This window comes from Microcebus murinus, chromosome 5, assembly GCF_040939455.1.
Source record: "Microcebus murinus isolate Inina chromosome 5, M.murinus_Inina_mat1.0, whole genome shotgun sequence".
Classification (NCBI taxonomy): Eukaryota; Metazoa; Chordata; class Mammalia; order Primates; family Cheirogaleidae; genus Microcebus; species Microcebus murinus.
In genome coordinates this window covers 102,868,108-103,433,315 of record NC_134108.1, presented here as the reverse complement: position 1 = coordinate 103,433,315, position 565,208 = coordinate 102,868,108, and the positions used below count along the sequence as shown (strand labels likewise).

Sequence of the window (565,208 nt, the reverse complement as noted above, 5' to 3'; positions counted from 1 at the left end):
CAGGCATGGTGGCGCATGCCTGTAGTCCCAGCTACTTGGGAGGCTGAGGCAGGAGGATTGCTTGAGCCCAGGAGTTTGAGGTTGCTGTGAGCTAGGCTGACGCCACAGCACTCACTCTAGCCTGGGCAACAAAGTGAGACTCTGTCTCAAAAAAAAAAAAAAAAAAAGAAGATAAAAAAAAAAATACAAATGTTTAAGTTACATAAAAAAAAAAAAAAAAAAAAGTGGCCAAGTTCTTGGTGATATTTAAAAGGGTAGAGAAACACTTCTTTACAGAAGAATGGCTGTTAATGAAGTAGAGCGATAGAATTAGAAAATTACCCAGCCTGAGCAAGAGTGAGATCCCGTCTCTACAAAAAAAAAAAATAGAAAAAAAAAAAAAAATTAGCCAGGCATGGTGGCGCATGCCTGTAGTCCCAGCTACTTGGGAGGCTGAGGCAGGAGGATCACTTGAGCCCAGGAGTTTGAGGTTGTTGCAAGTTAGGCTGACACCACACACTCTAGCCTGGGAGACAGAGACCATGGCTTAAAAAGAAAAAAAAAGAAAGAAAATTACCATTTTACAATGTAATAAAACAATCTACTCCACTAAGAATCATCAGCCTATTCTGTTACAACTGGGTGAAAGGTTGGTGGGATAGTCATACGGTCAAAATATAACCCCCTCGGATTACTTATTAATTAAAAGGGAGAAAATGTACCATGGAGAACTATGGTGAACACTTAGCCAAATGATCAAACTTAGCGTCTAACAATAGGACCAACTGGCATGAAATGGCTTCCAAGGTAGAGCTGTGGGAAGTGCACCCCACCGGTACAGCGGTCTTCCTCGGTGGGTTTAACCTGAATACGATCAGAGGAAACAATCAGACAGATCCAGATTGCAGGACGCTCCGCAACAGAAACGCCACGGAGCCTTCAAAAATGTCAGTGTCAAAACATACCAAAGAAACTGGGAGAGCTTTTCTAGATTCAAGGGTAGCAGACACGCAATGCATGTTCCTTGAGTGTAGGGGGCGCTACAAAGGACATTACAGGGACAGCGGGGGACATTTGGTATGGATGGTATATTACATACTGTAACCCTGTCAGTGTTACATTTCTTGGGTATGACGTGGTACTGCGGTTACGTAGGAGAGTATCTTTAGGAGAGGCATGCTCAAGTACTTAAGGGAAAATGTCATTATGTCTACACCTTATACGCAAATGATTCAGAGAGAGGCGGCTAATTTGAAAGATACTAGACATTTTATTGTATTCTTCTTTCAACTTATCTATAGATATGAAATTTTTCAGAATTCAAAGTTGAAGTGGGGAGATGCTTTGGCCCCACCTCGAACCACGTCTAAATCTCTAGGGGTGGGCCCTGTTTCAATATTTTATAACAGTTCTCCAGGAGTGTTTACTGTGCAGCCAGGCCTGCCTGATCCATCGTGGCATCTTTCCCTCGCAGCCTGCCTTCAGCCTCCAAGGACTCTGCATATAAGTTTCTTCAAGGTCACGGGGCGCCAAGTCTCCAGCAGGCCTCTGCAGCCCTGACTCCAAGCCCAGGCTGACGAGGAGAGAATAAAGGGCCCTTGAAGGAGTTTCTGCTTAGCATAGGAGCCCTGGCCGCTTGTCTGTCCCTGGCTTCCTCTGGCCAGAAGGCCACCCCTCCCCTGCTCCCCTGCCCCTGAGGAACTCTCTCATTCTGCCCCCCAGGGCTGCCTCTGAGACCCTGGGTACAGAGGCTGTCTCCGTGCTCTTTGGGCCTCCCACGAGGGACCTTGCATGGCACACCCTCGATGAATGAGTGCCCTGAGCCGAGGGGTCACCCACACTGTGTCCCTCATGATCACCCTCGGTGGGGGGAGGCGAAAAATCCCATCATCAAACCTGAACAAAGGATTTTATTTTGTCCAAAAAAAAAAAAAAAAACCAGAAACAGAAGATCAAAGAAGAAAAGAGAGAAAGGTGGGAAGGAAGAGAGTCTTTGGCAAAGAGCAGAGCAGAGTCATGTTGGCTCACACTCACCGCGCTAGGTGCAGGCACTACTGCTATGGAGGCCCTGAACCCGTGTTGTCCCATAAAGTCCAACAGCTGAGCCTTATGGGGTAGGGACTACGACCTACTTCAGTTCACACCATGCTTGTCAGCATTGCACAGCTCGAACCCTAGCGGTCTTGGACCAAAGCTCACGTTCCAGCCACCGTGCTAGGCCTTACTGCCTATGTTGGGGACTCTAGGGAGAGAGGAAAAGCAAGAGTTAATATTGATGAAGCACTAAGAGATTTGTTGAATTCTCTCTGCAGCTCAGGTGAACGGGGACATCCATCGTCTCCTGCCTGTGGACATCAGAGCTCTTGGTTCTTGGACCTTCAGACTCTGAAACTTCCACCAGCAGCTTCCCCTCCTCTCCGGGTTCTCCAACCTCTGCCCTTGGGCTGAATCATGCCAGTGGCTTTGCTTGCAGGCAGCAGCTTGTGGGACTTCTCAGCCTCCAAAATCACATGAACCGAGTCTAGGCTAAGTCTCCTTTTATATACACAGACAGTCCACAATGTAACTTTGTGATGGCTTTATCATGGTATTAAATGCATCTTTGACTTATAATACTTTTGAGTTTCTGATGAGTTTATCAGGATGTAACCCCACGGCAAGTCCAGCAGCATCTGTATCTAAATATATCCTCCTGGCTCTGTGTCTCAGCGAACCCTGACTAGACGGGACAGAGATGGGAATGGAGGCCAGAGGAGGCAGGACAGGGGCGAGTCTGGAGTCTGGAGAGAGAGGGACACCAGAAACATGATTTGGGAACCTTCAGGGCTGAGACAATCTTCCAAGCCAGGACTGGATGAGCTCGCAAGGGAGCAATTGCAGGCAGAGAGGACTCTGCGGCCTGCAGGGCTCCAGCCTTCCTAGGTTGAGGGGACAAGGAGGAACCAGCAAGGGACTAAGAAGGGGCTGCCGGCTGGTGATTCCGAGCCCCAGGGAGAAGGTGTCCTGGAAGCCCAGACTCGAGACGATGTGAGGAGGCCCAGGAAGACGGACCGGGGCGAGCACGCGCAGGCACCCCCCTGGTGAGGGCTGTTTCCCTCAGCGTCACTGTCACACCTGCCGTGAGAGGCCCTCGAACGACACGTCCACGTTTCCTTTGCCTCTGGGACTTTCCAACACATAACAGGTTTTCAATCAAAATCTACCGAGTTGGAAGCAGTTAAAATGTCCTTCTGTCAAGGCTGAGGCAAGGACTGGGGTTTCCGCTGCTTCCCAGGCCCTCGCTCCATGCCTCTGGCACTCCAGGGATAGCTTGCAAGCCCACGGGTCCGCCCTGAGGGTCTCTCGGGAACGTAGGCACGTGTGTCCAGCAAGGACTCTGATGGATCACACGAACGGAGAGTCGTGTGGGCATTCCTGGCTCTCTGGTAAGCAAAGGAAAGGACAAGAAATAAGTGTTCAGGAGCAGGAAGAACTTGGCTGAAACAGAGGAAGGAATTGAAATCATCGAACAAAATAGCAACAACCATAACAATCATTTATTGAGCTCTTGTTCTGTGCCAGATACGGGGCCCAATGCAGTACACTTGCTGTTGTTTCGTTTTTTTTCTTTTTTTTTTTTTTTTTAGACAGGGTCTCACTTTGTCACCCAGGCCAGAATGCAGTGGTGCAATCACAGTTCACATAGCTCACTGCAACCTCAAACTCCTGGGCTCAGGCAATCCTCCTGGCTCAGCCTCCTGAGTAGCTGGGACTTCAGGCACCTGCCACCATGCCTGGCTAATTAAAAAAAAAAAAATTTGTGCGGATGGGGTCATCTCATTATGTTACCGAGGCTGATCTAGAACTCCTGGCCTCAAGTGATCCTCTCACCTTAGCCTTCCAAAGTGCTGGGTTTACATGCATGAGCCACCACACTGAGCCCTGACATTGTCTCTTATCTCAGTTCAGTTCAGTCCGTCCTCAGTCATCAGGTGAGGGAGGTATAGAAACCCGCTCCTACAATGGGTAAAGTCCAAGGCTGGTCTTTTTCAAGCACTAGTTGAGATTTATCATCAAAGGGAGGAGAGGATGGATGTAGGAATAGCAGAGGGTAGAGACAAAGCCATCCCCAGCAGCAGCATCTCCTTCCATGACGTGAGCGCCACTGACGCCAGGCTGACCTGGGCCCTTCCTCTGCCAGTATCACCTTTGCTGGCTGTGGGACTTCCAGGCCAATGCACGGTGGGCTGGGGCCAGCAGCCACAGAACTCTCCTCCTCCTTAGCCATCACCACGAAGGAGACAGGTTCCCTGAACTAACTCCTCACCCTGTTAGTATCCTCAGCCAGCCTTCTCACAGTGGCAGCTGCTCACGACGTGTGATCTAAGTGGACACGAAAGACATTTACACACACACACACATACACATACAAACACACATATACATACATGCACACACAAACACATGCACTCAAAAAAATCTCTCCCACTGGCTCAGCACCGGAGATTCCACCGAGTTAAGGTCCAGTGGAAACCTGTGTAGTTGTTACTGTTTATCAATATCCTTGCACCTCGGGAAAGCCAAAGTTTAAAACCTGGAGGTCCGGGACCCAGGAGTTGTGATGGTGGAGGGAAAGGGAAAGGAGATGAGCTGCACCTGGCCAGAGAAAGGGCAGCGGGGATATCGGGAAGGGGGAATGGAGAGGGTCTCGTGAAGGGCCGGAAGCCAAGCGTGGCAGAGGGAAAGAGTCAGAAAGGTCATTGTCTGCCCTCCGAAGAGCTGTGCTGTAGTGTCATGGTTGGCAGTGTGAAATCAGACAACCAGGGTTCAAATCCCAGTGGTGTCACTTGCTATTATGTGGCCTTGGGAAACTTAATCCTCCTATCTCCACTTCTGCACCCTTAAAACGGGGATCACAACAGTTCACATCCTGCAGGGTTCTCTTGAGGCTTCAATGAGGTAATTCACATAAGGTGCTTAGCACAGTTCCCAGAACTGAATAAATGCACAGTAAATGTTTAATATTATTATTAATATTTAACTGAAGTCTGTGCCCTGCCTGCACCGTCAGCTCCTGCAGCCACGCGCTTCCTCTGGAGTCTCCGAGGATCCCAGGGTTCATTGATTCCTTGGATGTGAATCTCTGTAAACAGATAGATTTGTGTCTTCTGTTTGGGGAAAACAGCTCCCATTCCTCCAGTAGCAAAACATCTGGTGACTTTCCCAGGAGAGAAAAGGGCAGAGTATGAGAAAGACCAGGAGCCTGGTTCTCTCTCAGGGAGCAGAGCAAGAGGAATGCGCCCCAGCGGCACCTCTAGTGGTCCCTGACCTTGCCCCTGCTCTGGCAGATGCAGAGGAAGGAGCACTGGGGGCACGTCAGTTGATACAAGCCCTACAGAGAGAGCAAAGTGCCAAACACTCAAAATTTCAAATGCACACCCCCTTCTACCCCAAAATTTGGCTTCTAGAATTGTTTTTACAAATACACTCACATACATGCAAAATGATGTACATGCAAAGTTATTCACTGCAGGGTTATTTGTTATGGCGGAGATCATTTAAAAAATATCTAAATGTCCATGCATTTGTTCAATAACTTATGGTTCACCCATACAATGAAATATTATGCAATAAGGGAAAAACTATGAAAAAATTTCTATAAGGTGATTGTGGAAAGATCTCCAAGATCTGTAGTTAAGTGAACAAAGAAGGTACAGAAAAATGTGGGAAAAGCGAGATAAAGTAGTATACTGTCATATATATTTAATATGAATGGAATAATTCTGGAAGAAAACTCAAGAAATGATAACACTGTCTCTGAAGAAGAGAGCCAAGAAGTCAAAGGACAAGAAAGTTACTGACTTCTCTTTTACACAATTTGCATTTAAAAATGTTGGAAATACATAGATTTTATTTAAGAGCACTGGACTTGGAGTCAGACAGAACTGCATTCAAAACCCACATTTGGGCCGGGCGCGGTGGCTCACGCCTGTAATCCTAGCTCTCTGAGAGGCCGAGGCGGGCGGATTGCTCGAGGTCAGGAGTTCGAAACCAGCCTGAGCAAGAGCGAGACCCCGTCTCTACTATAAATAGAAAGAAACTAATTGGCCAACTAATATATATAGAAAAAATTAGCCGGGCATGGTGGCTCATGCCTGTAGTCCCAGCTACATGGGAGGCTGAGACAGAAGGATTGCTTGAGCCCAGGAGTTTGAGGTTGCTGTGAGCTAGGCTGACGCCATGGCACTCACTCTAGCCTAGGCAACAAAGCAAGACTCTGTCTCAAAAAAAAAAAAAAAAACCACATTTGCTGGCTATGTGATACTAGAAGGTCACTTTAATCTCTTTGAGCCTCAGTTTCCCTGCATGAAAAACAAGGATGGAAATAAAACGAAATCACAGGTGATTGTAAGCATTTGCGGAGGTGGCACTTGAAAAGATACCCCAAGTGGAAGTGGCTACAGCAAAGATGGCTTTCAATAAACGTCTGCATTTATCGCCTCCCGTGTGCCTCAGTGGGCACCGTAAGGTGAGGTTGGGGACTGACAGTAGGCAGGCTAAAGGGAATTAAAAGTAAAAGGCACCTCTCCTACAAGGAGTGAGGAGTGGAGGGCGGCCGGTCCCTTGGTGCGTGCGAGTTGAGGAGTCCACGTCACCCATGTGTACTGAGGGAGCCACCCAGCTCGCTGTCCCCAGTGCCATGGTCTGCAGAGGGCAGTCCCCACCACCAGGTCATCGGATACTTGCTAAGGACCCTGTGACATGAACAAGGCAGAGACTCGCAGCACCATTCGACAGGAAAGGGCACGATGCCCGGGAGCCACATGACGGCTGCGCGCTGTCAGTGGAGCAGACACGAACGAGAGCCGGCGTGTCCCCGAAGAGACAAGTGGCGTTCTGCCACTTAATCGTGCTGGGCCTCGGCTTCCGCACCCACAGCTTGGAGGTCACGACACCTGCCACACAGGATGCCGCGTGACTTAGAGCCCCAAGCACTGTGATGAGGACACGGAGGCGACGGTTATCTGCGCAGGATGACTACCCAACGGGGTAGTGTGCATGGGAGCCCAAAAAGTGCCTTAACAACTCAGATAAGGAATCTTTGCCTTCAAGGACCTCACAGTCTAATAAGAGAGAGAGAGAGAGAGACAAAGAAATAGATGCCAGTGTGGGCACAATAACTTCTCGCCTACCAAGTTCCCCTGAAATAAAAATCTGCTTTGCACAAGCGTATTTCCGCAAATTGTGGCCTCATTGTATCAGGAGTGTAAGGTGCTCCCACTGGCCGTGATTTAAAGATAAGGAGGGGGTGGCAGGGAGGGGCAAAGGGGGTAAGGCAGGAGGCAAAGCAGGGAGAGGCTTCCACAGATCCTTGGGACCATAAAGGAAGGTGGGGAGGAGTGAAGCAGGACCTCCAAGGAGCTTCCCTCCTGAGGGTCTGAGAGGGGCAGCACAGTGAGAGGTGTGTGCAGGACAGGCTGGAGCAGGGCCCTGTCCTGGGGTATCACAGGCAACTGTCTTAGGGAGGGAGCTGGGGCCTGTAGCCCCAGGTGTGCTGAGCACGCCATAAGCAGGTTCTTCTACTTTTTTTTTCTTCTTTATGAACCTTATTTATTCCAGAGATTGAGTCAACAACTCCCGTCTTATAGTCAAAAGGCCTGGACACTGGAATGCTGATAATACCAGCATGTCACGTGCCCACGCTGTTGGGAATAAGCTCCTCTATCCTCGTGACAACGCAGACAGCAGGGTGCTATTGCCACCACCCCATTCTCCAGATGGGGAGACAGACTCAGAAAGATTAAGTCATTTGTGCTCGAGGTCCCATGGCCACCCAGGACAGAAGCCAGGTCTGTCTGATGGCAACACCGTGCTCTTCCTCACTTCGCTGTAGGGGTTTAACAAACCTTTTGCTGCGATGAAGCAAAATGGATTTAGATGTGGTAGTGGGGATATATGCATCTATACACGTGCTTAAATGTCACAGAAGCATGCACAAGGACATATCAAAAAATGAGTGCTTGTAAAAACTGGGGAAATCTGAGGGAGGTCAGGGGTCTAGGTAATGTATTGTACCCATGTTGATTTTCTGGTTCTGATAATGCACTATGGGTAGTCACCAGGGGAAGCTGGGTGATGAACCCACGGAAGTGTTCTGTGCTCTTTTTGCAGCTTCTTGTGAGTCTATGATTTGTTCAAAGTAGAAATTTGGAAAAATACATGTAGAAACCTCCTATCGAAGATGCACATAGGGCCAGAATGGAAGTGAGGAGACTCCCAACAGTTCCTAGTGAGTAAAGACCAGCACTGAAACATTAATGGTGTGGGAGCAGCTTGCATGCACAATGCACAAACTATAAAATGTCATAGCTGCCCCCTTACTTAGTAGGCTCTCTTACAGCTTTGTTTGAGGGTAACCCAAGTTTTGCAGACATGTGAGCCCACAGAGGGGCTCACATTCACTGGTATCACCTGTGTTTCACCAGTTATGCTGCTACTTGGTATAACAGAGCTTCTGCCCACCACAAAGTCATTGCTGGGAACCTCTAGAGGCCTCTTGTACAGGCCCGCTGGCCACAGGCTGTGGTCTGCTTCTCACCCCCTCTCCCAGTCTGCAGGTGCCTCTGACCTCAGGCACTCCAGGACGTTGCTTTTGCAAGGCCCCTGCACCAAGCTTGGAGGTGACTGGGGTTTAGGCCCAATTTTTTTTTTTTAAGGTCCAGGTTCTTTCTTTTTTTTTTTTTTTTTTTTTTTTTTTTTTTCAGGTTCTTTCCATCTTGTTTCTCTGCCATCCTCCAAGACCTGGTCCTCATCCACATGGCAGAAGCTGGGTCATTGCTATGCCTGTCTGCAGCCAGTAGGAAGGAGAGGGGCAGCATGCAGGAGGCACACCGATTGCCCTGCAGCCCTGCAGCGCTGGGCCTGGAAGTCTCACACATCACTGCGCTCTTATTCTACTGATAAGAACTGCGTTACTGGACTAACCTAACTGCAGGGAGATTGGGGAGACTGGGAAATGTGTGCCCAGTGGGATTATTTTACAGTGAAAGGTGGGGAAATGCATTCTGGTGGACAGCTGTCCCTCTGACATGCTCCTTCACGCCCATGCCCCAAGATGTTCAGTATGAGTAAATGCTCTCCCTAGGTAACAGCTATGTGATATGATACGTTAATTTCAGCCAATGAGAAGCTGGACCCCTTTCAGACAAAGTATGTGTTTTGCATGTTTACTCAGGGATCTAATAGAGATGTAAGAATAAACCCATAAGATTAGCTCTAGCAGGGCCAGGGGTTTGGGATTGGGTAGGCCTTCTTGGGTGGCGTCATAGTTCAGGTTTTAACAGGAAAGCTTGGATGAGTCCAGGTCCTTCACTTGGGAAAATCACTGAAATTCTCAGTCCTCAGCTCTCTATAGGAGGGATTCAGGGAGACAATGGAAGTGGCATGTTCTAGTGAGCTGCCAGGGGCTGTCACACGTTGGGGGCTATGTTTGTTCTGGAGGGACCTGCACATCCTTCCACCAAAGCTACCCTTTGGAAAGGTAATAGGTGGCCTTGTCCAGGGTCTGGGCTTAGGGTGAACAGGTTTCCAAAAGTGAGCCACAAGAAGCATGGCAGGAGTGTTTGTATGTGTCCATGCATGTGTGTGTGTGTGTGTGTGTGTGTGTGTGTGTGTGTGTGTGTGTGTGCGCAGTGCTGCTTCAGCCAGCTGGACAACCAATCATTTATCCCCATGGGTGATTTGAATTTTTATTGGGTTAGCAAGTTAACAATTTTAATTTATTAAACACAGTTTCAGCCAGGTGCAGTGTCTCACTCCTGTAATCCTAGCACTTTGGAAGGCTGAGGTGGAAGGGTCACTTGAGGCCAGAAGTTCAAGACCAGCCTGGGCAACACAGCGAGGCCCTATCTCTGGAATAGAATAGAACAGAAAACATGGTTTCCCAAAGGCCTGCAGCAAATTGAATGCTATACAGGAACCCTATAAATTTTTACAACCCCTCATTCTTCAAATATTGGGATAATATAAAAGATAACTAAGTAGAAAGGGGAAGGAAGAGAAAACACTAGAGAAAGAGGAGCCATGAGTAAGTGGGACGGAGGAATAGGAGGAGGGTCGGTTGTCCTTCTGGTGTCCAAGTATCAGTGGGTATATTTACTAACAAGTACAAACCAACCCATCATGCAAATTTGTCAAATACATAATATGTCCTAGTCTGAGCTCATATTCATTACAATAGCTCATGTTGTAGGCACTATGCTACATGTTTATATATACCAGCTCCTTTAACCCTGACCACCCTGAGGACTGGCACTATTACTGTGGCACTGTTATTACCCTGTCTTACGGGTGCAGAAATAATGGCAGACAGTTGTTAAGCAACTCACTCAAGATCACACAGCTAGTAAACCGCAGACTCGGATTTGAAACCCAGGTCTGCCTGACTCCCAACCCTAACCACCATGCCTGACTAACACACCTTGGCCACAGGCCTCAGTCTCTTCATTTGTGAAATGCAGCCACTACATCCAGCCCTGCCTGCCCTATAGGGTTGTTGTATGGGTGAGAATAATGTAATAATGCAATTGTCATGCTCTGAAAACTCTCAAGAAGTCCTGCAGAGAGCCCCACACTAAGAAAAACTAAGGCCCCTGGCCAGTAACCAGCACCAACTTGCCAGCCATGTGCACGGGTAACCATGGAAGTGGGTCCTCCAGCCCCAGCCAAACCTTCAGGTCACTGCTGCCTCATGAGAGCCCCTAAAGCAAGGACTGCCCCTGAATCCCTAAGCCATAGAAATGGTCAGAGATTACAAATGACTATTGTTTTAAGCCACTAAGTTTGGAAGGTAATTTGTTATATAGCAATAACCAGTAATAACTAATATAGTGCCTATGACATTTCATGGCTCCAGTATAAGGATAAGGGGCATTAAACACAGTTCTTGGCTTCAAGTAAGAAAAACTAAATCTGGTAATAAGCCAAAAGAGAATTTTCTTGGGGGATTTCAGGGCTCACCAACTCCTTGAGCAGACTGGAGTCCCAGGCTTAGGGTCCCCTAGCAACAAACCCCAGCCCAGGCTCAGGAAGAGGAATAGCCAGGTAGGCACGTGCCCATGGCCCTGAAGAGCCACTAACCAAGCCGCACCTCCTGTCCTAGCCAGTTCAGGCTACCATAACAGAATACCATACACTGGTGGCTTAAACAGCAACTATGGAAATATTTCCCATAATTCTGGAGGCTGGGAAGTCCACGATCAAGGTGCTGGCAGACGTGGTGTCTGTTGAGGGCCCAGTTCCTGGTTTGCAGACAGCTCTCTTCTCATTGTAGCCTTACACGGCAGAGAGAAGAGAGAAGAGAAGCAAGCTCTCTTGTGTCTGTTCTTACAAACGCACTAATCCCACTCAGGAGGGCTCCACCCTCATGAGCTAATTAAGAAGCCCCTCTCTTTATACCTTCCCACTGGGAGTTAGGATTTCAACATGTGAATTGAGGCAGCTGGAACACAAACATTTAGCCCTTTGAACACCCTCAGTCCACTCCCTCAGGATTCAGTGTCTGGAGTGACGGTGACATGGGCAGGAAAGAAAGGATCTGCCCCTGGGTATTATTTCCCACTGAGACTGCTCCTAGTGGAGATAGATGATTCCTGAAAAGAAGTCAGGGTGTTTTTAAAGAAGGGGATGGGACACTCTGCAGCCAAAATCAATAAATGTTGAGCCCAGGGGGCCATTGCATGGTGTCACAAATGGGAAGTCCTTGAGTATTACTGAACTGGTCCATGTGCAGGCCAGGGGCTGAGTGGTTGTAGTCATCAGCCCTCACAACAGGCTTTCATGGAGGACGGTATTGTCCCCGTCATCCGGACAAGGAGGCAGAACCTCAGACCCATTAAGTAACTTGCTAGGATCCCCATGGAAAGTTCTGGAGCTGGTTTTTTAAGTTCACCTCTGTGGGGTTGGAACCACAGAGTCTTTACTCATCCCACATTACCAGGCTTCCAAGACTGGGCCTTGAAGGAATGGAACCATATCCTGCTTTGATGAAATCAAATAAATTAAAATGAGTTTATTAAAGGAAAGATACAGAGGCTAAATTAAAGGAGACCCCTGATCTGCTCCCAAGGAACATTGTATCTGAGTCACATCCAACCAGCTTGGCCCAGAAAGAAGGGGGTAGTCACAGGCAGGAAGGACAGCATGGGCACGCAGAGAAGGATGGTCTCCAGAATGTGATGCTTCCTCAGGGCTCAGACCCTGTGTACTGAAAGTGGTCCGCTTCTGCCACCCAATCACAGGTGGTCTCTTTTGCCAGAGCACAAGAATGCCAGCTTTGGGGACTCCCTGTGGGGGGTATGGCCAACAAGCACCAGGCCTTTCCTGCTAGATTTCCAAGACAACCAATGTCACTGGGTCCCCGTCCCTGCCACATACTTTCTTTATATTTATCTGAGATTCCCAGGGACAGGATGGTCAGCTCTTCCCTAGATCAGGGGTTGGGCCCTTCCCCAACCCATCTCTACTCTCTACCCTACTAAGGAACTTGTCTATAATTTCATCTTCACTCTATTCACCATTTTCCAAATATTATTCTTCGCTTTCTGATTGTATCTTTTCTAGTTTGTTTGGAAACCAAATCTATTCCCACCTGAAGGTTGACATCTAATATTAAGCATATCACCGTCCTTGGGCTAATGTCTTTATGACATTATGACACTAGCCAGCTAGGATTGATGTTTGCTTTTTGTTAGCCAGGAGCCATAACATCTCTACCAACAAGAAACGAGCATAGGCTGGATTACAACCAGCATGAGAAAGATTATCTAAAGATAAGAAAATAAATGAAGGCCCACCATGTTTCTAAGCACATAGTAAGTAGTCAAATATGTGCTGAGTAGATGAGTAAACATACCTGTGTAAGGCTTTAAAAAAGGATGAATAGGATGACAGGTCTCATAAAAAAGCATTCCCAGGCTTTTGTATTTAACAGACCCATACTTTTTTTGGTCTTTTTTTTAAAATTGGGGATTAATTATCTTTTTATTTTGCCAAGTATGGACATTTTACAATAATAATAATAAAACTATTATCTCTTTTACTATCCTTTCATGAGATAATAGACCCTTTAACACCAGCAAAGTAGGAAGTGTATGATCAGAGAATAAAGGACAGACTTTTCAGAAAAAGAATCATTGGTACATTGGATAAGGATCTTTGTTTTATACTATATAGTCCCTCTCTGGCTAGTTTAAGCACAAACAATATCTTATGGAGCCAATGGAGCCTAGATAGTTTACAACTCACTGGACGGGCTAAAGGAATATACTCTAAGCTGAGCTTTCAGTTCCCCAAACCACACATCATATAACTTCCCACTCAGGAAGCTGCTGCTGCAGCTGCTAGCTCCTAGACCACTCCAGCTGCTCAAGAAAAACACCATCCTCAGGCCCTGTTCAACTCCCCACATTATTCAGTTCCAAATCAAAGTCCTGCGTGAGTTCAGCTGGTTGGCAGAACCTAAACATATCCAGATCCCCATCTGCCAAGCAGGCTGGGAAACACAGTTTTAGTTCAGCCCCTATGGTACAGGAAGGCACATGGAGCTGGAGAAGGCATTGAGTAAACCAATTCACCACTGTTGGTGAGCTTTTGTGTGTATGTATTGTCTTAGTTCATTTTAGCTGCCATAACAAAAATACCACAGTCTGGGTAGCTGATAAACAACAGAGATTTAATTCTCAGAGTATGTATGCATTGTCTTTGTTTATTTTAGCTGCTATAACAAAAATATCATAGATTGGGTAGCTGGAGCAACAGAAATTTAATTCTCAGAGTAGGTATGTATTGTCTTAGTTCATTTTACATTTTAGCTGCTATAACAAAAATACCAGAGATTGGGTACCTGATAAACAACAGAAATTTAATCTCAGAATATGTATTGTCTTAGCTTATTTTAGCTGCTATAACAAAAATACCATAGATTGGGTAGCTGATAAAAAACAGAAATTAATTCTCAGAGTTCTGGAGGCTAGAAGTGCAAGATCACAGGGCTGGCATAACCAGTGTCTGACGACGCTCCATTTACTGGTTCATAGATAGCACCTTCTTGCTGTGTCCTCATGTGGTGGAAGGGCTAAGGGAGCCTCTATAGGGGTCTGAATCCCATTCATGAAGGCTCTAACCTTATCATTGGATCACTTCCCAAAATATCCCATCTCTTAATACCATCACTTAGGGCATTAGGATTTCAACATAAAATGAATTTGAGGGAGGTACAAACATTCCGACCATAGCACTTATGAAACATTTCAAGGTCTGAGCCAGGGTTACAGAATCACATTGGGAATCCCGGCATGAGAGCCATCCTGAGGGATGTGTGCAGTCATGCTTTATTGAGAAGAGTCTGAAGGCACCTGCTGAGGACATGACTCTTCTTGAGAAGAGAGTTTGCTACCTGGAGCCACAGCATTGACCATACCCTGACTATAGTGAACATTTATGGCTTCTCATCAGCTTTTAGTAGTTTTTCCATATTTGGGGATATTTGCATATAATGAGTCCTATCTCCCTGATATTGAAGTCAAGGTTTAAGTCAGAGTTCAGAGTTTCCAGACATTTTTGCAGCCAGAATTCAGGCACATGATCTGGGCTCTGACAACTGGATATTCCCACTTGACATTTGATTCGGAAGTGAGTAGCACGAAGAAGCAGGCAGTACATGGAGCTTCCATTTTTGCTGGCATGGATGGCAGCAGAGACCTCATCTTTCTGAGGGGGTGGTGAGGTCTGGTTCCCAACTCAGGAGTGCCTGCAGCAAAGTCAAGTTCCTGATGTCTAGTGCTCAGTAGCAACAACCACAGTGATACCAATTTCCCCCTTTGAACTGGTCCTATAGTACAGGTTAGGGCATCATTCCTGGAAACTTTACCTCAAATCTATTTCCCAGCCCTCCAAATGATTGTTATTCAATTTCTTTTAATAAATCCCATCTTCCTCAACCATCAGATTGTCAGCAGCCAACAACAACCCACTTGAAGTGCTGGCTAAGCCAGGAACACCTGACTCTGAATCTACTGACTCTACACCAGGCTATAGTGTGAGCCATTCCTGCAACAGACAGCGTTGGCCTGTACCTCATTCCCACTTTCCTTCTTGAGTCAGGTGCAAAGAAGGATAGAAGGAAAGTGCCTTTCTCTCTGACTCCCACCATCCCAGGAGCACCTATAGAATAAGAATGCTTTTTCATTGAATTTTTATTACCAACAATTTGTGCAAGGCTTTGCACAGAGAAGGCATTCCACAAATGTCTGATGAATGAAAATGAATGAATGGTCAAGTACACTATAAATTTATTCCCAGCTAGACCCTTAATCCAGAATTGTGCTGTCCACTAACAGTACCCACTAGCCACACATAGCTACTAAGCACTTGAAATGTGGCTAGTGCAAATGAGGAACTCTATTTATTTTATTTCAGTGAACTTAGATTTTAAGACTGATACCTAATTCCATTTTTGGAAAACTTTTAGCTTAACTTGTTCATGCAAATGTACGTTTTCAGCTACTAATTTTATAAAAGCTAAACACAGATCAAATATTTCCTGTAAAAAGTTTTAACACAAATTGAGATATGCTATAATTGTAAAGTACACCAGATTCCAAATACTCAATATGAAAAAAATGTAAAATATACCATTCATATTTTATATTGATATGGAAATGATAATAGTCTGGATATATTATTATAGGTCACCAGCGTGCCATCTCTGCCCAGGTCTGTGGAATGAAAGGAGGGCCCTTGGAGATCCTCTAATATGGTCACCTCATTCCAAGGGTGAGGAGACTGAACCCAAGAAGATGAAAGCTGTTCTGGTTAGCACAAGAGCCAGAGCCAAGTGTTGCTTCCTGACACCCACTGTCATCCTGACACCCACGTGCCATCTTTCAGCATTAGGTGACAGTAAATATATGCCAATTGGGTTTGATTTGCGAAGGGGATGGATCACCTTATAGGAATCACACAACCTGCAAGTACCCCAGGATTTCCAAGCCTCCCTTTGCCAGTACTGGGAACCCATTCTAAGAATTTGAGTGGGAGCCAGAAAGCATCCTGTGCCATCACAGGAATCCCCGTGGCTTCTATTCCAAAAGAACTGAAACTCCTAAAATTATTTGTTCAAGGATAGGAAGAAACACAAAGATGCCTTTGAGTGGCTTGGAGAGCGAGGAAGAGGCCATGTGAGACCATGGAAAAGCAGTGCTAGGGATAAGAGGGAGAAAGATGCTCTTCAAGGTCCAATCCTGAGCCAAGTGAAGGCAGAAAAGGCCCGGGTACCAACCTAGAGTGACTGGCATCCCCTGGTGGGGTGGGAGGACCCACGAGAGGGGTGGGAGAGGACAGGTGGGGCTAGGGAAACAGGGAAGGGACCAGAAGGGCCCACCTCCAACAGCTTGCTTCTAACACAAAGGAAAACCAACCTCCTGATTCATGTGGGCCCTAGACAATTGTCATGCTAGAAACACAATCTACAAAATGCTTCCCTCCAACCTGTCCCCATAGGTATAATTTTACCAAATAAAACCATTCACACCCCCATCTAAATGTACCAATCCGAGCAAAATATAGTTGGTAACAAAGAAAGACAATTTCCTTATTTTATGATTCATAGGCAATCATAGAAAAAGCTTTAATATGTTTAATTAAATACAGAAGCAAATTGCTAGTGTTGCCAGAGAGTTTGCTTGCCTGCCCTTGAACAAATTAACAACACCTGTTTGGAAACAAAAGCATTGCCAGAATTGAGTCCAACCCTGCGTTCTCTTTTCAGGACTCAGTCTATTCATCCCTTTTGTATACAGTGTCTAACACATAGTAGGTGTTGAATAAATATCTGTTAACCGATGGGGTGCTCTTTAATCCCTATCCTTTATTTCCTGACCCTAAAAAACTGGATCTGGATCCCTGGGGAAAACATCCCCACCCTTCCATTCCTAGAGGAACCCAGTCGCTTTCAACAGCCTCTGAAACAAAACTTTGGTTTAGAGACACTTGCCTGAGGGGAATGACTGAAGGCTTCAGAGAGAGAGAAACAAAGACAGGGCACAGCAATGAGGTGGGGGGGCGGGGGGGAAATGATGCCAAAGCGGAGAGTAACAGAATGAGACAGATTCAGAGATGGAGCAACTGCAGGAGATAGGGACAGAAAAATTGAAGCCGAGAGACTTAAAACTCGCGTAGCTGGAGATAAAAGGGTTGGGTGAGAATAGTAATCTTGAAATTTCTTCTCTGCTTTCATGTTTTGTGGGAGATAATGGCAGAGAGAGCGGAAGACAAGGCATGAGCGTAGAGAGATAAAAGGCAGGTAACCGAGACAGAGGGGGTGGGCCAGGTGTGCCGTCCGTCTCCCCGTCGGGCCTGGGGCCCTCCTCCTACCCTGGCCTCAGGCGCAGGGCCCCCTGAAAGCCTCCAGCCCTGCGTGTGCACGCTGTGCTCCTAACCCCAGCCGCCCGCCCCCACCCCACACATCTCCGACCTCTCCGCAGGCCCAACCCTCTCCCGGCATCCCCCACGCGGCGTCCTCGCGGCCGCAGCCCACACTCGGGTCGCGCCGCACGCGTCCCTGCCCGCGGGGTGGCGCGGCGGAGTTCGCCCTGGGCTCAGGGAGCGCGTCCCGTCTCCCGGGACGGCCGTGCCTGTCGCGGCTCCCGGCCCTCCGTCGCGTACTGCGGTATTCCCCGCGACGCCAGCCCAGCGCTGGGTCTTCCGGAGCGTCCGGCAAACACGGCGGCCCGCCCAGTCCCTACGCTGCGCGCGCGGGGCGGCCTGGCGTCCCCCGCCAGCTCCCAGGACGCCGGCCATCTCCTGGGCTCCCGCGCCCCCTGCCGGCCGGGAGGGGACCTGCAGGCAGGCCCGCGTCGGCGGCCGCGGGAGCCCCAGGCGGGGAGGCGGGCGAGGCCTCCGCGGGCTCGCGGGTGGGCCCGGCGCCGTCCGAGGGCTCGGAGGCGGGCGGCAGGCGCAGCCGGGGCCCGCTGCCGCGTTCTCAGGCGCTGGGGCACACCCCCGAGCTCCCTCCGCCCGAGCGCGGCGGCCGCGCGCTCAGAGCTTCTCGTCCAGCTCCAGGCCCTGGTTGTCGCGGCCGCGGGCGGGGGCTGGGCTGCCGGCCCGCGTCCCGCTCAGGTAGTTCTGGATGGCCGAGGCGCAGTCCAGCCGCTCCATGACCGTCATGAGGTAGTGCAGCTCCTGCAGGCTGCCGTTCTGCTCCTCAAACAGCTCCAGGATGGCCGCGGCCGGGCTGCGCTGGCAGGACAGGAACCTGGCGGGGAGGTGAGGAGGAGGAGGAGGAAGCAGCGGGGAGCTCACCCCTGCTCCAGCCCCGCTGGGCTGCAACACACCCACGCCCTGCAGCGCTCCTGTCCTCTTGCTCTAGTCCTCTTCCAGGGGACTGGGGTGGCCCAAGGCCCCAGAACTTTGAAACCTGACATTGTCCTGGCTTAGAGGCTAAGTCCCTGGCCTTATTCCTCCCTAGGCCTCAGTTTCCTCTTACAAAGCTGAGGGCTTAGATGAGAAGACTTCTAAGGTTGCTTCCAGCTCTGGTGATCTGTAATTGCCTTCTCCCCCTCACTCTCCCCAAATACACTCCTTGCCTCACCCTAGCCTCCTAACTGCCTCCCTCCTTCCTCTCTCCCAGACCACATCCTGCCCACCCCCAAGAAAGCAATTGCCCTAAATAAACCATGGCTTTTTATCATAACCCTCCTCTGCCCAAAAACCTTCCAGAGTCCCTTTCGCCTGACTTTCTGGCTCATCCACCTGGTCTTGCCCTGCCTTTCTGACCTTTTCCCTGCTTCTCCCATCCTGAACCTCCTTGCCTCCAGCTTGTCCCTTTCCCGCCTCGCACACACCACACCCACAACCACCCCACCTCACCCACAACCACCCCACCTCCGCCTCCCCCTCAAGCAGAACAGCTGATCGCCCCTTCCCCATCACCTCCTCCTTGGAGCCCTTTCTAATTCCCACCGCCCAGGTGGAAGAGACCCTTCTGCACCTCTCAGTGCAGACTTCTAGCCGCAGCTCCCACAATCCATTAGTATTCTTGCTTCAGCTATTGTATGCCTCCTTTCAGCATGTTACCCAGTATTGGATGCGTACAAGAAGGCACAGGAACGTTCGCTTTTATTTCTCAGGTTCTCTGTACCTCTTGCTAGGGTGTGCACTCCTAGAAGCTGGGACCATGTCTCGTTCGCTTTGTATCCCAGTGCTTATCACAGCCTCCAGGACACAGTAGGCACTTGATAAATGCTTAAATAATTGAATGCTTTTAAAATCCACCCTGTTTTCAGGATCCAGTTCCAGCCCCATCTCCTGAATGACGCCTTCCCGGATCATCGCACTCAGTCGGGGTTCTGGGGCTTAGTGCAGAATTGTCCTCTTACTGATTTCTTCATGGGTTCCTTGACAGGGATCATGGCTGCATTGCCGCCATTATTGCTAACACTGAATTAATATGTGCCAGGTACCCAGGTACATGATTTACACACATTATCCTATAATCTGCCATTCAATTCCTCAGGGCACAGTATGGCAAGCACTCAATATGTACCCCATCATTTGCATGTTAACTGATTCACTGTTAAATATTTATTGAGCACCTACTAGGAGCCAAGCATCATTCCAGTACTAAGGATACAGTGATAAATAGAAAGAGCTGCCTCTTTAAGGGTAAGGAGTAGCCATTGTCTGATTTTAAGTCACTTCCTTCTCTGTGGTCTTGTCTCCAAATTGTCCCAAGAACTCTCTACCCTCCTCTCCCATCCATAGACCTTGCCTCTCTTACCGTATTTTCATGCCACAGAGCCCCAAGTGGGAGGCCAGTCTGCGCCAGTCATTGCCCGTGATGCTATTTGGCTCCAACAACATCTGCAGCTGCTCAAAGAGCTCTGGGGGCAGCCTGAGGTAGGGGGAAAAGGATGTTCTTAGAGGAAAGGACCCAAGAAACCCAGTCTGGTCCTCCCTCCCCACCCCAGCACTATACTCGCCCTGTAAGTGCCAGGGCCGGAATCCCAACATCCCCCAGGCAGCAGCCCAAGCAACCACCATCTCACCTATTGCACGGGGGTGGCTGGGAGACAGGGGGTGGCGCTGCCCAGGGTTCCTCCTCTGATGCTTGGAATCTGAGGATTTCCATGTACTTGGTCTCCAAGCCCTGAGTCAACAGAGAACACACTTAGAGGGCATAAGATATACCCCTGAGTCAGAAGCTGAGTTCCTATATCCATTCCTCATATTTCTCCTTCAGCTTGTCACCCAGAGCCACTTTACCAGGATATATAAGCCCACCTCACCCCGCACCCACTATCTTATGCTTCCCTGATCTCAGAACCCTACTTTCAGCCTAAAGTTTGCCCACTGAGCTCTTTGGAAACTGGGACATGAGGACCACACAGGGTGCATCCTAAGCCACCAGGAGCAGTCCTGGGTGGGTTCGTGGGAGACAGCAGGAGGTCTTCTAGTAGCAGAGACACTGAACTCAGGCATATATGCCCCTGCCCTCCATTCCAACTTTCCCTGGTTCTTCCCCAGTGACAACCTGAGGGTATCTGCCTACCCTCCACCAAGATGCCACTGTGGCTCCCCAAGATGCCACTGTGGCTCCCCAAGTCTCTCAACCCTGACTTCTTCACTTCTTCCTTTGGTGCAGTGGGAGGAGGGGAAGGATACCTGACTCTCATCCCATCCATTCAGTACCACCTCCCCACAATGAATGTACAGAACATCATCCCCCACATGTAGATAATTAGCCTAGAAAGAAACCATTCTCTTTGATGTCCCAGTTCCTCTGAGTTGGGAGAAGGAGTTAAACTAGGGTTTGGTTCTTTAACCTCCTGCTGGAGTCATCCACTGATAGACAAGAAAGAGCCAGGGATGGAGGGTAACCTGGAGGCCGGATGGCCTGAGCCCCCCGAAGAGCTGGAATGGCTGCTCTGTGCAAAGCGCGTCTTCACCTACTTGATGATGTGATTACGGACGTGCTTAAGGGCACCAGACCCCACGCCCACTTTACCCAGGACTCCTCCTAGGTTCTGCCCTTCCTCTGCATCAACTCACATCCTGGTAGGTGTGCATGGTGACTATGATCTCATTGGTTAGTGCCGAGCAGTCCTCGTTCTCATTGGCTACAAAGAGAGGTGAAAATGTGGCCAGTGAGTGAGGAAAAGGTCTGGGATAGGAGCATAAGTCAAGGGACTTGACAGTAAAACCTGGGGAATCTGAAGATGCTGGAGCCAAACATGCCTTTCTCTGTGCAAAGATCTCTGTGGCTCTCGGCCTTCCAAAGAAGGTCTGTTTGCTCGGCTGCCTGAGGCCTGCAGAGTTCCGGGGCCACTAGCAAGGGAGGGGAGGGGAGAGGAGAGGGCAGGAGACACACGGGACTCCTAAGCTACCTGCTTTTCTCCGGAAGCAGAAGGAACGGAAGGGGCACTTTCCATGCCAGATGTGGAGATGGGGGACCAGCTGGCAACTGCTGTCATCCACGTTCTCCCAACCTGGGGAGCAGGCAGAGAGTGGAGGGCCTCAGAGAGTGGAACCTCGCCCAAGTTTTAAGGGGGCTGTAGGGAGGCATGAGCACAGAGCAAAGGCAGGAGCATCTCAAGTGGACAGGAATCCCCAGAGCCTGGTGGGGAGTGTGCTTCTTCCCACACACTCCCTCCACGCACAGCATGAAGATCTCCCCCATTACCCTCCCACCCCCAGAAGCAGCCATGCGTGTGTGTCCTGGCCACACAGCACAGATGCAGTGGGCCCCAAAGCCAATTCTGCAGCCCAGGCCATGAAGGAAAGCGGGCCGAGCACAGAAGCCTGGGAAGGCCTCCTCCCCAAACCAGCTCCACCCAGTGGACAGTAGGGATCTCCCTGTCCCTCCGTGCTCCTTCGGGGTACAACACCTCTCCTCCCCACCTCCCACCTGGCCTCAGCCTGTCCTGGGGTGGGTGGCAGAGGCTGAGCGGGCAGCCGCACGGACAAAGCCTGGGGGCTCCTAGAGACAGCAGTGGAAGCCAGGGCTCTCCTTGAGGCTGCCGCTGGCCCAGGAACCTTGGAAGAAACTTGGGGTTCCCCGATTTTCAGCCCAGGGAGAGGCCCTGAGCTTTCTTTCTTGTGGGGCTCCCTGTGGCCCTATTCCGCAGCCCCCCGCCTCCCTCACCCTCCGAGATGTACTGGAGTTTCAGGCACTGGTCGCCTCTGGCCCCGGTGAAGTCAAAGAGCTGGCAGGGCCCGCGCAGGCGCCCTCCGTGGGGCTGCTCGTTGGTCAGGGCCCACTGCAGGGCGCAGGGCGTGTTGTTCAGGAAGTAGACGCGCAGCTGCAGGTGCGACTGCCCTGGCGCCAGCGGCGAGCAGAACACGGCCAGCTGCAGCCATTTGCGAGCTGCCCGCCCCAAAGGTGCCTCCAGCACACAGGTGTAGAGGCTGCGGAGGGAGACGGTGGCAGGGACCCAAGCTCAGCAGGGCTGAGACCCCAGCACACCTACCACCAGGCTCCTGCTGTGCCAAGGGTCTCCATGGGCACCTTCAGGGAGGCTAGAAGAGCACTTTCAGGGGGTGCATATAGGGAGAAACTGGGGGTGGGTACAAAAAGTGTGTCACAGTGACTGGGGACTGGTGACTGAGGAGGGAGGAGGGCCAGCAGGGGAGACAGGGAAGGTGGGCTCAGGGTCACTGTGTTGAGGAGGGCTCCCGCACATGGCCCTGCACTGCTAGTCCATGGGTGGCAAGGAGACTGGCAGACACAAGACCTGAGATTCTAGAAAGACAAAGAGATGGAGGACAGAGATGGAATCGAGTCTTAGAGAACTGGAAGGGACAAACTGCCCCAGACAGTTTGGGGACAGTCCTAAACAGAGGGACAGGGTAGATAGAGATAATTTTAGAGAGCCAGAGGTGGGAGGGACAGGAGAGATGGGTTGAGGCAGCTGCTTCCAGACAAGCAGAAGCCACAGTGGGTGCACAGTAGTCCTGGGCAGGGCTGGAGTGAGACAAGCCGCCATGGACATTAGAACAGAGGGACACAGGGGGTCAGGGATTTGCAGGCCATCTTGGACAGATAAAGGAGTTCCACACAGAGAGATGAGGAGGAGGCAGACAGAGAGACGGGGTCAGGAAGACAGGCCAATGGGCACGTGCCTACCTGAAGTGGGAGAGGGGGATGTGACACTCATCCCGAGAGGCGTGGGCCCCCGACCGCCCTAGGGGCTTCCAGGCCTTGGCGTCGAGCAGGTTGGTGTTGCTGCTGTAGGTGCGGGCGTGGGTGGGCTGCTGGGCACAGTGTTTGAATGTGAGGGTGCAAGGCTTCAGGAAGGAGGCCCCATGGGGGCCACATGCCACCACAGGGCTTACCAGCCCCTGGGCTCGGGATAGCGACGGGGCGTCTGACAGGTCCCACACCAGGATCAAAGACACGCGCTCCTGCCGGCCCACAGCCACCGCACCTGGGAGGAGGGAGAGCTGAGATGGCCTGGCAGGCAGGCACACCCCTGTCACCGTGGGGGAGGAGGCCGGGCGGGAGCCCGGGAGAGAGGGTGCTCAGCAGGGCACACAGGGAAGCAGAATGCAGCTGTGAGCTGACTTGTAGTGTGACCCTGAGCAAGTCACTCCCCTTGCTTCCAGGGCTGCTGCTAGTCTGCACAGGGCTTTGTGTGACTTTGTGTGACTTGGCAAGAGGTGCTCTTCCTTCCTTTTCCTGGAGAATTGGCGTAGTATACTGATTCGTTAGAACAAGCCACTTTACTTCCACCGGCCAGGAAGTTGTCCTAAATGGTATGCAATATGTCCATCTTTGGAGTCAATAAAGCTATACTAGAAACATAAACAATCTTATAAAATTATAAAGATGTCTGTGAAGAATGCTTCCTGGTATATGGTGTCCTAATGTGCAGCATGAACAACTGTATGCTGAGAAGGGAGCTGGGGAGCCGTTACCTGGTGGGATGAGCAGGGAGATGCCCGTATCCTGGAGCATCAGGCAGCCACCCCGGTGATCCACCTCTCGAGCCGAAAACACCAGCAGCTTGTGCATCAGCTGACGGATGACAGTCTGGCCTTGAGTGGGTGTGTGCAGCTCCTGGTAGAAGGCAGCCATCTCTGGCAGCGTGGCTGGCAGGCCCTGCCTTGGGGCCTCATTTTCTGGCAGGGGGACAGGTTGGGACTCTAGCTCCTGTTGGCCATCTGGCTTCCTGCTGATCCCCAGCCGCCATCTAGGACAGTGCCATCGAAGGCACTGGGCCAGAAGGAGGACACTTGCCACTGGGACCCCCACCAGCAGTAGGAACTGAGAAGGTTGGAAGGAACTCTCCTGGGGGCACATCTGCCTGGTCACTGGGTGCTGCTGGCTCTCCTGCACCTCTGTGCCAGCCAAAGCCAAGGGCCTGGGGGATAGAAGGGGTCAGAGCCAGGTTAAGCCTTTTCAGGTTGTAGAGGTCAAGACTTGGCTTCCATGTGACGGCAGTGAGGATTAAGTTGTCTTCATTCCAGCGCGCCCTGCACACCCCAGTCTCATCAATTCCTTTAACAAAACTTCACCACCACCCCCTCGCTCTCTCACTCAAGAACCTGCCATGACTCTCCATGACCTAGTATAGTACATAAAGGTAAGCTCCCCTGAGGCAGAAAGAGCTTGGGTTTTGAGTTCGAGGACATGAGTTCAAATCCCGCCTTGGTCACTGTGGCTGGGTAAACTTGTCATATTGCTTAAGGTACCTCGATTTCCCTCATCTGTCAGAATATCCACCTTGATCTACATGTGCTGATATAGAAAAATCTGTAAGGGGAAAAAGCAAGTCACAGACAGATCTTTTGATCTCAAACATCCTCATTAATATGAAAAACAAAACTCTTTATAAGTATAGATACATATTTATGGGTACATACATGTAAATGTAAATGTATAGAGAAAGATCTGGAGCAGTGGTATACAATAAAAATATAATGCAAGCCACATATGTAATTTTAAATTTCCTAGTGGCCGTATTGAAAAAGAAAAAAACAAGAGAAGTTAACAATATATTTTCTTTAGCCTAACATAGTCAAAATGTTATTTCAACAGGTAATCAATATAAAATTATTAATGAGACATTTCACATTCTTTTTTCATATCCAGTCTTTGGAATCCATGTATATTTTACACAGATGGCTTATGTCACTTGGGACTTGCTGTATTTCAAGTGCTCGGTAGCCGAGTGTACTACTGAGTTCTGCCCTAGCCATCGTGGGTCTGGAAGGATACACCACCCAAACTATTCCCATTGGTCACGACTAAAAGACACGACAAATGGAGATGGTGGAGGGTGTGAACAAGAATTCTGAATTTTCTTAAACTCTTTTTGCTGTACTCTGAATTGCTCACATCAATCATGTATTTTGTATTAACTTTGTAATTCCTTTTAAAAGCTACTAAAAGTAAAAAAAAAAAAAAAAAAGCCTCTCAGGTGACGGTGAAGATGGCGAGAGATCATGTGAACCTGCAGATATTAAAGCACCGTCCAAATGTGTTTGCTTATGAATGCCCTTCCTTCTGCCAGAGCATTCAAGGTAGCTCACAGGATACACAAAATACAAGAGTAACAAAAGTTAAAAGGAGAAGCAAAAAGAAAGAAAGAAAAACAAAGGTGGGGCCTGCAGGGAGGCTGGAATGAGGCAGGGAGGAAGCATACACTCCTGGCCTGCTCACCTGGTCACCTGCGGGGCCACAGGCTGAGACTCTCAGCAGCCTCCGCCCCCTCCTACCTCCCCTCTTCCAGCCCCCTTAATTCCCAACACCTCACACTCTGGCCCCCCCTGGCTCCCCACTCCTAGTTAATTCTAGCCTCTGGCTTTCGCTCACACTGTTTTCTGTTTCCCCCTCCCTTGCTCTCCCCGCTTGATCTACCCACCTGCACCCCTCCTGCTCCACAGCGCCTCCCCCTGGCGCGCCGGCCTTTCACAGTCTCGCCGCTCCCCGAGCTCTCTGTCCACAGCCATCCCACCACACTGAGTAACTCTTGATTACGTGCTGTCACGTGTGGCTTTTCCACTCCAGTGAGCATTTTCTGAGCAGCGCTGTGTATCAGGCACTGTGGGAAGTTCAGCCCTGCCAAAGATGGCGTCCTATTCTGCCCTCAAGGAGCGATTCATTTGCTCAGTAGCCGAGTTCCATGAGGCACCCAGTCTTCCTTCAAAGTCCTCCCAGGACCCTCTGTTTGACGCACTAGGGTCCTCCCCACTCCCTTCACTCGCTACACCCCCCTGCAGCTGAGGTTTTTGCCTGCCTTCTTCCTTCCTTCCTTGGGACCCAGGAAAACTAAGCCCCTGCCTAGCTCCTTCAAGACAGAGGCAGAAGCTCCTCTGTGTCCTCAGGACTGAAGACTGAGGCAGGACCTGTTTCCTTCATGGCCTCGATGAAAATGTGGGCAGAACGCGGAGGTTTGGCCTTGTTCCCTTTGCCTTAAAATCCAGCCCTGCAGACAATGCACCAGCCTTCTTTAGCTAGGCCCCTTGCAGGGCATACAAGAGCGAACCGGGTGAGTTGGCAGTGGCCCGAACCTGTTGAGATGAGGGTGGAGTAGCAAGCTACCCCTTATGCCTCATTCATTCCTTTTGGTCCTTCCACATTAGTAATAGCCATAATGCTAACTGAAACAATAATAATAATATGGGTAACATGCACAGAGCTTTACTGTGTGCCACCGTTAAAACACTCCATATGGCTTATCTCACTTAATGCTCACAGCAGCCTTATGAGCTACGCATTATTTTTATCTCCATTTCACAGATAAGGAAGCCAAGTTTTCTCCCCACGGTGAGGATGGATAGGGATTATTAAACAACTGAAGGTAGGAAGGAGAGAGGAGCAAGGACGACAAGGACTTCCAGAAACACCCCCTTTCTCTCCCCACCACTTCTTTTTTCCTAGGTCTCTTCCTTCCCCGCTCTAGAATAAATGAAATGTAGCAGAAATAAGCAAGAATAAAGTAAAAATAAATAGAAGGAACTAAAGGCCCATCCTCAGTTCCACAGTGACGCCCCCTACCCCCTGCCTACCAAGGCACCAGCTGCAGGGGACAAGCCAGCTAAAGTGAAGAAAGGAGGGGCCCATTCTGTTTCTATAGCAACCAACTTACTAGGTCTGCCAAAAGACCAGAGTCCAAATCCCCTCCACCAGTTGGGTGGTACAGTGGTGTCCCCTTTCCCAGCCTGCCCAGAGCAGTTGGCATGCACCACTCCCAAAGCCCCCCTGAACCTCTCTCCCAGGGAAGCCCATTCTTTTACCTGGCCTGAAGCAGGTTAACTCCTCCCCCAGCTCAGCCCCGGGTCTCCCAGGCTGCCAGCTCTTCCATGCTTCCCTGACCCTTCTGCTATCCTCCCCCTGGCTGCAAGAGGGGAAAGCTTCCCAAGTTTTGCTGAGTGGGGTCTACAGCACTGTGGCCATTCAAGTGTAGATTGGAGCCTCCCAAACCCATGCCTGGACTCCTCATTACCACTCCTCCAGGTGTCTTATCCCAGCCCCCAGGTTATCCTGGGTAGCAGTTCCCCCAAAAGGAGAGCCCTGTAGAATGCTGTCCCTAGGCAGTTGCCTCCTCCAGTACAAAGACCTAGACTCCTGCTGCAAAGTTCTGCCCGTACCCTTTAAGGAAACACTCAACCCTTCCCTACCCATTGGCTCTTGCCGTGCCTTCCCAACACCTGCTAGATCTCCAGCGAGCGCAGGACATAACAAGTACTAGGTGGATGAGTCCAAATGTAAGTAATGGGGAGCATTCATTAGCACAGTATATATTTCCACAGGACATAGAACTTAGCCCCAGTCCTCACACGCCCATCGGCAGTGGCCCTTCCCCAAATCCCGTCTTCCTCCCCTCCTCCAGCAAGAGGGTCCCCACACTCTGGCAGGAGGCTGAGCTGGAGGAGCTGGCTCCTCCCCTTAGCCCCAGACAATGCCCACCCCACCCCCAGCTGCCCCAGATGGTGCTCACCTCACCTTACCGTCTAGGTGCCCTCAGGGGCTGCTAGCTTGTGTGGTTCCTCCCGTGAGAAACAGAGAGGTTCAGCCAGACCCAGTTGCCCGGCCAGCAGACAAGTGGAGGTGGGCGGGGATCTGGGCAGGAGTGGCCTGGCGCTTCCTGGCAAAGAATCCTGCCTCTCAGCCCCCCTAAAGACGGGTAGGGGAGAGTGTCCCCATCTGTTGGCAAAGTCCAGCCGAGACAAGGGAGTGGCTGAGGATCCCAAAAGTCAGTGAACGTGCCAGTCTAGGTCTGGAAAGGAGGAAAGGGGGAGGGAGACAACCTAGGTGCAATTGCTGCACCTCGAAACCCCTCCCAGCCATGCCTCCAAAAGGAGAAAGAACCCCTCCCTACAGCGCCCTCTGCTGGTGCCTGGCTGTCCCCAGCCAGTGGCTATTATTAAAGTGGCGGAAGACAAGAAGAGAACCTTAACCAGAGATTCTTAAGCTATAATGCACACAAGAATGACCTGGGGACCTTGTTAAAATGCAGGGTGTGATTCTGTAGGTCTGGGTAGGGGCCGAGATGCTGCAGCTCTAAGAAGCTCCCCAGTGATGCCAGTGCAGCTGGTCCAGGGAGCTTAGCCAGGGTCCAGTCCCACCCCCTTCCTGCGACTCGCAAGGTGCTGGTGCCTTTGGGATGTCCCTGTATCTTCTCCCCATTCAGCGCTCTTTCCACTCCCACACTCAGAATTGGAAGGGGCACTGCCCCTTGGGCGAGAGCTGAGCTTGGGGCCATCTGCCATCCTGAGTGCCTAGGAGAGAGAGATGGCACCACTGGATTAAAGAGGGACTCCCCATGGAGAGGGACTTTCTCCATCTGTTTTCTGCTGTCTCCTCAGCGCCTGGTATAGCCTGATACATAGTAGGTGTTCAATAAAGACTTCTTGAATGGAGGAGTGAACCAGCTGAGAGGGAAGAGGGTGCATTTCGGACCCCGACGCCAGCATACAACCCAGGTGAGCCACGTGTTGTCTGTGTAATCCCAGACAAGGTACTTTGACCCACTGGGCCTCAATTCCCTTGTCTGTCAAATGCAGATAAAAATATCCACCTTGTGTGGGATACTAACTGCCATTATTGAGCCAATGAATGTAAAGTGCCCACCACAGAATGGCTGCTGGATAAATGGTGACTATTATCAGCATGGTGTGGCCTCCTGCACTTGAGGAACTTTGGTGAACTCCCCCAGAACCCCCAGAACTTATCATCTCCTTATAGAAAATAAGTAACTTCCTCTGCTTTCATCTCGGTTAATGATTCTCTCACTTCTTGTCCCCGCCTGCAACCCCCTCCCCTCTGCTTCTTCCCTGGCAGGGTGAGAGGGTGGGATAAACCTCCCAGGGGAGCCCAGTTCTCCAGAGTGCTGAGCTGTAGCAGAGGAACAGCGGAGAGCGGGCACCCTGGGCAGGGGCCTCATGCCTAGAGGACCAGCAAGGAAGGGGAGCTCAGAACTTTGATAGGGAATGAAGGGGGGTGGTATTCGTCTTTGTTGGACAAAGCTGAGTCACACAGGAGGCTGGACTTTGCCAACAGACAGGGACACCCTCCCCTACCCCTCTCTAGGGCGGCTGGGAGGCGGGATCTGCCGGGAAGCACTGGGCCACTCCTGCCCGATGCCCCGCCCACCTCCACTTGTCGTGGGCTGCCTTCTCTGAGTCACGAAGTCCTAGGGGTTTGTGAAAGGTCTGTCAAGCTGGAGTCCAAGTCATGCCAACCAGGAGGCTGGAACCAGGGGCTGTGTTCACGGATCATGAACTCACTTCCAAGGCCGGCGCTTGCCTCACCTGGCAACAATCCCAGTTACAGGAAGGCTCTGGAGGAATCTGAGGGCCCTTACACACGGACACAGAGCTGTTCACAGGATGCAGAGGCCACAGGCATCATTAGCATCGTAGTCTGCACCTACCTCCCTGAGCTGTCACTGCAGGCCCGGGTCTCACAGTGTCAAACCCTCACCACAATCCCTCAAACATTCCATCGAGGGCTACCCTCCAGAGGCCAGGCACCCAGAAGGGTCTGGCAGACCAGGAAGACCCCTGCTGAGAGGAACCCTTTGGGGCCACACAAGCCAGTGTCACCCCCGTTGTCACTATCTGAGAAAGGCAGACCAGCTGGGAACCCCGCTCCACCCTTCTGCCCACCCCCACCCTCCCCTGCCTTCCACACATCACATATGATCAGGCACCCGGCCTGGGAGGTGTGCTGCCCGAGGTAAGGAGAGGACAGGCCTGGGAGCAGGAGGCACTGGGAATGGTGGACAACAGGAGAAGAGAGGATGGCGTGGGGAGGGATGGAGACGGGGCCTCCCACACTGGACAGAAACAGAAAATCAGAGCTAGGCAGGCAGGTGAGAAAATGGACCATGAGGAGCAGAGAATGACAAGTGGTATGCTGGTCAGCCCTGTCCCAGGACCCTCCAGGACCAGTGTCCCTGACCCTTGACAGAAAAAGATAGATTAGGCAATCAGTCCAGAACACCGAAAATTATCAGATTTTTCCCCTTTCGAATCCCATCAATCATGGCGGGGAGGCTGAAATATCATGAGCAAATGAGAAGAATGATATTGGGCAGGGGCCTTGGCTGGAGGAGGGCCTATACATTTACGCTGTCTCTCATGCAAATGACATGCAAAGCAACATGCAAATGAGGCCGGCTGCTTATTAATCTAAGACCAGGTAGTTGTTTCCTTGAGAAATCAGGCCACAAGAAATCCGGCCACTTGTGTTTGTAGCCTGACCCTATAGAAATGGAGAGACGTAGGGGCAGCCTCATTCCCCAAGACTCCAGGGGTAGAAGTGAGGGAAGGCTTCAGAGAAAGGCTTCCAGGGTAAGTAGGCTGAATTTGAATTTGGGCAGGAGATCAGCCTGGGTGGGTCCCTGAGTGCTCCAGTCTGGTCTTGTGAGATAAGCGTGGGGCAGGTGGGCTGGCCCATTCGTGTCTAGCCCCAGGACTCTCGGCACCCTCCTTTCAGGTTGGTTCGGTAAGACACTGTCCTCGTCAAGGGCCTGCTATGCACCTGGCCAAGTGTTGCCCACTGTGGGAGGTAAAAAAGGTGGTTACACGTGGATTTGACCGCTGGGAGTCAGGTACACATGGAAGGAAACCTACTGAGAAGCAGTTACCCATGTGGGACAGTATCCTCCAAGTGCCAAATGAGTGGTGTGGAGAAAACAAATCTATGGAAGCCAGAAAGTGGGCAAGGCGGTGAGGGCTGGGTGGAGATGGCTCAGAGGAGCAGGACTGGATACAGGCCCGGGGATGGCAGGGGAGGGCCTCTATAACTAGGCCTCCTGGGAGGGGCCCAGCCAGGTTAGATTAGGAGGTGGAGACAGATAAGGAGACGCAGGGAAAGGACTGGGGGAAGGTTCATATTAGTATGTTTCTGACTCCCCAGATTTTGCTTCAAAGTGAATGCGGCTTCAAGGAGCCATCTTTGTGGTCCTTCCTCACCTGGGGCCCATCCTGGTCTGGCTGTTCACTAATAATCAGATGTTCGGTTGGTGTAAGGGCCCAAGGATGCTGTCCTGGTGCCTGCCCCACAAAGTCTTATTGCTTATATGGACAACCACCCACTCTGTCATGGGGTGAGCACTCGTTTATCACACACGGCCCTGGTACTTGCTGGGGTGGGAACAAGTCCTCCATACTTGAGCTACTGCCATATACTGGTCTCCAAGGAGAAGGCATTCCTTCGTGCCTCTTATGGTGGGCCCCACAGACAGAGACCCTGTGTACCTGCCTGGGATGCCAGCTAGCCCTTCTCCCACCCTCTCCAAGCCTCCCTGTCCCCTCACCCACCTCACTGTGCCCAACTCTTCCCACCAACTCCCCTGGCCCTCAAATGATGCCAAGACCCACTTGCCCACATTTCAGCCCACAAGGGTAACCAACAGCCCTTATGCCAGAGTGCTGCCTCCATTTGCCATGGAACCCCTCTTGCTGAGTGTTTTGCCACCGTCTCTCCGCAGCTATGCCTCCTACCTGGTGTGGAATGACTTGGGAGGGGGCTTTGGGCGGCCCCTGGCCCTGCCTCTCGGCCTCTACGCTGTACAGCTCACCATCAGCTGGATGGTCCTCGTTCTCTTTTTCACAGCCCACAGCGCTGGTCTGGTAAGGCGCACGGTGCTCAGTGGTGGATGTAGGGTAGGAGAAGGTGAAAGCACTAGGCCCTAGAAGCATAATTCAGCAGATCAGCCAGGTAACAGGTGGGCAGACTTCTCTGAGCTCCCATTGTGTGCACAGAGCTCCGGGAACTTAGCTCATTCATTGCTGTGCCAGGATGCTGCAGAAAGGTGGAGGGGCCAGTTCCCAGGACAGCCGACTGAAAAACTTGCCTCTCTGCCCAGGTCCTGCTGCACCTGCTGCTGCTGTACGGGCTGGTGGTGAGCACAGCACTGATCTGGCACCCCATCAACAAGCTGGCCTCCCTGCTACTGCTGCCCTACCTGGCCTGGCTCACCGTGACCACTGCCATCACCTACCACCTGTGGAAGGACAGCCTTTATCCAGAGCACCAGCCTCAGCCCACAGGGGAGGCGAGTGACTGAGGCCCTGGGCCAGGGGAGAGGAGGGTGGGGAGATGAGTCTGTAGCCAGGACTGTGCAGCTAGGGCTCAACCCAGTGTGGCCACCCTCCTGGGTCTCCTGGTGCCATTTTTTCTTAGAATCCAGAGAAATGGGAATGGGGGGGGGAGCTTATTTTACACTTAAATAATAAAATCCTATTAGTCACTTTGAGGGTATGATGTGAAATGTATATTTGAGTGTATGATACCCAGGGCCACAGAGGGGGAATAGAAGCTTCTGTACCTGTGCGTGAGTGTGTGCACGTGAATGAACATGTGAAGGCACACTCGGGAGGGGTGGGTGCACCGTGTCACTCCGCCTGCATGCCCTCCCAACCTGGCATGAAGATTTGGCAATTCAGTTTTAATTACTTGAAAGACAAACTCTCTTTGAAAAGAGACATAAAAGCAAAACAGGAAAATAAAGTAAAAAAGGATACTAATTATACATGTTAAGGTTATTAGAATATGTATTAATTTTTATCAGATTTATTATGGAATACATAGTAATGACATATAAAAGAGTTATATGATATATATGTCATGCTAAGACCTTACGTGATTATCTCTGATAAAATTATAGAGGTTTTTATTGTTTTCATACACTCTTACCCTTTCAGTTTTTTACATCAATTAATTACTATTACAATAAGAAAAAATATTGGGAAAAAAGGTCTGTAAGCCTCAGGCTGCTAACAGGTGAATTCAGAGAAGCTTCTTATCCAACCTTCTATCTCGCTTCTCTTTTTCTAAATCTTCTAAGTGACTTTTAAATACCTGTCTCCCCCCTCATCTTATTTTCTTCTGCTCTTGTTTCAAAGCCCTGAGGGTGGCAAAGAGTGGCCGCCCAGGGGAGGCCTCCCTACATAGTGCCGGCAGGAAGGCCCAGAAGCCCTGCAGGAGGGTGTCTCCAGCGGTTGCATGGCGGATCATGGGGAGCTTTTAAAAGTAAGAACCAGATGCTCCAGGGACGAGGCCCAGGCATCAGTGATTTTTAAACGCCCTAGGACCTCCTCAGGTGCAGCTGAGAGCCACACCTGAGTATTTGAAGCTTTTTTAAAAAATGCATATGCCTGACCCCTCACACAAGACCTACGAATCAGTACTTTCGAGGTGGGCTCCTGGCATCTTTGGAGCTCTTTAAAGCTCCCCAGCACTTTGTCAGCTGCTCGCTGAAGCCTGAGTGCCCAGGGCCCTTTGAGCTTTGACAATTTGTGGTTCTGTGAGCTGAGTTTCAGGGCTGAAACAAACTGTGTCCTCTCAGGTGCAAAGCCAGCAGGGCGGCGGCGTCGTTTAAGAAGGGGAGTGGCTCTTTCCAGAGCTCATCCCAGGAAAGGGAATATGCAGCCTCGCCCCCTTCACTAAGGGCATGCAACGCCCAGCTGGGCAGGTCACCTGCACCCCCGGAGGGCACACATGGTGTCCCAGTCATCTTTGTATCTCCAGCCCCAGGGCAGGGCAGGGCAGAGCAGGATACAGAGTAGGTATTAATACATTTTTGTTGATTCATTTATTGAATAAATAAATGAACACACTGTCATACTTTATGACACCTCCCCTGCTTGGACAAACTGAAGAGGAACAGTTTGGGAAACTTCTCCTGGTTCTATTGTGCAGCCAGGTTGAGAACTACTGCAGTAGGGCACTCCTTCTCAAAGTGTGCTCTAGTGACCTGGTTGAAGGTATGGACTCCAGCCCCGTTACAGACCCATGAATCAGGTCATCTTAGGGAATGAGGGCAATAGGGTACAGTGGTTTGCAGTTCTGGTCCTGAAGTCAGATGAACTCAGGTTCATCTGTTCATACTGATGCTGTCATTTATTAACTAGTAAATTGGTGCAACTTACTTTTATCTATAAATACTGACTGACAGAGGATGGGCTTGGGCAGCCACCCTGCATGAGTTCTTATCCCAGCTCCACTATCACTGTGTGACAAGTGAGCACCCCAATGATGATTTGCCATTATCATTATCAGCATCTCATATAGGCATTATAATATTTGCTACCAATTTTATTCACATTACCAGATAAATCTGGAAGTTAAACGAACCTCCAAGAAGATGTACCATGCCTACGGCATGACTTTGACCTCCCCAGGGAAAGCTGAAGCCGCTAACCCAGGGGGCTAGGTGCCTTTATCTTAGAACTTGGCTTTAGAAGAAAGCTTAATTTGGCCAGTGTCCTAAGCCCTGGGCTGGCATGACTGCCTGTTATGGCATGAGCCAAACTAAAGGGCTTTTTGGCCTTGTGCAGAAACTCAGCTTGCAAGGGCAGGATCCCAACCTCAAATTCTTATCTTCTGACCCCAAAGTTGTCCTTAAAATCTCCATCTGCACCAGCTCTTTGGTTTCTGGGCAAGGAGAGCCTCTAATCCCACAGTCCCCCAACCTGCATGAACCTCTTGTCTTTCCCCTACCCCATTTCCCAGTTCTGAGCCTGGCCCACAGCACACGTTGCCTTCGGCCCCCCTTTTTTTTTTTTTTTTACCTAGAGTCATACCTAAGTAAAGTGGGAGCAGCCCCTGTGTATGCCAGATGAATTCCAGGATTCCACCACCCAAATCATGTGTGCGTGCTTCTTTGTACTCAGGCAGTATTTTTCCATTTGCCTGAGTGGATACTCAGTGTCTGAATATTATTCCCACATGAAGTCTTCACAGAACTGTGCAGATCTCCCATCCAGTGGCTGGTGAGAGAGAGGTAAAACAGCAAACCCAGTAGGTAGTAGATCTCATCTTATTGTATCCTAGTCCCCTCTTTCGTCCGCTACACCTTCGCTCTTCCTCACGTTGCCAATTTCTGCAGAATGGAGACACGGAGGGGCGAGGTGAGGTGGCAGGCTGAGAGGTGCGTGCCCAGAGGACAAAGGTTGGCCGGCTGGGCTGAGACGGGGACAGAGTGCACAAAGTGTTTGTGCTGTGCATCTTTGGGCCCTCCTACCTACAGGCAGGTAGAGCTGATGCATAGGGGAAACTGAAGAGCTGACCTCCTGAATGTTGTCAGGCCTGGGCCAGGGCTCCCAAGTCTCTTTGTTTCCGTTGTGGATGGCCGCCATCCAGTCTATCTTTTGGGGTTCCCCTCCACCCCAAGCCCAGTTTCAGAATCTTCCCAGGGTTCCCGTTTCTTAAAATTCCAGAAAACAAGCACAAGACCCTTTTGTTTTGAGGATTTTACTGCTGACCCTCAGTAGCTCACAGGTTAGTCCAAAGCCTGACTTTGTTGGGGACTTTCTCAGATCTTAACCTTCCTCTTTTAGTTTCAGGTAGAGCCCACCAAAACATTTCTCCCTCCCAGACTCTTTCTACCCTCTAGCTTCCAAGGCCCTTCATAGACTTAGCCCCCTCTTCTAGTGTACAAGCCAGGAGAAGCCATCCTGGTCACCCAGGACCTCCACTGTGTCCATCTAAGGCCTCATTGTCCCTCTCCAAGGTCCCCTGGCCCACACAGAAATTATCCTCCTGGAAGCACCAGAACCACCCACTCCCGCCCCAGTTCCGCCTGCACCTGCTCCAATACATTTCTCATCTTAAGGGCTGAAATCCTCCCCTCAAAAGTTGATTGCATTAATAGTTTATTGCTTTCTCCCAGTAGGTTCTTGGGCCTTGCAAACACCCCTGCAAAGAGGAATACTATTAATCACCTTAATGTGCATGATTCTTATCAGATCACTTTCCTTAAAGACTGAGAGTGCCAGCTGCAGGAGTCGGGCAGTGCCACAGCAGCGGGGCAGTGCCAGGAGTGGCTGCTGGGATGGAGGACTGCAGTGACCAGGACTAAAGTTCCGGGTGTCACCATTTTGCCCAGGGCAGTGTGTCCTGCATGGCAAGGCAAGCGCTGTGTCCTGCACAGAAGAAGACTGAAAACCCTAGCCTGCCCTGTGATTCTGGTGCCTTCTCTAATCCCAGCCTCAGACTCTGGGAGACCCTTGGCCCCCTTGCCCTTTCACCAGCTAAGGCCGCTCAAAGCCCTGGACACCCCGTGTTTATGTCAACAGAGTGGTTGCCAGAGACGGCGGGCGGAGGCTGCCAGGGGGGTGTCTGGTGCCCGAGGCCTGTTGTTTGTGTACCCTGTCTCAGTAGTGACCAGAGGGGCAGGCACGCCTGGGCTGGGTCTCTGGGGCAACGTGGTGTTGGAGTCCCAGCTGTCCCTGTACGTAAAGCACCCACTCCATCAACGTGCCCCTGAGGTATCTTCTTTCAGAGTGAGAATTTAAACTTTCCTCTGGTGAGGCTTCTATTTCCACCGGCTCTCTCCTGGCCTCTCTGCTCCCTTCCCAGTGAGGGCAGCTCCACAGCCCACCAAGACCCAAGGAACAACCAACGTGCCTGACCCTGTCCTCTCCTCCTCAGCCACCTCCTAGAATCTCAGAATGTTTTCTGAAATGACCATGGGAGATGGGACCATGGGAGATGGGGAGGCAGGCCGCAGCATATCCTAGGCCTATCCCAGCTCCTTCCAGTCACTGCCACCCTGATAGGAAGGGACAGAGGCCTGCAGAGACAGGCTGGGAGAATTCTGTTTTCAGTTTCCATCCCCACTCACCAGCTGTCTGGTGTATCTATACTGCACTCCCAACATGCGCACCCCTCTTGTAGACCAATTACTTCCCAGGCCTGTTCTCCCTGCAAAAACTCCTGAGCCTCCTCAGCTTCTGCTAGTCCCTTCCTTTCCCCTCTTCCCTCAGAGCCTGGCCTCAGGGGTCCTGGCAGGGACTGAATGGTGAAGGGGTTAACTGCACGACTCTGGAAGCAAATGGCTCTGTCCTCACTGTCCTTATCACCCTGGGCAAGTCACTTAACCTCTCTGGTCCTAATTTCCTCACCCGTAAAATGAGAGTAATACTTCCTGTCCCAGAAATCCTTGTGAGGAGTAAATGAATTAATTTACATGGCATGCTTAGGCCAATGTCAGGCCCGCAGCAGAGGCTGTGTTAATGTCAGCTCTCCTTGTTACTGAATTCCAGGCAGCAGAACACAGTCAGAAAAGCATGGAACTTGAAGGCCGACAGATCTGGGTTCAAAACCTAGCACTCCACTGGCTCCTTGTGTGACCTTGAACGAAATACCTTACTGCCCGGTTTCCTCCTGTGCAGGAGGGGCCTGCTACAGGGTTAACAGAGGGGATGGGGTATGCTGGCCCTGAAAAGTGTAGAGGCAGCTGTAGGGGGAGGAGTCAGGTTGCTGGCACCTGATCTCCCAGATTAGCTGCTGCTCTTGGGGCCAGCAAGGGAAACTGGTCTGACTTGGAAAGGAGAGCCAGGGACCAGCCAGGAATTCAGGCCCCCAGGAGGTGCCATAAATAGCCAGAGCAGGTCAGAGGGCCTCCAGGGATGGCAGGCTCAGGGAAGTCTGGGAAGGAGCAGTGAAAAAGGAAGCTGTCAGTCATCAGTCTGGGGGTGGGCCCAGGGCATTCTCCCAAAGGTCAAAGGGAAAACTTACTATCTGTGTGATAGGAGCAAGGAGTCCCCCCCTCTTCAGGGAGGACCAGCCTGGGACCAGCTGTGCACCATCTACTCAGAACTCCTCTTTGGGAGAGGCAGGAAATTCTCACCACACTGTTCACCTGCACCCTGTGGTCTTCGCAGGCCCAACCTGCTCTCTCATTTTCACCCCTTTGACCATCTGGGAATAAAGAGCAATAGCTCAGCCTGTGTCACAGGTGGGGAAACTGAGGCCCAAAGATGTTAAGTGATTTGGCCAAGATCACACAGTGAATCAGGGCCTGAGATGGGCATATGAACATGGAGTGTTTTTTTTGCCTCCTAATTCAGGGTTATACATGAAAGCCAAAAAAATATAAGACCATGTCCTTAGGAGAAAGCCTTTCTCAATGTGCAAGGATCCATCCTCCTGACTTTCCTCCCCACGACATTCTACACTTCATTTGTTCCAAGCACATCACTGTAGCTGGTCCTAGGAAGAATGAGAGGAATATACATTTATAATGCTTCAGAGACGTTTAATCAGAGGTAGCCAGGTGCAGCCCTGAAAATAAGACTGAGCATAGGCTCAGAAGACCTGAATTCAGGTGATCTGATACAAATCACTTCATCTGTCTAAGCTGTAGGTCCCTAACTTGCAAAAAAGGAGGCCAATAGGCCAGGCGTGGTGGCTCATGCCTATAATCCTAGCACTCTGGGAGGCCAAGGCGGGAGGATCGCTCAAGGTCAGGAGTTCAAAACCAGCCTGAGCAAGAGTGAGACCCTGTCTTTACTAAAAATAGAAAGAAATTAGCTGAACAACTAAAGATATCTAGAAAAAAATCAGCCAGGCATGGTGGCGCATGCCTGTAGTCCCAGTTATTTAAGAGGCTGAGACAGAAGGATTGCTTGAGCCCAGGAGTTTGAGGTTGCTGTGAGCTAGGCTGACATGCCACAGTCTTTAGCCCAGAGTAAGACTCTGTCTCAAAAAAAAAAAAAAAAAAAGGAAGCCAATAATTCACACCCATGTGAGACCAGTGTGAGGACTACATGAGACAATGCCTGAGGGCCTGACTAATGCCCTGGATGTTATAAGGACTGCAAGTTCTTGGTGAGGCAGTACTTTATTCATCTCTGGATTCTTTTTTTTTTTTTTTTTGAAACAGAGTCACACTCTGTTGCCCTAGCTACCACGCCCAGCTAATTTTTTCTATTTTTAGTAGAGATGGGGGTCTTGTTCTTGCTCAGGCTGGTCTGGAACTCCTGACCTCAAGCAATTCTGCCGCCTCAGCCTCACAGAGTGCCAGGATTATAGGCATGAGCCACAGTGCCCAGCCATATCTCTGTATTCTTGATGTTTACTACAGCACCCAACACATAGAAACCCCTGATAACTGTTGATTAAATAAGAGAATGAAGTAAACTCTTTGCATTGAAACGTATGTTTGTGAGATGATAACATTCTTTGATATCAATTATCACTGCTTCTCATTGCAGACATAGGCAATGTCACCTCTACCTTGTGCTTTATTCTCCTGGAAAAATGTCTGAAAAAACAATCTCTGGATAGAAATGCTTTTAGTAATAAGTCTTATAGGTAAGGTGACCATATAATTTATTGTCTGCACTGGGACACTTTTGGGAGTGAAAGGTGTGCTAGTGGTAATTATGCCTGCACAACAGGGAAAAACAATGCTCATCCCAAGCAAACCAAAACGTTCAGCATCGTACAAACAGCTCTGCTGCTCAGAACTCCCTGGAGGAGGGAGCCCTAAGTTTTCCAAACCATCCTGACTCCTCCTCTCTAGTGAGACCCTTGAAAGGGTACCCTAGCTTCTTGTTCCCACCATCCAACCCCATTTGTTCTCCTACTTTCTTAGATTCCTCATTTTCAACCCGCAGGTGACCCTGACCCTTCCTTTCCGTTTCCCTGACAATGTCCTAAAGTGTCTGCATTGTCCCAAACACAAAGATTTGTGACCCCTGGTAAGTCCCATCATGTGAGCTGCAAAAATTGAGCCCTGCTGCTGTTCCAGCCCTGGGGCTTTCCTAGGGGCCCTAATTATCTTTCTCTAGCTTCCAACGGGTACACTGCTTCTGCTCTTGCCCAGGTGCTCCTGTAAAAACAGAAGTCAGACCATGTGTTTCATCTATTCAGAGACAATGACTTCCTAACTCAGAGAAAAGGCCAAGGTCCTCATAGTAGCAGATAAGTCCCCAGCCTCTTTGGCACCTGTTATCTCTCTGGCCTCATCTCCTGGACTATCCGGCCACACAGGTGTCCTTGCTAGTTCCTCAAACACACTGAGAATGCCCCTGTCCCGGGGCCTTTGTACATGCTTTCCCCCCATCCCAGAACACTTTCCCCTTAGATATCCATATGACAAATTCCCTTGCCTCTTTCAGGTCTTTTCTCGATGGTCTCCTCTTCAAAGTCCTTCTCTATAGGCCACCCTATAAAAATGTAACTCACCCCTTGACACTTCCTGTTCCCCTTCCCTGCCTTTTCTCCTTAGCACTTACTAACACCAAAATGGAGCATATATCTTACTTATTTTTTGTCCAACTCTCTCACGCTCCATGAGGGCAGGGATTTTCATTTGCCATGTTCTTTGCCATATTCCAAGTATCTGAAACAGAACCTGGCATATAGGAGATACTCAATAAATATTTGTTACATAAATAAAAGGCCTTAGGGCACATAGCATGGAGGTTGAATGTTTGGCCTCTGGTGTAAAAGTGTCTGGGTTTTAATCCCGGCTCTGTCCCTTATGAGCTATATGACCTTAGACAGGGCCCTCAACCCTCCGTGAGTCTCAGTACCCCGCTGTGTAACACGGGGATAACACTGCCTCCCAGGGCTGTGGAGAGTAGAAGTCCGGTTTCACATGCAAACCACTAAACTCACTCCCTGGACTGTTTCAAAAACCAAGCTTAGTGAATGGCAGCTATCATTACTAATGGAGGTTTCTAGGCAATCTGACATTGCATTATGGGTTCATAACAGGCAAGTCTGCATCCACAGACTTGAATTGTTTGAGTCACACACAATTCAAACACTTCCCAAATTGTCAGTTTTTATCCCACCTCTCATCAAACCAACCCTCCCTCCCTCCCTGCCTTCCTTCCTGTCATTTGTAGAGACAGGATCTTACTCTGTTGCTCAGGCTAGAGTGCACTGGCGTGACCATGGTTAACTGTAACCTTGAACTCCTGGGATCAAGCGATCATCCTGCCTTAGCCTACCAAGTAGCTGGGACTATAGGCATGTACCACCATGACAAGCTAAATTTTTTATTTTTGTAGAGACAGGATCTCACTATAGTGCCCAGGCTGGTCTCAAACTCCTGGCCTCAAGTGATCCTCCTACCTTGGCCTCCCAAAGTGCTGGGATTACAGGCATGAGCCACTGCACCCGGCAAGGGCCCTCCTTTCCTGAACCTAAGTTCCCCCAATGGAAATGGCCTGGGTCTCTTTGAGACTATCCTCTGCAACACACGTCCCATCCTGCTTAAAGCTCTGAGAGGGCTTCTCTCCTAAATCTCAGGATGCCCTCCCTGTGCTCCCTCACACTCTCCCCCAAGGGAGCTAGGAAAGTTGGGTGGGAAACAAAGGGTAGAATATGAGCTGAGAGAGGAGGGAGAAGGGGAAAAGAGCAGCCCAAGCCACCCCACCTGCCAGCTTCCTGTCTTTGCCTACTGATAAATAGGGGATGCTAATGGCCAGAGTTTCCATTCCCCCACCACAGCACCCGCCGTCACTCAATTAAAAAAAGATAGAGGGAGAGTACCTGGGGGAGGGGCAGCAAGCCTTGGTTATAAAGCCCGTAGTGAGGTGGGGACAGCACGCAGCCTGGCCTGCCGGGTCCCCTTCCCGTCATTCCCAGCCAGATTTAGCTGCTGACAGCTGCTTGGGACTCTGCCGCCAGGGCCTGGCGCAGATCTGCCACCTCTCCTCTCTCAGCGACTCCAAAGCCACAGCCCCTCATGGCCCAGAAGGAAGAGGACACTGCAGCCGCTGCGCCTGCCTCCCAGAATGGGGAGGATCTGGAGAACCTGGACGACCCTGAAAAGCTGAAGGAGCTGATTGAGCTGCCACCCTTTGAGATCGTCACAGGGTGAGCCTTGGGTATGGGCCTGCGTACTTCTCTCCTAGAAATCCAGGCCGGTAACTAGCGTCAGGGTGAGCCACAATGCTGCAGCAGCGAGATTACTCCTGTGGGCAGGGCAGGGATGCAGGGGACCCAGCAGCAAACCTCTAGTGGCTGTTCAGGGTGACACCTAGGACTCTCTAATCGGGGGGAGGGGGCAGGTAGGAGGAGCTCCTTGGAGGCAAGAGCCCAGGGAATGAAACCTCAGGCCTTCTGGTATTGGGATAGTCACCTGCCTCTCTAGGTAGAGACTTAATCCCAGGGAGTTTGATGAGGACAGAGGATGAAACAGGAACATTTGAACATGGCCCCAGTCAGAGCACCCCCTTCCCTCAACTTCCCTCTTTGCTTCTAAGAGGGTCTTTCCTCTATCTGTATGTCTCTAGCACTTGCTTTCTTTTTTTAGAAAAAGAGACAGGGTCTTGCTCTATCACTAAGGCTGGAGTGCAGTGGCGTAATTATAGCTCACTGCAGCCTTGAATTTCTGTCTAGCCCTTTCTTTAGAGCCTCCTTTCCCATGGCTGAGTTAGAAGCAGTTTTGTCCTTATTGAATCTTTTCTGAGTCTCCTCAGGGCCTGTCCAGATCCACCTCTATGGAAACAGAGAAGTTACAGCACAGATAACACAGGGACTATGGACAGAGGGGCTGTTCCAACACCCTCAGCCAAGGCCTGAAGGAACTGGGACCCAGAGAAAAGGATCTAGAGTCAAAGAGGGGGCTGTGTACAAGGTCCTCTGTGTTGCCAGATTATGGCATCTCCAGGAGTAAAATCAAGTAGTCTTCCTCCTCTTCCCTCTCTATTCCCGTAGTGGAAAACTCTGCTAAATTCCTAAGCAAAAAATAAAAAGGGAGTATGTGGGGTCACATTTCCTCCCTGAGCCCAGGGTTTCCTTCATGAGGTCTCCAGTAATGCCCACGTGCAGTGTGGGCTCCACACTAACAGAAGTTTCAGGAAGAATGGAGGAATGATGCCTTCAAGGGGGAAAAGGAACCCTGGGTGGCAATCTGGACTTGTTATTTCAAGCTTGGCAAGTGATTTTCATCTTGACCTCAGTTTAACATTTACAACATGAGGAAACTGTACTAGCTGATTCCTAAGGTCCTTTCCAGCTCAGGTATTTTCTGACTTCTAAGAGAACCTAAGGGAAAATGTGAATTTCCGTTTGCCCATGCCCACCCAACTAATCTCACTCACATCCTAGGATTAAGGGAGCAGCTGAGCACAGATTAATATAGACACAGGGAAAGCCTAGGGCAACCAGGCCAAGAGAGTCGCAATTCCAGGGGCTGCTCTCTTATGGAAAGAGATCCTTTTTCTAATACCTAAGCATGCTGGTATCCTTGGTCACACAAACACGTGTACATACACATTCCACTCTGTGCAGCACTGTGAGCTCCTCAGCACAGGGGAAGGTAGCCAAGAATTCAACTGTATTTGTTGAGTTGAACATGCTTTGAGGTCCCAGGGCAGGGGGTCCTGAAGGGTTAAGTCCTCTGATGTAACTTACATTTCTCCAGGGCTTTATAATCACAACATACTTTCACATGTGTGAGCTCATTCAACCCTCAGCACAATGCTAGGGAGGGAGATATATTATTGTCACTTTACAGATGGGGAAACTGAGGCTCGGGGAGACTGAGTGATATGTCCAAGACTACAGAACCAGTAAGTGGCAGGTCTTTTGACTCCTGCCAAGAATCCTTTCCTCAGGTCTCTTATTCATTCTGAGTCCCAGGTTTCCCAAACAGAGTCCCACATATCTCCATCTGCGAGGTGGTAAGAGTAAGAGGCTTCCCACAACTCAAGGCTCAGAAAAGAGGCACAGCGGGGCAGCTTTCTGAGCACTGTGAGAGCAGTGCAGGTGGGAGGCAGAGCCCTGTTTCCTGGCCACAAGTAACAGCTGTGGAGCTGTGGAGATCTGTCTCCTGGCCCCCTCAGGGTAAACCCATGGCTTAAAATAGCCCAGAGGTTCAGCTATGTCTGCAGGGACAGGGTAAGGGAACAGCTTTCCTCTCCTTCCCTCTCCAGATGCCCCGGAGTCCGAGGGGTCAGCAAAGCGGTTTCTTTCCTAGCATGGACTCCCGCGGGGAATGGATCCAGAGTGCTCTTTGTATTGGGGCCGGAGACTAGCAGAAGAGCAGTCGGCTTTTCAGGAGACAGTCTGAAGTGAGGAAGGAGTCCCTGGTAGGAAGGAGAGACATACCCCGCTCAGAGTGATCTGGTTGAATAGGGTACTTACTCAGGGCATACAAAGCAAAACTAAGCACATTAACAAAATAACATGGTGGAAAGTGCTGGGAAAAAGTCTAAAATTGCCATGGTGTGCTGCAACCAGCTCCGACTGGCTTGAGAGTTGATTGTGCACATCTCTTCCTGACTCAGCGTCCAATGATGTTACCTTGGTAGCTTGAAATCTCCACAGTGGGAATATTTACGTTATGGAAATCAGGGCTTGTTTGTTTGTTTTGCTTTCTTTCAGAGAGCTGGATGTTAAATACTTACCAGCACACCACTGAAAAAGAGAAACCTCTGACAGTGAGAGGAAGCGTTTAGAAGGGTAATGCTTAAGACGGAGCTCTAAAGGATACGACTTGGGGCCTGGAGAAGCCCAATACTAGCTTTAATTGAAGGTCTACTGTCGTCTAAAATCCAAGAGGTTGGATTACTCACTCTGATATGGAAACTAAACCTCAGAGGGATAAATCATTTGGCCAAAGTTTATAGATGGAATAGGGTGTGAACCCCAGGGCCATCTGACTCCAAATCACCACACTGCATCCAAAAAACAAGAGAAGACTCTATTTTCACAAACATTTACTAAATAATTATTCATTTATTGCCTGTTTCTCCTTTTTAACCTCCATGAGGACATGATTTGGATTTTTTACTGCTTTCTTCCTGGCACCTAGCTCCTAATACGCACTCAATAAATATCTGTTGAATAAATGAACAAACTAATGAAGAAGTATCTATTGTGTGTTAGCCAGTGGTCCCCAGTCTTATTGGCACTAGGGACCATTTTCATGGAAGACAATTTTTCCGTGTACCAGGGAGTGGGGGGATGGCTTCAGGATGATTCAAGCGCATTACATTTATTGTGCACTTTACTTCTATTATTATTAAGGTGCAATATACAATAAAACAACTATACAACTCCACATAGGTTGGGGGCCCCTGTGTTAGGCTCTCTGTCAGACATCAGGACAGGGAAGGAACTGGGGGAGGATTTCTTGAGGAGAGCAGCTCAAGGATACACGAAGATCCAGTGGTGCTAGGCTTAGGTAAGAATTCTCCTGGCTCGTGCCTGCCCCTGAACACTGCACGCTTTAGGGGAGCTCTGGGCACCGCGGTTGGTTGTCTTCCCACCTCTCCGTCCTAGTGAAGACTGACTGTGGCTCTGCCTGGCAGCATCTTAATGTGTGTTTGTCTTTGTCTATGGTTATGTTGTATATGTTTTTGCAGAAAGCAGAACCTGCCATCAAAGGGATTATTATGGAGCAGAGATAAATGGCAGATGGAGTGATTTTTCTTTCAACCACTTCTTTAGGTACCAGTAGTTTACTCTGGGCATGTGAGGATACAGAGACTTCTCTCTTCTCTGGCAGGGTCCTGAGGAGAAGGGAGAGGCAAGGACTGAGGGGCCTTTGATGCCACATTGCCGTAGCCCTTCCCTCTCACCTTGGGCTCTGAAGCTTGCTGGGCAGTATGCCATCAAAAAGACAAGACAGCCCCCTGACTCTGGCCACCCTGGCCTCTACTGAAGGTTGCTGGGAGGTCAGAGCTCAGGCTAAAGACCATGGCTCCCAGGGAAAAGGGGCAGGCTCTGGTACAGCCTTGGGTAAAATCCCATGCAGTCCCATAATCTGGAACTCCCTTCTCAGCTCTAGGAAATTAGGCTGCTAGAACCCTCTGCTTCTGCTCCATACTAATCTTTCTGACTATGCTCACTCCTTGGCATCCACTTTGAAAGTTGTTTGAAAAAGGAGAAGGCCAATAAAACCAGGATCCTGCCTCTTTAAAGCAGGTCACTGAAAGGTCTAGTGAGGGAAAGCTGAAACAAGTCAATACAATTACCTGTGAGATTTTCCAGTACATGGATTATTTTGGAACAAATGTTTCATCTTAGACCAGCTTCGGCTACCCTCCAGGTTGCTTCCCTTCACAGTACATTTATGCTTAGGAAATCCAAACGTTTTAACATGAATCTGAGAAAAATGTGTATTATATTCACTCATATCCCTTCTACCTCCATCAAGCAGACCATTTTCCCAACTTTTTCTAGATATTTGGATTCTCCATTTCCTCCCAAGAGAAATGTAATGCCTAGTAGCCTGGGTCTAAGCAGATGAAGTGTGACTGGCCTTGTTTACAGAAAGTATGAGGAAGTGGTGCTAAAAGAAGCACTATCAGAGGCTGGAGGGAGGAAATAGGAATCACGCTGTTGGTCTCTATGTCGGAAGAATTGATTGAATCAGGGGAAAAAGTCTACTACTAGTACTTCTCTCTGGACCACCACTCCAACACACTCACTCATTCTCTCCTCCACCCCCTCTCTCTCACACATACAACTTTAGCAGTAAAATAGTTACTGGGGTTTAAGAGTAAAGGGCTACAACTAAATATGGTACTAAGGTATATCATGCTATTTGAAAAAATAATGTTTGTGATTATTTAAGAAGTAAGGTGTCACTATTTCCTTCCTTCCACTAGTAGGCATAATAATATTGACTTAATTTGTGAGTCTGTAAAATCACCCAAGATGGCCATGTTGTCTAGCTTCCTGGAGAAATTTCAGACCGCTACACACCTTTGTTCTCCTGGTTTCTTTCCCCCCAGGATCTGGCTATTTTAGTCTGTGGAAAGAGCAAGGAACCTCATTTGCCCTTTTTGCTCCTTTTAGAAGACCAAGCAGCCCAGAGAAGCCAAGCAAGCTCAGTCTCTGAGCAAGCTCTACCTGGAGCCAAAACCTTCCATACCTTTCCTTTCTTTTGCCACTTGAAAACACTTCTCCTGAGGCGCCTAACAGAAGGCCCTGTTGAGTAGACTCTGAGGCTGCTGGCTGGAGGGGTCAGAAATGGCTATTTATAGAGGTGACCTTTCTCTCTCTCCCTTAAGTTTCAGGTTTCTATGGGTCTTCTCCTCTTGCCAGGGAAAAGGAGGAGGAAAAAATGTCAGAGCTTAAGAGAGGCCTCTGAGAGAAGCAGCCATCTCATAACTATCCAGCCAACTTGTAGCTGCACGCTGGGCCAGACTCATATTTTCACTGAGCTGCACTTAGCTAAGTTGGAGCAACGCTTTTGGGGTTTCCAGAAGGAAACCTGAAGGACCACATGGGTAGCTAATGCTGAAGCCTCCAAGCTAATTGAGTAGTCACAAACACTTCCAAAAGTTCCACGTGAGGATCCCCCACCATACAGGTGGCTCTGGATTGAACTTGGGGAGGTGGGTAGTATGGCAAAAGGTCTTGAAGAACTAAAAATGGTTTGGGAAAGAAAGGTAAGCTCTGTGCTTCTCAGGAGCAAAAAGCCACTCTAGGAAGTGAAGAGATCATTTAGCAACTGATAGGAGTTCAGGAGTGGTCTGATGGGGTGAGTATAATTAGGGAGAGTTCACTATATAAGTAAATTCCCAGCAGGGATTGAAAGAGGACAGGGGAAATATCAGGGGATCCATTCTCCTAAAATGTTAAGTAAACAATAAACACTCCCAACCAGAAACAAAGGGACTTGGAGAGCTAATGGCAGTACCCAAAGGAATCCTGGGTCTGGTCCTCAAAACATATCGTCTCCACGGTCATCTGACAGCAAGAGACATGGGAACTTGGTGGAAAAAATCTGGTGATGGGCATGGGTTGGGGGAATCCTGCAGGGAGATATGTTTACTCAGATCTTTGGAATCTGCTGCTTATCTCTAAGCAGCCAAGGCCCTGAGACGCCAGGGATTCCCCTGCAGCCCAGAGAGTGTGGTGACCTTTGTAGAGACAACAATGGTGGGGTTAATGGTACTGGAGGTATCTTCTGGGGCAGCTACAGAGATTACATTTTTAAAAAGGAAAGCATTCAACCTCTCTAGTTGGACTTATCCCATCTTCTTTCTTACATTTTTAATCTCTCCTATTAAAACCCTCTCATTTTCCTTGGCCTCCAAACCTGCACAAATCTTCCCTATTTTAGAGAACCACACATGCACCTAAAAATAAAAACAATCTTCAACTCTGATGCTCTAGCCCTTCTCCGTTTTCTCTCCTTATAACTACAAAATGTTTCACGAAAACTGGCCTTTGCCCACTGCTTTCATTTCCTAATCATCCATCTCCTCCTCAAAGCCACCCACACCATTCATCACCGAGTCTAGTGTCCTAGACACCTAGTGAGCTGTTTCAATTTCAGGCTTTTCCCCAGCTTCACTCCATCTACCTAGTGCCACCACAGTAATCTTCCACAGACATCATTTTTATACTTTTCTTCTGCTCAAGAACCTGTAACAATTCTCCACAGCCTCCTGAATCAAGGCTAAACTTTCAAGAAGCTTCAAAATACATACTCTAGTCTACCCATCCATTTTAAGCAGTCTTCTAACATTCTTGGCTATTTTATTTATATCTTCTCTGTCCAGATAGAATCTAGCTGCTAGATTATAAGCATCTGGAAGGCAGAAGCTAAGTCTGATATTGAAGTGACTCCATACTTTATAAAAGCTTAATTATCCCAAGGCACCCTTGGGTAGTTTGGCCCCATAGACAAACTTCTAGAATGCTTACCATGTGACAGTCCTTTCACCTGAAGGGCAAGATAGACTTGAGAAACAGTCACTAGGAAAGCAGGGTATTGCAAGTATCAGGCCATTTCATGCCCAAGATACAATTTACATGAGTTACAAGGAGGAGAAGTGAAAGCATGAAATGCTCTGCGAAATCTCTGTCTTGCTTTTCATGAGAAATTTTACATGCTTGATATAGTTGGCCACTTACTGGAATCATCTGGAAAGCTTTTTAACAAATACTGATGCCTGGGCCCCCTCTCCAGTTTGTTCTGATTTAACTGGTTTGGTGTGAGGCCCAGGCATTGACATATTTATAGTCCTTTAGGTGATTCTAAGCCATATCCATGTTAAAGATTCACTGCTTTAGAAATGTAGGGATATGTTGTGCTGGAAGAGATAGTGTTTGGAGACCCTTCCTAGCAGGGTAACCAGAATGCAGCCCCCAAATTCTCTCTCCTCTCCTTCAGATAAACCCTTTTGGATTCTTTCATGCCTTTTTGTCCCCGATACTAGCATAGGCAAGGCCTGTTTAAAGTATGAGTGAATGTGTCTCTGAGGTACTGATTTGGAAGGGCTATCTACTCTAAGCTAGTCCCAGAAATAAGAAACTCATCATTCTCTCTTCCTCCTTGTCCTTTTGTCTCTTTGACCTACAGGGAGCGGCTGCCTGTCAACTACTTTAAGTTTCAGTTCCGCAATGTGGAGTACAGTTCCGGCCGGAACAAGACCTTCCTCTGCTACGTGGTTGAAGTGCAGAGTAAGGGAGGCCAAGTGCAGGCGTCTCGGGGATACCTAGAGGATGAGCACGCAGGTGCCCATGCAGAAGAAGCCTTCTTCAACACCATCCTGCCAGCCTTCGACCCAGCCCCGCGGTACAATGTCACCTGGTACGTGTCCTCCAGCCCCTGTGCAGCTTGCGCCGACCGCATTATCAAAACCCTGAACAAGACCAAGAACCTGCGCCTGCTCATTCTGGTGGGGCGACTCTTCATGTGGGAGGAGCCGGAGATCCAGGCTGCTCTGAGGAAGCTGAAGGAGGCTGGCTGTAAACTGCGCATCATGAAGCCCCAGGACTTCGAGTACATCTGGCAGAATTTTGTAGAGCAAGAAGAGGGTGAATCCAAGGCCTTTGAGCCCTGGGAGGACATTCAGGAGAACTTCCTATACTACGAGGAGAAGTTGGCTGACATCCTGAAGTAGACAACTGGGCTCAGCCTCACGTGAGTTTTCCTGGTGCCATGGGAGGAATTCACTGTTATTAAATGTTAACTTGGGTAGAAGGCTTGAGGAATGAATGGTATGATGTTTGATTTTCCTTTGCAAAGGTTTCATTTCTCTGCTTTTGGTTGGTTGTAAAAATATTTTAGAACATCCTATCTTGTCTTCTCTTTCCTCCAAATCCCTGTCCCTAAACTTTTTCCTCCTCCCTTTTTATATCAAAGTAACTTCCCCATAACTTGGAATACCCAAAGTTGACAGGGATTCTAAAGTTTTGATGAGACAGAATGACTTTTAGTAAGACTTAGGTGGCACAAAGACCAGTTATTGGACAACAGCAGAGACGATGTATAAATCTCCAGAGCATGCCCCAGGTACATGTGTCCTCCCTCATCAACTCTAGGCATCTTCTAGATGCTCTGCCCCCACCCCTACTTACGCTGTTATCGTTGTATTTTTCTCTCATGCAGGTTTTTCATTTCTTCAGGGGCAATTTTTTCACTTTTGAAATTCCCCAAATGGATATATATTCAACATTTTGGGGGCCAGATCTACTTTCACATTTTCAAACAAATGGCTATGCTTTGCAGGAGACCAATAATTGCTGTGTAGATGTATAATGCAAGAACATTTTCCTTATGTTGGGAAGACCTCAGCAGAACTCATGAAAAATGCTGAACACAGGAATGGGGATAATATAGCAAAGAACTAGTCCAAGCAGGAATGTTTAAAGAGTTAAAAAGATGTTTGTAAATTAGGCAGCAGCTCAGAGGTAGCCTCCTACAGATATCAAGAGGTGATAGGAAAAATAGAAGTAAAGATTAGCTATTTAAGCAAATAATTAGGACACAATTAAGGCCAATTTGGCTTCTTGCTGAGGGTAAATTAGACTCTTACAGGAACAGGCCAATTACCCTCAGGAAAGAGGGTTAAAGGATCCTTTACCATCTTTTTTTGAATTTGGTCTGATCAAGTTTGCTCCTACAGAAATGCTGTGACTAATCCCCTTTACAAGGCCTGAGTTACTGATCAAAATCACCCAGAAATTGAGAAGTTGTCTTCACCACCCTCTTAGCCAACTTTAATTCTGGAACAACTCACATATTAATAAGACATGAAAGCAACATGCTTCCATAAAAATAATTCAATTTATTTTTGGTGTCTCTCACTCCTAATACCCTTAAGAGAAGAGTCGCTTCATGGACACATTTAGGAAATATCAATGTTCCAGACCTTGATGCTGGCAGGTGTTTCCTATTCAACATGCACACTGGGTACCTGATCATTCTCAAGCTGAACATTCGCTGATCCACAAAGACATGACTTTCAGCCATTTCTTACAAAAATCTAGTCATTGAATTCGGTAAGACTATGGTAGGGTAATATACTCTGCTCAGATAAAATAAGAAAGACACCTCACTGAGTAGTGGTAAGCAGTAGTAAAAACAGATTTCTGAGGGTGACCTTTGAAAATATAAAACATAACTTTTAAAATTTCTTAAGATTTTTTTTAGTATAGGTATTAATCACTGTAATTATAAACCCTATACTGATTCTACAGAATGATGACTGGTAGCTTAATTTTAACCTCAATATAATTTCTTCTTAAACATCTTTCACTGTTATTGGCTACTTCTTCTAGCTGTCCAACTAGTAAGTTCTCAGGGCTTTTTTTTTTTTTTTTCATTAAATTTAAGCATTTCAAGGAAGATTAAAAAGATATTTTAATTTTGTATGATGGAGGGTTATATCTTATATTAATCTAAATAGAAGTAAAAGAAATGTTAGCTTGAGGAAAAAGTTGATTTCTAAGTCAGATTTTTAAAGAACATATTGAGGCTGGGCATCTTAGTACATGCCTATAGTCCCAGCTACTCAGAAGGCTGGGGTAAGAGGATCGCTTAAACCCAGAAGTTGAGGTTGCAGTGAGCTATGATGATGTCACCGCATTCTACCCAGGACAACAGAGTGAGACTCTATCTCAAAAAACAAACAAACAAAAATTACTGGACATTTTCCACATTATAAACATGTTTCCATTAGTGTACATATGCTTCCCTGTCTTCTATTTAAGTTGCTCATGTTCCTAAAGGGAAAAGTTAAGATGTACACCAAGTTAAAAAAAATTGGCATGAGATAGAATTGTAATCTAAAAGCCCAAAGAACAACCCAAGAAAAGAGCATTTATTTGTTAAATAAAATTTGTCTCATATTTCTTATTTCATCTTTCGTTTTTTGAAAAATGACAGAATAGTGTTTATATATTTAACTCTATGGAATAGAGTTAAAGCAGATCTCTTCTGGGTTTTTTGAGTGTGAACCACATCAAAACATGAATTAAAGAAAAAAAACCCAATCCTGGATAAGCCAGAAACCATAGGAGATTAAGGAAGAGAAATTCAGGAACTTATTCGGGAAAGCACACAGAAATCTTAGCTTAAAAAGAGACCAGCATTTGTTTGGGGCCAGCAAGGCTCTCAATAACATGCTTTCTGTTTTTTTCACTAAGGTCTGCCTGCTGCCACCAAGAGACAGTAGCAACATGTACAGCCATCCCAGACATGCCTGTCTTCCTAATACCACTTGCAGCTGGACAGCATTCAACACGAACCAATCCTTCTGGATAAGGCCCTCAGAGGACTCAAAATACACTTCCTATGCTGTAATTCATTTAGGCTGTGCATCTCTCTCTAATGCTGCTCTTGGGAAAGAGGAAAGAGACCTGGAAGGAGAGAAATGCAACCATATATGGGCACCAGGCATCTGTGAGACTGAAGGTCCTAATTACTCCCCAAAAGGGGCTACTTAAGGCAAAGAGCCTAAGATCCAAGGTACAGATCTTTGAAATATGCATTTTATGCTAAGTTGGCTTCTTTTTTTAAAGAAAGAAAAACAGCAACATTAATAAAAGTAGTGGTGTGGATTTTCTGTGGCCAGGTTTTTTAATGAATTTGGACATTTGGAAGTTACCATGAAGCAAGTTAAAGGCATAGGGACGTCCCAGGCTGTGAACTAAGCCATGACATTATAAAGTGGGAGGGAAGATTAAACCAGGACTTGTCTAGATAATACAGAATGCTAACTCTCCCATACAGACTTCCCACCATGGCGACCTTTTTAAAATGTTTTCTTGTGAGATTACTTGTAAATGAGGGCCTTTTCCCTTCTCTGAAGACAAGGGTATGGTAGAAGGTGGAACAAAAAGCATGGGAAATTTGTTATAAGGTATCTATATCCCAATTGCCAATTAATAAGCAGTGAGCTTCTTGATTAGAGAGGAGAGGGTGAAAAGTAGGAGTTCAATGTTCAGATACACATCATTTAAGAATATTCAATATGTGGTATTTGATGGTGATGGTAGGATTAAGTCAAAAGTCTCATTTCTTAAAGATTTCTTTGAGTCCTATGTGGAAACAAAATTTCACATGTGAATTTCTGGGTGTTTGCCAAACTCTAACTAGGTTTCCAGGAATAATGTGTTCATTCTGATTATCAGGCCATGCCTCCTTTCTCCAGGCTTCAAGTGTGATAAGTCATAGGAATTTGACCCTACCACTACCATATGCACATAACAAAGCACTTTATCACTTTCCTGCTGAGTCCCAGAATTCCAATTACAGCCAATACTGGATGAGACTAGGTTTTGCTAAAAGAATCAAGGCTCATACTCCATGAAAAAAAATCATAATCTCTTTAAAGGAAGCCTAGGAAACCAACTTTTTGACCCAAATGTTAAGATTAACAGTCCCTGATTTACAATGGTATGAAAACCATACATATTCAGTACATCCTCAACTGAACTCAACTGACAATAGGTTTACCCAGATGTAGCCCCATTATAAGCTAGGAAGCATCTGTATTTGGGGAGTTAAATGAAATACTGTAATTCTTTAAGTTTCCTCTTATCACTCTGCTCTTGTTTTCAATTTTGTGTAGTTAGACATTCTCTCCTTCCTTTTTTCCCTTCAATTTTATTTTATGTGGACAGAAGCCAAGCTTTAAGAAAAGCCGAAGTCTAAAAGTTTGATAATGAACTTGCCCCTGCACTGCCTCTTCCCCAACAACAGGGAGAACTTGTCTGTTTCACATAGAAATACAAAAGTGAAATACTTTTTGAAACTGTTTCCTCTTATCAGGCTGAAATGTGATAAGAACACAAGTCTAAAGTATGAAGATTATATTTAACCAGTGCTTTCCTGGTGTTTCAACAAGCCCCTTCTAAAACCCAGCTGTTCTTTTATACTTTGGAAAGCAGCAAGTCCTATAACAGACTCAGAGTTCACCCTAGGGAGAGAATCAATATCAAGTCTGGTTGTTTTAACTCTAAATTCCATAGTAAGGGGAAAAAAGAAAACAGTTTCCCCAATAGCTCTGATACTGAACCACTTGCTAAAACCATAAATTTTATTATCCCTCTGAAAACAAGAGGACTTATCTTACTAGCTTCAGAAGAAAAGGGGACTTACATTCACTCCAGTGTTCTGGAGATCCCAGTTGGCTACATATCAAAATCTTCTACGAAGGTTAAAAACACAAAGAAACCTGGCCATCCCACCTGGTCACCAAATTAGAATTTTTGGAAAGGAAATGGCCTTTGTTTTTTCTCAAAAGATTCATATGGATTTTGTTGGAAATTACTGATTTATCGAGTCCCTACTCTGTGCAAAGTACTATACCAGGCATTTGCCATACATTATTTCATTTGTTTTCATGATTAAATTCAGACAAATTTAATCAAAGAAACCATGCAATGCAATGGACAGAAGAAAGGAAGAGTTCACCATGAGGAGATTCTAAAAACCTGCCTTTTGATCATTTTAATCCACAGATCCTGCCTATTCTTACCTCTTATTTCCCGCCTTGCTACTCTTCACACTGGACCCTCTGTCTGACTCTTTGAAATTGTTATAGGTGAATCCTCCATTACCCAAGTCCAGAACAATATAGACATGCGCATAGAACCTCACTGAATCCCAAGAAAAAGATTTATTTTTCTACTTTTGTCACTACAAATTCCTGGTTAACAAGGTAGGAGTCAATTTGTAATTAAAACAAAAACAAAACAACCTGTAACTAACTCTCTCCTAGAGTGAATATAATGATATAAGGATAATACCAAGTTAAGTGTACAAATGACAAAAAAATTCCAAACTAACTAAAATGATCATCCTTCCTGAAATTCCTCTTAAAAAAGCAGAGCAGCAGAATCAATGCTGCCACCCAGTGGCCAGCTAAACAAATCAGGTAGCATACTGAAGCAAAACAGCCATCATAGGCCCAAATATCTGGTTTCCCTGCCTATTATCAGGCTACCTACTCCTTACCTTTCTGCAAAAAAAACACGACATACCCAAAGCAATCCCTTCTCCAGAGTTCTAGTCCAAATACTGGAATATAGCAACCCAAGTCTGTCCTGTGACACAGACTATTTCACAGGAAACTTTCCTCTACCCATTACAAGGTCAGTTTGCCCAGTCCTGTGGCCCAGAAGGTATGATACAGGAAAACACAGACACATCCAAAATGTTGATCTGTTCAGAGAGTATACACGGTGATTTTGATGTCTGTTGCTTCAAATACCTCCTCGATCATCGCAGATACATTTTCCCACTGCAGACGATCAAGACCACATCCAATCCTGAAAAAGACAAAACATCTCCATTGGTGTAATGAAGGTATCTAGGAAATTGCTTCTTCCCTCTTTCTTTAGGTGGTAGCCACCTAAAGCATAAAACCAAGTTATCTAGTCTCACACCTATAGGCAGCCATGGTGGAAGTTGAGAAATTTTTCTTATGAATCACCTTAGACTATTCCTAGGCAGCCTTAACATCCAACAACTTTCACTTCTCTTTGCCCAGTAAGGTACCACTTTTCAACTACTTCATGCTACATTTAGGAACATATAACTCTGCCATGACATGGGAGACTCATTATCCTTCTATGTCTGCTGATAAAAATTGGCTGTGGATGGATAGGGAAAAGGCTGGTATTTTAAAAATGCATTTATGATAATGAAATGTTAAGGAAGACAAGGAGAAGATGGACAAGAAACAGGATCTCTGCCAAAAGAAAGTCAAGATGTGATGGTGAGAAATGCTAAGCTGGTTGCAATCCAAGAGTAAGGTCTTTGCAACAAACACCCTGGTGAGAAACTTCAATCGGCCCATAAAATTCTACTACTTGGCACATCCTTTCTAAGATGTTACTCTCAACCCTCAACATCTCTAAGGAAAAAAGGAGGCTTAAAATTGCTAATTTTATGTCATAATGTGATAATTAAGTCCACAAAGAATTGTGACTTTTTAAAAAATGTATTTTCTTATACATAAACCATAAATATGTTAAAGACCAATGTAAGATAAGGGACACTGTAGCCACATTCAAAGTAATGTGGGGCTTGGAATAAAACTACTACAGTAACAGGAAAAGGAGGGATCTATTTCCTGAAAAGGAGCTATTAAACCCTCAATGTCATTCCCTTAAGTTCTCAATAGTTAGGGTCCAAGAAGTTACATCAGGGACAGATCCTGAGGGTATTTCCCATACTGATGACAAACAAACATGCAGTATAAAAGGTAGTGATAATTTCCAACTTTCTCAACAACACAGGATTAATAGAGTAGGGAGACCAGAAATGGTCCAAGAGAGAAATCACAATTGCTTAGTCTTGATTCTTTAGCTTACATTGTTCAAGAACAGATGCCAAACTTCAAGCAGAGGATGCTCGGAATTCAATAAATGTGACTAGATAACAATGGTTCCTCCCCACTAAGTAGGCTGAGGCATGTATGTGTTTCAAGTTAATTGTCCTGATTCACTCAGCTCAAGCTAGCAAATGGCTGTGCCTTGGCCTAAGGTCAACTGGTTCACTTGTGATTTTACAAAGTTTTGAAATTTTTCCACCTTTAAATCTCCATTTTGGATTAAGCTTTTAAGTTGTTTGTCTTTGGGTAAAACAATAAACCCCACCAATCAAATCTTCATTTAGGGTCCTGGATTTCCTTGCCTGGGCATGGAGAGGTCCGTGACTCCATTCTTCAGACAATGAGACTTCATGGCCTCTAAACTCTTTTGCAAGTTTTCATAAGTTGGCTTGTGTGAAGCCCTTTTCTTTGTAATCTAGGCACAAAGAAAGGATTCAAACTTTGATTATCCCAAAATGATAGCCAATTGAAAAGTCATCACATTCCCCCAACATCCCAGTAAGTATATTATTATCAGGATGCTATAAAAGAACAAGTGTATTGTTATACAAAAGTTAGTCTGGAGCAGGGATGACAAATGTCCTACTGCCCCTTCCACATTGTTATGGGAGGCCCTCAGGAAAATCCACTAAGTAGAGACTGAGAAACCTAGACTCTGCCATGCAGTTATCTTTCCTTTTCCCAGGACACCCATAAGATTAGCAGGTTGTACCTATTGTCAAGTGTTTTTAAGCAACATAGGTGAAAGTTTTTGTGCCACTTCCAAGAGATAAGCAGCATATCTATAACAAGGAAGTACCCATAACAGCTGAAAATCCCATAAAGAGCCTCTATTTATATAGAAATTGTGCTTGTTGTTTCTCTATATGACAGACAAAAACTGGTAGTGTTCCAGAAACACTGGAAGTGATATCAGCCTTAAGGACAAAATTCAAAGGGGCCAGGACATCTCTCTACTCAGTTTGCCATCCCGATCAGGCTTGCAGTGGTTTGGTTGTGAGTCACCTAACACCATCACTCAATAAGCCACATCTTTTCTGGGATCAAAAACCATTTGGACAGTTGAAGAATCCTACATTCAGGCAGTAGGCAGAAGAGTAGCTGGTATTACCTGGCACTGTATTTGACATGGAAGAATAAGAGAAAAATCCCTTTGGGAAATCTGTCTCTTGAGACATTATTGCTTTTACCTCCTGTGTCTAGGAAAGAAAGTATGGAAGCATCCTTAAATTTTGCAAGTCTTAGAACAAGCTTATGGTGAAAGGCACAGCTCGGATGCAGCCTCACATTCCTTTCTAATCCAGTGCTCCTCATAGTCAGCACCACTGGACCTGAGTTGTCATGAGATCAGAAGCTTTTCAGCACCCTTAATTGTCTAGAATGGAGCATTGTGATCAATACAAATGTAGTGCAGCCCATCTGTTCATCAATCCTTAGAATGTATTAAAAATTGGCCCAGAGAAAGAAAATGGCCCCACCTTACCAAGTAATATATATATCGTCCATCTCTCTTCAGAACAGCCACTTCTCCAGATTTCTTTTCTAAGAAAAACAGTTATTTAATAGTAGAAATGGAAAAAAAAAAAACCCACCAATCTGTTAAGTTTTCAAATCTTTATAGATCTGAGTTTACCTCAGAACTAGAAATAACTTTCAATGATGAAAAAAAACCTATCGTGTCCTGATCACTTTGCTCCTTTATCAGCCATCTCAAATACTGTGTTCCATAACGAACAGCTTTCGTCTAATCATGCCTCCTCACATCCCATCTTTTGTCCAGCCCCTAATTGCAAATACACCCTCACTTGCCCACTTAAAAAGTTAGTGTCTATTCCCTTGAAATTGGCTTAGAATGTACACCATTTTTCATGTGCCAAATGTGTGTTTCCCCAATAATGATCTTTTTACATACAAGAGCTGTGTAAAGGAATATTATGAAAAATATAGATATAGTAAAAAGTCCTTAATTGTCAAAGAGTTATCAATACAGAGAAGGCATCATCTTTACAAAATAACTGCACTACAAAGTAGTAAGAAATTATGTTAGTCTGGGATCAGATTCACCAGGGGACACTAATTTAGTAAGCCTGGAATGTGGTCTGAGAAACTGTTTCAGAAACTCCACATGATTCTGATGAACATCTCTGGTTTTAAATCATTACTAGAAAGTGATGGGAGGGGTCTGTAAGGATAAGGTTTCTAAACTTCACTTTGAGTAAGTATATTGGTAAGTAGTGGGTCTTGAATGCCAAGCTAATACCTGTGGACTTAGCTAAGCACTTCAGAGTTATTACAGGTGTCAGAGAAGTGGAGTAGTATTATTAAGAAAGTTTTACGATAGAGGAGGAAGAGATGAGAAACTTTTACAAGAATTCAGGTTTGGCTTGATAAAGGGACCAAACTGGATCCCATTATTGTGAAGGAAAAACTTAAATCAAAAAGCACTCAGTTATTAGGAACCCCATCTTTGCATGCACATTTTGTTTATTAAAGTATAACAGGGAATGAAAACAGGTAAGCTGTTTCCAAAACTCACGCTGATTTAACAGTTCTTGCACCCCTCCAAATTTCTTCTTGAAGAGAACAGCTATCCCAGCGCCCATGCGACAATCCTCACTAATACAGTGGGCTAAAGAGTCTGTTTTGGGGCATGCAAAAAGGTCTCCTTTCACATAAGTGATCTAAAAATGGGCAAAGGAAAAGAAAATGTTTTATTAGACACAGAAAAGCACTAAGCTCTTTCATTTTTCTTTATTCTGTGTCCCCCTCCCCCAGCCCTCCTGTAATTTGATTTAAAGCCTAATCTGCAGAATTTAATTGAAGGAGTTAACTACAACGAATTCAGCATGTGTAAAAGAAAGTGATGGATGGTTCCTGCCTAAGATCGTATTAGCCTTTCTTGAATAAATCAGCTAGAGAGGAAAAAAAGGCAATTCAATTATTGGTTTAATTAAAAAGTGTTTATGCTTTGGACCTCAATTATTCTGAATTTCAGTTCACCAATAAGTTAATAGTTGTTACGCACTCTGCTTCCTTCTGGATCTTCATTAAGGCTGCTGGCCATGATACTCAGTTGCTATTTCCAGAATTTAAGTGTTTCTTCAGCTATGACAAGGGAAAAGGAAATAAAAATGTTTAGGCAGCCTTAATATATTATACTCAGTTTGCCCTGTACACCAATTATTAGTGCCCCCCCACCACGTTTATCACTGAATGTGAGTGCGTTCTGAATCTGGGAAGTAATACGAAACTCTGCTGGTGCAAGGAAAGCCTAGGTTTGGACGCAGCGGCGACCCGCTGGCATTTCGCGCTTTCCTGGAGCGCCCAGCCCCGCCAGCAGAAGCAAAGGCGGTCCTAAGACACGCCGCCTCCTTTCTTCACTGCCGCTTCCGACCAAGGCGGACTTAGGACACGCTCCTCTTCCCTGCACGACGCAAAAGTATTTCCCCAGTGGTTTTAGCTTAGAAGAAAAAAGGTGGGACTTGGCCAGCGTCCGGTTAAGCCGCAACCACAGAGTGAACCAGGCAAGGGCTGAGCCGCAGGCATGGGAAGAGGGAAGGCGGCCTCTCGAGTAACGTTCACCTCCCTATTCGGGGCAGGGGGTTGAGAAAGAGTCGAGAGAAGGCGCCCATTCTGTCTCCTATCCTGGAACGTGTGCATGGGCGTAGGGTCTGTCCTGGGGTCCCCTGGGAGGGTGCGGGGAGACTGGCTCAAAGCCCCGACGTACCCGGGTCACCCTTCACCTGGAAAGGAGTCGGCCGTTAGGAGGTCCCCGCCCCACGGGGAAGGGCTCCGGATCCGACCCTGGTAGGTGGGGAGCAGCGGAGGAGCCCAGATGCGGAACCAATCCCGCCACAGCCTGTAATTGCACGCACCTAAGATGGCCGCCCCCTACCCGGTAGCGGGGCGGAAGCGAGCCCTTCTAGCAAGCTACTCGAGCCCTCACTCTTTGGTAATGGCCGCCGCACTTCCGGCGGTAAATTCCGTGGTTTCCCGCCGTCGCCCAGGCATGCGTAACGAGATTGCCGACAGCGAGCTGGAAAGAGCGGCGCTTGCGCATTAGCCCCAGGGGTGTGTCCCAGTGGCCGCTTGAAAAGGGGTGGGCAGTCGGCAAGGGGGCTAGTTGGCGCCTGCGTGCTACAATGCTCAGGGCGGTATTTGAGTTGAAAGGTCTTGCGCGCCTTGAAGGCGCCTGCGTGCTCCTTCGGCCGGAGGTGGAATCTAATCGGGGAGGTGGGCGTGGCTTCGAGGGACGCCTGCGCAGTCCTCCTCCGGGGGGGTGGAGCGAGCCCGGAGCTGGAGTTAGGGGGCGTGGTCTCAGAGGCGCCTGCGCGGAGGCGGTTGGAGGGAGGCCCGATTCCCCTTTGTTCAGGTTCGCCATTTTGCGAGGCAGCGGCAGTGGCGGCGGCAGCGGCGGCTGGGGCCTCTGATTGGGTTTCGGAGTCCGGTACTGGAGCCAATCAGCGCGGGCAGCGAACCGGGGGAGCGAGGCACGGTGAGTGTGAGGAGCCAATATCCAGCGGCCCAGAGCCGGCCCTAGCGCCCCGATTGGCGGGTCTCGCTGACCACTCAGGAGAGGCCCAGGCGCCCGTCGAGCCCGGGGAGTCGAGCTGAGCCTAGCCGAGCGGGGCGGCTGGCGGGCCCGGCCCGGGGCCTGCGAGCTCCTCGGGGCACTGCGGGCCGAGGCCTGCAGGGGCCGCCCCGCGCGGGGATGGCTCCCCCGGGAGCAGGCACCTCGGGGTCCCGACCCTTGCCTGGTGCCAGTGCCCCTTGGGAGTGCGCTCCCTTTCCCCGACCCTCGGGCCCCGGCTCTCAGGCCCCAGGCTCGGGGGTGGTGGGCTTGCCTGCCGCGAATGCCCCTACGCTCAGGTACACACGCGCGCCCCGGCCTCGGCGGTTTCCTGCTGGTCGTTCCGGCCCACACACGCCCGCCTTTGCACTCTCTACGCTTCGGGCCTGAGACGGGAAACACGTCCCGCGGCCCGCGCCCCACAGCGCTCCGTGAGGAGAATGTGTCTGCAACCCCTCTGCCTCGCCAGGGAGGCCTGGGGCGGTGGGCGCTGCGGCCACAGGGCCGTGCGTGCGGCGGCGGCCTCGGACTGCTGCACGCCCGCCCCCACAGCCGCCCGGCCGGGGAGGGGTCCATGGGTTCGCCCACTCCCCTGCCCCGCCGCGCCCCTCCTCCCGGCCCGCTTAGCCCGGGTCTCCGGCCCGGCGCCGTTACCACCCCCTTTGCTCGTCATTTCCTCTCCTCCCCGCCCCGCTCCCCGTCGCCGAGCCGCGCACCTCCGTCTCTGCGCCCAACCGAACGGCCTCCCTTTCTTGCCTGGGCTGTAAGGCCAGTCCATCTGGTGCCCGGACCCTCGGTCTTAGAAGATTGATAGCCCCGTGCATACTTTTTCCTGGAGGCAGCACAACTTGCTTTTCTTGTTAATAGGCTTACCCATTGCTCATTCTGTGAATCCTCCCTAGGGAATGTACAGTAATACAGTAATATTTTTTTGCTTTCACTTTTCCATGTCACTTTGAATGTGTCAGGCTAGGCTTTTGGTTGTTTTCTGATACACTTTCTAATCCCGTGTTAACTTTTTCTCAGCTAATATTTAGAAATTTAAGAGAGTTGTGGGGTTTTTCTTTAGGATGAGAGTAAATCTCCGGTGGCAACCAGTTAGTTATCCAGCAGAATGTGCCAGGCATCATCCATGTGCCGAGGAGGGAGTGGGTAGAGGTAAATAGCTGTGCCTGCCTGGTGGAGATTGGCAAGTGAACAGCTAATTAATACCAATGGTTAGAGCTATAAAGGAGCAAAGTTCAGTGCCGTGAGGTATTGATGCTTGAGCTGGCAGCAACCTCAGTGAAATGTTTCTCACCACCACACTTTTGTCTGGCTTTGACAGATGATGGGATTTTCTTCAGGCAGGAAAGGTGGAAGAGCATTGCTCACAGAAAAGCATGTGCAAGGGCATCAAATTGTGCTGTGTGCTTGAGGTGGAAAAATGGGATAGGAAAGTGGGCAGTAGTAGTGAGAATTTAGGCAGGAAAGCCCAGTTAGGGGGAAAAAAAACCGCTTGTATATCTTGCTAAGGAATTTTTTGAAAGCAGTTATTTTGTATGGAGGTTCAGGTAGAACGGATCTAGAACTATACGTTTTTCAGAAAAACAAGTTTCTGACTTGTGCGTTCTGCCCCCTAACATTGGCTCACTTCTTTGGGGGAAGGAAAGATTTTTGTCATGGGACTTTAAACATTATTTTTATTCATGTGAAGTATTTATTTAGTGCATTCCCTGGCACATAAAGTAGGTTGTCACATTTACTAAGGTCATACAATTGGCAGGTTTCAGGACACTTTTAGTCCAATGCTCTTTCCAGTACTAAAACTTTAGGGACAGTGTTTGTTCTCACTCTTTGGAATGAGTTTTTCTTTGTTGTTAAATATTTTCTAAATTCATTTAATTCCTACATTATCCATATTGATAGATGGGGCAGGTTATATTTGCCTTTGGAATAGATGTTTTAACCTTGGTATTTAAAAATGGGTATATCTGTCGCATGAAAACCACCAAAATACTTTTGCTAGACTTCTTTCTAAAAGGCATTTATCATCCAGTCACTTTTTTGGCTAAACATCTCTAGAGTCTCCACCTGTCTGTGGAACAACTTCTTTGCCTGGTATTTTGAGAGACAGTAGTGTGGCCCCTTGAGCTTTTTTCTGGACATGGGGGCATTTTAGTCTGTTCATATGCCGAAATTTTCCTGTTCCCAATTTTTATGCTCTCTTGATTTGGAGTACTTTACCCCCACTCACATCTTCACATAGCTGAATCCTTCGCACACTTAAGACCAGTTCAGATGATACCTTTTCCTAAAGATTTCATTGATTTATCCCCAGCTAGAAATCTCTGCCCTCACAAAGAAATCACTTTTCTTCCAGCTCCCATATTACTTTGTTTCTCTCTCAGGATTCTAGTACAAGTTTTCACTATGTTACTAAAGTTAAAGATTCTTTGAAGTTAAGATCTTCATCAGAGATTTCTTTATTTGTTTTGGTTTTTTGTAAAGATGGGGTCTCACTATGTTGCTCAGGCCAGTCTCAAATGCCTCACCTCCCATCTCAGCCTCCCAAAGTGGATTAGGATTACTGGAGTGAGCCACTGTGACCTTCTTTTTGATTTTTAAAGCCTTTAGAATAGTGTCTGGCACATCATTAGTGGAGAGAAGGAACAAATTAGGAAGCTCCAGTTCAGAAACTTGTAGGATGATGGGGAAGCTGTACAGCCCTTTGTTGTCTGCTCTAGTCTTATTAAACATGTATCAGGACCCATTTGTTGAGTTATAAAATAAATTGAATAGGCCAATGCTGCCAATAATTTTTTATAATAGAAATTATCAGTACATGGCCAGGCGCGGTGGCTTACGCCTGTAATCCTAGCACTCTGGGAGGCTGAGGCAGCCGGATCGCTCGAGGTCAGGAGTTTGAAACCAGCCTGAGCAAGACTGAGACCCCGTCTATACTATAAATAGAAAGAAATTAATTGGCCAACAAATATATATAGAAAAAATTAGCCGGGCATGGTGGCGCATGCCTGTAGTCCCAGCTACTCGGGAGGCTGAGGCAGGAGGATTGCTTGAGCCCAGGAGTTTGAGGTTGCTGTGAGCTAGGCTGATGTCACGACACTCACTCTAGCCTAGGCAACATAGCGAGACTCTGTCTCAAAAAGAAAAAGAAAATATCAGTGCATCTTATGTTGTATATGGATAAATATTATTTCAGGAAACTATTGTTTCAGTTGCATATGTTTTGTTATGTGTGCACTGACTTGAAATAGCAAAATGTGTTTCTCACTATGGATTGTGGTCCAAAAAGTTAGAAAGCTACGTTCTAGTCTTTTCCTGGTAGTGATTGTCAAATATGGTAATTTGAGGGCTTTTCCTATGCTTATACTAGTTAGGTTCCTAGTGATTGGCTAAGTTTTGGTTCACAAAGAATGGGTTCCTAATGATTGGCTAAATTTCAGCTTCTGCACCTTGAAATGGTGGGGGTGGGGATGATACAGGAAGAGAATTTTTATGTTAGCCAAAATAAGCACATACTCCACACTCTCTTTTCTGATTCTCTCTGAGGAAAAACAATTCAAAACTTTGTGTTACGAGCAAGATCTGGACAGACTAACTTTGGCTGGCTTAATTTTGTCATAATCTTGGGTAGAGAAGCACTTTAGGACAGACTGTGTCAAATTATGTTGCACTTCTGCTAACTGAAGCTCACAGTAGTAGGAACATATGGCTTCAGTGAAGCTGCTTGCTTATAGAATTCACCATTAACAGTCTCAATATTATGCTACAGCTGAATCACTCCCTCATTAATGTGAAAGAGAATTGCTACTAGATTTGAAGCTGTTTCCCTTTTTACTCTTCAAAGCATAATAGATTTGAATGTTCTTAAATTGGCTCATTTATATTACCAGGATAAACTAGTAAGGAAAAAAATCTGTACAGTGTCATATCTATTAGTCGTTACCATGTGCTGCATGATATATTTTAGTCTTATAAGATGTAAATTTCTGGAAATCAGTTGAAGAAGGATCTCATATGGGAAGGGTATTTGAGGGTGAGGGAAGTGTTGAAATACAGAAGACATTCCTTTTATAATCCTTATTTTTTAGTCAACTCTCTACTGAGATATAGTTTAGACATAAAAGGCAATCATTTAAGGGTACGTATTGATGAGTTTTGACGGATTTATACACTTACGCAGCCACCGCCACAATGAAGATATAAAACATTTTCATCACCCCAGACATTTCCTAGTGCTCCATTCCCATCACCTCCCTCTTGCATCTCCCTCCGTTCTCCAGTCCCAAGGAACCACTGATCTGTTTTCTGTCTCTACATTACTATTTTCAGGATTTCATATAAATGAAATCATATATATTCTCTTATGACCTTAATTTTATTAGTTTAGAAACATAAATGTATTGTGCATTAGAGACAAAGCCTGTTAACTTCCCTAGCAGAGCTGCTTACTCTGGCTGAAAACCATGCCCAGAATCTCTCAGGAGCAGACTTAGTAAACCAATTTAGAAGAGACCGGTTAGTGAGTATGCAGTGAGAAATAACTATCAAGATGTGTTGCTCATCATATTTGCTCCCTATTGGCCAATCTATATGTAAATCCAAATTATAGCTAGAAATTTGCCTGGTGAGCATTCCGTTAGAGCAGGGGCAGTGCTTTGGAGAACCATATGGCCATCTTGCTGTGATGGCATAACGTGTTATTTATGATTCATATACTCGTGTTATATCCATCTTGGTTATGAGTAATAGGCTTGATTAATTTTTATTTTAAATTTTATTATATTTTCCCAGCATCTAGTATAAAAATATTGAAACATATAGTGAAGTTAAAAGAATTTTATAGTAAACCCCTGTATACCCACCACTTATAGTCAACTATTAACATTTTATCATACTTGCCTTACCAGATACTTACCTATCTCTCCATCTGTTTGTCTATCAACCCATCATAATTTTTGATGCATTTCAAAGTAAATTTTAGACTTCAGTGTATTTCTTCCTAAATACTTGAACATGTATTTGAATATATTTTTTATTTCTTCTCTCACACCATATTGAGACACCTTACAAGTGATTCATTTCATCCACTATGTATGGATTTATGGAGAGTGATACCTTACTTTGCCTCAGTAATGTGCAGCTCAATTAGGTCACATGATTTTATCATTCAAATTTTGGAATTTTTGAGGGCCTACAGAAAAACTGGAGGGAGAAGTTTACCTACCTTTTATTTCTACCTGCCCTCTCTCCATATTTCCAAGATGAATTATCCTTTGGTGATTTATATACTTTAATTTTTGAATGTTTTGTTCAAGGTTCTCAAATGTCACTTCAGTTTATCTAATTGTGCCCTTATTTTTAAAAGAGAATGGTCCTCAACTCTTAGAGTGCATGAAAAAGGTAAATTGAACATTGACTGGATATTTGATGATGTTAATTTCTTAATGTTTGAAGATGATATTGTGGAGACACAGTATCATTGTGATAAAATGATAAAGATAAACAGGCCTTTATTCTTTAGAAATAGATACTGCAGTGTTTATAGAATTTGAGGGGTAATATGGTGTCTGAGGTTTGCTTCAGAATAATCCAGGGATGGGGAAATGTGAGACAAAATCGACCTTGTTATTGAAGTTGGATGATTGTTTGGAGGTTCAGTATACTGTTCCCTCTACTTTTTGTATATATTTGAAAACTGCCATAATAAAAAGTTAGAATTACACAATAAAAGGTGGGCTGTTAGTAGGCATCCAAATTCAAAATCGAGGAATGTCTTAAGTTCTTTTTAGAGAAAATCTAAAACGTCTAGTATGTCATTTTAACATTTTCTTTATATCTAATCTATAAATATCATTGTCAGTAGTATAATTTCTTTTTATTTCTTGCTCTGGACTAAAATGCAAAACCCTAAACCTTTCCTAGAGCTTTGTTACTACAGGCCACTTAATTTAGATTTTTTTTTTTTTTTTGAGACAGATTCTCACTCTGTTGCCTGCCAGCCACCTCAAACACCTGACCTTGAGCAATCCGCCCACCTCGGCCTCCCAGAGTGCTAGGATTAGAGGCGCGTGCCACCACACCCACCACTCCTGGCCTTAATTGAGATTTTGATAAACAAAATATTTGACATAAGGTCTGTGGTAAACTACTTTTACTAAGTAATAAACCCTGAAGTTTTAAAGTGCTTACCATATGTAGCACACTGGAGTAACATGTTTAGTGGGCAACAATTATGTGTTACAATTTAACTTTATTCTTTAAAGTACATATGCAGACCTGAAAATAAGTGTTATGTAGGCCTTATAACAAAGCAATATTGTAGCTTAATTAGTATTTCTAAGGTGCAAGTGTTGCTCTGATAGCATCGAAAGGTAAGGTTGCTAATAAGAAATGACCAAAAGCATTTTAAAGAATAATGAAAATAGCATTATATTGTTATGATTGTATCATGTAATCCCGGTTAAAAGTGATACTGAATATAAGCATTTCCTATTCTCTTGTCCTGTTTTCTTGCAAACAAAGTACAGTGGCAAGTTATCAAGGTTAATTGTCTGGCCAGGCTTTTATCAACAGTCTCACTTTAGTTTCTTACATTTCTTTCCCAACCTTTCTAATAGGTGTACACCTCGCAGTCTTCTAGTATCTCCAGAGTGAAGCCCACTGTGGACAGGATTCTAACTTGGAGGGACCATGGAGCAGTATACAGCAAACAGCAATAGTTCCACAGAGCAAATAGTTGTGCAGGCTGGACAGATTCAGCAGCAGGTATGAAGTAAAACTACTTTTAACAGTCCTACTCAATTGGTTGGAATATTACATGGGGAATTATTTGAGAGGAATCTTGTGAAATATTGGGTGTGATGGCTTGTGAAGCACTGTATCCAATCCATGACCACTTAGAATCTGCTCTTACTGAGGACCTGGTTTAATAATAAATTGCCCCTTTTAGCTCACTAAAAGTCAAAACAACAAAGTCTGTTTTTCAGATGGAAATTTGGAGGGGTTTTTGGCTTGTTTTTTTTGGATTCAGTTTATTGTTTTCTTTTTTTTGTTTGCACTAACTTGTGGTTTAGTAAGCATTTGGCCACAACAGTCAAAGCATGATAGTCAGCTTCCAAGAAATCCACTGTTCTTTGATTTGGTCCACTGTAGTTTTTATCTATTAATCAAAAGCTGTAGTTTACAATTCATAATTGCAAGGCTGTGGAAACAGCCCAAGTGCCCATCAATCCAAGAATGGATTAATAAAATGTGGTATATGTATACCATGGAGTACTATTCAGCTCTAAGAAACAACGGTGATATAGCACATCTTATATTTTCCTGGTTAGAGCTGGAACCCATACTACTAAGTGAAGTATCCCAAGAATGGAAAAACAAGCACCAGATATATTCTCCAGCAAACTGGTATTAACTGAGTAGCACCTAAGTGGACACACAGGTGCTACAGTAATAGGGTATTGGGGAGGGGGGAGGGGGGAGGGGGGCGGGTATATACATACATAATGAGTGAGATGTGCACCATCTGGGGGATGGTCATGATGGAGACTCAGACTTTTGGGGGGAGGGGGGGAAATGGGCATTTATTGAAACCTTAAAATCTGTACCCCCATAGTATGCCAAAATAAAAAAAAAAAAAAAAAAAAGCTGTAGTTTAACATTAGGATAATGTTTAGACAGCCACTCTGATGAATAAGTACGTATTTGAAAGGAGTATCTTGCTGCTGGTCAATTCCTAACTGATAGATTGCTTTCTTGAATCTCTATACAGATCTCATTTTCTGATGCTTTATGCCTGGGTTTATTTTAGTAAAACTTCATTTATTTCCCCACAACTAGAAGAAAAGATATTTATTATGCTTCAGTTTCACCTTAGGCCAAGATTGATATCTTGGAGCTATTTTATTTTCAAAAGAGAACTTAGCCAATATAGAAGAGTAGTAGGGACAGCAAAGGTAATGTTGACGGTGAATTTTCTGATCTAATGATCAAAGGAAGGAACCACTCTTGATTAAGAGATTAATTATTTAAACTGTCTTGCTGGCCTTTCCTTCCACACGGCACAGCTGCTATGGCTCTGGCAGCTTTCTTCAGCTGCCTTAGAGAAGGGGCTTCCTCAAAGAGTCTTCCATTCATACCCTGGAGGGTGGATTTTTGTTCTGTCCAAATTTACCATTAGGGAATATAAAAATAAGGTTAGATCACTGAAAACATGACTTCTAAGGCAGCGCAGTTGGGGTAGAAATAATCTTAGTTTTAGGAAATAAGAGCAGTGACCTAATGAAGATGATTTTGGTTCACAGTGATTAGTTTATTCTTCCTTTCTTGGTGATTGCATTTAAGCCCCCAACATTGTTCATTGTCACTTGAGGCCGTTACAGTCAATAAATTTGTTCTTGTGAACTCATTTGAGGAAATAAAAAGAACATTAGAATAATTGTATAAGCAGAAGGATTGAATTCCTATTTGTGAGGAGAAGGGACTGCATTGCAGATATTTGTGTTAATAGTAACAGCTATTTTGATGTTTTTGCATCATGGAAGTGGAGACAAGGGCTAATATCTTTGATCCTGCTACCCTCAACACAACAGCTTTAGTATAGGGAGTCTGTACATTTTGAAAGTGCTGGGTAGAATGGGGCTTTTGAAAGACTTCCCTCCCTTTTCCTCAAGAAGTAAGGTGATCTCATGTCATGAACTATACGTTTCCTTCCTGGCACATTTCAAGCTCTTCCTGTTCCTGTTCTCAGCAGCAGGGTGGTGTCACTGCTGTCCAGTTGCAGACTGAGGCCCAGGTGGCATCCGCCTCAGGCCAGCAAGTCCAGACCCTCCAGGTAGTGGTGCCCTCTCTGATTCTCTGTGAGCACTGCATGAACTCCTCTCCTCATGTCTGGTGCTATTTGTATTAGGATCTCAAGTAGGAATGGCAAAGTCAGTTGCATGTCTTTGATGCTGCTAACTTTTCTTTGAAGCTTATAAGATGCCAGTTTCCTAATGTTTCATGCCAAGTCATATCGTGAGCCTGTATCAATTTTCTGAAAATTGCATTTGGCTAGTGTGTTTCTTTGGGAATGCCTGGAAAAGAAATGGTTTAAATGACTGGAAGAAATTCTTATAAGTGGCATTAGAACTTATTCAGAGCTCCAGCTCTTAATCAGTTACATGATAAAACTTAATGAATTTGTATTATAGTGAAGAAAGTATATACATATATAGAGACACATATGAACTAGATTAGACTGTGCTTTATTTTGATTAAAAGGACAATTCAACTGCAAAATAATCGTTACACTTGGCAAGTTTTATCTAAGCACTGAATCCTGCTAATCTTAACTGATGTCTTTTCACTACCTTTTCTGGGGAAATACTGATCTTTCTTATTACTAAATCTGCAGAGATGACCCCACATACCTCTTGGTTGGGTGGGGATGGATATGCTCTCTATAAGTCTTAGATATTACAGCCACTGTAAGAATTCTTAGTTAACCAATGCAGTTCTTTAACATTATGTATGGCCAAGTTTATCCTAAATTAGGGCTATAATTTGGCCAGTTCCTATAAAAAATAGGAATAGGGAGCACTAGTATACTCTTGTGTCTAGGTTACTTTTACTAAAATGACTATATTAATATTTTTGAGAAATTGGCAAGGTTTGGGTGCCCTAACTGTTTTCCTCCGTTGAATTAGAAATGATTTAAAGTAGGACCTAGAATATAGAACTGGCATCTCAGTCTGTTCTCTAATACTAGTTCTGCTAAGCATCCTGCAGTTAACTGCCCTTTATTGTATAATATTAATAATTATTTTGCTTTACCCTTTCAGTCCCACCCCCACCTCTGCTATCACTAGTGTTTGGTGATGATGTCCAGCCGATTCTGAATATAAATTAGGTTGAAAGAAGCTGAGCTTGTAGGTACTCCCGAGCTGTATTAGAATCTCACAGTCCAACAGCTTGTTCATGTTTTTCATGCTTGCTTCATCTTACTGATAGATAAAACAGTATTTTGGATTGTCATTAACCATTTGTGGAATGGGAATGTAACATGCTCTTAACTGTATGGCTTCTTGTCTGATGCATGTGTCCTTGTAATCATTGTTATGTTGTAAATACAGTGGACTTTTTAGAGTCTCAAATTGTTTATCATGCACACAATAACATGTTAGTGGGGGGAGAAATTAAGGTGAAGGATAGCCTGAAAATTACTAATATTTATGTTTTAAAACTTGTGTTCCCTGCTTATATAGATTTTTATTTAAAAGAAATGGAAATACTTTACAGAAAAATAGAAACCTTTCCTCTAGGGATCTCCTTATATTTGGAGAAGTTTAAATGGTTCTTTCAGTTATTCATGTAATAAGTATTCTGAGAAATCTTTCTTGATATGGAATATGCAAACATTGGTATAGGAAAGGGAATTCGGTTTGGAATGTGGAAGTATGGGAAGGAGAAAGCATGAGAGAGTCAGACTGTAAACTCCTTAAAAGTAAAGTGGAATTCTCAGTGGGCAGTGTAACAAAACCTGGGATTGGAATGTTCCTGGTAATTCTGATAGAGTTGTGGTGGTAGTGGTGGTGGTGCTGGTGGTGGTAGTGGTAGTGGTAGGAGGGTCTTACTACCTAACCTACTCATCTAGGACGGATTGATCTTTTAATTAATTGCTGTTATTTGAACATTTGCACTATCATTCAGAATGAATATTTTATATATTCATTCTATATGTATTATATATATAGTCTTTTATTCTGTGACAGATAATTCCTTGAAACAAAGATAGAATCTGAAAATGACAGTTTAGAATTTTTAGCTGTTATGTTGATCACTTCGAAAGTTCACTTCTAAAGTGGCTCATTTTTTAGCTTCCAGAAAGCATTCTACTGGGTTGTTTTTTTGTTTGTTTGTTTTTTGACAGAGTCTCACTCTGTTGCCTGGGCTAGAGTGCCTTTTAAAAAGGCAAATAGCATTGGGATCTTGTCATGATTTTAGCCTGTGTTTGGTGCTAAATACCTTTTATCTACTGGGACTTCCAAAGACTCTGGTTATACTCCATTGTATCTGACCTTAAAGTATTGAACTTGGCATTTAGTGACAGATATCACAGATAATTTGAAGATAACTTAAAGACTCAAGATATACTTTCTTAGTGTCTCTCCTACCTTTTCCTTCTCTAGCAAGGCAGCAGAATAGTTCCAGTAATTATCTTTTGGTAAAAACCATTAGGCGTCTTATGTTATTTCATTGCTTTTATTTTTTTTTTATTCTAGGTTCAGGGGCAGCCATTAATGGTGCAGGTCAGTGGAGGCCAGTTAATCACATCAACTGGCCAACCCATCATGGTCCAGGCTGTCCCTGGTGGACAAGGTCAAACCATCATGCAAGTACCTGTGTCTGGGACACAGGGTTTGCAGCAGGTGAGTGATATTAAAAAATGTTTTGACAGTATATCAAAGTAGAGGTTTTAAAGACTTAGATTGTTACAAACTGATAGTTGATGCTGCATTTAATTGCTTCCGGAAATTCCCATTTTGCAGTTAGTTGATTTTCCACCTTTGTATTAGTATTACCAATGATATAAACTAGAATTATGCAGAAATTGGACACCTCCAGTAAGGATTAAGATATTAAGCATGGTCTTCAATTGCTCTAAAGAATTTTGTAAAGAGATGAGAATCTACTTTATGAAGTATTTCATTGATGTGACTTATGTTTGCACGGGGGGGGGGGGGGGGGGGGGGGATGGGCAGGGAACTTAACAGTTGGCTTTGGAAATTATTGTTTTTGGTCAGAAATGTTATTCTTTTAATTTATTTTCATGTAACTTGTCATTTGTGTTATCTAGCAAGTAATAAAAAAGAAAATTGCCGGGCGTGGTGGCTCACGCCTGTAATCCTAGCACTTTGGGAGGCCAAGGCAGGCGGATTGCTCCAGGTCAGGAGTTCGAAACCAGCCTGAGCAAGACCCCGTCTCTACCAAAAAATAGAAATAAATTAATTGACCAACTAAAACTATATATACAAAAAATTAGCCGGGCATGGTGGCACATGCCTGTAGTCCCAGCTACTCGGGAGGCTGAGGCAGTAGGATCACTGAGCCCCGGAGATTGAGGTTGCTGTGAGCCAGGCTAACGCCACAGCACTCACTCTAGCCTGGGCAACAAAGTGAGACTCTGTCTCAAAAAAAAAAAAAAAAAGAAAATTTTTCAGTCTAAACTTATTGCACACACCTAAAGCTATACTTAGAACAAAATTTATAGCCTTAAATACTTTAAAAGAAACGAAGAGCAGTGATATTTCTCTTAAGAAGTTAGGGAAAGAACAAATTGAACAAAAAGTAGGTCAAAATTAAATAGAAACCTGACAAAAATGTAGAAAGCCAGGTTCTTTAAACAGACCAATAATATAAATAAATATATTTGAAAGACTGATTGAAAAATAAGCGAAAGATAAAGATTAAAAGAAATGTGTCGAAATGTTACATATAACTCTGTAGCATCAGATTTTAAAATTAGAGGGATGTTTATCATCAAGTTGGCAGAAATTAAAAAGGGATTATATCCACTGCAAGAATGGATGTGGAGAAAAAGAAACATTCATCATTTTTGATAATTTCAAATTATAAAGTTATGTTGGAAAGGCATCTCGCTATCACTCTAATACATAAACCTTTTGAACTAGCTGTCTCTGACTTCTGAGAATTTGTCCTATAAAAAGAAATGCATCAATATGTAGGGAGACATTACAAAGACATTCATCACAGCATTAAACTAGCAAAAAATTTTTGTAATCTGAATGTATATTAATAAGGATAAAGAAATGGATATATCATAATTATTCACATATGGAGTATCATCCTTAAAAGGGATGAACTGTTGACTTGGGGATTAATAGTGGGGATTAATAGATTAATACTTGTTAATAGGCCGGGCGTGGTGGCTCACGCTTATAATCCTAGCACTCTGGGAGGCCGAGACGGGTGGATTGCTCAAGGTCAGGAGTTCAAAACCAGCCTGAGCGAGAGTGAGACCCCGTCTCTACTATAAAAATAGAAAGAAATTAATTGGCCAACTAATATATATATATATAAAAATTATCCGGGCATGGTGGCTTGTGCCTGTAGTCCAAGCTACTCGGGAGGCTGAGGCAGGAGGATCGCTTGAGCCCAGGAGTTTGAGGTTGCTGTGAGCTAGGCTGACGCCACGGCACTACTCTAGCCTAGGCAAGAAAGCGAGATTCTGTCTCAAAAAAAAAAAAAATACTTCTTAATAGTGAAACATTTTTAGTGAAAAATTATTTGCAGAGAAATATATAATGTGTGATCTTATCTTTGTAATTAATAACCAAACCCCCAGAGTATATATGTTTATGAGCATGGAAAGGGAGTGAAGGAAAACTTAACTTTTTACTGTATTTGTATCTTTATATTATTTCAACAGTTACAACAATCACATTAATGTCTTAGTTTTTCTGAAGGAATTTAATGTAAGTTGGAAAAAAAATCAGCCATGATCACACTGCATAATGTTCAATCAATTTGATGAATCATAATTTTCAATTTACAAAGTATACTTAAAGGTTTTGTTTTTTTTTTTTTTGCTTTTGTTAGTCAAGTTACTGTAAATATATTTCAGCATGATAGTTTTATTAATATTTTTCAGTTGAAATCTTAAAGTAATTTCTTTGGAGTGAGAGTTGCTTGGGCAAAGGGTAAGAGCATTTTTAAGCCTATTGGCATATTTTTGTCAAGATAGAATTGTAGTTGGGATTAAAAACAGTTTGCACATTTCTCATGCATAAATGTATGAGGCTTTAAATGTATTTTCAGTATGTGCTTTTCTGTTTCCCATGCTATATCATTTCTGTCCTTCCTCTCCACTCCTGCCCCACTTGCTGCATATTCTTCACTGTAGAATACAGACACCGTGATTCAGTGCTACGAACGGTGTACTGTGAGTGTAGTGACCCAACTTTCATTACCAGGTCTGCCATTAAACAAGTTCTCTGATCTTGATCAAGTCATTTAATTGTTGGTTTTCTCATCCAAAAATACAGTTATGTTGGTTGATATGTAGGGTTCATTCTAGCTCTAAATTCTGTGGTTTTATGGGGCTTTGTTTTGTATTGTTTTGCTGTAAGAGACCTTAAAAGGGTGGTTTTATTTCACTGGTCCAAGTGGGGCTATAACTAATCTCGCTGGAAATTATTTTCTGTTATCTAATTAAAGCTCTAGGTGAGATTCCATAGCCTCCCCTACAATGCTTAAGGCTTTAATTCCTTTTGTATAAGAGATTGTTTCTCATTAGTGTTCTTTGAATGGCTATTTTTTAAAGAAGAATACTTCTTAACCTTTTTTGGATTGTACTCTCCATTTTAGAATTTCAATGAAGCCTGTGCCCTCTAAGAAAAAAGAGCAGATGTCTAGATACTTGAAAAATTTTGCATACAGTTTTAGGTTAAGATCCTTGGCCTGATAAAGACGAGGGATCAAGACAGTTGAACCAGAGTAGAAAACCAAAAAATAGATGTAAAAATATTGGAACTTGGTATGTAATAAAAGCATATTAGTGAAGAAATGGCTCAAGAATGATACAGAAAAAGAAAATTGATTTCTACCTCATACTGTATTTAAAAATACTTGCTAAATGGATTAAAGATCTAAATATAAAAAAGCATATTTGGAAAATTTAAAAGAAAATACAGGAGAATTTTCTTTATGCTAGCAAGGTAGAGAAGGATTTCTTGAAGACAGAAAAACACATTGATTTGCTTACTTTAAAACTTGTATACATTGAAATACATTATAAGTAAAGATAAACAAGGTCCAGACTTAGAAAAGTTATTTTTTTTTTTTTTTTTTTTTTTTTTTTTGAGACAGAGTCTCACTTTCTTGCCCAGGCTAGAGTGAGTGCCGTGGCGTCAGCCTGGCTCACAGCAACCTCAATCTCCTGGGCTCAGCGATCCTACTGCCTCAGCCTCCCTAGTAGCTGGGACTACAGGCATGCACCACCATGCCCGGCTAATTTTTTTGTATATATATTTTTAGTTAGTCAATTAATTTCTTTCTATATTTTGGTAGAGACGGGGTCTTGCTCAGGCTGGTTTTGAACTCCTGACCTCGAGCAATCCGCCCGCCTTGGCCTCCCAGAGTGCTAGGATTACAGGCGTGAGCCACCACGCCCGGCCTGAAAAGTTATTTTTAATACATATAACTGGGTTTATATTCAGAATATATAAAGAATTTTTATGTATTCATACAAAAACAACAGTCCAGTAGAAAAATGGACAAAGAATATAAACATATAGTAGAGGCAATTCTACTAGCCAATATAGACAGGTATACCTTGCTATCTGGAACTCAGGAATGATATAGATTTAGATAACCAAGTAAATTTGTTTACGTATTTATTAATTTGCCAACACTTTCTAAGTGACAATTATGAGCTTAAATGTTTGGAGAACTGAACCTTCTTCCAAACTGCCAGCTCTGTTGAAGCAACACTCCAGTCAAAAATGTTTGTTGATGGAATGAATGAATGGTTAAAGAACTAATGGGAAAACTTAGTAGCTGTACATGTACTCTTTGGGTTTGGGGGTATTCTTGAATATAAAATGCTAGAAATACCAAGCTGTGGAGCCTCCTAAGTGCTTTCTCTTTTGATCTTGGAAAAAAATGTATCTGGTAGTCATTATATGGAAACAGGATTCTATACACCCAACATTTAAAGTGTTGTGTTACAGTTTAAGTTACAAAATTTCAGAGAAATATTTTTCAGTCTTGTCAGGTTTCTGATTATATTCCTAATGAAGTGGCTATAGCCATACAACAAGAAAGAAAATAGATTTGGATAACATAGGATTCCGCTTTCCATAATTGCTATCTGAGGTTTAGCTATACAAACCTAGGAACAAAATAGGAAATAAAAATTAACAAAAAATTGGCAAATGTTGATGATAGTATTGACTATTGGTGAGGGTACTGGAAATAGGAATAAGAAGAATATAATCTGTTACATTGCCTTAGTTATCTATTACTATATAACAAATTATCCTAGAAGTTAGTAGCTTAAAACAATACACATTTATTTTATAATTTCTGTAAGTTAGGAATCCTAGCACAGTTTAGCTGGATCTTCTCAGTGTCTTTTTGGAGGCCCTCATCAAGGTGTTGACCTGGGCTGTGGTCAGATCAACATTTGACTAAGGTAGAATACATTTTGAATATACTATATTAGGATACATAATATTTACATACATAATATTCTTTGTCTGTAAAAAGTACTTCAACGTGTATTTTCAAATGAACATGCCTTTAAAATATATATAACCATACCACCACTATCTTTCAAAAAACTGACACTGATTTCTTAATATCATCAGGTATCCAGTGTTCAGAATTCCCTGGTTTTTTCCATAAATGGGAAATAAGTTATCTCTAGTTCATAATTGAGGGCAGAACAGGACTCTCCTGTCTTTTTTCCTCTTAACATTTCTTGCTTTCTAGAGAAATTCAGATAACGAACACTCAGGGACCAGAAGAGACCAGTGTCAATAGGTGCTATCCTTTCTTTGTGTTTCCTACTGCAGATACAGTTGGTCCCGCCTGGACAGATCCAGATCCAGGGTGGGCAGGCTGTGCAGGTGCAGGGCCAGCAGGGCCAAACCCAGCAGATCATCATCCAGCAGCCCCAGACAGCCGTCACTGCAGGCCAGACTCAGGTAATTCCACTAGCTGTCAACATAGGAACACAACTGTGATTTGGAAGAGTCAGATAACTGAGTCAAATGTTTCATGTGTAGTAGAAATGGGGAAGAAAACTATCAAAAAAAAATTTTTTTTTTAAGGACCACATGGTTCTTTTCTTTGTGGGCGTCTTTGGAATCTATTGAATTATGTCATTATTTCCTACAGACACAGCAGCAGATTGCTGTCCAGGGGCAGCAAGTGGCACAGACTGCTGAAGGGCAGACTATTGTCTATCAGCCAGTTAATGCAGATGGCACCATTCTCCAGCAAGGTAAGTATCCCCATAGGTTTCCCTGGGACTTCTTGGAGCATCATTTTGTCCCTTGGGCAGCTGCTTCCGAATTTTAATGGTGAACTCTATGTGACATTTTTTTGAACAAAAAAATTTTCTTTGAGCTCCCCATTGATTGTTGGTTTCTTGTCACCATACGTAACTAATACTGGTTCCATTTGTAGGGGTTCCTACGGTGGCCATTAAGACTGGTCCCATGGATTGTATAAATTTTTAATGCTTTTAGGGAAGAAATGTTTCTAAATAGAAGATTGGAAATAGGGAGGTTTTTTATTGGTAAAGGTAGAAACTGATCAGAAATCACTTTAGAGTGTTTTTGTTTGTTTTTTGTTATTTTTTTTATGGATCACTCCATTATTAATTTATTCCAAAAAGACTTCTTATAGGCCTTACTTTATATACAGCACTTTACTAAGAAAGAAGAGTTCTCAAAGAGCCTCTAGTTTTGTAAGAAAGACATGTGAACAAATAAATACCATGCAAGGCCCTGATAGAAGTATGTTACAGGAATAGATGACACATCAATTAAGGGAGGAGGAGTGATCAAACTGGACTTGAAGGCTTTGGAAGCATGTGTTAGATAATGGGATAGTTAAATCAAGAAAGGACATTTCACTTAGATTTCATGGCTAAAAGTTTGGCTTGTGATTAAAATTTTGTGTTATACAAGGTCCAGAGAGCATAGTAACCATGTGCTCTCGTACGACTCAGGAGAGGGCCTGAAATGGATTGAGCCCAGCAAGAGCTCAAACAGAATGGTGAACAGATCCTCAAATGCTGCTTTTGATAGTTTGGGGACTTAGAATGCTTGATTTGATTGTAAATTTTAGTCCTGCAACTGACTCTTGGTCTGTTTGGGGTAAATAAATTATAAGTTCATAAAATTTCTATCCTGAAACAGGATCTTGTTCATATGTACAAGAACAGTGGATATAGCTATAGTCAGATTGACCTATGGAAGGGCAGGCCTCCAAACTTTCTCAATTTTTGAAAACTGTTACTGGAATTCCCAAGGAAGTATCCATTTCAAGGATAGATTTACTCAGAGCCACATCCTAGACAGTTAATAGAATTTCAATAATTGCAATTACTTGGATTCTGTACAGCAAACCAGAGTGGAAGAGTACTTTTTCTCCCTTATGTTTTTAGTATGTTTTCCCAGGGTGAGTGAGTGTGTGCCAGATGGAAGAGGGACTAACTATGTTCCCTTCTTTCTGTTCTGTGTGCCTGTTTTTTGTTTGTTTTATGTTTTGTTTTCTTAAAGTTACAGTCCCTGTTTCAGGCATGATCACCATCCCAGCAGCCAGTTTGGCAGGAGCACAGATTGTTCAGACAGGAGCCAATACCAACACAACCAGCAGTGGGCAAGGGACTGTCACTGTGACACTACCAGTGGCAGGAAATGTGGTCAATTCAGGAGGAATGGTCATGGTAAGAAAACTGATTCTTCAGTTTGCTGTTCTCATGTAATACAGTTTTTTGGGGGTTTTTCTGTTTTTGAGATTGCTTTGTTGCCCAGGCTAGAGTGAGTGCTATGGCTGTCAGCCTAGCTCACAGCAACCTCAAACTCCTGGGCTCAAGCAATCCTCCTGCCTCAGCCTCCTGAGTAGCTGGGACTACAGGCATGTGCCACCATGCCCGGCTAATTTTTTCTATATATATTAGTTGGCCAATTACTTTCTTTCTATTTATAGTAGAGACGGGGTCTTGCTCTTGCTCAGGCTGGTTTCAAACTCCTGACCTCAAGCAATCTGCCCACCTCGGCCTCCCAGAGTGCTAGGATTACAGGCATGAGCCATGGCGCCCGGCCACAGTTTTTTATATATCTCTTTCTCTTTGAAATTTTCTCAAACTTGCAACTCAATGTCTCATAAAATGTGTTTATAATGTTGACCTCTCTGGATTGAGATTGATCCTTAAGGCACTTACAGTGATCTACTTTTACAATAACATTGTGACAAACTGTAATTAATTCTGAGCACCTACTGCGTACCAGGGACTATTCTAGTGCTGGACATATAGCAGTGGATAAACAGGTGTAAATATCTGATTTTATGCAATTCTATTCAAATAATGAAGGGAGGGATAGCATACTGATCTTTGGGTAGTAGAACATGTATTGCCTATGGTGGATGAAATAAGAAATAAACTAAAAATTACAAAGATTTTTAATTAATAGAGAAACCAAAAATGTGATAAATATATTGGTAGGATAGAGAAAGAGGGTTGGGTGGTGTGAGTGAAAGCTAAATCCTCCTATGTCAAAATAGGATGTTAGTGCACAGGAATTAAAATGGATAAATTTAGAATGAGTAGTAGTAGTCTGCACAGAGATGGAGGAAACTACCAGGGGAATCAATGTAACCATTGATAGTATTTGTAGTAGGGCAGGGGGTGGGATATAGGGCCCTGTTACTTGTTTCCTCATACATATGGTAAAATGTTTTTTTATTTGCTTGTGTAGAAAAATTAGGATTGAATTATATCATAAATTAACTATGTAATTAAATTATTTCTGTTACTATAGGCATTTACCAGGTAGTAGCACTTGGTCAATCTGTACCACCCTTCCCTTTTGCTGTTTTATTATCTTATCACTACTGTTCCTGACCATTAGATGGCAGCAGACATACCTAGGAAATAGATCCACCTGTGGACATGAATATGGGCATGGTTATGTCCTTTGAATGTGCTCCCTGAGCCCCCTATGACACGATCATCTGGGGTGTTTGTTTAAAATGCAGACCATTAGCATAAATGTCCTCCAGGAATCTGTACTTAACCAAGTACCCTACAAAAGTTACTTTTTGTGGCATTCCGAAGAAAATAGATTAACAGGGACCAAGAAACTGTTTCCTGTGTCCATACTTCTGCCACCAATAAGCTCTGGTTTCGTGTTCACACAGATGGTACCTGGGGCTGGCTCTGTGCCTGCTATCCAAAGAATCCCTCTACCTGGAGCAGAGATGCTTGAAGAAGAGCCTCTCTATGTGAATGCCAAACAGTACCACCGTATTCTTAAGAGGAGGCAAGCCCGGGCAAAACTAGAGGCAGAAGGGAAAATTCCAAAGGAAAGAAGGGTATGTAATAATAACATGGAGAAGGATATAGGAGAACAGCAGAATTCTACTTTTGAAATTATCTTTTATATGGTGTGTTTTCTTGAGTACCTTCCAAACAATTGAAGTTAGACAGAAGTTAGATAGCTGTTTTTGTAGAAGTTAGCGTTTGTTATTACTATAGGTAGGTTCAACTATAATAACAATTGAAAAAACCTCAATGGCTTAAACAAGAAAAAGTTACATAAAAGAAGTCCAGAGATAAAATTGTCCTTGACCAGTAGCTCATTTCCACAGTTCTTAAGACTCATTCTCCTGTCTTACTGCTAATATTCTTAGTCTACTCTTCATAATCCAAGATGACTGCTTGGGCTCCAGCCTAGGAGCAAAGAGAACAAGAAAGTTTCTCTTTCAAGGAAACTCCCAAGAAGTTCTGTACATCTTGTTAGCCAAAATTTATTCACCTGGTCACACTTAACCTGCAAATAAAACTGGGAAATATAGTCTTTTTACTGAGCAGCCATTTGCCCAACTAAAATTTGGCCTCTTATTAAAGCCAAAGGGAAGAGCATATATTGGGAGGTGTAGGTAGTGATCTCTGCAATACTTTCTGAAACACTGATTTAGCATTCACATTCTTGTGGTAGGTATATATGTGTGTGGTTAGCTGCTATCTTAGTCACTTAATTGTTTTCTCCAAAGCTTTCTTCATTATTCAAAGTCCTAATTGTCCCTTGTGGCTTTGATCACAGCTGTCTTAACCTTTTCAGGATGAAATCTGTGCATTAAATAACTATGCTGGTTCTGGCTAGTATTTAAATGGTTTTATTTCTCTCGTTGTAGAAATACCTGCATGAGTCTCGGCACCGTCATGCCATGGCACGGAAGCGTGGTGAAGGTGGACGATTTTTCTCTCCAAAGGAAAAAGATAGTCCTCATATGCAGGTAAGAAGATTTATACCTTTTATTCTTGTCTTTATTATTTTTATTTTTGTTTTTTTTTTTAAGGTTAAAGCCTTCAGCAGTGTCCTCTTGCTATTTTCACACTCAGGGACTAATCACATTCTCTAAACTGGATGTAGTATTTTATCTCTTTAGATTCCCTTTGGTCTTAAAAGCACTAAAGATTCTTAATTCAGTGGCCTTTCTTCCCTCTTCACCTTTGCAAATTATTGCTATTAATTCCTTCTTAAAAATCTCATTTTTCATAATTTTCAAGGAACAAGTTTTGTTTCTTAGTGTAAGGAATAATAGCAGCAGTTGAAACTTACGTGAGAAGCATTAAGAAATTTTTCAAACATTTTTTTTTTTTATTGAATCTTCACAGCACCTTCAAGCCTCATGAGATAAGAATTATCATCTCTGAGTTTACTTGGTCCTCATGGGGAAAAAAAAAATTATCATCTTCATTTTACAATTGAATCTGAGGTTTAGAGAGATTAAGTAATTAGCTCAAGGTAAAATACTTAGTAAAATAATGCAACTGAAATTCAAGCCCAGTTAACATAACTCCAGAATTTATACTGGTTCATCCATCTAATTCCACTAATTATCTTACAAGCATTTCTGAGTCAGTATATCCAAAACAGAACTCTTGATTTATTTATTATACATAAGCATGAATCTCAACAAATGACATGTCTATCCACCCAGTTACTAAAACTAGAACTGTCCAATTCTTGATGAAGTCCTCTTGCTTTTTATCTCTAAAATATAATTTGTATTTTTCCCTCCCAACGGATGGCCTGGCTTAATCCTCTCTGGCTTAGATTAAGAAAACAGTTGCCTAATTGGTCTCCCTTCTTCCACTCTTGTCCCCCTCTAGTCCATTCTACACATCTTAGTATGATCTTTTTAAAGTGTATATCCTGTCATGTCACTGTTCTCCTCAAGCTCCTTCTGCCCCCACTGTCTCCCATTTGCACTTGGACTGAAATCCAGAGTTCTTGCCATAGCCATCAAGGCTGGCATGCTCCAGCTCCTGTCTACTTCTAGCTTCATTTCCTCCTGCTTCTTGCTCTCTATGCTCTTTCTCTCAGTCCAATGCTCCGTTTCCTGCCATGGGCCTTTGTCCTTAACAATTTCCAGTCTATAATACCCTTCACTCCATCTCTTTGCATGGCTGTCTCTCTCTTTTATCTTTTAGGTCTTGGTGTAAACTGAAGAGGCAATGCCAATCCCACTCTATGTAGAGTATGTCTTTTCTATCTCCCTATTTTCTTACAACATCTTCCTTTTCTTTAGAGTGTAATAATACTTGAATGGTTGTGTTTAATTGTTCAAAACTGTTTTCTTCACTAGACTATAAGTTGTGTTGGGGCTCGAGGATTGTTTTGTTCTCTGTTGTATTTAATTGGACTTAGTACTATTTAAGTAAGTTAGTTATGTTTAAGTACTAACTTAGTTGTGTTTATTGGATTTAGTGTCCAATTCTGAACAAGCTTTCAGTAAATGTCTGGAATTAATGGATTCCTCCCATATACTGATAACTTCATTCTGCATGAACATCACATTCCACCTGCACTATTGCAGTATCTTCTCAATTCATCTCCACTAATTGACCTTATGTAATACTGCCATATGAGTCTTTATTAGATAGTATTTTTTTAATCCTCTCACTCCCCTGCTCAATGATGCATGTTAGTTCTGTATTTCTTAACTGCATCCAATCTCAGACTATTTCTTTATAACGTCTAAGCACCTTTGCCTCATTACCCCTCTAAACAAATCTGACCAGGTTTCCTCAGTGTCCCCACACTATAGCATGTAGGGGTCAAGGGAAAAAATTTACCCTTTGCCCCTTCTGAAGCTTTGGTGAAAAAGCATTTCAAAGTGTATATAGCACAGGTGCATTATAGGAGAATGATCACCCAGTAACCCAATGAGGTACAGATGATTATACACCCTTCTTAGAGGGAAGGGAGATGAGGGAGTGTGGATTATTTTAGGGGGATAGTAAATGATTTTTACAGAAATTTAATGTGCTTAAAGAACATATAGCGGCCCAAAACAAAAGTCTGTTAGGCCCACAGAGCAGACTATGGTTTGTGACAAAAGTCTGTCCCAAGTTTGTTGACAAACTTCAGTCTTTTTTGATGGGATACGAGTTCAACAAGCACTAACAACTCTTCCAAGGCTACTAGTCCTCACTGATAGTATGAGAGACTCTCCTTTCTCAGTGCTGTCATTGCTATTCCATCATGCAGTGTGAGTGTGGTCTGCCAGCTCTAGGAGTATATTATCCTAGGAACTCTAATTCTCTTTGCTAACAATATGACATTGGTCAGTTTACTGAGTATCTTTTAGCCTTTATTTTATAAATAAAGGCTAAAAGAGGAGTACTTCATCTGTACAATGGAATAGCGTTGAATACTTAACAGGAATGCTGTGGGGATTTCATGTAATAATCCACATTAAGCACCTACTTAGTGCTGTACCTAGTGCGTGGTGAGTGTGTAGTAGATGCTAATTATTATTCTGGCTCATTCAAGACCTAAATCCAGTCTTCCACCTCCAAGAATTTTTCAACTTCTCCAATCTTACCTACTGAGGTCTCAGGGCCTTGGTATGGAGAAACTAAAGGTGGTTCTTGTGGAGTGTTGTAAAATGGCTCTAAGGACTGATACTTGTGTTAATACTGCAGGTCTTAAGTGAAAAGCAGCACACAGAGTTTAGTGGAAAGAAGATTAAATGGGAGTCAAGGGATTTGGGAGTTAGCTCTTGCTGGACTCCTGATCAACTTTCTGATCAACTTTCTAACTCTAGTCCAGGCAGATTACCCATCTGGGCTTCAGATTTGTCTACAAAATGAGTGCATTAAAGTGTGTAGATTCTAGTGTTCTTTCCAGCCCTGCTGAGTACTCAGTATTTAAATGTGATGATCAGAAAATAATTACAAAAATACAGCATGACATGGTTTCTCTGGATCTTTTTCTTAGCCACCTGAATACCCTTAACCCCTTAAGAGTACAGTATAACACAAGATGCTTAGGAAAGAGATAGACTAGCAACTCTGGAGTATTTGGCCATGGAGTGCCAAACACTTATTCCCTTAAGAATAAGGTTTATTTTTCTCTTCTTGCCTAAAGAGGCTGCACTTTTTAAGCCATGTGTGCAGATTTAGATGCATTACAGGCCTTTGGTTTACTTGGTAAAGTTGTGTGTATTCTGTTGAGGAGAAGTAGTGAGAGCCAGGAGTTCCCTCTTGGCTTTTGCAAAAGACTTTAATCATTATTTTGCCATCTTTGTCCCTCCAGGATCCAAACCAAGCTGATGAAGAAGCTATGACACAGATCATCCGCGTGTCTTAACCCCAGGCCATGTGATGGAACTGATCAAGGTCCGTTCCTTGCCACTGTTTCCCACTGTTCCAGGAAATTGATCAGCTCTTCCAATGGGACACTGACGATCACATTCTGCCCTTTTCTACAGGACAGAAACCACTTAGTTTTTAATAAGTGGCTCAGTATTATAATTGCAGTGATGTCTGGCAAATTGAAGCTGCAAGCCTTTGTCTTACTCTTTCAGTCAGGACCTATTTCAGACTGTTGAAGACATTGATATTTCATGGATTAGGATGATGCAAGGAGACACATGCCAGCCCAGCAGTACTCAAGCACTTACATTGACTGGTAAAGCCAACCAGCCACCTCAGCAAGGAAGAACAACCTTCTCAACCTGAACTACAATCAGAGAAGCGTCTCAGCCTACTCCTTCCCATGGAATTTAGACAGCATCCATCCCTCTGGTGAGGGATCTCTGGCTGACTAAATGGACACTTTATATTCAGAGATGGCTTCCAGACAGGGAAGTTCCATCCAATAAATTCTCTGAGATACATTCATCCAATCTGTGGTAATAATAAGAATTTCTGTCTGCCCAGATGGTTGGTTGGTATCTTTGGACACCAACCAAGAAAAAGCTAACTGGGGATAGAATGATAAAAGACTGGAGAACTAAAAATATACATTGCTGAATCTCTTTTTTTTTTTTTTTTTTTTTTTTTTAGCTTTGAAAAGTGCTCTGCTTGTCCCTTTGTTGACAGGTCATCTGGACTGGGGTTCTTGCTGTGGCTACTTCTGAGAATTTAGAGGGTATTGGACTTTGAAACTGCCTTTCCTAAGAGAACAAAACTGTTCAACAACTTCTGTGCTGAAGAGCTGAGGACATTTGTAGTAACTCCTAAACAGAGAGCCAAACTAGTGATTTTCAATCATAGGCTTTGTGACAGCATTTGGGGAACTGTCAGCCTAGGAGGAGAGAAAGAGTAGTACATATACCCAAATGTTGTCATAGAGCATGATTCTCCAGTGGACGGATACCTGGGATGGATTATTAAGATAAAGAGACTAATTCACATTTTACACTAAAACTTTTAACAAGCACTGAAAGGGAAATGTCTGAGATTTGGTTCTTGACAATTTCTGGAAAGCACTGCTTAATCTCGCTGTCCTGGACATAGTCCAGATTACCTGCTAGAACTTAAGGTGGATATTGGCTTCGCTCCTACCACACATTGTGCTGGCCCCAGAGAGTGAACATTCTCATTCTTCCATGGCAGCTGATTCTTTGGTGCCAGTTTTCATTTGTTTTCCCTTTCTCCATAGGCCTTGCACAGAAAGGTTTTCACATTGCATCCATCCTGTGGAAGTAAGCTGCAGAACTGGAAATAGAGATGCCTGCAGGGTCAGGAACTGGGCAGTATTTCCCAGAATGGGTTGTGCCTCAGAAACGTATTTCTTTTCTAGATGTTGAACCCTGGGAGAACTAAGATGATATTTCAGAAGAGTTGGCTGCCTCTCTGGAAACAAAGAAGGAAAACCTAGCCAGTAATTCTGAAGAACATTTGGGGTTGATTTAAATACCAAGGATAAAGATTGGTCCTTTGTTCTTTGACTTCAATCTAAACATATTAAGAACACAAAAGAAGTTAAACCCCAAACAAAAACATCATAAAGGGAGATCATTGTTACAGTAGAAATAGAAGTACAGAGCTATGCAAAGGAAATAGGAAGTGAAGTCTGGAGGATCTAACCTGTGCTGGCTTCCAGATAGCCAAAGGGCTGATCCTTTGGTAGGCTCTCTAGAAACTTCTGGCTCTTTATAAGTATTTCAGATATTAACTTTATTCGGTAAAGTTTTTCAGATGCTAAATTACTAAAAACACTGTGGAATTTATATTCCTTGTTTAGTATAGGAGTCCAAGATGCAGAGTTCAGAAAGAAATTCCTCAAACCTATTATTTAGTGTTTAAGCCACCAACAGTTCTAAAATGCTATTTATTTGTGTCTATAAGTTTGTACATAGTAATACCAACCTCATTGTTTCTGATTTTTTTTGGGGGGGGGCAGGGGGTGGGGGAGTTTGAATTTTGTTTGAATTGAAATGCTTCAGTTGTCATTGCATTTCAGATAGCTCATGACACTTTTGTGGTCATTTTAACACACTATAATAGCCCACAAAGTGGGGGCAGGGTATTGATGTTTGAATTTTTTTCTTTGTTACTAGTTATTTTACTCATTTTTCTTTATGACTGTAGTGTAACTTCACAGATGCAGAAAGCGTGAATGGATGAATGAATAATTGGTTTAATGCTAGTTATGTCATTTCTTGAGTGCTTTTTTTTTTTTGCAGGATAATTGTAAATGTATATATTTTAATTGCACTGGTACATTGAACATGTCAGTGTCTATACCACTGGACCAACAGAGCATTTTCTGGCTATAGGGTGCCTGATATTAATAATGTTTTGATTTTCCTTTGGGACTCAACTATATAGGTTTCTTTCCCCCCACCAGTAGGGGGAATACAGGTGATTGATCATTGATGTCATTGCAATTGTTATTTTTTAAAATAAATTTATAAAAATACTAAAACATGATTTGGCTTTTGAGGAGTCTGCAACGGGTCCTAGGTTGTGTTTGTGTTGAAATTGTTATCTCTGTGTATAGTGTCAAACTGGTTGTGTCTGGGCCTCTTGGTTTTATCTCCCCTTAATTTTTTCTTCCCTTTTGGCTCTTTTACTCAGCTGTGACCTGTGGGCTGATCGTATATTTGATGTTACTACTGGAAGTGTTCATCAAGATATATTGAAGTAATTCCATGAGTAAAATTAGCCCTTCATTTATCATCAAAATGGCCTAGATTTATTAGCTGTTAGGGACCTAAAGTAGTGAATTTTAGATTTTTTCTTTCCTTAGAAAACCAAAGCAAAAATATTTTTCTGATAAAGTTAAAAATCCACAGCATGCTCATCCTGTTTTATGGTGTCCAGAAATCTGAGCAACAAAGACTGGCAGCCTCCAACGTGTCCTTAGCACACGAAAGAGAGAAACAGCCCCCAAGGGAGCAAGCACTCATAATGAGAGCAATAGTCCTGTTCTGGCTGGAGAAAGAAAGAGAAGAAACTTTCCATAACAAGGAAAAGGACGCAGCGTTCAGTGCCTTTAGTCAGATTTATGCCTGTGAAACTCATTAGCAAATTCAGAGGTGACCCAAGACTCGACTCTGGTGATAAAGGGGAAGGACTATATCCTGTATTTGCTTTACCGCTGAAGCGTCTTCACCTCCACATTTCAAGATTAAAAATGACAGCTCTATTCCTTTGAGAGCGCCGCCCGCCGGTCTCACTCCCGACCGCTCGCGTCCGCTCCGAAGTCAACATGGCGCAGGCTGCCGGAAGCGGGCGGGGCCGCGGCCGCTTCCGATTGGCGTTGCCCCAGGGAAGTCCGCACGGATTGGTCCTCCGGGCGCCGCGAACGGTCCTGTTTTCCGGGGATTCGGCTGAATGCCCGGCGCCGCCATGGCGACGGGCGAGCAGGAGGCGGTACCGCCTCTCTGGCCAGTGGAGGCCCGCTTGGCGGCGCTGCTGCCCGACCTGCTGGTCTTCGGGAAGCGCCGGGCATCGGAGCCCCAGTTGGCCTCTGCCCAGGGCGTCCTCCTAGGCGTCCACGTGACGGGTGAGGGCGCGGGAAGTTGCTTGCAGTCCGCTGGCCTGCCAGCGGGGCGGCCGTTGGGCCCAAGCTGCCGGAGGCCGCGGCCGTGCCAGCCCTGGCCCCGGCGAGCTGAGGCGCGCTCTGACTGCGCCCCGCAGCCGCCGCGGCAAACTTGAAGGGTCTTCGTTTTCAGAGCAAGAGACACATCTGGGGACGAACTAACTTGTTTAGCCCCTGAGCTCGCTCCAGAGGCGGTGTACTTGAGACTGAGAGGACCACACGGCGGGCTTTGAACCAAGTTTTCTAACCCCGAGCATTTTCCATTAAGCGTTCTGTTTTGTCTAATTATTTCATTCTTTCAATTAATTCATTTTTGGGGTCCATAAATGTGTGCCCGCCATCGTTCTAGGCGTCAGCGACATAACAGCCACTTTGAGAGTCTTTCATGTAACAAATAATGGAGTTTATTCTATGTGTCATGAAGACGGGTAATATAAGGCGCCTGTCCTCACCATATGAGTTCTCCGTAAAGCTTTAATCCATTCTCCTCGTCAGTGGTTTCTCTGTCCCACACGTGAGGGAAATCCTGGTTTCCCTTGGCCAGGGAGCCTGAGAGGGTGGGGGAAGAGGTAGCTGGCTTCAGCTGGAAGGGGCGCCGCAGGTAAATGTTCAGCATCTGCAGCTGCTGGACGCAGGCTAGCCCTCTGGATCCCCACGGCGGCAACCAGCCTGGTCCCGAGTAGTTTCTAAGTAACACCGTGTTAATGGATACGGGACTTAACTAAGCTCCAAGGGATCTGTTTCCTTCACACTAGCCTGATGTGTGGAGAGAAAGGGTCCTAAAAGTTTAGGATTTCCAGCTAACATAGTAACTTTTGCTTTATTGGCCAGGGTTTACAGCATTAATAGACAGGTTCAGCCTGACCTGCAAGTCGGAGCATGACATGGACAAACTGGCCCACATCTTCAGTTACTACATTAGTGCCATCGTGGAGCGTGAGTGATCATTGTAGGGGAACACGGAGGTGTGGTGGTGGGCTCCTGAGGGTTTGCAGGAGAAGGGGGTCTGAGGTGCTTTAAAACGGGTGCTAACGGATCATTCCTGTCGCATTATTCATCTTTGGTTTCTTCAGGTTGCCATTGACAAACGCTAGATCTTTGTGTCTGTCATTCTATCCAGTCTGCATTACACTGTATTCAGGAGGGTGGTGGGGGGACGCTAATTTTAATTTTGTATGTGTTTTATTTCAAAATAAAATATTCCTCAAGTTGTTTCTTCTAACAGTGATATGCCTCATGTGTGTATATCAGATATAATTTATAAAACACATAAATTTCCACTCTATCACTGCATTTTCATTCTGGGAGAAAGGAATCGGTGTTGTCTCTATTTTCTGCCATGTATTAACCTTTTGTATATTTGCTTAATATCAGATATCTGGAAAAAACTCCTTATTTATGCAGTAAACATATTTTGAGTACCTACTTAGTAACATGCATTGTAATAGGTGCAGGGGAGCAAAAACCCACTCTTGAGCCTATTAATTATGTTTGCTCAACAGAGAAATTACTCTGGCACTACACCTTTTAGAACTTATGTGGCATTCTCATCCTTTACTGACAGTGCCCTATAAAGTTATGTCCTTCATTTTGAGATTTGCCAGAATACTTCAATTACTTTGTGCATCTTCTTTAGGAATTTATTTGACTCACTCGTTACCCCTGAGGAACAAATATAAAAGGTCTTTCACTTTTTCTCATCAGGTTGGGATGAAAGGGAAGATGAAAATTATGTATTGAATATGTATTATTAATATAATACCAGGTACCACTGGGTACTAGAAATAGAGGGAAAAGTACACATGGAAACTGCCCTCAAAGAGTTTCCATTTTAGTGGGATAGATAATAAGTAAACAAAAAAAATTATAGATTATACATTCTCTTAAGGAAATAAACATAGTGTAGTGGTAAGAAATAAGTGTAGGGTGGGGAAGTTTCTGTGTGAGACCAGGTATTATTTAAGCTGAGACATGAAAGATGAGGGGAACACTTTGGGAAGATCTAGGGGTAAAGCATTTCAGACAGAAGAATGCCAAGTACAAAGGTTCTGAGACAGGAAAAGGCTTGGCATATTATAGGAACTGGCAGGAGGCCAGTGTGGCCAGAGCATAGTTGGCAGGGTGAAGAGTGGCTTGAGATGAGATTGGAGGAAGGCAGTTTATCAGATCATCAAGCTCTGTAGTCCATAATAAGGAATTTGAATTTTATATTTTTGTATAAAGGCAAACTTGGAAGGTTCTAGGAGGGAAATAATATGGTCCAATTTATACTTTTTAAAGCTCGTTTTGGCTGCCTCATGGAGATTGGATTTGTAGGATGCTGGTGGAGGGTGAAAGGTAAGAATAGAAGCTGGAAGAGGCAATTGGAACAGTCCTGGAGAGATGATGGAGATTTGGTCTAGGGTTAGTGGTTCTCAACCTCAACTGTACATTAGATAACCACTTGGGTAGCTTTTAAAAATGTTTTTCCCCTTTTTTATTTATTTTTCCTTTTTGTTTTTTAGAGACAAGGTCTCGCTATGTTTCTAAGGCTGATCTTGGACTCCTAGGCTCAAGCAGTCCTCCTGCCTGAGCCTCCCAAGTAGCTGGGACTACTAGCATGTGCCACTGTGCCCAGCTACAAATCTTAATGCCTAGCCTTCACCTCAGACCATTTAAATCAGAATTTCTTGGGGTGGGCCCAGGAATAAGGACTTTTAAAAAAAAGTTTCACAGGCAATTCCAATATGCCATCAAGACTAAAGGTCTAGAGATATGGCAGTGGAGCTGTGTGAGGATGAAGTAACTTGAAATATATTTTGCAGTTTCAACAGGTAGGAGTTGCTGGTGGCTGAATTTCAGTAGGAAGTAGTGAGAAAAAGGACTCAGTTTTTTACTTTTATAACTGAATTGATAGTGTCATTTACCAAGATGAGAAATAAAATCAAAAGTTTTATTTTGAATATAGAGCTTAAGATGCCAATAAGTCATTCAAATAGAGAAATCAAGTTAGGAGTTGTGATTGAGGCAAGAGCTCAAAAAATAGATCTCTGTTAGAGATGACAATGAGAGTGGATGGCATAAAGGTGATACTTAAAAGTAAGAACTCACTTGAGTTCATGTTGGAAGAGTATAAATAAAAAGGTGCCTTAGAGTGAGGCTTGAGGAACTCCAGTGGAGGACTATTGGAGAAAGAACCTGCAAAAGGACTGTAAAGCAGCCAGTGAGGTAGGATATTGTGTTCCTGTCTCTAGAAGCTTGTGGCTAGCTGTGTTGAAAAATGAAAGCTATCAAGTCCAGTGAGACAGAAAAATACTGAATTTACCAAGATGAATGTCATTGATGACCTTGATAATTTTAGTGAAGTGGTGGAAGTGGAAGTCAGATTGGAGCAACCTGAGAAGAGAATGGTAGAGAAAACATTTAAAAGAAAGAGTAATGGGAGACGAGGAAAGTGTATATAACCAACTCTTTGAGATTTTATTTTTTTTTTTTTTTTGCTATGAATATAGCAGAAAATGGAGCTATTCGGAAGAAGAGAAGGTAGAATCAAGAATAAGTGAGTTATTTTTATCGTTTGTTTTAAGTTATTGATGAGAATAATCCAGTAGAGAGATTGGGAAGGGAGTGAAGTCCTTGAGAGGGTGAGCAAGGACAAGATCTCTAGCACAAATGGGGTGCTAGAAAATAGAAGGGAGCAGGAATACTTCTTCCATTTTAGAAAAGATGTATTATACATAAGTACGGATATATTTGGGGTGAAAGCAGGAGGAAGGAAGAAGAAGCCTAAGAGGCTGAGTCTTGGAGTTAGTAAATAGACAAGAAAAATATGAAGAAAAACTCAGTAGGCCATTCTTTTGACTGTATATGATTCTGCCATGATCTGGTATATCACTGATTTTAACTCGTTTTCCTCTCTTTTCCTTACTTGATTTCAGATGTGCTCTGTTTTGGAGGGGATATCCTAAATATCACAGGTATTTTTCAGTGTTTCTGAATATTTAAAGAACTGCAAGTGAGGAAGACTGTAGTTAGGTGGAACTTGGCATATTTGTTTATTCAGCATTGTCTGATTATTTACTAGGTGGTGCTGGGCCCAGAGGACGTAAAGATGAGGAAGAAATAGGCTCTGCCTCAAAGAATCTCCCAATCTAATGGAAAAGCTCTGTCCAAATTAGTCTGACACGTGCTTTACATCTTGTTTAGATTGAATGACAGGATATAAATGCCCATAAAGCATTCTTGAAAAAACTGATGAGAAACTTAGTCATTAATAGCATAAGCTAAGTGTGAAATAGGGAGGAGACAAGAGTTTCCTATCTGGAGAACTCTTAGGATCATTAACAGCTATATGCTCCAGTTGGCCTCTCTTGCCATTTAAACTTAATAAAAACCACCCTAAAATTAGACTTGAACTTGAACCTACGTTTTATGAAACTTTTGCCAACATCTCTTTCCCTCTATTAGTATACTAGTAGAGGGAAGATTACCAAAAATTTCCTTAGGAACATTATAACTTCTGCCTCCTCCTCATTTTTTTTTTTTAATGTACTGAATGGTTTTGAGGATTGGAAGCAGTATTTTAATGTAGCAATGTATATAGCCAATGTATATAGCCAAGAAACCTTGCCTCACACTTTGCCTGCTATGCACACTGGATCAAGTTCATCTTCTGCATTACTGGGGACATTTCTAAATATTTGACCCCTGTCAGCCTGTCCTATGTCTCTACAGGGAATGTGCTCCTGGCACTCTGGACAGTGGAACGGAATCAACTAAGTGACATAATTACCCTGGTGGCAAAATGCAGTCTGGAGATACAGGAGAAATTTGGGATTTACCATACCAGAGAAGGCCAGGACCTACAGCTAAAGATAGGTAGTAGCTCCTAAAAAAGTAATCCAATTGGGGGGGATATATGTGGGTGTGTGTGTATGTGTGGGGGGGGGGGTAATAATTCAAAAGATAAATGAGCCGGGCGCGGTGGCTCACGCCTGTAATCCTAGCTCTCTGGGAGGCCGAGGCGGGTGGATTGCTCAAGGTCAGGAGTTCGAAACCAGCCTGAGCAAGAGCGAGACCCCGTCTCTACTATAAATAGAAAGAAATTAATTGGCCAACTAATATATACAAAAAATTAGCCGGGCATGGTGGCGAATGCCTGTAGTCCCAGCCACTTGGGAGGCTGAGGCAGGAGGATTGCTTGAGCCCAGGAGTTTGAGGTTGCTGTGAGCTAGGCTGACGCGACGGTACTCACTCTAGCCTGGGCAACAAAGCGAGACTCTGTCTAAAAAAAAAAAAAAAAAAAAAAGATAAATGACAAACTGGAGAAAAATATTTGCAACTCACAATAAACAAAGGATGAATTGTTCTAATATAGAAAGAGTACCTTGAAATCAAGAAAAGAAAAATGTTCTAAGAGAAAAATGGACAAAGGTCATGAATAAATAGTATATAGACAAAGAAAAATACATTTCTTTTTTTTTTTTTTTTTTTTGAGACAGAGTCTCGCTTTCTTGCCTAGGCTAGAGTGAGTGCCATGGCGTCAGCCTAGCTCACAGCAACCTCAAACTCCTGGGCTCAAGTGATCCTCCTGCCTCAGCCTCCCGAGTAGCTGGGACTACAGGCACAAGCCACCATGCCCGGCTGATTTTTATATTATATATATTGGCCAATTAATTTCTTTCTATTTTTATGGTAGAGACGGGGTCTCGCTCAGGTTGGTTTTGCACTCCTGACCTTGAGCAATCCGCCCGCCTCGGCCTCCCAGAGTGCTAGGATTACAGGCGTGAGCCACCACGCCCGGCGAAAAATACATTTCTTTTAACATATAAATATGGTCAGCTTCATTAATAATAAGAAAAATGCCAATTAAAATTACATTGAGATACCTTCCTTACCATTGCATAGGGCAGTCAAAGAAAAAAAAAAAAAAAGTAAAAAAAAAAAAAAAAGAGATACCTTCTTACCTGTAGATAGGCAAAAATTCAGATACTGGACAACACACTCTTTGGTAAGTCTGTGAAAAATTAGCTTTTTCATACTGGTAGAGTGAAAAATGGTATAATTTCTATGGAGAGTGACCTGGTAATCTTTTTTTATTTATATTTATTTATATTATCTTTATTATATTTATTTTTATTATGGCAACAAAAACTAAGCTAAAAAAAGAATATATATTAAGTCTTGCTTCCACTAACATATCCTCTATAAGAATGCAGTGTTCTTTGACACAGCAATCTCACTTCTGAAAATTTATCCTATAGGTTTACCTGCATATGTCTGATAGGTCTTATGTACAAGATATTGATTACAATATGGTTTGCAATAAAAGATTGACAACAATCCATCTATAGGAGACTGGTTAAATAAATATCTACTCAATGAAATTCTCTGTAACTTAAAAAAAATAAGATGTTCTGATATGGTAATATCTCCAAAATATAGTTAAGTGAAAAAAAAGTAAGATGCAAACCCTGTGTTTAGTATGGTACCTTCTGTGTAAGAAGGAAAAATAATTTTTCTCATTTTTTTATATTTGTATAAAGAAACACTGGAGAGAGATATAAGAAACTAATAATAATTGCCGATTGGGGGAAATAATATAGATAGGTATGTGGATGGAAGCAAGACTTTTTAATATGTATTCTATATATAGATATAGTTTAGTTTTTGAACTATGTATTTCTTGATATAATCAAAAATATAATACAAATATAATAAAAATTTAAAAGCTACACACAGAGGCCAGAGTTTGTTTCACCAATGGCAAAGTCGGGATTGGAGGGGAATCTACTTACACAAAGCTCCTTCACAGGATCTAGAGCCCTCAAGAAGTTTCTGAATTAAGGGCAAAAGTTGGCTCCAGCTATTTTGTGTTTCGAGTAGTAGTGAAGAATCATATTCTGTTTTATACAACATCTGTTCTGACCTGCTCCTTTTTAGTTCTTTTGGATTTTGTTTTATTGAGGATTATTGATACTGTACATAGACACATTTATATACTTTTGAAACTATCACCACAATAAAGAGAATTAACATATATATCACTTACAAAAGTCTCGTTGTGCCCCTTTGCACACCCTTTTTTCCACTATTTCTCCACCCTCATCCCCATGCAACCACTGATCTTTCTGTCACTAGGTTATATTTTGCATTTCTGAAGAGTGTTAAGTATAATCATACACTATGTACTTTTTGGCTACTTTCATTCAGTATAATTACTTTCAGGTTCATTTATTTTGTCACCTGTTTATTTGTCACCATTTATTTGTCACCTGTATCAATAATTCATTTCTTTTTCTTGCTGGGTGGTATTTTTTTTTTTTTTCGAGACAGAGTCTTGCTCTGTTGATCAGGCTAAAGTGTCGTGGTGTCATCATAGCTCACAGCAACCTCAAACTCCTGGGTTCAAGCAATCCTCCTGCCTCAGCCTCCCAAGTGCCAACTACAGGCATGCACCACCATGCCCAGCTAATTTTTTCTATTTTTAGTAGCCCAGCTAATTTTTTCTATTTTTAGTAGCCCAGCTAATTTCTCTTTTAGTAGAGACAGAGTCTCGCTCTTGCTGAAGCTGGTCTCTAACTCCTGATCGATCCTCCTGCCTCTCCTCCTGCCTCAGCCTCCCAGAGTGCTAGGATTACAGGTGTGAGCCACCATGCCCAGTCTGGGTGGTATTCTATTATATGTCTATACAGTACTACAATTTGTTTATCCACTTATTTGTTGATTGACACTCAAGCTATTGTTGGTTTGGGGCTATACAAATAAAGCTGTTATGAACATTTGTATACAATTCTTTGTATGGATATATGCTTTCATTTCTGTTTTACCTAGAGGTGGAAAGGCTGAGTTGTATGATATATTTTACTTCTTGAAAAATTGTCAACCTGTTTTCCAAAGTGGTTGTGCCATTTTACATTGCCAACAGCAATTGGACTTCTCCATGTTCTTGTTAACACCTGTTATTGTCTGTTTAAAGAACTCCCTTTAATGTTTTTCATAGTATGGGATTGTTGGAGATGTGTAAATTCCAGTTTTGTATGTCTGAAAAAGTATTTCACACCTGTTTTTGCAAGGTATTTCACTGAATATAGAGTTCTAAGTTGATGGAGTTTTTTCCTCTCTTATATGAAAGCTGTTCCACTATCTTCTAGCTTGCAGTGTTTCCAACAAAAAATTTGCATTCATCTATGTCTTTGTTTCTTTGTTTTTTTTTTTTTTGTTTTTTTTTTGAGACAGAGTCTCGCTTTGTTGCCCAGGCTAGAGTGAGTGCCGTGGGGTCAGCCTAGCTCACAGCAACCTCAAACTCCTGGGCTCGAGTGATCCTTCTGCCTCAGCCTCCCGGGTAGCTGGGACTACAGGCATGCGCCACCATGCCCAGCTAATTTTTTTTTTATATATGTATCAGTTGGCCAATTAATTTCTTTCTATTTATAGTAGAGACGGGGTCTCGCTCTTGCTCAGGCTGGTTTTGAACTCCTGACCTTGAGCAATCCGCCCGCCTCGGCCTCCCAAGAGCTAGGATTACAGGCGTGAGCCACAGCGCCCGGCCTGTCTTTGTTTCTTTGTATGTAATATTCCCCCCACACACACACTGGCTATTTTTAAGTTTCTCTGGTTTTAGATAATCTGATTATAATGTGGCTAGGTATAGTTTTCTTCATTTTTCTTATGCATGGGTTTATGAGCTTGGATCTGTAGACTTTTATTATAATAGTTTTATTTTCAAATTTGGAAAGTGTTCTACCATTATTTCTTCAAATAGTTTTTTTCTATCCCCCTTCTTCTCTAATTACCCACATATTAGGCTATTTGCAATTGTCCCAAAATCATTGATGTTGTGCTCATTGTTTATCTTTTCTCTTTATGGTTCATTTTGGATAGTTTTTATTACTAAGTCTTTAAGTTTACAAATCTTTTCTTTTGCAAAGTCTAATTTGCCTTTGATCCTATATGGTGTATTTTTAATCTCAGACATTGTAGTTTCTATCCTTACAAGTTTGATTTGGGTCTTTTTTTTGTATCTTCCATGTCTCTACTTGTTTTCTCTAGGTTCAGGAATATGTAGAATACATTTATAATAGCACATTTAATGTCTTTGTCTGTTAATTCTACCCTCTGTATTCTGTGTTGGGCTCAATTGATTGATTTTTCTCCTCATTATGAGTCATATTTTTCTTCTTTGCATGCTCATAGTTTTTTATTGGTGTCAGACATTATGACTTTTACCTTATTCGGTGCTGGATTTTTTGTATTTCTATAAATATTCTAGAACTTAATTCTGAGATGTGATTAACTTGATCCTTTCGGGAATTGCTTTTAAACTTTATTGGCTGGGGACCAGAGCAGTGTTTCATCTAGAGCTAGTTTTGTCTCATTTCTGAGGCAAACCTCTTCTGAGTACTATACGTGTTATCCTATGAATTAAGTTTGACAATCTGACTAGTAGGACAAGTACTATTCCCAGCCTTGTGTGATATCAAGGATTGTTCCTTCTAATCTTTTCAGGTGGTTCTTTCCCCAGCCTCAAGTAGTTTCCTAACATTCATGCATGCATCATTACTCAGCCAAAGACTTGAGGGGGACTCAGTACAGATCTCTGGAGTTTTCACTCTGTACATTTCTGTGCTTTCTAGAACTTTTCACAGTGCCCTGTGAACTCTAACCACTTTGGCCTCCTCAAACTCCCAGCTATATCTTCCTCTCAGAGAGTCTTCTGCTCTGCCTACAGGCATCCCCTCCCTGAAATAGGTCCTGGACACTCTCTAGTTAGTAAGCTAGCATATCAGAGTTCACCTTATTTGTGTCCCATTTCTCAGGGATTACTGTCCTTTATCACCTGATGTACAATATCTTGAAACCCATTGTTTCATATATTTTTTCCAGTTGCTTAGTTGTTGCAGGAATGCAGATAAATTCTCTATTCCATCTTGGCTGAAATTATAAGTCTTTGCCATTCTTTAAAACTGTTTTTCCCCCTTGTTCTTTTTTTTTTTTTTTTTTTGAGACAGAGTCTCACTTTGTTGCCCAGGCTAGAGTGAGTGCTGTGGCGTCAGCCTAGCTCACAGCAACCTCAAACTCCTGGGCTCAAGCGATCCTCCTGCCTCAGCTTCCCAAGTAGCTGGGACTACAGGCATGCGCCAGCATGCCTGGCTAATTTTTTCTATATATATTAGTTGGCCAATTACTTTCTTTCTATTTATAGTAGAGACGGGGTCTCTCTCTTGCTCAGGCTGGTTTCAAACTCCTGACCTCGAGCAATCCGCCCGCCTCAGCCTTCAAGAGTGCTAGGATTATAGGCGTGAGCCACCGTGCCCGGCCTCCCCCTTGTTCTTATCTTGGATTGGGTGGCTTAGCTAAGGGTAGACTTCTCTTGGTTAGTTACTTTTTCCCTGACAACCAAACCAATTTTTCAACTGTATTAGCAGTAAGAAATCCCTCAGGGCCAGGAAAATGGGAGCTAGAATAAAAGTGTATAGCAAGACCAATGTCTGGTGAAATACCAATTGTCTACTAACTCAGTCCTGGTTACATGTGAGAAGGGATGGTGTGGTCACTATAGTAGCAGTTTCTGAGTACAACCATCTGGTCTTCTCCCTGAGTTCTCTGCTATCAGGACCTAGCTGCCCATTAGAAGAGCAATTTAGAGACAAGACAGTTGGAAGCCAACCATCTCTTGTTTCTTCCTCCATGCAACCCAGGTTTGTTTGAATGTCTGTCTAAGTGTATTTAAGGGAAGGAAATCTGTGCCAAGGTATTACTTTTAAAGTAATACTAAGACTTATGCACCTGAGGGCAATGACAATATTGGCATGATGCATAAGTGTGTGTGGGGATTCCAGATGCTGTCCTTTGCATAGCTTTGCAATTGAGTTTGGCTGTTCTCCACTTGTCTCCCTTTTTCTGAATAGGTCTGTCTGCAGGTCGGATTTCGCAGGTTATTATTGGAGATGAGCAGAGCCAATACCTCTTGGTGATTGGGAGGGATGTAGACGATGTCCAGCTAGCTCAGCGTTTTGCTCAAGCAAATGAGATTGTCCTGTCCTGGAACTGCTGGAAGCTCTGTGAGCAGTCCATGTTTGAAGTGGAAATCATAAGGGAGGATGAAGCTGTAAAGGTAGGAAGCTGACCTCATCCATTGCACATCCTAAAAGGTCTTCCTGCTATACAGGAAAAGGTGCTAATAGGCAGTGCTCCAGTGGTGTTCACATATTGCCTGACCAAACCAACGACCATTGGAGCTCAGTTTTGGAGGGAGGCTGGGGATATTCTCCCAGGAAGATAGATGAAGCAGAACAGCAAGGCTGGGAAGAAAAAGGGTAAACAGGGGAGAGAGAGCCCTCAGCCCCTCTGGTAAGGGACCAAAGATAATCAAGTTGGTGTGTGGGCACAGAATTGAGCAGTTTCCTTTCTGTAGCTAAGAGATATGCGGATCATTGACCCGTTTGATTTTGATGAGCATTTTGACAAGTGCCTTGATTATCTGCCATATTACCGTGCAAGTGCTGGTAAGTTACTTTGTCCTTTCTACCTGAGCCCCAAATTTTAAAGATTAATTTTCCACATGGCTGGAGACATTTTGTTTGTTTTTCTTTTTTCAGAGACTCTAAGAACTGCATTGGAATTGGATCCAGACTCTGCCCTTAAGCAAACACTGCGGAAGTATATAATGAAAAACCTTTTAAAGAAGGTTATTTCCTAGTTCTTGAGTTATTGTGTAGACTGTGTATGTGTTTGTGCAAACAGGTGTTCATCTATATGTGACAACCTTTTTGTATCAATCCAGTTCATCTCGTGCTCTTCATTGTAATAAGAGCAAATTTCTCCCTCTGCATCAATGTAATTACTATGATAAATGTGTCTTAAACATTTACTTAGATTTCTCAGTCCTAGAAAGTAGAAGCCATATTTGTTTTTCAGTTTGTCCTTTAAGAACTTAGTATACTATAAGCAAGGTATAGAGTATATCCTTGGTAAATGTGTTGATTGGTTGTTTATATATGAATATATATAAATTCCTTAGTAAGAGATATAATGACTAATGGAGTTGAACATGTCAAACTAACTCTTAGAAAATATAAAAGTCTAACAAATGTCATCAGTGAATTTGGTTTAAAGTCAAACAGTTTTAATTCCAAGCGCACTCTATGCCACTTCAACCTGAATTTTCTTCTCATTTTTTGCGTGACACCTGTAAGTTATATTCTCACACTCACCATGAAATACAGAATTAAAATGCCTAAACATGATACTGAGAGTTGAAGATACAGGCAAGGTAACTCACTGTGTATTTGTAGATTGATGAAGGCCAACCTGTGGAGTATGTATCCGAATTCCGTACAGTTACTATGGTTTTGGTCAGCCTAGAGTTCCACAAGATAGCACGGATGTTGCATTTGTGTCATCTTATCCAGGAGGCTGCCTTATACATCTCTGCAGTCATTGAGAAAGGGGGTGGCCAGCTGAGCCGGATCTCTATGTTTGAGAAAGTAAGTACGAGGGAACTTGATGCATCAGCATTAAAGGTGAGTGAGGAATAATAGTCTTGTATGGACAGTTTATTTCCCACATAACACAAATGTTAAGTCAGGTATCCTGCTACTTATTTTGTAAAAAGCTCTATTACATTAAAACTTCAATTAATGTTAGTTAAGGAATGGAGTGTTCTGGTTTTAATTTTCAGGGTTACTATGGGTTACCTTCCATATCATTTGTTATTCAGTTCTTGTTGAAGAATGCTTGTGAAGGCATAAAATATTGTTTTGGTTCTGTTAGTAAAGTACACACATAAAATACATAATCAGATCTTTCCAAGATAATTGAGGAACTTGAAAAAGAGCGGGATCTTAATACTTGATGAATAAAATGTGGGCAGATAGACTTAGCTCAAGGTACATACTAGAAATTAAATTTTTTAAAAGTTTGTGATATCAGCTTCTCTTGTGTTTTAAATTTCAGTTCTTTCAATAATTAGTTAAAATCAAGATTTTAAACAAATTTGCACGTTCATGTGGCCCAGAGTGTCCATTTTATGGATCTTACAGAATCCTATATTCCTAATAGAAGACTAATCAGGTTAGGGTCTGGCTTCATTCAGGAGCGTTGGTTTAGTTTAGGCAAGCCATATGCCTCCCCCAGGTAAACTTCTCTTATCTTTGTTTACCATCTGTCTCAGGGCTGCATGTTCCTCTGTGTTTTTGGCCTTCCTGGGGATAAGAAGCCAGATGATTGTGCACACGTGCTGGAGAGCTCCTTCAGCATCTTCCGCTTCTGCAGGGAGAATCTTGCTGAGACCAAGTGAGGAGGAAGGTGGGGCAGAGAGGAGCTTTTCAGGCCCCAGGGGGCTCCTCAGACAGGGTACTGTGTTTCCCCAAAAATAAAACCTACCCATAAAATAAGCCCTAGCAGGATTTCTAAGCATTTGCTATCTGCACAACCCCTGCATTTTGTCACGGAGCACTAAAGAAGATGAGCAGCCCTTTTCATCTGCCCCATGAGAACTCTATTGCTTGACATGAGAGATTGGGGCCAATGGTTCTAAAGGAAATAGAGTCACAAGAAATTCAGGATGGAATTCGGGGTTTAGAGAGTTATGATGATGTTCCAAAAGAAGACAACCTAACTATATTTGAATAAATGTAGATTGTTGTACTGTACTTAAAAAAAATAACACATCCCCTGAAAATAAGCCTTAAGGTGTCTTCTTGAGGAAAAATAAATATAAGACCGTGTCTTATTTTTGGGGAAACACAGTAGCAGGGGTTCAGGCTATCCTCCCTCAGGGGGAGGGAACAAGCTAAGGAAAGTCAGCAAACAAGATCTATTAAGAAATCACCAGATACAAAAATCTGCACTGGGTATCCAGGGAAAATAAAGATAAATTTCCATCTAATGGGGCAGGAGAAGGGGCGGAACAGAACACATGTAGCAAGATTCAAGAACACTGCAAAGGAAAAAACAAATGTATAAATTAATGTAATGCAAATAACATGCCTGTATGTGGAGAGGATGCAGCATAAAGGCTGCCCGTCCCAAGGGAGGATGAGAGAAGTTGTGGGGCAGTCACTAGATAGGAAGGCACCACAGCTGGTGAACACTGTCCTTCTTGGCTTGCACTCTTGGTCTTTCCCAGATCCTATTGCTTTTTCTGGACCTTTCACTTAACTGATCTCCCTCCTCTGTATCTACCAAATCCCCACCACCTTCCACAAAAAACTAGCCCTGATGAAGGTATAGAAAAGTTCATTTTTTCACTGGTTGCATTATGACAAAGTTGGTTGGAATTTTCCAAATACTTTTTTAAATAGAAAGCTGTGGGGAAAGTATTCATATATACATGATACATGAATGAATTTGAAAAATTGTTATTTATAGTGTTAACATTGAGTCAAAGATTGATTTGCTTGCCATGATTTATTCAAGATGGATAAAAATTATACAGCACATGTACATAGTGCTTTAACATGTATAGAATACTTTAGTATATGCTACCAGTATGAAAATTTTTATCCCTCTTTTATTTTTTTATTTTATTTTATTTTATTTTTTTGAGACAGAGTCTCACTTTGTTGCCCAGGCTAGAGTGACGTGATATCAACCTAGCTCATGGCAACCTCAAACTCCTGGGCTCAAGTGATCCTTTTGCCTCAGCCTCCCAAGTAGCTGGGACTGCAGGCACCAGCTAGTTTTTTCTATAGATTTTTAGTTGGCCAATTAATTTATTTCTATTTTTAATAGAGATGGGGTCTCACTTTTGCTCTGGCTGGTCTCCAACTCCTGACCTTGAGCGATCTGCCCGCCTCAGCCTCCCAGAGTGCTAGGATTACAGGCATGAGCCACTGCGCCCGGCCATATCCCTCTTTTATATACAATGAAATTAAGGCCATAAAAGAGAAGTTGCTAGCATTTACAGAACTGCTAATGAAACCCAGATATTCAGTCTTCAAATCCTATGTTGTTTCATTATCCCATACTGCATCTTATATTAATAAAATGCAAATAAATGCTCCCTCAAAAGGATCAAATATATTATTAATATAATATAATTGTAGGGACACACTCCTAGAATATTAGTACTGGAAAGGAATTTAGTGATTATCTGATCCAACTTATTTTACAGATAAGAAACATGCTACAGTTCCTTAATAAATACTCAGATTCTTTTTTTTTTTTTTTTGAGACAGAATCTCACTCTGTTGCCTGGGCTAGACTGCCCTGGCGTCAGCCTAGCTCATAGTAACCTCAAACTCCTGGGCTCAGGCGATCCTTCTGCCTCAGCCTCCCAAGTAGCAGGGACCACAGGCATCTACCACCATACCCGGCTAATTTTATATATATATATATATATTAATTGGCCAATTAATTTATTTCTATTTTTAGTAGAGATGGGGTCTTGCTCTTGCTCTGGCTGGTCTCCAACTCCTGATCTTGAGTGATCCACCCGCCTCGGCCTCCCAGAGTGCTAGGATTACAGGCATGAGCCACCGCACCTGGGAAATACTCTGATTTTTAGCCTAGGGCAAATATGTATTGACATTTCTTTCAGATTTAGTGGGATCTGCAGATACTCCTACAACCTCCCTCCAGTATGAATATACTGGGCCATTCCTTCCAGTACTGCTCTGTTCTTTCTTGAGTTTTGCCCTGACCTGGGCGTGATAGGGAAAAGCCCCCACCCGGGTGCCCTGACGCAAAATCCACTGCTGAGTGGAGACATGTGAAGCTTACGGCTGATCCTACTAATCCCACCGTTAATTGGATAATTTTGCATGCTCATAGTTGATTCGTTGTGTGTGACCCAAGAAATGTATAAGACTGGAGAGAAATAAGGAAGCAGTGCTCAGAATTTGATGGTATGCCCCTCTGAGCCCGCCTGCGAAATAAAAGCTGATTCTCTGACCCTCTGGGTGCCGCTCCTTTCTTTCCCTGGTCAATTGCTGCATCACTTGTCAGAACAGGCCCTCAAGGGTCCTGTTCTTGAGCCTTATTTTTGAATAAGGTAGTCATTTCTTTGGCCTTTTGTGTTTTCTGAACCACTGGAAATTGTTCATTTGTAGATTTAACTTGAAATTAATTATGTCTCAGTGCACCTTCTTTCTCCATCCACATATTTTGTTACCCTATCACATGAAATCTTCATGACAGTCAAGTAAATCTGCATATTCTCTATTATTTAAGGATTGCTCATTGCTACCTTTGGGCCCTGGCCTTACCCAGATCAGTGTATGCTTGCTTTTTGAATAATTCATATCTCCAGTACTTTTCCATCCCTAGTGGCAGGACCACTTCTCACATCTCCTCTTTCTTCTCCAAGCACCGACTGTGCTCTAGCCATCTTGAAGGACTTAGTTTTGCATGACCACACTAGACTTTTCAAAGTCCATACCTTTTCTCACTAGAGAGGGGGCCATTTAGCAGTGTCTTCAACTTTAAAAGTCCAACCAAATATCCTCGTCTTTATGAATACTCTTTCTACTCTCTCGTAGGAGTTAGTGCATCTGTTCTGTTTGCTCTGTTTAACGTGCTATACTAATCCACAGTATGGAGTATTTGTCTTACTGACATACATGTGTCTCTTCACCTCCCTCAGTACCTACCACTCTCCTCCCCAGACTGAACTTCTCCAAGGAAGGATATTTTAAACATCCAGCCAAGTAATTGGCACTGTGTATACTTCTCAATGCCTATTGAATGTATGCATGTATGAATGAATGAAAAATATTACTCATTCAAAAATGTATTCCAAGTATTAATTTGCTTTAGGAAGCTTCCATCTGCAGTCCTAACATTACAATTATTCCTTTACTCTGACTTTCTAACAGTATTTAATCCATTAACCCTGTATTGACATCTGTTGATCTATTTTTCATTTTGGGATTTTATCTGAGGCAGCAAAGTATAGTAGAAATAACATTGGTCTAGGAGTCAGGAGGCTGGGATTCTCATTCTGACTCTGCTGTTTATTTTTGCTATATAACTCCGGAAAAGGTAATGAATCCCTTCAGGTTTTTTTCCCTTTTTAAAAATTTTAATAGGTTTAGGTGGTACAAGTTCTCTTCAATTTTTTCTTTTTTTTTTTTTTTGAGACAGAGTCTCGCTTTGTTGTCCAGGCTAGAGTGAGTGCCGTGGCGTCAGCCTAGCTCACAGCAACCTCAAACTCCTGGGCTCCAGTGATCCTTCTGCCTCAGCCTCCCGAGTAGCTGGGACTACAGGCATGCGCCACTATGCCCGGCTAATTTTTTATATATATATCAGTTGGCCAATTAATTTCTTTCTATTTATAGTAGAGACGGGGTCTCGCTCTTGCTCAGGCTGGTTTCGAACTCCTGACCTTGAGCAATCCGCCCGCCTCGGCCTCCCAAGAGCTAGGATTACAGGCGTGAGCCACAGCGCCCGGCCTTTTTCTTTTTTTAAATGGTTTTAATTTACCTACCATACAGGTTTTGTTGTTAATTACTTCTCAAAGGATCAGCTGAAGTAATCTATTTGAAAGTAATCTAAAAAACATATATAAATCATCTGACATTTATAAGATTTTTTTTTTAATCATTTTATCTCCAACTAATAATAACCCCTAAATAAACTGAAGTAGGGGGCCATTCTTTTCCTTTTGGTCATCTCCCTGGCCTTTTTCATTCTGCACTCTAACACTAGACTTCTGGATCTAGGGAGTGGCAGATTCGTGTGTGACTCAGCATCTTCTGACTGTGTATTTACCCACTGTTGCCTTTCTCACCCCCAGGCTTGTTTCCATCAGTATCACCAATGGACCAGTATTCTGTGGTGTGGTTGGAGCAGTAGCAAGACACGAATATACAGGTAGATTAGCTCTGTCACTGTTAGCTTTGTGACTTAGGGGATGAAAGTGGAAGACATGATCCAAAATTCTCCACCCTTTTCTTTACTGTCTTTCTGGCACAGTTATTGGCCCAAAAATGAGTCTCGCAGCCAGAATGATAACTGCTTATCCAGGTTTGGTGTCCTGTGATGAGGTAACATATCTAAGATCCATGCTACCTGCATACAACTTCAAGAAACTCCCAGAGAAAATGATGAAAAACATCTCCAACCCAGGGAAGATTTATGAATATTTTGGCCATAGAAGATGTATGTGAGTATCATTATGTGATAGTTCATTCCCACCTCTTACAGAATCAGGGCACAAGGAATAGTAAGTTTTTGATTGTATGAAATTAGAAATGCTGCTAGTACTGGCCTGCTGGAATATGGGATACAAGGGGAGGGTTTGGTGTGTGGGAGCTTTAGCTTTTACATTTAGCTCTTAGCTAGTTCCTCAGTGACCTTCTTACTCTCCAACAGAAAGAGAATAGCAATATGTCTCTAACCCAGATGTGTTTTGTTCTTTTTTTTCTTTGTGTACTTCACTATTTATTTACTTCCCTGATCCTGGAACAATTAATAATACTCCTTTGCTCCTTCTCTAACAAGTTTTAGTTTTTAAAAAACCCTTTTGTACAAAACACCGTACCTCTTTAGTTATTTGAAAGTACTTGCTTATGAAGATAGCTGTTCCTGAAACTATATTTAATAGCCACATTTCTCTTTGTTGTTTTCCCCAGAATGTTTGGGAAGAGACATTTGGCCAGAGAGAGAAACAAAAATCACCCTTTGTTAGGTAAGTTTTCTTTTGTAACTTAAATCATATTTGTTTCAGCTGTAGATGGCTAAATGTGATTTAAAAAACAAAACAATGCAAGACTAAGTGCTTTTAAGTTTGTATTAAATAGAAAGCAACCTTCTCAGTGAATTTATATTCATTTTGAAGAGGACCTACTATTTCTTTTCCATGTTGAATATTCAAATTTCAGGTGGAGTGCTATTAGTTTGCCTGAGAAGTACCAACATTTAATAAGCATCTTCATAAGTCAGAGTTCAGTTACTGAGGTCTGACCAGCTTATTGTGGATTGTCTTTAAAGAGAAATTTTCATCCTTAGAACAGTGAAGATAACACTAAGATTATTGCAACCCACACTATACATTCCCTTTATATTTTAATCTATATTTATTAATCTATTGTCTTTACATAGTAGTGACAGACTTTGAAGACTAAATTGTTATTATGGAAAATTTTACAAAAAATTAACAAGATATATTAGACCCCAAGTCCATGTGATACCTAATTGTTCTGAATGTTATTAAACCCTCAAGACCAGCATACGTTTTGTATAGTTCAGAGTTGATTTTTTGGAATGAGATGTGAGTCCCAATCAGACTGTGATTCTGCCAGGGATTCTGGGGGGGGGAAGCCATTTTGTGAGTTAGCTCTGCAAATTAATTCAAATCAATAGTGTCTACTAAAATGCACAGGAATGTTATGTGCTCCCTGTCTCTCTACAGACCGGGAGAAAGAATTGGAAGCATTCCGAATGGCACAGCAAGGGTGTTTGTACCAGAAGAAGGGACAAGCAGTTTTGTATGGAGGTGAAAAGGGCTATGGAAAAAGCCAGCTATTGGCTGAAATAAACTTCTTGGCCCAGAAAGAGGGGCATAGGTAAAGACTCCTGCTTTCTGACTTAGTCAGAGCCTACTTCTCTTGGGGCTTCTTTCCCTTGTTGGTGAGACTCTTGTGTCACTAGATTCAGCACCCTTGGACTGGTGGACTGTGTGTGGTACAGGGGACTCCCAGTGATCATAGTAATGTTCACCAGGGTGTTGCCATTGAAACTGAAAGAAGCAGATTCCAAGCGGTGCTTCTATGCCATCCAGACCCTCATGGCCATCTTCTTTGAGATTGATACATGCCCAGCCTATTACCGGCAAGAGTGCCTACAAAGACAGCTTCGTCAGATGATGAAGGAACCACTTCACTGCCTTTTCAATGACCTCTTCTTTGTGAAGGTAATGAAGACAGTGGCTTTCCGAATTGGGTTACTGTTATTTTTTGTGGGTAGTCAGACCCAAGATTGTTTTCTAATCAAATACCTTAGGGTCATATACATATATATAGGACACACACACACGCACTAAGAACACATAGTAATAGTAGGATTGAGATTTAAAATCGCTTTGACACCAAAAGTCAGGATTTTTCCTTTTTGAGGAGAATGGATTCTAGGATTGAATCTGACACTTGGTAGTTGTATGTTCTGGAGCAAATCACTTAGCCTCTCTGAGCCATAGTTTTTTTCATCTGTAAAATGATGTTATAGTACTTTATATGGTTTTTGCATTAATTTTAAAGGAGATAATATATGAAGTATTACATTGTAAATTTTAAAGTGCTAAATATATTAAGGTAATTTTGACTCACATCCTCAGGAGTTATATTCATATATTCTTGAGTCAGTTGCAATTTTTTACTTTTTAACTCTACTTTCCTGTTCCCTAGCCACAGAATTTATCACTCGAACCAGCACCTGAATCTCAAAATCTTCCAGTGGCCTAGGGTTTGTGGATTACCCAATAGCAAGCAGGCTAAAAGCTCCCTGGTCCACAATTCCATTTATTTATCCTCCATCTCTTCTCCTAATGTACCCAGCCTACAGAGTATTCTATTCAATAGAAAATAAAGGACACTAAAATCTGTCCAATCCCTCAGCGTAGCCCTCTCTTAAGACAGGAGACTCTAACCCTCCCAACACAGTTTAGCAATAATCTCACTTCGGCTCACAGGTTCTTGGTAGCTCATGTGCTTCAGTCTAGCACAGGAAACAATGTTAGGTGATGTCCATTGCATCTTTTTCTGACAAATCTCATGTGCGGATTCTTCCTGGTATACTTAGAATAACTGGAGTACTGGAGCTGCCCAAGGTGACATTGCTAAATCAAACCTGTTGTTTATTTCTTAGCCATAACCCTTTAAGGATTTTCCAAAGTCTGGTATGGAAAAGTGATAGATATCTGTCTCCAACCCTTCATGAACTTTCAATCTCAGCCTCTTATTGTTGGATTGGCCCTTGTAAGTCTGTGTGCAGACTTGCAGAAACCCATTCTCAGTCAAAATAGAATCATTTTCTGTTCCCTTTGAAGAACCTGCATATTTTTATTAGTTTGACATTTCGAATGCTAATATATAATAATTTTTCTGGTCAGTTTCCCTTGTCCTTAGAAGTTTCACACATGGATGACCTGGTCAGACAAAAGAAGGTTAAAGCGTTTTTTATTCAAGTGCTTCAGGAGGTGGGTAGTTTTACTACATACCATTATCTCTTAATATGTGGAGATAGTTTATGCTCATTTTAATCTATCCACATCACACCTTGATGTAGGCATTTTTTGGCCTGCCTATTTGTTGATGTATTCATTATTTATTGTCTATCTTTAACCTTGGATTCATCCTACAGCACAGCATACAAGAAAAGGTCTTGGCTTTTCCCTGATCCTGTTTCTTAATGAAATTTTAGTAACTTAATTTAAAACAGTGTTTTCTAAATGCAGGTGGATTGCTATTTTATCTACTGTTGATGAAAAATACAGATACTCAGGCTCTACCCCAGGATCACAGAATCAAAAATCTGTATAAGCAGAAACTCACGTAGCCATTCGGGAAAGCAATCTAAAAGTAACTAGTCAAATTTTAATAACATGCATCTTCTAGACCCAGCAAGCCCACTCCTGGGTATATATATCCCAAAGAGTATGTTCATTTTAGTGTGTGTTTGTGGAGACCAGGGAGGTGTTGGCAGGATGCATGGATGAACAAGATTGAATAAAATGCAGAAATTAGGAGTAAGGGAATAGATGAAACTATAGCAATATGGAGTAATCTCAAAACAGTCCTGAATAAAACAAAAGAGAAAAATAATGAGATCTATAATAAATAGCATTTACATAAAAGCAATTTACTTGAAAAAACAATAATGCACATTTTATAAGAACATGATACAAACAAAAAGCTGTACAATAAGCACATTAGAATGGTCACTGGAGTCAGTGGGGAATGGAATGGGAGTGGGCAATCTGTATAAAAGTGAATACATTTTTAAAGTCTACTTGAGTGGCACCTGATAGTTGGTAGTGTTGGCAAGCACTCCCAGGTGATTCTGATGTGCAGCCTAGTTTGGAAATTGCTGTTTTAGAGTATTATGAATTCCCACACAGGATGAAGCCTTTGCCAAAATGAAATATTTGAAAGCTTTAAGTTCAAAATATTTGGAAAATATTTTGGTGCTTATTTCATTTTTCAGTTAGAGTATTTTTCTTATCCACAGAAACTCAGTATATTGCTTTAAGAATTAAATATATAGGCAGTATTTTTTTATTTATAAAGTAAAATATCACCTGGACTGAGAATACAATTACTCTGAAAACTCCAGCCTATGTTGACATTTTATTTAAATTATTGATGGCAATTCGTGGTAGATTTGAAAACTAGGTGACTCCATTTCTAATCAGAGATTGTTGTTGTTTTCTTTGCTGTTATTTACAGGCAGTGAGGGAAACACCACTGATTTTCCTCATTGATGAGGCCCAGTATATGGATGCAGCTTCCTGGGAGTTTTTAGGAACGTTGCTCTCCAGTGTGCCCATCATCATGGTGATGACGTTGACCTCTACCTTCACACTGTGTGGCTGGGCCCAGCACTTCCTGCAGAGCCCACAGGCTGTTTTTGTGTCCATTTCGAAGTTGGCAACAACCTCATTGTTGAGAATGGCATGTTGGGAACTAGGGGTGGTGAGCATCCCCCCAGAGCTGCAGACGTGAGTGGTAGGACCAGCTGGGCATTTCATTAAGGGAGGAGCCAGTACCATAATAAAAGTCATAAGGCTCAGGTCTTACTTTCTGGAGTTGGGGGAGAGAATGGCATTAGAAAGTGATGAGGCCCAAGACTAGATTTAAAGGAGACTGTCTACTTGTAAACTAGTAAGGGGCTACCAACCTGGGCTATCCACCAAGGTTATCACAAGACAGTTCGGATTTGGATGGCTTGCTTAATGTGTCAATTTTATGTGATCAGGCCGGTTTCTGACTTTAGTGAGGGGATGTTGGTTCCTTTTAACATCAGTAGAAGTAAAATAGTTGAGAAAGAAAAATTACTGCCAAAATGCATTTCAAAGCCAATCAGAAATAAATTTTTTACATTTCTATGCTGCTGCTTCCCTCTGTTAGTATATCATCAAGAGCTAACTTTAATAAGAGAAGATTCCTCAGCATGAAGTACCCTTATGCTTGGCTCCCCTCAAGTGGGCATCATTTTTTTTTTTTTTTTTTTTTTTTTATTGAGACAGAGTCTCACTCTGTTGCCCGGGCTAGAGTGCCATAGCATCAGCCTAGCTCACAGCAACCTCTAACTCCTGGGCTCAAGCAATCCTTCTGCTTCAGCCTCCCAAGTAGCTGGGACTACAGGCATGCACCACCATGCCCAGTTAATTTTTTTCTATATATGTTTTTAGTTGACCAATTAATTTCTTTCTATTTTTAGTAGAGATGGGGTCTCGCTCTTGCTCAGGCTGGTTTTGAACTCCTGACTTTCAGTGATCCTCCTGCCTCAGCCTCCCAAAGAGCTAGGATTACAGGCATGAGCCACCGTGCTGGCCCTCAGGTGGACATCTTTAATCATCCTCTACTTATCTCCCTGCAGCTACCTTCTCCACAGGTGCTTTGGAAACCCTCTCTATTGTAAGGTCCTGTGCCAGGACCTTCTGTCTCAGGACATATTGCTCTTTCATGACCTAAAAGAGGAGGAGAAGGAGAACAGCGAGTGGGAGACCCTCTCAGGTATGCTTAGCTTTGTAGGGTTCTGCCCTGGTTCAGCTGCTGAAGTTCATTCTCCAACATGGCATCCATCATCTGGCCTTTATGCAACACATACCTATTCCCGGCTGACGTTGTGGGGCCAGTTAGGCTTCCCCAGCTGAACACACTACACCATTTTTTTTAAGAGACAGGTTCTCACTCTGTTGCCCAGGGTGGAGCACAGTGGTGTGATTATAGTTCTTTGCAATGTCGAACTCCTGGGCTCAAGCAATCCTCCTGCCTTTCAAGTAGCTGGGACTACAGGCATGTGCTACCATGCCTGACTATGCACTATACAAACATTATGCAACTAGGGTAAAAACACTAAATACCTGCCTCAGATAACTTAATTCAGTTAATCAGTCTACAACAGCCTACAACAGTTCCTTTTTAAGCATCCCAGGAGGAAGGAATAGGAAAATAGCATTTATAAGGAAACACTAAATACCTGCCTCAGATAACTTAATTCAGTTAATCAGTCTACAACAGTCTATAACAGTTCCTTTTTAAGCATCCCAGGAGGAAGGAATAGGAAAATAGCATTTATAAGCATGAGAGTCGAGAATAGAAAATTAAACATTATTGATGAGAAGGATGACTTGAGGATTTGGATAAGGGATGGGAGAAGGGAGGAGTATGGGAGTAGAGTAAGGGATAGAGGTATGTAAGAATACAGAAAGGCATCCTGGAGCTATGACGGAAGGAGACAAGGGCTGTTATAAGGTGAACAGGAATAGTATATGATACAGAGAATGTTGTTAGTTTGTAAAAGAAAATTAGAGAACAGGTAGGATGGGTGAGGTAAAACACTTTAAACCATAGTACACTCCATTCATCCTCATCCTTTCACATTTGGACGAAATTCTTGGGATTTATTTGCCTTTAAAACTAGCATGCACTGAGCATGTTGTTTTCCTCAAAGTCTTCTTTCTCTACAGCAAATGTCATGAAATCCACAATCTATGGTACTTCTCCTGCCTGCTCTGAAGAAGACCAGGAACTTTATGTCTGCACAGTCAAGGATGATGTGAACTTGGATACATTGCTTCTCCCACCGTCTTTAAAAGGCAAGTCCCCTGAAGACCACAAGTGAACTGATTACAGCTGTCATTGCAATTGGCAATTTGGTGGGTGATTGAGTAGGTTCCTCATTATCCTCTGGCTTCGTTTTCTCCTAAAAAGGATTGAATGAAATAATTCATGGCACATCATAAATATTATGTGACTTCTAGCTATTATAAGCTCTTCACTCCGGAAGTTTGAGGTCCAGCTAGACAGTTTACACTCATACAACTGTGACTGACATCCTTGGCATTGGCTTTACTTATACTTAGAAGGAAACACAGCATGCTAGCAGGACAGCAACAGGTGGTTTTCTACAGCAGTTTACATGGCAGTCCAGGGGCAATTGTCTGGAGCCTCAAGTAGTAGCTCAGCTGTGGGGAATGAGACCATGATGCATGGGTGTTTAGAAGCCCCATGTCCCAACTAGAAACTTTTATAACAGCCCAGTAGGTGTAGCTTTCAGGTCCTACAAGGGGCATGACCTATTATTATAAGAATTACTAAAGCCAAGGAAGCCCAAAGCTGTGCCTGACCACCAGTTCATTCAGTTTTCCCAATCCAAATTCAGTTTGCCAATCAGAGGTCATTCTTAGTGTAAGCAACATTACCTGGTAACACAGTTGAAATTCTAATGCTATCCTAGGAAACAGCTAGAAAATTGACCCAAGGTCAACATTATCAGGTAAGGAAAATGGCCTTGTTAACTCACAAGCTAAAATAAATAGCTCAGCAAAGCTTCGGTCTAAATGAAAAACCAAAGCTAGATTGTAAAAGACCATATAAGTTATAAAAAGTATTTAAGGAAGGGACTGACATAATTATATTTGTACTTTAGATATATTATTCTATTAGTTAACATATTATTGGGATAAGAATGGGAAAAAATTGGAGATGTGCAAAACAGGGTATTATAGTGATCCAGGTGAAAATGACTACTTATACTAAAATTGTTTAGGAGGAAACATATACAAGAGACATTTAGAAAGAGGATGACCATTAGGTTGTGAGGGAAAGGAAAACGTTTAGAATTATTCTAAGGTTTTTGGCTTGGTGACTTACTGGTTTAATACTGACTACTTTAATGTTTACATCAGAATGTGAAAAGATTTACTCAAATGCTTGAGGTAAATTAAGATATTTATAAATATCAGAGATCTGGGACCAGGAAGCCTGGCCTACAAGTTTAGTTGAAAATAAGAAGAAAAGGTTCTGGGTACTAATAGGTCATGAAAATGGGAAGGGTTAGTGTAGTTGAGTGATTCAGAGCACAGTTTTGGGTCTACTGACAAAACCTGTTGGTGACTGGGGAGAACAGTTTCAGTAGTGTAGTAAAAACCTTATTGTTGTTGGTAAAACAATGAGTGGGAGATCAGAACGTGGAGACAAGGCTCTTTCAAGAGGTTTGGCTGAGTGGAGAAAGGAGGATTAATGTAGGGCAGTGGGTAGGGGCAGATGAAAAGTGCACCTCTTTTTTTTTTTAACCCTTCGCACTCGCTTGCTTTTTTCTCATCATCCACTTGACATTATCCACATTTGACATCCGAGTGCAAAGGGTTAAAGATGGACAGTTTATCACCATGCTGTATCCTCGGTTTGTAGAAACCTTGTTTATTGCTTATTTATTTATTTATAGAAATAGCAGTAAACCAACTGGATCAACTGGACCCAGAGAAACAGTTGCTGATCAAGTGTGCTGCAGTCATTGGTCATTCCTTCCATATAGATTTGCTGCAGCACCTTCTGCCTGGCTGGGAAAAAAATAAACTATTCCAGGTGTTGAGGTCTCTTATGGATATACATGTGCTCCACTGGTTCAACAAGAGCCAAAGACCTCCTGCTGAGCCCATATTAGCACCCTCCTCTGTAGACATCATCAATCAAACCAAAGAGAAGAAAAAAGGTGAGGTCGGGTGAGGAAGGAACTGTTCTGTCAGGTCTGAACAGAAAGCCCCAGGATATCTGTGTTCAGAAAGCCCATCAATATCATATATTAAATAAATAAATAAATAAAATATCGTATATCAAGGCTCGCTCTCTCTCTCTCTCTCTCTCGCTCTCTCTCTCTCTCTCTCAAGAGACACGATCTTACTATGTGGAAGACCTTACTAGCTGGACAAACTTGTGGGCACAAACAATCCTCCTGTCTCAGCCTCCTAATTACAGGTGTGCACTACCACACTCACCTTGAGGGCCTCTCTCTCAAAGTTTATGGCTAAGAAGCAGAAAGAAAAAGATCATTTAAACCATGAAGGAGCCATGGTTATAGTGGAAGCAATATCCTGTATTTTTCAGAAATGTCCTAATTTCAATAATTCCAGCTTCTTGTTAACCCATGTGTTAGTATTTATGTTTTGATTTTTGATTCAGAAGATATTGCCATAATATTTTATTGGCTTCTAGGTGCAAATAATGAGAAAAAAGGGTAAACCATTCTTAATCTTAGAAACTTACAAGGAAGATAAACACATGTGGTATTGGAACAGACATGAACAAAGCAAGATATAAATAGCTTGAAATCTCAAATTCCACATGAAAGAATAAAATTGTAGTATGTACTACCCAGAATACATATAATTCACAAATAATTTCCCTTTAACTTAGAAATATGTTTGAGGCCTATCTCTGTATAGAGCATTTCTGATGATTGGACATTTATAATAATTAGAAGTAAAATCTCAATTTAGGAGGACCAATTAAGAAATCTTGGCAGTATACTTCTATACCACTGATCATTTCTTCCTTGTATTTTATACTTGGTGTGGTCAACATCACTCTCAGAATGGTGCAAAGTTCTTTATACAAAGGAGGCAGTCATACCAACCAAGAGTTATAAATAAAATTTTCTTATAAACTCTTAGCCATATACTTGGGAGTTTGCCATAATGTGGCATAAAAGAACTTTGAGGGAGACTCTCACTTAGATTTTCTTAAATTTCAGATGCTGGCTCAGCCTCTCTGCTCAGGCTACAAGAGGAACTATCTGTACCTCAAACCAAGGTGTTGGAATTTGGAGTGCCTCTATTAAGGGAAGCCGCTTGGGAGCTGTGGCCCAAAGAACAGCAGATAGCTCTGCACCTGGAGTGTGCCTGCTTTCTCCAAGATTTGGCCTGCCGCTGTGGGAGCTGTCATGGAGGGGATTTTGTTCCCTTCCATCGCTTCGCAATTTGTTCTACTAAGAGCTCCAATGGGACCTCCCGATTCTGCACTTACAAAGACACTGGCTCGGTGCTAACACAAGTGATCACAGACAAATTGCAGCTGCCTTCTCCCCAAGGTAAACCCAAGAGGCAGAAAGAGGATGTGCAGGCAGCACTTCTATTTCTTCATATACTTAGAGCTCATCATCAAAAAGTTGGAATAGATGAAGGGAAAAAAGTAGGTAGAAAGAACTGCTTATCCCCAAAGTACCAGAGATAAGAAAAATGCAATCACAGAGTTAAAAGGAACCTTAGAGATCATATTTGTTTTGGTTGGCAATCTTGGGCAAGTTACTTAACCTCAAGTAATTGGGGAAAATAACAATACCAACCTCATAGGGTTGTTGTGAGGATTAAATTAGTTAAAATATGTAATGTTCTCTGAACAGTGTCAGGCAGGTAGTGAGTGCTCAATACACTTTGGTTATTGTTTTTATTATGACCATTATTATTATTCAACCTAGTACACATATATTGAGTCCTTGTGTGTATTTGATGCTGTACTAGGTGTTAGGTATTCAATGTGAATAAGCTTCGGTCTTTGACCTCCTGAAGCTATCAGTTTTGGGGGAGTAAAGCAGGCATATATAGACAGAGAATTCCAGTATGGCATGGTAAAAGCAATGAAAATGGCATAAACAGAGGTTGGCCCTTGAGAAGGGACCATTAACCCAGCCTGAGGAAAGTGTCAGAGGAGACTCTCCTTGAAGGAGAGAATGCCAGAATTGAGTCTTAAGGGATACGTAGGAGTTAGGTACTTGAAGAAGGTTGTGTTGGTGGCTAGATATTCACCATAGCCCATTAAACTGCATCCCAGACAAGAGTGCATCCATCTTTCTTTTAACCTTTTCAGTTAGCTTCCCTTAAAGGACAGCTCATTTCATTGTCTCAAGCTGTCAGAAAGTTCTTTCCTTTATCAGGGTGGAATCTACCTCCTTGCAGCTTTACCTGTTTTTCATAGTTGTACTCTCTTCCATATTTGAAGACAGCTCTCAAGAACCAAATCTATTCTTTCCCTACTTAGATAAAAGAGAAGTTGGCTTTGATATTGGGGGTGGGAGGGTGGTATGGGGGAAATGGTAGATAGTTACTGGTGAAGAACCAAAATGAGAGATTTTCTCTATGATCCTCTTCTAGCTGTAACCTTATCCCAACTCTGTGAAGGTGGACCAGTGACTTGGAGCAATTGGTCATTGGCTGATGAATGCTGTGGGCATTTTTACTTTCGTTCTTTCCTAAGTCTGATATGGTGAAGAAATTATGATATTGTTCATATTTCCTTTATGACCTTTTGCTTTTAAGAGGTCACTGTCAGCTTTGGATGAAACAGCCTGGCCCATATATAAGAGAGAAGCTCAGGACCTCCCCAGCCCATCCGAACCCTGAGGAGGTGTCCCAGCCCCAGAGCCCCCATGCATGGCCATGCAGACCGGGCACTGCCCATCTCCAGAGAACAGTATTTACAAAGGCTGTGATATGATGGTGCCCCTGGAGCTCTGCCCTGTAGTTGTGCTGCCAGTTTCCTTAGTTACCTTAGTTGTTATTTGACATCATTACCATCAGAGAGCCAGTCCTTTTACTTAACCCAAATCTTCCCTCTAACAGTTCTCTTAGACTCCTTATCAGTCCATTGACCCATGTTCTGAACCCCTAGGTAGCATCTGACATCATTCCTAATATTTGCTGTTTTGATCTGTGAGAAGGCAGCTGCAGAAGAAGCGTCAAATATGGAGGATAAAGGCTATTTAAGGCCAGCGAGGTAGAACTGGAAACCTCCATTGTCCACTGTGACTCTAGCATACTGTGGCATCTTGTGCTATCATGATTTTCTTCACATGGTCTTAGGCTCTGCACTTCACTCTGCTCTGGTAATGACCCAGATGTATTCAGGGATTTCGACTATTAGAAGTAGCCATCAAATCAGGATGGACACATTCTTTATTCACCTTTTTCTTCATTTAGCAAACATTGAGGGCCTCCTTCAAGGTAAGAACTGGTTTTAAGTTTTGAGAATGAGGAGTGAGTTACTATTTGAATCATACATAGTTGTCATTAAGGATTTTACAAGCTATCCTAATTTCGTGTTGTAAGCTGTAGAGTAGGCATCCTCAAACTACGGCCCACGGGACACATGCGGGTGTTTTTGCCCATTTGTTTTTTTATTTCAAAATAAGATATGTGCAGTGTGCATAGGAATTTGTTCATGTTTTTTTTTAAACTATAGTCTGCCCCTCCAACTAGGTATGAGGGACAGTGAACTGGCCCCCTGTTTAAAAAGTTTGAGGACCCTGCTGTAGAGGAAAGGCAGGAATTTAAAATATCCTCTGTTAATCCAAACATAGATAATTAATTATATTTTTTCTTCCTACAGGTAGCTTTCAGTTCCAGGCAAAACCATCCAGCACTCAGGAGGCCTTCTCGAGTGAACACTGCAGGTGATGGATGCTGAGGGTAGACATGGAGGGGCCAAATGTGAGAGACAGGTGACTGTTATACTGGGTGCTCACTTCACTTGCAGGCCAGGAGGGCTTATGACCACCCAGGAGTGGTGACTCCTGTACTCAGCCCAAAAGTCAGGTTAACAGAGAAGATTTAGAAAGGCAATTTTTGATTCTCTATAGAGAAATCATTTCATGTTAAGAAAACCTTTATTTAATAGCTTTCTAATGCATTTAATATGTAGCAGATTTTCTTCCAGCTATAAATTTGTCTTCTCAATTATTTTTGCCCCAGATGCTATTAAGATAGATATCCATTCCCTAACCATGTACCTCCTAGCTTTCTAATGTTTATCCCATCAATTTTAACCCTTTGCACTCGGATGTCAAGTGTGGATAATGTCGAGTGGATAATGAGAAAAAAGCAAGCGAGTGCAAAGGGTTAAATGTCCCCACCTTGAGCTCACCAGTCACTCTATATAGTTTCCCATCCCATTTATCTAACCTGATTTCCTACTGTTTTCAAACAAAAATCTATTCCACATGAACCACCCCAACAGTCACCTGTGTGTCTTTGCTTACACAACTTTCTCTTTTTAAATGCTGAGTGGCCTCTGCATCCCTCCATTTATCAATATGTTGACCTTCCTTCAACGCCTTCCTCAGCTTTTACTTTTTTATGTCATTGTAGCTCAGAGAGATCTGACCTCTTTTGAGCTCAGGGTGCCTATGGAAAGTACACTGGATTAGTAGTCGGAGACGGGAAGTCTAGTTTGGGTTCTGTTTCTCAGTAACTGTGACGCCATTTGTAAGTCACTTAATCTCTCTGAGCCTCAATCTCATTTATAAAAGAGAGGTAATTTTTGGCTGCCTAAATGATAGGGTCATTGTAGAATTAGATGATGATGTTGTATAAAATAATATTGAAATGTGCTATAACAAAATTAAAATATGCTAACAAAAAGTTTTATTATTTATTGCTCTGTATCATTTTTATGTTTTATTTAACACTTACTTTGTTAGTTTACTCTTCAGATGTGATATTTCCCCACTTAGATTATGAGGTACGTAGGTTGACTTTAGGCTTTTTAAAATCTCCAGTAAAGCTTTGCAGTTGTAGCTCTGCTCCCTGAAATTTTCAAAAATTTACAGAGTAATGGAGGAGAAGGATAGACAAAGAAATAATGAATTATACAGGAGAGCCTCTTGGAAAAAATGACTTTGAGACCTGGTAATGCCCTAACAAAAGTAGCAGCTTTGTGGCCACTCTCACTTTTTCATCTTCTTTCCACAAAGAACAGAGGAAGAGTTTCTGGATCAAGTGAATAGGAAGCTGGCTGAGACTAGCCCGGAGAAGGGCCTATTCACCAGGAAGCCCTGCCACTGTGAGGAAATCCTGAAATTCGTGCTCTCACCCCTCGCCCAGCACTGCTTGGTCATTGGAAAAACCACCTGTGCATTTTATTACCTGCTGGAGGCTGCTGCCGCCTCCTTGGACTTGTCAGATAATTACATGGTGAGCAAGCTCTGTGCTCTGCCCTTGAAATTGCTTACTCTCAAGTAACCATGAGTGAAAAGTGGAGGACAGTGGGAGAGAGAAAGAGGAGCTAGAAGGGATACGGGAAGAAACATGAAGTGGGAATGTGGTGGGGAAGGAGCACCAGCCCGTGCTGGCACTGCTCGACCCTGGCACAGCAGCGCGCCTCCCATTTCTAACTCAGAGTCCAAACCTCATTGAAATTTGTATCTGGACCCTCATAATATCCTACTCCAGCCTTTGCCCCGATCTCACCCCTAGCATCATCCTAGTCCTAATCCAGTTTCTTCATCCCTTGTCCTGTTTGAAGGCCTTCTTTTATTTGAGGACGGCAAGCAGTCTTCTGGGCCAACCCTCGGCATTCTCATTCTTGAGAAAACACAAGGTGAAGATCTGTCAGTTTGAGGAGGCCACTTTCTGCTGTCTTTGGTCAGAGGTGAGGGCCAGGGGTGACCTTGCAATTTTGGATATTTCTCCTTGAGGGTTACCTTATTGTTTCTTTTAAAATATCTTTGTTGTTTTTTGTAAATGTGATAATGTAATAAAAGGTTTATACACATTCAAAATATATAAATATATAATATGTAGAAAGTGAAAGAGCTCCCCACTAATCCCATGCCACCCCTGCCATAGTTAATAATTTTATGCTTATTCCACCAACTGTATATACAGTCATGTCATTGTTTGCCATTATTTTTTAATAGGATCATATTCTACATTCTCTTTCTTCTGCAGCTGGCTTTTAGTCTTGGCAGTACAGATTGAACATATTTGCATATTGGTGTACATATTGATCCACAACATAGTTACAGCTGCCAAGTGGTCTGCTGGACATGTCATAGTTTAGCTACTCCCTTCTTCACATACATTTAGGTTGTCTCTCATTTAGGGGTTGTTATAAACATTGCTATAGTGAATATTCCTATTAAATATCTACTTTTCTCTTGTGAGAATACTTCCATAAGAAAAATTTCCAGAGGTGAAAATACTAATGCAGAAGATGCAAATGATTTTACATTTAATAAACGTTTCACCAAATTGCCCACCAAAAATATATCAATTCAAGGTTTTCCTTGAATTTTTATATTCTTACTAACATCAAATATTTATCAGTCTTTTCTAAACTTGCTAACCCCAGATGAAAATTATATTGTGTTTTAATATGTATCTCTTAATTAATAAGATGCATTGTTCTTATATGTTTATTGGTTTTTCGCATTTATTTCTGTGAATTGTCCATTCATGTGACTTGCTCATTGGTGTATAAATAAACTAATTTTAATGCAAACTTTAAGACAATCTGGTTAGGCGAATAAACGTAATGTGTATAATGACTTTGAAGGCCAAAGGGAATATTAGAGTTGTCATGGTGTTACATTATTTGTGCTTCAACTAAGAGGTCTTCAGAGCAAAGTTAAATGATTATTTCTTCCCCTTTATAAGAAGAAGTTATTGTACAATCCTCCCAAGATTGTTCCAGAATCACATAGACTTTGTCACTTTCTTGGGGGATTGTGCCTTAGAATGCGAAAGTATAGGATAATCTCCAACTCCCCACGTTCACTCTGGTAATGCAACCTGTTTAGAAAGGAGAGATACAAGATTAGGTGATATTTTAGGTGCTTGCCATGGCATGTGAGAGCATCTGAGTCTCCACACACATGACGATCTCATCACAGTCTAGCATCCTCACTTTCCAAATCACAGCCTTCCTCTGCTGAGCACTGACAAATGTGTGGGAGATAAGAAAGAAGATGCCTTTTCCACAATCCTATCTTCTCACCCCTTTGCTTACTTATGGCCCCACTGGTGCTTGTTAGTGTGACTTCTGACCAGGCCGTGCTTCAACCCAGCTCACTGTAGCACCTCAGTGACCCCCAACTACACATCTCAAAATGAGAGAGCCAGTGTGTTGTTGTATCTAAAACCTTGTCCACAGTACTTTCCCCACGTTTACACTGCTGCTTCTTCTTTTCCCATCTCCAGGTCTGTTTCAACATGGGACAGATCACCTTAGCCAAAAAATTGGCTAGGCAAGCCCTTCAACTGCTGAAAAGGAATTTCCCTTGGACCTGGTTTGGTATCCTTTTCCAAACATTCCTGGAAAAGTATTGGCATTCCCGTTTCCTGAGCCAACCTCCAAACAACCCTAGTGAGAAGTGAGAAGCCTGGCTAAGTTGTCCTGGTTCCCTTTAGGGCCACAGAAAACTGTAGCTAAAGTAGGATCCATGCTGGAGTTTTCCCCCTGTTGACTTAAGACTACTTTTTTTCTTACTATCTGGTAACCGCCAAGCATTTAACAGACAAACATACAACAGACAGCATATCAGCATATACATATATGCATGTAACAGATAAGTGCGTAATGGACAGGTCTAGGTTTTCCACCTTACTCCCCAGCCAATTAAATGTAGCAAATAGGAGTTCAAAGAATGAATCTTTTTTTAAAAAAAAAAATCTCTCTCTGAACTTTTCCTGATTAAGAGGAGTAAATTAAAATGTTATATGGAGTTAGGTGCAGTGGAATTCCAGGAACATTTCTTGAGTTTGAAAGTCTATGGATGGCCCCACAATGAGTAGACTTGGATCTTTTGTGGGGAGAGAAAGTTGGGCATTGGTGAGGAGCAAGGGTGTGCTAACCACCCGTGCTTCACAACAGTAAGAAGAACCTGGCAGTCCTGCAGCAGCGGGTGCATTGCTTCTCCCTACTCTGGCAGCTCTATAACCTGGAGGCCACAGCCAGTAGCCGCAGGTTTGCCTGCCTGGCCACTCTTATGCAGAAGAACTCAGCCGAGGAGTTTGCAAATGAAGCCCAGGTGAGCAAGTCCTTGCGTTATCTCCAGACCTCACTAGTAATGTCAAGTGCTGTGGAGAAAGACCCTGCCAAGTTCCTGGTTTTAGCATGGTTCCCCAATAACCCCGACTTAACTGGATACACTGATCACCCATGGATCAGTTCTGGGATATGAGAGAAAGAGAAAGCCAAGGATAATCCCAAAATTGTGACTGGAACTTCTAAAGGCATAAAGTTGCTCTTAATTGGGGTGGGAAAGTCTGCAAGAAGAACATGTTTAGGGGGAGATTCTGGAGCTCAGCTTTGGGCATGTTTAATTTGAGATGCCTGGTAGACATCCAGATGGAGATATGTGGAGCAGGTACTTGGATACACAAGTCTAGGGTTCATGCGAAAGGTCTGAGTTGGAAGTGGACATATAGGAGCCATCAGTGTGCAAGCGCTATTTAAAGCCATGAAACTGGATGAACACCAAGGGAATGAGCATAGAAAAGATAAGAGGTCCAAGGACTGAGTTAACACCTCCAGTGTTAAAAGGTCAGGTGATGAGGAGAAACCAGTGAAAGAAACTGAGAATAAGTTGCTAGGGAGACAGGATGAAAACCAAGAGAGCATGGTGTCTTGACAACCTAGCAAAGATAGAGTTTCAACAAGAGCCATTAACTATGTCAAATATGCATATAGATACACATAATAGAGATCTAGAGAGCAGTTCTGAAGAGCTCTCAGGAGCAAGATTCAGAACCTTCATTAGAGAAAACAAGAAGTAATTTGATCGTGTTTTAAAGGGGAAAGTCTTGGATTAGAGAAGAAGAAGAAGAAGAGGGGCATGCAGAGGAAGTGGTTTGTTTAAAGCACAGGCAGTAAGAGCAGATTAGAAGTACAGGAATGGGAAGGAGCTTGTTTTCCTAGCTAGAGTGGAAGCGAGTGGCAGGGACACCAGGAGTCCCGACTGAGTGAGCAGCAAGGCAGCAGAGTAGGCTCTTACACAGAAAAGGGGCAAAGTGGAAATGTCGTGTGAATGTACAGTTACAGTGGGGTATTTTGCCCCATGTTTGTTGCCCAGCAGGTTGTCTCTACCTACTTGGACCTCTCCCAGTTCTCCCAGAACATGGGCGACAGGGAGAAGTGGCTGCACTGTGAGCAGATGGCCATTCAGAAGAGCAGCCTGTGCTGCTTCTCCAGGGAGGGATTGCTGGCCACAGCCCAGCTCATGCAGGCCCTGGCCTACAGCAAGCTCTGCCTTGGCCATCTGGACTTCTCCATCGAGCTGGGTAATAGGGCTGAGGGCAGTGGGCCCCGGCTCTTAGAGAGCCCAGGTTCGCAGCTAGGCTTCACACAATGCTTTTTAACCTCCTTAGGTTTTCAAGCACATGAGTTATGCAGACACCTCAAGAAACCAGCTCTAGAGAATCTGGTTCTTTCAGTTCTCTTCAGATCTGCATTTCTGAAGAAGAAGTATGAAGATCATTTTCTCTCATTTATATTTGTTCACTAAGAGGGGTGGGTATATTTTCCCAGAGAAGTTTGGAGTGGAGAAGGAGATGCTGTTCCATCTCCATGTCCAGAGATGTCTCTCTCTTGGCCCCTCCAGGAAGCATTGTCTTCAGGGTTGGGGGGAGCGTCAGGAGTGGAAATGCAGGCTCCAGGCTGCTACATATTCCTCAGCACTGGGGCTCTTGGACAAACTTTCTGCTTTCCTTTTTTCTATTTTCTGCAGGAAGGTAAGGAATTTGTAGTAGCTCAAGACCCCAGAAACTATATCTGAGGCATTTTCCCACTTCCTTTGCCTAGAGACAGGTCTGATTCCAGACACAGATGTTCTCTATTTACATAGAGCTATGGAGAGGAGGTCTGGGAGGTTTTGGGCTGCTTTGGAAGTGTAAGTTCCCCTCCTTTCCTGCACCATCCTCCCCACTCCCTAGCTGGTCCCAGAGCCTCTGTCTGTCGGCAGATTTGATCTGTGTGTCCATGTGTTGAAGAGTCAGTGGGCGCTCATTTCCCATGGTCGTGATGTCCTTGGCCTGGCCTGCTTTTACTCCGCTTGCTTAGATCTGCTGCTCTGTGGAAAAGGTAAATCTTGCACAGGGCTCTACTACACTCTGGAGGGATTCAGGCCTCAGGTGGGGCCCTCGGTTTGGAACACAGGCAGTCATGAGCCTGTTCCTCAGCCATGGCCTCGGCTACTTTCCCCTGGCTCCTTAAAATCTGGGGACCCTGTTGTGACTCAGGGGTGTCTGCGTTTGAGGTCTTGTTTCCCCCCCTGTGCCACATACCTTCTATTCCCCAGTTACTATAGTGACAACAGACATTAGCCTAGTTACCTTCTCTGTCCACAGGATTGTTGTGTTGGCCCTTTGGCGAGTGTCTGCAGTTCACTCAACACCATGAGCACAGCTGTGTTCTAACCTCTCAGAGCAATGTCATGCTGGGGGTCCACTCCTCCCTGGCCATATGGTAATGTCTTTCTTGAGGTTTGTGGGAAAGGATGGAAATATAAGTTATTTAAGGTGTCTTATCCCTCCAGGCAGGACTATTCAACATCTCTAACCAACTTTTAAAGACCATTCATCTCCCATACCTTCTTATTAGAATGGCTCTTGTCCCTTAACAGGTGTTGGCCTATAGGTTGAGGATTAAGTTTACAGTCACTTTCCAGTGCTAGAGTAACCCACGGCAAGGCTGAATATCAGTGGGCTCCATGTGTGTGAATTCGTAGCCTTGGCCACTCTCCAGCATCACAATTCTGACTGCCCAGGAGGTTTTAGAGCCTTAAAGAAGTGACAGGTTTATGAAAGAGCCATGGTTGGTAAGAAGGAGATAGAAGTGAAAGCTTTGACTCTTTCTCCCCAGGTTTGCCCAGGACTCACAGTGGGACCTGTTTGAGCACCATTTCACCAAGGCTTGCCAGTTGGTGAAAAAAACCAATGCCTCACTATTTGGTTCACATGGCTTTGTCCGATTTCTAGAGTGCCACGTACTAATGTTACAGAAAATGCCAGAGGGTATCTTCATGCATATTCCCCCAGTGACTCGCAGCCAAACCCTCCAGGTACCTGTTTCTCTGCTGTTCTTCAACTAACACCTAACTCATTTGCTTCTACCCTGTTAGACTCTTTCTGGCACCTACATCCCTCCCCTACTTCTCCTCTTCCTGGCTGTGTCTCCTTTTCTTCCCTGAGCCCTTTGTTGCTCCACCTAGAAAGTTTCTACCTACCTCATGTACCCTCCCAGATATTCTTACATCTAGGTCAGGACTTGGTTTCTTAGCTTTCTGCCTTTACACAACTACTACCTGATGCCATTGAAATGTTAACATTTAGCCCTTCTCAATGGACCTGCTCTGTGGCTCAGTCTATAATTTTCATACACTTCCCTACAGCTCTGCCTTCTGAGATGTATGCGGGAACTAAATATTAAAACAATTGATCTCATGGAGACAGGGAGTAGAATGATGGTTACCAGAGGCTGGGAAAGGTAGCAGGGATAAAGGGGTGATAAAGTGGGGATGGTTAATAGATGCAAAAATATAGTTAGATGGAATGAACATATTTGATACCATGACGGGGTGACTATAGTGAACAATAAATTATGATGTACTTTAAAATAACTAAAAGAATGGAATTAGAATGTTCCTAACACAAAGAAATGATAAATGCTTGAGGTGATGGATACCCCAATTACCATGATTTGACCTGTATCATACCATCACATGTACCCTATAAATGTATACTATTATGTACCCATAATAATTAAAAATGGAAAATTTTAAAACAAACAGATCTGAACTTGAAAAAAAGACATACTCCAATTCCTCTGTACCCTAAAATCAATTTTCTAGACCTACTTTATCATCAATAACTCCTCTCCCTGACCCCCACACCCTGAGTAAGTATGCTGAGTGGGGATTATGGTACGTTCTGATGAAGTGGTGTATTAGGGGAAGAAAGTGTTAATTGCGGAGATAATGGACCTTCCTTTCTTCTCAGTACTTTGAGGAGTTCTTCTCTCGATGTGTGACCTGCCCTGTCTATCATCAGTGGGTCTCTGAGCTTAAGGCCTCTGTAATGAGATGTGGAAAGAGAGAATCCACGTCCTTGAATAACACCATCAGACCTTTTGACACCAGCTTGACCGGGATTTGGATAGAGGAGGAATTCCTGAAGAAAAACAACTCTTGTGAAAGAAATTTAGGAGTAGAGAGTAAGCATTCCTTCTTGAAACCCTTGTGTAAGAAACAAAGAACAATCTCAGCTGGGTGCACTGGCTCACGCCTATAATTCAAGCACTTTGGGAGGCCAAGGCAGGAAGGTTGCTTGAAACCAGGAGTTCAAGACCAGCCTGCACAAGAGTGATACCCCATCTCTACAAAATATAGAAAAATTAGCCAGGCATGGTGGTGCATGCTTGTACTCCCAGAAACTAGGGAAGTGGAGGCAGGAGGATCGCTTGAGCCCAGGAGTTTGAGGTTGCAATGAGCTATGATGATGCCATGGCACTCTAGCCTGGGCAACAGAGCAAGACAATGTCTTAACAATAGCAACAAAAAAGAATAGTCTTGGATTCTTACAAGCAGTTAAAGGCTGCACCTCTAAAGTAAAAAGGGACACACAGATGTAAAGAGTTAATCCTTGATCTTTAAGCATAGTCCTCTCCCTCGTGCTGGACCCAGCCTCGATAGACAGGAGTCCCTTATATTATTAAACAGCAATTTCTTCAGCCTCTCCCAGCCCTTTGTTTCAGCATCTATATAACTCTTAGATATAGAAAGTTCATTCTTGGTCCCAACATAAACAACTGGGTTGTTTCCTTGGAGTAGCTGGATGGTCACTGAGGGAGAAGTCACAATGCAATGTCTATGAAGTTGAATGGTAAGATGTAGGCAAGAAAAAGTTCCTTTCCTCAGGGCCCTACAGTTCTCCTCCTTTCTCAGAGCCACTAGGAAAACTTATAATTGCTTAGGACATTCCTTGTGTTTGTAATATTCTTTATGTTCCCTTTTTCAGGATTTAACAAAGTAGCTGATATCAAGGAGAATAAGGATCCAGAAGAAACTCAAGAATATATATGTTAAAATAATAATAATCTGAAGGGACCATGATTCTCTTACAGGGAAAGCCAATGCCCCAAGTTCTCCTTTTTAAGATACTGTATAGTGTACATACTAAATATACTAGCCTGTCACTGCTATCAATATCTTTGTCAAAATAAAAGCCTATGTTTCCGAAGCATGCCACATATATATATTTTTTAATTCTTTGACAGTCATTAGCACAACTGTAGCATAAGTGAGAACCAGGGGTCATCAGGAGGCCTGGGAGGCTTTGAGGGTAACTGATTCTATCTTTTATAAGGTGGGATCCATTAGCAGATAGAAAACCAAAACCCTGGCAAAGGGGTTGCTGTTACCTAAGGAAGGCTAGTGAATGCTTTGGTGTTGCCCTCATTTGTCACAGATGTGTTAATAGGCTCCGAGGAAATCAAGGAGTCTTTTCAGAAGTATTGTAGGGTTGTGGGAATCCATTTCTCCTTTGTGCTATGTGACTTGGGCATTACCAGATGAAATTGTGAAGTTGCCAGAATATGTACTACTGTAGCTTCCTTCCTTTTTCTCCTCTCTCTTTGGAGTTGCCATCTTGGCCTTTTGTCTGTTTGATGGTCTTTCATCCACAAAGCATGATCTTCCCACTAATATACCTTATAACTCAATCATCTAGTGCCCATAAAGTCGATTAGCTAATGTTATGGTAGCTACCATTTATTGTTTACTTATTCTGTGCTTGAAATACATTCTTTAAATCAACTCTATGAAGCAAGTACTATTATTATCCCACATTATAGATGAGATAAAAATAGGACAAAAGAATGTCATTGTGAAGTTTAAATGAATCTTAGAACATTTCCTGGCACACAGTAAGCAGGCAGTAATTGTTAGCTGTTATTATCTGTTCAGTTTTTAAATCAATGTACAGAAATCAGTAGCATTTCTATATGCCAACAAAAGTCAAACTAAGAACCAAATCAAAGACTCAATACCCTTCACAATAGCAACAAAGGAATACCTAGGAATATATTTAACTAAGGAGGTAAAAGACCTCTCCAGGGAGAACTACGGAACACTGAGGAAGGAAATAGCAGAGGATGTAAACAGGTGGAAAACCATACCACGTTCATGGGTCGGCAGATTCAACATTGTTAAAATGTCTATACTACCCAAAGTGATCTACAGATTCAATGCAATCCCTATTAAAATACCAACATCATTTTTCACAAATCTAGAGAAAATAACTGTACACTTCATATGAAACCAGAGAAGACTCCATATAGCAAAAGCAATCTTAAGCAAAAAGAACAAATTGGGAGGCATCGATTTACCAGACTTCAAGCTATACTACAAGGCTATAGTAACTAAAACAACATGGTACTGGCACAAGAACAGAGACATAGACCCATGGAACAGAACTGAGAACCCAGATATAAAACCATCTTAATATAGCCATCTAATCTTCAGCAAAGCAGACAAAAACATACACTGGGGAAAAGAATCTTTATTCAATAAATGGTGCTGGGAAAATTGGATAGCCACATGTAGAAGACTGAAACAGGATCTGCACCTTTCACCTCTCACAAAAATAAACTCACAGTGGATAACAGACTTAAACCTACAGCATGAAACCATAAGAATTCTAGTAGAAAATGTTGGAAAAACTCTTCTAGACATTGGCCTAGGCAAATAATTTATGAAGAAGACCCCAAAGGCAATCACAGCAACAACAAAGATAAATAAATGGAACCTGATCAAATTAAAAAGCTTCTGCACAGCCAAGGAAACTATCACAAGAGCAAACAGACAAGCTACAGAATGGGCGAAAATATTCGCATGTTACACATCTGATCAAGGGCTGATAATTAGAATCTATATAGAACTCAAGAAAATCAGCAAGAAAAAAAAATCAAACAACCCTATCAAAAAGTAGGCAAAGGACATGAACCAAAACTTACCAAAAGAAGATAGGACTAATGGCCAAAAAATATATGAAAAAATGCTCAACATCTCTAATCATCAGGGAATTGCAAATCAAAACAACGAGATGTCACTTATCCTCAGTAAAATGGCCTTTATCAAAAAGTTCCAATACAATAAATGTGGGTGTGGATGTGGAGAGATAGGAACGCTCATACACTGCTTGTGGGACTGCAAACTAGTACAACCTCTGTGGAAAGTAATATGGAGGTACCTCAAAGAGCTACAAGTAGAACTACCATTTGATCCAGCAATCCCATTACTGGGCATCTACCCAAAAGAACAAAAGATGTTCTATAAAAAAGACATCTGCACTAGAATGTGTATAGTAGCACAATTCACAATTGCAAAGATGTGGAAACAACCCAAGTGCCCATCAATACTTGAGTAGATTAATAAAATGTGTTATATGTATACCATGGAGTTCTACTCAGCCACAAAAAACAATGATGTTATAGCACCTCTTGTAGTATCCTGGATAGAGCTGGAGCCCATTCTACTAAGTGAAGTATCCCAAGAATGGAAAAACAAACACCACATGTACTCACCATGAAATTGGTATTAACTGACAAACACTTAAGTGCACATATAGTAATAACATTCATCAAGTGTTGGGTAGATGGAGGGGGAGGAGGGGATGAGTATGTATAATGGGTGTGGTGTGTATCATCTGGGGGATGGACATGCTTGAAGCTCTGACTCAGGTGGGGCAAAGGCAATATATGCAACCTAAACATTTGTACCCCCATAATATGCTGAAATTTAAAAATAAATAACAAAATAAAAATAGATATTACATTTATATGATACAAAATTCAAAAGGAACAGAAGTGTGTGACAGTGAAAACCTCTTTCCCATTCCTGTCCTCTTGTCCTCCATCCACCAGTTGACCTCCCCAGAAGTAATAAGTATTACCTGCGTGTCCTAGCAAAATTATTCTACGTACATGCAAGCAATAGTATATATGTCCCACATCCTTTTCTCCTTTTTTTATTCTTTGCATTCCCTTTTGGCAATAAATAAAACTCACATAACATAAAATTTATCCTTGTAGAATATGTAATTCAGTGCTTTTTAGTATATTTGCAAGGTGGTACAACTATCACCACTGTCTAATTCTGGGACATTTTTATCAAGCCAAAAAAGAACTCTGTGCCCATTAGCAGTTACTCTCTATTACCCTTTCCCCCAATTCTTGGTAACCACTGATATATTTCCTGTCTGTAACCATTTGCCTATTCTGGACATTTCATATAAATGGAATCATAATATTCCATAACACAAAATGCCTTTTGTGTGTCTGGTTTCTTTCACTTAGTATAATGTTTTCAAGGTTTATCCATGTTGTAATGTTACTTTTTATGGCCAGATAACATTCCATTGTATAAATGTGCCATATTTTGTTTATCTGATCATCAGTTCATGTACATTTGGGCTGTTTCTATTTTTTGACTATTATCAATAATGCTACTATAAACATTCATTTACAAGTTTTCATGTGAACATATGTTTTCAAATATCTTGGATATATACCTATATGATTTAGGCATTCCCAGGAATTGTTAGGTCATACAGAAACTCTATTTAATTTTTTGAGGAACTTACTTTTCTCCATAGCCACTATATCATTTTATGTTTTCACCAACAGTGTATGAGATTTCCAATTTTCCATAGCCTAGTCGACACTTGCTTTTGTTTGTCTTTTTTATTATAGCTATTCTAGTGAGTGTAAAGTGGTAAGATTTTGGTTTGCATTTCCTTAATCACTAATGATGTTGAGCATCTTTTCATAAGTTATTTTATTTTATTTTATTTTTGAGACAGGATCTCACTCTGTTGCCCGGGCTAGAGTGCTGTGGCATCAGCCTAGCTCACAGCAACCTCAAACTCCTGAGCTCAAGCAATCCTTCTGCCTCAGCCTCCCGAATAGCTGGGACTACAGGCATGTGCCACCATGCCCAGCTAACTTTTTCTATATACATTTTTAGTTGGCCAATTAATTTCTATTTTTAGTAGAGATAGGGTCTCACTCTTGCTCAGGCTGGTTTTGAACTCCTGACCTTGAGCGATCTGCTTGCTCAAGGATTACAGGCTCCTGACTTTGAGCCTGTAATCCTCCCAAAGTGCTAGGATTACAGGCATAAGCCACCACGCCCAGCCTCTTTTTACTTTCTTGGCGATATCATTTTACAACACAAAGGATTTTAGTTTTGATGAAGTCAATATACCTATGTTTTTCTTTGGTTACTTGTGGTTTAAGAGTCATATCTAGCCAGGCATGGTGGCTCGTGCCTGTAATCCAAGCTACTTGAGAAGCTTAGGTGAGAGGATTGCTTGAGGTCAGAAGTTTGAGACCAGCCTAGGCCGTATAGCGAGACCCTGTCTCTACAAAAAAAAATTTTTTTTAATTAGCTGGTTGCAGTGGTGCATAGCTGTAGTGCCAGCTACTTAAAGGCTGAGGTGGGAAGATCACTTGAGACCAGGACCTCAAGGCTGCAGTGAGAGCTATGGTCCTGCCACTATACTCCAGCCTGGGCAATAAGACCCCATCTCTAAAAATACAAAAGATAAAACAATCATTATCTAAGAAACCATTGCTGAATCTGAGGTCACAAATATTTACTCCTGTGTTTTCTTTCTTCTAGGAGTTCTATACGTCGAACTTTTACATGTAGGTCCTTGATCTATTTTGAGTTAATTTTTGTATATCATGTGAGGTAGGGTTCCAAAGTCATTTCTTTTGCATGTGGATATCCATTTCTTTTGCATGTAGATATCCAATAATTGGTTAATCCAATTAACCATTTGTTAAAAAAAAAACAATTCTTTTACCCATTTAATTGTCTTGACACCTTTGTTGAAAATCAGTTGCTCTTAGATGTATGGGTTTATTTCTGGCCTCTCCTTTCTGTTTCATTGGTCTGTATATCTATCCTTATGCTAGTACCATACAGTCTTGATTATTATAGCTTTGTAGTAAGTTTTAAAGTCAGGAGGTGTCAGCTGGGCACAGTGGCTACTGCCTGGAATCCTAGCACTTTGGGAGGCCAAGCCAGGAGGATCACTTGAAGTCAGAAGTTCAAGACCAGCCTGAGCAAGAGCAAGACCCCATCTCTACTATTATAAAAATAGAAAAATTAGCTTTGCATGGTGGTGTGTTCCTGTAGTCCCAGCTACTCAGGAGGCTGGGGCAGAAGGATTGCTTGCACCTATCATGACATCACTGTACTCTGCCTCAGGCAACAGAACAAGTCCCTGTTTAAAAAAAAAAAATCAGGAAGTGTAAATCCTCCAATTTTATTCTTTTTTTACAAGATTGTTTTGGCTATTCTGATTCCCTTTCATTTATATATGAATTTTAGGTTGCCAGTTTCTGCAAAAAGGAGAGCTATAATTTTGACAGAGATTGCATTAAATCTATACATTAATTCAGGGAGAATTTACCATCTTAACAAGAGTAAGGCTTCTGCTCCGTGAAACTGGGATATCTTCTTCATATTTTTAGGTCTTTTTAAATTTATTTTAATAATGTTTTGTGGTTTTCAATCTATAAGTATATAAGTATTATACTTATTTTGTTAAATTTATGCCTAAATATTTTATTATTCTTTTTTTTTTTTTTTTTTTTTTGAGACAGAGTCTCGCTTTGTTGCTCAGGCTAGAGTGAGTGCTGTGGCGTCAGCCTAGCTCACAGCAACCTCAAACTCCTGGGCTCAAGCGATCCTCCTGCCTCAGCCTCCCGTGTAGCTGGGACTACAGGCACGTGCCACCATTCCCGGCTAATTTTATATATATATATTAGTTGGCCAATTAATTTCTTTCTATTTTTATAGTAGAGACAGGGTCTCGCTCAGGCTGGTTTTGAACTCCTGACCTTGAGCAATCCGCCCGCCTCGGCCTCCCAGAGTGCTAGGATTACAAGCGTGAGCCACCACGCCCAGCCTTATTATTCTTGGTACTATTATAAAGAGAATTATTTTCTTTCTTTCTTTTTTTTTTTTTTTGAGACAGAGTCTCTCTTTGTTGCCCAGGCTAGAGTGAGTGCCATGGGGTCAGCCTAGCTCACAGCAACCTCAAACTCCTGGGCTCAAGCGATCCTTCTGTCTCAGCCTCCCAAGTAGCTGGGACTACAGGCATGTGCCACCATGCCCGGCTAATTTTTTCTATATATATTAGTTGGCCAATTAGTTTCTTTCTATTTATAGTAGAGACGGGGTCTCGCTCTTGCTCAGGCTGGTTTCGAACTCCTGACCTCGAGCAATCCGCCCGCCTCGGCCTCCCAGAGAGCTAGGATTACAGGCGTGAGCCACCGCGCCCGGCCAAGAGAATTATTTTCTAAATTTCATTTTTTGATTATTCATTGCTAGTGTATAGAAATATAACTGATTTTTGTGTATTGATTTTGTACCCTGAAACTTTGTTGAACTTATTAGCTCTAAATTCTTTGTGTGGATTTATGAAGAATTTTAGGTATACAAGATCATATCTGAAAATAAATAGTTTTACTTCTTTTTTTAAATCTGAAATTCTTTTATTTCTTTTGATGACTAATTGCCTTTTTTTAGAACCTTCAGTACAATGCTATAAAAAAACAGCAAGAGTGGACATCCTATTTTTTTCCCAATCTTAGAGAGAACGCTTTTAGTCTTTCACCTTTAAAGTGCAATCTTAGCTTTTCATAGATGCCCTTTAACAGCTTGAGGAAATTCCCTTCTATTCCAAGTTTGTTTAGTGTTTTTCTCATGAAGGAGCATTGGATTTTGTCAAATGCTTTTTCTGCATTTATTGAGATGATCCTGTGGTTTTTGTCTTTTATCTCTTAACATGGTATATTACATTGATTGATTCTTATATGCGATATCAACTTTGCATTCCTGGGAGAAATCTCACTTTGTTATGGTGTATAATCCTTTTTATTTGTTGCTATTTTCTATTTGCTAGTATTTCATTGAGGATTTTTACATCTCCATTCATAAGGAACGTTGGTCTGTAGCTTTTCTTGTGATCTTTTTTTCTGGATTTTGGAGTAAAGTAATATTGGCATCATAAAATGAATTGGAAAGTATTCCCTCCTCTTTTATTTTTCAGAAGAATTTGTAAATAATTGGCTTTTAAATTATTTAAATGTGGCTGGGCCGGTGGCTCAGGCTTGTAATCCTAGCACTCTGGGAGGCCGTGGCAGGCGGATTGCTCAAGGTCAGGAGTTCAAAACCAGCCTGAGCAAGAGCGAGACCCCGTCTCTACTATAAATAGAAAGAAATTAATTGGCCAACTAATATATATAGAAAAAATTAGCTGGGCATGGTGGCACATGTCTGTAGTCCCAGCTACTCGGGAGGCTGAGGCAGGGGGATCGCATGCGCCCAGGTGACTGAGGTTAGGCTCAGGTGAGTTAGGCTGACACCACGGCACTCACTCTAGCCTGGGCAACAAAGAGAGACTCTGTCTCAAAAAAAAAAAAAAAATTATTTAAATGTTTGGTAGAATTCACCAGTGAAGCCATCTGGGCCTGGGCTTCTCTTTGTGGGAAGGTTTTGTATTACTAATTCAACTTCTTTACTTGTCGTAGGTCTATTCAGATTTTCTATTTCTTCTTGAGTAAGTTTCAATAGTTTGTGTCTTTCTAGGAATTTGTCCATTTCATCTAAGTTACGTAATTTGTTGGTTTACAGGTGTTCATAGTACTCCCCATATTCCTTTTTTATTTCATAATGTCAGTAGTTCTCTCTCCACTTTCATTACTGATTTTAGTTATTTGAGTCTTTTCTTTTTTTCTTGACCAGTCTAGCTAAAGGTTTGTCAATTTTGATGCTCTTATCAATAAACCAACTCTTGGTTTTGTTGGTTTGTTATATTGTTTTTCTGTTCTCTGTTTCATTTATTATTGCTCTGATCTTTATTATTTCTTTCCTTCTGCTTACTTTGGGTTTAGTTTGCTTTCTGTCTAATTGATTCAGGAGAAAGTTTAGGTTATTAATTTGAGGTCTTTCTTTTTTTTTTTTCCTCTTTTTTTTTTTTTTTTCTTAAACCTAGGAATACATCTCTAAGGTCTTTCTTTTTTAATATAGGTGTTTAAAGCTATAAATTTTATTCTAAGAACTAATTTTACTGCATTCCATAAGTTTTGGTATGTCATATTTATATTTGTACTTATCTCAAAGTATTTCTAAATTATTTTATGATTTCTTTAGCACATCTGTTATTTAAGAGTATATTGTTTAATTTTTACGGCCGGGCATGGTGGCTCACACCTGTAATCCTAGCACTCTGGGAGGCCGAGGCAGGCGGATCATTTGAGCTAAGGAGTTCGAGACCAGCCTGTGCAAGAGCAAGACCTCGTCTCTACTAAAAAAATAGAAAGAAATTAATTGGCCAACTAAAAATATATAGAAAAAGATTAGCCAGGCATGGTGGCACATGCCTGTAGTCCCAGCTACTTGAGAGGCTGAGGTAGAAGGGTCGCTTGAGCCCAGGAGTTTGAGGTTGCCGTGAGCTAGGCTGATGCCATGGCACTATAGTCAGGGCAACAAGAGTGAAACTCTGTCTCAAAAAAAAAAAAAAAGTTACATATTTGTGACTTTCCAAATTTTACTTCTGTTATTGATTTCCAATTTCATTACATTATGGTCAGATAACATACTTTGTATAATTTTAATGCTTTTAAATTTATTGATACTTGTTTATGGCCTAACATATGTTCTATCCTAGAGAATGATGCATGTACACTTGAGAGAAATGTGTATTCTGCTATTGTTGGGTGGAGTGTTCTATAAATGTGTATTAGGTTTAGTTGGTTTATAGAGGTTTTCATGTCTATTTCCTTGCTGATATTCTGTCTACTTATTCTATCCATTATTGAGAGTGGAATATTGAAGTTTTCAACTATTACTGCTTAATTGTCTATTTCTTCTTTTAATTCTGTCCATTTTTGTTTCATATATTTTGAAACCCTGTTTTTACATGCACTTTGTATTTATAATTGTTATATCTTCTTGATGGAGTGACCTTTTTATCATTATAAAATGTCCTTTTTGTCTCTAGTACCAGCTTTTGTCTTAATGTCTATTTTGTCTGATATTAGTCTAGTTATTCCAGCTCTCTTTACCTAATTTGCATAGTATATGTTTTTCCATTCTTTTATTTTGAACCAACTTGTATGTTTTATTTTAAATTTTTTCATGTAGTTTTATTTGCATATATTTATGGGATACAAGTAACTTGTGTTTTTTAATTAAAGTTTGTTTCCTGAAGGCAACATATAGTTGGATCGTGTGTTCTTAATCCATTCTGCCAGTCTCTGCCTTTTAATTAGAATACTTAATCCATTTAAATTTAATGTAATTACTATACAGTTGGATTTATGTCTGCCATTTTTTGTTTGTTTTCTACTTATGTCTTTTTCTCCCTATTCCTCATGTCTTCTATTGTTTTAAATAAATCATTTTCATTTTAATTTAATTTAAATTTAGATTTATAATTGTTACTTTATGAAGTCTTTTAAATCATTTAAGAGGGAGGAAAGCCATTTTTCTTGAATAACCATTCTCTGTATTAATGCAAACCTTTGGTTAATTTCCAAGTTCTGAAAAAGTTGATTCTAATTATTTTTGCCAGTTTTCTTGTTGCTTTTTGGAGGAGAGAGTTTTCAGAGCTTCTTACTTTGTCATGTATCAATTTCATATGTAACTTTGAATTTATTTTATGGCTTTTGAGTTTTATGTCACACTTTAAAAGACTTTTTCCTCTCAAAGATTATTTTAACTATTCTCCAAGTCTTTCAAGTATTGTTTTAAGTTAACTTTATCAAAATATTATTTACATATAAGAAAATGCATCCATTTTAATGATGAGTTCTGACAAATGTATACACCCATGTAACCACTAGCACAATCATAATAGAGAACACATGTCCATCAAAAAAGTTCTTTCAGTCCCCTTTACAATCATTCCCACTCTTTCAGTACTCCTAGCCCCAACACAAAGATACTCTCATTATTTTTTCATTGTCTTTGCATCTGTCTTATTTCCTCTGTGTCATTTCTTATTCACCCTTCTTGAGTAAGTTACCTAATACTTTGTCTCTTTTATTTCATTCCATTTCAAAGAGTCAATTCTTTTACTTATGTATTATATCATTTCTCTCTCTCTCTCTCTCTCTTTTTTTTTTTTTTTTTTTTTTTTTGAGACATAGTCTTACTCTGTTGCCTGGGTCAGAGTGCCGTGGTGTCAGCTTAGTTCACAGCAACTTCAAACTCCTGGGCTCAGGCGATCCTCCTGCCTCAGTCTCCCAAGTACCTGGAAATACAGGCATGCACCACCATGCCCAGCTAATTTTTTCTATATATTTTTAGTTGGCCAATTTCTTTCTATTTTTAGTAGAGACAGTGTCTCACTCTTGCTCAGGCTGGTTTTGAACTCCTGACCTTGAGCAATCCACCTGCCTCAGCCTCCCACAATGCGAGGATTACAGACGTGAGCCACCGCACCCGGCCTCATTTTTCTCTTTTAAAATTAGCTCTTTCAGTAAAATGCTTAATCGTTGTTAAAGAATGTGAGTTTTCCTCTGAGTACTTCTGAGCTAAATCCCAAAGTTTCTGTTATGGAGAGGTCATCTCACTATGCATTTTTTTTTGCTTTGTGTGTGCTTCTTATGAAAAAATTTAGAAGGTCAGTATTTTTATCTAAGAAGTTACTTTTATAACTATGACTTTGGTGGTATTCATAGACTTCCTACCATAAGCAGTGATGGAATTTATATATTTCTTCTTCTCCACCACTTATTTGATTATGCTACTTTCCTTAGTATTTTCCTAAATATGCTTCTTATTTCTGTCAGGTTCTAAAGCATTCTAAATATATTCACACCAGGCTAAGTTTTACCCAGAGGGTTCTTCTTAGACTTTATTTTGCCCTTCTTCTGCCCCTCCCAGCTCCCCACCAGAGAGTACCTACTCATTTTAGCCAGGGAAAGTAAGGGCTTAGTTGATTGTTGGGCAACTTGACAGCTGCTGCCTCCACCAGGGACAGAAGTGAAACTTAGGTTCTGTAACAGCCTGAGACACTTATCAGGGAATGCTCAGAACATCCTGCCAGAGCTCCCTAAAAATAGCATCACTAGGCTAACAAAGCCTGGAGCCCAGGACACAGACTCTTGTCCCTTCTCCTGAGGTGCCTAGGCCAAGCTTAGGGTCCCTCCAAATGGTGAAAACTTCTTTTTGCCTAGCTCTCCATGATTGTAACGAGACTAGGTTCCTGGGCATCTCATCCCAATACGGGCAAATACATTCGTCCCTCATTATCTTGGAGGGTGGGGTGGGGAATTGGTTCTAGGATCCCCTGCAGATACCAAAATCTATGGAAGCTCAAGTTCCTTATATAAAATGATGTAGCATTTTGCAGGTAACCACACATCCACACATTCTCCCATATGCTTTAAAACATCTCTAGATTACTTATAATACCTAATACAATACAAACGCTATGCAAATAATAGTTATACTGTACTGTATATGGAATAATAATAAGAAAAACAGTCTGTACTTGTTAAGCACAGTACAGACACAGCCAACTTTTTTGTTTCCCCCACATATTTTCCATCCACAGTTGGTTGAATCCATGGATATAGAATCCATGGATACAGAGGGCTAACTATATTTTCAAATTGAACAGTTTCAGAAGATATTTTGGCAGGGTCCTTAAAGGCTCTTTTCACCCCCAGCCTGGACTAGCTCTCATTTACACTTGCCATAGCCACACCCTTGCTATTCCGAACCTCCCTGTCCCCGAAATGGATTTTCCCCACTGGGCTCTTCCCAGGCTCCAGAGTTCAAACCAAAGAGAACAGTGCTACCAGATGCCCGCCTAGTTGAGAGACAGCCAGTTCTGTGAGACTATTATCTGAGAAAGTCTTTTATCTCCTGTGCTGTGTCCTGCAAGGGAACAGACGTGTCCAGTTCTGTTTCTGTCCTTACTCCTGCTTTTTTTTTCAGTCCTACCTCTCACACCCCATCTGTCCTACATCTCCTTTATCATTAACCTGCCCCCCATCCACCCACATACTGTCACACCATAAGATGTCACTTGTTCACAAGGTGCAGAGCAAAACGCAGAAGAACTTCCTTGACCCAAGCAAATGAATCTGCTTTCCGGCATCATGGGAGAGCCAGAAAATACTTCTGAAGGAGACTTTGAAATCCCCTGAATCAAACTGCACTGCAGTGTCCTGACCATGGAAGGAAACCACTTCCTCACTGGCGAGACGGACTGGAGATCATGCAGCACAAACTCCGGACCAGAGCCTTTTCTGTTCACGAGCCAAGTGATCAGTCAAACGCGGGCCCTTTCCTTCCCCATTCAGCCACTAAGCATTCACGTACCATCTTTAGGGTTTATTTAGCCCAGCCTGTAATGGCAGAAGAACCAACATGAGAGGCTTCCCCAAGACATCCCAGTCATATGTGGGCATCACTTTCCCTTTGAGTAAAGTCAGGACATTAGGGTAGATCTTAAAGTCCCTATTGGCTCAGATATTCTAGGATCTAGGGCCTGAGCTGGATAGATAGATGCACAGAACCCCCAGGGATGATCTTCATGAGTTTTTAGCGTGGCGAGCAGCTTAGCTGGATGCAGTTTGACTGTCAGGTGGATCCTGAGCTGGCTCACAGGAGGCCCCTCCACCCTTGTCCCCTCCTGGGAAGATGACTGTGGCATATGTTACAGGATTGGAGGAGATTAGGACCTTAGGGGGCAGAGGGGGCAACGAGGGTGGGGCTGGGGGTGGGGGTTTCACTGATGGGGGATCAAGAGGTAAACTGGTGTAGGTGGTATTGTCAAAGGAAGGTGGCGAGTCGAGCCTAACATATGGCACATCCGAAGGCAACTCAGCAGCCAGTCCAGAGTCACTGATGTGGTGGACCACCGAAGAGGGGCCCTGTAACAAAAGGAGACAAATCAGGCAACAAGAGTGCCTCCCTCTGCCCCAATTCCCGGTGGAAAGCTCAGGACCACACTGGATCTAGCTCTTTTTTTTTTTTTTTTTTTTTTTTTTTTTTTGAGACAGAGTCTCGCTTTGTTGCCCAGGCTAGAGTGAGTGCCGTGGCGTCAGCCTAGCTCACAGCAACCTCAAACTCCTGGGCTCGAGTGATCCTTCTGCCTCAGCCTCCCAGGTAGCTGGGACTACAGGCATGCGCCACCATGCCCAGCTAATTTTATATATATATATATCAGTTGGCCAATTAATTTCTTTCTATTTATAGTAGAGACGGGGTCTCGCTCTTGCTCAGGCTGGTTTTGAACTCCTGACCTTGAGCAATCCGCCCGCCTCGGCCTCCCAAGAGCTAGGATTACAGGCGTGAGCCACAGCGCCCGGCCTTGGATCTAGCTCTTGAATCCTGAGTGTCAGTGGGCAAGAGGGCTTCACTTTGAAGATTTTCAAGCTCCAAGTTTCTCCCCCAATCTGGGAAGGTGGGATATTAAGGGAGATCATTCATGCCAAGTTTATAGCATTTGGGAAGAGGGCTTGGACCCTAGCTGGGTCCCAGTCCTTTTCTTACCCCATCATCCTGGGACCTCTCAGTGAGCATGACGGATAAAAGCTCTGGGGGATTTGGCTGGGCGCCTGCAGAGCCTCTTACCATGCCTGAAACTCTGCTGCTCTGGAATCGGCCACAGACGCCAAGCCTGTTCCCTGGCAGGACAGACGAAAGCAGCACAGTCTGCTTCCATGGCTGGCCCAAAGCCCATCCCCTCACTCCCTTCTGAAACCCCTTTGCTAGTGCAGACTCACCTTCCCCATTCCACTGCCAGACCTTTACCCCCGTCTCTCCAGCCCCCACCCCAGACTGCCCTGAGTCTCCCACCCACTTACTGCTCTGGTCTGCCTCGACACTCAGCCAACCTCCCCAAACCCTTTCCCCACCTCCTCCACCACCTTGCCTCCCATCCCACTGCCCTGCCCTTCCCAATTCCTGACTTTCCCCTGGCCTGTTCCCAGTGAATCTCCTTCCCCACCCTCCACCCCTCAGCCCTGGGAGCTCTAGGGTGTGGGGGCCTTGACTAAAGGCCAGACAAGTCCATCTGTAGAGGGATCGAACCTAGACTCCTGGCATCACCTGCAAAACTGGTTGATACGGGGCAGGCAGGGCCAGGCTGGGATAGGAGGATACACAGCTGCCTACCTTTCCTTTTGGCCATCACGGCAAACAGCACCACTGCCGCCACCAGCAGGCCCAACAGGAGCACGGCACCCCAGATCAAGGGGATGCTGAGGGACAGAAAAGGAGAGGTAGGCTTAGCCCCGAACACTGTGGGGAGCTGCTGGCCAGGGGCCCTGAAGCAGTGGCAGAAGGGTCACATTGTTGGTGAAGACTCAGGCAGGACAGAGGGGGACACATCAGGGTATCTTGGCTGAAGATCCACCAGGATGAAGGGACAACTGCTCATTGCTCAACTGGGATAGAGAGGTGTCTCTCTGTCTATCTGTCCAGAAGTTCTCCCCGGGGTGGAAGGAATCACAAGTTTTCCCCTTTGATTTAGCTGGAGCTCTGAACAAGTCATGATCTTCACCACCGCACTTCCCCGCCCCCCAGATCCAATCGGTCAGTACCTCTTCTCATCCTGGCTGGGTTCTGAAGGGCGGGCACTGCCTGCAGGGCCTGAGAGGGAGTCCTCAGCCAGGCTGCCCGTCTTACGTGTCTCTTCCTCCTCCTCCTCTCTCAGGCCAGGAACTGAGTCGGAAGGAAACATTCAATGGGTGCATCCCCGTGGGCAGGCCGCAATGGTGTGTGGGGGTCTGAGGGACTGGGGAGGTGGAGCCACAGAGGGAAAGGTCCCCATGAAGAAGCACAAAGACAGGGCTGCTGGGGATGTCCCTCAGGGGCCTCTCATCCCACAGATCAGGCAATGGCACCAACTCTTTATGTCTTCACCAGCTTGTGAATATACCCACTTTCCCCTCTCCCACCAGCCCCGCCCCCTGCACTTCTGCTTTGCCTGCTCCACCCCTCCCCCCTGCGCCCACCTCCCTCCCACCCCAGCTAGGTCTCTGCAGCTGTCTTCCTCATGGTGACCTTGCTCCTGGCTCTCATGGGTCTCACGTGGGAACTCTCCACACACCTGCAACCCATAACCCCACCTGCAGGCTGGTTCGGCCTCACCCCCAGCTCTGCCCTCAGGATTTAAGGCACTGCAGGCCAGCCTGGTACGACGCAAACCCAGCTGGCCCTTGCTGAGAGCTCAGTCCGGGGACGAGGCTTCTGTTACCCCTACAGTGTGCTTGACTTCTGGCTACAGGATCAGGCTTGGTTTCTCTGGGCCTGAGGATTTGTCTTAGGAAGCTGGCCAGTCCCTCCAGACCTTCTTGATCTTGATCTTGAGAGAGTCGCCATTCCTATTCCTCACCCTATGCCACACTGGAAGAGCTGTGGCCCCCGTCTTGCGGCACATGTCCTGCCCTCCTGGTGCCTACTGGGCCACCTTGGACGACCCCCTCTGAAGCTAGAGGCTTGCCTGAGCTGCAAGCCACACTCTCCCTGGAAACCAGCCTCCACTTCCCCGCGCGAACACTGTCCTCCACCACCCTGGCCCCACTGCAGCGGGCTGGGGCTCCAGGTCCCTGCCTCCCCGCCCCCTCTAGCTGACCATTTTCCCTCCAGACCCCACCCCCACCTTTTTTTTTTTTTGGAATATCCTATTTTTCTGAAAAAAATCTTTTTAAATATTTAAAAATTTTCTTTGAATAAATGCTTTCTAGCATTTAATAAATGCTAAAAGGCAAAGGCGGTGAGAATGAAACCTGTAAATTGTAACGTGTTTTTTTATACTGAAAATAGAGTTGAGAATATTGGCTTAAACATCACTGACACTTTTCTCCTTTTTAAAACCGAAGGCGTTGAAGTGGTTCAGGCACTGAATGGATCCTGCCTGTAGGTGAGACATGCTGGATGTTCAATGAAGACTTATGAAATTGATTAAGATAGAAATTCAGTAATTGTAAGCCTTGAAACCCATTAAGAGAGCAATAAAAAACTGGAAGCTATACAAATGAATTCCAGTTTATATGCCCAGATTCAATTTTGCCTAAAACATTTCTAAGTAGAACATAAAGATAGTGTCAAGTATGTCAAAAACGCTGGAAGATGCGGCTGAGGCCGTGGGGCGGGAGGAGGACATGCCTTCCTGAGTGTGTATGTGCGTGTGTGTGCGTGTGTGTGCATGTGTATGTGTATGTGTGCATGCGTGTGTGTGCATGTGTATGTGTGCATGTGTATGTGTATGTGTGCATGCATGTGTGTGCGCGTGCGTGTGTGCATGTGTATGTGTATGTGTGCATGCGTGTGTGTGTGCATGTGCGTATGTGTGTGTGCGTGCATGTGTGCATGTGTATGTGTGCGTGCGTGTGTGCGCGTGTATGCATGTGTGCATGTGGGGGGGGGAGGGGAGGAATGGTGTTCAGCTGGTTTATCTCAGACTTCCCAAGCAGTCTGGTTTCCGCTCCCTGCAGAGCTATCAAAAGGATATCTCCTCCCAGTGCCTCTTCCCCAGGGGCTCCCACTCCTCGAGGACCCAAGGGCCCTGGTGATAAGTGGGGGCAGGGAGGGCGGGGCAGAGGGGCAGCTGCTGGCCTGGGGGGACTTACCTGGAGGGAGCACCTGCAGAGAGATTCTGTGCACAGTCTCGGGCCCCGTGGCTCCGTGCACCACGCAGCCGTACTCCCCGGCATCCTCCTCCTGCAGGGTGACCATTTCCACCTGCAGCAGGCCCCCACCCAGGTCGGTGAGAAATGTGTGCCTGCTGGCTGGGGCTGTGCGATCCACACCCGAGGACACCAGGGGCTGGCAGCCCTCTGGCGAGACCCGGCACCACTCCTTGCGAGCCTTGATGTCCTGAGGCCGGTAGCGGCAGTGCACCTGGATGGAGCTCCCCACCGGGGCCTGCAGCACCTCGGGGTCGCTGCCAGCTGTGCCCTGACCTAGGGAAGGGAAGGAGGTGGCAATATTGGGAAAGACCTGGGGGCACCTCCCAGCCTACCCGCTAACATAGGGACACTGGGACCTACAGATGTGGGTGTAGCACCCACTAGAACATTGGTTACTCCTGGGCATGGGCTGAGTCTACGGGGCTGGGAGGGGCCTTCTGACCCTTACCTTCCAGGCCCAGGAGCAGCAGCAGGAGCAGGTGAGGGCCCATGGCCGGGCAGAGAGATGTCAGCGCTGGGCTTGCCGGGCACTGATGCAGCGCTGTCCTGGGGGCAGGAAACATCTGCCTCAGGCAGTCACGTGGGGCCCTCAGTGACCACAGAGTGGGAGACAGGACTGGTGGGAACCTCTAGGGGTGGGGACAGGGAGCTCTCCAAACCCTGGATGGCTTGGTGCTCAGGAACCGCGCCTGAGGGTAGGGACAGGAAAGGCAGGGGCTGGGGGCAGCTAAGGGGTGAGTTAGGAGGAGGATCCCGGCTAGTGGAGGGCAAGAGAGAAAAGGGAAAGATGATCTTCTGGGTCTTCCAAATATAGAGTCTGAGGGTGCAGAGCTGCAAAGGAGGAAGGTAAAGTGTCCTGCACCTGGCCCGAGGCCATTCGGACTCTAAATTCATTATGATTGCCGCCCCCCCCCCCCCAGGCCTTCAGAAAATCGTCCTTCCTGCAGCACAGCCTCGCGCAGAAAGTTCCAACTCCCGCGGTGTGCCCTGCACCGGGTCTGTCTTTGCTGTCCTGGACACTCCAGACCTTTCCATTTGGATCCACGTTCTTCAGTTCTGGGAAACAGACGATGCCTTTGATAATTACTTCCCCATTTTCTCCCCCCCACCTTGTTTTTCTGCAACTCCTTAATTAGTTGGATGTTGAATGCCAGATATTCATCTTATTTTGATATCTTTTCTGTCTTATTTCCCATCTTTTTGTCCATTTTGTTCTGCCTTCTAGGGGATTATCTCATCTTTTCCTTCCATCTCTTCTATTATTGTCTTTTAAAATTCTATCCTTTAATATTTTAAATTCGTGAGACAAGATCTCTTACTCTCTGAGCATTTCTTATTGGTGGCGCACTATTTTTGTTTTATGAATGTGCTATTTTCTCTGTTGGGAGAAAATTCTCTGTGAATATTTTCACATTTCTTCACGTTCCGGGCCTTCTGAGTAAAGGGCACAGACCAAGCTTTGTTGAGGATGACTGAATACCAAATATGCTGTAAAAAGCTGGGGACAGTGTGACATCCAGAGGTGAGAAGTCTTTACATTCCAGAGTAAAGTCCCCCCCCCCACCTCTCTCTCTGTCTGCCTCAAAGGGATGAGGGCCACTGCTGGGCATGGGGACAGACGTGACCAGGCGAGATCCGGGCCTTCAAGGAGGCGTCATGCTGCTGGGCATTAGGCGGAGGAAATCAGCCTTTATCGAGGACCTACTATGCCCCAGATAGCTGGCCAGGGACTCTCAAAAATGTCATTTCTTTCAACCTCACACTCACAAAAAACCCTGTAAAGGCAGACAGGGGTGTTTGTTTATCTCTCTATCAGGTGAGGAGCCTGAGGCTTAGAGAGGTTGAGAACTTGCTCAAGGTATCTTAGAAGGAGACAGAGTTGAAATTTGAGACCAAATGACCGCACTCCCCTTCAGTCCAGTGAGCTCCCAGAGAGTCCAAGGCAGGGATCCCAAAGGCGATTCCAATCCAGAGGCGGGCGTCTCTGGCATGGAGGAGCGGGAAAGAGAAAAGGCCGAGCTCCCAAGAGGAGGAAAGCTCTGTTCTGGGCTGGGACTGATGGTAGCCACCATGCTCGGGTGCCAGGCATGCCCTGGGGAGCCTCCATGGCCGTCTCATCAGCATTGGTGCCCACAAGTAGGGCAGGAGGTAGGTGGAGAGAGCTCAGCTCAGACTCAGCTCAGTCTCGGTGCCTACACTGGGCCTTGGATCTGTGGGACGGAGGCCACTGGACAAGTCGAGACTGCCGGACAAGTCGAGGAAGCTTATGTGCTGCTGAGTCAGGGAGGCCGAGGACCCGCAGGTTGGACCAGAGCCCCACAGGAGCAGGGCAGGAGGCAGGGAGCAGTTGAGGTTGGAAGTGTGCAGGGCTGGGGCATGGCTGGGGGCAGGGAGGGGTGACGTGTCAAAGCGAGGCTGCAACTCGAGAGCAGGGTCAGGGGCTCCCTCTCAATCCACAGCCCCAGGTGCCCAAGCCCAGGCTGGGTGGCTGAGCAGCCACGTGTGGCCGTGGCTGGAGGGCCTCCTGGGCCTCTACCTCCCTGGGGCCAAGCTCAGAGAGCCGAGGATGGTTTCCTCCTCTTCCCTGCGGCTCACCCTGGGAAGCCTCGCCCCACTTCCCCCGCCAGGGTGGGTGTGTACTGAAGCTGCCGGCACTCCCTCTGGCCTGGACAGGCCTGCCCTGACGACCTCCTGTCCCTTCCTCAGCTCCTGCCGGTGTTTCCCAGCTGGTGCCTTCCAGCTACCCTGTTCAAAATGGCATCGGCCCTGTTCCTCCCGCAGGCCAGGACTCTCGGCCCTGCTTTATTTCAGTTCTCTCCTCAGCACGTTCTGCCTTCTAACACACTATCAGATTTACCTTTTCCCTGTGCTTACTGTCTGTCTCCCCTCCTCCCACTAGCACGTGGCTCCGTGTGGCCAGAGCTCTGCCTGTCTTTGCTGTTGTATTCCTGGCATCTTTCCCATGCATGCTAGATGCTCCAAGGGATATTTGTTGGCTAAATGAGGTGCAGTGAGCTAGAGGGAAGAGCACTTGAATGCAAATGGAGATTTGGATTTCCAGGCTCTAGTGGGGACCTCAGGTAAGTCTGTCCCTTTCCCTCTGAGCCTCAGTTTCCCCTCTTTATAATGAGGGGCTTGAGCCTTGAGCTCCCAGCTCTGGTATGCTGCTCCCTGTGACTCAAGCCCTTGTCATTTCTCTGGAGAGGAAGTAACATGGTGAGAGCAAAGCTCCAAGGAGATGGAGGGTGAGTCAGCTGGGAGCCGGGTGGCTTTGAATGGTGGGGGCTTCAGGTAGAGGTGGCTTGGGGCAGGGAACCCCATGGGAAGATGATAAAGAGGGTGAACCCAGCAGGAGGCCCCAAGGAGAGGGAGACTAGATGCTGGACACATTCCAGAGAGGGAGGCAGGACTTGGCGGCTAGATCTAGGGAAGGGAGGAGAGAGAAGAAAGAGATTGATTGGCTGGACTGGAGCCCGAGAGAATGGAAGGACCAGGTCTCCTAAGGCCCTTGGCCCCCAGGAGCCAGCTCTTTTATCTGTTCTTCATCCAAATTTTTTTTCTTAGCCCTATAGAAAAGAGAAGTCCCAAACCATCTAGTTTAATATAAGTCTTGAATTTATTCGTGAGTGCTTAATGTGCAATGCCCGGAAGTTGGCAGATGATCTTCCCAATCCCCTACCCAACCGCCGTACGCACAAGCCCCAGCTTCCAAGAGCCAGGTCAAGCAGGGTGCGGGCAGGGTGGCCTCTCGCCAGAGCAGAGCCAGGAGTCTCGGTGGCCGAGGGCGAGTGTGCCCGCTGGGGTGGCCCCCGGCTGGACCTGTCCTGGGCTTCTCCTCCCATCCTCTTCTGTCACGGGTCTCCCAGCCCTGCAACAGCCCGAGTGATCACGTGGTCCCTCTCAACCCCACCTCCTGTCCCTGCCCGGGCCGCTCCCAGCCATCACTGTGCTCTCCGAGCTCACCTGTCAGCTCTTGGAGCTGGTGCCCTGGGTCACTGCCACAGTCCAGTCCACTGGCTGGACGTGTCCCCAGCCTCCACCCACGCCAGGCCGCGGCCCAGAGGCTGCCAGCTGCCAGGAACTTGATGAGGAAGATGCAGGCCAGGAGGAGAAGGATGGACGTGGGTGGGAAGGGCATCTCTCCTGCCAAGGTGCTCCTTGGAGAGACAAGGAAGGCAGGTGGGAGCCTTGAGGCGGCCTGCAGACTGGAATCTGCCCCCAGACAGGGAAGGGGAGAAACCAAGTGCTTCTAGGGGTTCAGCATACCTTCCCACCCAGACCGCCCCTGGCTGGGGCTTTCTGGGGCTTGGGGGAGCCTGTAGCAGGAGACCTGTGCTCTAGGCATGGTCTGCCACTAACTAACCTGCTGAGGCCCTTAGCAGGTGCACACACCACCTCCCCTCCACAAGCAGTTCCTGCCCTGCACAGGGGCATGCCGTGTGGGGCAGTGTGCACGCGTGTGTGCCCAGTGGGTTACATCAACCCTCTTTAAACACTGGACGCAGGCATGAGCCCGTCAGAACTGACTCTGGTCCTACCAAAGGAGCAGGGATCTGGGAGTGCCAGTTTGTACTGAAGTACTGGGGACAGACATCCCCACTGGGGGCTGCCAGGGGAGGGGCAGCAGGCTGCCTATTCAGGAGTCTCAGAGGCAGGCTGAGACTGAATAGGCAGGCTGCCTATTCAGCAGCTCTTCGCAACCCATTACGGAAGTCTTCAACATTCTGGCGATTGACACAGTCACACCAATACATACTAGCTGGTTGGAGGGGCATTTAGGCAAGACATATCCAAGCCCTTTCATGTTCTTGCTCACCTCGGAATTTGCAGTTCAGGACCCCACCCTCCACCCTATGCTGGGCTCTGCAGGGGGCAGTCTGCTCAAGCATCTTAGGAAAGACCCAGCACTCTACCTGGCGATGCTGTGCTCCGCGTGGACATCCTCCAAGCTCTCGGACTCCCCAGGGACCCAGAGATCTCCGGCGTCCAGGGGGTCTGTGGGAGACAGAGCTGTGAGCTCCAGCACCCTCCTCCTTGAGGCGGCCGGCCTCAGTGGGGAGAATCCCCGGGGCTCTGGTCTTGTATGGATCAGGTCATTAACCTCTCTGAGCCTCCGTTTCCCCACCTGGTAAGAACACCTCCTCAATACCAGGGTTGCCAGGACCCAGTGCCAGCACCTCTGGATGTGCCCAGCACCTCACAGGAGCTCAGCACCTGTGACTCCCACCCTCCCTCCAAACACGGGCTGTGAAGGGCAAATGGAATCATGGATGCGCTTGGTCAAGCTGTCTACACGCGCTGTGGGTTACTTTATATTGAAGTTCTCCGTTGAATTGCCGCCTCTCAGGAGCTGGCTGGGCCCTAGACCCTGATAGGGCTGGCCATACAAGTCTTTTGCCGCTCTCCCCGAGAAAAGTGGTAGAGGTGGGGTCTGTGTATGGGGTTGGCCGTCTCCCCTGGCCTCCCACTGCAGGCAAATGCCACCGGACCCCCATTTCCGTGGGAAAGGGCTGTACTAGGAGGAGAAGTTGGGAAAGCGGGAGTCGGAAAAGGCATCCGTAACCCCAGGGTTATTCTCCTGTGGGACACAGCTGTGTTCTGGTGACTGGGGCAGAAGGCTCTGCTAGAGGGTGGTCCCCTTGCAAAATGCAGGGGTGGGAAAGAGCCACCCTCTCTCTCCTACTCAAGCCTGGAATGAGGGTCCCAAGTCGGTTCAGTAGGAGGAGGCTCGGAGCATGGTATCACCCACCCCCCCTGCCAACCTCCAGGAACTCCAGCAGCCCTGTGGGATAAACATCAGCGTCTCCACTTAAAGATGAGGAAACAGAGGCCCGGGGAAGTAAAGCACCTGGCCCAGCACAAGCAAGTGTTCCTTTCTAGGGGCATTTCTCTGCACCAGGCTGGTGCTTACTTTGTGTTGATAGGTCCATTGGTGGGTTGGATGGGGGCATAAATTAATCTCCTCCTCCTTAAGGACCACCTATGCTGTTCACATCCGAAGCAGATGTCAAAGGGATAAAGCTGCTGGGGAGCAGGGCCAAGCCTGGCGTGCCTCAGTGCAAACTGGAGAGGGGTGCCCTTTCTGTGGGCGGTGCAGCCCTCACCAGGGCGGACAGCCTGGTGAAGGAGTCTAGGCTGGAATTTGGCCCCCTCGTACAGTGAGCAACCTGCACAACTATCCATGGCGGCTCTGAGTGGGGGGACGAGACCCACACTGTGGGTTTTCCCGGGATCCTTGAGAGCCCGAGAGCAGGTGGTCCTGCACACTGCTGTCCCAAACATGAAGCCTGTCCCAGAGGCGGGCCAGAGGTGCAGTCAGCTGCCCACTCACCTGCCAGCACCTCCACCAGGACCTTCCTGAGGGTGTCGGCCTCACCGCCATGGAGGCTCTGGCACTGGTAGAGGCCCGTGTCCTGGGCTTGAAGATCGCGCAGCGTGACGGTGAGGGTGCCGCCCAGGGCGTCATCGGCGATGGCTGTGCTCCCGTTCCGCCTCTTCAGGAAGGACAGCAGCCACACGCTGTGCGTGCTGACCACGCGCTGGCACGGGCCCTCCTCGCCCAGCTGGCGGCACCAGGCCTTGCGCCTCCCCCAGTGCTTCAGGGAGTCGTAGGGGCAGGAGACCCGCAGGGACTGGCCCGCCACGCCCAGGAGCACGGTGGCGTTGTGGGCCCCGCACAGCTCTGCGGAGAAGACGCCCATTCAGCCCTTCATTCAGTTACTCCCAGTTACCGAGCGTCTGCTATATGCAGTGAGCCAGCCAGACAACATCCTGCCCTTAACCGCCTCGGGACCAGCGTCGACTACAGCCGGCAGCCACAGATGGACGCGCGCCGCACTGTAGCCGACAGCCGTGATAGGACTTTTCTAATTTGTCATTTATCAAAATAAAATTGCGAACATTTAAAAATAACGCAATGAAAACATACATGTGTATGTTACCCATTCTGGTTTACACTACAAGTAAAGCTGCCTGTAAAGTGAAACAGGCTTTTGGTGCTTTCAGGCTTTCCGCATCACACAAGAGCAAAACGGATTCATAGTCGATGCGCAGCACAGACCGCCGCGGACTGCGAGTGCGGCTGTGGCCGAGGCGTCGCGGCAGGTGAGCGCCGTACAGACGTGGCTAAGGAGCTTGGGATTTTATCTAAGCTGGGAGAGGACGGCGCAGCCCAGGCAGGCATTGTGGGAACCTAAGAACCAGGAAACTGGACCCTGGATCTGGCGTTCTCACCAAACTGGCCCTCTCTGGGCCTGTGTCCAGGGACGCTTGGTCTCAAAGTCCCCTCTGGTTCTAGTCTGCTCATCTCCTCCCTGGCAGAGGCACCTGGACCTCCCCTCTCCCCTGTGCATCTCGAGAGCAGGGCTGGTGGCCCTCGCAGGCCTGGGGCTGGTTCCACAGGGACCGGGTTGGGCCCCCCTGTGCCCCCGCCACGCTGGCCCTGCCGCTGCCCACGCTGGTACCGACTCCGCACTCTCCTCGCTCCTGACCTTTAGCTTCCAGCTTCCCTATTTCTGTGGCTTTGTTCCCCTTTCAGGAAGGACTTGTCTCGGAGCTATTTTGGGGGATCCATGTGGCTGCTATTTTGGGGACCCTCCTTGGGGTGGGGGTAGGGCTTGGAGCACCAGCCTATTGCCGGGACAGGGCTGCAGGGGAACCCACCAGAGCCCTCTGCTCCAGCTTCTCCCCTGGGCCTCCCCCTGTGCCCCATCCTCAGCCATTGCTGTGACAGGGACTTGAGAGATAGCACTGGGGAGCTGGTGGCCTGACTTCTGGAACTAGAGAGAGCTGATGGACAGTGTCCCTCTCCACAGGTCACCCGTGCATCCTCAGCCACCAGGCGGCCAATACACCCACCTTTCTCCCGCTACCTGCAGCTGAGACGCTGTGAGAACAAGACTCTGTGTACCCAGACAGTGCCCTGTCCCCCAGGGTTGCCCAGTGCTCTGGGGGAGCAAGAGGTGCAAAGCCAGTTGTAAGCTTTTGGGGTGTCCATCCCCCCTGCTCAATGACAAAAGGTCTTAGCCCCCTCGCCTCTCATCAAGGGCAGAGGGCAAGCAGGTCCTCGGGGCAAGCAGGGAGCGCCCCAGAGATGCAGAGAGACAGCCCCGGGTTCTTTCCTCCTTCGTAATGTTAGGGACTCATAATCTGTGGCTCATGAGCTAGTGCCCGAGACGCCACCACCAGCACGTCCCTCCCACGCGGCCAGAGTCCGCCAGCCCCCCGTGCATCCGCCCGCATGTGAAGTCTGACGGCGGGTTTGACAAGGGCAGGGGGAGGGTGCGAGGGATGCGGGCAGGGTGGGGAGGTGAGGGGTGCAGAACAGGGCACTTGGGCGTCAACCTTCCTCCTAGTTCAGCTCAGTGCCCCCCACGCCCCCACCGTTTGCCCCAGGAAGGAGAGGGAAAGAAGGCGTCACGGAGAGTGGGGCCCCTACCTGTGGCGAGGAGCAGGACGAGCAGCCGGAGAGGCCCCATGCCGCCTTCCCGCTGAGGGCAGACACAGGGCGCCTTGTGCAAGGTCCCTCCTTCCCTGAAGTGCACAAGGCGAGGGTCAGGCACACCAGGCGCTGCCACAGGAACTGGCTCTCGGGGGGTTGAGCAACAGTGGGGCCTGGGGTCGGGCTCTGTGATTCAGGGAGGGTGCGGGGGCGGGGGAGGAGGAGTCGGCCCCGCAGTCCTGGTGGAGGAGGAGGCTCAGGATCCCAGACTTCTGAGGAACCAGCCCCCCCTCCTTCCGGTGCCAGCCAGGGTGGCCCCCACGTGCCTGGGGCTGGCCAGGCTGCAGGGCTGCTTGGCCCCCTGGCAGAGCACTGTCCTCCCGGCCGCTCAGACTCTCCACCGGCTGCAGTGCCTGCCATTTTCTGGCTCCAGCCTTGCCGGGCACGGGGAGCAGCTGCTCCTCTTGGAGCCCAGGACCCTCGCCCGGCCCCTCTAGTCCTTCCTCTGGGGCTGGCATCCCTGTAGCGGGCAGCCTGGCTTCAAGTCCTCCCTCCTCACTTCCCGGAGTGTAACACACGTCCGTAGCCCCCCTGTGGCTCGGTTCCTGGATCTGTAAAATGGGGCTAAGGATAGCGAATGGGGTTACGGGGAGGATAGAGTAAGTCGAATCCAGGTAAAGTGCTTCTCCTGGCGCACAGTTAGCTCTCAGCAAATATTAACTATTGTTATTGCCCTAGTTAGCAGGGAAAAGGGAAAACGGACTGTCCAAGAAAGGGAGACTTTTCTCTTCCACCTGGAATTTCCTGCCCAAGTTCTGCCTCCTTGGCACAGTTGGGCACGCCCAGTGTGCGTGTGTTCACGCTGCCATTTATCTTGGTGCACACACGCCTGAGCTCCCGGCCAGCCTACAGGAGAGACATTTCCTGGAGTTCAGGGCTGGGGTGTGTTTTTCTACAGGTGCACGTCCCCATGAAGGGCGATCCAGGCACAGTCCCTGCATGTGCAAAGGCACAGAGGTGTCACATGGCCTAGAGGGGGGGAAGGGAAGGAGGGGGGAAGGGAAGGAGGGGAGACGGGAAGCAATTCCTGGGGGTGGGAAATCAAGTTGTCCCGGGGTAACAGCAGGAGAGGCTGGAGAAGCCTGCAGAGCCCTGCAGATCATCAGCGTCTGCTTTAGTTCCTGCAGGCACTCACTTACTTGTTCTTTTATTCATGTATTTACTCGTATGTTCTGTGCATCCGCCATATGGACAGGGAGCGTGCTGGTGAAGAAGACGGTCCCCCATGTCCCGCCTTACCCCAGGGACCTGGGGGATCAGGGGCCTGAGGCCACCTGAAAGTCACTCTCTAGGTACTCCTCTATGGTCTTTATCTAAAAGCCAGGTTTACTGGTGCATTTGGTACATAATTTATGTACACAAAAATTCACCCCTTTTTGGTGTCGAACTGTATACAACTCAGACATCTGTGTAACCACCACCACAATGACCATACCTGTGTGACAAACACCACAGTACAGAACATTTCCATCGGTTCAATAAAGATCCCTTGTGCCCATTTTAGCCAATCTCCTTCTCTCCAATCCAGGACCTGGGAACTATGGGTCTGACTTCTGTTCCTACAGCTTCCTGCCCTTTCTAAAACGTCATTTACGCAGAATCATGCAGTATGTGGCCTTCTGAGCCTGTCACACCTGTGATGCATTCAACATGCATGAAGTTGCACTTCTCAGTGACATATTCCTTTTCATTACTGAACAGTATGTCATTGTGTGGCTGAATCACAGGTAGCTCATCCATTCTCCAGCTGATGGGCAGTTAGGTTGTCTCCAGTCTGGGGCAATTATGAATAAAGCCACTACAGACATTCATGCACATACATTTTGCGTGGACATGTTTTCATTTCCCTTGGATGAAATCCTAAGAGTGAGAGTGCAAGGTCACATGTAAGTGTATGTGAGGCTCTGTCAAAGCTGTCAAACCCTTTTCCAAAATGGCTATACCATTTTTGCATCTTTGCTAATGTTTAATATGGTCAGGTTTTTTCAAAGCCTTTCTAATAGCTTTAGGGTGCTATCTCATTATGGTTTTAATCTGTATTTTCCTAATAACTGATGATATTAAATATCTTTTTTTTTTTTTTTTGAGACAGAGTCTCACTTTGTTGCCCAGGCTAGAGTGAGTGCCATGGCGTCAGCCTCGCTCACAGCAACCTCAATCTCCTGGGCTCAAGCGATCCTCCTGCCTCGGCCTCCCGAGTAGCCGGGACTACAGGCATGTGCCACCATGCCGGGCCAATTTTTTGTATATATATTTTTAGTTGGTCAATTAATTTCTTTCTATTTTTGGTAGAGACAGGGTCTCGCTCAGGCTGGTTTCGAACTCCTGACCTTGAGCAATCCGCCTGCCTCGGCCTCCCAAAGTGCTAGGATTACAGGCGTGAGCCACCGCACCCGGCCTTAAATATCATTTTAATGTTTATTTGCCATGTGTATATCTTCTTTGTCAAAGTATTAGTCTGAAACTTTCATCTGTTTCATATTGGTTTATTATCATCATTATTGTTGAGCTGTGAAAATCCTCTATATACTCTGGACACCAGTCTTTTGTCATATATGTGATGTGCAAACATTTTCTTCCAGTCTGTAACTTGTTTTCTCATCTCCTTACTAGCATCTTCCAAATGGGTAGACTTTGCTAAATCTGAGTTCAAGGATACCTGCCACCTCACATTTGGTCACGGAGATTTTTTTTCGCTATCATTCATCACACACAAACATCATTGTTTGCTGATGTGTGCATTCATTCAACCACCATGCATGTGCCAGTCCCTGTGCTAGAGAACTCGGTTCTCTGGGAACCTTGGTGTTCCTAGGCACAGTGGTGACCACTGCTGGGGAGAGGCCCAGACCCAGAAGCATAGGTGGACACATGACCTCCTCCTGATGCCTAACTTTGGTGGAGACCTCACAGCTGCTGGGTAATCCTTTTCAGAATTCCTGGAGGCTCCCTAGTCTACTCCCTATGGCAGCTGCTCCAAATCGTCACCCTCCTCAAACACACACTCTACTCCCCTCTCCTTCTTCCCTAGAAATAAATTGAGACCATCGGATGTGAGCATCCTCAGCCTTTTCCAGATACCCACTATCCTCCCATCCCCACTCTAGCCAGCCTGAGCAGCCAGGAAGGAACCAGATTCCCGTCAGAACCATGGCCAGCGCCAGCACCTGCACCTGGCTGGGGACCAGTGTACCAAACAGCTGGTGTTGGGAACAGGCCTCTCAAAGCTAGAACAACTCAAATTCTGTAAGGGCACATGAAGAGCCCAGCCTGAAAAAGCCCCTGCCCAGCCTGGCCTGAGAAGTGGGCTTGAAGGTGTGGTTGGCGGTGCCCACCCCACACTTGGCTGGGGCCACCAAACTGCAAACATCAGAGCCTGCAATTGTCACTCACTGACCAGCAGCCACTTACGACTTCCCTTTCCCAGATCTCTCTTTGATTCTGCCTTGCTGTGACTTGGCCTCACCTTCCTAGATCCAAACCCCTGCCATCAAGTCCCTCCATCCTACCTACCTCTGACCCTCCCAGACTTACCCTTCTTCCCACGTCTCTCTCTCTGTTTGTAGCATCATTCTCTGAAGCTTCCAGCATAGGCAGTTCTTCCACTCTTAACATATTTTCTGAGTTGAGGATCTCAGTCCTTGTTCCAAACCAGCGACTCCTCTTTTCCGGGCAGGACATCTCCCAGGGGAGTGTGTGTGTGAGTGTGTGTGTGTGTGTGTGTGTGTGTGTGTGTGTGTGTGTGTGTGTTGGGGTTGGGTTAGGTCACAGGCAGACAGACAACAGGCCAGTTTGGCAGCAGCTGGTGGCCCAGCTGGAGTGACGCAGGATTGCAGCCCCAGAGGGAAGCTCTGGTGGAGAACACAGGCGATGAGAGATGAACCCAGGAGCTGAACCTGGCACAAGGCACTGTAGGTGTCACAAGGCTGAGGCAGAAGCATAGGGAGCCTCACCTGCCACTTGACTGAATCAGAACTGGCCCAGGCTCTGGCCAGAGTCGGGGAGGATGCCCAGCCTACCGTGGGGGCTGGAAGTCTGGGTGGGGCAGGAACTGGAAATACAGACTGGAGGTTAAGTACGCAGGCTTTGCTTCTCACAGAGCTGTTACTTACTAGCTATGTGGCTATAGGGACCAAGATCCTGGCCCCCTGAATGTTTGCTGAAAAATCACTGACATGAGGCAGGTTGAGTAACAGGAGAAAAGGCACCCAAATTCATTTAATGTGTATACACGGGAGGCTTCGGAATGAAGACCCCAATCTTCATTCTAGTGGAATGAAAAATCTGGTAGAGCCATATCTAGCAGAATGAAAATCCAGGGGAAATTGTTCATTTTTATGCTTAGGTTCAACAAAGTATGGACAGTTATATAGAAATATGGTTGGACAAAAAGGGTATGATCTAATGTTTGTAGACTGAGTGGGCAAACCCAGCAAGCCCCGTCTGTCTAGATTCTTCTCAGCCTTTCTGAGCATGCATCCTTCCTTCTGGGTGTGGGGCAGGACCCTCATGGGAATAAGGGTCTTATGATCTGCAGTCGAACAAGGAAGGTCAGATAATTTCTTTTTTTTTCTTTACGTTAATTCAGATTAAGTGCTTTGAACAGATAATTTCTTTATGGCTAGTTTTTATGCAGAATAATTTAAGGTTTCATGGCTGGCTTTTGGGAAAAGGGGTTCTGGCTTTTCTGACTTCCCTTGAGGAAGAGGGATTCCAGTTTCCATGGCTAGTCTTGGGGGAGAATGGGACTGAGAGACAGGAGGAGAGGAAGTCAGAGAAAAATTTTTGCTGCTGAGGCCTCATTTTGGGGTACTGTTTTCTGAGCCCCAACATGGCCTTGGTCAAGTTTCTTAACTATCTGAGCCTGGCTTCACTATCCTGGTATGTAAAGCTATAGCTTCATTGTTAAGTGCTTTTAAAAAGGGGGGCAAGCTGGTATTATTTTCCTTCCTCCTCAATATATTTCTCTCTGAAATCTTCCTTTTTTCCTCCTGCCACCTCCATCCCAGGAGTCCATTTTCCTCTTCCAAGGTGACTCCTCTTTCTGTGCCTTGGACGGTCCCCAGCAACTTATTTTTCCAGCCATGTTCTCTCTTCCAGTGTCTTTGACTTCTTCCTCCCACACCCCACACCTTTTCCCCATGTTTGCACGGGCACAGTCTCACCTGTCTTAAAGAACCCTTCACATGCCTCTGTTTCCCCTTCACGCTCTGCCCGACAAGTGCCCCGAGACTGCCATCTCCACCCCCTCCCTGCACTTGCTGCTTTTTTAAAAATCGCGTTCAACCTGTTCACTGTGGAGAATTTAAAATACATACAAAAGTAGACAGAAGAGTATAATCATCCCATGTACCAATCATGTACCCATGTACCCATCCTCTACAATTTATCAACTCATGGCCAATCTTGCTTGGTCTACCTCTCCTTCTCCCGTATTATTTTGAAGCAAATCTCATACACCAGTGGTCCCAATTTTTTTGGCACCAGGGACTGGTTTCATGGAAGACAATTTTCCCACAGATGGGGAGTGGGGGCAGGGCGTGGTGGTGGCGGGGAGGCGGCTGCCAGTGACAGGGAGCGGCTGTAAATACAGATGAAGCTTCGCTGGCCTGCCCGCTGCTCACCTTCTGCTGTGCGGCCTCCCCATCCTGGTTCCTAGGTTTCATGGAGACAATTTTTCCACAGACTGGCAGGGGATGGGGAGTAGAGGAGGGGTGGAGTTCTGTGGCCAGGTCCCTAACAGGCCATGGGGACCAGTACCGAACTGCAGCCTGGGTGTTGGGGACTGCAGACATATACCATATTATTTTCTTCCATGACTATTTCAGCCAAAAGACTCTTTTTAAACAATTAAAATAAAACCTAAAAAATTTTCCAATTGTTTCAATAATGTCACATATATTTTATAGGTTTTTAAAAAAATTCTGGGCTGGGCACATTGGCTCATGCCTTTTATCCCAGCACTTTGGAAGGTTGAGGCAGGAGGATTGCTTGAGGCCAGGAGTTCGAGACCAGCCAGGGCAATATAGTGAGGCCCATTCTCTACAGAAAAAAAAATAATAATAATTTAAAAATTAGCTAGGTGTAATGGTGTGCTCCTACAGTTCTAGTTGGTAGGCTGAGGCAGGAGGGTCATTTAAAAAGTGGAAAAAAATTGAGACACAAATAAGTTTACATGTTGCAGCTGGTTATATGTCTTGCATGTCTGTTTTAATCTATAGTCTTTCCCCTTCATCTTTCTCTTCCCTTGTGATTTATTTGTGGAAGAAACCAGATTGTCTTGTGGAATCTCCAGTGTGGAGTTTGCAGATCCATCCCCACAGTATTGCTTCACTTTCTCCTCCAGCTGATGCTTTTTCTATAAATTGATACTTAGCTACAGAAGCTTTGCGGATTTTTTATTTTGGCAAATACTTCATAGTCGGTTTAATGTGTTCTTCCACCAGGGGGCGCCTGACACGGGTGGAGGCGTGAGGCTAGCCTCTGTTCTTGCTCAGTGCTCAGACCTATTAATCCATTAGAGGTTGCCAAGGTGATTATTCCTTCTTAATGTCTTTTTTTTTTTTTCAGCATATTATGGGGGCTTCTTAATGTCTTACTTGGAATACTTTTATAAGGAGTGAGTGACACTCATTCACCACTTGGCTTGCATAAGAAAGGCAGGAGAAATGTTTATTCTGTTATTAGCATGTTTTAAAAATAGTGCATTGGTTCACCAGCACTCTTAGATTGTAACTGATTTCATTTTGGTTTGGGTATGATTATAAATGAATTATTTACATATATTTGATACATTTCAGCCCATTGTAGTTATTATCCTTATTGATCTTCAGCCTATTCTTTTTTTTTTTTTTTTTTTTTTTGAGACAGAGTCTCGCTTTGTTGCCCAGGCTAGAGTGAGTGCCATGGCGTCAGCCTAGCTCACAGCAACCTCAAACTCCTGGGCTTGAGCAATCCTTCTGCCTCAGCCTCCCGAGTAGCTGGGACTACAGGCATGCGCCACCATGCCCGGCTAATTTTTTATATACATATCAGTTGGCCAATTAATTTCTTTCTATTTATAGTAGAGACGGGGTCTCGCTCTTGCTCAGGCTGGTTTTGAACTCCTGACCTTGAGCAATCCGCCCGCCTCGGCCTCCCAGAGAGCTAGGATTACAGGCGTGAGCCACCACGCCCGGCCTTCAGCCTATTCTTTGACCATTGGTTAGTTCTTGATTCCCATGGGCTGACCCAAGTAGTCTTTGACAGCCTTTGCCGTTCCCATGACTAGATGTTCCAGGCATAGCTTGCACCTGTCTTGCTGGAGCCCAGTCAGTCATTTTTCAGGAAGCCCTGGTAACGGGGTGCCCCTTGTTACTAAGTTAGTCATTGTCTGTAGGATTTTTTTAGTGGACAAAGGTATAAAATATGTTTTTTTTAAATTAATTCCTCAAGACTTTATGTTGGTGCTTCCAATACAAAATCAGGACTATAGATAGAGCTGTTATTTAACCTCTTATATCTTGCATCTATGTCTCCTTTCTCTCACGTTGAGACTCTTGGTTGACAATGAGATGGAGCAGGGACCCCTCTTAGGGGCCTGTGGGGGTGGGGGAGGGATAAGCCCCATAGGAGGGATTTCCTATGAAAATAAAGGAAATATCTTGAATCCCTTCAAGGGACATTATGGTCACCTAGATGACCTTGAAAAGTAGATGAGCAACTGATAAGCAGGAGGATAATAACAATAGTCCTCCAAGCAAGCCGGAGTCACCAGTGGTTTCCCTATGGAAACTAAAAGATAACATCTTGAATTGTTTTCCAGAAACCCCATAGGATGGAAAATGCAGGTAAGGGGAAACTGAACTCTCCCCCTGGTCTTTGTTCTAAATTTCTCCCTGACTGGAGAAAGTCACACCCACCTGAACATTTCTTTCTGCTAAGTCAGAGAATCTCTGAATCCACCTATGACGCATAAGCCTCTGCCACCTTTTGGGGTCAAACCAATATATAATCTTCAAATATTAATTTATAATTAATATGGAAAACCATTAAAAAGTTTTTTGGCTGAATTTTTATTCTTAGAGTTTATCCCATTAGGGATGTACAGTTAAGTTACTGTGTGTTGTTCCTCTCTGTGTGTCATGCTACCAACTGGATACATAGTGATGTTCATATATTTCTCCTCCTTTTGTTTTTTTTAGGGATGACTTTTGTGATGTTGTGATATAATAAGAAATGTATATTTGGTTTTTGCCCCCTGTTTCTGAGATAGGATTCCTAATACCCTGTAGATAAGATTGCTAAGAGAATCTTCTTTTCCGATATTTGGTCTTTGATCAGATTCCTGACACAGAGCACATGAGACCTTTGTAATTCTCTGAATGAGAGGACTCTCTGGAGCAGAGCTCCTAAATCCCTTGGAATTTCCTGGGTGATAGGAGTCTTTTGTTCCAATGAGGCCACCTTTGGTGAGCCCCTGGATAGCCTCAGAATGGGGGCTGGTTGTCAGAGGAACCAAACCACATGATTGAAGGGTGGGAATTTTAGCCCTCCCCTCCCTCATGTCCAGGGAGCAGAGAGGGGCTGAAGGTTGGGCTGATCACCAGTGGCCAATAATGTAATCAGTCATGCCTATGTTGACTAAAAAAAACGTGGTTTATACATAAGATGCTCTAATGTAGTCAATATACTCATTAATACATAAGATGTTCTAAACATGTAAAGTATGAGTCTCCTGAAGAACAGAATGAAGTTCTACATTATTTTGATGACTTTTTTCTTTGGTGTCAGCCCGGGTTTCCTAGAATGAAACTCCATGAAAGACAGGACCCTCACAAAATCTAGTTTGTAAATGGGGTACACAAATGACAGTTGCAGGTGGAGAAAGGGGCTGGTTTTGAGAAATCCAATGAGGATTCTCAGGAGAAGGAAACTCAGGCAGCTGAAGAGGTAGTAGCAGTTAGGACAGAGAAGATGGGTCAAATTTTGGAACCCTAGGGAAGCGTCCCTAAGGATTTAGAACTTATGTTAAGAACATTTATTTCACAATGTCTTGACTCTTGGAAAAGACTAAGTGGTTGTTCACCAAATTGTTTTCTTCTGAGAATACAACTAGACCTTATCTTCCAGGCTTTCTTACAGTGAGAGGTGGCCACATGACTGGGTTCTGAAAGAAATGAGGTTTGCCACTTCCAGGCCTGTCCCATAAAACCTCCTGTTCTCCCGCTCCTCTCATTTGCTGCCCAGATATAGAGAATCCCACGGAGGGCTCTGAGGCTCCACAGGATAACAGAGCCACGAGTTCGAAGACTCTTGGGTTCTTGAATGACTGTGTGGAGCAGAGCTTCCTCAAACGTCTCCATCGTACCGTGACAGGAGTGAGAAATAAACGTTTGCTAGGGTCTTTTGTTACAGCAGCTAGCTCACCTTGAGTGATACATAGCAGCATACTGGTATTTCTTCTGCCTCTCTGGTAGTTTCTTCTCTGTCTCCTTCCTTGAATCCTCCTCTTTCTCTAATCGTCTAAAGTGTCACCCAGGGCCAGGGCTCCTCTGGCCACTTTCCTCTGGGTCAGCAAGTGACCCTAGACCTGATCTCTCTTTTGAGCTACAGACTCTCATCTACAGCTTCTTAAGCTTAGCTGGCCTGCAGGTGCAGCGGCTTCCAAACCCAAACTCATTTTTCTTCCTCCCTCCACTGGTTCTCTCTTCTAACTCATTGTCCACTGCCACTCACTGGCCACCAGCTTCTCCTTGTCAAGCTAGCCGGGCATGTCTGTGTGTTTTCGACTCCTCCCTCCTTGTCACCGTCTACAGCAGGCAGAGAGCTGTCACTGCTCCTCTTCTCTGTCCCTCACCTCTGTCCTCAAGCTGGGTGGTGGCAGCCCCAAGCCCTCTCTTCACTGCTGCCCTCTCTTCTTCATGTTACAACACCCTGGGCTGTGGCCACATCAGCTCTTGCCTGTACTTTTGCAATTGCTGTTTTTGGAAAATTAAGAAATATTTTAAGCACATAGGGAAGTATAGAGAATAGTATAACTAATGCCTGTGCCCATCCCCCAGCTTTGCCAGACTTGAATGTTTTGTTGTATTTGGAAATGAAGAAGAAAAAGAGGATAAACTGTTCGGATCTAGGAAGTGGAAACTTATATTGTGGAAACTTATGTCATCTCTTATGCTGTAGTAGATGGAATTATTCAGCGAACTTACTTAGCACTAAAATTTGTGTATAGTGCTGTATTTAAGCTTTTCCCCCATTTCCATGTCTAAGTGTTCCTCTATGTTGCATAAACTTCTGATGTAACAGAAACCTGATATCAGCACATACCCAAAGTGATTTTATATGCATTTTTACAGAACAAATACCATTTGGGCTGCTTAAATGCATTCATGGAACTATATATATATTTCTGTGACTATTATCATGAAATCTCAGAAAATGTGAAGTCATCTATCTCTTTATTTCTCTCTATGACTATATATGTGTATATAAATATATATGCATATATATATTTATTTTATTTTATTTGTTTATTTTTTTGAGACAGGGTCTCACTCTGTTGCCCATGCTGGAGTGCAGTGGTGCAATCACAGCTCACTGCAGCCTCCAACACCTGGGCTCAAAGGATCTTCCTGGCTCAGCATCCCGAATAGCTGGGACTACAGGCATGCACCACCCCACCTGGATAATTTTTTTTTTTAAGATGGGGTCTTGCTATGTTGCCCAGCTTGATATACACACACACACACACACACATTAAAAAAAATAAATCATCACAGACATATATGAATCCCCTACCCATCTGCTGAATGTAACTGTATCTAGTTGAGATTTGAATTTCTCTGATGGCTGGGGAAGTTAGCCGTTATTTATGTACCTTTGAGTTTTAAATTTTCTGTGTTTTTTTTTGTTTTTGCCTAGATGCTAATTAAAAATGGCCTGTCCTTTTTATTGATTTGAATGAGATCTTTATGAATTCTGGCTCCTAACCCTTTACTGGTTCCATGCACCACAAATGCCTTCTCCCTGTCGGTGGCTCATCCTTTTACCTTACTTCTGGTGTCCACCACACACCAAGTTTTCAATTTTAATACGGTGAAATGTGTCACATTTTTTACCCTTTGCAGTTTGAGCTTCTGATGTCTTGCTCAAAAAAATCTTCCTGTACCTTGAAGTCATAAAAACTCATATTTTTGTGTAAACATTTTATTATTTGGCTATTCGTGTTTAGATTGATAACCCGCCTGGACTTTATTTTTGTGTGAGACATACGGTAGGAATCTGATTTTTTTTTTCACATATGGATAGATAGTTGTATCAAACTCATAAAATATTCCCTCCTTTCTGCCTGATTCATAATGCCTGCTCATCAAATATCAAGTTTCCATATTTATGCAGATCTGTTTCTCGCCTCTGGATTCTGTTGCCTGGGCTGTTTTCCCAGTCCAGGATTGCGTGGCAATTGGTATGATCCCCTAGTAAGTTTCCGCTTCTAGTAGGGTAAGGCCATCTTCTTTCCCCATGGCCTTGTTCTTCAACTTTGCCTTGGCTATTTGTCTTGATTGTTTGTTGCTGTATAATAACTATCCCGAAACTCAGTGGCTCGAAACCACCACCAAAAGATCAAATAGGTTGGCGCACAAAATCTTTCCCTGTCGTGTCATATGTACAAAGAGCACAGAAAGCTGCCTCCAGGCCTTCAGTGGCAGCAGGAACAGCCCTCTCCCTTTTATCTGGGGCCAGTGGTGACTGGGCATCTTACCCTTGAACTCTCCAGCTGAGTCAGCTGCACCACTGAGAGCCCCTCCTACCTCCTGGAGACTTGTATCAAAAAAAAAATCATGCTCCCCCATCCTCCCTAGCACCTGCAACACTCCTCTAGCTGCAGCCAGGACTGCTTTGTATTGTCATTATTTTCTCATTCATCTACCCAACACACACACACACACACATACACACACACTAAAATCTTTAAAAGAACAGGGACCCAGAGCACAGTGGTTAAAACTTCAGAGTATAGAATCTACCATTTACTAGCTGTGTGACTTTGAGAAGTTACTTAACCTCTCTGTGCCTCGATTTCTCCATCTGTAAAAATGAGGGAAAGTACTGATCTTACAGAGATGTCTGAGCCATTATTCTGTGAAATCTGGCCCATAACAAGCACTCCATAAATGTCGGCTTACTAGAATTAATCTCTGTATCCTCAAGCCTAAACACAGTGACTGGCAGGCAGCGGGCACCTGCGAAAGCTTGTCTAATGAACACAGACCGGTCATAACTCTAGGAGCTCTAGGCCCGGCGAATCCTTTGGGTTTTGACAGTTTGCGAGGAACCTGGCCCCCTGGATGGCTCCTAGTGCTGCAGCCAGACCAGTGCAGGCAGGAAGCCCAGGTTGAGGAGCACATGGTGAAGCACACACTGCTCCCCAGTGGCACCTCGTCTAAAATATAGACCAAAAGCAGAGGCACTGTCAGAGCCTGGAGTTATGAAGGACCAGAGGTCAAATGAGGCCACAGGTCAATGCCAGTGACCTTCTCAAAGCAAGGCCAGGTTGGGTGGGAGGTCAGGGTGCAGCCATTGCCCAGCCTCTAGCAGTCAGATCTGGAACGCTGGGGCAGAGACCTCAGGAGCCAGGGTGACACCCAGAGCATCGCTCTCCTTCCCTGCTCCCTGTCTCCCTCAACCTGAGTGCCTGGCCCCACAGGCCTGCGCAGTTTGTGTCCCCATGGAGCCACAGTTGGGGACAGAACCACATCCTTGACACTGGGACCCTGGGAGGTGGATGCTGGCAGCAGAGGTGTCACAGTCAGAAGTGACAGGAACTTAGCTGGCTCCCTCCTGTAGGAAGAGGTCATATTCTTGAAGACTGGCCCAGCAGACCCCAAACTGCCCACCCACCCACTCCTCTCCAACCTTCACTCTCTTTCTGGCCATGATGCAGCCTGACCTGTGACCCATGTGTGGGCAAGGCTGATAGCTCATGGTGACTGCAGGCAAGCCAGGTCCTGTTTGGCAGAAACATTCACAAACCAGCTCCCTAAGCAGGAGGCGGTGAGTTCCCTGTGCTCTGACTCTGCGACTCCTCATTGAGGTTCATAGAGAGGGCTGGGGCATTGCATCGGCAGTGACCTTTATGGTCACTGTTGAGAAGCGACGAATCCACAATTATAAGCAATCGTCCTTCCCCATGGTGAGCTAGGACATCACCCTTCCACTCACCTGACCTGGAGTTCCCAGAATTCAAAGTCACTTCTTGGGAGTGCATCATGAAAAAGGAACCCTGTTTCCAGAAGGGTCTTTTGGAATGCACTTAGACCAGGCAGGAGGCATCCCCCAGGCCACTCTGCTTGCCTAGGATGCAGTCAGCAGAGAGGAGGATGGATTCTGTGGAAGGCAGACGAGCTCACGCCAGTTCTGATGGAGCTGTGTGGCTCTCACAGGGAAGGAAGCTTCCCTGCCACATTCTGCCCGGCAAGAGCCAGGGATAGGGCCAGGAGCCTCCTGAGCTATGCACCCTGCCCGCACCCCAGTGTTCCTCCTGGCAGGGTTGTGAGAATTTCATGAGTAGAAGGGGTGTTCAGATCAGGAGGCCAGAAAGGAGAGCAGTGGGCAGGTCTGGGGGGTGGGAAGTGGCCAGAACTTCCCAGCCTGCTTAGAGGACCTGAGAGGACAGTTAGACAGGGACACTCAATGAGAGAGCCACCAGTTGGGGAACTTGCGCAATTCATCAGAATTTCATAGCCCCTGGTCAGGAAGGAAGTGATGGCCACAGAGGGAGGTAAGTTGGGTTACTCAGAGGCACGGGGTGCCAGGCCCCTATCTAGCTGGACTCTGTCTTGGTGGATCCTGGGGAGAGGAGAGGACAGCTGTCCAGAAGTCCCCCACTATTGAGTCTCAGCCCTCAGACTCAAAGCTGCCACCCTCTGATTGATAAGGACTTTCCTTTCCTTTGCTCCCCTTTCCTCATCGCCCTTGCAGGAGGGCATGGCCCCCGCTAGTTGGTAGCTGTCTTTGCACATGGAAGTCGCCCGTTGCTGGTAGAGCAGCTCTGCACCATGTGAGCATGAGATAAATGCTCACTGCCCAGTGAATTCTGCCTTCAGTTCCCAGGCCCCTCCTCTAGGGCAGCTGACTTGGAGGACTGAGGTCCACTTCTAGTGATGCTGGCATATTCCACAGACAGAATGGGGTCAGGCATGGGCTGCAGATTGGGGAGGGTGTTGGCATAGATGGAGTCCTCAGGGCTGGCGTGGTTTAGGTGGATGAGTGAGGCATAGCAGATATTCCCAGTGTCCTCACCAGAGCCCATCTGCTGAGCAAAGCCCTGGGAATCAAAGAAGACAGAGATCCATTGTACGGATCACAGCTAGAGGGTGCCAGTGGGCCTCTGCATGCCCAGAGCTGGGAGGAGGACAGGGACAGGGATAAAATGTGGGACAAGGCGTTGATCCTGCAGAGCCTCTGGGAACGAATGGCTGGGGAAAGTTGCTTCTGAAAGCAGGGAGCCCGCCATCACTGAACATGGTTAAGAACAGGCTAGGGAAGGACACACAGAGTGTGGGCCGTGGACTTGCAGCACCCACACCTCCCGGGAGCTTGTTAAAAATGCAGAGTTAGGCTCTACCCCAGATCTATTGAAGCAAAGTGTCTGGGGTAAGGCCCAGGAAACTCTGTTTTAACAAGCTTTTAAAGTGATTTTTATGCACACTCAAGTTTGAGTAGCATTGAGCTAGAAGAGCACTTGGTAGGGATGTTGTTTGTAGAAGGGATTCCAGCATTCAAGGGGTTGGCCAAGGTTACCTTAGATCCTCCCAATCCCGCAATTCTGTGATGCCAAGAGTCTCAGATCTTTAGACTGGACAGGCCCACACAAGGGAAACTGCCTAGTCCCCAGCCCCTGCTGACAGAGCGCCCTGGGGAGCCATGTTGTTTGCCATGTGAACCCTTCCCCACGGCTGATTGGACCAATGGCAGCCAATCCGGTCAGCCAACTTCTTTCTTTCCCTAAGGGATTCGAATTGAGAAATATGGAGAGGGGGGTATATAGATAAACCACGAGGCAGCAGAGCATCAGTCAAGTTTCGGAATAAATAGAAACTATGAGTTAAGTGCAGTCCAGGAAGTTAAAAAAGAACAAGCTGTGGTTCTCTGTGTCCCAGGGAAGGGTCATTCCTACTCACAGTGGTCTCCTCCTTCTGGACTGAAAGGTCATCATAGATGTGGTGGGAGTCCTCCTCATCTGTGAAGAAGACAGTCAGGGTTAAGGGAGGGACCTCTTTTTACCCAACCTCCATGGAAATAAGGGGGAGGGGCTGGAGGTCCTGGCTGAGCAGAAGGACCCGTATGGGAAAGAGGCCGGGGCTTGATCAGGGGACATGTTCCTGCCTGGGGAGGTCCCAAGTGCCCAGCAATAGTAGTATCCAGGGACGCTAAAGAGCAAAACAAACTGTGGTTCATTCATAAAACTGGTAAACTTAATTTTCACTTCCAGGTTGCTGAAAATTCCAAATTTAAACATCAAACTTACATATAATCTATTTGCTGATGAAATTATATGTAGTAATGTCTTCCAAATTTTTTGAACCAGGAACCCAAATGCAATACACAATTTAGTTACTACCACATATACAGACACACATACTCTCACACCCATATACACACTCCCACCCGCTCCTGAAAGAAAAGTTTAATGAAGCCAGGCATGGTGGCTCACGCCTATAATCCTAAGACTCGGGGAGGCCAAGACGAGAGGATCGCTCAAGGTCAGGAGTACGAAATCAGCCTGAGCAAGAGCGAGACCCCGTCTCTACTAAAAATAGAAAGAAATTAATTGGCCAACTAAAAATATATAGAAAAAAATTAGTTGGGCATGGTGGCGCATGCCTGTAGTCCCAGCTAGTCAGGAGGCTGAGGCAGAAGGATTGCTTGAGCCCAGGAGTTTGAGGTTGCTGTGAGCTAGGCTGACACCACAGCACTCAAGCCCAGGCAACAGAGTGAGACTCTGTCTCAAAAAAAAAAAAAAAAAAAGAGAAAAGTTTAATGAAAAAATGTGCAAAGCATTTTGACATTTTACTCTTCTATTTTGTTTTATAAAGATGCTATTGTGATCTACTAAATTGATTTTGGACAGTTTGAAAAATATGTATATAAAAATTTATAATCCACTCCTCCCTTAGGATATTTATAGTTTGAAAAATTAAAACCAATGAGATCCAATATAACTCTGACCTGCTTACCCATTTCAATCTTGTCAATAGAAACATCTTTTGGGTATATGGTTAATAAACACACAGTACCTAAGTCCCGAACCAATCAACCAAACAAACAAAAACAGCAAGAAAGGAGGTAGGATTCATCAAAAGGGGCTAATCTGGTAAATTACTTACAAGACGCTGCAGATTTCACATTGGATTAATGCTAAAAACTTAAAACTTTGAAAATTAAAAAGTCCTTGAAGTACTTTTAGGGAGACAAAATTTTAAAATGATAGTAACAATTTAAAAAAATACCATTAATGGAAAGGTCTTTACATAAATGTGTTTTAAAAGTCTTAACTCAAAAGATGGCAGAAATACATGGTCCAAAACAGACGCTAGTACACCTAGTTTTAGGCAAATTTTCGCTGAGTTGCATTGGCTTTGAGTGAGCTGACCTCGAATCTCTGAAGAGAACTGGTCCACCCTCAGCACCGCCCAGACTGCCACTCTGGCAACGGCGAAGAGGGTCATTTGGGGCTCCCAAGGGATCTGGGCCACTTCACCTCTCGGGCCTCAGTTTCCTCACTGGTAGAATGAGCGTAACAAGCCTGTCTCCTGGGCTGTCAGGCTGCTGAATAAGTGGTCCGCTCTGAGCCAGCGACAGGGCTCACCTTTCCCGGCTCTTGCTCGGGCTTTCCTGAGGTACAGGACCAAGATGAGGACAAGCGTCAGCACCAGCAGCAGCAGGACAGCCACCACCACGCCCAGGATGATGAACTTCTGGTCGTCCGGGAGGCTTCGGAATAAGGACCAGCCGGGGGAGGAAGGTCAGAGCCCAGCCCAACCTCCTGCCCTGTTGTCACGACAGGCCCTTCCCAGCTTGCGGCCTCCCCTGAAGTCCCCTCCTGCTCAGTGACCAGGAGGCAGCCACAGGGTCCGGGGCTCTGCCCCGTGAGGCCGCACAGTCCCCGGCAAGCCATTCCCTCTCTGGGCTGGTTTCCTCCTCCGTAAAACGGGAATGTCGGTGCTGTCTCGGGTCTTTGCCTCTTTCCCTTTGCCGACTATTGCCCCTTAACTTTCCTTCTGGGCCCTGGTGCAGGGTCTGCTCTCACCTCTCCCAGCATTCTTCCCTCAACCGTTCTCATTCCGCCTCCTTAGCCTCAGCCCTTCTCTCTGAGATGCGGACCGCGCAGAGCACTGAGCACACGGCCATCACTGACAAACAGCGCTGCCAGATGGCAAGTGCATTTTAACAGGTCCAGTCTCAAGTCAAAGGAAGAACACGAGGGCAGACTTCCTTACGCCACCTCTCAGGAAAGGCGTCTGGGCTGCCATGGGTGAAAGTGAGAGAGGAAGCAGTTTAGGGACAGCTCAGGTGACCAGCACCACTTGGTGTCTGGTTTAATCTCTTGAAGCAAGGAGCTGTGGTTTGCAAAAGCCCAGGGTTCTCAGTGTGCAGTGATAGCAGGTAGAGAGAGGGGAGGGGAGGACGGAGGCAGGTCCCAGTGCTGGGGCCGGGAAACCCTCAGGCAGGGGTAGAAAGGAAAGCGGGCCCCAGGCTGTAGTAGTAACGACAGTGTGCCCTTCCCCAGACCCGCCGTGGCTCTTACGGAAAGACAGAGAAGGGCCGGAAGGGGCCAGAGGTGAAAGAGGCAGCCCTGGTCACGAGCCGGCACTGGGCTGGGCCGTCCAAATCCCCACTCTCATTTAATCTTCACTCGAACCCTATAAGACTGTGGTTCCAAACTGCAGGTGGGTGTGGCTCACACCTGAAAGTGTCTGGAGACATTTTTGGTTGTCACATCTGGGTGGTCAGGGGGAGGTTTCTGCTACTGGCACCTGATAAGTAAAGGCCAGAGACGCTGCTAAACACCCTACAGTTCCCAGGACAGCCCCCTACAACAAAGAGTTACCTGGCTCCAAATGTCAATGGTGCCGAGGATTAGAAACCCTGATGTAAGTTGGGAATGTTATTAACGCGATTTTGAAGATGAGAAAACTGAGGCTCAGGCGAAGTGACCTGCAGTGACCCGTCTGCCCCCATTCCTTCACGTCGAGAGCTGGGACTCTGTGGCAGTGTGGTAGCTGGGGGCATGTGGCATTGTCAGCAGAGGGTGGGAGGTAAAGGAGGGCTGGGAGGACAGGGGTGGGGGCGCAGTACCTCTCAGTGACAGGGCTGGTGGCAGAGGCCAGCACCGTTGTCCTCCTGGTGCTCCTGGTGCTCCTGGTGGTGGGTGGTGTTGAGGCTGTAAGAGATGACAGTGAGGGAGGAACCCTCTTCCAGCCCCTTCCCTGGGTGGGAGGCACCGCACATGGCCCAGACCAAGCGAGCGCTCTGAGAAGCCCCAGGTGCCCTGCAGAGGAATGGAGGCGTTGGCCGAGTTCTGCTGGAGCTGCCCACAGTGAAGGGCCACAGTATGAGCGGCTTTCAATGAAGTACCACATAGTCGCATGTGTGTTGGATACATTCTCCAGTCTCTTCTGTTTCTATTGCGTTTGAACATGTCATGCACTTTCGGCCTCCAATGGCTCCTGCACCACCGCTGTGTCTCCTCCAGATGATCCCTGCTCATCCACCAAGGTGATGTCTGCCCAGGTAGTGTCAGCGCCTCTGTGGAGTGCTCCTGGGGGACAGACCCCTGGCCTTGTCTGGTGACTTGACCCCTCCTTTCACTGGGCCTCCACCCAGCATGCTTCTCTTATGCCACCTACCACCCGAGTCATAACCCTTCGCTCACATCGTCTTTCTGGCTGGGCTGTGGACTCGTCCAGCTCAGAATGGGATCACAAGGTTTTCAGGCTTCCCTCCGGAGCCTAGCCTGGCCCCGTGCCCTGCATGGAACCGGCAGTGAAGCCCAGCAGCTGGTCTGGGTGCCCCAGGTGCCCGTGTGACCACATGGCAGGGCAGGCTCGGCAGCAGGAAGGGCCCAGGAGGTGCTGCTCAGGCCCCCGCCACCACAGGAAGATGCAGGGGGCTGGGCAGTCTGCATCCCCAGGAGGGATACCCGGGTCCCAGGATTAGAGGTACCTCCCACTTCCCATTCTGCAGATTAAGGACTGTCGCTTGTTCACGGCAGGTCCTGGGGGGAGACCCCGGGCCCCTGAGCCCTAGGCAGCCACACTGCCCAGCCTCACCCCCCCAAGTCTCACGTCTCTCATCTGTGCACAGTTCTTGACCCCGTGACACTGTGACCCCACTGTATGACAGACCCCACAGCCCTGTGAGAGGAGGCTGGGGGTTAGGGGCAGGGGCGAAGGCAGGGATGTCCCGGAATGGGGCATCAAGCCAGCTGTGCTCAAGCATGGGAAGCTTCAATGTCATTCCAGGTAAATGGAGGAGGCCCGATAGTAGCACCTAAAATGTTAAGCGAATATGTGTGATGTGGAAGGAAGAACCAACTAGAAGCCAGCAGGCCTAGGTTCTGGGCTTATTCTGCCCTCGGGCCAGGGGCTTTTCCTCTCTGTGCCCTGGTGTCTGGCAATGAGAGGGTCGAAGGAAAGGATTTCCAGGGTCCTCTCCAGCTCCAACGCCTGTGATTCGAGATGTCTGAGACACGCACACGAGAAGGGAAAGAACTCACCTTGAGATACCACCAGACGGTGGTATGAGGTAATAAAGATCCCATGACGGTTGTAGATTCCACACGAATAGAACCCCGAGTCCTTTACCCTGAGCTCAGTCATGGTGACAGTGAAGACGCCAGAGGAGACATTGTCCTGGATGGAAAAGCGAGGCTCCGGAGCCACTGTCATGGGACTGGCCACGACTATTACACATGACTTGTTTCCTGTCCACCTGCACCAGCTTTTCCCCTGGCGACGTTGGGATTGCTGGTATGGGCAAATCACAGAGACGGTCTCACCCTCCACGGCAGACAGAATCTCTACCTTCTGTGCCCAGGAAGCTGAAAATAAAGCCTCAGGTCAGAAGCCCCCAGTCTGCCGCCACGGGGCTGGGAGGTGGGCCTCCCTCCTCAGGGGCGATGCTCTTGTGCCTACATTCAGGTTGTGCTCCGGAGCACAGCGCTGGCCATGGCACCAACCTGTGCCCTGCCTTCCCTGCACACAGCCCCTGTCACGCCCACCTTGTCTTCCCCTGCTCTCACCTCCCCCCTTCCCTCGGCCCTCCCTTCTCCTCACCTGAGGCCAGGAGCACTAGCAGGACAGGCCATAGCAGGCATGTGGCCCCCCAGGCCATGGGTCCTCTTCTTGGGCTGGGGTGCAGGGAGGGATGTGAGGGAGCTGGAAAGCCCCAGGGACAGGGAACCAGAGCTGGGGGGGGTCCAGTGCAGCCACCCCGCTGCGTGGGATGAATTGCCGGGGAAGGCACAGGCCTCCCTCGGGAAGCAGGCGGCCTGGGGAGGAACAGGGAGCCTATGCGGGACCCTGCAGTGGCAGGCTCTGCATCTGGGCCTGGAGGGGCCTCAGCCCTGGGACTGGACCAGGGCTCCGGAGACTCCGGCTGGGCTCCACTGGACCCAACCTCTTCCCCCTGTCAGGCCGCCTCCTCCCACTGGGGGGGGCGGGGAGCTGAGAAAGTGGAGAAGGAAACTATGGTGAAATATTGTAACTGGCTCCATAAGCAAGAAAACTTTTTTTCATAGTGTTGTGGGGGTTTTTTGTTGTTGTTGTTCTCTTCTGTTTCAAATTCCCCGGGTTAGTAAGATTTGCTGACCAGGACTTTGTAACTTTCTGTTTCACTGATTAATTTCCTTTCGAATTCCCTTTTGAGAAACCATGAAGCCTCCTTGCAGCCAGGAGATAACTACAAAGCCTCACACCACCTGTTTGTCCAGAAGGCAGGATAAACAACACCCACCACAGATTGTGCCCAAGGTACTGCTGAGCAACCTACTGCCTGTGCACAAGGCTGAAAGAATAACCAATATTAACCCCTAGCTCATTATACTACCAAGATCCCCACCCGGGGAGGGACCTATCCTCCATATTTTGATCATGGGATGTATGTACTAGCATGATTTCTCAACTGCGCTTGCATGACCTGCACTCCACCCCAAACATGTAATGACGTTCACCCTCCTCGTGCATTATTCGTTTCACCTCTAGAAAAAAGTCCTGACCCTGTTGGTCAGGGAGGCACATTTGAGGCAGTCGATACCTCCCACCTCCCAGCTGACTCATCTCCTGCAATAAATCCTTGCTTCTTTGACAATCGTCATTGTCTCGGTAATTGGCTTTCTGTGTGGTGAGCAACAGTGAACCCCTCTGTGGGTTCGTTAACAATATTTCTCCTCTCTCTCCCCAGCCTGAAGTTTCTCCTTCTCACCCAAGACAAGCACAGGCTGGAAGGCGAGTGACAGAGTTAGGGGAGTTCTGATCAGAACCCTAACCTGCTGGCCCCAGTGGTCAGAGGCTTCATGCTCAGTCTTGCCTGGGAACTGGGAGGTCCCATGGGGGCAGGAGGGGAAAGGAGATGGAGACATATTTGCAGGAATGGAGATGCAGGGGGTGGTCCCTAGCAAAGGCAGGAGACAGCAAAGCTGGCAGGGGAGAGGGGAAGGTAGGTACAGATGGAGAGAAGAGGAGGTGGGAGGGGAAAGGGAGTCTCAGCCCCCAGATCATCCCCTCCCCCAGCTCCCAGCTGCCACAGTCACTCCATAAACATCTGGTGAAAAACCACATGAATCAAGCATATTGAAAAAAAAAATTGTCATTAGATGAGCTACAGAAAATCAATAGTCACAGGCTGTTTATAGTTACTGAATAAACAACAAAGAAAATTAAAAAAAAAAAAAACAGTAAAAACACAGTGCCACAGGTTGTGTTCCTGGGTGCATATTAGCACTGGAGGTTTTATTGTTTGTTTTTTTGTTGTTGTTTTGTTTTGTTTTGAGACAGAGTCTCACTCTGTTGCCTGGGCTAGAGTGCCGTGACGTCAGCCTAGCTCACAGCAACCTCAAACTCCTGGGCTCAAGCAATCCTTCTGCCTCTACCTCCCGAGTAGCTGGGACTACAGGCATGCACCACCATGCCCGGCTAATTTTTTCTATATATTTTTAGTTGGCCAATTAATTTCTTTCTATTTATAGTAGAGACGGGGTCTCACTCTTGCTCAGGCTGTTTTCGAACTCCTGACCTCAAGCAATCCGCCCGCCTCAGCCTCCCAGAGTGTAGGATTACAGGTGTGTGCCACCGCGCCCGGCCAGCCCTGGAGGTTTATTTAGTTTTATTTATTTAATTCTATAGAGACAGGGTCTCACTCTGTCACCCAGGTTCCCACCTGGGATCAAAACTCACTGTAGCCTCGAATTCCTGGGCTCAAGTGATCTTCCTGCCTCAGCGACCTCCTGAGTAGCTATGACTACAGGCATGCGCCACCACACCCAGCTAACTTTTTTGTTTTTACTTTTTGTAGAAACAGGGCCATCCTATGTTGCCAGGCTGGTCTCAATCTCCTGGCCTCAAGTGATCCTCCCGCCTTGGCCTCCCAAAGTACTCAGACTATAGGTGTGAGCCACCGCCCCTGGCATAGCACAGGAGGACTCTGGGGACCACCATTTGGGGGAGACAAGGGCAGGAAGCAGCATGGGACAGAAGGGGAAGCGGGGCTGCAATGTAGGCCATGGGACAACTCAGGCCACCTTGGGAGGAGTTCCGAAGACGAGATAGCCCCGCAGGACTCGCCAAGTTGGCAAGGCAGTGTTGAGACCCACCCCTTGTCAATCAGTCAGGAGAGGTGTGGTGTCCTGGGCAGGGGTCTGGCCTTGGCAAGGTGGCTCTCTGCAGCTGAGGGAGCACCCAGAGGGGCTGGCGGAGGAGGCCTGTGCCCTCACCACTCCCAGCATCCCGGCAGGAAGCCCGTCAGTCCCGAATGCGGAGCTGGCGGCCCGGTGCGGCATCCACCCACTCAGCTGGACGCAGAGTGAAGAGCGCGTTCTGCAGCCACCTGGGAGAACGGTGGGCCTCGTGCTGCTTGCCGGGCTCCACGGAGGGGCGTGTGCCTCGAGCGGGTGCTGCATTTACTGCATTTGCTCTTTCCTTCGGTTGTGACCGCAGGCCCTTTGCAGATGTGCTCCGTCTCCACAGCCTGCTGCTCAGGAAGCTTCGTGGCCTCACCCACTAAAGCGAGCAGCCCCCCAACACCCATCTGCCCTGCACCTCCCTCCCCTGGGTCCGCTATGGATCTGGGTCCCCAGGAGCCTGGGGAAGAAAGGCAAGATAGGAAGGAGGAAGCGAGAGGCTGTGGTCTTGAGGAAAATGTCCAGGGGGAACGGGGCTGTGGGGTCTATAGCTGCTCGGCACCCTGTGTCCTTAGCACAGGGTCCACGTGGGAGCAGGCTCCTAGGGGGAGCCACGAGTGCTGGTTCGCTCAGTTCCAGAAGCCCCTCATCTGGGCAAATAGGGACTGCTGGTCACCCTCTCAGCTACCCTGCCTAACTTCAGGACACACCAAAGGCCTCTGCTTGGGTCCAGCAACCTCCACCTGGGGCCCGGTCACATCCCCTCCTGTGCCTCCCCATGGCTCCCAGCTACCGTGGCCTGTGCAGTCTCTGCACGTGCGTTCTTGGAATCTCCCTCAGGGATGTCGCCTCCTGACCCCAACCCATGCTTCAGGCCTCAGACGAAGCCCCACCTCCTCCATGAAGCCCACCTGGCTGGCCGTAGCCTGCAGGGTCCCCAGTGCCCCATCTCTGAAGGACTGTCCTGCACCATGGCGTCTGCCCCTCTGCTAAGGTCTGGGTGTGCCCAGTCGGGCCGCGTCTCCCTTCCCTCAGGCTGGGAGCAGACAAGCCAGGCTGGCTCCCTCTCCCCCCGCGTGTCCTGCCTCACTCCACACCGCATGTGTGCACGTGACTGTCCCGCACACGCCGTGGGCTGGGAGGGATGCAGAAGGGGCAGCAGAGCTCATCTCCTCCTCCCTTTCCAGATGAGGAAGCAGGGTCAGAGAGGGACAGTGACTTGCCAAGGTCACACCGACAGGAGCCCATCCCGTACCCACCCCTGCACAAGACAACCTCACCAAAGGGGCTGCCGTCGGGGGCCCCCAACATCCATGCAGTGAGGAAACTTGGGGAGAGAGAGGACAAAATGAAGAAAGGATCCTGAGGTCTTAAATGCGACGTGAGAAACAGCGCTGGTACCAGAAAGAACTTAGGGAACAATAGCAAAGACGCATCAGCTTGGCTGTACAAAGTTCATGTAATTTTGTTCTGTCGGAGAACAATACTGAGAGGCAGGAGTTGTTGTCTCCTTTTGCAAGAGAGGAAAACTGAGGCTGAGACAGGGGGAGTGACTTGCTGAGGGTCACACAGTGACAGATGACATCCCCATTGTCATCCCTGACTCCTTCCCCAGTGCTCCTCCCCCCGGGCATCTGGCTGACAGGAGAGGCAGGGCTGGCAGTGGTGCTGCTGCAGGGTCACACGTGGAGGGAGCTCCCGGGGAGCTATTCCGTCCAGGACAGTTAAGCCCCCTCCTAACTGCACCCCAGGGTGGTGGCCACACTCTCGGGATAAGGAGAGCAGCTTTCTCAGCAGGTTGCTTGCTGATCAGATGGATGTCAGTGTGTGTGTGTGTGTGTGTGTGTGTCCATTCCACAACCGGAGTCTTTCCTCTACTGCCCTCTCCTGGCCATAGGGAAGAGGGCCCTCTTCCCTGCTGTGCCCAGGAATACCCGCTGCCCCTTCCTGTCCCCTCATCCACCCTGCAGTGGCCACCGGGCTGCCCACCAGGGCCCCGGCTGCATCACTCTCCTGACTGTGGTGTTTTCTCTCCCGCTGGGAAGTGCCTAACTCACAGCTGAGAGTTCGGATGTCACATTTATCCCCAGGGGCTACTGCAGCCCCTCCAGGCTGCTGGACACTGCTCCCTGGGGGAGGAGTCCAGGCTGCATCCTCCACCTTCACTCTGGACACCGACCGGGCAGTGGTCTGAGCAGCGGAGGTCAAGTCTGAGCCATGAGGCAGTAGGCACGAGGCAGACTCCTTGGGCCACTGGACTCCCCGGCAGAGGCTAGTTGGGCTTGCTTCTTCCTGCTCCTGCCTAGGCTGGTCCTCCAGGCTACGCTCGGCTCCAAGTTGTCTTTGGTGTGTCACACACGTATCTTCTCTCCCCAGGGGACAGTGAGCCCCTGGGCAGTGGGGTGAGAGTGATCCACTCTTTCTCTGAGCCATGGCCTCCCCATCAGTGCCTGCGTGGCGAGCGCCCTCCATACAGAGCCAGGGTCTCAGCCACCCCAGGGTGGGGACCAGGCTGGGCCCTCGGTCCCCTCCAGGAGCTCAGACCTGGACCCCAGGTGCAGGAACTGGAAGAGAGAGCCTCGAGTTCAGCCTCTGCACCCTTAGGAGGAGGCGGGGAAGAGGCTGACCCTGCAGCTCAGGGGCTCTTATCTGCCTGGTAGGTCACAGCTCGTCCAGGAGGGGCCGGCCAGCAGGAGGCAGTGATGAGAGAGTGGGCTCTGCAGGCTCCCAGGGCAGGAGGACAAGCAGCCACCCTCCGGGCGGGGTGCATCCAGAGGCCCCATCAGGGGACACTTGATGGACAGGGAGAGCCTTGGACAGCTTTGGGATCCCCTGCTGCCAGCCTCTCTGTGGGTCCCCAGCTCTTAGTCACTGTCCTTCTCCTCCAGGACATCGGCTACCTCTGGGGCCCCTGAACCCCAACTCTTTCTCCCCTCAGTGTAGGGAAAGCCTGAGGGGATCAGGGGGAAGCCAGGGACACAGGGCTCCTGGCTGGGAGAGGGAAGCTCTAACTGCACCCCCTCCCCCAGCTTGCTAGTAAGGGGCGCTGAGGCAGACAGGAGCTCGGGTCTCTGTAAACAACACTTCCAGGGCTTCTCTGCCACCCACCAGGGCCCTGGGGTCTGGGGCTCAGAGCAGAAACCTCTTGGACGCTTTCCCCAGGACTCCTGCCTGCTGTCCGCTGCTCTGGGTCCCTCCCCACATTCCTGGCAGCACAGGAGAACTCTGAGCTCCTGGCTGCTGGCCCCGACACAAGTGGGGTGCAGCCTCTGGTTCTGGGAGGGCCTGGGCGATTCCAGCACTGTACGAGCCCTCCAACCCCCCAATCCAGACTGGCCCAGGTCTTCCCCCTCCTCTGGCTTCCAGGGGCCCCTCTGGGAGAAGCGCCCCACCCCATCGTTAAGTGGTCTCAGACCAAGCAAGCTTCCACGGAGGCTCTGGTCGTCTAGGTGGGTCCTTCCAGGGTCTAGCAGGATCACTGTGAATGCTGTAGCCTACAAGGAACAGGGAGAGGTGAGGAAGGGCCGTCCCCTGCTCACAGTGCCCCACGCTCCAGCCTCTTCCTGGCTCTGCCTTTGGTTCCTGCCAGGTCATCCCCTTAGGGCTATGCTGGGCCACCTGCCTGGCCACCCTCCTCCCTTGCTGGGTGCCTCCCAGTCCTCTTGACTGGACACAGGCCAAGGGACACCCCGCTAGGGACTCAGGGCCACAGCCCTTAATGCTGTCACCCAGAGGTCTGCCCCCGGGAGGCTGAGAGGTGGGCTCTACTCACTTCCCACGTGTCGCTTCTTCCAAAACCCATAGACCGCGACCAGCATCACGGGCACCAGGAGGAAGGTCAGGCCCATCACCAGCACAGTGGGGTAGAAATCCTGGTTCCTGAGGAGAAGGGACAGAGTGGCAGGAGGTGAGCACCAAGGGCCTCCATCCTGACCCCTGCCTCCCTACAGGCCACACGAGAGGAGTCGGGCCAGGGGACAACGCCAGCAGCAGAAGAAGCCCTGACAGCACTCGCCTCCAGAAAGACGGCATCTCTTCCTCGGGGACCCAGCTGCAGGGCAGGACGTGCCCAGGCAGACGGGAACATCGCCCCAGCTTGGTGCCCCTCCTCCCTTATGCCCCCGAGTCTGCTCATCGCCGAGGACGAGGATTCTAGGAGACGCCCACGTTTGGGCGTGACCGAAGAGATCAAGGTTCCTGCCGTCCTCAAAGTGACTGAGGACGCCCCTTCCCCACTGTGTCCTCTGTGGCAGAGGCTGTAGGTGCCCCGCCTGTGGCCCCAGTTCCCTCGCTGGGGTCATTTCTGTGTACACAGGTCACCAGCACCCCTTGTTTGGTAAGGGGGAGGGGCGAGGACTTTCTCCTGTCCTGGAGCCCTCTAAGCCACACACAGGCAGCTCCCGGCCACCAGCCGACAGGAGTGGTGTGTAGCCACCTGCTCACTTGTCCTTCGGAGTGTGTTTGACACTGGGTCCCAGTTTCCCCAGGGGATTAGGATCTTGTTGCACTCAGTGGTAGCTGGTTTGACTAAAGACTCCTTATTGCCTGCCTTTGCTTCCCTGTCCTACTTCCCCACCCTCTTTGCGGGGTTCCAAATGAGATGCAAATCCTTGTCCCAGAGATGGCTTCGCTAGTGGGACACAATTAAAAGTGCCTCCAGTTCTCACTTCCTCCTCCCAGAGCCACATACTCGTCTTGTTCCCACCTTCTCCTTTCTATCAGCAGCCTCTTCGGGGGAACCAACTCTGACCCTGATGCCCTTGACCCTCATCCCCCTAAGCCTCATCCCCCTGACCCTAACTCCCTGAACCTCATCCCCCTGACCCTCATCACCTGACCCTAACCCCTGACCCTTGACCCCACCCCCCAATCCTCATTCCCCTGACTCTCATCCCCACTGCCATCCGCTATGGCACTGCCAGTCTCCCACCTCCCACTCACAGTAGAACACGCTGTGTTCCTGGGGAGCCAGAGGGGAAGGGCAGTCATAAGATTTGCACTTGAGTTTCTTTCAGACACCAAGAACTGTGCCATATCTGGCAAAATCTCATCGACCCCCAGCCCCACAGGTACCTGAGGGAGGGAAATTTGTCGAGAGATCTGCTGGTGTGGCACATCACTGTCACTGGCACTCTGGTGCCAAGGTGCCCAGACTCGGAGGAGATGGATTCTGAGCCCACAGAGGAGGCCCCGGCATTGCGGGGAGGTGCAGTCGCTGTCTGGCCCCCCGCGGTCCTCCTGGGCCCCGTGGTGGTCAGGCTGGCACCCGTGAAGCTGTAGCCTGGCATGGAGGTTGGGCTGGAGGAGGGTAAGAGTCTGGCCAAGGTGAGGATCCCAGGGGTGAAGCCCGTCCTGCCAGTGGCGGAAGGCACATCGGGGCCTGAGGAAGGGGCTTGGCCTGCTGCGACGATTCCACTCTTGAAGACGTCAGCCAGATGTGTGAGGGGGGTGCTCCTCTCAGCTGCGGAGCCTGAAGGACCAGAGAGGGAGGGACGTTAGCCTGACTCGGGGGCCTCGGTGCTTGGAGCAGATCCCGGCAGCCCACACAGCTGTCTGGATGCTGGAGTGGGGGCCTGTCCTCCTCTTTTCTCCTTGACCTTGGACCTAGGGTTCTGCTCTGCCTGGTGACCAGGGTTCAGAAGGCGATGCCAGGAAGGAAGGAGTGGGCATGGTGAGGAAGGGAAAGACTTTCACAATTTCCTTGGCCTCTCACGTCAGGCCATCTGGTCCCGGGCGACACCCCCTCCCGGTTCCCATCTCTCTCTTGTCATTTTCCAGACTCTCTTCATTCTTTTGGGCCAAGGAGACCTCTATAAAATGCTGTTGAACAGGGACTTCTCCAGATACTCCATATTGGTGGTTAGGGTGCAGAGATGAGGACTACAAGGCATCAAGGGCCCCAGATTCTGAAGAAAGCTGCAAACACTGGAGCCAGACACCTTTCTTGCAGGATCCCTAAGATACATCCCCTGCTACCCTCATCCATCAACCCAGCACTTTACCGCCCTGTTTTCTGGAAGAAGCCTGGAGTTTGGGTATAGACAAGGGGGCAGTCTTAGGAGTGGCGATGCACCACCACACAGCAGGGAGTGTTGGCTCTGTCTCAGCAGGAAACACGGAAATTGGAGAGAGAGGCTGCCGCAGGATGCTGCATCAGACTATCATGCATGCTAAGGATACTTTCTTGAGGGCCAGATGGTCACCATGGAAGATGGCTGAGTTTCAGGACAAGCAGCACTGGGGGTGGGGGACAGAAGCAGAGGCAGACCCGGAGCCAGAGCTCCCACGTCACCATCCTCAGCAGTGGGGACACCCCCAGCAAGCCCTGCAGAGAACCCACACAGCTGTGCCTTGGACAGCATCTGCACGCTCACCTCCGAGAGGCTCTCAAAGGGCTAGGAGAAAAGGAACGGCATCCGACAGAGAGGACGACTAGAATGGCCAGTTAAGTCACACAGCCATTTCCCTCTCCCTCATTCCTGCATCAGCACACCGAGGTGTGTGGGAGGGGGAGGACCAGGAGGAGGTGACTGGGAGGACCCCACATTCCTCATCTCCCCAGATGAAAGAGTGGGAGCTGGGCACCACTTCAAGCGCCTTGGGCCATACACCCTGGTCTTCCCGGAGCAGTGGAAAATCATGTATTGCTGGAAGATCAGAGCTTGTAATTGGGCTGAGGATTTTTTATTTCCTTAATAACTGTAAAGGTCTGCAAACTTGGAATCTCCACAAATTGTACTTAAGATGTGGAAAGTGAGACTTGACATGGCATGGTTGGGGGAAATGATGAGAGAAAATAAGACCATTTCACATTTGTATCCCTACAAATGAAGGCTTCAGTGAGCCCATTTCGACTCCTTCCCTGGGTCTAAATCAGAAGTGGAGAGGGGAGGAATGGGATTTGGCCCACATTTCAGAGATGGCCTTTTCCCTAGTTCAGACGCGACAGGAGATGGGGATACAGTTGAGTTAGGGGAGCGGGGTGCACAGCAATCCCATAATAATTGGCTTCTTTTTTCAGGCTCTTCTGCTGACTCCCTTTCCTAACTTATAAATGTGGGAGGACTTCACTGCTCGGTTCTTGGTCCTCCTCTCTTCTCTTCCTACACTCAGGGAAGAACTTTTATACCCTCTTGATTTTTAAAACAGCTCTATTGAGATACAATTCACATTCCCTACAATGTACTCACTGACAGTATAGAGTTCAATGGTTTTTGTTAGTATTGTCACAAAGTTGGGTACCCATCACCACAGTCAATTTTAGAACATTTTCACCACTTTGCAAAGAAACCCCTTGCTATTAAGCTATTACTCCCTCGTCCTCTTTTCTTTCTCCCAGCCTAAGAAACCACTATCTGCTTTCTGTCTCCATAGATTGCTCTAATCCCTGGATGTGAAACACTGTCTCTTTGGAGATACTTTCAAATACAGATCTCAGCTCTGACTTCTCACATGAGCTCCAGGCTGGTGTACCAACTGCTTGCTTCCTTTCTCCATTTAGGGTCCTAGGAGGCTTCTTAAACTTAACACAATGAAATAGAGCTCTCGATTTTTTTCCCTCCAGAATTAGCTCCAGTTTCAAATTTACCCTCTTGGGTAAACGGTACACTCACGCACCTGCTGGCGAGCTAGGAAACCTTGGAGTTACCCTCTCTGCTCACCTCCCATGGGAGAAAAGCCTGCCCTACCTCGAAGGCGTACATGGCGGGCAGCAGGTCTGAGAAACACAGATGGAGCCCGGCCACTTCCCTCCACCTCTAGTGCCTTCATCCTACTACAAGCCACTGCCATTTCCAGCCAGACACTCACAATGGTTCTCTCTGTCCCCAGCTCATACCTTCCACGATCCATCCTCACCCCGCAGCCACCATATCCTTGCAAACAAGCTGCAACACGCCTCTCTAAGCTCACCGACAGCTTCGTCTTGTACTTAGAATCAAACCCAAACAACATCTCATGGTCCCAGGGCTCCTGATGACTCTCCAGCCTCATCGATCACTGCCCCACAGTCCATATGGAGCTGCCACACACCCTTCCTTAGACAGGCCACCCTCCTTCTCACCTCGGGGCCTTTGCACATGCAGCCGTCCCTACAGACTATCCCTCAACGCACCCAGATTTCAACACGGCTAGAGAACTCTCACCACTCGGGGCCCTGCTTGATGTCATCTGCTCAGGAGGGGTCCTCGGTTCTACAGCTGCTCCCCCATCACTGAGTTACTTTCTGGTTCATCATGCTGTTTTCTGTTCTGAACATTTACTGTTCTCACAATTATTTTTCTGGATGACGTGCTAGTGCCTGCCATGTCCCGCAGGACAGGACTGTGTCTGTTTTTGCTCACACTGCATCCTCAGCGCCTGGAATGGTGCCTGGCACATCACAGGGGCTCAACCAGAACATGTTGAACTGATGACTGAATAAAACAAAGCATGGACAGTGACGCGTGTGAACCTCATCTCGGCCACCTGCTAGTTCCGTGACCCTGGACAAGATCAGAGCCACATAGGTCTTTCAGGTCCTATATTTTTCATCTGTAAAAGGGTCACAATGATGCCACAAAGGTGTCTCTAATGGTACTTTGAAAAATCCCATGGTGTAATATGACCACCGATGGATTCTTCTTCTTCTCATATCTGCTTTCAGTGGGCAGGGAGGACACCCCCACCCTCACAGGGCCCCGGCAGTCCCACTCACCTGGAGAAACTTCCAGCTGGATGCCCATCAGGGGGTAGAGGGTGCCGGAGGTGTTGCGCATGCACCAGTATCGGCCCGAGTCCTGGCTCTTGAGGGCCACCATGGTGATGTTGACCACCTTGACCTGGGCATCATCCTGCAGCAGGTAGCGAGGCCCCTTCACCCAGGCCCGGGTGAACCCAGGCTCACACCGCTTCCTCCTGATCTTGCACCAAACCTTGCCCTCCACGCGGTTCTTGTAGCCCTTGTAGGAGCACTGCACAGACAGCGTCTCCCCTTCAAGGAGCTTTACTTTGGTGTATGCGCTCTCTGCCGGGAGACCTGGGGAGACACGACTGTGAGCAAGGTCTGGAGAGAGAGGAGGAAGAAGGCATCTTGCAAGGGGAGGATCGTGGTGAAGGGAGAGGTGGTGCACATTGCCCTGCTGTCATGGACTCAGAGTTTGAGGGGGAACAGCCCTATCCTAGGGAGCACCCCCAATCTAACGGGGAGGTACCCGGGCCCTGCACACAGCTAGCTTTCAGAATTAGGGGGGAGACGCAGGCCCCTCCCTCAGGGAGCTCCCCGTCTGGTGGAGGAGATAGGCATGTCCCCGAGGAAGTCCCCGGGCTAACAGAGGACACTCAGCCCTTACACTCGGAGCTGACCAGACACAGCCCATTCTTCACGGCCTTTCTAGTCTGATGGGAGACGGGTAAGCTCTGTCCCCAGGATCCCCAGTTTTGTGGGAAAGACCCACATCCTGCCCCCAACGAGGCAGATGCACAGACACAAACATACATCGTTAAGTTCTGAAGTTTCAGAGCCCAAACAATGTAGGTAGATAAGAAAATCCATTTTTTGAAAAAAATGACAAGGAATTATTTCTTTCACAAATAACTTCACTGTAGTCACCCTTGAAATGGCAAGCTGCCTTAGTTCATTCTATAATGGGTGGTGTTTAACTTTAAAATATTCTAGTTACATAAAACCCATTCATTAAGCCCGCCTCCATGTACCCATAAACTCTCCCAGGGGAGTGGGAACCAAAGGACTCTACAGTTATTCACTTTCCACCTACTATAACTGGCACTCTGTGCCGAGGACCAAAATGCGGTCCGTGTCCTCCACAGTCTGGAAGAGAGAGCGCAGACTCTGTCTCCAGCAGACTGGGGGGAGGGGACTCAGGGGACAGAGAGAGGGAGGAAGGTGCTGTTGGGTCCCTCCCCCTCCGCCCCGCTGTGAGCTCAGCGCTTACTCTTCTGATAACTTCACCCCAGAGCCTGCCACAAACACACACATGGAAACTTCTCCCCCTAGTATGGAACAGAGAGCACTCATTTTAGAGTCATCGTAAACACGGGTTAACACGCTGTTTCTACCACTCAACCGTGTGAGAAGATCACCTCTGTTTCTTTATCTGTTTCACCTCTGTTTCTTTTTTCTTTTTTTTTGAGGCAGAGTCTCACTTTGTTGCCCAGGCTAGAGTGAGTGCCGTGGGGTCAGTCTAGCTCACAGCAACCTCAAACTCCTGGGCTCAAGCAATCCTTCTGCCTCAGCCTCCCCAGTAGCTGGGACTACAGGCATGCACCACCATGCCTGGCAGCTAATTTTTTCTATATATATTAGTTAGCCAATTAATTTCTTTCTATTTATAGTAGAGACGGGGTCTCGCTTTGCTCAGGCTGGTTTTGAACTCCTGACCTCGAGCAATCCGCCCTCCTCGGCCTCCCAGAGTGCTACGATTACAGGCGTGAGCCACTGCGCCTGGCCACCTCTGTTTAACCTTTCTGTTTCTTTATCTGTCACGTGGGGACACTACCCCTCCCCTCCCCAGTTGCTGTGAGAATTTTGCCCCCGGACAGTGCCTGGAACACAGTAGGTACTCAACGCATGCTTCCTTTCCCAAGTGCAGGTGGCTCCAGACTTCCCTGCTGGAGCCCAGAGCTCTGACAGTCCAGGGCCCAGAACCGGAGACACCTGTCCCAGGTCACACCCAGCATGCACTGTAGCTGAGGCTCTGAGGAAGGCCACGCCCCCTCTGAGCATCACCTTGTCCCTTGCAAACTAAACAGAATGGTCCAACTCAATTATTTGGTGGGTGAGCCCAGGAATCCTTAGCAGAGGAGAGACCCCCTCCCACCTGGCAGAGAGAGTGGCCTCTCCACCCTCTGGGGAGCCGCAGAGGTGGGGTGACTTAGGATGGGTCTCCAGGGACTGTATCTTATGTGCCTACTTCTCCCACCAACGCTCTCATGGGCGGTGGGGAGTGGGTTTGCTAACCCCCACCATGCCCACAACCCAACAGGAAGTGGTAACTTGGTTGCCATAGCAGCAAGAGGGGGGCAGGAATGGGTGAGTCCCCCTCAAGGGGCATTAATAGCCGTGGGGGGTGGGGGGACACCTTCAGGGATTGGTCCCTTCAGGACAGGGGCAGGGACAGGATGTGGCATCAGCATTCCGAGAAAAAGCGAGTTCAAAGCGGGCACGTGATGCAATGACCCCTCTCAGAGCGAGTTCAAAGCGGGCACGTGATGCAATGACCCCTCTCAGAGCCAAACTGGGCTCCCCTGGGGGAGCCCAGCTATGTGTGTGAGGAACCCGAGTGTCCCTGCTTGGAGGGCCTGAGGAAGGCTAGCAGATAAAGGGGCCAGTGCAGAGGGGTCCAGAGCTTTATCGCAGCGTGGGAGGCCTGGATTAGCGTGACCTGGGGCCCGATATTAGGCCCGAACCTTCTCGCTGGCCTCTGGTACAGAGCTGCCAAGTCAGCCCCATCTCCTCCCCTCCCCCAGCCCACAGAACATCAGGCAAAATAACCCTGCGAGGGGCAGGGAGGGACGGCGCCCCGCAAGGCCCTGCGCTCCTGCCCCTGGCCGGCGCCCTCCCCCAGCCGGGCTCCCGCTCACCTGAGACGCAGCCCTGTAGCCATAGCAGCAGCAGCAGCAGGGTCGCGGGGGGCATGGCGCCCTCTGGTTGGGGTGGTCACACGCCCAAGGTGGTCACACGCCCAAGCAGCCCGGGGATCCAAGGGTAGGCCAGGCGGGCACAGGACAGGCCACCTGGCTGTGCCAGGAGAGGACCTGCGGTTCTAAAAGTGAAGTTGCCCATTTAGGGAAGTGAGGCGGTGTGGGACCCGCCGCCCCGCAGACCGCAGGGGCCGCAGAGCCTATCTGGAGGGCGGCGCCCACAGTTGTTTCCGCCCTTTTCCCCAGAACTTCAGGCAGGTGCGGCCGCTCCACCCAGCCTGGGGCCTCCCGCCCGGGGAGCTCGCAGAGTCGGGCCCCTGGCCTCCCCTGAAACCCGCCCCCAGGACTGTCTGCAGACGGAGGCAGGGGACCCAGCTAGTGGGCTGGGGCGGGGTTTCTGGAACCTCGGGGGCAGATTTTCCGGAATCCTCCAGGCTCGGAGACCCAGGGGCGCTCAGGCTGAGTGTCTTGGCCCCAGTTTTTCACAGACGCGCATTCACAAGGAAGTTCTCATTCATTCGTTCATTCATTGCCCCTGCATTCGTCCTGTTCCTTTCTCTGTCTCTCTCAGACTCCGGGCTGCTCAGAACAGTCACTCGTGTTCACTGTTGCGAATAACCTCTCGCAGGCTCACCTGCACTGTACTGTGCCACAGGGCGAAAGACCCAGATGGTGAGACTCAGAGCATAAAATTTGGGCTCAGGGAGTTTCCTGTGCTCTCCCACGAGAGTGCACGCACATGCACACACTCAAACACAGTGTGTCTCTCTTTCTCTAACTCACACACACAGTCTCTCTCTCTCTCTCCCTCTCTCTCTCTCTCTCTCTCACACTCACACACACACACACACACACACACACAACCAAGCTGCCTCTCCTTTTCCCTATCCATGTCTCCTGTCTCTGTCCCTCTCTCCTCTTGTCTCTACTCACCGCCAGCTCTGTCTACACTCCTAGTGCCTCGTCCAGGCTCCCTAACGCCACTGCAAGGCTTCCCCTCACCCACCACTTCCAAGACACCACGTCCCCAGGGCCCCTTCCTCCCAGGGCTCTGGCACTCGCCAGCACACAGGCATGTCCCCTCCACTTCCTCCCGCTCAACCCTATCTCTCCTCTACAGCCACCCGGCTCCAACCCAGGACCCCACCCTTCACTGAGTCCCCAGGGCTCAGAATCAAAAGGAATGATTTCTGATGTCCATCAGCTGTGTCACCTGCTCCTTTGGCATGTGGGAACCCAGGTGGACCCCCAAGGCTATGTGTACTCCCCCTACTCACCTGGCCACTCTTCCTCTCCTTAGATGGGACTGCCAGAAAGTAAACTGAGGCACAATAAAATAATAAAGGAGTTACTTGAGCAAACAACAATTCATGAATTAGGCAGCTCCAAACCAGAAGTGGCTCAAGAGCTCCACTGAAGGAACCCAAGGAGGAGGCAGTCACAGTACAAGTAAATCAAAGAAAATATTTAATTGGTCACAGTTACACAGTTCCCTTCTTTGATCTACCCCATTGGAAAGACCCTAGTTACACAACCATAAACTTGTTGGCTACTTCTGATTGGTTAAGCTTAGTTTCTGTTATTCCTAGATATACACATTTAAAAGAAATAAGCTCAAGTTAAATTTCACTTTTGTTTGCTAATTCATTCAGGGTTGAAAACACTTATGAGGCCTACCTTGTTTCATCTGTTCAGAGATTCTTTGGGCCTGATCTCTGTTTTAATTTACTTTAGCAGGACTCAGAGTAAACAGTCTGCAAGCTTGCACGGCCACAGTCTTAACCTGACCTTGAACCCTCAAATCCCAAACCAAAGAAGTTTTCTCTGGGCTGACCACAAAACTTTTGTAGTCTTCTAACTCATTCATTCATTCATTCATTTGTTCGTTTCCATTCCTCATTGCTGTTCATGGAGTTAAGTCAGCACAGGGGATACAGGAATGAGATGCAATTGTCAGTTCAGACCTCTAAGCCCACAGAAGGTGTGTTATGTTTTCCTTCTTCACCATTCCTTTTTCAACGCTTCTCACCAAATCCTCAAAACTTCCTCAGGTCACTGAGTTCACAAGCTAGATCCCCTCCCCAACGCACATAGTGTCTTTCTTCACCCCTTCCCTCTGCAGAACAGTAGCTGGCTTCAGGAGTAGGGGATTTCTCTCTTACAGAGACTTTGTGTGCCCGGAATCAATGCTTCTGTTAAACCCTTACATAATGTTTTCAAGGTCCATCCATGTTGTTGCAGTACTTGCTGTATTAGTACCTCATTCCTTTTGATGATAATATTTCATTGTATGGATATATTTTTGGTTGTCCATTTATCAGTGGATAGACATTTGATCTATTACCACTGTTTGGCTGTTATGAACAGCTACTATAAACATTCATGTAGAAGTTTTTGTGTGTGAGTGTGTTTTCATTCCCCTTGAGTACATAACAAATAGTAGATCGCCCGGGTCCCATAGCAACTCTGTTTTCCATTTTGAAGAACCACCAAATAGTTTTCCAAAAGGTCTGCAACATTTTACAATATGTCACCTGTGATATGTGAGCGTCCTCATTTCTCTACAAACTCTCCAATGTTTGTATCGTCTTTTTGTTTATAGCCATCTTAGTGGACGGGAAATTTTATCTTGTGGTTTGAATTGTGTTTATCTATCAACTAATGATGTTGAGCATCGTTGTATGTGGTGTTTGGTCATTTGTATATCTTGAGAGAGATGTCTATTTGAATCCTGTACTCATTTTGAAGTTGAGTTATTCATCTTCTTAGCGTCTGAGAAATGTTAGGCCACATAATTCCGACTTTCATTGTTTCACAGGAGAAATTCACCGCACTTGGAATGGGCATTCCTTCACATGTAGTCAGTTCTCTCTGGCTGTTTTTAAGGTATCTTCTTTGTCTTTAGTTCTCAGAGTTTATTTATGTTGTGTCTCAGTGTGTATTTCTTTGGCTTTATTCTATTTGAGATCAATTCAGATTCTTGGATACATAGGTTTATGCCTTTTCCCAAATTTGAGAGGTTTTAAGCCATTTTTTATATGTTTTCAGTTCAACACTGGGATGCCTTTCCTTCTGGGACTCTGATGATGCCAAGTTAGCTCTTTTTTAAATGTCTCAGATTGCTGAGGTTCTGCTCATTTATTTTCAGTCTATTTCCTCTCTGTTGTTCAGACTGAATACATTTGGATCTGTCTTCAAGTTCACTCATTCTATCCCTGTCATCTCTACTCTCCCATGGAGTCCATCCAGTGAGCTTCTTATTTTGGTTATTATATTTTTCAGTTCCCACATATCCTTTTGTTATTCTGCTACTGATTTCTAATTTAATTCCAATAGCTCTTTTGAGTTTGTTTTTCACTTTTTCCTTTTCTTTATGATGTTTTGTGACATAGAGAGTTTTTAAATTTTTCATTTTGGCAAATCTCTTCGCCTTTTCCCCCTATGATTTCTGCCTCTGTTATTACTTACATATGTCTTCCATGACCAGGATTGGGTCTTTATACACCTATTGCTTTAGTTCTTTATTATTTTCTCATTTAACGATTTTCTCTTTAAACCCATTAAAATTTATTTTACAGTATGAAAAGGGCATAAAATAACCTTTTTCCAAATAATTAAATATGCTCTTATAAAGAAGTAAATTAGGCCAGGTGTGGTGGCTCACACCTGTAATCCTAGCACTTTGGGAGGCCAAGGTGGGAAGGTAGCTTGAGGTCAGCAGTTTGAGACCAGCCTAATCAAGAGTGAGACCCAGTCTGTACCAAAAATAGAAAAATTAGCTGGACATGGTGGGGCACACCTGTGGTCCCAGCTACTCAAGAGGCTAAGGCAGGAGGATCGCTTGAGCCCAGGAGATTGAGGTTGTGGTGAGTTATGATGATGCAACTACACTCTAGCCCAGGTGACAGGGTGAGACCCTGTTCCCCAACCCAGGAAGGAAGGAAGGAAGGAAGGAAGGAAGGAAGGAAGGAAGGAAGGAAGGAAGGAAGGAAGGAAGGAAGGAAGGAATTAAATAATCTATTATAGAGGAAGCATAACTACTGGGAGAATATAATTTATAATAAGCATAATAAATGTTCTCAGAGAAATAAGGACAATATTAGAATCATGAACCAGGAGCAAGCAATAGTGGAAGAACAAATTAGAGATATTGACTTTCAAAAGAATAATTGTGGAAATAAAGAACTCAGTGAATGGAATGACTGGCAGAAGGATGAATGGATGAGGGAAAGACCGAGTCAAGGAACACTTCCTAACACTCAAGAGTGTTAGGAAGGAATAAAGTGATGGGCAGTATAAGAGAAAAATTAAGAAGTATTGAAGAGAGATATATACATGTCTATCTTGGCATGTATTTTATGTCAGATTCATGACCATTTGTGCCAAAATAATGAAGTCTTAATAAGAAATTTCTGTTTGCAAATGTAGCCCCTAATTACTATGTTTAAAAAATTCTTTGAAACTGTAACCATGTTTTTAAAACTTTAGGTTAGAATTCCTAAGGACTTCATGGGAGTGAGCTGTGCCTTCACTCCACTTGGCAAAATTGGGATTAACAGTGAATGCAGCTACATTGCCAGGTAGTAAAAATAGCTCACTAGTTCCATACCTATGTCACCTTACCCGATCTGAATGGGAGCAGACTGACAGGGCAGTTACTTGCTAGACTAGTATTAGTACCTGCAGTCTGGACATGTACAGTGGACCAACCTAATGTCCCTTCCAAAGGTGGAAATATTTCAGTATAAGTAAAGAGAAGGAAAAATAGTAGCTGAGGATAAAAAAACATAGATATGTCAATATTTCCTCAAGAAGTCCCAGAAGGGGGGGGGAAAGAGTAAATGGAGGAGAGAGACTATTTGAAAAAATAATATTGAGAATTTCTCAGAATTAAAGAACTATATAAGACATAAGATTGAATGTGTTCAGAGAATTCCAAATAGAATGGATAACTAACTACCCTACATTAAAGATTTCAAGGAGAAAATTATAAAATATTCTAGAGAGATAAAATAGGCCAGATAAGATGAACAAATATCAGATTGCAAGTATCAAATGTTTCCCTAGCAACACCAAAGGTAAGAAAACAATGTAATATGTTCAAAATTTTGAGGATATACACCTCTTTTGGATATTAACTTATGACATAGAATTTACCACAAGCTTGAAAATAGTGGTGAAGGAAATGAAGGCAGTTTTGAGGCCAAGGATATTAAGATAAAATGTTAAAAATTCATAGCTAAATGCTACCTCTTAGCATCTGATTGAGGAAGACACATTTTTGTTCAGTCTACTTTTATCCCACTACTAAGGTTCTTTAACTGAATCTCAATATTTCTGTACTCTAAGTGAACATGTCCCAATCCGTTGCAGTTGTATAAATTCAATAAATCAAGAGAAGATTGGGTTCAGCTATACACAGCTGAAAACCAAATAGCAGTGGTCCAATGTATGAGTCTTTACATTTATGTATTATTTTAATTCTGAAAATTCCAAGCATGCAAAAAAGTAGAGAAAAATGACACATCTAATCATTATGTGCCACCACTCAACTATGTTTATTCTAACCTCCCACTTTCTGTTGGCAAAACTGTTCCATGGGTGGTGCTGTGTACCTCACATAGACTCAGAGGAAGCACATAATCTCTAGTTGTCTAAATTAGTGGTTCAGGTAATACAAGCTGACAGCATTAATTAAGTGTCTGATCCTCTCATATGGCCCAGCTAATCCCACCTGGGCATAAATCCTGCAGGAAATTCCACAAAGGAATATGACTGAGACATCCACCGCAGCATAATTTGTGATATGGAAAAGTGAAGGCAAGACAGCCTACGCCCCAGAGCTCTGGATGGCGCACTGTGGGGATCAGCTCTCGCCTAAAAAGCAGTGAGCTGGGTCTGTGCGGCCAGCAGGAGTGAAACGAGTATAAGAAAAAGGCATATCACGATTTCTTCTATGTCAGTTCAATGCAGTCACAGAAAAAATCTGCATGTTTAATAAGAATACATTCCATTTGAAGGTCACACATCGAACACATTGAAGTGGCTGCCTCAGAGGGAGAGGCAGGTGTAAATAAGGAATGACCTTAAAAAAAGAAATGAAGTGAAAGTGGTGCTTCGCACAGGTAGGTGATGGTCATACAGCTTGAGCTGAGATATACGTGAAGAAACTTCTAGGTTTGACATTCCCCCACCCTACCCACCCCCGAAATAAAGGAAAAGACAACGGCTTGTGTTGTCTATTGGGTGGCCTCTTTCGGGACTGGTATCCAGCAGTTGTATGCTGGTACCTCATACTGGCTGTCCATGGTGGACCCCAAGTAGGAGTGATCAGTCCCAGGCCTTATGAATGTCACCTGGTCCGATTATGACTCTGCCTTTTCCTTTTTCTTCCCGCTACTCCCGAAAAGCCAGACTCTTAATCAAAAAACAGCAGACTGATTCTCAAACAAGATTAAGCCTGCCCATGGTCACCGCCAAGAATCTAACATTGTACCTGAGGTCTCAGCCAAGAATATTGGACAGGAGAAGATACTAGAGTTAGAAATAGAGAATTTGGATTGTCACTATATGCAGATTACTATTGTATGCCTGGAAAACAAAAGAGAATGAAAGATCTGAAAGAGAATTTAGTACGGTCACAGAATAGGGGCCCGTGTCATGTTTTTATGAAGTTTTATTGGAACACAGACAGCTACACCATAGATGTAGGCCAGACTTTGGTAGTGGACACTAGACCAGCATTTTCAACTTGGGTCACTTAGCTAATGACTGAGCCTAGTGACTGCCCAGCAGTTCCATCCAAACATGGCTTCATTTTCATTTAATCCTCACAACTGCTGTGAGGTAAAACTTATCCCCAACTTTCAGATGACGCAGTTAAGGACATAATTCATTACAGTCCATTGAATTACACAAGGTCCCCATATACATCCTGAAAGAGCATGAATGGTGGTAAGCCTTTGTGAGGGACCTAGAACCCCTGAACCATGATCTAATCAAGTACAGCTGACATTGTTGAACGCTGCCTCACGCCCTGCTCTCCTCTGGGTCCCTTGTGTGTGTCACCTGACTTAACCCTCAAAAACATTCTATTGGGAGGCTACCACCACTAGCCTCACTTCACAGATGAGAAAACAGAGGCTCAAAGGAGCAAAATGAATTGCACGAGATGGCACAAGTAGGAAGTGGGAAAGGGAGCTTTGCACCCAGGTTGGCTAGCCAGCCCTAGGCCCCCCACCCTTTTAACCATCCCTTCTCAAGACCTCTCCCTGGAAGGGTGCATGTGCCCGCAAAGCTTGGCATTCACTTTTGGGGAAACATGAGCTCCTAAGTCCACAGAGGGCCCAGGAGGCCCAGGCCATGCTTGGCCCAAAGCACCTCTCACTCCAAGTCCCACAGCTCACCCCGCCCCGCTCTGCCTCTCGCACTCACCCCTTCTCCAGCCTAAAACCTCCTGCCCGAGGAAACCTCCCTTGACTGTCGGGGCTAAGAGACCTGCTCCAGCAGCCCCTCACCGCTGAACGTGCTTCTAACTCTGCCTTTTGATGTTTCACAGATGTGATCACCTCTCCTGTTCCCTAAAAACACTCACCCTGCATTCACCTACGGCCGATTATTCTGTTTCTTCAACCTGATTTTCTCTTTTAAGCAAAGAATTATGTCCCATGTGAAACACACACTTTCAGACCTGGGCCGTCAGACCGTGTTTATGGATGAATATTTTCGCCTCCTACTTCAGGCTGCCGCGTCATCTGCTCTTCCTTCGATGCCTCTGGTTTTCTTCTTTCACTTCTAAGACATCTGCAGGGGTGCTGACAGGAGCCTGTCTCGGATTCAATTTTATCATTTATTTTTGAGTCATTTCTAATTCATGAGGATACCTGGGATGGGAGGGGAGGAAGGCGCATGTACCGCACGTTCTCGGCTGTGCGGTATTTGGTGAGCAAGTCCTCCCTTTTCGTGTTTATTTTTTCATGGTCGAATTAGCTAGTCATGCATCTTCTTTTGCCATACAGTTTTGCAGTCAAAACTGAATGTAAAAAAAAAAAAAGTAAACTGAGGTTGTGTTTGGGATTACATTTAAAGATGTTTTAATGTGGGAAAAATTAACCTCATTGTAATATTATTGTCTCGTCCAAGATAGGGATTATTTCTATTTATTCAGATCACCTATCATTTCTTAGCATTTTAAAAGTTTCTCCAAAGACATCTTGGACTAATTCTTCTTAGAAACTTTATAGATTTTGTTGTTGTAATAAATAGTATCTTATTTTGATTAGATTTTTCTATGTGATTGCTCCCGATAGAGAACTACTTTTGATATTTGTCACTGGATCTTGTACCTGGCAGGCTTGCTAAACTCTCTCGTGAGATCCAATAATTTGTTGCTTCAGCCTGTTTCTTTCCAGCTAGATTCCATCAGCTGAAAATGGTGAGTTTTTCCTCTTCTCATCTAATCTTCTTTTTCCCCTACCTGTTCTCCTTTTCTTCTAGCGTTGGCCGGGACCTCTAATGCTATACTGAGCATTAGTGAGCTGGGGAAAGCCTTGGTTTAAGTTTATACTTTCTCCACTCAGTAATATTGATGATAGTCATTGGTATGCAATCACTAGCAAGTTATATCTTCCTATGTATATTTTAGTAAGAGCTTTTTCTTAGTTTCTTAGGTTATAAATGTTTTGAACCTTCCCCAAATCTTTTTCTGCATGAGCTGACTTTTCGTTTTCCTGCAGTTTAATATTTTGGCTCATTTACATTAATGGAGTTTCTAAAGTTGAACAAGCCTTTCAATTCTGGGATAAAATTCTGCCTAATCATAATATACTCTTTTTAAATACACTGTTAAATTCAGTGGGATAATTTCATTTTGTTTTTGATTCCATGTGCTTCAGAGAAGTGAACCTGTCATTTAATTTTCTTGTATTACCTTAACTGCTTTTGACACGTTGATGACACGGGCCTTTTCAGACAAGTTTGGCAACTTTTGCTTCTTTTTTTCCCCACCCCCACCCCTTATCCAGCTTTTGCTGCTATTTTCTGCAATGTCCTGTATAAACTATGAACCAAATGTTTTTTTAAAAGACTGCCGATAACTGTAAATCCCCCTGAGCCTTTGAATTTTCTATGAGAATGGGTCTTTATCAATCATGTTGATTTGTTTCATATGTATTAATCTATTCAAATCTATTTTTTCTTGTGCTAATCTTGACTTTTGTATGTTTTTAAGGATTTGTCCACTTCTAGAATTTCAAGCAAGATTTTGCTCAGGATTTTTTTTTTCTTTTTTATTTTTTTTTTCTTTTTTATACTAGTGTCTGTCTTGTGTTAGCTCAGGATTTATTTACTAAAAAAATCTTTGTAGAATGAGTGTGCTTATTTTCCTCTTTCTTCAGTTGGTTCTTTTTTTTTTTTTTATTCAGGGTCACTGAGGACAAAACATCTTCTTATATGACAAGCAAGGCCACACAGATGTTGTTGCCCTTCAGATACTATAAAATAACTTTGTTTTTGTAAGTAGCAAAGGGAAGTAATTATTGTCATCTAAGGCAGTGTGGCATGTTCTCAACCCAAGCTGCACATCTGAATCACCTGAGTAACTTTTTAACCAAATGACTTAACCCAATGGTTCAGTCGCTCTGGGCTGCAGCCTGGCTTGGATTTTTTTTTTTTTATTTCAGCATATTATGGGGGTACAGATTTTAAGGTTTCAATAAATGCCCATTTCCCCCCCTCTCCCCAAAAGTCTGAGTCTCCATCATGACCATCCCCCAGATGATGCGCATCTCACTCATTATATATGTATATACCCGCCCCCTCCCCCCTCCCCCCTGCCCAATACCCTATTACGTAGTACCTATGTGTCCACTTAGGTGCTACTCAGTTAATACCAGTTTGCTGGAGAATATATCTGGTGCTTGTTTTTCCATTCTTGGGATACTTCACTTAGTAGTATGGGCTCCAGCTCTAACCAGGAAAATATAAGATGTGCTATATCACCGTTGTTTCTTAGAGCTGAACAGTTGGTTCTTTATTTGTATCTTCTTTTGACTTGTCTTGACAAATGTGCATCTATTTTATTAAACTTTCTTTTTTTTTTCTTGAGACAGAGTCTCGCTTTGTTGCCCAGGCTAGAGTGAGTGCCGTGGCGTCAGCCTAGCTCACAGCAACCTCAAACTCCTGGACTCAAGCAATCCTCCTGCCTCAGCCTCCCGAGTAGCTGGGACTACAGGCATGCGCCACCATGCCCGGCTAGTTTTTTCTATATATATATTAGTTGGCCAATTAATTTCTTTCTATTTATAGTAGAGACGGGGTCTCGCTCTTGCCCAGGCTGGTTTTGAACTCCTGTCCTCAAGCAATCCACCCGCCTTGGCCTCCCAGAGTGCTAGGATTACAGGCGTGAGCCACTGCGCCCAGCCTATTTTATTAAACTTTCAAAGAATGAATTATCGGCTTCCTTGCTCTCCATTTTTTAGATTCATTTAATTTATTTCAGCCCTCGCCATGGTGATTTCCCTCCTCTACGTTTCTTGGGCTTGCTCTGCTGCCCTTTCCCGCCTTCCTGAGCTCAGTGCTTAGCTCGTTCATTTTTACCCACTTATGTTTTCCAATAAATGCATTCCCAGCTATCAGCTGGCTCTGTTAATATTAGCTATGCCCCATAAATTTTGATATGTGGTATTTAAATTATTAAAATGTATTTTATTATATGTAATAATTCACATAAGAATATATTGGTAAATATTGTTTAGTTTCAAAATGTGCTATTTTATTTTCATGTCTCTTATGCATTCCCAATTTTGTTGCATTAAGTTGGAGAATGTGTTCTGTGCCATAGCGATTCTTTGGGATTTCTTTAGGCTTCTTTCATGTCCTGATACAAGGGCTGCTTTTGTACATACATTCCCCGTGTTTGAAAGACTGTATATTATCTGCTTTTATTCAGGTAGAGAGTTATTATATGTGTGTGCATGTATACACACTTAATACATATTTATAACTAGAGTATTTTATAAAATATTCACAATACATTTACATAAATGAAAACATTTTGAAATATATAAGTACATATTTTATGTATTTGAAACTAGTATTTACTGAAAAGTTTAATTTATACTTATCATATACTCTTATAAGTATATACCATAATGTATATAACACATTTATAAAAGTCATACAGTGGTGCAATACCTGGAATGTCTTAGCAATCTGGTTTAGAATGTTGGCTCCTCTGTGTGGTTTTTGCCACATTGGTCTCTGATCCCCTGAGAGGGATGTGACTCCAAATACATGTGCCAATGGTTTACTTCTCCTTGCATTTCTGATAATGTTGCCTGGTATATTTTATGGCAAAATATTTAGGCACACTATGTTTATGATGGCTGTCTTTTCATATTTGAGTTTGCCTTTTATCAGCATATATCATATGTCTTTGTCTCATAATATTTTACCTTAAATTCTATTTTGTTAAATACTAAGAGAGCCGTTTAGTTTGTTTCATATTAGCCAGCTATATTTTTCTAACTGTTTTCTTAACCATTTCAAATCTTTTTTTAAGTGTATCTGTTGTAGGTAATATATTATTGGAATCATTACAAACTCAAAGAGTCTCTGTCTTTTTCTGCATTTAATCCACTTAGATTTATTGGAAATACTTTTATATTAGGACTTATTTCTGCCTTTGAATTTCATTTTTTCCATTTACCCTGCTTTACTTTTTTAAAAACCCTCTTCCTATTTTCCTTTAGATAGAGTTTTATTTTGTTGGTTGAAGGGTCCACGTTTTATTTGCTTAACTTGAAGACACGTCTATATTGATCACTCCCTTTGCTACATTGAACTTATCAATATCTACATGTTGCCTCTCATGAGACAAGCATGTAACCAACTTTTCATGGGCCTCTGCTGTCTCCTCGTCCTGCCATGTTGTCATTGCCTAGATTTTCTACAATGTTATTTTTTCATGGTCACAGATATATTTTGTCTTTTTCTTCACTTTGCTGCTAGCTGCTTTTTTTCTTCTAATAAAAAAGACAACAGTGTGCTTTACCAAAGTGTTTGGCCACACCTACTTCCTCACCTCCTGCAGCATCTCCAGGAGTTGTTGCTCATCTTAACCGAGTCTTCCTGCAGCAGCCTTTGCAGCGGGGATCTTTGCAAGCTGCAGACCTCTAGGGCCTGCGAAGTCAGAAGGTCTCGTGACCTCACACTGGAACGACAACTTGGATGGATAGAAAATCCTAGATACAAACTTCTTTTCTGTAATACTTGAGAAATATTGCTCAGTTGTCTTCTTGCATCCAGTGTTCCTCTTAAGAAGTTTGATGTAATTCAATTCCTGTTTCTCTGTAGGTGATCTGAAAGCCTTCAACATTGTTTCTCTGTTTTTGATGGCCTCACATTTCACATAATGGTTGTAGGGGTGAGAGAGAGTGTGTGTCTGTCCGTCTGTCAGTCTGTCTCTGTGCATGTTTCCAGTTTTCTCCTCTTGCCAAGGTATGAGTCTCTTCAATCTTGAGGTCTTTCCTTTATCTGTAATTCTGAAAAATGTACCTTGATTCTCTTCAAATATTTCTTCCTATCCCTTTTGTCTCTCCTGCAGGGAGAGACAGTGTGCGTGCATCTACTTTTGTCCTTCATGTGTCCCAACGTCTGCCTTTTCAGTCTCCTGTCCTTTCCAGGAACCATCATGAGAAGTCCTCGCTCTTCCTCCAGTCCGTCCTCCAGCCACGCTGCCCTGTGCTTACCACGTCTGTGGCAGTCTGCGATGTGTCTCACAGCTGGTGTTACCACTCAGCTCTTTGTAATGGTTCTCCCAGATCCACGTGCTGACTTTATGTCCTCCCTCATCCCTTAGCTAGATGGATCCTGTTTCCTTGCAATGCCTGCGCCATCAGCTCCCACAGTTGGGCTCCCAGGATGCTGCTCCGTGGTGTGCTGACATTCGGTAGAGGTCGCAGTTCACAGATGTCCAGTCATGCTGGCTTGTGAATTCAGGTTCCTCTGGGGCGATCAGACACCCAGAGCGGTGAGGGGAACAAGTGAAGTCTGAATCCCCCGCCTAGTGAGTGTGGGAAGTGCTCCGGAGGGCTGAGCCCCAGGGCACGGGACCCCTGAGATCCCCATTGGCTGCCACCCTCATCTCTGGTTAGGATTTCATCCTAAACTCCCTGGGAGATGCACTCCACACTCTGTAATGTCCCTGCCTGGCAGTTTGGAGCAGGAGCGCCTCAGGGGGCAAATGCACACTGGCAGGTGATCCTCTGTGTCCATCAGTGTCTAACAGCAGATGAATGGGTAAAGAAAATGCGGTGTATATACACCATGGAATGCTATTCTGCCATAAAAGAGAATAAAATCCTGTCATGTGCAGCAACATGGATGAGCCTGGGAGACATTCTGGAAAGTGAAATAAGCTGGGGAATAGAAAGATAAAGAATGCATCTTCTCACCCATATGCAAAAGCTAAAAAAAGCTGATCTCAGAGAAGAAAAGAGTAGAACAGAGGTTACCAGAGGCTGGGAATGGCAGCGGAAAAGGGGGGAGAGGCAGAGCTTTGTTAAAGCATATGAAATTACCAATGACTCGTGCTATCTATCCCCTTTTGTTTGAGGGTGTGGGACAAGACTGCAGGGAGCTGGCAGCTTTGGGCAATCTTCCTTTCATTTTCTGTGTAAGTATTAAACTATTTGAATCTAAAGGTGACTTATTGTATCTTTACCAGCCAAAGCACTCAGCCCTTGACCTTGGCTCAGCCTTGTCTTGGGTGCTTGACAAGTCACAAATGACAGACTGAAAGAAGATATTTGCTGTGTTTAAAACTTACCTTGGATAAATATCTAAACTAACCTTGGAGTTATTAGAAATCAACAAGCAGAAGAAAGGAAATCCAACAGAAAACGGTCAAAAATAGGGGATACACTGCAGTAAAAATCCACCTGCCCGGGAAGCCCATAGATGTTTGGTCTTGTTGTTATCAGACAGATACTAATTGTACAACATGGAGCTGTCACTTTGGGCTCATCAGATTGGCAAGAACACGAAAGGCAGACAACACTCAGTTGGTGAGAACATCAGAAAGGGGAAAGCCCCAGCCCTGCTGGGAAGAATGCAACATAGCCCAGCATTCTAGAGAACAATCTGGAACTCTATGCGGTATGAACATGTGGATATCCAGCACCCAATGTCCCGATTCCTGATGGAAGCTCTGTTATGGTTACTGTACTTTGTGTTGCCTTTAGGAAATATTTGCCTTTGCCAAGGTCGTGTTTTTTATATGTTTTTCTAAAAGATATATTGCTTTCACCTTTCATACTTAGGTCTCTGATCCATTTTGAATGAATTTTGTTGCATGAGAAAGAGGTAAACGCCTGTTTTACGACGTGGGTGTCCAACTGGTTGTCACCATTTCACAGAAATGGTGGAAAGACCCTTTTTCCCCGTTGTATTGCAGAGGTGCCTCCGTGGCAATCACATGACTGTCCGTGTGTGGAATGTTCCTGAACCTTCTATCCTATTCCTTTCGCCTATTTTGATTTATGCTAATTGGTCATGTACTCTAGAAAAATTTTGGCATGGGCCCTTCAGGAATATGAATGGGGATGTTTATTTTAATCTTTCGCTTTTTGTTTTTCTGTTTGTGTTTCTGTGTGTGTGTGTGTGTGTGTGTCTACATGTGTGTATGTTTGTTTGTTTTAGGGTAGTAAGGAGTTGAAACAGGTTAGGTTTTCATTACTAGGGGGAACGCAAAAGTAAAATCTAATACTGTCCATACATTATATGAAATCTTACATACCAGCAAAAAAAAAAACCCACAAAGATTTAGATTTACAGATAGCAACAAAAGATACTCTCAGAAGTACAATATTGACTGAAAACTTACAAAACACAGCTACAATTTTCAAAGAGGTTTAAATCATGTCTCTTATACAGACAAAATAAACACATGTTAAAAATGTTATTTAACTCATACTCCATAACTTATACTCATGCACATGTTATAACCATTAAAAGGGTCAAGAAACAGAAATTTATGTGGAGTAAGGAATGTTGAAATGAATTGCATGTGGAGGCATCCAGTTGTGGGTTTGTTTTGCCCCCAGAGCAGGGAAAAGAACGGAGAACAGAATTTGCTTGTCTGTCAATAAGTTGTAATTGTCAGAACTGTAAAATCACTCCCATAGAATCAGAATGAGATATCACAAGGAAGAGAATGCAATATACAATGCTGAGTTTTCAATTTATTTGCAGGTTTCTTTATACAACAGAGCGAAATGTGTAAAAAAAGACAAAGTACACAAAATCAAGTCTATATACTTTCAATACTCTACATGCATGTAAGTAAATATATGGAAAGTGCATTGAAAGGATATATATGAAATATATTTATTAAGAAGACACCTGTGGGAGAAGGATAGAGGTGGAGCTAGGGATAAAGGTGGGAAAAATTTTGAAACACATTAAACCAAATGAGTGGTAAAGTATTTCCTTTGATGACTGTGGACCATGAAATAAAAAGTATGTCAACTCAGTTTGGGACACTTGAAGATCTTTAAAAAAAAAAATGGCCGGGCGCGGTGGCTCACGCCTGTAATCCTAGCACTCTGGGAGGCCGAGGCAGGCGGATTGCTCGAGGTCAGGAGTTCGAAACCATCCTGAGCAAGACCCTGTCTCTACTAAAAATAGAAAGAAATTAATTGACCAACTAAAAAATATATATACAAAAAATTAGCTGGGCATAGTGGCGCATGCCTGTACTCCCAGCTACTTGGGAGGCTCAGGCAGGAGGATCGCTTGAGCCAGGAGATTGAGGTTGCTGTGAGCTAGGCTGACGCCACGGCACTCACTCTAGCCTGGGCAACAAAGTGAGACTCTGTCTCAAAAAAAAAAAAAAAAAAAAAAAAATGAAGCAAAAGCTGAAATAAAAACAAAGCATGTTCACATATTTTTGTTTAAAATCGACCCTCTCATCGAGGAGGTAGATGTTCCTTTATAACATAAATGATGGGACTGAGTTCCAGCCTGAGAGAGGAACTGACTTATGCAAAAGTGCCCAGTATGCAGGAGGTAGGATGGGATTCCCCGCCTGGCCTTCTAATGCCAAATGTCATATTCTTTTCCCTGCAAATCCAGAAGGGGGATGATTGGGCTGGGAGTGCCTGGACGCTGGGGACAGGCAAGGACTCTGAGTCTCACTGAGATGAATGCAGTGAAGTGGGCAGTCGTGCTGGGTGAGGGTCTCTACACAGCCACGCAGGGGAAGAAAGTAGAATGGAATGACTGCTCCCCTGCCAGCCCCGAAGAGGAGTCTGGTCCTTGAAGACAATCCTCCACCCCAAAAGAGCTGCCTTCGGTTCCAAAAATAATCATTTCTGACTTTACAAGGCTTGGAAAACTCTCAGCTTACAGACTGTTAAACCGCAACTATTTTCAGTCATGTGACTGCCGTGGAAGCTGAATTTTCCCAGGGTCACTGAACTCCTAGGGATCGTGGGTTTCCCAGGAATAGATTAAAGAAGATTGATGGTAATAAGAGTCATTTCATTATGATAAATACCAAGAAGTATCAAAGAAAAGTGCCATAAATTCTGGAAGAGGAAACAACAGGAATGTTTTCTGTGTATCTATGTTATTTTACACCTCCACTGTATTATGTAGCACATGATGTCCCATGTAGCGTTTTTGGCAAATGGGAATTTGTTGATATAACTTTTCTCCAAGATAATAGAGCTTATATGGCATAGCACAACAGAAAATCGATGGTTATTTTTCACTTAATCACATTTGCCTTTCATTGGCACAAAACTCTAAAATCTGAACTATTTTAATTTCAGCTGCGGCTGAGGTTGTTTGGGTAGATCCTGTAAACTTGCTAGACACTCATTCCCACCTCCTCCTCTGGAGCCTCACTGCAGAAAAAGGTCAGGATCAACCTGAAGGTCAGCACAGCAGGCAGCTCAGGCAGGTCTGCAAGGGCAAAGGCAAGCATCGGCTCCCTAGGTCTGACCCTCCTCAGTCCACAGGGGTGTCTGCCAAATGCTGTGCTCTGAAGCCCAGCCTGCTCCCTGCCTCCTGGCCATGGGAGCAGCCAAGTTGGATTTGCACACGTGGAAGATGGGGCCACCAACTTTCCCATGAGCCCCAAGCCCACCCTTACCCCAAAGGACTCTGACAAGTCTCCTGCCTCTAATACTTGCCCACCCCACTCGTCCTGCACGTGGCTCCTTGGGAAGTCTGCACTGAGCACCTCACTCTGCACCAAAGGGCCCAAGGGAAGCCCTTAGTGCTCCCCATCGCCTACAGCACACAGCACTTGCTGACTCGGCATTCAAGGCTCTCCACAATCTGAACTGACTGTCCTGCTTTAACCCATCTCCTCTCTCCACTCAGCCAAATTGTCCACCTTGGTAGAGAACACACTCTGTATGTATGTGTCTCCACTGCCTGCTCCCACACACACTCCCTGGCCCAGAATGAATGCCGCCCTCTTCTACACTCTGTAAGGCCCCTGCTACCTTCAATGTTTCTCCTCCTCCAGGGAGTTTCCTCTGTCACTCACCTCTGGCCACCAGCGCTGGGTATCTCTCTGCTCATGTGGTCGTTAGAGCTGCTCTGTAGGGGAGGATGTGTACCGGTCCTATTCTTCAACTCCAGGAGAGAGGCTGCTGATGCTCAGACCCCACGCACAGCTTGGCCGCGTGTTCTAGGTGTGACGCCTTGTCAGCAGGGGCATAACAGGCCTTAGGATCACAGCTCTGCGGTCTCTGGCTCCTTTCCTCTGGGGCTGGTGGATGGGACATTTGCTGCCTCGAAGCAGGGGCATGAAAGGGGCTGGGGATGGAACACAAGTGCAGGGTGTCTGGCCCGCACAGGTTCAAGATGCCCTGGGCCTGCCTAGAGCAGGAGAGAGTCCCCACATGGTCCAGCCTGGCTCTGTGGGGTCCGCAAGTGAGGCATGAACTTAGGACCCCAGCTCATCCCATAATATTACTCTGCTTTGCCCTGGCCTCCGTGCAGTGGCCCTCACCCGGACGCAGCTCACTTGCGATCCGGACCGTCGTTTAGAGCTTGCTGTGTCCGGGCAGTGCCGCACTCTGGCAGAGACAAATTCTCTTCAGGGTCTTGACTGAGACCAGGTCCTTACTGGGTGCCCAGATACTGCTTGAGAAGGATGGGTTAGCACACTCTGGGCTCGCCCAGCTGTCTGTACACCCTCCTGGCTTAATCTGCGCCGGAAAGAGACTCCCCAGGTGTTTGGAACAACTTTTCTTTTCCTATAGGCTGAGCAGCTCTCTCCCACGGTCATGACCATAGCATTACACTCTGGTTGGAGAAGAAAGGTTCACAGGGTCCTAAAAGGTCAAAGGTGGAAGTACATGGTGGCAGAGCCAGCCCTGGGACCCAGGGCTCCTGAGTCCTCTGCCTGTGTGTGCCTGTGACATCTTGCTGGTGTCAGCTCCAGGGACTCACAGAGCGAGCCTGGCCTAATTGCTCAGCTCCCAGTGCCCTCCTGCACCCGGCCCACCCCGGCGCTCGGGCCTGCTCACAGGACCCCAGCAGCCCTCCTGCTCTCGCTCCGAGCCGTCATGGAGCTGGTCGGTCAGGCAGGGAGCCTCCTCCTCCTCCCACCTTGGGCTCACCTCGGTTCCCACTCCCAGCCCCACTTCCCGCAGTGGGGTTGGGTGGACAACATCCATCCTCTCCAAATCTCATCCCATCGTGCAGGTTCTTTTCTGTGGTCAGCCACTGCCCTGCCCTGCCCAGCCCACCTGGAAAAGCGAGGAAAAAATAAAGAATGATTTCCCCACCATCTGCGGCAGAAACGTCCTCTAGGGGGCCCTACCCCCACCTCAGAAAGACGCCTCCTCCTCTGCTGCTCTAACCTAACTGAAAAAGCAGCGGGACACAGGCACCCTGTACCGAGGACTGTTCTAGCACGCCTGCGAGATCTGTAATTCCCTCAGGCAGCAATAATCTGTAGCAGATGCCGTTTCTTTGGCCGCATTGCCTGACGTTTTCTCCAATTCCTGGAGAGAAAAGAACGTGAAGGTGCTGTCGAAACACCACTGCATGCTATTTGTGGTTTGATGAAAATAATTATATTTATTCTATCCTTATTCCACTTGATACAGCTCTCATTTAATCATACGGGCTCAGTCTTTCTCTATCATTTCTCTTGTCTTTATTAAGGCTTGGGTTAAAGAAGTGGGCCAAAATCCAATGATGGAGGGCCCTAGCCGTCCCCTGGTGCCTGGAGTAGGCCACTGTTGCCAAGTGTAAACTATAGGTCCTTTATTTCTCCAAACTCAGTAAAGACACAGGAAACGAAAGGGGCAGAGCCATCAAATGTCACCGTGGGGAAGCCCACTGACAGGAGTGACAGAGGCCTAGACAAAAGGTGAAGTACTTGTCCAAGATCACTAAGTATGTGCAGGGCACACAGGAATGGAGAATCCAGAACCTTCTCTTACGCAGCAACGGCCGCCCTTGCCTTTGCGGTTTAGTACCTCCATAGCACACGGTACTAAGACCAGACTAATAAAATGTCCGTGAGCCGAGGCCAGCTCCACTGGCTGCATAACTGATTTGTAACCAGCCTGTCGCTCACTGATATCACTGGATGCTTCTCAAGGACTGAGGGATTCTGTTCTTCTATCACAGGGCTTCAGTGGGCTCCTACAGTCCTGTAGGACTGGCGCTGTCCCTTTGCTTGGTCAACTGTGTGTAGATCTCATGAAGTTCAACTTCAGCCCAGCTCTGCCCTGACGTTCACGTGTTCGGGTCAGCCACATCCAGCTAGCAGGAGAGCAACACTCTGTGGTCACAGTGGCCTCTTGAACTCACCAGCCTGGAAGGACAGGTTTGTTTTGCTAGAGGCAGAAGCATCAGCTCCTCTGTCCCTGTTCCAGCTCCCCACGTGGGCAGACAGGCTCTAGCAAAGGAGGAGGGGGAACTCGTAGTGCTCCCACCAAGCAGGAGCAGGTGGAGGTCAGTGAAATGCCCTTCATGCTGCCCTCTGATGTCTATTCCTCATCTACTGCTTTTTATTAATAAATCCCTTGAGAAAGGGAGCAGCTGTGTATTGGCCACTCAGGGACCCTTTCCCAGATTCACCAGCGATGATCAGATGGGTGTCTGTGGGACCCCGGCTGTACCACTCACCTGCAGAATGACACGGTGAATAACTTAGCCTCCGGAATGTCCCCTTGCTCAGCGGGGACAGCAGTGCTTGTTCCACAGCAGGGAGACTGACAAATCCAAGGCTCGGCACACGGTACGTGCTCAGTTACCCGCTTTCTCCAGCAGGTTCTCTGCCACAGGAAAGGTGACTTTTGAGATCACCTGGTTCAGCTTCCTTGTCGTACAGGTGAGAAAACTGAGGCCCAGGGATGAGCTATGACTTTCTCAAGGTCACAAAGCAACAGAGTGGAAGACCCAGGTGCCCTGATTTCGGGTCTGGAACTTTCCCCGTTGCTCTGCGCTCTCTCTCTCAAAGTGGCCCCTCATGACAGATGAGGTCCCAGCCTGTTATCTGTGCCTGAAGCGACCCTCCCTGTTCTCAAAGTTGCTCACCTTTGCACCGTACCTGCTGAGTCTGATGGTATGGGACAACGGGGTCCTGAAAAGACGGTGGATCACGCACTGGTTCAGCCCCAAGTCCTCCCTCTGGAGCTCTGTCACTGTCACCCTGGTTATGGCTTCAGTGGGATAATCCTCCAGCAGGTACCTCCCTGCCTGGGCCTGGTTGAGGTCTTCATTTCCAGTCTCTGTGAGCGCCAGAGTCTCTGGGGGACCTGGCCCCTCACCCGCTGCCAGGCCTTCAGGCTGGAGGCGTATTTCATGATGCTGTAAGGACAGACCACGGTCAGCTTCTTCCCTTTCAGCGGGCACCCCTGCTCCTTGGTTTTGTCTGCAGCACCCACTCCTAGAATGGAGAGTCGGGCGCTTCACCGAGCAAATGTCACTTCATCTGTCACCCCTGTACCCCCAGCCTCAGACACACCACAAACGACCACAGATGAAGAGTATTCATAGCTCCATCAAGCATGAAGGACTGATTTAGGATTTCTATAATTGTGTGTGTGTGTGTGTGTGTGTGTGTGTGTGTGTGTGTGTGTACAGCAGCAAGATACACAAGCGTGTGGAGCAAATACGGCAACGTATCTGTCACGGGTGAACGTTTGAGTCCAGGTGATGAGTTGATGGTGGCTATGCTTTCTACATTTTGTAGATTGGAAAATGTTCGTTAAAAAAAAGGTACAAAACAATTTTGCCAGATTCACCACCCATTTTCTACTCTACCTGCGATGGCCCAGGTATGCCCCTTGCTTCCCAGTACCCAGTCCTGTGTATCTGCCCCTGGGGTCTCCCGGATGACACTCCTCCCTCCTCTCCACCCATACCCATCCCGATTGGTCCCAGAGAGGGGTCTACCTGAACTGTTCCAGCTGCACTCATCTCTTTCTCCTCTCCACCCTCAATGTCACGATCACCCTGCACCTCATTACATCATCACCCCCAGCCATAATTTTTAAAGCAGTTATTATGCCTAAATACTAAGCCCAGAGCTTTCTCTCTGCCTTCTGTCTAACCCTTAGGACAACCCTCTGACGCGGGCACTACCTACACATAAATACCTATGAGTAGGTGCCTCTGACAAGTGAGGAAACTGAGCCTCATGGAGGTTGAGGACTTTCTCAAGGCCACATATGTAGAAAGTGGCAGAGATGGGATTTGCACCCAGCTCTGTCTGATTCCAGAACTCTTGCCCTCTTTCCCACGCTCCCCCTCTGTGCCTTGCTAGAGTGGCTTCCACAGCAGTTGTTGCTACTTGGCCCGTTGTCGTTATTCACCTTCTCCTCTGCTGACGCCTCCTCTGCACAGTTCCCGAATAGCCCCGTGGGGGAATAGCCCCGTGGGGGAGCTTTGCCCGTCGCCTCTTCACATCCCCCGCACACCAGCGCAGCGCTGCGGGATTGCTTGGTTGACTCCAGCTCATTTTTTCAACTTCAAGATGCACTAGAGGAACCTCCAGCTCGTTTCCTTGCCCATCCCTGCTGGGTGGGGGACCAGTGCAGGCACATCCACCCCCTCCCTTTTCCCTGTCCTGTCGGTAACACAGACCCTCCTGCTCCCGTTCCAGTCCATCGTAAGAAATGAGAGACAACTGCTCGCCCTTGTTCCTCTGCTCGGCTGTCTACAGCCTTCTACCTGTGCCCTCTCCCCAGCATCCTCACCTGCTCTCCTTACCTGAGACACGGAGCAGCAGCAGCAGCAGCTGGGGCCACCCGAGAGCCCTGCCCCCTGCATTCTATCCGCTCCCCAGGTGCACTGCCCGCCGGCCTCCCAGGGCCTCTTCCAGTTACTGGAGGATGTTGCCCCACATGGGTGTTTACCATCTCCCCCGGGAGGCTGGGCTCTTACTGTACAATTGAGAAACCCTGGGGGAAATGTGACAAGGGGGAGCAGCTCAGGAAGCTGCCAAAGAGGAAGAAAGGAGCACTGGGTGCCCCTGAGACAGCTTCCTTCCCATTGTCACTGTGTCACAGTCCTAATGGGACACGGTCAGTAGCTCCCCATTCTGCACCATGGCAAGTCTAGATCCACCCACCTGAGGTCCCCACTGCTCCACTCACTTCCTCGGGTCACCAAGACCTCGTCATCACCGGCCACTGACCCCTACATGCTGCAAGCCCTCAGGCCATTCTCCCCAACTGAAACACTACGATGCCTCCAAATTTTGCTCACCCTTCAAGGCCAGGTTCAAGCCTTTCTGATAATCCAGCCTGTTTAATCTACGCTGCACCATGGTTCTTATGTAGGGGCTTATGGCTGGCTCACTCAAGAAGCTTGGTACACACGCACGTGCCCAGGCTCCACCTCCAGACATGCTGACTTGGCAGGTCTAGAGGTCCCGGAAATCTGCATTTTTTAATTTCAGCATATTATGGGGGTATAAATGTTAAGGTTACGTATATTGCCCTTGCCCCTCCTCCCCCCTTGAGTCAGAGCTTCAAGCATGTCCATCCCCCAGATGGTACACATCACACATTATGTATGTATATATCCATTCCCTCCTCCCCCCTCCCACCTGCCCAACACCTGATAGATGTTATTCCTATATGTCCACTTAGGTGTTGATCAGTGAAACCAATTTTCTGGTAAGTACATGTGGTGCTTATTTTTCCATTCTTGGGATACTTTACTTAGAGCTGCGGTTTTTTTTATATATTTCTTTTAAAGATGGGGTCTTGCTATGTTGCCCAGGCTGGTCTCAAACTCCTAGGCTCAAGCAATCCTCCTACCTCAGCCTCCCAAAGTGCTGGGATTACAGGCAGGAGTCATTGCACCTGGCCAGAAATCTGCATTTTAACAAGCAGCACAAGTGGTTCTGAGGCAAGTGGTCCAAAGAGACCATGCCTGCAAGAGCTCTGTGTGAAGTCAGCCAGACCTCATGGCTTCCCCAAGCTATCCAGTCTCGGCCAGGCAGGCAGACCACAAATAAAAGAGAAACAGCAGTATACACCATGGATTAAAGTGCTATTGTGTACCAGGTGCTTTACTCAGCTTATCTCATTAGTGCTGCCAACACTGGGAGGTTTTGTAATGAAAGTTTGTCATCTTTGGGCTCCCCAGCACCAAACACATTTTCTGTTCCGGGGACATGCCCCATTGTGTGAGTCTCACTTGGAGGCAGAGCTCTCTGCTTCCCCTTCTGCGCAGGGTGGAGGCAGATGTCCCTCCCACCCTTCTTGCTGGCAGCTGTGTTGCAGGCATGTGACTTGACCCAAGCCTGGTCACATTCGTGACTCTGCCCAGGATTCTAGATCCTCCAGATGAGGCACCAGATACAGGGCCAGCGGGGGGGGGGGGGGGACTTACAGAGAGGCAATTTAAGCAGAGTCCAGCAATAGCATGGTGGCAAGAGATTGGTGGCCTCAAGTGGCCAGGGCAGTGATCAATGGCAGCATGGCCAGACTGTCTCATGTTGTGACCTCAGCTGTGGCCTCTGCTATCCATTCTCTCTTGGTTTCTGTCCAAATGAAGAGAGTTTGGGCAAAAACCTGGTCCTCCAGCCTTCTCATTGACACTGAGTTGCTGATATCCTTCTAGAATCCCTTTGCTGTTTGAAACAGCCAGAGTTGGATGGTGTCGTTGGCATCCAGAATCATCCCTGGCATGGTTAGGCAGCACCATGCCCTGCAAGGATGCAGAGCTAGGATTCAAACCTGAACCCTGTTTCACTCCAAGGCTTGTGTCATTAACCACACAACACTATTGTATTAGTCACAGCCCCAGAAAGACACAGGTAGCTCACTGAAACTGGGTAATTAAGGATTGTTTAATAAGGATGTGGTAGAATTTGGGGGGAACTGGTAAGGGCTGCTTCAGTACACTGAGGCTGGCGACAGTGGCGAGTCATTGCCACCTCTGGGCCTGCAGGAGCAAGAGGATGGAGCAGGTGGCTGAGCTTAGAGATAAGAGCTGTGTGGTGAGGGGCTTGGTGGAGGCTTCAGAGAGGAATGCAGCCACTCCTGCCACCACCAGGGACAATCCTAAGGTTAGAACCCTGACCTCACTCTCCCCACCCTCTGCTCTTCTGTCTTGCTGCCCCTTGGCTCAACCCACCAGGAGCTGGTGGCCAGGGGGCCTGTTGATGTAGCCACCCTGGTCGGGTTCCTGGGCAGGGCAGGGAGGGTGGCCTGCGGGTCCAAACGGGAGAATATCCAGCACAAACATTTCTCTTCCAATTTAGCGTATATAATTTTTCTGGCAAGTTTAATACATTGGACTCAAATACCACTTTATCTATAACTAAATCTAACATGCAAGCAAGCACACTAGCCTGTGCAGTTGGTATCTATATGAGCGGGTCATGGGCTTTGCTGAGGAGCATGATGACTTCTTGAAAACAAGCTTGAGCACCACCCGCTCAGAAAGGGCTGTATGCTAGAACGCAGCGGGTCTGGAGGGGCCCTGGAGTCTAAGAATTTGTTTTATGCTCCAGAAGGATCTGACTACACCACCCTAATGCGTTCTGACTCTCCCAAAGAGTATTTAATTATAGTACCCCCTTGCCCTGGATTTTTGTCCAATTCATAAACAGGAGCAACACTGGAATTGCTAAAGGGCAGGTCCCAGCCCAGCAGCCTTGGCATGCAAACACCGTGTGCTATGTGTGTAGTCACTGCCTCTGAGCCGCTTGGTTCTTCTGGACAGATCCACAGCTCCTGGGTCAAGTGCTCCTCTGAAGAGTCTCACCAGAGCATCAGGATGAAATAAATGCCCCTCACACATCTTCTAATGGACTCAGAACTGGGGGGTCAGCGATAACCTCTCTGGGGTTAGTGCCGTCACCTGGGCAGGTTCTCAGAGAGCAGTGTTCAGGCTAACGGGGAAGCCCTTATGTGACGGAAGTGGGCTCAGAAAGAGGGAGACTGTGCCTTAGCGCTCAGGGCGTTTTCTTCACCTTTGTGCTGATTGTAGGAATGTGTTTTCCAAACGTAAGACAGATTGAGTGTGTGGGAAAGCTTGATTGCTCTTGGGGAATTTAGGATGATATCGACCTTGGCCATTGCTAAATTGGAATGGAAGGACCCAATCCCATGAGGTCCCTTTTCCCTTCAGAGCCCAAAGGGGTAGGAAATAGCAAAATCCTGATTGAAATCCGTGAGCTATCAAAAGACGCAGGTGGGCCTGGGTACCTATTTCCTGAGTAAGGGCACACTGGAGCGGGGACAAGAGCTAAAGGGGGAGCTCCGAGGAGGAGGAGGAGGAGGAGGAGGAGGAGGAGGAGGAAGGCAGAAGGAGGAGCCAGGAGAGCACATGGGGACAGCCTTCCGAGCTTCAGTGGAGAGTTTGTCACCCCACCCTCCCTGCCCCTGTGAAATACAGGAAGAGAGGCATTCAGACATAGGCAGAACTCCAAGCTGTTCTATTCTACATGGCTTTGGGGCCCTTCAGGAAACGAGCTCTTCAGTTTTCGTTCTTGCCAGTAAGCGGTGACATTATTCATGTGGCTTCATTCTAGTCCCATGCATCTCTGCCTTCATGGAATTAGTTGCAGGATCCAGAGACAAAATGCACAAAGCACGCCCGATCTCGTCCATCAATGCTATCCTGCAGACCCCATCTCCTCCTGCCAGTATTTCCCCAGGACAGGGTATTCCACTTGCTTTCTCTTTCCCAAATATGCAATTCTTGCTATGGTGTCTTGTTTTCCCCACGTTGCATGGTTTTCAACGCCCTTTTCTGGGGGTGTTGGAAAGCGCCACGTATGAAGAGTGATGCCTCAGTGTCTGAGGCTGGAGAGAGGGAGTCCCAGCGGTGGGGTGAGCAGGATGGGATGCTCCTGGAGCGGGAGCTCTGCCCAGGTCAGGCCGAAAGTGCACCGTTCCAGGGCGAGGACGAGCCAGAGAAACACCGGGTGTGGCCGCTGTGCCTCACAACCCCACAGGAGAGCAGCAGCGGAAAGCACTGGACTGTCTTTGGTTCACGCAAACCCCGAGCCGCCTGTGGAAGGAAGGGCACGTTGGGGGCTACGTCTTCTCTTCTGAGAGGGCAAAGGGCACAGCCGGGGTTATCGGTGAAACAAGGGGCGTCGGCAGGGCCAGGAAGGTGGGATCCTGACCTTAGACATAGCCAGTGATCCCAGGTAAAATTCATGTCATTGACACGCACACAACCCAGTTTCTCCACCCCCCACCCCTCTCGCGGCACAACCATGGGTTCATCTATCTACAGTCAAAATGACTTCTGGTGACAGCAAGCAAGACGGTGAAGACCAGGCTCTTAGTCAGGAGTCCACAGGCCACGGGGACGACAATGCTGAACACAGAGACCCTGGAGGAGAGAAGAGATTGAGTGTGGCTCCTGGCAATGACTCCTCCTCACTTGAGTGCTCCCTCTGCACAAGGCCTGCATGTCCTCGTCCTACCCGCTCAGCTTCTTCCAGCACCCTCCCCACACCGTCTGACCCCGTGCCTCCGCTCCCACTGACGAGAAATATGTTCAGCAGACAGCACAGGACCCACGCCCAGGAAAGGCCCGGGATGGAGGGCGAGCTGATCAGCCCCGACGTCCTCCTGTGTGACGTGGACCCACCTCCTGGGATAGTCACCTCACCTCTTCGGCCTCAGTTTCCTCATCTTTAAACCCAGAAGAATCCAACCGTACTGAAAACCCCGTCGTGAATTTTTATAGATTGCAGTAAATTCATTCTAAGGGTTCTGGGTGAACATCAATAGGGATCATAAGAAAGAGCCGCAAACGAGTGAGGGAACAGAGCCTGTGCGGTCAGCGGACGCAGACTCAGGTGAGAACACGAAGGACTCTGCGTGACAGACACGGGGAAAAACGGGGGAACAGGTGCAGTGGAACAAACAGAAGGCCAGATATACAGCTAATGTTATACGAGGATTTAACATGTAAGGAAATCCAGGACCCAGTAGGTAAAGTGAGGATTGTTTAGCAAATAGTCTTGCAGTGTCTGGAGAGCCACATGATGAGAAGAAATCTTTTCTAAAATTTATACCATGCAGCAAAAAATCTTCCCCATGGACTAAAGTTTTAAATGAAATGGCAAAAAAAAAAAAAAAATCATAGGGAAGGTCACAAGGAAATAGAATCAAGTGCATTAAAAAACAAAGCAAAGCAATCAGTTTAAATTCAACACACCAGCCTACACAAAACTTAAAACCGAATGCACAAACTAGCAAAGAGGGAAACGACAGTATGCTGACAGAAAGCAGAAAACTGTCCATTTGCCTGAAGTTCACCCCTGGCAGTGGGGCCCACCCTGTAGCACAGGGGGCTGCATTCCCAAGGCTGCCCGGTCAAGGTCAGCGACTGTCGGCAGTGGCCAGATACCAGACGGGTGTCTCTCTTTGCAACATTGTTGCAGTGCTCTGACCGGCCTCCCGTCTGGCCTGATTGGAGTCTTGCAGCCGGCAGGTCGGGTTTCTGGGCTCAGCTAACCCCATCTCCTCCCCACGTCTCTCCTGCCAGCGTCGGCACTGTCCCCTCACAGCCTTCTACCATTTCCAGCAGACTGCCTTCCGCGTCACCTTCAGAGACTGCACATGGGCCACCAATGCCCTGAGAAGTCTGGGCATCTGTGTGTCCCTGGTGTTGGTTAGAACTGCCCTTTAAGAAATCACCATGGGTGAGGGAGTGTTGGTACTCCAGCTCCCTGCCCCGTGCAGCTCTAAAGGTGACCCGTGGTCCCCAGAGCTCCCTTGCAAGACTGAGGCAAAGCTACCCCGGTGAGACCTGCCTTGGTTATGACCCATTTGCTCGGCTTCCTTCCCTTCCCAGCCCCCTTCCTCAATGGCTTTGTGGGAGATTTTGTTCAAAGCATTTTAGCAAGACTTTTTTCCCGTGGCCTGCTTCTGGGGAACCCAGCTTGAGCCAGGGTGATCATGGCTGTCTCTGCAGTGCCTCACTGTCCCCAGGTTGGGGGCTCACCACTTCTAGCGCCTGGAAAAGCAACTTCTTGCACTAAGTTCCTTCTTTTTCAAACAGCTGCAGGGGCTTCCGCTTTCCTGACTGGACTCTCACTGCCAGAAAAATTGGATGTTGGATGGTATTTTTAATAGATCACGTTAACGGAAAACGTGATCTATTAACGGATAACGTGTATTTCTCTAGCGGAAATACAGGCAAAGATTATGTACTCTCAACTTACGTATTGGAAAATGAAAGTAGTGAGAAAAGAAAAATGTTGACACTGACCAGATCTTTCATTTGATTTATCCCACAAAGACCTACTGAGCACTGAGTCTGTACCAGGCACTTAGGTGTTGGTGAAATGATACAAGGAAAAAAAGGCACTGCCTCTACTCACAGGAAGCAGGACCCCACATTCATAGAAAAATTAAGGCAGGTACCACTTCTCATCCATTTTAGCAGGAATATGTTTAAAAAACTAACTTTGTGTTATCAGCAAGTCTACAGTGAGTCTGCTTCACTTACACTTCATGGCTCACACCATAAACTGTGTCCAATCTGTTGGAAGACCCTTGAACTATGCTATATGTGTGCAGGATAATATCAATGTTCAAATTCTTCTCTGGGAATTATGTCTGGATAAACAATTTAAAAGAAGACATCTGCAAGAGTGAGGTCATCTCAAAGTTATTGATACTATAAAAAAAATCAAAACAAATATCAGTGTCTCAGAACTGACAAATGATTATGTAAGTTATGGCTCTTCCAACTGATAGAAAAGTATTCATCCATTAAAATTATATTTATGAAGACTAGCTAGCAGCATCAGAGAATAAATTGTAGCACGGAAAATAATGGAAGTGTTTATGATCAGAATTGCTGCCATGTTAAAATATGTATAAACATGAATAAAACTAGAAAAGAATATGGAGGAAAAATACATGTTAGATAAGTGGGAATGTGGAAGAATATTTCTTTCCCTGTTAATTCAGTATTTAATGATAAACCCATTCTAAGATAAATCAACATTTAATAATAGCTGCAGGGGCGCCTGATGCTACATTAGTGTTTCTTACCTTTGCCTGTACATTGGAAATCTCCTGAAGAGCTTATAAAAAATGCTAACAGGCCTTACCTCTAGAAATTCTGATTCTGTTGATCTGTGACAGGGCACATGCATCAGTGTTAAGAAAAAAAGAAAGAAAAAAAGAAAGCAAAGCGAAAACAAATCCTCCGGATAATCCTAACAGGTAGCTATTCTGAGAGCCGGTGGCTAGATCGTCTCACCCAGCTCTGGCTTTCTAGCATCCCTGCTGAACCGACAGGGGAACTGACGCCAGAGAGGGCTCCTGACGCGCCCAAGTTCACACAGTCTGGCTGACACTGGAATGCAGGGCCCCACTCAGAGTGCGTTCACCACTACCCATTAGCCCCTGGGGCTGGGTAAGGTCCCTTGGAATTTGGGAAGCATGCCACTACTGTGGTGTTCAAGGAAACCGGGAGGCGGACCTGAGGAGAATGACAGCCTTGCGGAGAGCCTCCCCTCACTCCGTCACCACCTCTTCCTTCCCCCGGACATTTCTACCCCCACTGAGGTGACTCAAGCCTGCTCGTGCCCCACCCTCCCCAGCCCCCCACCCGCATCCTCTCAGCACATGGAGTAGGGAGCAAAGGGCTCAATGTCCAATCCAGGGACCCAGAGGCCTGGAAACCATACCTGGTGACATTTGTCACATTTTGAAGGGTGACTCCAGGGCCAGGAGTGGAGATGACAGTAGTGGAACGGAATGGAGCTTGGGTGATGGTGCTGGAGCTGGTATATGGCGGGGTCAAGGCCTCGATGGTAGTAGGAGGAACTCTGGTAGTCTCAGGCAAGATCTCAGTAGGATTCTTGTCGGAGGCAGTAATACCTAGAGGATTTGCATGAAGTCACATTAGGAGGATGGACGGATGGATAGATAAGTGGATGATTGTATGGATGTATTGTTGGTAAGTAGGTGGATGGATGGTTGGATGGATGGATGGATGGATGGATGGATGGATGGATGGATGAGGAAGGGGTGAATGGGTGGATGGAGGGATGAGTGGATGGATGGGTAGGTGGAAAGGTAAATAGAGCTGAGAAGGGAAATGCACATGGCCAAAAAACAAGGTTTTCTTTTGCTAAAACCAAAGAAATGCTGTTGGATCCACCTCAGTCGGAGACAGGAAGAAGGAAAGGAAAAAGGGAGGCAGGGAAGGAGGGAGGTAGGAGGGAAGAAGAAAGGAATTTTCAGGCTACTAATATTGTTGGAACTGCACTTGCCTGCTACTCCTCACCAATCCACATGCCCCCACCTTCTCCAAGAATAATTCCCTGATCACTCTACCCTGTATCATTTACTCTGCCTTTCATTCACCTGTAGGTGTGGCGTGTTGCTTCACAAATTATCTTTTATTTACATATTGTATATGTACCTTGTCTTTCTTAGGCTTAGCATTGCCCTGACGCTGGGAACTTGAACCCATCTCCCTTTGGCCTGTCTTCCATACGTTATTCCTTAATTCAGCAACTACCAAGGGCCTGCTACGTGCCAGAAACTACATCATGTGCTAAGGATAGAGGGCTCAGAAAGGCGCTGGTCCTCCTCTCAAGCAGCTCTGAGATGAATGGGGGAGACAGGTAAGCAAACCGGTCTCTGCTATCCAGTGAGTTGATGTTGTGCACAAAAGGACACAAAATGAGCTCTAGAGATTCAACCCCCAAATGGGGGCCACAAGGACCAGCAGCACCAGCAGCACCGGCATCACTGGGGAGCTCATTAGAAATGCAGATTCTTGGGTCCCCTCTGTACCTATTCAGCCAGAGTCTGCCTTTGAAAGAAGGTCCCCAGGTGGCACGTGCCCATGGCAAGGTCTGAAGAGCACTGCCTTAGAAGCACACAGACAGGCCACCAAATGCATCTGTGGGAGGGGCACGGTGGGTCGCAGGAGGCTTCCCAAGGACGGGGATTCTAAGTGGAGACCTAAGGAATGAGACTAAATTATCCCACATTTGCTGTTCACCTTAATTGTACCCCAATTGTACTACAACAGCACCCCAAATTAGGCACTGCTACCCAAAGGGAATGTCATATATAGCAGCCCCTACTTGCTATTAGACCAAATGCTTCTCGAGGACCTCAGATGAGAGACACGGAGCTTCCAGGAGGAAGACAGGCTGCTAGGAATCCAAGCCCCAGCTCTGCGGGCGCTACCACCACGACCCCATCCTCGCCTGGCCCGCCTCTCCCCACCCACCCCCACGTCGCTCACCCTTGGCCACCACCAGGTGGACACGAAACGCCAGGAGTTCAGGGTCTACGGGAGGGTCGTAGGCCACACACTGATACAGTCCCGAGTCTTCTACTTGAAGGTTTGTAATCCGTACTTTCAGTACGGTATCATGGGGGACTTCTTCTAGCGTGATCCTCCCCGTTTGGACTTGAATGGGCTCCCCCGAAGGCTTCTCTATGCGCGCCATGGTCAGCGGCTCCGCTCCGTCTATCAGCCTCTGCAAAGCCTTCTTGCTGGTGGCATGTCTCCCGAAGCTGAAGGGACAGCTCCATTCCACGGAATCTCCCTCTCTCTGGACATATTTTATTGCTGCCTCGGATGATTCAGCTGCAGCTCCGAGCTCTGTTAGCAAGAAAAGAGAATTAGGTTCTGTGAGGAGGGGAGGAACCACCAGTCTTTCTCATGCAACCACGCATGCTTCAGACGAGGCCCTTGAGGCCTCCAGGGAAGGTTCGACTTTCCCCGCAAGCCCACGCTAGACCTCGGGTCTTTCTGCGGCGGGTAGTTGTTTGACTAGAAGAGTGAGACTGCATATGGTGCATGCTAATCAAATTTTATAAAATGATCATTTTGAGAGGAAAAACATTGCCTGACTGGAGGCAGATTTTTAGCTGAGACCATGAGTGGCGGGGGCATGAAGAAAGGGAAAGGTTGTGGAGAGGGCCGTGTAGCCCTCTATGAAAAGTGAATGCAAGCCCTCTATGAAAAGCCCCATGAAAAGTGAATGCAAAGACATGGTACTAGCAGAGTGTCTCCTCAGGACAGCTTGAGGAACTGTGTCCATGTCCGGGCAAAGAGACCATTGGATAGACGGTGAGGAAGCCATCTGAGAGCATGGTAGACACTGACATCTGCCTGTGATATCGGCCCTCCCTCCCACCTTCACTGGGAAGCAAAGCACCTCTTTCTCAGGGCAGCCATCCTCTGCGGCTCCACTGATGGGGCTGTCCACATCAGTGGGCACATGACACAGACTCTGCCAATCAAAGTCCCCCATCATCCTGGCCATGCTGATTGGTTTAGGAAAGAGCACATGACTTGGCTGGACCTATCAGGGAGAATCCTCCCTCAGCCTATATAGCTATTAAGAAAAATATTTTAAAAAAATAAAAAAAGAAAAATATTCATTCCTGCTGGGGTTGATAGATCAGTGAGATATGAAACATTCTACAATGTGGAAATAGGCTACCTGCGAATGAGGCCAGGGACAGACAGAGAGAACACGCATGAGCATGTGTGCACAAGCTAACAGCATTATCTGAGTCACAGACTCAGCTGTGCTCCAACCCAGCACCCCTTGTACTTCCTAGTACCTGAGCCTAGAAATGCTCCCTCCTGTTTTTGATGTCGAGGAGTCACGGCAGTGGGTCTCCATTGGGGGCACAATTTTTGCCCCCCTGGGGACACTAGGCAATATCTGGACATTTTTGGTTGTTATAACCTGGGATGGGGTGGATGCAACTGGCATCCAGAGGAGGCCAAGGATGCTGCCAAGCACCCTACAGTGCACAGAGCAGCCCCCACAACAAAGAATTGCCCCACCCAAAATGTCAATAGTGCCGCATTGGAGAACCTCTGGTCACAGGGACAATAGTTTCAATCACACTCTTGGAGGTTGAACCAGATTAACCACCTAGAATTGGGAGTGATCTTCTCTGGTCCAGGAGTCTTCTCTGGAGCCTTCTCTGGAGCCTTGCTGATGGGTGGCCAAGCAGAGAGGGATGGAGAAGATCCAGGTGTGTGGTTACAGCTGGACACAGAGGGTTCTATAAGTTTACTGAGGGAATGTGGCTTATCCATTCCAGCCTGGGACACCTTCCTGCATGGAACCCCAAATAATGGGCTAAACAGTCTGACCTACAGTTTTCTGAGTCAAACTGCGGTGCAGGTTTGCCACACCTGCTGCTGTTATTAATACTACTACGAGGCCGGGCACGGTGGCTCACACCTGTAATCATAGCATTCTGGGAGGCTGAGGCGGGCAAGTTGCCGGAGGTCAGGAGTTCGAAACCTGCCTGAGCAAGAGCGAGACCCAGTCTCTACTGTAAATGGAAAGAAAATAATTGGCCAACTAATATATATAGAAAAAATTAGCTGGGCATGGTGCCGCATGCCTGTAGTCCCAGCTACTCGGGAGGCTGAGGCAGAAGGATTGCTTGAGCCCAGGAGTTTGAGGTTGCTGTGAGCTAGGCTGATGCCGAGGCACTCACTCTAGCCTGGGCAACAAAGCAAGACTCTGTCTCAAAAAATAATAATAATACATACACACACTGTAATCCTTATGTGCTAGTGAAAAATGCCAAGGGCTGCCCCTTTGGTGGAAGCCCTGCATGCCCACCCAGGATAAGCAAACAGCTCTGCCTGACTATGGGAAGACCCAACTCAGGGACTCATGAGCATTTTGAAGGTGAAGCCAGGCTTGAAGGCTGATTCTTCTGGGGCCAGACTTCAGTTTCTAAGGAAACCTTGCAAACAAGCCTCCTGGACAGTTCCCATGAACTCCGGTCAGGAATTCCCCTCCGAGAGACAGGCGAGCAGAGGCCGAGGGGGCCCTAAGCCAAGTCTGGTTCCCTTGTTTGTTCACTCATCCATCCGTCTGTGGCTGACTGTCTTCTCTGTGCCAGGCACGGTGCTGGGCTCTGCGAAAGTCACAGAGATTCTATCCTCAAGTTTCCACCACCAAAGCCCTAACCTCTTAAATTAATATCACAGAGAAATCTCCATTATTTGCCAGCTCCCCAGAAGAGGGGGAAGTGACAGGTGACTGAGTGTGCTTACAAATTTGCCTAATCTCTTGTGAAAGGAGACAGTATGCAATGAAGGCTGAAGTGCTATCTATGCACCATTACAAGAAGGAAACTCCTTATAATATGTTAATAAAAAGGATAACAAATTCTATCTATTGAATATTATGTGCTATGTACTTTGGAAAAAAACAATCTTATTTAATCTTTACAATTTAAAAGGTTAAAACCATTATTCTTCCCATTTTATAGATAATGAAACTGAGGCACAGACAGGTTAAGGCATTTGCCCAAAGTCTCACAGTAGTTAAGTAGTGGAGCCAGGGTACAAACGTGAGGAGGCTGATTCCAGAGTCTGCTATAAAGCACTGGGCTACGTTGCCCAACGAGGCTGTCAAATAGGAATTGGAGCAGTCCTGGCCCAAGCTCGCGTAGGTATCTGGAAGGAGATTTTAGGGTAATATACTCCCACAGGGCATAATGAGATATAGACCACTGGTTATCTCTCGCACAATTCCACATCCTTCAACCCTCTGCCGTCTCCCAGTTCTCCTTCAGAAAAACACAAAACACACTGGTTCATGAGAACCGAATTCCCACCTCCCCACCCAGATTATCACCCAGCTCCAAGGACACCCAAAGCAAGGTTTGTGGTCAAGCTCTGGAAGGCAGTTGTCCATAACTTTGCCCAGAGGAGTGGGTCCCAGGAAGACCCTCTTCCTGATCTTTCATGTCTTCCCACAGCAAACCTTGCTTTCAGCTCATGTCAACATTTTCCCTCTGTTATTCATAAGGGGTAGGAGGAGGAGTGACCAAAGTCCCAAATGCTCCTGTTGTTAAGGCAGGTGTGATCTGTGCAGATTATAAGAGGAGAAAAGTAAGGGCTGGGGGATGGACCAGCCCTGCTAAGCCTGAACAGCAGTGCCCTCGGCCCCAGCATGCAATGGAGAGCTGGGGTGCCGCCCTCCACCAACCAGGGCGCCAGGCCTCTCCGTTCACATCTGTGTCCTCAGCTGTAGCATATCTGCTGGCCCATAGCAGGCTACTGGGAAATAGTTGTTAAATAAATTATGTCTTTTGGATTGGACAGACAGTCAATGTCAAAAGCATCATGATAGAATATAAGGGGAAAAAATCAGCATCGAATAAAATTATTTTATATCATGCCAAAGTTAGATTTACTTTATCCTAATTCTGTCCAGGGCTTTGCATGTCTCTGACAACATCAAAGTATACAGACATCTTGCTTCCCTAACTCATCCCTGTTTTCGCTTCTGTGCTCAGGCCCTGGACATCCTCCTGATTCTGCTAGGCTTGGGTACAGCAGCCCCATCTGCCATCGCTACTTCTTGGATGGCTACATGCTCTGGAGCTTCAAAACAAAAAGGACCCCCTGAGGCCTCCCCTGCTTACGCCCCTTCCTTGCCTTACCTGAGACCAGGAGCGCCCACAGCAGCCCCAGGAGCCAGACCGTCCTCATCCTTCCTGGGCATCAACTCCAACTGCCGCCGCGGGCTCCTGGGACAGCTACAAGACGCCACTCTGACCTACAGGCTCTGGAAAGTTGCACAACAGGATATGAGGCCATTCCTGGGAGGCACTGATGTTCTGTTTCATCACGAGTGGTTCTGGCCCCAGACGTCAGCGCAGGAACCGAGAGACCAGGGCTCGAGTTCCAGTTAAGCTTCTGTGAACTCCAGTTTCCTTTCTCTGGGACTGATGAAGATTACAAACCTTACAATCGCTTATCGAGAATAATGCTTTCGTGTAAGTAGCAGTAAGTTATTACTATCAGGAGGAACAGAGGGCCCTCGGCTCTCCTGAGATCCGCCCGTTCTCATCCAGATCAGGATAGTGAAGAGTGTCCGGCCCGTGGAGGGACAGGTTGGGATAATTCTGTCTCGCTTTCAGGGTTTTTGTGAGGATTAAACAAGCTCTCTGTGTAAAGTGCTCAGCGCGGCTGTACCTAACACACGTGTTATTTCTACGTGCTGGGCTGCTCGCCCCCACCGTTTCTCTTGGCTTCTGCTGACTCAAGGCCACCTCCTCTTCATCACCAGCCGGCCACACCTTGCACCTGCCCTCAGCATTGTCACAGACATGGCCTGAGAGCTCAGAGGGATGTAGGTGACCCCAGAAACGATTTGAGAGGATATTGCTTCCATTAAACAAGAATAGACTTAGATTTCAAAAAAAAAAAAAAAAGGAAGCAGGGTTAGGGGCAATGAAGAAAGAAGGAAAGAGAAAGAAGTAAAAAAGAAAAGACAGAAAGAAGGGAAAGCAGACCCCATACAAGAAGCAACAAAAGGCAGATTTGATAGCACCAAAATCGAATCAATAATGGAAAGGACTCACTTCAGAAATACTCCCAAATGCGGAATGAATGGATATTTTAAAGAGCTCAGAAATTTGTGGGAGCACAAATCATAGAAACCCAACCTGCAAATAAGAGATGTCGTTAAGATATAAAATGGAATGGTGGATCATAAACAAAGATTTAAAAGTATATTTTTAAAAAACACTTTCTAGATCTGAGAAGAAACCTAAAATTGGAGGTTGAAGGAGTTCAACGTAGGCAAGGAAAAAATTCATGAAGTGAGACCAAGACTGTGAAGTTGTTAGGTGAAATTTTTTAAAATTTAAATAGACTCCTGCTGCTAAACAAACAGGAAAAAATACGACTTGATTCCTTCAAAGGAATTGATGTAAGAAGGACTCATATTTCTTCTCTGAGTAACAAATGCCAAGAGTGAGATGAGGTGTCATGAACAATTTGACCCTAGAAGTTTATGCAAACTGATTTTGCAATTTTCTGACTCGGAGAGGAACCTCCATGATTTCATAGCCGTGAGTCAGATGAACACAATGTACTTAAGTAAACAAAACCCTTTTCTTACAACACGTACATAATGGCTATTCCACACACTTTCTCCATTTTTGTGTCTTCACATACCCTTTGTGGTGAGGGTTAAGTTCCTGGAAGATTAAGAGGAAACTTTTAATTAAATAGTCCAAGAAGGATTTCTAATTAGACTTGAATATCACCAGAAGCTGACTTGACTTACACACTGTCATAAGGACACACAGCACCTGCATTTAAATGAGAACACAGTCTTTCTCCAATAGTTTGGGCACTTTGTGTGCTTGAGGCTAACAGAATGCGAATACAGTCTTGCGCAGCTTCAAGATGGGGATATGTTCTGAGAAATGAGTCGTTAGGCAGTTTTGTTGCCATGGGAACACCATGGTGTGTACTTCCCCAACCTAGAGGGTACCGCCTGCTACATTCCTAGGCTACGCGATATAGCCTATCACTCCTAGGCTACAGACCTACACAGCATTTACTACCCTGAATACTGTAGGTGAATGCAACACGGTGGTATTTGGGTATCTAAACACAGAAAAGGTACAGTAACAATACAGTATTATAATCTCATGGGTCCACCCTCCTGTATGTGGTCTGTTGTTGAGTGAAACACCATTATGCGGTGCATGCCTGTACTCTCTAATCACCATCCCCTTATTTTCCTGGGGAAATCAATGACCTATCCAGTATTTGAAATTCTCAAACAAACTTCTCCCAACAAGCTATTATCTCTTAAGGCCTCCCATCAAATAGCCCCTGTTGACAGAGGATGGCAGGGAACCAGCTAGCCAAGGGAAGTAGAGTTTCAGAACCCCTGCTCAGACCAGGGTAGAGAAGTGTTCATCAAAGGGACAACTGAATGAATAACCAGCTCCCTCACACAATCAGTAAACAAGCACCCCAATCATGGGATGGGAACCTTTGTCAAGCTTGCTGACAGCAGCTGCATCAGCCTTTCACCTACTCTGAAAGCGTGTATACAATTAAATATGAGCAACCTTGTTACCATAATAACCAAATCAGGCGAAAACGTCACAAGAAAAAAAAAACTACTGATCAATATCCCTTATAAATACAGACACAAAAATCCTCAACAAAACACTAACAAATTGAATACAACAACATATAAAAAGAATTATACACCATGACCAAGTAGGGTTTATACCCAGAATGCAGCATTGATTCAACATATGAAAATTAATCAATGTCAGACACCATAATAATAGTATACAGAGGAAAAAAACACATAATCATCTCAACAGATGCAGAAAAAGCATTTGACAAAATTCAACACTCTTATGATAAAAGCACTCAACAAACGAGGACAAGAAAGGAATTTTCTCAACTTGATAAAGGACATCCATAAAAAACCTATAACTAACATCATGTATAATGTTCAACATTTTACTGGAGATTCTAACCAGGGAAAATAGGCAAGAAAATAAAATTAAAGGCATCAGATTAGAAAGGAAGAAAGAAAACCATCTATATTCACAAGTGACATGATCCTGTACATAGAAAATTCTTGAATTGATAAATGAATTCAGTAAAGTCTCAGGATACAAAATCAATACAGAGGCATTGATATACGCCAGCAACAGTCAAAGTGAGAACCAAATTAAAGACTCGATTCCCTTCAAAATAGTAAGAAAGAAAATAAATTACCTAGGAATATATTTAACTAAGGAGGTAAAAGACCTCTACAGGGAGAACTATGAAACACAGAAGAAGGAAATAGCAGAAGATGTAAACAGGTGGAAGACCATACCATGCTCGTGAGTGTGTAGAATCAACTTTGTTAAAATGTCTATACTATCCAAAGTGGCCTACAGAGTCAATGCAATCCCTATTAAAATGCCATCATCATTTTTCAAAGATACAGAAAAAATAATTTTACTCTTCATATGGAACCAGATAAGACCTGTATAGCAAAAGCAATCCTAGGCAATAAAAACAAAATGGAAGGTATCAATTTACCAGACTTCAAACTATACTACAAGGCTATGACAATTAAAACAGCTTGGGGCTGGCACAAGAACAGGGATAGTGATCAGTGGAACAGAATAGAGAACCCAGATATAAAACCATCCTCATATAGCCATCTGATCTTCACCAAAGCAGACAAAAACATACACTGGGGAAAAGAATCCTTATACAATAAATGGTGCTTGGAAAACTGGATAGCCACATGTAGAAGACTCAAGCAGGACCCACACCTTTCACTTCTCACAAAAATCAACTCATGCTGGGTAACAGACTTGAACCTTAGGTGTGAAACTATTAGAATTCTAGAGGAAAAATTGGAAATACTCTTCTAGACATTGGCCTAGGCAAAGAATTTATGAATAAGACCCCAAAGGCAATCACAGCAGCAACAAAAATAAATAAATGGGACCTGATCAAATTAGAAAGCTTCTGAACAGCCAAAGAAACTGTCAAACAGAGCAAACAGACAACCACAGACTGGGAGAGAATTTTCACAAGCTACACATCCGATAAAGGACTGATAACTAGAATCTATTTAGAACTCAGGAAAATCAGCAAGGAAAAATCAAACAACCCTATCAAAAAGTGGGCAAAGGATATGAACAGAAACTTTTCAAAAGAAGACAAAATAATGGCCAACAAACATATGAAAAAATGCTCAAAATCTCTAATCATCAGGGAAATGCAAATCAAAACCACAATGAGATATCACTTATCTCCAGTGAGAATGGCCTTTATTAACAAGTCCCAAAACAATAAATGTTGGTGTGGATGTGGAAAGATATGAACACTCATACATTGCTGGTGGGTCTGCAAACTAGTTCAACCTCTGTGGAAAGCAATATCGAGATACCTTAAAGCGATACAAGTGGATCTATCATTTGATCCAGCAATTCCACTACTGGGCATCTACACAAAAGAACAAAAGTCACTCTATGAAGACACCCGCACTCGAGTGTTTATAGCAGCACAATTCACAATTGCAAAGATGTGTAAACAACCAAAGTGCACATCAATAAATGAGTGGATTAATAAAATATGGTATATGTATACCATGGAGTACTATTCAGCTATAAGAAACAATGGTGATATAGCACCTCTTTTATTTTCCTGGATAGAGCTGGAACCCATTCTATTAAGTGAGGTATCCCAAGAATGGAAAAACAAGCACCACATATACTCACCAGCAAACTGGTATTAACTGATCAACACCTAAGTGGACATATAGGAATCACATTTACTGGGCAGGTTGGGGGGAAGGGGATGGGTATATACATACAAAATGAGTGTGATGCGCACCAACTGGGGAATGGACACTCTTGAGGCTCTGACTCAAGGTGGGGGCAAGGGCAATATATGTAACCGTAACATTTGTACCCCCATAGTATGCTGAAATAAATAAATAAATAAATAATTTATAAGAGCTTGTACACAAGTTCAGCAAAATTGTAGGATATAAGATAAATATATAAAGATTAGTTGTATTTCTCTACAATAGCAATGAAAAATTAGAAAATAAAATGAAATGAAAAAAGCATTTCCCTTTATAACATCTAAAGAATAAATATTTAGGAATAAATTTAGCTAAAGAAATACAAGACTTACACACTGAAAACTACAAAACATTGTTGAAAGAAATTTTTTGAAAGACCTGAATAAATAGAAAGACATCTCTTATTCATGGAATGGAGACTTAATATTGCTTAAATGACAATATTCCCTAAATTGATCTATAGATTAAATGAAATCCCTATCAAAATTCTAACTTCCTCTTCTGCAGAAATTAACAGCATATACTGGCATAAATATGAACACACAAATCAACAGAATAGAATTAATGGTCCAGAAATAAACCTATGCATTTATGATAAATTAATTTTTGACAAGGGTGCCAAGACAATTCAATGGGGAAAGGATACTTTTTTGACAATTAGTTTAGGACAACTATATGTCAACATGCAAGACAATGAATTTGGATCCCTACTTTACACCATATATAAAACTAACTCAAAATTGATCAAAGACCTAAATGTAAAAGATAAAACTAAAAAACTCTTAGAAGAAAACACAGGAAAAAAATCTTTGTGACCTCAGATTAGGCAAAAATTTCTTAGCTATGATACTTAAATCACAAGCAACTGAAGAAAAAAACTAGATAAATTGGACTTTATCAAAATTAGAACCTTTCCTAATCTTGTGCTGCAAAATCATACTACAGGAAAGCAAAAGCACAACCTACAGAATAGGAGAAAGTATTTGCAAATGATAAGTCTGACAAAAATGTAGTATCCAGAATATGAAAAGAACTCTTAACAAACCAACTAAAAAAAGACAAATAACCTAATTTAAAAATGGATTCCCCAAAGAAGATATACAAGTGGCCACTGCATATTGTTCTTGAGTCACTCATACTCAGTGATGTCCTGGCAAGTGTTTAGTAACTAGCTCTCTGAAAAGATGACTGAATTGTAGTGATGGCCAATTGCTGTGATGTAGATACCCTCTCCATGGTTGACTTCAAGCTGTTAACATAGCAACCCTGGATGTAGAGTTGGAAAGATGCTTGCAATCAATTTTTGTGAGCCAGTGCAAGCTGACTCCAGCACACCACTGCTTATATTGATAATAATTCTTAACTCTGTTTTGGTTGTATAGACAGAGCTCATATAAACTCTTCCTGATGCCCATTCTTGTTAATTTTTCAATTCAGGAGTATTAGTGCTCTATCAGCTGACAGCTGGGTTTTGCTGCTAGCCCTTACTTCACAGCAGCAAGATTGTGAGCTGAGTGGGGGAAAGTGAGCAGTGAAATTTGTAAGCTTTTTATTTAGTGTCAGCAGGTCCACCATCCATGACCCAGTGTGTAGTTTTCTACACATGTTGATAAGTGTGAGTCTCCACTGAACAAACCAATTTTGCATTCACTATGCAAATCAATAGAAATTCTAGGAACATAATTGGAATAAAACATAAATTTACAAATGAACTTCCTAAACTATTGTTTATTAACTTTGACACAATTGCCAATTGGCATCAAGGTTAATGACAAAGATCAAACAAAACAAAACAAAAAATAGCATGTACCCTCTTCAAGTGCAATTTTAGTTGTATCCAATTCAACTTTAACTTTACTGTCATTTTCTGTTATATCTTGATATGAAAGCTTATTAATTAGACTTTCCTCTTTCATGAGTGTCTTAGTCTGTTTTCTGTCACTTATAGCAGAATATCCAAAACTGAGTGATTTGTCTTAAAAATCAAAAAAGGAATTTATTTCTTACAGTTACAGAGGCTAAGAAGTCCAAGCTCAAGGGGCCACATCCAGTGAGAAAACTTCTTGCTGGTGCGGGCACTTCAGAGTTTGGAGGTGGCACAGGGCATCACATGACAAGGGGACTGGGCAAGCTACTCAGGTCTCTCTCCCTCTTATTTTTTTTTTTTTTTATTTTCTTTTATCTATAGTGAGTGCCGTGGCATCAGCCTAGCTCACAGCAACCTCAAACTCCTGGGCTCAAGCAATCCCCCTGCCTCAGCCTCCCAAGTAGCTGGGACCACAGGCATGCACCACCATGCCCGGCCAATTTTTTGTATATATACTTTTAGCTGGTCAATTAATTTCTTTCTATTTTTAGTAGAGACAGGGTCTCGCTCAGGCCGGTTTCGAACTCCCGACCTCGAGCAATCCGCCCGCCTCGGCCTCCCAGAGTGCTAGGATTACAGGCGTGAGCCACCGCGCCCGGCCTCTCTCCCTCTTATAAAGCCACCAGCCTACTCCCAGGATAACCTATTGATCCATTAATCCATGAATGAATTAATTCATTCATGACCCAATCAACTCTTAAAGGCCCCACCCCTCAATACTGCCACATTGGAGATAAAATTTCAACCTCAGTTTTGGAGGGCACGAAGAAATAATAGCAATGAGCTTTTTTTCCTTGCTCATCAAAAACATTTCCTTAATTTTAAAACATGTCACATGTTGTCTTGCCATCCCATATTTTAATTATACTTTTGATGAAACTGTGGTCACTTTAGGGCTGTTCACAAATATTTAGCCTCTCCTGGTTCCTGGCCCATTTCCTCCCACTGCCCACAGCCTTTGCAGTGAGGCATGGCCTGTGATTTGCTTGGGCCAATGGGCAATGAGCAGAAATACATACCACTTAGAGTGAGGCTTTAAGAAACAGCACAGAGCCGGGCGCGGTGGCTCACGCCTGTAATCCTAGCACTCTGGGAGGCCGAGGCGGGAGGATTGCTCAAGGTCAGGAGTTCAAAACCAGCCTGAGCGAGACCCCGTCTCTACCATAAAAATAGAAAGAAATTAATTGGCCAACTAATATATATATATATATATATATATATAAATCAGCGGGGCATGGTGGCTTGTGCCTGTAGTCCCAGCTACTCGGGAGGCTGAGGCAGTGAGGTTGCTGTGAGCTAGCCTGACGCCATGGCACTCACTCTAGCCTAGGCAAGAAATCGAGACTCTGTCTCAAAAAAAAAAAAAAAAAAAAAAAAAAAAGAAACAGCGCAGAATGCACCATGTTTCCTTTTTCTCTAAAGTGGTGGTAGAAGCTTCTATCAGCTGGTCCCTAATAGGAGTCTTTGGTGAGCAGAGCTTTGTTGGCTAATCTCCATCAGAAATGAGCTATGACTCAGAAGGAAATTTTTGTTAGCCTAAGCCAATAAGATGGGGTAAGGAGGGAGGGAGAAGATTGTTCTTGCAGTACAATCTAGCCCAGTCTAATTCAATCATTAAATTTAATTCAAACATTTGATAAAACAATGCCTACAATAGATTTGTTTCCTTACTCTTTCATTTTGGGCTTTTGGAAGAAGTCACCTGTTCTATAATTTGACAACTATACATAAGTATAGACTCATGGGAATTATGTGAGAACTATGCATTTTTTTTCATTCTTAGCCCAAATATCCTGGCATTTATTTTACATTGTATTTATCCAGAGTATTGTCCTTGTTAGTAGTCCCCTAACACAATACCAGTAAACTGAAAAGAAACCTTTCTGTTCTGGCCTCAGGGAGAGATTAGGGAGGTATCCAAGAACTTTAGAAAGAAAATCATATGATAAATGAAAGGGAGAATACAAGCAAGAACACATTTTTGAAGTTTTATCTAAAATCCTCTTAGTCCTTTATTTTATTTGTCAAAATTACATATGTATGTGTGTTTATTATTACTTATATACTTATAAGTAATAATATTACTTATATATATGTATATGCATGTATGTATGACACAAATTCGATCTTTAACTTATATTCAGTCCCTAGTATTACTAGTGTTATTTTCTTTGACCACAGTCCATTTTTTTAAATTTTAAAATATTAAGGGGATACAAATGTTTTTGTTACATGGATAACTTTTATAATGCTTAAGTCAGGGCTACAAGTGTGCCCATCACCCAAATAGTGTTCATTGTATCTGTTAGGTAGGTTGTTTCCCCTCCCCTCTCCCCTCTCCCCCCTTCCCTCTTTTTTTTTTTTTTTTTTTTTTTTGAGACAGAATCTCACTTTCTTGCCCAGGCTAGCGTGAGTACCTTGTCGTCAGCCTGGCTCACAGCAACCTCAATCTCCTGGGCTCAAGCAATCCTCCTGCCTCAGCCTCCCGAGTAGCTGGGACTACAGGCATGTGCCACCATGCCCGGCTAATTTTTTCTATATATATTAGTTGGCCAATTAATTTCTTTCTATTTATAGTAGAGACGGGGTCTCCCTCTTGCTCAGGCTGGTTTCGAACTCCCGACCTCAAGCGATCTGCCTGCCTCGGCCTCCCACGCCACCACGCCCGGCCCCCCCTTCCCTCTTTATTGCCAGTGACTTTGACTTATCTTTGTGCTCATGTGTGCCCATCAATCAGTTCCAAATTATTAGACAGTACATGTGATGTTCAGTTTTCCATTCCTGAGATACTGCACTTAGGATAATGGTCTCCAGTTCCATCCAAATTGCTGCAAAAGACATTAATTTATTTCTTTTTATGGCTGAGTAGTATATATACATTTTGTTAATCCACTCATGAATTGATGGGCACTTGAGTTGATTCCACATCTTTGCAATTATGAATTATGCTGCAAACTGTCTATTTTAATGAACTCCAGTTTACCAAAAATATTTAAATAGAATATTTAAAAATATTTTAAAAATATTTTAAATATTTTTATTTAAAAATATTTTTAAAATATTTTAAATATTTTTATTTAAAATATTTAAATATTTTAAATATTTTTAAATATTTTTAAATATTTAAAAATATTTAAATAGAAATATCTATTGTCAGGCCGGGCATGGTGGCTCATGCCTATAATCAGCACTCTGAGAGGCTGAGGCGGGAGAATCATTTGCACTCAGGAGTTTGAGACCAGTCTGAGCAAATGCGAGACCCTGTTTCTACTAAAAAAAAAATAGAAAGAAATTAGCTGGACAATTAAAAAAAAAATATATATATATATAAAATAATATCAATATAAAATAAAATAAAATAATATATATAATTAGCCGGCCATGGCGGTGCATGCCTCTAGTCCCAGCTACATGGGAGGCTGAGGCAGAAGGATAGCTTGAGCTCAGGAGTTTGAGGTTGCTATGAGCTAGGATGATGCCATGGCACTCTAGTCTGACAACAGAGTGAGACTCTGTCTCAAAAAAGAAAAAAGAAAATTATCTCAGTATTATATTAGTTCAAAGTATCCAAAGTTTATTAGTAATCTCATAAACTATGACTAGATTATAGTCAATAATCAATTCAATTATATTAAGAATTGTTATAGAAATATTATGCTTTTAAAACTTTACCAGGTCCAAGTACAAGAATTACACTATTTTTAATTTTATAGGAATTACAAGAACAAAATTATATAGACATCAATTACTTATACAATAACCAGTTTGATAATGGTAACAAATTTTTTATGAAATAATTATATCATAAACCCTCAGCCATTTAAGTTTTAATGCCATTCATTCCACAGTAACTGCCTCATTATCAAAATCTGATGAATGCTGCATAGAATAGAAAACTCCAGTACAAGTGGCATAAGCAAAGTAGTTTATTATCTCTCACTTAAGAGTTCAGAGAGAGGCTCCCCAGGGCTGGCAGGATGGCTTTGCATCATCTGGGACTTGGGCTCCTTCTCTCTGTCCCACCATGCCAGTCCATGGCCTCCAAAATGACTGCTGGGGCTCCAGTCATCACGTTTGTGTTCTAGGCAGCAAGAAAGTCTTTCTTATACACTTCCTTAGCTTCAGTGGGTCCTCATTTCCTCTCTGGGGGTAACAGGGCTTATTGCCTCTACCCTCATAGTTTGATGCTTTTGTCCCACAGAGGATAAGGGTCCATTTTCCTGATCCCTTCCTGCAGGTCCTCACCCCTGAGGGACTGTCTCTCCAATTTCCCACCCGGCCTTCAATCTTTTTCATGAGCACCCGGTAGAGGTCCCTGGGAAAGAGGTGAAAAGTGGGTGTGACCACTCCTCTTGTGTCTTGGGATCCCAGAAATACCATACTGCCATGCTAGCCTGCACTTGACCTTCACCAATTCATTAAAATCTTAGCTAAATTGTTCTCACCCACTTGTTTGGTCTTCCCACATCTCTTCCTCCCTTTCTACGACACAGGTGAGCCAGTGCCCGCGTCTCCACTCTCCTTGGCCTGCCTTTCCTCGGATTTTAGATGACTTGGTTGCCTTATAACTTCAGCGCTTTTATAGGTTCAGGAAAAGTTAGGACTTTGTAGTTTTCCTGGTTTTACCTTCTTGTTCTAATGGGAGCAGCACTCATTGGAACTTTCTACATCCTCAGCATAAACTGAACTCGAGAGGCAATGTGTGATGATGCAATGGCCCAGAATTTTCCAGTGCTCTGAAAAGTCATTAAGCCACACATACAGACCACGAAATATAAGCCAAGAAATATAAATAAAAAGCCAAGAAATATAAATAAAAGCCAAGAAATATAAATAAAAAGAAATCTGGGTCTTGGCATATTGTAGAGAAATTGCAGAATACAAACAGAGGAAGCAGCCATCATTTAAGAATAATTTTAAAGAACAGACGTCCCAACTGCAACAACACAAGCCAGAAAGTGGTGAAATAATATCATCAAAATGCTTAGGAAAAATAACCGTTAAGCTAAAATTGTATACCTAATAACACTCTCAATAGTGAGAGCTGTAATTTAGTTAGGGTTAGGTTTATTTATAAAGGGCCCCAAAATTCCAAATAATAGTCTTTAAAATAGCTTCCAGGTTTATTGTCTGTCTAAGGTGGGATGAAGGTCATGCGCCATGAAGTTTGCAGGGCCTCGGCCTCCTCCAGCTTAATGTGTGGCCCTTATACTCATGATCCGAGGCAATGTTTGCAATTTCACAGTGTCTTTCCTCTTTGGAAAACGACGGTCATAGAAGATGCAAGTAATTTTATTGGCAAAATAAAAATTTGGTCTCACGTCAGCAATGTAACGTGTTTTCAAAAATGCTATTAGCCTGGGGAATCCACACCTCCCGGAGCCATGGTTCTAGAGGGACGATCTAGCCTTGAGCTTACATTCCCAGTGGTGGTAGGAGTAGGAAGAGGGCCTCTTCTCTCCTTTTCCTTTTGACTCTAGAGCACTTGAAAGAATATCAAAGCAGCTGTCAGCTAGTCTTTCCAGGCTTAAAGACCATCATCAGTTACTTTCAACCATCATCAGTTACTTTCATCCTTATAAAGCTCACACAAAGAATCCCCCCTGCAGAATCTGAATGGTCTGCTCCACAAATAAGCACCCCCCCCTGCCCGATTGGTCTGCCCCATAATGAATCCACCACCCCCCACCGCAGGGTCCTGACTGGTCTGCTCCATGTTTCACAGCTGCCCAAGCAAGTCATTCTCAGAAACCATTTAACCATAGGGCTCCCACTGCTCCCAGGACTGAGGGATGACTGCCCCAGGCTTCCCAGGGCCCCCACCCCAAATCCACTCTGAGATAAGGGTTGGGAATGCTCTTAGACATTGTCATGACTGGCCTTCTCAGAGGTATCTCTGGACCGGCCAGGCACCCCGAGGACACAGGAGACAATGACTGGAGTATTGCTTCCTGGCCGCTGGAAGACAGATTTCTTCTCATTATTTCTGTTCCTGGGCCCCTGGGCTGAAAGAAGGGGACAGAGACAGAGCAGGAAGGAGGAAGATCAGGACACAGGGACGGGGTCAGAGAAGCACTGTTGGCTCCGAGGGGCTCAGGAGTTACTGATTTTTCAGTTTGCTTGGCTTTTTACTCGTTGCTAGGATGGAGTACTGGGAATTGGAAGGCCTATTATTTTTCACATGTGTTTAACTTTAAACAAGTTACCATAACACCTCACTGCCTCCAAAATAGGTTTCTATCTCCTCCACGTGGCTTTCTTTCTCCAGAGACTGACCCACCCACCATCCAACCTTATGGCTTCTGATTCTTTTCTGAGAAAACAGAGTGGGATCTGCAAAAGAGTAAAAGCTCATAAAAATTTTGGAGAATGCCCTGTCCACTCCAGCCTTGCAGCCTAAAGCAGGCAAAGGTCAGCCTTGCCTGTTTGTCCTGTGCTGCGATTCCGCCCCACATGTGGCAATGGGAATGGGAGAGAACATGGTGTGGAAAAGCAAAGAACACAGTGGTGATGCGTGTTCCTGGAGAAAGCGTGTGTGTGTGTGTGTGTGAGTGTGCATACATGTATGCTCACAGGTGTGTGTGTGTGTGTGTGCGCGCGCAGGTATGTGTGAACCTGTTTGTATATTCTTACTCTCAATGCTGCAAGCATGACACTGATTGAAGTCAACAGTGAGTGGATTGAGTCTGTGGGACTTCTCTGCAAAACAGAGGGAACACAGACATTCTAAATGAGAGGGCGATGTATGTGCGCTGCCCAAGAACATGCTGGGGGTCCTGGGGCAGGACGGTAACCTCTGGTACCCTTGGCAACCATGACAGACAGGGAAAGCTAATAACAGAGCCGCCCATGATCTCGGGGTGCTGCAGGCAGTGCCTCCGACAGGCCGTGCGCTCTGGTCACGGGGAAGATGGACCCTTGAGAAGGTCACAGCCATCCTCTAGGCTTAGCCTCCGCCTTGGTGACTGTCCCACAGGGTCAGGCCCAAGCCACCTTTGCAGACTCTTGGGCTTTCCTTTTCCCAGGTACCTCCAGTTGCAGGGGGGTCGGAGGGGGGAAGGCAGACGCTAGTATTCTGGCTCCAGAGTTACATGGCTTCTGGGGGGCCCACTGGAGCGGAGTGGTTTAGCTAAAGTCACCCCCCCCATTCCCATCAGGATCAATTTGCCTATTGAGAAATGTTCCTGGGAAACTTAATTATCAAACGGAATAGTTTCGTATAAAATGCTACGGAGGTGGCTCTTCTAAAGAGTTTGTCAAACCCTTTGGTACCTTTTTCCGTTGGGTATAAGTTTAAGCAGTTCACAAATATATTCTATTTACTTATTTTTCTACTTATACTAAGTATTTGTCCATTTTTAATATAGTATATACAAGTTATCAAACTTAACTTTTATAAATGTTCTAGCCTTTTTCTCTGGATTAAAAAATTATTTTATGTACAGTATGGCTGTATTAAAAATAGATGAATAAAACAAGGAAAGGGATATATAGATTTATATGTCCTTCTACTGTAGTTTTCATGACACCTCAATCAAAAGCCATATTGCTCCAGAGTCCCACACCTGGATTCATAATCCAAATTAGATTATAAGAATGAGCCATCTGAATTGAGTAAATTAGAAAACCTCTATAAATTTCTGTTATTTCATCTCTAAAACATTTAACATCACCTCATTGGATATTTCTAAATATTAAATGAGTTAATCCTCTCAAAGCCCTTAGAGCAGAACCTGGTGTATACTAAATAAATTCCAGTTTAGGAAACATTTATTACCTACTGCTACACATCAAGCGCTGTTCTAGTGCTGGGGATATAGGAATACAAGATGGACAAAGTCCTTGTCCTCATAGGGTTTGTGTTCTCACGAAGGGATGGAGACAGACAGAAAAATCAACCATATATCACATGGACACAGTGCTATGGGGGAAAAGAGCAGGAGAGTGGAGAGAGGAGTGTGGGTTTTGTGCTGTAGGCACCTCGATAAACTGGAACTGCATGGCTCAGAATCCACTTCCCTCTATGGTCCTGGGTCAGAGTTTGCAAGGAAAACTTGCGTTGGATTTGGAAGGCAGAGGTGAAGCCGCAGGCAGGATGTTCTGAAGGTTGGCATTGGTGCTAAAGCAGGTAGGGTGCGCTACTGCTCAGCTCACCCTGTTGGCTTGGGAAGCACCTGGCCTGTAGCTCCTCAAGTCGGCCTCCCTGCGTCCCGGGCCAGCACATGTTCAGCTCTGCGGCCAAGGGCATCAGCTGCTTCCGCAGCCCACCCTCACCACTGATGCGAGAGGCCGCGAGAGACAGTGGCAGGGTCCTATTTGTCCTTGTGGGTCTTGCCTGTCCTCATTCCCCCTGCCTTCAAGTCCAACTTTTCCTCTAGTTGTCATCTCCGCTAACTTACAGTGACTTCTGGCCCATTGCCAGATGCCAAGTCAGCTTCACAGACCAGTCCGCCAGCTCCCACCAGCGTGTAAGATCTGATCCCTTTAATAACCCTGTAATTCCAAATGACTCACCATACTCTGTTTCCCCAAACAAAGCCCAACTGGCTCAGGGAGTGACAGGTTGCTATTTCAGAGAGGGTGGGCAAATAGGGAGACACGTAGGCAGAGACATAAAGGAACAGAAGGAACAAGGCATCTACTACTGTCTGGAGGAAGAACATTCAGGCAGAGGAGTAAAAGGTGCAATGGCCTTGAGGTGGGAGTCTGGTGCATGTTCGATGAACAGCAAGAGCGTGAGTGTGGCTAGAGCAAAGTCCACAAAGGGAAGAGTGTCATTGGGGGGGGGCAGACCTCGGGGGACCTTGTGGGCCCTTTTATGAATTTATCTTTCACTCTGAGTGAGAAGGGAAGCCATTGGACAGTTTCGAGCTGATTTATAGTTTAAAAGGCTAATTCTGGCCACTGTATGGGCAATACGCTATAGGGAAGTGGGGGCAGGGGGTGCAAGAGATCGGCGAGCAAACTTTTGCAATAATCTAGGTGAAGAGTGATGGAGCCAGGCGGAGGCGGTGGTAAGTGGTCAGATAAATTTTGGAGGTAGACCCAAGGCAGTTTGCTTATTAATTGGATATGGGCCATGAGAGAAAGAGAGGAGTCTAGGGAAACCTCCAGATATTGGCTTAATTTTTAACTATATATTTTTTTCTAGAATGACATTGGTTAGGAAAGTTCTAGAAGAAACGTATGTGAACATTTATACAAGCTTGCAATGAAGCAGAACTTTCCTAGCATGACTCAATGGCAGAAACCATAGGAGAAAGATGGAAAGATGGGACTATATACAAAATTAGAAGACCAAAAATTTCCACACACTGTAAAAAGACCAACTAACAAAAATGTCTACACGTGAATGTATAATATTCAAAGTAGTGTTCCATGTCGTGTGTAAGAAGTCTTTTAAATCAGCTAGAGAGATAGAAACACGAATAGAAGAGGGATGTAAGTCAGCAATGAGATGTTCCCTAGAGAGGGAACACAAATGGGCTATGAGTCAATATGCAAAGGTTCGACACACCTAGTACTCAGAGAAATGCAAATTACAGTGACAATGGGATATATTTGTTTTACCATCAGATTGACAAAAATAGAAAGAGTGACAATATACACTGTGAAGAAACTGAAGGACAGGTCGTGCTCACATGATGCTGGGGGAGGGCTGGAGGTTGCAAAGGAAACTGGTGCCATCTTTTTAGCAAACAGGAAGAGGGAAGAAGGAAATGATAGAAATGAAGGCAGAGAAGCACAGCCATAAGGTGGTCACCAAAACCTATTTTTTTTTTCTCTCTGGGTCTCAGGTAGACCCTATCTTTGCCCATGCAGTGAGGGCAGAAGTGATGTGCACCGTCCCAGATCTGTTCCAAACCTGGACTGCCAACACTCCCATGTGCCATACTTTCCCTTTTCCCACCCACTGCCAGAGGCAAAGGATGCTGAAGAGTCAGAGGATGGCAGAGCCACAAGACAGAGGAATCCTGGGTCCCTAAATGGTCCTGTAGAAAGTCACCCCCAATCACCCTCACTGGTCTGTTAGGTGAGTAAGAAGTCAACTTTTACTCTCGGCAATTTGGGAATACAGTCATTAGAGGAGCTAAGATTATCCCAGTTATGACAGGCAGAAATCAATTAGAGAATTGAGAGAGAGAGAGAGAGAGAGGCAAAATAAAATGCCATTCTTAGAAGAAGAAAAGAATAAGATAATATAAATCTCTAGCAAGATTAATCAAGAGAAAAGTCTAAAAGTGCAAATAGAAAATAAATGAGAAATACCTGGAGACCCAAAAGAGATTTTCAGAATAACAGAATTATGAATAATCATACACTAATATAATAGACAACTTAAAATGGATATATTTCTGGTAAAATATAAAATTTTAAAATTGGCATTAAAAATTAAAAGCTTGACTACATCAGCAACAATTGAAAAATTAATATCCAATTACATAACTATCCTGGGAGGGGAGAGGCGGGGAAAGTCCAGGCCCAGATTTTCAAGGTGTGTGTGTGTATATATATATATATATATGTATATATATATATATATATTTTCTAATTCATACAATTTATTCCAGGAAATAGAAAATAGGAAAAATATGGCCACATGATTTCTATGACTACAACAACATTGATACCAAAACCAGGTAAGGACTCAGTGAGAATAACAGGTTATGGGCCCATTTTATTTCTGAACGTAGATCCAGTCATCTGAGATCAATATTCAGACCGTCAGGTAAGGATGGCCAGTGGAACACTTCTTTTCTGCTCCTTGCCAAACTCCACAAAAATGAACATTAAGAAATGGGAGGAACACAAGGATGAGGGGAACCAGAAGATAAAATAGCAATAAAATTTGGGGGGCTGAAAAAAATGTGAACAAATGGGGAGTAACTTAGAAGTGAGAAAACAATCTTTTGACAGAATTGAGGCATTCTCAAGGAAACAAGCCTGATCTATACTGCAGTCCCTCCAGGATGACTGAGGAAGGGCTGGGGTGGGGCATCCAATTAAGAAGAAATGGTGAAAAGTTGTTTAAGAAGCAGGCAGGTCCCGGGATCCCCTTACCCACTGTCTGCAGATTAGTGACCATGTCCCCCCTTCGCAAAAGACTAGGGGTGAATGCTTTAGAAAGGTCACAAAGAAGGCTGGGTCTCTGGGTGTGGCGGGAAAGGGTATGTGACAGGCATAGTCGAGGATGTCACAAACATCCGGCAAACCAAGGGATTGTGTGAAGAGTGCCTTCCAGGGCTGGAAACACCCTGGACCCCTTCTCCTATTTGGATTCCAGAAAGCTGCCAGCCAGACACGGGGTAAGGTGCATCTTCCCTGGGGATCCTGAGCAGCCCAAGAGGGAGGCTGAACACACTGACAAGGTGCTTCCTCAACCAAACAGCCCAGGACATCATACTCCAGTGATGCTCTCAGAGCACAAGCCCCACCATGGGCCCACAGCACCCACTTATCTTTGGGATTTGAGCACATGACCTAGTATTACCAGATTCTGGGGAAAAGGTCTTAGGTGAAAGAGAGAAAAAGAAACTAAACAGGCCGAGCATGGTGGCTCACGCCTATAATCCTAGCACTCTGGGAGGCCAAAGTGGGAGGATCGCTTGAGGTCTGGAGTTCGAGACCAGCCTGAGCAAGAGCGAGACTCTGTCTCTACTAAAAATAGAAAGAAATTACCTGGACAACTAAAAATCTATATAGAAAAAATTAGCCAGGCATGGTGGCACATGCCTGTAGTCCCAGCTACTCAGGAGGCTGAGGCAGGAGGATCGCTTGAACCCAGGAGTTTGAGGTTGCTGTTAGCTGGACTGATGCCATGGCACTCTAGCCCAAGCAACAGAGCGAGACTCTGTCTAAAAAAAAAAAAAAAAAAAAAAAAAAAAAAAAAAAAAACTAAACAGAGGGTGGTGAAGGCAACTTGGAAGAAACAGGGATCAGGGATCATCTAGGGAGTCATAAGCAAAAACACAAAACTTTTTTTAAAAAGATGTTCAGAGAACCAAAACAGCCCTTAGAAATTTAAAAATAAATATGGTAGCTGGAATTAAAATTTCAATTGAATGATTGGAATATAAGATTGAGAAAATCTCCCCAGAAAATAAAAGAGAAGGAGAGATTCAGAGGGAAGGGGAGAGGGTGGAGAAGAGAGAAGGAGAACATCAGAGAAATGGGAGAGAAAAAAAACAAAACAAGTGGTCTAAGAGGTTAATATCTGAATCAAAAGGAGTTCTAGAAAGAGAGAACATAGAAAACAGAGAAGGGGAAATCATTCATGAATTAATTCGAGACATTTTCCCATGAATTTCTAGATTAAAAAGGCCACTTACTGTGCTGAGTAAATGGACGGAAACAGACACACTCCAAGACTCATGCCTGTGATGTTGCAGGACACTGGGAACAAAGAGAAAATGCTAATAAAGTGAAAATAACAGATCACATATTATCATAGTTACCATCGCTGCTCCAGACTTTCCAACAACAGTGGAAGCAGGAATGTACTAGAGCAATGCTTTCAAAATCCTGATTTCCAACTCAGCATGTTATATCAGTCTAACTACTAGTGTCAAGGTAAAGGGAAGACATTTTTAGATATAAAAGGTCTCAAAATGTCCTTCCCATTTCTCCTCTCTCCGGCAGTTGCTGAAGGATGTGCTCCACCAGGGCAAAGGAGTAAGCAAAGATACAAGACACAGGAAAGTGGCACAGGAGAGACGAAGGGAAGCCTCCGGCTCATGGGGAAGAGAGACCCCAAATGACAGCACGTCCACACCGGGGCACCAAAAGGCTGCAGGAGTGACTTTTTAGGAAGATCATCAAAAGAGTACACGCTTTAAAAAGTTTAGAACTGCTAGCCCAAAGGCTGCATGCTTTTCTTGTTTGTCTTCCTCATTCTGACTTTTAATTCCTTACAACACCGCCCTCCAGGAAGAGGTTATCCATTACGCCCTTCCAACAATGCGTGGGAATGCCCTTGCCCCTACCTCTCCAGGACAGAATATAATTCTCATTTATTTTAATCTTCTTTGAACTGTTGAAAAGTAAACTGAAGCACAATACAACTTCAAGGAGTTTTTTTTTTGTTTTTTGTTTTTTTGAGTAAACAACGATTCACAAATGAGGCAGCTCCAAACCAGACATGGTTTGGAGCCCCACTGAGCAGACACAAGGGCAGACGCAGAAGCAAAGCAAAGCTAATATTCGATTGCTTGAGCTATACAGGTGCCTTATTTGGTCTGTCCCATTGGAAAGTCCCTCGTTATATCATTATAAGTTTGTTGGCTACTTCTGATTGAGTTTAAGTTCTATTTTTCTTTATTGTAGGTATTTGCAAGAAATAGCTCAAGTTAAGTTTGTTTATGTTTGCTAATGAAGCAAGGCTGAGGTCCCTTATTAGGCATAACTGATTGTGTCTGCTCAGGGATTCTTCAGTCCTGGTCTCCATTTTAATTAATTTGACAATTCCTCCCTTTTGGTCATCCTCTTAGCAAGCTAAGGGTGTGACCAAAACAGTATAGCATTATTCTCAGTTACCACTATGGACACAAGCACTGGGACCAAGAGTCAGGTAGCTGTTACCATCAATAGTTGTATTGGGGTGTAAGGTTACACAGTCATCTTGCCATAGGCTTGAGTGGCAAGGTTGTGGAGTTCTTCAAGTTGTCTACTTCGGAGGGCAATCATTTCACGTGTGAGTGGCTTCTGGAAAGCATTGGAAATCCTTGAAACGATACAATGAACTAGGCAGGTCAGTAAAATGCCTATAGGGAGAATAATAGACAAGGATTGAAAAACTCCATGGAGCAGAGATTTCTAGGAGCCAATATTTAACCAATAAAATAAATCCATGGAGGAGGCAGCACCTATCTGATGAAAGACATATTTGTTCCTTTAAGATCCTTTAAATTGGGGGCAATAATTTCTAATTTATTAACAAAGAAACAACATTTTTTTTAGTCAAAAACAGCCTCCTTGTAGCTGTTGAGGTATCAAGAACTTCAATTTTGGAGGACTAGTGAAGCTAAATTGCTTATTTCAGCTTATATTGCTTGAATGGTTCAAAGTATCATTCTATAAAAACAAAAGAAAAACAAAGGTTGATATTTGGAGCAAATTATGATCTTAGTCGTAAGTCCAGAGGGAAGCTAATCGAGAAGATTCCTAAATTTGAGTTTGAAGCAGTTTTAGATGGTGGATAGCAGTTGCAATCTGATGGCTTTTCCCAGCTTGCAGTTTGGATGCCTCTGATGACGTCCTTGGGTATTCTGGTGACCTCAGGCATTCTGGTGACCTCTCTAAGTGAGCCACACAGTGGCAAGCATGAAGGTTGTCCATACATGGTCTGTCGTAGTGATTTTTCTGAAGCTTAAAATCATCCAGTCTCAGCTTGCAGGACCTGGGAAAGGAGCACTTCTAGTTTTTAGTCAAACTATAAAAATTCAGGATTCAGGCCGGGTGCGGTGGCTCACGCCTGTAATCCTAGCACTCTGGGAGGCTGAGGTGGGCGGACTGCTCGAGGTCAGGAGTTCGAAACCAGCCTGAGCAAGAGCGAGACCCCATCTCTACTATAAATAGAAAGAAATTAATTGGCCAACTAATATATATATATATAAAATCAGCCGGGCATGGTGGCGCATGCCTGTAGTCCCAGCTACTCGGGAGGCTGAGGCAGGAGGATTGCTTGAGCCCAGGAGTTTGAGGTTGCTGTGAGCTAGGCTGACGCCACGGCACTCACTCTAGCCTGGGCAACAAAGTGAGACTCTGTCTCAAAAAAAAAAAAAAAAAAAAAATTCAGGATTCAACCTAGTTTACAAGAAGATAACAAATCCTCAAAGAAAATGAATAGGGCTAGAATTTGATAATGGCCGTGCTATAGTTTTCTATTAAAATATAATCTTTTTATAGTCACTCCCATTTGTACCAAAAATAATCATAGTTAATTTTTTTACAAACTAAATCTAGTCTCATTAAACTTAATCTGATAATTTATATAAGTGCAACAAGAATAGTGATTCTATGCATATTTTAAAATATGACATTTTAGTCAAAGCTTTGGTAAAATCCAACGGGTTTTATGGACTTTCGTATGTCAAGCTTAGTTGTATGTTTGTTTTACTGTTTGGTAATAAGGACTTTTGAAAACTTCTCTAGGCTAAGAAGCCAAGTCAAGGACTTGCCCAGTTATGTCCTGTTACAAGGAAAACAGATTCTTATTGAACCTATGCAAATACCCATATTGCCATGAAAATAAGAATATTCAATAAGAGCTTCCAAATTCTGGGGTGATCAAGTAAGGGGAAAAATAAATGTTTTATTTTTGTTCACAAAAGTGTATTATATCAAATTGTTTTAAGTTAAGACAGCTTAAGAGTCAGCCCCAGCAGCAGGTGTAGGAGCTCTGGCGCCATATTGCCCTCTCCTTGTATGGAGTAGGGGTACAGGGTGGTTGCAGGACAGATAGACCCGCCGCTGGGGCTGACTCTGCCCAGACATCCCAGTGCATGGAGGGGGAAGACTGAGAAAAGAAAAGGCCTTGACTGGGTAGTTGTGAGGCCTGCAGGCAGGCTCTGTGGGCAGAGGGGTGGGTGGAGGCCGCTGTCCTGCCCAACTCCCGAGTCCAGCCCCACCCTGGGACTCGGCAAGTCCCAGGAGGAAGCTAGGATGAAAATAAGAGGCTACCTTGCTTCTTGCACTCTCTCTCCCTTTCACTTCATCCTTCCAGACCCTGGCTTTCTCTGTTCCCCTCCAGCACCCCAGGAAAGGACAGGCTGAAGGCAATAGGGACTCAGGAATATTTAAGGTCCGACCAGCTCCTCTGGTCCCGAGAAGGAGCAGAGACTCCTGGCTAGAAGTTGTGTGCGTTTGAAATGACCTGGGGCCCACCACTCCCAGGCTCTCACAGCCCCCGCGAGTGAGTTATGTGGCAATCTTCATAGAGCATGAGCTTGGATTCACTACAACACATGGAACCAGAGTGACGTGTTCCCAGGCCATCCAACCCCCCCCCCCAGCTTCCACACTTATCATGGCACCCTCTGACACCCCTCTCTAACGTGCTCCAAGAAGTATGGCACCAAAATGTCAAGTGCCACGTTATTCTTGCTTAACGGTCTCTCAGTGCACAGGTTTGTGAGCAGCCCACAGACTCTGCCCTGCACTGACACAAATCACATGTCCCTTGTACGCTGTAATGAACATTGAGTGTGATGTAAAGAAACATGAAATAATGCGTTAAAGCTGCAAAGGATCTTACCTAAATTAGACCTGGGTTGGCTGTGCCCCTAGGCACCTTACAGAACTGAACAGTGGGAACCCCGGAGCCCTGTCCCATTGGGAAACAGCTGAGACCCCACAGTCGCGCACCCTCCACTCTCTCCTGCACTTAAGACACCCTGATGGTCTTCCTTAGTGCACGTGGACACTTGCCATAGCGGATTTTTAAATCAGATAGTGCACTCTAGATACACTTTGTACACGTCGTAGGAGTCAATGTTTGAATAGTTGGGGTTCAGATCGTGAAAGAACTCTGCATTTTCCATTTTGCAATGTGATTACACGGAGCTCGGGGATGCGAGCAGAGAGGAGATGGAATGTCAATTTTAAGGAAACAAGGTAGAAAAGAAGAGACCTCGGACAAAAGAGTAAAATCACATCTCTAACTCAGAGTTCACAAAGCCTGGTCTGGGGAGCACCCAACTCTGGGATTCCCAAACTCGTGAGCACCTCAGAATCACCTGAGGGCTGTGTTTTAAATCCCAAAGCCCAGGCCACACGCAGACCGATTAAACGAGGCCCAGCGGGGCGGATCGGGCAGCGGTGTTGCCGAAGCTCCCAGATGACCCCGGGGTGCAGACCAGTCAGGGAGTGACTAGTCCGATGTAGGTTCCGCCGCATCCTTGCGAAGCAGCCGCCACGAGCCCGTTTCATGCCCGCGGTTCCCCGGCGAGTTCGTGGCAGGCGGGGCTCGCGCGCAGCCCGGAAGCGGGGCCCTACGGGAGCCAGCGGGGCTCAGCAGCGCCGCCGCGCACCGTGCGACGGACGGGCTGCCCTGCCCCCTGCCGGCCGGGCGGCGCTATTACCGCCAGCGGGCACGCGCGTGCGCGCATTTGCCCGCAGCTCTGCGCTCTCTGTTCCTGCCTCGCCTCAGCCCCGCAGTGTGCCAAGGACGTCTTCCCGGGGCCCTCCGTCCTTCTGACTCGCTCTTTGCCGTGTGACCAGGGGGCCTTCCTTTACTACCGGCCTGAGAGTCTTTTTTTTTTTTTTTTTGAGACAGAGTCGTGGCGTCAGCCTAGCTCATTGCAACCTCAAACTCCTGGGCGCAAGCGATCCTCCTGCCTCAGCCTCCCGAGTAGCTGGGACTACAGGCATGCGCCACCATGCTCGGCTAATTTTTTATATATATATTTTTTTAGTTGTCCAGCTAATTTCTAATTTTTTAGTAGAGATGGGGTCTCGCTCTTGCTCAGGGTGGTCTCGAACTCCTGAGCTCAAACGATCTGCCCGCCTCGGCCTCCCAGAGTGCTAGGATTACAGGTGTGAGCCACCGCGCCCGGCCAGCCTGAGAGCCTCGCAGGCGGGAGTCGCCCTGTCTCTGCGCTGCAGTGTCCCCGCCGGTGGGTGGGTGAACACCCCCCACGCAGAGCCGCGTCTCGGGCACACCCAAGGGTGCGGACTCTGCACCTGGGCCTTTGGTCCTGTCGGGCGCTCAGTTGGATCCTCAAGAATAGAAGATGCCAGGAGAGGGCCTCGATCAGTCCCTGGTCCCCAGTCCTAAATGGAGCCTGGGGCACACTGCCAAGTGAGAACCGTGCCCTGGGAGGTGCCCGGGAAATGTGGGCTAGGGGTCGCTGTCAGGGAATGGCATAGTCTGTGGCCCCCGTTGCTTCTGGAATCCCATTCTGTTGACCCTTCTAGGGAACACATGTACTTCTTCCCCCAACCCCAGGAATCAGGAGTGAGAGGAATCTGGGGGAAGCTGAGACCACAGCACTCGCAGTCCCATGAGGTGCAGGGAAGAGCTCTACCTGCCCTCTTCTCCCTCTCAGTAAGGCTGCAGAGCAGAGGGGACTCAGTTTCCCTGTCTGTAACACAGGGGTATTATTATATCCTTTCTCCCGTGAAGTCCCCGACGTGAGTAGTTCTGGATAGACTTCCAGTGGCCTTCCCTTACATGTTTTCTCCTGGGTCTTCCTGCCTGGGGCCTTCCGCTCTGGGTCCCCTGCAGAGGTCCCCACCAACCAGGAGAATGCTCCGAGCTGAGTGTCTCAGAGCTGAGTGGGTCAGAGCTCCTTCCCCGCTACCACCTCCACTTCCCAGACACTCACTCACACACACACGCACACACGCACAAACACATGGTCGAGGCAGGGGTCTTTGCACTCCTGCACACAGAGGAGCAGTCCCCTCTAAAGCTTAGTGTTCATTTTGTGTCTTCCAGGGCGCCTGGGCCAGTTGCAGCAGGGGCAGCCCACGTTGCAGGTGAAGACCCAGGGTGGAGGAGCCTGGGGGGGGGGCGGGGGGGTGCTCTTGCCATCTTCTAGGTGGAAGGAGATGAAGATCTGGGCAGTAGAGGCTGCAGAAGGTCTGGAGAGTTTAGTGACAAAGGAAATCTTGGATTTGAAAGTTCTACACAAATTTAGGATGGACATAAGAGTCTAGCACAACTGTCTCAAATTTCATCTGTAATGTATCACAATGGTACAATATTGTAGGAGAGAGGAAAACACAAATGGGGGGGGTGTTCTTAAGTATGGAATTTTTTTCTATTTTTTTCCCATCTTGACCATTGTAAGGATCTGAAACACTTGTATGGGGAAACCTGGGCAATCGTTTAATGAACCGAACTTGCCCCTCACTTTGGCTCCAGTTGTCAACAGCACACTTGCAGCTCCTTGGCAGCGAGGCCTCTCAGACAAGCCCGGCGCACAGGACAAGGGCCCGTCATTCTTGCATGTTTACTTTATGCCAGGTGAGACTTTCCGCCCTCAAACATTTTCCAGACTGCCATCTGCTGAAGTGCGCAGTCCCCTCTAGCCCAGGTCTTTGAGCTTGTGCCCCATCTGCGGTCATGTCCCCTCACCCAGCTCAAGACCCCACCAAGCAGCCACAGCTGCCACTGCCTGTTCATCTTTACTCTTGGGCACAAAAAAAACCCACCAGGTTTTGCAATTCAGAAGCCTGGGGTCTCTGCCCCTTGCTTAGAAAACCCACGAATTAAGTTTTTAGTCTCTACCATGCCAAGGTGAGTGGGAGAGTAAAAACCCCCACCTCCCGAGGGCATTTTTCCTAAAGCAAGGATATGATATCATCCGCTCTCAAATCCTGACATTTCTCCAGGGCTCTGGCCTGGCCTTCGGGACAGGGGACAGGGGCACGCCAGCCCAGGCCTCCCAGTCCACTCTCTCTTCCTTCGTTTAGCTTCTCTCTTTCTTCTCCCCGGCTCAGAAAAATCTTTATTTAGTCTAGGGTATTCGGGGTAGGACTAGAAGGGTTGTTTCTGTGCGATCACGTGCATTTGAGAAATTTTTTACTCAATCATCTGTTGATTTACAACGTATGTAAAATAAAATTCACCCATTTTAAGTGTACAGTTAGTGAGTTTTGACAACTGTATGTACCCATGTCTCAGTCACCACTACCAAAATATAGGTTAGGTATATACCACCAGAAAGTTCTTGCATGTACCTTTCCAGTCAATGAACTTCCCCCAATGTCCTTCAACAGATGAACAGATGAATAGCAGTGTATCACGCGACGGAGTCTTCCTCAGCAATAAAAAGGGGTGGACTACATGGATGAGTGCCTAAAACATCAGTCTGATGAAAGATGAGAAACAGAACGTGCACTGCATGATTCCATGTATATGGAAACTTATTACAGGCAAAGATTTTCTCCAGTATTTTCATTCAAAAGTTTTCTAACTTTGGCTTCCACAGTCAGGACTATGATTTGATTAGAATTAATTTCTCTGTGTGGCATGAGGTAAGGATTAATCCATTTTTCTCCATATGGATATCTAGTTGTTCTAGCATAATTTGTTGAAGACTTTCCTTTTGCCCATTGAATTGCTTTGGTGGCTTTGGTGAAAATCAGTCGTCCATACGTGTGTGTGTCTATTTCTGGACTATCTATTCTGTTCTGTTTATGTAATGATCTATCCTTAATCCAGCAACCATACTGTAGCTTTACAGTAAGTCCTGAAGTCAGATGGTGGGAGCCATCCCACTTTGTACTTCTTTTCTAGAATGTTTTGGCTATTCTGTGCCCTTTGTATGTCATAAATTTTAGAATCCTCTTGTTAATTTCAACAAATTCCTACTAGGATTATGTCTGTGACACTACTGAGTTTATGCATCAATGTGACGAGAATTAGTATCTTAACAGTATTGAGTTTCCCAGTTCAGGAACATGGTATTTCTCTCCATTTATTTAGGTCTACTTTAAATTCTCTCATTAATATTTTGTAGTTTTAAATGTATAGGTCTCACACATATTTTGTCAAATTCATCCCTAAGTGTTTAATGGTTTGGGAGGCTATTTTAAATGTCACTTTTTTTGTTGCTTTTTTGGTTAGACAGGGTCTTGCTCTGTTGCCCAGACTAGAATGCAGTGGCATCATCATAGCTCACTGCAACCTCAAACTCCTGGGCTCAAGTGATCCTCCTGCCTCAGCCTCCTGAGTAGCTAGAGCTACAGGCATGCACCACCACATCCAGCTAATTTTTCTATTTTTTGTAGAGACAGGGTCATGCTCTTACTCAGACTGGTCTCAAACTCCTGGCCTCAAGCAATCCTCCTGCCTCGGCTTCCCAGGGTGCTAGGATTACAGGGATGAACTACCACACCTGGCCAAATGTCACTGTTTTTAATTTCATTTTTCTATGGTATACTTCAATTATATAGATGGTCAATTTGAGTTTTCTATGTTGACCTTTTACCCTGAAACATTGCTAAATTTCAGTATTGGTTCTTGTAGCTTTTTGTGTAGATCACTTAGGATTTAATATCTATACAGTCATGTTGTCTATGAATAAAGACAGTTTTCCTTCTTCCTTTCCAATCTGTACTCCCTTTCTTTCTTTTTATTGCCGTATCAAGTAATTAAACCTCCAGCACAATGTTGAATAAAAGTACTGAAAAGGATAGCCCTGCCTTTTCTTCTAACTTAGATGAAAAGGATGAAGTTTTTCACAATGAAGCATGACACTGACTATAGATATTTTGCAGATACCCTTTGTCAGGAAAAGGAGGTTCCTTTATTTTCCTAGTTTGCTAATAAGTGCTACTTTTTCAAATGCTTTTCCTGCATCTTTTGAGATGGTCTAATGGCTTTTCTTTCTTTGTTTGTTTCTTTCTTTTAAATATCATGAATTACATTGATTGACTTTTCAAATATTAACCCAACCTTGAATTCCTAGGATAAATTCCATCTGTCCACTGTGTACTATCTTTTTTATATGTTGTTGAATTCAGTACACTGATATTTTTTCAGGATATTTGTGTTTATGAGGGATATTGGTTATCATTTTCCTGTCTTCTAATTCCTTTTTCTGCTTTTTGTATCAGGATAATTCTTCCCTTATGAAATGAGTCGAGATGTGTTCCCAATTTTCTTAAGTTTTGTATTAGTTCTTTCTTAAATATCTGTGGCATTTTCGTCTTGCTAAAGACTCTCTTTGTCTTAAAGCTAGAGGATCAGATGGCTTCACTGGTAAATTCTATCAAATATTTCTATGTCTAAAATGGTTACTTTTGTTAAACAGGACTATTTTTTATTTGAAATGTTTGATTTAAAATTGACTATCACAGTGTTCCACTACTGCATAAGATTTCCTTTATATTATAACTTTATTATTATTTATTTACCTTTTTATGAATTTTCCATCTCCTTTCTACCTTCCCCATCCTACCAAATACCCTTCTTGAATATAAGCTCCATGAGACCAGGAGACATTTCTGTTTTATCAGTCTATTTCCTGTGTCTGGGATGGTATGCTCTCAATAAATGTTTGTCGAATGAATTCTATGAACGAATGAATAAACTTTCCCTTTGTTTTCATAGTTTTTCAGCTAACATCCTTGAGTTTTCAGAAACTGGAAGAAACCAGGGAAGGATTCTGCCCTAGAACCACTGGAGCCCCCCAGCCCTGCCAACACCTTCTTCTCAGGCTTCTGGCCTCCAGGCTATAAGAGAATAAATTTCTCTTAAGTCATCCACTCTGTGATAATCTGTTACAGTAGTCCTAGGAAACCAATACACCATCTAATCAGGATTTTTAGTATTTTATAGTTATAGAACTGCATTAATTCACATGTTTTCTAATATATTTCATTTTTGTAATTTCTGCTTGTTTGTCATTCCTAAAAACTGTATATGTATTCTTTTTTACAAATGTTTTTCCAATAGCATATTTATTCATTTAATGTAATTTAAATTTTTACACCTTTCTAGAGGGACATTCTTATTTTTCACCATATGTTTATGTTAAATATTTTATATGTACACATACTTGAATATAAATATGTACTTGTAAAATATGTAACATGCATGTTTTAAATTTACACTAATTATATCAATATAAGTGTATTATTTTATGTTACAACTAAATCATAAATAAAAATTTATTAGAAATAATAGGAGAGATTATTAATTTAGGTAGATATAAAATCCATATGCAAAATTTAATTGCATATATATTAACAAACAACAAGCAATTACAAAATGATTTTTTGTTTGTTTGTTTGTTTGTTTGTTTGTTTTTGAGGCAAGCACAAAAATGAGGTTTATTGAGGAGAGAAAGGTAGGTTTATAGGGCAAAAGCAAGACATAGGTTACAGAGCGTGATACATACACCACAGATGACCAGACCCATGTCGCAGCAAAGGGAGATTAAAAGGAAGGGTGCAAAAAAAAAAGACACAAAATGTGATTTTATAAAGACACCGTTTTTGGTCACCTTTATAACCAGAATACAATAAGTATTTAAATGTATGTCTCTTTGGTCTGGTCTCAGCGCTTACCATCACCACTTGTCAATCCTTTAAAAAAATTTAACTGCCAGTGGATTGCAGTAAATATTCAAATTATTATTTTCCTAGAAGGTCGTTCTTTTCTATCATTTGTACCACTGTCTGGTCATCTTCACAGAGTGAGGATAATTTAGCGACACTTAAGAGTCTTGGGTGACAGTGCTTCCCCTGCTCTCTATCGAAATGGATCTGTCGTCTTCTGACACTTGGTGTCGCAGCAGAAAGCTCTGAAGCCGATGAGACTTAAAGGAAATTAACTTCTTTCCAGTACCGAAGAGTATAGGATTTTCCCCAGAGAAATGTGGCAGACGTGCTACTGCTGGCCAGCGTTTAGCTTCCCTTTACCCCGGACAAGCAGAAGGACCGTGCTTTCCAGCTCCTTGGTCACCTGCGTGGCTAACAGACATGCGAGGGCCAGTGCTATGCCTCATTTCCAGCAGAACTGTTTAAGGGCCAGTGCTCAACTCTCCAATACTCTCTTTTCTTTCCGTGACAACCAGGGAAGCAGTCATTGCCCCTCAATTGCTGAGCCAACCCGCAGGGGATTTCTGTCCTGGAGAGTCACCAGATTGTATGGTGGATTTCAAAGAAGCAAGGGAAAAACGTTCTTTGTGTGAACCCACTGAATTGGGAGTATCGCTCTAAGGCTTGTGCTGGAAGATACAGCTCGCATCTCTTCCACTGATTGTTAACAGCTTTGTAACTGGCCTTGCAAAATGACCCACACGCTTGAAGCCCTGGCATGGCGGGGTGGGGGAGGGGTGGCAGGGGCAATATATGTAACCCTAACAATATTTGTACCCCCATAATATGAGGAAATAAAAGGAAAAATTATTTTTAAATAAATGACCCCCTTCCTAAAACACTTTTCGTTCCCCCAGACTTTACCAGTCAAGCCTTACAACCAGACTTAACTAGCCTCTCCACGGGACTTGCTAATGACTCACCACCCACCAACCACAGCTGATTCTTGAATCAGACCACTCAAAGACCCTGTATCTTCAAACCCCATGCAAGCCGACCTGCATTCCACAACCCACCTTAAAAGCCCTTGCCTTTAGTTGGTCAGAGAGACGGATTTGAGACTATTTCTCTTGTTCTTCTGACAGATGTCTTTTGCATTAAAATTCCTTTCTTCCTTGGCAATCCTCTTTGTATCAATAATTGGCTCTTTGTGCAGCAGGGACATGAGCTAGGCTGGACCCCTCTTTGGGTTCGGAAACAGCTTTACATAAGTCATCCTTCACTTGAGAAAATCTTCCATTAAGCCTGTATTTGTTGTGTGTTCATTCTTCTAGCCTGTCATTCAGAAACACCGTCATTTATTGGCTGCCTCTCCATTCTTTGTCACCTTCCATCTCTGGGGTCAGCAAACTTCTTCTATAAAGGATCAGGGAGTAAATATTTCACGCTTGTGGGCCATGTGATCTCTCTTGCAACTACTCATCTCCGCCGCTGTGTCATGAAACCTTCCACAGAAAACACAGAAGTGAAGGAGCATGTCTGCATTCCAACAAAACCTTATTTACAAAATCGGATGTAAGGCTGGATTTGGCTCAAGGGCTGTAGTTTGCTGACCCCTGCTCTACAAGTTGGGAGTAAACGAAGAAAGAGTTAGACATGGGATCAGAGAGAGCGCTTTCAAGGTTGGAAGGGGGCAAAGGGAGCTCCCAAGCAGATGAGGAAGGGATATCTCAGGGAGGGGTATTTCAGCTGTGCCGAAAGCCTAGAAGAAAATTAGTCCAGACTGGGGCAGGAAGACATTAGAACACATGAGATGTCTTGGAGGAATAAAACCAGTTGAGAACTGAGAACTGTATGAACATACTGAGATGAAATTTACATTTTTGTGTAGAGTTTGGAAAGGAATTAATGATGGCACATAGAATATGCAGAAAAAAATTTTAAATAAGGCAATTAATAACTACATGGGAAATTAAAAGTATCAAAAAGGAAATGTAACCGTAATAGATTACATGACCAGACTATGGAAAATATTTACATGGTCATGAAATATAAAATCTAAGTATTAATTTTACTGGTAACTATATTGGGAGAATAAAGGCAGGGGAAGGGGGCTAGGTGTAACAAGGATGGATGCAAAAGAGGAACAATCCTCACCTTCCATAGTACACACTTAACAGATAATACCTATAGCTATGAAACAGACAAATGTCAATATAAGGATAAATATGAAAAATACTTCATATTGACTCCCTTAGGAGAAAGGGACTTGAGGCATAGACTGTTAAGGCATAGAACTGCTGCACTTTTTTTTTTTTTTTTTTTTTTGAGACAGGGTCTCACTCCGAGTGCAGTGGCATCATCATAGCTCACTGCAACCTCAAACTCCTGTGCTCAAGTGATCCTCCTGCCTCAGCCTCCCCAGTAGCTGGGACTACAGGCATGCGCCACCACACCTGGCTAATTTTTTCTATTTTTAGTAGAGACAGGGTCTCGCTCTTGCTCAGGCTGGTCTCAAACTCCTGACTTGAAACAATCCTCCTGCCTCAGCTTCCCAGAGTCCTAGGATTACAGGCATGAGTATCCGTGCCTGGCCTGCATTTTCATTAATATGCATTTATAGCATGAAATTTTTGCAGATGTGTACATGTATTATTTTGATGAAATGTTAAGATAATACTGCAGCAACAGCCAATGTACCCTTTTTTAATTCCTAGACTTAGAATTGCTGAGTTAAAGGTGATTTCTTTTTTAAAATGGATTTTGATTCATCTCACCACACTGTCTTTTAGAAAGGTGGTATTAATTATTTTGATCCCTCAGAATATGCAATTGCCTTTCCCTAAAAGCCCTTGACTCTGGTTATCATCATTTATTTTAACTTTTATCAATCTGGGAGAAGAGCAGTTTTGCATTTATTTTAGTAATATCCCTTTTGAATATATTTTATTAACATTTTTCATTAATATTTCTTCTGTAGAAAATTGCCTACTCACACACAGCCTTATCCCCTTTTTCTACTGAAATATTAATTTTCTCTTATTGTTTAAAAGGCTTGTTTTTATCTGAAATCTAATAACCCTTTATCTGCCAAGTAGGAAGAAAACATTCACAATTGTAATTTGCTTTTAAACTTATTATATTTTTTATAATCTCCAAATTTTAATTTGTATATAGTGTGACCTATCATTTTTCTCTGTATAGTTTCTGGCATTGAGATCATGAATAGAAAGTTCTGTTCCACAAAAAAAATTATATAACTTTTTCTTTCATTCAGAACTTTTGTGTACTGCTATTTTATGTATATGCACATATAATTAAAAGTCAAGCAAACACAATAATGTGGATGTTGCTTATTCATGATAACAGACATTAATTGGGGAGATACCACATAACAGGCACTTCTGTAAATATTTTAAAGGGTTACTCATTTATTACCAGAACAATCACATTAGGGACCCATTCACACCCATCTAAAAAAAGGAGGGAACCAAGACTTTTAGAGGTTTAGCAATGTGCTCAAAAACGTCAGCGCCCAAAGAGGCAGAGTAGGAACCCCAAACAGGGTGTGTGCTTCAAGAGTCCCAAGTTCTTTACAGCACAAGTTAATGAGTTAGCTGCCTTGAAATCTAAAACTCAAGGCGTATACATGTGCACCTGACATACCTCTAGAGAATGCCCCTTCCTGTGTCACCGTGGGACAGTTTCGGGGGCCAGAGGAAATAGGAATGTGACATGCCTCGCTTGCTGCCTCGTTTTTATTTTCAAAATGATGGGACCCCTTAAGGACAAATACATGACAGATGTTTTAACTCCCTTAATAGATCTATGCAGTACAGAAAGAAATATTTTCAAATGGAAAGAAGCTAGGATTCACTTGCTTTTAATAATAACAGCTCGTGTTTATTAAGCACCAAGATCTTGCATGCAATATCTCACATAACCCTCACAGTAATCTTGTGAGACAGGCGCTGTCTCTCCATTTTGCAGATGGTGGGATTGAGGCTCCAGTTGGCCTGATTCATAGGTGCTCCTAATGGGTCTGGGTGTACTGGCTGCATGGATTGGCTTAATATTAATTTACTTGACCACACTGGCACTGGCCCCACCTTGGATCTCAGAAGGAACAATGACAGGGGTATTTCTGGCAGGCCACCCCTCTTTGTCCCTCTTGGGGTGCCTAGAAAGCACAGAATGCGTCTGAAGGCAGCTGAAAAGCCCAGGCTCAGATTAGAAGCCTTGTGAGGGTCTCAGGAGATTTCCCCAACTGCTAGTGGAGAGCCCAGCAACGCTCCTTCTGCTCCATGCAGGGACCCTTCTGCAGATGCGTCTGCAGCCCCAGTGCCTGGGCCCCTGGGCCGCACCAGAGCCCAGCAGGCAGCTGGCTGTGCCTTTACCAGCCCCCTTCCAGGTCTTCCACAGCCCTTGCCTGCCCACACTTCCTGCTGCCAGCCTCACTTAAATCCCCTCTCTGTAGGCTGGTCTCCTCTGTGCTGTGTGCTCACTGGTCCCACTCCACTTTCATTCAAATGTGTACAGTCCTCACAGTCTTTTGGAAGAGCCCTGACTCTAGCCACGCTCTGCAGCCTGCCCTCGGGCCACCACCTGCCTTCCCACCAGTGCCAGCCTCAGGGTGTGCACGCAGCCCCTGCTTCCTCTTCTGTGCTCATTTTTCCCATTCTACCTCCCTTACCATTTAAAATAATTTTAATATAATAATTTAAATATAATATCCATTACACAAGCAACTTACGATTATATGTATATAAAGACTTTCATTAGGCCGGGCGCGGTGGCTCACGCCTGTAATCCTAGCTCTCTGGGAGGCCGAGGCAGGCGGATTGCTCGAGGTCAGGAGTTCAAAACCAGCCTGAGCAAGAGCAAGACCCCGTCTCTACTATAAATAGAAAGAAATTAATTGGCCAACTGATATATATGTAAAAAATTAGCTGGGCATGGTGGCACATGCCTGTAGTCCCAGCTACTCGGGAGGCTGAGGCAGGAGGATCGCTTGAGCCCAGGAGTTTGAGGTTGCTGTGAGCTAGGCTGACGCCATGGCACTCACTCTAGCCTGGGCAACAAAGTGAGACTCTGTCTCAAAAAAAAAAAAAAAAAAAAAAACAACTTTCATTAAAAATCAACATTGCCGATGTTGGTTGAAGGGTACAAAGTTTCAGTTAGGATGCCTGAGTTATGGAGATCTATTATACAGCATGGTGACTGTAGCTAACAATAATATATTGTAGGCCAGGCGAGGTGGCTAATGCCTGTAATCCTAGCACTCTGGGATGCCGCGGTGGGAGGATTGTTCGAGGTCAGGAGTTCAAGACCAGCCTGAGCAAAAGCAAGACCCCATCTCTACTGAAAAATAGAAAGAAATTAGCCGGCCAACTAAAAATATATAGAAAAAATTAGCCGGGCGTGGTGGCTCATGCCTGTAGTCCCAGCCACTCAGGAGGCTTCAGTAAGAGGATCACTTGAGCCCAGGAGTTTGAGGATGCTGTGAGCTAGGCTGATGCCATGGCACTCTAGCCCAAGCAACAGAGTGAGACTTTGTCTCAAAAAAGTAAAAATAGTGTATTGTATACTTAAAAATTGCTAAAAGAGTAGATCTTAAATGCCATCACCACAAAAAACAAATGGTATGTGAGGTAATGAATATATTAATTAGTCTGATACAATCATTTCACAATGTACACATATATCAAAACATCTCATTGTACACTGTAAATATATACAAATAGTATTTGTCAATTCTACCTTAGTAAGCTGGGAAAGCAAACAAACATTGCAGCAGTAGGCAGACAAAGAGTTAAAGTTCCCTTCGCCACTTCTTCCCAACACTAGTCATGGCCATTTTCCCAAAAGTTCCCATTATTATCTTGATGGGCAGTTTTTCACAGTCACAGACAATGTGTTTCTACAGAGACAGGTGTATGTGCACAAACAAATGAACTGCGTTGAGTTCATTTTACTTTATGTAAGTGGGATTAGACTGTGCATGCCATTCTGTAGCAACCATTCGATTTAACAAAATGTGTGGAGATCTAACTAGCTTTGTGCACAAACTGTGTTCCTTTTTAACTGCTACGTAGGATTGTATAGAAGGTATGGACCAGAAATTATGCTACTAATTCCCCTGTGGTGGGAGGGAATTATAATTATATTGTCACTATTATAGACAATATGTGATGAACATCTTTGCAAATCTTTTGCACCTGTGCATGTGTATTTCTCAAAGACAGGTGAATCCTTGAAGTGGAATCGGTAAGTCAAACAGTGCACATGTTTTAAATGTCATAGATCCCTTCTGTTCACATTCAGAAATGCTGAACAGTAGTTGTTCCCACTTTGGACATATGATAACATTTGCTTCGCTGCACCCCTGCCAACAGAGTATGAGCAATCGTTTAAAATATTTGTCAAATCAATGAATAAAAATAATACTGCAATTTGCTTTAATTTGTAAACATTCAAGGAATAATGGGATATGGTGTTCTTATAAATATCTCTGAGAATATTTATTCAATTATTTGAAGATTCTCATCCATTTCATGAAGCATTGGCATTAATTCTAAATTCTGGTGTTTTATGTTCCTGTGTCGATGCTTTCCTTTGTGCTATTGATTTTCCACAAGTGTAGGAGATACTTGACTGCCAAGTAGTGTAATATTAATGAATGGAGGAACAGAGGGAACATGCTCATGCTGGTAGTTTGAGTTGTTGCATCTTCTACTTCTGATGTTCTGATTTTTCTGATCTTATTTACTTTTCTTGTTTAGCTTGGGTTTAACTTCTTTTTAAATTTGTTTTCTGCCATTTACCAAGATTGGGAGTGGAAAGAGAGAAAGCCAGTGGGCCCAGTGGATCCTTTCTCCTCTGCACACTCTGCCATTCAAATCCAGGCACAGGAGGATGCACGTGCAACCTGACTCTTCAGGGGCTTGCAAAGGCGCATTTGAGCTGGAGGTGGCAGAGAAGGGCACCACCCGGGCCAGGCCTTGAGGAACCTGCAGTGTGTTCCCTGTGGAGTGGGAGTCCCCAGTAGGCTTCTAAGAGGACGAGAGGGCCGTGGCCTTGTCAAGACCCTGCGTGGGGGAATTAACCAGTAGCCAACTGCAGGAGCCAGTTAGCGGACAGACAAGCAGATATGGGTGTGAGGTGGGACACCTGAACTGGGGGGATGAAAAGGAGGGAAGCGGGGAGCAGAGGGCAGCCAGAGCTGGCAGTGCTGGTGACCAGGTGATTTAGGGGAACTGAGAGAGTGAGAGGAGATCCTGGAGGAAGAAGACTCTAAGGTCAGGCCAAGAGGCCGAATGGGGTTTGGGCCCCACTGTTGGGGGCATTGGATCAGAGGCACAGGGAGTGCCCCAAAGGGGGTGGGGATAGCAGACATGGGACAGCAATCTGGGAGGCCCAAGTCCCACCACAGCAGTGACTCAGGTGCTGGAGTGTCTTCTGCAGGCACTTCATGGCCCTTTCCTTACTGCTGACCTCGGTTGTCATGGAGGGGGGGGGGCAGGGAGCCACTGGGGGAGGGGTGTGCCCCAGGGCCTGGGCTGAGCTGAGGCCATCAGAGACCTCCATTGCTGCTGCTCAAGGTGTCCCCACGGTCTGCTAAAGGAGTGAGTGCCACATGAGTGTCTGTGTGAGCATGGGTACGTTTGGGCCAGAGGCAGGGAGTATAAAGGCAAGGACCTTGGTGGTTTATAAGAAGCAAATGAGCAGGCAGAGATGACAAAGGATATTCAAATTGGCACTAAGTATAGTTTCAAATGGACCTCTGTGATTTTGGCCTCATCCCTCCTTCCCAGCACAGCTGTCCCCACTGTGCTCCATGTCACCCCACCCGCTGCCCCTAGAGCAAACCCAGCCCCATCGCCCTGCCCACCTGCAGCCCAGGAGCACCAGCAGGGCTGACAGCACCAGGCCTTGGGCCATGAGGAGTCCACACAGCACAGAGAGCAAGGCCCTGAGGGCAGCCAAATCAGAGGACAGGGGGCTTTCATCCCAAGGAGAGACGGGAGAAGCAGGGGGTGCCCAGCGTGGGTGATCACTGCCCCCTGCACTCCCAGAGCCCAGGCTCGGGGCTCTTGGGGTGGAGCCTGATTCTGTGCCTGACCCACTCTGAACTTCCTGTGAAAGGGCCGTGGGCCAGACTGCAGGCTTGTGGGGACAGGCCCTCGGTCCCTCTGACCGGGCTGGTGGGGAGAAGGCTGCTTTGAGCCCAGGTCTGGGGGAACCTGGCACCCTGGGAGCCAGGGGCTTCCAGGAACCAGGAAAGGACTCGTGTCTGCTGTCACTGGGCAGGAATAACCCTGTGAGGGCAATTGGTGACAGACAGATCCTACTGGAGTGGGAGCAGAGAGCCACTGGGCCAGAGGTACAAGCAGACTCGTTGGGGTTCAGGGGGAGGACTCCTTGGGTCTGCAGTAGGCAAATCGGGCTGGGGGCTCAGGAGGTGCCTGTAAGGAGCCTGAGCCCAAAGGAGCACCAGGCCGGGAGACAGGAAGCCTGGGTCCTGGCCCTGGCTCGGCCCTGAAATGGCTGAGTGACTTTGTACCGGCCACTTGCCTTCTCTGGGCCTCCCTTCCCCAGCTGTGACATCAGCACTGATGGACATTCCCTCTCATCCCTGCTCCTGTGGCTATTTCTGGGCTCCAGCATGGGGCAGTTTAGAGCTGGTCCTTCACCCCTGCCCAGCCCGGCCTAGCTCTGAGCTGAGTCCTGGGGACCCCTTCAGACCTCCCTTCTGGTGAGACCCCAGCTCCCCCTGGGCTCAGACACCAAGGGAGGCCAGACTGTCCTCTCTGGGGACACAGCTGCAGCTGTTGACAAGACAGAGGGGGCAAGGGCTGAGCCCCAAAGGGAGGGAGCTCCTCCCGGAGCTGGTGGGAGCGGAGAGGCAGGGGCTGGTTAGGCCTGGGCACACAGAGAAGCCGTGATGCTGGGTCACCCCCAGGGCCTCCAGTCTCTGTACCCCAGAGCCCCAGCACAGCCTTCACTTCAGGCTGAGGGCTGGGGCACCCCACCCCAACCCTGACCCCAGAGGCAGCCCTCAGCCCGGTGCCACGCCTGCTCGCCCAACTCCCTCCTCTCCCTGCCCCTCGCCTGAAGGCAGGAACACCTGCCGGCCACAGCAGGTGTGGGGCCTCCTGTGCAGGACAGGGCCAGCGGGCCCTGAAGAGGGGCTCTGCCCAGACACAGACAAAAGGGAGAGGAAGAGTGAAAAAGGTGAAAGCTTTGGCTGGGGCCCCACTGGGGTCTGCAGGTGGGGTCTGTGGGCAGAGGGGAGGGTGGAGGTCACTGCCCTGTGGGCCTCAGCCCTGCCCAGCTCTAGTCCCCACTGGCAGGCCCCTCCCCTCCCCACTGTGCCGCTGCGTCCCCATGGCCGCCTTCCTTCCACCTAACAGCAGGGAAAGGACAGGCTGCAGCTTCCTCCTGCATCAGGGGCCCAGCAGCCCCGCTGGTCCCTAGGGAGGGCAGACACCTCATTTCAACCGCGTGTGAGCACCCGGGATAAGGGGGCCCTGGACCCGTGTTGAGCTAAGTCGGCGGTGTGCGGTCAGGTCCACCTGGAATCCAGTCAGAGCTCCCGACACGTGTGTCTGTTGAGGAGGGGGCTGGGGAGGAGGGAGCCCAGACTCCCTCAGCTCTGACACCCTGGGCTGCCAAGGTCCCCTGCAGGGCTCTCCAGAGCAGAGGTCACGGACAGGAAGCCACAGGTGAAGGACACCCTGGGATAGATGGGAAAGAAGGCACAATGTGTCCATTTTACAGACAGAGAAACTGATCTCTGGTCTGCCCAGGCCCATTCAGGGAGGCGAGGGGAGGGCCGGCCCCTCTGGAAACACCATGTCTTTAGCTCCCCAGCTCCTTCTCTGGTCTGCCCTGAGAATGCTACCAGTGAGGTCGGGTGAGGAGGCCACTGAGGCTACCAAGGTCCCTGAGGGGCCTCTCAGAGGGAGACAGAGGGGTCCCCCACAGAACCCCAGGCCTACGACAGGACCCCTGGCCGTGCCCTTCCCTGGTGGTGGCTCCTTGCCCCATCTCTTGAGGAGACAGCTGAAGGAGCCCCAAGTCCCACCACAGCTGCCTGCCCCAGCCCCTCCTGCAAAAATTCAACATGTGACAGGGGCTGTCATGAGCCCCGCAGAGCAGGGCCAGCTCCATGCCCGACGGGGCTGAGCCTAAGCTCAGGCTGTCTGCTCCCACACCTGGGACTCAGGTCCCGGATGCTGGAGGAGACCGAGGGTCTACGTGGCTCCAGCAGGGTCCCAGCCTGGGGCACTCCAGGTCCCAAGTCATGTGGAGGGTGCCACCCCCTCATCTTGGTGGGGAAGCCATGGCGGGGGGCAGATCCTGCCTTTGGAGAGGTCCCTGTACTGTGGGACACAGCAGAGAACAACGCAGGGCCAATCTCGGGGGGCTGGTGGGACACGGGGCAGGTGGGATGTGGCCAGGGCAGCTCTTATGAGCCTACAAGGAGGAGGTGTCACTTCTCAGTGGTTAGCAGTGGTTAGAGAAGGGGGAAATCATCGTAGGAAACCAGTTGCTGACACCCTCACACACAGTGACCCGCTCCTGACCCATCCCTCGCTGATATGACATGTAATTAGGTCCAGGGAGGGGGAGCTGGGCCCCCCATAGGTGAGAAAGCCCCCCAGCGCACCTCTGCTCTGCCTCACCCTGGGTTTCCTGTCCGGTCTGTGGGTCAGGCTTTGGCCAGGCTGCCGGAAGACTCCGGTGGAAAGTCAGGAGGCCTGTCCTGGTAATGCCACCCACTCTCCGCGTGACGTTGAGCAGACGTTGAGCAGGTCACTGACCGTGTCTGGGCCCCGGTTCCCATTTCTGAGAAAAAGAAAAGCCCTACGAGAGAGTGTGCACGCACATGCTTTGCAGTCACGGCGCGCGAGTAAGGCGTGGTGGAGGGGCCTCGGGCTCCCTGCAGGTGTCGTCTGGCTCTGCTCTCCCACCTTGTCCCTTGGGCCCAACCTGACATCTGCTATCCCTACTGCGTGCTCCTGTGGCCCGTCCCCCTGCCCTTCTCATCCTCAGTCTCTGCTTCCTCCTACTGTGAGGAGGAGGGCACTGCACCGGGGCGCAGCAGGGAGTGGGGGGCCAGGGGTGGGCAGAGCAGTGGACGTAAAATCAAGTCCACTGGGCGGGTTCTGGTTCCTGTCTCAGCCATTAACTCTGCACAGACGGTAGCCGCAGCGCCCCCGGGCACAACTGTGATTACACAAAACCTCTCCACCAGTCCTCATGTCGATCCTCTCTCTCTGTAAGTTCCACCTTTTGTAAAAAAACAAAATTAAATCTTAAAAGTGCTAACATTCACTAAAGAGATGCTAGAACTTTTCATCCGTTTATGTTTATTAAGATCTGTTTATTCAATTACACAAATATTTCTGCAGTGCCCTGAGGCAGCCGGAGTTGAGGACACAGAGACGAAGCCAGGTCTGGGCTCCTGGGACCCGTCCCCCCGCCCCCTCTGAGGGTCCCTGCTCCAGGCTCTCTCTCCACCTCCTTTCTCCTCCCCCCCAGCACCCATGAAACTTCCCAGGGGGGAAGCACATCATTGACCCACCAGGCAGGCCTAGGCGTGACGTCTCTGACCGCCCCCCTGTGACCAAGGGGGCTGGGGTTCATGGTCGGGCCTCAGTGTCTCTGAGCCTGTCACCCACTTTCAGCCTGACTGTCCCTGGAGAGGCGGGCACAGCCAGTCCCCTGCAAAGAAGAGGCAGTGCACAGGAAGGAGACAGAGGGAGGCATCTACTACTTGACCACAGTTTCCTCCTGGCCCTCTCAGCTCCTCCCCCAGGGGTGGGTCATGGCAGGAGGGGACAGCTGGGCACCAGGGAGAGCAATCTCTTCCACAGAGGCCAGGGAGCCATGTGCCAGCCCGCCAGGCCCAGCCACGCCTGAAGCTGGGGGTCCCCACTTCCCTGTACCACAGAATCTCCCTCCAGTCTCCCACCTCCCCGGCCTGTCTCATTTTTCTCCTCGTCCCTTTTTCCCTCTCCCCAGCCTGCCCCCATGTCCCTTCCCACTGGCACACAGGACAAGGGCCCGGCACGGAGAGCACTCCCAGGACTGCTGCTGCTGCTGCTCCCAGGTGAGGGGGGGAAGAGCTGGGCAGAGGAGGGGACGGTGCGGCAGGGACTGTCGGGACAGCAGGGGCAGGGAGCAGGTGGCTGTGTGGCCAGAGGCCTGGTGTGAGGCAGGTTCCACACGTGGCCCTGACCTGGGGCCTTGTTCTCCAGGCTCCTGGGCGTTGCCCAGGGTGCACGAACTTCAAAGCACAGCAGGGCAGCAGCTCTCGGTGAGATGCCAGTACCCGCCCACATCCACGGGCAGGACCTACGAAAAGAAAGGCTGGTGTAAGCAGGTGTCAGCTCTCGTGTGCACCAGGCTGGTCACCAGCTCCAAGCCCTGGACACTGGCTCAGGTCTCCCGATTCTCAATCTGGGACGACCCTGTTGCTGGCTTCTTCATTGTCACCATGACCAGCCTGAGGAAGGAAGACTCAGGACACTACTGGTGTAAAGTCTACCGCGCTTCCGACAACTCTGTCTCCAAGTCCATCAAATTCTACCTGGCGGTGTCTCCAGGTGAGCCCCTTCCCTGAAAGGGGGGATGCCCCTCCCTCCCTCCTGCTGCCTCCATCACCCCCATTTCCTAATCGTGGAAGGCAGTCTCGCCCCACCCCAGTCTCCCAGGAAAGCTGCTGGGAACAGGTGCCCGGGGCACACAGATGCACACCTGCAGCCACCCACCCTGTCTGCCTCCATGGTCCACAAGCCCGCAGCCAGTGGGCTCCCCAGAGATGCTCAAACAGGGGAAGCACATCAGTTGAGCATGCTGACTGGTCACGTCCATATGACCCCGCCACATGAGGGCCCAAGACTGCCCGGCATCTTTGGCACACAGCAGGTGCTCAGTAAATGTGTATCCGCTGGTTGCAAACCCACCCCCCCTCCCTGGGACTCACATGGGCTCGTTGGTATCTGGGTGGGGACCCGCTCATCCCTTCTGGTCCAGACCAGGGGTCAGCTAACTGTGGCCTGACAGCTAAGAATGGTTTTTATGTGGTTGGGAAAAAAAAAAAAAAAACTCAAAAGAAAAATAATACTTTGTGACATATGAAAATTATATAAGAAATTCAATTTTTAATGCCAAGCGAAGTTGTTTTGGAACACAGCTGTGCCCGTATGTGCCTGCTGAGGGTGGCCCTTCTCGTGCTACAAGAGCAGAGTTAAATGGTTGTAACAGAGGCTGCATGGCCCACAAAGCCCAAAATATTTACCCCTGACTCTTTACAGAAGGTTTGCTAACCTCTAGCCTAGAGCAGAGCTTTTCGAAGAATCCGTGGTGGAAGACATTTTTTTTTTAAAATCTGCAATTCATAAGTGGCTACTTTTTTGGTAAAATACAGTAAAAACAAATTACTAGAAAAATAAAATGAGATGAAAGAAAAACACAGAGTAAAGCCCAAAATGTTTATTAGACTTGACAGATATAAAACCTCATTTCAACAAATATAATCAGGATAAATATAACATAGGGAAAAACTTAAAACTACAAAGACAGTAGACATCGATCATTTGAAAGTATGATTAATATAGTGGCTTAACATTATACCCATAATGTTTTATTGTTCCCCAGTCATAACTAAACACAAAGTTAAAAGGGAAATAGCAATTCTCCATATTAAATGCCAATATGCACATTTTGAACAAACGCTCTGCATATCCATATTTAATGATTTTAATGTGACAAATGAGTACTCTTCTTACTTGTTAACTTGCCTAATCTGAGTACTATTTATGGCACCATATCTCTTAAGAGAAAATGGATGAAGAAATTGTATTGATGCCTTTTTTTAAAATAACACTCAGAGTGGAAAACTGGTCTCACAGAAGTATGTTTATAGGAATTGAAGGAATTTTAAAGTAATTTCAACAATATTATTATTTCTAACTTTTACAAAAGGAAGCACATGAGGCTGTATTTTCAAAATGCATCTTCAATCCTTCATTGGTAGCCAGTTCCAAAGTTTTATCCTATAAAGTTATAGTTTAATTTAAATTATCTTTTGATGGGAAAAATGGATTCTGGATCTATTATATTAATTTCCTCTGCATACTCTTGTTTTGACAAAAAACAAAATTTAAAACATTGTATGAAGCAATTAAGGTTTCTCCATGAACACTTGATATGCAATATCAAGGTCATCTATTTTGTTGATAATTGTTATTAAGAACATGTCATAACAATTCATAGAAACTATTCTAGGTGTCTTTCACTTTTGCACTTAGATTTTATTTGCCATTGAAAACCATGTTGCATTCCTTCCTTGCATGGAAATATGAACATCAAAACTGTCATATAAACAAGTCTGATTGTGCAATTCACATCTCTAAAAAAGTCTGTTCTAAACTGGTTTCTTGTCTTGTGGAAACGTTAGGAGTTCTTTCCACTGATCAAACATTCTCAACAGAACTTTCCCCCTTGTAAATTGCTATGCACTAATGGCTGGCTACGATGATAATAAAGAGAATGATTTTAGATTTCATACATTCACCTTTTGTAATTCACAATTTTTTCCATGTTGGTCAGCACACACTGTTCAGTTCGGCTGATACTGTTTTCATAGCAAAATTGTCTCAATGAAGGAAGCAGTGCATTGATTTACAATGTAGCCCAAGGTCTCTTAATCTGGGTCACTATTCCAGAATGTTTTCCTGTCATAGCAACTTCATCCATCAGATAGATTATACTCCTACATAAAACTTAACCCAAATCATACTTTGATAATGTAATCTTTCATTGTTTTATCCAGTTCAGAGCTAGTTGCGTTTTCGGCAATGAAACTAAAAGATATAGAATTCCTTCATATCACTGTGTTCAAATTGCACATATAGTAAGACAATAGCTATGCTAACAATATTTGTGCATTTTTTTTTCCAATTGCCGTGAAAAATACTTTGCAAGCTTTATATGTTCTAAGAGGTGGTCTCTCATGTCATTATCCATTTCCTGAAATATTTCAACCTAAGGTGTCAATGAAAAGTGATATTTAAGCTTCCTTCTTTGCTGTAAATTAACCCAATATTGTGAACTGAAGGTCTCCATAGCAGTCTTTCAACATTTTGGCAATTGTAGATGGATTGTAAGTCTTTGCAATACAAAGTGTTACTTCACAAGAAACCCGCTAAAGTCGTGTTTATAAGTGGAATGCTGATTGTTTTCAAAAGCTTCTTAATCCAATACTCTTTTTTACCTGGGGAAAAAAATACTTTCTTTTGAACTTGTGTATTTATGTTGTATTATGTGTATTTATGCACATGTCACTTGTTTTTTTGTTTGTTTGTTTGTTTTGAGATAGAGTCTCACTCTGTTGCCCGGGGCTAGCTCACAGCAACCTCCAACTCCTGGGCTCAAGTGATCCTTCTGCCTCAGCCTCCCGAATAGCTGGGACTACAGGCATGTGCCACCATGCCCGGCTAATTTTTTCTCTATATACTTTTAGTTGGCCAATTAATTTCTTTCTATTTTTAGTAGAGACGGGGGTCTCGCTCTTGCTCAAGCTGGTTTTGAACTCTTGACCTTGAGCTATCCACCCGCCTCAGCCTCCCAGAGTGCTAGGATTACAGGCGTGAGCCACCGCGCCCGGCCTATGTCACTTGTTTTTATGGTGTATTTGCTTCATTTCAACAAATACATTTCAACAAATAACTCACTAGGTTTTAATACTTTACTGCTAACTACAAAACTCACACTACACAAGAACAATAGTTCCCTGTTGCTGCCATAACAAATTACCACAAATTTAGGTGCTCAAAACAACTCAAATTTATTATCTTACAGCTCCATAGCTTGGGAGTCCAGTGCATGTCTCACGAGACTGAAATTAAGGTGTCAGCAGGTTGGGTTCCTTTCTGGAGGCTCTAGGAGAGAATCTGTTTTCTGCTCATTCAGATCCTTGGCAGAATTCAGTTTCCTGCAGCTGTAAGTTTTCTTGCTGGCTGTATCCTGAGACTGCCCCCAGATTCCAGAGGCCACCGGATTCCTTAGCTAGTGGACTCCTTCCTTCGTCCCTCTCACATTGCTTCTGCCTCTGAGAATAGCGAGGAAACGGTCTCTGCTTTTACAGACTCGTACCATTAAATTGCCCTGGGTAATCCAAGATCCCTTCCCTAGCTCGAGGTCTTTAACTTTCATCACATCTGAAAAGTCCCTTTTGCCATAGAAGGTGACATATTCACAGGTCCCTGGGGTTCCAGGAGTGAACATTTTGGGGATACCATTATTCTACCTGCCACAGTGAGACATTCTATTTCCAAACAAAGCCAGTGCAAACTCTTTGGAATAATCTCAGAAGGAAAAAATTTCTTTGACACCAATTCTACCATCTTCATTTGGTTTACTATTACTGCCCCATTAAAAAAAAGAACTGTCTTTTCTTGACAAAAACTTTTGCTATCTGATAATTAGAATTCTAATTAGGTAATCACAGCTCTACCATAAATTAGCTAATCAGGTTAAAGCTCTAAATTTAAAAAATACATATTAAATCAAAAATGAAAATCATTTAAAAATAACAATTATAAAAAAATAAATATTTTTTTTCAGGTGTTTTTATACTTTTGGGTAATAGCTAACAACTAACCTTAAAGTGTCACACTCTGTAACCTGGTCCTCGTGTGTTACTGGCTCACTCTACTTTCTACTGCCCACACCAGTTTGACAGCTCCCAAGCTGGCCCGTACCCTGTTCAAGGAGACGAGAAGAGTTTCCTAACCACATGCTTGGATGCTGAGGCAATATCAAAGTGACATAAAAGTTTTGCAATCCTTACTCCCAGTTTTTAAACCTACCTTGTTGTGGGCGGGTTACAAACAGGTCATGGACCAGCACCCGCCCGTAGGTCACACATTCACAAGCACAGGTCTAGAATTTTCCCAGTGTGTCCCAAACACCTCCTCCAGGCTGGGCACAGGTTTGTTCCTGGCCAGTATCCCAGGTTGCCTCAGAGAGAGCGCCCCTGTGGGACAGCATCGTGTCCACGTGTCCATGGGCCTGGGGCCCTGTCCAATGAAAGCCTTCCAGGGCAGTCCCTGGGATGGGGGATGTCCCAGCCCCTGGCACCCTCTCCTCCAGCCCTCCCAGCCCTTGCCCTCTTCCCCCCCCCACACGCCTTCCTGGAGGCTCCTCCCCTCCAGGACAGGGTTGGGGACATAGACTCAGTCGAGGACATGGACAGTCACCACTTGCTCTCACAGCCTTGGGGCCGACCCCACTTTCATCCCCTTCTGGGCCCCCCACCCACCCACAGCAGCCATTGTCTTTTTGACCCTGGTGGCCCCCACCACTTTTCCAGAGACCCCCACCCCTCCCCCCATAAGGGCTCAGAGCACAGGTAGGTCTGGGCCTTCCTGGGAAGGTGAACAGTGGGAGTGGCGTGCAGGTGGCTTACAACGTCTCAGAGTCAGGAGGGGCCATGCAAGGCACTCCCAGGTGGTGGGGGTGTGGGGTCAGGGCTGTGCCACAGGGCCAGAGGGACAGGGATGTGACAGCAGCCCTTCACATTCCCCGCAAGTGGCTCCTTTCCCCAAACAGAGGAGGGAGGACAAGAATGGAGGTGAAAGAAGAAAGGGCCCTAAGGATGGTGGCTGTCCCCACCCTTGAGGGGGCCGAGGCAGACGCTGCCCAGAGGTGCAGGGGGTGGGAGGGGGCGAGGCCTCCTGGAGCCTCTGCCAGTGCTCCTCCTGGGCACCCCGCAGAGCCCAGGCCACAGCTCTGTCTGAGCCAGGGACTTCGTAACACAGTCCCCACCCTCCCAAATCAGTTTTCTCCTTCTGGGCCAAGGGGCACTGTTCCCAGTCTGGCCCAGCTCGCAGACCCGGCTTTCCCGCTGGCAGGCTTTCCCACCCACTAACCCACTGTCCTTTCTCTTCCCCGGCAGCCCCTGCCTCCACGCAGGCCACCTGGGCTTCCCCCGACCTGGTCTCATCACAGACCCAGAGCTGTGTGTCCCCAGCTGGAAGAGCCACAGAGACCCTTGGGGCTCCATCTGCCACCACTGCCCCTCCACAGTGAGTTCAGGGTGGGACCCGCAGCCTCCCAGGCCTGGGCAAGGGACCGCAGAGGAGACCGCCCGCCCAACCTGTCCTCTCTGCCCTCCAGGCCACGCGACTCCACGCCCCACCTCGGCCTCCTCGCAGTCCCCCGGGCCCTGGTCCCTGCGCTCTGTGGACTCCTTGCAGCCAAGAGCCTGCTGCTGCCCGCCCTGCTGCTCTGGTGAGTGGGCGCGGGTGGGGCCGGGGCGATGGAGCGGGGGGGGGGGGGGGGGGAGTCGGCCGGAGAACAGAGTGGGAAAACTAAACTACCCCCACAGCTCCCCAAATTAAAGCCTCACAGAGTCCGCCCATCTGACTCGCTCACATGGACGGTACAGGTCTGCCTTTGCTCCACAGCTGCAAACTCGCAGGAATCTCATCCACATTTCTGTTTTCTCCTCTCTGTCTGCCTGTCTCTCTCTCCCCCAACCCCTATCTCTTCTCTCCCTCCCACCCCATCAGCAACACTGACCTGCACAACCGGAAACGCCCTGCCCCTCCTGCCCCCCAGCAACCCAAGTCCCAGGACTGGCCTGGCTCTGGTCCTGAGGGAGAGAAGGGGACACAGGAGGGGAAGCGCCACCAGCTCTGGGGAGAAGGGGACACGTGGGGGGGAAACCTAGGTGGCGCTGGTGAAAGTTGCAGGGACAACCGGCAGTGAGGAGGGTGGGAAACAGAGTCAGGGCCGGCCAGGAGCAGACTTGCTGGAGAAGGGGCAGGCTGTGGGGTTCGGGTTCGAGCCCCTTCCTGTGTTTCTTCCCTCTCCTCACATCGCAGGGCCTTGAGGAACCGACAGGTGCGGCAGCATCGAGGGCAGTCTCTGCTGGGCTCGCTAGCTCAGCACAGGCCCTCGGCCCACAGGCGCTTCCCATGGAGCCGCGGGACCCCAGGTGGGTGGCCAGTCTCCCCCAAGCCCAGATGCCCAGGAGCTCCTCCCTGACCTCTGGGCTCTGCCCTCCCTGCAAAGAAAAGGCCAGAACTTGACCCCCAGCCCTTGGCTCCCCCTCCCTCCAGAGCAGAGGGCTCCTCCCAGACCCCCGCCCAGCTCAGCACAGCGGGATGGGCCAGGCCGTCCTGTTATGGGTTATGGGAGCAAAGCCTGGGCAACATCTTCCCACCAAACCAGGGGCGGAGCCAGGAATGACAATTCCTCCTCTCCTCCTCCTACTGTCTATAGCCCCTGATGAAAGAAAAACCCTAGACGGGATAAATTTACACAAGTTTATTTGAGCAAAGAACAATTGGTGGATCAGACAGCCGTCAGAACCGGAAGAGGTTTGGAGAACCCCGCTCTGCGACCTGGGCAGTGTTTAGCGACAGAACACGACTGAAGAGAGCAGAAACAAGGACAAAAAGTGGGTTCCTTGTAAAGGTTAAAGCAGAGGGGAACTTCCTTGTCATACCAGCTAAAAGTGGCCTGTTTGGGGATTTGCCTATTCATTCACCCGCCCCAATTTCTTGGAAGGTCAGATAAACAACCTGGTTTTAGCCTGGTGGCACTGTGGAACTTCAGCACGTGTGACTCCTTTTTGGTCTGGTCTGCTGGGCCTAGCATGGGGCCTCAGAATAAACCATGACCTCCTGTGACTTATATCTAACACCCCGGCCGGACACCTAGGCCGCCCCGGCATTCCACCCCCCCAACACCACCCCACCACCCCACCCCGTGCTGTGTTGCTCGGTTGCTCGGCCTCCTCCCACCTTCCAAATCCCTCCACCTGGCACCAGCGCCCAGACACCTGACTGGTGTCCTGTCCTCGGACCCCCTCCTGGCTGGTTCCCCTGGTACGACCCTTCCCAGCATGCACCTCTGCGCATTTCTACCACCTGGGAATTGAAGTCCTGTGTCACTGCCGGGCCCCTCGCCCTGCCGGCACTGCACACCCCTGTGCTGTCCTTCTTACCGCCGCCAGTGTGGCTGCAGGATCAGAAAGGAGCGAACCTTCCTTTTCTCTGCACCAGCCGGGCAGGGGGTTGCTCAGCACCCAGCACCTGAGGTCATGCTGCGTCCTACCCCAGGCCTGTCACCCCCACGGGGCTGGTCTCTCTCTCTGACACCTGCTGTCCCGATGTCAGACCTTCCGGACTGAGCCTCTAATTTTATTATCTTTTCTCTCCTGTTCATCCTCCATTTTCCTTTATTCCTGCTTTCTGGAAAAGTTCCTCTAGGGTTACATTCTCTCCAAATGTTTACAGTTTATACTATCACATTTTTTCATTTCTAAACGGCCCATTTGTTCTGCGAATATTCCTTTTTATAGCACAGCATGTTTTATTTTGGCGTGCCATATTGTCTCTGGAAATATTAAAGTTTTAACTCTTGAACGTTGTTTAAGCTTTGTGTATTTTCTGTTTCCTCTGAGTGCCTGCTGTGTCTTTTGTTTCCTTTTTCCGTGGGCCTCTGTCCTTCCTCGGAGCTTTCTGGAAGCCTCTGCTGCAGCCCATGGCCTTGCAGAGCTCAGATGCTGCATGTGAGCCGTGGCGTCTGGGGGCCCCGCACAGATTGGGCGGCAGCTTGGGCCATTTTTTCTCTCTGACAGCTCAGTTTCTCCAGGAAGGACTCTTGCCTGTCCTCCTTGGGGGTGTAAGCCTGGCACCAACTGCCGCAGAGCGAGGGGTCCTCCCTGCCCCGTGTCTGCTCCCACTCAGCTCCCATCACACTCTCTCTCCACGTGCCTGGCGCCCCAGCGGAGCACCTCTGTGACTCCCCGTCACCGGAGACTGACCTCAAGTTCCCTGCGGGGTAGTGAGCGAAAGGGAGGAGAGGAAGTGGGTGGCTGACCTACTCTCACTGTCACGGGAGGCAGAGGACCTAGAGTCCCACTAATTCTTAAAACAGACCTCCAACCCATCGCGTGGTCTCCAGCACCCGCCTCCACTCTGCCTGCGGAGACACCCATGCCTCTGACTGCTAAGCCGGTCTGGGTGTCTCAGGTAAAACTGACCTGCTGCCTCTCCTCCCATCCCCACCAGCCCCCCCTGCTCTGTGGAGTCATCTGGCTGTCACTCAGCGTCAGAACTTGCATGGAGCTCTCCTTTCATCCTCAGATGGATTTGCACAAATTGTATCCATTTGCAGCCCCGCCCCTCACCCAGCATGCACGCCACTTAGCAGGAGTGGGGGGGACCCCAGATTTTCCATCAGACGCGCCTACCCAGGAGCGAGCGCGATCCCAGACCTCCACCCGCTCCTGTGCAGACGCCTGTCTCCCGCTGTCCCCCACGGCCAGCTGCTTCATGCCTTTACTCCATCCCTGTTCACTCCAGTCACCACGAGAAGCCCAGGGTGCCCCTGTTCTCGTCGCCCCAGAATCCCATCTCAATAAAACCTTATTTGAAATCCATTACATTAGCCCCTGTTCCCACGCTTCACCAAATCCATCAACCTTTCGGCCCTGCCGTCTGAAATGCACAGCCCTGAGCACAAGCCCTATCTGCTCCGCCTCTCTGGACGCCACCGTCTCTCTCCCTGAAACCTGCCTCTGCTCTGAGGACGCTGCTTTCCCCGCAGTTCTCTTGGGGGGCGGATGGTGGCTTATTGCTGTCCTTTGCCTCGTGACACTGGGCCTCGGGATGGGGCTGGCGTCCTCTGTGCTCCTCTGGCCCTTCCTACCTTCCCGCCTTCCCAAAACCACCCAGCAGCTGATTCGCTGCCATTGGCCTCCCCCACCGTTGTCAACAACTTGTCCTGGTTACATGGCCTGCCGTCCTCCTCTTCACTCCTTGTGAATCTTAATCCTTGGCTCAGCGCCACTCTCGCCGCTCCTGCCACACGTCCTTGGCGACCCTGGGCCCATGCGGACTCACGGATGAGGCTTCCCAATCCCTGGCCTCTCAGGTGACTGAGGGATAAATGTCTTCAAGCGTCTTGGAAGCCCTAATGTTTGACTGAAAAGACCTGGGAAGCACATACCTTAGACCCATTCAAGAGCCGTTTGTCTGAGACACGATGGTGAAATAATAACAAATATATATGCTGGCTTTTGACCCTGGCTCCTGACACAGAGCTTCTAAGACCCTTGTAAATAGCGGTGCTAAGGGGACCTTTCGTCCTAATAGTTGGTCTTTGACTCTGGTTCCTGACATGCAACTCCTAATCCCTTGGAATTTCCTGGATGATAGGAGCATCTTTGGTTGTAACAAGGCAATGTTTGGCGGGCTCTTTGATGGGGACTGGCCACAAGAAAGATCAAACCGTGATTAGAAGCTTGGAACTTCCAGCCCCACTGCCCACCCTGCAGGGAGGGGAGAGGGGCTGGAGGTAGAGTTAGTCACCAATCATGTCTACATGGCGAAGCCACTGTAAACACCCCCAAGCAAGGTTCCGAGGGGCTTCTGGGTGGGTGAACATCACCACGAGCTGGGAGGGTGGTGCACCCCAACTCCACGGAGACAGAAGCTCTTGCATGCGGGACTCTTCCAGAACCCATCCTATGTGTCTCTTCACCTGGATGTTCATCTTAATCCTTTAGCACATCCTTTTTTACATTATAATAAGCATGAGACATAAGTAAGCATTTCCCTGAGTTCTGCGAGTCATCCTAGAAAATTACAAAACCTGAGACAGGGTTCACAGCAACCTGATTTTTAGTTAGTCAGTCAGAAGTGCAGGTGACAACCTGGGGCTTGCCATTGGCATCTAAAGGGGGGCAGACTCGTGGGACTGAGCCCTCAACCTGAAGGGTCTGTGCTAACCCTGGTTAGTGCCAGAAACAAACTGAATTGTAGGACGTCCAGTTGGTGTCTGCAGAGAAAGGGAGAATTTCTTGGAGGGGAGGGGTGCACTCACACATCTGGTCACAGAAGTGTCCTGTGTTGAGAATATGGTGGAAGAAAACAATTTGCTTTTTCATGCTATACACATTACCTTTGATCTTTCTGAGGTCTTAAGAGATTTTACAGTCATACTTTTGGTTTCGTCTTTAGATTACATATTCCTGCAAGTGCCTGGATTTTATTTTAGCATCATTTATTGTCTGCAGGCTGAGAGTTTTAAAGTCAAGACTCAGCTCCTTCACGTTGAATAGTCCTGACTATAATTTATCTCTCTTCTCTCTCCTTTGGCAATGAGTCACAAGGAGAAACCAGGTAGCACCTTCAACGCTTTGCCTGGAAATCTTAGCTGTGCAACCCAGTTCATTAGGCACATGCTCTACTTTTCACATCACTGCAGGCAGCAGCGTTGCTTTTGCCATTGCAAAACAAAGAATGCCTTTCCTTCTTGCCTACTGAGAGACCCTAGGGACGGCGCTTAAGGTCTCTACCCCTAGTCTCTTCACTGGTAAACACAGAACTGGCAATCCCCACGTTACAGAGCCATTTGGGTTTCCAAGCAAGATGATACACCAGACATATGAAGGAAAAAGTGAAAAACACTGAGCTTTGGAGGGAGTCAGCTGTGACGCAGCAGAGACACCCAAAGTGGGGAAGACAGGTAACAATGTGCGAGTAGAGGGTGAACTCGAGTCCTTATAGCTTCCTCTTCTCAGTGTCCAGCAGAGAGAAAAAAAGAAAAAATCAGGATGAGGAAACTGACCGAGCTGGGCCCCAAACACATGCATACTCACTGCCACCTCTCCGGCCAGCAGTGGTCAGGAGCAGCCTTCCTCTCCTTGTCAGGACGGTGTGGCCACCAACCCCACGTGTCATGGGGCCAGGACGGGGTCACCTCTGCATCTGGCATGCAATCCTTGGCGATCCCTGACCATCTTCCTGGTGTCCCGTTCTGATTGCAGATGGGACACATGGTGGAAAAGTCTGATGGAGATCAGGAGCCTGGGTCCCAGCAAAGCCACCCGTCACTGTCAACATGTCACTGACTTTCTCGAGACCTCAGTTTCCTCACCTATAGGGAGATAAATATTACCACCACACTGAACACACTTTGTAAATAATAAAACTATATGGTGAATGTTTCATTCCTGTTGTTTCTAAGTTTCCTTCCAGCTCTGAGGCTCCATCCTGCATCCCACACTTGGTCCCTAGGGGACCAGCTTCTCTGGCCTGGCGTCTTTTCTCCACCCTCACCCTTTCCCATCCTCAGTTCTCTCGATGGCCCCTGGAAGTCCGGGAGCCCATAGATGCTGCAGGGACGGGCGCCGCACAAGAGCCCAGGGAGCAGAGGGGCCAGGGTGGGCGAGGCTTGGGAACAAGACCTGGATTTGCTCTCTCAGCTCAGCCACGTGTGAGCCTGGGCAGGTCACTGCCCCTCTCTGAACCTCTGGCTCTGTCTCTGGAAAATGAAGGGGGTGCAGGTGAGTTCTGCCACCCCTTCCACATGGGAGCAAGTCAGTGAGCACAGACCAAACACTTCCCCGTGCCCAGCTCAGGGCTACCAGGCACCCAGCACCACAGGACACAAGTACAAGGAGCCAGCCCCGAACACAGCTGCAAGTCCGTGGGTGGAGAGGCCCTGGGGAAGATTCCAGCACAGGCTGAGGGAAGGGGACAGGGAGGGGGGCAGAAGTGGCAAGGAGGTGGCCAGTGAGGGACAGAAGAACAGGACACCCACGGGCACCAGACAGTGGGGGAAGGAGCCTTGCAAGGATGAGGAACTGTGCTATGAGGTCACATTAGTCAGGACGCCACGACTCAACTGAGCCCCATAGAGGGAGACACAGTCCCAGGAAGGAGGCAGAGCCCTGTCCCATCTCCACTCACCCCTGAGGTCCTGGGAGCATCCTGGTGTCCAGGGGCAGTTTGAGCCTTCAGGGTCTCCCGCCTCCTGGTTCTCACTTTCCTTCCTGGGCTCCTCTGGGGACCAGGCCCAGGGCAGGGAAGTCTGGGGACAGCCAAGGTCTCAGGCAAACCAGAACCCAGGGCTGAGACTCCTCTTTCTTCTAAGCCTCCCCCTAAGCCCCAGGCAACGCCACTCCCCTGTGGAGCCCTGCTCAGAGCTTCTTGATTCTCATCTCTTCCACCTTTGCCTGAGACCCTCTGCACCTGGATCCTGGAACTGAGTCTCCCCATCTCTCCCTTCTCCCCTCCTCTCCTCTCTCCCCCCCTCTGTCCTCTCCCCGCCTGCACTCACAGAACCTTCCAGGTGGCAGCACTTCAGGGACCCACCAGGCAGGCCTGTGTGAGCTCCATGGGGTCCAGTGTGATCAGCATCCAAATGTCCCTCTGGCCCTGGCAACTGTCTCTAGCCCATCCTTCTAGGGGACATGAAGAAAAGAAGGGCCCACCCTGGAAATTAGGGGCAGTCTGGAGAGGAGGAGGAGCAAGGCAGCATTTGACCATGGTTTCCTCCCATCTCCATCTCCTTCATCTCCTGTCTCCCCACCTGCATGGGGGATGCTGGGCAAGGGGGAGCCAGAGCCCCTGAGCTCCTGCGGCTGCCCCGGGGAGCAGAGAGGAGGCCTCTCAGGACCCAGAGGTGCCCCCTGCACTTGGGGGAGGGGTCTCGTGGCTCCCCCTCCCACTCGCCCATTCCTAAAATGTCCATTTACCGGGCCTCCCCCTGTCTCACACAGGGCCTGTGCCCGCCATTCTTCCTTCTCAGAGGTGCAAGGGAGCCCTGATGGCTCTGGCGACATAATGTCCTCAGCCCATCAGTCCCTGCCCCCCCAAGAGCTCAAGGAAAGAGGACCTCCCCACACTGCTGCAGCTGACAGCCCCTGGGTCTGGCCTGCATGTGCCCATGGCTCCAGAGGAGCGTAGGGGAGGAGAAGGGAGCCACAAGAGGCAGAGGGCTGGGCAGAGAGGGGTGGCTCTGCAGCCAGGGCCCAGCGGGAGGCTTACTCGAGTGTGGGCACACAGGTGGCTGCACCCCTTCCCCAGCCCTGGCCTAAGCCCTGTATTCCAGGCTCCTAAGGAAAGAACCCGGAGCCTGAGGGACTGAGGGAAGGGCGTGGGGAGGGTCTCCGTGGGCAGGGCCCAGTGCCGCCGCAGGGAGATGGGAAAGGAAGGGGTCTAAGCAAGTCACTGTGGCCTGCCCGGTGCCAGCCCCAGGCACAGAGCGTGACTATGTTCTCCCCACAGGTGACCTAGGATGCCACCCCTGCGTCTGGCTTCTCAAGAGGAAACCTCAGGCTCCCTCACAGGAAACACAGTGCTCCCTGCGGCTGTCAGCATGCTCAGAATTGCCCCCAGGTGTCCTGAAGTGAGCTTCCTCCTGAACATTCCTCTGCAGGCTTCTGGGAGAAATGCCACTCACCTGTCCCCAGAGAAGGGCTGGCCTCTCCATACAAGCAGCTCCCCCCCACAGAGCCCGGAGGGAAGACAAATAGATTTTTCTACCTAGAAAACAATTCTTGCATATGATAAAAGATACTATAAACAATGTTTTAAAAATTGTGACAGGACAGAAAAAAATGACATATATGTTATACAAAGATTTATATCCAGAATGTAAAAAAGAACGTGTGAAATCAGTAAGTGAAGGGCAACAAATCAATAAAAGCAAAACCAGGAAAGGACAGAAACTGCAATCCAAAGAAATGCCCCACAGAAAATTAGTATATGGAAGACAAGATTGATTTTATTAGTAAATGGAAAAATGCAAATTAACATAACATTGGGGAATCATTTTTCACCTATTAAATTAATAAAAAGTTTTAAAAAATGGTTATTCCCAGTGGTGATGAGGTTGTGAGAAAATCGGCAGTCTCAAAAGCTCATGGCGAGAATATAAATTAGCGCATCCTTTTAGGAAATCAATTTGTCCAGATTTATCAAAATATTAGATGCACATCCACTTCCTGCAGACAATTCCGTTTCTAGTGTCTACAGGAGAGAATAAATCACATGTGCACAAAGAGCCATATATAAAAGGTTGTTTGTTGCAACGTTTTATATAGCAGCAAAACTTAGAAACAAATCAAACTGGCCATGAATAGGAAAATAACTAAATACTATAAATGACGCTGCATGTCCAGTATAAGGTACTGTGCGGAAGTTAGAAAGAGTGAGGCAGATCCATGTGCACTAACAAGCACAGGTCAGGTGGCCCAAACACACTTAGTTCAAAAAATCAAGCTGCCGAGTGACACATATCATAACACCTCATTTATATCAGTTAAAATGAAGATAAAGCTATATCGCTAGACACAATGTGTGCATGCGTGTGCGTGTGTGTGTGTGTGTGTGTGTGTGTGTGTGTGTGTGTAAAATCAGGGAACAACATGTACAAGATACTACCATGGGTAATGTCTGGGTAGGGGTGTGTGAGTGGGGTGAGACAGGGGTGTGAAGGGGGACGTTCACATTTTACACTGCATTCTATTGTATTGAATGTTTTTACTATAAAACATACTTGGATTTTTAAAAATAGAAATGTTTTAATGACCGCTGACATGAGCAGGAAATGCAGAAATCAGAGGTCACAGCAGCCTTGGCCCTGAACAAGTGTCCTGGTGACAGGCTAGTTTCAGTGTCCTCTCTGGAGGCCCAGTTTCCATGCGGTGCAAACTCTCTGGCTCCCGTACACTTCAATCACACACTTGTTCTATCCTCTCAGCAGTCTGGCAGGCTTAACAAGCCCAGTGACGCCTACTCTGTGTCCCAGCCCTGACCACCCTCTCACCATAGTAGCCCAGCAATGATGCTTAATTTATGTTCACACTAAGCCCATACACATATATGCTTACAGTGCCCTTATTCATAATCGCCACAAACCGGAATCAGCTGGTGACTGGGTCAGCAACTGTGGCACATCCATGCAACACAATGCTACTCAGCAACACAAAGGACAAGCTACCAATACGGGATACCTGCAACACACTTGCCACATGTGTGGCAATCTCAATTGCATTAGCAAAGAGGCCAGCTTCACAAGGCTACACATTGTGTCATTCCATATATATGGCATTCTGGAATAGGCAAAACTGGCAGGAGAGAAACCACTAATCCGTGGTTTCCAGGGGCTGGGGTTAACCACAGAGAGGCATGGGGGAACCATGGGGTTGGTGAGAAGACTGTTCCACATCTGGGCTGTGTTGCTGGCAACTGTAACCGCCTCTGCCCCCTCCCAGAGGCTGTCCCAGCCAGTGCTTTCCTTATTTCCCTTCTTCCATCTTTATTCCTTCTTTACTTTTCTTCCTCCTGCTCCTTGCTCTTCAGCAATGGAAAGCTCCCATTGTTTGTGATGAAGAAAGGTGAGGATCCTCACTCGACAGAAGTTTGTCTCCTTGCTTTCATTCTACTGGGGCCCAAGGGGAAAGGGGCCCCCTATCCACATGCTCTGTGGGCCCAAATTTCCCCCGTGTCACTTTCAGAGACCACTGGAGGCTCAGAGGGGCCATCACGGTGAACAGCTAATTCTAACCATTCCAGAGTCAGCCAAAGCTACAGTCTGGTCACGGGGCAACAAAATAGAAACAGATCTGGGGACAAACACATCCTTTCCACCTGCCTGCCCTCCATACCCTTCTCCCACCTTCTTATCCAAAGAGGCTCATGGCCCATGTGTCCAGGAGAGGCACTGGCTTTTCAAGATTGCCGATGACTTCGCCATGACATGGAGACAGCCTTAACAGGGCTCACCTTGCAGCCTCTCGTGCAACCGTCTGAGAGCACGAGTACATCTTACAAGCCTTCAGGGACTCGGGAAACCCAGTTCTGGGAATTTATCTCACAGATACACAAATGTGAAATGACATACGTAGATGCTATTTATTGCAGTACTGCTTATAATTTCAGAAGACTGAAAACAACCTAATGTCCAAGGTACTAGACAGCCGTGCAGCAGAACACTCTGTGTCCCACAGGATGAAGCAGCTCTCTATATACTGATACTGGCCGCCAAGATGCTTTATATTTTGTTAGGTACAAATTCTGTCTAACATATGCCAGCTGTTGTGTTTTTTTTAAAGTAGAAATTATACTCATATACATAAAAAAAAAACAATAGACCAGAAACAGTGGTTGTTGGGGTGGGGCAGGAGTGGGGGTGATGGGGGGCAGGGTAGGATAGACATTTTTCACTTTTCAGACATATTTTTATTTTTGAATCATTAAAGCTATTCAAAATTAAATTTCTTAAAAAATGATTGTAGAGGAGCTTCCACTTCTGGGAAGATGGAATACAGGTACTTTCTCCTGTTCTTCCTACTACATAACTACATAGCACTAAAAATCCGGGGTGTATTACGTACATACACACACACACACACGCATATAAAACAAACGTGAGATGACTGTGAAGGGTGGAGAGAAGAAAGACCAGCCGGGGACTGCAGGACCCCAGGAGCACCACCACAGAGAGCTCCCAGGTTTTCTTCTTACTTCGTGTGTCCCAGACTGGATACTGCAGAAACTGCAACCCAGAAATGCCAACAAACACTGGAAGAAAAGCCTTAAGAAATGCATGCTTTCACTAGCCCAAAGACCAAGACAGAAAAATTTTATCTTGTTTGGCATTTTGTTTATTTGTTTGTTTGGAAATGGGATCTCACTATTTTGCCCAGGCTGGACTCGAACTCACAATCCTCCAGCCTCAGCCTCCTGAGTAGCTGGGACTGCTCTCTAGTTGGCACACCACAGTGCCAGGCTAAAACAGAAAACTTTTAGACACAACTGCTCTCCTCCAGCCAAACGCCACAGGAAAAAATGCTGCCTGGCCTCACCTGTAGCACAAGCAAAGGCTGAAGCAGACAGCCCAGACCTCTGCAGCCAGACAAGGCCAAGTGGAAAGCCAGGACTTTCATCCACTGGGGTGGCATGAGCACCCCCACTGTGGAGTCAGGGGAGACCACACAGGGAGCCTGGACTTCCAGGCACACCCAGCAGTCACCAGGTGCCCGGTCATGCTCCCCAGGGTTGGTGTCATGGCAGAACATGGGAACTTAGATCACTGCTCAGTGTCATCAAGGCCACTCCCCAGAAATGGCAGTAGAGGCTCCCCCTTCCCCTTCCCTTTCCAGCCAGGGCGGTGTCAGAGAAGGCCTAGCTCCCAGCCCTACCGAGCAGTTATAAGGACAGCTGCTGAGCAGCCCCCACCCCTAACCCACCGGGTGTCAAACACAGGCCAAGAGGAGAACCCAGACTTCCACCCCTACCTGGCAGTAATAACGTGGCACCCCACTTTTACCCTCAGGAGCTGCGTCAGAGAAGCTCTGCTAACACACATGATTTAAACAAGATCCAGAGTCTTATAACACAATACCCCAGTCAATGTCCAGGCTTCAATAAAAAGTGACTCATCACTGCCAGGAGTATGTAGTGGGGCCTGTAATCCTAACACTCCAGGAGGCCGAGGCAGGAGGATCGCTCAAGGTCAGGAGTTCGAAACCAGCCTGAGCAAGAGCGAGATCCCATCTCCACTAAAAATAGAAAGAAATTAATTGACCAACTAAAAATATATAGAAAAAGTTAGCCAGGCATGGTGTCCCGTGCCTGTATTCCCAGCTACTTGGGAGGCTGAGGCAGGAGGATCACCTGAGCCCAGGAGTTTGAGGTTGCTGTGAGCTAGGCTGATGCCACGGCACTCTAGCCTGGGCAACAGAGTGAGACTCTGTCTCAAAAAACAAAAACAAACAAAAAAACCCCAGTGACTCATCATACGAAAACACAGGAAGATATTAAACTGAATGAGAAAAGACAGCCAGCAGACAGACACCAGCGCTGAGACGCACACATGTTACAAAGTGTCAAGGAGCCGTTGGGAACACACTTGAAACATGTTAATACATAGAAAGTTGTAGCCAAGATATAGTCTGGGAAAAGAAATAGAAGAACCAAATGGAAACTTTAAAACTAAAAAATACAACAGCCAAGATTAAAAAAAAAAAATTCAGTGGATAGGCTCATCAGCAGAATGGAGAGAAGAGAGAAAAGAAACGTAAACTTGAACTTGGATCGGTAGAAATTACCTAACCTGAATGAAAGAGAGGAAAAAACTGAAAAACTGCACAGAGCCACGTGGAATTACAACAAAAGGTCCAAGATTTGTGACATCTGAGATGTGGAAAGAAAGGAGAAAGAGGGCAGAGTTGAAAGAGTATTAAGAAACATAGTGGATGGAAACTTCTCAAACTTGGTGAAAGACACAAACCTCTACATTCTAGAAGCTGAGTGAATCCCAAACAGGATAAAACAAAGAAATTCATCTTAAGACACATCATAGTCAAACACAACATTTTTCAAGTATTAAAAGAAAAACTGTCAACTTAAAACTTATATGTAGTGAAAAATAATCCTGAAGGAATGAAGGGGAAATCAAGGCATCCTCAGATAAAGAATCTAATAATTTGTTGTCAGTAGATCCACTTTTTAAAAAAATGACTAAAAGACATCCTATAAACGAAAAGAAAATGGGGAGTTTTTTGTTTTATTTTGTTTTGTTTTCAGACAGAGTCTGTCTGTTGCCCCAGGCTAGAGTGCAGTGGTGTCATCATAGCTCACTATAACTTCAAACTCCTGGACTCCAGCAATTCTGCTGCTGGTCAGCCTCCTGAGCAGCTGCAGCTAGGATGACAAGTGTGCATCATTGCACCTGGTTGATTTTTTTCTTTTCCTTTTGGTAAAGACAGTGTCTTGGCCTTGCTCAGGTTGGTCTTGAACTCCTGGCCATGAGCAATCCTCTCATCTTGGTTCCCCAGAGTGCTAGGATTATAGGCATAAGCCACTGTGCCCAGCCAGAAATGTTTTTTTAAAAGGAATTTTAGAATATCAGGAAGCAAGAAAGAATATGGAAAAGAGCAAAATTATGCATAAATACAGTAGACTTTTCTTTTCCTCTTGGGTTTTCTAAATTATGTTTGATGTTGAAGCAAAAATTATAACACTATTGTTATAATGTCTAATGAGGTTTTCAAGGTATGTAGAAGAAATATTTAAAATAATATTATAAATGAGGGAGGGTAAAGGGACATAAAGGGAGGTATAGTTTCTACACATCATTCAAACTGGTAAATGGCAACGCAAGTTATGTGTGTATAATGTATTACCTTGATAAGTTATGTACATATGTGATACCTAGGGAAACCACTAAAAAAGCTATATGAAGAGGTACACTAAGAAACCCTGTGATATATCATAATGGAATTCTAAAAAATGTTTGGGTAACTCACAGGAAGGCATGAAAAAGAAAACAGAGAAACAGAAGACAGAAAAAGAAAACGGAGAAAGAGAAGACAGAGGAACAAACAGAAAACAAACAAAATAAATGGTAGACTTAAGCCTAACATATCAATAGTTATCCTAAATGTAAATGGTCTAAATATACCAACCAAAAGGCAAAGACTGGCAGAGTGGATAAAAAAAATTAATACAACTATATGCTGTCTGTAAAAAATTCCCTTTAAATATAATGATATACATCAGTTGAAAGTACAGGATTAAAATAAATATAGCATGAAAACTTTAATCAAAAAATAACAATCAGGAGGCTGAAGAAAGAGGATCACTTGAGCCCAGGAGTTTGAAGCTGCAGTGAGCTGTGCTGATGCCACTGCTGTGCTGATGCCACTGCATCCTAGCCCAGGCAACAGAACAAGACATGGCCTCAAAAAAAAAAAAAAAAAAAAAAAAAAAAAAAAAAAAAAGAGTGGCTACATGAATATCAGATAAAGTAGACTTTAGAGCAAACAAAATTACCGGGGACAAAGAGGGACTTTACATAATGCTAAAAGTGTCAATCTGCCAAGAAGATAGAGCAATACCTAATATGCATGCACCAAAAACACAGAGCTGAAAAATACGTGAAAAAAAAACCTGATAGAACTGACAATAGAAAGGACAAATCTATAATTATATAGTTGTAGACCTCAATACCCCTATCAATAATTGATAGAACAACTAGACAGAAAATCAGCAAGACTGTAGAAGAACTCAAGAAAAACATCAACCAAACTTTATAGAACATTCCACCCAATAACAGTAGCATATACAATTTTTCAAGCATTCATAGAACGTATACTAATATTGACCACACTCCGAGGCCATAAAGCAAAACACCAACAAATTTAAAATAATTTAAATCATACAACATATGCTTTCTGACCACAATGGAATCAAATGAAAAATCAATAACAGAAATATAACAGAAAACTTTCCAAATACTTGGAAACTAAACAACACATTTCTAAATAAGCCATGGGTGAAAGAAAAAAGTTTCCAGGGGAAATTTAAAAGTACATTGAACCAAAAAGAAAACTAAAACACAACATATCAAAATTTGTGGGAAAGCAGTACTGAGAGGGAAATTGAGAGGAAAAACACCAAAATGCTTTCATTAGAAAAAAGTAAAAGTCTCAAATCAATATTTAAGCTTGCACCTCAATCTCAGCTCAAACCTAGAAAAACAAAAGCAAAATAAAACCAAAGCAGGAAGAAAACAATAAAGATAAGAACAGAAATCAATGAAATTGAAAACAGGAAAAACAATAGAGAAAAATCAATGAAACAAGAAGCTAGTTCTTTGAAAAATTTGACAAAATGGACAAACCTCTAGCAAGATTGACACAGAAGAAAAAAGACACAAATTCCTAATGTTAGGAACAAAGCAGGGGATATCACCACAGTCCCTGCAAACACCAAAAGGATAATAAGAGAATACTACGAACAACTCTACAGACATAAATATGACAAGTCAGAGGAAATGGACCGATCTCTTAAGTACACCTACCACAATTCGCCCAATATGAAGAGATCATTTGAATACCCCTATAACAACTTAGAAAATTGAATATATAATTTAAAACTTTCTAGAGAAAGAAATCTCCAGGCCCAGATGATTTTACTTGAGAATTATACCAAACTTTTAAAGAAGAATTAACACCAATTCTACACACTCTCTTCCAGAAAATAGAAGAATGAAGACAGTAGTACTTCGATACCAAGACCAAAGACAATACGAAGAAAGAAAACTACAGGTTGATATTCCTCATAAATATAAACACAAAAATTCTTAATAAAATATTACCAAATAGAATTCAACATACATAAAAATGATTATACATTATGACCGAGTGGAGTTATTCTGGATGCAAAGCTGGTTCAATATTTTCAAAGCAATCAGTGTATTCTGCCATATGAACAAGCTAAAGAACAATCACATGATCCTCTCAACTGATGCAGAAAAAAAGCATTTGGTACATGCAATACCCATCCGTAACACTCTCTGAAAACTAGAAATAAAGGGGAACTTCCTCACCTAGATAAAGAAATCTATTAAAAATAACTACAGTTAATGTACTTAATGGTGAAAAACTGAATGATTCTCACTAAGATCAGGAACAAGTAAGGCAAGCTTGTCCATACTCACCACTGCTATTCAACATCGTAGTGGAAGTTCCAGCCAGTGCAATTAGGCAAGAAAAGGAAATAAAAGGCATACACATCAGAAAAGGAGAAATGAAATGTCCCCGTTTGCAGATAACATGATGGCCCATGTAAAAAATCTCAAGGAAACTACAAAAAAACAAACAAAAATTTCCTATAACTAATAAGTGAGATCAGCGAGGTTATAGAATATAAGATCAACATACAAAAATTAGGTACATGTCTATATATTTATAGACTAGCAAAAAGCACATGGAAATCAAAATTAAAAATATAACCCCATTTACAATCACTCACAAAAGATGAACTACTTAGGTGCAAATATAACAAAACATATATAAGAACTCTATGGTGAAAAATGACAAAGCACTAATGAAAGAAATTAAAGAAGTTCTAAATAAATGGAGCACTTATGGATTGGAAGACTTAACATAATAAAGTTGTCAGTTCTCCCCAAATTGAAATACAGGTTTAATACAATTTTTTATAAAATCCAAGCAAGATATTTTTGCAGACATAGACAAGATTATTCTAAAACTTATATGGAAAAGCAAAGGAACTAGAAGAGCTAAAACAATTCTGAAAAAGGAGAATAGAGTTGGAGATATCAATCTACTCAGTTTCAAAGCTTATATGACATAGCTGCAGTAGTCAAAGCTGTATGGTATTGGTGGGGGGGAATGGAACAGAACAGAGAACCCAGAAATAGGCCCACACAAGTATGGTGACTGATTTTTGACAAACGTGCAAAAGCAATTCAATGGAGGAAGGACAGTATTTTCAACAAACAGTATTGGAGCAATCGAATGTCAAAAAATAGACTATAAAAAAAGAACTTCAATTTAAACCTAACACCTGAATACAAATAAACTCAAAGTGGAACATAAATTTAAATGTAAAACATAAAACTATAAAAGTTTAGAAGCTAACATAGGAAAAAATCTTCGGGCTTATTGATGAACTCCTAGACATAACACCAAAAGCAGATCCATAAAAGGAAAAAAAGTCAATAAATTGGACTTCATCAAAATTAAAAACTTTTACTCTACAAAAGACTCTATTAAGATGAAAGGACAAGCTATAGACTTGGAGAAACTATTTACAAACTATACAACTTACAAAAAACTCTTATCTCCAATATATAAAGAACTCTCAAAATTCAACAGTAAAAAATGAAATAAGCCAATTACAAAATGGACAAAAGTCATGAAGAGACATTTCGCCAATGGTAAATAAGCACATGGAAAGATCTTCAACATCATTAGCCATTAGGAAAATGCAAAGTAATATTGAGATATTACTATATACCTATCAAAATGGCCAAAATAAAAAATAGCAACAATACCAAATGCTGGTGAAGATGAGGAGAAACTGGATCACTCACACACTGCTAGTGGGAATGTAAACAGTAAGCCATTCTGGAAAACAGTTTGGCCATTTCTTTATTTGTAAAAATTGCATATATCAAGGTGTATAATGTGATGGGTTGATATACATATACATAGTGAAATTGATTACTACAGTCAAGCTAGTTAACATATTTATCCTCTTACATAGTTACCTTTTTTACATGTGTATGGTGAGAACACTTAAGAGCTACTCTTAGAAAATACTGTATACAATACAGTATTTTTAACTACATACCCCTGCTGCATATTAGATTTCTAGAACTTATTCATACAACTTCATTGAAACTTTTTACTCTTTGACCAATACCTCCCAATTTCCCCCACACTCCCTGGTAACCACCATTCTACTCTGCCACTATGAATTTGACTTTTTTAGATTCCACATATAAGTAAGATCATGCAATATTTGCCTTTCCATGCCTGCTTTATTTCATGTAGCATGATGTCCTTCAGGCTTACCTACGTTGTCACAAATGGCAGGATTTCCTTCTTTTTTTTTAAGACTGACTAGTATTCCATTGTGTAAATATATCACATTTTCTTTATCCATGCATCTTTCTGATGGATAGTTAGGTTGATTCCATATCTCAGCTACTGTGAACAATGCTGCAATGAACAAGGGGATGCAGATATCTCTTTGAGATACTGATTTCATTTCCTTTGGGTATACACCCAGAAGAGGGATTGCTGGATCATATGGAGGTCTATTTTTCATTCTTTGAGGAACCTCAATACTGTTTTCCATAATGGCTAAATCAATTTATATTTCCATCAACTGTGTATAAGGGTCCCCTTTGCTCTACCTCCTCAAGTCTGGCAGGTACTTTTAAAAACTAAATTTACACTTACCATAAGAAAAGCAACTGCATTCCTGGACATTTATCCCAGAAAAATAAAAACTTATGTCCGCATAAAAACCTATGAGTGAGTGTTCATAGCAGCTTTATCTGTAACAGCCAAAAACTGGGAACAACCCAGATGTCCCTCCACACATAGGTGGCTAAACAAACTGTGGCATATCCACAGAACACTACTCAGCAACGAAAGGGAATTAAACTACCGGCACCTACGATAATCTGAATGAAGCTTAAAAATTTGTGCTGCATGAAAAAGTCCCAAAAGATCACATGCTGTACAATTCCAGTCATATAACAGTCTCAAAATAATAAAATTATAGAGACAGTCAACACATTAACGGTTGCCGGGGTGAGGACTGCTGAGAGAGAGGGTGAGTGTGACTACCAAGGGGTAGCGTGAGGGAGCCCATTGCGGTGGAATAGTTCTGCGTCTTCATTACTGTGGAGGTTACATGATCCACACGTGGGTGAAAGGTACCTGGGACTTCTCTGTATCGTCTCTGGACGTCCTATGTGCTATAGTTGGGATGTCTGTCCCTTCCAAATCTCATGCTGACATTTAATCTGCAGTATGGTGCTACTGGGAAGTAGGGTCTAATGGGGAGGTTTGGGCCATGGGGGCAGGTCCCTCACTAACAGACGAGTGCCCGGGGTTAGGGGAGGTGTGAGAGAGCACTCACTGTTGGTTCCCTCGCAGCTGGTTGTTAAAAGGAGCCTGGCACCAATCTCCTCTCTCTCTTGACTCCTCTCTTGCCATGTGAGCTCTGTACATGCCTGCTCCCCTCTGCTTTCTGCCATGAGCAGAAGCAGCCTGAAACCCTCACCGGGTACCCAACCTTCCAGCCAGCGGAATCATGAACCAAACAAATCTTCTTTGGAATTTATCCTATCTCAAGTATTCCTTTATAGCAACACAAAACAGACTAAGACACCATGAATCTGTAATCTTTTAAAAGTTAGGCCTGGCACAGTGGCTGATGCCTGTAATCCCAGTGCTTTCAGAGGCCAAAGCAGGAGGCTCACTTGAGCCCAGGAGTTCAAGACCAGCCTGAGCAACATACCAAGATCTCATCTCTACAAAAAAAATTTAAAAATTATCCAGATGTAGTGGTGTGAGCCTGTAATCCCAGATACTCGGGAGGCTGGTGCAGAAGGATCACTTGAGCCCAGGAGTTCAAGGTTGCAGTGAGCTGTGATCACACCACTGCACTCCACCCTAGGCAAAAGAGTAAGACGCTCCCTCTAAAAATTAGAAAAGTTAAAAGCTAAATAATAAAATGGTTATAGGAGTCATTTTGTGTCTGTCTTTCCCACTTTGGAATGTGAGCCTGTTGTACTAGACGTGGCCTTCTCTGACTGCACAGGGCTCTCATTACATGTTTGGTGGGGAGTAATGGTCCTGGCATTACGTAGGCACAGTTCTGGGATGCTCTGCAGCCAAACCTTTCCAGAAGTTTCACATCTGTCTCCCAGGACACCTGTTTGGCTCTGGGGAGGAGCCCGCCTCTGGGGAAGAAAGTCGAAAAGACAAGATGTGGCAGAGCCCACTGGGAAGGAGCCTGGCGGCGGCAGCTGCACCCTAACCCACTAGGGGGCAGCAGAGGATGAAGAATGGTTCCCCAGCTCCGCACTGGAACTGGCAGACTCTGGGCCAAGGGAAGGGGCTCTGCTGCCCAGGAGGCCTCTCCCCAGCCTGAACACCGCAGGTGCAGAACCAGCTTGAGCATTCCCAATGCCTGATAAAGAGAGAGCCCTACACCGGGCAGGAGTCTCCTGACCTTGGGACTGGAGATGGGAAGGAGCAGTGGCGTGGACTCAGTGAGGTCCTCCCCTCTCTGCCACCTCTTCTTATGTGCCACCTGAGGCTGCTGGACCTCCTCCTCAACGCACCTTGAGCTCCTCCTCAACGCACCTTGCTCTCTACCTTCAGAGGTGAGGTTGCTCAAGGAACCAAAATCTCAGAGAGGGGACAGAGACCCCTGACCTCCGCAGCCATGCAGCATGCAGGACAGAGTTGTCCAGCTCTTCCTTAACTGGTCTCAACCTGCAGGTCATGGACCCATCTGAAATGGGCTCAAAGGGAGACAGGGAAAGGACCTTGGAACATGCCCAGAGATCGATTTGGAAGCTCAGTGCACCAGCTAAATATATTTTCTAGAAGATTCTTCAGGGCCAAGGAGAGGGAGAGCTCCTGGCCTAGGATGGAGGTCAGTATTTCCCTCTTGTCACACTCCATGTGCACAAAGAGGTGTCATGAAAAGTGAGTGAATCATCCTGCCATTTACTACCTACCTGTTCTTAGACAAAAATGCATTGCCTCTCTTGGCCCCAATTTCCTTATCTGTACAGTGTGGGAAATGACAGTTCTCTCTCGGAGTTACTCTGGTGGTTAAATACAGCGAAGCGCCTGGTACAACACCTGGCACCTGGCAGGCGATCAGTAAGCCGTTCCTGCTCCCCCTGCCGTCGCTGGTGCAGTTCTGCATCTTGCGTCGCCCCCAGCTGCGGTGTCCTCCGCGGCCGCGAGGAGGCGGTGCGACACCACCGTGCCGCCTTTGCGCACCACCAGACTCTCTCTGGGGCCGAGGAGAGGATTCCGCAGTCTGAGGAGCAACGGAATTGGAGTGGAGAGAGACTGTATCCTACTTTCTTGCACTGGAGTTGCCCACGCTGTCTCCACAGCCCGGAAAATAACCAGGGTAGGCAGAGCAAAGGCAACGGTGGGGCCGGGAGTCAGGGAGTGCAAACGCCAGAGATTCTCAGGCTGGGGTCCCCAAATCCCACAGCTTGCCCACAGCTCAGATCCCAATTCTGGAGCTGGCTGCCTTGGGGACTGTCCCTTTCCAGACACTTTCCTCATAAGTAGGGGTGGTAGGGCAGAGTGCGTTCAAATATCTTCCCGGCCCCTCCCGGAGCACTCTCACCTACGCATTCATATTTAACCCGTTGGACTGGGACACATTTGGAAGTCACTGATTAAGTAATTCCCAAACCTGAAAACCATGGATAAGTTAAATTCTCTAGTCTTTGTTTATCATTTTTAAAAATATAAATCAGATTGCATCATTCCCTTTAAAAAAAAAACAAACTCCAGTGGCTTCCCATTATACCTAGTACACAATCCAGGACACCGCACCATGGTCACCATCATCATGGCCTAGGAAATCAGCCCTCCTGACCTGCCACTGACCCTGCATTTCATCGCCGTCCTCTCAGGCTCCAGCCCATGCACCTTCTCCATATGTGGCCGCTGCCTTTGCAGTTCCCTCCGCCTGGTCCCTGCCCCTCCAGAAGCCTGTGTGACTTGTTCCCTTACTTTATTGGGGTCTTGCCTGCTCCCCAGCGGTCCTCCCTGACCTGGCTTTATCTTTCCCTTCCCAGCACCAAGGGCTGCCCTGCCTGACATCCTGTTATATGTTCCTGTGTTTTTCTGTCCCAAGACAGTGTGAGCGCCCTAGGAGCCAGGATCTTGCCCTTCTGTTGCACTGTCACTTACTAGGCACTGACTAAATATTTGTTGCAGAAATGACTTAATGAATTAATCTACAAACTGAAGAGGCTCAGGAAGGATGTTGATGGTGACAGCTCTTTGTAAATGTAATTCAGTATGTACTGTTGTGCGCCTGTTTTGTTCCTACTATAAGGAGTTAGGCTTCATAGTGGTTGCTGTTTGTTGTCATAAAGACTTTAAAGTGGCAAATAAATGTGATCCGGGCCAAGAGCGCAGAGGTAGGCGCAGTCCACCTCTTTGCTCCCCTCTTCTCATTCTTGGAGCTGCAGTAGGCGTCAGGCCTGCGGGGAAGCTGGGTGCCTGGGGCGCTATGGAGGCGTTCCCCAGAGGAGACAGCCTGCCCTCCGCGCTGCTCCCTCCGTCCCGCATTCTTCCCTTTGGGCCTGGAGTCTCGCAGATGCAGGGGACATGGAAAGATATCTCTCCTCTTCCCTTCCCAGCTCTCCCAAGCTGTTCCTGCTTCCCTCTAGATCCTGGTTCCGGCCTTGGGGCAGCCGGGGCCTCCGGAGATCCCCCGCTGGGGTCTGAAGACAGCAATCAAGGAAGTGGCTGGGAGCACCACTTTCCCCGCCCCGTCCCCCCCACCCCACCCGGCGGGCAGTGGAGGGCGAAGAGCAGGAAGGTGCCGGGGGACTAAGGCAGCCGGGTGCCTGCGAGGCGGCAGAGGCGGACAGCGTAGAGAAAGCACACACAAGGGCCCAGGTCGCTGGGCAGGGGCATAGCGGAGAGCAGCCTGCCCAGCACATTTCATTCCGATGCCGCCAGGATGCTCCCGTGAGCCCCAGCCTTGTGCACGCGTGTAACAAGTGTGCGGCTGGCGTGTGCGCGTGGCCACTTGCACGCTCCCGGAGAGGCCGGGTGCAGGAGCTTCGCTGTTCACACAAAGAACGCTTAGAGAAGGAACATTTAAATTCAGGGACAAAAAAACTAAAGAGGAAAAGGTTTGGGAGGGGGAGGAGGATGGGGCTTAAGGACGCGATCCTGCCGCGGCTCCCCAGCAGGGGCGGGAAGCGCGGGGAGGGAGAGCGCCGCGGCCGGCTTCTCGCCTGTTCTACGCAGAACTTTTTCCCCTCCCTCTTCCCTCGCTCTGCCTCTCTCGGGGCGGTCTCCAGGGACTGTCTCTCACATCCATTCTCCTTTCCTCCTTGATTTATGCTGCAGAGTGGAACGACCTTCCCTGACCTCATTTTCATGTCGGCGCGAGCACACCCGGAGCCGACTGCGCACATTCCGGAGGAGGCGCGCGTCGGCACTCACACACACACTCTCTCTCACACACACACTCTCTCACACACACACGCACACACACCCGAGACCCGGGCTGCTGGACCCTGCCCATCTTTGAGTTCACACCAGCTCCGCCACTATTGTGGGCACTGCCGGGCTGTGGACGCTCAAAGAATAGATCCTCATTAGCATCTTGCTTTGAATATCATTTGCATTTTATTCATTTCATGTCAAAATGCTCAGAACTCTCCCGAGCCAGCACCTGTCCCCGGAGCTTAGGAGTTATGGGCTTCCAGCTCAAGTCCCTTCTCTGTGCGCCCCACACTTGCTGGCTGCTCCCCCACACTCACCCTCGCGCGACTACAGCCCCTATAGAAAGGGCTGACGTCTCCGGCGCTCTCGGCAAGCTCGGGTCCTGCGCTAAGGGTGCATTGTCTCATTTGGTCCTTACAGAGACCCAAAGAGCAAAGCACTACTTTACACATCCATTCGAGAGTCGAGGAAACATGGTCATAAAGGTGACTCCCCCAAGGTCACCGAGCTAAAAGTTGAGGAGGGGGAACCAAAATCCAAGGCGCCTGCAGGCCAAAGCCAGACAGTTAACCACTTCTCTGTCCTGCCTCACGCAAGGTCAAAGCTAAGGTAACTGGGGCAGGAGAAAGTCTGTTTTCCTACGTGGAAGAAAGTCGTTCTCTGAACCGCCGCGACCTTCCGCGGCCGGGCTGGGGACCAGGGCGCATTCCCGGGGCGGGGGCCGGCAGTGCCCGCCAGCAGGGCCGCCCCGTGTCCTGACCCCTTCCCCGCGCGGGCTCGGCCAGGTCCGGCCGCCGTGCTCGCGGGTCGTCTGTCGGCGCTGGCTAGTTAAGAAAAATAAACAACGTTCCAAATGAAGGCGATCCCTTTCAACCCAGGCTGCGCCGCCTGCCCGAGAAATGCAAACAGCGGGGGACGGCCCGAGCCCGACGGGCCCCCGCGCCCGAGCTGCGGGTGGGAGGGCCGGGCCGCGGTAACCCGAGCCGCCGCGCCGGCTCCCCGCGCGCTGCCCTCCGCCTGCCCCTTCGCCCCTGACCCCGCCGGCGGCGCGCGCGGCCCGCGCCTGCCATCCCCAGCGCCCCCGCCGCGCCGGGACCCGCCAGCCGGCCGCCGCGCCCCTAGCTGCCCCTCCCCCCGCGCTCTCCGCTCGGGGCCCGTGGCGACCTGCCACCCCAGCAGCGCCCCGCCGGGTCCCGCGCCCTAGCGGCCGCAAGGCTGCTGCTGTCAGCAGTGCTCCTCTGCGCGGCCGCGCGACAGGCCTCGGCGCCCGGATCGCTAAACACCGAGAAAAAACGGATAGGGGCCGTCAGAAACCCGCCCTAGCAAACGATTGCCTAGTGATCAGGGTGGAGGGGCTGCTTCCAATGCGTCCCCTCTGGTCCTGCGCGTGCGGCCCAGGCAGCGAGGGCCGAGTGCCGACACAGGCCCGACCCGGCCCGGCACAGCGTGGCCACCGTGGGCGCGCCGAGGCCGAAGGGTTAGCGTAGGCTGGGCGGGCTGGTCCACCCCGGGCCACTGGGCGAGCGGCGCTGCCCGCGCGGGGGCTACTTTTCCCCCAGGCCTGCAGCGGCCGGGAAGACCCGCAACCCGGACCACCAGGGGAGCCGGCGGGCGAGTGCGGGTGACCCCGCTCGAGCCCAAACTCCGCTCGAGGAAACACAGCCCCGCGTGTGGCCCACACCGGACGCGACTGCGCCACCCTCGTTTTCGCTGCTGCGCCAATGACTCTGGAGAGTCGCGGTGGCCGCACGTGCATGCGGGAAGAGGGAAAGACTTGGGAACCGTCCTGGGCGGGGCACGGAAGGAATCCTGGCTCCGGAGCGAGGTGGCTTCACCACTCGGGGAGAGGTCGCTACGCTGCGTGGCCCGGCGGCCGAGCCCTTTGCAGAGGCCTTGGGGTTCGCCAGGGCTTCACCTCCTCTCGGGCCACGCGGCCAGCGTCCCCCACCCCCGCCACCATCCCGGCGCCCAGCCTCAGGAGCAGGAGTGTGGGGAGGGGCGCACCCGCTTGCTCCGAATTCTTCACTGCAGAGCTGCGCCGCGCCAACCGCGGCGGGAAGCGCGGGTGTAAAGCTCCGTCGGCCGCTTGAGTCAGGGCCGGCGACGACATGGACACCCGGGCTTCTGTCCTCTTTATCCCCAGCTCCTTTTCGCGGAACAGGCGTGTCTGACGGTCGGGCCGTCCTAAGTGCAGTCTCCCTACGTCCCTGCCCGCGCTCTCCAGCTCCCGGTTACTTCCCGCGCTTGGACGCGGGGACCCGAGCGCCCTCCGGGGAGCGACGCTCACGCACGCGTGCACTGCCCGCACTGGCGAGCCCGCTCCCGGTCCCTCCGCGCCGCGGCGCCGCGAGCACGTTGGCTGCCGGGGCTCAGACGCCTCGCCAGCCCCAGGCCTCGACTTTCCTGCAGTCTCAGACCCAACCGCAGTCAGCACCGGTCGGCGTGCCGGACGCTCGCTACCTCCGCGTGCCCGCCCGGGCGCACCCGCGAACGCCGCTCCGCAGAGCCCTTCTCGCGCGCACTCCCGGGAAGGAGCGAGACAGCGCCCGGGAGAACTCCTCTTTCCCTGAGTGCCCTATCTAGGCTGGAAATGGGATTTTTCTTTTTTCTTTTTTCCCACTGTTTTCTTAAGAGAATAGAAAAAGTAGTAGACATAAACACCACCACCACCGCCTCGTCCCGGTTCCCAAATCGCTTCCTTTTCGCCATCTGAAACCGAGCAATTCTGGCAGAAGGAGTCCTTTCCTTTCGGATCCTTCAAAAAGCGCCACTTTTGAGACGGGCGGTAAACCTGCTGCTGCTTGAGTTCCTCCCCCCACCCGCCATCACTGCTCCTCCCAGAGCCTGCTGTGTAGACTTGACCTCTAAGAGCTCCCGAGGGAGTAGGTTGGAAAGCCCAGCTCCGGGTTTCTGGGGCAGCGTTTGTCGGGTCAACCTCTCGCTCTGCTCCTATCCCCTTCCTCCAAGGCCGGTCTCCCTCTTCCACCCCACCCCCACCCTCGCGTGGGACTCAGACACCGATCCCGGGGCGAGGACGCGGCTGACAGTTAAATTGCAGTGTAGGCCGAGCGGGGAAAAGGGACCGTGTCTCTTTAACGGGCCCTGCAGACAAAGCGTCTCCCCTCGGAGCGAGCGGAGCGGGGCGCAGCCGCGCGCAGACCTGTCAGCGCGTCTCCCGCGCTTGGGAGAGAGTTTGCAAAGTCATAATTATATCTCTTAACCTGTCTTGCTCTCTGCAGAAGAAGGTCCCATTATATTGAAATGAGATTATTAGCCATCAAATACTTTCTTTCTCGGGAGTTTTTTTTTTTTTAATTCAAATACCTTAACGACTTGGCAATTGCATTTTGATCAGATTTAGTTGGCGCCCCAGCCCGGCGCGGGAGCCGGGGCGGGAAGGCAGCTGGTTGGGGAGGGTGGAAGGGGTGTCAAAGGAGTTTGCAAAGAAAAGCAACCCTTCTTTTATTCTTCTAGGGTTTCGTCTACCTCTAGGCCTGCGGAGGGGGCGTGAGATAAGGGAAGTTGGGGTGGAATGGGGAGATGTCTTCTATCCCCTTCGGCCCTTAGGCTTGAAATACTTTGAAAATGGAACGTGGCTTTCCCGAGGGGCCGGCGTGGACGCAGGGGCGGAGACCAGGATGCGGAAATGTGAGGGCTGCAGGGATAGGGCAGGGTCTGGGACCGCAGGTGAGGACTGAGGCTGGCGCTGGGGGTGGCGCGGGCGTAGCTGTTTCCGCTGGAGGTTGGCTCCAGGCTCATGCCAGGTTCCTGGTGGATGGAATTTCAGTTCGTAATAAATGGGGTTTTGCTCTACGCCCAAGGTCTGTCTGGTTTTACCAAAGATTGTGAGCCCCTTGAGGGGAAAGCCCATCTTGTTTCCAGACCCTAGAACTCCTGTCCCTACTGCCAGCAGACCCCTCCCCACCCCCCCATCCCGCCCTACCCCCGACTGGGGAAGGATGTGAGGTGCAAGATTTTCCAGACTCTAATTGTAAAGCCCCTCACTTTGACTTCCCCCGGCGGGAGGAGGAGCGGGGCTTGCGTTTTCCTTGGCGTCAGCCCAGACTCAAGGAAAATACAGGCAGCCAGACAGCCCCAGCGCCCCCTCCACCTCTCATACTGCACGTAGAGCCCCGGTGGGTCCAACCCAGGCTCGCGTTCCACCCCACCATCTTCCACATGAACACTTCTCTCTGCAGGCACTCAGAAAACCTCCTGGACTCCAGAGTCCAGAGACTTGGCTTCTAGGCCAAGTTAGAACCACACCACCTTGCACCAGTCAAGCCTGTGTCTGAGCCTCAGTTTCTCCCTGTGCATAGTGAAAGGCTTGGACTTGAGAGATGTATGGTCCCTTTATTCTCTGATATCATTTTCTTGTAAGGAAAGATCAGGACAAGAGTGAACATCTGGAAGATTCCAGAAAGGCATACCACCCCTCTCTTCCCTTCTCTTCAGAAAAGCAGCCTGGGGCGGGGGGGAGATGGCAATCAATTATGGCTTTAAAGGCCTCAAAAAAAAAAAAAAAAAACCTTCAGGAAACTTTGACAGTGTCTATTAAAGCTGAAATGTGCATACCCTATGACCCAGCGGTTCCATGGGTAGGTACTGCCCCAACAGAAATGCAGACCTGTGTTCACCAAAGGCCATGTACAAAAATGTTCACACAGTACTCTTCACAGTAGCCCCAAACTGGAAGCTACCAAATGTTCATTAGCTATCAAATGTATAAATAAATTGTGGTATAGTCGTACAATGGAATATTATAGAGAAAAGAGAAAGAATGAACTATTGCTACATGCGACAACATAGCTGACTCTCACATAGTGAGAGAATGGAACCTTCTCCATAGTTCCATTTATTAAAAGGACAAAAACATGCAAAAGAAATCTGGGCATGCTATTAGAAGGCAGGCTGGGCTACTTAGGAGGGCATGGCTGGAGGGGATCATGAAGGAGGCTTCTGGGCCAATGGGGACCATCTGATTCTTGATCTAGTTACACAAGTGTTTTCAGTTTGTGCAAATTCACTGAGATGTACAGTATGTTGGGTGTGTTTTGTGAATATATATTATATTTAAGCCTCAAATTGGAAGCTTCTTCTCTCAGATCTTCAATCTCATCCCTACCTTCACATGTTCCAATGCCCCAAACTTCCCAGTGGCAGGAAACCAATCAATACAGTCATGTTGGGCCCTCCTGCCCTGTGTTCAGCACTGTGGAGCATCCATGAATGTATTTTAGTCCCTGCCGGCAAAGATTTGCAATTGAGCTTGGGAGGCAGATGAACACACAGGAAGTAATGGAGGGCATATCCAGTGGGGTAGAGTGGTCTACACTTGTGTCATGCGAGCCTGACAGCCAGGGCTGAACCCCAGCTCCACCACTGTGTGACCTTGTGCAAGTGACTTCACATCTCTGAGCCCCAGTATCCTCATCTGAAATACGGAGAGGGCAATGCTAATATTTACTCACAGGGCTGTTGTGAGGATTTCACCAGATAACCTGTGCAACAGCATGGGGTAGTGCTCTGTAAATGGGAGTCACTATTCTCACCTGGCCTGGCAGGTCTGGCTCAGGCTGCTCAGAGTCCAGAGAAAGGACGATGACTATGAGTTGGGGGAGGCAGAAAAAGGGCTACTGAGGGAGGGACAATTTGAGCTGGGAGAGGTTGATGAAAAGGGACCTTTAGAAAGATCATCTAGAGCAGTGGTTATCAACCCGGACAATTTTGCCCTCCGGGAGACATCTGTCAATGTCTGGAGGCATTTTTGGTTGTTACAACCTGGGGGTGGGAGGGTGCCACCAGCCTGGAATGTCAAGAGGTCATAGATGCTGCCAAACATCCTACGATGCACAGGGCAGCCCCCACAACAAAGAATTATCCAGCCCAAAATGTCAATGATGGCACAGTTGAGAACCTTGATCTGGAGAATAGAGAGAATCTGGTGCTAAGAGAAGGCATTCCAGGAGGGGAGAAAGGTGTGTTCTGGAAGCTCTGAGATGAACCGAGGGTAGGTAGCATTGAGTGTGGCCAAAGGAGTCTCTGTCCTAGTCTTCATCCCCCAGGCTGCAAGCTCCTCATTCACCTCTCTGCTTCCAGAACTTGCTGAGAGCTTAGGAGGTTCAACCTGGAAATTGTTTTTTTTGGTTGTTTTTCTGTTTTTGTTTTTGTTTTTGTTTTTGTTTTGTTGTTTTTTGTTTTTTGCTGCTCTCAAGAGATACTTCAGGGAGGCAGAGCAGGTTCCTGAGAGATCTGCAAGGCCACAGGCATCACCTCTGCCTTGGAGCCACAAATGGAGGAAACCCCTAAGGTGTTGTCATCTGACCCTCTCCTGGGGGCAGTGCGACTGGCAACACTGAGACTCTACATTCGAGCTCTGTTCTTGACGTACAGCAAGTTAGGGGAGAAAGGATCGCAGATATTGATTTAAATAATCTAGAAGGGGAAAGCATGACACATTTTAAAAGTCAAAAAGGAAAGTTGGCACTGAACTTTGGAAGTAACCCAAGAGAACAATGTGATTCTCTAAGGTCAAGTATAATTTAGGGCCCTAAAACCATGCTTCATAGCCATAGCGTTCCAGAAAAGAGGAAATTGACATTGATTAATAAAAACTTTCTTCCCGAGGCAATTTCTACATGTCAGGCACTGTCCTGAATACTAGGGATACAGCACTGAACAACAGAGGCAAAGCAAACCCTCAGGGGCCACGTGTCCTGGGGGAGGAAGGTGACGAATAAAATACACAATGTATTTAATAGTGTCAGGTATTTAATTGAGCATCTATTATGGGCTGAGTGTTCTTCATAAATATTCTCAATTTCATAAAGACTTTTAAGATAGAAATCCCCAGTTTAAGATGGAGAAATGGGTTCAGAGAAGGTAAGTGATTTCCCCAAGGTAGAATGACTAACAAGTGGCAGATTCAGGATTTGAACTCAGTAGCCCATTCATGATAAAAATGGAACTTCCTTAATCTGACAAAGACTGTCTGCAAACAATCAAATCCCTACAGCAATAATCACACTTAATGATGAAATAGTGAAAGTTTCCTCCGTTCAATCAGGACAAGATGTGATGTCCAGTATCAACACTTCTATTCAACATTGTATTTGACATCCTAGCCAGGACAATGGGGCAAGAAAAAGAAAGAAAAGCCTTAAGGCTTGGAAAGGGGAAAGTAGAAATATTATTATTCATAGATGACATGATTAGATACACAGAAAATCCAAAATAATCTGCAAACTACTGGAATTAATAGGTGAATTTTAGCCAACTCACTGAATACAAGATTTATACATGAAGATAAATAATATGTCTCTATACCAGCAATAAAAAATAAAAAACAAAATTATTGTAAAAAATACTATCTTAGTTCATTTGGGCTGCTGTAACAAAATGCCATAGACTGGGTGACTTGTAGACAACAAAAATGGATTTCTCACAGTTCTGGAGTCTGGGAAGTCCAGGATCGAGGCACCAGCAGATTGTGTGTCTGGCGAGGACCCACCTTCCTAAAGATGGCGCCTTCTCTGTGTGTCCTGACATGGCGGAATGGGCAAGGCAGGTCTCTGGGGCCTCTTCTTATGTATTTATTTATTTAGAGACAGTCTGTCATCTGTGCCCTGGGTAGAGTGCAGTGTCATCATCACAGCTCATCATAACCTCACACTCCTGGGCTCAGGTGATCCTCCTGCCTCGGCCTCCCAAGTAGCTGGGACTACAGGCATGGGCCACCATGCCCGGCTAATTTTTTCTATTTTTGGTAGAGACGGGGTCTGGCTCTTGCTCAGGCTGGTCTCCAACTCTCTACCTCAAGGGATCCTCCTGCCTCTCCCTCCCAGAGTGCTAGGATTACAGGGGTGAGCCACTGCTCAGTGTCTGGGGCCTCTTCCATAAGGACACTAATCCCATTCGTGAGGACTCTGCTCTCATGACCTACCACCTCCTACAAGGTTCCACCTCCTATACCATCACTTTGAGGGCTAGGATTTAATGTATGAATTTGGGGGAACACGCACACTCAGACCGTATCGAATGCAATAGGTGGGTAATGGCTAAAGGGTATGGGGGTTCTTTCTGAGGTGATGAAAATGTTCTAAAATTGACCACGATGACGGTTACACACATCTGTGAATATTCTAGAAGCTACTGAATTGTATACTTATGTGGGTGAATGGTATGTGAATTATATCTCAATAAAACTGTTTTTTTTAAAAAACAGAGAAAGGGTAGGTATTGCTAAGGCTATCCTTCCTACACTGCCCATCACTTAGAAAAATTCCTTACAAAAATGCAATTTGCAGTAGCAGCAAAACCCATCAAATGCCTAGGAATAAACCTGATTAAAAATGTACAAGACCTCCACACTGAACTACAAAACATTATTGAGGGAATTTAAAGACCTAAATAAATGTAGAGTTATGCCACATTCACAAATGAGAAGACTCATACTATAATGATGTCAATTTTCCAAACTGATCCATAGATTCAATACAATTCCAATCAAAGTTGGAAAAATTCCAACCCCAGCACGTTTATTTGTGGGAGCTGAACTCAGGTGGACCTGACTCCATGGCCCACTGGAACCTGGATGCTATAGAAAAAGATCCAAGGGTCCTAGTATTCTCTATGTACAGGGTTATAGGCAGCCATACCTGAAGGACCATCAAGACCCTCAGCCACAAAATCAGGACCCTGGAAAACTCAACTGGGAGTAGAATGAAGAGATAACATATATTCTGTCTTAAAACAGACTCTTACCATGCCTTCAGTAGACACAAGAGAAAGACCAGTATTGACTAAATACATTTTCATTTAAATAAGGGTGGTAGAAAAGACTTGTCACCTTCCACAAGTGACATCACTGAGGACATGGCGTCCTGGCTGGGGATAAGGCTCCGTTCATTGTGGTTGGAGATGTGCAGGGACTCCTTCGGCAAGGACTTGGAGAATGCGTCCATAAATCTCTCGGGCCACACGCCCATGAGCACCAGATTGTGCAGGCACGTGGCATTGCAGGAGGGGCTTGACCTGCCGCGAGACAACAGCTGGGACGTGGCCTTGGCCTTGGGCTTTGAGGAGCTGTGGGAGAGCTGAGCCTTGAAGACAACCAGTGTCGGAGACGGCGGCTTCCTCCCTGATGGCAAGCTGGGCAGCGCCCCAGAGGCCGGCCGAGGCGCGGAAGGGGGCCTGGGGTGCAGCACCACCTTCGTCTTCAGGCTGCACCCACAGAGGCAGGGCTCCGAGCACGGAGGGACAGGGCTCATTCCCTGGAGGAGGAGAGGGCAGAGACCCCAGGCCCCCCATGGTCTCCCACCTTGGTCCCTTGCAACGGCACGGGGAGTCCCTAAACAGGAGGAAAGTTCAGATCAGTTGACTCAGAAGAAAGACGAAAGCCACAACTCCCCAGCCCAGTGCCACACTCACGCTGCGTCTTTCTGGAGGACGGTCTCTCTTCCTCCTGGAACGGGGACTCAGGCGCAGATTCTACCACAGGGCATCTCTTCATTGTCCCGAAAAGGAGAAGAGTGGGGGAGCAACTGAGGGCGGGGAGGAGGAGCTGATGGCGGGAACACCAGTGAGTGGAGGAGTTTCCAGGGAAGGGTGGAACGGATGAAGGACAGGAGACGTCTGACTCCTCCAGGCGGGAGCACGCCCCCAGGAGCCTCTTTCCCAACACCCCCCGCCCCAGGATGAGAGCCAGACCCCCTCACTCTTGTCCCAGCTGGGCTGGGAACTGAAATGTGCGGCGAGAGAAGAGAGGAAAGCTGTAACAGGGGAGAGAGAGGACACTTTTTCCCCACCTCTCGTGGTATCTTTTTGAGTCCATCAAAGTCTACTCGGTACATATTGTTAAAGGCCCTGTCCCTACCCCCTACTGTGATGTCACAGATGGGTGGGTGCTAATGAGCCCCACAGGCCCCCGTGTTGAGTCACTGAGCCCAGGACTCCAGGTTCTCCCTGGAGCCTACAAGGTTTTGCTTTCTCCCGGGTGGTACATTAAGAGCGTCAGTTCCAGAAACATGTCAGGCCCTTGCTTTGCACTCATTGCCATGTGCCCGGCGCTGCAGGACCTGAAATAAAGAGTCTGGCGCCGTCCCTGTCCTCGAGTGGCCTGCAGTCTAGCCAGCAGGAAGCACACACAGGACGCCAATGTGCACACCACGGGGCACCTCCCCATGGCGCGTGGGGCATGTTGGCCCAGGAGCTAACAAGGCACTTCCCTGCAGGCCGGGGAGTCCAGAAGCTTCCTGCTGGAGGAAAAGGGTAAAGCTGGGCCTAGGAAGGGGCGAAGGTTACTGGGGAAAACACAAAGCAGGGTTAGAAGCCAAGAGCCCCGTTTGGCTGAGGTCGTGGCTTGGCAAGTGCGGGAAGCAGGCGATAGGAGGGCTGGAAAGCAGCTCGGCCTCAGCAGGGAGGGGCATCAGGGCCAGGGGAGGATTTGCGGCCCACTGAGGACAAGGGAAGGCCTCTGGGCGAGGAGATGAGCTGGAGAACGACATCAGTCAGGCCCCGGCTCAGGCTGGCGGGACTGACAGCAAGTGTGATAAAGGGTGTATTCGCCTCCTGGGGCTGCTACAACAGATCACCACAAACCGGGTGGCTTAAAACAACAGAAATCTATTTCTCACACAGTTGAGAAGACAGACCTAAAATCAAGGCATTGGCAGGGGCGATTCCTTTTGTCCCTCTCCTCACACTTGGTGCTGCCGACAGCTCTCGGTGCCCCCTGGCTTGTAGCTGTGTCACCCCAATCTGTCTCCACCACCCTGTGGATCATGTGTCTGCTCAAGGCCTCCTCATAAGGACCCCAGTCATGGGATTTAGGGTCCACCCTAAATAAATATGACCTCCTCTTAACTAACTGCATCTGCAAAGACTCTCTTTCCAAATAAGATCTCGTCCTCAAGTTCTGGGTGAACATGAATTTTGGGGGGACACTATTCAAAGGGGACTATTTGCAAAGGTGTGGGCCGGCACAGGGACACCCCAGGGGATGCTGCTGTGTCCAGGGCTACAAAAGCAGAGAGCCATAACCACCCCGAGCATTCAGTGTGGAGGGCAGGAGGGTCAGGTAGGGAAGACCACCTGAGAGAGCTGTGATCTATGGAGGGGCCCACAGCACCCTGTGGGAAAGGAAGCAGGGCAACAGGTCCCTTCCTCACTCCCCTCCCTCCTCAGAGCTCCAGCCAGAGGCCACAGGGGCCACTGAGGCAGACCACACAGACCACCCTCCTAAGGCAGCAAAAAATGTGGTTCTGGAGAGACAAGTGAATGACAATGACAAAATGACAGCAAGGGGTTGACAGTCAGCAAGACATGCTGAAGGGAGCCCAGTGCCGTGAAGGGAGGATCTGGACAGGGCTGTGGAGTGACAGTGTCCCCTTAGCCCTCGGGGCTGGTCTCCTTCCTCAATAGGCACCCGTGTGTGCCAGGACCAGGCACCTGGGGGGGGGGGAAGGACCCACTCCTGGGCAAGGAGGCCTGGGAGGGTCCCTTAAAGCCGCTGAGTTCACACACCGGCCAGGACCATGTTTAGCCATGGTCACATTTGTTGGCAGACTCACAGTTTTTTGTTTGAGTTTTTTTTTTTTAATAGACTATTTTTTTAGAGCACTTTTGGGTTTGCAGCAAAATTGAGCAGAAAGTACAGTGAGTTCCCACACACCCCCTTCCCCCCAACACCCCCCACACACACTGTCAGCACCTCCCACCAGAGTGGGGCATGCGTTACAAGCAACGAACCTACATGGACCCATCACCGTTACCCAAAGTCCATAGCGTACATTAGGGTGCATTCTTGGTGTCCAAGGGTTTGTTCTAGGGGTTTGGACGATTGTATTATGACGTGCATTTACCATTATGGTGTCCTACAGAGTAGTTTCGCTGCCCTAGAAACCCTCTGTGCTCCACCTTTCATCCCTCCCTCAACCCCCGGCAACGCTGATCTTTCTATTGTCTCCAAGTTTTTGCCTTTTTCAGGATGTCAGATAGCTGGAATTACACAGTACGTAGCCTTTCCAGACTGGTTTCTTTCACTTAGTAGTATGCATTTAAGTTTCCTCCATGGCTTTCCATGGCTTTCCATGGCTTGATAGCTCATTTCTTTTTAGCCCTGAATAATATCCCATTGTCTGGATGTACCATAGTTTATTTATCCATTCACCTCTTGAAGGACATCTTGGTCACTTACAAGTTTTGTCAATCAAGAATAAAGCTGCTACCCACACCCATGGGTAGGTTTTTGTGTGGACGTAAGTTTTCAGCCCATTTGTGTAAATGCCAAGGAGCACGCATGATTGCTGGACGGCATGGTAAGAGCATGTTTCATTTTATAAGAAACTGCCAACCCCTTCCAAAGTGGCCGTACCTTTTTGTATTCCCAGCAGCGATGGTTGAGAGTTCCTGTTGTTCCACATCTTTGCCAGCTGTGTGACACTCAGTTTTTAAAACTTGAATTTGAACACCTCTAGGTGGGGCCTTCATGCCCAAGTTCACCCACTGACTCACCCATTTCCCATTGTCCTATCCTAGGTCTACTTTACCTGTGGACATTTGAGTTTTCAACCCCTACTTAAGCACACAGGATGGGGAAGAGGAAACAGACGAGCCAGCCACTTAGGATGAGCTTCTGCATCCCTGTGCATCCCCTTGCCCCCACCTGGGAGGAGGAGGGATGTGCCTCTGCCCTCTGGGGGAGGCCAGGCAAGCGTCTGGCTCAGGTAAAGGGCTGTTGAAAGTCTTCTTTAAATGGAGGTGTTTCCTGCAAAGGCCTTGGCACTCATTGGGCACAACCAAGAATCAGTTTTGTTCCAAGCCTCTCTGAGGTTTATCCATCACATCAACTGCCACATGGAAACATAGAAAGAGCATAGACTTTTGTTTCAGAAGACCTGGGTCCCTATACTTCCTGGCTGTTGAGGGCCTTGGATGAATCCTTTAATACCTCCAAGCCTCAGTTTCCCTTTCTGCATATAATGATGCCTGTCTCACAGGGTTGCTGCAGGAGAAAACTCACTTTCATTCTTTGCCAATTTCTAAATCAAGGTCAATGTAGTCACTGTCTGCTTGCTATCCGCACCTACTCACCCTCCCCTTCTCTAACGTGGGCCAATCATTCCGCCAAAACTGGGCTAAGTAAGGTCTCCAGGGACCTCCACGTGGCTAAGTGCGAGAACCAGTTCTCAGGCTCGCATTCTTCTTGGAACACTTTGCTCATGTTGGCTCAAGAGCATCACACTCCTGGCCCTGGTTTTCCTCCTACCTCCCTCGCTGTGCCTTTCTTGTCTCTTTTGCAGGATCTTCATCCTCTTCCTGGCCCCTAAAGGGTGGAGTTTACCAGGGCTTCACCCTTGGGACTCATCTGTCCACTGTCTACACCATGCCCTTGGTGACTGTAGTGGTTTCCTAGGGCTGCTGACACAAAACACCACTCACCAAGTGGCTTAAAACAACAGAAATTTATTTTCTCACAGTCCCAGAGGCCAGAAGTCTGAAATCAAGTCACCATGCTCTCTCTGAAATCTCCAGGGAAGAATCCTTCCTTGCCTCTTCTAGCCACTGGTGGTTGCTGGCAACCCTTGGTGCTCCTGTTTGTGCTAGCCTAGCTCCAGCTCTGCCTCCATCTTTGTGTGGCTATCTTCCTTCCGTGTTTGTCGTTGTCCACATTTCTTTCTTCTTATAAGGACAACAGCCACTAGGTTAGGGTACGTCCTAATCCAGTATGACCTCATCTTAGCTTGATTACATCTGCAAAACCCCATTTCCAAATAAGATCACATTCACAAGTTCCTGGTGGACATAAATTTTGGAGAAGACACGATTCAACCCAGTGCGGTGATATCATCTGGTCTCATGGTTTTAAAAACCATGTATATGTTACTGACCTTCAAATGCAGGAGACGTGGCTCCTGCTCTCCTGCCTCAGATCTCCTGCCTTCTCCACACCTCGACGCACAGGCTTCAGACCTACCGTGCTCGGAATGAATGTTCTGCAAAATTAGTCCTTCCCTTTCTCCACAAATGGCACCACTTTGCAACCAGTTGCTCACACAAAAAAACTCTGGAGGTATCCTTGATTCCTCTCTTTGTCTACACCCCAAATGTGATTTATCAGCACATCGTCGCATTGGCTCTACCTTCCAACTATATCCAAACCCCAGCTGCTTCTCACCACCTCCACCCCCACCTACCTTCCCAGCCCAAGCCACCGTCATTGTCACCAATCACAGGAGCCTCTGACCTCATCTTCTACCATTCTCATTGCACTGCCCTCGGCCAAGTATCAGTCTAAATTTATAATCACAGGGACCCTCACTGTTTCTGCCATCAGGTTTAAGGACTCGCTAAAAGTCATGCCATTCGGTCCCAGCCTTAAGAGAATTCTAAATAATCAAGTAACTTCTGTCAGGGGATTCTTCTGCTCCCAATGCCATTCATGTTTTGGAATTGCTTTATTCTTTCATTACCAGTTCACATGTGTTGAGCTCCTCCTACATGCCAAACAGTCTCCTATGCTTTAGGAAAATAAGGCTGAGTAAGAAACAGTCTCTGCTCTGCATGTGTTCCTCCTAATCTAGTAGGAAAATGGGCAGGTGAGCAGCACATGATCCAGGCGCAGGAGGCTGTCTTCTGGAGTCCCAGAGAATGAGACTCCGAAACCAGCCCCTGGGGATATCAAAGAAGACAACTCCAATCTGTCTTCTCTTCTCTCCCTCAGGGGCCCCCCTCCTTTCCTCCTGCCATCCTGTCCTCACCCAGAACTTCTTCTACTCCAGACACAGCGTCTTTGAGATCCTGCTGCCTTGTGTGCCCTGCCTGGCAGTGAGCATTACTTCTTGAACTGTGTCCATTCAAAAAACATTTGTGTTTTTATTCAAAACATATTTAGTGAGTGAGGTGCTGGGAGTGAAGCATGAACAAGCAAAAGCCCTGCCTCTACAGAAAAGATAGATAATTGAGAAATAAGCAAATATAATTCTAGCATGACCAATGACACGAAGAAAAAAATAAAGCTGGGCAAGGGGACAGAGTTAGATGGAGCCGGCCAGGAAGCCCCTGTGAGAAGGGGACGCTTGAGCAGATGCCTGCATTAAAGGAAAGAATGCAGTTTTGGGGGAGGACAGTTTTCGAGACAGAACAGGCAGGAACAGCAAGGAGGCCAGTGGGGCCAGAGTGGAGGGAGTGAGGGGCTTGAGGTCTGGGGCCAGACAAGGCTCAGGCCAGTGGGGCTTTGAGAGCCTGAGAGGGGACTTGGAGTGTGCTTTACATGAGAAGAGATTTGAACTGGGGGGTGGCCTGACCCCAGCCTGTCTTTTAAAAGGGGGGGGGGTTGGACCATAGGGAGGTGAAAATGGACACTGAGGGGCCCTACTGTGGTCCATCTGACCACTCACGGTGACTTGCACACAATACTGGGGAGCTTGGACTTCATTCATCCTGAAGGTTATGGGGTCACTGAAGTCTTTTGAGCAAGAACATGACATGATTAGGTTTCTGTTTCAAAATAATCACTCAGACATGTGGAAGATGGATTGAAGAGATCAACAGCAAACAGGGCTGGCTACACAATTTGCAGGGCCCAGTGAAAAATGAAAATGTAGGAGCCCTTGTTCAAAAACAAGCGTGAATTCCAAGATGATGGCAGCAGAGCATTCAACCAAGCACAAAGCCCTTCTAAGCCTAGGACCTACGGGGCGCATACCATGAAGCTCGCTCTGACATTGGAGGAGTGGAGGGCTTCCAGGTTTTGCTCCCTTCTCCTCTTGAATACCACCCAAGGTATAAAAGAAAGAAAGAAACAGAAATGCAACTCCGTCGTCAATAGAACTAGGAGATATCCAAACACAATAATAAAGAGAAAGGAGATGGCACAATAGCACACACCCTAGCAAGGAGAAGTAAAGTCAAACCCCAATGCCTGCAGAAGGTATCAAGGAGAGGAAAACCTATGGGCTACAGAAAGCCTAGAAAAGATCCAGAAATGGGAGACACCAGATACTGCAGAAAGTGAGGCAGAGGGCTAAACACTGGGATTATCCTTAGCTAAGGAGTAGTGAGATCACTCTAGAGACCCACCTCCTCCTTCTGTAATAAGGCCATCCTACCTCCCTAGCCTTCAAGGAAACCTGAAGTCTGTTAGGGAGTTATAAAATAAGTGGTGCAGGAATGCTCCAAAATAGAGGCATCAAATGGCCCAGGAAAGTCAAAGCAGAGCCTGCATGCCAGAGAGCTCCCCAACCCTTCCCCACTCAGCCCCACCAGCAGCGGGGCTCCCCCATGAGAGATGGGAGAAGCCTCCTCTGGAGAAACCAAATGATCCCAGAGAAAAGACCAACAAACACCAGCATTAGGAGATCCCAATAAAAGCATCGGGTGTCCACTTGATCGTGACACCCCAGTCCACAACCCCATCATGCGCTTCCAATCAGAAACCCCCAAGAATAACTGTTTGTAAAAAGACTTGAACATTAAAGAAAGAAAATGAACAAGGGAATAAATGAACTCATGGAGAAAAGAGGCAATTGTAGAAAACAAAACTATAACAAATATCCTCAGAAAGATAACAGAAGATTGCATCCATGAAATAAAAACAGAATGTAATATTTTAAAAAATAAAGAGGAACAGAGACCAAATTAAAAATGATAGTTAAAATTTTAATGTCAGTAGTCAGGTTGGATGATAAAATCAATGAAATATCCTAGAAAGTAAAACAAAAAGATAAAATGAGGGATAATAAGAGAAAATAGGTAAGATAGTTATAGGATTAGTGCAAAGGATCAAAACAGACTATGAGGAGAAATAGAAAGGAAGAACTGAAAGGAAGAAGAAATTGTAGCAGATTGTATTTTCCAAAGATGGCTGTAGCAATATCTCCTATCCACATACTTTTCTAGAATCTTGCTATGTCTTCATCAAGATGTGGTGTCTAATTCCTTTACCATTGTATCATCAAAAGTTTTGTGACTGTATAGGTATATTCACCAATATAGTATGGTAGTAGGGAGAATGTGACTTCCTTTTTTTTGAGACAGAGTCTCACTCTGTTGCCCAGGCTAGAGTGCAGTGGCATCATCATAGCTCACTGTAGCCTCAAATTCCTGGGCTCAGGTGATCCTTCTGCCTCAGCTTCACGAGTAGCTGGGACTATACAGGCTCACATCATCACACTGGCTAATGTTTTTTTAATTTTTTATAGAGAAAGGGTCTTGCTATGTTGCTCAGGCTGGTCTCAAACTCCTAGCCTGTAGCAATATTCCTTCCTTGGCTTCTCAAAGTGCTGGGATTACAGATGTGAGCCATCATGCTGGGCAAGACTGTGACTTCTGAAGCTTGGTCATCAAAGGCAACATTCTTTCTGTTTTGCTTGGTGGAATATTGCCCTGGACCCCTGAGCCACCATCCTGTGAAGAAACCCCAAGGAGTCCATGTGGAGAGATCACATGGGGCGAATGGCTAAGAAGAGGGAAAGAAGTCCAATAAACCCTCACCTGCTTCAGTCCCCATGGTTCCAGATTCAGTTATCATCTGACTATAATCCCATAACAGAAAACCACATGGCTGAGCTTTTCCAACATCCATGAGAAATTATAAGATGATTGTCTTGGTTTTAAGTCACTTAAGTTTAGGGAGTGATTTGTTACAATGTTAGCAATAACTAGCCAGAACATTGCCTAAGAGATAATAAAATTTCCCAGATTTAAAGATATGAGTCCCCAGGTCCCACTGAGGGCCTGGCACAATTCATGGAGAAAAGACCCAGTCTAGGACACAACATGTGAAACTTCAGAACAAAAGGAGAAAGTAAAAATCCTAAAAAGTTTGATGGAAGGTGAAGGTCTCATAAAGCAGGGAAATGATACAGAAGAACAAATATCAGTATGACACTGGACTTCAAAAGTAATGACACAAGCTTCGAATCAATGGCACTAAGGAGGATATGCTCCCAAATTAACACGATAGTTTACTTTGCTCACATAATACAGTAGTCCTGGATGAATGTTCAGGTAGTAGGCAGGTGCTTCTCCACGAGACCCAAGATCCTTCCACATTGTGGCTCAGCCATGCCCCAGACTTCCTCCTAACCGTTTTTGGGCCCAGGACCCCTTTGACTATCTGGTGGACTCTTTCTCAGAATATTTTTAAATCCATAAAACAAAACACATACTAGTACAAAGCAAACCAATTACATGGACATATAGCTATCAAAATATATAAAGACCATTCATGATACAGTAATATATGTGTTTCTGTATTAATTCAATAGCTAGTAAGACACAATATTTAAAACACAGGTGAGTTAAAGTCACATTTATTTCTTAAAGACATATCAGTGTGAAGACTGACTCTACCTGTAGCCTGTACACCTCTCAATATTAAGAAATATTAAAAATTCTTATTTGAATCATGCAGTTTTGCAAATCTTTACCAAACAATGAAAACAACTCACCTACTTCCACTTATGAATTGACCGACAATTGGAGGCAGGGACTACTGGAAAGCAACATAGATTGCAAAAACGTGTGACTTCCCTATTTGGTGGCTGAATGCCTCCTCTGCTCAGGTTTGGCCAGTTGTGTTGCGTGGGCTGTCTGTCAACAGGCAGACTGAAATTACGTGCAGTCTAGTGGCAGGTCTAATAACAGCCGTAATTTCCAAGCAGTGGTGAATGTAATGATATTTTGAGACATCTGCAACAACCGTAATGTGATATGAAAATATCTGTGATTTCTAGTGGCAACAGTCACAGGTACCGCTGATACCACTGTGGTTTATTGACTACCTTCATTATAGAAAAGAAATGCTAAATATCAGTTGAAGATTAGGGAAAATAAAGATGTGCTTTTCTCATCCAGGTTTATAGATTCCCCTGAACTTGGGGGCTGTGGACCCCAGGTTGGGACCCTTGCTGTGGATCCTTCTTGTCACATCTGCAGCCAGCCAGCAGAGAGGGAAAGACACAGAGGCCTGCGCAGATGAAGTTTGCATGGGCCTGCCCTGAAATTGGCATACAGCATTTCCATTCAGATTGCACTGGGGAGGATTTAGCCAGCTGGCTGCACCTCCCGACAAGGAGACTGGGGAATGCAACCTTATCTGTGTGCCCAGAAAGAAGAAAGAACAGATGTGGGTGTGGATGTCTTTTCCACACTCAGTGGTGTGTGTGGCCTTCGCACCACATGTAGAACACACTCGATCCCTTTCCGGGGGAGTCAAACCAAAGCCCCAACCAGCTTCTGCATTCAGCTCAATGTCCGGGACTTCTAGGTGTTGAGCATTCCTTTCCAACAAGCCCCATGGAATTTCTCTTGGTCCAAAGGCTTATGAGCTGTGCTCTCCCCTCCCTCCCACCTCTGCACACACCAAAGATAGAGGGTAATTGCAATTAAGACTGGGAAACACAGGCAGCGCCTGGTCCATGACAACGATGGACCCCTGCTGGACCAGCATTATGAAGACCCACTCCCTTGGCAGTGGAGGGGTCACTGCATTGGACCCTGTATTTTCTCTCTGGGAGGAACTTCCTTGTCTTCCGTGGTCCCTGCTCTGCCCTCCGGCGATTCTCCCTGTCCACTGTCTGCCGTGGCTGCATGTGAAGGGGTTATGAGTAGTGTCCCCTTTCTGAGGTCCCACTGCTTTCGCAGTGAACTCATTCCTCGTGGAAGCTTGGGGGGTCCAAGTGACGTTTTAAAGTTTTCTAAGGCCACGTTTGTGGTTTCCTTGGGAGTTCAGTTTCTTCCTTCAAACAGACTTCCGATCTGTTTGCTTCCCAGTGGTTACATATGCCAGTTACCACATCCAAAGTTTCCTAGACATGGCTCTTAAATCTATTTGCTTGGTTTTGTTTGTTTGTTTTTTGCTTTTTTGGCTCCATGCCAACCTCTGTCTATCAAATATCAGCTACTATAAGGCCATCTGTAGCAAGAGGCTTAATAGAGAGACAACATCCTTAACCTGATCTTTGCTTCAGGGAGAAGTCCCTTGGTTTAACTGAGAAGACTTCATGGGTCTTTGTGGCTCGAATACTTACTCAGTCTTATCACCTCCTCTGTGGAGTCTGGAATCTGTTTCTTCAATCCTTAACCTCTACTTGCAAACAGCCCAGTTCTTTCCCGAGCTCCTCTTTTTTCTGGTGACAACCTGTTAAGTGAATTAAGCAACTGACAACAAATGCCACTTGCCTTTTTCCAACCTCTTCCATTACAGGTACAGTCCTGATGAGAAATTAAGTGTTCTCAGGGATCGGTTTTGCTAAATGCTTTTCTAGTATAAGGGGCATCTCCTGCCCTCTAGCCTGTTATATTAATATCTGTTTCTTCACCATATATCCCCAGCCAATGCCATTTATTTCAGTTTTTGTGATGGCATCACTCCACTTCTAGAATCCATTTCTGTACTGCTTAACAAATAGACCCCCAAATTTCATTGGCTTAAAACAATAGGTGTTTATTTTTAGCTCACATAACATTTCTGGGTGAATCGTTCTTCTCCATGTGGTTGTTCAGGCGCTGACTCTCCACACATTTCGTGGCTCTGAAAGCCCCTAGAATTTCATTTTCATTACCCCCTTCTGTATTCCCCAAAGGGGAAAAAGCATGGAGTAACATGCTGAGGAGATTTTCAATGGGCCAGGTCTGGAATTTTTAAATTTTCATTATTGAGAACTTAATTGTATGGCTAAACTGTATTGTAAGAGAAGCTGGGAAGTGTAGTCTAACTGTGTGCCCAAGATTTTGGTGGACAGCTAGCAGTCTCTGCCCTGGTTATTTTCAACCTAGGCTTCTATACCCAGCCAATTTATCCCTTACATAAGAGGATGGTAAGAAGACATTTTCAGATCTGTAAAATCTAACAAATATATCTTCCATTGACCCTCTCTCAGAAAGCTACTGGAGGATATGCTCCACCAAAAAAAGGAATTAAACAAAAAAAAAAAAAAGACACTTTTCTGGGATTCAGAAAACAGTGAACAATTATGTAGCTCTAGAGAGACTTCAGTCTATATTAGAGCAAAAGTTTGGAGGGAAGTTTGGAGTGCTCCCTAGGAAAAATGTAAAAGTGGAACTGATAAATTACATGATAGTGTGATGGAATATAAAATTTTGATAAGGTGTTTTTGTAGAAAGTTGTTGAAAGATGAGGAGAATTTAGTTGGAGCATCAAAGAAAACTGACTTTTTAAATGACATAATTGGCCAGGTGCGGTAGCTCATGCCTGTAATACCAGCACTTTGGGAGGCCAAGTCAGGAGGATCACTTGAGACCAGGAGTTTGGGTCTAGCCCAGGCAACATAGCAAGATAAAAACAAATTTAAAAAATTAGCCTGGTGTGGTGGCATATGCCTATAGTCCTAACTACTCAGGAGGCTGAGACAAGATGATTGCTTGAGCCTGGAAGTTGGAGGTTGCAGTGAGCTGTGATCAAACCACTGCACTCCAGCATGGGTGACAGAGCAAGACCCTGTCTCACAAAAAAATAGATAAATAAATAAGCAAAATGAGATAATTACTAAATCTAGCAAAAATAAACAATTTTACAATAAAAGAGATTTGATCATAAAACATCATGTAATTGCTCAGCGGTGAGCAATCTTTACATAACCATTAAAATGAAAACAATGATGATGGGCTTCACCAGAAATTGAGATATAATGAAGAGAGGTTTGGAGAAAGGGTGTAAGTAGCTAAACTCCTTCTAAGACATACATCAGTCAGGATGGACTAAGTTGTTCAATAGTAACAACTCCAAAATCTAAATGGCAAAATACATACATGAGAGAAACTATTTCTTATTCACGCTTCACTCCTCATGTAGGTCTCCAGGGGTTCTGCTCCACACAGGCATTCAGGGATTCAGTCAGGGGCTCTTCCAACTTGTCGCTACACCGTCTGGAACACATGGCATTCCCTGTCCCATGGCAAGACAGAGAGACTAGAGAAGCATGGGTGAGCTTATGCCATCTCAACTTAGAAGTGATGCTCATCACTTCCTCTTACAATGTAATTGGCCAGAAACAGTCACACGTCCTGATCTAATAGGAAGAGCATCGGCAGCGTGGTTTTCCGTGTGTTCTGAAGAGGAGGAGGGCTGATAATACCCGCCAGGTGGAGTTTACAAAACCACCAGAAATGAATGACTCTAGAGTCAGCATTATTTTAAAATATGGAAGTAAATACCAGAATACGTTGAAAGCTAAAAGAAAAGGTGGAAAATGTGGAAAATGTTGTTTCTGGTGACCCTGGTAAACAACATGGGAGTGAAACAGGCTAGAGAACAAGAGACTGCCGCGGGTTTTATCTAAGCATTTTTTTTAGCATTGACTTTTGAAACTATTTCTATGCATTATTTTTTATTAAATTACATATCACTTGTTTTTTTTTAATTGCTTGAAAAACAAAGGCTGGGGCCAGGGAGACTGTCACAAACATATCTCAGTAATCCCATGTGGGGTCGTAACTGGGGTCAATGTCAGATGACTGGTCAGCAGTTTGCAGAATCCCCGTTCTCCGTTGGTCACTTGGTCACGCTCCTTCCCGAGGTCTGTCACTGCTCGTAATTCTGGAGACTTGAGTTTCCTTAGAGCAAACCTTGGTGCACTGTCTTGCAGCCCCTTGCTCCTCTCAGCTCCCTCTTACTGAGTTTACCTCTCACTCCTCAATCCAGAGAGTCTTCTCCTTGTGAAGATGAATGCAAACATACACGGTTGGAAAGCTCTCATTCTCCCTGCTATCTGTTAGTAAAACCCTTTTGGCCCAAGGCTTTTCAACTTGTTCTGACAATTTCTTCTCTTTAACGTTGTTTTTGAAAACTTTAGTTAAGCTAGGGATCTGACCTCTGAGCACTTTCTGTATCCCCCTTTGTGTCCTTGTCACACACTCTTCTTACCATCGTTCATAAGCGTCCTTTGAACATCAGAACGATCCTGGAGACTCCCTGTGCCCGTCCTTCCCCTCCTCCACACAGTGGCCAGAGACAGCTTCAGTGACGCCCTTGATAACTCCCCTTGGTTTGCTTAGCGAAATAGGCTGTGCCCTTTACCCTCTCCCACCCTTCCCTGTCCCTGCCCACACCTCCCTGTATGGGGCCTGCAGGGATCCAGGCCTCCATCTTGGCTCCTGCAGGGCTCGCTGCCTGGAGTCCCTCTGTCCCCTGCCCATGCAGCTCTCAAAGTAGGGGGCCTTCCCAGATCACTGGCAGCTGGGCAGTAAGGGAGAGGGGCCCGTTAGAATGGGCAGTGCGAGTTCAACACCCACTTGGTAACTCTAGCATTGGGAAGGTTACTCAGCTTCTCAGAGCCTTGGTTTTTTACCTAATACATTAGTGTTGATCTGGATTATCTTTTTTTTTTTTTTTTTTTTTTGAGACAGAGTCTTACTTTGTTGTCCAGGCTAGAGTGAGTGCCGTGGCGTCAGCCTAGCTCACAGCAACCTCAAACTCCTGGGCTCGAGTGATCCTTCTGCCTCATCCTCCCGAGTAGCTGGGACTACAGGCATGTGCCACTATACCCGGCTAATTTTTTATATATATATCAGTTGGCCAATTAATTTCTTTCTGTTTATAGTAGAGACGGGGTCTCGCTCTTGCTCAGGCTGGTTTTGAACTCCTGACCTCGAGCAATCCGCCCGCCTCGGCCTCCCAAGAGCTAGGATTACAGGCGTGAGCCACAGCGCCCGGCCTTGGATTATCTTTAATGTCTCTTCCACCCCCAACATAAAAATTACACTGAATTGGAATTTAATTTTTAAGAGCACATACTCTGAAGACAAAGAGGCCCAGGTTCAAATCCCAGCTCTGCCACTTATCAGCTGCCTGACCTTGAGCAAGTTGCTAAACCTCTCTGTGCCTCAGTTCCTCCCTATTTAATGGGCGACAGTAACAGCAACTGGCTCACAGGATTGTTGTAAGAGTAAGGTGATATATGTACGAAGTGCTCCACAGCACGACTAACAAGCTCCTACTACACATCGGCATCAGTCTATGCTACCAAACTGAGCGATTGGAGGGACAGGGTCATATCCCAGCATTCTCTCCAAATCCCCAATGCCCAGCATGTAAAACCAAAACCTCAATTTTTTCCCCAGCGAAAGAAGGAGAGCACTGGGGGAAGCTGGCAACTGCATCACATGAGTTAGGTTCCAGGAGCTTTGCCTGCGCTCCTCGACTGTCTTCCTGTTCAGAATGTCACTCCCCCAAATCACGTCTGGCCTTTTGCTCAACATTTAGAAGACTAGAGGGTAGAGATGAGGTGGACTATTGGTAGAGTGGGTGGAGCAGAGCTTATTTTGAGCTTGCTTAAACTCTGTCTTTATCTCTAAGACCCCCACAGGTGTAAAAGTCTATGAATGTAAGAGACCAAAGGAAATGCATGTCTGGAGGGCTGCGGGTGATGGCACACTGGGAGCTCCCAGGGGATCAAGCTGTGGCCCTCCCTGTAGGAAGACTCGAGGAGCACTGCCCCCTTGCAATGTGACCAAAGGCCAGTCACTTCTTCACTCCAGGCCTTGCCTAGAGATGCAGAACCCTGGGCAGGGAGTGGTGGGAGGAGAGAGTCCTGCACTCCTCACGTCAGCTTGGAAAGCCTTGCCAGGGCGGTACAAGCTGCCGCAGCCAAGGACCACGGAAGTCCGGGTCAGAACCAAGAAGAATGAGTGGCAAGCGGGAAGACAGCAGAGCCAGGAGTTGGTTAGCAAGGACCCCAGGGAAGGCAGGGAATGGGGCAGGTCTCAAGACAGGCTAGAGTCAGAGTCAGGTGAGTGCTCCAAACTAAGACAGGTACCTCTGCCCATCTGTATCTATTGCAGCTTATTTAATATAGACCTGCCAACGTGACTGCCACTTCCTTGCTAATGTCCTAATGCCTCACAGTTCTGCATCTTAGCCTCATTGCTGGGGCTCCAGAGGCCCCCTGCCCAACCCCGCCTCCCAGCCCAACTTCCCCCTGCAGCCACTGGGGCTGAGCGTCTCATTTTGCCAGAATGTCATCCACTTATCAAAGGACAGGATTAGCCCTGCTCCTCCACATTCAGAAGGCAGAGCCTTCCCCTTTCTAATTTCAACTTGGCAACAGCTTAGGCTATTAACCTACTGAAATACCCTCCAGGGCCTCCCTCTCCCACCGCACCCCCCCCATGTTTTCCCAGCATGCACTCCCCAACTCCTTTCTCTAGGGTTGCCGGTACTTAAACTTTTTCCACCGGATCTGACGCTACCCGGAGGTGCAGGGGCATTAACGTTGAGCTGAGGAGCTGCAGGCAGGCTCTCCAGAATGAAGCAGGGGACTGGAATGCCACTTTTGATAGACGAGGCAAGGAGGTGAGGTGGAAGGAGCATTGAACTAGGATTCAAGAGACCTGGGTTCAGAACCGAATTCTGTCACTCACTAAACCTTTGGCCTTGGGCAGCTCAACTTCTCTTCTCTGGGCCTCGGTTTCCCCAGGTCTGAAATGAAAGGCGCGGATAAGAAGCAGGGTTTTTTGAGGACTGCAGCGCCTCTGGGGCTCGGGTAGACCATCCAAATGAGCGAACTGGCCAGTGTAAGATGACAGGGAGTGGTGGGCAAACTGGAGCATGCATGTCTCTCAACTAAATGCTTTCAAATTTTTAAAAATCAAGATTTCACCAAACAAAATAGATATGCTGGACAAGTTAGACCGTGATCACCAGTTTGTAGTCTCTGGAGAGCCGTCTGAGGTCCCTTTCCATTGGAGCGTTCTACAGTACAATAAGCCACATAAACAGGCCCACCTGAAAGTGCTCTCAGTAGGTATGGTATGACTTCAGAAGACAGGTCTCCTGTCCACTCCACTCCCTGTCCGTGATTTATTATCTGAAATGTATTTGAAACTGTGGTGGTGTTAAAATGTGTCCACAAATTATTTGGCACTCCCCCCTTCAAAATAGAACCTGACCAGGATAGAACCTGGCCGGGCGCAGTGGCTCACGCCTGTAATCCTAGCACTCTGGGAGGCTGAGGCGAGAGGATTGCTCGAGGTCAGGAGTTCGAAACCAGCCTGAGCAAGAGTGAGACCCCGTCTCTACTATAAATAGAAAGAAATTAATTGGCCAGCTAATATATATGGAAAAAATTAGCCGGGCATGGTGGCGCATGTCTGTAGTCCCAGCTACTCGGGAGGCTGAGGCAGAAGGATTGCTTGAGCCCAGGAGTTTGAGGTTGCTGTGAGCTAGGCTGACGCCACGGCACTCACTCTAGCCCGGGCAACAAAGCGAGACTCTGTCTCAAAAAAAAAAAAAAAAAAAGATAGAACTTGATTCCTCTCCCTGTGTGTGGATTGGACTTAGTGACTTGCTTTTAACAGACAATGTTGGAAGTGATGGTATGTGACTTCTAAGACCAAATCATGAAAGGCATTGTGGTGTCAGCTCCTTCTCTCCCTCTCTCTCTCTCTCTAATCACCCACTCTGGGAAAAGCCAGCTGCCACACTGCAAGGACAGAAAAGCAGCCCTGCAGAAAGCCTTGCAAGTGGAGGCATCGAGGCCTCCAGCCCACAGCCACTGTGTGTGAGAGCCTCTTGGGAATGGCCCTGCGGCCTCCAGCAAGCCTCTAGCCCCAGCCAGCATCTTGCTTGTAACCTCATGAGAACCCCACAAACCAGAATGACCCAGCCGAGTCACTCTTGAATTCCTGACCCACAGAAACTGTGATATAGTAACTTTTTGTTGTTTTAAGCTGCTAAGTTTGGGGGTAATTTGTTACATAGTAATAGATAATAAATACATTAGGAAACAAAGTCCCCATTCTACAAGGAGATAAGGCTTAAATCTACATTCCCTAGACAAAGCAAATGAGCACAAGTTGGGGTGGGGGATGGGGGTGTTAGGTGAGCTGAAGACAAATGTTGCTGGTTTTAAAATTTGCACCAAACCAACACTGGAATGATAAGTGAATTAACTGTTAAAACCTAGGTGCTGAGCTATATTATAAATCATAACTCAGCTCTACCTAATTCAGCCTTTCTGCTGGACACCTTAACTCTGATAGTCCATTTTCACTTCAACCTTAATCCATCCCATTCTCAGCCCCGCTCTCCCCACTCCATAAGTCTCCATGTTGCAGAGAATGGTGTACTACCGTCCACCTAAGGTAGGAGCCAGCTCAGGCTCCCACTTCCCCAAAAACTGTAGATTTTACTTCAAATATTTCACTAGTTCAATGGCACCAAAGAAAACAGGGACAAAATTTGTAAGCGTGCTCCTATTTCTTCAAAGACATGCATACCCGTTTTCCCACATCTCCTGGTGAGCTATTGCTGTATAACAAGCCACGCTAAAATTTAGTGGCTTAAAATGACAACAATCGTGCATTTTGCTCATGAACCTGCAATTTAGGTAAGTAAGGCTCAACAGGACAACTCCTCTCTGCTTCACAATATCTGGGGTCTCAGCTGGGATGGTTCAAAGGGCTGGGTGCTGGGGAGCTGTGGTGTGGTAAAGCTGGCTTGTACCAGCCAATTGTTAAATATTCAGAAATTTTTGCAATCCAGTTGTTATACTATTGATAGCTTGAAATCAGTTCTAGTGGGACTAGTTATACCCAGAAATCAAACACTATAAACAAGGCACGTTTTATTCAGAGAGTAGGTTTACCAGCATACCACTGTTATCCAGGCATCTCTCTCTCTCTCTCTCTCTCTCTCTCTCTCTCTCTCTCTCTCTGTGTCTCCCCATCCTCACCCCCTCCCAGCTGAATGGCTAGCTTGGGCTTCCTGACAACATGGCTGCCTCAGGGTACATAGGCTTCTTACAGGATGGCTGGCTTACTCCAGAGCAAGCGTTCCAAAAGATCTAATCAGAAGCTACTCAACTTCTTATGACCTAGTCCCAGAAATCTCAGAATGTCACTTCTCTCACATTCTATTGCTTATACAAATCACTAAGACCAACCCAGACTCAAGGAAAGAGATTAGACTCCACTTTTCAATGGGAGCAGTAGCAGAGAAGATGTGGCCCTCTTTAATCTACCAAGGACTTTTCTGTCCTTGCAGTGTGGCAGCTGGCTTTTCCCAGAGTGGGTGATTAGAGAGAGAGAGAGAGGGAGAGAAGTAGCTGACACCACAATGCCTTTTATGATTTGGTCTTAGAAGTCACATACCATCACTTCCAACATTGTCTGTTAAAAGCAAGGAGTCTAGGGCATAGTAGATGTCTATAGACCAGATGGCAGAAGATTCAAGTCCTACCCTTCCACTACTTCTTACTACATGTGTGCCTTCAGCATGTCATTTAACTTACTTGAATCTCCTTTTTTGTTCAAGGAAGGAAAAAGAACAGAGAGGAGTGTCAATAACATTGGTTCTTCCTACTTCTCAGGGTTATTGTTAGGAACAAGTAAGAACATTTTAATGTACCTATATGCAATTTAGCACCATCTACATTCAAGGCTCTGTAGCAATTTTTTCATATATGTGCTTGAACTAGGGTGACCATATAATTCCTAATGCCAATCAGGACACTTTGCAGAGCAAAAGGTAGTGCTATTAATATTAATTATATAAAAGGTAATCAGGACTGACCCCAGCAAACCAGCTTGCACGGTAACCAGTGATAATAAACATGCCAGTTTTCAGAGAAGAAACTGCTTGATGTGAGTTGGGTCACGTTACCCAATGTTGACCATCTAGTGGGGGAAAAAATAAGGAAACATTCTGGGAAGAATGTAGCAAGATCTAGCCCAAACTTTCTAATGGAATAAGGCCGACTATAAATATATATGTAAAGTACAAATTGAAAAAAATATTTTTGTTCTTATAGTTCAAATCATTTCTTCATTCCCAGCATCAAGGGGCCCACTGCCCAATTCAGCTCCTAGCAGTGTGGTTGCCACCTCTCCTCTATCGATTCACTTTTTCACTGTGCTCCTCCCCCACATCCGCCAAGAATTCTACCAAGAATGCAAAGTGTCTTGGAGTGTTCACTGGTGTAAAACCCTTTGATGCTTTTCCACACTTACAGAAGATACCTTCAACCCCACGCATGGCACGAGCTCCCCAGCTCCCTATGGTCTGGCCCTCCTCCTACCTGTCTCTCTAGCCTCCTCTCCTGCTCCCTCTGACCTCACACTTTATTTACATTCTAGAAATTCCAAAAATACTTGTATCTACTGGTATGTGGTACTGGAGTTTATACAGTGACACCTTGTTCTCAGCCATTCTCCCAACCTGGAATGTTCTTTCCAATAGCTTCTGCCGCTCCCACGTATGATTGTAGATGCCCCTCAGGAGTTGTCTGCTCAAGGAGGCCTGGGGACAATGCCCTCCCTGATGCTCACCCAGCATCCTGAGCACGCACACCTTTGGCCTTGGGATACCAGAATGGTTAAGAGCACAGGCTCGGGGCACAGAATGCCTAGATTCAAATCCCAATTGATCTTTGGCAAGTTACTTAATCAAGCTGTGCCTCAGTTTCCCCATCTGTAAAAATGTATTTAATAGGATTCATGTCTTGGAGTTGTAATGAAGATTAACTGTGTTAATATAACATTATATATATATGTATATATATATTTGCATATATATATACATATATATATATATCTCACATAATACAGTGCCTGGCATGTGCACAATGCCCAATAAATAGCAGTTGTCACACTCTGATGTGGCCTGCATCTGACCTCCTCAAGGGCAAAGACTGGGTCTTATTCCCACCTGTATTTCTGGAGCCTCCTTGTAAGTGTTGGTTGAAATGAACTGAGATTAGGAGCTCTTGGAAACCTTCAGGGAGACCCTTTGTAGACTAACATAAAGAGACATAGAAACTTCAGTCTCAGCTGGTGATGGGGTGACTTTGCCCTAAGGAAAATGGCTGACCCTTTGCACAAGCCATGTTCCTCCTCCTCCTCCTTCTCCTCAGCCCTCCCTGGCTGTGCCGCCCTTGTCATTTCTCAGTTTGGTTTTCCCATTCCCCGTCCTGTTCCCCAGGTGGCTCCTGTCTGAGAAGGGGGCACCCCTGGCACCAGCTTCCAGAATCACACACATGCCTAACCACATGGGGAGGCCAAAAAAATTAATAAAGCATAATAAGGCACCTTGCACTTGTTTTCTCACTCTAAGTCAGGGGGATTAGAGATTTCCCCTCCAACTTCAACTTCCCTTTCTCTGGCCTTGCATTTCAAAATACACCCAAATGAAGATTTTTATGGGCAAACCAAGTTACATATAAAACATTTTTACATTCCTAAACTGACAAAATGATTTAACTTTGTAAAGGGCACTTAAAGTCTAAGTATTACATATGCTTCAAAATTTCCTCAAATTTCCACTAAAAAAAAAAAAAAGGATTCTAAAGAGCTCCAGAATTCCCAGACATTTTCCTACTGTAGGCTGACCCCCAAGAAGCAAGTTGTGTGCATGTGTCCCATAAAGAGCACTTCTGAGCTGAGAAGGCAAGGACCTCGCCATGTCCTCTCTGACTGGGCACAAGCCCCTCCACCACCGTCACCTCTTCCCACACCAGGCTGCCCTTCACAATGAGAAGAGGCCACAGACAGCTGGAGTCGCCCCTGCAGAGTCAAGCTCCTGGGAGGCCAAACATCTGGGCAGCTGCCAAGAGCTCCAGTTCCCCAAGCCTTCTCCATTCTTGGGACATTAACACCCCTCTTTCTCGCCAGACCTCTTGGCAAGTGCCTAACAGCATTGTGGGGAGGTCGCGCCAGTTAAAATGCTTCATCGGGTTGAGGAAGCATGGGAGAGGAGCCAGTCACCCCACCAGGGTCCTCTTCAATCCAGGGAAGTGGATCTAGCATATGACAAGGGGAACTACTTGTCTTTGTCTAAGAATAGATAACAGAAAATGATTAGAATTGTACCAATGGGAATTTGGGATTAAAGTTTCTGATAATCAGTTAGTGAATGTCTTAGTCCATTCAGGCTGCTATGACAAAATGCTTTAGACCAGATCATTCACAAACAGAAACTTGTCACTCACAATTCTGTAGGTTGGAAAGTCCAAGATCAAGGGGCCCACAGATTCAGTGTGAAGCAGAGGCTTCAAAGATGGTACCTTCTCGCTGTGACTCACACAGCTGAAGGAGGGGAAGAGGCAAGTGGGCTCCCTCAAGCCTCTTTGTAGGGGCACTAACTCCATTCATGAAAGCTCTGCCCTCATGACCTAACCACCTCCTAAAGGCCCAAATTGGGGATTCATTTCCAACATATGAATTCGGAGGGAACACCAACATTCAGACTGTAGCACTAGGTGAAATGAGGACCAAGAGCTTAGGGACAGAAGTTGATATATAATAGTAGGGACCCACTGCAATCTAGGCAGGAGAGCCAGTATGACCTGGAAGACAAAGTAGGAGAGCTGAATCCTGGCTCTCCTACTCACCTGCTGTGTCCTTGGGTAAATTACCTACCCTCTCCAAGCCTCAGCATCCTCATCTGTAAAATGGGAAAATGATAATGATAGTGCCCACACCATGACTTTTCTATAAGGATAAACTATAAGAGGGCTCCCTATAAAACTTGACATATAAGAATAACTCAGTAAGTGCTACAGTCATTATTGTTATTCCCAAGGTTAGGGATCCCTTGGAATAATGAAGAGAAGACCTGTGTCTAAACTAGCACCTGCCTCTCCCACCCCATGACCTCATCTCCGCCACTGGGGCAGGTGTCCAGTCCACTCTATCTCATCAATGTCTCAAGAAACTCATGCCACCCTCTGGCTGCCATACACAGCCCTGTCCAGGACCCATGTCTCAAGTTCCCCATGTCCACCCTGTCTCCAACCCCAGTCTGGAGAGTGAGAATTCTGGCGGGGACCCCATAGACCTATACACAACTCCCCAACTCCAAGAAAGGGGGGCCCCAACAAGGCAGAGCAGTAATGAGATGGAAGATTTGGGCTAATCCTGAGCCAAATGAGGGTCTAATTCCTGCTGTAAAAATCTGTCAGCTGCTAGTTAACAGTTCCTCTGGCCCTGAGCTGGGGGGAGGGGGGGTCTGCTTGCAGGAGCAGTTGGGCCTGTACCTAGGGTGTTGTTTTTCTCCCTTTTCCTTGTTTTTTTCGTTTTTGGAATGTGAATATAAACTTTATGGAGGGGCCTGGTCTCTGTTCACACCGGGTGCTAATAACCCACAGCTGAGAGCAGAGGTGCAGAGGGAAAGGGAGGTGTAGCCTGGCCCAGAAGGCTACGGGAAGCAGGAGGGGCTGGACGAGGGGCTCAGAGGATATTTAATATTGAATTTGCCTTTTTTTTTTTAATGTGGAAACTTTTAGACACAAACCGGCCCCTGTGTTTAAGTCATTAAAACATCTTTAAGCATTTTCTGGTTTGAGTTTGCTCTGCAGCCGTCCTTGTTCCTGGAATGTATTTTATTTTTCTTTTAAGTCGGTGAAAGCAGGGGGTGAGGGGATGGCAGGGGGAAAGTGCATTTCCAACAGATTTTGCTTTTTCTTGTTCTTGGGGTGGGGAAGAGGGCGGAGAAGAGGAGAACAGGGCTCCCTGTGTCTCATCCTTAATCCCCAGGAATCCCGCTTGGCCTTTTAGGGCCCATGCACTTGCTGACAGGACATACACTCGCCGTCTGCGTCAGGGGCGTCGTCCGCCCTCCAGGCCGAGCAGGGAATCGTGACAAGCTGAGTTAAACTCGCCCCAGTCTTGGGGGCGGGCGAGGCGCTGCGCTGGGGACAGGGCGCGGAGGCTGAGCACACCAGGATGGCTGAGGCGGGAGGCAGGCCGGGCCTCCGCTCTGCCAGGGCGCACAGCGCAGCCCTTGAGGCGGAATCTCACCCACTTCCGCTTGGGACACAGGCCCTGTGGCTGCCTCAGCCTCCTGGGCCAGCCTCCACAGGTGCCCGGGACAGTGCCCAAGGCCGCTGCGCTGGGGCCAGGAACAGAAGGCGCACGAGAAGGTGAGGGTTGGAGGGGACGCCCCAACGCGGCCGCGGGGCCCCCAGCCTCCTTGACCTCAGGACTAAGCTCCAATAAACCAGCAGCAACGGCCCTGGCGTCTTAAAGGAGGAGACTTAGAATCCGGACTCCGGCTTCCTGGGCAGTGGCGCCCAAGCCAAGACTCGAAGAGCCCGGGCTGGAGTTTGGAGCTGGATATCCTCGCAGAAACTGTGTTCTGTGCTCGTGGTGAAGACGCCCAGTCCCGAGGGGGCTGAGACTTAACTGGGGTCCCCAGGCCCAGTCTGAAAAGTGGGGCGGTGACCCCGGGACTACTCCAACTGGGCCAGAGGGTTGGCTTGCCCAGGCACGCAGTAGGTGTCCAATCAGTGCCAAGTTGTAGTTATCCCATCGGTGGCGCATCAAAACTTCATGGGCCGGAGAATCCAGCCCCAGTTTCAGCTGTTTAGGACCCCCTGCCCCTGCTGAGTGCCTGTTTTTCTATTTGAAACATTGGGAGGTCCAACGCCTTTGGGGGCGGGGGTGGGGGGTGGAGGGGTGTGTGCACAGTTTTCTGCAAGGGGTCCTTTTTTCACAAGCTTGGAAAATAGGACGGAGGTGTGTTTAAGATATGAAGAGTGGGCTGGCAGGCTAGAAGGAGTAATAAGAAGCTCAAAGGGGCATGTTGGGGACTGTGAGTGTGAGTGTGTGTGTGAGTGAGTGTCAGTGTGTGTATGTGTGAGTGAGTGTGAGTGTGAGTGTGTGTTTGCACACACACGTGTGTGTTTTCAAAGAGAGGCAGAGTCATGTTAGGGAAACTTCCTTTAGGAAATCCTCTCGTAAGATGACCCGTCTCCTCCCTGAGTGGCTAGGAGGCTGCAGGCGCAGATGGCTAATCTACTAGCTCGGGAAGGGACCCCACCTCACCCCACTCCTCTGCGACTCTCAGGTGGGCCAGACAGCCACCTGGCACTGGCACGGGGGTCAGGGAAAGTCTGGGGCAAAAAGGAGTGAGAGGCAGTCAGACAAGCTGGTCTCGCAGAGGATAGGGGGTGCCACTTCAGAGCCTCCTGGGCTGGGGGTCTCAGAGTGCCCTGGGGCTTGGGGCAGGGGACAAGCAGGGAGGTGATGGTGGACGGAAGAATGGGCGCTTGCATGAAAGCAGGAGAGCTGAGAAACTAGCCTGGAACTGGATCCATTTCTCCTTCACCCACCCATCATGCCTGGCTTGATGCTAGGGGTGTGATGACTGACTGGGTTCTCCAGGGCTGTGCAGCCCTGTACCCGGCAGCGGGGCTGAAGCCAGATGTAAGCTGAGCGAAAGCGCCCTGTTCCGGTGACCTTATTGCTTAACGACCTGAGTTCGAATTCTGACTATTCGGGACTTGCCTATGGCCTTATCAGGATGTAACTCGTGATTTAGGTGATTTTTGTTCCCTAATTAGGTCTTATAGGTCAGGAAACTGAGGATTCACGTGCCAAGGCATGGGCACAGACCAGATCCCTCCCGACGCCCCCACGTGCAGGCAGGGTGCCTCGGGTGCTGGGGCCTTGGTGCTGGCTGGAGCTCCCGCCTGCCCAGCAAACTTGCATTGCTTACTTCCCAACAGGAAGAAAGTGCCCAGGGCGGTCTTCCGTCTGGAGGGAGCTTTACTCCTACAGGCCCCCTCCTGCTGCCTTCACGCTACTGGGGCTGTAGGAGGAAGAGTGAGACCTCGCACGTGCTGGACAGAAAAGAGCGAACCTGAGCACCCCATCCTCAGTGCGCGGCGGGTCCCCTGAGCGGGCCCGGGGACCCAGTGGGCGCTTCCCACAGGACCCAGAGCGCCAGGCCGCTCGCTGCGCACCCTCGACCCTCCCAGGAAGGGCCTTCCCAGCCGTCCCGGCGCGCCCTTCGCTGCAGATTCCGGGAACCGTGTAGGCGCGCACAGCTCTGCCTTCGGGACGCAGTTCGGTCCTGCAAACGAGCAGGCACTGGCAGTAATTTGGCTCTGAAAATTGGTGCCACAGGAACAGCTGAGAGCTGGCAAGGCCGGCGCCCCTGCGGGTCAGCGTCTGTCAGTCCGCATTAAGATATGCAAAACCGAGGCGCCCGCACAGCCGCCATCGCCTCTCCGCCGCGCGCGTAATTGGTGTCAACTGTTTGATTGCGATAATTGCTAATGTCTGGGGAGGTGGCTTCCAGGCCCCGGTGGGACAGAGCCCTCCTCACGCCCCCCGAGGGCCTCCTAGACCCAGCGCGCTTCTGCCAACTGCTCGCGGAGACTCGGGCCTGGGGCTCCGGTGGGACTCCCCGTCCTCCCTCCCGTTCCCTGAGAGCCGAAGAGAAGTGGGGAGGAGCGAGAGGGTCTTTCCCCTCCCCCCACCAACACAAACTCCCATCAGCTTTTGGAGGGAGGAGGAACGGGAAGGATTTAGCCTCCATGTCACCCCAAGTCCCACATTTCCCATCCCACAGTGGCCACAATCATCTCAGCTGACCGGCACTGAAGCCTGTGAAGTCAGTATTCCTAAATCCTACCTGAGAGATAAGAAACTGAGGCTGGGGAGTTCGGTCTTGCACCTGGTGAGAGGCAGGGCCAGGCAGGAAAGCTAGAGCTTGGTTCCCTAAAGTCCTAACCTCTGCCCCAGCCTGCAGATGAGGAGGCCTGGCTGCACTGGGGACTTGGCAGTTGGTGACTGGGCACCCTGACTGAGGGGTGCTTGGGCCATGGAGGCAGGGCTACGTGGGGGTAGCCATGCCCACCTTTCTTTTCTTAAGGACCCGGGGAAAGGAAAGTGGCATTTAGGCCATGTCATGACCAAGCAGGACTTCTAGAGTGAGGTCGCTCCACTCGGGCTGGGTGAGTCTTTAGTGTGGGGCTGTCCTGTGCATATTGGGATGTTTAGCAGCATCCCTGGCCTCCGCCCACTAGATGCTGGCATCGCACATACTCACCCCTCCCCAGTGGTGATAAACAAAAATCCCTCCAGAAACTGTCAAATGTTCCCGAGGATGAAGGGACAAACCATCCCCAGTTGAGAACTACTGGTCTCACCCAGGCCCCCTGTGGGTTCAGGAGCCATGTGTCCCACGTCTGGCACGGTAGTTAGTTCTGTTCAAGTCAAAGACAAATGTCCATGTTGCTCGCTAGACACAGAAATAAGTAAGTCAAGGTAAGCCTTCAAGAGAAAACAAACAAGCTCAGAGGCAGGGCTTTTAGATGTTATGTCAGAAGCAGCACAGAATGTTAGGGGAGCCCAGAGCAGAACGCCTAAAGGACGTTGGGGTAGTCTAGGAGGGCTTCTCAGAGGAGGCGGTGCTTGAGCTTGAAGGATGACTAATAGATGTCCTTTATGTTTATTATTATTAAATAACAACAACAGCAATAATGATTTAAACGTATTGCTATTTGCCTCTATTTTTCTTAGTCTGCCTGGAATGGGAAGGGTTTGGAGCTAAAGTTTCTGGAATACGGGGCCGCAAACATGCAAATCCCGGTGAAGAACAGGTGGGCAGTGGGTGTGCAGTGGGAGCAGGCAATGAAAGGGTTTGTTGTCAGTAGATAATTTTAAAACAATAATAAAACCTACTAAAAGTCATCTGCTTTTTTATTATCACCATGCACCAGCAATTTTGTGTAATAAAATACTCCTCCCTGAAAAAAAAAAGAAACTTCTTTTGTGCTGTGTTCTAAGTAATTACTGCAGTGACTGTTAAGTTTCAATAATATATACATGAGCTTCAAATTAGCACATCTCTATTGCTTATCCTTTAGTGAAGATTGCACACCACACCCTAGTTAATTCGAAAAACTCTCATGTATACCGTCAGAACACACACGACTCAGCTACACTCTTCATTTTGAGATTAAGTTTATAACAATTCAGAATCATTAGAGCTGGCTTCAGTCACAGTTCATGTCTCAACTCCTATAGTTCCACACATCCTTGCCTTTAAACCGAAGATTCCAGAATAAACAATGATGCACAGTGACTGTAAAGACAAAGTAGCAGACACAAGCTACTTCAGTTCTGTTATTCTCTATGCAAATCATTGTCTGAAACTTGCAGATTTTGCTCCTCTGGGAACGTTTCTCCATGTGTTTCCTCCCCCCACCTCCCACCCCCAAAATTAATACCATTTTCAAGTATCAATCAATCACTGTAGGCTTTTTTGTACCGTATTATTTATTTTACTTATTTATTTACTGGTATGATCACACAATGTTTAATAAAAACATTTTCACTGTGGTTTTCTTTTCTGGCCATTATTAGTATATATTTGTTATTTATTACTATGGTGATAATTTTGTCATATGGGAGGTGTTAAATGATTCACTCGGGGTGTCTAATATGTTAGATACCCCACTGGTGTGAGAAGGGAATGCCAGATCCACCGCCCAGACCCTTGAGCTGGCAGACGGCACAGTGGGCAGCAGGCGCTGCTGTTCCCTCCGCCTGCCTTCCCTACCTGTTTCCCTGCGAGGTCCCTTCCATGGCAGCCCTAGCCCCAGTCTCCCTCTCTGTCCTCTTAGCCCAGCGGCAGCTGTGACTGGCCAGGGAAGGCTCTCAGGGGAGCTAAGGCGTAAGTTCAAGGCAGGCGCCACTCCACATAGGTGACAGCCTCCTAGCAGGACCTGGGAAAGCATCCTGCTGAGATCCTCAGCATATTGGGGAAACTGAGGCCCAAAGAGACATGGTGCCCAGCCTAAGGTCACCCAGCTAGCTAGTGGGTCAGGGCAGAACTAGAAGTCATTATTTCTGGCCCCCAGGCCTGTGTCCTTTCATGACACCACTCGGCCTTGACCTAACAAAGATGGGCTAGTGGTGGAACTTTAGTCAACTGAGGAAGGTCTCCCTGGATGCTCTTTCTGGCCAGGAGGGCTGTCTATGGCTAAACCCCCAGCCATGGGCTGCTAATGGTGCTCCTCTTGGCAAAGAGGAAGGGGCTGATGGCATTTTTTAAAATGCCACTGACTTATCAAAGACATACTGATCCCTACTATGTGCCTAGCCTTGTGTTAGGCCCTAGGGACACAGAAATAAGTAAGTCAAGGTCACTGCCTTCAAGAGAACAAACAAGGCTTAAATAAGGGGTTTTAGATGCCATGTCAGCTGTAGCACAGAATGTTAGGGGAGCCCAGAACAGAACTCCTTATGCAGGCTGGGAGTAGTCTGGGAGGGCTTCCCAGAGGAGGCAGTGCTTGAGCTTGAAGGATGACTAATAGATGGCTGGCTACAAGGGGTGGGAATGTGGGTGGCTATAGAAGAGGACACTACTCAGGGTGCCACCCTCGGGATCTAATCATCATGCAAAGCACCTTCTGCTGAGCCCTCTGCTCCATCTCAATCCACCTCAAAACTCACCTCTCCAAGCAACTCATCCTGTTTGTTCTGATGCCATTGGCCTCCGTGTTCATCCATCAGCAGGTCTGGACTCCTCTGCACATGGCTGTCCTCTCTTCCCTCTCTGAAGCCCCGGGGACCCCAGCCCTTGCGTCCCTTCCTGCCCATCCCCCAGCTCAGCCCAGGTTGGAGCCCTGAACTCAGAAGGCCTTTCCCTCACTCTCTCCATCCTCGCCCTCCTTTTCCCTTTTGTTTCTCTTCCCTTTCCTTCTTCCTTTCCAGCCTTGTCATTCTCTCTCTCATTGTTCCCCAGTGTGAGCTGGGAGCAGGGCCAGGTGTGTGATGGAATTCTCTAGACCGGGGTCTCGGTGGCCTACAGCCCAGAGGCCCTGGCCTTCCCCTGGGGAGCGGGGTTCAGCATCAAGCCAGACCCTCAGCCTAGAGCTGAGGGGGGTGAAGGGTGGGGACAAGGACAGTGCGTCCCAGCATGGTAAGGCTGCCCATCTTTCTCAAGAAGAGGAAATCTGGGGACTCCTCAAGGTGAAGACTTTTAGCTCCCGGCATCTGTGAGTTCTACTTCCAGGAAGCCCCTTCCCTTCCCCACTCTGCCCACCCCCCAGTGCTGCTGCTGCTGAGGTGGCTGCTGCTCCCATTTCAACCAGCACCAGAGCCATTAATAGCATCAATTTTATTTGCACCAGTCCCGGCTCCCTCCCCGCTCCCCAGGGGCACACGATCCAGAATGCCAGGCCCTGCTTCCTTTTCTCCTGGAACACGCTGACTCCCTCCCCGGGCGCCAGGGGAGCTGGCAGGATAATAACCTGCGAGAGGAAAACTCTCTTCTCCCTGCCTTCTAATCTTCAGTGCTCACCAAATTAGAAAAGGCATCAGAAGCCCATCGGGCAGACTGCCGCAGGGATGTCATGTCATTAACCCCAGGCAGCCTCCTGCTGGTACCGGCAGCTGGGGGAGGATGTTTCCGCCCCCCCAACCCTTTCCAGCCCCCTGCCTCTAGGCTGAAATGGAACCCACCCCCTGCTCTATTTCCCCATTCCCCATCCATGTCCCCATCAGTGGGCATGGACTCCCCACTCCCATCCCCACCTTTGCCCATTGCAGGGGTTTCCAGAACAGCCAGAGTGCCCTTGGACTCCTGTCCAAGCCCCCATTCCATGAGTGGGAAGACTGGGGCCCACAGAAGACGCCGTCATCCTGTTCCTCCTTTAGCACCTGTTCCAGCTGGGTCTTCATTTGCCCGGTCAGCAAAGACTGGCTGACTCCTACCCTGCACCAGGCCCAGTTCTAGGCACTGAGGATACAGCACTGAACAAGGCAAAGTCCCACCCTCGTGGAGCTCACAAGCTACTTCTTCCAGGAGGTGCCCCTCATCCCCTGAGGCTGGGCAGGTGTCCCCCACATGAAACCACAACCAAGAGCTGACTTGGCCGTCCACTAGGCTGAGCACGCACTGACGCAGGGACTGTGTCTTGTTCAGCTCTGGCCCCCAGCACCTGTTACAGGGCCCGGCAAGCTGAGATGTTCGACACATCTTTACTAAATAGTCATGACTAACACTATGTGTCAGCCTCCGAGTGCTAAGAGATTTTATCATTATTCCTATTTTAGAGGAGAAAACGAGTTAAGTGACTCATCCTAGGTACCCATCCAGCAGGTGATTCAAACCCAGGCGGTCTGGCCCCAGAGGCCAAGATCCTTATGCTGTACGGGAAGGGAGGAAGGGATGCCACCGATGACGGGAATGCTGGGCTTCTGTGGTCACCTGCTCCCATGCCACAGAGTCTGAAATTTCTTCCTCCTATTGACACGGGTCTCTACAACTGCATACACCACCTAGTGCTTTGTTTTGCTACTTCCAAGGAAATGGAGCTAGCAGACAGCCCCTGACTTCTGTAAGATCATCTCACTAAATCCAGGAGGTGCTGGGTGTCCTCAACCCCAGGAACGGGCTGGTGTCCCCAGTGGCCCTTGGGTTCTCATTCCCAGCTCCCTGCCTAGGAGTCTTGCCCACTTCCCCCACCTTCAGAAAGCCCTCCTGCACTTCTAGTACCATCGAGATCAGGAACAGGTCCCTGCCGCCCCGTGTAAGACATACCTCCGCACGGCCTGGGTGTCCCCTCTAATGTCCTGGGGCTGGGCCCATGGTAAGTGCTGAGTACTGTTGGTTGGTTGCCTGACTAGTTCTCCTTGGGTGATGTCTGCAAGGCCACGTCTAGTTCCAGCCCTGCCGTGCTTTGCTGTGTGTCCTGGGGAAAGTCAGCCCCCTCTAAGTCTCAGTCTCTTCGTGTATTTTGAGGTTTGGACTAGATGGTTATTTTCCTCTGTAAAAGTCTAGCTTTGACAGCAAACAGTAGAACCCAGCCTTTACAGGCCAGCGGCAATATCCTCCCCCGATCCTTGGTACGCTTATCTGCCGAGGACATGACACCTTCAGGGAGAGATTGAGCAACTTCTAGAAGGGATCTTCCCATGGGATCTGGGAGATGGGAACAAGGAACAGGAGTAACATTAAGCTCTGCTCTGCCAGGCCCCACCGTGGGTACCCTGCACGTTTCCTGGCATTCAAGGCTCACAGTCTCCCTGAAGAGGCTGTTCTCCTGCTCATTTTACAGATGAGGAAACTGAGGCTCCTCTCTGAGTTCACACAGAATGTGAATATCTGTGAGATCAGATCCGGTGGGTCTGACTCCAAGACAGGGCTTTTCCCATGGCATGGAGCTGCATCTCCCAGCTGCGCTGGTCTGGGTGTGCCTGGACCCGTGTCCTGTGTCCTGTCCCTGTGCTGTGTCCAGAACACCCAGGTGTGCGTGTGGAGGCAGGGAGGGCGTGACCCAGGGTATTGTGCTCATGCTACATCTATGTCTGGATAGTTCCTGCACTATATCTGGAGAGCCACACTGGAGTGCGTGTGCGTGTGCATGTGCGTGTGTGCGTGCACGCGTGTGTGTGTGTGTGTGTGTGTGTGTGTGAGAGAGAGAGAGAGAGAGAGAGAGAGAGAGAGAGAGAGAGAGAGAGAGAGAGAAAGAACACAAGTTAGCTGAGGGGAAGATTGGGAAACCAGAGGGAAAGAAAGAAAGAAAGAAAGAAAGAAAGAAAGAAAGAAAGAAAGAAAGAAAGAAAGAAAGAAAGAAAGAAAGAAAGAAAGAAAGAAAGAAAGAAAGAAAGAAAGAAAGAAAGAAAGAAAGAAAGAAAGAAAGAAAGAAAGAAAGAGTGGAAAGGGCAGAGAGAGACAGAGTAAATGTGCGGAATGACAAGGGTGACAATAATAACAATAATAATAACAAGGATAACACAAACCTTGCCTTCTTTTTTTTTCCAAGCCGAATGTGAGCCGGAGCAGGGCTGAGGGGATTAATCTCTTAAAAAATAAGTGCCGAGTGAGGAGACAGGCAGTGATTAAGGTTTTAACTGATCAGTCTGCATCTGACAGTGAACCAGCTATTATCTTAACGGAATCAAACGAACATTCAAAGCTGTGCTCAGCCCCAAACATGAAAGGAGATGTCATCTGCTGGCAGCTGGCAAGCCGCAGGGGGAGCTGAAGGGGAGAGAGGAATGGAGGGAGAGGAGAGGAGGGCGAGGGAGAGAGCAGCGTGGTGGGGGAGAGGGGCAGGTGGAGGGAAGAGGAAGAGATGGCGCAGGGCTCCTGGTTCTTGCCGCCCGCCCCTCTCCACACACGACCCCATCACAGGCCCTAAAGCCCAGGTCCTCGATTGCATCACTCCTGCTGGGACACCTTCAGCAGCTCCTCCGTCCTGAAGGATGAAGGCAGGACAGGATGAAGGCCGGGCCCTCAGAGAGGACTGAGGCTCTGGCTGAAATCTGTGTCCTGGGCTGCCCAGACCCGGACGCTTGTCCCTCTCTTTCTTAGACATTCAGACTAAATTTCCCATTTAACTGTCCCCATAACCCAGCACGCCCACCCTTGTCAGAGAGGCGGAGGGACCTGCCGCAGCCCCCATGCCTTGTAAGAGGCAGATCTGGGATCTGAACCCAGACTTCACTGACTGCAATTTCTCTCTGCTTTTATCACCAAAAAGGGGGACAGAAGAGCAGAGATGACCAGGGAAGAGCAGGGACAAACCAGAAAAGAACACTGAGGGAGATTGTCACTCTTGTCCTCTACTCCTCGACATTAAGCCAAAGATGTTCTCCCCCCATCCCACTCCCCGGAAGCAAGAGCGCTGGGCGAGGGGAATTCTAGAATTGGCTTTGCCCTGGGCCCTGGGCCCCTGAGCCTGGACAGGTGCCTGGCTTCTTAATGTTTGTTAAAGGAGGGAAGGAGGAAAGGGTGTGGTCCCCGGGCAAGTCCCCACAGGGGTGGGACAGAGGGTTGCCTGGTCTTCGGCCCACCTCCAAGACCCCCAGACAGAGGGGATACCTGGGCCTGAGGCTGTGCACGAGTGTGCGAGCTTGGGGGAGAGAAAAAGAGAAAACAGGGGAGAAGGAAAGATTTAGAGGGAGAGCCAAAGGAACATATCTGACAAATGAGAGAAATTGACTCACATACAGGGCCCTGTGACAATTTATTTGTTAATGCAGAACTGACCTTCTAACCCCACTTGCCCTCTCTTGCTGGCCCTCTCTCACCCACTTGAGGAGACAGCTGTTCCTCAAAGAAAATAGACATATGGTCCTCCCTCTTTCCTCTTTGTGTGTGTCTCTCTCTCTCTCTCTTTCTCTCTCTCTCTCTCTCTCTCTCTCTCTCTCTCTCTCTCTCTCTCTCTCTCTCTCTCTCTCTCTCACACACACACACACACACACACACACAGAGCCAGGGCTGGGTCCCTGCTCACAATCTGCTACTCTGGGCCTGCAGCCTGGTGTGGGTCACAGCTGAGGTCCCAGACTTGCTCCCTTTGGTCCAGGTGAGACCAGGTAGATCCAGCCCAGGCCCCAGGGTCAGAGCGGGCCTGTGCATCCCAGCGCCCACTGCTGCCTGCATTCAGCCTTCAAGCCCTGCCCAGAAGGGAGGAAGCCAGGGCGGCAGCCCGCAGCCAAGAGGGGGCAGCAGGGGGCTCCCTCTCCAGACTGCCCATCCCCACACTTTCCCCCTGCCTCCACCCTGGTTCAGGACACCCCTATTTCATGGCTGGATTGTGGCAATAACCTCCGAAGTCATCGCCTTCTCTTTAAGCCACCTGCACACCACGGCCAGAGGTCTCCTCCTAAGACACAGCCCAAATGGCATACTTCCCTTGACAGAAACCATTTGCTTGTGAGGGTCAAGTTTAAATTGCTCTAGCTGGGCTCAAAGGCTCCCCACGGTCTGCCCCTCACTCTCCACTCTGTCCCTGAGCACGACACACCCATATTCCTACCTTGCATACACAGTCACTGTTTCTATCCATCTGGAGGCCTCTGTCCCCCTCTCTCCACCCAGCCCATGTTGCCTCTCTTTAGAGATTTGGACATTAAGTCACGTTGTTGAGTACTTACCACATGTCCAACACGGTTCTAGGCCCTTTATAGGAAATAAATCATTTATTCTTCACTTGAACCTTATGAGATATTTTACAGAAGGAAACTGAGGCAAAGAGAGGCCAAGCAACTTGCTGATGTCACATAGACATATCCAGAAGGTGACCAAGCCAAGATTTAAAATAGGGGGTTTGGCTCCAGAATCTGTGCTCTTAACCATTTTTATCCCACCCTGCCCCTCAAGGGCACACTGTCCCTCCTTGAAGCCTTTGCTGGTCACCCAGCCCCCATAGCCAATCCTTTTGTCCTCCAACTTCCTCAAGTATATGTTATCTGTACCTCTCATGGGCTCCTTAATTACACAATGCCTTGAATTAGTACTTTGATCTCTGCGTGTGTTAATTTTATCTCATGAACTAGATTATTTATTATCAGGAGTATAAACTGTGTTTGCCATTACTCTTGCAACTCCGCCACCACCACACTGAGAGGCATATGGGTTAGAAATAAAAATAGCACCAGCTAACATGTGAGTGCTTACTATGTGCCAGGCACCCTTCTAAGTACTTTCCATGGATTGATGTACTTATTCCTCACAGATGAAGACACAAATGAAAAATTAGAAAGATTGAGTAACTTTCTTGCTCAAGGTCACACAGACTGTGGTATGTTAAAGATGATGACAAATTCTTTATCATTCCCCCACTGAGAGGTGAAGTTTACTTTCCTTCCCTTTGAATCTTTTTTTTTTTTTTAATTTCAGGATATCGTGAGGGTACAAACATTTTGGTTCCCTTTGAATCTTTAGTCAATGGAATGTAGCAGATGTGAGGTTGTGTCACTTTTGGGGCTAAGCCTTAAGAAGTCCTAGAAGCTTTTGTGCTTCTGGGAGCTCTGAATTGCTATGTATGAAGTCTGCTTAGCCAGCTGGAAAGACCACATTGCCTGGAGAGCAAGAGGCCCAGCCATCCCAGAATCTTGATCAGTCCACCAGATGACTGCAGCCCCAATCACCATCTGACTACAACAGCAAGAGAGACCAGCAGAACAGCCACCCAGCTGAGCCCAGCCAGCCCACAGACCTAGGAGAGATAGTACAATGCTTGCTTTAAGCCGCTATGTTTTGGAGGTCATTTGTTACTCAGTAATAGAAAACTAAAAACTAATAGATCCTATTCTTTTTCCCATTTATCAGAGGAGAAAATAGATGGAGGGCTATAAAGGTTTTGCAATTTACTTGCCCAAGGTCATGTAGCTTTGTAAGTGGTGAGCAGGAGCTGGGGTTAAGGCCCAGGTCTGTGCAACTCAGAGCTTGAGGAGAATGAGTCGTTGCCACAGTTAACCCTCAGTGACTGAAGACAATAGGTTCTCAGGGACAGGGTATCTGGAAATATCTCCTCACCTGCAGGGCAATTCATTTTGTCCCTGAACCCCTGCTGTACACCACGGGAGGAACAGGGGGGCAGCTGTTTCCCTGCTGTACATTGGGAGTTCAGGGTGGTGGGCTGCAGTGGGTGAGGCAGGACCTAGGGGGCAGGAGTCTGGTTGCTGCCTTCCCTGTTGATCTGATTTCTCTATAGAACTTCCACAGAAGTCTTTCTTTGAAAAATGCGTTGTGGTTTAAAAACCACTGGACCAGATAATCTCTAAGGTCCTTTCCAGCTCTGACATTCCAGGATTCCATGAATGAATGATGGGAATGAATGGATGGGTGGATGATCTGGTGCTGTGGTTCCTGTCTCTGAATGAATGATGTGGAAGCACAGAGGGAGGGAATGAACTGGTGAAGCATGGAGTGACTTGGAATGCAGGGGAGTTCTGGAACCTGGCGACAGAGGGACAGGGAGGAGGGTGCTGGAGGTAGCTGCAGGGATGAGAAGGGGTGGAGATGGCTGCAGGGATGAGAAGGTCAGCCTGCATGGAGACACAGCTGGGGCGGCAGCCTGGGGTTCCTGCTCTCACCTAAGAAGCCATTGTGGCACCAAGGGTTAAGCACACATGCTCTGGAACTAGCAGGCCTGGGTTTAAATTTCAGCTCTGCCCTTTACTGGGTGTTGACCTATAGCACTGTATTTAACCTCTCTAAGCTTCAGCTTTCTCATCTATAAAACAGAAATTATATTATATATATATATATATATATATATATATATATAATGTATATCATAAGCCTGGTATAGGGTTAGATGAGAAAAATCAGGTAAAAAGCATAACCCAGGGCTTGGCACTTAGTAAACACTTGATAAGTAGTAGCTGTGGTTCTTTGTAGAGGATCTTGAAGACTTGAGTTAGCTGAAGCCCCAGTAGCAGAGCTAACCTCAGGAGGCCCAGAAAGCTGCCCTCCACATGTGCCCAGGCAAAGGTGCCCAGGGCATGTGTGTCTGGGGAAGGGACGTGGGAGTGTGAAGCAGACACTGAGGCAGATGGGGCTTGGGGTGTCATGCTGAGAGATAGTAGGACATGGCAGGTACCCAGATACCGCCAGGCCTCCCAAAAGCTGTAAACAGAGCAACAGGCTGGAGATGAGAAGGTGCTGGGGCTGGGAGAGAGCTGCCCAAGCTAACTGGTCGCTCCATGGACTGGGCCTCTTGAGAGGCTGAGGATGAATCTGGGAGGCTCAGGTGCCATCCTGCCCTAAGCTACCCCATGAGAGAGTCACCCCTGTGGCTTGTGATGCTCCCCGATGTAAGGCACACACAGTCTAGGAAGCATGTGACAGCTCATGGCAAGCAAGGCCAGGCCCACAAATGACACAGGGCAGAGCTTTCAGGCCAGAGAGGCTGTCCCATCCTGGCCACAGACTCTAGAGCCAGCCGACTGGGGTTTGAATCCCAATTCTGCCATTAACCAGTTGCATGGTTTTTGAACCTATGTGTGCTAAGCGCTGTGGCAGTGGTCATGGTTCCTGATGTCATGGTACTGGCAGTCTAGCCGGGTAGACAGAGACTCAGAAAAGGCTTGCCGACGCCGTCAGTGGCAGGTGGCACACCCTTTCACAACAGAGGGTCAGTGCCTTGAGCTGGAGCTACGGGGGATGTCAGTGTGGGTTCTCAGAGAGGTCTCCACGGGCCACGACAGGCCAGGCTGGGCTTGGAGAGATTAAGGGGAAAACATCTGGAGAGAGGACAGTCTGGAGACAGGAATACAAACGGCCTGTCCCCGCGGAGCAGGAGGTGGGATTATGGGGTGGGAGCTAAGGTGGGAGGGGCCCAAGGGAGCCAAGGAACTTGAGTGAAGATGGGGAAGTTTGAGGCTCCCAGCTGCAGCCCCTCCCTCTGGGCAGAGGCAGGAGTAAGGGGCACGAAGGGGAGTCACAGGTGCCCCTGCGCAGAGCACTGGGGCTCACAGGTGCCTCTGCCGAGGCTGCGCCCACTCTGATCGCCCTTGCCAGCTGCCCCGGCGTCCCTGGATCCCCAGGGTCAGGCCATTACAGGGCCAGATTTATCATGGGCAGGTGTGCTCCAAGACGGTATATTATCCAGGATTATGAACTGTAACAGGATAATCTCTCTAATGTAATTCAAGCTCTCGACATGGCTTATGGCTCCTTAATGTACCTCAGACTGAAGAATTACAAGAACATTCTCCCCCCAGCTCCCCATGTTCCCTCCCTCCCTCCCCTGTCAACCCCTAAATGATTTAGGCAATTGCCTGAAGCCAGATCTTGGCATTTAGTCATAATTCAGTGCAGTTCAGTAAACATGATGGGCAAGGAGGTTTCCCCGCCTGCCCCTCTCCCACGAAGGCCTCTCTTTCCTCCTCCACCCAAATGCTCCCCTCAGGAACAGGCTGGGTGCAGGATAATCCATGAACCTCAGTGCCCTTAGAACTCACCCCAAAATACCCTCTGGGCACCAAGGCTTAAAGTGTCAATTTTGGCCTTGGGGTCCCCAATAACCCAGCATGATATGCCCCTGGACATCATCTCCCTCTAGACTGAGAAGATAACCCCGGAGCCACAGAACAACGCTGCAGCCAGAGGGCTCTCAGGATCCTAAGACCCTAAGATGCTCTAGTCCTGTGACTCGACCTCGTAAACCCATGCCTCTTTGGGAAAACATTCAAATCTTCTGCAAGCTGCATCACAGAATGTTTCAGCAAGTTTCACCTTCTATAATGTTGCCCATCCTGCAAAAACAAAACAAGCGAAATAAAACCTCCCCCAGGGAGCCGTGCTGCCACAACTGAAAACTGTCCCTCTAACCCCTTTAACTGTACAGTTGCTAATCTTGCAACTCAGACAGAAGGTTCTTTCCTAATAACAGATTAAAGTTCACTGAGCATGTACTATGTGCCAGGCATTTTCCTACCTAGTTTACATGATTCATTCATATAATGTAGCCAATAATCTTTGAGTAGGTACCATTACTCCCCCTTTCACTGACAAGAAAACTGAGACTCAGAGAGGTGAAGTCAAGGTCACAGGTCTATTAAATGAGAAGCTGGCACATAAACCCAGGCAGCCCGGCTCCAGAGCCGGTGTTTCCAACCATTGCTCTACATACCGCAGGGCCATACAGCACCTGAAGGTCAGCACTGGAACCCAGGCCCAGGGTTTCCTCCATCTACTGAGCGCCCTGCCAATACATCAAAAGGATAGGACAACAGAGTTCACTCCTGGCTCCTAGACAACATCAATATATTTTCACAGTGGCTGTCAAGCCCACCAGGGTGATCAGAAATCCAGGCCTCCCACCAGCCAGCTGGTGGAGGCCATTTGGAAGCCCCTCAGCTCAACTCAGACAAGTAGCCCCTTCCCCTGCCCACCCCCTCACTGCTCCCTCTTCTTCTGTGGCATTCTCGTGCCCATGCCCTCCCTTGCCCCGTACCTTAAACAGGGAACCAGAGGCCCCTCCAGGCTGCCAGGATCCAAGGAAGGGGGCAGAAATGTCCCGCACAGTGGGAGGCAACCTCAGGCTGGGAAGAGTTCTTCCTAAAATCACTCAATAAAACAAGGCAGTCTGTCTCCTGGACAGGTAATGGTATCTATTGAGTACCTTCTGTATGCACTGCATTGGTCTTACCCTAATGTTCTTTCTAATCTTGAGCAAATCACTTGGTCCTTTTGTGACTCATTGCTGTCATCTCTAAAATGACTAATAATAGCAGCAAGGACTAAATTAGAAAATGTAGGTGTAAAAAAAACCAAACAAGTTCAGATAAAGCCCTCCACACATGCGAGTGTAACACCCCCCCCACACACACACACCTCTGATTGAGTTGGTCATTCTGGATCTCTAAGTAGAACTGTATTGAGTTATGTCCACACCCTTATCCCTGCACCCACATCCAAGTAAGAAGAGAAAAATCCAGGTGAATCGTCCGTCTCTAATCCCTGGCTCTGAAATAGGTTAGATCTGAGGTATCTGAGGTTATACCGGCCACTCGGCTTGCAGAGTCTTTGACATTTGGGATTCTTCACCCCGGGGGGGGGGGGGGAGAGAAAGCTGCACATTCAGGGGCCCTCCAGGGAATGCTGCCAGATGTGGAGGAAATTTGCTTGCTCACTGGCCTGTGTAAATTCATATGATACTTGGTGTAAAGGACCCAGCATAGCAGTGTGTAGATACCTGAGTTACAGTCCTGCCTCTAACTTCTCTTTCCCTGAACCTCAGTTTTCTCATCTGTAAAATGGGGTGGAGGAGGTCCCAGCGCCCTTCCAGTCCAACATTCCTTTGCAGGCTTGCCCTACCCCTTTGCCAGGTCTCCAGACTCTTCCTCTTCTTGCCTCTTCCTGCTCCCTTTTTGTGCTCAACGCCCACCCATCTCTTCTTGTTCAAGAGTCTCGGAAACCTGTCATTCCAGGAAGTGCCACGAGGGGGAGCCTTCATTTGGCTGCCTGGGGTCAGGAGGGACACCAACTGAAGTGTAAGGCTGCAGAGTCAGCCAGTCCCAAGGGACCCCACCAAGACCCAGACAAAAATAGAAGGTTGGGGGGGCCTAGGGAAGGGGCTCTAAGCTACAAAGACCATGCTGTAAGCTCTTGAAGGACTGTGACCTTGCTTTATGCGTTAATTCTTGTCCCTCAGTCAAACACTTTGTGTATTGTGAGGTTATCCCACTTGACACCTGGTTTAATTCATGAGTCATGCAGGCAGGTGGAATTATCTGTCACCTTTACAGTTGGGAAAACTGAGGCTCAGAGAGGTCCCAGGCTCACCTAGGGTCACATAGGCAACAGGGAGCAGAGCTGTTGACGGCCCAGCTCTTGCTCTGCACGTCCTGGCCTCCCCCAGGGCCTTGCCCCAAGCTGGGCACACCAGGGACCTTCAGGGACACTTCTTGAGTGAATGAATAAGTGGGCCCTGTGCATCAGGTGGCAACGTCCCTGGGGTGAACCTTCTCTGCCTTGTGCTGGTCCACTCAGACACAGAGCTAAAGACACTTCAGTCCCACTGTCTACCTTTCCCTCTCACCTTCCGGAATCGTGTCATCTCTCACCATGAGACTCTCGAAGCTGGGGGACTTTCACTGGCTCCAACTCACTTGAACAGGTGAGAAAAGTAAGGCCCAGAAAGAGAAAGTGACCAGCTCATCCCTTCAACTGTTTACTGAGTGCCAATCTGCGTGAAGCCCTGTTCTAAGGTCTGGGACTTTTTGAGAAAGCCTCTGCCTTCACTGTGCCTACAATCTAGGAGGAGGAGACAGACACTCAGCGGGGAAATATGCAGCACTTTAGTTAGTGGTAAGTGCAGCTGAGCAAAGGAGAGCATGGCAAGGGAGGCGGAGAGTCGGGGGTGTGCACAGGGTGGGGGTATTGGTCTGAGACGTAGGAATCCTGAGGGACTAGCAAGTGCAAAGGCCCTGGGGCAGGGGTGTGCTGGCCTGCCTGGGGAGCAGTGAGGAGGAAGGGGTGGGAGGGAAGGGCAGAGAGGTGATCAGATCACTAGGGTCTCATAAGAAACCTTTTCTCTGAGTGAGATGAACAGCCGTTGGAGGATTTTGAGCAGAAGAGGAACACACACTGACTTTGGTTTTAAAAAGATAATTCTGGCTGAGCACGGTGGCTCACACCTGTAATCCTAGCACATTGAAAGGCCAAAAATGGGAGGACTGCTTGAGGCCAGGAGTTCAAGACCAGCCTAAGCAAGAGTGAGACCCTGTCTCTAGAAAAAAAAAAAAAAATAGCCGGCCATGATGGCATGTGCTTATAGTCCCAGCTACTCAGGAAGCTGAGGAGAGAGGATTGCTTGAGCACAGGAGTTTGAGGTTGTAGTGAGCTATGATGACACCACAGCACTTTAGCCTGGGAGACAGAGCAAGAATACCCTGTCTTAAAAAGATAACCCTGGCTACTCCGTTGAGAACAGAGAGGAAGGACGAGGGATGCAGAGGGACAAGTTAGGAGGTGTTGCAATATTCCAGCAAGAGAAGATGGTGGCTCGGAACAGCGAGCTAAGTAGGCAGGTGGTGAAGAGTAGCAGATTCTGGACATTTTGAAGACAAAATGAGCCAGATTTGCCAAGGCACTTAGATGAATAATGGCAGAAAAAGAGGAGCTGAGAAAACTCCGAGATTTTCTTCCCCAGCAACTGGGAAGATGAAGTTGCCCTTTTCTGAGATGAAGAAGACTGACAGGTGCAGGCCTGGGGGAAAAATCAGAATTTGGAAGTCGAGTTTGGGGTGCCTGCTGGATGTTCAGGTGGAAATAGGGAGCTGGATTTATGGGTCTGGAGGTCGGGAGAGGGATTCACGGCAGAGCTAAGAGAAGGAACCCAAATTCTCAAGTCTCCCGACTCCCAGCAGAGTTCTTTCCCTAGTGTGGAGAGTACTCTCTCTCCGGCTGGAGAAGTTAAAAGCCTGCGCTCAAAACCCAGGGCGCAAGGAGAGGAAATACGGTAACCCCGCGCGCGCCCCCAGCCCCAGCTCCCCCCGCCCCAGAGCCCCGAGCTGGGAGGCGGGAGGAGAGGGGCCGCGCCGCCGGGAGGGGCGGGCCAGCCCGGAGCACGCGGGCGAGGCCGAGGGGCCAAAGGCTCGGCAAGCTTCGGATCGGGCGAGCGGGGGCTGCTCCGGCGCAGGGGCGGATCTCCGCCGGGGTCTGGGTTTCTTCTCTCGGCAACGGTCCTGACTGTTTCCTTGAGCCACCGTCAGATATTTGTTTAACCTCGCAGTTCAGCCTCCCGGGGGCCTGCGGGGAGCGATGGAGGCAGGGCGGACGAGGCTGGCGGAGAAGGGGGGCGGGAGGGGAAACGTTTTCCTCCCCGGGCACAGGCGGCGGCTGCCTAGCTCCCGCGTGGAGCCCCACCCCGGGCCCCAGACCTGCGGAGACCCGCCAGCCCCTTGGAGTCCAAGTGTCAGCGTGGGAATTGGGGGACCACAGTAGTGTACCCACCTCGATCTAAAGCCCAGGAAACCGAGGGGAGGGGTAATTCGCCCAAGGTCCGAGGGTGAGTATGGACGGTGCCAGACTCCACGGGTCCCTCGATCTCTGTGGGTCAAATGAGCACCAGAGACCCCGTGGTGTCGCAGGACCTGAGTCCTGTGCGAAGTCATATTTACCATCCTTGCGACAGAACTAGACGCTGCACCTCTCCGTGCCTCAGTTTCCTCGTCGGTAAAGGGCATCACTCTTGAGCTGCCTTTTTGTTGTTGGAGACAGTACACACACACACACACACACACACACACACACACACACACACACACACACGGTCCAACGCCCGCTGCCAACTGCCGAGCCCCAGTGGGCCTGGCGCAGCCCTGGACACCCCGCACAGGGCCTCGTGTCGCGCCAGCCGCGTAAACCCGCGGTTCCCCAGCCGGTGAGGAAGGGGTTAGAGGGAGGCGCGGCGGGGAGGCCAGAACCCGGCTCTCTCGAGCTAGAAAGGAGCCCCCCACCACAAAGCGGTGGCGCCCGCCCCTGGGCCCTGGGGTCAGTGCTGCGGGCACGGGGGAAGGGAAGCTGGGGGCCAGGGGGAGCGGAAGTCCCTGCTCCTAGGCCCCACTTCCCCTCCCCGACCCCTCCCTCGGCCTGCCCAGGGGCAGGTGAAGAGGGGACCGGGCTGCGCTCCAGGTGGCGGGGCAGCGACGGGGGTGGGGAAAGGCCCGGCAACAATAGCACTTTTATTTGGGACTGTTTGGTTCTGAGCGGGTGGGCGGAGGAGGAGGAGGCCGACTGGGCTGCAGGGGAGGGGCTGGTCAGCGGCATCTGGCTACACACCTGCTCCCGCTTAACCCTGTGCGTGCCGGGGCGCCCGCCCAGCGGGGGAGGGCTCGAAGACGGCCGAAGAAGAGACCCAGGCCGCGGACGGCTGGGGCCCTGGCCAGGCCTGGCGGTCTCGGAGCGCGCGGGGCTGAGGATCCCCGGCGCACAGCGTCCCCCCTAACCTTCGCTGTACCCCTCGACCTGCACTGGCCCCTTAGGCGCGGCGCGCGGCTCCTGGGTCTGACTCCCGCGCGCCAGCGGGGCTCGGGCGGGAGAGGGAAGGCGAGGCGTGGCTCCTGGGCCTCTGCGCGGACTCCCCGCCGCCCTCCGGCCGTTCCGGGAAGCCGGCCTTCCGGAGGCGGCGCAGCGGCTTCAGCTATGCCAAGGGCGCGGGGCGCGGGCCAGGCCCAGCGGGCGGCCGCCAGGCGGGGGAGCTAGCGCCGGGCGCGCCCTCCCGCACTAAACGCTTCCAGGCGCAGCGCTGCAGGTGAGCCGGGGCGCCCGGCGCACCCACCCCGGGCCCTGGCCTCGCCGACGCTCCCTGCCGGTGGGGCGCCCGCCGTGGCCGCCCAGCCCTGCGCTGCACCTGCCCGCGCCGGCCCCCCGCCCGCGCCGCTCCCACCCCGGTCCCGGGGCTGGCGCGCTCGCCCGCCGCACAATCGGAGCTTGTTTGTGGGCGGAGGAGCCGAGCCGGGTGCGGCGGCCCAGCGCCAGCCCACTGATCCCATAAAATATTATTTGTGTTTAAAAATTCCAGTAATTGGCTATGCAGCCGCTTTTTCCGAGCCCCGTGCCAAGCGCAGTAAAATCGCAGTCCGGCTGGGGTTATTTTCATCATGCAAATTCCCATTTCTGTAAACAGGGTTAAAGCCCCTGGAAGGTGCCGGGCTGGAACCAGAGAAGGAAAGCAGAGGATGGAGGTGTTCTCTGAGTCTGGGAGTTGGTCAAGCTGGCCTCCTCTCCTGAGATCACCCGGTCACTGGGGAGTGTTATTCAGATGATTTCCCCAACGCTTTTTCTTGAAGACCAGCGCCTGGACTCCACTGGGTAAAATCCTTCATTTCCTTAACTTTCCCCTTCCCCTTCCCCAACTGAATAACTTACACCATTAAGTCATGGAATTATAATTCTTTTCTCCTTTTTTATCTCTAGAGCAAACTGAGGCCCAGAGAGGGGAAGAGACTTGCCTAAGGTCATACAGTGAGTTTGTGCCTGACTGCCCGGCCATCAGGACCCCTGGAGGGGTGGGGAGAGGAGGAGGCTGGAGCAGGTGGCCAGGCCAGCCAGGCCAGGAGGCTCCAGGGCCTGACTTTGGGATGCTGACGGCTGGCACAATGACTGGGGAAGGCTCCCTCTCCAAACATACCCACTTCCTGTCCCTGGAACTGCCTGGAAAGGAGAAGGGAGTCCCCGCCAGGGCCTTGGAAACCCTGAGTAATGGACAGGGAGCCTCTGCCCTGCTCCACCCAGGGATGGCTGCTGTCTGCCACAGGGAGCCACTGAGAAGAGGAACCACACACATGGGAGGGACAGATTTTTTTTTAAACAGAGGCAGAATTGGGATCCAGATTCTGGAGCTGAAAGGAAAATTGGGGCTCAAAAAAGAGTTAATATTCTATGATATACAATATATTATTGCTACAGTGTATTGAGTGCACAGTGTGTGGAGGCACTACTTCACTATTTGTCTCATTTAATCCCCACGAGCCTAGGAGGTGGGTACTAAAATTATACCCACTTTCCAGATGAAGATACTGAGGCTCCAGCTGATGAAGTCACTTGCCCAGAGTTGCCAGAAAGAAAAGGCCTTTCTTTGGGGACTTCTGTGAATGGAAGACCTCTAGGTTTCCTTCATTCCCTCAACAACCCCAAGCTTTTGTACCAGCCAAGCCTCCTCCTGTCTCCCTCCACTTCCCCAGTGGCCCTTTGTGCTGGAGACTCTTGTGCCCTGGATGTTCCTCCTCCCTCCTATACTCCGTCTTCTCTCTCCTCTCCCCTTCTTGGAACCCTAGGTTCTCCAGCCCCAGAGGCGGCCGGTTATGGAGCTTTTTGGTAAAAAAACAACAAACAACTTCTTTTTCCAAAAGTGGTTGTGTGCTCAGTGGTGCCTCCTCTGTGTCCATCCAAAAACATACACACACACGCACACAAACCAAAACAGGAGTCAGGCTGTGGCTCAATAGAAGGCAGACATTCCGAGTGGTTTGGGATTATTTCACAGCTGAGCCGGCGGCCTGGGAGGCACTGAGCCTCCCGTCACTGCGACAGTCCCAGCACAGGCTGGAGACTCCCTGTGCAATGGTGGTGCCACAGACAGTCCCTGCACCCTCTCTGGCTCGCTTGCTCAGAGATGGATTTCAGCCCTAGGACCCCAGCTGCACTGCTGCAGACGCGCTCGTTGGGATCACAGTGAATTCCGTTAGAGTGCGAGCCTCTTGGCAAGCTCTGAGCAGAAACACCAGCAAGGTGGCCGACACCAAGGCAGAAGGAGAAAGGCCCCTCAGCGGGGGCTGGCGGGAGGACCGCTTCCTGGGGTGGGGGGAGATACACTAGGGGAGGTGAGGGAAGGAGGGGTCCTTGTCAAGAAAGGAAAATGAAAATGGAAAACAGTGCCTGGTGGATTCTGAAGGGCACTTACAGTGCACAACTCTAGCGTGGAAAAGGCTAAGAGAAAGCCAGTACCCAGAGTCCCAGGAAGTGTCCTGGACTCTAGCAGGTGACCCCAGAGGGCTCACCTCCCCCTTAGGGCTCACCTCGGCCCCTGGCTTTCCTAGCTTCAGCTTTCCCCACTGCCCAGGTGGGCCTTGAGTGTGCCTGTTCGGGTGAGGGCCCTCCCCGTAAAGCTCTGCACAGCAAGCCGCTGCCAGGGCCTGGACTTGGGTTTGGGAGCCTCCGGCGATACGAAGGATGCCCCTTCCTGCCCATTCCCCGCCCACTCCAGGCCCTGATACCCGGCTTCCCAGCACCCATCATGAGGATTTTAAAGTGGGCAACTGCCTGACCCCTCAGGGAAGGAAAGGGCTCCCAAAATGACCCAAGGGGTCCGTGTGTGGCACGGAGGATCTGGGGGAGATTTGGGTGCAGTGAACTTCCAGAGAGTTCACCCAGGCCAGGTTTGGTGAAGCCACAATGGCTCCCTGGGGTGTGTGACCCACAAGTATGACGTCACAGTGGGATTTGGAGGTGTGGCTGGCACCTTTGAGTTCATTTCTTTTTGAACCTTGAAGGACTCCAGGCACCTCTCCATCCCAGCCCTCTCTCTCCCCTTTTCTCAGCCCAGAAAGGGGAGGATGGGATGGGGCAGGTCCCACGACCTTTCATCCATTTGACAAGTGAACTTGGAGATCCTTCTCAAGGACAGGCACAAGCAGAGATGACCACAAGTCCAAATCTGTAAGGAAACGCCAGTTAGAAAGAAAGCTATGCATTTTTAAAACCCACCATGGTGCGATAAGGATTTCAATCAGCGTACTTTACATGCTAGGTGCAAAGCATGTGGTCTCGACCATCACAGAGGAGCAAGGGACTAAGGGGACCTAAACGAGGAATGCTCCAAGGTGAAGAATGGCTGAGGCTTTGAGCGGGCTTTGCACAACTGGTAGAAATTTTATCAGCAGAGAGGGGGCTGGCAAAGTGTTCCAGGTGGTGGGAACAGCATTCAAACAGCCTGGAATAGCCAGGGCTAACGCAGGGACCTGGGATGGGAGTGTTATTGGGGAGATGTGGGAGGAGATGGGGGGGGTTCTGACTCCTCTCCCAAACCCAAGATGTCCTCTCAATCGGGATCCCCTTCCTGGTCTGAGGTCCCCCCTCCTCTCTCACTTCTTTTTCTTTAAGAGGAAAGGGGGGTGAGCCCTGTCTCCGCACCTGTGTGCGAGATCCCATCAGTGGAGGACGTTTGTGGCGAAGAGGAGGAGGAGGAAGAAGAAACAGGGTGTGTGTGGCAGTGCGTTGCTCTTGCTTTCACCCTCATGCGCTGTCTCTCTCTCCCTGATTCCCACGCTGGCATCCTGGCCCCCTGCCTCTTCTCCAAGACCCTTCAGTCGCTGCCTCTTAATGCACATCTCTGCCATTGCCTCATCTCTCGGTCTGCCTTTCCACCCTGATCGGAGTCTCCCTTGTCCCTTTGCTCAGGAACGAGACACTCCTCCAAGTGCCCAGGCAGGAGTCGGAGTGGGGGCTGATGGCCTGGCCCAGGTACTCCCGAGAGCAGGCTCCGTGGTGGGAAGACATATATTTCTCCTTGCCCCCCCTCCCTGCGACCTGCCTCTGTAATTGCAGCCTGATGACAAAGGTGATGCTCCGCCGCCAGCGCCGGCCCATCCTGCCCCCCCGGTCCACCCTTCAAACCCTCCCCTCCCTGTCCTCCAAAGAGGAGCTCATCTCTTTGAGGGACCAGCCTCAGATGAAGCCTCCATCAGTTTCCCACGTGAAGACCACCAAGGCAGAGCCAAAGCTTCCAACTAAGGCCAGGCCCCAGGTCTCTCTTAAGAGGCCCAGTGCCTCCCAGGCCCCGCGACAGCTGGCCCCAGTGGCAGTGTGGCCTCCAGTTGTTATCAAACCTCCCGTCAAGACCTTACCTCTCAAAAGCCAACACGCACCCTCTGCCAAGGAGGCCTCCCACTCACCAGGTGCCACCCCTCTACCCCACCTTTCTCCAAAATAAATATTTTTGTTAGATCAGCAATAGTCTACCACTTTCTTCTGCCCCAAAAGAGAGAGAAGAAAGACACAATCTGAGGCATTTTCATTTGCATTATTTCATTTAATCTTCACAATATCCCTAAAAAGTTGAAAATATGTCAAATTTTGTAGATAAGGAAACTGAAGTTCAGAGAAGATAAGTTACTTGCCAAAGTGGGAGAGCACAATGACATCATCCTCCAGGCCTGCAGTCCCCGGTCCCCCCCCCCACACACACACACAACCCCCTGCTCCATGGCCTGTTAGGAACTGGCCGAGAATCTGTATCTGCGGCCACTCCCCATCCCTCACATCAGCACATGGGCTCCGCCTCCTGTCAGACCAGCAGCGGCCTTAGATTCTCGCAGGAGCAGGAACCCTGCTGAAAACTGCACAGGCCAGGGATCCGGGTTGTGGGCTCCTTATGAGAATCTAATGCCTGATGAACTGAGGCGGAGCTGAGACGGCGATGCTGGCGCTGGGGAGCGGCTGGAGATATGGATTATCGTTTGCAGAGAGGTTTGACTGCACAGAGACCATCATAAATCAATTGCTTGCAGACTCGTATCCAAACCCTATCAGTGAGTGGCAAGTGACAATGCAATAATAATAGAAATAAAGTGCACAATAAATGTAATGCATTTGAATCATCCCCAAATCATCGCCGCCACCACCACCCCACCCCCATCCATGGAAAAATTATCACCCATGAAAGTGGTCCTCGGTGCCAAACAAGTTGGGGACTGCTGCTTTAGGCAGATCAATGGCAATACGATGGACAAGAGGCAGGGAACTTGCAAGACCTTGAATTCTATTAATTCAAGGCACCCATCATATCTTTCAGCTTTCCTTTGATTGACAACTTGGGGCCAACTGTCCCTGTCTCCACAGTGAAATTCTATCGCCTCCCCTTTCCTGTGATGCTCAGGCCAAAACAAGCATCTACATAAAGTATCTACATAAAGGTACATGCACTCTCCACCCCTGCCCTCAATTCTCCTGCCCAAGATTTGTATCATGCAATGTAGATGTTTTCTCTCCTGGTATTTCCATGACCTTCTTCAACACTTAGTCCATAACCAATCGCAATATGGAGGCCTAATTTGAATCCAGCCACACAATTGAAAATTTGAACACTGACCAGATATTTGTTGATATTAAAGACTTAACTTTTTAATAATAGACCCTTATTTAGAACAGTTTTAGGTTTACAAAAAGCTGAGAAAATAGTACAGCGAGTTCCCATATACCTTGCACCCAGCTTCCCCTGTTGCTAACATCTTACCTTAGTATGGTACATTTGTTACAGTTAATGAACCAATATGGATACATTGTTATTAATTGAAGCCCCTAGTTAATTCAGAGTTCCTTAGTTTTAACCTAGTGTCTTTTCTTTGGTTCTAGGATCCCAGCCAGGACACCACAGGACATTTAGTTATGGTGTCTCCTCAGGCTCCTCTGTGCTGTGACCATTTCTTAGACTTTCCTTATTTTTGACGACCTTGACAGTTTCAAGGAGCACTGGCCAGGTATCTTGTAGCATGTTTCTCTGTTGGAGTTTGATGTTTTTCTCATGACTAGACTAGGGTTATGGGTTTTAGGGATGAAGATTGCAGAGGTAAAGTGCCATTTGTGTCACACCATATGTAGGGTATGTGACTATTGATGTGGGCCTTGAACACGTGGCTTAAATAGTGTTTCTCAACTCTCTTCACTGCAAAGTTGGTCTTTCCCACCACCCCTGTCCATACTGTCCTATTTGGAGGGAAGTCACCATGCTCAGCCCGCATGACTTAAGTGCTGGGGAGTCATGCCCTCCCTCCTTGAGGGCAGAGTAGCTGCATAAATTATTTGGATTTCTTCTGCATGAGAGATTTCTCTCTCTTCTCCCCCATTTATTTATTTATTCAATTATTTATATCAGCATGGACTCAGGGATATTTATTTTATGCTTTGGGTAATAATCCAATACTAGTATATTTATTTTGGTGCTCAAATTGTTCCAGCTTTAGCCATTGGGAGCTATTTCAATCAGCTCCTGTGTCCTTTTGACTTACTCCCATCAATGTGGGGGTTTTGTTTTTGGCTTTTGTTTTGTTTTGCTTTAAGCACTTGCATACTTTCTGGCACTATATGACACTCCAAACTTGTCTTGCACATTTTCTGCCCTAGTGCTGGAAGCAGCCATTTCTCCAAGCAGCCCCGGCTCCTTTTCTTGGAAACCTAGATCTAGGTGCTAGGTGTGCTTGTTGCTGTTGGAGTTAATGCCTTAATTCTAATTTGTTTAAATGTGATAATGGTATTGAAATTATTTTTAAACAGTTCTTACCTGTTTTAGATGCATAAGAAATGTTTATGGGCCAGGCGCAGTGGCTCATGCCTGTAATCCTAGCTCTGGGAGGCTGAGGCGGGAGGATTGCTCGAGCTCAGGAGTTCGAGACCACCCTGAGCAAGAGCGAGACCCTGTCTCTACTAAAAATAGAAAAAAATTAGCCAGTCAACTAAAAAATGAAACAACAACAACAAAAAATTAGCCAGGTGTGGTGGTGCATGCCTGTAGTCCCAGCTACTAGGGAGGCTGAGGCAGAAAGATTGCTTGAGCCCAGGAGTTTGAGGTTGCTGTGAGCTAGGCTGACACCACGGCACTCACTCTAGCCTGGGCAACAAAGCAAGACTCTGTTGAAAGAAAGAAAGAGAAAGAAAGAAAGAAAGAAAGAAAGAAAGAAAGAAAGAAAGAAAGAAAGAAAGAAAGAAAGAAAGAAAGAAAGAAAGAAAGAAAGAAAGAAAAAGAAAGATTGATTTATGGCTGAAATAATATTAGTATAATGTCTGTGATTTTCTTCAAAATAATATGAGGAGAGATAGGGGGATATAGGAGAAACAAGATTGGCCATGAATGGCTCATGGTTGAGGCTAGGGGAGGGAAGACATAGAAGCCGTTTATACCATTCCATCTACTTTAGTGTATGCTTAAAGTTTCTAGAGTGAAAATGTTTAAATATTAGATAAAAACTCTGTCCCACTCACCTCCTCTACAAGGTGTTCTTGGCTGCTCCCCCATGTTCTGGTGTCTGCTCTCACTCCTGCTGGCCTTGTCACCCTTTCTTTGTTGGAGGGCTGCTCTGTCGTCTTCCAGGCTTTGCTCACTGCTGGCCTGAGGCTGGGGGAATCGCGCAGTGGTGCAACGTCCCACAGTGGTTCACCGTCGCGCAGGGTGCACCGCCGCACAGGGGTTCACCGTCGCGCAGGGTGCACTGTCGTGCAAGGTGCACTGTCCCGCAGGGGTGCACTGTCCCGCAGGGGTGCACTGTCGCGCAGGGTGCACTGTCCCGCAGGGTGCACTGTCCCGCAGGGGTGCACTGTCGCACAGGGGTGCACTGTCGCACAGGGGTGCACTGTCGCGCAGGGTGCACTGTCGCGCAGGGTGCACTGTCCCGCAGGGGTGCACTGTCGCACAGGGGTGCACTGTCCCGCAGGGGTGCACTGTCGCGCAGGGGTGCACTGTCCCGCAGGGGTGCACTGTCCCGCAGGGGTGCACTGTCGCGCAGGGTGCACTGTCCCGCAGGGTGCACTGTCCCGCAGGGGTGCACTGTCGCACAGGGGTGCACTGTCGCACAGGGGTGCACTGTCGCGCAGGGTGCACTGTCGCGCAGGGTGCACTGTCCCGCAGGGGTGCACTGTCGCACAGGGGTGCACTGTCCCGCAGGGGTGCACTGTCGCGCAGGGGTGCACTGTCCCGCAGGGGTGCACTGTCCCGCAGGGGTGCACTGTCGTGCAGGGTGCACTGTCCCGCAGGGGTGCACTGTCCCGCAGGGGTGCACTGTCGTGCAGGGTGCACTGTCCTGCAGGGTGCACTGTCCCACAAGGGTGCACTGTTGCTCAGGGTGCACTGTCGTGCAGGGTGCACTGTCCCGCAGGGGTGCACTGTCGTGCAGGGTGCACTGTCCCGCAGGGTGCACTGTCCCACAAGGGTGCACTGTTGCTCAGGGTGCACTGTCGTGCAGGGTGCACTGTCGCACAGGGGTGCACTGTCCCGCAGGGGTGCACTGTCCCGCAGGGTGCACTGTCCCGCAGGGGTGCACTGTGCCGCAGGGGTGCACTGTCCCGCAGGGGTGCACTGTGCCGCAGGGGTGCACTGTCGTGCAGGGCGCACTGTCCCGCAGGGGTGCACTGTCCCGCAGGGTGCACTTTCGTGCAGGGTGCACTGTCCCGCAGGGGTGCACTGTCCCGCAGGGGTGCACTGTCCCGCAGTGGTGCACTGTCGTGCAGGGTGCACTGTCCCGCAGGGGTGCACTGTCCCGCAGGGGTGCACTGTCGTGCAGGGTGCACTGTCCCGTAGGGGTGCACTGTCCCGCAGGGGTGCACTGTCGCGCAGGGTGCACTGTCGTGCAGGGTGCACTGTCCCACAGGGGTGCACTGTCGCGCAGGGTGCACTGTCACGCAGGGTGCACTGTCCCTCAGTGGTTCAGTGTCATGCAGTGGTTCACTGTCGCGCAGGGTGCACTGTCCCACCATGGTGCACTGTCGCTGAGTGGTGCACTGTCCCACAGTGGTGTGCTGTCGCTGAGTGGTGCACTGTCCCGCAGTGGTGCGCTGTCCCGCAGTGTTGCGCTGTCCCGCAGTGGTGCGCTGTCGCACTGTCGCTCAGTGTTGCACTGTCGCTCAGTTGTGCACTGTCCCGCAGTGGTGCGCTGTCCCGCAGGGGTGCACTGTCCCACCATGGTGCACTGTCCCGCAGTGGTGCACTGTCCCGCAGGGGTGCACTGTCCCGCAGGGGTGCGCTGTCGCTGAGTGGTGCGCTGTCCCGCAGTGGTGAACTGTCCCGCAGGGGTGCACTGTCGCTCAGTGGTGCCCTGTCCCGCAGGGGTGCGCTGTCGCTGAGTGGTGGGCTGCCCCGCAGGGGTGCACTGTCGCTCAGTGGTGCGCTGTCCCGCAGTGGTGCACTTGGTGCACTGTTGCTGAGTGGTGCGCTGTCCCACAGGGGTGAGCTGTCCCGCAGGGGTGCGCTGTCCCGCAGGGGTGCACTGTCGCTCAGTGGTGCGCTGTCCCGCAGTGGTGCACTGTTGCTGAGTGGTGCACTGTTGCTGAGTGGTGCGCTGTCCCACAGGGGTGCACTGTCACTGAGTGGTGCGCTGTCCCACAGGGGTGCACTGTCGCTGAGTGGTGCACTGTCGCTGAGTGGTGCGCTGTCCCACAGGGGTGCATTGTCCCGCAGGGGTGCACTGTCGCTGAGTGGTGGGCTGTCCCGCAGTGGTGCGCTGTCGCTGAGTGATGCGCTGTCCCGCAGGGGTGCACTGTCCCGCAGGGGTGCACTGTCACTGAGTGGTGCGCTGTCACACAGGGGTGCATTGTCCCGCAGGGGTGCACTGTCGCTGAGTGGTGGGCTGTCCCGCAGGGGTGCACTGTCGCTGAGTGGTGCGCTGTCCCACAGGGGTGCATTGTCCCACAGGGGTGCACTGTCGCTGAGTGGTGCACTGTCCTGCAGGGGTGCACTATCGCTGAGTAGTGCGCTGTCCCACAGGGGTGCATTGTCCCGCAGGGGTGCACTGTCACTGAGTGGTGCGCTGTCACTGAGTGGTGCGCTGTCCCACAGGGGTGAGCTGTCCCACAGGGATGCACTGTCCTGCAGTGGTGCCCTGTCCCGCAGGGGTGCACTGTCACTGAGTGGTGGGCTGTCCCGCAGGGGTGCACTGTCACTGAGTGGTGCGCTGTCCCACAGGGTTGCACTGTCACTGAGTGGTGCCCTGTCCCGCAGGGGTGCACTGTCACTGAGTGGTGCACTGTCCCACAGGGGTGCACTGTCGCTGAGTGGTGCACTGTCCCACAGGGGTGCACTGTCACTGAGTGGTGCGCTGTCCCACAGGGGTGCACTGTCGCTGAGTGGTGCACTGTCACTGAGTGGTGCGCTGTCCCGCAGGGGTGCACTGTCACTGAGTGGTGCGCTGTCCCGCAGGGGTGCACTGTCACTGAGTGGTGCGCTGTCCCACAGGGGTGCACTGTCGCTGAGTGGTGCACTGTCCCACAGGGGTGCACTGTCACTGAGTGGTGCGCTGTCCCGCAGGGGTGCACTGTCACTGAGTGGTGCGCTGTCCCGCAGGGGTGCGCTGTCCCGCAGGGGTGCACTGTCACTGAGTGGTGCGCTGTCCCACAGGGGTGCACTGTCGCTGAGTGGTGCACTGTCGCTGAGTGGTGCGCTGTCCCACAGGGGTGCATTGTCCCGCAGGGGTGCACTGTCGCTGAGTGGTGCACTGTCCTGCAGGGGTGCACTGTCGCTGAGTGGTGCGCTGTCCCACAGGGGTGCATTGTCCCGCAGGGGTGCACTGTCACTGAGTGGTGCGCTGTCGCTGAGTGGTGCGCTGTCCCACAGGGGTGAGCTGTCCCACAGGGATGCACTGTCTTGCAGTGGTGCCCTGTCCCGCAGGGGTGCACTGTCACTGAGTGGTGCACTGTCACTGAGTGGTGCGCTGTCCCACAGGGGTGAGCTGTCCCACAGGGATGCACTGTTCTGCAGTGGTGCCCTGTCCCGCAGGGGTGCACTGTCACTGAGTGGTGCGCTGTCCCACAGGGGTGCACTGTCACTGAGTGGTGCGCTGTCCCACAGGGGTGCACTGTCGCTGAGTGGTGCGCTGTCCCACAGGGGTGCACTGTCCCGCAGTGGTGCGCTGTCCCACAGGGGTGCACTGTCACTGAGTGGTGCGCTGTCCCACAGGGGTGCACTGTCGCTGAGTGGTGCACTGTCACTCAGTGGTGCACTGTCACTGAGTGGTGCGCTGTCCCGCAGGGGTGCACTGTCCCGCAGCGGTGCACTGTTGCGCAGTGGTGCACTGTCATGCAGGGGTGCACTGTTGCGCAGTGGTGCACTGTCATGCAGGGGTGTACTGTCGCTCAGTGGTGCACTGTCGCACAGGGGTGCACTGTCGTGCAGGGGTGCACTGTCCCGCAGGGGTGCACTGTCACTCAGTGGTGCACTGTCATGCAGGGGTGCACTGTCGCTCAGTGGTGCACTGTCCAGCAGGGGTGCACTGTCACTCAATGGTGCACTGTCCAGCAGGGGTGCACTGTCACACAGTGGTGCACTGTGGTGCAGTGGCGCACTGTCTGCATGGGTGCACTGTCACGCAGGGGTGCACTGTCCCGCAGTGGTGCACTGTCGTGTAGGGGTGCACCGTCCCCCAGGTGTGCACTGCCCCACAGGGGTGCACCATTCCACAGTGGTGCACTGTCCCGCAGGGGTGCACCATCCCGCAGTGGTGCACTGTCACAGTGTCCCCCACCCCAGGCTGCTCTGCACAAGAGGGAGAAACAGCTGCTTCCACCCTGCCAAGCACAGCAGTGGGGCAGGCCCCATGCCAGGCATCTTCCCAGATGCAGTGTCAGGTGACACGTCCTCATGACGGTCCTGGAAAGCTGTCATGATTCCTACCCTGAGTTTACAGATGAAGAAACTGCAGCTGAGAGAGGCATAGAGCACCCACAGCCCTGTGGCTCCCAGCAGGCAGAGACTGCCCTGAGCCACCCTAGGGAGAGCAGGCCGGTATGCTAAGGGCTCTCCACTTGCCTCTCAGCATCCGCTCTCCAGCCTCCTCTCCCTGTGCGCCCCGAGGCTGGCCCCTCCTACCCCGCATCCCTCAGCTCTCTGTCCTCCGGCATCCCACTGGGCTCTTGGGTTTGGCCAACAGAGGCAGCAGCAGAAGGTCAGAGGACGGGAGAGAGAAGTGAGAGTGTCTGCCCCCCCAGCGGCCTCCTGGCTGTCCCCCCCTGCAGGCCACGGTCCTGTGGGGCAGCCCTCTCCTCTGGCTCCTGGGAGCCACCACCTCCCCCTGTCCTTCCAGGCAGGCACTCTCAGCTTCCCACTCTGCGTTGCATCCCTGCACTCATGCTCCTCAGTCCCCAGGAGTGGGACGCTGCTGACACACTTGGCTCCACTGACGAAGGCTGTACCCGGAGCTGATGGTCAGAGAGACCGAACCGCGCTGTCCAGCCGCTGTGCAGCGTGGAGCCAGGAAAGGTCCAGGCGAGGGTGAGGCAGAGGGAGCTCTGATTTGCAGCTGAGACCTCTTAGATCAGCACGCCGGGTGTTTCTTCCTCTTTCTATGTCACTGTCCCCAGGGATCCGTCTGTCGCTAAACCTCTGGCTCTTTTATTCCCTGTTCCCCCTCTCTGGGTTTGCCCCAGTTTCCAGTTTCTGTCTGCCTGGGTGTCTGTCTCGTATTTTGTCATTTCTACCTCTCAGTGTCATCCCTTTCTTGGTGCCTTTCTGGCTCCTGCCTCTGTATGTCTGTCTGTCTGTCCCTCCCTCCATGCCTGTCTCTACCCCTTTGTGTGTGTCCGTCTGCCGCTGTCTTTACCCCTTTAACCTCTCCCTGTTTCTGCCTTTCTGCCCCTGTCTTGTCCTGTCTCTTCCTGCCCCTCTGGCTTTCTCTCTCCTGCCCTTGGCCTGCCCCTGCCCCTGGCTTTCTTTGTGGCCTGGGCAGAAGCTGTTGTCCCAACAGGGTCCCAACGGGAAACCAAACTGGCCCCCAATTGGTTCAAATGAAGAGACTTAACGAACGGCATGCTTGTAGAGTTAAGGGAGGAGCTAGGGGAGTTGGAGCACCTCGGACTAACCCTGCAGGCGGCCATGGCCACCCCGAGGGCCCGAGGCAGTGACGTGCTGGGCACATCCAGGGATGGCTGAGCCCCGGACCAGGGGCCGCCCTGCGGGAGCCACGGTCAGAGGTGCCGCTGCGGCAGAGACCGGCTGAGTCTCTCCTCCCACCCTCCCGCCCCAGCTGGCTATTCCCACTAGCCAGACCCAACAGTAGGCCAGAGGGCTCAGCCTCCCTGGGCACACGGCCGAGTAGAGAAGGGTGAGGAGCAGCCTGGGCTGGGTGTGAGCAAGGAGCAGGACAGCCAGCACATCGAGCGCCTTCTCAGAGTCCTGGCTGAGCAGACCCATTGGTCGTCAGCCTCCAGGGCAGGCTCCCAAGCCCCTCCTAAGCCCTCCGGAGAGCCAGTGTCTGAGGAGCTAAGGTAGGAGGTCTCAGCCCTGCTCTTTACTGTCAAGGCCATATCTTTCTCAAAGCTCAAGTAAGAGGATGCTGCTGCCCTGTCCCCTCTGCTCCCAGGAAATCACTGCTTTGCTAAAAATTCCAATATATCTGAAGCTGAGAGTTGAGTGAGTAGATTCACAAAGTCCTCAGAATTTCAGGCGCCTTCCATTCTTTCGCTTTTCCTCCATACGTGGCTTCTACCTACCTCATGATCCAAGAGGACTGCTCAAGCTCCAGCCATCACACCTACATTCTAGTCAGCAGTATAAAAAGAACCTTGAAGGATTCTCCTTCCATGTAAGGTTTCCTGGGAGCCCTACATGCTGCCATTGACATATCATGGCCCTGCCAAGCCCCAGAGGAGATTGCGAACCATAGTCTTTATTCTGAGTGGGAAAAATGCACAACAAAAGAATTGGTGATTCTATTACTAAGGAAAAGGATGAGAATGAATGTTAAGGCCAACTCCTAGCAGGTTCTGCCACGACTGGAATGGTTGGTGCTGCAGGATTTGGGGTGTCTAGGAAGCAGGGAGAGAGGGTAAGTGTAGCAAAGTGTTTAAGGGCAAAGGAAGGAACACAGCTCAAGCTGTCACCCCCGACTCTCCTCCCTCGGGGAGCCTCTCCCAGGAAGTCTTCCCAGCAGCTTGCTGGAGCGAGCTTTGCTTCCTGCTGTCACACTTGCGGCCACAGCACTCAGTCATGACACACTCTGCCGAAGCTTCGGTGTCCTCCTGGCTCGTCTCCACCCTGTCAGCCAGTCCCGCTTGGTCGAATCCATCCTCCTCTCCCCACTTTGTCCACCACCACCCTAGGGCAGTCCCTCTGGCTGGCGGCCTGACCCCCAACCAGCCTCCGCTGGTCCCCAGCTCTCACCTTTATCCTGGCCCATCCCTTCTTCATGCAGCTGCAAAGACAGCCTTTGGTGTCACTCTTCTCTTCCCCGTGACCCCCAGCTGCACTTGCAAAAACTCGCCAGGGCCGACGGCATCCCACGTACGCAGAGGGCCTCTCCTCCGTCTTTCCCATCCTCCTGCGTTCCCTGCAGTCTTTGCCTCGCCAGGGGTGTGTGTGTGTGTGTGTGTGTGTGTGTGTGTGTGTGTGTGTGTGTTTTGGTTTGCTTTTTCTTTTTTCAGTTCTGCAAACAAGCCGAGATCTTTCCTGCCCCTCCTGCCTATCACACTGTCCCCACCCCTTTCTCATCCTGTGGGGTTCAGCCTGCACTCCTCCTCCTGAGTGGCCACCCAGCCCAGCCCTTTGCCAATTTTCTCCCTTTTGCTCAGAGTTTCTCACCATGATTTTGCTGTGGCTTCATGTGTCCTTTGACTTTCTTTTTGTCTGTGTCGCTCCACTAAAACGTTAGCACCCCGAGGGCAGGAAATGTGGCATCTGCTCGGCACAGTGGTCCAGCAAGGGCCATGGCCCATAGAAGGTGTTCAAATAAATCAATAATGAATCCTTCTCTAGCCCCCATCATGCCCAACTCACTGCCAAGAAAACCTCTCAGTAAAGATGCTGTTGACCGTTTGCTTAGCATCTAAGCCATCCCTGCACACATCCTGAGTTTTCTGGAGGACCCAGCGCTGGGATTTCTTTGAGCTTGCTCTAGGAGACCTCCCACCCAGCTATCTCTGCCTCCTCTGTCCCTTCTGCTCTCCCAGTGCAAATACAAGCACTCACTCACCAACAAGCCTGGGATCCAGCACCATTCTTAAAGCACCTACTCCGTGCTGGGCACAGCTTGTCCTCACAACCAACTCCAGAGGACAGGTGAGCAAAAGGCGAGGTTCTAGTCCAAGCAAGAAACCATGGCCCAGAGAGACTAAATAATTTGCCCAAGAGCACACTAGTAAGTGGGTTCAAATCCAAGGCAGTGGGATCCACTTGACCTCCACCGGGCTACCAGGCGGGCTGCGAGAAAGCTCTGCACCCCACCTCCCTGCAGCATGCCCACCCGCCCTGACACCCTTCTTGCTCTTCAGCCTGAGGGTTCTGCCAGGAGCAGGAAGTCAGGTGACAGAAAGCCAAAGTGATGTGCCAGGGTGGATGTGGATTTGGTCTTGGGCTGGGACAGAGCTCCGGCTCCCAGCAGGGGGGTGGTGAAAGGAGAAGATGAAGGAGGGATTGATGGGGAGGTGTGATCACCCCAATCCTGAATGCCTCTGCTTCCTTTCCTTGCCTATTACATGGCTAAGCTTGCAAGGTTTGACATTTTCCCCAAGAGCAGAGAAGGAAGGTAGCCACTCCCTGCATCCCTCTCGCAGCCCTGGCAGGGCACCCTAGGGCTGAGGGATGGGAGGAGAGGCAGGAAGAGGAGGAGTGGGTCACTATGGGAAGGGGGGACATCAGTGCCCCCACAGACAAATGGGGGCTTGCCCAGGGAGGCGGTTCTGTCGGGCTTTGGGAGAGAAAGTGAGGAGAGAGGAGTCCCAAAGCCAGGGAGGAGGGGAGCCGGGAGGTGTGGCGAGTGCCAGTCGAGAAGCCCGGATGGGGCAGGCACTCTTCTGAGGGATCCAGGGAGAGCCCCTCCTGGGAGGGAGAACTGTCACAAGTGGCACCCCTCTCCTCACCCCCAGAGTCTGGCCCTGTCCTCCTACCTCACCCCTGCCCGGCCCAGCCTGGGAAGGGGAGAGGGAAAGGCTCTGTCCCCAGGAGACCCTTTGTACTGCTGGCTTTTTGCTTTCTGCAGTGGAACAGGCCCCTCTCCGATCCCAACTCCAGCTCTCAGGCCCAGTTGGAATTCACCCCTCTCCCTGGGCCCCAGGCCTGTAGGGCTGGGACAGGAGGAGGGGAGGGGGTGGGGAGGTGTGGGGCCCCCCACATGGGCCACCCTAAGGGTGGGCTAGGGCTGGCAACAGACTCTGACCCAAACTCAGACCCTGGCCCCAGCCCCGCCTGGCAGAGGAACACTGAAAACTGAGCACAGGTCAATGGGCAAGGTCAGGCTGGTCCCTGGCATCCCTGAGTGCCTTCCGGATGCCAGGCCCCTCCCCTGCCCGTGTGGGCCTTCCACCCCACCCCAACTCTCACTGTGTTCCGGGCCGGCACTGGGGAGAGGCCACCATCTTTCAGCTCAGAAAACCTTGCTTCTCAGGAGCTGTGTGGGCTTGGGCAAGTTGCTTAACCTCTCAGAGCCTCCGTTTCCCCATCTCTAAAATGCCATCTTTAAAAATCATCTTCCTAGGAGCCAAACAGACCTCATGGTGTGTTAGTGAGGACCCGGGGACAGGACGCCTGAGAAGCCAAAAGCATCTCACGCAGCTCTTTTCCAGGCCAGGCAGCCCAAGTGAGCTTCCTGGAGGAGGTGGCGGTGGGAGCTGAGGGGCCGGCAGGGGTCGCTGTGAGTGCACAAGCCCATGGGGAACTGGCCGGGGCTGGGGGTGGGGGTGCCAGTCTGGACAGGAGGATGTGCAGTCAGTGTTCTGACACCCACCCCTCCAAACGCACACTTCCCACCCGCCTCTTGCCCCTCCCAGCCTGAGGGCAAGACCCTCAGGACTTGGGCCGCACCTCTAGGGTCTCTCCACCCCCAAGGCCTCTCCTGACCCATCCCAGGGCGGGCTGGTCTCCCCTTGGGGGGCCAGGGGCCAAGAACGGGGCGCGTCAACTGGGGCAAATTAACACGTAGGAAAACACCCCAGCACCTGGAGAAACAGGAGCCGGGGCTGGGGGAGGGCGGCCAGAGCCTTGGAAGTCGGAGCCCGAAAGGAGCGATAATTCACCCGAGTGTCCTGTGGCCTCCCGCCTGCTCCCCGCCCCCGCCTCACAGCCTCTGGTTTCAAAGGCCACAAACAGCACTCTGTGCCGCCAGGGCTCCCTCGCTAAATCTTCCTGTCTTCAAGTTCTTGTAACTTGAGCCAGCAGAGCTGACCCTCCCTCGGAGGCCTTAGGGTATGAGAAGAGGGGGGAAGGCAGAGGGAGGGGGAGGAGGGCGGGCAGGGGAGGGAGGATGCAGGAGCAAGAGAAGGGAGGAAGAGGGGAGGGGGTTCTGATCAGTCCCGCTGGGGCCTCAGGCCTCACCCATTCCCTCTGGACCAGGCAGCCTCTGGGCCCCACCTCCGCCAGCTGCCCTCTTTCCTCCACTTTGGGGGGTCTCTCTGCGAGGGGTGTAGCTTCAGAGGAAGCCTTTGCTTTCACATGCGCCCCAGCTCTGGAGTGTGTTTGAGATTCTAGATGTTTCTGAGCGTGTGCAGAGTGTGATACGTGTGTGCAAGGGGACGGGGAGCTTCGGCATGTGGGAAAGTCATTTTCACGCTGGAGCTGGGAGGAGACCGAGATCAGGGGAAGATGAGGGCGTCCTCCTGGGTTTTCTGGGGTGGGGGTGGTGCATTGAAGTAGCCAGGGAGGAGCCCCCCACAGCCACTCCTGGTCTGAGCCAGCGCCTGCCCAGAGTCCTCGAAGCTCTTCCAGCAACTGAGGATGCGGGTGAGCAGGCGTGGAGGACGTGGAGGACGGGATCCAGGAAATCCTTCCTCCTGGGGTTTCACCTGAAGATCTGTCAGGATCCTCAGCGGGGCTCCTCCTCCCTCCGGCCCTGGCCTGCTTCCCAGGGTGGAAGTGGACAGCAAAACCCAGGGGAGCTCCAGGCTTCCAGGGAGGACAGAGGGCATTTAATTAAGCAGGAGGCGACTGAAGTGGGGAGGGGCCAAGATTTCATTGGTGGGAGCTGGATAACAGAGGAGGTGAGGGCGGGCGAGGGCTGCAGGTGAATGAGGGGTGAGAGAGTGAGGTGTGAGGGTAAAGAGAGAGTCCTGGGGGCGGGGTAGCGGAGTCGCAGGCAGAGTGAGGATGGTCGAGGAGTTGAGTCAGGATTCAAAGCCGGGGAAATGTTGGGATGAGGCAGGATGCTGAGCACCGAGTTCATTCATTCAGTTTTCAAGCAATGAGTATTAGCTGAGGACCTCCCGAATGGCAGGCTCTGCCCTGCTTGCTGGCCATCACACACAGCGGCGAGCAGAACGCAAAACTTGCCCCCCAGGAGGTTAGGTGCCAGTGGTGGAGGCAAATAATAAAAAGGCTCAATGGCACGCGGGGTGGTGGGTGGGTTCGGCAGTGACAGGGCACACGGGGCAACACGAAATGTGCAGTCTAAGCCCCGAGGCAGCAAGGAAGCCAGCCCAGGAGATATCTTGGCGAAGCGCATTCTGAGTAGAGGGGACAGCAAATGCAACGGCCCTGGTGTTCCAGGAACAGCCAAAGACTAGTGGGGCTGGAGGGGACAGGGCGGGGGCGAGTGGAGATGGGCTGAGGGCGGTGGGGGGGTCGGGTTAGAGTCGGAGCCCAGGTCTGTCTCTCCCTCTGAGTACCGGGAACGGGAAAGTTGAAGGCATGTGGGCAGAGGCCCACGTGAGGACAGGGACAGTGGAGCAACCACAGCGGGCACAGAAGAAGCAGGTCGGTCTGAAGGAGGGGCCCTCTGGGTGTGGGGGGTGGGTCGCCTGACTTGGGGCCTGCCCCCTCTCATCAATGTCCCCCTCTCCAGGCATGAGACTCCACTTCACTTGGAGCTCCTCTTCATGAACTTTGTCACCCGCTCCCCCCTCCAATTTGTTTGCTAATAAAGTTGTGGGGGGGCTGTCTCTTTCCCTCCTATGGCCTTCTGCAGATCACCACCGCACTCCTTCCCTTCTCTCTGCTGCTCCCGCTCCTTTCTCTCCCCGAGAGCTGATGCAGTTAATTGGAGCGTCTTGAAAGTGCACATTAACACGCAGAGAGCCAAGGAGACGTCTTGGCAGCGAAATATCATTATCACTTCTTGAGCTCCAGCCAAAATCCCCTCGCGGTCAAAACACAATTCTTTAAACTAAACAATTAAAGATTTGTGCAAGTGTGGCTGCCATGAGGTATCAGGCGGGGAGCGGCTGCCCTGCCAGTGTCAGCAGAAGTTAGCAACCTGCTCCAGGCTCCGAGCCAGGTGATGGGCCGGGGGGAGAAACAGCAGGCCCGCAGCGGCAGAGGCCTGGCTGCCAGGAACAACCTGTCCCCAAACCAGGACAGCTGCAGGTTTGAGACCCCAGGGGAAAATGTGGCAGGGGCATCCCAGCTCACCCAACCCCCTCAACCCCCCAGCGGACGACAGTGGGGTTCAACATTGACCTTATGGCCACTCGGGACTTAGCTACCATGGGGCCCCTCCCTTCCAGAAGCCCATGGATTCTGAAATGCCAGACCCAACCCTTCCCATTCCCTGCTCCCATGAGCCGTCTTTAGAAGCCCTGTGCCTGCAGTAACAATCCCTGGCACCATGCCGCTGTGGCTGATGCTGTCGCCAAGGGGTACTCAAGGTCACAAGCTAAGGTCGCCCGATGCCTGGTTCAGGGTGCTGCCCACTCTGCCACAGAGCCCAGCCCTTCTTCCTGGACCCCAGGCTCAGGCTTGCCCCCCGCCCCCCACTCTGCACACTGGTCACGCACAGAGCCTCACTCGCTACACAGCCCGACTTTGGATCAGAGAGAGGCGGGGCCGCCACGCCACACCTGCCCCGTACGTGCGAGGAGTTTCCATCGGTGCAGACCTCAGCGAGGACTCCACCTCCGCTCACGGGCAAAGCTGGGCTATGAACCCCACCCACGAGCCGCAGAGGTAATGTGGGACCCCGAGCAAGTGCCTGACCCTCTCAGCCTCCGCTCTCAAGTCTAGAGCGTAATATTTGGGCTTGATTTTGAAGATTCCTTTCAGTTCACAAGTGTCGTGGGCTGCGGCCGCACGTGCGGATTTCAAGGGCTGTGGACGTGCTTGGGCAACAGGCTCAGAGAGCCGTCTCCTTCCCCGCCTGGACAGTGCTGCACATTTGTGCAAGCCGTTCAACCAAAGGCACTCGCCGGCCCTGATAAAGCAAGCTGGGGAGATCAGAGAAGGGTCCCTGTGTCTCCAGCTGTTTTGCAGCGTGTCTCTTTGAGCTGCCAAGGAGGCTTGAGTCTGGGGGAGCAAAGACTCTGAAGCCAGACAGCCTAGATTCAGTCCCAGCTCCTACTCACTAGCTATGTGACCTTGGGCAAGATGCTTAACCTCTCTGTGCTGCAGGTGCCCCATCTGTAAAATGGGGTTAACAACAGTACCCACCTCATAGGGTGGGTATGAAGACCAAATGAGTTAAAATATGGAAGCCAGGCCAGGCGCGGTGGCTCGTTCCCGTACTACCAATACTTTGGGAGACTGAGGTGGGAGGATCCCCTGAGGCCAGGAATTCGAGGTTACAGGGAACTATGACGAGGCCACTGCACTCCAGCCTGCATGACAGAGGGAGACCCTGTCTCTAAAAAAACAGTAAAAAGTAAAAAAAATAAAATAAAATATGGAACCAGAACAGTGCCTGGCCCATAGAAAGCACGTGATGAACAGTAGCTATTATTTCCATGGCTTTTCCAGTGGGCGCATGTAGCAGCTTGTCTCCAAAGATGGGGTCAAGATTAATCATTCCGCCTCAAATTTAGGACTGACCCCTCAAATTTTAATCTGGGATGGTCAACAGAATGTGGCAAAAAGTGATGCCCAAGGCTAGGCTAGAAAAAGCTTTGCAGCTTCTGCCTGGGCCTCTCGACTGTCAGGTGCCACGTAGGAAGCCCCAGCCTTAGCCCCCCCATGCTGTGAGGAAGCCCAGGTTAGCCACGTGGAGAGGCCACGAGAAGGAGGTGCTCGGCCAAGCACCCCACTGTTTCATCCACCCTGCTGAGATGCTGGATATGTGAGTGGAGAACACAGCCTGGGCACCCCTCCCAACAGCTTTCAGACAACACCAGTCCCAGCTGCCATCCGATTGAACCACACAAGGGACCCCAAGCAAGAACCGCCCAGCTGAGCCTAGTCAACCTATAGAACTATGAGAAATAATAAATTTTTATTTTAAACAACTAAGTTTTGTGGTGGTTTGCTCTACAGCAATGGACATTAGAGTCAAGGTGAGTCAGAGTTGGAAGGAACTTTGGTGATCCTAATTGAAATCTATTCTTAATCAGATGATGATGTCACTCCCTTTCTCTTAACCCCACAATGGCCTCCCATCACACTTCGAATAAAACCCAAAGTCCTCTCTCAGGCCCACCCAGCCTTACATGCTCTGTGCCCCACTCTCCCTCCACCCTCATTCATCTCCTACCACTTTTTTTCTTCCCTTTGTCTGCTTTAAACACTCTGGCCTCCTAGCCTTTCCCTGCACATGCTAAAAAGGATCCTGCCCCAGGGCCTTTGCACATGTTCTTCCCTCTGCCTTGAGATTCCCCCACCCCAACACCACCACCATCATTTTCTCACAGCTTACTCCTTCACCTTATTCAAGTCCCTGCTCAAATGGCTCCTCTTCGGGAGTCCTTTCCTGAAATAGTACTCCCCCAGTCCTTTCAATATCCCTTTCTCTTTCTGTATACTGATTTATTTTTCCGCAGGTTACTCATTGCTACCTGCCATTATCTTACACATTTATTTATGCATCTATTGATTGCTTTTCTTCCTCACGTTAGAATGTAAGCTTCCAGGAGGTCAGGACTTTTGTCTGCTTGGCCACTGAGCTAAATGGCCTAGAACGGTGCCTGGCACATAGTAGCTACCAATCAATGTTTGCAGGAGAAATGAAACCTCTCTATCCCAGGGATGGGAACTGAGGCCCAGAGATGGGACAGGGACTTGCCCAAAGTCATGTGGCAGCTGAGCCTGGCCCCATCCCATGCTCTCTCTTCCCAGATGTCCCCATGTGCACCTGCCTTCCCCAGCCCTGCCCCCACCCGTCCTTTACCACCAAGCGGCGGGGGGTCCACTTCTCTCTGATGCTCAGCTGAGCCAATAGCCCTCAGCTCTTCCAGTTGTTTCTGTCGAAGACTATTTACAATAAACTTTGTTTGAACTTTCCTCTAAGTGATAATAATAATAACACGGTAATTATACAGAGTATAACGTACAGCCAGCTGTATTTAATTAAAGCTGTAATTTCACTAAGGGTTTCTGGAAACAGACTAAACCACAAGAGCAGTGCCACCCATACCCCTCTGTGGGGATCACATCTGCACGGGAGCCGGGTGGCTGGCACAGGGGCCACGGAAGCCTGAGGTCACCAGCAGGGTCCAGCCGCTGGGGTCTGGGGCACTCCCAACTCGGGACCAAGCCAAGGGTGGGGATGAGTGGCCTCAGGCCAGAGACTGAGTCTGGAACCTCTCAGAACACGTGCACAGATTTCTTCTGACCTTCCTTGGCTCACAGGAAAGCGATTTCTTTCAGGACTCTGGAATACAGGGCCAAAGAGTCAAGAAGGCGCCAAACGGGAGCAAGGACAGTGGCCGGGAGAGGCCACTGGCTGCAGACCACAGGCCCGGGTACTGGACCAGGGGAAGGAATTCATGCCAGCCAAGGCGCGGGCAGGCCAGGCATGGATTCAGTCAACAAAATTTTGCTCAGTGCGTATCACATGCCCAGCACTGTGCCAGGCGCTGGGGTGAAGGAGACAGGAGATTTTGGTAGAGCAAGAAGATAGCCTTGTACACCAACCATAGCAGAAGCCCCTAAGAAAGGACTGGATGGATACCCTGGTGGCCAAGAGCTATCCCTCTGGGGACAGATTATTGAGGTTCAAATCCTGGCTCTCCGCTTCTCAGGTAGGCATGTTATTTTCCTTCTCTCTGCCTCACTTTTATCATCTGTAAAATGGGGCTAGCAGTACCTATCTCGTAGGGTTATTATGAGAACTACATGACTTAATCTGTGTTAAGTGCTCTGGATGACAGTGCTTAACCTGTGGGGGAAGGGGGGTTAGTTAACGTTAGCCGTTAACATCGGATGTTTCTGGGTGCACACAAAGAGGAGCGATTGTTTTGATTTGGAAATAGGGTGATCAACCATCCCAACTTGCAGTGTGCAACTTTCAACTCGCAGTGCTAAAATCAGGACAGTTACAGGAAAACCAGGACAGCTGGTCACCCCACCTGGAAGTTAGAGCTGGGTCTCAGAGAAGGGACATCCAAGCCAGGCACACACTAAGCATGACGGGGACTTGGCTCTGTGGACGGGAGCTAACACGTGGAAAAGTACAGAACCTGGGGATTCAGCCCCAGATCAGTCACGAGCCCCCCGTGTGACCTGGGCTGTCACACCCCTCCGCTGAGGCTCGCTGTCCCATCTGTAGCCTGGCAGAGGTGGACTGGCTGCTCTCTGGGGCTCCTGAGGGTCCCCAGCCAGAGGAGACGGGCTGCAGGAAGGGCCTCAGGGGTCACCCCACCGGCCCCGGCTGGAGCACCCACAGCACACGCACAGAGTGCAGGGCGAGGCGCTCGGGCCAGCCACACAGGGTAGAGCAGACGCTTGCCCGCATGTGAAGTCCCCTCTTTGGGGTCTCTGCGGGGCTGCATCTGTCGGGTTATCCGGAGACAGTTTTAATTGTCTGAAGAGGCTCGCTGCTGGGGGTGGGGGCTGAGCCAGAAGATCCCTGAAGAGATGCAGAAATATTCCTGGGTAATAAAATATCCCCTTTTCAGTGTCAAAGTTAATGTTCCGGGCCTCAGGTAAAAGCCCGAGTCTTATCAGCCAGCTCTCCCTGGAGAGGTCTGGAAGGCAGGCGGGGAGGGAGGGGAGCAGCTTGGGCTCAGAGTAGTGAGGGGCTTGGTGGTTGGACGGCTGAGGCTCACTGACACCCCCACGGGCTGCACCGTTGCCTCTCCCTGCCTCCTGTCTCCCTCCCTCCTGTCTTCCCCAGATGCTCCGTTGTCCTGCCCTCTCCTCTTCCCTCCATCACTGGCTCCTTTCTCCTCTCTCTTTTCTTCCAGAGTGTTCTTTCCACCTGTCTGCCCGTCCCTTCTGCAGGTGACCGCCTCTGTGCCTGGTCGTGTCTGTCTGTCCTGCGGGGCTCTGCCCTGGGGCTGGGACAAGAAGGAGGCCTGACAGCTGTCCTGGAGCAGCAGCCATGTCCCCACGCTCGTGCACTCGCCCCTGCAGAGGCAGGCGTGAGTGCGCAGGGGACAGCTTGCTCACGCCCTGGGACTCGCACTGGCGCCGGGCCCCAAACTCGCTGGCGTGTGCCAGCCACACAGCACAGCGACTCTGACAGGCCGCTGTTTTAAATATAGAGCTGCGTGCGCAAGCTGGGGCTAATTTTAGCAGGAATGTGCTGGAAACTTTTTGAGGGCTCTGTTCTCTAGCTGTCTCCCCATGCTCTTCACTCGGGGCGGGAAGTAAACCTGGCAGTCCCTGCTCCGCACCTTCCTCCGCCTCCCCAGGCACCCCGCTCCCCAGACGCTGGCCCTGGGCCTCATCTTGCCCGTGTTCCGCTACCAGGGCCCCGAGCCCACCCAGCTGCCGGAGGTTCTCATGCCCTCAGCTCCCCTCTCCCCTGCCCTGCAGACCCACCCCTATCCCAGTCTCTTTGGCAACACCTGGGCCGGGCAGCCTTGGAGAAAGACGTTGGTCAAGCAAAATCCTCCCGCAACCTGCCTCACCCCAGTAACGTGTCCCATCCGAGGAACGCACCTACCTGCTTTACACAGTGACGGGGATCTGCCACTTGCTGAGCAGTGCCCCTGTGCTGGGCACCATGCTAAGTGCTTTATAAGGGGTTGCTCACTCAATCCGACCCTGAGGTTGACATGAGTAATATCCCCACTTCAGGCCGGGCGCAGTGGCTCACGCCTGTAATCCTAGCACTCTGGGAGGCTGAGGCTCAAGGATCGCTCAAGGTCAGGAGCTCGCAACCAGCCTGAGCAAGAGCGAGATCCCGTCTCTACTAAAAATAGAAAGAAATTAATTGGCCAACCAAAAATATACAGAAAAAATTAGCTGGGCATGGTGGCACATGCCTGCTACTCGGGAGGCTGAGGCAGGAGGATTGCTTAAGCCCAAGAGTTTGAGGTTGCTGTGAGCTAGGCTGATGCCACGGCACTATAGCCCGGGCAACAGAGTGAGACTCTGTCTCAAAAAATAATAATAATAAAAAAATATAAAGTAATATCCCCACTTCACAGACCAGGACACTGAGGCCATTTAAAGTTCAAGGACATGCCCAAGGTCATTTAGCACAGCACTATTGGTCACCAAATACATAGTCTTTCCCAAGGAGTACATTTACCTTTTAATGAGATGAGACCCCTGGGATGAGGAAGTCATGTTTAGCACAGGAACGGTGATTCCAGAAGAGCCCAGCTGGTGGGGGCAGCCACGGGGAAGCTCCTGTCCCTTGCTCACCCTTCCTATGTCCCATTGCCCCACCCCGGGGCCTAGGGCAACAGGCCATGCTTTGGCCCTGCCAAACACTGTATTTATTTTTTTCCTATTTTGCCCTGCTTTCCCTTCCCCATTCAAGTAGCATTTATAGAGCACCACTGTGTGCCCAGCACCACTGTAGGTGCCCAGCTGCAAAGATGAACCAGGCAACCGGCCAGGCTGGGCTCCGAAGTCCTCATGGATTAGTTGGTGGCAGGCACAAGCAGAGAGTAAACAGTTAGCTGAATTCTCATTGGTAAAGACAACAGGAGGTGGGAAGACAGGGGGGAGGGAAAAAGTTGACACCCAGAAGGGGCCGCCCCTCCCCCACCCCCAGGAGCAGCAACTCCGGAAGGCATCAACTCTTCCTCTGTCTGCTCTGACGGTTCTCCCCAGCAGTTCCAGAAAACGCAAAACGCCCTGTCTCCCCACGGGGCTGTGTTACAGCGCTGCGTGGTTGTTGTGTTTGAGTGTGAGGACATTTCCCTGTAATGAGGATTAGAATAGTAATGAGGAGGATGACACGCTGCAGTTAGAGAGCAACAGATCTCTGGGGAGCGCCCGCCCACCCTGCCGTGGGGACGCCAGCTGCCGGGTCCCTGACAGAGGCCACAGCAGGCGCCACCGGGCCAGGAGGAGCTGGGCAAATGTCCCCTGCCCACCCCACTGCGGGGAGTGGCTGGGACCCGGGCCTGCAGGCCTCCCACTCACACCCTGGCCACAGCGGGGAGAGGAGACCCCAGGAAGGCTTGGAGGATGCATTTTAAATCTCAGCCTCCCCACACTCCCTCTTCCTCCTTCATTTTTCTCCATACCACTAAATCCCTTCTAATATACAATATAATTTGTTTATTCATTTTTCTTGCTGTCTCTCTCCCTGAAGAAAATGAACTCTCTGTGGTTTTGTTTCCTGCCATTTCTCCAGGGACTAGAACGGTGCCTAGCCCACAGTAGGTGTTCAAGGCAGATTGAGCGGGAACAAGTAACTCCGGGTTTCAGTGCGTTGTGTGGCCCTTGCTACGCATGGGATTGGAGACGGGGCTCCACGAGGCCGAAGGCCGTATCTGTGCCTGTCTGTGTGTGGGTGCGTGTGTGTGTGTGTCTGCGAGTCGTGTGTCTGTTGGGGGTGTGAGGCGTGTCTGTGGGTGAGATGCGTATGTGTCTGTTCCGTGTGTGTTGATATGCATGTGTGTCTGTGAGGTGTGTGTGTGTGTGTGTCTGTGAGGTATGTTTATAAAGTGTGTGTGTGAGGTGTGTGTCTGTGTTGTACGGGTGTACACGTGTGTACATGTGTGTGCTTTCAACCTGGTCACCGACTCCCTTCACGCACACAGCTGCTGAATCGCTGTCCCCACTGAGTCCCCAGGGTGAGCCCACGCGGTGAGCAGAGGGTGGCATGTGATCTGCCCGCCTGCTGAGGCAGGAGTGGCCTGCTGGTGGCCTGCCCACGCCCGGCCTCTGGGACAGACTCTGCCAGGCCGGGGCCTACGTCAGTCGTGCCCCGTTGGTGCCCGGGTCACTGCGTCAGCTTCTAGAACAGAGGCCGCTCCCTGCAGCAGCGGGCAGCGCCCGGGTGGCGTTCCTTGGAGGGTTTCCGTGCACTCCTGGTGGGAAACCAAGGCTTGTGGAAAATGGCAGGACTGGCCCGTGCTTGGGCAGTGCCTGCTGTGCGCCAGGATGGTTCTGGGCGCCCTGCCGGTCGGTGCAGATGGGGAAGCGGAGGCTGAGGGAGGAGGCACCCTGTCCAAGGTCACGCAACAGCAAGGCATGAACACAGGCGTCAGGCTCCCAAAGTCACCCTCACCCTTGCCCCTCGTGCCTCAAGGCCTCCTCCTCGCCCCGCTGCCTGCGGACTTCACTCAGATTGGGGCGGGGGGCCTTCATCAGCCCCGACCCAGGCCTCCCTTTTGCAGGAGCAGGCGCGGCAGAGCAGGAGGGAGCCGGCGCTGCCTCAGAGCCTCGAGCGCGGCCGAGTCCCCCAGCCTTGCCTCACGCCCACACCCCTGGTACCAGGTGCAGTTGTGTCCCCAAAAAGATGCCTTCAAGTCCCAACCCCGGTATCTGTGTATGTGACCTTATTTGGAAACAGGGGCTTTGCAGATGCAACAAAGTTAAGATGAGGTCGGACTGGATTACTTGTGTTCTTACAAGAAGAGGGAGATGCAGCCACGGAGACACGCAGGGAAACTGCTACGTGGCAACGGGAGCAGGGATTAGAGTTAGGAACAGCAAGGACTGTCATAGCCACCACAAACTGGAAACAGAGGCCTAGTCTCCCTCGGGGCCTCCAGACGGGACCAACCTTGCCAACACCTTGATGTCGGACTTCTGGCCTCAGCACTGTGAGACGATTGTGAAAGTGGTCAGTATCAAAATGGAGTCGCTCATGTCAGACCCTAAGAAAATGGAGCCTGCAGGCCATGAAGGAGGGGCGTGTACAGAACTATGCAAGGAATTCCTTAAAGGTATTCCAGATAGGCCACCTGCCCAATGACACTTGCCTAACAATGGCTATCTGCAACTACCAGCTAAGGACAATCCCTAGTCAAGCCCCTGTAACCAAGGGTCTTTGTTCCAAAGCAGCGAACACAGAATCCTCCTTTTTGTCTTTGAAAGCTCTCCCCTTGCCCCACCCTTCGTGGATGGGCCTAAGATCTGTCCCAGCAGGAGCATCCCAGATTGCGATCCCTTGCTGCTCCTGAATAAACTCTGTGCTTTGGAGAGTTGGTCTCTCCGGCACTCATTTTAGGTCGACACAGAAAATTTCTGTTGTTTTAAGATACCAAGTCTGTGTGACCCTACGGCAGCCTTAGGAAACGAATACCCCCTTCCCAGGGCAGAAGGGGACACACACACACACACACACACACACACACACACAGTAACTGAAACAGACAACCACTGAGACTCACACTCTGACCAGGCCAGACAAGCCCACACTGGCAGGTGCCCGCTGGCTCCTGTGCAAGGTGCTCCTCGGCTAGCCCAGCAGGGCACACACTTGCACATCACCGATGGCCTTTTCTTCCTCTGGGCCCAGGGAACTGCTCTGCAGAAGCCTCCCTGAGGACAGAAACCTCCAAACTCCTCCAGGGCTTCCTCCCTTGTCTCCCCTTCTCTTCACTTCCAAGCCCCAGTCTCCTGGTCTTCCTGCCTTCCTTCCCTTTCCTTCTGTCTCCCCCTGATCTTTCTCTTGCCCTCTGAGCAAACACGGCCCTGCCGGGAGGCCCTGCCATGTTCCGGGAGAGCTGCACGTTGGCACCTGTTGCTATGGAGAAGCTTCTTTATCGCAAACACTGGGTAAACAGCTGCTGCTGGGAGCCCCTTTCTGCTGGGCAGGGGTTTATTTGGAGAAAGTCAATAAGGAAAAATAAACATTCCCGGCCCTGTGTGTATACAGCCTTGGGACCAGGACTCCGCAGCATCTCAGCCCTGCCAGCTCCACGGAGGGTCGGGCAGGCGGGGCCCGCCCTGCCTCTAAGCCCAGCACCCTGCATTGACAGGAGGCTGGGGCAAGGCAGCCACTCGCTCTGCCCTCGGCCAGGGCCCCTGCAGGCTGCACCCACCCTGCCCCGGGCTGGGCCCAGGCCTCTGAGTCTCCCTGCTAGACAAGGGTGTGACAGAACAGAGCTGCCCACCCTGCCTCTCCCCGGTGGCCCTGCCCGCTGACGCCGAAGGAGGCCCACTCTGTCTGAGCTCCCACAGGCTCTGGGTTCCTAAGAAGAACCTTGGTCAGTTTGGCTTCATTATGATTCGCTCTTCCTTAGCAGCTTAGTTTCAGTTGAATGCAATGTGTTCAAAGTGTGCAAACACAACGGTCCGCTCACTCGGCACGTTTAACAGCTGTGACTATGTTGAGGAGTCGAGCTAGGCCACGCTGGCTCCTGTCCTCACGGCGCCTGCTGTCCAGGCAGCCACAGCAAGGCAGGGAGCTCACCGCTCCCAGGCGGAAGTGCAATGCAGTGGGAGACACTGGGTGGGGGGAACAGTACGCATCTTCGCATAATCACAGGCATTTGCCAACAACCCTGTAGGTGGTACTATTTGTATTCCCATTTTACAGATAGGGAAGTAACTTAAAGTCGATTAGCTACTAGGTGGGAGATTCAGAATTTAAATCTAAGACCAGCCAAGGCAAAGACCCCGGGCTGTAAACCACTGGGCGACTCTACTGGGCTTGCCGTAAATATGCCCAGTCCCTACCCTCTGGAAAGCCTTCATGAAATGTGCCCATGACAGCTGGGGACAGACAATGATGAGAGTGGCTGATGAGGAACTCCGTTGTCATTTAGAGGACATCTCTGTGATACAGAAGGATCAGAGCCAGAGGCAGGCACCAAGTCGAACCGCGAAGGGAGGGGCCTCCCAGGGGCGGAAGGGGGGCAGCCTGGCTGGGGCTGGGGGACATGCTGGGGAGCAGGAAGACCTGTTTTGGAGAAAGGGGAGGAGGGCTGCCACCTTCCTTCTTACTGCAGGCCCCGGTGCCTCCCCTAGAAACTCCTCTCCATCCACGCCAGCCCTGCTTTGGGCGGAGGCCTCATCCTCTCTCTCCTGCATGTCGAAGCAGCCTCCTTCCTGGTCTTCCCGCCTCCCGCTTGGCTCAGCTCTAATCTACTCCCCACTTGCCTGCAGGAATCTTCCAGAAATACAAATCTAATCACATAGCCACCCTCCTCTTTGTTTTTTCCATACAGAAATGTCATGCTGGCCCCTCTTCCTATTTTCCATGGGCATTCTCCAGAGCAGGCACGCAGAACGAAAGTTTCCCAAATGCTTGGGCCCCTCCCCGGCCTCGGTGCTCTGCATTCCCTCTGCTTGGAAATCCTTCCCAAAGAGTCACACTTATTCACAAACACTTAATGAGCACCCACTACGTTCCTGGCACTGTACTTTCAGAGCCCTGGGAACAAAACAGGGAATGAAACAAAGATCCTCGTCCTCATGGAGCTTCTATCCTAGCCAGGGCTATACACTAAAACCAAACAAAGACAAAACACAGCTCGTCCTCCGTATCCATGAGTCTGCGTCTGCAGGGTCAGCCAACTGCGGTTTGAAAAGGTAGTTATGCCCCCAATGCTCGTGTCTGTACCAAACACGTACAGACTTTTTTCTTGCCATTTTTCCTAGACGACACAGTGTAGCAACTATTTACATAGCATTTACATTGTATTAGGTATTATAAGTAATCTAGAGATGATTTAAAATATACAGGAGGGTGTGCGTAAGTTATATGCAAACACTACACCATTTTATATGAGAGACTTGAGTAGATTTTGATGTCTGAGGAGGGTCCTGGAGCCAATCCCTGCAGATACTAAGGGACAATTGTATGTACAGTGGTAGGTGCTGCCACGGCAGGGAAGAGGGAGGGTATGGCCTTGAGGCTGCTATGATGATTTTGATTGACATGGGGAACCATTGGATGCTGCTGAGCAGAGAATGATATGATCTCTCTTAGGTTTTAGGAGGATTGCTCTGGCTCCTGTGCTAGCAATAGACTGAAGGGGGAAGGGTGGGAGCAGGGAGGCCAGCAGGCCACATCCTGCTTGTCTTTCAAAGCTCAATAATGACCCCCTTTGTCTGGGTGAGGATTCTCTGCCCTGATCCCGGGAACACCCTTTGCTTACTTAGGAGATAGCCAGGCCACACCCTTTTGTGACTGTTTTAATCTTCTTTTCCCTCTCTGCAGTGTGATCTCTGCCACCCTGCCACAGTACCTGCCCCAAGGAAAACACACAGGCCCACTGGAAGAATGCAATAGGAATGACTGTCTAGGTTACCCGTGAGGTGCTCCCCGAATTCCCAAAGGTGTGTCACTTCACTGTTACCTGGAGAGGAGAGGAGTGTCACCAGTCCATTTGAAAGATGAAGAAAGTGCCTGGTCATCGTGGCTCATGCCTGTAACCCTACCACTTTGGGAGGCCAAGGTGGGAGGGTTGCTTGAGGTCAGGAGTTCAAGACCACCCTGAGCAACATCGTAAGACCCCATCTCTACAAAAAAAAAATAGAAAAAAATTAGCCAGGCATAGTGACACACACCTATAGTCACAGCTACCTGGGAGGCTGAGGCAGGAGAATTGCTTGAGCCCAGGAGTTTGAGGTTGCAAAGAGCTATGATCACACTACTGCACTCATGCCAGGGCAACAAAGCGAGACACTGTTTCGAAAAGAAAAATGAGGAAAGTGAGCTCCATGGGGCACTGATGATGAAGCTCAGGTCTATTGATCTGAAACAGGTGCCTTAGAGCTCCACTTCCCCACGTGCTGTCAAGGTCTCCATCCAATTGTCCACCTTCTCTAGCCCCAGCCACCCAGGGGTTCCTGTGGGTAGCCGAGTATGCGAGAGCACCTCCTGCACGGGTCCCAGCTCTGATGTAAGGGCATGTCCCTGCAAGCCTCCTGGCCTAGCATTTCCTCCCACTCTGACTCCCTCCCAGCCACCTGCCCATGTCCCCTCCCACGAATCTGAGGAGGACCGGAGCCCTGCAGAGCAGTGATCCACGTATCAGGAGCAAGGGAATTAACATTCCCAGGCTGTAATTACACCTTCCACTGGTGACACCGAAGGAAGCATCTTTTTATAAAAGCAGGTAAATTGAAGGCTTATGGGATTGTGAGGAATGCGTGTATTTTTAGCACGCTCCCCTCACCGCTCCAGATTGCCAGAACCTTGGCAGCTATGTGGTGCCAGTGGCCTGAACCAAGGTGGGGGCTCACAGTGGGGTAGAAGGGCCATTGAGAAGAGGATTTAGGAGGCACTGAGAAACGTGTTATGCAAAGAGAGAACCTAGGAGAAAAGCCTGGAGAAACTCTCTGAGGGGGGAATTATTGGGAAGAGTCATTCATGAGCAGGTGGAGAGTACATTTTTAAAATTATGTATGGCAATAGCAATAATAGTAACAATAACATTAATGAATGCTAATCCTTATATGGTACTTATTAAGTGCCAGATAGTGTTCTACGTGCTTTGTGCATATTAACTGATTAGTCCTCACAACAATCATATCAAGTTGGCACTGCTACTATGCCCATTTTGCAGATGAGAGAACCAAGGCATAGAAAGTTTAAGTGTAATTTTCAGTTAAGACACTGGAGATACATATACGCATCTATAGATACATAAACGTTTGCTGACTTTAACAGGTGAATGAATGAATCCCCTCACTCTGTATTTCCCCAGATGTTTACAAAGAGGCCTAAAGCTTGGCCAATCAGAAAGCTCCCAACAGTTAGGAAGTCCCTCCCCTCTGGGCGGGGCTTCTGATCCCACTTCCTGTTCCTCTCTTAAGAGGCTGACAGCCCTCTCTGTGCAAAGTCAGCCATCTTGGTAGGTGGGCAGCCCACCCATGCCCTTAAGCACAGAATACCAGACGGGAGGCTGTGATGAGAGGCTTAATGAGCTAAGAGCAGAGGCCCTTGAGCTTGTGGGATCTTGTGCCCATTTAGAGAACTGCTTGGAATAGTGCATCTGCTGATATCAGAGAAAATGTGGAGGGAGAGGGGAAGACGGAGGGAAGAGAATAGGGCCTCCCCAGATGCTGTCCAGTGGTAGCTGTTATCTAGGGGCAGCCCTTCTCCAAGCAAGGACATCAGCATAGAAAAGGAGAGAAAGAGAGAGACAGAGGGAAATGTGATTTTTAATGCAAGCCTCGGTAATCAGCTATTTGTGATGGAATTTTATCTGTCCTGGTCTCTAAGGGATGAGAAGCGGGAGTGAGGGAAGAGGGGTCAGAAATTAGTATGCAGAAATATCTGATCAGCCAAAGTAATTTTCTTTAATAATCGTATTCATACTGCCTGCTCTCTGCTCACTAGAAGAATTAAGTATTTAATAGTAATATATTTCATCTGGCAGTGGTTCCGTTTCGTTAGGAACCGTGATGCCTCGTTGGGGTATGTGGGTGGGTGGAGGTCTGAGGGGGACAGGTAGGAGGTGTCAAAGCAAAAAAGAAATAGATAAGTGAACAGGAGGGAAGTGGGCATGGGTAGGCAGGAAAGCAACTGGAAGGAAGCCATGTGCCAGGGTGAGCCCAATGTCCCTCTGAAATGCCACTCAAGTGACTTCATTGCTTGAGCTGAGCTGTCCAACTCTGTCCTCTGGCTGTGGCTGATATGCCCCAGTTGCCCCTACTTCTGACCTGATTCCTCAAACTTTATCCCTCACCTCCAAAGACAGGTCCTCCTTTCTGATCTCTGGTCCCTAGCCCTAAGACTTTCTCCCAAAGACTCATAGAGGAACCAGGTGCTTCTGGGGATGGCATTACAATGTGAACTGTGGACCATGCTCTAACCCCCATATCCAAACCACCGGAGCTTTATGGGCAGATTTCCCAGGGCTGCCTCCACGTATTTCCCAGGCTGGATGTGGGCATGCAGTTCCTGGCTTGTGCCTGAACACAGCAGGAACAACGAGAAGCCCCACCTTGTGCTGGCTGGAGAAGCGGGCATCTGCCTGTCCACCCCAGGGCTGCAGGAACGGTATGCTTTAGCTATTCCGTGACTTTAATAATGAAAAAGCAGGCCCAGCACGTGCCAGAAACATTAGTGGTGACATTCGGCACTTGGGAACCCAATCTCCCTTGGAGGCACTTGCAAAAGCTCTTTGCCTCCTCTGCCAGGCTCCCTAAGCTCCCGTGCCCCAGTGGAAAACATCAGCAAGAGAGCTGCAAGCACATCTGCCCGATGAGACGGAGACAAAGAGAGAGAGGACTAAGCTTCAGATACCAGAGTTCAGCTTCTCACTGCTTTTTTAAGAGCAAACTCCACAAACTGATGTGCAGTGATGCTGGCATTTCCAGGCGCCTGACAGGCTGGAATTAAACACCTGTCCATTAAACTGACAGCCCCAGGAAGGAAAGAGAGGGAGAGAAAAGGAAGAGGGGGAGAGCTGGAAGCCCAACAGTGGTCCGGCTCCTTCCCTGCAGGAGGCAATGTGCCTGCCCGAGAGAGAGGCCAGGGTGTCTCTGGGTCCCTGCTGTCTGGTGTCTGAGGCCGAGTGTAGGCAGGCTGATAGCAAAATAATACTCAGACCTGGACATGGAGATGGAGAAGGAGCATGTGACACCTCAGGAGGCTGGGCCAAGCAGAAGCTGGGAGACTTGCCCCCATTTGCTCAAAGCTCCAACTCAAAGGCTTGTCGCACCCTGGCAGCCTCCCTACCCATACCCCAGACACACATACACATACACATGATCGAGATCTTTGACTGCTCTGAGCCCTTTAGGCATGTACCAGGCACTAGGCACCCCCCACGGTGCTACCCTGAGACACCTCTTGGGCTGTTGTGGAACATATGAGTGGGTCTATCCTGGCTCCCCAACTCCAGGTAAGCTCCCCGAGACAAGAAAGCTTGTCATCTACTTCAGAGCTGCTCCCTACAGCGTTCAGTGCGTACTAGTGCACTGGGGCTGGGCAGGCGGCTGGGTTGTGCACAGATGGGGTTCAGGGGAACGAGCAGAGGGATGGATGAGTGGACGGATGGAGGATGGACGGATGTACCACTGGAGCTAGGTGGTATATACTACTGTGCCTAGACCGGTTGTTAAAATTTCCATACCGGTTAGTAAATAGTCATTATCCCTAGCCAGTCTAAGGCCAACCTCTCACCATCTTAGTCACACCCTGGGACTCGCTGGCCCTCCCCATGATGCAGCAACTAAACATCAGCACCCTGCTGAGGGGGCTCAGGACCTGCTCCATTGCCATGACCGGCACCCATTCTTGTCGGTCCATACATGGGCTTATTATTTTAGCCAACACTCTTAATGGGCAGATGAACAGAGGCCAGGACTGCATATGAGACTAGATGATTTTAGGGAAGGAAGAACTGGGAGGAGGTAGGTAGGAACAGAAAGGCCAAATCTCCTGTCAGATTGGTAGGTTTTGGTTTCTCACACTCACCACCATTACCTTGGGTTATTCAGTCGAATTCTCTGAGCCTCAGTTTGCTCACCTCTAGGGTGGGAACAAAATCTGTCCGGCCCACGTTAGAGGGTGGTTGTGCCCAGTTGGATTCTGTCCCTCACTCCTGTGGTCATGATCCTTTGCTGTGTGCATGCCCATTTCTCTCATAGGTGATGAGCTCTTCGCAAACAAGAATGTGTGTAAAACATCTTTATATCCTAGAGGGTGCTTGGTGAATGCACGTTGGACAGATGGATGCAGGAGTAATGAAAGAAGGAGTGGGCTCTAGAGAGTAAAACAGAGGGAGGGGGTGCAGAGGGGGGAGTAACTGCAAGATGGAGGAGGAAGAGTAGGGTGCAGACCTGGGAAGGGCGCTGCACGGTATCCACCCTCGACCAACCCCTCATGTGCCACCCTCCCTGCCCTGGTGATGCCCAAGTGTCAGGAGCACCAGGCCGGCATGTGTTCTAGGTGGAGAGGGGCCCCTGATGACCCAGGGCAGATCCTAGCGTTAGTGGCGCTGAGTCACCCGGCTTCCCAGGGAGCAACAGTGCAGTCCCTGGGAGCTCCAGGTATGAAACTGGGGGGTGTCCCAGGAAGGGAGAAGGGGACGCATCAGAGGATAAGACAGGAAGGCTAGAGGAGCTGAGCAGCACTTCGGCCTTGACCTCAAACCCTGCCCTCCCTTCCCTCACTCTAGTCACACCATTCAGCCCGGCCCTTCTCTGATCCTCAAACCCAGCTGGCCACCCCTTCCCAGGTCTCTCTCCCGGCTCCCTCATACCCAGGGTCCATTGGGAGAGCCAGGGCTGTGCCTGCCTCTAATCCTGCTGTCTCGGCCCCATACCCTGGAGTCATCCCCCCATGATCTCGGCCTCCTCCAGCTCAGTGCCACACAGTTCATCTTCCCCGTCCAGAGTGGGTGTGCGCTGCCCGCTGCCCGGGAAGGTGCTCTTCCGGGCTGTCTGCCACCACCCACTGCCCGGCAGGGTGCAGCCGGCAGTGTGTCTGGCAAGGCCACTCTTCTTTTCCTCAGGGCCTCCAGCCAGAAGGGAGCTGCGGCAGTGGAGGGAGGGAGCAGCTTGCCCGGCCAACGTGTGTGAGACCCCCACGCCCTGCCAGAAGTCACATGTGTGTGACCTGGGCTCAAATACCAGCTCTGTCATTTACTACTTGTGTGACTTTGGATGAGTTATTTGACCTCTCTGGATCTCGCTCATCAGCCCTGCCGCACTGTAAAGGGTTGTTTGGAGGATTTGAGAACAGGGGTGTGAAAGCACTTTACACACTAAAAGGACACACAAATGCACAGCAGTAGGATTTTTGTTGGTGTCATGATCGTGACCATTATTGGTTTAGGTGCAGCTGACAAAGCCGGAAGGGGCAACAGCAGATCTCATCAGGGCTCTGCCACCGTGCAGAGTGACAATGTGCAGACTTCAGGGGAAGGAAGCTTTGCTGTCCATTTGTGTCACGGCAGAGCCTTCTGCAGCTTCGCCAGCCCACCCTGGCCCCTCACAACCGTCTTGAGCCCCTGCAGGACCTGGCAGTGGCACCACCTGTCTTGACATTCAGCTGCCACCATCTCCAACTATTCTCAGCCCCTCTGTCTACAGCTCACTTCCTCAGCCAGATTGTACCCTTCCGATGGCAGGGGTGGCTTCTCTCATTTCTAGTGGATCTCTGTAGCACTTTGGGGGGGGGCACAAAGTGTGAAGGAAAAAAGAGAGAGGGAAGGAGGGAAAGGAGGGAGAGGAGGAGGAAGGGGAAAGGGAGGAAGGAAGGAAGGGAGGGAGGGTGGGAGGGGAGGGAGAAAGTAGCATTGAACTTGGATCCAATCCTGATCTACTACACTCACTACTTTGAGTGTCCTTCACCAAGTTGTTCAACCTTTTAGTGCCTCAGTCTCCCCATCTGCTAATGAACCTTCTGGCACTTTCTGCAAAGAGTCAGAGAACTAGAGACTCTCAGACCCCATTTCTATCCAACCAGTTCCTCCACCAGACCCACCTACACAGGGATCCAGCCCCCCCCACGTTCAATTTCTGGACCCCTGGGTCCTCCATGACCTTCCCTTCCCCACTGCCCCCCACCCATACCCTCACAGGGGCACCCAGCTCCAAGCCTGTGTTTGTGAGCTCACAAGGAACCGCGGGACACGGGCCTTTCTCTCTGCCGTAATGAAACCCTTTAATCATATTCAAATAGGTTACTGTTCAGGGGGAAAATAGAAATATGGATTTGATAGCAATAAATTTCCCTGGCTGGCTAAGCCCAGTTCTTAATTGTCCTGTCCCAGGGCTCGCACATTTCATTGTTCGTTAGGTGCTTAAGTCCCCACTCTCATTTTGTGGCGGTGACATTACCGTTGATGGCTCTAATACTCTCATAATTTGAAAGGGGATTTGCATGATAGAACGCAGAGTATTAAAAGAAAAAGAAAAAAGGGAGAGAGAAAAATGGGGGGGCAAGATGGGAGGAGGAGCTCGGAAGGGAAGGGGGGCAGCATGTGGGGGAGGGGGCGGATGAGGAGCTCAATCCAGCTTTCACTTTAAAAAAGTCACTTTCTTCAAAGTCAAATCATTGTTTTCATTAAAGTAAAAAAAAAAAAAAAGGAAGAAAGAAAAAAGCCGAGGCTGCACATTGGGCTGACTGGGCACTGGTCTTCTCCTTATTGTTCCTAATGGTTATTAATTATTATTATCCGGCTGTGCAGGGCTCTGTGGACGTGATGTCCCCAATGTCCTTGGGGTGGAGTTGGGGGGGCGTCAGGAGGGGCCGACCATGGATGGGGAGGTTTGCTCCTGGGCCACAGGAAGATGCAGATGCCCACCTTGTGGCAGGTGCCAGTAGGAGCCTGGCTTTGGGTAAGTGGAGGGGACAGGGGACACTTTCCTAGAAAGCAAGCCTCTGTCAGAGGAATCTAAGCCTCCTGGGCCCTGGCCAACTCTCCTTGGGTTTCCTAGAAGCTTCTTCTTTCTAAAAGCCAATGATTTGGACATAACCAGCCTGGCCAGGCGCAAGACAATTCAGGTCACTGACGGGGTCTCCCAGGTCCCTTTCCAAACTGGATTCCTCGCTTCCCCCACAACCCTCTAGTCCAGAACTGGAAAGCCTCGCACAAGTTTGGCTGGATTCCCCACGGGGCCTCTCCAACTCTGTCACTGGGCATAGTTGGTCAGTAAACGCTGTAGCCAAGCTTCCCTTCCCTCCTTGCTGGGAAAGGGGGGGGTGTCTTCTTGAGGGTCCCAGTGACATATGGCTTCCTACTTAGCTTCTTTCCACCTAGGGCCAGATGTTCCAGAAATCACTGCAGCCCTGGGTTTCTGGTGTTTAGGGGATGGCTAAACCAGTTTCCCTTGAGGTGATGGGTCTATGTTCCCAGCAGGGCCACTCCAGGGGATTCATGAATCTTCTCAGCTATGGAGAGAGTGCATGGCTTGGTCTCCGTGGACAGGTGGCATGAATGTGCCCAGAGGCACTGCAGGAAGCAGGACGAGCTAGGGAGGAGCATTGTCTATCTGCCTGGGTTCCCACCCTACATGTAACCCACAGGCCACCCCTAGTTTTGTCACTTTCTAATCATCACCCCTACTGGCCTGGCCCCTGGGGACGGGGCTGGGCCCACAGACAGCAGGGACAGGCTGGAACTGCCCTCTGTCTCTGGAATCTCCCACCGGTTCCCCTCATGCTCCTGTCACTTCTAAGCACCTCCTGGCCAAGCCTCATGTCCTTCCATTTCCCAGGGACTCTCTTCCGGATTACAATTTTAAATCAAATAAATTCTGGGATTGGAATAAAAGCTGTCCACAGAGAGCCTACTCACACTCCTCCTTTTTCCTGCTTTTGGCCTGCTGCTAGAATTGGGAATGCGGGGTCGAAGCACAGTCTCAGGCCCCCCTTAATCTGCCAGCCCCCAACTGCCGCCCTCAGCCCTGGAGGCCAGGCCTTTTCTGTCTCGCCACCGCTCCCTGCTGGCCCCTCCTCACTCCGGAGCCCAGGGCCACCATCAACGCTGGAGGACACCCAGTTCCCAGGAGGTGGGTCTGGACTTGGCTTCCCCAGAGGACATTGCTGTTGCCCAGCCCTCCGCAACTGCAGAAATCTACATTACCCCCCATGTAATGGGGCTGAAGTCGCAGGGGAAGGGAGGAAGGAATAAAGGAATAAAAGTGATGGGGATCAGACCACTGCAGAAAAAAATGGTCTCTTCTAGATCATAAAACTCTAGGTGCTAACACATTCCTTATTGGGTTTTTTTGTGTGTTTTTTTTTCCTGTAAGGATCCACGCAGAGGATGGACAAGTGGCAGCCCTGTCCTCATCTCTCCCTCCACGGAGGGTGGCAGGCCCTCCCTCCCCCACAGCCAGGAGTGATGGAATGCCACCGCCTCTCTGCTCCCCAGCCTGACTCCTGGACTCATAGCATTTCCAACGGGAGCAGTTTTCAGAGGTGCAATCTAAAGCAGCTGAGAAACAAACTTGGTGCCCCCCACCCCCAGGACCCCCAAGGCGACGCTGTCTCCAGGAAGGGGGGGTGGGCCTAGCAGAGAGACAAAGTGATTCTTAAATATTTTCCTTCTCTGCAGTCACTCAGGGAGGAGGGGGTGAGGGGCGAAGGAGGCTGGAAGGGGGGACAAAGGGGGTTTAATAGGCTCGGGTGACAGCACAGTGTCCACATTGGGAAAAGATTAATGACGAAAATTAATCGCCTGACCTTTCTTTCCAGGAGCTGGAGGTGAGGCGGGCCATTAAAGCCTCTTATGTTGTAATTAACGTTGGAGGGGAGAAGAGAGCTGCCTTCAGAATGGATGTGATCATTTAATTAGGCTTAGGCGTAGGTGCCACAACAGGTCCGGAGAAGTCATAATTTAACTATAGCTTTAAATTACACAGGAAGAGTGGGGATGGCAGGGTTTGACGGCAGGAGAGCCTGCCGCGGAGCTCGAGAAACAATCAAATAAACACCCCCAGTGAGAGAGAGGGAAGCGACGGAGAGACAGGCGTACAGAGGGCGGGCGCAGACGGCGGGGGCGGTGGGGAGCGGGGAAGGGCACTGGAGACGGCGCAGCTGAGAGGGGCAAAATTGGGGGCCTAGGGGGAAAGAAAAGTGAGATCCCAAGAGTGAGGGGCGGCCCGGGGAGGGCGTGCGCCCTGGCGCGCGTTTCTGGAGTAAGTGCCTCTCGGCACCCTCAACCCAGCAGGAGTCGCAGCCCGCACCCTCGCACACCCCCGGCCTCCAGGAAGCGCAGGCCGGCGCTCCGACGGCAGAGCAGGCCCCGCGCTCCGCGCCCTTCCTGCTGGGGCGCCGCTCTCTGCACAAGCGCCCTTCCCGAACTTGGCAAGGGGAGAAGCCTTCCTCTCCTTCCCTGGAGAGTCTGGGGGTTCCCGAGCGCCATGCGCCGCCCGCGTCCCGGGGACAGGCAGGGCTGGGCCGCGCGTCCCCCGGCTGGTGTGGGAGCGCTGGGCGCGGAGCGAGGCGGGAGAGAGCGGAGCCGGCGCGGGGCCCGGGGAGTTCAAGGCCCGGGCAGGGCGCAGCGCGGAGGGGAATGACCCGCAGTCTCCCGGGCGCCAGAGCCCTCTCCTTGCTCAACCTGAGTGATTAGTCACCCGGCCAGATCGCGGGGCCGTCGGAAAAAACGCGAACCGAGCGCTTCTGCGCCGGGGAAGGGGAGGGGAGGGCAGAGGAGAGTCTGGGGAGAGGGAAGGAGGGGCTGGATGCCGGGCCGTGGTCGGGATGAATGGGCGGCTGGGCGGACTGCCTTGGAGGGGCCGGATGGAAACCCCGCCGGGCTTTGGGGGAGCGCTTTTATTGAGGTGCCGAAGCCAGCTTTGTGCAGGAGGGGAGGGGGTTGTCGGCTCCGGTGTGGATCGAAGAATGGCACAAGGTGGAGTCCTGGGACACTGAGTCCCTGCTCTGCCTTCAGACGCTGGCCAGTGTTGGGGCTTCCTGGGCCCCTGGAGACTGCGGTGACCTCGCTGTCCCCTCCCGCTCCAGCCCACGCAGATGCCGTGAGAAGCTGGAGAGGAGGCCCAGAGAATGGAGGGAGAAGAGAGGCGGAGGGATGGAGTTGCAGAAGTGGGGTGGGGCTCTCAGGGGTCCTCAGGTGCCAGGCAGAGCCCAAGCTGCCAACTCTTAAGGCCAAGGCAGTGGCGGGCACCTCTTCCTCCCCCACCATTGGGGGGTGGTGGTGGAAGAAGAGAATTAGGAAGCAGAGGAAGACAGAGACTCCCCAACTTCCCACTCATTCACCTGCCCCTACCCCAGATGATCGAGCTCCTGCCCCTCCCCCACAGAAAACCCCAAAGCCACCGAATTGTTATTAGAAGGACACTGTTTTTCTCCCAGAGCGGGGCAGAGTTTTTCCATTCTCATTAAACATCCACAAATGCTCCAAGTCGGTGAATGTCTTTTCAGCTGGAGCTTTGTCCCTGTCTTGCTGGTTGATCGACTGATTGATTGTCTGTCCTACCCAGACCTCTGTCCTAAGAATGTCCAGTCTGCGTTGGGGTTAAGGGAAGTGATGGGGTAAGGAGAGATAGGGCGGGGCTGGGCAGAGGTGGAGCGGCTGCCAGATGGGGGACAGGGCTCCTCTGGCTGGCCCATAAGGTTTGGGGTCACGTCTGGATCGTGCCCTGGGCTGCCTTTGCTGTGTTGGCTGTCCAGGAAGCCCAAAGCCCAGATCTGGACCTCCTGAGGCCCTGACCTGAGTCGGATGGGGAAGCAAGGGCTGCTCGGCAGCTGGAAGGCCAGATGGGGAGTGTGGAGAGAAAGTGGGAAGCAGGGGGTGGGCTGGGACGCAGGAAGTGGGGAGGGGGAGTTGGTGAGTAGAAAAGAGTAAGAGGGCAGGGGAAGGAGGAGGGGAAGCCTGCACCAGGCTGGAAGGCTGAAACTGGCTGGGAGAAGCAGCCTCCCACTCACAGCGAACCCCAGCTCATGGCAGACCTCGGTATATTTCAGGTGTTTCGTTTCTCTCTCAGTAAAATTATGGACTCTGGGCCCTGCCTAGGGAGGGACCCTCTGCCCTGCCCTTCCCATTTTGTTATAGTAAAATCTGAACTGGCAAGAGCCTAGGAGGCCCACAGTGCCCTGGGCTCTGCCTCTCCATTGCAGTCTCACTTACCTCTCCTCACCAGGCTGCAGCCATGCCAGGCTTCCTTCTCTCCCCCACCTAGAATTTAAGGTCCTCAGCGCCAGCCTGAGCTGTCAGGTTTACCTGTGACTGCAGTGCCTAGAATGGTGCTGGCCTATGGTAACCCCCAGCAAACATCTGCTGAGTGTCTTATACACACACACACACACACACACACTTGGCCCACACAGAGGCCCCTCCTCCCCTTGCGGACCCCTTATATCCTGCTTTAGCTCTTCCTACTATTTATAACGCTTCCTTCTCTGCAGAAAGCGAAGTTGAGTGTTTCTTGGAGGGTCTCACACAGAGGTCAGAAATTACCATGCAGCAAAAACAAACAGTCCACTTGGGATCTCGGACCCAAATGGCTAGCATGGTGGGCTGGGCCAGGAAGGGCTGGGACTCACTTGGCCAACAAGTGCCCTATCCCATCCAATGATCCAAGGCCCTGCCAGTAAATGCTCAGAAAACAGGGGAGAAGGAGGCAAGTGGGGGAAACAGCTCTTCAGAGTGGCCAGCAGAGTTATCCCCTTCAGATGAGAGGAACCCAGACGACAGGGGCCTGGCCTGGAGGAATTTGGGTGGGAGGAGTGTGGGGTGGGGGAAGGGCACAGGGGGTTTGATCTGCGTGTGAACAGCCCAGGCCTCTGCTGGCCTGTTTGTTTTTCTGTCTGACTGTTTGTTGGATGGAGGCGGGGGAGATAAGGACTTGGAAACAACCTTAAAATAACCTCTGCAAATCCCTAGACACTGTCCGGACTGGGCGCTTGGGTCTAGCTTGGGGCCTGCAGACTAGTATTGTGGCTGAGGTGGACGGGGTTATGGGCTAATTTTGGCCTGTGTGTCTGTGTGTGTGCGCGCGCGTGCGCCTGTCTGTCTGTCTGTCTGTCTATCTGCAGAGATACACTGCACTCTTGCCCTGTCCCTACCCTGTGTGTTCTGGGCGAGCTGGCGTTCATTTCAGCCCTCTCAGCTGACACTAGCAGGAATAAATAATCCTGTGACTTGAGTTAGGAAGCAGGGCCCCCGAGGAGGCATTGCAACTCCATAAATCCTGAAGATGTGGGGCTCAGGTGGCCCCTCAGAGCACTGGAGTCACTCCCTAGGACTGATGACTCCTTAATTCATTTGCCTCCGCCTCTTCCTTTACCCCTGCCCAGTTTCATCCCATGCTGAAGGCTTAGCCAGGACCCCTGGCTCTGCACCCTGGGGTGCAGGGACTCTGGGCCTCACCTGCACCCACAGAATGGGAGGGAGGCACTGTGATCACTAGCCATCTTTCTCAGGCCCCACCTCCCTGCACTGCTCTCCTGGACTCCCTTCCAGGTGCCTCCCCCCTCCCCACCCTAAGGGGCATTCCCAGCCTAGCCTTGGAAACAGGTCTCTCCCGCCTAAGATGACCTGCACCTACTCCTGCCCACTGCCCGAGGGAGTATGGAGCCAGGTGTAGGAATCTTCCTCTCTGTCCCAGGGTCTTAGATAAAAGTTGCAGGATGAGAAACATTTGCCTGAAACCTACCCCCTTTTCTGGACCTGGATTTGAGCTCCCACTCTGCCACCATCTTAGCTCTGGAAGTTTGACCTTGAACAAAGGCGCGTCCCCTCTGCCTATCACCTGTAACATCGCCCAACCCCGTTCTTTAGCATTTGGTTTGGTGTTAGCATCTGCTCAAAGGAGTGTGGGAGTTCTAAAAGAGAGACTTTCTAACCCCAGAGCTTTTGTCATTCAGTGGATGTGTGAGTGTGGGGGGAATTTCTGAAGAGGAACTTTCTAGCGGAAGCCCCCTTGCCCACTGGGAAGGCCCCTCAAACAGCAGAGATCTGCCAACTGGCCCCTTAACTTCCTAAAAGATGCTGGGCTCTGCCTTCATCACCCTCAACCCAAAATAGTTGATGTTGGAGTTTTTAAATGTTTCTGAACTCAGGGAGACTAGACCCCAAACTGCTGAATATAAAATAATTTTCCAATCAAACTTTAAAAGAGCATATTATTCCTTCAGATGTGAGACATTCATGGAGTGCCTACTGTATGCAAAGCACTGGGCACCCACGCTAAGGTAAAAACCAAGATAAGTAGGACACGATCTCGATTCTAGTTGTGTGATGGATAGTGTAGAGTCAGGAAGTCATTATAACCATTCAGTGAGACAGAGTTGGCGTAGGAAAAGGAATGGGATAGGGACAGGGAAAGGATAAGTATAGAGTCAGGGCTGTCACCCTTCTCTTCCCTGTGACTCCATGAGGCAGATATGTCCTCTCTCTTGTTGGGTGGGTAATGTTCATTCCAGTCATGCCTTCTACATAGGCCCTGAAGCTAGACTCGCAAATTACAATTTCAAGGAAGCTGGGTGTGCTGTAGTACGTTACAGAGGAGCTATCACGGATTAATATTTTTGTTCATTCATTTTTTTATTCAACAGGTATTTCCCAAGCACCAATTCCAAGCTCAACAGAAGACTCCCAAACCACAGACAGATGGAGGATATCGCTATGCTTTTGGAAAGATTGAGCCAACAGTGATCCCGGTCAGAGTGTGCTCAGCATCCCATGAGCGGCAGAGACCTGCAGGGCTGCCAGAGCTCAGCAGAGGGAGCTTGCGCTGAGGCCCAGGGGGTGGGCAGTCAAGGGAGGCTTCCAAGGGGAGGTGGTACTTCGATTGCCTTTTGAAGGATAGGCATGGCTGATACAGACTGAGTGAAGGCAGAAGCCCTTTGGCATTCAGTACCAAGGAGAGGGAGGGCAAACCGCACATTAAGTTGGGCAAGTGGGAGAATGCTAGGTTTCGTGGGATGCTGAATGGACTGGTTTGACTGGAATTGAGTTTTTGTAAGTGGGGCTGGAGAGGTAGGTGGATGGAGACTTGCTTGGAGACGACCTTGAGGCTCTATTAGTCAGCGATTGTCACAGTGGTGCTGCCCAGCAGATCACGTGAACGCTCCTTGGCTCACAACAATTCTTTGTCTTCACATTCACAGGGTTTGGGTTGGGTTCAAGGCTGCTCCACATTGTCCTTGAGCCAGCATGGCAATCACAGGAGCCCAGACATTTTTTAATCCTGTGCTCCGGTCACATCCATTGACGGGCCAGTGGCCAAAGCAAGTCTCACTACCAAGCCCACGATCCATGTGGTGGGAAAGTAAAGCCACGTGGCAAAGGGCGTGGACATAGAATCCTATTTCCGGGAGTGAAGACTCGGGGCCAGCCCTGCACTTTCCCTGAGCTGCTGCACAGTAGCGTGGACGGTTCCCAAGCAGTTGGGTGGCATGAGCAGCACCCCGCAGTTGCTGGATTCCTGTTTCCCAAGCCTGGTCACAGACACCATCGCATCTTCATCCTCCAACAGTCTCTGAAGGAGGTGTTGTGATCCCATTTCTCAGATGAGGAGAGGAGACGCAGAGAGGCCGAGTGGCTCACCCAAGTGACACAGCCGGAAAGAGATGGAGCTGAGATTTGATCCGGGATCCCTGGGCTCCAAGTCCAGAGCTGCTCGCTCTCCCCCGCAGCTGCTCTAGAAAGATGGACCTGCTGTTGTGTGCAGGACCCGGAGAGCCGGGGGAGGCCGCTGCAGATGGCTGACAGCTGGAAACAAAACAGCAGTCCCCGCCCTGCCAGGAGGCCTGAGCCAGGCTGGTGGCAGAGGAAATGGAGACAGAGCTCTAAGTCTTTTTGGTTTGTTTTTGCATTTTCTTACTTTATTGAGGTACAATTTCCATAAAGTAAAAAAAAAAGGCACAGATCTTAAGGAGTTGCATGAGTTTTGTTAAATGTAACTGTGTCACGGCCGCCGCACAGAAGCAGCAAACATTCCCGTAATTCCAGAAAGCTTCCCTCCCTCCCCTTACCAGTCAGCCCTCCTTCCCCCGGGGAAACATTTCTCAGACCCCTTATCACTACGGGTTAATTTTGCCTGTCTTCATACTTGACATAAATGAAGTCACAGAACATGTTCTCTTCCGTCCACCTTATTTCACTCTGTGTAGCGTCTTGGCGATGCACCCATGTCATTGCATGTAGCAGTAATTATTTTTATTGTGATGTATGAATTTACTACATTCTAATCCATTTTCATATTGGTGGACATTGGGGGCTGTTTCCAGTCTTTTGACTTTCCTGACTTTGCTGCTATGAACATTCTAGTACAAGCCGTTTTATGGACATATGAGGTCTGTACAGAAATATCCAGCCATGTAATATGAAAAATAGAGACGTTTATTGAAGAAGATACAAGATATAAGAAACAGGCTGGGCATGGTGGCTCACGCCTATAGTCCTAGCACTCTGGGAGGCTGAGGTGGGAGGATCGCTCAAGGTCAGGAGTTCGAAACCAACCTGAGCAAGAGCGAGACCCCGTCTCTACTAGAAATAGAAAGAAATTAATTGGCCAACTAAAAATATATAGAAAAAATTAGCCGGTCATGGTGGCCCATGCCTGTAGTCCCAGCTACTCAGGAGGCTGAGGCAGGAGGATTGCTTGAGCCCAGGAGTTTGAGGTTGCTGTGAGCTAGGCTGATGCCACGGCACTCTAGCCAGGGCAACAGAGTGAGACTCTGTCTCAAAAATAAATTAATTAATTAATTAATTAAAAAAATATATATATATATGAAACATTGTACATAGGACAATGACGCCTCAGCCCCCTTCCAAGTAGGCACCTTGGGACCTCACCTCAGTTCTCCTAGTGTGTCTCAACCTAACCCATACACATTCAGCATTCTCAGGTGTTCTGCTGGTTGCGGGCCTTCCAGAACGTGGATCTCTTACAACAGATTCTTGACCATCTTTGAAGCATTTGTGCCAAACTTTTATTTGCGATGGACTCATTGCACCATCCCCGAAAGCCTTCTGAATCATCAGAATAGTTTCCGAGAGGAATGTTTGAGCTTAATGCGAACTAGGATGCAGATTCATTGCTCCACTCGCTCGGTCATTTTGAATGCCACGGCCACACAATACAGCACATGCTCACTCAACAGTGTCTAGCGCCCCACTGACTAGTACTGTGACGTCGTCACTGTCCACGCACCTGCGCCCCAGTCCACTCTTTTTGGCTGCCAGGTTACATCCATGTTGTGCAAACCATTCTCGTTATATTAACCATGGCTGGATACATTCCGGACAGACCTCATACGTTCTCATTTCTCGTTGGGTATATCCTCAGGAGTAGAATTGTTGGGTATAGGTTAGGTGTGTATTCAACTTTATTAGAAACTTCCAAACAGTTTCCTAAAGTGGTTTTACAGTCAGTAATGTAAGAGAGTTCCAGTTTCTCCCTGTTCTTGCCAACATTTGGTATGACCATTCTTTCTCATTTTAGCCATTCCAGTGAGTATGCGCAGGTATCTCATTGTTGGAAGGTCCATTTGCAGATCCAGTTCTCCTCTCTCCTGCCCAGCTCTGTATCTCAGCGGGGGGTGGGGGGGGCTGCTCCTATGGGCGTCAGCTGGCTGCTCTCCAGGTTTAGCCAACAGGAGGTGCTGCAGGGGATCAGAGCGAGGAAGCAGGAGAAAAGCGAATCACAAATCGGCAAATGACACGGACACTCCAAGGTTTACAACAACAAGCCTTTGTCTTCTCACTCACAGACTGCTCCACATTCTCCTTGAGCCAGCGTGGCAATCCCAGGAGCTCAAGACATCAAGCCAAAGAGCACAAACATTTTTAATCCCATGCTCTGGCCGTCGACATGCCCTTGGCCAAGGCAAGTCATATGATCAAGGGCTTGTTGTTGTAAAGGGTGGAGGGATCGTGTGAGTTGCTGGTTCGTGACTTGCTGTTTTTCTACACCTTGCAGCGTCTCTAGCCACATCTCCAGGGCTCCAGCTCCTGGCCCACAAGCCCACTGTGGTTGCAGCTTCTGCTGGGTGACCCCCATCCCTGAGTTCCCAAAACACTACTTCCTCCTTTTGTCCCTCTAGCCCAGGAGCAGTAGTGGCTTCTACTAAGTTGCTTCACCAATACCTCTTTGTTGTCTCAGTAACTCCATCACCTGTGTGACCCTTCCCTGCCTCTGGGATTTTGTATTTGCTGCTCCTTATATACTTAGAATGTTCTTCCCCTGAGATACCTGCTGGGCTCTTCAGGTCTTTGCTCAAATGTCATCTTCTCAATAATGCCTCCCTGCCCCGACCATCCAACTTAAAATTAACCACCCAGCACTTGCCATTCCTTTTTTCTGCTTTATTTTTCTCCATAGCCGTTATCAACTTCTTTCATATTTTTCTTATGCATTTTACTTACTTCTACAGGCGTACCTTGTTTTATTAGACTCTGCCTTATTGCATTTCACAGATACTGTGTTTTTTACAAATCAAAGGTTTGTAGCAAACCTGCATCGAGCAAGTCCGTCGGTGACATTTTTACAACAATGTGTGTTCACCTCATGTCTCTGTGTCACATTGTGGTAGTTCTTGCAATATTTCAAACTTTCATTATTATTATTATATCTGTCATGGTGATCTGTGATCAGTGTTCTTTGATGTTACTATTGTAATCATTTTGGGGCACCATGAACCGTGCCAATATGAGATAGCAAACTTAATCGATAAATGTGTGTGTTCTGACTGCTCCACTGACTGGCCATTTCCCCATCTCTTTCCCCCTCCTTGGGCCTCCTTATTCCCTGAGACACAAAAATATTGAAATTAGGCCAATTAATAATCTTGCATTGGCCTCTAAGTGTTCAAGTGAAAGGAAGAGTCACACATCTCTCACTTTATTAATTTTCATTTATTTTTAGAGATGGGATCTTGCTCTGTTGCCCAGGCTGGAGCACAGTGGCACAATCATAGCTCACTGCAGCCTCAAATTCCTGGGGTCAAGCAATCCTCCCACCTTGGCCTCCCAAGTAGCTGGGACTACAGTCATGGGCCCCTCATTTAAATTAAAAACTAGAAATGATTAAACTTAGTGAGGAAAACATTTTGAAAGCAGAGATAATGCCAAAAGCTAGGCCTCTTGTGCCAGCTAGTCAATCAAGTTGTGAATACAAAGGAAAAGTTCTTGAAGGAAATTAAAAGTGCTACTCCAGTAAACACACAAATGATAAGAAAGCTAATCAGCCTTATTGCTGATATGGAGAAAATTGTAGTGGTCTGGACAGAAGATCAAACCAGCCACAACACTCCCTTAAGCCAAAACCTAATTCAGAGCAAGGCCTAAACTCTCTCCAATTCTGTGAAGGTTGAGAGAGGTGAGGAAGTTACAGAAGGAAAGTTTCAAGCTAGCAGAAGTTGGTTCATGAGGTTTAAGGAAAGAAGTCATCTCCATAACATAAAAGTGCAAGGTAAAGCAGCAAGTGCTGATGGAGAAGCTGAATGTAGCAAGTTATCCAGAAGATCTAGCTAGGATCATTGATGAAGGTGGCCACACTAAACAACAGACTTTCAAGGTAGATGAATAGCCTTCTATTGGAAGATGCCATCTAAGACTTTCATAGCTAGAGGGAGAAGCAAGCGCCTGGCCTCAAAGCTTCAAAGGATAAGCTCACTTTCTTGTTAGGGGCTAACACAGCTGGTGACTTTAAGTTGAAGCCAGTGATCATTCGCCTTTCCAAAAATCCTAGGGTCCTTAAGAATTATGCGAAATCTACTCTGCCTGTGCTCTATAAATGGAACTACAAAGCCTGGATGACAGCACACCTGTTTACAGCATAGTCTACTGAATATTTTAAGCCCACTGTTGAGACCTACTGCTCAGATAAACAAGATTCCTTTCAAAATAATATTGCTCATTGACAATGCACTTGTTTACCCAAGAGCTCTGATGGAGATGTACAAGGAAATGAATGTTATTTTCATGACTGTTAACACAACATCCATTCTGCAGCCTATGGGTCAAGGAGTCATTTTGACTTTCAAGTTTTATTATGTAAGAAATATATTTCAGGCCGGGCGAGGTGGCTCACGCCTGTAATCCTAGCACTCTGGGAGGCCAAGGTGGGCAGATTGCTCGAGGTCAGAAGTTTGAAACCAGCCTGAGCGACACCTCATCTCTACTAAAAATAGAAAAGAAATTAATTGACCAACTAAAAAAATATATATAGAGAAAAAATTAGCCAGGCATGGTGACACATGCCTGTAGTCCCAGCTACCTGGGAGGCTGAGGCAGGAGTTTCGCCTGAGCCCAGGAGTTTGAGGTTCCTGTGAGCCAGGATGATGCCACGGCACTCACTCTAGCCTGGACAACAAAGTGAGACTCTGTCTCCAAAAAAAAAAATATATATACATATATATATATATATATATATATATATATATTTTCATAAGGCTATAGTTGCCATAGATAGTGATTCCTCTGGGCAAAATAAATTGAAAACCTCCTGGAAAGGATTCACCATTCTAGATGTCATTAAGAACATTCATGATTCATGAAAGGAGGTCAAAATATCAACACTGATAGGAGTTTGGCAGAGGTTAATTCCAGCCCTCGTTATAACTTGAGAGGTTCAAGACTTCAGTGGAAGAAGGAACTGCAGATGTGGTGGAAACAGCAAGAGAACCAGAATTAGAGGTGGATGGAGCCTGAAGATGTGACTGAATTGCTGCGATCTCATAATACAGCTTCAGTGGATGAAGAGTCGCTTCTCATGGAGGAGCAAAGAAAGCTGTTTTCTGGAGATGGACCCCACTGCTGGCGAGCACGCTGTGAACACTGTTGAAATGACAACAAGGGATTGAGAATATTACACAAACGTAGTTGATAAAGCAGCAGCAGGGTTTGAGAGGATTGACTCCAACTTTGAAAGAAGATCTGCTGAGGATAAAACGCTGTCAAACAGCATCACATGCTACAGAGAAATCTTTTGTGAAAGAGTCAATCAGTGTGGCTGATTTCATGGTTTCCTTAATTTAAGAATTGCCACAGCCAGCAGCCACCAACCACCCTGATCAGTCAGCACCATCAACATCAGGGCAAGACCCTCCACCAGCAAAGAGATTACGACTTGCTGAAGACTCAGATGACCCTTAGCTCTCTCAGCAATTAAGTATTTTAAATGAAGGCATGTAGATTGCTTTTTAGACACAGTATCATTGAGCATGTAATAGACTACAGCACAGTGTGAACATAACTTTTATATGCACTGGGCAACTTCAAAAATTATATGACTTGCTTGATCGTGATAGTCACTTTATTGCAATATTCATTTTATTTTGGTGGCCTGGAACCGAACCCATGACATCTCCGAGGGTTGCCTGTGCTCTAATCGCCTTTCTCCCTCCATCCGAATGTGAGGCCCCTGAGGGTAGGATTTCTTGTCCGTTTTGTTTACTGCTGTATCATCAGCGACCAGTGAACAGTACAGTAAGAAAATGTTTGTTGAGTGAATAAATGTGGGCAGAGCAGGCAGTCCCAAGGCTCTGAATTGGAACACTGGAGTCATGACTCCACAGACATCTTTTTTTTTTTTTAACATAGATATATTTTTGAGATAGAGTGTCGCTCAGTCACCCTGGGTAGAGTGCCGTGTCGTTAGCCTTGCTCACAACAACCTCAAACTCCTGGGCTCAAGCGATCCTCCTACCTCAGCCTCCTGAATAGCTGGGGCTACAGGCATGTGCCACCACGCCCCACGCTACAGGCATGTGCCACCATGCCCCACCACGCTAATTTTTTGTTTCTGTTTTTAGTTGCAGAGCTACTTTTTTCTATTTTTAGTAGAGACAGGGTCTTGCCCTTGCTCAGGCTGATCTCGAACCCCTGACCTCAAGTGATCCTCCCACCTCAGCCTCCCAGAGTGCTAGGGTTACAGGCGTGAGCCACTGCGCCTGGCTTCCACAGACATCTTTAAACCCTGTCACAGGAGTTCAGTTCCCAGCTGAAAGATAGGGTGGTGCTTCATCCCTCCACACCCATTTCCCTCATCTGCCAGTCACATCCCTGCAGTAGGGGGGCCACGCACATTTCAGGACCTCCCATGCTGAGAGTTTTGCCTGGACCCTACATGGATGCCTAGAGGGCTACACTTGAACTTAGCTGCCAAAGGACACATTTGGACACAAAAGTCCTTCTTGATTAAAGTAGGTCTTCCCTTGGTAGTGGATGGGGCCAGAGGTCAAGAGGGTACCAGCCTGTATTTTAAAAATGAACCCTGGCCCCTGCCTCACAGCACGCACAACAATCAACTCCAAGTGTGAACAACAGGGCAAGAAAGTTTCTAGAATCGGGGTCTAGAATTTGGGGTTGGCAATGTTTTCTTAAAAATAACAAAAAAAGCACTTAACCATGAAGGGCAAAAATTGACAAATTAACTAACATCACGATTACGAACTTCTGTTCATCAAAAGGCATCTTAAAGAGACTGAAAGACAGGCACAGAATAGGAAAAGATGTTTGTAAAATATATACCCACCGAAGGACTCACAACCTGGAGAAAGATAGATAGATGATAGACAGACAGACAGACAGACGGGTGGATAGAGGTAAAAATATAGACAGGATTCTCACAAATCAATAATAGAAAGAAAAGCAATAAAAAATGGGCAAAAAACTTAAATGAGCATGTTACAAAAAGAGGATACCCAAATAGCTAATAAACATAAGAAAAGGGATTTCATTTCTTTAGTCATCAGAGAAATGCAAAAATTAAAACTACAATGCAACGCCACTGTACATCCTGCAAAGTAGTTAAAATAAAAAAAAAGACAGAGAATTCCAAGTGTTGACAAGGATGTGGAGCAACTGGAACTCCAATGCCGTGCAGGTGGGAGTGCACGTGGGTTCAACAACTACTGAGAATTGTTTGGCATTGTCTGCTAAAACCGAACATGTGCATCCTCTATGTACCACCCATAACTTCTATGCATCAGCAAATGTTCATCACAACATTGTCTGTCATAGCAAAATCTAGAAAACTCAGCAGTAGAAGACAGAAATAGCTTGAGGTATTACTCACTCACACCATGGAATACTCCAAAGCGATGAGAAAGAATGTGCTGCTCCCACGTGTAACAACATACACGATTCTCACAAACATGACGGCCAGTGAAAGAAGCCCCACTCAAAAAGTTTACATGCTTTTCATACATACATGCAACTCAAGAAAAGGCAAACCGAATCCATGGTGTCAGAAGCTCGTGTCCTGGTTACTTCTGGGGAGGCCAGGGACTAGCAGGGGAGAGGACGCAACATTGCGAGGTGCCAAGAGACGTTCTGTCTCTTCATCTGGATGTTGGTCACAAGGGTACGTTTGCTTTGGGAATATTCATCAAGCTCTATACTTCAGAGTTATGCACATGTCTGTACGGATATTACACATCGATAAGAATGTTCTTTTAGAAGAAGTGTCAGACTCCAGGGCAAACTGGAACAGCGGAAGCAAGTGACGCTGAGTGGGGACGGCCCGGGGTAGAGTTCTCAACTCACGCTCCTGTAGAGCCGGGCCCTGTCTCTGGCACCGCTGCTTCCCCTTGGGTCCGGGGCTGAGGCGTGGCGCCGCTGTGTTAAACGCCGGAGGGCGGCCGAGGACCTGGGCACAGAAGCAGAAACCCTGGAACGAAGCCCCAGCTCTGCCACGGACCTCAAACTCCCGTTCCCTCTCCGAGCCTCGGCGAAACAAAGGGGCTGCCACGCCGCTGGCTGCGGGGACGCGCTCCACGGCACAGGTGGAGGAGCCACGCCCACTGGTGAGGGCGGCACAGACGGGGCCGAAGATGGGCAGTCACAGCACATGGGCATTTACTCAAGAGTATCCAAATGGCGGAAAAAGAGAGAGCCGCTGTTTCACCCCGAGGCGAGAGTGTGCGCCAGGGGAGCTGGGAGGAGGCACATCGTTGCATGTCCACCTGCCCTTTCCCACAGCCCCGCAAGGCCCCAATGGCCTTCTCGGGTGTAAGAGAGACAGATTTTTCAGTGAGCCAGTCCCCTAAAGAAAAGCTCACTGCTGTGTCTGGTCCTAGCAGCAGGCCCGTGGTCTGCTCCAGGATGGACAGAACTCTGGCAGTGGAGGAACCACAAAGGCAGGTTAGCAGAAGCCTCGAGAAGACCTCGGAGTAGGCACAGTTTGTCCTCCACATGGCAGGGCCCGCGGCACTGGCCCTGCCTCCCTGCACCCCCATCAGCATTGCCCAGTCTGCAAAACCGAAACCCACCCCCATGCCCCCGCCCTTCAGCCCAGAAAGCCCCCATCACCTCTCCAGTGAGCCTGTGCGCTCACTCCAAGTCACCGCCCAGGTGCGGTCCCCTCCCCATGCAGTAGTTAGAGCCCTCCCAGAGCCTCTCTGGGCCCATCCCCATCATGGCTCTTCCCACTGGCGGCCCTGGTATGGGTCCCCCTCTAGACAGGGGGCTCTGGGGAGCAGGGCCCGAGTCTCATTCAGCCTTGCGTCATTGGTCCCCGGCATGTAGAAAGAGATCAATACATATTTCCTGAAGCATGGGTGGGAGGAACCTTCCCCTAACTACAGTCACATTGGAAGGGATCTGCTAAAAGCATCCATGTGAAGATGAAAAGCTGTCGAATTCCAGGGATGATTAAATAAGGGACAGATACATGAGCACGAGGGACTGATAGTGACACTGACCACAGACTGATGAGGGAAAATGCATTTTATTTTATTTTATTATTATTATTATTATTTTTGAGACAGAGTCTCTCTTTGTTTCCCAGGCTAGAGTGAGTGCCATGGCGTCAGCCTAGCTCAGAGCAACCTCAAACTCCTGGGCTCAAGCGATCCTTCTGCCTCAGCCTCCGGAGTAGCTGGGACTACAGGCATGCGCCACCATGCCCGGCTAATTTTTTATATATATATCAGTTGGCCAATTAATTTGTTTCTATTTATAGTAGAGACGGGGTCTCGCTCTTGCTCAGGTTGGTTTCGAACTCCTGAGCTCAAAGGATCTGCCCACCTCGGCCTCCCAGAGTGCTAGGATTACAGGCGTGAGCCACCGTGCCAGGCTGGAAAATGCATATTAGCTGGGATCCCTTGCAGCGGCGCTCAAACGTCATCACGCCGCCGGCAGGGAGTTGTCCCTGCAGGAGGCCAGCCCCCGCACACCCTCCGCACAGCCCATCAGCCCCTCGCCAGTGGCAGGCCAGACACCGGGCCAGCTGTGTTGTCCTGTTCAGTCCTTACAGTGACTCCATCGGGCGGCTATTCTCATCATCCCCATTTCCCAGATAAAGAAGCGGAGACACAAAGAAGGTAAGTAACTTGTCCAGAGACGCAGGACTACTGTGTCGCAGAGCAGGAACTCGCGAGCCCACGTGCTGATCACCCAGCTCGGGGCCTTTCTACGACCCGTCAGAGCCGTCCTTGCGGATAGGCCTCTGCAGGGTGACGTAGGAGGTCAGGGTCCCAGCCTGCTCAGAGGCTCGGGCTTCCAGGCGGACTCACCCAAGTCAGCAGCAGAGCACGTGTGAAGGCCGCGCGGTGGGCACGCAGGCGGCAGCCGTGTGCGTGCCCGTGCATGCCTGTGCACGTGTGCCCGTGCTCACATTTGCTTGCCGGCAGGGGCATGGGGTGTGTGTGTGTGTGCGCGCGAGTGATGTGTGTGCTGGGGCCAAGGAGAGGGGGGTGGCAATTAGGAGAAGGTGATCGATGTGGAGGCTCCTCACATGGTCGGCACATGGTAAATATTTGTAGAATCGAATTGAAATGCTAAAGAGAGTGCTCTACACATGGGAGGTGCTGTTTCCACTATCATCTCCAAAGCACAGGCCTTAGGAAAAGAGGGGCAGGTGGAGAGTTGGTGACAGCCGGCCTTCTTTCACCTCCAGACCACACCTCACTGCCTCCCTTGCAGGGACAGCCTCTCTCTGGGCGACTTTCCTCCTGAGCTGGCTGAAGCAGGGATCTTGTCATCGATGAGGATGGCAGTGACAATGACAGCGGAGACTAACATGTAAGGGGCCCTCCACCTGGGCTAGCTCTGTGCTAAGTGCTCTGTATCCATTACCCCTCCCAGAGCAGCCAACAAGGTGGATACCACTGGTATTCCCCACGTGCAGGGGAGAAAAGTGAGGCTCAGAGGGGTTGACAACGAGCACACGCACCTCTGTGTTAAGAACAACTAAGGGACCGGGCTGTACCTTTCCTGCCGTGCGCAACCCGAGTCCTCCTGCACAGTGCGGGCACACGACAGGTTAACAGGCGGGCAGGGCCATGCAACAGACTGAAGGGCGCAAAGCAACAGGCCCCAGAGCCGGTCAGCCCTGCACTGGGCACGTCATCTCCCTCTACCTCGATTTCCTCACTGGCACAGTGGGGACGGACGGTCACTGCATCAGAGGGTTGCTGTGATGAGAGGACACCTGTCAAATGCCCTGCACGGAGCGAGCACCAGATAGGCGAGTCGTTACTGTAAACGTGCCGTGTTTTTACTTGAACCTAATACTCACTCCTTCTCTCACCAAGTAATGAAATTAGACTCCGAGAGTTGATGCAAATTTAGGAATTATCCAGTCCAACTCCCTCAGGTAATAGCTAAGAAAAGTGAGGCCCAAAGCACAGGCACAAGGTGACACATGTCCTAAGTGGCAGGGCCCAGGTCAAACAGACTTTCTCCTCCCAGACAGACACCTCCGCCTGCCCAGACTGGCCCTGCTGGGGCTACGGCTGCTCTCCTAGAGCTGGCCTGAAGGGGAAGGAGAGGCGGGCAGGGTGCCCCCCAAAGCCCCAGCCTCTAGAATTGGGGTGGCAAGAAAGCCTGGAGGGGCTGCCACACCCTTCATGGCAGACACCTGCCAAGGAGGCCAGAGAATGGGGCTGTCCTCAGGGGGCGCCAGCTGACCGGGATCATGGGGACAGTGTGCTGTTCCTTAGGGCCCAGAGGCCCGGAGCCCCCACCTTTTATCTCACAGAGAAGAGCCCTTCTTCTCCCTGCTCGCCCATCCCTGCTCCAGTGAAGGCCACTCCTATGGGCCTCAAAATTTTGAGAGCCACCGACCGGGACACAGAAAGAGATCTTGGGCCCGGGACTGGCCCCAGCCCTCTGCCCTGCCCCTGCGGCCCCTCCGAGGCCTTTGCCCTCCTCCTCGGCCAGGCAGTCTCCCCTGCAACCCGCGCACACTGAGAGCCGGCAGAACACCCATGTCAACGCGCCTCCTCCCTGGAGGTCTAAGGCCTTAAAATTTAATAGTCTCTCAAATGCTGTAACGCTAAAGGGGGCTTTTATGGACTCAACAGGGATAATATTATGAAGGGGCGTTAGCCACCTAAAGTGGGCTGCTCACAGTGGGGGACCGCCTGCCCGCAGCCCCTCACACACACTTCGGGGGCCCTGAGGGGTCACCCCTGCCGCAAGGGCCACTGGCCCCACACTCCTAGTCCCTCAGCCAGCGGCTCTCCTGCCTCTGGCAAGGTTATAGCGAAACGGCCGCACTGCAAGCCGGCCCTGCGGGAGGCTGCCCCCCCCCCCGCCCCCCACCACCCTACTGGAGCAGCAAGAGGAGTTGGGGGGTCCTGGGGAATATCTCGGTGATGAACGAGCAGGCAATTGAAAGCCCCATCGTGTCCATGGGGAGCGGATGGGGAGGAGGGGAAGTCTTGCCGCCCCCCGCCCAGCCTCAGAGGTGTGGGTGGCTGGGGGGAGAAGGGGGGTGGGGGAGGGAGGGATAGGAAGGGTGTGAGGTCAGCAGGTGGGCAGGGGGGCCTGGCTGTCACCCACAGATGGACACGGCTTCTGGGGCCCAGGTCTGGAGGACTCAGCACAGGAGGAGCAGGGACCACGAGGTGGGCTGGGGGCGGAGCCATCGGTGTTTCCTGAGTCACTCAGTGTCTTCTCTTGTCTTCTGCTGATCCCCTTCGTCTGTCCTGCCCTTCCTGCCCTCTCAGTGTGTCCCTGCCCGTCCTGCCTGCTCTCTTCCCCCTCTTCCCCTCCCTCAACCCCTGGCCCCTTTCTCCCTGAGCTTGGTGCGTCCTGCGAGGCAGGCACTCTGCCCGGTCTTCAGGAGGTGTGGGCGGCCCCCAAAATAAGCAAAATACTAAACAACACTAAGTGAAAGACGCCGGCTGCTTTGCCAACAGACACACACACCCCTACCCCAGACACACACGCACACACAGTCACACTTGCCCAGACACATGTGTGTGCAAACACAGGCGCGCACACACATATTTTCTTCATTACCTCCTTTAATACTGTCTTCTTTCCATCTTAAGTTCAATGTTGTTTTTTGTCTCTTTTCGACCCTCCCCCTCCGCTTCCCTTCAATTTATTCCAGCTGTGAAAACCTTTTTCCCATCTCCTCTGTCACCCCGGCAGATAGGTGAGTGGCAGCCAGAGGAGTCCACTGCGCAGCCACCGTGGGTAATCGATGCCAGATGGCGAGCTGGCCCCGGCCCAGCCCCAGGCAGGGCTCCCGCGCCCACTCCGGCAGCCCAGCGCGAAGGGCGCTGCAGCCAGCCCGGGCCTGGTGGGATCAGGGGCCACACGCTCAGGGGACACGGTGGGGAGGGCTGGGCCCAGGGTCTGCAGAGGATAAGGATGCAGCAGCCCCTTGGAGGAAGGCCCAGGGTCGCCCGGCAGGGCTGCCGGGTTGCGGTGAAGAAGCCAGGGCGGCCCAGAGCAGAGATGCTGACAGCAGGGCCTTCCCTTGGCGCCTTGTCAGCCATTTTATTTCCAGCTGCGGCTATTTGTAAGTGTGTATTTGGTAAAATGTAAAACGCCAATTATACCACTCCAGAATTGTGCCTTACTAATGATAGTGAAACCAGCTCACCAATATTGTGCATTTTAGGTACTTTCTGAGTCATTGCACATGGATTTATTCCTTCATGTAATTTTCACAACAATACTGTGACGTAGGGACTATAATTGTCCCCCTTTTACAGAGAGGACAAAAGAGGTCTAGAGCATCTAATTGGCCTGTCTAGAAAATGGTGGTACTAAGATTTGAGCCACCAACCATACGAGGCTCTCAGAAAAGACTTAATAATCTTTAAAATGCAGAACTAGAAGGAGCATGGTTCAAACCCCGTCTTTCCTAAAGGAGAGACCGAAGTCCAGAGAGGGGAAGTGGCTTGCCCAAGGACACACAGGGAGTTGGACCAGGAGCAGGGCTGCATCCCAGGGCTCCTGGTTCCTGTTCAAAGCCCTTCACACAACACCACGCTTCTGACTTCCGTCCCCACAACCTCGGCCACGAGCCAGGCGCCCTGGAGGAGGTGTCTTTTGCAGGGCTGGGAGCAAGGAGAGGACCCCTGGGTGGGTAGACAGACAGGAGGAAGCATTTCAGTGGGAGCCCCCCAACCAAGGACCACTGTGTGCAGAAGGCTACACCAAGGCAGGGCTGGCAGACAGCATGGACCATGTCTATACTGCATGCTGCATGCCGGCACTGGGATCACCCAGGGGACTCAGAGACAAACTGTGCCCTCAAGGAGCAAGCAAAAAAGAAAACAACAACAACAACAAAAAACAGGGCAAGGGAGATAGAGTCAGGGAGGGGCAATATGCTTTTTTATTTATAGCAACAAGGTGATGCTTGAGCAGACTCCTGAAGGAAAGCAGGGAGGGATCCACATAGACATCTGGGGTAAGAGTGTCAGCAGGGGGCATAGCAAGTGCAAAGGCCCTGAGGCAGGCGTGTAGTTAGCCTGCTAATGTGTCCAGAGTGCAGGGGGCAGAGGAGAGAACTATGGGAGACATGTTGGAGAAGGGGGCAGATCATGTAGGGCTATTGTAAGGGCCTGGCCTTTACTCCCAGCACAATGGGAACCTCTGAGGGGTTCTGAACAGAAGGCTGGCATGGTCTGACTTTGGTCTTAAAGGGTCCTTTTGCTGCTCTGTGGAGAGAGTACACCGTAGGGGGCAGGAGGGAAGGAGGGAGACCAGCGAGGCAGCCGCCGGAGCCCTCTCAGTGGGAGTGGGTGAAGGCTGGGGCCAGGGTCCAGCAGTGGCGGGGTGAGAAGTCATGGGGTTCTGGGTGTATTTTGAAAGTAGAACCAACATGTTTTCCTGGGAGTTGGGTTGGGGTGTGGGAGAAAGAGAGCAGTCAAGTGCGACTCCAGTTTTTTTGGCCTGAGCAACCGGAAGGATGGAGTTGCCTTTCCTGAAGTCGGAAGACTACCGAAGGAGCAGGTCTGGGGACAGACCAGGTTCACCTGAACATTGAACTCGCTGAGCCTGAGGTGGCCGTTCTCAGTGCCATGATGAGTCGTGGAGACTGAGGCACCAGGAACCGTCGGTAAGACTGATCCTGTCTTCATTCAAAATTGTGGTATTTTGTTCATGAATTTTTTTGCATTAGTTTTCTTTTTCTTTTCTTTTTTTTTTCTTTTTTTTTTTTGAGACAGAGTCTCACTTTGTTGCCCAGGCTAGAGTGAGTGCCGTGGCATCAGTCTAGCTCACAGCAACCTCAAACTCCTGGGCTCAAGCAATCCTACTGCCTCAGCCTCCTGAGTAGCTGGGACTACAGGCATGTGCCACCATGCCCGGCTAATTTTTTGTATATATATTTTCAGTTGGTCAATTAATTTCTTTCTATTTTTAGTAGAGATGGGGTCTCACTCAGGCTGGTTTTGAACTCCTGACCTCAAGCAATCCGCCCGCCTCAGCCTCCCAGAGTGCTAGGATTACAGGCGTGAGCCACCACGACTGGCTAATTTTTATTTTTCTAAAGAATGTTGCATCAAAATATGATTTACCTTGGTTACTGAGATTTTGGCACCCCCTTAAATTTTGCACCCTAGTCGTGGCCCTGCCTGTCACAGACAGCCACGTGGAACGCGGGGGTTGGGCTGACCGCTCAGTTCGGGGCCATTCTCGCTGTCCCCAGAGAGCCAGTGGTCTTCCGAGTGGGATCTGAGGCAGGGATGTGAGCTGAGAGAGGTCACAGCCGGGAGGTCCTGGATGGGGAACGTGGGCCAGGAGAGGGCCCCCTGCGGACGTGCGCCTGGGTGACCTAGAAGCAGCCAGGAGGGTGTGAGCCCAGCAGCCCGCTGCACCCCACCCGGGCCCCGTGATGGATGGCATCTGTCTTCTGCTTTATTAAACTCATGCAGCAGTTCAGCCCTGGATTTGCAAACGGCTTAATAAGCATTTGGAAGGGATCGGGGGAGGGAGGCCGGGATTTCAGGGGGTTACCAAGACCCAGACAGGAAACGGCCTTCACCCTGAGTGGGCCCCAGGAGGGAGTCAGGTGTTCGGGTGGGCGACTGGGGGGAGTATTTGGTTTCACAGAAGGCACTCGGGGCCCCAGAGGGTGAGGAGCACACCCCCGCCCCCAGCACCGCTGTGACCGCACTCTGGGAGTCCACCGCCCCTAGAGGGGTGGTCTAGGCATTGTGGAGGGCAAGGGGGTGTAGGGACTGGCCAAGGCTGGGGAGAACAGATCTGGGGAGAGAAGAGGCTGTCCCTGGGTCTAGAAGTTCCCAACTACAGAGGACAGAGGGATACACAAAACAGGTACACCAATGCCCCCAGCCAGCCCCCGGCACTCTCTCCCATTTGTGAACTTCGACAAACTCCATAGCATGGGCCGTTGGTCTGGAACCTTCTGTAGAGCACCTGGCATTGGCACTGACTTGGGGGTACCAGGTGCCCCTTCTCTCTGAATAAGGTTGGAAACTCCCGGTGGGGGGCGGGGATGGGTACACTGAAGTCATCTCTCCACGCAGGCAACTTGGGCCCCACTCACTCAGCGTCCTGTGAGAGCCAGTCCCTGGGCTTGCCAGAGCAGATCGCGAGCACCGTTTCCCAGCTCCCAGCTCCCAGCTCCCAGCGCAGTGAGTGCCACGCTGGTAGCTTGAAGTTGGCCGTGCTGGGAGCATTTACAGCATGGAAACTGGCGGACGCCTTTTTCCCTCCTGGAAGGCCAGCTGCAGAGCATTTCCCAGCACACGCTGCCTCACCTGCGCCTCCACCAGCAGAAACCACAAGCCCCTCGAGGTCCACAAAAATCCACTTTTCTTCCTGAAAAAACTGTGAAGCTCCTTCTGGACAGGGGAGATTGGGACTGTGTGTCTCTTATTAATGAGGCCAGTCTTAGTCACCACTGCCAGGAGGAAAGGCAATGATGATTGAGACTCAGCTATCTAGGTTCAAGTCATGGCTCCACCATTTAATAGTTTATAATTTAAAATATTCTTCAGGCTGGGTGCAGTGGCTCACACATGTAATCCCAGGACTTTGGGAGGCTGAGGTGGAAGGATCACTTGAGACCAGGAATTCGAGACCAGGCTGGACAACATAGTGAGAACCCATCTCTATGAAAAATAACATAATTAGCCAGGTGTGGTGGCACCTGCCTATAGTCTCAGCTACTTAGAAGGCAGGAGGATCACTTGAGCCCAAGAGTTTGAGGTTACAGTGAGCTATGATTGCACCACTGTACTCTAGCCTGGGCGACAGAGCAAGACCCTGTCTTTAAAATAAATAAATAAATAAAATGCTCCTTGGTCAGCAATTGGAGGGATTTTTCTGAGATTTTAAAAGAAATAATATTCGAAAGATGTTGTGGACCAGGGCCCGCAAACCATAAGTAGCCAATAGATGTTCTTTCTTACTCTGGGTCTCTGGTGGTGCTAAATACCTCATCCTAACTTGAGTCTCACAACCACCCTTATGGGAAACACCATTGTTATTCCCATTTTGTAGATGGGCAAAGAAGGGTTTACATGTATTAGGTTTCTTATCTGAAATGACATAGTGGCAGAGCTGGGATTTAAAACCAGGACTGTCTGGGTCTCGCAGCCTGGCTGCCTCACTGCCCTGCCATTGGACCTTTCCATCATAGGGATTGGGTTGGGAGTCATGGCAACAGTGGAAGTAGCCCTTGGTTTTCCTACTGGCTCCATCTGGCCACCAACAGAGGGATCCTCTTTCTGTATGGCCCCCAAAGAAGCCTCCTGGGAGCCCCATCCCCCAGCGCATCCTCTCCACACCTGCTCGTGCCTATCAGACAGTCCTTCCCAGGCTGGGGGCCACCTTCTCAAGGCATCTGCATTTCCCACTGGCGTTTCCTATCTGCCTCTCATCTAGCACTAAGCTAGTCCCTGGGCCAGTTTCCCAGTCTGTCTCTTTCCCTCCTGCTGCCTGGGCTCTGTCTCCACTCCTAGTCCCCCAAGGCTATGCAAATGCCCACTCCAGACCGCCTGACTCTGCAAGGGGCCCAAGGCCAGGGTCAGCAGAGCACGGTTCAGGAAGGTCAAGGGTCCAGCAGCCTTCTCGCAACTTTCCTTCTGGGCCTCCTTTCTTTTTTGCCTGCCTCTTGCCAAATTCACTTTCTGGTCTTCCTTTTTCTCCTTCCATTTCCTTTCCTCTCCTCATCCTTGTTTGTCACTTCGGTGTCTCCTTCTTCATGTCTCTGTCCCCCATCTCTCTGTCTGCCTTTGTCTCCCTCTGGGTCAGTCTGTTTGGTATCAAGTGTGTATGTGTGTTTCTCTGTCTCTTTGTTCTTTGTCAATGTCTGTGTGTCTGTCTCTCCCTCTCTCTCCCGGGTGTGTGTGTGTGCGTGTGTCCCTGTACCTAAGAATCTAACTCTGCCTCCATGCCTTTCCTGTTCTCTGTGTGTGTGTGTGTGTGTGTGTGTGTGTGTGTGTGTGTCTGTCTGTCTGTCTGTCTGTCTGTCTGTCTGCCACTGACTCCGTGTGTCTGTCTTGAGGTTGTCTCCCAGGGTCTCGCTCCGGCTCCGGCAGCATTCGTTCGTCAGGGCTGCACTCTGGAGGCTCCCGGAGGAGACCCCCACTCACCCCTCCCAAAGTTCACTGCCTTGTCAAACGGAGCTAATCTCCTGCGGGAGGAAAAAGCCTCATTCAAACTGGGGTGGGGGGGCAGAGGGGGAAGGGGAGGTCTCCTTGGCTGCAGCCTGAAAACACCCCGGCCCATAATACCCCTTTTGTTCTAGGCTGGTGGGAGGGGGTGGGCGGTGGAATGAAAGAAGGGGGATATTAAAGGAGCAGGTGAAAGACATGTGTCTTCAGCAGCCATAGATAAGCGCTTACTCCCTTCTCATCTGACTGAGGCCTATTATCTTCCCGCCACAGTCATTACTATTAATATTAAACACCCCCAAGCCAGCTTGAAAACAACCTGAACAGGCTGCCTCCAGCCCATCCAGTTCCAAGGGGAAGACCCTGCCCGACACCTCCTCCCACAGCGTCTGGCCCCCAACCCAGTCTCCCAGCCCCCCCCAGCCCCCTGAACTTCCCTGTGAACTTCAGCCCCCAAACCCCCTCCTTCCCCTCCCCCAGCCTCACCCCACACCCTCTCTGATCACCAACCCTTTCTCTCTTTAGTGGACCCCTTATTTCATATTTCTGGGGATCTCTGTACCCCAGCCTTCTTCTCTCCGCCCCTCAGTATAGCCTGGGGTGGGAGATAGAAGCATGGAGAGGTTTATTCCTGACTTTGACATCTGACAGAATTGGATTTGCATTCTGATGCTCCATTCACAGGCTGGGTAACCACGTGCAAGTTCCATAATCCTCTGAGCCTCAGTTTCTCATCTCTAAAATGGGAGCAAACTATAGTCCCTAGGACATAGGGTTGTTTCAAGGATTATATGAAAGAATGAGTGAAACAGCTCTTAGTACATGCCAGATGCCACTCCGTAAACAATAGTGGTAACTTGTTGCCTGGACAAAGAGCAGCTAGGGGAGCAGGTCTCTACACTGGTCCCTTCATTAGGCCATCACTGGGTCACTCTGCCAACTTTTGAGTTGAGCACCAGAGGGACAGAGGTGGAGAAAACGATTCTTGCCTCTGAGACTTCACAAACTGGTGGCATCAAGAGATATATAAACAGGTAAGTGCATCACTGCAGTGCTGGGTCACATATACCACAAGAGAAGTTAATACAAAGGGCTTTGGAAGGTCCCCCTCGGTGGGTGATGTTCCACCAGCAAAGGAGTAATTGCCTATGCTGTATCTACAAGGTGGTGAAGCCATCTAGCACCATGCCCATGTCTATGGTTACAGCTCCCAAGAGCAAGGAGCAAGGCATAAGGCTTCCACTGAGAGCAGTAGATGCTTCGCTGGGGACCATGTGTGGGGTCCCCTTCCCAGGCTCCCAGGGCCCTGGATCAGCAGGGCTGGCCTGAGGAGCCTGCAGACAGAGGAAGGAGAGAGAGATGAGAGCTGACATTTACAAAGCGTCTTCCTTGGAGCCAGGCACTGGGCTGTGTGTGTCAGCATTAGGTCACTTACTCCTTGTCACCACCTCTCTGCTAAGCAGCCACCATTGCACCCACTTCACAGGGGGGCAAACAGGCTCAGAGAGAGGATGCGAGTTTCCTAAGACCACACTACTAGAAAACGGCAGAGCAAGATTTTAAGCTGCATCTCTCTGGCTCCAAAATCCACATTATTTCCATTTCTAGTATGTCTCAAACTTTCCAACTCCGGCTCCATCCCCACCCAAGCAACCTTAACATCAGAGGAGCTTAAACAAATATACATGGAGTAGGAGGGGAGACTCAATAAGGAAGACAGCCTGCTACAAGTCCAAAATTTTTTGACATTTTATATCTTATCTTAGACACCTATAAATTTTACTTTGGAGTAAATTTAGAATAAATTTTATGGAGTAAAATTTGAATTTTACTCCATAATATATCATGTGTTATAATGTTTTAAAATGTCGGCCAGGCGCGGTGGCTCACGCCTGTAATCCTAGCACTCTGGGAGGCCCAGGCGGGCAGATTGCTCAAGGTCAGGAGTTCAAAACCAGCCTGAGCAAGAGCAAGACCCCGTCTCTACTATAAAAATAGAAAGAAATTAATTGGCCAACTAATATATATAGAAAAAAATAGCCGGGCATGGTGGTGTATGCCTGTAGTCCCAGCTACTTGGGAGGCTGAGGCAGGAGGATTGCTTGAGCCCAGGAGATTGAGGTTGCTGTGAGCTAGGCTGACGCCACAGCACTCACTCTAGCCTGGGCAACAAAGCGAGACTCTGTCTCAAAAAAAAAAAAAAAAAAAAAAATATATATATATATATATATATATATATATAATGTTTTAAAATGTCATTAAAAAGTGTCCCCCCCAAAATCTCAAACTAAAATTGAAGCTCCAAGAAGGTGTGCTAAGTTTATCCTATTGCTTCCTCTGCCAGGGGTGGGGGTAAGGGGAGTTTGTTGTTTGTGGGCAGCCTTGTCTACTTTTGGCGATGGTAACCCTGGGCTGCCAGTCACTATTCCCTGGCTTCTGGTCTCAGAGGGAGCCAATGAGCTAGGCCTAACCAATCATTAAAACAGAATTTTCTTAGCCACCTGATTTGTCCAAGAGGTGGGCACATGACCCAAGCTAGGTCAGTGGGAGTCTTCCCCTAGGATTTTATAGACAGAGGGTGTTAGGGATGGCAAATGCTCTTTCCTCTGAGATGTGACCATGAAATTGATGCCATGCTCTTCTACTTCCCTCTCCCTGCCCTCCAGTGAGTGAAAGAAGAAGCCCTGATCTTCCTTCCCCTCCCCACTTCCCCACTGCCATTGAGAGGAAGCTCAGCTGCCGGACACAAAAACAAAAAAATGAGGCTACCATACACCAAAAAACATAGCCAAGTTATGGATTGTATCAAGAAAGAATGCAAGAGGGAAAACCGAAAGTATTTTCAGTAGTCTCTAAACTTTGCCCCTCACCCTCATGCACATGTGTGCACGTACACACACACACACACACACTCCTGTCCTTCCTGCATGTTTGAGCTGATAATGCCCTTCCTTTTGCTTAAAGGAGTTGGAGGTGAATTTGCATCACTTGCTCCCTGATCAATACCTGCTCACACGCTCAGTCCTACTCAATATCTCCCAGCTCCCAGCACACTACAGCCAAGAGAAGCAACAAGAACCCCACAGGCTTCTGAACTGGGGAAGCTCAAGTTACATGTGGGGTAGGTGTCATGGTCCTACAACCAGGAACCTCTCAGGGTCTCCCTCACAGAGCGTTGGGCTAGAAGGGACTTCAAGCAGAGGGATGACAGGGAATCTACCCCAACCAGCTCTCTGCTGTCTTCAAGGAAGCCTGACTCGGCCTCCTTGCTTGGAAACACATCCTAAGACCCCCTTTTCTGAGACATTACAGATCTTTCCAGCTGTAAGTCAAGCCTGTTTTACCTTGTCCTGTCCTAGTGGAAGCTGGACAATAGCCAGTCCCTCCTCTCCTTTTCCGTTCCTTCAGAGGGCCAACCCAAATTTCTCTTCACTCTTCTTTTGCCTTGGTAGTATAGGGTCATGCATGCCGTACGTACTATGTGTTGGCTAAGAGCTTGGTTTCTAGACAGACTGCCTGGAATCAATCCTGGCCCTGTCACTTACTAGCTGCGTGATTTGGGGCAAGATGCTTACCTTCTCTGTGCTTCATTCTCCTCATCTTCAAAATGGGAATGATTATACGAATGAGGGCATATAAAGTGCTTATAACCATTCCTGGCACATAGCAAGTGCTCAATGAATATTAGCTGCTATGATTATATGTTAATGCTCTGCGTGTGTGCGTGTATGTGTGTGTTCAGCCCCTACCCCATTTGACTAGGAGTTCCCTGAGGACGGGAAACATATCTTACTCATTTTGGAAGGCCCAGGGCCTTGAAGTACTTGGCATAAGAGAGGAAGCTCAAAAACATGTGTGTTGACCGAATGAATAGTGAATGAAGTGAATGAACAGCGAATGAATCTTCAGTCGAAGATGGGCTGGCTGAATACTGGGAGAAATTAAATCCTGATTCCTCTCCTTGGTCTCTTAATAGCCCCACATGGGTAGTTCTCAATTCCGCCTACACCTGAACCCAGAGCAGAGATTCACAGACAGAGGGGCTCTTGCAGCAGAGTAACAACTGAAGCAAAACCAGCCACCTCAACAATGTCCAAGGCTCTGTCACAACACCACATACACTGAGCGGTAGACAGGGCAAGGGTCACCCTTATCCCATTTTACAGATGAGCAAACTAAGGGTTAGAGCAATTATGTGACTTTTCTGAGAACAGACACAGCTAGCTAGCAGCCCAGCTGAGGCCAGAGCTGGGTCACCAGCCTTGGTTAGATCTCCGTCAATCACATTCCAGCAACCAGACGCTCCCCGTTGTGCCCTCCTGGCTGGGCCATGCAGCACCCAGCACAACGCCCTGGTCCATCATGGTCTAGGCAAGAACAGAAGAGTCCAACCACTAGATGACATATCTGGGTACTTAGGACTTCATCGTCCATAGGCCTTGATATCTGCACGGCCCAGTGGGGGGCTGTACAGAGGAAGGGGAAGCCCAGAGTCCAGGAGTGAAGGCGACTCCAGAGCACACAATGGCCCATTGTGCCCCCTGTGCCCCCTCCCCTTCTCCACCACACCTAGCACACAGCGTCCTGTTTACCTGCCTCCAGGACCTGGCTCCATCTCAGGTGCCACTCCAACTGGGCCCACGCACAGGCATTGCCAAACTTCTGCCCACAAGCCCTCGGCTTGGCAGGGCTGCGCCTCCTTGGGGATTCCCCCCAGCCTTTGTCCTACCCCCCAGTTCCTTCTACTCCAACACAGACGCCTCCTCCTGGCTCATACCACAGTACCTGGCACACAGTAGGGTCTCTGGAAATGATTTGTGACAACGATAACTGGTTCCTTGGTGACAATAATAACCTCCAGGCACATGGGCCTCTGTAAAGGGGTTCTCCCAGCTTCAGAGGTGGGAGATGGCATTGTGCAGGAGTTGGGTTTGGGGGATGAGTGCCAGCTAGACTTAGAAAAGGCTTCCTGTAGTCCCAGCTGTGTGGGAGGCTGAGGCAGGAGGACTGCTTGAGCCCAAGAGTTGGAGGCTGCAGTGATTTATGATCATGCCACTGCACTCCAGCCTGCATGGCAGAGCAAGACCCTGTCTCTTAAAAAAGAAAAGAAAAGGAAAGTCTTCCTTTTCTGTCGCCTTCCCTGAGCCTAGGATTTGGAGGGGAGGGATCTGGGGGAAGGGCAGTGTGGGAATACAGAGCCTGCCTGTCTCTGGGGACAGAAGACCCATATTAGGTGCTCTCTTGGTACAGCTGGGATGCCATTCTCCCACTCTCCCAGAAGTCAGAGGTCAAGGGTCAGGACACCACCAAAGCCCTCAGGGACAGACTCCCGGCCAAGGGGACAGATGGAGAGGCCTGGCTCCTCAAGCCTGGATTGTGTTTGGGGGTCAAGAAGCCACCAAGGTAGTGGCGGGAGGGGGCAGCTGCCCAGGAAAAAGTTGAGCATCACTTCACCCACATACTCTCCACACCCCGGACTGTGGCAGAGGAAGACGAGGAGGGAGGAAGATTGCTGAAGGGAGAAAGGAGAGGGCACTGCTGTGAAAAGCCAAGAGGCAGATGAGAAATGGCAGAACAGAAAACCACCCCTCCAGATGAGCAGGCCCCCCTCCAGCTGAAAGGAGAAGCAGACGTAAACCACAAAGGCTGTAGCGGGCCTGGAGGCCATCCAATCCAACCTGTTCATTTTACCTATGAGGAGGCCAAGGCCCAGAGAGGGGATATGTCTTGCCCAAGGACACACAGCAGTCAAGACTTGGCCCAAACCAGAGCCACAGAATGGTGGCTCCAGGCCAGAAGACATTCTTGGCTTCCTGCTGAGCAGAGAAAAGGGGGCTTCACAGGGTCCTGCTCTGCTTGACTTCCGGAGACGTGGGAGCAGGAAGAACCCCCATCGTGGCCCACCCAGCCCATGGCCAGGTATCAGAGCCAGGAGATGGCATGTTCAGGCCCAGCACCCACAGCACTGTCTACCTAGTGTCACTTGAGCCGTATTTTAGCCATCGATTTATTCCGCCACTTACTCTGTGTGCCCAGCACCGTGCTAGGCCCTCAGGTTGAGATGGGGGACAAGGGGAGGCGGGCAGGGAAGCTACAGGGTGATCCGTCCATACGCTTGAGAAGAAAGATAATTAAAGTGGATGTTCACTCAGAGATTGCCATGTGCCAGCTGCTCGCCCCATAGTTTCTAGGCAGTGACTATTGTCAGCCCCACTTTTCATATGACGAACCGAGGCTCAGAGAGACCAAGAGGCCCTAGACCCACAGCTGATGTGGCAGAGCAGGAAATCTGGCTTCTCCATCTGGCTCCGGAGACTCTGCTCTCAGCCATTAGACTGTACCACCCCCCGCCCACCGCCCCAGCCCAGCCCAGTGGGCTTTAAGAGCCAGGGTGATGAAGTTTCACCACCACCACCCTGTGACCTATCACACCCTCCTTCCATCCCAGCCAGGGCAAGTCAGTCCGTCCTCTGGGCACACCCTAAGCTTTTATAAATGCCATCTTTGGCCCCTTACTGTCTGCCTTGTCTTAGAATTCATTATTGGCATATCTGTCTCCCTACCAAGTTTGAGGACGGAAATGGTCTTTCATCATTTCCGAAGGCCCAGTGCCCAGCACGGCGTCTGGCACATGGCAGGTACCCAGTGACTGCTTATGGAAGGAGTGTCACTAGGTGATATGGACCCAGAAAATAAGACCCAACAGAGGCAGGAAAAGAATCAGGGAGGGGCAGGAAAAGAGTCTCATCCATGTCCAAATACCATGAGCCTAGCACACTGCCTAGCCTAAAATAGGTGCTGCTAAATGCCTGTTGGGGCAAGTACGGGCCATATGGAGGGTGCTCCAGATAGGAGGCTTCCATGAGCCCTGGGGGGATGGGCTCAGGAGGTTTGAGACTGCATCTGGATTGGGGCCAGAACTCAGGGCCCCTTCCTAAGAAGTTTGAGGCCCAGCCAGGCCACCATGAGAGCCGACAAAGAACTGGGGGTCAGGGTGCTCGGGCCTCTTTTAGGAGTACAGGCTGATCCTGACCACACTGCCAGGGCACAGAGTTGGGGGGCTGGGGGCGGGCTGGATCAGAGTGAAGAGGGGTGGGCAGGCTGGAGGTAGAACACATTTTCCAGCACCTTCTGTTGGCAGGTGTCTAAGGACAGCACCCTAGCCTGCAACCTTCACTGCTCCATTCCAGCAACAAGGGAGGGAGGGGAAGGACAAAAGGCTGTGTCCTGGGCTCCCAAGTTTAGGAGAGGAGCCCTGAAGACTAAGAGATGGACAGACAGCGGTGAGGAGAGAGAGAGAGACCCAGGAGGCCTCTGGGAAGGGAAGGGAAGGTTACTGAGGAAGGAAGTCTGCACTTGGGTCCAGCCCTGCCTCTGGCACCAGCCCCACTGGGCTAGGGTCCCAGGGATTTATTGACTAATCCTCAAATGATACACTCTCCCTGATTTATTCTCTCTCCCGCTTTGCGTTCTCACAAGATCCCATTGTCTCCGGACACCGCTGGCCCAGGGCCTCCACCTCGGGGCCTGCAGCCTCTCATCCACTTCCGGGGGTGGGAGGAATGGACGCTCTCTGCCGCCAAGCACCACGACCCTCCCCTGTCCTCTCCCGGCCCCAGGGTCAAGCTGCCAGGCCACCAGGCAGTGCCAGGTACGAGGACGGCAGCACCCAGCCAATCGGAGGAGAAGGCGGTGAGCGAGGCGACTGCCTGGAGCTGCGGGCGGTGGGGGCGTGGCTGCCGAGGAGGTGGGTGTCGGGTGCCGGGCAGGGCACAGAGCAAGGTCAGAGTCGAGGTTTTCGCCGACCCGAGTGGGCAGGGGTAGAGGGAATTCGTAAAAAGTTTCTTTCTTCTCTAATAGTCTTTTTTCCCAATCCAAAGGCTGGGGCGCGGGAGGGAGCGAAGACGGGCGGGGGCAGGGCAAGCCCTCCACCAGTGACACTTAATTCCCGGTCTGGACTGGGCCGGCGCTTGAAAGCAGCTAAATTAGCAAAACAGAAGTCAACTGTCGATTGCTTCATTGGAGGATTAAGTGTGATAAATGGGGGGTTTGTTCGCTCTCGCGTCCAGATGTTGTGTCTAAGTAAGGGGTTTTTTTTCAAAAAAAGTTTTTTTACATTCTTGGCCCAGGGCCCATATATATTTTGGATACTGCTGGGAGTATATAATATCATTGGAAAATGATGCGGTCTGCTAACCTTTTAAATAACATTTCCTCCCTCCTCTATTTTCTAATAGTTTGTTTTTCTTTCCATGTTTGCCTTTTATTGGGGGAAATTTTTTTTGGAAATTAATGAGGCTCAAGTTTGGAGACCAAAATGAGAGAGAGGGGAGAGAGAGGAGTGTGAGAGGTGGGGGGCTGTGGAATGAAGCTGGGGTCGGGGGAGGGCTGCTCTTTGTGTCTTTTAGAGCGTTCCTGGTTTGATTTTTCTTTCTTTCTTTCTTTCTTTTAATTTTCTCTGCCGAGGCTGCCCGCGGCCCTCCGGCGGGGCTGCGCGGTGGCGCACGGGCAGGACGCCCGGGACTCTCCGCCGCGCCCGGCGCCCGCCTTCCCCGCCCGGGCCGCGGGGCCGCGCGCCGCTGGCCTCCGGGAAGAACCTGCCATTCCCCCCGCTGCCCGGCCCGACGGGAGAGGGGGCGGGGTGGGGGCGCCTCCTTCCTGAGTGAAACCTACGGAATCCGGCAGGAATTCGGGCCTCCCAGATTTAAGAAAACAAACAAAGGAAAGATTGTCAGAGAGGGGCCGCCAAGAGCCGCGGGGCCGCCACACGGCCCTCGGCGCTCACCCCCGGGGCGCCCGGGGGCGGAAGGCGAGGCTGGGAGCTCCCCCGGGTGGTCCTCGGTGGGCTTCCCTGCCCGGGCTTTGGCTAACCTGGGGCTGAGCAGGCCCCGGGGCGCACGGGAGAGGAGGAGGCCGCCGGGGAGGCGGCCCAGGGGAGGGGGCCCGCAGGGATCGTTTGGGCATCCCCGTGCCTCTAGGCAAATCCCCGCAGAGCCCCACCCAGCACCCGCCTGCCGCCTCCAGGCGAATCCCCGTCTCCAAGTCCAGGTTTGGGGGTGAAGTCTCAAAGGCTCAGGCTCCTGTGGGAGTGAGGGCTCCTCCTCCGCGCAGTCCCCCAGCCAGGCCAGGCGTGGGTCACCGCGCGGGCGCGGGCGGACTCAGTCCCCGGCTTCGCCTCGGGCCTGGGACGAATTGCAGAGTGAGAATGGGGGGAGTGGGTGCTGTAAAACAAAAGAGGGGGACACCCGTAACGCAGCAGCCACGGAGGGGGGGGACATGCGGGTCTCATGTGCTCCACCACACAGGGTTCCCTGGCTGCGTCCACGTTCGTTTCCTTCACGTCGTCATGATTTGTCTTGAATTTTCCTGTGTGGGTCGGCCTGCCCCTGCTCCTCTACCGCCCCAGCTCTTTGCGTCTCTCCCGCTCTCTCGTCTCTGTCTCCTCCTGAGTCTGAGTACAGCTCAGTGTTCCTGGTTTTCTCTTTGAGAATGTCTCTGCCCCTTTCTGTCTGCCTCTCTTCGTGTGTGTCTCCCGGTCTCTGATCTCTGCGCCCCTGCCTATCTCTGTCGTCCTCGTCTTCCTCTCCCTCTCCCCCTCACCTCCGTCCTCCCCCCAGCCAGTCTCCCCACCCGCCCCCGCCCCAGGTAGCGCCGCGGGCGGGCGCCGGGCCAAGGCCGCCCTGGGCTGGGCCGAGCTGGCGCTGACAGAGCCTCGCGCCCGCGGCCCAATTAGCGCGCGGCGCGAGGGACGAGGCATCTGGAATTGCGCTGCGCTCACGGCCAAGGCCGATTGTTTAGTCTGCGCGGCGGGGCAGGCGGCCCGCGCGGTGGCCCCACATCTGGAGCCGCGGCCAGACGGCCCTGCTGGCGGCTGGCCGGGGTGCGTGTGCATTTTTAACTCTGGGATTTGCTGACAAGTTAAGAAGTCAGAAAGTCAGTGGCGGCGGGAACTGGCGAGGCGCACAGGGAAGGGAGGGGCAGGCGGAGGCTCGGGCGCTCGGGCAGCCGCGCAGACGCGCGCGGGGGCGCGCACAGCTGCTCGGCGCTTTGGCCCGGCGCGGCTTTCCCCAGCCCACCCCCACCCCCTACTGCCTGTTGACTTTTCTTTCAGGACTGCGCCCCTCCCCGCCTTTATCCTCTCCCACTTCTTCTTCCTCTTCATTAATTAAGTGGGCTGAATTATCCCGAAATCCCATACTCCCCAGCTGGCCGGAGCTCCTTGGAGGCCAGCCTCTAAGAGGGAAGCCCTGGAATCTCGGGGCTCCCACGCTCTGGAGGAAGCACACAGAGGGTCAGAGGAGGCCAGCGACTTGCCCAAAGTGGCTCAGCAGTCAAGCGGCAGCGCCAGGACCAGAGACCTACTCTCTTGACCCCTTATTAGGGCTTGGGCACAGCTCCAGGTCCCCCTCGGGGCTGGTCCCTGCTGATGAGCCTTCTCGCATTGTCATGAGAAGGAACATGAGTTCCTGCTCAGCCTCAAAAAACGTTTGTACTTTTGTACTCGCACTGGTTCATTTAGCAAGTCTGTGTAGCACAACGTGTGCCAGGCCTGCGCAACACAGCTGTAAACAAGACGGCCATATCCTGTGTCACGGCGATTGCATGTCAGCGGGTGAGACAGAGATGTGGGGGAGACAGAGTCTGCATAGTGAACAAATAAACCATCCAAAGGTACAGCTGAGGAACAGGAACAAAATAGTTAATGTTTATTGAGCAATTATTATGTGCCAGTCACCATTATATATATATTTTTTCATTGTCAAATCCTCATAATGTCCCCATGAGGTAGGCACGCGTCTTCATTTTGTACAGGGACAATCCAAGCCGCAGAGTTCGAGTGATTTGTCTAAGGTCACACATGCACAGGTGGTGGAGCTACCGTGCAGATCCAGGTTTGACTCCAAAACCAGGGCGCCTGCTCCAACAGTAGGCTGCAAGAGCTTGAAGGAAAATGTCATAGATGTCCCAAACCGGGTAATTGGCATCCAGGTGGCAAACAATTTCCTCTCAGCAGCAAAACAAGTATTCCCCAGGCCTCCGCTGTTACGATCATTACTGGCATTTGTGTACAGCTTTCCCTCTTACAAGCCATTTTTGCTAGCTTCATCTTCTTTAATCTCCACCACAGTTTAGAGATAGTAAGCGTGATTATCACTTCCATTTCCACATCTGGAAACTGAGGCCCGCCAGTGGGCCCACGCTTAACTCTAGTTTGAAGCTTCCTGTGCCAGCACTTTGTCTCAGTAACAGAGAGTTCCTTTTCTTTCCAGGTTTGGTCTGGTTTTTTTCTTATGTTGGTTTTCATGAAAGTAGACCTCAGCACCCACCGTCATCTCCAGGGATTAGTGACCACATCGTGCCTTGGAGGTGTCTCCTGGGAAGCAAGGAGACACTGCAGTGTGCAGGCCGGGTCTCAGTGCAGCCTCCTGGTGAGCCAGCCTGCTTTTCTGGTTGTGCCACCAGCCAGACCTAACGGACCCACACAGCCACACAAGGTTGGGGAACTTGGGGTCTGTCAGCTCCTAATGTGTGACTCAGTGGTCATTTACCCTCTCTAATCCTCCCCTTTGAGGTGGGAGATTTGAGCTAGAGCAAGTCTACTTTCCTTGGGTCAGAGACTCCTTTGAGAATTTGCCAGAAACTCCAGATCACCAACTTGGAATGGTGATCAATGTGTACATATATGTGCACACATATCACCAACTTGGAATGTTCAATGTGCACACATGTACACACTCAATTTGACATATATTTTCAAGGGATTTGGGGGCACCTAAAGCTTATCTACTGGCCCCCTATGGATTCCAAACCCTCCAAGTTAAGAATTTCTGTACTAAGTGGTTTCTGCACTCACCAGCCATTGGCAAAACCCATGACTGACCTAGAAATAAGGAACCACAGAGCATCCTTGGTGAGCAGGGAAATCTGGGATCCTTTTTGCTGAGGAGTCAGCAAATCTTAGCCCCTTGACCTTTTCTTTCTTGATCCTTTGCCTTTGGGGTTGTCATGGACTAGAAAGAAGCAGGAGGAATCGCAGTAGGGCCAGGGGAACGAGCTCTTTGCTTTGACTGCAGAGTGTGTGTGGGAATGACATGGCACTGGGCAGCTCTTGCTTGAATCGTGCCTGTATAGAGCAGCCTGCCCCCTCCCATCATCACCGTCACAGCCAGCTCTGACCTGTCCCGAGCACCCCCTGTTGCAATGCCTTACAGCAGGCTACAGCATAAGCAAGAGAAGGTAGAAACATCCTGATTTTACAGAATAAGATGAAGCCAGTAGTGGTCATATGCCTTACCACCCCAGCAGGAATCAAAACTGAGCAGTGGGGAGAGTGCAGCTTTCCCCAGCTCTTAGCTCAAGCCTCCTGCCCGCAAATAATCATGATGAGCCTACTGTGTGCACAGTGCTGTGGGGGGTAGAACGGCGAGGATTTGGCAGAGGACGCTGCTGACACCTCGCCTCGTGTCCCCTGGCCCACTTCCCCGCCATCTGCATCAGTGATGGGAAAGTGTCCAAGCCCAAGAACTGTCCAGCCCAAGTAGCCTTCCTGCTTCCCACCTGCAGGGCGTCTCCAGCGCTGGGTCCACAGAGGCTTCGCTCAGCCCCCAGGGGGGCCGGGAAGTGCCAGGGATTTAATGCCCCAGGGCAACCCCCAACCTATTAGTAAAGGACACAGTGGGTGCATAAACACCCTGGCCACCTCAGGACTCTGTGGGGCAGTTCTGTGGCATGTCCTCACCATTCCTCAGAGAGCCCCGTTGCCCACACTGTAACCTGCTCATTAACCACTACTCATTGGCTTTGCTCCCTTCCCTTCCCCATCTCAACTCCCCATTCCCTCCCTCCAGCTCCCAGGGCTCACCCCCCTGGTAAACTATCTGCACCTGGCTTCTTGCGTCAGAGTCTGTTTTCAGGGAAACTCAAACTAGGATGCACGCGTGCGCACACTCACACACACACACACACACACACACACACACCCTTCTGTGAAAAGACAAGGCACAGAGAAGCATGCTGCCCGGTCATGATTGGGTGGCCCCCATAATAAATGCTGGTGCACATGAAGTTCTTACATTATGCTGCTCACTTTGCCTGAGCACATTCCACACTTGATTGATTGATTTATTTGCTTATGGCCGGCAGGTGACTTGCTACACCCTCCTTAGCAGATTCTGACTTCCACGGCCCCGTCCTTCTCACTCATTTCATTTAATCCTCACAACTGTGCTGGGAGGTAGGCCGCATAATTACACCTGTTTTATAGAGAAAGAAACCGAAGCTGAGAGATCAACCTGCCGAGGTGCCTGGCTAAAGGGTGAAGCCTGGCGGTGCACCCAGGCCTGCCGGCCTCCCATGCGGTTGCCTCGCAATGACCTCGCCGGGCTCTCGGTGGCAGGTGCTGCAGGAATGGAGCCCAGAGAGGTTCATGAGGACCAGGGGTGGGGAGACTTCCTGGAGGAGGGAGGGTTTGGCATGGGCTTGAAGGTATGGCAGGCTTCCTTCAGTTGGATAGATGGAAAAGAGGGAAAGTTCTAGGCAGAGTGTGAAGAACTCTGAGAACGATGGTGAGGAGGTGGGTCTGGCCAGGAGCGTGCATCTTGGAGCAGGTTGAGGCCAGGCCATGGAGGCCTGACTATCAGCTGGTGGGGGGGGGGCGTCTCTGTCCCCTAACCTAGTAGCCTGTGTCAAAGAGGGCTCTCGAGGAGCAGGGATGGCCAAGGCTGGGGACTGGCCAGCAGAGTCCTGCTCAGGGTTCCCACCTGGCCTGCCCCCATTTCCTGGCCAGGTACCCCTGGTCTCAATCATCCCCTGTTTCCAAGCAGTAAATAGATGTCTAAAGCAACCATTTCCATTTAAAGCTCTGCAGACCATAGGGAGGAGGGCCTGCAGGCCATCTGGGCCCTTGTTTGGCAATGTTTGTGCTCACAACAAACCTGATAGACAGAGATTTATCACCGTTTTCATTAGCTGGGCTTGGTTTGGTTTGCTGCTTCCCTCTCCCCCTACTCCCGGCCTCCCCCGCCCCCCCTCCAGAGTCACAGATTTATGGTGGGTAGGAGGACTCAGGCAGAGGGGAGGGAGAAGGCAGAGCAAGGTGTGGACTTGCAGTGGGGTGTGGGGAGGGGATCCCGGGGCTCTGGAGGGTGAGGACAGCCAGTAGCAAAAGGGCTGAGGGAGGCACGAGTGTGTGTGTACACAGGCAAGCATGCGTGTGTATGGGGGGGTGGCTGCACGACACCTGCAGAACCCCCCCCCCGCCCACACATCTCATCATCACCGTAACCATTGAGCACAAAGCTGGTGACATTCTAAGCTGTCACTTCCTCCACTAGGCCAAAGGGCAGGAGGGCGGCAGAACTTTGGCAACCTCAGGGTCCACCATGGTCTGACTGTATTCAACAAATGCTTATGGGGCAGCCCTTGTGTGCCAGCCACTGTCCTGCGGCTTCAGATACATTCACTGACTTCGCCCTCAGAGCAACCCCCTGAGGCAGACACGGCTATTATGTCCTCGATGCAGGGTGCACCCCACCCAGTTGTTGCAGAAATCACCCCGCCTTCATGCTCCTGTGAAGTCCCCATGGGCACCTCGGGCCCCCCCCCCTTTCTTAGGCTCTTTCTACCCCCTCCTCCAGGACTTCTCCGTCCCAGCCAGGCTAGCTCTGTGCCGGCATGGACCTCACCCTTCCCTGTCTCTGCCTCTGTCCTTACACAGCCCCTGTGTGCCCCCCGACACCTCCACTCAGCGAAACCTTCCAGCCTTCAAGTCTGTCTTGACTGCGCCCATGGAGCCATTCCTGAGCTTGTTCAACGGGGTCCAGGCCTCACAAGGAAAGGCACTGAGAGCTGCCCTTGCAAACCACCTGAGAAGAAGAAGAAGTCAGAGAAGGTTGGCTCCCAACTCTCATAAGCAGGGTGGCTCTACTTTTTGTAGCAGAGTTCTGTGTTGGGTTTCATTCGATCTAAAGTTAAGAGGAAAAACAAAGTTTAACCCAGTGATCAACCCTAACTTTTTATCCTAACTTTTTTATCCTCGTTTTATGGATGAGAAACCAAGATCAGAGAGGGTAAGTAACTTGCCCAAGGTCACACAGTGAGTTCTCGTCAGGTCCAAAAGGCAGGCTTCCATGGTTCTCTTGCCATGTGATGTTCCCCAGTGTGTATGTCCATCTTCCTATGGGATGGTAAGCCCCAGAGAGCAAGGGCCAGAATGAAACATCTCTGTCTGCATCATCGAGCAAGTGAGGCCTGAGTGCCATTTCATGGGCTTTTCATCCCCATGGGGGGCAGCTTTCTGAGCAGTGCATGTCACCAGCTTGTCTCTGTGGCCCTCAGTAGGGCCTGGCTGTGGGACTGAGACAGGGTTGGGGTCAGGAAGGAGGAGCTCCGTGTGCCTTAAGAATCCCCTCCATTTGGAACCCTCACTGCCAAACAGAGCTCTCTGCCTCAGAATTTCCAGCACACAAAGTACCTGCCTTTCCAGACCCAGCCATACTCTCGGCCCTTGAAAAGCCAGGGTTGGTTGGTTGGTTGCCTGGGAGGCCCTCGGCTATTATCTAAGGGAAGCCAAAAGAACTTCCTCTCCCCTACGAAGCAGAACACCAGCCCACCACCAGCCGCCACAGTGCCTACGATCCCACCCCGCCATCAAAGTGCCCCTTGGGGATAGGGCCTTGTCTCCAGAATGCCCAAACTCTTTCCTAGGTCAGAGGGTCACGGTAGCTCTGACTAAGGCAGGATCCATCACAGAAGGAGAGCGGACTCCATAGCCACGCGTTCTTGGGTTCTAGTCCTAGCTCCGCAACTCGCTGCTGAGACATACGGGCAAGTTGCTCAACCTCTCTCTGCTCAGGTGTGGGAGAAATAGGAATAAGAGGTCTGGAGTAGTGCTCGGAGGATTATTAAAAGGACTGAGTGAGATAATGTGCTAGGGCACTCAGTGCTGAGCGGGTCCGTTCTCACCCTTTGACGTCTTCCTGTGAATGAGGTTCTCAAGAATTGGCAAATGGGTCGTTTGGCAAAGCCCCCAGGGAGTGAGAGGTTGAGCCTGCAGAGACAGAGAACTGGGGGGTTACCCAAGGCTGGTAGTGGAGCGGGGAGCAGCCTGGTCACTAAGTGTCCCCTCCTCCATGGGGAACTCCGAAAGTGGGAGTAAAGTCTGCCACCAAAATCAACTTCTCCGCCTTCCCTAATTTGCCAGGAGCTGCACTTTAGCTTGGATTAAAAATTCCTTCCAAAAGGCCATGTCATGTGATAGCGATGGCAACCGTTTATAGAACTACTGCATGCAAACTCTGCACCTTCCCCCAGTACACTGGGGAGGGGGTGGTAATTAGGGATTATTAGCATGAGCCTATTTTACAGGCTGGCAACTGCGCACCGAGGAGCTGAGCAACCTGCTGCGGCCAGCAATCTGCCAGCAACCCTAAAGAGCAGAGCTGGGCTTTGAACCCAGGCAGTCTGCTTGCTCTTAACCCCTTGTGCAGGGCAGCCTCCTCCCCAGCCCCTGGCCACGACATCCAAAAGCCTCTGCGCTCAGTGGCCTGACCAGCCTTTTCCCCTGGGTTCACATCAAGTCCACGTTCCTCACTATTAGGCTGGGATGTGATTCTTCTTCCACTTCTATGGAAATTACCAAGGTCCGGGGCCTGAGGCTGGGGGCATGGCGGGGTGAACGCGGCAAATAAGACATAATCCCAGCCCTTGGGAGTTTTCCACTCACCCCTCGGGCCCAGGAGAAAGTACGAATGGAGGCCCACATTCCATCTGTCTAAATATTTAAAAGTTATAAATCAAGTTAACAAACTGTTTTATAAAAGATGTTCTATTCTCCTAGGCTGACACATACACCTTCGGAAGATCTGGAAGGCCGGGTTTGCATTTAGAGTTCTCGGGCGTAGAGTTCTGTACAAGGCAGACCAGGGAGACACTGCCTCTGCGTCCCCCCAGCCCTGCCCACCCCCAGCCTCTGCGTAAACTGGGAAGGGCTTCAGGAGCACGGGTGTGGACAGTCCCATCTGCACGCCCAAGCTGTCCACACGCCCCGCACGCAGCGTGCAGCCGAGGCACAGGCCTCGCTCTGGGGGTTGGACCTGGGGAGGCTCCAGGCCCCTGAGGCAGAAGATTCTGGGTATCCAGAGTGTGGTCTAGGATGCCGGGTGACTCCTTCCTTCTGGACATACACCTCGCCCTGTGGGGAGGGCCAGAGGAGGGCTGCAAGCATGGGACCCCTTGTCTGAGGGCACTGGAGCTGAGCGTGGGTTACTCTTTTTTCCCTTCTGCTTTCTAATCCCTGTGTCTGATCAGCCAACATCTGAACTTTCCTTTTTTTTTTTTTTTTTTTTTGAGATAGAGTCTTGCTTTGTTGCCCAGGCTAGAGTGAGTGCTGTGGCATCAGCCTAGCTCACAGCAACCTCAAACTCCTAGGCTCAAGGGATCCTCCTGCCTCAGCCTCCCGAGTAGCTGGGATTACAGGCATGCGCCACTATGCCCCGCTAATTTTTTCTATACATATATATATTAGTTGGCCAATTAATTTCTTTCTGTTTCTAGTAGAGATGGCGTCTCACTCTTGCTCAGGCTGGTTTCGAACTCCTGACCTTGAGCAATCTGCCCGCCTCGGCCTCCCAGAGTGCTAGGATTGTAGGTATGAGCCACCGCGCCCGGCCCTGGTGACTTTCCTGTTAGCAGTTCTCCAGGCCCCATCACAGCTCCTCTTGTGCAGGCCACTTGCTCTGTCACAGGCCACCACGACAGCCTCCTAGCTGGCCTCCTCTCCCTTGTCCACAGCCGGAGTGGTTTTTCTCAAGCACAGACTGGACTGTGATAGTCCAGGCTCAACACCCTTCAGTGGCTCCCTGCTGTCCCCAGATAAGGCCCAAATCCAACTGAGCTACTGACCTTTGGTGTCTGCCCACACCACTCCCTGCCACCAAGTGCTGTCCTGGCCTGGCTGCACTGCCCCCAGTCCCTGCAACACCCTGGAGCACCCGCCTGGTGCTTGCGGCCTCCTCTGCCCCACTTTCTCCTCTCCTGCCTGTGCCAGCTCCCCCACCTTGAAGATTTGGCTTCATGATCAAACCTGCAGCACCGCCCCCACCTCCCTGTCCGTCAAAGGGTCCCTGACGTGTGCTGTCCTAATAGAGTGTCTACACTGTACCATGATCATCTCTGATCTGAGCACTGCCCAATACCCCAGCCACCGCCATCCCTCACCTGGACTATCACAGTAGCTTCCTAACTGGTCCTCCTGCTTCCACTCTTGCCCCCTCCTCCAGGCAGTCCTCCACCAGCCACCAAAGTGAGCCTTTTAAAACATATGTTTGCTCATGTCACCCCCTGCTCAATATCCCCCATGGCTCCCACCTCATTCTAGGATCCAAAGACCTTGCCAGGACTGCAGTGTCCATGATATGGCCCTACGCCCTCTGAATTCATTTCCATTTCTTCTCCGCTCACTTGCTCTTCTCCAGTCACTCTGGCCCCCTTGCTCCTCCTTGAACCCACAGGCACACCTGCCTCAGGACCTTTGCACAGATGGCTCCCTCCCTTGACTCAGGTTTCTGCTCCAATGTCCTTATCTCCAAGAGCCTTCTCTTCCCCCTGCATTGTTGTCCTTCATTCGTTCATCCCTACCTGGCAGATTACATGTCTCTTTGCTCATGTGTTTCTGCCTGTCTCTCCTTCCACCGTATAAGCTCCGAAGAGTTGAGACTTTATCTGTTTTGTGCACCTCAGTGTCTCTAGGGCCAAGAACAGGGTCTGGCATATAGTAGGTGCTCAACAAGTATTTGGCGAAGGAATAATCTGTCCGTTTCTATGTCCCAACTAGAAGGTGTCACCCTGAGAGCAAGGCCCATGGCTCATTCATCCCAGCATCCCCTCTGCTTGGCATGTAGCTGGTGCATACATGAATGTCTTCGTTCAGATGGCAAAGGGGCGGAGGGCAAGAGCGGGGGGTGTGAAGGGACACAGGGCAGATGGGGTGGGAAAGGTAGGGGGCCCAAAGTGCAGAGGGGCTTGGAGGCTGGGGGACGGTGTGACCCTATCTGACATGGAGCCATCGCATGGTCTTAAGCCAGAGAGATGAATTTTATGCAGAAACTAGAATTTGGGGGAAGAGTGATCAGGAAGGCGTGGAGAGGTAGGACTGACTTAGAGACTGCAAAAGCCCCTCTTGTCCTAATCGCAGAATGGCGCAGAGCAAAGCATCTTCCTTGAGTCGGACACCCCAAGGCTTGCCCCGACGCTTCCGGGCTTCTCTACTTTGGCTTAGTCCACTTTCAGATGCTAGAAATGGGCCATGGACACACCTGCTCCCATCCCCCCTGAGAACGCTGGGATTGGCATGAGGTGTCCAAGAGAAGGGCTCGCTGAGGGGTTCCCTGAGGGCAAGGCCCTGGGGAAAGGACTGGAAAGTTATGGTGGCTTTACTCCTGGGGACAGTTGAAGGCTCCTTTTTGGCATCACTTCTTACCCAAGCCTTGGTCACCAAGAAAGTCCTGGGAAACCAGCGACAAAGTGCCTCAGGTCTCCCCTCCCCCCAGGCTTTGCTCTGGGTCAGTTGGAGCCTGAAGTGGCTTTTAAGCAATTAGACTGAGCACTGGGCACTTGCAAATCTAATTGTTTCAAAAGCCCTCGAAGGGCTTGAGTCTGAGCTCTTAAGATGCCAGAGAAGAGGGAAATCAGTGATGGGGGAAACGCAGAGGCCCCAGCCCTTTTCCCACCCCCATTCTGCCCTCCATCTTCTTGGGGCTGGGGAGGGGCCAGTTTGGAGAGGAAGGGTCTCCCTCCCAGGCTCTGAAGGCTCTGTGTCCCCTCCCCGGCCTACTTTAGGTCTCCAAGTAGCTGTCTAGTCAAACTCAATGCCTTCCTTGCCAAGTTACTGTGATCTAGGGTGGTTCAGTAGGCAGACCCCCACCGCAGTAGGCAAAGCATGCCACCGTCTCGAGAAAGCCCGTCAGTAGCCTCACCGGGATTGCACAGCTACCCGGCGGGGTGTGTGTGTGGGGGGCGGGGGGCTGCTGGAGATGTGTAAAAAGCCCCTGAGCTCAGGGAGACCAACTGTCTGGTGAGGGAGAAAAGGGCTCTTCAGATAAGCAGAAATGCAAGCGAAGATGAGCCTAAGCGAGGTGCGAATGCAGCGAGCTCTGGGAACACCCCGGTGTGTGAGCGTAGGGCCAGAACTGGGCCGGAGGGCTGAGGAGCACTCCATGCTGGAAGTGGCATTTGAGCTGAGCCTGAAGGGTGGGTGGAATTTTGCAGGTCAGGATAGAAAGGAGGACACATTCCGAGTCTAGGGAATGAACATGAACCAAAAGCAGACTGTAAGAGGTGGAGGACCCTAAAGACCATGGTCCGCCATTCAGGGTCATTGTCTGTGAGATGGATGACAGGACCGGCGCAATGGGTTCTGTTAATATTTGTGTTCTTCGGAGCTGTGGAGGACCCTGGGATGCTTTGGACCAGTTCAGGACGCAAGTGCAAAGCAGGGTAGGCAGAGTCAGTGCCCCGACCCTGTCAACTGGAGCTACAGCTCTTAGCTGTTTTATATTTTGGATTTCAGCATAAATTAAATTTATTAAAAGGCTGTGCTACTTTTAAGCCATTCTATCCTCTGTAAACTGCTGGGTAGATGATTCCCTGGATCCCCTCCAGCTCTGAGCTCAGAGTCTTCCCCTAAGAGCTCACAATCAGCCCCTTCCCTACCGAGGAGGACAGAGAGAGACATAGCCAGACTGCCAGCAGCCCCCTTTGGAAATTCCACCCCGAGTTCCCATGTCCCGGGTGGGCTCCTGCCAAACTGTCCTGGGGAGCTCAGCCCCATGACCCAACTAGGCTGATGGGTTGATGCCTAAAAATCTATCATTAGAGCGCCTCCCTTTTCATTTAGGCAAAGTCCCCCAAAGTTCTTTCATAAGGATGAATTACTTTTCCTTTCATCGAAGGTGCAAAAAGGAAAGCTTGGGTTGCTGCCAACATACCTACACGCTGTCAGAGGGTGGGGGTGTCATTACCCACAAAGCCCAAAGCTTGGACAGCAGCCCACCGAACAGCTTCGAGATGTCCCCGCTAAAGCTTCGAGATGGGATGGAGGGTCCCCAGGAATGCCAAAGGAAGTTGTTGAGTAAATCAAAGAATGGATGAACAAACAAAGAGGCCACTGCCAAAATGCACTTTTCCCTTGAAAGGGTCACTTTGGAAGCTGATATCAGTCATGTTTACCTTGGTGTGAATGACGTATCTCAGAGCAAGAGTTGCTAGGAGGAAAGAAAGGTTTTGAAAACTGGGAGTCACTATATAAAGAAAGAATCGTACAAAAAGAAAGGTGGTGGGTGCAAGACAATCACCTACATAACTGTGTCCTAGCCTCAGCTACCCCCACCTGCCCACCCAACCTCACCCCACGCCCAGCCTCCTCCTTACCCTCTCTCTATTCTTTCCTCCCTGGACAGGGCACCCCAGCTTAGGGCCCAGGTGCTGAAAGGTGCCTTCATGTGAGGGAAAAAGCATTTGGCCTGGAGCAGGGGGATGGAAGGGGAGGGGGAGTCAGTCTCTGCCATCTGCAGGGGTGTGGCCCTCTGAGTGCAAACATAGAGAGGGGCGTGGCTTCTGGCGTAGCTGTAGGCTGGAGATCCAGTAGAAATGCCTAGCTGGCCTTCTGCTCTGTCCCCCACCTGCCCCTCTGCAATGTCACAAACAAAGCAGAGACAAGGCAGTGGAGTCCCTGCCCAGCTCCTCTGCCCATGGGAGGTCCCAGGGCAGGCCTTGGCTCCAGCCTTCAGCTCCCAAGACCCAGGATGGCCCATACTCTCAGAGGCCCCTGTCCTGGCCCACCTCCCTGATCCTGTTCGCCTCTTAGGAGCAGCTTCCACCTAAAAAAGCCCTGGCAGGTGTAAAACAAAACAAACAAAAACCTTCCCACGGGTCTCCCACATTCACAGGTTGAAGTCAGGTGTGTGACTTGGAACAGGTCGCTTAGCCTTTCTGGATTTCAGTGTCTTCCTTGTTGGACAAAATAGGTGTGAAGACAGTTTACAGAGTATAAAGTGCTCTTCAAGGGTCAGGAATAAATATGAGGCCATTTAATTGTGAATTCAAATCCTGCTTCCACCTCCCACTAGCTGGGTGCTCTTGGGCAAGTTCCTGAGTCCTTGGTGCCTCAGTTTTCCCAGCAGAGGTGCTCATGTGACCTATCTGGATACTTCGGGAGGTGGATTAAATGAGATCATGTATGCCAATCGCCCAGCCTAGGCCCCACAGTTGGTAGAGGTTAGTTCTCTATCGCTATGTTTTGTAGAACCTAAGATTATAAGATGCACCATTATTTTACATTCCACTAAAAAAGAAATACTGCTGTGGATGAATTGTGAGACACCTTGGAATTGATGAAATATGGTATTACTGGGAGGACAAGAAGGGGGAAAGAGGAATTTCAATCTCTACAGCAGTAGTTCCCCACCTGGGATGCGTTTTACAATCCAGTGCCCAGACTGCATCCCAATTAAACCCAAGCCTCTGGAGTGTGGCCAGTAATCTCTCTGTGACTTGGTTTCTCATATGCAAAACTGAGATAATTATAGAATCTACTTCTGGGGCCATTGTATTAAATGAGTTAATTCATTTAAGCGACTTAGAACAATACCAGGCCCACAGAAATGCTGAAGTACATGTTAACAATTACTCCTCTCTGTACCCCGAGGTCCTGGCATACCCTAGGTGCTTCCTGAACGTTAACTGAACACAGGAATAGACGCTACCATGTGACTGCTGTCCGGCTGGGAGAGGCCCACTGTGGCCTCTGTCAGGAGGTGGAGGCCCAAGAAGAGGCTCACCTGCCCAAAGGCCTGCTGTCCAAAGTTCAAGGGAGCCCCGCCCCTCCCGGACACTGCACCCCACCCCCACGGCAGGGCTGCAGTGCGGTGGGTGCTGTCACACCCAGACCTGCCAAGGCCTCTTGGAGTCAGTGACAAGAACCAAACCTCCCCCAGGCTCCACCCCTCCCCCTTCCTGCTTTTATTATTTTCCTTTCCATAAAGATTAGTCTGTGTTGCTCCTCTATCAAGGCCTGGAGGATAAACATGTGGTCCGGAGGCAGAGAAACCCCAGGCCTGAAGGCCCCCGCTGCCCCCACCCCGGCAGCATAAACCCAGAGCTTTTAAACAAGGACTGGTTTTCAGTAAATCTCTCCTATCAGCAGAAACCTTTGAAAGAGTTTGTTTAAAGGCCAGGGAGATAAACAGCAAGGAGAAGTGTTTGTTTAAGATGTATGTTCTGTGTGGCCACTCTGGGGCCCGGATTTACATCTCTGGGGAGAGGAGCCACTCGGAGGCCAGGGTGGGGGCCTTCCAGGGGTACTTAGGGCTCTGGGTGTAGCCTCGGGCCCAGGCAGGGACCCGAGTCCTCAGGGGAGGGAGGTGAGCAGGACTGCACTTGCAGGCCCCTCTGGGCTTGGGGCAGGAAGAGGGGACACTTCTCGCCCTGCATAGGGGGGAGGGGTACCCAGAAGGACCTGCTGGTTGGAATGCAGGCAGAAATCCCCTAGGAAGCCACCCTCCCCACCCACCAAGCGCCGCACACACTCAGAACAGGCCCAGGCTCAGGTCCCACCCCAGATGGCCTCATACTCACAAGCCCAACGTACATGAGGCTTGAACCTGGGTATTGCCAGGTCCGTGACCTTGGACAAGCCACCTGACCCAGAATCAGAGCCCTAGATCCTCTCTGCTGTGAAAATAACACACCTGCCTCAAGGAGTTTTAAGTATTCCTCCTGCCCTTTGACAAATATTGAGCACCTACTTTCTGCCAGGCACTGTTCTAGGTGCTTGGGATACAACAGTCAACAAAATAAAGCCTCTGCCCTTTTAGAACTTAAAGTGGAGGAAGATAGAGGTTGCGCACAACAGTAATTAAATTGCATGCTGTGTTAGGAGGTGGTATGAGCTAGGGAAAGAATAGAGCAGGTACGCTCAGGGTCAAGCTCTCTGAGAAGGTGGTTTTTGAAGGAGATGCAGGTATCTGAAGGGACAGGGACCCAGGCAGGAGCCTCAGGCAAATAAATCAAATACCTTAAGGTAAGCACCAGAGCATAGTCCTGCGGTCAGTAAACAACCACTGATGTTGTCACTGTTGTCACTGAAGCAGTTACTGAGGGCTGGGGTGGGCAGGGGAGCCTTCAGGGAGGAAGCCGGACTTGAGCTGGGTTTCCCCTAGAATTCCGTCTCCCTGCCAAGTAGAAAGGAGAGAAAAGCAGCGTGGAGGTGGGGAGACAGGGGACTGATCACAGAGCTCATTCCCCAAACCTGATGCTGCTGGAGGGGTCTAGTGGCAAAGGCAGCTGGGTTCTCCAGAAAAGTCCTCAGCCTGGATTGGGAGTCTGGGTTCTCATCCCAGCTCTGCCTTCTTGCTGGCAGGTGACCTGAGGCAAGTGACCTGAAGCTTCCCGAGTCCTTGTTTCCTCTACAGTAAAGTGGGAATAATATATCCTCCCCTTACTGGGTGGTTGGGAAGATGAAAAGCGGTATTGTCGGTGCCTGGAACATAGCAGATGCTCAGTAAATGTTGGGTTTGCATTCGTGGCCCTCCCACACACTTTCAGACTTCAGACTCCTCTTGGGCTCTCCTATAGGAGGGTGAGCTGGATGGTGGTGGGCTCACTGGGTCCCAGAACTGCAGGAGAAGTTGTTGGACAGATGAGAATTGTCTCCATATAGCTGAAGGTCTGACCAAAAAAACCCCAGATTTTTTCCAAAGAAGCTCCAAAGGGAAGGTAGGAATTTCAGGGAAACAGGAGGAAGTTTCCAGTGGTCAGTGCTATTGAACAGTGCAGAATGGGCCACTTTGGAGGTAGTGCGCTCCTGCCGATGGGAATCTTGCCAGCAGGGGTGGCTGAGTTTGGGACAGAGGTAGAGCCCGGTGGGGGGGGCGGAACTCCTGCTCTGGGAAGCGTTTGGACCCGCTGGTTTCTGGGGTCCCTTCCAGCTCTGAGATTTGGGGATTTGCCTCCACTCCTTGTCAGTCCATCAAGATCTGCCCACACACCAGATCTTCTTCAATACTTTGCAAAAATCTGCCTGACCTATGTCTTTAGGGTTTTATCATGTGACAGGCCAGCACGTCTGAGAGATAAATCCATATTAAAATTGGAATGGTTACAGATTAGCATGTTAGCCCTGCCAGGTAACCCAGGTGTGGGTTAACTGGGTCTCTAACATGTCAACTTTTTTTTTTTTTTTTTTTTGAGACAGAGTCTCACTTTGTTGCCTGGGCTAGAGTGCTGTGACATCAGCCTAGCTCACAGCAACCTCAAACTCCTGGGCTCAAGCAATCCTCCTGCCTCAGCCTCCCGAGTAGCTGGGACTACAGGCATGCATCACCATGCCTGGCTAATTTTTTCTATATATTTTTAGTTGTCCAGTTAATTTTTTTCTATTTCTAGTAGAGATGGGGTCTTGCTCTTGCTCAGGCTGGTCTCGAACTCCTGAGCTCAAAGGATCCTCCTATCTCCTAGAGTGCTAGGATTACAGGTGTGAGCCACTGGGTCCGGTCTCTGACATGTCAACTTAAAGGTACAAGGAATGGTGGAACCTTCAGCAGTGTTGGGGAGACCTTGGGATGGATATGTCTGGGAAAACATGCCTGAGTAGTTTATCAAATACTTCCTATACCCTCCAAACTTTAGCTGAGATCACAGACTATGGCTCAAAGATTTAAAGGGTGGGAGTGCCTGCCCGGCCCCTCCTCACGAGCTTCCTGAAGTGCCAGTGGGTCTCTGGATACCTTCCCCCTGCCCCGTAGATGCCTTGCCAGGGAGAACTCGCTCGCCTGGCAGCTGTAAGCCAGCACTTTTCTTTTCAAAGCCTCTGAATCTCCTTTCCCTCCTCCTCCTTCTTTCCCGCCTCCCCCCCCAACACACCCAAAAAGGAGGATGCCCCTTCTGTTGAGTACACAGCATGTAATTTTGCTGTCAGATCTCAGCCAGGAGGTCAGTGTTGTGACTGACTGTGTAAGGATCGCTCCCTTAAGGGTAATTACACTAAATTCCCCTCTGAAGGACAGCTCTCTCTGGATAGAATGCAAGAAAACCCCGCATCCCCCATTCACGGAAACGCATGATTTCTGTGGCTGTCACTGGCACTCTGGCAGCGAGACACTTCAAGGCACTCCGACGACTTGGAGGTGAGTCTGCAGGGTGGTGGCCGTGGCAGGACCCGGGCCCGAGGGTGGGTGGCCAGGCGGCAAGTGGGTGGGGGGGATCCAGAGGGACCACTCTGGGGAGCTAGGGTCCCGGTGGTGGCCGAGTAGAAGCTGGGCCCCTCTGCTCACCTGAGCTGGCCACACCCTGAAGGGGGCGGCAAGAGGATCCCTCCCCTAATGTCCACCCTCAGAGAGGAGACCCCTGGACATCTGCTTGTTCCTTTGTTTGACAGGTTGGCTCTGGGCACCCACCCCCTGCCCTGTATACAGTAGGCACTAAAGGGAGCCCCAAGATGGGGCTGCTCTTTCTCCTCTGGAAAGAGCTGGAGGGCTCTTAGGCAAAACAAAGCACTCCCCTGTGAAAGGTGAATTACTATCCAAGCCCCTTCCACTGCCATCCCCAGACCCCAGTGGAGGGGCCATACCCTGACCCTTGTCCCCATCCGCCCTGCAGGAGGATGGCAGAAACGGCCAAGACCTTTGGGGTCCAGCAGCCACACTCCGCTCTCCCCGCCCCGGCGAGACCCTGGCAGGAGTTGAGGAGTCACTCACCCACAACAAACAGTTAAAAGGAAGAAAGCGGGTCTGGCGATATCAATGCACTTTGATAACAATAAACTCTGCTTTTAATTTATGCTAATGTGTAGGGCTGTGGTGACAGTAAGAACTAAATTACAGAGTGGCTTTCGAGCTGGTAATTATCCCTCCATTTTTCGCTGCTCTGGAAGATGGACACACAATTATGCTCTCTTGCTGTATATTAATACAGATTCTTGACATCTTCAGCAGACCTGGAGCTGTCATCGAGCTTTTTGTCTCCTTTAATTGAAAATTAATGGTTACTGGGTTGCCACGGAAACAGAGGCCACGGACGCCAATGGCGCTCACGTCTCACCGCGGGACTGGCGGCGTCAGGAGTCCGGAATGACCTTGAAAGTTAAAAGAAAAAAAAAACTTAAAAAAGAAGAGGAGAGGAGGGGAGAGGAGGACAGGAGGGTGGGAGAGTGTGTCTCAGAGCTGAGAAAGAGACAGAGAAAGGAGAGAAGGAAAGGAGAGAAAGGAGGAAAGAGGGAGAGAAGAGAGAGGAAAAGAAGGGATTGAAAATCAAAAAGAAGAGAAGAAATTCCAGGAGGTTGGGAGCATGGGCGCTGGAGAGGGGAAATGAAATTAGTGAGTTTTACCTTTAGCTTTTGTCTCTTACCACTGTCTTTTTTGTAAAGACCCAGTTAAAAACTGGGAGCTGGGTCTCAGCTTCAAAATACTCGTGAGTCTACAAATCTATATTAGTTATAATGTCAGCATCCACCTAAAGCACCTCCCCAGGAAGAGACAAAGGCTCCGGGTCCCACGGGAGGCGGAGGCAGAGCAGAGGCAGAGGTGAGGTGTCACATCGCTCCAGCAGCCACTGCAGGGGACAGGGCCCTGTGGGCTAGGCCTTCAGCCTGAAGACACAACAAAAGAACCGAGAGTCAGAGATGGGGGTATGAGGGAGAGGGTCCCGGCAGGGGAGGCAAGGCTTGGTTCTCCTGGGGAGATAAGGGCTAAAGGGGGCAGTTCACTGAGCCTCCGGGCTGGCCAGTGGCTCTGGGCTCGAGAATGCTTTTTCCTAGGAGAAGTTGGCAGGCCCAGCATGGGGGCACCGAGGACCCCTGAGTGTTGTAGCGAGGAAGATGGGCTCCCTCCGTGTCAGCCCACCACGCCAGTTCCTCAGACCAGAGCCCACGCTCCAGAGACACCATTCAGTCCAACAATTGCTGGATGCTTGTAGCAAACCGGGAGCCAAGCTCGGCTTTGGGGTCACAAAAACACGTCAGACTCAGACCCTGACTAGAAAGGTTCAAAACTGGGGCTGGGAGTAGACAGACATAAACAAACAACTGCAAATTTAGCTACCCCCTCAAAGATTTCTCCACAAAGATGTTCATCGCCATGTTGTTTATAATAGCAAAAATCTAGAGTATGGATAAACAACAACTGAGGATGAATAAAATGATACACCTTCTAATATATATAAGATATGGAGCACTGTGCAGTCATTTTAAGTTATGTTGAAGAATATTTAATGACCTGGAGGAAAGGTTCTCAATATTTTGTTTAATGAAAAAAATCCGATTACAAAATGGTGACATGTTCATTGGTTCCATGATCCTGTTTCTAAATTTTTAAAGGCATGTGTATGTTAAACGTGTCAGGCTATAATGAAAAGTGACATATATGTGTATGTAAATGTGCGGAGTGTGTGATGTGGGTGAAACAGTATTCATGAATATGTGTAGGGATGTGCATGAGAATATGAGTGTGTGTGAGTGTGTACATGAACTTTTAAAAAACTAGGAGATAAAGCTCTACCTGGGTGGTGAGATTACAGCTGATCTTTTTTTGTGCTCTTCTGTGTTTTCCAAATTTTTAAAGAGTAAATACATATATAACTTTTATTTACTATTATTATTTAGTTAGCCAATTAATATTCCTTCTATTTTTAGTAGAGACAGTGTCTCGCTCTTGCTCAGGCTGGTTTCGAACTCCTGACCTTGAGCAATCCGCCTCAGCCTCCCAGAGTACTAGGATTACAGGCGTGAGCCACCGCGCCCGGCTGTATATATAACATTTATTAACAGCAAACAAGAAAAGGTATTTTTAAAATTAGCTTCTCTAGAACTAGCCCCCTAGAGATAAAATACCCAGCAAGGTGCTCCCCACACACTTCTGCAGAGATTGGGCCCCCTTGCCAGGGCTCTTCCCAAGAAATCAGACTCAGCAGACCCTTTCCCCAACTGTCAGGACCCCAGCCCAGGCTCTCTCCACCCCCTGCCTGCTGGCCAGGGTATCCAGAGATGGGGTGAGGGGCTGAGGCCCCCCAGGAGGGGCCACAGGGTGGGCCGGGTGAGCAGGCCCTGCAGCGTGAGACCTGGACCCAGGAACCCCCGCCCTTGGTTCCTGGGCAGACCTTTAAGGTGGCACTGTTACCTTCAGCCTCGTATGTGGACTTGCATGTGGACCACCAACTCCTCAAGGGCCAAGAAAGGGTGTCATTCATTAGGACCCCAATACCTGGCTGGACCTCGTAACTCTCTGCCAAGGTGAAGATAAACCCTGGGCATTGACTGAGTAATTATTCGTTGCTAAAACTCTAAGGTGGATATTATTATGCCATTTTACAGACCTGGCAACTGAGGCCCAGGGAGGCTAATTGACTTGCCCCGAGTCACATAGCAGAACTGGAACCCAACCCCAGGGACCATCTCCCTCCAGGTCTGTACACTCTGCACCTGCCCTCTTCTCTCACCAGGTCCAGGGAACTCAGGTACAACTGGAGCCTCTCTGAATCGCTAGGATTTCTGGAACAAGCGACATTCTGGGAAGGTCACCATGAAAAAGCAGCATCTTCTCATGGTCTTTGCACCCTTGGCCCACCCTTGGCCCACCCTTGGCAGGGCTGGGACAGAGTAGTCGTGTAACCCCTGATTGCAGCAGGGACTTTGGAGAAAGACGGGCTGGGAGTGGGGCTCCCAGGAAATGTGTCCTTTCTGCCTCTCACATCCTTAAACCACTCACCTGACCAGTGGGAGCTCCATTCCTCAGCCCCAATTCACTCCTCCAGCCCTGCCCAGTCTCAGCCTCCAAGTCAGATTCCCACACCTCTCCCTCCAGGAAGCTTTTGGGCCAGTAACTTCAAGCTGCTACTATTATTCCTTCACTCTGCCCCATAATAAATAAATAAATAAGGCTGCCCTATGGCACACATCCTCCGTCTGCTCGGGCAGGCCCTACACCCAGCACCTAGCATGTGTTCACTCCCTCCATCTTCTTCGCAATCTTATGAGAAGGTGCTAGGAGGCACAGAGAGGCTAGCCAGCTTGCCCAAGGTCACAGAGCAAATCAGTGGCAGAGCCGAAATTCAAGCCCATGCAGTCTGAAACCAGAAGCCACATTCAGAACCGCACGCCAGTGATAATGCAAGTGTTCGAGGTTTCGCTAGAAGTTTGGTGTGCCGGATGACCTGGAAATCCGTAGCCCATTTGGCTGTGGTCTTGTGACATTTCAATGTCACAAGAGGCAGGTTGAGTGAAAGTATTGGCTTAGAACAGTGGATCGTGCATTTGTGGACAGGTGGAAACAGGCCCGCGTCCTTTCTGGAGGTGTGTTGCATCTGCTTTGCTGGCCTGGGAGCCTCTCAGGGTGAGGTCAGTTCTGTCCCCACTGTTCCCACCACCCGCACTCAGGACATGCGGAAGGTTTGGGCTGGGGGCGCTGGCTGCCCCCGCTGGCTGGCAGAGTGGCTGACAGGTCCCAGGTCAGGGCCTTCGGTGTCTCTGTCCCGCCCCTGGCTGAGCCCTGAGACCCAGAGGAGGCCTGGCTTCCTCTCCTCTCACCGCCCTCCACCTGCCTGCCCTCCTCCACCTCTCCCTGTCCTTCCCCCCACCTCCCCGCCTCGCCCTGCACCGCCCTCCCCACCCACTTTCCCAGAGCCAGAACAAACAAGAAGACAAGCCTGGCAGGGCGGCAGCGGTGGCAGTGAGGGGAGCAGGGAACTTGCCTTCATTTCCCCGGCTTCCCTGATCCCGACCTTAATCCCCGCTCAGCATCCTGTCAGCCCGGCTGTTCTCAAGCTGACATTGCTGCAGGCGCCTTCTCGGCAGCCTTTCCTCAGATCTGCCTCCTCCGGGGACTTCTAAAGAGGAGCCTGAGGTTTCTCTGTTACAGCCGGCTTCACTCGCTGCCCTCAAGCAAAGCCCGGGCTCCCAGGGGGCCGCAGCAGAGGGGGCGGAGGGGGGCAGTGCCAGGCCTGACGTTTGGAGAAAGAGGAGGACGGAGGTGGCTGGGCCCCAGAGGCCTGCACGGGGAGGGTCAGGCCTGGGGCAGGAGTCCGACCAGTGCTGGCGTCTGCTCAAAGCAGGGAGGGTAGTGCTCAGGTGCGTGGACTGAGAGACGGGGGAAACTGAGGCCAGCACCCATGGAATTCGGGCTGGGGCGAGTTCTGGCTGTGAAGGAGGCCGAGGGGTCTGCGAGTTTCTGAGCAAGCCTGCAGGGCGATCGCAGCTCAGAGTGGTGTAGAGAGAGGGGCAGCCGTGGCCTGCACCGCATGCGTACGAAAGAAAACACCCACATACACGTTCCTCCTCGGGCTTCCCGAGCACCTGCTGTGTACTGGGAGAGGTGCGGAAAAGGCAGCCTGGTGACAGGGACACAGTGAGCCGGGCATGCGATGGGGCCCGGTCCCAAGCCCAGCTCTCCCATGGAGTGGCTGTGTGGCCTCAGGCCAGTCACTTGGCTTTTCTGAGCCCCATTTTTCTCATCTGTAAGGTTGGCGGGAAGGGAAATAATCAAAGTTCCCCTGCAGGAGCAATGTGAAGTGTAGAGCCAATCTGTACAGAGCACCTGGGGTTTAGAACGAATTTTACTATCCGTGTCCCTGTCCACAGGGACACGAGAGTCTAGAGCTTCGTCTGGGTTTTCATGAATGGGACCCTGTGTGCAAGCGAGAGCAGGTGTGTGCGGGCGTGAGTCTGTGTGGGGGTCTGGCAGGGCCCCCGTGAAGCTGCTGTGAGTCCCTGTGTTTGGAACCAGGCTCGGCCCACAGCCCGGACAAACGTCCAGGGCAGCAGGTCTGGCCAGCCCTGCTGCCCCGATACACTCCCGCCCTCTGGCTTGTGACACACCCACCTGCCAAGGGGACAGAGATGCTGGAGGCTCCTGGAAACCCAGGAGGGGTGCTTCTTAGCCCCCCTCACATGGTCCCTGTCTTCTGGGTCCCCCCAGAGCCACCAGTGCTCCAGAGACTGAAGTGGAAGGGAGTGCCTGGGACCCCAGGTGCTCAGCTTCCTGGGGAGAGCTCAGGGATGCCAGCTGGGTGGGCTCTGTGCGGGTCCATAGGGTCCCAAAGGCAGAGGGCCCGGGTGAGCGGCAGAGAGGTGGCCTCCCCACCTCCCACTCCACAGAGTGGGACGGAGGGAGATGAGGAGAGAAAGCTGAAGATCAGAATCTGGATTCCGTCCCTCCACCTCCTCAGTAGGATTCCTCCCCGGAGCAGTAAAAAGAACACTGGCTCCTCCCATTGCCAGGACTGACACAGCTGCGTGGCTTTAGGCAAGTTACTAAACCTCTCTGAACCTCAGTGTCCTCGTCGGTAAAATGGGACCACTATCGCCTGTCAGTGTTGTGGTGTGGTAAAAATAAAGCAATACACGGAAAGCACTGAAAACAGTGCCTGGCACAGAGTCAACGTTCCGAGATGTGCCAAACATCCCGGCTGACACAAACACTTTTGACTCAGGCTGAGGCGGGCATGTCTGTTGAGCATTACTTGTTAATAAGATAGAACGTCGATGGGTATTTTAGGTTCCAGAAATTGGCATGAATGTCAAAAAGTCAAAGCAAAGCCGGGTGTGGTGGCTCACGCCTGTAATTCTAGCACTCTGGGAGGCCGAGGCGGGCGGATTGCTCGAGGTCAGGAGTTCGAAACCAGCCTGAGCAAGAGCGAGACCCCGTTTCTACTATAAATAGAAAGAAATTAATTGGCCAACTAATATATATATATAAAATTAGCCGGGCATGGTGGCGCATGCCTATAGTCCCAGCTACTCGGGAGGCTGAGGCAGCAGGATTGCTTGAGCCCAGGAGTTTGAGGTTGCTGTGAGCTAGGCCGACGCCACGGCACTCACTCTAGCCTGGGCAACAAGCGAGACTCTGTCTCAAAAAAAAAAAAGTCAAAGCAGCCGGGTCAAAAATGTCATATTACAGCTGGGCTCAGCAGTATGTATCTGTGGTCCCAGCTACTCTGGAGGCCGAGGCAGGAGGATCGCTTGAGCCCAGGAGTTTGAGGCTGCAGTGAGCTATGACTACGCCCGTGCATAGCCTCTGCACTCCAGCCTGCGTGACACAGCAAGACCCCTATCTCAAAAAAAGCAAACAAAAAATGTCATGTAACAGCTTGGCACATAATAGCTGCTGGTAAATTCTAATTTCCTTCCTTTCTTCCTTCCAACCAGCTAAAGTTTATCATCCTTCTGACCAACTCATTCCCACGGTGGGGGAAGTTAAATTCTCTCCTGACCTAACCAAGACGCTGCCATCTCATCTTTGCATGCGTTGGGGTGGGGGCCTCTGGGGCCCGTTTAAGGCACTGTTGTCCCTGTCTTTGAGAAACCACCAGTCTCAGGATTCCCAAGAACTTGTAACCCATGCTAATTCCTGGACACCCCCCACCTGCTGAATCAACACCCCAGGAGAAGCAGCCTGGGGCTCAGCATTTAGTAAGCGCCCTCATGAATCAGATTTTCAAACTTAGAGAATTTGAATTTGAAGGTGAATTTGAAAATCACCTCCTTGGTGCTCGTTCTCTTTTGCACTGGGCCAATGCCGTGTGCTCCTACGCTTGCCGGACGGTGTTTGAAGTCCTCGTCTTGGGAAGGTAGCCTCTTCTCTCCCCAGCCAGGGGGTCCTTGTGGGATACTCCCTGCAAGAGCCCCTGAGGCCACCCGGCAGGATTCTGCCCTGAACCGTGCTCCCATCGTCCTGTACACACTGCTCCCCCACTGCGGGAATCCGGGTCCATCTTCCACAGTGGGCTCTGCATTCCTCAAGGGTCAGGACCTTGGGGTTCCCCAGCTGGTGGCCTGGGATGCCACTTCGGCTCCATGTCAGAAGAAGGCACTGCCTCCCTGCCCTGGCTTGCTGATTGACAGGCTCAGGTGGGGGGCAGGTTGCCTTCACACTCCTCTCCCTGCAAGAGCACCCCTGCACTGGGGATCGGGGAGCAGTGCTCACTTTGCTGCTTCTCCCGTCCCTGGTTTGTCACCCGAAGGAGGCTCACCTCAGTGTTTGGGTAAGGATGGGGACGGGGTCGCTTCTCAGACTTGGATGGCTCAGCTTCCCCCATATTCAAACCCACACCCTTGTAACCACCTAAGCATGAGTGCGGTGGACCAGAACCTTGCCAAGGGAGCTGCCCTGGGAGCAGGGAGGCAGCAGGGTATGTGGGGGCTCTTCCGGGCTCAGAGGCCTGAGTCTGAAGTCCTGGGTCCTCACCAACCAGGTGGGCAGACCATGGCAGGCCCCGCCCCAATCACCTCAACTGGGAAGCAGCGATTAAAAGCTGCGAGACCTGAGAGAGACCATGGATGTAAGAGTGCTAAGTGAACATGCGGTGTGGATCTTTTGACTCTTATTTTGCAGAATTAATTCCTTTGCATCCTCCCCCGTAACAGGTGCAGGCTACCTAGGAAGCCCCTTGTCCAACTGCCTCCTCTCGGGGAGTCCTAGCCTCAAGCTGTCTGGCTCTTAAAACAAGCCCATCTGTTTGGGAGGTTTCAGAGGCAGCGGGGAGGGGCCCCCAACCACCCTAGCTCCTTCCAAATCTGCGGAGTGGGAGAGCCCCGCTCTGAGGCAGCCTTGAGCCCCGATGTCTGACCCGGGGAGGCGGGGAGAGGAAGCACGTGGGGAAGAGGACTCTGGGAGCCAGATCCCGAAACTCCCATGGGCGTGAGACCAGAAACCCAAACCCTGGCCCCCACCCCACCCCCTTAGCCACTGTCCGGAAAAAATAAACTATTTCCTGCAACCAGCTCCGAAACAAAGTCTGTGAATGCGCAGTGACACATGTTACATAAATAGAAGCCACAGAGGGGAAAGCCTGTTTTCTCTTTCATTATTTATCACTCTCTAACCATCTCCAGCTGGGTGAGTAAACAGGCGCATTGGCCCATAATGAGGAACAGACTGCTGCGTGGGGCTGGGGGGGGGCGCGAGTGCGAGAGTGCATGTGCGTGTCTGTCTGTCTGTCTGCCCCTGAGAGGGAAGAGTCGCAGCCTGCACAGGGGGAAGGCTTGTGGGGGACGGGATTCCAGAGGGCAAGAGCCACCTGGTGCCCCGCTGGGGTGGGACAGAGCCAGTGTGCCGTCCCCTCGCCAGGAGGGTTGGTGGGGGACTGGTGAGCTGGGTGGAGGAGTCAGAAGGGGAGAGGCTGCGTGGGTGGGAGAGGATGACAGAGGCAGGGGCCAAGTGCCAGGCTGCAAATGTGCCGGGCCTCAGAGCATGCAGTCCACAGGTGGCCTCTGGGAGTGGGGCTGGGGCAGGAGGGCGTGTGTAGCGCTGTACGGAAGACTAGGAGACTGAGGGAGTGTGTGCACGGCAGCGAGGCCATATGTGAGGGTATGCACAGGTGTATGTGATCCTGGTAGGATACATGGGTATGCACACTTTTGTGACAATGTGTGTGTGTGTGTGTGTGTGTATCTGCGTGTCACTATGGGAGCATGGTATGTGCATGTTCGATTTTATGGCCATAGGTGGTGGTATGAGTTGAACTGTGCCTTCCTTCCAAAAAGATACGTTGAAGTCCTAACCCCAGCACCTCAAATTAATTTTATTTGGAAATAGGGTCATTGCAGATGAAATCGGAAGATAGAGAACGCCGAGTGAGGAAGAAGCAGGCATTGCTGTGACACTCCCATGAGCCGGAGGGCACCTGGGGCTACCAGAAGCTGGCAAGAGGCTAGGAAAGATCCTCCCCTACAGGTCTCAGAAGGAACCTTGGTTTTGGACTGCTAGCCTCCAAAGCTGTGATACCCATACAATAAATTTCTTTTAAGCCACCCAGTGTGTGATACTTTGTTACAGTGTCCCCAGGAAACTAACACAGGCATATAAGAACATGCCGCACACGCAGTGTGAGCTTGGGCATGTGTAAATAACTGTGGAAAGCCATGAGAATGCACATGTATGTGTGCGTGATCCTGATCGTGAAGATGGGTGTGATATGGACGTATGAAGCTATGTGTGTGTCTGTGTGAGCGGGTAAGCAGCAGCACACACACGCTCAGTATCTACATATCATCCACATGTATGATATATCATATATCAGGGGTCCTCAAACTTTTTAAACAGGGGGCCAGTTCACTGTCCCTCAGACCGTTGGAGGGCCGTTGGAGAGCGCGGCGCACATTCCACACATGCGCACTGTGGGCCCGGGACCAGTCGGCTGCTAAGCAGGACAGGCAGCGTCAGCAAAAACACCAGGTGGGCCGGATAAATGTCCTCGGCGGGCACCATGTGGCCTGAGGGCCATAGTTTGAGGACCCCCGTCATATATATCCTGCTGGAAAGGAACCCAGCATCCCTCCTTCACATCTGGCTGCCTCTCTCTCCCCCCAGAACACCTCCCTGAACTTGGGCAGCCCTGCCTGCAGCCTGGTCCGCAAGACACAGGATTGCTCATCAGGGACCCATGAGGCCAGGCCTGAAGGCTAGAGGCAGTTAGGTGAGGGTCAAACTCCTTGTTTGTGGTCGGGGGCGTCCTTGCCTGAAGACTGATTTCTTCCTCACAGTGTTCTGGCATCACCTGTCCTGCATGGGGAGTTGTAAGGGAGACGGGCCTACACCCAGAGATTCTTGAAGCAGCACTGGACTCCTAGGCTGTGTAGACCAGCCCCATCTGTGTAGACCACTGGGTGTCACAGGGCCAGCTGGAGGCCTGGTCTCCCAGGCCATGTTCAGACCAGCCTGCCCCCCAACTGGAGGATCCCACAATTGTTCAATTAGTCAGCAAAGCACATGCCCTGAGGCCCACGTCTTAGAATCCTCAAAGGCATCCTAGGAGAGCGGCCTTGCTATCAAACCTCAGATGAACCACTTCTCTCTGAGCCTCAGTTTCCCCTATAAAGAGTGCACCACCACTCTTGCCCTTCATAGAGATGCAGTCAGGATTAAGGGGACCAATGGACATGAACTTGCCTTAAGAAGAACACCTTATAACATGCCCCCAGAGCTGACTGTCAATGTCCCGCCACAAAGGTAGCATCACATACAAAGACCCGTGGCATCCATGTCGTCTCTAGCATCACACGGTGATTTGCCATGTCCTCTTCCAGCTTCCCACGCTTCTTCCCTTAGCCCTGAAATGGTCTGATTTAATTCAGGGGTCCGCAAACTGTGGCTCACAGACCAAATCCTGCATGTTTTTGTATGGCCTATGAGTCAATAATGGTTTTTATCGATGAGCATTTGCCATTGACTTGATAATAGGGAATCTTAACTTTGAACCCCAGTTAAGCAAGGTGTTATCCCCTCCCTCCAAATTCCATGCTTCTCATTGGTAAAGCTGTGTTACAAAAACTTATACTCAGTTATTGTAATTTCATCAATGGAAATTTTTTAGAACATTGTTTACTCTCTTATTACATACATCCCTGTGTAATATCCTCAATTTTGCCTCTTAGCTTGCAAAGCTCAAAGTATTTATTATCTGTCCCTTTATAGAAAAAGTTTGCTGGCCTCTGCTTCCACTACTCAACCCTGCCTTTGTAGTTCAAAATCAGCCATAGATACACATAAATAAATGGGCATGGCTGTGTCCAGTTCAACTTTATTTATAGAAACAAGTGGTAGGCAGGATTTGGCTTCAGTTGGCCAACTCCTACAGTTGAACACTGTAAGCTCTTGGCCATTCTGATTGGCTTGGAGAGGAATACTAAGTCCTTAGGTCCACGTAAGCCAGTGTTTGCCTGAATAGTTCACTGGACTGAATTGGGCAGGATTCAGTCTGAAGCTGATGGGACTCCCTGCAAGGACTCTGAGAATAAAGCCCACCCAGGGGAAGGCAGAGTTAAGCAAGGTGGAGAATCCAAGGCCATCATTCAAGCCCCAAATCATGCATCATCTGCAGCGAGCCCTACCACCTTGATTTTTGGGTGCAGGAGTCAGTCAACTTCCATGGTTTTTAAGCCCATTTGAAGTGGATTTTCTGATGCTTGCGACGATACAAGAGCACAAAAGAAGAGTGTCTCATTCAGCCTGGGGCATCCAGGGAAGACTTCCAGGAAGCGGTGCCATCAGAGCTTGGTCTTGGAGTTAGCAGTGAAAGCAGAGGGGAGAAAAGATATTCCACCCAGAGGGCACGGCATGAGAGGAAGCCCAGCTGCACGGAAGCGCACAACACATGCCACAAGTCCCAGGTGCCAGAGTTGGGAGTGGCCAGGATGGAATTGTAGGTTCAGGAAAGGAAATCGTGTGCCTTGTGCACCAGGCCAAGGTGCTTGGATTTGGCATGGGTTTTGAGCAGGGCATGACAAGTTCAGGTCGGCACCTTTTTTACCACCGTGGAGGGAGGCTCAGGGAAAGGATCAAGCTGGAAGGAGGAGGCCAGTTAGGAGGTGACTAGAATACTCCAGGTGGAAGATGATGAGGGTCCTGGCCAATGACAGTGGGAGAGGGACCAGAGAGCAGGGGAAATGCTTTGGAAACCACATCCACAGGACTTGGGGACTGATGGGATGTAAAGAAGGGGTAGAGAGATTCAAGGGGTGACTCCAGTTTCTAGAGTGACAGGGTGGATCACGGTGCCACCAGTCGGGGAGCAAATGTAGGGTAGCGCATGTTTTGGATAAAGATGACGACTTGGGCCTGGGACACGCTGAGTTGTGGGTGCCATCACTGGAGGCCCACAGACACGGGCAAGGGACCCAGGTCCCAGACACGGGTCATACAGGAAGCCACCAACTCACAAGTGGCAGTTAAAGCCCTGAGAGCAGGTGGGCTTGCCCAAGAGCACAGGTAGATTGAGGGAGCAATGGGGCAAGACTGAAGCCTTGGCCGGGCGCGGTGGCTCGCGCCTGTAATCCTAGCACTCTGGGAGGCCGAAGCGGGCAGATTGCTCGAGGTCAGGAGTTCGAAACCAGCCTGAGCAAGAGTGAGACCCCATCTCTACTATAAATAGAAAGAAATTAACTGGCCAACTAATATATATAGAAAAAATTAGCCGGGCATGGTGGCGCATGCCTGTAGTCCCAGCTACTCGGGAGGCTGAGGCAGCAGGATTGCTTGAGCCCAGGAGTTTGAGGTTGCTGTGAGCTAAGCTGACGTCATGGCACTCACTCTAGCCTGGGCAACAAAGCGAGACTCTGTCTCAAAAAAAAAAGACTGAAGCCTTGAGAAGACCAAGCACTTAAGAGGTGAATGTGGGAGATGAGATGCACCCACAAAGGCACATGAAAAGTTAAGGAAGAGAACGGGAGGGCAGAGCGTGGCAGGCACTGGCGCCCAGCCCGCGTCTCTCAGCATTTGTCTCTAAATGTAGAAGGCTGCTTACTGCCAACACCTGCTCGTTGCCTGAGGGCTTTTTCCTGGCCATGGAAACACCCTTGGCTCCAGCCCAGGGCAAGCCGGAAGTGTGGGGGGCTGATGTGGCTGGAAGCAGGCCTCCACCAGTGACCCAGGGGTGGATAAGTACCCCAGCTCCCTTGCTCTGGGACCTGGTTAAGTTGAGGTGTGTTTCACACATCCTGGAGTCCCCAAGTCCCCGAGTCACCCCAGGGTTGCCCTCCCCTTGCTCAGCGGTAGCTTTCCCGGAAACACTCCCCATACTGGCTGTTTTCCCTTCCTTCTCACGGCCCCACTGCCCTGCTGGCCTTTCTGGGACACCTCCCAAGTAAACCACTCATGCTTGAATCCACTCAGAGTCTGCTTCTGGGAGAAGCTCAACTAAGACAGAGGTATTAGGAAAGCCAGACAAGTAGGAATGTTCCAGATGTCTTCTCCAGGTAACTTTGGTCTTCGGGGGAGATCAGGTCCTCCCTGCCCCAAGGCGCCCATGTTGACGCTCACAAAAGAGGCAGGCCATTTTCTCCCCTGCTCCTAAGGGTCTCGGCCGGGGACTTTCCACACTGCTAGGCTGAGCAAATTTCACCATCCCCTCCTGTCTCTCACCTCCGTCCCTCCTGCTTTCGTTAAGGGCTGCTGTGCACTGCAGAGGCTCAGAAAGATTCCCCGGCCCTGAGCCTGATCACTCCCTGGCTCAGTCCTCTTCATTTCAGCCCTTCAGTCGGCTTTCACTTTTTTCCATTCATCGTATCTCCAGCCCCGTAGGTGTCCACTTTTTTCTTTCTGTCTGCGATCCAAGGACTGGCTATGAGAGCCGGCCAGTGGCTCACAGGGAGGCGGGGAGGGCTGGGTGGACTGGAAATCGCCCCACTTCCAGCCAGTGTACACCTGACACCTCCTGCTCCTCTCCTCCCAACTCTTAAGGCAAGAGGCCAAGGGCATGGCCTTGAACCAGACTTCTTGAGTGGGAAAGGGCCCTCAAGAAGCCATACAGCAGAGCGAGGAAGTGATCACTCCGGTGTGTAGCAAGCCAGGGTATGAATGCGTGCACTCTACTTACGTAATTGTGGAACCGTGTGTGACTTGTAACCTCTCTGAGCTTTGGTCTTGTCATTTGCAGAATGAGGATAATAGCAGCAGCAACCTGACTTAGGCCGGGTTCCCACAGAAGCAGCCCCTGAGACAGCTATTCCATTGCAAATAGTCGATTTAGGAGGCGAAGGAAATACCAGTAGAGCAGTAGGGAGGAAGACAAGAAAAGGCAGGCAGGCCCTAAGGTCTGTGTTACCAAGCCACTTACTAGGATAGCTCAATCCTGTTGAGGAAGCCCTGGGTGCACACACAACACGTGCTGCAGGGTTATCCCACCAGGGGGCTGAGGGGGGAGGTATGTATATACCGGTACCCATCAGTTACGGGTGGAGGGCTCTCCCAGAAAGTGTTAATTCTCTGGCACCTCTGGTCTCCCACACACTGGCAGAGTGGGCTCTGATGCCTGGGGGTGGGGGTTGGGAATCTTCAGGGTGGAAAAATAAGCACTAGTGATTGAAAGTCTTAGCGATGTAAGCGGTCCAGGTGAGGACACAGGGACAGGGTACCAACGGCATGTTTAGCATCACCTCTGAGGGCTGTCTGGAGGTGAAATGAGGTCACGTGTGAAGCGTGCTTAGCACAGTGCCTGGTGCACAGGTGGTTCTTGAGTCAAGATCCAGCCTTGGCCAGGCGCAGTGGCTCATGCCTGTAATCCTAGCACTCTGGGAGGCCGAGGTGGGCGCATCGCTCAAGGTCAGGAGTTCAAAACCAGCCTGAGCAAGAGTGAGACCCCGTCTCTACTAAAAATAGAAAGAAATTCATTGGCCAACTAAAAAATATATAGAGAAAAAATTAGCTGGGCATGGTGGCGCATGCCTATAGTCCCAGCTACTCGGGAGGCTGAGGCAGGAGGACTGCTTGAGCCCAGGAGTTTGAGGTTGCTATGAGCTAGGCTGATGCCACAGCACTCTAGCCTGGGCAACAGAGTGAGACTCTGTCTCAAAAAAAATCAAAATAAGAAAAAGAGCCAGCCTCAGTCTGCCCTCAGCTGCCCGCTCCTGGCACTTCCTGCTGCCCAACCACCGTGAGAGAGGTCTCGAGGGCTGGAGGGCCAGGGGTCAAGAGCAGAGGAGACTAGAGGAAAGAGGACCCTAGGGGATGTGGGGGAAGCCAGAAGGAAGAGGGGGTGCAGGAGAACCAGGAAGGAGGCAGGACCTGAGTTCCAGGCCTGGCATAGCATGACTCAGAGCAGTGTGTGGAAGCTCCAGGAAAGGTGTGAGCCCCACTGCATGGGCCCAGACAGATGCCACACACAATCGGGGGTGGATGAAGACTCTTATCTTCCCTTATATCCAATCTATGTTTGTTGCCTCTAACATGCAGGGCATTGCTTTCTCTTAAAAAGAAGAAGAAGAAAAGGAGCATTGTGGGGCTTAGAGATACATATAAAAAGTGATGGTGAACAGTAGACCCTTGATAGGTGGCAGTTGTCAGAGTGAGTCCACCTGGGCTTTGACTTTCCTCCTTCACATCCCACCTCACCCTCCAGTGCCAGCAACCGAGATCCCCAGCCCCCAGGCCTTCGCGGTTCCATGGCAGGGCTGCTTCCCTTGCTAGCACTGAAGGCCTCCTTAGGGAACAGGCAGAACGGAGCCAGGAGGAGTGGTGAGCATGGGAGGCTCAGCACCCTGGGAGGAGGGGATGGCTCTGTGGGAGTGAGGGTGCTGCGCTGTCCTGTTTTCCATCCAAGTTTCCCAGACCTGCAGCTCTTTCCTTGCAACCCACGAAGACACAGTCATTGCATACGTGCTACAACCTCCAGCTCATGCCTGTAGGACATCAACTTGCCCTGAGGTATCAGGCTATTTATTTTTTTAACTTTGCTCCAAAGCATCAAATCATAATCAAAACAAATCAAATCAACGTGCATTTACTGCATACTTACCATGCAAAAGATACTAAGCTGGATAGATGGGAAGTCCCAAAATGACTAAAATCAGGGGCCCCTGACCTCAGGAGTTTATTATCTAGTTGGGGAAATGAGGTACAAAATGGCTAAACAGTTAACAATGTGCAATACAATGTGTTAAAAGTCACTGGGTGTTTATTAAGTGAGTTGGCGAGCAACACACTGTAACATCAGCGACACACACAGAGTGCTGAAGAGGAGAGGGAGAGAGGCGGGTGTGGGTTGGGGTAACGGAGAAATACCCACACTGAGAAGAACGTTGCTCACACCTCTCTGCCAGGCCCTCATCTTTCTTCCCATCCTGCAGGTGAATAAACTAAGGTTAAGCCCCTTGCTTCAGGATTTGGGGCTAGAAAGTGACAGAATTGGGATTTAAATTGAAGAATCTTCACAGAGGAGGAAGATAACTCTTAAAAGATGAGGAGGAACTAGAAGAAGAAAGAAAGGGTTCTGTCCTCTGTGCTCACTCCTGGGCCTTTCGCCACCCTCATGCACCCCCAGCCTCCACCCCCACCCCCATGAATGGCTGGGTGCAGTGCATGGGGGAAGGGGGAAGGTGCTGGGTCTTCTCCCTTGGCCCATGCCTGGCTGTCTTCCAGCACAGAAATTCCCACCATGGAGGGATCTCATCTGACCCAAAGATGCTGTGTTCTGACTAATGGAAAATTGCTCACTGCTTGTCAAGTTATTATTCATTTCCTGATCTTTAATGACTGATTTTCCACCAATCAGCTCAAAGTCTCAAGCCCAACACCCTGTAGACAAGGCCTAAGTCTCTGAGTCCCTAAAAGTGACTGCAGGAGGGGCCAGCAACATCTCCCAGGGCCCAGGCATCCAGCCAGAGCTGCACCTAGAAAGGCAACCTAGCCCCCACCCCAGTCCTAGGCGCCCTCCCTTCCATGCCCCCGGGACAGCTCCCCACACGACCATGGTCCGATAAGCCTCCCCCAGGTTAGGAACCCCCCCTCTTAAAAAGGGGGGAAGTCTAAAGAGTGCCTTGAAATTTTCTGGCACAGCTCATTAAGATATCACCAACCCTTATGACATATTTCTTTGCTTAAATCATGATTTATCTTGGGGAACAGGGACCTCTGTGGAAGAGGAAAGGCCTGTCCCCCTGCTGTGCCTCCCTCACCTCCACTCAGCACAGACCCTGGGTCTTTCTGAGTCAGAAAGATTGGGAAGCAGAGTGGGGAGGAACAAGTGGGAGAGGGGGAGGGCAGAAGATTCCACAGGGGGAAGGGAAAGCAAAGTGTGCGTGTGTGGCGGGGGGTTCACAGAAGGAAGCCCACTGCAGCAAGGAGACCACGGTAGCTAAACATCAGCTGCAGTCTGACTGCCCAGCAACAGAAAGCTGGGTAACAAACTGGGGACACAGGGATCTTGTGGAGTGCTCTCCAGCAGCCTGGGAAAGAAATGACCTAGGGATACACGCAACAAACAAACACGTAGACATTCATCTTGGCAACATGCAGCTGAGTAAAAAACAAGCAAAACCAAGCAGCAGCAGCAGGATACTTTTTATTTGAAATTTTAAGATACCCAAGCAATACTAAAGGACTAAGAGAATAAAACTTACCTGGGAAGACCAATTTCAGGAAACTGGTTACCTAAGGCAAGGGAAGGAGGTAAAAAGAGAGAGAGGAATGGATATGAGAAGGACCTCAGCTATATCAGCAATGATTTTTAAATTTTTTATTTTTAAGCATAAAGGTACAGAAATCGTAAGTGTACTTATAGCTCAATTAATGTTCACAAACTGCACATACCTATGTACCCAATTTCCAAATTCAAAAGACAGAACATTCCCAGACCCCCAGAAACCACCCCCAGGCCCCTCCCAGCCACTCCCTCACCTACAGTAGCCATTCTTCTGAGTTCTAACACCATCAATTAATTTGATCGGTCTTTGAATTTCAGATCAATGCGATCGTACTCTGTGTTTTCTGTTGTGCCTGGCTTTTATGCTCAACATTGTTTGTGAGATTCCCCTAGGCTGTGTGTGTGGCAATGGCATATTCCTTCTCATTGCCAAGTATTAGCCCACAGATGAGAAGACCAAGATTTACTTACCTGTTCCACTGCTGACAGCCACCGTGAATAGTCAGCACACCGAATAGATGGCATTGCATTCTAGTGTCTGCCTTTTGGTGAACATATATATGCATGCATTTCTGTTGGTATATGCTTAGGAGCGGAGTTGCTATATTATACTGATAAAGATGTATTCTTTAATAACAAAAAAAAGTTTTTGGGAGAATAAAAAAGTAAGATTCAAGCAACCAGGTGAATGGAAACAGAAAATATCTGGGCCTAAGTGTGTTGGGACTGTGGGAATAGACTAATGTATCTAGAGGCACAAACCACCACCTCGGGTGTCCAGGCCTGTTGCTAAAAACAAGCTCACCCACTAACCTACTTCATGCCCAAAACAAAGAGTCAGCTGACCTTGGGAAAGGGCATCTGCTTCAGTGCAGGAAGACCTGGGAGCAAGTCCCTGTCGCACCACCTCCTCGCTATTGACCTAGGCAAGTTAGTGGACCCTGCTGAGGCCCACCTGTAAAATGGGGAGAAGAGCCACCAGAGTTGGGGTGATAAAGCTAAACAGCGTGGTACTCAAGGGCCCGACATGCTGCAGACATTTAACACATGGTAACTCTTAGATTTGCAGCTTTGTGAGGTTAGTATTCTTCATTTTTAAGTAGGGAAACTGGAGCTCACAAAAGAAAAAATAAGCATTTATGGAAAGCACTGAAGAGCAGGCCACCAGGCTAGGTGCTTTGCCCATGCTTTTTATGCTACCCCTCCAACCACCCCAGGAGGCATTCTCCCAATTTTGTGGGTGAGGAGACTGGGGCTCAGACATCATGTAACTTGCTCAGGTCACACACTGGTGACAGAAGCTGAGGTTCAACCCAAGGCAGCCTGACTCCAGCCCCTGTGCTCTTAACCATGGTCTCCCTAGTAGGGTCAGGCCACGAGCCTTGGTTCCTGCCACCACCAAGCTCCTGTACCTGCCCTGAATCCCATGAAGGAACAAGGACAGAAAGGGACCCTCCTGCCTGCTCCTGGTTACCTCTCCTTGGGAGGCAAGGGCTACTCTTTTGAACTGTTTTACAAAGTTCTTGCATCAGGAAGAAGGGCTTTGGACTGTCTTCTTTGATTTGGGGCCATTTGTTCTGTATCTTTCTTTGGAGAGGTTTTGTTTTCTTCACTAACATGCCCTTTAGGTGAGGACAAGACTGAGTCTTTTGACCTCTTTGGGTCCTCCACTGTGACTCACAGGGTGCTGGAAACAGAGCTGGGCCAGAGATGAGGGATAAACCGAAGTGAAAGCAAAAGCACTTCCCAGGGCAATGCCTGTGGGCACGTGAGTCCATGTGCGAGGCATGGAGGGCTGCTGCAGGGAGGCGATGGGGCAGGAGCAGTGGGAAGGAGAACCGACCAGAAAAGGGCTGGAGAGGCCCACTGGAGGTCACCTCCTTTCAAGTCCCCTGCAGAGATCCCCTCTTTTGTGCCCCAGGTCCCTAGTTTGCATCCTACCCTCAGCCTTTACAGCAGGGAAGCTGGGAGAGAGGGCTGAGGGCATGGTCACTGCCCCGGCTGACCTGACTCAAGGACCTGCCACTCCACGACTTCCACCAGAGCTGGATCTCCACACAAGATAAACTGGATCATACGACCAAGGACTTTATCCCAAAACATCCTCCTCCTCAGGTAACCCACAAGCAGGCAGTGCAGCTTTAAAGACCTCCATGAGCCGCCGGGCATGGTGGCTTATGCCTGTAATCCTAGCACTCTGGGAGGCCAGGCGGGAGGATCGCTCAAGGTCAGAAGTTAGAAACCAGCCTGAGCAAGAGTGAGACCCTGTCTCTACTAAATATAGAAAGAAATTAATTGGCCAACTAAAAATACATAGAAAAAATTAGCCAGGCATGGTGGCGCATGCCTGTAGTCCCAGCTACTGGGGAAGCTGAGGCAGCAGGATCACTTGAGCCCAGGAATTTGAGGTTGCTGTGAGCTAGGCTGACATCACGGCACTCTAGCCTGGGCGACAGAGTGAGACTCTGTCTCAAAAGAAAAGACCTCCATGAGCTTCTTCCTTGTCCTCACTGATATGGCTTAGGCTGGAATCTGGCTCCATCATTTACCTGCTGGGCAAATGTAGGCAAGTGACTTGATCTTTTTGTGCCTCAATTTCCTCCTCTGTAAAGTGGAGATCATAGAACTATCTATCACATGAGGTTATTGTGAAGACTAAACTAGTCAATATGCCCGGCATGTGGTTCAACTCAAATGTTAGCTGTTATTTTAGCCTTATTGCTACTGCGGTTGCTACACTGGAAAAGACACTGTGACAGCCAAATAAATGGTACTTAGAGCCCTTCCCCCCACAATGTCACATCCAGATATCTGAAAGGTTCTGACAGGACCTAAATATGCCTGTCACACCTGCCCAACTGGGCAAATACATAAGATCTGGACCTGGGCAGGTGTCACCAACATTACAACTACTTTATGCTATTGCACCCACAGGAAACAGAATAAGTGATAAAGAACAATCCAAGAGGGAATCTTCTCTCTGAGACCCCTTTTCTTTCAAGCCCCATTGGAAGGGCCTTCTCTTCCAAAAAGGCCTCTCTCTCCAGGCAGCTAAGCATCAATTCTTGCCGCCACCTCCACCGCCTCTGCCAGTTCACAGTCCAGAGGGGCATCCTGTGTCTGCCCCTTGACCACCTGCCTCGGGCGATTTGGGGCCAGGAGCGCCTTCAAGAGCCATTGCCTTCCCGCCCTGATCCCACGGCAGGGTCCTCCCCTGGTCACGGGGACCTGGCATCACTGGGCTGGTTGGGGGCGCTCCTTGAGGACCCCCGAGGCATCCCTCACTTCTCCCCACCCTCCATACAGACAGACGGGAGATGTTTCCAGCGTGGGGGGTGGGAGGGAGGATTTGCTGACATGTCCACGAATCTCGGAGTGGGGCATCTGCTACCAACACAGCCCTTCCCCTTGGATCGCGGGCATTTACTCACCCGGACTTCCCCCTCCCAACCCAAACACACCACCGCCAGCATCACAATCCCTCCGGTCCCCCGGCAAAAGCGGCATTCAAAGACGCTGAGTTTTGTTTACAAGCTAATTTGTCCAGGTAATTGTCTCGACTTTGCACTTCGCTTTGCCCTCGTGGCTCTGCCTTGGGCCCCTTCTTCACTGGCCCGCGGAGCACTTTCTGGGAAAGTCCCCTTCCTCAGAGGGAGGCAGCGCGGGCCCGGGGGTGACTGTTCACAAAGCCCAGAAGGAGCCTCCCCGCCCCCCACCCCCAGTTCAGAAAGCCCACCCCCAGTCCCCACACGGTGGGGAGCAGGAGGGAGGCCGGGCAGGGCCGAGGCCGGACGCCGGCTCCGGTCTCTGGGCCCCTGGCCACTCCCTGCGCCGGGCGCAGCCCGCCGGGAACCAGTGAACCGTGTGGGCGCAGGACCGGCCGTACCTCCAGACTCCAGGGTAAGGCCAGGATTTGCAAAGCGCGCCACAGATCTAGTCCGAGGCCAGGCGGAATCCCCGCGGTCTCTCCACCTACCCCCTTTTTCAGATCCGTAGCCCTACGTCTTCTCCCCACGACCCCACTTTTCCTCCCCTAAAGTTTGGTCCACGTGGTCTTCTCTCGCTCTCGGCTGGCTGCCTAGCGGGGCGAAAGTGGCTGCACCTGCTTTAGGCGAATTATGGTAGCACTAGAAGTTGTTCTCCCCTCCCTCCGCCGCTCGCTCCCTCGCTCCCTCCTCCCTCGCTCTCCGCGCGCTCCCTCCTTCCCTCCAGCCCTCCTCCTCCCCCGCCCGCGCGCCGCCCGCTCGCAGCCACTCGCATCCCAGGCTCAGTCGCAGCCCCTCGGAGTCCGCAGCCGGCCGCCCCTGCCGAGCGGACTGTGCGGCCGGCGGCCGGGACGGAGCCCCCAGCCCGCAAGGAGGGCGCGGCGCAGGCGGCGGCGGCGCGGCGGGGAGGAGCCCGGGCCGGAACCAGGGCTGGGCCGGGGGCGGGGACGCCGGGGTCCGGGAGCCCAGGAGCCGGAGCGAGCTAACTAGCGTCGCGGAAGGACCGGGAAGCAGGAGCGGGGCCGGAGCGAGCCGAGCCGCCCACAAAGTGCGATGCCCCGGCGGCGCTGAGGCGCGCGGCGGTCGGCGCGGCGCGCAAGGAGCACGCCCGGGAGCGGCGCGGCGCGGGGCGGCGCGGAGGGGCAGCCCCGGCGGGCGGCGGCGGGCCCGGGCTGCGACCGGAGCGAGCCCCATGCCCCGTGCGGGCTGACGGGCCGGAGCCCGCACGGAGCGGCCGGGCCGGACAGGTAGGTGGCGGGTCGGGCCCGGGAACGCGGGTGGGGGCTGGGCCGCCGACCAGACCAACTCCCTAGCTCGCGCACTCTCTCGCCCGCTCACTGGCTCACTTTGTGTTTGCAAACTGCCCGCCGGAGACGCGCGGGGAGGAGCCGGGCCCAGACCGGCGTACTTTGTTCCAGCCGGGCCGGCCGCGGCGCACTGACCCAGCGCAGCCGCGGCACCCCGCCCCCGGCCCGGGCCCCGCGGGCTGGAGCTGCCTTGGGAACAGGTGGGGACTGCGGCGCGGCGGGGGTGGGGGCAGCGAGAGGCCAGCCGGGGGACGGCTGGAGAGGCCACTGAGGCCCGCCCTTCCCCAAGAATCTGGGCCCCGCCCCCTCCCGGCCTGGCCGCTGGGAACGGGGTGTAAGGGGGCACGACCCCCCTGCCCCGAGTCAGACAAAGAATACTTCCCGGGCCGGACTTCCCTGAGCTGGGAAGGGAAGTGGTGAAGTAGGCTCCCCCAGCCCCGGTCCGTGAGGGACTCCCCAAGTCGCGCCGGAGACAGATGGACTTGGGGGAAACGGGAGGGGGTGGGGACGGCGGTCCCACCGGCCGCGTCGCGTCAGGTGAGGAAGGGACTCGTCTTGCTGAGGTCGCACCTCGGAAGTGCCCGAGCCAGTCAACCCTTCTTCCCATCCCTCAGTCGGCGCGGAGACTGAGCGGAAAACTTCTTGGGCACGGGAGAGCGTCTGGAAACAGCCCCTGTGATTCCGTGCGCCGACGGTGGAGGGTGGGGGAGCGATCTGGCCGGTACCTCTGCGCACCCCTTTGGGGGAGAGCCCTCGCTCCGACGTGTAGGAGGAGCAGAGAGGGCGGCAGCGGGGGTCAGAGGCCACCGGGGAAGTATCCTGGAGGGACCAAGCAGGAGCTCCCCGCAGACTGAGGACTCTAGTGTCTCGCCTGGACAGTGCCCTCCCCCAGCACCTCTGACCCGCGGCGCTCAAGCCTCGCGTTCCCCATCAACGCCAAACTAACTTCCTCGGGCTGCTCCAGAGCAGCGCCTGCGGCGCTAGAAAGCGCGGCGCCCGGAGCGATCCGGGGTGCGGGCTGCCCGGGTAGAGAACTGTGCAATTTCGCGGGACGCGGATTCTGAGGCAGAGGCCCGACAGAGGCGGATCCCCTCTCTCCCCGACTGGGGCGGCCTCGTGAACACACCCGCTCACCCGCTTCCACCCACCCTGACTCTCTAGGTTGGGCGAAAAAGGATACGGGAACCCAGAGCCCGGGGAGCGCCCTGCTCCTCGCTTTTCACCCTGGCCCCTCTCGCCACCCTTCTCCTGGCCGGTTTCCTCGCTCGGCGGCTAGTTTTAAGGCATCCGGAGATCCCTGCGTGTCTGGCACCCCGGCGCCTGGTGTCCCTGCCGGTGGACCGTGGTGCCCAGAGCTGGAGGTAGGGGTAAGGGGCCCTCCAGGAGCAAATCCGAGTCTGAAGCTGCCACATCGGCGATTCCCAAGAAAGCCCAAGAGCATTTTGGCCAAAGCGGGTTTTACCTGAACTTCAGCATCTTCACCCCGGTTTCAGCGTACCCGCCTGGATTCGGGATTCGTCCCTGCGGAACTGTGTCAGGTCTGGGACTGAGGGTCGCAGTAGCACAGCTTCAGGGGACAGTTGCTAGGGTTGGCCTGAGTGCCCCCTCCTCCCACTCAGAAAGAAGGAGCAGCGGGGTTGTCTGTTTGGCCTGTAGCTGCGGGAAGGTCTACGCCCGCCCAAACCCAGAAGCGCGCTTTGCATAGACAGCCGGGACTAAATGGCCTCTAGGCCCGACTGCCCCGACCCCTGGTGAACCAGCCGGTAGGTGCAGAGGCAGAAGGCTGGGCCTAGCTGGACCGAGCTGCCTAAAGGGTAGCCAGCGGCCTCCCTGGAAAACCTCTGCTGAAAACCCCTGCGGGGAAGTATGCAAGCTTTTTTTTTGTTTTTTTTTTTTGAACTTGAGAAACTTTGCCTTGTCGTGGGTTCTGAGCTCTTTGTTACCTGGCGGCTGGAGGGAGGGCACAGGGGCTGGGCTGTGTACCTGGACAGCTTGCTGGCTCCCGGGTGGCCTTAGATCTGAGTCCTTCAAAAGTCTGTAAGTTGGCGGCTCCCCATCTGAGGTCGCTCACACTCTAGTCTTGGGGCAAGGTGGCATGGGAAGGAGGTAGCATTGTGGGTGCCTCCACCCCCCCACACACACACACCCAGGCCCAGTGTGAGATCCGAATCTCTCCTCCTAGACCCTCAGGCTCTCCTTCACCCTGGCTCCAGCTTTGGCACTAGGTTGGGGGAGAACACAGGAAGCTTCTCTCCTGGCACTAAGCGCCAGGTGCCTGGGCGGGGTTTTCTATCCTTCTCCCAGTCCTGGGCAGGCTTCCCAGAAGTTATGGAGTTGGGGAACCCCTGAGCCCTGGGGAGGGAAGAGCCTAACACCAGGGCTGGAGAATGTCTGGGGCAGGATAGACCTGGCCCAGCTTGTAAAGGGGCCTGCCCCTGTTCCTTTCTGTGTGAGTACCCTCACACCTAGACACCCATCCCCCTTCCTCTGCCTTTGGCCAAAAACTTCCTTTCTGGCTGTAGGCAGGTAGGGAGGTCCCTTCTTGCCAGGAATGTGCATATCCTGCTGGGCCCCTACTCTGAACACACCTCTTCCTTGGGGGGAGCTTTCTTTTGATCCAGTAATTCCCCAAATGTTTGCTGAGCCCCTACTCTGTCTGGGCAGGTCCCAGATGGGGTACTGGGGTACCTGTATGGTGAAGGCTGGGGTCTGCTGTTGCTGGTGTAGCAGAGAAGGATATCAGGTCAGGGGAGAAGGGTGGAGACAGAGTGTCTGTTTCAGAGGAGAGATCTGAGGTGCAAGGGAGGGAACAGGTCATCTCCCCAAAGAGCCACCTTTGCCTGAGAGCTGCCCCCTCCTTTCCTGCATCTTAACCTTGCGCTGCTGCACCACTGCCTTGGCCGTTTCCTGTCTCTGCAGCCTCCATGCAAGCCCCTCCACTCCATCCGAAGCAGGCACGGTGTCTTTACTTTCCTAATAGCCCGAACTGTGTGAAATAATAATTTCTTCCATCCAAGAAGCTTCTCACAGTTTCCCTTCCTTGAGATCTTACCACCCTGCCGGCTTCCCCAGACCAAGGCAGGGCAGGTACTATTTTTGACAGGACTCTGGGGCTTGGTTGGCTGAAATGGCTTCCTCAGACTCAGCCCCAGAACTCTGGAACCCAGAGCAAGGAAGGAACGCAGGCCTCTCCAGGGCAGAACGTGTGTCGGAGTGGAAAAGGCTTTGGAACTCGGCAGTAGGGATGGACCCTGGGGACCTTAATTAAGCTCTTCGAACCTCAATTTTCGTACATTGTAAAGTAGGTCAATAATACCCACCTTAAAGAGTCCGTTTGGGAGTTGCAGGAGAGAACAGATGCGAAGTACCTAGCACAGTGCCTGGCGCGTGGCAGTGCTTGCCGATCAAGGGGTGGCTTTTATTTTTAGCTTACCGGCACTGCCAGGCCACATGTTGGCTGAATACTGGAAATACTAGAGTATTAACCTTCATTTTTATAGGGTGGAAAAATGAAGCCCAGAGAGAAGAGGTGACTTGTCTGAGGTTTCACTGCTACTTAGTAGCAGAGCTGGGACTAAGATGGGGGTTCCTGTGGGGAAGGGAGAAAGGCAGGGATGGGAGGAGCTGCCACTCCCTGATCCACAAGCTCGGCCTAGGCCCCCTCTCTTCCTTCCAGGCGAAGGCTGTATCTTCCCTTCCTATTTTCCCTTTAAGGGGGTGGGGGCTCTGGGTTCAGAACCTGGCATTTCCCACCCGCATACAACCCTGGAGCATCCTGCAGGCTAAGGCACTTAGCATCTCCTAAGGCACTTATGGAGACAAATATAAAAGGGAGAGACAATTTCCCAGAACTCAGAGGAGGAAAAATGATTGGTACCCCTCTTTCCAAAAAAGGAGATTTCTAGGGTTTGGCAACCCTAGCCTACACATCCTTATGGAAGACGTTTGGCAGCAAGTCTCAGACCGGTTTGGGACCTACCACTGAATGGATCACCTGGAAGAAGCAAAAAGAAACTCCTCTTGAGCCTGAAGTTACTGGCTGTGTTCAGTGTTGTCTTCCGGGATACTCCGTAGAAATACACACCGTCGCTGCTGCCAGTTCCGCTAAGCTGGGATCACAGTGGGAACTCTTTCCTTGGAACCTTGTGGCTTTGGATGCTGTGGCCTTGTGAGATGTTGTTCCTGGGCCCTTGCAGAGCGTGGACTCAGGGCACGCATGTCTGAGCTAGAAAGCGAGAGCTCTCAGCACAAAAGGTACACAGTTGAGCTGGGCACAGGGTGCTGAGCCGTGGAGTCAGCGCTGCTGGGGTGTCACCTGAGCTCGACTGGCCTGGGCCTGGCTGATGCCCTCCCTTGCCTTGACCCCCAGTCCCCGCACCCCAGCTCTCCCTCCAGCACAGCCTGGCACCTTTCTCCATTCCAGCCATATGGCCTGTGCCCTGGGTCCCAGCTGCTCTGGCCACCTCCCTAGGACTCATCCTGTGCCCCGCTGGAGCCCCCACACCTGGGCCCTGAGAGTGAGTGGGTGTGTGGGGAGGATGAAGTAGTTCTAGGCCTAAGGGACAGCTTGGTCACAAGTAAAAAGACATGAAGAAGTGGTAGTTCCCAGGCAGCTGGGAGAGCCGGTGGGGTCAGTTGGCCATGCAAGACAGAGGTAAACGGTGTTTCCTTCCCCCGTGAGTTAATTCCGATGGCACCTGACCTGGGCGGCCATGTAAATGGGTGGGGGCGAGATGGTGGGTTTTCCGCAGACAGTAACAGAGCGGATTGTGCAGAATAGAGACCCGCGGGCATTTGTTCCGGTAGGCAGGGCTGGTGGGGTGGAAGTTCCTAAGAATTCTGACTGGCAGGAAGGAGGGGGCAAAATGATGGCAACTCAAAGGCAGGGTGACTGCGGCATGGAGCCAGGGACTTAGTAGTTGTGTCTGTCTCATAAACATCACGGAATGCCCACTGGGTGTAGGGTGGGGCTGAGAGAAGAGGTGAAATGAGGGGCTCGCTTGCAACTTAGAAAATCAGAAATTGAGCAAAGGCTGGAGCGCTGATCTTTCCTATGGGTACCAGCCACCTGAGGCAGGCTTGGGTCCTGACACCTACAGGTGAGACAGGACACCTGTGCTGCCTAGAGAGTGTCCTTGGGAGGGCCTACCCATGTGAAGGGGAACTGGAGGTAGGCGAGTAAGGGGGCTTCTGTTCTCCTTTCCTCAGTGGGGCAGGCCCGAGTAGCCTCCCTAATGTTCCATTCCCCAGCTGGCTTTACATTTCTGGAACACACAGGCAGGCCTAAAGAAGTTGGTCTAAAAGAGGGTAGCAGTGTACCACCTCCTCTACTTCCAGAGTTCTCTGTGCAGATACACATCCACATCCTGGAAGTGAATGATGCAGCTGGGGAGAATTTGGGATAGAGTCAGGATTTGCAGAGACTCAGCAAGAGGCAGCTGCTGTGTGCACTTGGGGAGCAAAGTGCCAGGCATCTTGAGGCGGCTGCCTCTCTGGATTGGAGCTGGAGGATCCCTCCGTTAGCCTCTGGGATTTCTTTCCCCAGAGAGCCAGGGCTACCTGTCTCCCCTCCCCGGCTGAGGACGGTTTGGGTTACGCTCCCAGCCAGCACTTCCCTGAGCTCCCAAGGGCATGCGTGAGTTGCTGGGAGCTCCTTGATGTCTGAGCCCTGAGCGCTGGGATGCAGCACCAGGTGTTTTCGTCAGCCCTCACCAGATGCTGAGCAAATGACTGCAGCTGAGCACCCATCCGGGAACGCTGGAGGAGGGGACAGCTTGGGCAGCATGGCCTTTTGTAGCCACAGAGAGGGCCACTCACACTGTGTGCTGTACCCCTTGTGCTCAGGAGTGACTTCATGGGTCTGGGTCCTATACAGGGTCTGGACTCAGACAGGTACATCAGGAAAGGCCCCTGTAAGCACGCTGCTACCAACTCCCTAACTCGCCCTGTGGCTTTAGGTATGACTCACTTTCTCTCCAAGCCTTGGTTTTCCTAAATGTAAAGTTGGTGAAAAGGCACCTGCAGTCCCCTCTCCCTGGCCTCCCCATCCGAAAGCCCACAGCTGGCGGCCAGGTGAGAAGAGACCTGAAGGCCCCAAATGCAAACCCTTCCCTCTGCCCCCCAGGATCCTTCCCTAAGGGGCACTGCGGAGCTTGGGGACAGGGGATCCTGCAACCCAGGCAAGTCTCCTCCTTCCCAATTAGACAGTGGAACCTGATTAAAGGGGGCACTGCCCGCCCCCTCCCGTCTGATCCCCATCGACGAGATTTCCCTTCATCAGAATCTCACATCCTCCAGAAATTAATTTGATGCCTCTTGTTATCAATTAATTGAATCTCCTTGGGGGAGAGAGCTCCGAGAGGCAGCCTGCAGCTTGGCCCTTATGTGCCGCCGTCCCCCCTCCCCCCACACCAGGAGAGCCCACCCCTCCTCCCAATCCTCGTTCTGCTTTGCTTTTAATTTCACTTATTTTCTAAAATAAAACCACTGCTGTGGACCTCTTTGTCCAGTTTGGCTTGGATGGATGTTCCTGGGCTGGGTACTGCCTGGAATTCACACTTGCTGAGGTGGGGGCAGTAGAACGTCCTCCCCTTAAATAAACAAAATCTCCCCCTTTGGGAATTTGGCCCTGACCCAGCATGCTCCTGGAGCTCCCGGGGAGGGAGGGAGGGTTGGGGTAGACTCCATCCTAGCTGGGGAGGAGGCAGGTAAAGAAGGATCAAGCTAGGAACCTCTCAGCCATAGGGATTTTGTTCTTGTTCTGTTTAGAAGCTGTTGCCCCAGCCCCGGCTGATCCACTAACTGTAGGGCAGAGGGAACAGGTGTGTGGTACCTCCAGGCTTTCCAGCAGCCAGGTCAACTACAAAGCCTCAGCATTTTCAAGGATACTTGGAAGCCCTAGCTCTGCCCCCTGTGCAAAAGATAGGGGGAGAAGGTTCTCGTAAGACACACCCACTAGAAAATCTGGGGGTGATTGTGTCAGGTAGACAAGGTGGTCACCAGAGCTCAACTGTGCTTTGCAGTTTGACATACCTCCTTGTTCTAATTCTCGCCCCAACCCTGAGAGATTCTCCAGGTAGTGATAGTTATTACTCTCATTTGACAGGTGAAGGACCCAGGCTCAGAGAGGTGACATGACTTGCCCAGGGTCACACAGTTAAGTGGAACTAGCCTCTCTGGAATGTTGGGGCACAAATTGACTGACTTCTTTCCTGCAAAGTTTTGTTGAGCCCCACATAGTTCATTACAATGAATTTCACGTCTGTATCCCCACTTCCGCTTCTTTAGAAAAACAGATACCCTGTCAACACGGTACCTGCACTTCTGTGTGGTAGGGATGGACTGGATTGAGTATCAGGCTGCCTCCTTTCTGCCCTCCACTTCTCACCTGGCCCCCTGGGTGACTACCTGGCCCCGAGGGCATTTTGATTAGCGGTTCTGACTCAGAGTTTTGCCTGTTCCCAGTATTCTTCAGGGAACATCTGGAGAGAGTAGTGTCTGGAAGGTTCTGCAGGGTCTGTACAACAAGAGCTCAGAGAAGATCTGTAAGGATGCCCTGGCCCGAATCTAGTTCCCACACAGCTGCCTAAGAACTGACGGCCGGTAGTGATTCTTTTTCCCTGTTTGCTACCATGGAGGGAATGATAAGGCCTTGTGTCTTTAGGATTCTGCTCCAAGATGAAACCAGCCCACCCCTGCAGGGTGAGCCCCTCTGTGAAAGTCATCACCCTTTTACCCACCTCCCAAAGTTGTTCTTTTGGTGTACTTTTTGTTGGGGGAGGAGTGGCTTTCTTCCAAGAACAGAACCACAAGTGGGGACTAGAGAAAAACTAGGTAGATGCCACCCTTCTGGAACTCACCTTGGAACAGGGAGAGGGACATGGAAGGACGTTTACTCTTAGCCTATTCGAATGTGGCTTCGTTTTGGATGGCGCTGAATTTGGTGCCCAAGGTCCTGGTGAATGCCACACCTAGAAATCATCTGAGGAGATGAAGGGTGAGGCCGGGGCCTGTCAGGGTAGGCTGGGCAGAACAGCCAAGGGCCCAGGGCCACTAGAGTCCCTCCTCTGCCCGCGGGAGCCCCTCGTACCAAAGGCACTGCCAGAACCAGGATCCAGATGGCCATCCGGGCCCTGGGCGAGTTGCCCCTACCCCCTAGCAGCAGGCCCCCCACGTAAGACGTCACTATTTAATTAGCCATCTCTGATTAACCAAACTTGGCATTCGGCTTCTCTTGCCCTCATCTTTCCCAGCTCCGAATCAATGGCTTTGATATGCTAATTAGGGAGTAATTTAATTTCAAAAGGCCGCAATTAACAAGGGTGTTGTGGACATGCTGTAGTTAAGCGGAGTAATCTAATTTGCATTAGTAACAAGCAGGGACTAATTAGAAGCTTAATTAGACACTTAGATGGCTCTTATGTTTACTTTCTTAATGAGATGGAGTAGGATCTTTGGTTCTCTTTCTTTTTTTTCCCCCTTTATTGTTAATTCTTCCTTTTGGTCACACAGTAGGAAGGGGTGTTGAGGGAAGCCACCTTGCCAGAGCCTAGTGGGAGCATTTTGGGGCCCGGAGCCAGTAACAGGTAACCTGAGAATAGTGGTAGTGGCAGGAGAGGTTTGGATTCCAGAGTGACCGCCCTTGGGCCTTGCCACCCCTGGGGTGGGATGCAGGGAAGGGTACTGGTTTGGGAGTCAGAAGAGCCACCTGGTTTCAGTGTGGCCCAGGTACTCAGCAGTCAGGTGACCTTGTCAAGTCACTTGGCATCTTTGAAGTGTGGTTCTTTGGTCATAATGAACACAAGACTGTGTGGAGGAGAGGGGAGGGACAGGGCATGGGAAGGGGCTATCGGGGACTCTGTGAGTGGAAAGGCTGCTATTAAGAATAAAATATATTCACAGATTGTGTGCCAAGGCCTCTCACTGCCTTATGGCTCAGCTCAGAAGTCACCTCCTACAGAAAGCCTCTCCAGAGCACCACACTCCCTCTGGGGACCCGTGGTCCCCCGTGTCTAACATAACATTTGTAAAGGGGTGTGTGTGTGTTATGTAGGGCAGAGATTCTCAACCTTGGCTGCCCTTGAAATTTAGAATACTTGGAAAAGCTTTTCAAAATATCCACGCCTGGGTCCCACTCCCTGAAGAGTTTAATTTAATTGACCTAATAGGGGGCCTAGCTGTGGGTTTGTTTTTTAAAGCTCTCAGGTGATTCTGATGTCTAGAAGGCAAGTTTACCTGCCCACATGTCTCTCTCTCCTCCATAGTAAGTGCCCCAAAGGCAAGGGCTGCATTTCATCCACTTCCATTTGCCGTGACCCTACTGCCCAGTGGGCTCAGTGTCAGTTGCAGGTGAAGCCCCAGCGCCCACTGTGAGCCCAGGGCACTCACCCAGACCCGACAGGGCCTGCGGTGTTGAGTTTTGAATGCTTTGTGTGGGATCTGAGAGTCTCTCGCAGAAGGGGCTAAGGAGAATGGGAGGAAATTGCTAAAAAGGGGTGGGCTTCTGAGAGACAGGGGTGCCTTGATGAAGGGAGAGAAGAATTGCTACAAATTTTATGGACGTCAATTAGGGCATAAAAATATCAGGAGGCTTGAAAATATGCAATTCTACCTTCTAAACATGTATCCCAGGCAAATAGTCAAAAATGTCGAGTATCCTGTTCCCATAAAGGTGTTTACTGCAGAGTCATAGTGAAAAATAGCCAGCAGCCTAGATGTCTAACTCTAGGGAATCGGCAAAATAAATTCTGGAACATCCAGCCCATTTGGGCAACTGTGTAACCATTAAAAACTGTTGCTTAAAATATGTGATGTCATGTGGAAATGCTTATGATAGTAAGTAGTGAGTGTGGGGGAAAGGAAAATTCAAACTATGTACAGATTGTGACCCCAATTTCACTTTCTAAATGTTTATATGCCAAAAGAGAGTGAAAGTGGATTGACAGGAAGGAGTGTATATCTCAAAAGGCTAGATCTCTAGGTGGTAGGATTATGAGTACTCTTTATTTTTTTCTTATCCTTTTTTTTTTTTTTGAGACAGAGTCTCGCTTTCTTGCCTAGGCTAGAGTGAGTGCCGTGGCGTCAGCCTAGCTCACAGCAACCTCAAACTCCTGGGCTCGAGTGATCCTTCTGCCTCAGCCTCCCGGGTAGCTGGGACTACAGGCATGCGCCACCATGCCCGGCTAATTTTTTTTTATATATATATCAGTTGGCCAATTAATTTCTTTCTATTTATAGTAGAGACGGGGTCTCGCTCTTGCTCAGGCTGGTTTTGAACTCCTGACCTTGAGCAATCCGCCCGCCTCGGCCTCCCAAGAGCTAGGATTACAGGCGTGAGCCACAGCGCCCGGCCCTTTTTTTTTTTTTTTTTTTGCTTCAAAATGCTCTACCAAGATGTCTGTTACTTTTAGGATTAGGAAATGAAGTTATTTAAAACTCGGGAGAGAACCTGGAACAGACAACACAAGATGGTGGCCCACCTTACAAATCAAAGGCTTTGTTGCAACCTTTTAGATAGGCATGTCCTTGCCCTGCCACTTGTACGAAGTCCGTCGGGTGCCACAAATGGTCCCTAGAGTTGGGGCAGGTAGCTCTTACGGGGTCACAGGTCATTTAGGGAAAATCCCAGGCAGAGGTGGGGGTGTGGAGGGAAGCCCAGGGTGCCAGCCTTTGACCTACAAAAGGGGAGTCCAGCGTACAGGGAGAGCAGGGGTTTGAGGAGGGATTAACCTTATTCTGGAACTCACCGAGCCCCGTGTGTTTGGGGAGAGAAACTGCTGGCCTGATCAGAGAGCCAGGTAGTCTTGGACTCACATCACCCAGCTCTGGTTTCAGGACCCATTTTGGAGCTAGAGCAGCATTCTGATCCTTGGATCATTTTCCTCAAGGGCTGGGAGAAGGGGGTGGGATCAATTTTTAAACCACAGCCCACTCAGAGTTGGTTGTAGCAGGACTTTCTTGGCCTCCGTACTTGATAGCAACTACCCTTCTCTGGTCTTCATGCAGTCTGTTTCATTTGATAACGCAGCAGTGCTGGAGGGAAGGTTTATTGACATTAGCCCCATATTACAGATAAGGAGACCAAGGCTCAGACTGGTGACCTCGCAGACTGGTGACCTCAATGTCACAAAGGTAACAGGAGGCCAGGGAAGAGTTCGCAGGTGGAATGGCAAATGAGTGGCTGGCTGAGAGGCCCAAAGTGACTGCTGCCCTAGAGCCCTGCCCTCACCTGGAGCCAGCAGGGGGCCTCTGGGTCCAGAGCTGGATGGGGGAGGGTGGGCCTCTGAGCTGGTGGATTGAGAAGCAGCCTTCAGTTACTTGTAGGGCCGGTGTGCATTGCTCTGAAAAGCCCACTGCTTTATGTCCCTTGACACAAGTGGGATCTGATAGCGGGATAGCTAGAAAGAAAGAGAAGGAAATAGAAGGAATCCTTACATTCTGTTCTGCGTGGTACCCACGTGTGTCATTTTATGTAATCTAGAAATGTATTCATTTCAAAGTCTTTTAGTTCTGGAAAAGTCTGTAACTGGCAACGTCTCCTGTGTAAAATAAGGGCCTTTGCGTGTGTCGTTTCCCCTGCATTCCGTGTGCACTTCACCCTGCGAGTACCTGCTCATCCTTCATTTCTAAGCATGAATGCCATTTCCTCAAAGAAGAAGGCCTTCCCTGCCCCACTCCATTTAAACCAGATCCCCACTTACCCCCTGTGCTCACACTGGGTAGAGTTTGTCTTAATTTGAGCTTGTCTGTTTGTGTCCTTGTTTATCATTTGCTTCCCTTCATGGGCACTAGCTCTGTGAGTGCAAGGCCCGAGCTGGCCCTGTTCTATTTAGATCTGCGTACACAGGGGCTGCACGTGGTAGGTGCCTAAATATTTGTTGAACCAATGAATGGATGAAGGGTCACTGCTGGTGAAATGTACTCTGGCCAATCACCGGAGGAAAGGCAAGCATGACTTTGTTCATGGTCAAAGCTCCACTAGTAACTAACGTTTAAAAAAGACAAATGCCAGATTTACCTGGAAAAAAGGGAAGGGGATAGATAGGACCTGCCTTATTACTTACCAGTTGCCCTTGCTGAGTCCTTTACACACAGCTTTCAAAACATCTAGGACACTACAGCAGTAGCATGTTCAGTAGGGACCATGTTTTAGTTTCCTGATGATAAATCCCCAGTGCTTAGCTTAATTGAGCCCTAAATACATGTTGAATGAATGAATGTCCCTTGGAGATGGAGCATCTAGTTTTGGCCACCAGGAAGCTCATAACCAACGTCAGCGTTGATCATTGGAGCCCTATTGCTTCAGCACCACCTGGGAACTTTTTAGAAATGCAAATTCCTGGGGCCCACCCCAGACTATTGAATTAGAAACTTTGGGGTTAGGACCCAAAATCTGTGTTCTAACAAGCTCTCCAGGGTGATTCTAATGCACTCACGTTTTTGATCCCCTGATTTAGGGTTTTGTTCCATCATTTGCCCCTCTGCCATGATAACTGTATTTTAAGAAATTTTACCTTTTTTTGCAATCTGCGTCCTAATCTTTCTGGGAATCATAAATTATAAAATAGATAGCTACATCCAGTCCAGTTCTCCCCATGAGACAGAGGAGAAAAGGGGGGCATTAACTTGGCCCAAGTCACTCCGTAAGTTGGTGACAGAGCTGGGGCTAGACACCAGTTTTCCGACTTCCAGAGCCAGGCTCTCGGACCCGCCACGTTGTGCTATCTCCTCGTTTCCGGAGAGCTGGGAACGATGTCGTCTTTGAACTCCAGCCGCCACCATTGCTCTGGGTACAGGTTACCCCTGGTCACGCACCCACCCCTGTGCTCCCTGAAGAGCTGGGGCACGTCCCCAAGCCAGCTGCGCGCGTGCACGAGTGTGCCGGGCGGGACGCGCGCCCCGGGAGCGCGCTGGGGGCTGCCTCGCTCCCTCACTCGCGGGTAAACTCCGGGCATCCATCAGTCTGTTAATTGCACTAATTAGAGATCGCGGAGGTGTTAATTGGAAAACCCTGGTATTGTGCCTGTTTGGGGAAGAAAACGTCAATAAAAATTAATTGATGAGTTGGCAGTGCTGGCGGCGCGGGTTCGCGGCGAGGCGCAGGGTGTCGTGGCAAATGTTACGGCTCAGATTAAGCGATTGTTAATTAAAAAGCTACGGTAATTAATACTCGCTACGCCATATGGGCCCGCGAAAAGGCACAAAAGGTTTCTCCGCGTGTGGGGCGCCCTGTCTCCCCCTCCCCCCAAGGCACCCCAGCCCTTGGGTTCCCCCCAACCTGTGGCCCCAAGGTAGGGGCAACTCTTCACTTCCGGCCCGGGAGCGGACCTGGCAGGCCGTGGGAGTTTCCAAGGGCGTCCCTCATTGCGCGCAGGCGCCCTGGTTCTTCGAAGAGCCCAGAGACTCAGGGGAGGTGTGAGACCCCAGCGCCCCCTGGCTCCCCCAGAGCGGAAGAGGCGGCCTCCGCTTTGCCCTGGCTTTCTCCTGAGATCCTCCGGGCCTGGTCAACACTCTTGTCCCCCCCATGGGGACAAGAATGGGAGATTAGGACCTGCCTAAGTTCAAGACCCAAACCCCAGACAGAAATCCTGGACCACCCAAAATAATTCAGCCTCCACTGCACCTCAACATGTGGTAGGAGAGGGGTCTGGGAAGTCTGGGGTCGGGGGTGAGAAGCCCAGTTTTAGAGAACCCTAGAAAGACCTCTGACCCTGCCCCTCCTTGTACGGAGGGAGAAGAGCAGCCCAGCGACTTGGATGTGGGGCAGTGTCTTGACCAAGGCCACACAGCTGGGCCTTGAAACCAGGTGGTCTCATTCTCAGAGCTTCTGCCCTTCACTGATGCAGGTGCTCAGCTGCCCCTTGCTGAGGAACTAGGTGATGGGGAGGAGCATGGGTTGAGAAGGGAGGGGTGTTTGGAGAAGGCACAGGGAAGGAAGTGAAGGGAGGAGGGGGTCTTGCAGGGTGCACCCTAAATACGGAGCAAGCAGCTCAGGTCTACACTGGGTGGAGGTCTTTGTGGAAGGGACCACAGCTGTGACACTAATGTACTTTCAGTGGCTCCCAACAGCCACTGCAATACTATGGCTCCATGTCCACTTGCTGGACTAGGGAGTTTTGCTCCTGGAGCTCCAAGTCAGAAGAGACCTTCAAGACCATCCCCCCATGTAGAGATGGGGAAATAGAGGCCCTGAGAAGGAAGGCAAAGGATTTGCAGCTAGTCTGTGGTGGAGCCCAGGCCCCTGCCTTCTCTCCGAGCCAGGGTTCAGGCTCCCATGGACACTGCTTCCTCCCCCACACCTTTGTATTTACAGGGCACTGATATCAAGGCCTGCCCCCAGCACCCCACCCTGTCCTGTCCCTAGCGGGCTGGGCCCCAGGCACCCAGAGCCTGCTCACCCACAGTGCAGGGAATACCCCGGTGCAGTTGCGACACCTTATGTTTCCATATAAGTGGCTGTTTCCAGTGAGTGGCTGCTGGTATGCTCATCCTAGGAGGGCAGGTGTCCCAGGGCAGAGGTGAGAACTCAGAGAGGGCTTGGGAGTGCATGTCCCGCAGGTTTGGGGGTGTGTTAGTGAGCATGGAAGGAGGTGTATGGGTGTATGTCATCAGCAAAGGCCGGGGAGGGGGCAGAGTATGCCACATGGGAATTAATGCCATTCATACACCCTGCGGAAATGACTTTTCAAATGCATATAATCTCAAGCATGCAAATGAGAGGCTTGCTTCACCCTGTTTAATATGAATGATCGGCCCTTGAATAGCTATTATTACACACCACATTGCAGCAATTATGTTGTTCACTGGGTATTGCTTTGTACACCCCCTCCCAAAATTAAAAAGACAGGAAAGAAAGGGACACCTCTGTCTGCATACTCTTCCTTCTTTTTTTCTCTTTTTCCAAACTTGCTGTCTGATCTACAACTTTATGGTATTCCTGTGTGTTGGAAGGGAGGCACCCTCCCTTACCCCAGGAAGTAACTGCCAGATTCTCTTTCCTTTCTCCTGTGAGTGCATACACCCCAGAGGCTCTGGTCTTTGTCCCCTGGGGCCCAGGGGTTCTCAGATCTCAGAGGAGCTAGACTTGGAATCAGGGCAGGCAGCTGCTCTCTACCCCCAGCAGGGCCAGGGTTGGGGGAGAGGGAGAGCAGAGCAGGCCTGCTGTCTCTGCACCCCCTCATGTAGCTGCGACCCAGGCCTGTCCATCCCCCCCAAGTGGGGGAAGGTGCTTCTGTTGGCTACTGGGTGGGTGGTTTCAGGGGAGGGGCTAGAGCCCTGTGCTCTGGCCTCGGCCTTGGTGCCCACCCCATTCATCATTTCGAAGCCACTCGCCCTCAGGCTGACACGGCCATTAAGTCCTGAGACGTAGTGCTCAATCTCTTCCGAACCATCACTCCCATTCTGCGTGCACCCAGGCCCTGATCCTCTCAGAGCCCAGGGGTGGAGAGGCAGCTGAGGGAGTGGGGGCAGAGCAAGCCCTTGGGAACACACGGGGGAGCTCACAAACACGAGCACCCAGGAGGCCACAGACTCACTGGGGCAGGAATACCCCAGTCCCCTGGAGCAGTGATGTGTTCCACATGGACCCTCAGCAGCTCTTTCATATCCTCACACTTGTCCCCTCTGTGTCCCAGCAGGAATAAAAGCTGAGCAAACGGCCCAGTGGAGTGAGGGAAAAGAGCTCTTGGGGAGTGAAAAGAGAGAATTTGAGAGTTGGAGGGAGATGCTTTTGGGAGCCGCTGCCTTGGGGAGAGAACCAGGGAAATAACAATCTGGTCTCTTCCTGCAGGTCTACAATCTGCCACCTGCCAGGCCCTTGTCCACCAATTAGGTCAGGGCAGCCATGCGGTTGTAGGGTCTGCCTTGGCCAAAGGGGATCAAACAGGGAGGAGGCAACACTGGCTGGCTTCCCTGGGTCTTGCTGGACGCTCCTTTGGCCCTACCTCTTGGTGACCTCTTGAGTGACCTGGGCCAACTCCTTGACCTCTCTGAGCCTTAGGGGCTTCACCCTTACAATTAGGATGGGTGGAGAAGGAGCTTATGAGTACAGGGGGCTTGCTCTGCCAGGTGCCTTGTACATGCTTTCTGTTTACTCCTCAAAGGACTCTAGAGGCTGGCATTAAATATAGTTGGCCCTCCATATCCTCAGATTCGCTATCCATTGATTCAACCAACCACAGCCTAAACGTACTGTGCAGTATTTGGGGGATGCTGAACCCACAGGTACAGGGGCCGTTTTCTGTGTCCACGGGTTCTGCAGGGCCAGTTTTGAGGCTTGAGCATTCTTGGATTATGGTTTCCAAGGGGGTCCTGGAACCCCTTCTCTGTGGATACGGAGGGACATTTCACTGCCACAGACAAGGAAACTGAGGTTTAGGGACTTTAAGATGTGTCGAAAGTCAATGGTGGATTCCAGCCACGGCTTGTTTGACAGAAATCCATGTTCCTCTCTAGTGACTATAGCTCTGGGGGTAGTTGGGGACCCCCCCCCCAAGGATTCGAGGACAACTTTGCATAAAGAACCCTCGTCACCATCATGGAACCTTTGTGAGCTGGGTGCAGCAGCCCCGGCCACCTCCTTCTCCTCTCTATTGCCCTCCAATGTCCCAGACACACCCTGTTTTGCTGGGGATGTTCCAGCCATTCCTTGGGAGGTATTTCCAGGGTGGGGTGAATTCAGACCCTGACCCTCTGCCTTGGGTGAGTAACCCAACTCTCTGGACCCTCAGTTTTTCCGTCTGTCAAATGGGCGTGACAGCTGTTTCCCACAGTGCCCGTGTGGAGGACTCGTGGTGCCTGTAGAGAGGAAGTGGACAGTATTGAGGGTTTGCTTTTGGCCAGGCACTGACCGGGCGGAGGGCTTTAAAACAGAAGATGGAAAGTGGGACCAGGGCATCCTTCACTGTACGCCTCCCGCCCAGCTGAGTGTCTGGCTCCCAGTAGGTGCTGGGCCAGTGGCCGCCATTAAAATTGTAGGGCAAACATTGATTAGGGCCTTTTGTGGCCTGGGGAAGGAGGCCCTGCCCTGGGGAACAAACACAAAACCCATTACAGGAGGAGAGGAGGGGCGGCAATATGGTGGGTCCCTAGTGAATAACTCTTCTGCCTTTGCCGCGTTGGCACGGGGACCCCCCCCAGCTGATCCTCCCTCCCACTTCCCTTAGCATCCTGGCCAGAAGGCAGAGTCCAGAACAGGTTTAGGGCCCTGATGGGCAGTGCAAGGGCTTCCTCCCGTCCCCATCCCAGCCCAGGTCTCCTGGAAGTGGAGGGAGTGTGGGGAGGAGCATGGGAGGCCCGAGCTGCAGTCTGGAGCTGCTGCCTTCCCAGCCTGGGAGGGGTGACACTGGGAGGGGCACACCCCGTGAGGGGTCCCAGAGAGCAGCGTGTGGAAAGTTGAGGCGGAGACGAGGCAGGACTGCGGATGGGGGCGAGGGAAGCAGGGTATCCAGCGATGGGGGGGACGATGCCCCAGGGCTGGGGACGGGCGGAGGTGAGGGAAGTCAGGTGTCCGGTGCTGACTGTAATGTTGGGGGGCTTTGGTTGCCGCCCGTCCAGCCTCGAGCCTTGGCTCCTGCCCCGTGTCTTTCCTCCCCCTCCAGGTCCCGCTGGAGCGACATGATGGTGGAGTCCGCCTCGGAGACGATCAGGTCGGCTCCGTCGGGTCAGAATGGCGTGGGCAGCCTCTCCGGGCAAGCTGATGGCGGCAGCGGTGGGGCCACGGGCACGGCCGCGGGCTGCTCGGGCAGGGACGTAGCCACTGGTGCGGACAGCAACGGCGAGATGAGCCCTGCGGAGCTGCTGCACTTCCAGCAGCAACAGGTAGGAGCTGGCGCCCAGGAGGGCGTCTGGGGAGGGGAGCAGGGGACACCGGGCCTCATCCCACTCCGTCCTACCACGTGGGCAACGCTGCTCCATTCTTAAGGCTGCCCAGCCTCCAAGCACTCCCTGTGCACCCTCCCACTTTGGTGGCCACTTTGAGCCTGGGGTAACAGCCTTTTCGAGAGAGAGAAGTGGAACTGGGGTGGGGGTGGGCTCAGATCATGGAGCTTGGGACGGTCCCAGAAATGCCATAAGAAGAGACAGATGCCCAGGCAGCAGGCTTGAGAGTCTGCGTGTTGAATGGGCGGGCACCTCTGATCTCCGCCTGCACACTGGCAAGGAGACCGGCTAAATTAAGAGGGCTGAGAGGGTGCTGGGCACACAGGGGTGTCTTCACTTCATTTGTATTGTAAAACATTCCCACCTCCACGCCTGCCTGGGCGCCAGATCCCAGCTGTGAAGAGATTAAGCTTCCGTGCACCAGGGGCTGAGGCAGTTGGGAGAAGGCCAAGGGAGGCAGGCAAAGGCAGGCCTCCATTCCTAGGGCTCGCACTAGGACTCCTGGCTGTGTCCCCTACCCTCTCCCACCCATCATCCCCACCCTGAAGTGCAGCGTTCAGGAGTTCAAGACCAGCCTCTCTGAGGATCTAGAGGCATGAGGGTAGGGAGCCTGGTTAGGTGATGACAGAGCAGGGGCCCAGGTCCTGGCCCCACCCAGGGGAGAAGGGAGAATCATGCTTGACAAGTTCCGGAGAACCGGCCCAGCCAGCCCTGGCTTTGGGATTTTCTCTCTTATTTGACTCTGCTCCTGGAATCGATGCTGGTGGCGCTGGCCCTCGGGGGCTCTGCTGGGAACATGGAAAAGCTGGGTCCTGCATGTACATCCTTGCCCAGGACCCCGCCCCTGCCTCGCGTGCACAGATGGCTGCACCTGCTGTGCCCTCCTCCCTGCCAATGCACTGCCGCCTCCGGGGTTCACCCCCACCCCCACTCCATAACCCCTGAGGGCCCTTTCCCACCACACCCCTGGAGGCAGAGGTCAGACTGGAAGCAGCACCATCAGAAGCCCTTCACAGAGCTGGCTGGCGAGAACTAAACAGGAATTGAAGAAAGCCGATTTAAGTCCCAGCCAGCCCCTTACCAGCAGTGTGACCTTAGCCAAGCCAGGGGCCTCTATAAGCCCTGGCCTCCCTGGTGCCTAAAGCGTTAGGATCAGGTGCAGTTTGGATGTGCAGCCCCTCTACACGCTTGTCGATGTGGATGTGAACAGAACGGGGGACTTTAAGATCACTTCCTCTTGCTGCCCATGGAGACAGGGGCAGGAAGGGCCTGTCTCCTTCCCCCAGGAAGATGGCCTTCGGGAGTTGGCTGCCATCTCCCAAGCCTTCCCAAGCAGGTCCTCTGGGGGAGCGACCCACAGAGTCTGTGCCCGCTGCTGGAGACAGAAGGTCAAAGGGGAAAATCCTACCCTTTATCAAAATAACAGCAAAACACACCCCGTCCAGAAGTCCCCAAGGCCACCCATTTTGTATGGCCAGCTCTTCCCCTCCTGTGCCTCTGTGCAGACAGAGCTATGAAAAACTTAGACTGTGGCAGAGGAGGCGAGTAGCAAAAGTAGAAAGTTTCTTTTAAAAAATTACTTAAAGGGTGAACACAGATCTCTGGATAACTGGGGAGATGTGTGGGGTGGGGAGAGACAGAACTGTCTGTACTGATCAGGTTTCTCAGTTCTGCATTGCACATGAGCCATGTTTTCCCATCCATATTCCACGTTCCAGTTATTCCTGTTTGTTTTGGGGAGTATCCCAAAGTCCTGGAAAATCCTATATCTGTTTCACAAATAAACTGGGGTGGGGATTTGGAGGCAGGCAGAGGGCTGTTTTATCCATCTGGGCTCACTACGGGCGTAGTGCCCAGGGCCAAGGAACATATTTGAGACTTTAAAAAAGGTTTTGTTGGCTCCAAACTATGAGAAGAACCTTGCAAAATTAAAATTAAAGATTTTCGATTAAAATGAAACGGTCTGTGGGCCATCCCTCCACCCCCAGTATATGACTGAGGCTTTGCGGGGGACTTCAAGGGGAGCATTTTCTGGTACCCAACAACTAATGCTCCTACTTGTGGGGTAAACAAGTATGGGAAAGAGAGCCTGGCCCCTTGGGTTCCTCCTCCCTCTCAATCCCAACCAGGAAGTCCTTAGAGGACAAACAGATGCCTTCCGTCTGTTTGGTGCTTTCGGTCTTTCTTGTACACTGTGTCGTTCACTCACCTCACCATCCCTGGGAGGTCAGTGCTATTATTCCCATTTCACAGAGAAGGTAGCCCAAAGTAGGCTCTGACTTGTCAAAACAACACAACAAAAGGCTGCAGTGTGGCCAGGTGTCATGGCTAAAGCCTATAATCCCAGCACTCTGGGAGGCCAAGGGGGGAGGATCGCTTGAGGCCAGGAGTTGGAGACCAGCCTGAGCAAGAGCAAGACCCCATCTCTACAAAAAATAGAAAAATTAGCCAGGCATGATGGTGCGTGCCTGTAGTCCCAGCTACTCAGGAGGCTGAGGCAGGAGGAACGCTTGACCCAGGAGTTTAAGGTTACAGTGAGCTATGATGATGCCACTGCACTCTACCCAGGTGACAGAGCAAGTCTCTGTCTCCAAAAACAAAACAAAACAAAAAAAACATGCTGCAGCAAGACCCCAGTCCCTAGTTCAGGGCTCAGTACACCCTCCTTTTTCCTCCTACACCACTTAGGAAGTTCTTGTGGGAAATGGAGAAGGGAGGGAGCAAGGCCTTGAACATAGTAGGTGCTAAATAAATGTCTGTGGATGACCTTAAAATGATGAAAGAGCAACACTGCCCACTGGCCCTGAGTAGCTGTAGGAAGGGAGTTGGGAGAGGGTCTGTGGGCCATGCAGATCCCGTCCTTGTGCCCTCCTTGGTCTCCAAGCCCCTTCCCCTTTGTCCCTCTCTCTCTTGGTCCCTGTCCCTCTGCTCTGGGTAAACAAGCCCTGGAAATGCAATCCTCGCCTTTGGGAGTAATGAGTTGACAGAGGAGAGAGATAAACAGGGCGAGTCAGAAGTCAAGTCTGTGATAGGACTTGAGGCCGAAACAAACAGTGCTGAAGAGGGCGGCGGCGTCACTTTGGAACAAGAGCAGGAGCCTGTTTCCATGCAACGAGCAGGCTGGGAGCTTGTTTAAACAGAGGCTGGGGGGTGGCCTGGTGTGGCTGCAGGGCCAGGGCTGACTGGAGAGAGGGGTCCTGGGCTGGCGGCCCCACGTCAGCATCAAGGCCCCCGTTCCTCCCAGCCACCTCCTTGGTGGGTGATGGAGCCACGCCACCTCCTGCCCCTCGTGGAGAATCTGCCCTGGGGAGGGTGCTGGGCCTAGGGGCATGCAGTCATTCAGCAAATAGAGCCTCCTTCTGCACCAGGCGGGGTGCTGGCCAGCCGCTGCTAAAGAATACTCTAGACTGTAGATGACCCGCTGCCCACTAGTCCCCCTCCGTCCCCAAGGGGAGTGCTTCTGTCACACTGCCCCAGTCCTACATTTTGCCCTATATGATGGCTTTCTGTTTGAAGGTTGCTCTTGCGTTTTATCCTAATCAGACTTCACTGTATGAAAATGTTCCCAGTGTGTGGGGGTTTCCCCCCGGGACCCCACACATACGCTTTGGGCTCTGTGATGGGGGCAGTGAGGCCTGGGAGAAGTGTGCCCCAAATCTGGGGAGGGGAAGTCTTGGGGACTGGTCTGGGCTCACTGGCCAGAAGGAGCTGGACTCGGGGCCAGGCGGGCTGAGTGGCTGGGGCGGGGCAGGCGGAGCTGCTGAGGCTGCTGAAAGGCGTCCTGGGCCTCTGGTGCGCGCACTCCTATTGTCCATGGGTTGCAGGGGTGACAGGTCAGCGAGGGTCACAGGAGGGTTGCCTAGCGTCTGGGAACTCCCACCATAGTTGCCGTGGCAACGGGGCCAAATCCCACCCCGTTCACATCCTGTGAGGAGATTCAAAAGGGTTGGGGGGCTCTGCACATTAGTGGGCTTTTAAATCGCCCCCCTTCAAAGAGATGGGGGGTGTCACGGACTGGGGGGAGGGGAGAAGAAGAATGGAAGAGACTTTTCTTTCCCTTTCCTCCCCCATCTGGCCCTGCTCTGCCCAAGCTACTTAGAGGGACAGTGGGGGGAAGGGGAGGATTCAGGGGTGAATTAGCCCCTGTCTCCGCACCCCCGACACACACACACACACACACACACACACACGCTGTCAACAGTTGTCTTCAGTCTTCAGGACTCCCACTCTCGTGCCCCAGAGTGTACAGCTGGTGTCAGGGCCCACACCTTCTGGATTCTCCTTTTCCTCCTAGAGAATGAGCCCCTCCCCTGGAGAGGCCGGGGTGTGGCAGGAGACGGAGACTCGGGGCCTGTGCTCCCCAGAGAGAGGCCGGGAGACTGCACACCAGTTCGTGCCACTGCCGGGAACGCGCAGAATGCTCTTCCCTCCTCGGCCTGGACGTAAGGAGAGGAGGCAGGGCCGGGGAGAGGGCCGTAACCATAGGCCTTCTTGTGTGCCTCCTGGGTCACCGTAAGCCAAAGGCCACCCTGCATTGTGTCTCAGTAGTTTCCCATAGGACAGAGTTGTACTATGAGGGTAGAGGAAAGGGCCCAGGGCCTGGGGGAGCGACCTCCAGAGCCCAGCTTTCTTGGGACTCGGAAGGAGCCAGCCCCCTCCACCAGCAGGAAAGCCTCCTGCCTTCCCTCCTTATAAGGAATTCTGAGATGCCTCTTTTTTCCCCTCCCTCACCCCCTTTTTATGGCAGAGTTCTTGTCCCTGTTGACTAGGACTTTGGGGACAGAGAGGAGCATTTGGGGAGGGTTGGAGGGTGAAGGATGGAGCGGAACTCGGCCTGGAGCCCTCAGTGGGTGGTGTTTCTCTCCCTAAGGAGCTCCTTTATTCTGAGCAGCCCCAGTAGGAGTCCTCAGTAATAGAATCGCAGGCCCCACCTGCCCCACTGTAAATCCTATACTTACAGCACTCTGCAGAAGGGGCTAGAATGAAGCGGCTCAGAACTCAGATCCCCAGAATAGAACCACTTCCGGAGAGCTCCACAAGTACAGGTTGGCGGGTGGGCAGGACACAGGACGAGTGTCTGGGAGCCACCTCCAGGCACCACCAGGAGTGAAGAGAGCGATGGCAGGAACCGTGGCATGCCCCTCAGCCACCGCAGTGGTGTCAGCTCCTTGCCGAAGGCCAGGCCTTTCCACCTAGGCACCTAGGGCAGCCCCGCGGAGATGGCTTTGGCCTAGAGGAACTGAGCAGGCCTGGGCTGCACGGTGGCAAGAAGCCGGCCGAGGCTGGCCTCTTCTGGTACCAAGGCTGCCTGGGTTTGAGAGCCATGGCTGGGGGAAGGGAGAGAAGGAAGGAGCCCTTGGAAGAACCGCAGTTGCCTTTTCTGTACCTCCAGGTTCCGTCTTTAAGTCTTACCTGTCTGAGGCTGAAGTCTAATTCCTTGCCGCTAGGAGGCATTTTTCAGGGCACTTGGTGGAGAAGGGGTCCCAGAACTCGGGCTGTGTTTGCCGGATGTGAGCCTTCCACCCACGTGGGCCTGTCTGTGTCTGTGCGTTGCTGGTTTTCATTTTAATGGTTCTAATTTGAGAATGCTCCAATGTCATTTTTACGAGGTTGGTGTAAAGAAAATTAACAGCCTTTTCCAAAAAGCTTTTTTTTTTTTTTTTTTTTTTTTTAAGGGAAAAAGGTGTGGAATCACTTTGGGGCTTTTATGGTCTCCTCTCCCCATCCTCCTTGTCCCCCTTCTCTGTATAGTTTCATTTTTATGTCTCTCTGCTGGAGGACAGAATCTGGCTGGTCAAGAACTTTCACCTCCCAGGTCAGTTCTCCCAGCGGCCAGGGCCGCTGATGTCGGACCCTTCTTCTTCCTCCCCCTCCCTCCGCCTCGGGGCCCTGAGCAGTTGCATTTTGAGGGGTGAAGGAAGAGGTGTTTCCTGTTTGTTTCCAATCAAGGAGTACTTCTGAGGCACCTGCTGTTTACTAGCAGTGGGTTGGCTATCTGCCCTCAAAGGCTTCATGACCTCCTACTCAAAATCTTCCAGCAATTTTTCTTGAAGTATAGAATGAAATAAAAAAATCATTGCCCCTATGTGGTCTGGCCCCTGCACATCTCTGGCCACTCCGCTTGGCCATACTGGCGTTTTTAACCTGTCGTGCACCAGGCCTCTCCCACCTCAGGGCCTTTGCACCATCTGTCTCCTTCACCTTGAACACACTCTCTTGGAAGAGTGACCTCCCTCTGATGTTAAGTGTCTCATCAAAGCCACTTTCCCCGACCACACACCCCAAAGCCAGCCCGCTTTCCTCTGCATGGTGCTTACTGCCTCTCGGAGTTTGCTTGTCTCTTTGTTTAGTGTCTTTCTCAGCTTCTTAGAATGTGAACCCCGCCAAAGCAAATACTCTGCGTCCCTAATGCTGAGGAAGCCTGAGCGTCTTGCAGGGCTTAATACCTGCTTGGTAAATTATTGGTAAATTAATAGCAAGTCAGCCTCTTGCCCTGGAGGTAAAGGTGAGGGGCTTTCCAGGGAATGCTTTCCAGCTTTGGAGTGGGGTGAGGTGGGGCCGGCACCTCAAACACTGTTCAGTCCCCCCTTCTCCTAAATCCAGCAACCCGCAGTGAAAATTAATTATCAAGGCAATTTAGGTAAGACTGAATCCCAATTTTGCCGAAACGAACCAGAGGCAGACAAAAGAAGTTTGGATTTTGTTTATTTGGGCTGCCCCTCACCACCATCCAGGTGAAACCAGAATTTGCTCGTGCACCCGGTGCCCTGCCTGGCCAGCTCGTGCTGCTGCTGCCTGTGTAGAGCCCCCTGTCAGGCCTGGTGGGTTCAGGTTCTGCTGCTGCCGCTGTGTCCCTCTGGGCAAGTCACTGCCCCTCTCTGGGTCTCCATTTCCTCATCTCTAAGTGGACTAGGTCTATATAAATACAAACGCACGTGCATATAAAATTCCTGTTTTTTGACCCACTAAATTGACTCTGTATGACCAAGCCTGGTGGCTCACGCCTGTAATCCCAGCACTCTGGGAGGCCGAGGCGGGCATATCGCTCAAGGTCCGGAGGAGTTTGAAACCAGCCTGAGCAAGAGCAAGACCCTGTCTCTACTAAAAATAGAAAGAAATTAATTGGACAACTGAAAATATATAGAAAAAATTAGCTGGGCATGGTGGTGCATGCCTGTAGTCCCAGCTACTCGGGAGGCTGAGGCAGGAGGATCGCTTCAACCCAGGAGTTTGAGGTTGCTGTGAGCTAGGCTGACGCCACGGCACTGTAGCCTGGGCAACAAAGCGAGACTCTGTCTCAAAAAAAAAAAAAAAATGGACTGTATGACCCACCATACAGGTTTTCAGACCAGCAGTTTGAAAAACACTGGACCAGATGCCCTCCCACACTTGCAGCTCGCCAGGGCTGTGGTCTGTGTGCTGCTGCTGCTCATTCGGAACCGCCCTGCGAGCTGTGTCCCGATTGGCACAGCCCTGCCCTCCCGCACACACGGACCCGAGTCCTCCGGCCTGGCGAAAGGACTGGCACACAGCCCTGCACCTGGCTCTCCCAGAGAGGATGATCCTTCTCCTATCCCCTCCCCCCAACCCCGAATTCTCAGAAATAGAAATGGCGGTATGGTCCCCTCCTGGAGACCAGAAACTCCGTTGCCCCAAGACTTGCTTTCCGTAGCAGCTCCATATTGCCCTCGAAGCTACAGCTCCATTCCCGCCTTCCCACCCCACCCCCTGGATGCCATCCGTTATAAGCCATTTGTTCCTAATTGCAGAGATCTTGCTAATGACTTCTGAATGGGGGATGGGGGAGGAGAGTTCAGCTTCATTAACAGACTGAGTTCTTAGGCTTGAGGAGAAAAGAGGGGGGTGTGTGTAGGCTGAAAGAGGGTTTGGTTAGCCAGGCAGTGATATCAGGCAAATGACCAGGAGCTGCCTGGGGAGAGATCAATAATAATAGCAATAGTTAATGTTCAGCCAGGCCCACTGGGTGCCAGGCAGTGTGCTGAGTACTTCATGCTCATTGTCGCGTGTGCTCTTCACAGCAGCCCTGTGAGTAAGTTTGGGGCTGTTCCAGTTCTGCAGAGGAAGAAATGGAGATTCAAAGAGGTAAAGTGACTTACTCAAGGTCACTTCGTGTACGGTGGAGCCAGGGCTTGGATGCAGATCTCTCTTGGCCAGAGTCCATGAGCAGAATGGTTGGCACTGCCTCCCTTAAAGGAAGCGTAGACGTTATCCCCAAGTCACAGAGGTGGGCATTCAGTTTTCAGTCCAAGGGGTGGAGGGAGGAAGAGGAGGAGGCTTAAGAGGCTAAATGGCTCCAGTTTTCCACTCTGTCCTAAGTCCCCTCTTCCCCCCTCCAGGTTTTCCATGATGGCTTCTCCCTGGTGGGGCATCTGGACACCATTTCCACCCAGGGTTGTGTTTGGGTACCTCTGGTCCTCCAGGAAGGGAAACTGAGCCCACCTTTCTCCTGGAGATTCCTTTCTTGGTCTTCTTCCTCTACCGCAACCATCTTCACTTCCCCTTCCCGCCCAGAGAGCCGAAAGCACACAGATGATGGGGAAGGGATCCAGCGGCCTTGCTGGCCTCTGCATGAGGTCATGAAGGCCACTCATTTGGCGGAGAGCTGGGCAGTCAGGTGTCCGGGCTCCACTACTTCTAGCTATGGGACCTTGGGCCTCAGTGTCCTTGTCTGTAAAGTGGAGGCATTGATACCTGCTCTGCCTAGCGCAGTGTTGTGAAGGTTCAATTAAATGTTTGAAGAAGTGCATTGAAAACTGCAAGGCACTGCACGAAAATTAGCTGTTAAACTCAGCGTCAGCCTTTGCCGGCCTCCTGTATTCAGCCTAGACTCAGATGAATTTTGTGAGCAGGTATCCCACGTTTGCTGTGTGCTGGGGCGGGGCTCACAGCTACCTTTGACAACATCTGTGCTTTCAAGGAGGTGCCAGGCTGGTTGGATCTGTGTGGGTCAGGGCCCATTATTTTCCACATCTGTCAGAAGTAGTGGGCAGTCCTGTGATCCACAGGCCCCAGTGCCAACAGGCAGTGTAGACACAACTGGTATAGCAGAGTGATGGATATGATCCTCTTTGTCCAGGAGGTGAACTCACCTTTCCGGTGGCGAGACTCCAGTTAGTGCTGCCACCTCCTCTGGGAAGCCTTCCCAGACTTCCCCAGGCAGAGGAAGCCCTTCTTTGGGCCCTTCTCTGGCCCCACTTCCAGCTGACCAGCTCGTTAGCAGTCTGTGTGTAAGAGCCTGTCATCACAGAACCTGGTGTGAGCCTGGGTTGGGGGGCAGAGACCATGTTCTGCTTCTCTGTATCCCAGCACCTAGCGTGGTCACCAGAACCCAGCAAGGACGTCACGACTGTAAATGGAGGAGTCGGGGAGGACTGCAGTGGAGGACAGAGTGGGGAGTCAGGGAAGGGGCGGCCTTGGTCTGGCCTGAGGTCTTACCTGGTTCTCTCTCACCTGGCCTACCAGGCAGGGACTGAGGCTGGCAGGAGGAAGAGGAGGGAAGCCTGGAGGCAGGGGTGGGGTGTGGGGGGAGGAAGGGCCTGTCACAGGGAAGGAGGTCTCACAGGAATGAGATTGCAAGGCCCTGTCATTTTTTCCTGTAAATCATGTAATTTCATGCTCCAGGGGACCACAAAGTAAGAGAGTCAGTGGGGAGTGAATTCACCTCCCAGCCGCTCCCCTGTGCACCCCAGGAGACCGAGCCGGGCTCTCTCCCCAGCTTCCCCTGGAAGCCCCTCCCCTGCTCCCCCCACCCCTAGAATCTGGGCTGCTTCACCCTCCCCCCCACTAGTGCCCCCTTTGGACCCGTGGGCTGCCCAGCTCCTCTGAGCCATCCTTTCAGCCAGCCTCACCCCCACCTCAACATTTGGAGGACAAAGAACATCAGCGCTTGAGGGGTCAGTAAGAGTGAGGTGGTAGCGGCAGGGCCTCCCTCCTGCTGACCGCCTGGCCCCTCCCTGCCTCTCCTGCCCACTGTACCCTACCTCCTGACCCCTCTCTCCACGGCTTCTCAGAGCCTGTTGACTCAGAAAGGTCAGATTTCTACTTTCTGAAGTGAACCTTGGAGAGAAGGGCCCTCCTGCCGCCCACTGGAAGCCTGGGCCACGGGCGGGGCCGTGAGGAGCGTGTAGTGCGTGTGTAGACACTGTCCCCAGGTAAGGTAGGCGGGGTCTCACGGGAGCCTCCGCGGTCAGCACGGGCTGCAAAGGTGGCCGTGTTTGCGTGCTCGGCGCACGGTGGTCCCTCCACGTTCGCTTGCGGAGCCCTGAGCGTCACATCCCCGTCCCGCCTTAGCAGGTCTTGCCTTGAAGGTGCTTGTGGTGGAGCCGGAGGCTAGAAGCCCACATGAGCAAGAACAAGAGCGCGTGGACGGACGCGCGAGGGAGCCACACTCGGGGGCGCTCTCTGATAAGCGAGGGGCACGCGGCCGTGTGGGGGAGAGACTGGAGGGAGTGAAGTGGAGGACTGTTGAGAGATTAATGAGAAAGGAAGGGAGTGAACACTTCCCGAATGCCAACTAGGTGCCAGGCATTGGTCCTTTAATCCCCCCAGTAATTCGGAGATGGGTAGCGTCCCAGTTTTGCAGATAAGGAGACGGAAGCGCAGAGAGATGGAATAACTTGCCCAAGGTCACAGCTGGTAAGCCACGCAACTGGGACTGAAACCCAGGTCTGCCCAGTGCCAGAGCCCCCTGTCAAGGGCCTGGGCGCAACCGCTCTGCCCCCGTGGGCATCTTGGGGAACCTGGGGACAGATGGTTTTGTGCTCCTGGAATGTGGATTCAGGGCAGGTCCCTATATCCCTGACCTGTGAACCGGCCCCCCCCCACTGACCCAGAGTGAGGGCACAGAATTTTCTGGGCTCTGTGACTGCTTGACTGTCACACTGACCTGCTGTAGCTGCTCCTCCTGCAAACTCCATATACTTCCCGCTCCTGTGACCCTTTTGGCTCAGAGTCCAGTCCAAGCCACCATGTCCTCCATGCCCAAACCACTGTGGTCCACGTGCCTCTGCTTGATAGTTCAGACATCCTTTAGGACTTGATCCGATTCCCCCAGTGCCATGATGCCTTGCACCCACACTTTTGAACTCAGAAAGCCATGCAGTGCTCAGAGCCTGTGCCACTGACCCCTCGACCCTACCCTGGTCCTCGCAATGTGTGCCCTAACTCCATGGCGAATACTATTCCTTTTGCCCCCAGCCTGACCACCCATTAAGGCAGATGGTCTTGGAGTCGGGTTCCTGGGCTCAAATCCTGGCTCTGATTCCTCCTAGCTGTATGATCTTGAGCAAACTTAACGTCCTGGAGACTCAGTTTCCTCATCTGCAAAATGGGGTCTAATAATCCCTACCTCACAGCCTTACAGGCAAGGATTAAATAAGATATTGCCTGTGAAGTGCCTGACACATAGATGCTCAACAGTAGTACCTGTTATTAATGTCCTGAGTCCACCCCCCCCTGTACTTTATCCTAGAGTCATGTTTGACCTTTGGCCCTTCCATTTGCTGTCCCCATTGAGTCCTAACAAGGTTGAGTCCCTATAGGCTCTGATCCCTGAACCCCAACAGCTCCCCTGACTGAAAGCATCTCTGTGCTTTCCCCAAGCCCTTTTGGATCCCTGACTCTTTCACCCCCAAGACCTTCCAACATGCCCAGAATTCCTGCCCGCTGGCACCCCAGACTCTCCCTGAGTCCTGGATCCCACCCAGCCTCTCAGGCCACTGCTGGGGCAGAGCGGCACTGACTCAGCCCCTGTCTTGCAGGCTCTCCAGGTGGCCCGGCAGTTCCTGTTGCAGCAGGCCTCAGGCCTGAGCTCCCCGGGGAACAATGACAGCAAGCAGTCTGCCTCTGCCGTGCAGGTGAGGAGTGGGTGCCCTGCAGGCTGGGCTGGGCTCAGGCCAGCTCTAGAGGGTGGGCCTGGCACAGAGGGAGGGCAGGGACCCCTTGGAGAACTGCTCTTGCCAGCCCCCAGTGCCAAAGAGTGGGCAGCCTTCCAGGAAATTGAGTCAGTGCAGGGGTGGGGCGAAGAGACTTCCACTTTCTCTCCAGTCTCCACCTGAACAGCCAGGCCCTCGCCTGGCTCAGCCTCTTTCCCTTTGTGTCTGTCACTAGGAGTTGGTGTCTGTCTGCAGCTTTCACTGTCTCTTTGTACCCCTTTCGCTGTTTGCTCTCCCCTGCCTCTTCCCCTCAGGGTCTCTCTCAGCCACTTCTCCTGTGTCTGTGTCCCTGTGGGTCACTCTGTCTGTCCCTCTCTGTTTCCGTGTCTGGGTCTCGACCCCTCCCAGTCGCCACAGTCAGTCACCTGGTCTCCTCCTTATCTCTCCTCCACTGAGTCTCTCCAGTCTCTCCACATTTCCTGTCTCTTGGTGTCTCTCTGTCTCTTTTGTTTTTCTTTGCACAATCTGCCCTTTTTTCCCCTTCTCCCTTCCCCCCAGCTTGCCAGCCCATCTGGCTGGCTGGGGGAGGGGAGATCTGGAGGGGGTGGAGGGGGCGGAGGCGGGAGGGGGGGCACCCAGGCCTTCTGTTTACCTTTTGTGTCACAAAGAACTTGGGAGAATTGCAGTCGGAGTCTGGGCTGGGTCACAACTCGGGCAGCCCGCTCCCCTCCCCCTCTGCCAACAGCCCAGCATCCTCCTCCCCACCCGCCCCACAGCAGCGGGGGAGGCTTGGGACTGGGGAGAGGATTAAGCAGGGCTTTGAAAGGAAGTTTATCTAAGGGAGGAAGGGTGAGCCGGGGCCTGAGCGGGGATCCTGAGCCACAGGCTGCTGGAGTCTGGGGTCCCAGCTGAGGGAGGCGAGGAGAGTGTGGGGTGGGGTGCAGGTGCTCAGAGAAGGACCCAGGACCCGGCTTTGTCCTGGGGGAGATTCCATGGCTCTGACAAAGTGTCTGGGTTTTATATAAAACGAGCTTACATTCAGAAAGTGCTTTGGAAAAGTTCAAGGTGCCAGACAGATGTGCAGCCTCAGCGGTAGCCCTCTTAAAAATCTTGAACCTAATGAGACAACCCTCAAAGGGGAGGAGTTGGGGTGGACCTAGGGTGGAGGAGGGGATGAAAAAATCTGGAAAATCAATAAAGGGAGGAAGAGAAAGTTTTGGAACAACCAGGAAGAGATAAAAGTCTCTCACACCTGTGTGGTGTCAGGATTGGGTCTCTCTGAATTAGTTACCTGCACATACACTCCCTGCATCTGCAGTGGCCCTTGGCTGCCTCTCTGAATCCTCCCTACCCTGGGCCCAGCTTAGTGCCCCCTCTAAGAACAAGGAGAGGTAGGCTGGGCAACAGGAATGCTCCCCTAGACCCGGAAGAGCCTGCTGACCCAAGGCAGGAGGGAGGGAGTTTGGTGGCAGGAGGGAGGGAGGTTGGTGGCAGTCAGGGGCTGAGTCAGTGGCACAGCCGAGATCTTGGAGGGAGGAAGGAGGCTGTGCACGCTTCCTTAGGAGACCCTCCCCCTCCAAAATGAGGGAGGTCTGGAGGTTTGGGGGTCAGAGAGACAGATGAAATGATCCTGTCCTCAGGCCTTCTCTCTCCTTGCCTTCTTCCTTTCTGAATTGATAGATTGATGCATTCATTCAACGAATACTTACTGATTCCTTCCCAAACTAACCACTGACATTGCAGAGTGCTCGCCACGAGGCAGGCACCAAGCACTTTACAAGTATCATCTCGTCCTATGGGATAGGTGCTGCCATTAGCCCCATCTTGCAATGAAGAAACTGAGGCCTGGAGAGGTTAGGAAATTTGCCCAAGGTTACACCGCGAATAGGGGACAGAGCCCAGACTTGAACACAGACAGCTAGCTCCAGGACTCACACCTGTAACCATTGCTCTGTGCAGCTCCCTTGCACTTTAGCACAGGAGTGAACACCGTAGTTCCCAGGTACAGAGGCCCAGGCGATGGCTCCCCCAGTCTCAGGGAGATGGGGGTTCTTAGGGCCACATCTGAGCTTCCCCCGGAGCCTGACTGTGGATCCCTGTCTTTCTCCTCCAGCCTGCATACCTTCCTTGCTCCACCCCACCCCTAAGTTTAAGTCTCCAAGAAAAGGTGGGGCCTCTGTCCCCAAGTAGGGTGCAGGGCCTGGAAATGGCTTTTCTGTGAGCTCAAGGCTGCTGGGGGAAAGAGGAGCTTGAGGGCCAGGCTCCCCACCCAAGTGTAAAAATACATTTTGTTGATTGGAGCTCAGAGTGAACCCGGTAAAGAAGGGAGATCGAAAACAGCCCCTTTCCCAGTGGTCCCCACAGAATGCTGCTGCTCTGCTTCCAGCAGGGTCACCTGCCCTGCCGCTCCTGCCACAGCCAGCAGAGCCAGCTTCAGAGAGTTTCCCAAACAATCTCAGGGCTCCAGCTTCAGCCCAGTGGGATTACCTGGCCACGTGCAGGCCGGGCCCCAGCAGGAAGAGGTCCTTCCCAGCAGGCAGCACAGGTGGCTGGGGTGGAGGGGAGGTGGCTAAGGCCAAGGTCCTGGACTCTGCCCCTACCTGGCATTTCCAGAAGTTGTTCTCCGTATTCCAACACTGTCTCTCTTGCTTGCGGCACCTGCAGCCCAGTTAGTCTGAGGACTTCTTTCTGGCCATGTGCGAGGGAGTGGAACTCAAACCAAGCTCCGGCCTAATGTCACCACATTGCTCCTCCCCACCCCCCAACGACTCCAGACCCCATACTTAAAAAGTTGCATTTGTTTCCTTGACTCTGGCACCAAATTGCATCCATCCCCACCCTCAGACCCCAAATAAGCTTCCTTTATGTCAGGCACTGTCCCTGTTCCTTCCGGTCAGGCCATCCAGCTGAGCACACCATATTCATTCATGGTGGGTGGAGGGCTCAGGGGCCTGAGCAGGGTCCCTGAGGGAAGGGCTGGGGCAGCTGCCGGCACAGGCCTGGCTCATGCTGCAGGGCTCTAGGAAGCAGCTAGCTGCCCTGGCTGCTCTCCAGACGGTGACTCACGGGCCCTGCCAAGCCTGCTAGCTGCAGAGTGCCCATCCTGCCACATCCCAGCCTGGTGAAGGGTCAGCAGGGACCCCAAGGCAGCTCCTGCTCAGTCCTCAGAACCCCGCCTTCCCAAGGGGGGAAGTGGATGGGGTCCGCCAGCTTGGGAGATCCGCATGTGGCAGCCACCTCACTGACCCTTCCTGACCCCATCAGCCACTTTGAGATGACTGCCAGGAACCTGCAGCCTCAAGGCCACCTGTGGCCCGCTGGATCCCTGAGTGTGACCCCTTTATTAAGAGGATTTGTTCTGTGAAGTTTGGATTCAGTCAAAAGGACACACTCAAGGATCCAGAAGGCCACATGTGGCCTTGGTCCTAAGTGACCATTGCCATGCAGTGCCCCAGGGCACAACAGGGCAGAAGGGGCAGGGAGACGACAAGAAAGAGGGGAATGGGGAGATCCAGAATGTTTTAAAGGGGGATCATCTTTACATTTACGCAGAATTGATCAGTATACCAGTCCCTTTACCACTTCTCTCCTCCTTTTGGGCAAGGCAGGCTGTTTTAATCTCTCTTGGCCTCAGTTTTCTCATCTCATCTGTGAAATGGCAATGACGACAGTACCGTGTCACAGGGTTGCTATGGAGATGCAGGGTTAACATAAAAGGCTAGCCAAGTGCTGGCATGTACTAAGCGGTCAGCAATACCCTCTTGTGCCATCGTGTGACGCGGGGAGGGCAGGGGCTCCAGACCCCAGTCAGCAGACAGGGAAGTGACGCTCGGTGATTTCCAGGAGTAGTAAATATCAGGGACAAAAACCGGGCTCACCTGATTCAGAAATCAGGGCTGTTGAGTTCTCCACCACCACCACGACACCTCTCTTTGTTGACCACTGCCATGGGAGGAGGAAAGACAGGACAGTCCTGGTACCTGCTCCATGCCGGCCACTCCCGGCCTAGGGTTTGCATCCTGAGTCTTCGATGGCAAAACCCAAGTTGTTAGAGCAGCCACCCCAGCTGCCTCTAGACCAGCCAACAGCAGACACAGGCTGGCTCTGCCAGGGGATTGGGTCTGTGTGCCCCCAACCCCAGCCCCCCTCAGAGAGCAAGGACCATACAACCCTGCAACTGGGCTTTCTGCAGAGTCCTTCCGGGATACAGCTGTAGAGAGGGAGTTTGCCTTTGTGGGCTCAGTCTCATCGCCCCTTGGCCCCCTGGACATCCCATTTTCGTGTGTCCTCCCTGACCTTCTCAACACCTGTCCTAGGGGTGGGGCAGGCAGGGTGGGACCTGGGAACCATGGAGTACACACACCTGGGCTTGAATCCCAACTCTGCCCCTTAAAGCCGCTAGACCTCTCTGATCGCATTGGTATAAACGGGGTGAAAAGAGACAAAACCACTCCTAAGGGCTGGCGTGGCACATCCCCTCTGGATTAGAGATCCTGGAAGCCTTCGTTCACATGGTGTGTGCCTTACCAAAAAGCTAGGTGTTACGCCTGCCAGGCCCAGGGTGGGTCACAGCCTCTAGTTATGGATGGGCGAGAAGAGTTGGGGGCAGTGGGGCAGTTCCCCGATATCCTTGGATTCACTGTCCCTCCCTGGTTGGTCTTCTTGCTGAGGATTTCCTAATCCGTGGCTTAGGGGCTGGTTCAAGGCTGAGTCCTGCCCCTGCCAGGGATTGGAAAGAGAACCAGCTCCTCCTCCCCTGCCCCACAGGTGGGGCTGAGGCTGGGAGGGAAGGTCCCCTGGGAACTGAACCTGCCACCACCCAGGACAGGTCCCTCCCTACACACTCCTCCCTAACTGGGCTGGCCCCATACCCCTCCTTTCCTGCCCGAGGGCCAGCAGAGGGGCCTCTGATTTGCTGGGGAAGGCATTTCAGCCCAGGGAGCAAACACTCAGTGAGCACCTACAGTGTGCTGGGCACTCTGCCAGGACTCAGGAGTGAGAGAGGAGGTTAGAGAAGAGTCCTTTATACACGAGGCTCACAGAGTGGTGGAGGCGGCAGATCACCCCAGCAGGGCACTGTCCTGCTAAAATGGCAGAACAAGACAACGTAGGGGCCTAGACCTGCCTGGTGGATACTACACAAGCCTGGGGGGTTCATGGAAGGTGGGGCTGGGAAAAGCATGATGTCATTGTTTTCCCCTGAACCTTTTCCTTGCAGCTGGATTCCTGGGGCCTCCTATGGAGGCCTAACCCAGGGCAAGGGGCAGAAAGCTGCTCTGCTTCTAGCCTGAATGTTCCAGCTAGAAGGTGTCATCTCTTATAGCCCAATCCCTGTGTTTTTTGTTTGAGGAAACTGACAGCCCAGAGAGGGCAGATGACTTGCTCAGGGTCACACAGTGAGTTCAGTACAGAGCTAGGAGGAGAAGCCTGCCCTCCTAACTCCCTGCCTGTTGTTCCTTCTGCCTCACCGTAGACAAAATTACGCACATGCCCACACACCAGGACTAGGACGGAGCCAGCAGCACTCCCTGGGCTTCCGCTCTGGGTCACTGTGTGTGTGTGCCATCTAGACAGGTGTGTGGAGAGTGTGACGTGTGTGTGAGCAGGGCCACGGTCCGGGTCCTCCTGCCAGGTGGGCCACTTTTTGAATCCTTCCGATGGCCGTAGACTGCCCTCCCAGCCAGGCCCACCTTGCAGGTGGTGGTCTCAGAGTAGACCGAGCAAGAGTAAGGAGTAGAAACCCTCCAAAGCGTGGATTCTACTGATCAGTGTCACTCGGGTCTAATCCTTCCCCGAGGACAGCACATCCTACGGTAATAGCCAACCCTTACAAGCGCTTGCTGTGTGCCAGGCTCTGTCTTCAGTATTAACTCATTAATCCTCATGGGAACCTTAAGAGGTAGGCACTATTGCTGTTTTTATTTTAGAGACAAGGAAAACAGAGCAGAGAGGCAGCGCTGAATTTGAACCCAGGCTGTCCCACTCCGAGCCACTGTGCCACACCGTGGCGGGGCCCTGGGTGCTGCCCCTCCCCGGGGTGGGATCAAGGTGAGCAGGCTAACGGCCCAATCCCGCAGGTGCCCGTGTCGGTGGCCATGATGTCGCCGCAGATGCTCACCCCGCAGCAGATGCAGCAGATCCTGTCCCCGCCGCAGCTGCAGGCCCTGCTCCAGCAGCAGCAAGCCCTCATGCTCCAGCAGGTGAGTCCAGCCTGGGACAGTTCGCGGGTCCCTCCTTTTCCCAGCCTCCTTCTCCTGGGCTGTTTACCACCTCCACTGAGGCCAGTGCTGGGAGAAACCTGAGGGACCGCTCAGGCCAGACTGGTCTGCATTCCTCCAGGGCAGCTGGGAGAGGTCAGAGCTCAGGCCTGTCTCCCAGCAGCCCCGGCCCCCACGATAGTCCCAGCACGCCCTCCCTGCTGCCAGCCCCACTCTGTCTGCGGAACTCCAGGGCAAAGTGCTGGAACACCCTGGCACCTTGTCCCTGCAACCTACTCAGGAGATCACCAAGAGCAGGGGGTTCAGAGCTATGGGATGAGCCACCCCTGCCCTTTCCCCTCCCTCTGCGCCAGCCCTGCTCAGGGACCCTCAGGGCTGACTGGGGAGAGTGACCCCACCCCTACCTTCCATCCCAGCTGCAGGAGTACTACAAGAAACAGCAAGAGCAGCTCCACCTGCAACTCCTCACCCAGCAGCAGGCTGGCAAGCAGCAACCCAAAGAGGTGAGAGGGCTCCCGCAGCCCCCACGATGGCCAATGTCCCGGGACCTACAGCCCGTCACCCAGCCCCAGCCCCTCCTGGCCAGAGGCTGGGAGTCCAGAAGTGGTCAGGAGGGAATTGCCTTGTGGGAACAGTAGAAAATTCAGCAAAAAGCTGGGGGAGGGCATGGAGGGAGCAGCGGAGGGGGGTTGGGGATGGTGGCCCACTTGGGTGCCTCCATCTCCTCCACATTCTTTCTCTCCTTGCCTTGTGCTGTCTCTGCGCATGTGGACGCTTACATGTGTGTCATCATCGTTATGTGGTGTCTGGTGGTCCATGCTCATGCCCAGCTACCTCGTGGCCATGCCATCTTCCTGGCCACTTGTCCCTTAGTGACCCAGCATTCAGCCCTCCACACCTGCCCTGAGACTCTTTTAGCCCCTCAGCAAACTGCCTGCCTCACCTCTGCAGCCCCAGCTTCTGCCCCATCTTGCAACGTCTCTCCCAGCCCCACCCAGACCTTACCCACAGGATCCTCCCAGAGCTCCCAGCCTGCGCCCCTGCTCCATCTGAGCTCCGATAGCGGCCCCTCCCCCGGGCCCCATTCATGTACTGCCCCCCCCACCATGCCCATGTCACAGCCCTGTGTTCTGAGTTGCCTCTTCCCAGAAGGCTGCCCTGAAGCCCAGGCCTTCTCTCAGCCCTCAGCCTCCCCTTCAGCTGGCTTGTAATTGGTGTGTTACCTGGTCTAGGCTGGATTTATCCTCTTGTCGCCTTATTGAATAGCCAGCCCCCTACCCCACCCCCGGGCAGGCAGGCAGAGACGCCCCTGCCTCCCGAACACCCGGATATGCCTGGCCTGGGGCTCAGAAAAGACTTGCTGACAGCCTGACAGTGCCTGCCTGAATGGGGGAGGGGTCGGGCGAGCGGGCAAGTGCCTGGGCAGCGGTGATGTGACTGCCCTGAGCCTGGGTCCCCGTGAGTCCGTCAGACTCCTTGATTCTCTTTATCTAAATAGCAAGGGAGGAGATGAGCTGGGGGGCGGGGGCAGAAAACCCCCTCCCCAGAGCAGAAGGGGGGTGCCCCGGGCGTGTGGGAAGGGTGCCCTCCAGCCGGGAGTGGCCCCCAGAATCTGACAGGCTCATCGATCATGGTGACGAGCCCCCCAGGCGCACACAGGCGCACACAGCTGCAGCGGGAGCCGGAGCGGCGGGAGGAGGCAGGCGGGAGGAGGGAGGGCGTCGTGCTGCGTGCCTGGGTCTGGCTGTGTGTGTTTGCGCGCGTGCGTGCGTGCATGCGTGTGTTTACTGCGAGGAGGCATGCAGCCCTATGGAAGCTGGGCCGGGAGCAGGGACGCTGCAGCTGCAGACGCCACAACGGCAGCTCCAGGGGCTGACAGGCCCTGGGAGGGGGTGGCCGCAGGGTGGGGGCCCGATGGCATGCCTGAGGCTGACGGCACCCCTCTCTGCCCGCCCCCTCGGGCCCCCCACCAGGCACTGGGGAACAAGCAGCTGGCCTTCCAGCAGCAGCTCCTGCAAATGCAACAGTTGCAGCAGCAGCACCTGCTCAACCTGCAGAGGCAGGGGCTGGTCAGCCTGCAGCCCAGCCAAGCCTCGGGGCCCCTCCAGACCCTCCCGCAAGGTGAGCATCCGCCACCCCTCCCCTCCCCTCCCAGGCCTGGCCCTCGGCCCTCTCTGCACCTGCGAGCTGGCAGCCCCTGCTCCCAGGGGTGAGCTGGAAGGCCGAGTGTGCCCCTGGGGCCCTGCCAGCCTCCTCGGTCTCTCCCGCAGCAGCCGTGTGCCCGACGGACCTGCCCCAGCTGTGGAAGGGCGAAGGTACCCCCGGGCAGCCTGCTGAGGACAGCGTCAAGCAGGAGGGGCTGGACCTCACTGGCACAGCTGCCACTGCTACCTCGTTCGCCGCTCCTCCCAAGGTCTCGCCCCCGCTCTCCCACCACACCCTGCCCAACGGACAGCCCACTGTGCTCACATCTCGGAGAGACAGGTACAGGGGCCCAGGCTGGGAGGGGGCCAGACCCCTGCCTGAGGGCAGACCCGGAGCTGGAGGGATGGCACCGTGGCTGGCGGGGACTGGGAGGGAGGGAGGGGCTGGAGCTCAGGGACCCGAAAGTCTACCCCCTCCCAGTATGCCTAGCCCCAGGGAGCCCCATGTCCGGGGCAGAAACATCACCAGCAGGGGAGCTGGTGCCCAGCTGAGCCCAAGGCTGCTGCGGTCTTCAGGGTCTCTGACCACCACCTCCCTCCTGCCCTCCCAGCTCCTCCCACGAGGAGACCCCTGGCTCCCACCCCCTGTACGGACATGGAGAGTGCAAGTGGCCAGGCTGTGAGACCCTGTGTGAAGACCTGGGCCAGTTTATCAAGTAGGTGTCACCCCAGCCCCTCCCCTAGCAGCCTTCCCCACAGGGCCTCCCCCCAGCCTGCCTCCCATCCTGCCCTCCTGGGGCCTCAGTCCCCAGCTTGCCCCTGGTCCCCCACCCCCACCCTGTCTGTACTCTCAGGTCCCCATCCTCCCACCCCGTCTCCAGAACAGGTGGGGGGCAGGAAGAAAAGGAGAGGACAGACATGAGCATTTCTCCACCCACCACCCTCCCTCGCTCCCCTCCAGAGGTAGCCCTGGAGAGTGATGGCCGAGTGACGGGCTCAGCCCGAAGACAGGCGGGCGGGCCGGAGGCAGACAGGCGGCTGGCAGCCGGCGGCCAGCTGCCACAGCCGTGCCAGGCTCTGTCACTGACTGATTAACTCCACCGTCTCCCAGACCCTTGCAGCATCAGGGTCAAACAAATTGTTTTCACGCTTCGTCAGAGGTTTACTTAATTAGTTCATTTGCAATTAGATCTCTCTGTAGCTGGGATTTTAGCAAAGACATCAAAGGAAGCTGATGAGAAGGGAGAAGAAGCCTTCCTCCCTTGCCCCGTTTTTCCACCTCTTTCTCTTCTTTGTATCTGTCTGTCTGCTCTTCAGGCCGTGGGTGGGATTAGAGGCTGGGCTGGGAGGGTGGTGACAGCGGGGAAACCCCAGCCGATTTTCTCTCCTCCCGTCTCCTTGAAGACACCTCAACACAGAGCACGCCCTGGATGACCGCAGCACGGCCCAGTGCCGGGTGCAGATGCAGGTGGTGCAGCAGCTGGAGATCCAGGTGTGGCCCATAGGATGCTGGGGAGGGACACAGTGGCTCAGCCCCTGCCCGCCCACAGCACTGACTTCCTAGGAGGGCTCCGGGGAGTCTCAAGGGAGGGTCCTATGGTCAAAGTCACCATCTTATGCTTTCTAGGTCCTAGTTACCATGGTTGTGAGGTGAGCATACCTGGCTTCTGGGGGGTACCCAAGGTTGGGGCATCTCTGCTGGGAGGTCCAGAAGAGACTCACGCTGCATAGAAACAACAAAAATGATATTAACAGCTAACATGCCGAGCCCTTCCTTTGTGCTGTACTAAATACTCTATGTAGCTCAAGGAGTCCTCGCAGGCTTCCGTGGTGGGTGCCCTTACTGTCCCCATTTAACAGATGGAGCAAACAGAGGCACGGAGAGCTAAAGTAACTTGCCTGTGGTCACTCGGCTCGTGAGCGGCAGAGCCAGGATTAGAACCCTGGTGGTCTGGTTCTCAGGCTGCGCTCTGTAACAGCCCATCAGTCAGCCAATCGATACTTGCCCATTTCCTTCTGGCTCCGAGCAGAGCGCCCTGCCGGGAGGGGTAGTCATGAAAGACCTATTGAATTTATGAATGGGGCGAGTGAGTCATTCATCCATTCCTGCGTCTCCATTCAGTCTGGGAGGGCCGCACACACAAGTGCCACCGCTCTGGGCACGGGTGTCCGTGTGGCTCAGCCACAGCCTCTGCCCTCCTCGGGGAGGGCAGGCATGTGCTTTAGGAAGGAGGCCCATGTGTAGAGGCGGCGAGGATCTGGAGCCTGGACACACAGGAAGGCTCTGATGGTCATGGTCACGGTCCGGAGGGCTTCCTCGAGCTGGCAGCCTGGGCCCTGGCCTTGAGGGCGTGGAGAGGCCAGAGGACAGGGACAGAGGGAGCTGGGATGCTGAGGCATGGAGCCAGTGGGGTTTGGAGCGGGGCTTTCTGTGGATCTGGTGGAGAAGGGTGGGATGCAGGGAAGGAAGAAGAGCCCCTGCCGCCCAGGGCCGGCTGCCGGCTCATCTCCCGCCTCTGCACCCTCACAGCTTGCCAAGGAGAGCGAGCGGCTGCAGGCCATGATGGCCCACCTGCACATGCGGCCCTCCGAGCCCAAGCCCTTCAGCCAGCCAGTGAGTGCCGCTCCCCTCCCTGCCCCCCAGCACCCCTCCACAAGCCCCGACCCTCAGGACCCCCCCCCGGGGTGCTATCTCAGCACCCTCCTTGTTGCTCACAGCTGAACCCGGTTCCTGGCTCCTCTTCCTTCTCTAAGGTGACCGTCTCTGCAGCAGACTCCTTCCCAGATGGCCTCGTGCACCCCCCAACCTCGGCCGCTGCCCCCGTCACCCCCCTACGGCCCCCCGGCCTCAGCTCTGCCTCCCTCCACAGCGGGGGCCCTGCCCGCCGGAGAAGCAGCGACAAGTTCTGCTCCCCCATCTCCTCAGGTGAGGGCAGGCTGGGGCTGCAGGGCTGCCGCGGGGAGGGCTGCTTTCCCTGGGCTGGGCCTCCCCATCTGGCCACCTTGTCCTCTGCCTGTCTCCCCAGAGCTGGCGCAGAACCACGAGTTCTACAAGAACGCCGACGTCAGGCCCCCCTTCACCTACGCCTCCCTCATCCGCCAGGTGAGCACGACAGGTGGAGGAGGGTGGGGAGTGGCTCACAGGCTGCACCCTACTCAGTGGTGCCTGTCCCTCTCACCTTGTCCGCTCCCTCCACACCTGTGTCTTGCTTCTTTCCCGGCTGTCCAGGCTCTCCCGCTCAGTCGGCCTGCTGCTCACACGGCATGTCTCTGGGGACGCACGCTGCTTCTCACCGCTCACGCCGCAGTGCCATTCACGTGCTCATTTCACGTTCGCACACTCCCACGAGAGCTGCACTGGCTCTCAGTCTGCCGCCCCCTCTCCCACACGCACACGTGCACCTCCCTCCCTGTGTCCGCAGTCCGCATGTCATGTCCTCAGCGTTCACGTGATAGTCACCCTCACACAAGAACATACAGTTACACGTATGTCCTTTCTGATACTGCCCTACAGGCATGCACGCACGCCCTCACACGCATTCTCACACACCCCGTCCCGGGCTTAGAGTGCCCCTTGCCAACATCAGGATAAGTTCCACGCAGCCTCCGCCCTGCAGACATCCTGTCGCAGGCACACTGCTTCCATCCTCATCCTCAGTGCAGAGCCCGGCACTTGAAGCCATTTCCCCCCAGAAGCAGCCGCTGTGCTCCTCGCACAAGTGCTCGCCCTCGGAGGCTCGTGCCGCTGTTAGCCTCGGCCAGGCTCGGCAGCTGCAAGCACCCCCCCCCCCCGCCGCCCTGTCACCCGTGCATTCTGCAGCAGGTCTCCCACTCACACTTGTGCCGGGCAAGACGCAAGGGAGGGAAGCTCCGGGGGAGCACAGGGCCGTTGTGACCCTTCGAGGCCCAGGCTGAGGCTCCCTTTGCTCTTTCCTTGCCCGCAGGCCATCCTGGAAACCCCCGACAGGCAGCTGACCCTGAACGAGATCTATAACTGGTTCACCAGGATGTTCGCCTATTTCCGCAGAAACACCGCCACCTGGAAGGTGAGGCTGCCCCTTCCACCTCCCCCTGGGCCCGGCCCTCCTTGGACAGCTCCTCGTCCCCCTGAGACCACGGCTGCCTAATAATTAGTTCCCTAAACAACTAGTCCTGCAGAACTGGCCCCCCCAGGGCCCAGCGGGGCTAGGTGCCTACCGCCACCTCCACCGCAGCAGGGTCTGTGGAATGTTCTGTAGCCACCTCCTAATGGACACCATCCTTCCACCCTTGCTGCCTTTCTGGGAGGAAATCCTCCAGGTGCTCCCCTGTGAGCCCCATGAAGCAGGCCCTCCAGGAACTGGTCATGTCCTTGGAACAGAGGCTGGGATCAGTGAACCCTGTGGTCCCGACACCTTGGCTGACAGTCTGTGTCCTGGAGCCCGAGTGGGGCACGTGTGAGCACGGACACAGGGTGGACCTTGCGGCTGGGCGCGCGCGCACACACACACACACACACACACACACACCGGCACTCGCTTCTCTCCCCAGCTCTGCCATCAGCCGCAGAAAGATAATTGTCTCCATCCAATTAGTCATTTCAACACCTTCGGCCATAAGAGTTTTCCTGGGGGACCAGGAGCAGGCAAGAGGGGGACCCTAGAAAAATGGGACGCAGAGATGTGGGCTAGAGCGCTAAGCCATTTATTTTCCTAGCCAAGATGTGTGTGTGTGTGCGCACGCGTGCTCACGTGCACAGAGCAGGGTGGGAAAGCAATATCTAAACTGGGAGAGGGATGGGGGAAGGAGGAGAGACTGCGGCCCTGTGGGGAAGGTTAGACACCAGGGGAGGAGTCCCTAGCTCAGAGCCTTACTTGCATCCCTGGCTCTTGAGTCCCCCTGCTGACCAGTGCAGGAACTACAGTTATGCAGGCTCCTTCCCCCAATCCCACCAGGTTTCAACAAGTGTTACTGAGGTCTTCCCGCCAGCCCAGCGCACAGGGCTGGGTGGGATCTGCAGGGGGCTCAGCCTTCTCTGCCCCAGGAATGTGCTGAGTACAGCAGGAGGGAGTGCTTTGTGACTTGTGACCTTCCATATCCCCATACCCCGTTCCCAAAGCTTGGGAGAGAGGCTGTTGGGCTGGGACAGCTGCTGTGATTGGCTGTGAGTGATGTCATTTCCTGCCAACCAGAGTCATGCCCTCTTTCTGAGCCAGCAGGGCCTTCGTGGGGCCACCTGGTCCAGTCCTCGAGCTCCAGGCCAGTTCAGACACCAGGTTTTATAAATGGTTGTGGGATCATTACGATTATCATCTAATGTTCACTTTAACAATGAATTTGAATCCTTTGCCTTTAGGAGTGGCAATGTAGAGCCTCATTTCCATAAGACAACCTCTTCCTTGGGGGCAGAATACCACTCACCCAGCTACCCTCCTTTCCTCTTCTCGCTTACCCGCCCCACCCCACCCTAGTTTTCTACTTCTCTCTTCTCTTGAGATTAGGGGGAGCTGGCGACTTCCTTAAACCACTCAATGACCATCATGAAACCACCTCCCTCAATATTCCAACCCTGCCACCTTTGACTGGTTGTCCAGCCTTGGTCATCTCTGTAGGGTGTCTCTCCCTCCCAGTTCTTTACCTCCATCTCCCCTCACCTAATCCAGGTCCTGGATTAGGGTGCTGCTGGGGTGCACCAGGGTACCTGTGTGCGCCAGGGCCCAGCAAGAAGATGGCTGAGCTGGAGACAGTGAATGGCTGAGAGGGTAACCTTCCCAGTTAGCAATGCTCTGCTGTAGCCTCCACCACCTAGGGGCGCTGCATGTGTCCTCCTCACCGCATAGCAGACTCCATCCCAGCTTGAGGTCCACTCTGACCGTCAGGTTTTTTTCAGCCACGCTTCATTCACACTACTTGGGAAATAGGTCCCATCTATAGTCAGCCGTTTCCCTTCTACCTCTACTTTCCACCCATTCAGCGGCTCCTTAGGTCGCTCTTCTCCTCTCCTGAATTGTTTTGGCTTCCTTCTTTCCCTCTTTCTTTACCCTTTCTGGCCCCCACCCTGTGATGCTGCCTGCCCAGACCAGGGCAGAAGGGTTGGGAGTGGGTGTGGGCCAGGCCAGCTGCTGTTCATCCAGGGACAGCGCTGCCATCTGCCAGGCTGATGGTCCTGGCTGGCCCTCCCCCTGTGTCCATCCCCTCCCAAGGCCCGTGTTGTGGGCCCGTCCTTTTGTTTACGCGGCCCCCGCCAGACCCCTTAAATTGCCGTTAATGTTTCAGCGTAACGAATTAGTCTCTCATCACGAATCAGGCTTCGAAATGAGGGAAAAAAGCCCCGGTGAGGCCATCCTCGGAAATTGGGGTCATTCTCATTTGCAAAGCGGAGGATCGGAGCCCCGTAATGCGGGCAAATTTATTCCGAGGCAGGAGCCCCGGCGTGATTAGGCCCTTTGTAATTATCGCTCCAAGAGATTCCACTCCAGCCGCCCGCCTCCCTCGTGGATTAGCAAGCGAGTCGGAAAAATACACAGGATTTAATTAGAGGCAAATTAAAATTGGTAATGAAATCGGGCCAGTTGCAAGTGGCAAGAGTTGGAAGGGAGAGAGGGAGAGGGGATCTCCAGGGGCACAGGCTGCCGCCCTGCCCGCTTTCTTCCCCGTTTAGAAATGTAAAGAGGAGACAAGGACGGGGATGAGGTGGGGGAGGCTGAGGGAGGACAGGTAGCAGGGACAGGACGCAGGCAGATAGGGACGGTGATGGCTGGGAGCCGGCAGGGGGGCAGTGAAGCTGGGAGAGGAGGGTGCAGGCACAGGACTGAGGGACATGGAGGGGACAAGGGAAGGCTCCCATGGGGGGTGGAAGTGGGCCACGCTCCCCCACCCTCACCCAAGTGTCCTATAAACCAGATGACCCCAATTCTTGAAGTTATCCTGCCAGGAGGAGGTGGGAGTGACAAGGTGACGTACCCTCTCTCTCTCATTTCAGCTGTAAGCCCACACCTCCTTTCTCCCAGTTTATTTCAACAAGCATGTATTAGGCCTGTGCTGTATACCTCATGCTCTCAATAAATAAGCTGTCTGTTCTAAGCTGAAGCTCAAAGCCACGGCTCTCGGACTCCAGGGGCCGGTGAAGGTAGCAGTGAGGGCTCATGGGTTATTTCCGAAACTCCTGAAAGCTTAGCGGAAACTCCGCACGCACCTGAGATGAGGCGTCCCAGGCTCACCGAGGTGCCGGGGCTCAAATAGGATGTAATACCGATCAGAAGCCCCGAGGAACAGACGCGTGTATCTTTGATTAGTGAAGACAGTGAATGAGGTTATTACTAACTAGACATCGTTGAGTTGGTAGAACTTTCCAAAATGCGGCAGGGAGAGGGGGCAGATAATAAAGTAGGTCATTGTCATCTGTGAGGAAGAGGCCGGCCGGAGGCCCCCCCCCTTCCTTCCCTCTGGCAGGGTCTCCCAGCCCAGCCCCACCCTCTGCTGGATGAGGACTCTCCCACATGTGCTCACCCCAGGGGCGAGCGAGCGCCTCTGAGCCCCCCTCCCTGCCCCGCAGAACGCCGTGCGACACAACCTCAGCCTGCACAAGTGCTTCGTCCGCGTGGAGAACGTCAAGGGTGCCGTGTGGACCGTGGACGAGCGGGAGTACCAGAAGCGGAGACCGCCAAAGATGACGGGGTGCGTGGGTGCAGCCCTGCCGGGGTGCACCAGGGTACCTGTGTGCGCCAGGGCCTTCCCGGTTGGAGGAGGAGGGGGTGTGGGGAGAAAAGGAGGGGAAGAGCCTAGTGCTCGGGGAGGGGGCTGGAAACTGGGAGTGGCAGATAATCAGGAGATCGGACACCTGCATGTCTCCTTCTGTCCTTACTCTGAGGGAAGGGGGAAGGGGGACCTGCTGCCAGAGTAACCACGGCCAGAGCTGGGACACAGATGCTGGCCAGCAGGCTGTGAGGGGGCTGCCACCCCAGGGCCCCTGCTCCCCCCAGGTCAACAGGATGGGCCAACCTCTGAGGCCCCTGGGCCCCACCTCTCCACTTTATAGGGAAGAGGCCCACAGAGGGCGCGGGACTGGCGGGAGGCCACGTAGCAGATCAGCAGCAGAGCTGGGTCGAGGACCAGGGGTCTCCCCTGCCCCCAGGGGAGACCAGTTGACTCCAACTGACCACACAGCGTTTTAAATGGAAACTGAAGGACCGAGGGAGGGTTGTTGGCTTCCATGTAGCACCATGGCCGCCACCCCAGACACCCTCCCCCAGGTGCTTGCTTGCTGGTGCCTCTCGGCCACAGGCCGCCGGTTAAGGAGAGAGAGGTCTGAAGCCACTTAGGTGTCTCTGGGGTGCCTATCCCCTCAAAGATTCCGCCTCCCCAGCCCAGAGTGTTCACACCCCAGGTGGTTGCGGGAGGCCGGGGCAGGGTGGGGGCCTGGCAAATGGAAGGGAAGCCATCCCTGTGGAGTGACCCCAGGGGCCAGTCCCCACGGGAGGTATTGTCACGTCTCATTACTGACTTGAAATCAACAGACCTGACTTCAGATTGCACCTCAGCCCCCTCGAGAGGCTCCGTGAGGGGCCCCCGTGGAAGAGGCAGGGCCCCGAGCTGTCGCCCCCTGCCCAGCTCCTGCACGCACCCCCCCCAGTGCGGGAAGGCCTTCTGTGAGCACATGGCACGGGCTGAGCACATGGCGTGTCACACGTCCTAGAATTTAGCGTGGCTGGCAAGCGTGGATTTTGCAGCCGTGGAACTGTTGAGGCCATAGCTCAGCGTTCATTTGCTGAATGCTGGAAAATCTAGACCAGAGAGAGGAAATGCTGGGGCGGCCTGGTATGACGACCACCAGTGGGCGAGTCCTGGCTCCTACTTAGCAACCCAAAACGTTGGAGGGGTTCCGGGGCCCCCGTGAGGCTCAGCACCCTCTCCTGGGAAGGGGCCAGGCCAGTGTGAGGATGGGGTAAGATCAGGCACGCACACAACTCAGCACACGAAGGCCGATCCTGCTCTGGCCTCCCAGGACGATGGTGGGACAGTCCCTGGCCCAGCACAGGCCTCCTTAGGGTGGAGAGATGCAGGGGCTGAGGGAACCGAGTAAGCCAAAGACTCCTTCTCTCCCCCAGGAGCCCCACCCTGGTCAAGAACATGATCTCGGGCCTCAGCTACGGAGCACTTAATGCCAGCTACCAGGTGACTGGGCCCCAACCCCCTTGCTTTCCCTCCAACAGGGCCGGCCTCATAGAAGAGACCCTCCCCACCCTCCCCTGCAGAGGGTTGTGAGAGGAGGGAAGGATGGGGAGGGGGTGAAGACTACTCCGGGTTTCCAAAACCATCCTGCAGTCCATCCTCCACCTCTGGTTTCCAGGCTGGGCTGGGGCAAGGGCCAGGCAGAGGGACGGAGGTTGGCATACCCCTGGCATCCTCTTTCCTGGCCTGTCAATCTGGGGTTTCTCTGTCCTTGGAAGAGGGGCTAAGCCAGGCGCAGGTCCCAGGAAAGCTGGGAGGCCGGAGGTCAGGGTCAGTGTTGCTGCCCCTGGAGGTGCGCTGTGTGCAGAAGGCTGGGTCCGGGCCTGGGGGCTGCGAGACGGACGCACAGGAGGCTCTCTAGGGCTGGGGAGGGACAGCACTTGACTGGGGCCACCCCTGCGCCCCTCCAGGCCGCCCTGGCCGAGAGCAGCTTCCCCCTCCTCAACAGCCCTGGCGTGCTGAACCCCGGCTCTGCCAGCAGCCTCCTGCCCCTCAGCCATGACGACGCGGGCGCCCCCGTGGAGCCGCTGCCCAGCAACGGCAGCAGCAGCCCCCCTCGCCTCTCCCCACCCCAGTACAGGTGAGCCGGGTCCCCCTCCTACACCCCTGCTGTGCCTCAGGGACCCCCTCCTGCTCCTTTTCCCTTCCCACCCTCTCCTCTCCTCTCCCCTCCCACCCCTCTTCTCAGTCTCTCCTTTTCTCCCCCTTCTTTTTATCTTTCCTCCTCCCCTCTGCTCCCTTTCCTCTTCCCCAGCCCAAGGCAGTCTCTGCCCCAACCTCGTCTTTCTCGGGAGAGAGAGCCCGGGGAGATCAGACCTGGGGCGTGTGATACTGGGAGAGGATGTGGACACCCCACTGTGCCCTAGACTCTGGGCGAGGGGCCCGGGGGAGGCCCCAGGTGCCCACGCCACGCCTGTGCCACAGCCACCAGGTGCAGGTGAAAGAGGAGCCCGCGGAGGCGGAGGAGGACCGGCAGCCCGCGCCCTCCCTGGGCCCCCCCAACCCCAGCACCATGGGGCCCCCAGAAGACAGGGACTTGGAAGAGGAGCTGCCCGGAGAAGAACTGTCCTAAGGGCATGGCATCAGGCAGGGCAGGGGTGAGACCCCGCCCTCCTGGGCCCAGCCCCACCTGTCCCACTCCACAGCCCCTCCCAAGCCTGAAGGCACTTCCAGGACTCAGACGGGGGAGCCCTGGGCCAGCAACTCCCCAGGTGACCCGAAACACTTGGGGGCAGGGACGGTCCTCACCCCCAGGGGACACACAGCCCCTGGTCTGGGACCAGTAAAGGACACATAAAGGACACAGAGGGCCCAGAGCCCTCCTCAGACCCTCCCCCACATCTGAATGCCGCCTCCCCCAACCACCAGCAGCATCAGGGCCCTCCTCCCCCACCAGCTCCCCCTACTGGGCCCCTCGGCGCCACGGAGACCCGCAGGCGGGGCTAAGTCACCCCTCTCAAACCCAGGGCCCCTCGCACCTGGCTCTGGCAGTGTTTTCTGGCCAGAGGCCCCCACTTCCCGAATTCGTGCTCCCTTCTGCCTTCTTTTCCGTACTGTGAAGAAATAACTCTCCACCCGCCTCCTACCCCGGCCTGGGTAGGGGAGCTGAAGTTTCAGGCCACCTGGCTCCAGCCCCTGCCCCCAACCTGAGACGGGGACCCAGGATGAACTGGGCCCTCACCCCCACCCATTTGCTGGGTGCCCCTCCAGCCACCCCCACGCCAGGGAGCACAGGAAGAGGCCTAGCGCCACCTTGTCCACAGAGGTCTGTGCCAGGTGGGCTTCTGCAGGGGGAGCCGAGCTGCCCCTGAGGCCGAAGGTGGCGCTGGACTGCCAGGAAGCACGGGACGGGCGAGGCTGGACCCCAGCTTCACGCCGCCCGCCTGCAGGTCCCCACCAGTCTTCTCCCACCCCCCTAAGCACCTCTTCCCTGTCCCCCAGTTAAACGGATGACCAAAGACCTTTCTTATGCCGGAAGCAAAAACCAAAACTTTTTGTTGGCTTTTTCCTTTGTCGCCTCCCCAGCATTGCTCTCCCAGCCCTGCACCCAGCCCCAGGCTGGAAGCCCTCCCTCCACTTAAGTTATTGTTTTAAACCAAAGTTTACAGTGTCTGTTGGTGGCCAAAACCCTCTCCCTCCACCCCTCCTCTGCCCCACCCCGAGGACCCTGGGGCTCAGTGGAGGTGGGGGCCCTGCTCCCTTCCCCTCTGCTCCCGGCCAGCCTGGGCAAGGGGACAGGGCTGAGGGCAGGAGGTGGCTCTCTCACAAAGCCCTTGACCCCAACCCTGGGCTGCTTCCTGGGGGGCCTCCAGACCCGTCTCTAGGACCAAGTCCCCCAATGCGCTGGGAGTGTGGATTCCAGTGAAAGAGCTGGAACAAGTGAGACTCTCCACAGACCCCCTATGGGGGACCCCAACTCGAGGCCAAGGACTGGGTGTGTCGGACGCTCATAACACCCCGCCTGGCCCCTTTGCTGAGAAGACTCCTTGGACATGTCCCAAGAACCCCACGTACCCCTCACAAGCCGCCCTCCTGAGAGGCAGGGGGCCCTCGGCCCCTCCCCATGTACTCCCTACCTGTGTTCCGTTTGACCAGCACAGAAATATTAAACGTCCTCTATTCACTGGGCCCGTGTGTGTCAGCGAGAGGACAGAGGGGAGCACCGAGGCCGAAAGACTGCTGGGGAGCCCAGGCGCGGTCCAGGGCAGTGGGGGCTGGGGGGGGGGGGTTCGGCGCGTGCACCAGGGGGCCGAACAAACCCGTGTGTGGGTTCGGGGCCCTCTTCCCGTTCCTGAGCGCCTCCTGTCCCGCCCCGCTAAACCAGGTCTCCCGGCTGCTCTGCTTTCTCCCGAGGGCCCAGCCGTCGCCCCAGCTCTTTCACTGGTTTGAAGTCCAAGGCCCTGCCAGGGCAGTTCTGGCAAGGCCGGCCGTGGGCTCCAGGTCTGGGAGGACCCTGCCGCAGGGTTCCTCGCCTTGGCAGCCACCCTCAAGACGCCCACCCTGGGCCCATCATCCTTGGCTTTTTGGGGGCACCCTGCGTGGGCGCGTGCAGCTGTCCCTGTGTGGGGATGGCATCCTGGCACGGTGGGGATATTAGGGGGTGCACGCACACTCGGGCACACGTGCGGTGACGGGTACTGGCGGGCTAGGGCTTGGCAATGGGATTATTCAGATGGGGAAGGAAGGGAGGTGGGCCAAGCTGCTGAGCCGCACCTTGCCAGCCCACCCTGCCAGCCCACATGGGATCCGGCCCCCGCCCTGCTGCCCCTCCCTCTCTCAGGCCCCAGCCCCAAAATCACCTTCCAGACACTGCCTCCTCCTCGAGGGCGGGCAGGGGCTCCAGGCCTCAGTCCCTAGGGGCAGGGCCCAGCAGCTTGTGTATTAGGGTGCTGAGGGAGGGGAGGGTGTGGAGGAAACAGCACTGAAATAGATGATCCCACAAATCACGAAACTGCTGGAACTTTCCAGAAGCCAACTATGAGGGGAAGGTGGGCCGGAAAGGGGTAGGACCTGGAGAGTCTCCTCGCTGACTTCTCTGCTCTGAGGCCTTCTGGCCTTTTCTGCCATCACATTTCTGTGCGTCTCTCCCTCGTTCTCCCTGCTTTCTTTCTCACCTCCATCTGCTCTGCCTCCCTTCCCCACCCTGCCCTCCTCCTGTGGGCACCTGTGCAGAGCCTGGAGTGATTCCCTGTCCCCCATGGCACCTCGGGAGGGGGGGGCTCAGCTTGGGGTCTCAGAGTCCCCTGGCCGAGTGCTGTACAAAGGAGCACTGCTGGCCGGGCGTGGTGGCTCACGCCTGTACTCCTAGCACTCTGGGAGGCCGAGGCAGGCGGATTGCTCCAGTTGAAACCAGCCTGAGCAAGAGCGAGACCCGTCTCTACTATAAATAGAAAAAAATTAATTGGCCCAGGAGTTTGAGGTTGCTGTGAGCTAGGCTGACGCCACGGCACTCAATCTAGCGGGGGCAACAAAGCAAGACTCTGTCTCCAAAAAAAAAAAATGCACTGCTGAGTGTGTCATCCTCCCTCTGGGGGCTGCGGGGCCCTGCCCAGTACAACTAGCCGCTCTCCCTTCAACCTAAGAAACAATTACCCCTGATTGTGCTGCGGCCACTTCCCCTCCCAGCCGGGACCCACCAGCCCCCTAGAAAGTCCCAGAGAACCCAGAGGTGCTGGCTGTCTTGCTCCCAGCCACTCGCTTCGCCCCCTAGAAGAAGAGGGTCTGTTCTGCAGACGGGCTGCTGGCCGACGGGGCGTTCTCCTACCCCACATCTAAAGGGACAAGACCGTACCCAGCCTCACTCTCGGGACGGTCCTTGCAGCAGTCTAGCTTCAGTTTCTCAGCGGGCAGCACCCTCTCCCATTATTACCTTCTACAACCAACGCTCAGCAAGCCCTGCGTGTGGCACGAAGCTTCATTCTGCCGTCACTCATCTCTGGGCCCCGATGGGAATGGATCTTCAGAACCTGTTCTCAGGCTAGCGAAAAGAGAGAAGTGCTCCGAGCCAGACATTTTGAGGGGGGATAAGTAGCAGTCCGGGCTCTGTGCCCGGCAGAAGTCCCCCTTCCCCTCCAGCTCTAAGCTTTTCCCTCCCCACCAACTCCCGCCCCCGCCCAAGGCCTTTCGCCAGCGGCCAGCAGAGGGCGCGCCGGACAAGGCGGACCTGCTGCTCCTCTGGGCAAACCCGCCCGCCTGAGCCGGGTGCACCGCAGCTCCCTGGGCGAACTCCAGCCCCGGGCACAGCCAAGGGCTCAGTAAACATTTTTTAATAATAACAGTTATTAACAATGAGCTCTTATGTACTAGATGCTATTCTCAAAGTTTTGTATTTCATTTACTCTTTATAACAACTCAGATATTATTACCCCCGTTTTACAGATGAGGAAACTGAGGCACAGAGGACGGAAGAGGTTAGCAGATAAAGCCCTGAGAACAAGGAAGCTGTGGTTTGCATGGGGAAAGGGAAGAGGGAGGCTCTGTGGCTCAGTCCGGCTTTCCAGCGGCATTATTGCTTTGGCTCCCCCCACACACACACTGCTGCTTTAGAGACTCCTGCTGGGGAAACTGAGGTAGAGTGCCTCCAAGCCAGGCACTGGGCACTGGCTTCAGAGTCCCGCAGCTTCTGTCCTTCTCTAGGCAGAAGGAGGTGGATTGGGGCTTGGAACAGTTGCTGAAGGACAGAGTGGACTGGAGAAAGAAGGCTGAAACAGCCTATAAAAACAATCGCGCCGCGCTCCTTTTGATGGAGCAGTGAGTCAGAGCAGTGGAGACAAAGAGGCCCTTGTCCAAGGCAGGGAATTAAAAGCGACCGCCCCTCTGCACTCACGCAGGCATATACCCTCACACGTACACACGCCACACGCGTGCTGCCAGCCGAGAGGTGCCGTCCATGCTCAGTCATCCTTAGGGGACTAGCCTGTGGACGCCCAGGGCAGGGACACATGCCCCGCTGTGCTTACAGTGACATCCCAGCACACAGGCCCGGGACCCCTCCACTGGTCTGCAGGCTGCATCACTCAGGATCAGAAGTTTAGGAAAACAGCCCCTCCCAAGAAGGTGGTCATGATGGCAGCCAAGGCTGAAAGGCCCTCTGTCCTGGCCAGGAGAGGCCAGGGTCTGGGCGTGGGGGGCCGGCCACCTTCAGAAGACAGGCTAGTGGACAAGGCCGTGCCACAGTGGGATGGGCACTAGCCCCGGCCCTCCCTCTGGGCCCCTCCTTCTCGGGGACCTGGAATGCAAGCTGTGTCTACACAGGCCGCTGCCTGGGACCAGGAGTGGGCCAGACGCAGGGGGTAGGGTCGGTCACCTGAGAAACACAGGAGGGGTCTCTGCTCTCAGAACGCTGCTTCTCTGGCAGGGAAGCAGATGGAGATAGTCAAGTGCCATGTGCTGTAAGTAAACTCAGGCACTGTGGGGCCAGCCCAGTAAGGGTTCGAGTCCCACCTCTGCTGCTCACTAGCTCTGTGGCCTTGGGAAACCTTCTTGACCTCCCTGGGCCTCAGTCTCCTCATCTGTAGAATGGGGTAGGGTGATAATTTCTCTATCATTAGCTTGTTGAGAAGATTAATGATACAATAAATAAAAAGATGTCAGGTGCGTAATAAGCTATTAATAAAATGTAGTCTTGGATGCCAATCACCACAGAGTCAGGGGGACTGGAGTGCTTAGTAGAGACCAGCGTGTTCTGGAAGACACCCGGAAAAATCTGGAGCTGCAGAGGGGAAATTTGGGCAGGAAGAGGGGAGAGAAGAGAATGTTCTAGGCCCACAGAGGGGCTGAGGTAGAGCTTGGGGAAGGCTAATGTGCCAGAAAACAAAAGTGGAGGAGACAGAGGGGCTGCCAGAAACCGGCCCCCTCGTGGCGTGACCAACCCATAGCTGTGGGGCGAGTGACTCGTATCTGAGGAGTGGCCGTGGACCGAGCGCTCGGAGTAAGGGGAGCGTGGGATGGCTTGGTGGTGTGAGGCGGGCCCAACCTGCTGACACCAGAGAGTGGTGACGCTGGTGATGCCGGCGTCACTGGGGAGTTGACATCCAGCGGGGGACAGGCTTGTACTTAACCGCTCCGGTACCAGCGTCGACTACAGTCGACAGCCACAGACGAAGGTGCACAGCCCAGCGTCGACTTTAGCCGACAGCCGTGATATGACTTTTCTAATTTTTCATTTATCAAAATAAAATTGTGAACATTTAAAAATAATGTAATGCACGCCTACAATCCTAGCACTCTGGGAGGCCCAGGCGGGCGGATTGCTCGAGGTCAGGAGTTCGAAACCAGCCTGAGCAAGAGCGAGACCCCATCTCTACTATAAATAGAAAGAAATTAATTGGCCAACTAATATATATGGAAAAAATTAGCTGGGCATGGTGGCGCATGCCTATGGTCCCAGCTACTCGGGAGGCTGAGGCAGCAGGATTCCTTGAGCCCAGGAGTTTGAGGTTGCTGTGAGCTAGGCTGATGCCACGGCACTCACTCTATCCTGGGCAACAAAGTGAGACTGTCTCAAAAAAATAAAAATAACGTAATGAAAACATATATGTGTTTTTATTATATGTATATGTTTTCAATATATGTATATGTTATGTTACATATACAATATATATGTCCAATATATTATATGTTTTCAATAGATGTATATGTTACCCATTCTGATTTACATTACAAGTAAAGATGCCTGTAAAGTAAAACAGGCTTTCAGCCGGGCGCGGTGGCTCACGCCTGTAATCCTAGCACTTTGGGAGGCTGAGGCGGACGGATCGCTCAAGGTCAGGAGTTCGAAACCAGCCTGAGCGAGACCCCGTCTCTACCAAAAATAGAAAGAAATTAATTGACCAACTAAAATATATATATATACAAAACATTAGCCGGGCATGGTGGCGCATGCCTGTAGTCCCAGCTACTCGGGAGGCTGAGGCAGTAGGATCGCTGAGTCCAGGAGATTGAGGTTGCTGTGAGCCAGGCTGACGCCACGGCACTCACTCTAGCCTGGGCAACAAAGTGAGACTCTGTCTCAAAAAAAAAAACAAAAAAAAAAACAGGCTTTCAGTGCTTTAAAGCTTTCCTCATCACACAAAAATAAGATGGATTCGTCGTCAATGCACAGCACAAACTATCATGGGGACTGTGAGTGCTGGCTGTGGGCAAGGTCTCATGGCCAGTGAGCGCCGCACCGAAGTGGTTAAATAAGCACACAGCCAGCTGGATGCAGTGGCTCACGCCTGTAATCCTAGCACTCTGGGAAGCCGAGGTGGGAGGACTGCTCAAGGTCAGGAGTTCGAGACCAGCCTGAGCAAGGGCGAGACCCTGTCTCTACTAAAAAAAATAGAAAGAAATTAATTGGCCAACTAAAAATATACAGAAAAAAATAGCCAGGCATGGTGGCGCATGCCTGTAGTCCCAGCTACTCCAGAGGCTGAGGCAGGAGGATCGCTTGAGCCCAGGAGTTTGAGGTTGCTGTGAGCTAGGCTGACGCCACAGCATTCTAGCCTGGGCAACAGAGTGAGACTCCGTCTCAAAGAAAACCAAAAGCACACAGCTGCATGGAGGGCCCATCCGTGGTTCCAATCCCACATCCTGTGGCCTCCAGGGTGTTCAGGGTAGGTTCTTAAAGGAGAAAATATTGACCAGGAGCCTTGAGAGAAAGATTGGACTTAGCAGGAAAGCTGTGCGCAGGGAAATAGCAGAGAGAACGCGCAGGGGGACATCTGGGGAGAGCCACAAAGGGTAGATGACGCTGGAGAGGTGGACGCCAGGCTCCAGGGCGCCCCACAGGCCATGCTGGGACCCGGGTGGGGGCACTGTGCCCACAGGAGGCTTTAGAGCATCACCTGGAGGTTTGGGGAACAGGCTAAGTGGAACAGTGGGGCTAAGCGCAACAGTGGGGCTAAGCGCAACAGTGGGGTAAGCGGTGTGGGGCGCGGTGTCAACGCCATTACAAGTTGGCGCCTGTTTCCGGCTTTGCCTAGAGCAGCTAACAAGTTCAGCGCACGCATAATTGTCGGTTGCCCTGTGGCGCGAGAATGCAAACAAAGGGTCCTGATATGGGCTAATGCTTTGGGGGCTCGACAGTTGAGCGGCCTATCGCAGCTTAGGGGTTGTACTTCTGGGGTATATAGTGGCCTGCGCGCTGCCGGGCTGGGTCTTTCGCATCATGTAAGTCTAAAGGGAACCCCATTAAAGCACGGTCAGAAGAACTCCTGTTGCCGCGTCTTCCTTGCTGGCGAGGCGGGCGCGACAAAGCGGAACAGTGGGGTAAGCGGAACAGTGGGGTAAGCGGAACAGTGGGGCTAAGCGGAACAGTGGGGTAAGTGGAACAGTGGGGTAAGTGGAACAGTGGGGCTAAGCGGAACAGTGGGGCTAAGCGGAACAGTGGGGCTAAGCAGAACAGTGGGGTAAGTGGAACAGTGGGGTAAGTGGAACAGTGGGGCTAAGCGGAACAGTGGGGCTAAGCGGAACAGTGGGGCTAAGCGGAACAGTGGGGCTAAGCGGAACAGTGGGGCTAAGCGGAACAGTGGGGTAAGCGGAACAGTGGGGCTAAGCGGAACAGTGGGGCTAAGCGGAACAGTGGGGCTAAGCGGAACAGTGGGGTAAGCGGAACAGTGGGGTAAGCGGAACAGTGGGGTAAGCGGAACAGTGGGGCTAAGCGCAACAGTGGGGCTAAGCGGAACAGTGGGGTAAGTGGAACAGTGGGGCTAAGCGCAACAGTGGGGCTAAGCGGAACAGTGGGGTAAGTGGAACAGTGGGGCTAAGCGCAACAGTGGGGCTAAGCGGAACAGTGGGGTAAGTGGAACAGTGGGGCTAAGCGGAACAGTGGGGCTAAGCGGAACAGTGGGGTAAGCGGAACAGTGGGGCTAAGCGGAACAGTGGGGCTAAGCGGAACAGTGGGGCTAAGCGGAACAGTGGGGTAAGCGGAACAGTGGGGCTAAGCGGAACAGTGGGGCTAAGCGCAACAGTGGGGCTAAGCGCAACAGTGGGGCTAAGAGGAACAGTGGGGTAAGTGGAACAGTGGGGTAAGTGGAACAGTGGGGCTAAGCGCAACAGTGGGGCTAAGCGGAACAGTGGGGTAAGTGGAACAGTGGGGCTAAGCGGAACAGTGGGGCTAAGCGGAACAGAGGAACAGTGGGGCTAAGCGCAACAGTGGGGCTAAGCGGAACAGTGGGGCTAAGCGCAACAGTGGGGCTAAGTGGAACAGTGGGGCTAAGCGGAACAGTGGGGCTAAGTGGAACAGTGGGGCTAAGCGCAACAGTGGGGCTAAGCGGAACAGTGGGGCTAAGCGGAACAGTGGGGCTAAGCGGAACAGTGGGGCTAAGCGGAACAGTGGGGCTAAGCGCAACAGTGGGGCTAAGTGGAACAGTGGGGTAAGTGGAACAGTGGGGCTAAGAGGAACAGTGGGGCTAAGCGCAACAGTGGGGCTAAGCGGAACAGTGGGGCTAAGCGGAACAGTGGGCTAAGTGGAACAGTGGTGCCAAGGGGCCAGTTAGTGACTCCTGGGATTGTCAGGTGACAGGTGATGAAGTCCTAGTAGGGGGTTGCTTTGGAGACCGGTATCAGAGGCTTTTACATAGCAACAGAGTCAAAGCCGGGCTGGGTGGCTGCCTAAGAGAAGAGAGGTGGGGGCTGAGCTCACCTGGCCAGTTCCAATGTCTCCTTACAGGAGAGGGGACATCGAGTGTGGCACACTCAGCCATGGAACATTACACTGCAAAGAAAGAGCTCCCATCAGAGGGGTAAATCTGAGCAAAAATTGTAAGTGGAAGAAAGAGACACAAAGAGTGTTTTCACTTGCATAGTATTTGAAAACATGCGTGGTAATTCCATATATCATGTAACGGCACAAACACCTGTAGCAAACATTTAAAGAATTTGTAGGAATGATAAATACCCAATTCAGGATCATGGCTGCCTCTCCAGGGAAGAGGGGACGCAGTGGGGAGGGTACTCAGGGGGCTCCAAGGATACTGGCAATGGTTACTATTCAAGCCGGGTGTAGGAACACAGGGGGTTGTTGTGTTGCTCTCTGTACTTTTTGTGTGGCTGGAATAGTTCATTTAAAAATAGGCCAGGCACGGTGGTTCACGCCTGTAATCCTAGCACTCTGGGAGGCTGAGGTGGACAGACCATTTGAGCTCAGGAGTTTGAGACCAGCCTGAGCAAGAGCGAGACCTCATCTCTTCTAAAAATAGAAAGAAATTAATTGGCCAACTAAAAATATATAGAAAAAGTTAGCCGGACATGGTGGCACATGCCTGTAGTCCCAGCTACTCGGGAGGCTGAGGTAGGAGGATTGCTTGAGCCCAGGAGCTGGAGGCTGATGCCACAGCAGTCTAGCTCAGGCAACAGAGTGAGACTCTGTCTAAAAAATTAAAGATATATAAATAAATAAAAAATAAAAAAAGAATGGTTCCAAGGTTTTTGAGTTCACACCACGGGAAGAATTCTTATCCGTTCCGCCTCTCCTGGCTCAGGACAGGGCAGAGGAGGAGCTAACATGTTAGACTGTGCTTGCAAGGGTGGCAGGACATCAGGATACTCCCATGCAAAGGGGCGAAGCAGGTCTGGGCCCACATCGGGTGGTGGGGCTAGGGGTGTGGCCGCGAAGGAAGGCAGAGATCGTCCGTGGGTAACAAGGAAGGAGAACTGGGAGAGAGGGCAGCTGCGCAGGCCCGTCTTCCGGGCCGCTCCCCTGCCTCCTGTGCACACTGGAGCTGCACACGGCAGTCCATGGCCCGAGCCGCCTTCATGGCAGTCGTCCCTCCTCCCCCGAGCGCCACCAAGCCCAGGCCCAGGCCTCTGCTCGGGGATGGGGTTCCTACCCTCTCCCGACTTCCCACTGCCAGACTCAAGTCCCATGACTGATTCCAGACTGCCCCTCCAGAGGGGCATTCACACCTGTCTCTTCCACTCGGTCCATCTCCCGTGTTTCCCTGAAAATAAGACCTACCCATAAAATAAGCCCTAGCAGGATTTCTAAGCATTTGCACAATAGAAGCCATACCCCGAAAATAAGACCTAGTGAAGGCCGTGGCTACGCAGCGTATCTGCACAACCCATGCATTTCGTCGCAGAGCTGTAAATAAGACGAGCAGCCCTTCTCATCTGCCCCGTGAGAGCTCTATTGCTCGACATGAGAGCTTGGGGCCAATGGTTCTAAAGGAAATAGAGTCGCAAGAAATTCAGGATGGAATTTGGGGTTTGGAGGGTTATGATGATGATCCAGAAGAAGATGACTTAACTATATTTGAATAAGTGTAGATTGTTGTACCGTACTTAAAAAAAATAACACATCCTCTGATAATAAGCCCTAGGGTGTCTTCTTGAGGAAAAATAAATATAGGACCCTGTCTTATTTTCAGGGAAACACGGTAACTCCTCCCTCACTCTTCTCCTGCTTCCTGTTTTTCAAAGAACACTTGGCTGAGACTGGCTGTTCCCAGACTCCCCCTCCCCAGCCCACTCTGGTCCCCGGCTGCCACCCCTCAGCACCCCCCCCCAGGCCCGACGCAGGCCCACATCAGCTGCCACTCTGGAAAATCCCCCAATCTGACCCGCCTACCTTTCCCTGCCCCACAGCACATGGCCAACCTGCAGATCCTTACCAAGCACGCCCTCCAGACCCAGCTGGTGCAGGGTGCCGCAGGGCACCCTGACGGCAGCTACAGGGCACAGCCCTGCCCTCATGGCGCTAACAGCACAGCTGGGAAAAGAACACTGCTGCGTAAAGAAGTCAAGATAAGGCAACATGCAGAAGAACGTGCTCTGCCCCAGTAAAGAAAAGGTTCTTCTACGACACTTCCAAGGAGTTCAATTACTTAGAAGGCCTTCCTATAAAAATTGCTATTAATATGGCGACAATGAAGGCAGCAGCATTGAAAGGAACAGGAACAGACAAATAATGCATAGTAACTGTAGGGTTAATCATTCCTACATTCAAAATTTATTGAGAACTTACTGCACAGGAGGCACCAGGCCAAGCTCTGAAAGTACCAGATGAATAAGACAGTCTCTCCCCTCAAAGAACTCCAAAGGTAGACATATAAGCAGAGAATGACAATACAACATTTGATTTGGGGTTGGGGACCCAGAAAAGGACGTGTGCAACTTCCCTGGGGTAACTTGGGAAGCTCCATAGTAGAGAGGGGACAGGCAGGAGACCAGCACGCGCCAGGGAAGGGGCCAGCATGGTCACAGCTGTCGTGCCCAGCAGTCCTGTAGGGGTTAGACCCCGAGGGGGAGATTGGAGTCAGGCTGTAGAAAAATCACTGGCTCATCTAAAAAATTTGGCATTTTTCCTCTCAACAAAATAAAATATTTTTGAGCAGAGGAATGACATAACCATGGCTTCTATTTTTCTTTTCTTTTCTTTTTTTCCTTTTTTTGCAGAAAAACAGACATTTGTAGATTAGATGTGAGGAGGGAAGCTTGGAGGTCTACAGGCCACGCGTTCAGGCCCAGGTGTACGGAGCTGGGTCTGGGTGGTAGCTGTGAGCAGAGAGGAAGGGACACGGGAGGGAGATGTCACCAGAAGAGAGAAGGAGGTGAGACTGGCCCCGCAAATGGGAGGCAGGAGAACACAGTTCTTACTCTACAGGTAACAGAGAGCAGTGGAAGACATTGGTAGAAGGCGTGGTGTGTGGAGAAGGAGCTTATTTTGTGGTGGAAGATGAGAGGATTGGTCTGGGTCCAGTTGAACTTGAGGTGACAACAGAAAATCCAATCAGAGCAAACTTTTTTTTTTTTTTTTTTTGAGACAGAGTGTCACTCTGTTGCCCAGGCTAGAGTGCCATGGTGTCAGCCTAGCTCACAGCAACCTCAAACTCCTGGGCTCAAGTGATCCTTCTGCCTCAGCCTCCCGAGTAGCTGGAACTATAGGCATGCACCACCATGCCCGGCTAATTTTTTCTATATATTTTTTTTAGTTGGCCAATTAATTTCTTCTATTTATAGTAGAGACGGGGGGGGGGTCTTGCTCTTGCTCAGGCTGGTTTCGAACTCTTGACCTTGAGAGGTCCTCCCGCCTCGGCCTCCCAGAGTGCTAGGATTACAGGCGTGAGCCACCGCGCCTGGCCAAGAGCAAACTTTTAATTAAAGATGGTGGAATGAGCTCACGCTCCTCCTGTCATGCCTTCCGGAAGCCCTGCTTTCATTTTGAAAAATAGATTCACTGGGGGAAGTAGACAAGACAAGAGACAAGAAGAAGAAGTTTCAGAAGGTGAGAGAGGATGGGCAGGCACCGCCGAGCCCTAAGCCAGCCACGAGGGAGTCGGGACGCAGCCTGCCCGGCCCTGGGGACCTCCTCTTGCCCAGGCTCAGAGGCTAGCGATGGGCAACGGTTATCTCCAGAAGTGAGGGTGAGGCAAATCTTTCAAAAAGTAAAAAATCAGTGGCTGCCAGGGCCCAGAGGAGAGGGACGGATGCGTAGGCAAGGCAGTGAGGCTGCTCCGTGTGATACTGTTAGACGATGGTGAATCCATGTCATTATGCATTTGTCCAGAGCCGTAGAAAGTACCACACACCACGAGTGAACCCTCATATAAACTACAGACTTTGGGGATAATGATGTGTCCCTGTGGGGACACTCCGGTGGGGAGGCCATGTTGGGGGGGGCAGGAGGTATATGAGAAATCTCTATCTTACACTCAATTTTGCTGTGAATCTAAAACTGCTCTAAAAAATAAAGTGTATTTTTTTTTTTAAAGAAAAAAGAAAAGCCAGGCAATCTGGTTGAAAGTCAGTTTAAGGAGCAGTTAGTCTTCCGGGTCGCCCACCCCACTCCGTACAGGCAGGCCCCCTCCCCTCCCTCTCCAGGGCAGGTGATGGGAGGTGGATATTCCGGAGCAGGTAGGGGGGCTTTGAGCTGGAGACACTGATGTAGTGGCGCTGGGGGACTCCAGGAGGATTAAGTGAGAGCCACAAACATCCAGGGTTCCCAAAGCCCACAGTCAGCAAGGCCCGCCCACGGATATGGAGGTTTCAGAGTCCCATTCTTCCATAAAAATCCAGGGATCACCAGACGTACGAGGAAAGTATCTGATACGAAACACAGAAATCAAAACAGACTAAAAGCAACGTGGAGGATACTGCTGTGCAGAGAGAGGAAAGAATTTTAAGAATCATTTCTTCTCAGAGATGTATGATAATACATCCATGAAATAAGAATGAGATGCTATAAAAATGAATATTTCAAGAAAAAAAATGACGTCTTAGAAATTGAAAATATTATAGAAATAAAAATACTCCAGGAAGACTGAACGTTAAAGAGACTTTCCCAAAAGTACAGCAAATAAAACAACGACAAAGGAAAACAGAAGCGAAAAGACAATAAAATGAAAGGACCAGTTCAGCAGGTCCAACATCTAAATAATAGGAAGGCTACAAAGAGAGACTCGTGGAAGAGAAAATCCCTAAAGAAGTCCTTTGAGGCTGGGCATGGTAGCTCACACCTGTAATCCTAGCACTATGGAGGCTGAGGCAGGCAGATCGCTCAAGGTCAGGAGTTCAAAACCAGCCTGAGCAAGAGCGAGACCCCAACTCTACTATAAATAGAAAGAAATTAATTGGCCAACTAATATATATAGAAAAAATTAGCCGGGCATGGTGGGGCATGCCTGTAGTCCCAGCTACTCAGGAAGCTGAGGCAGCAGGATTGCTTGAGCCCAGGAGTTTGAGGTTGCTGTGAGCTAGGCTGACGCCACGGCACTCACTCTAGCCTGGACAACAAAGGGAGACTCTGTCTCAAAAATAAATAAATAAATAAATAAGTCCTTTGAAAGCATGTTCCAGAATTGAGAGATGTGTTTCCAAATTGAATAGGCCAAAGGGTGTATAAAAACATACCCTCACCAGAGCACCTCATCATGGAATTTCAGAACGCTGGAAACAAAGAGAAGATCCTACAACCTTCCAGAGAGAAAAATAAGTCACATTAAAGGGTTAGAACTCAAGATACTATTGGATTGTTCAACAACACTCTTGTGGAAAATAAAGGGACATTGCCTCTGTAGTTCTAAGAGAAAATTATTTACAACCTGGAGTTCTACACTCTGCCAAGCTATCAATTAAGGACAGGATAAAAACATGTGAAAACATGCACATTCTCAAAGTACAGCTCCATTCACCATTTCTCACGATGGGAGGGTGGAGGATGTGTTCCCCCAGAAACAAGAACAGGGAAGCAGAGAGTTAACATAAGAAAGAGGTCAGAGGACCCCGTCCTGTCCCGGGAGTAGAGAGAACCCAGGTCAGACTACAGAGGTCAGAGGCTCTGGGAGACAGCTCTTCCCGAAGACAAAATGCACGGGATGCCTGACATGTGAACATATTGCAATGTCATCTACGCTACTGGGGACGGTTTGGGGGTTGAATCACTGATACATATAAAGAACACTAAGCAAATAAAAAAGGGAAATTAACCCCAGAGAGGACCAAATGTTGAAAGAAAAGTAATAATAATATACTACGTGGTTTGCCTGGAAGTAACAGTTAGTCCCAATAATGAAAACACGGAATCCAGATCAAACCAAGGGGACGTTGTCACCAGGCTGGGAGAATGGGAGGCCGGCAGGGGGTGCTGGGGCAAGGTCACAATGGGGAGGGTGGATGAAACAGAATGGAATCGTCCTGACAGAGTGTGAGCTTAACTGGCACCTGAAAATGCAGAAGGCAGCAATGCAAGTCACCTTCAACCAACCTGATGCAAAGAATGCAAAGAATCCTCTGAAAGGAGGACAGTGGCTGTGCCTGGGGAGGAGGGAGAGGCAAGCGTGGCAGGGAGACTCTTGCTCTTCTTAACACGCCTGGTAGAACCAGTCGATGCCTCGCCTGCAGTCGGCAGCCCTCCGGTTATGGTTCCGTGCTTGTCTGCCTGCCTGTCCTTCAGGGTGACAGCCACACGCACAGGGACCACGCCCCACTCAGCAGCTTTCTGCCCAACGCCCAGCCCAGGAGGCGGCAGGCCCTCATTTACACGTTTGTGGCATGAATCACTGTAGCTTTAAGCTAGGAGGGAACTTTCATTTCAACCCTATCATTTCACAGGTTAGAAAACTGAGGCCCACAGAGTGGAAATGACACGTTCCCTGATGCCCGGGCGGTGAGTGGCAGCTCCAGGACTACAATGTCGACCTCTGGATACTCTGCCCAGAGCTCCGGCAGAGAGCAGGGGCTGCCTTCTAAGCTGCACAGAAGTGACAGTTAGCTCTCTTGGGGAGAGGATTTAGAGAGAGAGAACAGAAGGAATAAGACGAGGCATGGTTATCTTCTTTCTAGTTGTTAAAAAAAATTAAAAGAAAATGGAAAAAAATTAAAAATAAAAAATTAATAATAATAATAAAAGACGAGGGATGGTGAAGCCATCCAGGGGAAGGAGGGGGTGTTAGAGAAGTAGGATCAGGTACCGTCTCCTAAGCCCAGGGAAGAGCATTTCACAGAAGAGGAGAAGGCCACCCGGGACACCCCAGGACGCTACTCCCTCTGAGGCCCCACTGGAGCTGAGAGTTCGAAAATACACCCCGTGGTTCGATGTAGGGATCAGAAGCTGCTACTGCTGCTGCCAAACCCGCCTTTCGACAGGACAGCCAGGAGACTACAGAACGGACCCTGGAACGCTGCCGCAGAAGCATCTCACATTCCCGCCCCCTTCCCTGGGAGCAAACGCAGCCACAAAGGGCAGGAAAATGACCCCTGCCTCACGTCTGCCTTCCAAACACCTCCAAATGCATTGACATTAGCCGGCAACTAATTTCCACCTAGATCGCTGTTGCAAGTGAGTTCTGAGAAACATGGCTGCCTTTCAGCTTTCCGGCATCTCTAAAGAAGAGGAGTGGACCAGAGGCTGAGCTTGACACTTCGGATTCCACCACACCCTCTGCTGTTTTCTCACCATCCCTCTCATCTCTCCCTGTGCCCCAGGCAACTGCACCAGAAACTTCCCTTTCCTTCCCAGGCCTGCAAAGGAATCCCGGCCTGCCCATTAGTACACTCACGCCAACCCATGCCGGGAGGGCCCTAGCCAGCCAGCTCTGCATACAGCCCAGCCCCCAGTCCCAGTGTGGCTCAGCAAGGACACCTGCTCCAGGTGCCTGAGGAAATAGCAGTACGGGTTAAGGGGCCACCTTGTCCTACCCCTGTCACCCATCAGGGACAGCATCCAGCTAATTCAGAGGGAAGACGGATTCAGGATGAGCTTGGTGACACAAGGATGTTCAGCAGGACGCCTGAGTCTGAGACAGAAAAGGCAGGAGGGAGCAGGTGATGCTCTTCCCAAAGGGAGTCTGACTTGGTCCCTGAGCTCACGGACTCCCGCTGTTACCCTGCTAAGCCTTGGTTTTCTCATCTGTAAAATGGAGCTGAAGATCACACTCTCATAACACAAAGAAACGGTACATGATTGAGATGGTGGGTATGCTAATCACCCTGATTTGGTCATCAGGCACTGTGCACACGTTTCAAAATATCACTCTGTATCCCATAAATGTGTTCCATTATGATGGGTCAACAAAAGAGAAAAAGAAAAAAAAAAACTACAAAAAAAGAGAGAAATGTTTATTTGTGCAGCTTCTATGCTCAAACCCCCTCAAACTTCAAACAAGAACATAACGAATTTTTATGACCATATTAAATAGCCTCCCTTAATTTTAGAGCACAATGAGGCAATGCATTAATTTAGCAGACAAGGGGAGGGGGAAAGCTTAAAATAACTTTTATAATAAAAGTTTCATATTAAAGAAGAATACTTTCATGGGGATGCTATGAAGATCAAATAAATACATGCAAAGCTCTTAGCAGTGCTTGGTACATGTGTCAGCTATCTACTGCTATGTAAAAAACACTCCCACACTCAGTGACAACATATATTTTGTGTTTGTCGTGATTCTGGGGCTCAGCTGGGCAGTTCTTCTGCTCCCCATGGTGTTGCCCGGGTCATTCATTTGGCTGCATTCAGTGGCAGCTCAGCTGGCATGGCTGGAACGGGTAGGGGCTGGCTGGACTTCTTTCTCGAGCAGGGTAGATGTGTTGTATGGGGGCCCAGGGCTCCAAGGGAGTCCAGACAGAAGCAGCCAAACCTCCTACAGCCTTGGCTGGACCTGACATAGCATTACTTCCGGTGCCTTCTGTTGGTCAAAGCAAGTCCCAGGACCAGCCCAGAATCAAAGGGAGGGGAGACAGCCACCACCTCCTGGTTGGAGGAGCGACACGGCACCAGGATAGGAGGTAATTGTTGGGGACCACCTTTGGAAACAGTGTACCCAGCAAATAAGGTTAGGTTAGTGGAGGAGGGTGGATGGTGGGAGTTTGGCTTGGCCAACCAGATGAGCACTCTCTTGGATCTGGCCCAGTGTGGTGTTCCCCAGACCCATCTTGAATTCTCTTTCAAATTCTTTTGACACCGTTAAGGAGAATCTTCTCAGCTTAGTGCAGTTTGTCTATAACTGCTCTCAAATACTAGCTGATCTCTGGCTCAGAATTTAGTAGTACCTGGCGGCAGCAGTATCAAACTGGAATGTAGCACCTGCCTTTGTTTCCCCTGCATTTATTTTTAGGACTGCCAAGTGACACTGGCTCTCCATTCCTGAGGGTAATTCAGAGTGCAAAGAGAGCCCTCTCAACATACCCAAGGGCTACTGGGCTCTAGGCTACAAGCTCCCTTCTAATAACATCCCTCCCAGCCAGTCTGCTGTCCTCAGGGGAAAAGCCAGTATCCCCAGCTCCCCACCACCCTAACCTGTCCACCTTACCTCCCTCACCCATCACACTTTTCCTCCTCGATATTAAATTCCACTCCCGAGAGAGGTTCTTTGGTATCTTTGCAAGTCTCTTCCAGAAACTTCTCTATGCTGTACTCTTTCCAAACACCCTCCCCACTCTCTCCTCCCAGGCAGTGTGGAGCAGTGGAACGCAGCTGGGGCCTGGGGCCAGACCACCTGGGCGAGGTCCTGAATCTATCACCTGCCACACATACCCTCCTCCTCATGCCCTCCTGCAACCCAGAGCAAGTACGCAAAGGAGGCCCCCCAAATCTATATCTTGATAGTTAAAAGTTACAAATAAAGCCAAGAAGCCATCACATAAAATATGTTCCAACCTCCTAGTCTGACAAATATGCCTTCCTTATAACCAAAAAATGTGTGTGCATATGCACACACACACACACACACACACACACGTGAAGTGCTATGTTTTTATATGATGAAAGATTGCAAAGTATAAAAGTCACTGAATTTAATTAATATTGCACATGCCTGGAAATTCTCTTGATGAGCTGGCAATGTTTGGATGAATAATCAATAAAAACATCCATAATTCATGAAGTATTATATAGGTATTCTATAACATTTCTTTCCCGTGCTCCCATTTCAGTAAAATCACCAATTATGTTTTTATAATCAAGGCTTCCATATAATTGCTATATTAATAATAATGATATGAAGATTAAAAATAAAATGTAATTTTCTTCAAAGTATACAACATTTTGGTCAGGCGCAGTGGCCCACACCTTTAATCCCAGTACTTTGGGAGGCTGGGGTGGGAGGATTGCTTGAGGCCAGGAATTTGAGACCAGCCTGGGCAACATAATGAGACCCTGTCTCTATAGAAAATTTAAAAATTAGGTGCAGTGGCAGTACCTGTAGGCCCAGATACTCAGGAGTCTGAAGTAGGAGGACTGCTGGAGTCCAGGAGTTCAAGGTTATAGTGAACTATGGTCACAGCACTGCACTCTAGCCTGAGCAACAGAGAAAGATTCTGTCTCGAAAAAAAGGTATACAGCATTTCAACATATTATTATAAATGCATTTTAAAGTCAATGTAAAAAAATCCAAAAATGAAAATTATTTAGATTCTTTTTAATTTTAAATTTAAATTTTAAAATATTTAACATTATCTATTATAATTAAAAAGGGAAAAAGACAAATTATAACTGAAAAATACCAATTGATCTTTTGTTTATACATGAATACAATGCTGTAATTTTATTGTTATTATTGTTATTATTTTTTTGAGAGAACAGTCTTGCTCTGTCACCTGGGCTACAGTGCTGTGACATCAGCCCAATTCACAATAACCCCAAACTCCTGAGCTCAAGTGATTCTCCTTCCACTGCCCCTGAGTAGCTGGGACTACAGGTGAATGCCACATCACTGGCTAATTTTTTTCTATCTTTAGTAGAAATGGGGTATCACTCTTGCTCAGGCTGCTCTCGAACTCCTGACCTCAAGTGATCCTCCCATCTCAGCCTCCCAGAGTGCTAGGATTACAAGTGTGAGCCACCGCACCTGGCCTATAATAAGTTTTGAAATCAGTTAGTGTTAGTCCCTCCTATTTTGAACTTCTTTTCAAATTTCCTTTGGCTAGTCTAGATCTCAATTTTTCTATTTCTGAAAAAGTCTTTGGGTTGCCTTCATTTTTGAAAGATATTTTCATTGAGTAAAGAAGTCCAAGTTGACAATTTTTTTCTTTTTCTTTTAGTACTTTAAAGATGTCTTTCCATTGTCCTATGGCTTGCATAGTTTCTCATGAAAAATATGCTGTTATTCTTTTTCTTTGTTCCTCTGTATGAGATGTATCTTTTTTTTTTTTTTTTTTTTTTTTTTTTTTTTTTTGAGACAGAGTCTCACTTTGTTGCCCAGGCTAGAGTGAGTGCCATGGTATCAGCCTAGCTCACAGCAACCTCAAACTCCTGGGCTCAAGCGATCCTTCTGCCTCAGCCTCCCAAGTAGCTGGGACTACAGGCATGCGCCACCATGCCGGGCTAATTTTTTCCATATATATTAGTTGGCCAATTAATTTCTATTTATAGTAGAGACGGGGTCTCATTCTTGCTAAGGCTGGTTTTGAACTCCTGACCTCGAGCAATCCGCCCACCTCGGCCTCCCAGAGAGCTAGGATTACAGGTGCCCAGCCAAGATGTATCTTTTTCTTTGTATACTTATACAATTTTCTGTTTGCCACTGTTTTTCAGCAACTTGATTATGATGTGTCTTTGTGTGGTTGTTTTTATGTTTCTTCTGCCTAGGTTCATTGAGCCTCTTGAAATCTGCTGCTTTTAGTTTTCATCAAATTTGGAAATTTTGGCCAGGTATGGTGGCTCATGCCTATAATCCCAGCACTTTGGGAAGCTGAGGTGGGAGGATTGCTTGAAGCTAGAAGTTGAGACCAACCTGGGCAACATAGAGAGACCCCTGTCTCTACACACACACAAAAAAAGGAAATTTTTTAACCATTATTTTTTCATATATAATTTGTTATTTCCCTTGTTCAGTCTGGGTCTCCAATTACACATACATTAGATTGTTTGATATTACCTCAGATGTCACTGATGCTCTGTCTATCTCCCCCCTCCTCTCTCATTTTCTCTCTGTATTTCATTTTGGATATTCTTTATTGCCATATATTCAAAATCCCTGATCATTTCTTATACAGTATCTAATCTGCTCCAGTGTATTTTTTATTTAAAACACAGTATTTTTCATCTCTGGAAATCACATTTGGATATTTCTTATAACTTCCATTTCTCTCCTTATATTCATGCATTTCTCTACATTCTTGAATATATGAGGCATATTTATATAATTCATTTCAATGTTCTTTTCTGCTAATCCATTCATCTCTTCATTTCAGGATCTGTTTCTACTGATTGATTTTTCCCTTGGTTGGTTGTCACACTTTCTACTTATTTGCATGCCTCTTGTTGTGGTTGTTTGTTTGTTTGTTTGTTTTTAGATGCTCTTTATTGGATTGAGGAACTTCTCTTCTATTCTTAGTTTTCCAAGAGTGTTTATCAGGAATGGATATTGGATTTTGCCAAATCCTTTTCCAGACTTTATTGAAATGATCATATGGTTTCTACTTTTTAGTTTGTTAATAGAGTGAATTAAACTGACTAATTTCCAAATATTAAACCAGCTTTACATTACTGAGATAAACCCCACATGGTCATGGTGTATTATCTATTTTACATATTGTTGGAGTTGATTTGCTAAAATTTTGTTTAGAATTTTTGAATCTATGTTTAAGAAGGATATTGACTGGATACTGAACATTGTGAATTTTACAATATTTGGTGTTAGATTTTGTTGCATTCCTTTAAGTAGTGTTGAACTTTGTTGTGGCACATAGTTAAAATACTTAGAATCTGATTTTTACTTTTGATGCTTGCTTCTAAGATTTGCTAGGACAGATATAGACTAGCTGTTAGTCTAAGGTTAATTTAGACTTCTACTAAGGCAATACCCTTTTGAGAATTGTACCCAATATCCCATGTATTACAAGGTCTTTTCATTCTGCCCATTGGGAACACAAAGTAATCCCAACCCTATGTGAGCTCCAGGCACTGCTCTGCCTTCACTGTTTTTTCTCTCAAGCCTTTCCTTTTATGCATGTGCAAATCAGTACTCAGCCAAAGATTTAGGAAGATACCTCTGCAGATCTTTGAGTATATGCTCAGCTCCCTCCTCTGTGGTATTCTGCCCCTTAAATTCTAACACCATGGCCTCTTGAACTCTAAATCTGTCTTCTCAATCAGCAAGGCATCCAGCTCTGTTTGGATTCCCCCTCCTTGCACTGAAGCCTGGAAACTGCCTCGGGCAGCGAGCTGGGGGTAATTATAGGGCTCACCTCATTTGTTTCCCTTTTCTCAGAGATCACAGTCCTGAGTTGCCTTAGTTCAAAGTCTGAAAATCATTGTTTCATATATTTTATCTTAAGTCATAGGTTTTTTTTTAAGGCAGGAGAGTAACACTGATCACTTTTGCTTCACTATGGCCAGAAACTGAAGTCTCGTTTTGTTAATAAGTTTATTCCAAGTCAGGGGCCCTTCTGCCCTTATCCAAGAGCAGTACTAACTAGGTATGTTACTTTGGGCCAGTTACTAACCCTCCCTATGCCTCAGTTTTCCTTACTGTCAAATGAAGGGGACAATAATAGTATTGATCTTAAGGGTTACTGTGAGAAATGAGTAAGATGTTACCCAGTTAGCACCAAAAATAATGCCTGGCACATAGTGAGTGAGTGTTCAATAAATGTAATTATTTCAGGAACTGTCAAGACCACCCAACCAGGGCTCCCTCGAACCCCACCCATCTTCTCTCAGAGAAAGAGGGGTCCTCCCTGTTTGTAAGGACCCCTCATTGTCCCTGGCCAGTGAGGTAAAAAGATCCTTTTGGGGGGCTGGGTGCAGTGGCTCACGCCTGTAATCCTAGCACTCTGGGAGGTCCAGGCGGGCCGGATTGCTCAAGGTCAGGAGTTCAAAACCAGCCTGAGCAAGAGCGAGACCCCATCTCTACTATAAATAGAAACAAATTAATTGGCCAACTAATATATATAGAAAAAATTAGCCAGGCGTGGTGGCACATGCCTGTAGTCCCAGCTACTTGGGAGGCTGAGGCAGGAGGATTGCTTGAGCCCAGGAGTTTGAGGTTGCTGTGAGCTAGGCTGATGCCGCGGCACTCACTCTACTCTGGGCAACAAAGCAAGACTCTGTCTCAAAAAAAAAAGATCCTTTTGGGTCATACTTTCTCCTCATTTCCTCCCCACATCCCCCCACATCCCCGGTTTTCGATCTCTGTCTTTCCACAGACACTTTTCCCTCAGACTAAAACCTACTCCTGTCTACTGCCTTCTAAACGCAAACAAACAAAAATATTCCCCCTGTCCTCCCTCCCCCTCCAGCTCCTTTCCTCTTGCTTTATTTCCTTTCTCTGCCAAATTTCTTGAAAGAGGGCTCTGTGCTCTCCGCCCTCCGCCCTCCCCTCACGCCCGCTGAGCAGACACTGTTCTCGGGGAGCCCAGGGCCGCCCTCTCACCGTAGTGGCCTCTCCATCCTTGCTCCACTCGGCCGCCCTGGGGAATGGGACATGGGATGAAACCTCTTCTCAGGGCTCCCATGGTTCCATCCAAAACGGCCCTTAGACCTGGACAGCCAGGGCCCCTGCGGGACAAACATGCCCTCCTGAAGCACGCGACTTGTCTGCTAGGCCGGGCGCCAGGAACCCGGTACTTGGGAATTCTTCGCCCAGACAGCCCTAAACCTGCTTCCCAGAGCCTGCAAGGGCTTCTTTCCTCAGGTTGTCCTGTTTCCTTTTCTTTTTAAAAATTATTTTGGTTCCTTGAAGCTTATGAAAGCTTTTGTATGACCAAGCATACGGTTATTTTTTTTCTAACAACTTTACTGAGCTATAATTCACATACCATACAATTCACTCATTTAATTACTATTCAGTGGTTTTTGAATATATTCACAGAGTTGTGCAACCATCACAAAAATCAATATTAGATCATTTTCATCACCTCTGAAAGAAATATTGCACCCGATAGCATTCACTTGCCATTCGTCCCCTTGCCTAGCCCCTGGGAACCATTAATCTATTTTCTTTCTTATTTGTTTTTTTTTTTCATTCTTCTTCTTCCTTTTTTATTTTTTGTTTATATACAAAAACTACACATATTTTATGTGTACAATTTGATGCGTTTGGACATACACATATCCCCATGAAACCGTTACCACGATTGAGGTAATGAACATATCCACCACCTCCAAAAGGTTCTTCATGCCCCTTTGCCCTTTTTGTTTTCTTTTGTTTTCATTTTCTCCAGTTTGTTCTCATGAGAGTGAAGGTGACTCTGGCATGTGGCCCCCTCTGGGCCCGAGGGGTGCTCAGGCAGGGGAGTGAGGCCAGAGCTTGGGCGCAGGGCTGGCGCAGGCATGCAGGGCTGGCGCAGGCACGTGAGGCCCCATACGAGCTGAGCTGGGAGTGCGAGCAAAAAGGGGCAGGCTGCGAGCCAGGGGCGCTTTGTGGGGTTTCCTTTAGTCCCTGCAAATGTGAGGAGTGGGCTGGATTCTGCCCTTCCCGCTCTCCCACCACTTTTCCCTGTCTCCCTCACTGACTCATCTCCATCTCCCATCTTCCTGAGAAGGGCTTTCCCAAGGGCCAGCCTTTGCCGTCCACACTTTCTTCCCTCTGTCCCCGTCTCTCAGGGGCACTCACTCAGCAGTGAGGCAGGTCCCCATCCACACAGCTGCCTCCTCCTTGAGGGAGGTCACCTTGCCCCCTACCTGAGCACAGAGCTGGCACCCAGTGGGTGCTCAGTCAGCATTTGTTGAATGACAGTGGGAATGAATACGTGCATCTCACTTATTGACTCCCAAGGTCAGAATTCAGCCTGCTAAACTTGCATTGCCCCCAGCAGATGTGAGAAAAAGATGAAGAGCAGGAGCTCTGTAGTCAGACCTCACCATTTACAAGCAGGGTGTATTCTAGGGCAGGTCATTCAACTACTCTGTGCCTGAGTTCACTCCTCTGCAAAATGGGATAATAACAATAGCTGCTCCGTAAGCACCTGCTGTGAGAAGTAAAAGAGCCACAGGCCTCTGCTTCCCTTCCTTGGTGACTTTGCTTGTGCTGCCTGTCCTGCCTAGAATGCCACTGACATCATCTCTGCTTGATGAAGCCTACCTGCTCTTAAAGGCCAAATTAAACGCATCATTTCCTTGAAGACTTCCCAGATTCCCACAGCCTCGCGCCTCCTCGCCAGTTAGGCAACTGAGACATGTTTCCTGGAGGCCACAATCCCACGCTGCCCCAGTTACAGCCATGCCTGTCCACGCCTCACTCTTCCCATAGACCTTGAGCTTCTTGAGTGCAGGGCCTCAACAGTTGGTGATTAATGGCTGCTCACCGAGGAATGAATGGTTGCAGGACAGCCCCCATATTCTGGCAATGTTTGGTCAAATGTGCAAGGGCTGTCTTTTAAATAGCCTTGGAACGAGGTCTCTAAGATAGCAAATACACCTCCTCCAACTAATTGTTTGTATTTAAGGGACTTGGGCTTACTGAAGAGCTTACTTTGGCTTGTTGAGAGTTAACTATCAGCAAGGAGCTAACCTGGGAGGGCAGGAGGGCAAACAGTCTCTCCCTCTGTCTGTGATACAAACATGGAGAAAGTATGCTATGTATGGTATGGAGATTAAATGACAGTGTTTTCAAAGGCCTAAGATTACTTGGCATGAAGTCGGCCTTCAAGAGATGACAGAACCACCATCAATGTTTTTCTGGTTATTGTTATTGTTAGGAAGACCTGAGTTTGCAGGGAAAGAGGGCTGATTCATCTGTAGTTAGTTAAGTAGCAGTTTCTGCCTGAGGACGGTATTTTCACTTCCAGCCCCTGCTTGCCAGCACTCGTGTTGGTTTCCTACAGCTGCCATGGTGACATCAGCACTTTAAGCAATGCGAATTCATTATCTTACAGCTCATCGGTAGGGCAGAGGTCAAGCATGCATCTCACGAGGCTAAACTGAAGGTTTTGGCCAGGCTATGGGCCTTTCTGGGTCCTGGGTCCCCTCCCTCCACCTTCCAAGCTGATGCTAGAAGGTCAATTCCTTCTCGTGCTGCATGTGTGACCTTCTGTCATCCTATTGCACACTATCTGATCACAGCCAGGAAAGGGTCTCCACTTTTAAGGCCTTATGTGATTAGACTGACCCACCTGGATAACCCAGGGTAAGTGTCCTGTTTCAAGGTCCATGCCCTTCATCACATCTACAAAGTCCCTTTGCCATGTAAGGTAACGTACTTATAAATTCCCGGGATGTCTTTGGGGGCCGTGGTTCTGCCTCACACAGTGTACTGTCTTGCAGTGTCCTGAGCATGTTTCCTTTGTGGGCACTGTCTGCTCTCACCCCCCGCTTGTCTCCCCATCATGATAACAACAGCAAATCATTATATAGGGATTATCTACCACATGTCAGGCACTGCTCTAAGAACTTCATGCTTCTAAACTTATTCAACCTTCACAAAACCCTGAGGCTCTGCAGGGCTTTAAGTGTGGGCTGTGCACAGTGACTTCGTCCCAAACAGCACAGTCAGGAGGAGAGAAGGCACCTTAACAGTCAGAGAAACCCGACAGATCCAGCCAAGGGATCCAGGTCAACATCAACAGCGCAGTCACGTGCACAGCATGTACTATTGATACGACACGATGAGAATGGCGCCTCACCTCTATGATCTCCCTCCCAGCACCTACCATCCCAGGCTAATCATGAGAAAATGATCAGGCCAATGCCAACAGAGGGGCAGCCTCCGACGTGCCCCACCAGTATGCCGCCAACCTCTCAAGGTCAGCAAAAGTAAGAACAGTCTAAGAAACTGTCACAGCCAAGAGGAGCCTAAGGAGACGTGACAACTAAATGTCATGTGGGGCCCTGGATGGGATCCTGACACAGGGAAAGGGACATTAGGTGAAAACTAAGGAAATACAAATTAACTAAGGGCTTTAAAACATTAATAATAACATATCAGTATCGGTTCATTAATTATAATAAATGTTAATAATAGGGGAAACTAGAGGTGATGTGTTGTTGTTTTGTTTTTGTTTTTGTTTTTTGAGACAGAGTCTCGCTTTGTTGTCCAGGCTAGAGTGAGTGCCGTGGCATCAGCCTAGCTCACAGTAAACTCAAACTCCTAGGCTCAAGCAATCCTGCTGCCTCAGCCTCCCGAGTAGCTGGGACTACAGGCATGCACCACCATGCCTGCCTGATTTTTTCTGCATGTATTAATTGGCCAATTAATTTCTTTCTATTTATAGTAGAGACGGGGTCTCACTCTTGCTCAGGCTGGTTTTGAACTCCTGACCTCAAGCAATCCGCCTGCCTTGGCCTCCCAGAGTGCTAGGATTACTGGCGTGAGCCACCTCGCCCAGCCATGGAGGTGATGTTTATGAGAACTCTCTGTACTTCTCAATTTTTCTGGAAATCTAAAACTATTCTACAAAATAAAGTTTTTTATAAAAAATTAAAACTTTTAATAAAATTTTAAAGATAGATGCTATCATTATCTCCATTTTGCAGATAAGGAAACTGAAGCATAAAAGGTAACTCATCCTATAAAAGGCAGAGCCAGGATTTGAATTCAGGCATTCTGACGCCAAAGTCCACGTTCTTAACCACCATGTTTTTCTGCCTCTATAGGGACTGTCCAGCCTCCCCCATTAGCCTGAGTTCCTCAAGGGCAGGACTCCACCTCTTTCTGCAGACCAGGGATAGGACTCTGCCTCTCTCTCTTGAAGGGCAGGGTCTGTACGTCTCTACCAGACTGGGCACCAACTCCAGGCCACTGGGCACATCCATTATAGAGTACACCCTGTGCTTTGAAGATAGACCAGTACTCAATCAGGAGTGCTTTTGCTCCCCGGGGGACATTTGGCATGCCCAGAGGCATTTTAGGTTGTCATGAGTAGGGGGTTAGGGGTGGATGCTACTGGAACCTAGCAGATAGAAGCCATGGATGCTGCTAAACATCCTACAATGTACAGGACAGCCCCCACACCAAAGAATTATCCTGCCCCCAAATGACAAGAGTGCCAAGGTTAGGAAACCCTAGCACAGACCCTATTTCTAACACTCTCTCCCATTTCCCTCTAAGGACAACCATATGTGTCTAACCACGTGTACAAGTTCTTGGTTTGGGAAATACGGTCACCGTAAGTATAGCAGCGACTCTGTGGTTGAGAGCTCCACCCTGGGCACAGAGGAGGGAGGGGCCCGCAGAGGGTGTCACTCCTGGCGCCCCAGCCCCGGCCTCAGTCGCTAGACTACCTGACCTACATCATGGCCCTTTGGCAGAGCCAGCGGGATGCCCTATTTCTTGGGGCAGAAGGAAGTTCCCAGCCCTGGGGAGGTCATGGCTGAGCCAGCCCTTCTTGGCCTCGGCTCCAAGAACACACGGAAACACGAAAGAGGCATCCACGTCATGGCTCACAGCTCGCTCAGGGAAGCCAAACCGGGAGGCATGGCAGGGAGCGGGCAGCCGGCGAGTCATCTGCGTCCTCACCCAAAGCCTTCCTGAGGCTGGCCAGGCGGGCATGCCATGGCAGCAGGGTTCCTTTGGTAAGGCGTGACTTTCTAGAAGGACCTTGGTCTCTTTGTAGGTTCAAGGAGAGCACACTCACGCACTCTGCTTGGGAGAGGACAAAGTAGTCCAGGAGAACATTCCTTTGAGCACTGACTCAGGCACCTGTTCCAGGTGTTAGAGCAAGTGCAGTGGACAAGACAGCGGACAAGAGCTCCTGTCCTCAGGGAGGTTATATCCTAGTGAGGGGGGCACAAAAGACACTCGCAAACAATGAATCTACTTCTAGTGCAAAGGCAGTGAGCAGTTAAAACAGAGCGACTGGGGAGCGGGGAGAAGGAAGCCTGGTCTGTGTTAACTACTCTGCATGTGGCTGCTTTGCCTGCGGCTTTCAGCTTCCCTCCCTCCTTTCCATATTTTGCAGGGGCTGGAAGCTTGAAAACTACATTTCCCAAGCTCCAGCAGGTTCCATCAATGGGAGGAACCAGTGAGAGACAAGAAGGCAGGAGCTGGGGAGAGGCAGCTTTCTCTGCGTCTAGAGGTGACTTCTGAAGTGGCCGGGGCAGTGGCGGGCAACTGAGGCAGCTGTCCTGTTCCCGAGGTAGCAACAGCAGTGGTGGCAGCGCCTGCGGCCACTCAGCAGCGAGTGTGGGCTAGTGGGCTCCCGCCCAGGGATGGTAGCGCTTCCTGGCCTCCGAGCATCACCTCGTCCCTTTTGCTCATTCGTCCTTCCGAGACATTTGGAATCAATTCCCTGTATTAAACAGCCTTCTCCTTGAAGTACCTAGAATGGCTTCTGTTTTCTGGTTGGACTCCAATTAATACAGATATCAATACATGAGTTGATAAATGTGAAAATGTCTTGCTGCTTCTTATTCCAAGGGCCAAAGCAGAAAAGAAACCCCAAACCCAAATTCTCAGTGACTTTCCCCGTAGTGGGAGTCTGACATCATCCCACCCAGCAGTTTGACTGCTTTAGGCCAGACCACCTGTCACCACCCCAGCTAGAGTCCACGGACATCTTCAGAGACCAGGATAGACAGCCCCCCACCCAAGACTCCCCCGACTTCCGCCACTCCCTCCTCACCTGCAGTCTGCTCTTATACCCTTGGCTACGAGGAAGTGCTTTCTGATTCTCTGACTCCACTCACTTTCTGTATTCCCATCTATTTTGCTTTATTTTTCTCTTGGACAAGGTCAGTTTGCCCTAAAAAAAAATTTACAAACTCAGAACAGGGCCACAGAGATGGGTATAATTCTCTCTCCCCATCTCCAAATGCCACTGCACACAGATGCCTGAATTTCTACCCCTGGAGCAGTCCTTCCAATTACAGCAAATAATCTGCAATAGGGCTTTCTGGAGTTCAGGAATCTCCCAAGCTTCTATTGGAAATGCTATGTTTACTCAAGAGGGAAGTTTTAAAGAAGGTGAGCATAGCTTTCATCAGATTGTCCAAGACACAAGGAAGCCAGTAAAAGCTATCACCAGCAGGTTAAGGCAAGCCTGTGTGTCGAATACATATATTCCTTCAGGAAGAACAGTGCATCATTGTCTCCAAAGTGGGGCTCTGGAAGAAACATGTATTTATGTTTACTTCTGTCTATATCAGATTCATTTATGCTTACTTTTTGTCTACCTTTTTATTTTTCTACTCTGATATACATTTATTATGCATATCATATATCAGCAAAATTGCACATATGTATGATTCGTAAGTAAATAGACACATATTAGCACTGATGTTCAATTTTTAAAAACTGATATAGATGCCCTATCAAAATAGTTTGGAGGATGCAGGGCTGGAACAGGTAGCTGCAACGCAAACATTATTCATGGCAGACAGAAAGTGGAAGTAACATATCATCCATCAACAGATGAATAGATAAACAAAATGTGGCATATGTGTACAGTGGAATATTATTCATCAATGAAAAGGAATGAAGTTCTGACACATGCCAAAAGGTTGCTGAGCCTTGAAAACATATGCTAAGTGAAATAAGTTAGACATGAAAAACAAATATTATGTATCACTTCTGTGAAATATCTAAAATAAGCAATTTATAGAGACAAAAATTATATGACACTGGGTGCACTGGCTCATGCCTATAATCCTAGCACTTTGGGAGGTGTAGGCAGGACGATTGCTTGAGGCCAGAAGTTTGAGATCAGCCTGAGCAAGAGCAATGCCCTGTCTCTACAAAAAAATAGAAAAATTAGCCAGATGTGATGGTAGGTACCTGTAGTTCCAGCTACTTGGCAGGCTGAGGCAGGAGAATTGTTTGAGCCCAGGAGTCTGAGGTTGCAGTGAGCTATGATAATGCCATTGCACCCTAGCCTGAGCAACAGAGTAAGACCTTGTCTAAAAAATAGGAAGTATATGAGAAATTACCAGAGGCTGGAGGGAGGGAGGAATGGAGAGTGTTAGGGGTTAAACTGTGTGTCCCCCCCAAAATATACTGAAGTCCTACCTCCCAGTCCTTCAGATTGTTACCTTATTTTGAAATAGTCTTTGCAGATTTAACCAGGTAAAGATGAGGTCATGTAGAGTAAGTCCTAATCCAAAATGACTGATGTCCTCATGCAAAAAGGAAATACAGACACAGGCACAGACATGTATAAAAGGACAATGATGTGAAGACACACAGGGAAAAGACAGCTATGTGACTGGAGCGATGCATCCACAAGCCAAGGAACCTCAAGGATTGCTGATAACACCACAAGCCAGAAGAGACAAGGAAAGGTTCTCCCCTAGAGCAGTTAGAGAGAGCATGGCCCTACCCACATCTTGAGTTTAAACTTCTAGCCTCCAAAACCGTAAGACAATAAATTATTGTTGTTTCACACCACTCAATTTTTGGTACTTTGTCAAAGCAGACACACTAACACACTAATACTGGAAGTTATTGCTGAGTTTCTGTTTGGGGTGATGAAAAAGTTTTGGAAATAGACAGTAGTGCTGGTTGCACAACATTGTGAATATATTATAGTTATTGCCAATGAATAGTACACTTAAAAATTGTTGAAATAAAAAAAATTGTTATGTATATATTTTACCACAATTTAGAACAATTAATAATGTAATATACCAAAACCCATTGAACTATACACTTGAAATGGGTGAATGAGCCAGGTGCAGTGGCACATGCCCATAGTCCCAGCTACTTGGGAGGCTGAGGCAGGATGATCATTTGAGCCCAGGAGTTCAAGAACAGCCTGGGTAACATAGCTAGACCCTGTCTCAAACAGAAATAGAAAGGTTGGGAGCAGTGGCATGTGCCTATAACCCTAGCACTTTGGGAGGCTGAGGAGGGAGGATCACTTGAGGCCAAGAGTTCAAGATCAGCCTAAGTGAGACCCGTCTCTACAAAAAACAGAAAAAAATTAGCCAAGTGTGGTGGTGTACATGTGCAGTCCCAGCTACACAGGAGCCAGATGCAGAAAGATTGTTTGAGCCCAGGAGTTTGAGGTTGCAGTGAGCTATGATCTACCCTGGAGGACTGTAGCAAGATCTTAACTCAAAAATAAATAAATAGATAAATAGGTAGATAATAAATAGTTTTAAAAGGGGTGAATTATATTTCAATAGAACTATTAAAAATAGTTCATACATGAAGAAGTAAAAGACCCAAAATAGCCAACACATTATTGAAGGAGATGAACAGAGTTGGAGAACAGACAGACACTACCCAATTTCAAGACTTACTGTAAAGCTACAGTAATCAAGGCAGTGTGGTATCAGCCAAAATAATAGATAGATCAATGGAACAGAATAGACAGCCCACAATAGAACCACATAAATACAGTCAACTGATCTTTGACAAAAAAGCAAAGGCAATACAATAGAGCAAAGATAGTCTTTTCAACAAATAGTGCTAAAACAACTGGACATCCACATGCATAAAAATGAAACTAGACACAGACCTTACACCTCTCACAAAAATTAACTCAAAATGGATCACAGACCTTAATGTAAAATACAAAACTATAAAATTCCTAGAAAATTGCACAGGGGAAAATCTAGGTAACCTTGAGTTTGGCAATGACTTTTTAGATACACCACCAAAGGAATGGTCCATAAAAGGCCATTCTCACTGTAGATAAGTGATATGTTATTGTGGTTTTGATTTGCATTTCCCTGGTGATTAGCATTTTGAGCATTTTTCATATGTTTATTGAGCATTTTTCATATGTTTATTGGCCATTAGTTTATCTTCTTTTGAAAAGTTTCTGTTGATGTCTTTTGCCCAATTTTTGATAGGGTTGTTTGATTTTTTTCTTGCTGATTTTCCTAAGTTCTATATAGATTCTAGTTATCAGCGCTTTATCAGATGTTAAAAACTTCATTAAAGTTAAAAACTTCTGCTCTGTAAAAGACACTGTCAAGAGAATAAGAAGACAAAGCCACAGACCGGAAGAAAGTATTTGCAAAAGACATATCTGATAAAGCACTGCTATCTCTTTAATAAAATATACAAAGATCTCTTAAAATTCAACTATATGAAAATGAACCACCTGGTTTTAAAATGATCAAAATACCTGAACAGATACTTCACCAAAGAAGATATATAGATGGTAAATAAGCATATGTAAATATGCTCTACATCATATGTCATTAGAAAAATGCAAATTAAAACAATGAGAGATACCTATTAAAATGGCCAAAAAAATCAGAACACTGAAAATACCAATGCTGGCAAGGATGTGGAGCAACAGGAACTCTCATTTATTGCTGGTGGGAATGCAAAATGGTACAGCTGCTTCAGAGGACAGATTGGTGGTTTCTTATAAAACTAAGCATAGTGTTACCATCTGATCCAGCACTTGTGCTGGATTGAAAATGTATGTCCACAGAAAAATCTGCACACAAATGTTGATAGCAGCTTTAACTATAATTGCCAAAATTTAGAAACAACCAAGATGTCCTTCAATAGGTGAATGGGCCAATAAACTGGTATATCCAGACAATGGGATATTATTTAGGGATTAAAAAGAAATGAGCTATCAAGCCATGAAAGACATGGAGGAACCTTAAGTAGGTACTACTAAGTGAAAGAAACCAATCCAAAAAGGCTATATGCTATATAATTCCAACTATACGACATTCTGGAAAAGGCAAAACTATCGAGACAGTAAAACGATCAGTGGTTGTCTGGGATTAGGAAGAGGAAAGAATAAGCAAGAAGATCACAGAGGATTTTTAGGGCAGTGTAACCACTCTGTGCGACACTAAAATAGTGAATGCATGTCATTATACATTTGTCCAAACCCCGAGAACATACAACACCAAGAGTGAACCCTAACGTGAGCTATGGACTTCTGGTGGTAATGACATATCCACGTAGGCTCACTGATGGTAACAAATGCACCGCTCTGGCAGGGGTGTTGACAGTGGGGGAGGCTGTGACAGGGAGGGGAAGGGGGCAGGGGGTGTGCGGGAACTCTCTGTACTTCCCACTCAATTTTGCTGTGAACCTAAAATTTCTCTAAAAAAAACAAAGTCTATTGAAAAAACAAAAGTCAAATAAATGCTGGCCCTGTCCAGAAATTTTAACAACCTAATTTGTAACTGTTATAAAGTTGAATTGCTAAAAACAAATAATAAAGTGTGGAGGCCGTTGCATGAGGGCGTTATCCATGACTAACACCTCAAGAGTTAATGGACTGAGCCCAACATGGGACGGGAGGAGCGGGGTTGACCTTAGCCACCGGGAAGACGGTGCTGGAGGGAAGCGTGTGAAGGGCAGGGTGGGGGCCATGAACCGAGGAACGTAAGCAAGTTGCTTAACCTCTCTGTGCTTCAGCTTCCTCAGCCGTGAAATGGGGGGCGGTGTTGGTATTTAATATTAATTGGTATTAATATTGAGACTATTAAATGGGTTAATTCATGCGAAGCGCTGGGAACTGTGCCTGCTGACTGCCGGGTTTGGATCTGTAAACAGAGCTCAGCACAGTGGAACTGCTGCACTCACTCGCTGCTGCTGAGCACTGGGGAGGGAAGCAGGGGCAAGAGAGTTCACGCTTACTGAGAGCCAACGATGCTGCCAGGTTGACACCAGAGAACAGAAGGCTCTGGGAGTTCAAGGGATTTGCCCAAAATCACATAAGGAGGCAGAAGTGACTGAGCCGGGGTACAAATTTGGCCTCTGTGACGCCACACCAAGCCCCACGCCAAGTTCCTGGTACTCTAATATCAACGAGACAGAGGGGGATGCAGAGGACCATGTCTCTGTCCCCAGTATCTTCATCCTCCAGTGTGGGTAGGGGGCACATCAAGGGTGTCACAGTCCTCTCCATGTGTTAAAGGCCATGCCTGGGATTAGCATGAGCACTGCATGTGGCTTGAGAAAACATGGTACAAGTCCTAGCTCCACCCCTTACCAGTGGGCAAGTCACTTCACCTCACCTCACTGTGCCTCAGTTTCCTCATCTGTACAATGGGGATAATAACTTACCGTAACTGTTATAGGCATTAAAGGACATGACAAGAAGTATCCAGCAAGGGCCTGACATATACAACATGTTCAACTCATGACTGCTGAAGGTGACACACCACCATTATCCCCCATCACCAGGGGTAGAAGGGCAGGCTAGAGTCAGGCCTGGGGCCCAAAGAGCCCTTCACCCCATCACATGCCCTTTTCTTCGGGAAGAGGAATGCCCATGTGGGAGGGGCTGGGGAGAAAGTGCTGGGGTTTGCAATCCTTACCCCGCAGCTTCCCCCCAACCACACAAACACACCCCTTCTACATACCCTTCTGGGAGAATACTGCCCTCCCAGACACAGCGCCCTGTCTCCATTCTCCCAGGCACTGAGACCACAGCTGTGGTCCAGCTGCAGAACCCAGCCCAGCCACCCGCTGGCCCTCTGCCAGAGACAGGAGGTGGGGGAGAGCTGTGCAGCTGGATACTGGGCAGGGGTGGGCATCGGGGACTGGAGCTGGGCCTGGCCTTGTGAGCACATTGTCTGAAGCTGGGACTTAGGTGCGGTTTTGCCACTAACTCACTAAATGACTTGAATTAAGTCCCCTTTCCTCTCTGGCCTCTGTTTTCCCACCTGCGAAACTGGAACGGTGTATTGAGCTCTCTGTGTCAGACACAATTCTAGGGATACACTAGCACTGCAGTCCCCAACCCCTGGGCCATGGACTGGTACCAGTGGTGGCCTGTTAGGAACTGGGCCGCACAGCAGGAGGTGAGCGGCGGTCCATAGCCGCTCCTCATCTTAGCATCACCACCTTAGTTCCACCTCCTGTCAGATCAGCAGCGGCATTAGATTCTCATAGGAGCGTGAACCCTACTGTAAATTGCACACACGAGGGATCTAGGTTGCACACTCCTTATGAGAATCTAATGCTTGATGATCTGAGGTGGAAATGAGGTGGTGATTTGCCAGTGCTGGGGAGTGGCCGTACAAATAAATTATAATTAGCAGGGAGGCTTGACCATAATCTATCAACTGCTTGCAGACTCCTATCAAAACCCTATCAGTGCCTGTAGTCTCAGCTACTTGGGAGGCTGAGGCAGGAGGATCGCTTGAGCCCAGGAGTTTGAGGTTGCTGTGAGCTAGGCTGACGCCACGGCACTCTAGCCCGGCAACAGAGTAAGACTCTGTCTCAAAAAAAAAAAAAAAAAAAAAAAACCCTATCAGTGAGTGGCAAGTGACAATGTATTAATAATAATAATAGAAATAAAGTGCACAATAAATGTAATGCACTTGAATCATCCCCAAATCATCCTCCCCACCCACACCCCCACACCCCTATCTGTGGAAAAATTATCTTCCATGAAACCTGTCCCTGGTGCAAAAAAGGTTGGGGACGGCTTCACTAGCAGACAAGGCAAAGTTCTTGCACTCAGGGAGAGAGCTTCACTCGACCAATATCTAACAGGTCAAGTGGTGAAAAAGTCTATGAACAATAATTAAGTGGTGTGATGGGGCAGAGAGTGAGGGGTCTGGGATGGCTTTTCTTAGAAGCTGACATGAGCAGAGGAAATGAGGAAAGGGGCCATGTGGATATCTAGGGGAAGCATATTCTGGGCAGAGGGAAGAGCAAGAGGCAAAGGCCCTGGGGCAAGAACTTACCTGGCAAATTTTTAAAAATGAGGAAGCAGCATGGCTGGCAGAGAATAAATGAGGGGAGACGAAGACCAAGGCAGGTAGCTCCCAGCTTATGGAGACTAACGGCCATTGTAAGGACTTTGCATTTTACTCTGATCAGTGGGCCACAGGAAAGCCAGGCCTGGGCTTGGGTGCAGAGCCCACCTGGTGCTGCATGTGCCCCTGTGTGTGGGCACCAAGGGGGAGATATCTGACCCCTGCGCACTTACCCTGGTGTCCTGGGCAGGTCCTTCAGGAAGATACAGCAACAGGGCAGGGATTAGAGTGAGACATGTGAAACCTGGAGTGAGTTGAGACACTTGGCGCAGGTAGAAAACTTAAGGGGATGTCAAAAAAACTCAGTAATTAAGATAAAATAATATTTTCCTGCAACATGTTTAAAAATCAGAATTAATGCCAAAAATTCCATGATGAACAAAATGCCAGCATTTTAAATAAAGACAGGATCTGACCATGAATTTGCATGATCCTCTCTCACTGACCTCACCCTAATCTCAGCCCGGGTTCCAATAAAACTTTATTTACAAAACTAGGCAGCTGGCCCACAGAGCTGTAGTTTGCCCATTTGGTTTTTTAAAATACTGCCTGAAAGTATTACTTAGGTTGGCACTACCTAAATTTTTCACCCTAGGCCATGGCCTCACTTCCCTCACCCTAGTCCTGGCGGTGCATAACAATGAAGCCTTAGCGTTACACCTTGAGGGCCCCAGTGCTCACCTCCCCTGAGGCTCAGAGAGGCAAAGGGACTTCTCCAAAGATACACCGGGGCGTGATGGGGCTGGGATCTGAACTCTAGTCCCATGCCAAGGCCCACTGCCTGGCTGTCACACTCTACCATGCTCCATCCCAGAATGCTGATTTTAATGAGCATTGATTTTTAAAAACTTTTTATTCAAGTATCATGGTCACACAAAATAGTGCATGTACCATAATTGTTCAGCTTGCCACATCCTTACTAATTGAGCACACCTGTGTAACCAGCAAATTTAAAGCACTTTTACATTTCCAACAAAACAGACATTAGTACTGGGCCAGCTGCAGAGTGTTAGCAAGATCAAGCAGGAGACTTAGAACAGTAAGGCTCCAGGACTGGTCTGATCCACAGCTTAGGGGCCCTGGATTGAGACTGAGAAACTAGGGGAGCGAGATGGTATAGGAAGTGGACTTCAACTACCAACCTGAGCCTTGAGCCAAAGCTTAAGTCTGCTTACAGTACTGAACAAAAACTTTAAAAATAATTAACAGCTTCAATAAATGGTAATTCTGCTTTCTTTAACAGGACATGGCAACCCCCAGTCAAAGCCAGCACAAACTGGTTGCAGCCAGGATAAAGCCCAAAGTTGACCACTCACAGACCTTTTCCCTCATTTTAATACTAACTATTGCATCCAAGGGTGGAGATTTAACATGCTAATGAGACAAGCGATGCATGGAGACACATTATGGCCAGATGGGCAGCTGCCAACAAAACTCCACCTCTCCATGCTATGATTTCGATGCTGGTGCTAAACTTTCTCTCTCTCCCCTCTTTAAAAGTTTCCCAGCCCTCTCAGCCAATCTGATTGCTTCTTAACCAGCGTGTCTCCCTTATGTCCAAACATGAGCCTCATTAAAGCCTCACCGGTGACTCTCGTTTGACCTCGGGCTAATTTCTATTGCAGAGAGTCCAAGGGCCTGCGCGGGTAGCAGGAGGGGCCCAGCACTGAGGTCGAGGAAGAGGGCCCAACGCCGAGAGGGCAGAGAGAGGCGGTGAGGGCTGCCCGCTGAGGCGGGTGAGGCCCAGCCTGCCCGCCCAGGTAAGCCGGTTAGAATGCAGCAGCCGCCAAGCCCAGGCGCGGGCGCGTCCCGGTGACTCAACCGGTGCCAGGAAGGGGGAGTTCCTTCTGCTCTCCAGAGCTCCCAGACAGCAGCCTGATCCAGGCCGGCTCCTGGGGCGCCAGGCCCCCGCAGCCAGCAGCCCGGCCCTGGGGTGGGACCCCCTACTCCCGCCTGGCCCGCCTCCCTCCTGGCCTCAGCCACTGGGGCCCACAGCGGGGACGAGGCCACGGGTGGCTAAAGCTGTGCCGGCGCCGTGGGGGCCACCTGGGTCCTGGCCCCAACGGCGCCCCAGGACCTGCGAGCGCCGTAAGTAGCGACTGCGGGGTCTGGGGGTCCCTCAGTCCCTTGTCCAGCCCCCTGCGTCCCAGCTCACCCCTCCCAGCCCCAGCTGACGCTGCTGCCTCCCAAACTGCTCACCGGCCTTCTTGGTAAGGAGCCCAGACACGGCTCCTGGGCGGCCGGGGTCAATGGCCCAGACGCTGTCACCCCAGCGGATGGCCCCACCTGAGGACCATCCCACGGCACTCCCAGCCTCACCTGGCGGGCGGCAGGCTCCACGCTCTCTCCCATTTTCGGGGCCGGGTCCCAGGTCAAGCTGCACGTCCCTGCACCCCCTCAGACTGCCTAGCAGCAGCTCCTTCCTGCCACCACAGCTCACAATCCAAATGTGCCCCCGGCTGGCCCCGCTGGGAGAGGCCTCCCCCTCCCCTTCCTCCAGCACCCTCGTCTTAGAAGGCCTCGGAGCCCGAACAAGGGCTGAATTCGGAGAATCTCTCTTTGCCTCCAAAGTCGGTTTCTGACACGAGTTCCCACGCAGGGCAGAGGGAATAGGGATGCTCAGATCTGCTATAGGACAGGGGGGCCGGACAGTCACTAACCGGAGTTCCCAGAGGGACAACGTCTGGCGGCACGGGCGCGTGGTCTGTGAGCCCCAGGTCCCGGGCACAAGGCTTGGGACCCCAGGCGTAGACCGAGGGGGGTGGGCAAAGGGTGCCTGAAGGACTTGTTCGCTTCCTTCTTTGGGGCATCGAGATTGGGGGGGGGGGCGCAATGATTCAGACAGTTGGCCCGAGGTAGCTGTGGTTTCTCTCGCTCTGTCTCCTGATTTTCCACAAACTTTTGCGGAGTTTAGGGCAGATGAAGGAAAGCGCGCAGCCCCCTGTGCAGCCCGCGAGGCTCTGGGCCTCGGGGGGCGGAGATTTGGGGAGACTGAGGCCCCGCTCTGGGAGCGCAGGGGAAGCGTGCCGAGCCGGCTTCCTGTGGGGGCTCAGGCCTCGCGCGCCCCGCGGACAGACGTGTCCGGCCGGGGCAGGGCCGAGCCCGGCGCGGAGGAGGGGACCGGGACGGGGGCTACTGGGAAGGCGAGGAGGGGCGGGGAGAGGGTGGGCCAGGGAAGAGGGGAGGGGAGAGGCGAGCGGGGGAGGAGCGAGGGGGCTGGAGGGAGAGAAGGAAGAAGGAAGGGGGCGAGCGGAGGGAGCTGGCGTCCGAATGGGAGAACAGAGAGAGTGAGAGGGCGGGCCGCCGGGCGAGCACCGAGGAGCCGAGTGGCCCCTCGGCGGGGGCCCCAGCGGCAGGCGCATGGCGGGCCCCGCGCGGTGACCGGGCTGGACGAGAGAGTCGCGCGCGGCTTGCACGAGTAAGTGGACGGGGGAGGCGCACGTCCGCGGCTGGATCGCCCCCTGCCCGCCCCCAACCCCCAGCCCCACAGAAAGGTCAGCCCCACCCGCTGAGCCCTGTTTTCAGCAGGTCTCGGGCCGATGTACCAGGTGAGCAGCCAGAGCCCCCCTCACTGCGACGCGCCCCATGGAGCCCCCAGCGCAGCCCCGGGCCCAGGTAGGACCCGGAATGGAGAGTAAGGCTGGACATGAGCGCGGTGGGCGGCTGCGGGGGCCAGTTGCTAGTTCTCCCCACTCCTGCCTGAGACTCGGGGAGACGGCTCCAGGGAGCTTGGTGGGGGTGGGGACGAGGAGCCTGGGCATGGGGACCTGGTCCAAGCAGAGTAGAGGGCTGGGGTGAGGGGGGCAGGGCCCGGAAAAGAAGCTGCGGCTGCGCCAAGTTGATTTCGACCTCCCTCAACCCCGACCCCAGACACACAAACACACAAACACTCTCTCACTCTCTCACTCACACACTGCAGTGTCTGTCTGTCCGTCTGGGATTTGCGTCCCAGCCGTTTCTGCCCAGTGTGTAAATATTTATGGGGGCCTTGAGTGGGGAGCTGTCTGAGTCTTTCCTTCCCTTCCCCCAGCTCAGGCAGAGCCCGAGCTTCCCAAAAACTTTTGTCTGCCGCCAGCGGCTGCGGGACCGGCCCCTCCCCTCTTTCTTGCCATCTCTCCCTCGCTTGCCTTTTCTTACGGCCCAACGGCCCAACAGCCCCTGCCGCTCCTACGCTGCAGGCTGTGCCTCTTTCTCTCTCCTGGCCCCAATCCAAGTGTGGACCAAGGGACACTTTGCGACTGCTGAGGGGGTCTGGGGTAGGGCCCTGCTGGCTGGGGCTCTCTGCCCCTTCCCCTCCCTGAACGCTGTGCGGAGGCCTCAGCTGAGGCGCACAATGGAAGCCGTGCTCAGGGTGAAGCCAGGAACATCTGGGATGTGTTTGGGGGCAGGGCATGGGGTGCCCGCGTGTAGGCCCAGTGCTCATGGATTGAGTCCTTCCTCTAGGGTAGTGTCATTCTTTGCCTTGCTCCTGCCAGCCCCGTTCTCCGTTTCTCCCCTCCTTGGTTCTCCAAATACTGAAGGTGCCTGCGCTCCTGGACCTCTGGCACTACCTCCCTGCGTGGCCTTGGACCAGCTTCTCAGTCTCCACACCCACCAAGCGGCTGTCTGCCTGTTTGGAGGGGCCCAGCTCAGTGCCCCATCTGTTTGGTGTGGGTGCCCAGCTGTGGAGCTAGGGGGTCTCCTAAACCAGAATGAGGACAAGCAGGAGATGTCTGGCCAGTGGCCAGCACATAGATGAGACCAATATGTCTGCAGCCCATCTTGGCCAACCCTCAGATTTCCTCCTCTTTCTGCGGGGCCCCTGCAGCAGGGACTTCTGGGGAATAAGTTCCTCCAAGAACTGGGCTACTACTCCAGGCAGAAGGGAAAGCTAGGGGCAGGAGGCTCAAAGGGTCTTTCTCTGTGTCTGGGAACCTTCCTTGTCCCTCTGAGCCTCCCCCTCCTCTCTTCCTCAGCCTCCTGCTCTCTCCCATCCTCCCACCTTCCCCTTATCCTTTCTCTCTGCTCTCTCCTCCACTACCTCCTCCCAAGCTCCCTCCCTCGTTTGACCCATTCTCATCCTCAGAGCAGGAAGAGGGGGCTAAGTGTGCTCAGAGCAGGGCCCAGGCCAGGGTGGGCAACTGGGAGGCTTAAGTCCTGGGCTGTAACTTGAGGCCCCTCTGTACCCCAGCAAGCCCCCTCCCCAGCCTGGGCTGGGCCAGACAATGTGGCTTTCATAACTCAAGGCCTTGCTCTGCCACCGCTCTGGGAGAATGAGCCTGCTGCCCAGGAAGCCCAAACCGCAGGAGACCCAGCCAAAACCCCACAGACGCCTGAATCCGAGACCAGAATCCCCCACGCTCTGCTCCCTGAGCGCTGACAAGAACGGCAAGGCCACAGCGCTGCCCCTGGGGGCCCTACTGGCAGGACAGCCAGGGAGCAAGTCGGCCACCTCCCTCAGCCACCTAAGATGCAGACAGGACACAAGGGGACTCAGGACAAATCTGGTGGGGGCAGGTGGCCAAGCCCCCACACCCTTGGCTCCCCCCACCAGTAGCCTCCTCCCCACCCACCCTGAGAGCCCCAGGAGCCTGGCTTCCTAACCCACAAGCAGATTTCTGCCCAGCACTGGGGCGTCACATTCCTGCGCATGGTTCTAAATGGAATTTCCTGGGGAATTGGAGTCTGCAGACCTAAAATAAAACCAACTCAGCCCAGGCTAACTGGCCAGCTCAGACCCTCTCCAGCTCTCAGCTTGGTGGTGGCCTGGGACTGTGACCAGTGGATTCACATTAACCGTGGGTGCATCAAAGGAGTCCACGTTCTCCGTCCTCTTGGACTTCGGGGCCAGAGGCCACCCCTAGTCCTCAGCCCTCTCTCTCTCTCCCCTTCCCTGACTGGCATGCCAAACCCCAGAGCTCAGTACTCACCGATAGACATTGCCCGAGTGCCCACGAGGGCTGCAGACGTGAATACTGGCACCACCCCGCGGGTGGTTGGGGAGGGCTATAGTCTGGCTGAGGAGCCAGGACTTCACTACCAGTTATAATTAACAAGAGGTGACACTGGGAGCTAAGTTCTCAGCAACTGGGCCACTTGGAGGAGGGACTGTTGGCCCAGGGGCCAAAGAAGCTTTCTGGAGGAAGAGGTGAAGCTTGAGGTGTGTCAGGAAGGATGGGTTGGATCTGGAGAGTGGGAGAAGGGAGGGGTAGGACATTCTGGTCAAGAGGAACAGTAAGAGCATGGGTGGGGTGGTCAGAAGGCCCAGTGGTGGCCCAGGGCCATGGAGAGGCCAGTCTGTCTGAAACACTGGATCCTTGTGCATTGAAGATTAAAGGTGAGGACTGAGGCCTTGAATGCCAGACCAAGGAGAGATCGAAGTGTGGGGTTCCAACCAGATGAGGTCCTGGTCCTCTCTTTCCAGAGATGTCAGAGCTCCAAGGGGGAACCCAGATCCATTGTCCACAAAGATAATGACAAGGGGTGGACTTGAGGGACCAGGCTTTGGAGCTCTGGAACGTGAGCTTCTCTCCACACCAGCCTGGGATCTTGTGGCTGGAACCCCCATGGGCACTGTCCAGGCTTGAACCTGTGTACCCCCCAGCTCGGTGGACAGCAGGCAGCGGGGGCCCACAGAGTCCCTGCCAACGCTGGGAGTCTCTCAGCCTTCCCTCTTGGGCTTATGGATTGACGGATGGCTCTAATACTCCCAGCTGTGGCCAGCTGTCTTTCCAGAACTGCAGGCATGGCCCTGAACCTTGTCCCATGCTAGGAATAAGAATGTGTTGAAACAAAGGGGCTATTGCCTTTCTGTATTTCTCCCCTGTGGATTGGGACCCTTGAGAGGAGGGGTGCAGGGCTGGGGGCTTCTGCTCAGAGATGCCACCAGTGTGTATGACACCGCTGTGCAAATTAGGAAAAGATGCCCCTTTGGGCAGATGGTGCATGTGTGCGGCTAGGTGGGCAGATGGCACCTACTAGGAGGACAGGGCTCCAACCAGGGACTTCAGCCCCACCCACTCACCTGCTCAACTGTGCCTTTATGCAGGACATCAATTGCACGGCCACACAGTGGACTGTGTGGCCACCCCTTCCCTGCAGCCCACTCCACACCTCCACCCTCCAGGAGTTTCTTCTCCAATGTCTCTTGGTCACAGAAAGGAAAATGGGCTCTTGGGCCTTGCCTCTGGCCTGCCCTCTCTGCTCCACCTGCTCCACGTGGGAGCTGCTTCTTGGTCAGCATCCTGGTATCTGGGCCCCCTGGGGCAATGTCTCCTGCGTAGATGGGGTCTTCCTGCCACTGCTTCTTCCTTCTTGTTCTCCTTCCCTGTCTCTGGGCACTTGGTGCAGCCCCCTCTTCTGCCCTCAGTGCCGGTCTGCTGGGTCCCCTTTGTGCCCCTCCCGGCTCCAGGAAGTCTCTGTCCCTCCATGTGTCTCCGGTTCAAGATTACTGGATTTGGTTTTCTTTGCTTCCTAGTTTTCCCTCCAAAGTCTGAGGCCTGGCAGGCTTCCTGCAGGACGAGCCTCCTCGGGCCTTGGTCTGGGCTCTATAATTGCCTGTTCCCGCCAGGTTCAAGGTCGCCAGCCCTGTAGGCGACTGTTAGGAGAGACTGCCCAGGGAGTGGAGACGCTGGGTGAGGAGGACAGAGGTGGGGACTCTGGTCTTCTTAAACCCTCTTTCTCACCTTCCTCCCTCTCTAACCCCGAGGGCCAAGAGAGCAGAAATCCTGGCTGTCTCCACTGCAGGACTGACAGCGTCACCCCCGTGCATCCTGCTGACCTCAGGAGGAAGCCTGGGAAGTGACCACAAGGCCTGCCGTGCCCGGCTATGGTTCTAGGCTTCCCAGCCTCAACACCACCAAATGGCACGTGGTTCCCCTCATCCACGCTGCAGCTGCTCGCTCTGGGGCCGGTTCCTGCTGCTTTTCTCAAAACTCCCCTTCTTGGCTCATGCCTGTTCGGGGATCCATGTGGGTGTGGCCTTCTCCTAGTTGCACGCAGATACACCCGTCTGGGCCAGGAGCCCGTCTTCTGTGCGTCCACGATTCCTGCAGGTGCCCCTCTTGTAACTTCTGCCCCTCCATGCATGTGACAGCCACCTCCCCCCCCCCCCCGCCCCATCCTTGCAGGGAACTCCTCAAGCAGTGACCTAGTCTTTCTCTTTCTGGTGCACCCAGTGCTTGTCACATTGCTAGGTGCCTTGTAGGTGCTTAATTGCTGTTAAAGAGCACAGAAAGAGAAGGAAGTAAGGGAGGGAGGAGCAGGTGGGCGGGTGGGTGGGGGTGTGCATGAATGAGCCCCTGCGTGCCAGGGCGCTGCTGAGCATGTTATTTACTCCTTGAAGCCCTGAGAGGTGAGCATTAGGATCCCCCGTTCACTCAAGGTGACCCGAATTCTGGTAACTTGCCCAAGCTGGCCCGCCTGGACAAACCAGGGCTTGGATAGTCTGGCTCCTTTCTCAGACCTTTTTAGTTATATCACCTGGGAGAGTCAGGGCCCCCAGTCAGGGCCTGGGGCCACAGCAAGATGCCCCAGGGGGCCAGGGCCTGCAGCAAGGCAGGGCCCTCCCTTCCTGGAAATTAGGACCCGAGCCCCGAGCCTCCTTCTTCATGCCAGCTTAGCCTTAGCCATCAAGAGCCACGTCTGCGCTGGTGTGGGCCAGGCTTGGGTGAGGAGGGGCACCATCTAGCAGGCTGCACTGTTCCTCTTTGAGTGTCATCTCCTCTTGCCTGCTTCTGCTATCCCAGCCCTGCGGCCGTTCAAAAGCCCTTTGGCTTCATAAAGGAGGCTCTCAACAGGCCCAAAGATCAGATGGGGCTGGAGGGAAGCTACCCCCACCCCAGAGCTGTGGGCGCCATGAGGGCTCCTAGCATGCAGCTCTGCTGCTCCCCAGGCATCCCGGAGCCCCAGCCCCTCCCTCTCCCACCCTAGCTCCTGTCTCCAGGCAGGGCCTGTGGTTTGCCCTGGGCAGGCGTGAGCATGCACACTTGGGCCTGCCAGCCTCCGTGCTACCCACATGGGCCTCTGGGGCCTCCATTCTCCTGGCCATGGGGGCCAGGGTCTCTGAAGAACAAGGGCTCTTCAGGGGTTCAGTGTCAGAGGCCACAGAGGGATGCTGTGGGCCGTGGAGGAAGCCAGGCCACCGGATCTTCCTCTCAGTGTGCATCCAGCTCCCGCCCCCAGACCTGCAGCCCAAACTTTAACCGATCCCTCTAATTACCTCCCTCCTCTGCTCTCATCCCTCTCTGTCATCTGGAGGCAGCTCAGACAGGGACCCCATGGCCCATGTGCAAGCCCTCTCCACTCTCTACGATGGATTCCGTTCCGTCTCCCTGTCTGTGTGTGTCTCTCAGTCTCCTTGGGGGGTGTGCACGTTTGTGTTCATCTTGTGCTCTCCGGCCTTCACTGCTGTGTCTCTTCATCTTCCTCTGTCCCCTCTGGGTCCTCTGCCTCTCTCCATGCCCTTTTGACCTCCGTGTCTCTCCAAGTCTCTTGCTTCTGCATCTCCCCTGCTCCCCCTCTTTCTCCCAATGTGATAGTGGGAGGAGGCAGGTGGGGAGCCACCCTCTCCAGACCCCTGTCGTTCCGACTGCACAGCTTGGGGTCTATGCGAGGTGCAGGCTGCACCCTATACCCTGTCATTGCCCAGGGCTGCAGGCTGGGCCCCGCCTGGAAGCCCTGGCTTTACCCTCAGGCCTCCCCACACCCGAGGCTGGGGCTTTGGGAGCTCAGGCCCCTTTCTCCCTGCACCCACTTGCCGTCCCCCCCACCCTTCTTCCCCTGCGCCCAGGGGCCCTGGTCCTGCCTTCTCAGCGACTGTGGGTTTCAAGGTGGCTCCATTTCTGCCTTCCGCCGCCCCTGCACAGAGCCACTGTAATTACATGTGGCTGCGGTTCGCCTCTGCCCCAGCGCTCCTGGCTGTCTCCTCGCCCCTTCCTGCCTGCGGCCCCTCCCTGCTCCTTACCCCCAGGTTCCTCGGGCTCCTTCCCTGCCATCCCCCCCTCTGACCCGGTTCCTCCCTGTCTGTCTCCCTGAGTGCTCCACATGGCACCCCCTTCTCCCTCTTCCACCCATCTCTGTCTGTCTCTCCACTGCTGACTTTCATGCTGTTGCTGGTCTACTCCTGTCCCAGCCGGCAGTCACTGGGTTTCTCTGTTCTTCCGTGCCCGTCTCCTACGGTCCAATGCTCTCTCTGCTTCCACCTTTCGCTGCCCCTCTGGTTCTTTCTCTCCATGTCACTCTCACTGCTTGTCCCCATGTCTCCATCGCTGGCCATCTGTCTGTTCTCTCCTGCACTGTTCCTGCCTCCTCTCCCATTGCCTTTATACTGCCGTCTCGGGCCCTGCCGCGACACACACACATGCATGCACGCACACACACACACACACCCTTGCTCATTCACAGATTGTGGTTTGGGAGCTTTCTATTTTGGAGTCTGGGACTGTTGTCAGCTAGGGTAAGGGCTGGGTGACTGGTGCACAGAGACCAAGACTGAGGGCTCACTTGACACGCTAGGCTGGGGCCCGGGCCCTGGCTGGGAAACAGGAGGCCCCAGGAAAACATACCTCAGTTATCTGCTTTTTCCCTAGCCCAGACCCTGTCCCTCCTGCCTGGGCTGGAGGTAGCAACAGGACCCACTCACCCTGCAGAGGCAGCACCAGAAGAGGGCTCCCTGGAGGAGGCGGCACCTCCCATGCCCCAAGACAATGGCTCTGGGGCCCCCCAAGCCCTGGACAGCACTGACCTCGATGTCCCCACAGAAGCTGTGACATGTGAGTCCTAGGGAGCTGGCGGCTTGGGGTGGCAACAGGTAGGGGTTGCACTGGGGAATCCAACCCCAAGAGGTTGGCAGAAATGCAGTGGCTGTGCATGGGTGCACCCACTTGGCCAGGCCCTTGACAGTGGCAGCATGGGCAGAGGAAGGGGTAGGGCACTGTCACTTGCTTTCTGTGGAATGGGAAGACCGCCACTACCAAACGGTGAGGACGCAGGGGAGTGTGTGCAGGCTCCAGGCAGGTGGCTCAGGGCAGAGAGCGTGAAGCTGTGTGGAAGGAGGCAGTCTGGCCTTGGGAAGAGGTCTAGGGGCTGGGTGGGACAGGGAGCTGGAGCCAGTGCAGCCCCATCCTCCAGGGATCAAGGATAAAAGGAAGCAGAGAAGGCCCCTCTGTTCTGGGGAGAAAGGAGCAAAACTCAGCTCCAGCCCCAGCCTGCTCCAGGGTCTGCAAGGAAGTCCTGGGAGCGAATTCTCCACCCTCCCCTCGAGAGCAGGGAAAGCGGCACTGAGATTGTTTTATAATAGCAAAAGATCCTCCAAATCTATAGACACAGTTTTACCTTCCAACTTTCTCTCCTTAAACAAGTTCACTTGCTCGCCAAATCAGCCTGCAATAAGGCAGTAGGGTAGCTACTGCCCAGCCCATTTTACAGATGAGGAAACTGAGGCCCAGAGAACGGCTCACCTTGATCACATGCTGGGCAACTCGGGTCTCCTGGCCCAGTGCTGTCTCCTGGGCCTGCCTGCCCAGCTGGCATGGCTGAACAGGAGCCGCCTTCAGCCGGGGCATTTGGGGCTAAGCTGGACTCCCTGGAAGTCAGGGTCACTAAGTCTGCTAGCGCGCTGCCCCCAGCCTCCTGCAGACACACCCACCAGCAGAATTGAGAGAAAGAGGTCAGTGCTGTGGCCGTGGAGAAGGGGGCCTGGACAGGAGTGGGACAGACACTCCTATGTCTGTGGGCCCTGAGTGTTTGCTTTGTGACTCAGCCCCCAGCCTGCCCCCAGGGCCACCCCCACGGCCATGGCCACAGGCAAGCTCTGTGTCTGCCCACACCTCCCAGGGCCCTCAGCTCACCACACTCACGCCCTCTGGTCACTGTGCCCATGTTTAGGCAGCAGGGCAAGGGGCACAGAAGCTGGCCAAGGACTTGGCCCACTCACAGTCTGTGGGGCCAAGAGGTGGGGGCAAGATGATTCAGGCCTGGCCACTTCCCACGGCCTTACCCCTGTTTACCCGGATGCAGGCACCAGCCACACCTCTTGCCAGAGGCTCCCAGCATGGAGGCTCTCCAGAGCCTTGTCTCCCACCCTCCTGGACTCCCCACCTTGTCCTGGGCTCCTTTCTCCCCATCTCCCTGCCCCTTCTCCACTTCCTAGCTATGGGATCTTTGGCAAGCTTTACCCTCCCTGGGCCTCAGTTTTCTCATCTGTGAAATAGGGCCAATAATGGATCCATTGTGATGCTTAAAGAAGTTACTGCATGTAAAGCCCTTAGCACTGTGCCCGGCCCCTAAGAACTGCTCAGAACGTAAGCTGCTGTTATAGGAGTGGTGACCATTGTGACAGTGCAGCTTATCCCCCAGCCCCTGTCTCCCAGCCGCTGCCCCTGCCTGCCTCTCTGCCCTCTGAGCCCTGGCTCCTCATCTCCAGGCTGGTCTTGTCTCTGACGTTTACCAGCTGTGCGACCTTGGGCAACTTACTGTACCTCTCTGGGGCTCAGTTTCCTCATCAGTGAAAGAGCAATAGAGTTATGGAGAGAATTAGCCAGTGCTTAGAGCAGGGGCTGGCATGCAGTAAGTGCTCAATCAGTGTTGTGTCTTGTGACTACTACCACTACTGGGAGCCCCCTCAATCAAAGGAAGTACTAAGGCCCCCCTCCTTACCCCCCATGGCCCCCCAGACATCTCCCTCCTACACAGGCCAGGCCTGGGGGGAGTTGGGCATGCAGACCCACTCCTGAGGGACTGCAATGCCCAACACTTACGGAGGGTCCTCAGGGCCAGGGAGCCCACCCAGGAGTCAAGGGCTTGAGCAGATGAGGGGTCCCAGAGTTCTCAGTGACCCTTTCTCAGTGCCCCCCCACACCTGCCCTTATCTCTTGAGAACAGAACTGAGTCACCCAGTTCTCATCCCCGAGTGAGGTTTGGGAAGGAACTAGGGCTTGGGGTGGGGGTGGGGGTGTCTCCAGGGTCAGCTTCCCTGCCCCCCACTGATAAAGCTGAATTTGGTCCCTCAGCCTGGATGGGGACCCAGGGGTCCTGGCTTTGGGGGTCTCCCTGCTGGCCTCCCTCTTGCCTTCCCTCTCTCTTCACACGGAGCCCCTCCCCAGGCTCTGCCAGCTGTCTGCACAGGCAGGATGGGCGGGCGGTATACAGGCTGTGGCTCGAGTGGCCGTGCTCAGGAGGAAGGAGCAGGAGACAGAGGGGCTGCCGTGAGGAGCCCCTGGGTTCCAGGCCAGGCGTCCATCTCCAAACAGATGTTTCCAATAAATCGCCCAGCACACCAAGGGCAAAAACAGCTGGGGGCTTGGCAGAGGCCGAGGTGAAGGTTAACTGCTTCATTGCTGTCCTCCCTAACCCTAGGCAAACTGTCCCTGTCCCCCCACCACTGCCACTACCACCACTCTTGTCAAAATCCCAGAATGCCAAGAGCAGGAGAGTAGATTTCATATGGAGTAAGGAGGGGTCCAGGGCTCTGAGCCTTGCATTTCTGTCTTTTCTGAAATGAGCACTAGACTAATTCAATTTCATGGTATGGCTCTGGGCTAGTCATTTCTGCTATCTGGGCCTCAGTTTCCCCAGCTCTGCAGAATACAGGTGTGGCTGGGTGCTGTGAGGTGTATCCACAAATGCAGCCGGCAGGAATAGAGCAGGGCTCTGTGGGCTGCCTGGCCCCCACCTTTCCCATCGCCCTTTTTCTTCGTCTCTCCAGGCCAGCCTCAGGGGAACCCCTTGGGCTGCACCCCACTACTGCCAAATGGTTCTGGCCACCCCTCGGAGCTGGGCAGCACCAGGCGGGCGGGGAATGGTGCCCTGGGTGGCTCCAAGGCGCACCGGAAGTTGCAGACGCACCCGTCTCTCGCCAGCCAGGGCAGCAAGAAGAGTAAGGGCAGCAGCAAATCCTCTGCCTCCCAGATCCCCCTCCAGGCGCAGGAAGGTAAGCGCCCATCCCACCTCTCCCTGGGAGATCCTCCAAAGTCGGGGTCCTCAACACATGATCCACACCAGCACCTGCATCTCTCCAGACTGCTGGTCAGACGTGCAGAATTTCAGCCTCCTTCCGGGCCTCCTGGGCCTGGCTCTCTGTGGTGGGGCTTAGCAAGCCCTCCAGGGAGCCTCACGTACGCTCAGATCTGCAAACCTTGCAAAGCGCACCTGTTGGGTAGAGTGAGGCACCCCCGTGTTTCAAGGCCAACCCTCATCCCTGCTGTCCCAGAGTTGCTGTAGCAGGGAATGGAGCCACTGGGCTGACCCAGCGTAAGCCATTCTGTTTCTGGAAACAGAAATTGTCCCTAAGGAGTGACACAAAGATCCTCGGCAGGGCCTGCCTGGGCAGCCAGCCTGCCAGCCTCCCCTCCCCACGAGGCACGAGTTCAACATGGTGGCAGCTGCCTGCAGCTCGGTGGCTGCCTGACTTTCACCCCAGAATTTTTGATTGATTCCTGTCCATGTTGGGGGACCCTGGCCTGCAGGATCTGCAAACAGGATTCAATTTACACATTTGCACATAAAGTGTTCGGGAACCTTCCCACCCCATAGAGCAGATTCCGCCCGACAGTCTTGCCTACGAAGGCGGCATCTATTCATTCAAAATGTCTCGGGCGTCTGTTGTGTGCTGCGTGCCTGGCTCATGCCCTCAGAAAGCCCTCACGAGAGACACACACACAGGTGATGGCCATAGGACGTGATAAGTGTGGTGACAAAGGCACGCACGGAGGATTATGTGAACACAGGGGACACCCACACCAGCCCAGAAAGCAGAGGGAGCAGGGCCGAGGAGGGAGTCTGGGAGGCTGCAGAGGAGGCGTCTGAGCAAGCCTTAGAGGAGGAGGACGCAGCCAGGGAGCAGGGGCAGGGGCAGAAACGGCTGGCACGGCTAGATGGCGGCATGCAAGGTGAGGAACTGAGGAACGGGGCTTCCTCAGCCAGGCGGTGGGCGGGCCTAGACTTCATCTGGAGGGCGATGGGGAGCCCCAGAAAGGTTTTAAACAAGGCAGTGGCCTCATCAGGTTTGCATTTTTAGAGAGCCACCCTGTCTAGTTTGTCTCAGATTGCACGCCCCTCACCCCTCCACAGAGGAACGCAAGAGGACAGGGTCAGGCCCTCCACAGCCGAGTGACACTCCCAGGGGCCCACCTGGCCAGGGGAACTGGACGCCCTGCCCCATGGCCTGGCCCCAAGAGGGGCATTCAGAGCATGCCCAGATTCCATTCCCAGCCTGCCTGGATTCAGTTCCCAGCTCCTACCAGCCGGGTGCCCAAGGGCCAGGCAGGGTCATGCATTAATTCGTTAACATTTATTTACTGACCACTTCCATGTACCAGGCGTTATTCTAGGGACTTGTAATATATCAGTGAACAAAACAAAGGTGCCTGTCCTGGTGGAGCTGACATACATTTCAGTAGGAGGAGATGACAATAAAGGCGAGAAAGTTGTGTAGCACAGTGGAAGGTGATGAGTCCTTGAGTCCCAAGGGGAAGACGAAGGTGGCCAGACAGGGCAGGGGCTGAGGAGGTGACGTAAGCAAATCTCAGTACACATGTCACAGCCTAGCAGCGCCAGTGTTGGGGGTGGGGGGGTGGAAGGCTTCAGTGACAGGTGGCCTCTGGGCAAAGGAGGAGGGCAGGGAGGGAGCCGTGAGTGTCTGGGGCAAGGTTGTCCCGAGCAGAGGGAGGAGCCATGGCGGTGGGGGCAGTGATGGGGGGGAGTAGTGGGAGAAGGAGACCCAAGGGGGCAGGGACCAGATCACACCAGGCCATGGGGCCGCTGTAAGGGCTTCTACTCCAGGTGAGGTGGGAGCCACTGGAGGGTTCCAAACCAGGGAGGGACAGGATCCAACGTGTTTCTTAAGGCTCCCCCTGGCCGCTGGGTAGCGAGTATCTGGTGGGAACGGTGGGCAGGGCAGGGGGTGGGAGACCAGTGAGGCGGCTGCTGCAGCTGCCTGGGTAAGACACGAACAGAGGTAGGATTCTGGATGTAGACTGAACTTCCCTGTGCCTCAGTCTCTTCATCTGTAGAGTGGGGCTAAAAATAGCGCCTGCCTCATAGAGTTGTTGGAAGTTTAAATGCATTTAATCCGTGCACAGCACCTAGAACGGTGCCTGGAGCATGTCATCACTCTGTGTGTTTGTTAAATCTGAACTACGGGCGGTTAAGGGCAGGACTCACGATCCCAACTGCCTGCGCTGGAGCCCCTCTCTGGGGTGCCTAACTCTGTGCCTCCTGGCCGCCACCTGCAAGACGGAGCTGTGGGGACGGTGCATGAGCTTAATGCATGCTGAGCACTTGGCCCGGGCGGCACACCGTGAGCACGCAGCCACCCTGCCGTTGCCGGGTCACGCACACGCACACGCTCTCCCCCGCAGACTGCTGCGTCCACTGCATCCTGTCCTGCCTGTTCTGCGAGTTCCTGACGCTGTGCAACATTGTGCTGGACTGCGCCACGTGCGGCTCCTGCAGCTCCGAGGACTCGTGCCTCTGCTGCTGCTGCTGCGGCTCCGGCGAGTGCGCCGAGTGCGACCTGCCCTGCGACCTGGACTGCGGCATCCTGGACGCCTGCTGCGAGTCCGCCGACTGCCTGGAGATCTGCATGGAGTGCTGCGGGCTCTGCTTCTCCTCCTGACCCCCGGCTGTCACGCAAGGCTTGACAGGCTTGACGCACCCTTCCCCCTGGTCCTCCCCCTCCCACCCAGTGCCCTCGGAAACCCAGCCCTGGGGAGAAAGGGTCGCGGGGAGGGCCCATCTCAGCCGTGGGAGGTGGGCCTCTCCTCTCCACCGAGGACCCAGGAGCCTTGGGGACCAGCACCAGGGCTGGGGAACACTGTGAAAGTTAGGGGAGGGCAGCGGGGTGGGGAGGGCAGGGCAGGGCCAGCAGGGCTGTGCGCTCTCTACCTCTCCCTGCCCTGGTGCCCGCCCGCCTGTCCCCTGCGAACCCAGGCTTTGAGGACAGCAAAATGTGAAAAGAGACACCCCACCCCGCCCCCGGCCAGCCCTCCCCGTCTCCTTTCCTGGGCTCTTGTGGGGGCCTAAGCCTTGCAGTGACCCGAGAGGGCAGGGCTGGGCACAGGCCTGGGGTGGGGCGGGAGAGGGGCCGTATGGAAAAGACTGGAAGGGAAGAGGGAGGGAATGGAAGGAGGGTCTGTTCTATTTGTTGCTGTAAATAAAGGTATTTGTCCATCTCAGATATCCTCAGGACTCGTGACTCACTTCCACAGACCGCACGGCCCCTGCAAAGCCCCCAAGAGGACAAGGCATCCTGCCCCTGGGGTCCTTTCCTCTTCGGCTCATCTCACCCCAGAGAGCTGCCCTGCCCTCACATCGCCTCCCCGGCCCATGTTCCCCGCTAAGGAAGGGAGGAAGGAAGAGGGGGCACCAACTCCGACCCTGATTTCCCTCTTCCCGCCAAAGGGAAGGGGAAGCCCAGGGAGGGAAGAGTTAACCCTTGGTATAGAATTAATTAACAGCAGATGCGTTCGGGTTTTGATTAATCTCCTGCTGATTCCAGTTTCTGCTCTTGCCCATGAAGTCACTCCAGGGCCTGGGGTGATGTCCATGTCAGTGGCAGAGGGGTCCCCAGTGAAGGAGTCACCCCAGGCCTGGCACAGCCCGGGCTTGCACCTGGCTTCACTGGGAGGCCAGCTGTGGCCTGAGTGGGGCTCACACACCCAGCCTCAGCCGGGCCCCAAACTGCCAGGTCCTGAACAGGAAGGAAACGGTGCCAGGACTGTGCAGCGCCCGTGGTGTGCAGAGGGAGGGGCGGGTCAGAGGACAACTGAGCCACACTGGGGGAGCGCAGACCCTGGCGTGGGCAGCCGGGCTGGGCGAGCACCCCTACATGCATACTGGACCTGGGGAAAGCCACAAGAGGTCCAGGGAACGTGAGAGGCTGCCCCATGATCAGGGAGACTTGGATTGTCCTAGAAGAGTTGGCTGAAGAAGGCTTTGAAAAGCAGGACCACAAGGGACATTAGTAGGAGCTGCTTCCAGAATGAGGAATTCTGGAAGGAAGAAGGGGGACTGGGGAAAAGGGCCAACTGAAATCCGAACTCTCTTAAGGAATGTCATAGGAGGGGCCTTGGGAGTGGGTTTCAGCTGCAGCAGAAGGAGGAGATTATGACAGGCAGTGAGGGGGACTGCCACCCCTCCCTGCACCACCTGCAGGTACACAGGCCTCATCTGGCCAACTTCAGGGCTTTCTGAGCTCTGGGAGCACCCAAGAAGCTCAGGACACAGGGAGAAAGGGACCTGCCCAGGGTCACACAGTCAAGCCAGGAGAGAAGCCCCTGGGCCCCCTGGTATTCATGTATTTATGTGTTTGTGTTGGTTTGTTTAGAATCTTTTGTTTAGTTATTTCGTGCCCCGGGTATAAAGGTTGCAGTCTAACCTGTGCACACTAAAGCATTTACACGTACCTGTTTTGTTTTTTACCATAATGTGAGGATCCCGTACACACTGTCCCACGCCCTGTCTCCCTGTCACTTTTACATCTCGGGGAGCTTCCCCAGCAGCAAACGAAGAGCCGCCTGGAGTTTCACTGGGTGGCTGAGCCACATTCCAGCGACCCAGCTCTGCTCTTAGCC

General features: G+C 49.5%; 16 protein-coding genes and 4 long non-coding RNA genes across 41 annotated transcripts; 10 read left to right on the top strand and 10 right to left on the bottom strand.

Moving 5' to 3' along the window:
- Positions 1-12,778: 12,778 nt before the first annotated feature.
- UNC5CL (unc-5 family C-terminal like) lies at positions 12,779-25,664 on the bottom strand. Its single transcript, XM_012760804.2, has 8 exons — positions 23,932-25,664; positions 23,141-23,441; positions 22,160-22,422; positions 21,402-21,503; positions 21,067-21,134; positions 20,064-20,164; positions 19,796-19,909; positions 12,779-18,271 (listed from the first exon to the last, which is right to left on the bottom strand). Exons 1-8 carry the CDS (start codon positions 24,314-24,316, stop codon positions 18,055-18,057), a joined length of 1,551 nt encoding a protein of 516 aa, XP_012616258.1. The 5' UTR covers positions 24,317-25,664; the 3' UTR covers positions 12,779-18,054.
- A 4,459-nt stretch (positions 25,665-30,123) lies between these two features.
- On the top strand, positions 30,124-32,726 carry TSPO2 (translocator protein 2). The gene is made up of 4 exons (XM_012760812.2): positions 30,124-30,199; positions 31,385-31,574; positions 31,959-32,100; positions 32,337-32,726. The coding sequence occupies exons 2-4, from the start codon at positions 31,402-31,404 to the stop codon at positions 32,535-32,537; spliced, it is 516 nt and encodes a 171-aa protein (XP_012616266.1). The 5' UTR covers positions 30,124-30,199; positions 31,385-31,401; the 3' UTR covers positions 32,538-32,726.
- Positions 32,727-41,817: 9,091 nt separating this feature from the next.
- Positions 41,818-53,029, top strand: APOBEC2 (apolipoprotein B mRNA editing enzyme catalytic subunit 2). Its single transcript, XM_012760790.3, has 3 exons — positions 41,818-42,091; positions 49,545-50,108; positions 52,616-53,029. The coding sequence occupies exons 1-2, from the start codon at positions 41,961-41,963 to the stop codon at positions 50,086-50,088; spliced, it is 675 nt and encodes a 224-aa protein (XP_012616244.2). The 5' UTR covers positions 41,818-41,960; the 3' UTR covers positions 50,089-50,108; positions 52,616-53,029.
- A 2,044-nt stretch (positions 53,030-55,073) lies between these two features.
- OARD1 (O-acyl-ADP-ribose deacylase 1) lies at positions 55,074-60,851 on the bottom strand. Of its 3 annotated transcripts, none has more exons than XM_012760793.3 (6): positions 60,555-60,851; positions 59,837-59,916; positions 59,348-59,492; positions 58,295-58,353; positions 57,114-57,226; positions 55,074-55,744 (listed from the first exon to the last, which is right to left on the bottom strand). In XM_012760793.3, the coding sequence occupies exons 2-6, from the start codon at positions 59,873-59,875 to the stop codon at positions 55,642-55,644; spliced, it is 459 nt and encodes a 152-aa protein (XP_012616247.1). In that variant the 5' UTR covers positions 59,876-59,916; positions 60,555-60,851; the 3' UTR covers positions 55,074-55,641. The 3 variants fall into 3 exon arrangements, with proteins under 3 accessions (XP_012616247.1, XP_012616248.1, XP_012616246.1); XM_012760794.3 differs by having other exon boundaries at positions 60,687-60,819; XM_012760792.3 differs by having other exon boundaries at positions 60,539-60,678.
- Positions 60,852-61,042: 191 nt separating this feature from the next.
- On the top strand, positions 61,043-88,350 carry NFYA (nuclear transcription factor Y subunit alpha). 8 transcript variants are annotated; one of them, XM_076003372.1, is made up of 11 exons: positions 61,394-61,680; positions 67,364-67,520; positions 68,005-68,152; positions 70,137-70,223; positions 72,649-72,795; positions 77,965-78,096; positions 78,290-78,395; positions 79,681-79,847; positions 81,323-81,496; positions 82,319-82,420; positions 85,732-88,350. In XM_076003372.1, exons 3-11 carry the CDS (start codon positions 68,078-68,080, stop codon positions 85,783-85,785), a joined length of 1,044 nt encoding a protein of 347 aa, XP_075859487.1. In that variant the 5' UTR covers positions 61,394-61,680; positions 67,364-67,520; positions 68,005-68,077; the 3' UTR covers positions 85,786-88,350. The 8 variants fall into 8 exon arrangements, with proteins under 8 accessions (XP_012616239.1, XP_012616241.1, XP_012616236.1 ...); XM_012760785.3 differs by lacking the exons at positions 61,394-61,680; positions 67,364-67,520 and adding an exon at positions 61,043-61,306 and having other exon boundaries at positions 70,140-70,223; XM_012760787.3 differs by lacking the exons at positions 61,394-61,680; positions 67,364-67,520 and adding an exon at positions 61,043-61,306 and having other exon boundaries at positions 79,699-79,847.
- Positions 88,351-125,959: 37,609 nt separating this feature from the next.
- LOC105869145 (adenylate cyclase type 10-like) lies at positions 125,960-129,390 on the top strand. The gene is made up of 5 exons (XM_076002750.1): positions 125,960-126,248; positions 126,515-126,632; positions 127,029-127,227; positions 128,165-128,378; positions 129,182-129,390. Exons 2-5 carry the CDS (start codon positions 126,601-126,603, stop codon positions 129,247-129,249), a joined length of 513 nt encoding a protein of 170 aa, XP_075858865.1. The 5' UTR covers positions 125,960-126,248; positions 126,515-126,600; the 3' UTR covers positions 129,250-129,390.
- Positions 129,391-141,402: 12,012 nt separating this feature from the next.
- On the bottom strand, positions 141,403-146,426 carry TREML1 (triggering receptor expressed on myeloid cells like 1). The gene is made up of 6 exons (XM_012760822.2): positions 146,344-146,426; positions 145,836-146,168; positions 143,805-143,925; positions 143,377-143,462; positions 142,834-142,886; positions 141,403-142,130 (listed from the first exon to the last, which is right to left on the bottom strand). Exons 1-6 carry the CDS (start codon positions 146,384-146,386, stop codon positions 141,816-141,818), a joined length of 951 nt encoding a protein of 316 aa, XP_012616276.2. The 5' UTR covers positions 146,387-146,426; the 3' UTR covers positions 141,403-141,815.
- A 3,225-nt stretch (positions 146,427-149,651) lies between these two features.
- On the bottom strand, positions 149,652-154,478 carry TREM2 (triggering receptor expressed on myeloid cells 2). 3 transcript variants are annotated; one of them, XM_076003375.1, is made up of 5 exons: positions 154,333-154,478; positions 152,227-152,577; positions 150,809-150,890; positions 149,859-150,100; positions 149,652-149,763 (listed from the first exon to the last, which is right to left on the bottom strand). In XM_076003375.1, the coding sequence occupies exons 1-5, from the start codon at positions 154,370-154,372 to the stop codon at positions 149,747-149,749; spliced, it is 732 nt and encodes a 243-aa protein (XP_075859490.1). In that variant the 5' UTR covers positions 154,373-154,478; the 3' UTR covers positions 149,652-149,746. The 3 variants fall into 3 exon arrangements, with proteins under 3 accessions (XP_075859490.1, XP_012616272.2, XP_012616271.2); XM_012760818.3 differs by having other exon boundaries at positions 149,859-150,052; XM_012760817.3 differs by having other exon boundaries at positions 149,657-149,763; positions 149,859-150,107.
- Positions 154,479-158,533: 4,055 nt separating this feature from the next.
- On the bottom strand, positions 158,534-175,211 carry LOC105869150 (natural cytotoxicity triggering receptor 2-like). 2 transcript variants are annotated; one of them, XM_076003369.1, is made up of 6 exons: positions 174,717-175,209; positions 174,158-174,481; positions 172,738-172,822; positions 171,248-171,372; positions 169,560-169,618; positions 158,534-167,763 (listed from the first exon to the last, which is right to left on the bottom strand). In XM_076003369.1, the coding sequence occupies exons 1-6, from the start codon at positions 174,772-174,774 to the stop codon at positions 167,731-167,733; spliced, it is 684 nt and encodes a 227-aa protein (XP_075859484.1). In that variant the 5' UTR covers positions 174,775-175,209; the 3' UTR covers positions 158,534-167,730. The 2 variants fall into 2 exon arrangements, with proteins under 2 accessions (XP_075859484.1, XP_012616253.2); XM_012760799.3 differs by lacking the exon at positions 158,534-167,763 and adding an exon at positions 168,093-168,703 and having other exon boundaries at positions 174,717-175,211.
- A 4,137-nt stretch (positions 175,212-179,348) lies between these two features.
- TREML2 (triggering receptor expressed on myeloid cells like 2) lies at positions 179,349-189,083 on the bottom strand. 2 transcript variants are annotated; one of them, XM_076003367.1, is made up of 6 exons: positions 188,858-189,083; positions 185,973-186,293; positions 182,351-182,747; positions 181,050-181,156; positions 180,670-180,771; positions 179,349-179,841 (listed from the first exon to the last, which is right to left on the bottom strand). In XM_076003367.1, exons 1-5 carry the CDS (start codon positions 188,910-188,912, stop codon positions 180,677-180,679), a joined length of 975 nt encoding a protein of 324 aa, XP_075859482.1. In that variant the 5' UTR covers positions 188,913-189,083; the 3' UTR covers positions 179,349-179,841; positions 180,670-180,676. The 2 variants fall into 2 exon arrangements, with proteins under 2 accessions (XP_075859482.1, XP_012616274.2); XM_012760820.2 differs by having other exon boundaries at positions 179,349-180,771.
- A 14,484-nt stretch (positions 189,084-203,567) lies between these two features.
- LOC109730772 (uncharacterized) lies at positions 203,568-211,895 on the bottom strand. Of its 3 annotated transcripts, none has more exons than XR_012919329.1 (6): positions 211,169-211,414; positions 209,492-209,764; positions 209,081-209,229; positions 207,559-207,687; positions 206,478-206,749; positions 203,568-205,885 (listed from the first exon to the last, which is right to left on the bottom strand). XR_012919329.1 is itself a non-coding variant. In XM_076003370.1 (6 exons), the coding sequence occupies exons 1-6, from the start codon at positions 211,315-211,317 to the stop codon at positions 206,563-206,565; spliced, it is 1,086 nt and encodes a 361-aa protein (XP_075859485.1). In that variant the 5' UTR covers positions 211,318-211,895; the 3' UTR covers positions 203,568-206,562. The 3 variants fall into 3 exon arrangements, 2 of the variants coding, with proteins under 2 accessions (XP_075859485.1, XP_075859486.1); XM_076003370.1 differs by adding an exon at positions 210,688-210,886 and having other exon boundaries at positions 203,568-206,749; positions 211,169-211,895; XM_076003371.1 differs by lacking the exons at positions 203,568-205,885; positions 206,478-206,749; positions 207,559-207,687 and adding exons at positions 207,784-208,766; positions 210,688-210,886 and having other exon boundaries at positions 211,169-211,367.
- Positions 211,896-213,241: 1,346 nt separating this feature from the next.
- On the bottom strand, positions 213,242-511,736 carry LOC105869149 (triggering receptor expressed on myeloid cells 1). 2 transcript variants are annotated; one of them, XM_076003377.1, is made up of 5 exons: positions 511,725-511,736; positions 224,857-224,929; positions 220,661-221,023; positions 219,084-219,276; positions 213,242-215,761 (listed from the first exon to the last, which is right to left on the bottom strand). In XM_076003377.1, the coding sequence occupies exons 2-5, from the start codon at positions 224,903-224,905 to the stop codon at positions 215,653-215,655; spliced, it is 714 nt and encodes a 237-aa protein (XP_075859492.1). In that variant the 5' UTR covers positions 224,906-224,929; positions 511,725-511,736; the 3' UTR covers positions 213,242-215,652. The 2 variants fall into 2 exon arrangements, with proteins under 2 accessions (XP_075859492.1, XP_012616251.2); XM_012760797.3 differs by lacking the exon at positions 511,725-511,736 and having other exon boundaries at positions 224,857-224,975.
- On the top strand, positions 266,066-274,624 carry NCR2 (natural cytotoxicity triggering receptor 2). The gene is made up of 5 exons (XM_076003586.1): positions 266,066-267,023; positions 272,381-272,510; positions 272,602-272,715; positions 273,312-273,424; positions 274,611-274,624. Exons 1-5 carry the CDS (start codon positions 266,243-266,245, stop codon positions 274,622-274,624), a joined length of 1,152 nt encoding a protein of 383 aa, XP_075859701.1. The 5' UTR covers positions 266,066-266,242.
- Positions 304,588-305,621, bottom strand: LOC105875877 (uncharacterized). Its single transcript, XM_012773284.2, has 2 exons — positions 305,222-305,621; positions 304,588-305,141 (listed from the first exon to the last, which is right to left on the bottom strand). Exons 1-2 carry the CDS (start codon positions 305,301-305,303, stop codon positions 304,606-304,608), a joined length of 618 nt encoding a protein of 205 aa, XP_012628738.2. The 5' UTR covers positions 305,304-305,621; the 3' UTR covers positions 304,588-304,605.
- LOC105875876 (uncharacterized) lies at positions 348,896-350,644 on the top strand. Its single transcript, XR_001156166.2, has 3 exons — positions 348,896-349,047; positions 349,423-349,607; positions 349,713-350,644. It is a non-coding gene; the product is annotated as an uncharacterized LOC105875876 (long non-coding RNA).
- On the top strand, positions 351,525-368,093 carry LOC105875868 (uncharacterized). Of its 3 annotated transcripts, XR_012919225.1 has the most exons (7): positions 351,525-351,953; positions 352,045-352,117; positions 352,398-352,494; positions 352,695-352,854; positions 354,088-354,208; positions 354,648-354,772; positions 367,880-368,093. It is a non-coding gene; the product is annotated as an uncharacterized LOC105875868 (long non-coding RNA). The 3 variants fall into 3 exon arrangements; XR_002223831.2 differs by having other exon boundaries at positions 351,525-352,117; XR_012919224.1 differs by lacking the exon at positions 354,088-354,208 and having other exon boundaries at positions 351,527-352,117.
- On the bottom strand, positions 371,158-374,584 carry LOC142870902 (uncharacterized). Its single transcript, XR_012919223.1, has 2 exons — positions 374,315-374,584; positions 371,158-371,485 (listed from the first exon to the last, which is right to left on the bottom strand). It is a non-coding gene; the product is annotated as an uncharacterized LOC142870902 (long non-coding RNA).
- On the top strand, positions 420,593-448,925 carry LOC142870982 (uncharacterized). Its single transcript, XR_012919330.1, has 3 exons — positions 420,593-420,881; positions 427,851-428,024; positions 448,711-448,925. It is a non-coding gene; the product is annotated as an uncharacterized LOC142870982 (long non-coding RNA).
- Positions 461,249-511,793, top strand: FOXP4 (forkhead box P4). Of its 2 annotated transcripts, none has more exons than XM_012773273.2 (17): positions 461,249-461,762; positions 479,420-479,639; positions 491,480-491,575; positions 497,671-497,793; positions 498,228-498,314; positions 499,785-499,932; positions 500,085-500,295; positions 500,567-500,671; positions 501,360-501,447; positions 502,486-502,569; positions 502,710-502,881; positions 502,982-503,058; positions 503,900-504,001; positions 507,490-507,611; positions 509,042-509,108; positions 509,576-509,745; positions 510,090-511,793. In XM_012773273.2, exons 2-17 carry the CDS (start codon positions 479,436-479,438, stop codon positions 510,235-510,237), a joined length of 2,004 nt encoding a protein of 667 aa, XP_012628727.1. In that variant the 5' UTR covers positions 461,249-461,762; positions 479,420-479,435; the 3' UTR covers positions 510,238-511,793. The 2 variants fall into 2 exon arrangements, with proteins under 2 accessions (XP_012628727.1, XP_012628725.1); XM_012773271.2 differs by having other exon boundaries at positions 500,082-500,295.
- A 36,641-nt stretch (positions 511,794-548,434) lies between these two features.
- On the top strand, positions 548,435-563,797 carry MDFI (MyoD family inhibitor). Of its 3 annotated transcripts, none has more exons than XM_012773265.3 (5): positions 548,435-548,745; positions 550,186-550,272; positions 557,226-557,408; positions 560,342-560,566; positions 562,995-563,797. In XM_012773265.3, the coding sequence occupies exons 2-5, from the start codon at positions 550,197-550,199 to the stop codon at positions 563,249-563,251; spliced, it is 741 nt and encodes a 246-aa protein (XP_012628719.1). In that variant the 5' UTR covers positions 548,435-548,745; positions 550,186-550,196; the 3' UTR covers positions 563,252-563,797. The 3 variants fall into 3 exon arrangements, with proteins under 3 accessions (XP_012628719.1, XP_012628717.1, XP_020142935.1); XM_012773263.2 differs by lacking the exon at positions 548,435-548,745 and adding an exon at positions 549,885-550,075; XM_020287346.2 differs by lacking the exon at positions 548,435-548,745 and adding an exon at positions 549,885-550,075 and having other exon boundaries at positions 550,183-550,272.
- The last annotated feature ends 1,411 nt before the right edge of the window (positions 563,798-565,208 follow it).

Bases quoted from the DNA above. Each gene is read 5' to 3' on its own strand.
- UNC5CL (XM_012760804.2), bottom strand. From the start codon at position 24,316: ATGTGCCCCCAGGAGAGTTCCTTCCAACCTTCTCAGTTCCTACTGCTG. The intron at 21,504-22,159 runs GTGAGGGAGGCG...CCTGCTCCCCAG, and splicing joins ACTCCAGTACATCTCGGAGG to GTTGGGAGAACGTGGATGAC. The intron at 20,165-21,066 runs GTGAGTTGATGC...CTGTTGACTCAG, and splicing joins CCATGCACACCTACCAGGAT to GGCTTGGAGACCAAGTACAT.
- TSPO2 (XM_012760812.2), top strand. From the start codon at position 31,402: ATGCGGCTTCAAGGAGCCATCTTTGTGGTCCTTCCTCACCTGGGGCCC. The intron at 31,575-31,958 runs GTGAGCACTCGT...GTCTCTCCGCAG, and splicing joins ACCACCCACTCTGTCATGGG to CTATGCCTCCTACCTGGTGT. The intron at 32,101-32,336 runs GTAAGGCGCACG...CTCTCTGCCCAG, and splicing joins CAGCCCACAGCGCTGGTCTG to GTCCTGCTGCACCTGCTGCT.
- APOBEC2 (XM_012760790.3), top strand. From the start codon at position 41,961: ATGGCCCAGAAGGAAGAGGACACTGCAGCCGCTGCGCCTGCCTCCCAG. The intron at 42,092-49,544 runs GTGAGCCTTGGG...TTTGACCTACAG, and splicing joins CCCTTTGAGATCGTCACAGG to GGAGCGGCTGCCTGTCAACT.
- OARD1 (XM_012760793.3), bottom strand. From the start codon at position 59,875: ATGGCCAGCAGCCTTAATGAAGATCCAGAAGGAAGCAGA. The intron at 59,493-59,836 runs GTGCGTAACAAC...GCCCATTTTTAG, and splicing joins AAGATCCAGAAGGAAGCAGA to ATCACTTATGTGAAAGGAGA. The intron at 58,354-59,347 runs GTGAGTTTTGGA...TGTTTTTCTTAG, and splicing joins GCAAGAACTGTTAAATCAGC to AAAAGAAATCTGGAGAAGTG.
- NFYA (XM_012760782.3), top strand. From the start codon at position 68,078: ATGGAGCAGTATACAGCAAACAGCAATAGTTCCACAGAGCAAATAGTT. The intron at 68,153-70,136 runs GTATGAAGTAAA...TCCTGTTCTCAG, and splicing joins CTGGACAGATTCAGCAGCAG to CAGCAGGGTGGTGTCACTGC. The intron at 78,097-78,289 runs GTAATTCCACTA...TATTTCCTACAG, and splicing joins TCACTGCAGGCCAGACTCAG to ACACAGCAGCAGATTGCTGT.
- LOC105869145 (XM_076002750.1), top strand. From the start codon at position 126,601: ATGCTGGGGGTCCACTCCTCCCTGGCCATATG. The intron at 126,633-127,028 runs GTAATGTCTTTC...CTTTCTCCCCAG, and splicing joins CACTCCTCCCTGGCCATATG to GTTTGCCCAGGACTCACAGT. The intron at 128,379-129,181 runs GTAAGCATTCCT...TCCCTTTTTCAG, and splicing joins AAGAAATTTAGGAGTAGAGA to GATTTAACAAAGTAGCTGAT.
- TREML1 (XM_012760822.2), bottom strand. From the start codon at position 146,386: ATGGGCCCTCACCTGCTCCTGCTGCTGCTCCTGGGCCTGGAAG. The intron at 142,887-143,376 runs GTAGGCAGCTGT...CTGTCCTGCCAG, and splicing joins CGTGATGGCCAAAAGGAAAG to GGAACAGGCTTGGCGTCTGT. The intron at 142,131-142,833 runs GTAAGAGGCTCT...CTTTTGTTACAG, and splicing joins GCAGCAGAGTTTCAGGCATG to GGCCCCTCTTCGGTGGTCCA.
- TREM2 (XM_076003375.1), bottom strand. From the start codon at position 154,372: ATGGGGCCTCTCCGGCTGCTCGTCCTGCTCCTCGCCACAG. The intron at 150,891-152,226 runs GTGAGTGGGCAG...TGTCTCCCACAG, and splicing joins CCTGGTGGAGGTGCTGGCAG to ACCCCCTGGACGCCGGAGAT. The intron at 150,101-150,808 runs GTAGAGTGCTGG...GGCAGATTCCAG, and splicing joins GCGGAGCACAGCATCGCCAG to TCTGCAGGCCGCCTCAAGGC.
- LOC105869150 (XM_012760799.3), bottom strand. From the start codon at position 174,774: ATGGCCTGGGGGGCCACATGCCTGCTATGGCCTGTCCTGCTAGTGCTC. The intron at 174,482-174,716 runs GTGAGGAGAAGG...CTTTATTTTCAG, and splicing joins GCTAGTGCTCCTGGCCTCAG to CTTCCTGGGCACAGAAGGTA. The intron at 168,704-169,559 runs GTGAGTAGGAAT...TTTGATTCCCAG, and splicing joins TCCAGAAGGAGGAGACCACT to GGCTTTGCTCAGCAGATGGG.
- TREML2 (XM_012760820.2), bottom strand. From the start codon at position 188,912: ATGCCCCCCGCGACCCTGCTGCTGCTGCTGCTATGGCTACAGGGCTGC. The intron at 186,294-188,857 runs GTGAGCGGGAGC...GTGTCTCCCCAG, and splicing joins GCTACAGGGCTGCGTCTCAG to GTCTCCCGGCAGAGAGCGCA. The intron at 181,157-182,350 runs GTACCTGTGGGG...CCTTCTCCTCAG, and splicing joins GACAAATTTCCCTCCCTCAG to GAACCAGGATTTCTACCCCA.
- LOC109730772 (XM_076003370.1), bottom strand. From the start codon at position 211,317: ATGGTAAACACCCATGTGGGGCAACATCCTCCAGTAACTGGAAGAGGC. The intron at 210,887-211,168 runs GTAAGGAGAGCA...GCAATCCCGCAG, and splicing joins GCTGCTGCTCCGTGTCTCAG to CGCTGCGCTGGTGTGCGGGG. The intron at 206,750-207,558 runs GTGAGCCCAAGG...TTCCATCCCCAG, and splicing joins GGCTGGGAGTGGGAACCGAG to CCCCTTTCATGCCCCTGCTT.
- LOC105869149 (XM_076003377.1), bottom strand. From the start codon at position 224,905: ATGAGGACGGTCTGGCTCCTGGGGCTGCTGTGGGCGCTCCTGGTCTCA. The intron at 221,024-224,856 runs GTAAGGCAAGGA...TCTTGCTAACAG, and splicing joins GTGGGCGCTCCTGGTCTCAG to AGCTCGGAGCTGCAGCTGAA. The intron at 219,277-220,660 runs GTGAGCGACGTG...CAAATCCTCTAG, and splicing joins CCACCTGGTGGTGGCCAAGG to GTATTACTGCCTCCGACAAG.
- NCR2 (XM_076003586.1), top strand. From the start codon at position 266,243: ATGGCAGGAGGGGACAGCTGGGCACCAGGGAGAGCAATCTCTTCCACA. The intron at 272,511-272,601 runs GTGAGTTCAGGG...TCTGCCCTCCAG, and splicing joins GCCACCACTGCCCCTCCACA to GCCACGCGACTCCACGCCCC. The intron at 272,716-273,311 runs GTGAGTGGGCGC...CTCACATCGCAG, and splicing joins CTGCCCGCCCTGCTGCTCTG to GGCCTTGAGGAACCGACAGG.
- LOC105875877 (XM_012773284.2), bottom strand. From the start codon at position 305,303: ATGAAGAGATGCCCTGTGGTAGAATCTGCGCCTGAGTCCCCGTTCCAG. The intron at 305,142-305,221 runs GTGAGTGTGGCA...CCTCCTGTTTAG, and splicing joins GTCCTCCAGAAAGACGCAGC to GGACTCCCCGTGCCGTTGCA.
- FOXP4 (XM_012773271.2), top strand. From the start codon at position 479,436: ATGATGGTGGAGTCCGCCTCGGAGACGATCAGGTCGGCTCCGTCGGGT. The intron at 507,612-509,041 runs GTGCGTGGGTGC...TCTCTCCCCCAG, and splicing joins AGACCGCCAAAGATGACGGG to GAGCCCCACCCTGGTCAAGA. The intron at 509,746-510,089 runs GTGAGCCGGGTC...CCTGTGCCACAG, and splicing joins CTCTCCCCACCCCAGTACAG to CCACCAGGTGCAGGTGAAAG.
- MDFI (XM_012773265.3), top strand. From the start codon at position 550,197: ATGTACCAGGTGAGCAGCCAGAGCCCCCCTCACTGCGACGCGCCCCAT. The intron at 550,273-557,225 runs GTAGGACCCGGA...CTTTTTCCCTAG, and splicing joins CAGCGCAGCCCCGGGCCCAG to CCCAGACCCTGTCCCTCCTG. The intron at 557,409-560,341 runs GTGAGTCCTAGG...TCGTCTCTCCAG, and splicing joins CCCCACAGAAGCTGTGACAT to GCCAGCCTCAGGGGAACCCC.